The following is a 483145-nucleotide window of genomic DNA, read 5'->3' as shown; positions in this document are numbered from 1 at the left end:
TTCGTGAGCTACAGCTCCGATGAAGTGAGCTGTAGCTCACGAAAGCTTATGCTCTAATAAATTTGTTAGTCTCTAAGGTGCCACAAGTACTCCTTTTCTTTTTACTTCTACCTTGTATCCACTCTCAGCCTCCTTCACATTAGTATGCAAGCTTGCATTATAAGGGCTAGGAACGCCTGCTCTAGTAGGTAGAGAACAGCTCTGCATGGTGACTGACTAGTATGCATTTATCAGAGTAGCAGCTGTGTTAGTCTGTATCCACAAAAAGAAAAGGAGTACTTGTGGCACCTTAGAGACTATTAAATGTATTTGAGCATAAGCTTTCGGATGCATGCAGTGGAAAATACAGTGGGGAGATTTATATACACAGGGAACTTGAAACAATAGGTGTTGCCATACACACTGTAACAAGAGTGATCAGGTAAGATGAGCTATTACCAGCAGAAGAGCGGGCGGGGGGGGGCCTTTTGTAGTGATTATCAAGGTGGGCCGTTTCCAGCAGTTAACAAGAACGTGTGAGGAATGGGGGGGGAATAAACATGGGGAAATAGTATGCATTTGAAGGTCACATGGCTATATGCACTGTTGGAAAGTACTCCAATACTACAGTGATTAGCATAGTATAAGGGACCTACACAGAATACTTTCACTTCAGTATGACAGTCATGCTGCTTTTACTAGTATTTTCTCAAGTGACATGATCATAGAATATCAGGGTTGGAAGAGACCTCTTTGTAGGGCCCTCCCTACCATGCTCCTCCCCGCATCCCTCCTGCCACCTAATTGACAATACCTATATGCCACTCAATTGAAACCTCTTAATAGTAGTACATCTGCAGTACTTTACCCTCAAACCAAACAGGAGACTTTGGAAAAGTTGTCTTCACATACACATAGTGCCAATAGGGATCAAAGTGGTAGTGGTTGAGCAGTTAATGTGGAGAATTTCACTTCATATTGAAATGTATGTGCCACCCAATTAGCCCCTTGTTTAGCTTCATACCTTCGGTAATTACTTTCAGACCACCTCACTGAAGCAATAATCCTCTGCATTACAGTCACAGTATAAAAAACAAAATAACCGAGACTGTAAGGGGGCTGAAATAAGACAAGTTTATTTAAGAACAGTGATACAATGCACACTTTCTATACACACTGCCATAGGAAAACAACCTTCAAAACCTTTTACTATTTCCATTCATTGAAGAGCTGTGTGAATTTCCTTCCAACCTCAGGTCACCCTAACTGCTCAACCACTCCCACTTTGATCTCTATTGGCACTATAGAAAAGGAGTACTTGTGGCACCTTAGAGAGCTCACTGTAGCTCACGAAAGCTTATGCTCTAATAAATGTGTTAGTCTCTAAGGTGCCACAAGTACTCCTTTTCTTTTTACTATTAGGTTTCAATTGAGTGGCAGATAGGTATTGTCAATTAGGAGCACAGTGTTTGTGGTAGGGGTGTTGATGTAGATAATTGCTTTCCATTGTTATCTGAAAAAAACTTTCAAAGTTTTCATTTGGTCTGAGAGGAAAACTACTGCAGGTATATGGAAAAAACAAGGTGTTAATTGGGAGAACAATCACACAGTATGTAAGGCTTTGTCTACACTAGTACTTTTATCTGCATAATTTAGGTCACTCAGGGATGTGAAAAAAACACCCTTCTAAGCGACATAAGTTACACAGACAGAATGGCAGGTGTGAACAGCACTATGTGTGGTGGGAGACATAGCTACCACTACTTGTTGCGGGTTTAGAGTGGCTACATGAGCAATCTTTGCACATCTACACTGGCAAAGTTACAGTGCCAGCAGTTACAGCACTGCTCAGAGAGCACTGAACGGAAACCACTTTTGTGTGTTCACACTGTCAGCTGCCTGCACAATAGCGTGTTCACACTTTCGACACTTGCAGCGATATTTGGAGCGGTGCACTCTGGGCAGCTATCCCACAGAGCACCTCTTTCTCTTTTGCCAATAAGAGTTGTGGGAAGGCAGAGGGGGTTGCGGGGTGTCCTGGGTCCTGTCCCAATGCCTCGTGATGCATTGCTTCTCATCCCAGCAATTCCTGTGCTTCCGTCTGCATTTGGCTTCATCTTTCAATGGTTTGTGTACTGCACGCCCTGCTTCTTCAGGCTGCAGGAATGGATCCCGAACTGTTGACCAGTATGCTGCTCACTCTGACTAACACGTCACGAGTGGCAGTGGAGTTATTCCTTAAACTACAAAGGCAAGAGAAGTGTAACGTTGATCTCGCCATGTGTAGTAACTACAACACAAGATTGCTTGTGTCATTCACGGAGGTGCTGACCACAGTAGAACACCACTTTTGGGCTCAGAAAACTAGCACTGAGTGGTGGGATCACATCGTCATGCACGTCTGGGATGATGAGCAGTGGCTGCAGAACTTTCAGATGAGGAAAGCCACATTCATGGGACTGTGTGATGAGTTCACCCTAGCCCTGTGGTGCAAGAACACGAGAATGAGAGCTGCCCTGCTAATGGAGAAGCGCGTAGCGATTGTACTGTGGAAGCTGGCTACTCCAGACTGCTACCAATTAGTCGCTAATCAGTATGGAGTGGGAAAGTCAACCGTTGCACTTGTTTTGACAGAAGTCTTCAGGGCTATTAATCGCATCCTGCTCAGACCGTGATTCTGGGCAACGTGCATGACATTGTGGATGGCTTTGCACAAAAGGGCTTCCTTAACTGCAGAAGGGCGATAGATGGCATGCATATTCCAATTCTGGCACCAGACCACCTAGCCACCAAGAACATTAATCGCCAGGGGTATTTCTCAATGGTTCTCCAGGTGCTTGTGGATCACTGTGGGTGTTTCATGGAAATTAACACAGGCTGGTCCAGAAAGATGCATAACTCATGCATCTTTCAGAACACTGGTCTGTTCAGGAAGCTGCAAGCAGGGACTTTCGTCCCAGGCCAGAAGATCACCGTAGGAGAAGTCGAAATGCCCACTGTGATCCTGGGAGGCCCCGCCTATCCCTTAATGCCATGGCTTATGAAGCCATACGCGGGGCAACTTAACAGCAGAAAGGAGCTGTTCAACAAAACAGGCTGAGCAAGTGCAGAATGACTGTTGAGTGTGCTTTTGGCTGTTTAAAAGCGCACTGGTGCTGCCTCTATGGAAAGCTGGACTTGGCCGATGACAATATTCCTGTGCTTATAGCTGCATGCCGTACGCTCCATAATATTTGTGAAGGGAAGGGTGAAAGCTTCACTCAGGGCTGGACTGCAGAGGCTCAGTGCCTGGAGGTTGAGTTTGAACAGCCAGAGACCAGGGCTATTAGAGGGGCACAGCGGGGGGCCACAAGGATCAGGGATGCCTTGAGGCAGCAATTTGAAGCTGAAAGCCACTAATATTTGTTGCTATGCTCGGGATTGCAGTGCTTGTAATGCTAGGAGGTGATTGGTGCACATGATGCAATAAGGGGTTTAACATAATTGTATGTTGCTTTGCAGTGCTTTTTTTGCTTTCAATTAATAGAATAAAGATTGCTTTCAAACCAACACAATTCTTTTATTAAAAGACAACAACCGGAGGAGAGACCAAAAAAAACATCAGCAGTGAGGGGCATGGGGAAAGGGAAGGTCCCAGGAGAGGGAGGGGTCCCGGGACAGCTAAAAATTTGTGTATGTCCAGGGATCATATCCAACCTTCTCCTTTGGAGTACAGTGCACTGGATACTGTATTTCAGCAGGGCCAAACTGCAGAGGGATGGGTGTTGAGTGCAGTGGGAGTCCACAGTGCTGGACTGTGAGGGGAGAGGAGTGGAATGCCACGGGTATAGACTGGAGCCAGGAGGTTGATAAGCACTCCATAATCTGTAAGAGCCCCATTCTCCTTTTGCTCCCTTTTCTCACTGTCCCACCACTCCTTCAATTCCTGTTTCTTGGCGGCAGAGTGCATCATAACATCACATAGAAAGTCCTCCTTCATTCTTCTTGGCCACTTTCTTATTCTGCACAGCCATTCAGCTGCCAATAACAAAGAATGAGGCTGGGCTCCCAATGTCATCTCTGTGAAGTTTAAATGCAACATTTTACAGAAGCAGTATTGTCTGAAACACAGAGAACACTGATTTAAAATACAGCCAGTTCTCACACACCTGCCACTAACTGGCTGACCCCAGGCAAGCACACATGAGCCACAAGACCCGCAAAATGGTGAGTAGCCACAGGGTCAGGGTAAATCACTCTTCCCGGCCCCTGTACACTGGGCACATGGCTCTTGGGGAGAGCCAGCATTGTAGGGGGAGCTGATAATCATTCCTGTCCCCATACTTTCCACAGGATGTGATCATTATGGCAGCTATCTCGCTGCTGAGGATCAGCAGGGAATCAAGGGAGGGTCTCTTCAAGCCTGCAGCTTCCACCCTGGCCCCTATGCAGCTCGCCTGTGTGCAGCAATGGTCCTCCCTCTCCCTGTGATGCACAGTTGTGCGGGAAAGTTACCGTTAATGGGGCAAGAAAAAAAGCAGCTCTGCCGAAGAACGTGTGACAGCAGATTGCCCAGTATCTCCACAAGAGTTTCCTGGAGATCTCTGAGGGAGATTCCCGTGAAGTGAAGAAGTCAATCAACAGCCTGTTCTGCCGCTCAGACTAGGCGTGTGGTGGGAGACAAGCCTGCTTTCTGCAACCCTCCTGCCCCAACAACTCACTTCAGCAATTCCCAAAATCAGATCCACTTACCAAGAGCCTCGTCTCCTGTTTGCACTTCGCCACTCTCCGACAGCTGTGACTGGCTACCTTCCTCCAGGGTAGAAAAGAGCTCCTGGATGCATGCATATCTGGCCTCCGAGTCTTCCTCTGCCTCTGGGTCCTCCTCCTGCTCCACATCCTCGTCCAAGATTTCCTTCTCCTGGCTTGGTCCACTCTTGACTGGCACATGAGACACTGAAGTATCCACAGTGGCCTTCGCAGTGGAGGTGGATTACCACCAAGTATTGCGTCCAGCTCTTTGTAGAACCGGCATCTCATGGGTGGGTGTTCCGCAGCTCCTTCACTTCACTCCTTCACTCCTGCACTGCAGTGTGTCCCAGTCATGGCCCCTTTCTTCATGCATCGTGAAATCTGTCTGTAGGTATCATAATTCCTACGGCTGGAGCACAGTTGGGACTGGACAGCCTCCTCTCCCCAAATGCTGATGAGGTCCAGCAACTCGGCATTGCTCAAGCTGGGGATCACCTGGTGTGTGGAGCAGGCATGGCCACCTGGAAAGATAGGCTGAGACGACTGCATGCATCACCGAGCAAACAGGAAGGGGACTTTCAAATTTCCAAAGGAATTTACGGGGTGGGGATGACAGTTGGCCACCTGAGGGCAGGGCAGTAGAGTTCAAACCGATGACCAGAGAGGCGAGAACAGACATTGGGACACCTCCCGGAGGCCAATCACAGTGCTGTAATCGCCATGGTGTCTGCACTTGCACCGCAGCGCTGTAGCCCTGGCACAGAAAGCTGTATGTCTCTCATTGGGGTGCTACTAAGTGGCTTGGCAGTGTTTACACCTCGGGAGTTACAGCGCAGAAAGCTGCTTTACTGCGTAGAAATCTTCCAGTGTAGACAGGGCCTTACAGCGGCACAGCTGCATTGGTACAGCTGTGCCATTGTCAGCTCATGAGTGTAGACATGGCCTAGCTCCTAACAGCATCCTAACAGAAAGCATCCTAACAGAAGATGTCAATCCATAAAGCAGGGGTGATCTAATAATGAAATATTGGTTTTGACAACAGAGTTTGTATGCTTGGGCATGAACACAGTATTAACGAAGATTCTAGTGCATGCAAGGATACCTGGCAATGAAATAGTAGATAAAGAAGCAAAAAAATGCTTTTAAACATGGAGAAAATGATATAGAGATTCCTCTCAGTATTCAGGAATTTAAAAGGCTAATTAAAAAAGGATTTAAAAAGGAATGGTAAGAATTGTGGACCACGGATAAAAGAGGAAGAAGATTGATTCTATGAAATATGTCCCAAAATAGAGGATAATGCACTATTCCAAAGTTCTGAGCAGATCAGTGAAGTACTCATATTTAGACTGTTAACTGGTTACTGCAGTTTGAATAATAATTTGTATCTATTGAAGAGATGCTAAGATGGGTTATGTAACAAACGCAAGGTTAAATCGATCACCTGATTTTGAAATGTTGGCTGTGTTCCCAGGAAAAAAAAGGCTCTTTCTAAAAAATTTAGAAGCTTGAAGGTGACAAAACATACTATTCAGAGTTTAGTGAGCATATCAGGAAATTGAGTAACATTAAAAAAAAGCTCTGCTACATATTTTATGGGCCCAGAGCAGGATAAAAGAGTGTATTGGAAAACACATATGAAGAATATAGTAAGTGGCAGTTATAGACTCAGAAGCTGTGTCTGCTTCTCCATAAAGAAGAAGAAGAAGATTTAAATCCATGTGGAAGCAAAATTATCACAGATTAATGAGGCAGAGAGAATTTAATCCAAACAAGGAAAAAATTAATTCAGAACAGTATCCCTACAAATTTAACTTGCTAGAACAGGGGTGGGCAAACTACATGGCCCATCAGGGCTTTGGATCTGGCCCACGGGATTGCCAGCCCTGTGGTGCCGTGAGCCCCTCGCCACTCCCAGAAGCGGTCGGCACCACGTCTCTGCGGCCTCTAGGGATGGGAGGCAGAAGGCTTCGTGCAGTGCCCTTGCCTGCAGGCACTGCCCCCCACAGCTCCCATTGGCCGGGAACGGGGAGGTACCCATAGGCGAGGGCAGCACGTGGAGTCCCCTGCCGCACCTCACCTGCACCCCAGCCCCCTCCCACACCCCACACTGCTTCTGCACCCCAACCCCCTGCCCTGAGCCCCTTCCTGCACACTGCACCCCTCACACCCCCCCGCACCCCTCCTGTCCCCCAACCCCCTGCCCTAAGCCCCCTCCTGCACCCCTGCCCTGAGCCCCCTGCCACACCCCACACCCCTGCTCTGAGCTCCGTCCTGTACACTGCACCCCAACCCCAGCCCCACATTCTGGCCCTGCATTCAATTTTCCCACCCAGATGTGGCCCTTGGGCCAAAAAGTTTGCCCACCCCGTGCTAGAAGTTACCAACATTGCCCCAGATACTTCTGTAACAATGTAGAACTTCAAATTCAAAGCAAACCTACAAGTATTTAAAGGGACATTATTGACTTTAAAAAAAAACGACCATACTCATTTTGAAATTATATGTATTTGCTATTGTTATACGCAACTCCTAGGATTACTGTAAATGAATAAGATTAGTGAAAATTTCTCTTTTTTTTAGAATTTGATTTCAATGGAAGTTAGGATCCTAAATACTTCTTTGAATCTGGGCCAGAGTTTTCAATCTGGTAAACATTGTACCCATGCATAACTTAATGTAAGTATTCCTATTGACTTCGATGGAAGTATTCAAGTGTTTAAAGTTTGATGTGTACCTAAACTTTTTCAGGATTGGGGCGGGGGGCTTATTTTCCTGTTTGTTTAAATGTAGTAACAGAGGGAAGAAAAGCATTTACAAAAAGAAAGAACTGTGATTGTAAAACCCCAATAATTTGTTGGGGGATTAAAGAGTGGGCGTGTCTAAAACTTATTCTTATTTATTTGTTTAATTGTGAATAGATTTCAAGTGAATAGTGTCCCTTTAAATATAACAAATCCTGTGAACCAGATAATATTACAAATTGTATCCTGAAACATTGGACTGCTCATGACTGTGCACTATAGAAATGGTTTATCCTAATTTTTTGGACTTTGAGATGTGCTCAAAGGGATCAGTTCCTGCAATATAAACATGGAGATGTGTCAACTTATCAACTACAGAGATACATCCATGTTAGCAGCAGCACAAATAAATTGCTCTCCAGCAGCATCAACAAAAGACTATTAAAATAGCTAGCCAATAACAACATACCAACATCGGAACCAAATCTGATTTCTGATGATGAGAACCTGTATAAAAAAGAAAAAGTAAAGTTATTTGCTTGCTTCATAAAATTGTACTGGTCTATATTTAAATCTGCTACAAAACAGAAGTGATGGTAAAACACATGACATAATTTAAATCCATGTATCAAACCATCAGTTTCAAAATAAAAAAAATAAACAAAATGCAGAAAAGCTTTCAGGTAAGAAAAAGGAGCGTGACTAAGATGTAGTCTCAGCCCTACCTTGTCAAATTATCTATCAATGACCTAACTTCACTGGTGTAGACCGGGTTTCCATCAGTGCAGCGTGATTTGTACTGGTGCAGTTTATTCCAGTTACTCCCTTAAAACATTATGCATCACTTTGTGCTGTACAAGTCAACCCAACACAAACATCAGTCTTGCAGAACGAGATCTGCACCATGTTCTGATCAATTCCAGGTGGACGGTTGCCAGTCAGCGTTCATGGGGTGAAAGGCAAAGATCATGAGGATACTGTAATTAGGACATCACATAGTGGCTCTGAACAGGTTTAACCAACAAAGCATATTAATAAATGCTAAGGCTGTACAACCTACACTACCTTCCCTTTCAGTTCCAGACTCACTTGAAAAAGTAATATAAATAAATAGCCCTTAATGGACTAGGTCTACACTAGCTCCAGGAACCACCTCTCATTTCAAGATCCAAGATGGGATTTGCAGTCACCTGGTACAATATGGCTACAAATACACTAGCAAACAGAGAACCTATAATTCACTACCGTTACTGTTCCACTGGTGATAACACTGGTGGAAACTGTTGTGTAGATAGGATTCAGCTGTTTGTTGTTTTTAACAGAACACGGTATAAATTTCTGAGTCCTCACTGTATTACTGTCTCCATCAGAGATGGAGCTGCTGTGCTGATGAATGACAGATCCTCAATTTACAACTGATGATAGACTAGCATATTTTGGCCCTGTATTCCGGCAATGGTACTTTTGCACAAGTGCTAGTATAAAGAAATCTTACCCACTTTCACCATTGTGTCATGAAGATTTGGTCAGAGCAAGTCTTATATGCTAAGACCATAGCAGAAAAATTAATGCCCATGTTACAGCAATTGCTACCACCAACACTGTAAGGTGCACTGGTGGTAGCAATGGTATAAGTGCTAATGTAGAGGGGGCTTTGGCACTTTTACCTCTTTATTTGACTCAATAAAGAATTAAAAGGATTAAAGAATTAAAATATAATTAATGCCGTAGGTTTACAGAAAATAGATCCTATCAAACTAACTTGATATCTTTCTTTGATGAGATTGCAAGTTTGGTTGATAAAGGCAATATTGTTGATGTAATATACTTAGACATTTATAAGACGTTTGACTTGGTACCACATGACATTTTGATTAAAAAAAATTATATATAAAATTAACCTGGCATTCTTTAAATGGATTAAAAGCTTACTAATAGATAGCTCTCAAAATGTAATTCTAAATGGGGAATTATCATTGAGCAGATGTGTTTCCAGTGGGGATTGGTTCTTGGCCCTAGTGTAATTAACATTTTTATCAACAACCTGGAAGAAAACATAAAATCACTGATGAAGTTTTCAGAGAACACAGAATTTAGAAGAGTGGTAAATAATAAAGAGGACAGATCACTTGATACCTATAAGCAGGATGTGAGCAAGCAAAGTGTGTTTTAATACAGCTAAATGTAAATGTAAATATCCAGGAACAAAGAATGTAGCCATACCTACAGGATGAGGGACTCTATCCTGGAAGCAGTGACTCTGGCCTTGTCTATGCTGACACTTTACAGTGCTGCAACTTTCTCGCTCAGGGTTGTGAAAAAACATCCTTCTGAGTGCTGCAAGTTTCAGCACTGTAAAGTGGCAGTGTAGACAGTGCACTAGCGCTGGGAGCCATGAAAACAACCTTAAAGTTAAGCTCCCAAAGTCATAATAAGTTTGGTCTGATTTTCAGAAGCACTGACCACCAGTTGCCACTGGAATCAATGTGATTTTGTGCAGCCTCCATTCCCAGACTGTGCGCTTGGCCCTTTTGAAAAGTCAGACCTAAGTTATTCGTAAATCTGACTTTACGCCTCCATTTAAAAAAAATCTTTGCCGTTGTGTCCAAGAAACATGGTACTGTCAGGACTGAACAAGGTAAGTACAGCTCTTATCATGGCAAACTCAATGGGTAAGCAGCAGGTAACAAAGTACTGAGAGGCCAGTTTTCAAACTTAGACATGCAGCACTGTATCCAATCATATTCCAAAAACATCTCCAGCTCCTTTCTGCACTATTTTGCAGTCCTGGTATTGACTTTAGCAGCCTTTTTTTTTTAAATTCCATTTGCTCTTTATATAAGGAGCTTCTGTCTGAATCTCTTATTAGTTAATAGCCTCTTCAACATCTCCAGTGAATCTGGTATTGCATTCATTATCACCTATTGGACAGTTTTACTACTGTAACTCTAATACCCTGGCTTTCTAATTAAAAATAAATAAATAAATAAATAAACCAAACAAACACCACCACACCTCTCCTCCTAACCTCACCAACTCCTTTTTTGACTTAAATTAAACAAGCATCTTGAAGAAAGTCCAATATAATTATCTTAATGAGCCTAGTTTGAAAATGGGGACTACAAAAAACAATCAGCCAGAGGCAGCTTCCAGCAAGTAATGAAAAAAAAAAGCACACTTGCAGAGTTTTGCTCAGCTTTGACCAATGTGACAAAGTTCCCGCTCTATCTTGGTGGGTCTTGTGCTTATTGGCAGATTTGCTCACCTTGGAGCTTCACGGCAGTCCTCAGCTTGGCCGTTTTTCTGAATTCACAGTCCAGGTCGACTCCTCCTGTGTCTGACCAGGAGTTGGGAGGACTTGGGGGAAACCCAGGCCCGCCCTCTTCTCCGGGTTCCAGACCAGGGCCCTGTGGAATGCAGCTGTCTAGAGTGCCTCCTGGAACAGCTGTGCGACAGCTACAACTCCCTGGGCTACTTCCCCATGACCTCCTCCCAACACCTTCTTTATCCTCACCATAGGACCTTCCTTCTGGTGTCTGATAATGCTTGTACACCTCAGTCCTCCAACAGTCTGTGTTCTCACTTTCAGCTCCTAGTGCCTCTTGCTCCCTGCTCCTCACGCGCACACCACAAACTGAAATGAGCTCCTTTTTAAAACCCAGGTGCCCTGATTAGCCTGCCTTAATTGATTCTAGCTGCTTCTTGTTTGGCTGCAGGTGTTCTAATCAGCCTGTCTTGTCTCCAGAAGGTTCCTGATTGTTCTGGAACCTTCCCTGTTACCTTCCCAGGGAAAAGGGACCTTCTTAGTCTGGGGTTAATATATCTGCCTTCTATTACTCTCCTATAGCCATCTGGCCTGACCCTGTCACACTAGACTACTCTGAGTGATTTTGAGGTCATGCTCCTAAAACTTTGCACAATGCTTTAACAATACAGAAGTATTAATGGAATTAATCAGAAATGTAAGTTTCCAGCTAAAGCAAACCAGTGCTAAAAGTCTGTTGGGAGGTGGGGGGAAATTATGATGGAGCATATCAACATTGTACTAATTTAAAAGAAAATACATTGAGGCCAGTTGGTAAATCCAGGACAAGAATTAAAATCTAAAGAACAACAAATGTATCAATTTAAACTGGAAGCGGTTAATGTTGGTTCCTGCATATTGCGGTCATTCATAGAATGGTTTAGACAGTAGATCTTATAAAAGTTATAGGCTCTTCTTTATAAACCTTAGCGTGAGGAGTTAAGGGCAACACCCACACATGTGGATAAAGCCAGAGCAGATGTTTATACCTACAAGATCTAGATTTCAGCTTCATCACTGTGCACAGAGTATTGAAAATCAGTTGTAATATATTATATTAATGGTCTACAACTCACCTTTCTGCTCCCTATGTTTTTGCCTATCTGGGGGGCCTACTTGGCTGTTCTAATTTATTTTCTGGCTGAAAAAAGTACCCTATAGGCCATCCACTAGCCTACCGTAGCAAGAGTGTACGATGCCCCAGCCATGCACCTCCTTCTCCTCCCTACCCCTGACATGTTCCTTAAGCGAGTACTCTGTATCTGCATGTCTATATTAATAGATAATTGCCAGAAGATACTCCTTAAGAACATGAAACACAACTTCTGAGTTTTGCTTGCTCAATAAAACTTGTGCTCTGCAAGTGGCTTCCTCTCCACAGGCCCCAGACAGCCCAAGTACACAGGGGCAGAAAGGTGACTTACAGCCACCTTGGGTTCCCTGTTTTCCTTGCATCAAGCATAGGAACACACAGTAACAGATAATTGGGTCCTATGTGGATTACAAGCCCAAGTTTGTCCATTTCAGAAAATGGTGTTTTTCACTTTTTTGGTCTGAAGAGGGCCTGGGAGGTTCAGACGGAGTCTTTAGTAGATGCCATTTGGTTATTTAGTTTTATATTTTGTACATATGTTTTGGAAGCACTTTAATCAAACCAAAGATCTATACTTGCAAGGGGCTAGAGAAGTTATTGAGTCTATTATTCTGGCCTTGATTGTCTGTGCATTGATGTATAAAGAACTGGTGTTTTTTTCTTTATTATATGGATGCTGCTGCAGGTCAGGGCTCGATACTACTAGCTTAAGGTATGTGTACTTGCAAGAGGAGTGACTGCAGTTCAGTTACTGAAGATTTCAGAGAGTTACTAGTAAAAGACATAGTTTAGGGTCTGTCACTGTAATGGACAGATTAAAGTTGGTACTATAGATTTGGGGTTAGCCTTGTCAAACTTTTTTCAGTAATTGCACACTTGCTTTCAGCAAGTAGCAAAATTAGAAGCACACTAGCTAGCCTATACATGTCACAGGACAGCAGAGTTTCCACTGAGTCATCTTACACCATCCAGCAAGCAGTTGGACAAAACAGCAAAGCAGCTGATGGACAGGTTGGGGCAAGCCTCCTGTCTCTTAACTCTGTTTAATGGCTCTGTTGCTCAATTCTAAAATCCCACCATAATCTTTATGCTTGTATGCAGCTGTTTTAATAAAGCAGGTTGTCCTGAAGCCAGAGTACAGGTCTGGTGCCCAGGAACTCCTGAATTACACTCTTTACCTGCGTCCATCACCCTATGCTCCCTTCAGTAGGAGACACTACATCTCATTTTCCCCCTCTGGAAAATAGGAATACCACCTTTTACCAGGCTCACAGGGGTGTTTTGTGCACTATTTAATATTTGTACAATGCTTCAAAGATATTCTGTGCAGAATAGCCAAGAACTAGTGTTTACTTTATACAATGTCTCATAAAAAGTGCTAATTTTTAAACAAATCGGTCATCCATTTTTCCATAATTACTGTTATTTAATGTCATTGGAAAGAGGTCAGACATCCTAAATACTTTAAGATTTGTCAACACCATGAAGTTGCAACATGTTAGAACCTGTTAACTAATTCAATGTCAAATGGCCAATGTTAAGGACACATGTACAAAGATATGTAAAAATCTCCTGGATGCCAGAAATCTGAAGCAGAAGAGGAAAGGTTAGTAAAAGAGCAAATATCTGTAGTGATCTTTCAGGCATGAATAGTAGTTCCATTACATTCTATACAGGATTACACGCAAAAATCTATATTAAGAAGATACTGAAGTTGCAAAGTCAAGCACTCAAAAGTCAAGAAATGCCAGAATTAAGGTTGCCTGTGCAACCTTAAAAAGAAAAGGAGTACTTGTGGCACCTTAGAGACTAACAAATTTATTAGAGCATAAGCTTTCGTGAGCTACAGCTCACTTCATCGGATGCATTTGGTGGAAAAAACAGAGGAGAGATTTATATACACACACACAGAGAACATGAAACAATGGGTTTATCATACACACTGTAAGGAGAGTGATCACTTAAGATAAGCCATCACCAGCAGCAGGGGGGGGGGAAAGAGGAAAACCTTTCATGGTGACAAGCAAGGTAGGCTAATTCCAGCAGTTAACAAGAATATCAGAGGAACAGTGGGGGGTGGGGTGGGAGGGAGAAATACCATGGGGAAATAGTTTTACTTTGTGTAATGACTCATCCATTCCCAATCTCTATTCAAGCCTAAGTTAACTGTATCCAGTAGAGCATATGGGCAAGATTCACCAGCCAGATACTACAGAAAATTCTTTCCTGGGTAACTCAGATCCCATCCATCTAATATCCCATCTCAGGGGATTAGGCCTATTTACCCTGAATATTTAAAGATCAATTAATTACCAAAATCCCATTATCCCATCATACCATCTCCTCCATAAACTTATCGAGTAGAATCTTAAAACCAGATAGATCTTTTGCCCCCACTGCTTCCCTTGGAAGGCTATTCCAAAACTTCACTCCTCTGATGGTTAGAAACCTTCATCTAATTTCAAGTCTAAACTTCCTGGTGGCCAGTTTATACCCATTTGTTCTTGTGTCCACATGGGTGCTGAGCTGAAATAATTCCTCTCCCTCTCCTGTATTTATCCCTCTGATATATTTATAGAGAGCAATCATATTTCCCCTCAACCTTCTTTTAGTTAGGCTAAACAAGCCAAGCTCCTTAAGTCTCCTTTCATAAGACAAGTTTTCCATTCCTCGGATCATCCTAGTAGCCCTTCTCTGTACCTGCTCCAGTTTGAATTCATCCTTTTTAAACATGGGAGACCAGAACTGCACACAGTATTCTAGGTGAGGTCTCACCAGTGCCTTGTATAACGGTACTAACACCTCCTTATCCCTACTGGAAATGCCTCTCCTGATGCATCCCAAAACCGCATTAACTTTTTTCACAGCCATATCACATTGGCAGCTCATAGTCATCCTACGATCAACCAATACTCCAAGGTCCTTCTCCTCTTCCGTTACTTCTAATTGATGCATCCCCAACTTATAACTAAAATTCTTGTTATTAATCCCTAAATGCATAACCTTACACTTCTCACTATTAAATTTCATCCTATTATTACTCCAGTTTACAAGGTCATCCAGATCCTCCCCTCAAGCTAAATTAGGAAAACCACACCCCTTTCAGAGCAATTTAAAATCCAGAAAAACAATCTCTCCTACCAGTGATTCAGCACCCTGTTTGTTTCCCTCTCTGGGCCACAGCCCTTCTTCACAGGTGTAAACAATTCCCTCTTTTGATGCAGTGGGAGGAAAGGGGCTCTCCTGTCTCTGAAGTCCCAGCTGTGGATCCCCAAATAGAAAGTGCTCAGTTCACATTCAAAGCCCTCTTGACTCATGTTGTCAACTGCCTCTTCCTCCACTCTGCTACTCTCTGAACTTCCCTCCTGGAGTTTGGCTACTTCTGGTTCATTAGCCACTCTTCCTTAGTATTACAAAACCCTTTATTAGCCCACCTAGTTCTATCCACTTGAAGGCTTTGTGACAATGTCCAAAGAATATCCCTTTCTCCTTGAGGTTCCTTATCTTCAGTCCATCTGCTCTTATGCCTCCCTTGTATCACTTTCACAGGCTTCCACCTAGGACTGTTCAGCAGGTTATACCTCTTCCCTGATCTCTCATTTACTGGAGAAAAGGGAGATCTGTATAGCTGCCCTCTCCCAGCATGCTTTGCTGCCAGGCCTACAGTTCCTTCCAGTCTTTCCTGGGGATTCTGAGAGGTGTAGTTCTCTTGATCAGGACTAAAATTGGGAATAGGCTGTGCTGGGCCTGTAACCCCCCTTAAAGGGAAAATATACACTGATACAGCCTTCAGAAAGAGAAATCAGGCCTCAGCCCATTAGAACATGTATCCTAAAATGTGTTGCTCTAAGACACTGTGTCCTATTAAAATCTCAATATTTTATTAATGTCCAGCAAGCTGTAATATTAATTGCATAGATACTGCAATAGCAATGAGAAAGACTGTTGTTATATCATAGCAACTATCTTACAGATGTATCACAACATGCTCTACAGGTTTAATGCTATAGTAACAGAATCAAATAAAAAACATATAGGGTCAGATTCTTTTATCTTTATTTCACAAATTGTCCCATCAAAATCAATGGGACCCCTGGGCGAGAAACGCACTGCACAATATGAGCCAGGGTGTCTGGCTCAAATAATATAGTTACATAATTATTTGAGAACATTAAGTATATTCCATAATACAATTTCAAAGTAGTACTGGGACAAGGAAATTAAGAAGCACAAATGCGGGAGAAAAGAAAAATGAAAATTAAATTTAGAAAATCAAGTGAGAGCCAGTGAGTTGTAGATCAACAGGAAGGCTGTTTCAGAAGGCCGGGGCTTCCAAGGAGAAGGCTCTCATGCCACCAATGGTGCAAGACTGAAGAGAGGGGCATGCGCTGGATTCTGAAATGGCAAGTTTGAGTGCACAAAAGAAGCAGGAGTAGAACAATGACAAGAGGGAACTAAAGACATCACAATGTCACTGGCTGAACTGCAGTCAAGGAGCAAGAAATAAATGCATTCATTAAAGATTTACAACTTAATGGTCACACATGTAATTAAGATGCAAAATATGAGATTTGTTTCCATGTCATAAGTACAAAGACAACTGATACTTAACACTCTGCAGTATAAGGTAAAAGTGAAACAGCATTTTCTAACGTTATTCAGGCTAAATTACGGTAACCCACAAATGCTGAGACTACTATTAATTTTGCATTATTAGTGACATGCTGTACATTGCTCTGAGTACTTGAACTGTGATCATGCTTGGGAATTTCAAGAGAGCTCTTTGAATTATATAGCAGGTTATGTATAGCATCAATAGATACTAGAAGAGCCATCAGCAGCAATTTGAAAATGTACCTCTTTCTTAAATTAAGAAAAGATTAGCTGGGGAGAAGAGAAATATGCTAAATGCCCATAAAATCTAAGCCTGTTTAGCAGCACAGCGTACATGGACTAATAGTAAATTATTTTATCATCTGAGATGAATAAAATAGGTCTAGAGGTCGTGGTTGCCTTTTGAAAGTAGCAATGAAAAATGAGGAATTAAGAAACATTATCTTGAAATTGTCAAACTTTGCTGTTTTGAGATCAATAAAAATATAAGAACGAGATCAGGGATTTGTAGTTGATTTTTTTATATATGTCTCTGTACTGCTTTGTGCTAATGATGAAATTTATCCCAACTATTACTCCATTGAAGTCTGTCTGTGAGTTGCAGCAGAAATGAATTTGACCCATGGAGTCAAAATGTATTTATGATTTTTCATAGCCTATTAAAATTATTTTTATAGACAGAACTGAGACATTTAATTTAATGGACAATCAGAGGTCAAAATACAATCGTTATTAATTTTTCTACCTAAAATAATTGTGGATTTTGGATGAACAGTTGTAGTTTGTATACTGTAAGTGAAGCAACAAGAGTCAGAAACCATAGAGGAAATGCCCATAGAAATATTCCCCAGGGTTTATTACACAGGGATCTTGCACAGAGAATGTACACAGAGGGTCTGATTCTCCTCTTAGCTATACCTGCTTTACATCAAGATAGCTCTGTTGACTTTCCTGGCACACAGAAGAATCAGGGCCAGGAAGTGCGGAAGGAATCTTGCATGAGGAGATTAAATACATAGGCACTGTGCATGGAAGCATGGGAAAAGAAAAAAAGGAAGGAAGTGATGACAGAAAGTATCAAGCTGAATGAGGAAATCATTAGGTTTTGTATTCTATCATCATTCATTATGGTAAAGGGTACTTGTGAGTGGATTTTGTGCCTGTGATGGTAAATTGTTATGACAATGTTGCAAGTCTGAGTTAATACTGTCGACACGCTCCTTCAAATCCCACTTAAGTTAACAGTTAAGCAAAGGGCTTGGGTTTTTTAAAGCTTGCATTTGTCCACATTCTATCCTGGTGTAAGCTGGTGCCACTCCATTGAAGACAATGGAGTTAGTCTACTTACATAATGGCTAAATTTTACCCAGTATCTTTAGTAAAGGATGGATACAAAGTTCAGGAGTCAAGGTGCTGGGGTTTTGAAAATACATATTAAAAATGTAGATATTTAAACTGTGCAGAACAACACATCTTCAGTATTTTTATTTTACTCATGATCTAAGCTATATAAAGTGTCTTGATGGTTTGATCAGACCAGAAAACTACCAACATACATCTGTACATTACTCCTTGATTTCTCTGCCTTTGGTAAAGAGGAATTATTTTTCTGTTCAAGTAGCCTTAAACATTACAGTGAATTTAGATTCAGGAGAAATGTGAATGTGTGGTGTCTGAAGTGCTGGCATTACATTGTGCTGGGAACAGAATGTGGTACAAAAAGGACAGCATGCTATGGGTCTTTGACTGGAGCAATGGCTGGAAATCATTTGGAGAAAGTATTGTGTTACTGCTATGATATTTTGGGCTCCAGACTGAAATGTTTAGAATGTGAACTGTTCAGACCGTTGAGTGTTTTGGGAAGTGGCCCTACACCATGGCAACTAACGTATAGTTTTTCATTGCTCTGCGTCATTACACAAGAGAAAGAAAAGAGGATGTAAAAAAAGAAAAGTATATGCAAATACAGACAGACAGACATATCCACAGGCAGGCAGACAGACAAACATATCCACTAGTTCCATGCACATATCTCCCACTCTATAACATTAAGTCCTACATGGCTATATGTTGTATTTTTATCTTTCATTTAACTGGCAAATACGTATAAACTCCTGCATACAGATAATTTCTTTTGCCTAAGCATCTAAGCCTTGGTCTACACTAGGAGTTGAGGTCGAATTTAGCAGCGTTAAATCAATTTAACCCTGCACCCGTCCACACGACGAAGCCCTTTTTTCGACTTAAAGGGCTCTTAAAATCAATTTCCTTACTCCCCCCCGACAAGGGGATTAGCATTGAAATTGGCCTTGCCAGGTCAAATTTCGGGTATTATGGACGCAATTAGACGGTATTGGCCTCCGGGTGCTATCCCAGAGTGCTCCATTGTGACCGCTCTGGACAGCACTCTCAACTCAGATGCACTGGCCAGGTAGACAGGAAAAGGCCTGCAAATTTTTGAATTTCAATTTCCTGTTTGGCCAGCGTGGCAAGCTGCAGGTGACCACTTCTGCTCATCAGCAGAAGTGACCATGATGGAGTCCCAGAATCATAAAGAGCTCCAGCATGGACCGAACGGGAGGTACGGGATCTGATCACTGTATGGAGAGAGGAATCCGTGCTATCAGAACTATGTTCCAGTTTTCGAAATGCCAAAACATTTGTCAAAATCTCCCAGGGCATAAAGGACAGAGGCCATAACAGGGACCCGAAGCAGTGCTGCATGAAACTTAAGGAGCTGAGGCAAGCCTACCAGAAAACCAGAGAGGCAAACAGCTGCTCCAGGTCAGAGCCCAAAACATGCCACTTCTATGATGAGCTGCATGCCATTTTAGGAGGTTCAGCCACCACTACCCCAGCCATGTTATTTGACTCCTTCAATGGAGATGGAGGCAACACGGAAGCAGGTTTGGGGGATGAGGAAGATGATGATGATGAGGTTGTAGATAGTTCACAGCAAGCAAGCGGAGAAACCAGTTTTCCCGACAGCCAGGAACTGTTTCTCACCCTGGCCCTGGAGCCAGTACCCCCCGAACCCACCCAAGGCTGCCTCCCGGACCCGCCAGGCAGAGAAAGGACCTCTGGTGAGTGTACCTTTTAAAATACTATACATGGTTTAAAAACAAACATGTTTAATGATTAATTTGCCCTGGCATTTGCGGCTCTCCTGGATGTACTCCCAAAGCCTTTGCAAAAGGTTTCTGGGGAGGGCAGCCTTATTCCATCCACCATGGTAGGACACTTTACCACTCCAGACCCGTAGCACGTACTCGGGAATCATTGTAGAACAAAGCATTGCAGTGTATGTTTTTTGGCATTCAAACAACATCCGTTCTTTATCTCTCTGTGTTATCCTCAGGAGAGTGATATCATTCATGGTCACCTGGTTGAAATAGGGTGCTTTTCTTAAGGGGACATTCAGAGGTGCCCATTCCTGCTGGGCTGTTTGCCTGTAGCTGAACAGAAATGTTCCCTGCTGTTAACCACGGGGAGCGGGAGGGATGAGGGGCTAGCCATGCGCTGAGGGGAGGCAAAATGCGACCTTGGAACGAAAGCACATGTGCTGTGTATGTAATGTTAACAGCAAGGTTTACCATGAAAGAGTGTACCCATTGTTCTATAAAATGTGTCTTTTTAAATACCACTGTCTCTTTTTTTTCTCCACCAGCTGCATGTGTTTCAAGAATCACAGGATCTTCTCCTTCTCGGAGGCTAGTGAAGATTAGAAGGTGAAAAAAATGCACTCGTGATGAAATGTTCTCTGAGCTCATGGTGTCCTCCCACACTGACAGAGCACAGACGAATACATGGAGGCAGACAATGTCAGAGTGCAAGAAAGCACAAAATGACTGGGAGGAGAGGTGGCGGAATGAAGAGTATAAGTGGCGGGCTGAAGAGAGGGCTGAAGCTGAAAGGTGGCGGCAGCATGATGAGAGGAGGTAGGATTCAATGCTGAGGCTGCTGGAAGATCAAACTAATATGCTCCAGCATATGGTTGAGCTGCAGGAAAGGCAGCTGGAGCACAGACCGCCGCTACAGCCCCTGTGTAACCAACCACCTTCCTCCCCAAGTTCCATAGCCTCCTCACCCAGATGCCCAAGAATGCGGTGGGGGGGCCTCCGGCCACTTAGCCACTCTACCCCAGAGGATTGCCCAAGCAACAGAAGGCTGGCATTCAATAAGTTTTAAACTTTTAAAGTGCTGTGTGGCCTCCTCCACCCCCCCCCCCCGATGCTTCTCTCCTCTGCCACCCTTCCTGGGCTACCTTGGTAGTTACCTCCCTATTTGTGTGATGAATTAATAAAGAATGCATGAATGTGAAGCAACAATGACTTTATTGCCTCTGCAAGCGGTGACCAAAGGGAGGAGGGGAGAGTGGTTAGCTTACAGGGAAGTAGAGTGAACCAAGGGGTGGAGGGTTTCATCAAACAAACAAAACTTTCACACCGTTGCCTGGCCAGTCATGAAACTGGTTTTCAAAGCTTCTATGATGCACACCGTGCCCTCCTGTGCTATTCTAATTGCCTCGGTGTCTGGCTGTGCATAACCAGCGGCCAGGCGATTTGCTTCAACCTCCCACCCTGCCATAAACGTCTCCCCCTTACTCTCACAGATATTGTGGAGCACACAGCAAGCAGTAATAACAGTGGGAATATTTGTTTTGCTGAGGTCTAACCGAGTCAGTAAACTGCGCCAGCGCGCTTTTAAACGTCCAAATGCACATTCTATCACCATTCTGCACTTGCTCACCTGTAGTTGAACAGCTCCTTACTACTGTCCAGGGTTCCTGTGTATGGCTTCATGAGACATGGCATTAAGGGGTAGCCTGGGTCCCCAAGGATAACGAGAGGCATTTCAACATTCCTAACGGTTATTTTCTGGTCTGGGAATAAAGTCCCTTTCTGCAGCTTTTGAAACAGACCAGAGTTCCTGAAGATGCGAGCATCATGTACCTTTCCCAGCCATCCCACGTTGATGTTCGTGAAACGCCCCTTGTGATCCACCTGTGCTTGCAGCATTATTGAAAAGTACCCCTTGCGGTTTATGTACTCGCCGGCTTGGTGCTCCGGTTCCAAGATAGGGATATGGGTTCCATCTATGGCCCCACCCCAGTTAGGGAATCCCATTGCAGCAAACCATCCTGCACATTTCCCAGGGTCACTACCCTTGATATCAGCAGATCTTTGATTGCGTTGACTACTTGCATCACAGTGGCCCCCACAGTAGATTTGCCCACTCCAACTTGATTCCTGACTGACCGGTAACTGTCTGTCATTGCAAGCTTCCACAGGGCTATTGCCACTCGCTTCTCAACTGTGGGGGCTGCTCTCATCTTGGTATTCTTGCACCTCAGGGCAGGGGAAAGCAAGTCACAAAGTTCCATGAAAGTGCCCTTACGCATGCAAAAGTTTCGCAGCCACTGGGAATTGTCCCAGACCTGCAACATTATGCGGTCCCACCAGTCTGTGCTTGTTTCCTGAGCCCAGAATTGGCGTTCCACCGCATGAACCTGCCCCATTAGCACCATGATGCCCACATTGGCAGGGCCTGTGCTTTGAGAGAAGTCTGTTTCCATGTCCTCATCACTCTCATCACCACGCTGACGTTGCCTACTCACCCGGTTTCGCATTGCCAGGTTCTGGTGCTGCATATACTGCTGGATAATGCGTGTGGTGTTTAATGTGCTCCTAATTGCCAAAGTGATCTGAGTGGGCTCCATGCTTGCCGTGGTATGGCGTCTTCACAGAAAAAAGGCGCAGAATGATTGTCTGCCATTGCTCTGACGGAGGGAGGGGCGACTGACAACATGGCTTACAGGGAATTAAGATCAACAAAGGGGGTGGCTTTGCGAGAAATAGAATAGCCCCCTCAAGGATAGAACTCAAAACCTCAAGGATAGAACTCAAAACTGGGTTTAGCAGGCCGTTGATTTCATGGAGGGAGGGAGGAGAAAATGAATACAAAGCAAAACTGGTCTATTTCTTGTTTTGATCCACTTCATCTATCTTTATACATCTTGCTGGTAGCAGACTGTGCAGTACGACTGCTAGCCATCATCATCTCCTGAGTGTAAATTAAAAGACAGTGCACTGCTGGTAGGACTGAATCATCATGAAATGAAACTTAAAAGGGAAATGACTTGGCTGAATCACTCCCATGTTTGCCCAGGCTCCCCTGACCTCATTGAGGTTGGTTAAAAGAGCACCCTGGAGTACGTCGACGACGGCTACGAGTCATACTGCACTGTCTGCTGCCAAAAGGCAATAAACTGCTGCTGTGTAGCAATGCAGTACCGCATCTGCCAGCACCCAGGAGACATATGGTGACGGTTAGCTGAGCGGGCTCCATGCGTGCCGTGGTATGGTGTCTGCACAGGTAGCTCAAGAAAAAAGGCGCAAAACGATTGTCTGCCCTTGCTTTCACGGAGGGAGGGAGGGAGAGAGGAAGGGGGGTCAGACGATATGTATCCAGAACCACCCGCGACAATGTTTTAGCCCCATCAGGCACTGGGATTTCTACCCAGAATTCAAATGGGCGGCGAAGACTGTGGGAACTGTGGGATAGCTACCCACAGTGCAAAGCTCCGGAAATCGATGGTTGCCTTGGTACTGTGGACACACTCCGCCGACTACATGCATTTAGAGCATTTGTGTGGGGACCCACACAATCGACCATATAAAAACGCTTTTTATAAAACCGACTTCTGTAAATTTGACCTAATTTTGTAGTGTTGACATACCCTAAGGAGTCTTCAGGGTGTTGTTCATTTCCAGAAGAGTACCAGTATAACATAAAGTTCCTTGAGAAATTGGCTCTTGATACAACTCCTTTGGCTGGGAGCATATAAACAACTTTGGGCTACAACTTCCCACTTTCAGCCATTTAATGCCCGTATATAATGGATTTTACATCACCAGGCAAAAGAACTATATATCTGCCTCACAGAGTTTTTGGAGGGTGGCAGAATCCCAGAGGAGTAAAAATATAGCTGGGGCTGCTGTTATCCCTTCCAATTATCAATCATTGTAATTCCTAGGGAAAAGATGTAGATGGGCCTTAGAAAGAATAGGTTTCTTAAGGCCAAATCCTCATCCCAGTGTTTAGTACAAGTAGATGGCCTGGCCTCAGGGACAAGGGGAAGCCATTCTTATTCAAAGTCCCCTGCTAAGGGACAGCAGAGCCTGTATCAATCAAAGTGTCCCTGGACTCTCCCAACATAACCCAGCCCTCATGGGACAAGAGCAGAAAATCTGCATAGCTACAACTGTGCCCCAGCCCACCTACCCCACTTGTGCTGCCACATCAGAAGCTCTCTAAAGCTAGGCTTAATGAAATGGAGGAGGTACATCCCTCCTGTGCAGATCTCCTGGATCCAGCCTCTCCCTTCTGCTGCAAAACCACACCAGTTCCACTGGCTGCATGGAGGTTGGAATTGCCCTTTAATGCTGACACACTAACTACAGGGGCCTGCAAGGGTAGAAAACTGAAAATGTAAAAGTAAAATATTAGACAAATGCATTTTTGCATACTCAAACTGTAACTAATTTTACATTTGCCACAACAGCTTCTTGAATTACATAAACTAAATTAAATATTTTCACGGGCTTAAGTGATGCTTAATTAATAAAGATGAGCAAAATGGTTCAAATAGAATAGGAACCAAACCTAGAATCCTGAACATCCCTTGTGGAATCTAGACCTTTATTTAGATTCAGATTGGTTCAGATACAGCAAATATCCTTTCTACCTATCTCAAAGCCTTTCTCTGCTTCTGTTACTTCTGTCTGATCCCCAATCCACTTGCTGGCCACTCCCCTTATTCCTGACACAATCCCCAAACCACTACCTACCACTTTTATTTCCTCTTGTGTGCCTTTGAAGATTAATGGGGACTAGCATGTTTAACAGCCTCTCTGCTGGACCCTGGGCTTTCACTCACAGCAAACTTTCTGGCACTCTGGGTTCTTACCTGTTTGTTGTTCTCCAGGATGCATAGTGATCCTTTGAAGCCATAGAGTGTACAAAATTGAGCAAGACTTGTTGGGTCTCATGAATATTCAAATAAAGAGGGGTTGGGGTGGAATTGAACAGGGGCACATGCTGAGAAGTTTGTTGAAGGGCTGGGGAGGATGTTAGGGACTCAGGAAAAGGGATTGGGGGAAGGGAAGCTGCTCCTGGATTAGAGCTGTGTGAATAGTAAATAAACGGACTTGTGAAGATATTTGCTAATAAAAATGCCGCATTTACTTTGTAAAGATTCATGAGGTTATTATAATTATTTAATGTAGCATCTAGAGGCCCCTGTCAGAATCAGGATCCCATTGTGTTAGGTACTGTACGTACACAGAGGGAGAAACAGTGCCTGTCCCAAACAGGCAATCTTAATGCCTGTACAATCTACATAGACCAGACAGACAAAGTGTGAGAGAAAGGGGCTATTGTTAACTGAATAGGTGGGGAGAAAAGGCACAGACAAATTAAATATTTGATCAACTGACATGTATGTGTAAAAATATTTGTGTATCTCCAAACTTTTATAAATTTTGTCACTAATGATCCCATGTCTGAAAAATCACACTCGAAGTGGATTTATTAGTCACTGTTCTGTATTTGCTATTCATGACTTTTCATTCTCGTGTTTAAAAAGTTTCAATCATCCATTTAGGGAACAGAAACAATACCATGTGATCAATCTAGGTAATCATGAACAATGGACACTAGTGAATAGTCAAATGGCCCATTTGCAAACAAACCATGATCTGAAAATTGTTCATCTAAACTATACATGTGACTAACAAATACATCTGAAGAAAATTTGAATAAATTCACAAACAATTCACTAACCCAAGAAGGGCTCATAATTAGTGAAAAATTCAGCTCTCACATGAGTGTGTTTGTGAAATGAGTTATGCTCAGATAAGTATTTGAATTTTCGGTAGCTTACCTGAATTGAACCTCCAAACTTTTCCAAGGTTTATCTGGCATACTGATTAAGTCTTTGCAAGAAATTAAAGAAATAGTAAAGTGACTTTCAGATAACCTACAAAAGAAACTAAGGAAATTTCTTTTTCAAATCCTTATGATCTTACTTCTCAATGTCCCTTGACCCAGGAATCTGACACTGAAATTTTGAATATGTGATGAAGACTAAAAATCAAGTTTACAATTTAAAATTAGCAGCATGTGAATCTTTAAATGATGTGGGGTTAATTTCTTACATATGTATTTTGTAACCTTGGTTTCATGATTCATCACTTCTAAAGTCAATTATTTACATTTATATACAGCATAATAAACAGCAGGATTATGTGGGTAAAATTGGAACTGAAATCAGGGACATAGCTCATAATGAGTTACAGTTGAGAAATACATGGATGGGTGGAAAACACATACTGGAATCATGTCGCTCATGAACTCAGAACGGGATTATTTTTAGTTGTTTTGTAGGAGTGATTAAGCAATCAAATCTGGTATGCAAATTGTATGCCCATCCCATAAGGTAACTAACAATTATAATATCCAACCTTGCCCATTTTAAGGCAGATTGGAATTTCTATACAAAAACTAATATCTCAAATAAGAACAAATGCTACAACATGTAAATTCTGTCAAAACAAATGCTGCTCATGCTATAAATAATTGTAATGGTGGGATAAATTGGTTTCTAGATGCTAACAGTCCTTTACTGGGATGCTATTTAAGAAAAATGTATAATGTAGAAATAAAACAAAAACACTGAAAAATATAGAGGGGATTTTTTTAAAGAAATATTTAAAATTGAGGGAAACTCAAATCAGCTTTTCCAGGTGAAAGTTCTTTTTAAAAGAAAGGCAATTTACACCTGCAAAGTGTTACTGAAGCAATAGCAACAAAATGGACCCCATTTGGGCCTCAATACAGTCTTTAAAACAGTGAGCACAATTTTGGTCAAAATTGTTTACAGAAAAATGTACATTGCTAGATTTCTCATGTGCAAAATAATTGTATTTGAGCATGCAAAATGGTAAATAGGTGACTGGGGCCATGATTTATGTGTACAATTGTAGTTTGTACACATAAAACCTTTTTGCAGAAATCTAGGCAATAAAAATGTAGTGGACTTGAAAGTGGAGAGGACAGAGGAGGACTGATGTGGTCTCATTCCTTGGAATAATAAAATTATTTGAGTGTGGCTGATTCTGGATTCCCTAGAAGTTGGGAACTGGTAATTAGGAAGGCTCTTAATTTTGGTAGGGTCTGACTCATTAAAAATGGGATTCAGGCAGTGTTCTGCTTATGGGCAAGGAAAAAGAAATGTAGGAAAAATAATTGTAAATTTGATATCAAAGAGGAGTCCAAGATTTCTTGCCTTGGGACTATGGTTAATATTAGACATAAATCAAACAAATCTTTTTCTGGAGGGGAAGCATTTTAGATTTTGAGGCATTCTTGTCTAAATATGCAAAACTCTGGAATCCACAGATCAGGCATCCTAAATGTGGTTCTTTCCAAATTTTATTAATTAATTAATATTCATTCTTATTTTCTAATAGTCTTCTTCTTTGTATGGTTTAAAAAAACAGCAGTGTTAGATATCCAAGCCTAGGTTAGCAATCCAATTAATAGCTTCAGATGACACGGAGTGGATCGCAGATATACTACTGGAATATGTTCATTTGGGACATTGACTGATGAGATATTCTGTAGTTTGAGGTCCATTTCTTCTGTCACAAATATGATTGTGTCTCAGTTCCCTTTATGGACAAAGTAGGTGCATCTGCCATGTGATATGTGGATGCTATTCAAAGTGAACAATATTTTCTGTCAGAGTGAAAAGCCACTGGATTTTTCAGATGGTTCCTTGATGAGGTGTTTCTTTGGGATGTTGGCATCCTTCCACTTTTTCTACCATTGATCTGTTCAGTGAAGTTGCAGACTTAACAGCAATACACATAATTTTCCGATAGTGTCACAACATACTAGACATTTTTCAAAATAAAAAGAGAATATGGTCTGTGTCCCAAGGAGCTTGCAACCTAAAAACAGAAAAAGAAGAGCAGGTGAAAGGGGCAGAATTTATTTGGAGAGTGTTCAAGATGGTGCTTAGCCACATCTTGTTCATATATGGTTCTATTTGTCATAGTTCTTGCATCCACTTCTCCAAACAATGAATAAATAAGGCTCAATTATTCCTCAAACTGGTCAATGTAAGTCAGCTAGTTTCCCTGTAGGGTGTCCAAATGATAGTGGATCTTCGTGAGGGACTTGAGTGCAGAGATGATAGAGGCCTTGTGGATGAACTCAAGAAAGAAATGCTTAGAGGTGGTTTGGAAGAAGGCATGGAGATGTGTATGTTATAAACTGACAAATGGGTAGTTAAGGCTAGCATCGTTACCGGGGTTTAGAAGGGACAAGGGAAGGGCACAATTATGCAGGATTTTAAAGACATTGACAAGAAACTTGATACGTGAAGCAGAGCATGTTTGTGTGTGGACCAGATGTGTGAGAGGAGGGAATAGTATGATTGGAATGATTGGCAAGGAAGGTAGAGCTGGTTGGAACATTTTCAACCAACACCCTCCTCCCCCCCCCATTGAAATATCATGTTGTTTCATCAAAGCCAAAACATTTTTTGTGGACATGTATTGATTTTGATGAACTTTTCACTGGGAAGGTTTCTGCACTGCAGGGTGGACTCCCTAGTCACTTCCAGAGAGACAGAGAAAGCTGGAGAAAGAGAGACCCAAATCGAAAACTTGATTAAAAATGGATGTTTAGACACAATTTCATTTTCTGAAAACATTTAAAAGATGTTGGGTTTGTTCCAGCGCAGAATGAAAACACATTTTGGAACCTCAGAGATTGTAATGAATTGTTGTTCTCTAGCCAGCTCTACAGGAGGGTGACATTGTTGTCAGGAAGGACTAATTAAAAATGGAGTCAGGAGCTGAGTATTTGACCCAAATCACAAGAGCCTGCGTTAATTGTTCTGGCAGAGTGTCCCACCTAGACTTTAACCATTCATTCTAATCTAAGATATAAGGGTTGCTTACAGTGTTTTATGTGAATAATGTACTACTGGGTTTGTGCTTGTATTAGCAGAACTGGATTTTTCAGAATTTTGCACTATGACACTATTCTCTTTACTGAAAGGCTTTAGTGATGGTGACATAGTCATTGCATAATACACACATATTCATCCATTCGGCTGGTGGTAATGTATTCATTCATCTTGTTGTTTTAAAAAAGACCTAGACTGATTTTTTTTACACTCAAAGTTATGAAGGCTCAGCTCCTGAAAGGCATTTAGGTGCTTAACTCTCATTAAAATTAATTGGAGTTTCTGTGAGAATCTAGGCTCAAATTCATATTTGAGCAGCTGAATGGAAGTGGTCTGATTTTCACAAAGTATTGAACAGCTGCTGTCCTGTTGATTTTAATGGGATTTCAGGGTGCTCGGTGGTTCTGAAAATCAGATTACTTTTAAGTAGAAGCCCAGAATGGATTTAGGAGCATGATTTTAGTCACCTAGATGCCAGATCTCAACATTTTAGTCATGTTCCTCTGAGCATAACAGGACCTAAGGCATATAAAGGGATGCATTTTAACTGTAAAAATTCTCAATATATTTTTGTTCTTTATTTACCTCGAATATATTCATTTCTCTGAGTAGTCAAGAATCTGCTAATAATCCTAGAGCAATGCACTTTGTATTGCTCCAGTGGCTTCTAAATTTAAAATTGGGAAGGGACGCCCTCTAGATGTCAAATTACAAAGAAGTTGACAATAATAGAAACTGACAGGTTTCAGAGTAGCAGCCGAGTTAGTCTGTATTCGCAAAAAGAAAAGGAGTACTTGTGGCACCTTAGAGACTAACACATTTATTTGAGCATAAGCTTTCGTGAGCTACAGCTCACTTCATCGGATGCATCAGGTCGCAGGAGTTTTACTTCATTTGAATTACTTTGCTAAACAGGAAACGAGCAACCACTGAACTGAATACATAAGGTTAGCAAAAAGTAACTCTTATGCTTTTAAAAGACAAGTTACAAAAGGGAAATGCTCAAGTTCACTGCCAGATATGCTGCTGCTCTACGTTCTGCCTCACTGATACGGTTGTATTCTTCGTAGCTGAATGCAGCTTTATAAACCCCCTTCAATAGGTTGAAATTACTGTTATAAAATCTCTTCTCCTTTTGCTGGCTATTTACTTTGAACGCAGGAACCCTCAGCGTTCATATACAACAAAATATAATGGCCAAACTTAATTTCACTGGAGCTTCACCAGAGCTGAATTTGGCCCAGCTGGTTGAATTTAACTTCTTCGTAATTCTAACGTGTTTGTTATTTGTTATACATAACGCCTAAATCGAACGTACGATCAATGTTACCCCAGAGACCAGCTATATATAATGCATAGAACCCATCTCACTTTGGTTTTTGTATTTACATTAAAATGTTATTGATTTCCGTTTTACAACAATTTCATGGTGTGCTCTAACTGCCAAGGTTTTGTTTCACAACTCAATTACAACACAGTGGACATTTTTAAGGACTCAGGACAGAGATGCGATGTTTGCCTTTATAGTAATGTTTGTGATTAAAAGAATATCGGAATTATCCGTTAGATCTGTTGTGTAATGACACTGGAATGTCATAGGTTTCAGAGTAGCAGCCGTGTTAGTCTGTATTCGCAAAAAGAAAAGGAGTACTTGTGGCACCTTAGCGACTAACAAATTTATTAGAGCATAAGCTTTCGTGTTGGAAATATTCCTTGAGTCTGATGCATCCGATGAAGTGAGCTGTAGCTCACGAAAGCTTATGCTCTAATAAATTTGTTAGTCTCTAAGGTGCCACAAGTACTCCTTTTCTTACTGGAATGTCATGTTACACTTACCTGAGCCTGATCGTTCCCAGATACTTAGCAGCAAACTAGCAACCCCTTTTTATAACCTTAAACAACTGAAATGAATCGGTTACATGGTGCTCCGTCCTGGGGCCTTTATGGAAGGTAGCTGGTTCTCAGCTAGTAGAACTGACACCTACAGACTATGGCTCAGCGAACAAGAGGCAAGACAGCTATAGTGTGAAGTAAAGGCGTGAAAGGCAAGGCATGAAATTGACTGAAAAATTGCTTGAGCGCACAAAACCCGGATCGCCTCTGTACCGTTCACAATGGAGCTCAGTATAGATGTTCTAGTTCTTACACTGATTAACAGGCCTATTACAGGTCGATGTTTAAATAAATATTTGATGGTGCACCAGGAAATGTGGCATGTGTATGCGTGTATAAATGCTACAGGAACCCTTCAGCATGCAGCTGCAGCGATAAGTCCAATGCAGAAGCTTTGCATTATATTTTTTCCTAACTAAATCTGAGTATCCTTTGATTGGAAACACACTGTGAATGTTTTTGATACACTACTTGGCTTATTAATGACAATTACCTATGAGTCATTAAAAAAGCATTGCAAGCCCTGTGATTTTCTTAGCTACGTTAATCAAAACATGTGGATTTTAGCTTGTAATTTAGGATTTCAGTAAGGGTGTTTGCCAGAATTTACGATAGGATAGCTTCGATCAGGAAGACAAAAACATCACTGGAAAAACTCCATCGTAATGGGGCCTTCGTTTGATTTTACTGTCTTACTTGTCATTCCTGCAAGACCTGGTAAATTTCCTTTTTTGCGTAATTAATTGCTGTACAAGTGGCTCTGTAGGTCAGGAAAAACAAAGCCCTTTTTAGAGAGCAAGGCGCAGTGAAGAACCCTGCCGAAGCCTTCCGTCTTCCACGCTTCCGTGTTTGCTTTGAAGCAGAAGTGTGGGTTTTCTATGGGGTCGGCTTGGCGCCCCGGCAATGCCCACTCCGCTTGCGGAAGCCTCGTACAAACGCTGCCAGTGAAGCGAATTAGCTCGGGACAGGGGCAGAGGGAGACGCGCCCCTGTGAGCTCGTCTCTGTTCTCCAGCAGCCGCAATCAGAGCTGGCAGATTCGGGGCTCCCCCTCCCCAGGCTTTGCTGGGCACGGCGGAATGGGCACCAAGCCCTTGGCGGCAGGGCTGAATGACCGGGGCTCGCTCCGGAGCAGCGAGAAGTTCAGCACCCGCGACCCTGGGACAGCGACCTGGGCTCCCCAGCGCCGCCCAGCGCAGCGCCAAGCGATCGGCACCCACCCAGCCCCAGCCCCGGCTCCGGAGGGGCAGCAAGCCCGAAAAGCCGGGGATGGGCGTTTGCGAGGGAGGGAGAGGGGCGCTGCAGTTGCAGCGTGAGCCGGCTCCACTGGCCCGGATCGCTGCGGGGAGGTGATCGCCGCCCTGCAGCGGATGGCCGGCGGCTCCTGACTGCCCATGGGGAGGATGGAGACGCAAGACCCGTCGGGATGGCTGACTCACCGGGAACGGGGTTGCTGAGGCTTTGCTAAGGGACGGCTGCCCGCCAATGGGCCGACTTAAAGCCTTTCTCTCTGCTTGTGGGGAGCAGGGAAACCGCTGAGGACCCCGAGGTACCATGGAGACAGGACAGCCCTCTCTGCCCTGGGGGATTTCGCCTCTTTAAACGAGGGGCCCGGCTCTGGTGAGATCAGCAGGATCCAGCGCTGCGCCTTCGGTGCCAGGATGGTGAGTGGCGCTTGGGTCCCTTTCCACCCCCGGCCCCACGCGGGGATTCCCAGCCAGCGTCCAGCATGCCCTGTGCGCGGCGGGGAAGCTTAGGGGGTGTCTAAATCTGGCATTTAGCCTCTCAACCTTCATCCTGGCCTAAGAGCCTGCCACTGATCGGTCTGAGACTGGTTCCCCACCAATCGGTTCCCCCCAGCTAGGGCTGCTGCGCAGGAACAGCTCTGGAAGTGGCTAAAGATCCCCCCTCCCACCTAGAGGCCAGATTTAACCGAAATCAAAATCGTCACTGCAGTGCCTGAAGGGACCCGGAGCTAGAGCGTAATTGCAGGGTCAAGCACTGTTCTAGACAAACCCTGCCCTGCAATAGTCCCATCACTGCCCGCCACGTTCAGAGCGCGGTGGGGGCTTAAACTTGGCGCACCAGAGCTCGCGGGTAGGGGAGAAGGCAATTTGTGATAGGAATTTGATGTCTGGGGATGACAGAAATGCAGCGTTGGACATGAATACAGAGATGGTGTAACCTACCTGTCACCGACGGACATTTAGAGCAGGTCCCTCGAAAAGAGCGATGGACGCTTTATTAACGTTAGAAAGTTATTCATTGGGCAAGATGCAAATGTCTGCCTGGACGTGGTGTGGACTGCACATTAACCACTGATAGGCGACATAACTGTTATGGGGAATAGTGTCAATCAAACAGAATAGCTTCTGTGGATTTGCAAGTTTTCTTGGGCTGAATTTATGTGACTAACTTTGACAGGTTAACCTATATATATATTTCTTTAAACATGTGTTTCCATGACAAGCCCTATTCTGATCATTCTGGTGAATATCGTGCATTTTATCAAAATCCAGAAATAAAGCTTCTTTCCATTGAACTGCACAGCAGCTGCTCTGTCAAGTACTTGCAGCAAGTAAAATTGCCATTCCCTGCAGGTTTTGCCTGCTATATAACGATAATACAGAAGAAATGCAGGATCAGGCCTTCATTGTGAAAATTTAAAAATGTGGCAGAAATGCTTACTGAGGACTTTCCTTTTCTTCTAAGTAAATTCTGATATTAAAATAGTGATTTTAATCATTTTAAGCAGTGGGGTTGGAGAGCTGACTGGGCCCTGCAGTCCCCATTCTCAGACCAACTCACCATGGGCCTACACCAAGCCCCATTCCTCTCACAGGTGGGTTTAACATTAACATCACTGGGCTTTGGATCATGCCCATGTGAATTTGGGTAAGTCCCCAACTTGCAAAAGCTGCCCCTAGCTTCAGTAATTATCACTGTAATGATACTATTTATCTATATAACTTAATGTTTACTCACCTTTTTAAACCACTGTCACCTCCATTTTATATGTACCTAGATAAACACATACACAATAGTTGAGAAAACAGTGGGGCTAATCTTGCTTTCTGTTACACTGATGTAAATCTGCACTAACTCCTTTCACTCTATGGGAGTGAATCTGGATTGACATCAGTGTATCAGAACAGATTTTAGCTTGCTTTTGCCTGTTTCCTAATCTATAAAACAGGACTAAGAATTTTTTTTACCCTAATTTTTTTTTAAAATGTACGGATAAATAATACACAACTTTGTAAATGACTTGGTTGAAAGGCACTAAATGAGTACAAAGTGTTATTTCTCTATTTTGTATTATATTATACCAGTGGAATTTAAAATATTATGGGCTTGCATGATTCAAGGGCACTTTTGTAAATAATTTTTCCATATTCCTATATTTATTTTTGTAGTATGGATTTATAAACACATGCCTGAAGGTTTTGGTGGTTGAAAAATATGGTGAAGAAACATGGGAAAAATTAAGGTAACTCATTCCTAAGGAATTTAATAAATTAAGAGAAAGTATAAAAAGGAATATAGTACCACAGAATACCAATTTCTCACTGTTGAATGAATGCTGAAGTCTTCATTATTCAGTAAGCAATCATTAAAATACCTATTAAATCAAAGTCAAGGCTTTTACACTGCAACATTTTATCCTAGGATATTAATTACTTCATTTATTAGACCAAATAATGAAGGATGACATTTTGTCTGAGGGACATGTGTGCAATAGACATACTGGCTCATTGTATCATTATTGAAAAGTAATTATGCTGAATAGAAGACACCCTTATTTTGAAATCAATTTCATCTTGGAGCCTCAGGGAAAAGTAATTAAATGTAATAGAAAACATTGATTTTGCTCTCTCTCTCTCTCTCTAACTTGAAAAGCTTTATGGAATTTTATTTAATATAAAGAAATAAAAATAAAGCAAATGTAGATACCAAGTGGCATAGGGCCTGATCCAAAGCCCATTGGAACCAATGGAAAGATTCCCATTGACTCAAATAGGTTTTGGTTCAGGCCCACAGGGAACCAAGAATGTATCAGAGTGTGCCACAATGTACAGTAAACCAATGGAACAAAAGCAAAAGCAATACCGTCATCTGTACAATGCCTAACACAATGGGGCACTAATACTAGGTTGGGGTTCATAGGCACTACCATAATAAATAATAGGATCAGCCTTGTACAGCATACATCCTGATTCAGCCAATCACTTAGGCACATACTTAAGTCTCACCAATGTCAATGTGACTTCTCACCTGAACAAAGGTTGCAGGTTTGAGCCCTAAGTTTAGATTCTGTCCTCAACAGGTACTCATCTATCCAGTTAACATTAATGAAGGGAAGGGTCGTTCTCAGGTACCACAGTGAGGGGTGCAAATAGGAAAATTGTGATTAAGGGATGCCAGTTGGGTCTTAAACGTATTCTGTTTAGAATGATATTGCAACATGAATCTCATTTTTGTTTCAGAATCCAGGCAGGAGTTCAGGACACATTTCTGACTTTTGAAGTTTACAAAGATGAGATCACAATGCAGCTAATTGACAAAGCCTGCAAAATGTTAGGTATGTCAATGCAATACAAAACAATATGTGCCCAAGCCTCTGAGGTCTTGTGTCCCATACAAGTCAATGGGAGTTTTCCAAATGAGTTCAACAGGAGTGTAACTGGGCTTTCTATAAACCAGGGACTAAACTGATCTTGGGTTATACCTGCTTGTGCTGGAGCAGGGTCGGAGTTGGGAAGTTCATCCAGAAGGCAGTTGCACCAACCTCATGATAAAAAGTGCTTGGAGCAGGCCACTGTTTGGAGCTCCCAAAATGGGTAATGTTAGTTAGGACTAATTGACCAGATACCCTCCACTAGTGTGGGGTCCTACAGGGTCCTGAACTCTGTTTAAGACTATCCTCCCCATCTACCCCTTTGGGGGAAGGCAATAGTAAAAATATTGCCTGCCCTTCTCCCAAGAAGATGGCTGCAGTCCCAGGGAGGTGCAGTTTTCATCTCCAAGCACCAATGGGGAGAACCGAGTCAGAGAACAGTATTAAGAATTAATATTGAAAATATTAGAATTTCAGACATGTACTGGAGATGGCTTTTTTGTTTTCTATTTTAGACAATGGGACAGCTAGAGAAAATACACATTTTTCCATTTGTAACAGTCATAACTTTTTTTTTTTGCAAGTTTTCTTTAAAAATAATATACAATAAAGATGCGCAATACATAGCCATGGCTTTTGCTGCTAGCTGGAGATCAACACATTTCAAAAGACTGACCAAGTTAGACTTGTGGGTTGGGATATTTGGGTGTAGCATGGTTGCTTTGCACTGCGTTGCCATCAAGCCAACCTAGTAAGCCGTGGATGGAAGAACAGCTCAGTGAAAGGATGATATTCTGGTGGCATATGGGCTCCTACATCCCTTTCCTGTTACATATGGGGTCATGGCTGAGGGAAAGGGGACAAGATGGGATGCCCCTACACTACCCTGATCCCCCATCTGTGGTTTCAGCTCCTGGGGGCTAACAGCTAGTGAGCTAGAGCTGCTCTCAGGATGCTCTCAGTTAAGCCCAGGAATGGGGCCTGCACACAAGACCCCAGGGTAGGGAGAGTGCAAAGGAGAGCTTTGTACTTCCACCCTCCCTGATCTCTGCTGTGCATAACACACACATTTCTTAACATTCCCTACCTTTTCTACAAACATTTTGCATTTATTGTTACTCCATTTCTCAGCATTGTTAGAACTCTCACATCTGTCATGTTAATTAATTAAGGTATCTTTATTTTGCCAGATGCCCCCCCGATATGGTTCTGAAGCAGTTTGGGGAGTTTTTCTTTGAATTTTGCAAACAGTCAGGCTATGACCATATGCTGAGAACTTTGGGTGGAAATCTCTACGAGTTCATTGAGAACTTGGATGCATTACATAGCTACTTGTCTCTTTCTTATCAGGCAAGTTTAAGTAAGAACTACTGAGCAGATATGGATGTACCCTGCTAGGGTTTACACACCAATGTGTCAACAAAATACTGTGCTACAACCGTCCCTCTTGTGCACTGAAATTAATTATTCTGATGCACTAGTGGGGAAAGAAGTCAGCTATTCTAAGTTAACCTTAATACTAGATGTAAAGTTATTCAATACTTTGAATCAAATAAAAGGTATAGTTTCCTTCTAACATAAAGATCTTTCATTTCTGATAAATGCAAATGAAATGAGATCAGCGTTATAAAGTATAACTATTTATTTTGATAAGATACAAGGTGCTTTTATAGAGCTTGCTATTGCACTAGTTCCTTATGATAGAGGATATTTAACTATTATTATTATTTTCAGGAGATGAATGCACCTTCTTTTAGGGTAGAAAAGAATGAAGATGGGTCAATGCATTTGCATTACTACTCAGATAGAAGAGGTCTCTGCCATATTGTTCCAGGTAATGCAGTTGAGCTAGTAATGCATTACATCTATAGACTCATACATTTACAGCTATTCTTTGCTTAGTTTTCACAAGGATGAGAATTGACAGTCCGACAGAATCTTGATTGGATTTTAAATATTTTACTGTTATGGTTTAATTTGCAGAGATGCTGAACATCTGCAGCTTTCATTGACTTCAGTGGGATTTGGGGGTACTCAGCAATTCTGCAAAAGCAGTCCATTAATGTCTGTCCTGTCATAGCAGTTCTAAAACATACAGATTTTTATGATGGAAGAAGTTGAAACTGCTGATATGCATTATGGAGTCCACCTGCGTGCTAGCTCTCAATATCTCATATCCCGAAAAGCATTAAAATGGAGTATAAAGGACAGTTAATCTGAGGAAAGATGTTAAAAATATATCATGGAGCCATCCTGCAATGAATATCCAGGCAAAACTGCCATTGGACTCAATTCAGCACTAGGCTCTCCATTATCATTTGCAAGAATCTATATCTTCACTCAGAAACTGATCCATGTGAACATTGAGAGAATCACTATATTTCACAATTATATTTGTGCTATGATAAAATAGATCCCTACTTGTAACCTCTAGATAATTAAGTGGAGCCCCTTCAAAGGAACTTGTAATCTCAAATGGGAATCAAAGCTTCTTCCTTTATGAATACCCATTGCCTTTTGATATTTCAGAATGTATAGCGATTTGGGACTTCACCAGTCTCTAGAAATTCAGAATAATTTTTCAGGTCATTGTCACTGTATAATACTGCACTCAGCTACCACATATTACTAAGTACAAATGGAAGCAATAATAACACATATTGATGCAATGTCTTGTTTCAAGAGAGAAAATTCCCCATGACTACATAATTAAGGTCAGACTGTGGAAAATGTTATTCAAAATAAAAAGGAAGAATCATAGGAAAACTCTATAATCTGTCTAAATATACATATTAGAAAATAGCTGCAGTGTGTTTTACAAAGGAAAACTTTTTGTACATGCATGACAATCAGCTAGATTGAGACTAACCTGCACAGGAGGGTAAGAGGAGTAAAGTCTCAAAGCACCCCTCAACCTAGCAGTACAGGACTTGTTTAGATCTTGAATCTAGGCATGGAGTGAAAGGGGGGTGGGAGACCAGGGCCTTCTGGCCCAATACTGCTCTCCTGGGCCCATATGGGCGAGGGTGAGGCAGGCTGATTGAGCGAGGTGATGGAGAGGCTACCTCCATGGCCCAGCCAGCAGAGTGCATTGTCTGATGAAGAGCCAAAGCAGAAAATGATGCAAACTACCCCTCTTCCCCCTCCACTCCCCACATCAAATGGGAGCTCTGCAGGGATTCCAAATCAGAGAGGTGTCTTTGAGTCACAATTCCTTCTCAGCGCTCTGCTTAGGGTAGTGCAGCTACAAAGCCCTTTTTACTTATGGCTCAGTCTAAAGGCTCAATTCAGTCCTTAGAGAATTTTTCAGATTCTACAGATCTTCTGAACTAACTTTGCATAATGACAGGTTTCAGAGTAGCAGCCATGTTAGTCTGTATTCGCAAAAAGAAAAGGAGTACTTGTGGCACCTTAGAGACTAACAAATTTATTTGAGCATAAGCTTTCGTGAGCTACAGCTCACTTCATCGGATGCATTCGATGAAGTGAGCTGTAGTTCACGAAAGCTTATGCTCAAATAAATTTGTTAGTCTCTAACGTGCCACAAGTACTCCTTTTCTTTTTTTGAACTAACTTTGTTTGCTATTTTGATAGTTAAATATGTCTCATAACATCCCAAGGTGTACGTCGCATCAAAGCTGGTGTAAATCGCCCTTGCACTGTATAAAATTACTGGGGGCAGGCTGATTTACACCAGCTGAGGATTTAGCCCAAAATGTACACATTGGTGTACCTAGTTTTATTGATTCATCATGTCATCTTGTGCTTCTGATTTTTTATATATAAACACTCAAAACTGCACAAGTTAGGTATAAATGCTTGAATTAGTACACAGCATTGCACAGATATTTGTTACAATGGAAGGTTTTAGTTCACTACAGAAACTTGTCTTTTATTCCCTTTCAGGAATCATTGGTGCAGCAGCCCTGGATTTTTTCAACACTGAAATTTCAATGGAAATAGTCAATCAAACAGAGGAGGAAGAAAGAACTGGGAAAAAAGAGCATATAGTTTTCCTTGTCACTCAAAAACCTGTATTTTCATACAAAAAGAGAAATAAATTCTATTCCTCACCACAATACATTGCTGACCCTGGAAGGCAAATTGAGAAACAACTGAATAAAGAGGTATTTTGATGTTCCTCCTATAAATAAATGTCAGGGAAATAAATATCTTTCATTAATATATACTGTACCTGGGATTTTTTTACCCAAAATATTTTAGATGAATCTGCTGTTACCATTTAAGGCTCCCATCCTGCAAGTTACTTCATATAGACAGATCCTATTGACACCACAGAATAATATGCAGGACTGGGTCCTTCAGGTCCAATCTCCAATTTACTGAATGCCTTCAGCTCCCATTAAAATCTGTAGGAAATCAAATATTTCAGTAAGAAGTAAGGATGGCTAATCACTGCACAGTCTCAGGCCCTGAGCCTCTGGGAACTAACTTAGGAAGTTTGATATGATTTATTTGCATTTATTTGTTTAGTCTGGTATAAAAATATAAATGTAGGTACCAAGTTTTCAAAAGCTGCCTCTAAGATTGCAGTGTACGTACCCTCATGTGCATACCCACACTTTTGGGCATGTATTTCTGAGTTCCTAAATTTGGATTGCACAAATGAAATTTGCACATGGACATCAGGTAGATGCTAATATCCGATTTGGACATTTGTACAAATCTATGACTGTCTGGGTGTGCAACATCTTGTACACCACAGACAACTGTATGTTGAACTATCAAATTTGCATGTCTCAGTTTAAGTTCAAAGGCTGGGGTCAAGGAATTTTAAAAATTTGGCCCTTTATATTTTTTTATCTCCATTAAAGTATTTTTCTTTGGGTCAGATCCTCAGCTAATGTAAATTAGCATAGCTTCTTTGAAGTTATTGGGCCTATTCTGATTTACACCTGATGAGGATTTGGTCCTCAAAGCTAGAGTTTTAAGAACTGAAAAAAGAGTTGAATATTCAGATTGGTTTATTCCACAGGATATTGAAAAAAACATGAATAAGATTAGAGACGGAACAAGCCTTGTTTCTATTTGTCCTGCCAAGAAAAATCACTGGGAAACAATCAGAGGAATCGTTACACTAGGAAGAGGTAAGAGGGAGATCATTCAAAGGGAATCTGACATCATCTATTAATACTATTAATTTAGTATTCTATAAGCCGTACATAACTTCACTTCCATTAACTACTCACCAATCATATTTTCCCCGATCCTTTCAGTAGAATATTGTATTCCATCAAAGTTGTGGACAAAGAAGCATGCTTACTGACAGCACATACTCAAGTGCAGCAGGTTGTGTGTCTCTCAGGCTTTAAAGTGTCTCATCTTTAGAGTGTGTTTCTACATGAAAAGTGCTTCTGTAAAAACAGCATCATGGAGTTCCATGTTTAATTACAATGATTTCCAGATCAAGTAGTCTTAGTTTACGAATAATAAAATAAAATAAAAGGTTTTCTAGCTGCCAGCCTTGTGAGCTCAACCTGAGATCTGATTCAAACTGGGTTATTTCCTTTCCAAACATCAGCAACTGTGTTGGTGCTGTGGGTCAAATCATACCCTCTGCTACAGCTGTGCAAGTATTATGCTGTCTGATTAATGCCCTAGGTGACACCTGTGTATCAATAGGTATCAGTAGGTTCTCTCAAGGGTAGATGATTGAATTCTGTTGGTGATTCATAAAGATTAGAATCCAGTTCACTTTCCCATAGCTGTTTTGGTTCAATAGGGCTAATAGGAGTGAAAACTGATGTCTGAATCTAGCATCAACCTATATGACTCTAAATATACAGAACGAGCAGATCTGCCGAGTACAAAATTGCCATTTATCACTTTTTGAAGTAGAACTGCATTTTAAAAATCAAATAAATTGATTCCTTGTGTTATCTTGTAACAGCTCATCAATTGTTGGAGTTTCCAAGGGTCTGATTTTCAAAGATACTGAGCTCCCGCTGACTTCAGCTAGAGCTGCAGAACCTCAACTCTTCTGAAAATTAGGCCTTGCATCTTAATCTAGCCCCCTTCTCTCCATAGTCACCTGAGAACTTGCTACCTTTTTTCCTCTGCTCCTAATGACAGACATTTGAAAATAGATCACTTGAAATAATCAGCAGTCTGATAGTTATGGGTTACTGGAGAATGCTTAGCTATAAACCATGCAGTAATAATCATGCATGTCCCCATTCTCAGAGATTATTTATTGTTATATGGGTAAAATAGTCAAAACTGCTTAAAGGTACACCTACACTGCAATTAAACACCCACAGCTGGGGGGTTGTTTAATTGCATTGGAGATGTACTTTTATGTAGAAGATAGATGGGTCGCTGCAGCCCGATCCCGAACATCTACACCCCAGTTAAACAGCCCCTCAGCCCGAGCCCCACAAGCCTGAGTCAACTGACATGGGCCAGCCGCAGGTGTTCAATCACAGTGTAGACATACCCTAAGTGACGGAGGTGCCTAAGACCTGTTGAAAATCAACAAGACTTGGGCATGTGTTTTATGTAGGCACTTTTGACATTTTAATCTACCTGCTTTGTGCTCAGCATGTAATATGAAAACATCACGTTTCTGGTTGCAAGCTGCTACCTTCCCACAGACAAAGCAACTGCTTTCAGGAAAAGCTCCAGGAATGTTTCACACACACTCCTTTTGTTCTCCATTTCTTGGACCAGATTTCTGCACATAAGGGACAGCAAACTGTGTCCCTAAACATTTCCACTATGAGTGTCCATAAGCAGCTGGCAGACTATATTGAACACCTTTGTTATATACCCTTTGGTGTGAACATCGCAGTGGCAATTGCTATAGTATCTGAAATAGTCACAGAGCCCCACTGCTACCCATCTATTTTCTGCATAATTTCACACACATAAAAATTCATATTTTTCTAGGTTTAAAAACCTCAACTTTTTCATCCAGATAAAATTGAAATGGGCAAGTCGCTTTATATTTATCTACGGTGTACCACATCTAGAATTTGCACATATCTATACTCACACATTATTTATATTGATTTACCTTATTGTTTCACATCATCCTGTTAATTATTTTTCTGAGCTACAAAATGATTGAAAACTTCAGATTTATCTTACTGCAGGTAAACTTCTGAGAGGATTTGATCCTGCTTATCCTACAACCCTCTGGATAGATACAAAAACATTTTGCAATGGACTTCCTTTCCATATTGTTTTTGATGAAGAGGTAAGGCAAGTACCTGGTAAGTAAGTTTTACACACACAAGCCATATAGGCCCAGATTCACAAAGGGATTTAGGCATTGCGATGCTGAGCAATGACAGGGTTGCGTCCTATGCCCCATCCCACTCATAGAGATAGGTACCCATCTCTGCTAGCAATCCATGAACTGTGTTAAGATAGGTTTTCCTCTATCTCACTCTTGTGTGTGGCCTGATCCAGTAGATGTGCTAGAGGCCATCTAGCTCCACACAAAATGGCCAGGGAGTGTGTGTGTGTGGGGAGAACCTCCTTATAACCGTAAGCCCAGGGCTCACCTGGTGCACTAACCACTAGGCTATGGAGTGATTCTCACTCTCTCTCTGATCCAGTTAATATTTAATTATTTAACTAAAGTGCAACAACTTCAGTAGGAGAGATTGAGGGAGCCCTACATCAGATTATCACATAGTCCTGTGGTTAGTGCTGAAAGGTGGCAGATACCTGATCAAATCCCTTCTTCTCATCAGTTGGAGTGGGACTCGAAGTGGGGTCTCCCGCATCGCAAGGGGATTCACTGAGATTTCTGTGTGTGAAGTGGCTGCACACATGCTAACATGGTGCCTCATTTTCAGTCATCAAACACACATTCGTTTCCTGGATTCTCCAACATCTTTCCCTATCTCCTGGACTCCCTAGCAAAGTGACTTCTCCCCTGACAGCCCAGCACTCGCATCTGGCTTCCCTTTTACATCCCCCACTCACAATCTCCTCTTCACCCAATGACTTCAGTGGAGCCTGGCTGATCAGTGAGACTTGTGTGCAGCAAAGGGCTCCTCTTCTAGGAAAACCCAGACACACAGCCACGTGACTGGCACACCACCCCATCCTCTGGGAAGAGGAACCCAGCTTCTTTTCACTCCTAATGGCAGGCCTCTGAGCCATTTCTCTTTCACAAACATATTGCCAGAAGGGGACTGGTATAAGCAGCTTCTCCGTTCCCACTGACTGCAGCGATTATGTGCTGGGGAACTCTGCCAGATTTGCTAATTTCCCTTATCTTGGTCCCTGGCAAGCTCCTCAATTTTCTACTCTCATACTCTGCAGAGAACGCTGGCTTCACACAGGAGATGGATGGATGAGAGAGAGCGCGTGTGGGTGGGTGGGTTAAGCAAAGCAAATAAATTAGCCGCTTATAGAACGTGTTCCTGCAACTGGGCTAGATACAGAGGTTTCAAAATGTTGATGGGACCCACTTCATAATGTAGTAAATGGTGAATGAAAATCAGGGGTTTTAAGCCTTTTAAGGCAACTTATCAACACCACTGCAACCAGATTCTTTGTGCAGAATAAGATCTTGCTCCCATCAATTGGGGCAGCTCCTCAGCTGGGCTGCAATTAACATAGTCATAGAAAGTGAATTGCTTGTTGAGGAGAAAATCCCAGGCCCTGCTGAAATTAGGGCCATATTATCATCGATTTCAAAGACAGCTCTTAAACCCTTAAAAACTGATACAAGATACGGCCAAAGAAAGTAACCATAGGTCAATGGTGCCCATTACAAAGTTAGTATTTGCCAACACATTTGCCACCACAGTTATTTTCTATTCTGAGTGTAGGTCAATACTAAAGGAGTACTTGTGGCACCATAGAGACTAACAAATTTATTAGAGCATAAGCTTTCGTGAGCTACAGCTCACTTCTGCTGACTAGTTAATTTGTTTTTGTAATTATAGTATTTAACTATAATGAGTGGTATATCTTTTAAAAAGGTTTTAGAAACACCCATCCCAAATGCTGAATGTCCTTTACAAAATTTAAGATTATAACAATTATTTTGAAAATCACAGAAAACAGCTTAAATCTGCTGCCACTACCATAGCCACCACAATGTGAAACCATGGCCATATGAGGAACAGAAAAGAGATCACAGCATGGCAGATTATAGAAACAAACATAATATAATCCTCTTTATGTTAGAATTCATTTTTCTCCAAAGTCACCATGACATTGCTATATTCCCTAGGGAGCCAGGAATTGTAGGGAGACAAGGAAGGAGCTTAATGAGTCTTAGAAAAAAATGATTCATATAACATTATGGAACTGAACTAAACATCACTCAGTGCTTTCTCATTACTAATCATTGATGTTCTACTGCATAGCATTGAGGGAAAATTGACTTGATTCTCCTCTCACTTGCACTGGTTTTTAGCTGCACTGGGATTGATTGAATTACACAGGACTTACATTGGTGTAAGCAAGACAAAGATCAGACTCATTACTTGAATATAATTGATATTTCACTGAAGATTAAAGTTTGGAATCTTAGCAAAATATATACACGTGTATGATTATAACACTATTTCCTAGTTCTATGTTATGTTATTCTATAAGACAGAAGCAATGAGGAGAAATGAGCTATGTACTTGAGCCATGAGATGGTTGACTGTTTGGCTCTGTGTGAAGCTAAGTCCATTTGAAAACAGTGATCATATATTGCAAGTGGTGTTTCAGATGACTGGTAGCTGATCCCAAAGAGGACATGAAATGGAACCTGTGGCCCATGTTGTTTTTAAGCTCAGAGTAAAGCAATCTGGGGTGAGCATTCAAAAGATTGTCCCTGGCCTTCAGACCATGGGAATTCGCCTGGATCATTACTTCAGTATTGTGCACCCAGAAGTGACATTCACCATCTCTAGCGTTCAGAAGTTTATCAACAGTCAATTTGTTTTCCGGACTAAGAGAGAGATGATGCCAGAGTCATGGAAACAACGTCCAATGCTAGAGCTGAGAGATACTTAATTTTTTCAATGAACATAAATGGCTCTTGCTAAATCAAGAATAACTGTAGAGTTGAATTAGCTGATTTCTCCTCCCTCCCTGCATTAGACAAATAAATGGCCAGCTGTTTGTATAGTATAGGAAAGATGAGTGATACTTTAATACACTCATGCCTGTTCCTCCCTCTGCAGGTGTTGTGGGTTTTTTGGCAAGAGAACCAATGAGATTCCATTTGTGGAAGGCTGGGGTATTGGGGATGCATAGAAGTGCTTACCCCAAAGCATGGAACCCATCTTTTTAGGGGCTTCCTGACTTACTGGGGCAAGGCAGACAGTGAGCTGGGACAGAATGAGCAGGTAGCTCCCTACACAAACCCTCTGGTCCTTGTCCTTTGTTGTGTATGTGGTAGAATGATAAAATAGAAGCTATTTTAGCCGTTAAGACAATCTCTACTACTCTGCAGAGTAGTTCTGCTGCCACTCCATGGCCCCTCCCACTTGTCCCAGTGGATATCCCCAGCACACAGCCAAGACAATCTCCTTCATTGGTAGTTTGAGGTGTGCAAGACCAGGCCCAGAGAGCTAAGTTCTGCTCTCAGTACCACCTGCAGGGGAGCTGGAACAATTTGTATAGTGAGGGTATAGGCACCAACTCCATGGGCGCTCCAGCCCTGGAGCACCCATGGAAAAAAATTACACTGGCAGCCAGCTTCCCCTCCTCCAGCGCCTCTTGCCCACTGGCAGCCCGAGCCACTCCTCCCTCTCCCTCCCACTGCCTCCTGCCCACTGAGATCAAAGAATAGTCAGTTTTGCTTTTGTTTATAGTCCTTTATACTTTCTGATTCTCATTTCTATCTTTCTCCTTTACTTAAAAATACAGAACAGTTTAAATTATTGTGACAAAGAAATCACTTTATTTGATTGGTTTTCCTTCAGAGAAAATGGTATTGAGTGACTCTTTGATTGGTCCATTTAGTTGCAACAAAGTGTATATTTAAAAGGAAAGGAAAAAATGTGGGTTTGTCCTCACTTTGCTTCTTTAAGATATAAACAAGAAGGCCTGAAAAATTTATTTGCTCACGTTTTGTCTTAGAAGTATCATGCATGTTAAATCTGGTCTTCCCTGGTTTTGAGGGAGATCTTTTGGAAGGTTTCAGAAGTGTATTGGGAGTTTGAGTAAAAAAGATGTTAACAAAACAAGGAGTTCTAAATAGTCAGAGTGAAAATTACATTTCCTCCCAGTTATTTACATTGAATTTCTATGGTATCTATTATGTCATAAGCCTGTTAGTTCTCCAGTTGTCCATACAATTTTTCAAGAAAAACACGATAGATAAGACTTGAATTTCTAAACACAGAAAGCAAGCAGAATAAGAAAGAAAGAAAGAAAGAAAGAAAGAAAGAACGAAAAATCTACCTATCCTTCAGGCATTCTTTATATATCATAAAGAAGCAAAAAAGAGCACAAGCTCAATTTTCCCCCTTGCAAGTCACCATTAAAATTCAATAATTCTCTCCTGTGCCTACAGATGAAGTAAAAACATATAGTATATCAGGCATACTGTCAAAGGGAAAGAAACTCTCATAGGAAAGGTGGTCATATGCCATTAGACTGGGTTTCAGAAAATCTGGGTTCAGTGCCTGACTCTGCCATAGACCTTCTGGGTGAAAATCCAGGCTCCGCTGAAGTCAATGGGAGTTTTGACAGGCATGTTGTAAGTAATGACTGAGGGAGGAGAGTGGTTTCTAGTATAGAGAAGATAGAATGGGTCAGAATTAGGCACCTTTGATTGCAAAAAGCCACTGCTTCCTGCCCAGCACAGCACAGCACAGCATCCTTCGTAGTCTGACTGAAACTCTAGGACCTGAGGGAATGTCTGCACTGCAATTAGACACTGGTGGCTGGCCCGTGCCAGCTGACTCTGTTCGCGGGGCTTGGGCTGTGGGGCTGTGGGGCTGTTGAAGTGCAGTGCAGATATTCCAGCTCTAGCTGCAGCCTGAGCTCTGGGACCCTCCCACCTTGCAGGATTCTAGAGTCCAGAGTCCAGCCCAAGCCCAAACGTCTACACTGCAATTAAACAGCCCCACAGTGAGAGCCCGAGTCAGCTGGAACGGGCCAGTCAAAGGTTTTTAATTGCAGTGCAGACAAACCCTGACAGTCCCCAAGGTGACATACACCTAAAGATAAGCCATTGTCCTAAGGGCTAAGAATCCCATACTATTAAAACTAGGCTGTTGCAAGTCCTCACTTTCTTTTCCAATTCCTATTCTAAACAGGCCAGATGATCTGGATGGAGTATCTGCAGTGCATGCTCTATCTCTGCTCACCTTTACTACGCACTTTGCATGAGTTGGAAGAGAGACAGATGCACATTGCAGACATAGCACCTCATGACGTTACCAGGGATTTGATTCTTCTCAACCAGCAAAGGCTGGCTGAGATGGAGCTCTCCAACCAGCTGGAGAGGAAGAAAGAAGAATTGCGGATACTCTCAAAGCACCTGGAGGAAGAGAAGAAAAAGACCGAAGCTCTGCTCTATGCCATGCTTCCAAAGCACGTGGCCAACCAGCTAAAAGAGGGAAAACGAGTTGAGGCAGGTGAATGAATATGATATGTGTATTTTAAAAAGCAGCCCTGTCTTTAATATTAGGTTTGGGAACTGTGCTGTTATCCAGAGCTGGCTTCAGGGTTGTGCAACCTATATAGCCTCAATGATACCCCCCTTTCTGGTGGCTGCCCATTCAGCAAGCACAATGCCAGTGCTCTGAGTGGCACCAATAAAGCAGGCTTTGTTTTGACCTAAGCAGAAGATGGGAGGTGTGAGTGTGGCTGGAGAGCTTTAGGAAAAAGACAGAGTAGAAGGGAGGAGGCGACTGAACAAATTGACTGTACTTCTACAATGCTGTTGTTCCTCTAAAAAAATGTGTAAGCCCAGCACTGGCTGGATTTAGGAAAGCATTTTTATTCTTATTTAGGACAGCTTTTAAGCATATGCTTAAATTCCATTGAAGAAAATGGGCCTTAAGCACAAGTTTAAAGTTGAGCATTTGCTTAAGTGCTGCCTTGAGTAGGGATAGACTAAAAAATGTGTGTCAGTGCTTTGCTGAATCAGGCCCAGGTGCTTAAACATCTTTAGTCAGCTTCCTGGATTGTCTAGGATGTGCTGCAGTTCTTACATTTGATACTTTATTAAATCAGATCCTCCCTTACCAATATGGATCTTAAATGAATCATCTTATTTGCTAAAAATTTGGTGAGAAAAGGAATCTCAGCAAACAAGTCTTGTGTGTGCATAGAAGCCACAGCTACTGATTAATTCAACTCATCAGAATTATTTATAAATGGAAGGAGTACTAACACAGACCTTTCTGTTCACAGGAGAGTTTAAAGAATGCACCATATCGTTCAGTGATGTTGTGACCTTTACCAACATTTGTGCCCAGTGTGAGCCTATTCAGATAGTCCTCATGTTAAATTCAATGTATCTACGATTTGACAGACTAACCACAGTGCATGATGTCTACAAGGTAATTACTTATTTAAAAAGGCTGCAGCTATTTTCATTAAACTGATGTTTGGGAATTGCAAAGGGTTTCAATAAAGCATGCAATACTGGAGTTTATGGTGGCCTTGAAGGAGGTCAGGAAACTAAAGGAATTTAAGTTGTTAATAACTGTTGCTGCTATTTCAATGTTGCTATATTTAATTAAAACAATTATATTTTTTTTCCACAATTGTGTAATGAAACATGCAGAGACTGTAATTAAATGTGCTAAAAAGATTCAAACATGAATGGAACCAGGCCTTCCTAGTTTCCTTGACTTCATTTAGCTCATTCTGAACCCACCATTCCCCTTTTGGAGCTATTCAGAGTGGCAGATTTTAATCTCTTTTGTCCTTCACCTGGTACTCCAGCAGTCACTCACTCCTTATTTTGCCATCACTGGGGTAAGGATAGTTGATCTCTTTTTACCACAGAAAAGCCTACCTATAAATCCAAGGTGATAGGACCTTCTGATACCAGTCCAAAGTGGTAAAACTAGTTGGATTGCCTGTTTTGGATAGCTTGGATCGTTCATCTTATGCCCAACCTGGCTTAGATCATTGTCCTGGACATGCAGAAAGAAAGACAAAATGCAAGGAATGTGGCTTAATTAGGCCACAACTTTATACTTAACTCATCTGGGAACTAACTAGCTGTAACTCATACAGTGAAAGTCATGATTGCGTCCTTAACTGGTTCTACCTGGTGGAGGGCTGCCATCCGCTTCCCCTCACCCAGCTGGTCCTAGCCTGTTGCTGGGACTCCACTGCACTCCCCTCTAATGGGAATACAGGGGCTGGGAAAAGGGGGTCATCGCTTTGCTGTATCAGGTGTTAGGAGTCTCACGCCTGTTTCACAGCTTCTTTAGGGAATGTCTTCCCCTAAGTCTACTTCCAACTTTTCTTTCTCAGGGAACCAGTCCCCTATGGAATGAATACCTGCACTGGATACCTGCCACCTGTTGAGTTGTGATGACTTGAACCTTACCCCACTGGGTCCCTGAGCTGTTGTGGGGAAGGCAAAAAATCTCACCCCCCCGGCCAGCCTGATGGTGAGGGAAAAATTCCCACCCAGTCCCAAAAAAGGCAACTGATGCAATGCTCACAATAGCCCAAATAACTCAGTTGTACACTAATCCTAGTAGAGGCTGCTGACTGGGCTCAGGCTCAAGGGCAGAGTTGATATACTCTACCTCAGGTGCACGGGACCAATGACTTTAGCTGAGCTCCTCTGGCCTGCCCACCAGGAGCCACCAGTCCAGACAAAGCCATCCCTGTGGCTGGGGTTTTGGGGGAGGGCTACAGTGTCTTTTTAAGTATCCTCTTTTTCTGGCAGTAACATTATCAGCTAGATCCAATTAACAACTTAGAGATGAAACTTTCATCAAAATGGAACATGGGTATTTTCTCTCTAGTTTGCTTTTAAGGGCCAGAACTTGGCTGGCATAATCGGCTTGGCTCCATGGACTTCTGAAGTCTGAACATCTGGCCTGAAATTTATATTTCTCCCCCTACAATTGCAAATATCTATGCAAATAGAGCCAAATCTTGAAGTCCTTACTCATTCCTTACTCAGGCAAAACTCTCAGTTAAACCCATGGGAGCTTGAGGGAAGAGTAGGTTACAGTTTCAAGGTTCCCAGGAGGGAAAGAATTCTTGAAACTGATCAAAGGAACTTACCTAGCCCAAACTAATAAATGTCGGAAGTTATGAAAAAAATCCAATTGAAGAAAATCTCTTGGCACAGCATAAATATAATTAGAATATCTATTTGCATTAGTGTCTTTGGCTGTTTTTTTTATTTACTATAGTAAATAATAACTGGCATTATCATTAAGTGGACTACCTTGATGGGAGCTTTCTATAGCTACACAGTTTTCATGCCTAGCACGCTATATTGTTTTAAGTGGTTATGTTAATGGGCAGCTTATTAGGAATTTGGTGCTTGCTATATTACTGGCGTTCAGGAAAAAAACACCAGTAAATCCAATTTAATCTAATCACTCATGTAATGATAATGAATGAAACACTGAAATGTCCTAAGAGTTGTTTAGAGAATTTCTTCATAGCATAACGGCTTTGTACAATGAATGTAATACTTTTGGGATTTCTGTGGTTCAAACAACCTTCTTATATTCCTGGCATGGGCTCTCCATAATCTGTTTCCAGGGCCAAATCCCGAAGTACTTTCTTAAGCACAACTTCTGCTCACTACAGTGAGATCTGTGCCTGAGTAAGGACGACACACTTTGTCCATAATAGAGACTATGGGAAATCCATAGGTTGCAGAAAGACAACCTGGTCCTTTTGTAAAGAAGGTTATGACAGACCAGCACCACACAGCCTGCTTCACACTGCAATTTAATGTATTCCTAACATTTGGATAGTTTTTCTAAACAATCATTTGACTAGTTTAATAGTAAGTGTCACTGAAAAATAGCCCCTCATTTATATTTCCCCCTAAATTATCCTTTTAAAATTCAATTTGTGAATTAGCCATCCATCTATGAATCATCATTGCTCGAATAACCGCATTGGTCATTGGGGCACCATCACAGATGAGCAATCAACCAATTGTCTCCATCCCGATGATTGTGTCAGTGCTTGAGTCTCCGCGAAGTCCATTCCTGTCCACTCTTTTATGTTCTCAATCCATTTCTTCTGTCTACCTCTTCTTCTCTTCCCCGGTACTGTCCTTTGGAGGATGATCTTGGATAGGCCAGATCATCTTGTTACATCGCTGTACCACTTCAGCTTGCACTTCTTCCTCGTCATCAAGAGATCTTCATGTGACCTCGAGCATTGGGTGATGATAGTGCAGACCTCTTCATTAGTGACGTGGTCAAAGTAGGAGATGCCCATGATTTTACGGAAGTATCTCATCTCTACTAACTGTATTTTCCATTCAAGTTCTGCCGTAAGGGTCCATGTTTCGCATGCATTCAGAAAAATGGAGATAACCAATGCATGCAGCAGTTTCAGTTTGGATTCCAGGCGGATGTTCTTATTCCTCCAAATTGCCTTTAGCTTTGCCACTTCTGCTGTTGTTTGCGCAGTTCTTGCCAGAATTTCTGCTTTGGATCCTTCATCAGTGATAATTGCCTCCAAATACTTGAACTGTTTCACTGTCTCCAGCTCTTGTCCACTGATAGTGATAGGTGAGCTGATCCCATCACATTTGTTTGTCATCAGCTTGTTTTCTCTGTACTGATTTCCATGCCATATTTTGCAGAGGTTTCATCCAATTGTTTTACAAGGTTGGCAAGTTCATCTTCGCTGCCTGCCAGGCCATCAATGTCATCAACATACTGAAGATTTGCGATTGTTCGCCCCCCAATGCTGACTGTGCATATGTGATATTCTAGGAGATCAGTCATTATGCACTCCAAGTAGATGTTGAACAGCGTGGGCAAAAGAAGGCAGCCTTACCAGACTCCAACAGTGGTGCGAAACCACTGTCCTATTGTGCCATTGACGAGAACTGCACTGCTGGCCTTGGCATACAGTTGTTTAATGGTAAGAATAAGCTTACGACCAACATTGTACTTCTTCATGGTTGCCCAGAGAACTTCGTGCCATACTCTATCAAATGCCTTCTTGAAGTCAACAAAGAAGGGGACAGATGTCCTGCTGGTGTCATAAATACTTCTCACATAGAGCATGAAGGTTGAAAATCTGTTCTGTGGTACTTCTTCCAGCATGAAAACCAGCCTGTTCTTCTGCGATGATATTCTCCACTTGTGGCTTCAATCTGTTCAATATGACTTTCAACATCACTTTGCTGGGATGGCTAATTAAGCTTATGGTCCAGTAATTTTGACACAATTGCAGGTTGCCTTTCTTTGGTGGAGTGATAATTAGTGATTGTGTCCATGTGGAAGACCACTCACCAGTCTGCCAGATCTTGTAGCAGATCTTGGTGAGTACATCTATTACTATTTCTTCTATGAATTTCATCAGTTCGGCTGGGATGTTGTCAATACCTGTTGCCTTTCTGTTCTTGAGTGATTTCACCGCTATCTCCACTTCTTCATGCAGTACTGGAAAATCATCCTCCTCTGTTGAATCTGGGCTGTCTAAGACACTAGGATCTCCATTTGTCTAGTGGTTGTATAGATCAGAGTAGTAGTTTGTCCACCTGTTGATGATGCCCCTTTTTTCTGGAAGACTGTTCCCTTCTTTGTCTTGAATTGCATTATCTTTGGTCCATCTTTCTTTTGTCAGATCTTTTAGAACCTGGAAGGCTCATTTGCTACTTTCATTATTGATATACTCTTCAATTTTAGAGCATTGATTTTCAATCCATATCTCCTTGGCCACCTTCATTCCTTTCTTGATCTTTCTGCAAATCGCTCTGTACTTATCAGCTCCCTCAGTGCTGTTCTTGTCTCTCTTCAGTTCTCTTCTAATTTCACACATCTGTAGTATTTCATTTGTGACCCATAGTTTTGTCTTCTTATGGTGTTTCCCAAGGATGTCCATTGCTGCCTCATTCATTACAGTGTTGAAATTGTTGGTCATTGTTTCTACATCTTCCTCTAGAGCAAGCAGTGGGGCAAATTTTCCGCCAATCATTGCTTGGAATGACTCTGCAATGTTTCAGTCTCTGAGTCTTTCTAAGTCAAAGTTGGTTCTGGTGAACTGTGGCATGACGATTTTCCTTAGAGGCAGCCAAAAATTTAGCGTCACAAGGTCGTGATCACTTCCAATATCAGCACCAGGGAAGCTCCTTGTTTTAGCTCTGTTAATCCCAGAACAAAATCAGTTTTGTACCATGATGTAGTTGATCTGGCAGTGATATAGACCATTAGGCGCATGCGATGTTGATCATCTAGATGCTTTATGTGCTCCTAATGTGTTTGCAAGAAACAGATTGTTATAGCTGGCAAACTCCAAAAGTCTCAATCCTCTCTTATTGGTTACCGCATTACAGCAAGGGCCACAATAATTTCCCCAATCTACCTGTGTGTCAGTGCCCAATTTAGCATTTCAATCTCCCTGTACAATTGGGATATCTTTCTTGTGTACATTATCGATGATGTCTTGGAGCTGATTGTAAAAATCTTCAATTTGCTCATCATTATAGTCTGTTGTAGGGGCATATACTTCTACCACTGTGATATTAAACGGTACTGCCTTTAGATGGATAGAAATAAGCTGGCTGGACATTGGGCGGCATCCTAATACTGAATTCTTGATATCTTTATGCAAGAAATCTTACATTGTTGATATGTTTGTCCTCTCCATTGTAATAGAGTACATAGCCTTCTTCTGTTAGTACCTCTCCAACGATTTGACATCTGACCTCAGAGATTCCTAGGAGGTCCCAGGTGTATTGTTCCATTTTGTACATGAGTTCTTTCAACCTCCCTATTTGTCTCAATGTCCTTACATTCCATGTGGTTGTGGTGATGTTATCTCTTCCACGGATCCTCTTTGTTAAGGTTACACCAGTAGTATACGTGTCGCATCTGCCCTGGTGGGAGACGAATGGTGCAACCATTATTAACCTGGGCTGCAATCAATCTGGTATGGACATGGTTGACTTGCTCATCATAGAATGTGTCTTGGGCAAATTTCTAACCTGGAAGAGCCCATCCCTCTCCAGGCAGCCCCCGTATAATCGCCTCTTACGACATGCAGGAGCAGTGGGCCTGTTCTTCCCCAGACCCACAGGGGAACCATCTCTGAATAGCATTCAATAAATCCATTAGACTAGCTGCTGCCTCAATGATTCATGTTTGGGAGTGTGCATAGGCATTCCCACCCTGAGTCATAGGGGGATGCTTTTACAGCACCGTTCCTCCACTTCCTCAGGCCCTTCAAAGCGCCCTCTATAGAACCAGGATCAAGGGGGCAGAAACTTTCTCACTGCAGAACCAAGGGATACAGCAGACCCAACATCAGCCTCGTGGAAATCAGGGAAGTCAAAAGGCTGGGGGTTCCCTCCACTGCAACCTCTCAGTAGTCGAGAACAACCTTTGAAAGGGAAAATGGAGCAGCTGCAGGCAAAGAAAGTCCCTGCCCCTGAAAAAAAAACCTCTCAGAATTAGAAGTATTTAGAAGACTCCTCTGTGTTTCCCTAAATATTAAAGGTGGAGACAATAGGCGATGCCTACATGGTGGTAGGAGGTGTCCCAGTGCCTGTATCTACTCATGCTGAGCGAGTTGCCAACTTTGCCCTGGGAATAATCATAGCAGCCAAAGAAGTGAAGAATCCGGTTTCTGGAAATCCTATCCAAGTGAGTCAGTACCACAGAGATGTTTCCAAGTGCTATTTGGGTGAAAGGGTTGTTGTGTGGTAAATGCACTGGTCTGGGACTCAACAGAGCTGTGTTCTGTTCCTTTGTGACCTTGGGCAAGTCCCCTAGAGCCACATTTTGATAAGTTGCCTGATTTTTCAGAAGTGCGCCCCACTATATTAGGATTAATGGATAGATGGCTGTTTAACATTTTAAATGTACATTAAATAGGTGATATTCTGGGTTTCTTTGTGTTTTTGTAAAGATTAGAGTTGGGATCCACACAGGTCCTGTCCTGGCTGGAGTAGTTGGAGAAAAGATGCCTCGTTATTGCTTGTTTGGAGACACCGTGAATATAGCTTCCCGGATGGAGAGTCATGGGATTCCAAGTAAAATTCACCTTAGCCCCACTACCTATTAGTGAGTAGCTACAGTAATGCTCCTTCTTCTTTACAGCTTTGCTGGAAAATTTTGCATTGGGTTTTAGATGTAAATCCCATTGTCTTCCATAACTTACTCAGTTTTAACAAATATTTCATTACAATAATCAGTCTTGTAAAACAGTTTTATTTGTCAAAATTATTTTGAGGCAATTACATGAGGGTGAAATTTACGGTCCCTACACCAAGACAGTTTACTCTGATTCTACATTTTAGAGTAAAATATTTCAAAAATATTTTTCCATATCTCAAGTGAATAAATAATATATAATGGTGTGATTTAAAGGCTCATCAGATCATCTAGGCTGACCTGCATAAAATAAGCCATAGAATTTCATCCATTTATCTCTGTACTGGGCCTGATAACTTGTGATATAACGGTTTTATTGGGATTTATTTAGCATGAACTACATAAACCACTGTATTTTTTCCACCCATGAGGAATACAGCTTTCTCAGTGCCAATAAAAACTTTACACCACACCTCCATGTTTATAAAATCAGAGCTTTTGTTCACCTAAGAATCACTTAATTGACCCCTTTCCCTAGTTTTTGCTCTCTATTTTCTAAAAATAAAAGACTGAACTCTGTTCATCCAAGTCTGAAGCATAATGATAATTTCTGGTATGTAATAGATGAAGTTTGCTATCAGAAGTACTTAGTTAAACTACATTAGGGAAGAAGAATTAGTCCAACTCGTGATATGGACAATTTCATATCACCCTATACCCGGTCTATATAAAGCTCTAATTGGCAGGTAAATCCCGCCTCAATCACTCATGTACATTTTACTCTGACTTCATGGACAGTAAGAACCCTACATATCATGTGAGAATTTGATTTTGTTAAACCTTATTAGAGTCTGAGACAAAGTTGATTAAATTCATTGACTCCAGTGGGCTTTGGATCAGGCGCTTTGTGTATACATACATAAGAAAACCAAGCCTTGTTCTGAATACAAAAAACAGCTTTAGAGCAAAATCCTTCTATCAGTTATTTGTAGGGAATCACAACTGTACTATCCTGGTCTCTCCACCTGTTTTAGTTTAATTGCTGATATACAAAATGTTATTCTGAGAGGAGAAGGCTCAGAAGCTGATAATTTTTGATCTGTGTAAGCGCCTTTTAATTTAATTGTTATTGTTGTTCTAGCTGCCTAAAGGACAAAAATTTTGAGGTGACCGAAAGAGGAGAGATTGAAGTGAAGGGCAAAGGGAAAATGCATACATATTTCCTAATTAGAAACAGGACTGCAACTGAGAATGAGATCATGGGAAACCCAATGAAGGAATCAGATTCTGACCATGAATCTATTCAGTCCTTTCATGAGTCCAGGATTAAAATGATACAAAGTTCATGTCAGCAAGGTAGAGCTGGCATAACAGAAAACCAATTCTTTCCACAGTCTTTTAATTCCAATTAAAGTAAATATTTGTTCCCATCTTTCTCAGCTATGCAGCTCAATTCAGACCAGTAACAGCCTCCAACCATAGCAATAACATACATTGATGGTCTTACAGAAACACAAGCCAGTTACAAAGGAAGAAGTCAAGAAAGAATTATGGATTTAACAGGTATTTTCTTTGTTATTGAATATTCAAATAGTGGAATTAGAAAGTATTTGAGACTTGATCCTGCAAACTGACCATATTACTCATGTTTCAGAGTAGCAGCCGTGTTAGTCTGTATTCGCAAAAAGAAAAGGAATACTTGTGGCACCTTAGAGACTAACAAATTTATTTGAGCATAAGCTTTCGTGAGCTACAGCTCACTTCGTCGGATGCATATTACTCATGTGAACAGTCATTGCTTACATACAGATGCATTATATCAATGGGACTCCTCACATCAGTGGCTGCTTAAGGCTAACCATCCTGCACATTGTTTGGGGCTGACCATATCCATCTTCACAGAAATCCCAGGCTTCAGGGATGGGCTAGGGAGAAAGAAGGTCACAATGAGACTATTATGACTACCATTATCTTTAAGATTTTGAAGGCCCCAATGAAGTTGTTTCTGGGATCCCATGCAGTGGTCAAAGCTGAGTGAAGTGGGAAAGGGTGTTCTCACTGCACCAGCCATGGAGGAGGGGGAGCGGCTAACCCAAACCATATAGAGGAAAGGGCTCTGTGGGGGTGCATGAGTCACCTTTGCCAGAGACGGGATGGGGAGCTCTGATTCCCACCCCAACCTCCTGTAACTTTATCCGTTGGTCCCATCTCCTCAGTCTCTTTTGACCCAAGTACACTCAGGATTAATTCCTCAAACATGGGGGTCTTCTGTAAATCAGGTGCCCCCATTAATTGTGCATTCCCTAAGCACTGGAAACTGGCTAGTTTGTGTTTTTCTTGGTTATGAGTGGCAAGATTAATCAAATATTATGCCTTAAGGAACAGCCAATCACCTGTGGTTAGGAAGGATTTATTCCCTCAAGTACAGTGTTACACAGTTTATCAGGTGCTTCCTGTGAAGTTGCAGGTACTGGCCAATGCTGGAAGCAGAATATCAGATTTGATGAATCCTGCAATCCTATGTATAGAACAAAAATATTTTATGGCTCTTAAACAGACTAAAAAAAAGTACATCTCCCTTTACCTCTGCTCCTCTCATGTGTAACAGTAATATAACATTCACACCCCTTGATAGGCCTCACGCACTACCAGTCCATCTATGGTCATTAAGAGCTCACGCAGAAGGAACATTTCTTTACAGGCAAAACACATGACTTTGAAAGCTACGGATGTCTCCATGGTGACCAGCAGCCAGGCAGTGATCCTTATCTACCCAACCAGGAAAGAATCAAATCAGCACCTGAAGAACCACAGAACAGAAATGTCAGATCCAATTTTTGCAATTTAATTTAAACTGCTGACTTTTAAAGTTAAACAGGGTAAGTACATTACAATCTACTTCATATTGCTATCTGGGTACTGATTTTGTATAGAAATTAGTACAGGGGTTTTGTAAAAATGACATTTCTTCAGTACTTGCAAAAAATACAAAACTATGAAGGATCTCACAGTTTTTTTGTTATGGTATTTACATAATTTAATTGTAGTATATAAACATGAGATGACACAAGATGCCTTGGACATGGGGTGCTCCTCAGCAAGTGACATATTTCTCCTACTCTCCTTCCCTTTGTACCAATTGTGTTCACATTCTTGGGTTCCCATCCAGTGATCAAAGTACATTGAGAAAGGAAAGGATGGACTTATGACTAGTGGCATCCCTACTCTAATGAGTATTCATAATGAAAGAAAAATGCCCTGAAGTGACAACTGCCTTGACTCCAATAGAACTGACCACTTGCCTGAGCAAGGTGAGCAGAATTTGGCCCACATCCTAACTTTGATACCAGTTTAATAACTGACATGTTCTCTGCAGGGGAATATATCATGTCCTGATAGCAGAGATGGACTTGGATTTAATAAAACCAGTATTTCCATTTCAAAATAAAGATTTTTTTGCTTTTTAGTATTTATGGCCACACTTCAGTTTATAGTTTTTATACCTGCATTTGTGCTGCACTTAGAAGACCTTAAAAGGAAACACACTGCTGAATATAAAAGCATTTTGAATCAGAGCTTCCCATCCCGTCTCTGCAGAGGGCCAGTACAAGGTCTATGCACCATTTGAGTCCTCTAAATAGATTTTAAGTGGGATATAAGTGGATTTCAATTTATTTCTGAGCATCCCTCCCCACCTAAACAAGATAAATAAAGATCTGGAGCTCAGCAATGGGGCATGACTTTGCTCCAGACAAGCAGTTCTTTAATTTCACGTACCTAATGCAGAAAATGAGATTCAGGCTCGCTAGATGATTTACCTCCACTCTAATGTAGCCTCAGACTACATTTGATCAAAAATGGCAGGCAGAAACTACAGGCACAGTTGCCAAAAAAGGATTTGTGACCTCTGACATGGAAAGGAGCCATGATGTACTGCAGCCATTCTAGTGTGGATGTAACACACAGCCCCCAGTCAGGGGGTTGGCTTTAGACTCCACACCCAAATTGATTTAAGGTCTTCAACTGTGGATTCCTTAACTACGTAAGTGTGTGAACATGAATACACGTTGATGCACTTTGAGCAAGTAGTCACCAGGGCGGATAATCTGGCTACTGTTCTGACATGCTCTGGGGCATCAAAGTTCCACCTCTGTATATAGGTGCATCTGAGGCAAATGTTCAGATCTCTTTTAAATACCAAAGAAGAATGTGAGACTTCTGTAAGGAATCTTTCCTCTGAAGAAGACCCAAAAGGAAGTAGTGTTATTTCACCAAGTTAAATGTTTCTGTTAATATGTAATAAAGTAATATGATTTGCCTGGCCATATGCCCTAGAACATTAACATTTTAGACGCTACACCTGAGCACTATGGGACAGTCAGAATTGAACTCTGTTTTATTACTGGTATGTTTTTAAGCAGGACCCCCCTGCTCTCTGAGAACTGTGTATTGTTTTAGTGATGGCCCCACCTGCTATAGGTTACAGACCTAAGTTTTGTTATTGTGAAACTGGGCAATCTTTGGTAGTGGGTTGTTCCTTAGATCTATGACATCTGCATTCCAGGCTACATCTTACTAAACCCCTTCTCACTCTGGATACTCTGGAGCCCTTTACTTTCCACACTGAGTATGGACAAACTGTGCTCATGTATTTATATACAACTCTCTCAAGAGACATAGGGCCTGACTCTTTCCTCATTCACACTGACTCTCACTGACACTTAATCTGAGGGACTGGCAGTGAAATCAGTGGTGTCTTGTTGGTATAAGAGGACAACCTGCCCTGAAAGCATTTATCTGCCCTACTAGGCGTATAGATTTAATTAGTCTTTCTCAAAGAGTCACATATGGTGGAACAGTGTTCTGTGTTCTTGCTAATTATCCCAGTTTGGACAAGACAGCTGTAAGATTTGCTAACTGTTCTGGGTCCCCAGGGGTCCTGGGCATTGGGAGTGAAACTCCTTTTGCTTGCAATGTTCCACTCTGACCACTAGAAACAAGGGATCCTAAGGCTGTGGCAGTCAGCATCTGCCTCTCTTGTTGTTCCTCAGCTGTCTTGACAGCTCCCCTTCCTCCAGTGCCTCACTGGAGAAAGAAGAGGATGCACTCTCCCCAATCCCTGTAACATCAGGGCCTAGACAGCTGGAACACTGTCAGGTTCCCCTGGCATAGGAAAGGAGGCCATAGAGGGACAGAAGAGGAATGAGAGATCCCACAGGCAGCTATCCCAGAAGGAGAAGGGGCAGATCCTCCAGCAAGGAGTGGAGAGAAGGCAGGGCAGCTTAACAGGAAGAGCAAGAGAGAGTGGGTTGGCAGGGGAGAGAGAAAGAGAACCCAGCACAGCTGGCAGAGAAGGAAGTGGGAAGACATCACAGATGCCCGAGAAAGAGAGAGAAGAACGAAAGGGGGTGGAGGAAGAGATATCCCAAAAGAGATGAGAGTTAGGGGAGCAGGCTACCTTGCTCTTCCTGGTGGAGCTCCACCAAAAAGATGCCTTCATGCTGTGTAGCCCTTTAAAAATCTTTTTTTCAGGTAACCAGCTATCAGTCATCTCCTTGCTAGGAGGTGTGAGGATGCAAGGCTCCGCGCTGGGCAGAGTACGGGGCTCCACTCTGGAAGGGAATTAGCACTTGAATGGCTGAATAATATCATTTGCCCCTTCTCCAGTTTAGAAGTTCACACAACTGCATCACCCATGAAGACCCCTTTAGACCAGCAGTCAGTAAGGCGAATTTGATTTATACTAGGTCATTTTCCACTGAAAACACTGTGAATGTTTAAGATGTGAAATATTTTAAATGCCAGTAATTAGTCCAATTCTGAGTGGTGGGGCTCAGTTTACAGATACTTCCCTGCCCGGGCTGAAGTCCTTGGGGCAGCGGGGCTGGACTCAGGCTTCAGTCCCCCTTTTTGGGGTCATGTAGTAATTTTTGTTGTCGGAAGGGCATCGCAATGCTATGAAGTTTGAGAACCGCTGATTTATTCTGTTAAGTTTTATTTCATGCTGTGTGTGTTTGTGTGTATTTTAAATGTACGTGGGTAATGGCTTCAGTATGTACTCTCTTATACAAAGTCCTTCTAATGTCTCCCATCCGGAGATCCATCCAAGACATCCTATGGGCACCTGTTTTTTAAAAATAAATTAAATAAATTGCACATCTTCAGTTGTTCTTAAAGCAACAGATACCACTAAAGATGTTGAAATAAAGGGGACTAGACACACAACATAAATAGTTTGGGTTTTACTTCACTATTCATGATTTTTTACAAACACTATGGGAAGTTAGTGCAGGTTTGTGCTCCTAAATCAACTAAGTGCTTTTGAAATTCCCACCCATAATGTCTTACAAAAGAATCAAAACTTCTTGCTAAAAAGAACCTGGGCTAAAATTTTCAAAAGCATCTAGCGGAGTTAGGCACTTTAGACATTTTTTACCCATACTGAACAATGTAATTTTAAGAACTGGGGAAAACAGTCCCAAACTCTCAAAACCTTCCCATTGGTTCTGTTCCCCTCACCCCACTTTTCTATCCACTTCTTACGAACATTGAAGCAATAAAATTTTACTTGCAAAAATATTCAAGGAAATTTAATTTTTAGGTTGCAGCCATACTATTTATTACTTCTACGGTGATCAGAGCCCCATTGTGCTAGGGAATGAACATACACCTAGCATGAGACAGTCTCGGCTCCAGCGACCTTACAATCTAAATAGACATGTCAGAAAAAGGGTGAGAGAAAAGAAATCTGATTGCCACTTTACAGATAGGAAATCAAGGCACAGAGAGATTTTTAAATTGTGAAAGGGATTTGGATGTCCAATTCTCATTAAGCCTGGGATATTCAAAGAAGTCTAAGGATGTTAGATCACAAGGATACAATTTTCAAAAATATCTAAGTGACATAGGAGTCTAAATCCCAGTTTCAAAAGCAACACAGACAGTGACTTTCATAAACAAACATTTTAATTTAGATTCCACATTAAAAAAATATTTCTAATTGATTCGGGGGGGGAGGGGAATCAGAAAACCAGTGAAACATTTCAACTGAAACAAAAATTTTATTTTGTTTTTAATTTATTTGTGCAAAATAATTCCTATTTTTCAACCAGCCTAACTGAGTTCTTTTAAAAGCCTCACCCTACATTTTCAAGTAACTTATATTTAAATATACAGGAGAAGGGAACACTCAAATGAATAATAATAAAAAAACATTGTAGAAGCAGAAACCCATATTGATCTAAAGAAGTCAAACTTGAACTGCTCAAAATAATTAGGCAAAAGATTTGCAATAGTTATGTGAAACTCTTGGCCAGAAATACAGCCCCTTTCAAAAGGCCAGTGACTAAAGCTTAGTAAATAATTCACAGTGTATAGTTTGTTTGATGAATTTAGACTTTTTCCATTTATATTTGATGAAGTTCTTGCAGATGTATTCATTATTCAAAATCATTTGCCAAATAATTTATACAAATAATTCTTAGTTTTTAGCTCATCCACATGCAAATCACTGTCTGCATGCAAGATCTGACATTTAAAATTTAAGCTGTGTTGGTTAGCTTTGGCTGAGCCCATTGCTCATGAGGCATTGTTAGTGTTCTGTGGCTCTGATTCAGGAAAGCACTTAAGCATGTCCTAAAGTCTCACTGATTAAGGATGCTTTCCACAATCCGAGCCTGACTGGATGTACACTTAGAATCTAGTTTCTGGTGAGAGAAAGCTTCTGTTTGCAAATATAAAAAGTCACTTTTGGCAAATATTTTCTAAAATTAGCTGTTCATTGGGCTGTCCTGCCAATAAACTTATTTGCAGGCATGTTCACAAATTATGAACAAATAGAGCCAAAAGGAAATCAGTTTTTTATTTGAGTGACTATCTATGGAAACAGTTTTTGAGCTATTCACCCAGTTCTACTGGCAACATTACAAAGCATTACTGGATCCAAATTCAACATGAAAAACAACATGAGCAGGGAGATCGCACAATTTCATCTCAGTGAGAATATAAAAGATTTTTTTCTAAAAACAACAAACTAAACTTTAAAATTTCAGAAATGAGACATGGTGAGAAACTTTTTTACAAGAACACATTTAGCTCAATGTAAATTGATGGAGTAAACTCTCAGTCATTACTCTAAAAATATTCAGATAAATATGTTGTTTAAGTGCAGTCAATTGGAATAAATCCCCTCTGTAGCCACATACTATGTTAATCATGGGTATAAACACCTCCTCTTTGTGCTTATGGTTAGTGATATGCATACACCTGGACAGTGTATAGAGAAATAGGAATGTATGTGCAATTATTCCAGTCTGTAAATATTTGTAGCCAAATTAAACAATGTTTTGGCAATGTCTATTTTTTTTAAATAACTGGAGTGGGTGAATAGTTCACAATAAATAATTTACTTGATGAGTTTTTCCTCTTTTCCTTGTCATGAATTGTCCCCAGTTCTCCTTTTCCTCACATTTTCTTTGTATTTGAAGTTATTTGCTGAATATTTTCAGCAAATAATTCTTGATCTGGAGCTTGTTCACAAGTAATTCACTACAAGCAGTTGATTTTCAGAATTCTAATCAAAACAGCTGAACACATGGTATGTTTCTGGTGTCTGATCAGATGAGCATAACTTAGAATCAGGCTCTTGATCACATTTTCATATTAAGATCTGTCATGGTTTCTATTCTCTCAATAGTCCCTTAATGCAATTTTAGGTGAACATTCCTGTCACGCGCTAGAGTATTCACAGAAAATGAGTAGAAAAGGGATATTGATAGTCAAGGTGAATTGCCTATAAATATTCAAATGAATGTTAACATATTATTCTCAACACAGAAGCCCAGCTATATTTCTATTATAAGGTTTTACAGCTTCATACACAGAAAAACTCGCAGATTCTTTAACTGTTTCTATTTTGTGATTTCAAATATATATTTTTCTAGCAATGGGAACAATAACAAAACATAAGAAATTGTGTTGCGTGGTAACAGTAACACTGCAACATATGCTATTTAAAAGTAGTTCTTGAGGTATGTGGATCTTGCAAAAATATACTTGGTGGTGGTATGTTGTTACCAAGGGGTTTCAACATAGTATATAGACTTCTGACAGGTTTTGTCATGGCTTCCATTTTCTTGCTAAACAACAGGCCATTGACCTGGAACAAAGTCTTAGTGATTCTCTGAAGGCACCCTGCCAGAGCACTTTGCAGAAACATAACCTGACATGCAGCTATCATTTAAGGCTAGTTTATCTCAAGAATCAATGGGCCTTTAAAAATTCACCAGCTCACATATCCTTTTCAATAATGGTGCTTAACTGTTTTGTGTCCTGATTTTGTGGGCATTTGAAAGAACCTTGATTTTCAGAATAAGATGACATGTCCATTGGTAACAGGAACCTAACCGCCTTTATTTTACCCCTAGAAGAAAATGAGAAAGAATTATGAGTTGCTATGAATGTACAGGGTATGCAGAAAACAGTGAGAAAAGGGAAAATTCCCAAAGAATACATACCACTTGTATGTCTACAAAACGCATACAGACTTAGTGAACAAATGATTGCATCATCTGTCAGGTGTGTGCTCCTCATACCTGTGTGTGCTCATATACCTGCATACTCTTTCAATGGTCTTATACTTGTGCACAGAAAGGTCCAACTATTGAAAGTGTACAAGCAGGTATAAAATGTTTTAAGGTACACAGACAGTTGCATCTTCCACCTATGTATGTGCATCCTCAATTTTGCTCACACAAGTGAATACCTGGTAAAAATTAAAACATACCCCTTCAAATGTTCAGAAATCTGGAGAATAAATGATCAAATTATCTCTCTCCCTGCCCCCCCACTCCTTTGCTGTAAATGCCACCTTTCCTCTGTCCTTCAAGGCAACAGGAGAAAAGAAAATCATGAAAACCATGAAATGTTTTTTCTCCAATAGTTATTGTAGGATAAAATATGCCCCAGAGCAGATATCCTTAACAATTCTCTTTGCTCTACTTAAATTCAACCAAAGCCTTGCATTATGAGTGAAATTAATCTCTATGGAGATTAACCATCCAGGCCTATGCACTGCTTAAATCCTACTTATGTCTTCAACATAGGACTTAAGTGGTGTATGGTCATTGTGTGGATCCTATGCATAGACCTGACTGTTACCTTATGGGTAACCCTTTAAGTGGTGCAAAAGGTCTCATGTGGACCTTCTGCACTGAGGTCAATTTTATGAGTTAAAGAGTAATTTTGATCTTACAAGCTACATTGCAAATAGCCATTTCCAGGTATATAAAGCACATGGCTATTATTTGTAAGCTAAAGTGATCTTTCAACTTGTGTATTAACCACCTTCCTGTAACTTGTACACAGATGGAGAATACATATCATGGCAAGATGAATGCTAAGGGCTAGGGACTGTGCCATTTAGGCACTTCGCAGTATATGGAATGCTGTGTACATGCTGCTTGATCGCAGTTTGTACCACAGGCTGTACAATCACTCCGCCAACCTCTGGAGTGCAGGGCAGTATTCAGACCACATTGTCCTTTAGCATAAGCTTTCTCTTCCTGCTCTGCCCTTCCCCACCCACTTTGGAGCAGTGTATACATAGGATTGGACCTCAAGTCAAGGTTTGCTTCTGCAGTTTAATAAAGGGAACCATTTTTATAACCTGCTCCATGTGTGGCACTTTTCTGCAAGTCAGTGGAAATTCTGCACACGGCGTGCATGCAGAGTGGCTCCTGTGAATGATTCCAAACAGGCTTTTGTATACTTTGTAGTTTTGCTATAAATCAAAGAGCCATGGGAATCAATAAAACATCTTCCAATGAGTCTTTTGCTTTCTTACAGTAACCTATCATATTTGCTTTGCAAAATGTTTATTTTCCAGTACTGAGTGTAAAGTGTTTTGAGACCTGTGGATCAAAAGCTAAAATACATGCAAAATATTAACGTTTAGTCACAGCATTATTAATTTGTACAACTACTTTAACAAATTGCCACACCAGAAAAACAAAGTCTAGTCCTCCCCAGTCCAGCATCTTGTCTCTGATCATACTTTCAGAGGAAGGTGCAAGAAACCTCCATAGTTAACAAAAAATGGAATCGCTTGTAAAAATGCTGTATAATTAGCTTGTGGAACTCATTGCCACAAAATATCATTGATACTAAGAGTGTACTAGGATTACAGAAAGTATTAGACATTTACATGGGTCACGGCAAAAACATTTAAAAAATAAGTACAAAGCTTTGTGATTCAGGGCATAAACCAATCACCATACTAATGGGGGTTGTGAATAAACTTCCTCATAAATTAAAATAATCCATAATTGTGTTAGGGTACAGTTAAAGACTTAGGCCTTGCTGAATAAGACCCTCAAAATGCAACAGGCAAAATTGCTGACAAAGCTTTCTAATAATTTAAAACATAAGTGCTAACTTTGAGCAAAAGTCCCCAAAAACGTATGCTTGAAAAAAATAATAATATGCTGACATTAGGGCATGCTATTCTCCATAAATTTCCTATTCAAATAAAAAAAATACTTCAGGATGCTACATGGGTACTGAAAGATGATACTAAATGATGGACAATTACTGAATGGTAAAAATGAAGGCTACATTTTGTTAGTTTAGTTACTAGTTCATGATAATGTATGTTGCATGGTAAAAGATGAATGTTGAGTTGTGTGGTTTAATAACATCGAATGGGAAAGAAAAACAAATTCTGAAATTTGGGTAATGTATAATTGTCGGGCGATGTGGAATGATGAGATACAGAAAAGGAAATTTATTTATACACTACCAATTGACCAGGGCCCAACACCCTGGAGAACACCGGCCCAGAGATAGAATGACTCATGAAGTAGAGATCCTCACTGTCCCCTGGAATTCAGTAACTTGGGCCTCTACCTGTTCCCTCTTATCTTATTGTCTGTCATATGTATATGATCAGAAACAATAAGTGACACTGACTTTGTCAGAACATTTATAAATAAAGGCTAAAAATTGATTAAGCCTAAATTGGGTGGACTCATGCCTCAGTTTCCCCTCTTACAATTGTTTCTTCCACCTTCTTCTGAAGCAGCTAGCACAGGCTACTGATCAGAGATAGGATACTATATTAGATGGACCATTGCTGTGAGCTGGTATGGAAGTTCCTGTGTTCTCAAAAGCAGTAATAAAATAGTCAATACTACTATTTTGACTAACAATTAGTTATATAGCAATTTTCAACCATGGATCCCAAAGCATTTGTTAGGAAATATATATTTTTGATCTGTTACCTTTTCACTTTCATCAAATGTTCCTTTTTTCTTGGATTATGAGAAAAGGTAAATATCTTCTCTATGCCATTCATTGTTTTGTGCACCTCTTTCATGTACCCACTTATTCATATCCCCTCTAAACTAAAATAGCCCCATGATGAACAGTTCAAAAGCACTTAAAAGTCCTGATGAAAAGATCCTAAGACTCAACTGACTTTCAGTGAGACTTAGGTTGAAATCAATAGGCGATAGATGCCTAAGCGCTTTTGAAAATCCCACTGGGTGCTAGGTGCATCTTTAGGTATGTAAATACCTTTAAAAATGTGGCCCTAAGTTACATTTTAAAATGGGAGTTATGCACTTTTGTATATTTTACCCCCCGTCTTTTTCAGCCTTTCTGTGTCTGCAGACATTTTTGTTACTCACCTCCGGACTCCTTCTAGTTCTACTATTAATTTTTTTTATCATAGGGTGACCAAAACTGAACATCTTATTCTAGCTGAATGCAAATCACCAGTTTATATAATGACATTATAATATTTCCAGTATTATTTTCTATTGTACACTTTAGATATCCTAACTACTTTTGTGTACATTTTGATTGATCTCCTTATATTGGAGGTTTTCACTGAGCAGTGGACAGTGACACCCAAGACTTGTTTCTGAGCAATTATAGTTCATTTAGTACCTAGCAAAGTGTATGAGTAGTCTACCCAAGGTGCAAAGTCAACCTATAAGGCTTTGAGTGACAGGAAAGAATCAAATTACAGTAAAAAACCTAAATTAACTGTGAAATGTATTAATCAAACTTCCAACAAGTTAAGCCAGATTCCTTAATATCCTTATATTTTTCTTTCAAATAGAAAAATGTAGCTTAGCTTGTCAGAACAACACACCAATCTATAAAACACCCATTGATTTCTCCCAATGGGGCCAGAATTTCATTTTTTTTTTTGGTAATTGTTAATTAGGCGTCAGTTCTTCATTGAAACCAATATGAGTTTTGCCATTACCTGCACTGAGAACAGGCTTAGGCCCCTTATCCGTTACAGAATTTTCCCCTGTGCTTCACATACATTTCACAAGTTATCCTCATAATAAAGAGCTTTGAATTCAAAGTTATCATATCATGATTTATTATCATATCAAGCGGAAGTAACACTGCTAAGCAACCTACACTTTAAAGGTAAATATTACCTACCTGCACTTATAAACACGCTCTTGAAAAGATCTCCTTTTGCTAGAATTATTGCTGGAGAAGCAATCCGCTGGAATTTTTGCAGATCCTTTTTCTTCTTCGTTGGTTATCACCGAGGAGCCTGCTGGTGGTTTGACAATTCCCTGCACCTCCTGTATTCTGTTACTTGGATGTCTTTTCTCAGCTTTGTGGTGTTTGTGGCCAGAAAAAGATTGCACAGAGGAAGAGTTGGAATAACGCCTAACAATCATACTGTTACCTGTGTAGCAGACACAAAATCATAGAGTTAAAACCAAATTAAATAGACGCATCTGCTTCATAGACTTTTATTATGTGGGAAACTAAAAATCAATAGCAAAATTAAGTCCTGCATGATAAGAAAATATATTTGAGGAAGATTTTCCTAAGTACCATACAAACATATAATAATAAAAAGATGATAGGCCTTAATTGGACATTTTTGTACAAGGACCTGCTCCTGCAAACCCAAGTATAAATGTGTACAGTATCCAGTTCTCCACATTTGTATGTCAACAAATGTACTGTCTTTTGCATTAAATCCTGCTCAGTTAAATCACACAGGTGAGTACTTAGGCAGTCACTGAAGGGCTCAAAGTTAAGTCCATGTTTAAGTGCTTTGCTAGATCGTGTCCTTGATGAAGGCCAGAGGGCTTCACCCACGCTGGCGAAGTACATAACAAGAGCAGTTTGCCATTCTCTGTCGGTATATAACAACAGTGCAGCACTTTGTGATCCCTGAATGAAAACTAAGCGCAAAGTAATACTATCAATAGTAATCGTGACTCTTCAGTACCTTTCTGTTCTTGCAGTGCCAGAGCTGAGCTGGCTGAGACATTCCTACGCAGGGCCACTGGAGAAGTGACCCTCTCTTCCCCTGAATTAGTGAGGCTTCTGGCTTCCCCATTTCCACTTTGTCTTCTTGCTCCTTCCTCCCGGTTAGCTTCCCTCTGTCCGCTGAATTTCAGTTCCACCCGAAGGGCCCTATTTTCTCTCTCCAGCTTGTTGATCTCAGAGCGCATTTCCTGGATGACCTGAATGAGCTGCGTGTTTCCCTCCATGACCCTCTCCCTGCGACAGGTCCCCAGCTCTTCCCCAGGCAGCTAAGGTAAGTGCTGCTTGTGCAGAGGAGAAACCATTAATCCAGTATGGTGGGCTCATCCTGCACTTAAATACATGTGTACAATAGGATCCCTCTTTGCCATCTTTCACCACCAGGAGAGCTTGGATTAAGCTGTCAAACTCTTCAGATAGCCCAAATGATTTATTCATTCAGGGTTTCATTTTTCAGGACTGAGCTTTTCATTTTGACATTTACTTTTACACAAGTCAATTACATTTCCATATTGCAGCATTATTAGAAAAATTTATGGGTAAGATCCAAACAAGCATTCCTTTCCCTTCTACTTACCTCAAGCCATCATTTTAGGTTTTTCGCCAAGAGGGGGTGTTTCTCAAGCAGGTACCCTGGAGCTCTGTTTCCTCATCTGGTTCCTAAGGGCCACTGAATGCTTCAGATACACACAGGAGGGGTCTGTCTGTGCATCAAAACAATTAATCTCTTCAGTGCCACGTGGTGAATTATTTATTTCTGCTTTCAGCATTTGGCAATCTCTCACTTCTCAGAGGTTACCACTTAGAATTAAAACAATAAAACAAACAAAATGTTCCCAACTCAAAGTACCAAGAGCTGTGATAAAACAGCAGGCAAACTAAAGTTATTCCTCAGAGGATAGTCTGTATTTCATTACCCCCTCTCTACTCCTTATTGTTTGCTTTGGGAAGTTTGCCTAAACAAAGCATGGGAAATGTAAGGAGAGACAGAGCAAACATGAATCTTGCAGTAGAAAAGAAACACAATCCTTTGAGCTGCTTTCATTACCTGGTCCTTAAAGATGTTTCTCTGCTGGAAATAAAAAGAAAGAACCTCATAAAGCACATTGTGAAACATCCATTTTCCTTCCCTACATTTACATTAATATTTAAACATTAGAGAACTGCCAAACCTGCATGAAAACATTTAAAAATCCTTCTGCTTTGAGATAATTCTGCATCTCCTCTAATTTTTATATCTAAGGAATGTTCGAAGGAAAATAAGATATTTGGGCCAGATGCAACCTTCTGCTTAAGTTGACTAACCAATGTGCTGGAACTACGCGGGTAATGGGTATAAGCGTTGTGTTGTACCTGAAGTCTACCAAGCATGCAGAATTTTTCCATGATCTAGAACCACATACGTGACGGTTTTGACAGGTTTTCTCCAAGAGTTTATTTGTTCTAGAATTTTCTACCTTGCACAGAGCTGGCAAAGCTCCAACTGCTTGTAAAGGCAACATTTGCTCCTGTAACAAACCAGGCTTCATGAATACAGGCACCATATTCCTCAGTGAGGCTGGACCCATAATGTTCAGCAGTAAGAGAACAAGCCCTTACCAGCTGGGCTAAGAAGATGCCAATCAACTCTCAGATTGTAAATTTGTTAGGGCAACCACACCCTCTATGATCAGGGAATCCAGCTATGGTCAGCCAAGCTGACTTTCAGTGAAAAACAGCCTTAACAGACCACAGAATATGACCCTGTTGTATATAATGCACCCCCTTGTTCCAGCTAGAAAAACATAGCTCTGTGTTTTTCATTGAATCACCACTGAACAGCTAAAAGCCATTGAACTCAAAGGATAGAGATGTTCAAACTTGAACTAGTTTTCAGAGCCTTCCAAAACAGTTCCAGAGATTCCAAGAACATTGAACTGCACAAGATTTTACTCACTTTCAATCAAAGTCACAGCTCGCTCTTCTAGAAGTAAATAGCTAAATAACACAGATTGCGAAGTCTTGGCATCTGGATGAAATTTAATATCTTCACAAAAAACTCACTCAATTTAACCAATAGGAAGGTCTTTGGTGTGTTCTGTATGGGTTAGTGAAGTGTATGAATTTCTTACAAAGTAGATTTGTAAAAGAAAGGATGTGAGGAAAATGTATAAATCTTACAATAGAGCTTCATTAAAAATCCAGGATAAACTAATTTTTTTTCTGAATGGCACAGAGATGACTTGAAAGTATATAATATCCCTGCATGCTTATAGCTATAGATGAGAGAGCACGTGTGTGTGTGCGCACGTGCATGTGTAACTGTTGCTGGTAGCCACTGTGGCACACAAGTAAAGGAAGCAGTTTTGTAGATATAGAGTGTACATTATAAAAGTTGGACAATATTAGAAAATGACATCCACACTGCTATTGGAATAATGAAACAGCTTTTATAGTTGTTTGGCTTGCCAAGCTCATTCTCTTGCTTTTCTAAGGATTAGACAGGCCACATGCGCACTTTGCTGTTCCAATAAAACCAAATTGTGCTGTAAATTGGTCTTTTCCTTGAATGAACTTGAGTGTTTTATATGACAAACCACAGCCACAAGGATGCAGGCACCATGACCATCAGTAAGGACGAAACCCAGAAGCTTCAGAACAAAAAGGAAAAGGCTTGATATCATTTGAACTAAAGGAGCAGCTCCATTACAGTTGAGCAAGCAGTATGTTTTATCCTTAACTGGGCCCAGCCACTTTAAGGAAACATGATCATATGCAAAAAAAGCCAGTATACAACATTTACATAGTTTGTATTATTATAGACAAAGCGTTAGCATTGCCTCAGTCAATGAGATCCAAAGACAAACTTCACTGGGAGTCCTCAAAATTCTAAAGCTAATTGAAATCAAAGTAGTTTCATTGTGACCTTGTGCTCCTCCCATCTGTTTATTGCAACCAACTGCTGCATCTGTCTTATTCTCAGACTCTACATTCTTTGGGGCAGGAGTTGTCTTTTTGTTATGTGCTTGTGCAATGGGGTTCTGATCCATGAATGGGGCCTCTAGGTGTTACTACATACAAATAATTTTAAAAAGCTCTTTTAGAAAACTATTAGATGGGAACATTGTGTGCCCAGGGTCTAACAGAATAGCAGCAGCATTACACTTACCAGAAGGACCTTGGTTTGATAACTAGATTTAGCTTTTTTCTCCATAGCCCACCCTTCAATCTTGGGATTACTGTGAAAATGGATGTGCTCAACCCCCAACATCCAGCATGGTTAGCCTGAACCAGCCACTGATGTGAATACTCCCATTGGTATCATGCATCTTTTGTTCCTGTGAAAAAACAAAATTATCCAAGTTATGAGCCTTTGAAAAAATCTTAGATTTGCACATGCTCAGTAAAGACTTGTTAGAATTTGGCAGCTAAATTCTCTGAAGATTCTGCCTTCACTGAGCATGCTCAAGTGGCTGAACAGGACTTTCCCTGCAATTTCCGCTCTAGGCATCTTGGGACCTTGAATGCAGAATTGTTCAAAGTAAATCCTAAATTAGCAGCATCTATCCTGGCCCCTCTATTTACATCAGTCTGGGAAAGGGGAAAAATGCCAGATGAGTGGACCAATGGGGTTATAGTGAAGATACCAAAGAAAGGAACTCTCAGTGATTGTAATAACTGGCGTGGTATCACACTTTTATCTGTGCCAAGCAAAGTATTGTGTAAGATCATAGTCCAGCATATATCAGAGGCGATTGATAGCATTCTCAGAAAAGAGCAAGCTGGTTTTCGGAAAGGGCGTAGATGCACAGACCAGATCTTTACTCTACGAAATATAATAGAACAGTGCTTAGAATGGCAATGGCAACTCTACATAAATTTCATAGACTTGGAGAAGGCTTTTGATAGCATTCACAGGACCAGCCTATGGCACATTCTGCAGGCATATATAATTACTTTCCGTATAATCAACACCATCGAAAGCTTCTATTGCAACTTTACATGCAGTGTTGATCACAGTGAGCTCAGTTTTGAAGACAAAACAGAAGTACATCAGGGGTGTGTCATGTCTGCAATCCTCTTCAACATTGCCATCAACTGCGTAATGCAGCGTACAACAGAAGACATGCCAAGAGGCATTAAATGGACACATTTCTCATCCCTTGAATACCTGGACTTCGCAGATGATCTCGCTCTCCTTTCACATACCCAACACCATATACAAGAAAAAACTACTTGACTCAATGCATTCAGCCAGCAAATTGGACTGAAAATCAACCTCAGTAAGACAGATATCATGACCTTTAATGTCGCCACACCCTCACCAGTACGGATAGAGGATTATGTTCTCACCAATGTAGAAATATTCACATACTTGGGCAGCACCGTCAGCCAGGACTGTGGAACAAGCCAGGACATCCGGAACAAAATCAATAAAGCCAGGAACACCTTCAGGAGCTTAAATACAGTCTGGAAATCATGAAAATACAACACCAAAACCAAACTCAAGATTTATCAGAAATGTTTACTTTCAACACTACTTTATAGTGCAGAATGCTGGGGAATAAAAGAATATGACATGTCCAAACTGTCTTAATTTCATACAACCTGCCTCAGAAAAATCCTCCATATCTTTTGGCCCAGAACAATCTCAAAACAAGATCTATTGACACAGTGCAGCCAAGAGGATCTGAGCACCATCGTTGCCAGGAGGCATTGGAGATGGATCAGTCATGTGCTTTTGATGGAAACTGATGCCATCGACAGAGCAGCAATAAGATGGACACCTGAAGGTAAGCGAAAACAAGGCTGCCCGAAAACAACATGGCAAAGAGCTGTGGAATCCGAGCTGAAAAACCCATTGAAAGACTTGCCAGAAAGAGACAGGAGTGGAGGAGCTTTGTCACTGCCCTAAATGCCAGAGGCATAATAGGAACATGATGATGATGATGCATCTTGGGACCACTGTTACAGCAAGGACCAAAACTGAAATCAGGGAGACTGCCTCTCCTATGTTCTCAATGCTTTTCTTGCAGGTGCCCAACTAATGTGAAGGAGGAGGATTCAGCCTGAGTTGAAGGGAATGTTGGACAGGAGGTAAGGGGAGTTGACTGGGACAAGGAGCCTGGAGGTGAGGGAAGATGGTGATTGGGAGCTGGGGAGAGGGAAGGAGCTGGGATGGGGAGCCAAAGTGGGGTTAGACTGAGTCTGGATGAAGTGCCAGGAGCAAGACAAGGAGTCTGGAATGAGAGGACAGTATGTGATCATGTGATTAAAGACTATCATAATGTATACAATAAGAGAGGGTGGGAGGGAATGCTCATCTGTACAGGCAACCTTAATTCTGGTGCTTCCTAATTTTTGAGTGCTTGACTTTGCAACTTCAATAATGTTCTTTTAATGTAAGTGGGTAGTATATGTAATATTGCAGACATTGCCTCAGACAGTGTCTTTAATACAGGGAAATATTCTAGAGTTGTTGCATAAGGAAGGCTTTTATGTTGGGAGACTGAATTTACAACTCTTTGCAGGAATTCTCTGGACAGAAATTGTTATTTAAAAGGGCTGAATTTGAAGAATACTAAATGTTTCAGACTGGAGAACCAATACAAAAGTTAAGGAGATTTGAAGGCAGTGCTCTAGAACGTGGTAGTATTTCAGACAGTGGTTATAGCTGTCAACTTGCATGTACAATTATAATTATTTTAGTACAACAGACTATACATTTAGAAAGAATAGTGAGATTCTAGTGTAATACACACCTTTAAAACTAGAGTCCATACTCCCAATCATTGTAACTTGAACTTGGAATGACACATGACACTGCTCACCCATGTCCAGTGTGATGTCAATAGCAGAAATAGCTAGCTTTGGAATGTAAGGCAGATGCTTATCTGTCATACAAGATTGCATCTGGCTTTGAACAATATTCATCTGCGAGAATGCTTCCTCACATAAATAAGTGCATCATTTCTATAATGTAAGGATTTGACAGGCAAGACTTTTCAGCAAGGTTGAGAGTGCTTTAATGGCTATTGATGGAAGGAAACAATATCCAGTTCACTAAATTTTGTCTTTCACTGCAGTTCCTAATAGCTTTTACTAGCTGTGTTCTCTCCAAAGCTGAAGGAAGCAGGCTGCTGACAATGTAAGCATCTTCCTGAAGGAATGAAATTCACCGCACCTCTTCAGAAACTTGAAAGTGAATCTTTTCTTCATATGTGAGAGGGACATGCCCATCCATATCTAGGTGTTTTTCTTTTCACAACTTGTGTTGCTCAGCATAATACAAACTGCCCCTAGCAAGCCTTTCCTCCCAGAACTGAAGTTGCATTTGAAATGCATGCACAAGATCAAATGCAACTTCAATAACCGGGCCTTGACCTGCATCAAAACGATCAGCAGAGTTAATTGCCAGCTAACATCTATCTATAGGACAAACAAGACCTCTGACTTTGTATAGATCAGCATTTTCTCATGACATATCCATAGGATTTGTATGTATTCAAACCTTCTCTTTAGCATATCTGTATCCTCCAGAAGCACATAATACATTTATAAAGTGATACACAGTGATACACTCACCTATGATATACAATCTGCACTCTCGGTGTTTCTTGTAGCCTGCTAATTGTTTACAGTTTTTCAATGCAACAATTTAATTAAAATATATGTAATTCTTCATGAGTGCGAAGAAAAACTTAGGAATGTCACCCAATGCCTTGTTGTTTTTCAGAGCCTGAAGTAGTGTGATGCGACTTTCACTCATTCAGCCCCGTGAGTTGTTAACTCTGAAGCCTAATATGGACAATTTCTATGTCAACCGTCTTAACTATTTAGTGCTGATTACTTTGGCATAAAGAGACAACTAATAAGCATACTCAGTGTGGATGGATGTCACATGAGTTAGAGATGAAGAAGACTTAGACAGTGGTGTATGACCAGAAGTACCAATGCTAATCCTGATTTATGCATGTTTATGGAAGGTAGGATATCGTCAAGAGTGGGTGTATAGGAAAACAGAAAACTTCTCTGTAGGGTAGACAGATTCAAGGATTTTAGTATCCACAAATGAGCTTATTGAAGATTTATTCTTCAATTAACTCTGCAAGGCTCACTACATTCTCAAAGCTCTATTCTCAGCAAGGCTGAGGCCACTTCTTGAGTTGTAACATCTGGCAAATGATTATTTTAGGCGTACTTAAAATATTGCATTGTGCAGTGGCAGCATTTGCTTTTTTCCAGATCCCTATTGTTAAATGGGAGAGATGGGTGGAACACCTGCTCCCCTGAAAGCTGTTCCCCAGAACATTTTATGGAAGAGCATGGGCACTTTTGCTAGACCCTTTGAAGACTACACCTTGGAAAGTAGGCCATTCAGAGGCCTCCTGAAGATCCTACGAAAGGGCCAGGTGGCCATCCTGACAGTAGAGGAAAGGGGAGCTGCAGGCACAGACAGTGAAGGGTTTAGAATCTCTTGTGAGAAGAGAGATATAGGGAGGGAGATATGCTGCAAATCTGGGTCGTGGATGCAATTTCACCCATGATTCAATCTGAAACCAGAAGTAAATTTGTTTCTGAAAAGGGCTTTTTTCCTCAGTCTTCACTTTTTCCATTTCCAAGAACCGATCACGCCTGTTTGCAGGGGTTTCTCTTTTATAAAGTTTCCACACATTTTAGGCATTGTAAGTTACATTCTCCCCTACTTGTCAGGTGGCATTATCCTAGAGCTGAACTGAGCTTTCAGAAATACTGGTTTCAGAGTAGCAGCCATGTTAGTCTGTATTTGCAAAAAGAAAAGGAGTACTTGTGGCACCTTAGCGACTAACAAATTTATTTGAGCATAAGCTTTCATGAGCTACAGCTCACTTCATCAGATGCATTTGGTGGAAAATACAGAGGGGAGATTGATATACACACACAGAGAACATGAAACAATGGGTTTTATCATACACACTGTAAGGAAAGTGATCACTTAAGATGAGCCATCACCAGCAGCAGGGGGGGAGGGAGGAAAACCTTTCATGGTGACAAGCAAGGTAGGCTATTTCCAACAGTTAACAAGAACATCTGAAGAACAGTGGGGGGTGGGGTGGGGGGGAGAAGGTGCCACAAGTACTCCTTTTCAGAAATACTGACACTCATTTAGACATCGATTCAAGCCTCAAAATGATCATGAGCCTCGACACATGTTCTTGAAGAGTTTGTGTACTTTGGCGAAAGTTTATCGAACAGTTGAACCTGACAAACTCTGGTGTCCCTCTCCTAAGCTGTCCCCTCCCCCACCCTTTCACCCCAAAAAGCAAGAGATCCCCCCTTCTTCTTTGTAATGTTAGCTTGTTAGCCTTGAGTTCATTTAATTCAAGTCTTTAACTGAACCGCTGGGAAAAATCTTTTTTACTGTCTTGCAATGAGCCCTAAGAGACTGAGTGTTGTGTCTTCTCTGAGGGCTTAAAGCACCTTAAGCAAAAGCATCAGAAGTAATGCAGCTAAAGGCCAAGGGTGCTATATGCCAACAGCACAAGATATCTGCTTTGCCAATCGTTCTGTAGAAATTGTTTGAAATAGATTTTCAATTCTAAGTGTATGTGTTTCTGAAACACACATCATAGAATCGTAGGACTGGAAGGGACCTTGAGAGATCTAGTTCAGTCCCCTGCACTCATATTATATCCACTCACTTATATCCACTCAGAGAAACTCTCATTAAGGCTAACTATAGGCTTTCCTTGCTGGTTACACAGAAAACTGAAACTACTTTGACAAGTAACTTGGATGTGACAAACGGCAAATTCTGCCTTGTCTAAGGAGGGAAAGGTGCCAAAACCTCTTTCTTTTCCCCTGCAGTGCACCAGTAAAAGCCAGGAAACATCTTGACTCAACATTGGCTTGAAGCGCTAACAAGCCTGATTCAAAGCTCACCTAAGCTATTGACTTCTATGGACTTTGGACCAGGTCCAGTGTGACCACCTAATAAGCCTAGCAGTGCCCCCGGAGTCTGGACAGCTGGCCTGGGTTTGTGGTCAGGGTACCCAGTCCTGTCACCTGATGGCATCCACCGGCACTGGGCAAAGTGCATACTTCTCCTTTCTGAAGTTTCAGTGAACTCCTACTAAGACATTCTGCATTGAACAGGCAGAATGGCTCTGAGAAGACAATCTTTGCCCAGCTGATCCAGGTCTATTCTTATAGCTCTGCAGAGAAGATAAGGCATAATTTTTATCTTCCATGCAGAAAATAAGGTGGGGAGACTTGCCCCTTTCACAAGGCCATGATTCTTCCTGGATGCCTGATTCTGGTCTCCTTTACTCCAGTGCAAATCAGGGGTAACTCCACTCAGTTAGTGGAGTAATACCAATGCATGTGAAAGAAGAGAAAAAAATCAGTCCCTAAATAAGGACTAAAGGGATTCAATACAGACAAATGGACTGAATTAAATTAAATTCCCTTTCTTGCCATTAGCGGGACTAGTTTAGAATCCTACTGCTTAGTTAGGAAAGTTATTATTTTCTTCCGAGCCTCTCTCTGATGTGAAGGGAAATGTCTCTTCCATAGCATTTTGAATTCGCCACACATAAAACCTGCATTGTCTGATTCTTTGGTATGTTGTTTCCCTCACTTAAAAATCACAAAGTTGCTGAATAGCTTAAGTAGTTAAAGAAAATTAGCACAATATTTGGTGATAATTATTGCTTTTTAATATAAGGTTCAAGTTCATAACCTGTAGTCTTATTACAGTAGCAAAAATTTAAATAATATATTGAAAATACCTTCAACTGAGTGAATATTTAAGCCCTTCTAACAAGAAAATTTCCTGGTTTAATATAAAATGATTGTGGAGTATAAATTATTTATAGATGAATTGAGGGGTTATAAATGGCAGAATAAAAAATCAGAATAGCAAAATCTCACATTTAGGTAGCAGGATCTGCAAGGTGCAGAAACCCACTCTATTGCTGTCAATTCAGTAATAACATTTTTCTATTTGCATTAAATTAAGAGAATTAAGTTGTCAACACTTAATAGTTTTCTATTTTTATTAATTGAGAAGAGATGACCAGGAGTACATATGGGGCCCAGTTCTGCCACCTTTTTATCAAGCAGCATCTACTCAGAAAAGTCAGTGCTACTTGACATAAATGAGCTCTAATTTATTCTGCTAGGGCACAAGAATGCCCAGCTAACACCCCCTCTGCTCTGGGAGTGTCCTCTGCACTGGGTTGGTGAAGGGCTGAGACTGGGTGGAACACAGCTGCTATGACACCCAAACACTGTACACCATAAAGGGCCAGAACCACCAACTTTACAGATGGTTTGTACCACCAGCTGTATCATGGCCAAGAATTTGGTCCACATTGCTAATCATCATCCTTATACAGATAAATCTGTAACACAAACCAGACCTCCTTTATGGCTTGCTACTGCTCACACTGAGGTCAGTGGCAAAATTCCCATTCAATAGGATCAGGACTGGGCCCTTACTGCCCCACATGTGTAACAGGAGGAAGATAGAATACATCTTTGTTTCACTTCACACAGGCTGGCCTTTGGAACAGACGAGTAACTGCTTAACAGTATTCTATGAGAACTCTGATAGCCACTGAAAACCTCAACTCCATCCACCTGCAGACATGTCAACAGAACATTACGGCCAAGTGAATCAAGGACTACTGATAGATCTCCCAGACACTTAACCCTTGTCCATCACCATAAGAAGATCATTGACAAGAGTTCTCTGCTGCTGCAATGTTCATAATAACCAGAGCTAGTTGAAAAACTGAATTGATTTTTCATGGGATATTTTGTCAATGGGTTGTCAAAAAACTGTAAAGCCAAACATTGAAATTATTTTGGATTTTGATAGTCAAAACAAAAAAATGGTTTTATTTGTTGAAAACTGAAAGCGTTTCAGTTGAATTCACCTCTTTTGAATACCAGACTTGTACCCTATTCACTAGACCCTCCTTTCCACTAGAAACTTTTTGGTCAGATGCAATAGGACCCTTTCCCTAAAAAGAAGACTAAAAGATGGTGAGACTTGCAGTTTTAATAGATGGATTTCTGAGCAAAGGCTTCATACCAGGTGTTTGAAGGAAACTAGAAGTAGGCATTGACAGGCTCAGTTAAAATATTAAAATGCAAATGAAAAGTTATGAAAATTCAAGAATAATAAATAGCTTTAAGTGCCATATTATTAATGAAACAGATATATTGCTTTTGGAGTAGGGTCCAACTGTAACCCATATTAACTGGAAAAAAGCAGAGTAGACATTTCAAATTAGGCAAGTACACATGCTGTTCAGTGTAGGTTTTGTGCATAAGAAAAAACAGCTAAAGGAGTTGGGCCAAATTCTGCTATGAGTTACCTGGGTGCAACCCCAATGATATCACATCATGTCTGTGGGAAGGATGGGCTAGTGAATGGCGCACTAGGCTGGTACTCAAAAGACCTGCGTTCAACTCTTAGCTCAGCCACAGATTCCCTCTGTGACCTTGGGCAAGTCACTTAATCCACCCTGTTGCTCAGCTCCCCATCTGTTAAATGGGGATGAATTTTTCTTCCCTCAGAGGATATTGATTTTTCTATTGGTAATGATTTTTGAGGCCTTTGAATGCTACAGTAATAACGCCATACAAGTAGAAAGATGTAACAGAGAAGAATGTGGCCTATTATGTATTTTGTGAAGAGTTTTGAGCATTGATGTGAAGTATATGTTATGTGACAGGGCAAGGCCAGATGGCTATAGAAAAGTAGTGAGAAATAGATATATTAGCTCCAGACTAAACAAATCCCTGGTACCAGGTTAAGTGAAATGGAAGCCGCTCCAGGTCAATTAAGACACCTGGGGCTAATTAAGAACTTTCCAGAAGGCAGGGAGAATGCTATGTTGATTGGGACACCTCAAGCCAATTAGGAAACTAGTTAAAAGTCTTCCAGCCAGTCAGGTGGGTGTGCATGTCAGGAGCTGTGGGAGGAAGTTGTGCTGTTGGAGAGGCTGAGTAGTACACACCATATCAGACACAAGGAAGGAGGCCCTGTGGTAAGGGTGAAGTGGAGCTTGAGGAAGTGAGGGCTGCTGTGGGGGAAGTAGCCCAGGGAATTGTACATGGTATGTTTCTAAAAGGTCATCTACCATAGCTGATACTATTAGGGTCCCTGGGCTGGAGTCCGGAGTAGAGGGTGAGCCTGGGCTCCCCCCCCCCCCCCGCACCTTTGCCCCCTGTTTAATCACTGAGACTGGGAGATAACAGAGACTGTGCAAGGAAGGATAACTTCTCCTCACCTCCCTCGCTGGCTTATGATGAAAATGGCTCAGTAGACTGTGACCCTTGTCTCTAGAGAAAGAAGGGTTTCGTGGAGGGTCACAGTGAGCCTCTGAGGCTAGCAAAATCTGCCAGAAAACGCGAGACCCACAGAGGCAAGGACAGAGCTTTGTCACAGTTACTTAATGCACTGTATTTATAAATTGTTCTGTTGGTGCAGACCCATCTGAATCCATCTACAATTTGTATATAAAACAAACTTCCTAAATTATTACTGAAGTGTTTGTAGATGTTCTTTTTTGTAGGCCAAGAGTACCACTGAAATGATGTATAAATTCCCTCTGGATATGCTGTCATACAGATTTATGCAACAGTAGCTCTACCCAGCTGTCTAGAACTTTACATTCTTCACCTGAGATGATGTGTTGATTTAGGATTTCTTCTATATACAGTCAGGCAGAAATGTAGCTAAAAGCATATATAGAGCAACTTTGGCTATGCACCAGACATATCTCCCTCACTCAAGTTCTTCCACATCAATAAAAGACAGTTCTGAGAAAATTCATGCTCTACAGAAAAAGAGTGATGAACTTTCTAGGGCCTGTTAGGCCAAGCCCATGCAAAGGGTTGGTCTGGGGTCACACTGCCCCATGGGCAGCAATCAGAGATATTCTGCCTCAGGGACAGATAACACCTGTATAAACTCCTTGGTATGTTGGAATCTGCCTACTACTTTACTTCTTTATGGGATGCAGGGAGGACAGCTCTGCCTGTTCCTTACACTGGCTGCTCAAGGTTGGGGAGAAGGCCATTTGTACCTCCTCTTCATCACACTACACTGTATCAGGGTCTGGGAGAGTCTCATTCTGCACCCAGTGAAATCATGAGAATTTTGCCATTGACTTCAGTGGGAGCAGGTGCCTTACTGGCCAGTTTCTGCATTGTTCTCATAAGGTGCTGTATCTACTGGAGAATTTCTATATATTGACTTAACACCTCCAGTGAACTACCATATAATTGGGGCACTCATGGAGGATATTTAAGTTGACAGGGTGTTTGCTATTTTATTTTATTTCACTATAGAGTAATCTATTTCCCTCTCAATGTGATATGCCTGGGGTAATCAGATTGTAATTTACCCTGGCAGGAGTAACAACACTTTGCAAAGCACTTTACACACTTTAATTAAGTCTTACAACATGCCCAAGAGGGAGACATGCTTTATAAGCATTTCATGTGAGGGTAAATTGAGACAGAAGACCAAACAGTGACCCTGAAATAGAACTAAGGGCCTCACTCCAAGTCCTCTACTGTCTTAGCCCACCAGTGCTGGTGTGTGTAAAATGCCTGCAGTTGGATGTTTTATGCAAGGTCTTGCTAAATATAATACACAAAAGTCTGTCTCCCAATAAGTAAAAATCTCACTGTAAATTGTTTATACTGTGAATAGAAATTGAATGTTGTCACATTCTTAAAGATGTTTTCTGATTGCTGGAGCTCTTGGACAGTGATTTCCCAGCTGAATTAAATCACTTAGTGCATCAGTAAGATCAGTCTAAGAATGTAACTGAAAGCCCTATGTTGGCACTGTATCATTGACATTTCAGTAGGAACAGAAACATGACAGCAAAATGGATAGGAGAGAGGACATTGACAGCAGGCGTCAATGGGATACTGACACGATAAGCAGCAATTGGAGTGGAATCTGAAGGAACTGCAGGGATAGACCATGTGTAAAAATTAAGCTACCTTTTGTATAACCACCATGAGAAAATATAAGGCTGGCTGCTTTTTATGCTTGAAAGAAAGCTTGTATAAAAGCAGTCATTAATGAAATTACCCAACTGTGAGAAGTGTTTCATGATTTTTGTTTATCTTTAGTGCTGTTCACCTAAAAGGGCAGCTGTAGAAATGAAGTTTCTAGGGTCAAAAGATCTACCAGGATTAATTTGTATTTGAATAAGACTAATTTAAATGTTGTTACATATCTTAAAATCTACAATGGTAGGTGAGCTTGCTCCCAAAATTTAGGTTCACTAAGATCAATAGAACTGTTTATAATAATAAAGTGGTTATTATTAGAACATTTTTGTTGGGATTTTAACTCTTCTTCCTATTTTTCTGAATCCATCTATCTGATACCTCTCATGGCATCTGAATAGCTTTGCTACCTAAATATTACAATTCTGTGTTAGTATATAGAGGTAGAAAATGAAACTGATTAGAAACTAACTAATATATTTTCATTTCCCAGGGTGAGTGAAATGCAAAAAGTAAATTATATTTTTAGTGTTGTCAGCTTTAAGAGTAGCAGAGAGAAGGCTGTTTTGTTTTTAAATGATAGGTTTCAGAGTAGCAGCCATGTTAGTCTGTATTAACAAAAAGAAAAGGAGTACTTGTGACACCTTAGAGACTAACAAGTTTATTTGAGCATAAGCTTTTGTGAGCTACAGCTCACTTCATTGGATGCATTCGGTGGAAAATACAGTGGGGAGATTTATATACACACACAGAGAACATGAAACAATGGGTTTTATTATACACACTGTAAGGAGAGTGATCACTTAAGATGAGCCATCACCAGCAGGAGCCGGGGGGGGAAGGAGGAAAACCTTTCATGGTAACAAGCAAGGTGGGCCATTTCCAGCAGTTAACAAGAACGTCTGAGGAACAGTGGGGGGTGGGGTGGGGGGGGAGAAAAAACATGGGGAAATAGTTTTACTTTGTATAATGACTCATCCACTCCCAGTCTCTATTCAAGCCTAAGTTAATTGTATCCAGTTTGCAAATTAATTCCAATTCAGCAGTCTCTCGCTGTTGTCTGTTTTTGAAGTTTTTTTGTCGAAGGATAGCCACTCTCAGGTCTGTAATCGAGTGACCGGAGAGATTGAAGTGTTCTCTGACTGGTTTTTGAATGTTATAATTCAACCACTGACTTCCTGAGGAAACTACAATCCATCGGTGATCTTCCTAAAAACACCATCCTAGCCACTATGGATGTAGAAGCCCTCTACACCAACATTCCACACAAAGATGGACTACAAGCCATCAGGAACAGCATCCCCGATAATGTCATGGCTAACCTGGTGGCTGAACTTTGTGACTTTGTCCTCACCCATAACTATTTCACATTTGGGGACAATGTATACCTTCAAATCAGCAGTACTGCGATGGGTACCCACATGGCCCCACAGTATGCCAACATTTTTATGGCTGACTGAGAACAACGCTTCCTCAGCTCTCGTCTCCTAATGCCCCTACTCTACTTGTGCTACATTGATGACATCTTCATCATCTGGACCCATGGAAAAGAAGCCCTTGAGGAATTCCACGAGGATTTCAACAATTTCCATCCCACCATCAACCTCAGCCTGGAACAGTCCACACAAGAGATCCACTTCCTGGAATCTACGGTGCTAATAAGCGATGGTCGCATAAACACCACCCTATAATCAGAAACCTACTGACCGCTATTCCTACCTACATGCCTCTAGCTTTCATCCAGATCACACCACACGATCCATTGTCTGCAGCCAAGCTCTACGATATAACCGCATTTGCTCCAACCCCTCAGACAGAGTCAAACACCTACAAGATCTCTATCATGCATTCTTACAACTACAATACCCACCTGCTGAAGTGAAGAAACAGATTGACAGAGCCAGAAGAGTACCCAGAAGTCACTTATTACAGGACAGGCCCAACAAAGAAAATAACAGAACGCCACTAGCCATCACCTTCAGCCCCCAGCTAAAATTTCTCCAACGCATCATCAAGGATCTACAATCTATCCTGAAGGACGACCCATCACTCTCACAGATCTTGGGAGACAGGCCAGTCCTTTCTTACAGACAGCCCCCTAACCTGAAGCAAATACTCACCAGCAACCACACACCACACAACAGAACCACTAATCCAGGAACCTATCCTTGCAACAAAGCCCGTTGCAAACTCTGTCCACATATTTATTCAGGGGACACCATCATAGGGCCTAATCACATCAGCCACACTATCAGAGGCTCGTTCACCTGCGCATCTACCAATGTGATATATGCCATCATGTGCCAGCAATGCCCCTCTGCCATGTACATTGGCCAGACTGGACAGTCTCTACGTAAAAGAATGAATGGACACAAATCAAACGTCAAGAATTATAACATTCAAAAACCAGTCGGAGAACACTTCAATCTCTCTGGTCACTCGATTACAGACCTGAGAGTGGCTATCCTTCAACAAAAAAACTTCAAAAACAGACTCCAAGGAGAGACTGCTGAATTGGAATTAATTTGCAAACTGGATACAATTAACTTAGGCTTGAATAGAGACTGGGAGTGGATGAGTCATTATACAAAGTAAAACTATTTCCCCATGTTTTTTCTCCCCCCCCCCACCCCACCCACCACTGTTCCTCAGACTTTCTTGTTAACTGCAGGAAATGACCCATCTTGCTTGTCACCATGAAAGGTTTTCCTCCTTCCCCCCCTCCTGCTGGTGATGGCTCATCTTAAGTGATCACTCTCCTTACAGTGTGTATGATAAAACCCATTGTTTCAAGTTCTCTGTGTGTGTATATAAATCTCCCCACTGTATTTTCCACCGAATCCATCCGATGAAGTGAGCTGTAGCTCACGAAAGCTTATGCTCAAATAAATTTGTTAGTCTCTAAGGTGCCACAAGTACTCCTTTTCTTTTTGTTTTTAAATGGGTACTATTCAGCCTGACAGTCTATTTAACAATTCTTTTTATAAAATAAAAGATTGTCTAAACTAGATTTTTCTTTATTTTCTTTTATGTATAGTTAACTTCCATATATGTACAAATCATCCATCAAGTCCGGTGATGGGGGGAGCTCCATTTTTAGTGCAGTATGAACAATGACCTAGCCTCTTAACTCCAGGGGGAACCTGTGACATAACAGCATTCCAATGAAAGAGGACAAGGGGCTCACTGTTATCTGATAGTGAGTTTCACCTGGTCTGATCAGTTTGGTTTACCCTATCTCACTAATGACATAACCTGCATCTAAAGGGTGTCATGTAAGATACCAATAGAAAGCTAACAACATAGTGATAATAATATTATTGGCTGGAGTATGTGTGGAGGACGAATTCAAAATTACAAACATTTTGGGAATTATGTTCTGAAAGAGCATCTGCCAGGTGGGGCTGGAGTTACCCCAGCCTAGACAAAGGAAAGTGGGTTCTGCCACCTTGATGGTACTTTCGAGATGCATTAAGAGATTATGGCAATGCCTTTAGATAAAAACAATCAAGCTAACAAGGGGAGGGGATAACCACTCAGCATTACGGCAGGGGGGAGAAGATTGCAATTCACTTCCATTTTACAAAACACCAGCAAGGGAAGAAACAAGCATGGAATTTTCTTCACCACCAGACTCCATGTCTCCTTCCTTGTAGCTTGAATGACATACTTTGGGGGTAACCTTCAGAAGAATCTATTTCAAAGATTCACTGGACTATAAAATGGAGGGGTGAAGAAACCCATGCTATCTTTCACCTGAGAAGACAAAGGAATGGAGCACTTTGGACTTTGTGGGAGATCCTGACCAGATAGGTGGGCAGCCATCTTGCCTGAAGGTAGATTGGAAACTACCTTGAACAAAGGTTGTAGATTGTTGTATTAAGTCTTAGCCACTAGAAAGGGTTTTCTGGTCTGGACCCCCTTGGCTCATTGACTCAAAGTCTCCCAGGTGTCGGAGTTAATTCTGGGTCCTTGTTTTTGAGTGGCACGCCCCGCCCCAGCCAATCAGGTTTGTATGGGGAAAAAGGAGGTAGGGAAGAAGGGAGAAAGGAAGGGGAAGGAGCTCTCTATCCAGCTCTACATGTGTTTAATTTTAAGGTTGTAAATAGTCCCGCTGAAGTCAATGGGATTACTCAGATGCTTAAAGGTAAGCAAGCACTTAAGTGCTGTGCTTAACTGGGGCCTAATCCACAACTGATCAAGGGAGTTATTCTCATCTAGCACCGTGGTCACAGAGCAGTATTTGACTCCTATTCTTTCAGTTCATCGCTGGGCTATTTTCTATGGTAAATTTTTGTTGTGCTGAGAACTGAATATGGCCATGGGAGATTTGGTTATGGACTGCTGTGGTTGCTATTCAGAGAAATGGTAGTGGCGCGGGCCGAGGGACATACTGGCTGCCGCTTCCTGCAGCCCCCATTGGCTGGGCACAGTGAACTGCAGCCAGTGGGAGCCACGTTCGGCCAAACCTGCGGACGCGGCAGGTAAACAAACCGGTGCGGCCCACCAGGGGCTTTCCCTGAACAAGCGGCGTCCCAAGTTTGGGAAACACTGTCATAGCAGATCCCATCTTCCAGGAAAAAGACATGCACTTCAATATTTTACCGAGTTTGGGCTTTTTTCTTACTGGGTATTTATATTTCCATGGTATTTGAGCACTGTATCAAATTAGTGCAGTGGCAAAGGTTGTACAGTTAAGAATGACACTACCCCTCCACTCTTGAGATTCTCTAAGCAGTGTTGGAAAATGCAACATACAACCTGTAGGTATCTACATTAGGTTCCAAAGATCAGCACTGCATTTTTACCCTCAGCTTAAATCACTAGTACCTTCTTGGAGACTATATGGTGAGCTAGGCCCTGTGACACTCTCCCTTCAAAATTCATTTGACTCCCTGGAACTTTGTCATCTGCTAAAGTAATTTTTCTAATACCTATAACATATGCTTGGAGGGAGATTCTCCTTGCCTAGTATTCTGCCAAAATAAGGTCATCCTTCCAAACCTGCCCTAAGATTTTTCCCTATAGTAATTTCAACGTTCTGTATTCTCCTTCTCACTTCTCCTCTCACCTAAAGGCTGAGAAGGAATAATTGTGAGCAGATCCAAATCTTTTGGGCTAAAAATGTGTCACTTTTAGCTCACTGCCATGGTTCCCAAAGAAAGTTGAAAGTCATCTACATTTGTGCCCATTTATCAGAGCAGATCCTATGTGCAAGAAGTCTCTGAGCTGGCTAACCTCCTTTACATGAAGAAGATGAGAACCCACTCCACAAATGTGATGCCTGGTTTGTGAGACAATTTGGAGAGAAAGGTATATTGAAGAGCTTCTGTATATAAAGCTGTCCCCCCTGCTTCATTCTCATTATGTTTTACAGTCATTGCAGGCCAAATGTCATCATCTCACCTGCAATTTACCTTATAACTGCCTTCTGCTGCTGTCTTCTTCTCACCTAGCATTTTAGGGCACTGATATTCAGAATCCCTCAGTCTATAAAAGTGGCAACCAACTTACAGGGCAATACATTCTTTCTTACCGTGTCCTGTGAATTGGTTTCACCAATATGATACTCTCCAAAGAGCATATGCAAATCTCTTGTTAGGGAAGTCAGACAAGACTAACCTGTTCTTTGAGCTATGGGAGGAATCAGCCAGGAAGTCTGCAAGAAACAAAGTGCAAGGAAGAAGCCAAAAACTTTGAATATTGATTGTCTGTCACTCATCACCTAACTGACAATAGAGACCACAGACTGTACTGTGGATCCAAGTCATAGACTAGTAAACATTCATTGCTAAGACTCAAAGTGAGAACTGTTGTGACTGTACTTCTAGATGTCATTAGAATCCAGCTCATATACATATTCAGATGTGTCATGATATCCTTCAAGCATATCATTTGTTAATTATATTAGTGCAACACTCTGTTCAAACAGTAAATAATGCAGTAAATGCAGGGCATGTACCACCAGCTCTCAAGCCAGCTGTTGTCATTCCTAGATTAATTAAACTGCCCAAGAATCCTGACTATTGCACTTGGAAAGTTAGTAACCTATTTGTAAATCTCCTCTCACCAAAAGCTGTAGAAATCAGTGGAGGCAGCTCAGTTTTAGTCATTTAGCAACATTTTCATCAAATGAATAATTTACATCTTGTATATGTTGGGGAATCCTAATTATGAAACATTACTAGAAGTCTTGAATGTGTTCTGATTCTGCTTTCTTTTGTAGAGCTGATTGAAGACATTCAGATGGAATATAGTCCACTGAAATATGCACTTCGATCAACATCTAATTACTTTATAAAATAGGGCAGATTTCACCAAAATTTCATTTTCAAAAACCATGGGGAAAATTACAAAGTAATGGTGCAATTTTTAAAATGGCTTATTTTGAATTTTTTACAATTTTTTCATTACACATTAAAAAGCTGAAATTGAAACAAAATGTTTCAATCCATCCAAAATGATTTGTTTGGTGGAATTTTCCTTCACAGAGAATTTCAAAATTTCCTGCCTTTGTTCTAATCTGGACTAAAGCCAAATTTCAAAATCTTGAAATCCTTCATGCAACAGAATTTCCATTCTCCACACACCTCTGTTCAGTTCTATTTGTTAAAATAGAGCACTGCACTGATCAGATTGAGCAGATTTAAGAATGCTGCCTACACATTGTTGCAGTTCTCCCACACTTATTCACACATCATGATGTAAAATAGTTGTATTGATTTCAGAGGGACCATTCATGGATCAAGATACTGTTGGATAAGAGTAGCATTGGGAGAATTAAGTTCTATTGTTGCTAAACTTGAATAAGTCAATGATTTCATTTGCTTTTTTTGGTGGAGTGACTCAGTGAAAGAATGATTTTTTTTTCCCCTCTTCTCTTCTGACACGGATTTGGGTTTTATCCTTGAAACCAGTGGGCCAAACTTTCCAGCCTGCCTCACTGCCTTTTGCCACTGAGGTAATGCACAGAGATCAGAAGCTTCCCCATAGTCTCTGGGGATATGACCTGAGATGTAGAGTGAGTAGAGCTGGCTCCTTGGCCGCTCTCCCCACCCCATTTCAAGGCTGATGTTAGGGCAAAGCAGAGCAGACTGGGAGAACGGCCAGAGCACAAAATGCTTCAGCCACTTCCAGCTGGCAGATGGGCCCTAGAGTACCATAGCCACCTGGTGCGGTTTAGAACATCCCCTAGGCTGCCCTAAAATGCTCCAGAGCTGGGGCTGGAGGCAAGGTAGAGAATGAGACCATCATAACTGGCTCAGAGATAATTCTCCCTCTGCTGCACCCAGGGTAAATTGGATGCAGCAGGGAGTCTGGCCCATTATCTTTATGCTGATCCCCAGATTTACTGTCTGAGTGAGGATTCAGCTACTATTACTTTCAAGATGTATTTCACTAGTGCTCACAACAGACAGTGTTTTGGTGCTAAACATGGAGACTGTATTACAGAAAATGTGGCCTAAAAATGGCTGTGAATTAGTGATGAACCTGAACCAACCCTTTTGCTTCCCCCAGTCGGCATGCCCTACACATTGGGCAAGTTTGATTCCAGATCTGAACCTTCCCACAAGTTCCTACCTTTACAATGTGTTAATCCCTACATCCGCACACCCTGGGAACACTTGGATTTGGATCCAAACACTGAGATTGAGCTCTGTCATTTCTATAGCATAGATGACCCAATGTAATTTCTGCTGTCAATGGGCATGAAATATTTTTGGCACTGATTTTAGATTAAATGCTCTTTGGGGCAAGGATTGTGCCTTCTTCTGTATTTGGAAATCATCAGGCACATATTGGGCGCTATTGCAAAACCAAAAACAAAATATAAAGAAAAATGCTTAACAAGATTAGATTTCCGCTTACACTCTGAGTTTTATTAGCTCTCGCAGCTGCCAATGCAACATATTTATTATCAGCACAAACTTTATTTCTCCTCATCCCAAAGGGAACATTCTTCAGTGGCAAAAGCTACATTATTTCACAGATATGTTTACCTACAGGAATGTACTTTGGATTACTGGAGAAATTATTGCCTGTTCAGCTCTGTGTATCTTATCAGCCCAAGAGCCAGCAGTTTCAATAGTTCTTGATGCTTCAATGGCATCCTTTTGTTCACTAGTCTCTGCTGCAATTATGAAAGAAACATTTTGTGAAGTTCTTATTGTCTCCAGCATTTTTAGCTTTTGTTGTTTCTGTTGTCTGCTAATGGGTCAGAACAGCATTGAGAAAATGTCTAAAATATAGGTTTCAGAGTAGTAGCCGTGTTAGTCTGTATTCGCAAAAAGAAAAGAAGTACTTGTGGCACCTTAGAGACTAACAAATTTATTAGAGCATAAGCTTTCGTGAGCTACAGCTCACTTCATCGGATGCATTTGGTAGAAAAAACAGAGGGGAGATTGATATACACACACAGAGAACATGAAACAATGGATTTATCATACACACTGTAGGGAGAGTGATCACTTAAGATAAGCCATCACCAGCAGCAGGGGGGGGGGGAAAGGAGGAAAACCTTTCATGGTGACAAGCAAGGTAGGCTATTTCCAGCAGTTAACAAGAATATCTGAAAAAAGAAAAGGAGTACTTGTGGCACCTTAGAGACTAACAAATTTATTAGAGCATAAGCTTTCATGAGCTACAGCTCACTTGTAGCTCACAAAAGCTTATGCTCTGATAAATTTGTTAGTCTCTAAGGTGCCACAAGTACTCCTTTTCTTTTTGCGAATACAGACTAACACAGTTGCTACTCTAAAAGAATATCTGAGGAACAGTGGGAAGTGGGGTGGGGGGGGGGGAGAAATAACATGGGGAAATAGTTTTACTTTGTGTAATGACTCATCCATTCCCAGTCTCTATTCAAGCCTAAATTAATTGTATCCAGTTTGCAAATTAATTCCAATTCAGCAGTCTCTCATTGGAGTCTGTTTTTGAAGCTTTTTTGTTGAAGGATAGCCACTCTTAGGTCTGTAATCGAGTGACCAGAGAGATTGAAGTGTTCTCCAACTGGTTTTTGAATGTTATAATTCTTGACGTCTGATTTGTGTCCATTCATTCTTTTATGTAGAGACTGTCCAGTTTGACCATTGTACATGGCAGAGGGGCATTGCTGGCACATGATGGCATATATCACATTGGTAGATGCGCAGGTGAACGAGCCTCTGATAGTGTGGCTGATGTGATTAGGCCCTATGATGGTGTCCCCTGAATAGATATGTGGACAGAGTTGGCAACGGGCTTTGTTGCAAGGATAGGTTCCTGGGTTAGTGGTTCTGTTGTGTGGTTGCTGGTGAGTATTTGCTTCAGATTGGGGGGCTGTCTGTAAGCAAGGACTGGCCTGTCTCTCAAGATCTGTGAGAGTGATCAGTTGTACTTATAACCCCTTAATAACTTCAGAACATTTACAGCAGACCTGTTTTGTTATCGATGTCTAATAGAAAAATGGTACAATGCTTAGTGATTACTGAACATGTATATAAATGTTCATACATTTCTGTTCTGCAAACCCAGTCTTAAGAATCAAACTAGACTTGATTAGATAGATTAACATGAAGTCTATCTAAGGAGAAGAAACACTTTATCTTCTTTCTATTGCTCTCTGGCTGTATCTACATTAATTTTCTTAAGAAATCTCTTCCGTTGGATGTCCAATTGGTGGTATTTCCTAGTGCTTGAACTGGGAGGAGTGGCTGGAGTATTTGCCATATCCACCTTTCTTACCACTGCCAGCCAAAGAAGATAACAGCTGAGGTGCAGAAGGAGTTGAGAAACTTGGAATAGCCATCATTTCTTTTTCCCCTCTGAGCAATTTATACCACCCTCAAAATAGCATGCTTCTGTTCATGCTTCTCTTCAGCTTGTGTCCAATGCTTTCCTCAACAGGCAAAGACAAATTGGGAAGACTAGGTTAGGTGTGGTGAATGGGTGATGAGATGGTCAAAAACTGAGGCATTTACTTGTTGCTTACAGTCAAACAGATGGGGAAATAACTCATCAGAACATAGGAAAGGAGGAGGAGAGCACATTTCCAAATGACTGATTATTAAATGATAATAATGTGAAAGTGTTTCCTGTTAAATTAGCTGTTATAATAAGTCTATCCTGGGATGGCAAATTCTTCATCCTTTGCACTGGATTTTATTGATCCCAAGGTACAATTATAAGCCCATAGACAGGAATCACACTAAAGTTATCTGAATTATAAATTTTGTTTATTGTTCTTTGGTGCTTTCATATGCTCTTGCCCAAAATCTTACTCAGACTTCTGCTGAATAAATCTTTCCACCTTTACCTTCCCATTTTAACCGCAGTTTTAATGGGGAATCTTCTATAGTTGACTCCTAAAAAGGGCACTACCATATAGAGGAGGACTCCTATAACAAGACCTGAGATACTTCAAGGGGAAGATCATTGGAGTTCTCCACAGGATACCATGAGATGAAGAGCTGTAGAGCCATATGAGGGACTCTCCCTGATGTAACTATCAACTTCAGTGCAGTTACATCAGGGATGAATTTGGCTTCTTTGAAGTGAAGCCAATTTTTATAATCATGGCTACTCCTAATTGGGGCAGATAAGTGTCTTGAGAGCAGATCGAGTTGCTCACTCTCCATCAGAACTGGCTCTTATTTTAGTCATGCTAATTTTTACTTTTTAAACAAAGTTAACCCCTCTAGAAACTGTTCTCCCTCAACCTGTGACATGTTGCATTTTTAACTCTCTTGGTTCAGAGTTCATTTTTTCACTGTGATTAGTCCATTGAGGGCTGACAGATGTGACTGTTTATATGATGGTTACTACACCACTGTAAAAAATCCTTTGTATGTGTATTGAGCTTCTAGAGAACTGATAGATACAAATCAAATCCAGGCCAATTTTATTTTTGAATATTTGTGACAGACCATCCATCTTAAAGTTTCAGCCTTATATGTTAGGTTCAGCAGAAGTTCCTTTGAACTGGCTGGAGATATTAATTAAAAAAAACTCCAAAGAATGAAGTAAAATCTTATATGAAACTTGATATTTTCAGTACATATATGGCCTAATTTTTCAAACCTAGGATCCTAAAAATATATGGTCACACAAAATATATGTGGCTGAATTTACACACTCACAGTCGGGAATTTGTGCATGTAAATACCTGGTGTTTCTGGTATTTTGCAGGTTTTGCACACAGGTACATGTGCACATGCAGTTTTTGTGGATTCAAATTTTGAACATTTGGCCCATGAAGATATGAACAAATTAAATGAAACTCAATGCCACAAGCACACACACACACCAGTCACCGCTGATGCAGTTTGTCATCACATTCCTCCATTTGGAAATTATCCAGAACAATCCCTGTTCACATCAACCTTGTGTTGCCAAAGTAACATCTCTCTAGTGAACATTAAGACATAATTACTCTGTAAGGAATGAATCCTATTAAACATTAAATGTATCTTCCTCTAATTGAAATTAAAGCCTTTTGGTTGTGGTTGGGTGTCACTGAAGATGTGATTAAATATAAAATATGTATAACTCTTAACTCCTTTAGGGGTGTTGAGATAGCACCAACTCAGGAACAAGCATAAATTATTTCTTTCTAGCTCCACAAAGTTTCTTTCAGGGTTATCAGTTTGTTTTGTTCTGATGCAGATGATATCCTTCTTCTGATAAAGGGTTTCTCCTGCACTGATTACATTTACAAAGCTATGAAAAAAACAGGAAACTAGAATCCTTTACTCACCCTCTATCTTGTTCTTCCTGGGGTAGAGACTTGTATATTGCCTTCTTCAAAGATGTGACACTCCCCAAAGACTGCCAATATGCAGCATTCTTCACTTTCTGGCTTAAAGTGCCTCCTCCGATTGACAGAGGCAGGAGTTTCTGTTTCTTCATTGGAATCAGGGACGTACCCCACCCAATAGATAAATTATTTGTTTTTAATGGCCCATTTCTTAGGCCAGACAGACCAATTCCACCTCCCTAACTTCAGGTTACTCCAATTATAGGGATGTAGTAACTACTGAAATCTGGATAGCACCAGCAGGGGCATGAGTAGAGACATAGGTGCAAGGTAGTGAGCGCTGACGTGGGAGAAAAGAATGCCTTGCTTCCTTGAGCAGCTGTGCAATGACCTTCTGCAAAGAGCTTGTAGAAGTTTTTACTGGCATTCAGTAAAGCCATCCTGTCCCTTATAAATTGGCCAGTTTCTCAACATGACATGAAGCCTGTGTGGCTTAGAAGGCCGTAGATATTTTCATCCGGATAGGACCTTGATGGGGGAGATGGTATCAGAAAAAAGGAAGGCAGAGGCTCTAATAAGCTCTGCCAGGCAGTGTTTATAGATCTAGGCTTTAAAACAGATGTTTCTGTTTCTTGGCATTGATCAAAGGCATTCAGGGAGTGAGGAGAGATGAAACCACTAATGGAATCTAAAATGAGATGAAATACATGGTCACACATTCTCATTTTCCCTCTTATAAAATTGTTACCATATATAATGCATGAAAGGGTGATCTGGAACAGTATCACCATCCACATGGAATAATTGCTGCCTTTTCACAGATGACTGATCAAAGATTTGAAACCAGAATGACTTTAATTGAATGGGCTAAATTGTACCCAGTCTATTTCTATGTGGAATATGTGACCTACAAAGACTTACTTAGTTGAAAAGTGCCCCCCAAAAAACCCAAAGTAAATTAATATAGACATATTAACTAAGGAAACTACTGCGGGATGCAGAGATGTAACATGTCTTATATCAGCATTTGAGATGTAATTGGAGGTTGAACAGTTTGATATTTTATTCATGTCACACACTGATTGTTGCCTCCTGTGATTTGAGGTTGGCCTGCTGGGACACACCTGTCTTGTCCACGGAGGGGGCTAGTTTTGATAGTTCACACTTGGGAGCTGCTAGAAGTAGAGGGCTACAAGGCAGAGAATGGCTCCTTGACAGAGTGTAATTGTTTTCAAAAGATTCTTTAAATTCTTATGCCATGGTGGGGGCGGGGGGGGGGGGGAGAAGGAGGAAGGCACAGAGATTATCATTGTCTGAACACAGCTGCTTGCTTCCTTCACAGTGCAGACTAATGGGATCTCACTATTTGTGCTCAATCTCTGGTGCCCTGACTCCTTTTTCACCTCTGGCAACAATTGCAGGTGTTGGTGATTACTTTTAAAGCTTTCAATAGTCTGGGGCCATGAACCTAAATTTTTCAGAGCGACTAGTGATTTTGGGCACCTTGATATTTAGGTGACCAATCTGGCAAACTTTTTTAAAAGGTCTGATTTTTACAGGGAGGGTGCCCTGCATTTTCTGAAAATCTGGCCCCTTTAAGGTGCATCAAATTGAGCACCCAAAATTAGGGCTGGCTACAAGATAAAAGTTATGTTTCATTACAAAAAATGTGAGTTTTTGAAATGCGTGTTTGTTCTGCAGCAGAACAAAACCAACACCTTTCAGAATTGTTTTGTTAAAAACATGAGAGAGAGAGAGAGAGAGAGAGAGAGAGACCTGCTCCAGAATAGCTAATAACCCTGTGGTTAGGGCACCCCTGTGGGATATAGAAAATCCACATCCTAGTCAGTCTCTCTCTGGGGCCCAATAGAACAGCTCCAATAGGGGAGAAAGACTGACTTAAAGCCAGGACTTGAACCTAGGTTTCCCATATCCCAGGTGAATGCCCTAATCACTGAGCTATTGGGCAAAGGGTCAATTGCTTTCTCTTTATTCCCCCAACTCCCCCTCATCCTCAGACCATTGAACTGACACAGTTCCATGAAAATTTCACTTTCAAAAAATTGCCATTTTCCAACCCAAAATATTTCACAGAAGAATTCCCAACCAGCTCTACCCAAAACCAACAGATTTGTTTAAACGTAGAGATTGTCTACATTGCACTGCAGTTTGGACTATGTGCGTATGAATAACATTGTGCACCAAAGTGTAAATGCAAGGCAGTGTGGGTTTTTGGCTGGGGGAATGTTCCTTTCACACAGCATCCAGCCATAGTGCCATAAAAGAGGGATTGCAGGGAACAGTGCAAGGGCCCTGGATAGGCCCATGATCCATGCAGATTTTAAGGGCCGATGCCTCTGGCAGTTCTGTGGGAATAAGCCCTGCCATTCCTCTTCCCTACCCTGCATGGAAGGATTCTTTTTCAGGGAAAGTCCCCAACGAAGTGACCCCAGATGCTTAGACTACTGGAAACAGGTAGCATTCCCACCTATTCTGAACAAAACACATGCACTGGCTAGAGTCCAAGCTTACTCCCTTCCCGGGGTTTGCCTTCATTAATAGAACAACAAAACAACCTGCAGCTCAGACTTTCTCTCAAGATTAGCTGTTACTAGGGTCTCCCAATTCTGGACAGTAGCTAATAAGCTCAGCCAGATTTGACTTCAGAATGAGTCAGCAAAAATAATTTATGGGGGTTTCAAGGACAAGAAAAATAACCTTTGCTGGATGCAGGACTGTAGAACTGAGGCTTCAGCATCAGGGAACTAGAGTTGCATCCTGGTAGCCCTCTCCTCTCTCCTGCCCCGGGCAGATCTCAGCTCAGAATAAAATCTCATCCTTTATGGTATATATCTTCAGTTAATAAGAGTTAAAAAAGATTGCTGCCCAATCCAACTTTTATAGAAGCCAAGCTTTTCACTGACTTCAGTTGGGGTTAGAAAGCACATACTAGTCTCTGAAGAATAAAAGGGAAATATAAAATGAATACTCACCTGCTGGAAGAGAGAAGCAGCAGACATTTACAAAATGGCTGTATTAGGGCTGCAGCTGCTTGCCTTTGCCAAGTATAAATGGCAAGCTGCAGAAATGCATTTTGAGAGAGAACTTCTATAAAGGTAGGTAAATGTGACAGACAAGAGAGGCAACAGGGAATAGGCAGTTATAAAGGAAGGTCTTTCGAGGAAAGGGAGTTGTGTCTGGTATATTACTACTATATTAGCTTATTACTGGTGCTTTTTACTGAATCATTTGTCTGTGTTTGGACGCATAGTACTGTACTGACTCTTCTCACTAAACATCCTATAATGTAGAGCTAATAAAAATCAGTTAAGCATCAAGCAAGAGATTATATTTACAAATGGAGCTGAATTTGATCTTTGTCAAAGTTAGGGGGATATAGATACGGAGTTTTGTTTTGGACTCTCTGGAAAAGAGCCCTGAGCTACAATATTCACTCTGGGCTTGATCCAGACTTCCTGACATGAAGCTGAATTCAATTCTGTAACTCAGCCCTATTTTGTAATTGTTATTTAAAGTGCCTTCAGGGGACAAAATAAACTCCCAGGGACTGATTCTGGCCCCTCAGACCCTATACATTGCTTCAGTGGTATATAAGGGCCATAAAGGTGCCACAAGTGTCTGGTGGAGAATTCCCCTGGCACAGTAGCTGTGTGGGACCATCATACATAGCCCTGCTCTATTCCACTGGCAGGTTGTGGTGTAGGGCTATGAATGGAAGGGAAAGTCTCCATAGTGCTACAGAGATTCTGGGCTGTAGAACAATCCTCGAGGCAGTCTGATGAAGACTTCTGTAAATTAGACCATACTTTAAGCCAGTGGTGGGCAACCTGTGGCCCTGTCAGGGTAATTTGCTGGTGGGCCACGAGACTGTTTGTTTACATTGACCATCCGTAGGCATGGCCACCTGCAGCTGCCAGTGGCCATGGTTTGCCGTTGCCAGCACGACCCTGTAGACAGTCAATGTAAACAAACGGTCTCACAGCCCACCAGTGGATTACCCTGACAGGTTGCCTACCACTGCTCTAAGCACTACTTTAATTTATGCAGAGGGTTGCATTCGTCTGCACCTCCTTAATCTGTTCCCAAATCTTTTATTCTTAATTTTGGAGTAAGAATAATTTGTAATGCATTCATAGATTCATAGATACTAAGGTCAGAAGGAACCATTCTGATCATCTAGTCCGACCTCCTGCACAGCGCAGGCCACAGAATCTCACCCACCCTTTGGGAAATGGATAAACACAGCTCACAAGGGGGCGACTGGCTTGGGCAGGCTGAATTTCAATCATCACGCAATGCATCTGACTCACTCTCCGGGAAAACCTTTTACCAATGATTGTTGATTTCCATATTCATGGCCCAACATTCTCATTTATAACAGGACAGGCTTCTCTGGGAAAATTCAGATGAAAGTTTTCATACTAAAAATTCCTTTGTGGTTCTGTAGCACTTTTCATCTCAGGCTCTCAAGGCTTTTTACACACGTTGGACCTGATTCTGATCTCGCTCATGTGGGGTTAAATGATCCTTTGGACTTCAGTGGAATCGGTCCTGAGCTACATTGATTTAAATGAAAGAACAGGTTAAGGACTATTTAGAAAAGCTAGACGTGCACAAGTCCATGGGTCCAGATCTAATGCATCCAAGGGTGTGAAGGAATTGATGAGCCATTGGCCATTATCTTTGAAAACTGATGGAGATTGGGGGAGGTCCCAGACGATTGGAAAAAGGCAAATATAGTGCCCATCTTTAAAAAAGGGAAGAAGAATCCAGGGACAGCCTCACCTCAGTCCCTGGAAAAATAATGGAGCAAGTTCTTCAAGGAAACCATTTTGAAGCACTTGGAAGAGAGGAAGATGATCAGGAACAGTCAACATGGATTCACCAAGGGCAAATCATGCCTGACCAATCTGATTGCCTTCTATGAGATAACTGGCTCTGTGGATATGGGGAAAGCAGTAGACCTGCTATATCTGGACTTTAGCAAAGCTTTTGATACAGTCTCCCACAGTATTCTTGCCAGCAAGTTAAAAGAAGTATGAATTGGATGAATGGACTATAAGGTGGATAGAAAGCTGGCTAGATTGTCGGGCTCAACGGGTAGTGATCAATGGCTCAATGTTTAGTTGGCAGCCGGTACCAAGGGGAGTGCCCCAGGGGTCGGTCCTGGGGCCGGTTTTGTTCAACATCTTTATTAATGATCTGGATGATGGGATGGATTGCACCCTCAGCAAGTTCGCAGATGACACTAAGCTGGGGGGAGAGGTAGATACACCGGAGGGTAGGAATAGGGTCCAGAGTGACCTAGACAAATTGGAGGATTGGGCCAAAAGAAATCTGAGGAGGTTCCACAAGGACAAATGCATACAGGATGGAAAAATCCCATGAACTGTAACACAGGGCTGTCCTTACCTATACACAAAGCACGCAGCTGCGTAGGCACCAGGCAAATTTCCTGGTGCCCTGCACAGCTGCGTGCTGCTCCAGCCCCTGCTCCGGCTCTTCCCCATGGCCTCTGCTCTGGCTCCACCCCACCCAATCCCCACCCCAGCCCTGCCTCTTCCCACCCCTGCTCTGCCCCCACTCCCCATAGGACTGCTTCCAGGCTGGACCCAGCACTCACCGCATGGAAGTGGAGTGACCTGGCCCCAGCCTGCTCCACTCCCCTGACTCCCAGCCCCGCTGCCGGTGAGTGCTGAGGGGCGGTTCCTCCTTCTCCCCCAAGCCTGGGAGCCAGGGCAGCAGAGCAGCCTGGCGCCCCAGGTGTCCACGGGCGGGAGGGGGGCTGTGTGGGGCCCCAGACCCTGCGGGATGGGTGGGAGGCTGGCCCCAGGTCTCCTTGTGGGATGGGGGCTGGCCACTTCCTGTGGGAAGTGGAGTGACCTGGCCCCAACCTGTTCCATTCCCCTGCCTCCCAGGCTTGGGGGGAGGGGGGAACTGCCCCCCAGCACTCACCGGCAGCACAGCTAGGAGCTAGGGGAGCGGAGCAGACTGGGGCCAGGTCACTCCACTTCCCACAGCAAGTGGCCAGCCCTTGTCCCCCACGGAGGCCTGGTGCGGGGCCCCACACAGCACCCCCAGCTCCCATCGATGGAGGCCTGAGGCCACCCCCCCACACTCCTCCCTGAGGAGGCCGGGGGGCTGCGTTGTGCACCAAAATAGCTAGGGACAGCCCTGCCGCTATAGGCTGGAGATCGACTGGCTAAGCAGCAGTTCTGCAGAAAAGGACCTGGGGATTACAGTGGATGAGAAGCCTGATATGAGTCAGCAGTGCCCTTGCTGCCAAGTAGGCTAGCGGCATATTGGACTGCACTAGTAGGAGCATTACCAGCAGATTGATTATTCCCCTCTATTCAGCACTGGTGAGGCCACATCTGGAATATTGCGTCCAGTTTTGGGCCCCCCTACAACAGAAATGATGTGGACAAATTGGAGAGAGTCCAGCAGAGGGTAACAAAAATGATCAGGGGGCTGGGGCACATGACTTATGTGGAGAAGCTGAAGGAACTGGTTTTGTTTAGTCTTTAGAAGAGAAGAGTGAGGGGGGATTTGATAGCAGCCTTCAACTACCTGAAGGGTGTTCCAAAGGAGATGGAGCTTGGCTGTTCTCAGTGGTGGCAGATGACAGAACAATGAACAATGGTCTCAATTTGCCATGGGGTGGTCTACGTTAGATATTAGGAAACACTATTTCACTAGGAGGGTGGTGAAGCACTGGAATGCATTACCTAGGGAGGTGGTGGAATCTCCTTCCTTTGAGGTTTTTAAGGCCCAGCTTGACAAAGCCCTGGCTGGGATGATTTAGTTGGGGTTGGTCCTGCTTTGATCAGGGGGTTGTACTAGATGACCTCCTGAGGTCTCTTCCAATCCTAATCTTCTATGAAATGAGATCAGGATCAGGCCTCATTAATTTCACCTTACAACCCTCTTGTGGGATAGAAGAGTTATTATTATATCCAGTACCCAGATTGATAAACTGAGGTGCCATTTAATCTCCCTGCACCAGGACTCAAAGGGCTTGTCTATAAGATGCATTAGCCTGCGCTAGAGTGGTACAAATTCTAGTGCACACTAACTGGCCTGTGGGAACTCAGCTGGTGCACTAAAAGTTCCCTAGGGTGCATTAATGTAGCCTCTTTGAAACAGGACTACACTAATATGCACTAGGGACCTTTTAATGTGTGCCAGAAAGACATACATAGGCCAGTTAGTGCATAGCACGCTACAGTACACTAGAACTTACACCTCCCTGGAGCAGACTAATGCACCATCTAGACCAGAGGTGAGCAAACTACAGCCTGTGGGCCACATGCGGCCCGTGGGACCGTCCTGCCCAGCCCCTGAGCTCCCAGCTGGGGCGGCTAGCCCCTGTCCCCTCCCCTGCTGTTCCCCTGCGCAGATTGCGCCCGTCCACCTCCCAGGCTTTCCAATAAGCCTGTCCCGCTGCTCTGAGTGGCATGGTAAGGGGGTGGGGGGGGGTGGATAAGGGGCAGTAGGTCCCAGGAGGCAGTCAGGGGACAGGGGCGGTTGGATGGGGGTGGGGTCCTGGGACAGGGGACAGGGAGTGGGTGTGTGTGGATGGGAGTGGGGTCCTGGGGGGGCATTTAGGGATGGGGGTCCCAGGAGGAGGGTGGTCAGGGGACAAGGAGTGGGGGGGGGGTTGGATGGGTCAGGGGTTCTGAGGTGGGCAGTCAGGGGGTGGGAAGTGGGAGGAGGCAGATAGGGGGCAGGGACCAGGCTGTTTGGGGAGGCACAGCCTTCCCTACCCGGCTCTCCGTTTCGCAACCCCAATGTGGCCATGGGGCCAAAAGGTTTGCCCACCCCTGATCTAGACAGTCCCTCAGGGAATCATTGGCAGAACTGGGAATAGAACCCAAGGGTGTGATACTCCTCTCACACTGGAGTACATCAGGATAACTCTGTTAAGGTCAATGGGGTCACACTGGTTTAAAAGCGATGTCAGAAAGGGGAGAAGGCAGCCCCTGAAATCTGGACTACAGTCCCATGCTGTAGCCACTTGACAACATTTCCTGTTCTGTTATTACAATGCCTTTAATGTAGCTAACTTTCCACTGATGCAAATGGAATGTCAAATAATTTTGGCAGCACAGCAAGTGCATTGGCAGGTAAATAAGAAAGGGGTTAAAATATTTAATCCCTGAATGTTCAATGGCAGCATCTCAACAGTGAGTAACGGAGAAAAGCATCTGCTTCCTATTCAGTCCTTTGAGATGGGTACGTCAAGCCAGATCATTAATAACATTAGAGTCTTAAAGCCCTATCAGTTCTGGCTCAGAACTCATTTAGAAAGATAAAATATCCTTATTATCTTGCGTCCCCTGTGACAGGTAGAAAGGATGGAAAGCAGCTCACGGAGAATGCAGAATGTAACAGTATGCTCCAGCCTCAGTGCTTTACGATACCCACCTTCCTGCATGCTCATTTTAAATCTTAGCTGCTGACAATTGGTCTAGGAAGGATTAGAAGCAATCATACCGTGTTGCAGTCAGACCAGTTTAGGTTAGTTTTGTTGTCTGAGGTTTCCTCTTGTATATCGTATGCTTCTGCTTTTCCTCTCCTGTCTTCTTCATGGAAGCCAGATCTTTTGAGATTCCACAGTCACCTGGATATGGCCATTTGACTATAAGCAAAGTACTCTTTGGTGCTTGTGAAAGGTGCTGGCCTGACTGCTCTGCAGCCTGAAGCCCTCTCTTTACCCAAAGCCCCAAGACAGTGGAAGCAGGGCCCCTAACACACTCCCCTCAGATGTGCTTCAGTTATTAGCTGGAGGGAACTATATGTCAGGAGGGAAGGCTGTATTTTTTTTCTTACTGTTTCTTTATTGAAATTTTTATTACAACTTTCAAGGGAATAAGGCAACTTCGAAGAAGACGTCTCCAGTGGAGGAACCAAGATAAAAGAAAACAAGACTTTGTAGCAGAAGTTGGGCCTGATCCTACTCTCATCATATTCAGTGGGGCAGGATGAAGGCTTTGGTTTTCAAACTAATGATGCCAGGGACAATATCAGTGGGATTTTTGCTTGAGTAAAGCCCAAGTGAATAAAGAACATGGTATAGATATTAATGATGTCAGTGCATTGTGGAGGTGGTGAAAACAACTGATAGGAGTCAAATTATTTTAACATATGAAATATAGATTAAAAACAGGAATGGTATAGAGAATTAGTAAGTAATTATTACAAGGCAGCGATAACAAACTGCATGACGTGCTCTTACAAGCATTCATTTATCCATCCGAAAGAAAGGGATACACAACAAGTGTGGGCAAGGCAGTTCAGAAGGAAAAATCAAAACTAGATCATTATTACTATTTATTAGTTGTATGGTAGTAGTTCCCAGAAGCTCAAGCCATGGACTTGGACTGCATTGTGCTAGATGCCGTACAAACACAAAACAAAAAGACAGTCCCTGCCCCAAAGAGCTTCACCTTCTAATCCAACCTGATTTGTTTCTGTCCCTAACTAGTTCTTCTAAACATTACAATTGTCCTCCCTTCCACCTCAAAATCCAGCTATTAATATGACACATGCTTATCTTCTCCATTCTCCAGTTAGTGTGTGGAACTCACTGCTACAGGATTGAGACCTTAGTGAGATTCCAAAAAGGAATTTATACAGATAACAAGAATATCCAGAGTTATCACAGTGAAAATTAAAACAATTAACAATAGTTTTGTCAGGGCATGAGCCAACTTCTAACTAATTGAGGGTTAAGGAGAAACTTTTCCTTGGGGAGGAAGGATTATCCCACAACTGTATACAGCCGGGTTTCTTGCACCTTCCTTGGAAGTTGCCAGTATATGCCAGTATCAGAGGCAAGTTAGAGGACTAGCTAGACTCCTGGTTTGATCCACTATGGAAATTCCGGTGTCTTATGTTCCTATGCTATTGTTTTTGTTTTTATTGTTTCTCCCCTCCTTGTTTGTTTGCAATCTATCTAGAACATAAAGGTTTTTGAGGCAAGGCCCTTGTCTTATCTATCTGAAAAGCATGATATAAATAATTGCCATGATATAACTAATTATATAAAAATATGTTAAAAGAATGTGAAGATTGCAAAGTCAAGCACTCAAAAGTTAGGAAATGCCAGGATTAAGCTTGCCTGTGCAACCTTATTTCAGCCCCCTTATACAGATGCCTTTTGATACAGTCTTTAATTACATGATCACATCCTATTTTTTCCCTAAATTCTAAACAGCCTCTGTCTCACCTCTCCTAAAATCTGGCTAAGTTCATGATGGGCTTTCAGCTCCTGTGCAGTTGTGTGGGGCTTTCTGCTTTCTTTCAAATGTGCACTCCTGGGCATTCCCTAGGGCACAAGTGTGCAATAGGCAGAGAGGCCCCATAGTATTTTGAGAGCCAGCCAGCCTTACAGCAAGCCAAATATGGCCCTGAACCACAACATGAGCCACCTCAGGAACCTCCCTCTAGAGGAAGAATGGTCCAATGGTTAGGATGCTCGCTGGAGAGCAAGGTGTTCTGGCCACTGACAGTCTGTAGGGCACTGGACAAATCCTCAAGTCTTTCTGTGCCTCACTTCCTCTGCAGTTAAATGAGGCTGCCCATGCTTTCCATCTAAAGGGAGTGTCCTGAGCATATGTTCATCACAGACTGTGAGGCGCTCAGATACTATGGTGCTGAGGACCGTATAACTACCTAAGATAGATTGCTAGGGGTTCCTCTGGATACAAATCTGGATGGTATTTGACTCCATTGTTTTGCTAGCCCTTGGGAAAAGTCAGGCTTTTTCAGCATCCAGCAGTTCAAAACTATACCAAAATGGTTGTCAAGGGGCCAGATTTGGCCGGTGAGCAGAGTTGGGGGCAGGGAGGGGTGTTAGGTGAGAAAAAACCCCAACGATGTAGTTGGGAATCTGGTTAGATTGTGAGAAGAATGAGACAAGGAAAAAGAGTGAGGGGGCAAGGCAAAGTGTAATCTCAATAGGGCTGGTGAGCTGCCAGATTTTGCAGGCTTTATCCATATATAATCTTGGAACACACTGAGCTTCACCTGCTACCAATATATCTGGAGTGAACCTCTGTACTGCCTATAGGAATTCCTTTATAATCCTACAGTAATTAATTACCCAAACTTTAACTATTGTACCGGAAGGCAATGCATAAGATTTCTTTATCACTGAATCATTATTCTTGTGGGAAGTTACTGGAATATCAAGAAGGCTGTTATGGATTTCCTTTTCTTCCAGTGCTTGTGCTCCTGATAGTGTGAGAAGGGCATTTCAAAAAAGACACTGTGCAAGAAGTCTGTGTTGGTGAAATGAAGTGTGAGCCTTAATGATGACTTGCTATGCAATCCTACTTACAGTGGGCCAGATTCCGATACCTTTATTGCAATCCATCCCAAGCAATTGGGAAGGTAGTTGCACTGTCCCAAGTGGAGCACAAGAGCTGAATTTTGAATCTCAAAGTCCCTGCTTCTCCCTTGCTTTGCAGGGGAATTTCCCTTGTGCCAGGGAAGCAGAGCTAAGGCTCCACCCACTCCCTCACCCACCTGCATCTAAAAAGTGGGGGATAGGTTTGCTATAGTTTGGTGCTGGATGTTGAAAAAGCCAGGAGTGTAGGCCAAAGTAGGTTAACAAGAAGCTTCTTCAAAAGCTGCCCACATCAATATGCAAAGCAAGTGCCATGCCCTGGGTTAAATATAGTTTCTCATTCCTACCATAGAAATCCATCAATTTTACACATTCCCTCCCCAAAAATCAATCACTCCTCCTCCCCACAAAGCCAACACCTGTCCATCCATGATGGTCCCATTCCCTCAGTACCTCAAGAAGACTCTTCTGGGTAGATTCCTTCCTGATGGCTGTTCCTCACACCAGCAATGGTGGTGTGAGGGTTGTCCTGGTCTGTTGACGTTCATGGTGACATGCAAGTCATCCTGCAGTGTCTGGCAGGAGCAGTGATTGTATGAAGGGGAGTGGCTCCGTTCAGGTGGTAGTATGAGGAAGGGGTCCTCTTTGGTGTTTGAGCTGGACGGGTTTCCCATGTTGACCGGAGCTGTCTCTCTCCCCTTGTTTGTGTATGTGTATCTCTCTCTCTCTCTCTCTCTAGACTGATGATTGTCAGGGGAGTGAGTCTCTTCAGGCTCTCACCCAGTGCCAGCTCTTCAGACTCGGGGCTGGGGCTAGGCAAGCGGAGACTAGAAGAAGAGAGCCTTGCTACACTAGCTGTAGGATTCCCACTCAGTGCATAGCAGCAGCTTTGCACTGTGTCCTTTCCTCCTCCTCATGCACTAATGATCCATCTGCCCACCCACACCTGTTGGCATAGATGGGGATGTATGCAAAAAAGAGAGTTCCCCTGGCAGCTGTTGCCACAGCTGGAACACTAGTGGGGCATGCACAGAGAGGACAGAAGATTTTAACAAGCAGGGTCAGAGTCCAAAGATGCCAGGATGTGTTGTGTAGGGAATCTTGGGGCCCCACTCAGTCTCTTGCTGCAGAAGTAGAGTCCAACTATGTATCCATTTCAATCACAGCAATCTGTTTGCACTGCTGGCCCTCCCCCCCCCCGCCCCGTCTGCCTCACATCCGAGCTTGCCAGGTGCAGCATAGAAAAGACATGGAATAAGAAACAGACCCTGTCTCAGAAAGCTGGAATTCTTCTTTAGGGGAACCAAAGATCAGATCTAACAACACTGGGCTCATGTGTGACCTCTTTGACTACCTGCTGCCCCTTCAGTGAAAAAGCTGGAGGGTAGATTTTAATGTACCTTTGGTTCATTTATTTTATTGGTAATTTTAGTTTTTATCATTGCTGAGAAACAAGTGCTTACTTATTTCAAGTTGAATGCAGTCTCATGATGGCATGTATAGCACTTGGAGTGCAATGACATTTTTGTGGGAGCTCTGAGAGCTTTCCAGAGACAATGTTGCATTCAGAGCTCTTATGGGGCCTGATACACAACCAAATGAAGTCAAAGGAAAGAATCATATTGATTTCAGTGGCCTTCAGATCAGACCTGTGTTGAGAATTTGTGCTGTCTGTGTGTTAAAAGTCAAGTTGAACAAGATAAATGCAGAGTTGTCTAGCTCTTTCATTCTCTAAAATAGTGCCACGCAGTCTTACCAAGGCAAAGCTAAACACAACAGTTTCAGAATATGGAACAAAGGTTGACTTAAAGGGGAAAATCTCTCCTCTCCCCCTCACATCCTGCCTCAGGCCTTGAGCCTGCAATGAGATGGGCACAGGCAGACTCCTACACTCTCACAAAACTTGAATAAAATCAGAGGGATGCTTTGGTAAGACAGCATGGAGAATGAAAGAGTTAGAAAATTCTGCATTTATCTTGCTCAACTTGACTTTTAACACACAGAGAGTGATCTGTCTGCAAGACTGGGGAGAGTTATTTTATCTCACTGCCTTTGGGATAAGAGCATCTCTTGAGAGCTCCCATTAGCTTCCAAGGGACAGATACAAAGCCTGTTTGAAACAATGGAAAGACTCAGTAACTAACTTTTCTGGGCTTTGGATTAGGACCTGTGTGAGAAGCAACATAAGAGTCTGCTCCTTACATGCCCATTGGATGTGATGGGAATTGAGGGAGCTCCACACATCACAGGCAAAAGACAGAGAAAGGTCCTCTAAACTTTTAATTCTCTGCAAGAGATTTGACTTATGTTTCTTGAGACAAAACATATCTAGAGCATGAGCCTAGCAAGACTCTCAGACACCAAGCATCTTTTCTCCGAGTATATCTTTTTACTGTCTGCTTGCAAGCTCTGCTTGGCTCCTTTTCATGTCATTGCTCTGAGAAAGGACCCGAACATCCAGACAGTATTTCCTCACATTTCTACTTCAAAGTCAGCAGAAAACTACAAAGTTTCCTGCTATACTCATGTTAATATGCCATTCAAGTGCAGTAAACAGAAAATCATTTCACAAAAAAAGAAAGCTGCAGCTTGACTCAATTGTTTCTTTAATAGAGTTTGGGAAGATAGGAAGACAATGCAGGGCAAGACATTTGTCCAACTAAATTTAATACCAAACATCTCACAACATTAAGTGGGTCACACTTTACATTAAGGTGCCATTTAGAAATAGTTTATAAAAGATTACTAAGGGACAGATTTTTCAAGGTATTTAGGTGCCTCATTCAAAGGCTTCATGGTTATAATGGAACCTATTGACTTGCTGGGCTCTATAACAAGTGAGTAACCATTTATTTAAACATCTACCAATCATTTATTAACTCTTTATAAACTCTTTATTAATGAAACCTTATTAAAGAGGGTAATTATTAGGACCGTCAAGCAATTAAAAAATTAATCGTGATTAATCGCACTGTTAATAATAGAATACCATTTATTTAAATATTTTTGATGTTTTCCACATTTTCAAATATATTGATTTCAATTTCAACACAGAATACAAAGTGCACAGTTTATATTTACTTTTCACTTTATATTTATTTTTTATTATAAATATTTGCACTGTAAAAATAAAAGATAGTATTTTTCAATTCATTTAATACAGGTACTGTAGTGCAATTTCTTTATCATGAAAGTTGAAGTTACAAATGTATAATTATGTACAAAAAATAACTGCATTCAAAAATAAAACAATGTCAAACTTTAGAGCCTACAAATCCATTCAGTCCTACTTCTTGTTCAGCCAATCGCTCAGACAAACAAGTTTGTTTATGTGTGCAGGAGATAATGCTGACCACTTCTTGTATACAATGTCACCTGAAAGTAAGAACAGGCGTTTGCATGGCCGGCATTGTAGCCAGCGTTGCAAGATATTTACATGCCAGATGCGCTAAAGATTCATATGTCCCTTCATGCTTTGACCACCATTCCAGGGCACATGCGTGTATGCTGATGATGGGTTCTGCTCGATAATGATCCAGAGCAGAGCAGAGAGACACATGTTCATTTTCATCATCGGAGTCAGATGCCACCAGCACAAGGTTGATTTTCTTTTCTAGTGGTTCGGGTGCTGTAGGTTCTGCATCAGTGTTGCTCTTTTAAGACTTATGAAAGCATGCTTCACACCTCCTCCCTCTCAGATTTTGGAAGGAACGTCAGATCCTTAAACCTTGGGTCGAGTGCTGTAGCTATCTTTAGAAATCACATTGGTACCTTCTTTGTGTTTTGTCAAATCTGCAGTGAAAGTGTTCTTAAAATGAACATGCTGGGTCATCATCCAAGGCAGCTATAACATGAAATATATGGCAGAATGCGAGTAAAACACAGAACAGGAGACATACAATTCTCCCCCAAGGAGTTCAATCACAAATTTAATTAACGCATTATTTTTTTAACAACCGTCATCAGCACGGAAGCATGTCCTTCGGAATAGTGGCCGAAGCATGAAAACTGCGATTAATCGTGATTAATTTTTTTAATCAGTTAATTGTTTTGAGTTAATCGTGTGAGTTAACTGCAATTAATTGACAGCTCTAGTAATTATTAACTGTACCAACAGCAGCAAAATAGAGTTCAAGGCCAATATTTTCAAAAGTGACTTGGGATTTTGGGTGCCTAATTTGAGACACCTGACTTGGGTTTGATTTTCAAAGGCCAGATGCTGAGCACTTTCTGAAAATCAGAGAGACATCTCAAACTGGTCATCCAAAACCAACACTGCACCCAAATTATTACACTCTTATGAAAATATTGGTCCAGGACCCAGCAAAATAAACTGTTTGTTTATCCTGCTATGGCAGGACCCCGCGGATTGTGCTGTTACATTTAGCATTACAAGTTGTTTTCTTAGCCAGCAACTGTTGTTCAGTCTTTGAAGCAATACTGTATAGTTGTTAGTTTTGTGTTGTAGTTTCTTTTGGGGGCATCTGTGACAAGCAGCAAAGGAGTTTGCTCTCTGCCTTATTCTTTCTGGCTAGAGGCAATTCTTGAAGCAGAATTGCTCCCTGAGAATCAGCCAGTGCCTGATTCTCCTGAAAGAGGGGATTGCCTGCATGCTGTTTGTGACAACCTGTGTTGCCTGACTGATGTACATAAAGTAAAATAAACAAGCTGCTTTAAGAATATACCCAGCTTCTGCATCACTGATTTCTCTTCCATAGGGAAGCTGACGTCAAAGGCCTCGACATCTGCTACTGTTTGGCAGAGGGGAGACAATTCCCTACTGCATATATAGTTTTTGGGAAATATACTTCTCACATCCCATCCTGGAAAATGTAAACACAGTAGGATATCAAGTGTATCATATTGTTATAAATACAAATATGTGGAGATATTGATTTCTTATTTACATTTCATTTGAAAAATGCTGATGTAAATCAGGCAGCAGAGCAGTAGAATATTTCATTACCTTGAGAATATTAGCATTATATACTGCCATGAAGAAAAGGAATGAGAATGTAATGAAAGAAGTATCTAGCTGTAATTAACTTATGGATTGATTGGCTCGTGGCTTGACTGCTTAGCACTATATTTTCATTCGCTCCCAAATTTGCTGTAAACAAGCCCAGTGTATATTGAAAACATTCTTTATAACATTTATTTGTACTTGATTTCCTAAATTAAACCATGTATCACTTTCCAGCATGACAGGAGGTGTCACATAAACTGTCTTACACAATCTGCCTGCTGGAGCTGGCTCAATTCCTCAAGGAAACCACTTGCTAGCTAGCCAGCTCATTTCTAAAACATTATTATGAGATTCAAATGATCAGATTCAGTTCTGAGAAACTTCTTAGCAGATGTAAGAAAACTTAATATACAGCTCACATAATTATGGTTCTGCTGTTTATTATCTTCTCAGTAACAATCTAGAGGACCGATGGTGCAGTATTGTTTGCATATGAAGACCAAGACGGGGGCCTAAATTTTAACTTCTAGATCCTTACTTATGCATCTAAATCAGTGATCTGATTATAAAAGTGCCAAGCGCTCAGCAGATCCCTGATATGGGGCCCAGTCCTGCTAACACGTGTGTGTGGCCTTTAAATCATGAATAATCTCACTGACGTCAATGGGACTACTCATTTGCATAAAATGAAATCCTGGCCCAGTTAAGTGAATGGCAAAACTCCTATAGAGTTCAACTGGGCCAGGATTTCACCCATAGACTGAAGTACAATCTAAGAGTTTGCAGCGTCTTAGAGGCCAAAATCTCATTTTTTAAAAATTTTGGCCAATATGTTTATGGTGGCCATCTTTTAAAAATGGCACCATCCGATAAAGTGAGCTGTAGCTCACGAAAGCTTGTGCTCTAATAAATTTGTTAGTCTCTAAGGTGCCACAAGTACTCCTTTGCTTTTTTTAAAGATTCTACAGTTTCCAGCATTACCCACTGATAGGACATCACCAGAAACAACAGAACCTTTCCAACTGCAGAAATTTTCGAGTGTGTGCTTTGTTATACAATGTCACTTCATGTCAATCATACGTCTCTAAAAATACTCTAGTGTTCTCTGTATTTCAGTCTCCCAGATCTGCATTATTCATACATCATACTACAACTTGTCAGAAAATGAAAAAATAAATCACAAACATGTTTGTTTCCATATTTTCTCAAAAGTTTGTTTTTGGCTAAATTTTCTGACAAGGTTAACATGTTCAAAAGCACCTAGGTGACTTAGGAGCCTAAGACCCATTGATTTTCAATAAGACTTAGGTGCTTTTGTAAACTTTACACCAGATACAAAATAAATCATTCATGTGTAAAAATATATGTAATATTGACAACATATATATTTGATCATGTTGCCTTCTAGTAGCTAGACTACCAAGAATAGAAGCTTCAATACTGGAGCTCCTTATGCAACAGGAATAAGTGCAGATACTAGGAAACTCCCCAAGATTACAGAGCAGTGACTGTAAGAAAATGGCATCTTCTTAGTTAAGAGTTCTGCTCATTGTGTGGATCCTGTCCAATTTGACTAGTTTAATGTCAAATATTAGTGTTTAGTACCTTTTAGTCCTCTTAGCACTGCACAGCCAACACATCTGTGGGCCAGGGAGCTGGATTCAATTCTGGCTCCTGCATCCTCAACAGAATTGTTAATTAAGTTATAATTACAGGGCCAAGTGGTGTCCTCAGTGATGAAAACTCTGCAACTCCATGTCCCTAGTTGGGAAGGAAGGAGCTACATCCGTATCTATTACTATCTATTACAACATGATTATCTCATCCATTGATGTCAATGACCAGGACCAAAAATAACGTTTTCTAACTACTCTCTCATATCCATGTTGCAAATGTCCAAGCATGGCAGGTAAGAAGATGCCCTCTGGGATAACCGTCTGCTAAATTCAAATCTAGAGATCTCTTAATACAAGTGATCAGGTAAGAGTCAGAAACAGAGCTGGATTCTGAGATCCCCAGATGAGTGTATGAGGCTGGCAGTCAGAAAGCCAGCCCTTTGACATGTGTCAGTGTTGATAAATTCAAAGTGATGCATATTGGAAGATATAACCCCAACTATACATATAAAATGATGGGGTCTAAATTAACTGTTACCACTTAAGAAAGAGACCTTGGCATCATTGTGGATAGTTCTCTGAAAACATCCACTCAATGTGCAGCGGCAGTCAAAAAAAATGAACAGAATGTTGCGAATCATTAAGAAAGGGATAGATATTAGGACAGAAAATATCATATTGCCTTTATATAAATTCATGGTATGCCCACATCTTGAATACTGCGTGCAGATGTGGTCGTCCCATCTCAAAAAAGATATATTGGAACTGGAAAAAATTCAGAAAAGGGCAACAAAAATGATTAGGGGTATGGAATGGCTTCCGTATGATGAGAGATTAATAAGACTGGGACTTTTCAGCTTGGAAAAGAGACAACTAAGGGGGGATATGATTGAGGTCTATAAAATCATGACCGGTGTGGAGAAAGTAAATAAGAAGTGTTATTTAATCCTTCTCATAACACGAGAACTAGGGATCACCAAATGAAATTAATAGGCAGCAGGTTTAAAACAAACAAAAGTATTTCTTCACACAATGCACAGTCAATCTGTGGAACTCTTTGCCAGAGGATGTTGTGAAAGCCAAGACTATAACAAGGTTAAAAAAAGAACTAGATAAATTCATGGAGGATAGGTCCATCAGTGGTATTAGCCAGAATGGGCAGGGATGGTGTCTGTAGCCTCTATTTGCTGGAAGCTGGGAATGAGTGCCAGGGAAAGGATCATTTGATTACCTGTTCTGTTCATTCCTTCTGGGGCACTTGCCATTGGCCACTGTCAGAAGGCTAGACGAACCTTTGGTCTGACCCAATATGGCCGTTCTTATGTGAACTCAATGAGTTTGATGTGGGAATTATTGAGAGACAATAATTACAAGATCATCTCTACATTTTTCAGAAAACACCTTTATTTTGAGATAAGGCAGCCAATAATTTACAGCATTCCCTGGGTGAACACGACACTACCAAAAATATAGAATGGGATTTTCAAAGATGTGAAGGGGGTTTAGACATTCATATGAATAGGAACTGGGTTTGTCCAAATCACCTTGGTGGCTTTGAAAACCTCACGCATAAAACATGAATCTTGATAAACACAAAGGACCAAATTAATCGCTGGTGTAAAATCAGTGAGGCAAATGGAGCTGGATGACAAATTTATTTGACCTCTTATACTGAAGTTTCAACAAGGGTAGCTGATTCTGTTATCTGATCAATGGTCAAGGACTCATTATATAGGCACTGTTTATACCAATTCTTATGGACTAATCTCTAATTCCATTAGACCAGATCACTGTGCAATTTAATAATATTGTATTATTACATATAATATAAACTGTGTAAAAACATGAACATTTGAGCTAGGATTTATACTTTTCAGTAAACCTACTGAATTCCAACAGGGCAGAGCTGAGCAAACTAGAAACACAAATGTCTTTTCATTTGATAATGTGGCTGAAGCTGATAAGAAGATACACCCTAATTTTCATCACAGAGAAGCACGTCACTCAGTGCAGTGTATTATAGAGGTGGAAGGTTGAACAATTATCTATAATTACAGTCATGAGCTAACGCTGTCATCACACAAATGGAGAAGAAATTAGCTCTGTGCACGGTGCAGCTGCACAATCCCACATCAGTCAGCCTTCGATTTGCCAAAGTTGCTATATCTAGTTAAAACAAAAATCCTATGAATGGAAATGCACTTGTAATAATAGAGATGAAAATCAGGGTAAGAACTGTAGTAGTATTCAATTTGGAAACCTTTATTCAGATATAGGGCATGACATTGTCTTCTGTTATTACTTTGAATTAAAAACAAAACAAATGCAGTGGGATCTGAATCAGAGCAAATTATTTTTTCCCCTATGTGAAATGTAAATTGACCCCACCCACAGTGAAAGATTTAGGCCCTAATCCTCAGCAAACCCTGCGCAGAGAAATTCCCTGCACCCCTCACCTCCCCCTGCCAGAGTTTCATTGAGTTCACAGAAGATTTGTATAGGTGCAGTGGCCCATGTGCCTGGAGGTCATAGCAGAATCAGGACTTATTGGGGTATGTAGTCCCAGGTGCTCCTTCCCTCACCCCACTCAGGAGTACCATATGGGGCGGGTCTCTTTGCCAAATTTCCCAGGAAGGAAAGAGTCAGCAGCAGTAGCCACCAGTGCCAGCAGTACCAGAAGGCAGAAGGAGTAGACTAGCTGAGGACCTCTTTCACCCCATCCCCAGGAATCTAGGACTTTGTGTCTACAGGAGTGTAGAAACCACCCCATTCCTCCCAGCAGCACTAAGTTGCAGTCCTTTATAATCTCAGTAACCCCAATGAAGCAGTTCTGGACTCAGACATGTTTGTGGGGCAGAAGCACATACCCTGTGCTGTAACTGTGGTTCTTCAAGATGTGTCCCTTATGGGTGCTCCACTCTAGGTGCGCTTGCGCTCCCTGCGATTTCAATAGGAGATTTCTCATAGCAATGTCCAGTAAGCTCCCGCATGCATGTCTCTCAGCCTTGTGCCATATGCTATTGCTATATAATACTGTTCCTTCTCTACCACGAAGCCCCTTGACAGAGAACTCTGAAGCAAAAAAGGAGGGCAGGCAGTGGTGCACAGATAGGGACACACATTTAAAAGAACCACAGTTACTGCACAGTGTGAGTAATCATTTCTTCTTCCATTAGTGTCCCTATGGGTGGTCCACTCTAGCTGATTACGAAGCAGTTCCCCTTTAAGGAGGAGGGAGCTTCGGAGTTTAGTTCAGAATGGAAGAAAGTACAGCTGAGCCAAACATAGTATCAGAAGCAGAGTTGCGAATTATTGCATAGTGTTCAGCAAATGTATGCATATAAGCCCACATTGTGTCTTTACATATTTCAATTATAAGAACGTTCTTAAAAAAGGCTGTGGAGGTGGAGATAGATCTCATAGAGTGATCTTGTATGTCAGTGGGTGCTTTGAGATTATGAGATTGGTAGCAGCTACTAACGTAGCCAGTTATCCATTTAGAGAGCCTTTGCTTAGAGATTGATCCTTTTGCTCTGTCTGCGATTGACACACACAGTCTCGGAGTCTTCTTGAAAGGTTTTAGTCCTATCAAGTTAGAAAGCCAGGACTCTCCTGACATCAAGTGTGTGGAACAACGCCTCTCGCTTAGCCCAGTGAGCTTTAGGGTGGAAGAAGGAGAGCAGAATGGGTTGATTAATATGGAAATGAAAATGCACTTTTAGCAAAAACTTGGAGTGTGGTCATGTGACCATGTTTCTGAAAAATATCATGAATAGAGGGTATGCCATAAGAGCCTCTATTTTCCCCATTCATCAAGCTGACATGATAGCAACCAATAAATGGAAGAGTGAGCAGGCAGCCATAGGTCTAAATGGTGGTCTTGTAAGGCATTTAAGGACCAAATTGAGGTCCCAAACTGGAGTAGGGTGTTTAACTGGTGGAAAAAGGTTGCTGAGGCCTTTGAGGAACCTCGATGAGTGGGCAAATACAGAGTAACCATCTGTTGGAGAATGGAAGGCCATGATGGCTGCCAGATGAACTCTAATGGAGCTCAGCAATAACCCTAAACTCTTTTGTTCTAGAATGTAGTCCAGTACACCTCGTAGTGATGAGGTTGTTGGTGCAATGTGTCTGAGATCACACTAGTGTGCAAATCTAGAGACCTCCTCAGCTCTGGCCTCCTGTTCCTCAAAGGTCTCTTCCTGAGGATCTGGTCTCCTGGATGGGGAGGGTGTGGAGGGTTGCCTATCTCGACGAAGGGCAAAGCTCAAGGCTCTAGAGTAGGGGTGGAGAATCTTTTTTCTAATAGGAGCAACTCACTCACAGAAAAAATCAGTTGAGGACCACACACAACCCCCTGGGGGTGGGGCACGGAGGCTCGGGGCTTCCCCTAGGCTCCAAGGTGGGGCCAGAAACGAGGGATTCAGGGTGTGGGAGTGGGCTCTGGGCTGGAGCAGAGGGTTGGGGTGTTGGAGGGGGTGAGGATTCTGGCTGGGGGTGTAGGCTCTGGGGTCGGGTGGGGGATGAGGAGTTTGGGGCACAGGAGGGGGCTCCAGGCTGGGGCCAATGGGTTTGGAGTGCAGGATGGGGCTCAGGGCTGGGGCAAGGGTGCAGGGTCTGGGAGGGAGTTTTGGTGTGGGAGGGGGTTCCGACCTGGGGCAGAGGGTTGGGGTGCAGGTGGGGGTGTGGGCTCTGGGTGAGACTTAGAGTGTGTGGGGGTTTCGAACTGGGAAAGTGGTTGGGGTATGAGTAGGGGTGCAGGATATGGGAGGGGGTTTGGGTGCAGAGGGACCTCAGGGCTGGGGGTTGCGGTGCAGATATGGATGTGAGATCTTGGAGGGAGTTAGGATGCAGCAGAAAGTTCCGACCTAGGGCTGGAGGTTTGGGCTCCAGCCAAGTGGCGCTTACCTGAAGTGGCTCCCGGTTGGCAGCTCAGCGGGGCTAAGGCAGGCTCCCTGCCTGCCCTGGCTCTGCATGGTTCCCAGAAGTGGCCGGAATGTCTGGCCCCTAGGTGGAGGGGCGGCCAGGGGGCTCTGTGCAGTGCGTGCTGCCCGCGCCTGTAGGCGCTGCCCCTGTAGCTTCCATTTGCTATGGTTCCTGGCCAATGGGAGCTACAGAGCTGGCACTGGGAGCGGGAGCAGCACGCAGAGCTTCCCTGATTGCCCCTCTACCAGGGAGCTGCGGTGGGGAGGGCCACGGAAGCTTGGGGCTTCCAGCCCATGGTGCAGAGACTTGCCATGGGCCAGATTAAATTAAGCAGCGGGCCAGATCTGACCCGCGAGCTGGAGGTTCACCACCCCTGCCCTAGAGAATTGATGGCGATAAGCCATGAAGGGGTCCCAGTATGGCCAAGAGGGTGGTTCATATGGCATGTGTGGGAAATGCTGAGTATCAGATGTTTTAGAAATGTGTGCCAAGTAATGGAAAATAACAGTACAAGAGATAAAGGACAAGGCCAGAAGATTTTGGCTGGACAGAGGACTAAACTTTGGCTGAACTAAGGACTAATGATATAAGCAGCACCTGAGAGTCTTTACTACCACAAGATAATGGAACCCAAAGATAAGAATGATGAGAACATTGGGTGATAAACAACAGAAAAGGAATAAACAAGTGCTGTATATATATTGCTGTGGGAAGGGAAATAAAGTGCTTTTTACCAGCAACTGTGTCAGTTGTCCTGTAAGCCAGCCTGCTAGCAGCAACAAATGGTGACCCCGACGTGATAGAATTCTGTGAATTTGATACCACGGACAGAGGAAGAAATAGCAGGGACCGCCGCTGCCGGTGTCCTCCGTTCGGGTGAGGAACCGGGACGCCCAACTGAGGCGGGGGAGCTCCCACTGAAAGGTGAGCGGTGGGGAATATCTCTCATAATGGGAGCGGCAGCATCAGCAGATGAGCAGGCCGTGTTTAAGGTCTTAAGCAATCTGCTTAATAACCAGGGAGAAAAATTTTCCCCAGAAGCTCTTCAAAAATTGCTTCGGTGGGGAAAGCGACGGGGTGTCCTGGTTAATGCAAAGAATGTGTTTGACTCCTCGGTGTGGAAAACAGTGGGGGAAGACCTGTGGGACTTTGTGGGGGTCGGAAATAAAGAAGCTGCTGCCTTGAGCCCTATCTGGCGGACTGTTCATCGAGCCGTTACCACCGCAGCGGCTCAGGCAGGGGCGCGTATTGCATTACGCGAGGCATTAGAATCATCAGCGAAAGGGGCCTTCACGGTAGGAGCGAAAGACTTTTTTGGTAAAACAACGCCTATGATTCCTTTGGCGCCGTTGGACCCCAGTGAGGTACCGTTGCCCTTGAAGGATGACGACTCAGATCGGGGCGAACCGATGGCCGTGGATCAGCCTGTGTCGGGAGAATTGTCATCGGGGAATCCAGAGAACCCGTTACAAGGGGGGTCAGGATTGCCGCCCGTGGTTGTGCCACCAGCCCCTCCCCAACACGTTTGGATTATTGACTTGCCTAAAACTGGAGAGTTTGATAACTTGACGCAGGACCAGATAATTCGGTGGTTATATAAGGAAGGTATTGCAGCTCAACAGATGATGGATGAGCTGGATAGAAAGGAAAACAGACCGCAAGGATCGTCACGATCGCATTTGCTGCAACAGCTTCAAGAGCACGGCATACCTGACCCCTCACGTTTGCCCCATATTTGTAGGTTGTGTGGGTATTATGGTTGTACGGAGCACCTCACTCCCGAGGGAGAGTTGCGACCGACAGCAGAGGAAGAATATCGCAAAATTTATGCCCCCGCTACGCAACCGGTTCAACCAAAAGTGAAACCTCCGCCACCTATGTGTTCTTCAATTGGACGAGGGCAAGAAGAACGGGGGACGGAGGTGATTTGGAGGGATGGGGGGGGAGGAGTGGGATCTCCTGACCCAATTAAGCGCTGGCATGGATTGATAAAGGATGCTATAATTGAAGGGGAATTTTTGGATGCCATGCCGGCTACTTTCCCGGTATCGGTATCAAGGGAGGGGGTTAAATCTTGGGTGCCGTTAGACTGGAAATTGATGAGGGAGGCTCAGAAAGCTATTGTGGCGTATGGCTTGAAAAATCCGTATGTACAAGCGTTATTAGAACAAATATTCTAGGGGCAAGCGATGTGTCCCTTTGATGCCCAGAAATTTGCAGACATGTTGTTAACACCCACACAGAGATTATTATGGAAGGATTCATGGAGAAAAAAGGCTGAGCACGCGGCAGTGCTTAATTTAGATAGACCCCGGGACGACCCTCTCCAGGTAGCATCAATAGACATGTTGCTGGGACAGGGGCGATTTGAAGAGCCTCAGCTACAGGCGCGATTGGTACCCCAAATATTACAACAGTCTCAGCTTCTAGCATTGGAGGCATTCAAAGAGCTCCCTGATTTGGGCACCCCTTCACCTCCCTATTTAAAAGTCACGCAGGGAGTGGGCGAATCTTTTGCCCTCTTTTTGGACCGCCTAAGGACGGCATTGGATAGGGCCCCTAATTTAACACCAGACGCCAGATCGGCATTGGGGGTAGATTTAGCTCTTCAAAATGCTAACCCCACGTGTAAGAAGATTTTGGTGACCTTACCAAAATCGGCCTCCCTAGTCGACATGATTGAAGCCTGCACGTGCCCCCTGGGTGGAGGAGGAGGATAAGGCAAAGATTCATGCACGCGCCTTGTCAGTAGCCTTAAATACCTCCAAGTCAAATTGGCGTAGAGAAAGGGAGGGGGCGTGTTATTAGTGTGGAAAGATGGGTCATTTAAAACGGGATTGCCCCAAGAAAAGAGGTCAGACTAAAGCCCCTTTTTTGTATTTGGGACTTCGGATCACTGACTGCACCTTTCGCCCCCAGCAGTTGAAAATCTCTCCTCATGTTCGCACACTGTATGATGCACAGAAACTGCTAGGTGAACTGCAATGGCTTCGCCCCCTTTGTGGCATCACAAATCAGGATATAATTCCTCTTCTTCCTTTATTAGAAGGGGGGAGGGCGCCTGGAGAACAAGATCCCGTGCTTGGAGGGGAAGCATCAGAGGAGGTTGTGCTTGTGGCCATATCCTGTTTATTTCCAGAATGAGGATGTGGGTTATCGATATTGTTATAGTGGTATTGCTTGGGTTACAGGGGGGACTCCTTGTACCCCTACGCGTGCGAATGACGTATAACCTATGGGAACGTCTAGCATTGATAGCCAATGTCACACACTTTTGTTTGTCTGATTCTGTGGCAGCCGGGGAACTACTGGGCACTTGTCTTGTGCCCATATGTCATCATCCCGAAGAAATTGGCAGTCACACCATGCTTGCAGCTTATGCCAATTTGTCTTCACAGTATTCGAATATGGCAAATTGGGGCCCCGCCAATTACTCCTTGCCCCCTGGGCCCTATCTTTACATACCCTGTACCCAGCCGGGGCAGATAATGTAACGTGTGCGCGAGTGGTTAATTGCACACGCGCAAAGGTACCCATGGGCTGCCAAACCGTAAGTGCCCCCTTTTGAATTGTACTAATGCGGTTAATGTTTCTTTTAATTATGGACATATTATTTTGCCGTCTGGTTGGTTTTTTACCTGAGGCGAACGAACCTTTAGTTATATTCCTGCCAATCTAAGTCATAATACCTTGTGCTGTCTTAGCCGAATGACCCTTTTGTTGCCTGGAAAGAATCAGCAGCGAAATCGGCGAAGCACGGCCCTGCAAAATACGTGTTCCGCCGATGTTACCTTATATAGTCACTCAGAATATTTGGCTTTGCTGAATGCTGTTGCAGGCATTCCTGGCTTTGCAACTTATTACACGGTGCAAACTTTGAATGCATTAGCTTGTTTTGCTGTTAAAGCGCTTAATGCTATATTACAGGCAATTGCTCTTTTAAGTATGGAACAACAGGAATTAAGAGATGCCATTTTAGATAATCGAGCTGCGATTGATTTTCTATTGCTTAAGCATCCCTGGTGTTGCTATTATGGAAAATGCTTTTAATTTAGAGAAATTAGTGTGTTGGAGTATTAAACAGTTTAATCTAATTTTTGAAATATTAACTGAGTTATTAATCGATGTAGATAGCATTTGCCATGCAGTTTTATATAATAGTGCTGCAACTGAATTTTTATTATTAGCACATGGACACGGATGTGAAGATTTTGAGGGTATGTGTTGTGTTAATTTGTCAGATCATTCTCACTCTGTTCATGAGTTACTTGCAAAATTAGAACAAAATATGAATAACATCATTATAGCACACTTTTATTAATTGGTATCTGTATTGGTATAATTTGTGTGGTCCATATATAGTTCAATGTATGCGTTGGGGAATGTCACGGATAATTCAAGCTGCTTTTTAACAAAAAGGGGGAGATGTGGGAAATGCTGAGTATCAGATGTTTTAGAAATGTGTGCCAAGTAATGGAAAATAACAGTACAAGAGATAAAGGACAAGGCCAGAAGATTTTGGCTGGACTGAGGACTAAACTTTGGCTGAACTAAGGACTAATGATATAAGCAGCACCTGAGAGTCTTTACTACCACAAGATAATGGAACCCAAAGATAAGAATGATGAGAACATTGGGTGATAAACAACAAAAAAGGAATAAACAAGTGCTGTATATATATTGCTGTGGGAAGGGAAATAAAGTGCTTTTTACCAGCAACTGTGTCAGTTGTCCTGTAAGCCAGCCTGCTAGCAGCAACAGGCATGGATGGCGGAATCCACAGGTGCTTGCCCCAGTGGGATGGTAGTTGTGGACATCTGTCAGGAATGAGCTCAGGTTCCTCAGAGACTTCAGGAAAAGAACTTTCATGGGGCAGAGTGGAGAGCCTTGTACAGATATTTGTGAGGCTGAGGCAAAATCTTCATCAGAATCCTCCTCCTATAAGTCACTCAGTAATGGTGGGGCAGTAGAAGAAGCTTGATGTATCCTCATTGGTATTGGATGGGTGTCTGGATATCTGGCAGTTCTCAGTACTGAGAAATGATCCAAGCTGAGCAATGGTGAATCAGGAGTCTTGGACACCGCGAGGTCTTGGGAAAACTAATTTTTGTGTTACTGAAAATGTTTTTGGTACTGTGTCCAGGCCTTGAGCTCAAGTAATGATAGCTGAAGGATGCAACAGTACTGTGAGTTTTGAATGCTCTGGGGTATTCTGGACAGAGCCCAAATGGGTTTTTTTTTGGTAAGACAGTAGAGCTCTTCTTGCTGCTGTGATCTACTGTTGATACCAATGTTTTCTCTGGGCCTGATATTTCAGAGTTTCTATGCTTAGTGGAGCTCTCAGTATGCAAGGAACCAGCTGCCTTGTGGGTACCATGTCAGAGACCGATCTAGGTGAGCTGAAAACTTTGACTTCTTTGAGGTAGATACCCTACCTGGAGAACTCAGGGCATGGTCTTTGGAAGACTTAGGAAAAGAAGCTTGGGTCTTCCTCTTAGATACCCTTGAGGAGTGCAGATCAGAGATAGAGGAGGCAGCTGACTTACTTGGAGACCGATGTATGGTGGGAGCTCCTTGCTTGGGTCAGAAGCTGGACACAGCAAGCTCTCCATCAAAAGGAGTCAAAGTTTTATCTCCCTATTCTTTCTGGTGCTATATTTGAATGTCAGACATAAGTTTCATTTTTTGGAAATATGAGATTCCCCAAGGCAATGGATGCAGTGGGAGTGTCTGTGGCTCATCGGGATTGCCTCCCAACACAACAAGCAATGCCTGAACCCAGGAGAACCGGGCATACCCTTGGAAAGGGCAAAACCTCCCCAGGGATTGGGCAGAACTATCTAAAAGCTATACATAACACTTTTTTGTTTTATTTTGAAAACTAATACAACTATTACTAAATACTAACTACTGTAACACACTAACTACAAAATCTAAGAGAACACAGTTGAGGCAAAACTTCACTTGGGCAACTAGCTAAGGCTCCATCTCAAGCTGGGCTGGTTGAAAAGGATGGTTAGCTTGTGCAGTGCTACATAACAATGGCATGGGGCATGAGGCTGAGTAACACATGTGCATGGGCCAAACGGACACTGCTGTGAGAAACCTTAGATCAAAGGCACAGGGGGCGCAAGCACACCTGGAGTGGAGCATCTATAGAGACATTACTAGAAGAAGAAGAACAACTGTTGGAGTGGGAGAGGAAGATCCCAATGACATGTTCAGAAACATCACGTGCACAGCATAACTGATCAATTTCAAACCTCTTGCACTCTATTCCCTGGGGCCTCAGGTACCCATGCAAGGGAGAGGGCATTCTCTAGAGGTAAGTCATCATTTGAGAGAATCAGGGAGATAGTTTACATAGAAAGGCAAAAACAGCCAAATTAATATATAAAATACAAAAATAAAAGGCCGCCAGCCCAGCATCTATGAGCAAAGGGATGAATGTTATGAGAGTACAGGAGTTATTCAATAGGGAATTTAAAAAATGATATAGTCCAATTCCACACTGTTCCCAATATAGACCAATAGCTAAAGGCTACAGTCCAGATCCAAATTTGGAATCTGAGGGGGGAAACTGGAGATCTTTTGAAATGTCCAATTACCTGTGGCAAATGTCTATTTTGATAATCTGTATGGAATATATCAAGAACGTATATGACATTTTCATTTCCATTGTTTTGGAGCACACAGAAATTGCAGTAAACTAGGTTCAATGAGAGTAGGAGACAAAAGACCACAGGTAAGTCCAGAATAGAGAGTCCTGGGTGAAAGGATGGAATCTGGGGGCACATGGGCAACCATAGCAGGGACAAAAGATAAATAGGAAGGAATATAGAAGAAAAACATAATGAACATTCCAGATATCTGTATGCTAATGCAAAAAGTATAGAGAATAAACAGGAAGAACTAGAAATACTAGTGAATAATCACAATTATGACATAACTGGCATCACAGAGATTTGGTGGGATAATTCACATGACTGGAATATTGGTATATCCTTGTTCAGGAAGGACAGGCAGGGAAAAAAGGGAGGAGGTGTTGCCTTGTATATCAAAGATGTATATACTTGCACTGAGGTAGAGATAGAAGAGGGAGACAGATGTGTTGAAAGTCTCTGGGTAAGAATAAAAGGGATAAAAAACAAGGGTGATATCAAAGTAGGGGTTTACTATAGTCCACGTAACCAGGAAGAAGACGTGGATGAGGCTTTTTTTAAATAACTAAAATAATCATCCAAACCACAGGACTTGGTGGTGATGGGGGACTTCAACTACCTAGACATCTCCTGGGAAAATAATACAGCAGGGCACAGATTATCCAGAAAGTTCTTGGAATGCATTTGGAGACAATTTTTTATTATAGAAGATGGAGAAAGTGAGTAGGGGAGAGGCTGTTCTAGATTTGACAAGACAAATTGGGAGGAATTGGTTGAGAATTTGAAGGTGGAAGGCAGCTTGGGTGAAAGTGATCATGAAATGATAGAGTTCATGATTCTATGGAATGGTGGGAGGGAAAACAGCAGAATAAAAGACAATGTGCTTCAAGAAGGTAGACTTTAGCAAACTCAGAGAACTGGTAGGATCCTGCGGGAAGCAAGTCTAAGGGAAAAAAAGAATTCAGGAGAGTTGGCACCTTTTAAAAGAAATATTATTTAGGGCATAAGAACAACCTATCCCAATGCTTTGGAACAAAAGGAAGTATAAGACGACACCACGCTGGCTTAATCAGAAGACCTTCAAGGACATGAAACTCAAAAAAGAGTCATACAACAAAGTGGAAACTAAGACAAAATACAAAGGATGAATATAAAAAAAACTAACACAAGCATATGCAGACAAAAATAGAAAGGTTGAGGCACAAAACAAGATTAAACTAGCTAGGGACATAAAAGGGTAAACAAGAAAACATTTTACAAATACATTAGAAGCAAGAGGAAGACCAAGGACAGGGTAGGCTCATTATTCAATGAGGAAGGAAAGACAACAACAGAAAATTTAGCAATGGCCAAAGTGTTAAATGCCTTTTTTGTTTCAGTTTTCACCAAAAAGGTTTGCAGTGGTCTGGTAACTAACATAGTGAACATCAATGTAAATGGGGTAGGATCTGAATATGTTAAGAATGACTTAGAGAAATTAGATGTCTTCAAGTTGGCAAGATCCGATGAAATACATCCTAGAATACTTAAGGAATTGGCTGAAGACATCTCTGAGCCATTAGCAATTATCATGGAGGATGGGAGAGATCCCAGAGGACTGGAAAAGGGCAAATACTATACGTATCTGCAAAAAAAGGGGAACAAGGATAACCCAGAGAATTATAGACCACTCAGCTTAACCTAAATACCTGGAAAGATAATGGCACAAAGAGTCAAACAATCCATTTGTAAGCACCTATATGATAATCAGGTGATAAGTAACAGTCAACATGGATTGGTCAAGAACAAATAATATCAAACCCACCTAATATCCTTCTTTGACAAAGTAAGAAGGCTTGTGGATGTGGGGGAAGCAGTATATATCTTGACTTTAGTAAGGCTTTTGATACCGTTTCACATGACCTGCTCATAAGCAAACTAGGGAAATACAGTCTATAGATGACCCTATTATAAGATGGTTGCACATCTGGTTGGAAAATCATACTCAGAGAGCAGTTTTCTGTAATTCACAGTCAAGCTGGAAGGGTATCTTGAGTGGGGTCCCACAGGGATTTGTCCTGGGTCCCCTTCTATTCAGTATCTTCATAAATGATTTGGATAATGGCACAGAGAGTACACTAACAAAGTTTGTAGACAATATCAAGTTGGGAAGGGTTGCAAGTGCTGTTGCGGAAAGAATTAGAATTCAAAATGACCTTAACAAACTGGAGAAATGGTCTGAATTAAATAGGATGAAATTTAGTAAGGACAACTGTGAAGTACAATTAGGAAGAAATAATGAATTGCACACATACAAAATGGGAAATGGCTTCCTGGGAAGGAGTACTGCAGAAAAGAGCCTGGGGGTGATCGTGGATCACAAACTAAATATGAGTCAACAGTGTAACACTGTTGCAAAAAAAGCAACCATCATTCTGGGATGTATTAGCAGGAGTGTTGTAAGCAAGACACGGGAAGTATTTCTTCCATTCTATTCAGCACTGATAAGGCCTCAACTGGAGTATCATGTCCAATTCTGGGTACCACATTCCAGGAAAAACATGGACAAACTGGAGAAAGTCCAGAAGAGATCAAAAAAATTATTACAGGTCTAGAAAGCCTTTGAGGAAAGATTGAAAAAAATTGGGTTTGTTTAGTCTGGAAAAGAGAAGGCTGAAGGAGGACATGACAATGCTCTTCAAGTATGTAAAAGATTGCTATAAAGAGGAGGGTGATACATTGTTCTTCTTATCTACTGAGGATACGACAAATAGTAATGGGCTTAAATTGAAGCAATGGATATTTAGGTTAGACATTAGGAAAAACTTCCTAACTGTAAGGTGATTAAGCACTGGAGCAAATTACCAAGGTAGGTTTTAGAATCTCCATCATTCAAGGTTTTTGAGACCAGGTTGGACAAACACCTGTCAGGGATGGTGTAGATACTTAATCCAGTCTCCTGGACTAGATGACCTTTCCCTCCTACATTTCTATGATTCTCTAATTCTATAAACCAATGAACTGTCTTCAAACAGAAATCTTTATAGCCATTTTTTGTACACATACACAAATATTTTAATATAATTGTATCTGAAAAGTTATTCATATTTTAGTACACTTATAATTATTAACTAAAAAGATAGTCTTTTAAATTTTGTAAAAATGACATATTTTACACATCCTCTATTTACAATTGTGACATACTTAAATGTTATAAAACACCCACTTTTGACCTTTAAAATATATGTATACTGGACTCAGTATTAGATATATTATCATTTACAGCAAACTTAGGGCTTGCTGTGAAGCTAAATGTTCAATGGAAATTCATATTCAGCCTCGCTTAATAAAGACTTCTCAATAACAAAAAAAAGATAGGAAATGTACAAATACAAGGTTGGACAAAAAAAATCAAGCTAGCAATTTTAAAAAATATTATCACTGTGAAGACTTCCAATAAATTAAAACCATACTGCAGTATCCATTTTCACGGTATTGTTCATGATCACTTTACATTAAAAAAAATGTCCTCCAGAGGTATGCAAAAAGTCACAGATGTTTCAGTCAAAGTCAGGATTTGGTATCACTGCTCTTGCAGGGCTGTGTTTGTTCTACTGAAGGTTCGTGAATAGGTTCGTTCCATTCCTTGTGGCTTTGCTGGATCCTCCTTGTGCATGATCTTTTCATTAAATTTTTTTTTAAAGAAACAGATGAAAACAAAATGAACCCACTGAGTATTTATTTCAACAATTTTTACTGTTTTCAATTATCTTATATTTTTGGTTTATTAAATAATGCATTATTTATTTTGGATGCTTGATAAAGGAAACTTGTAGTTCAAAAAATTAACTTCATTTGGAGACCCAATCCTGCAGTTATTATTCAGGCCACACTCTCATTAAGAGGGTTTCCGGAATTTCAAGCCCCTGGTTGGAATCCTCAACATTCTGTCAATCAACATACTGCATACTTCCCTAAACAATGTTTTTTCAACAGTACTGTCAAGTAATCCCAAATCGAGTAGTCACCTACACTTTATAAACTCATTAGATTTACCTCTATTTGACCACTTGTAATGTTGCATGTGCACACCCCAATCCTGCCATCAGACCCCTGTAGGACCCTTGTGGCCATACAGAACCCCACTGATTTGCATGGGGATGCAGGCAGTTGCAAGGATCCACCTGATAGCAGGATCAGAGCCAATAATAGATCCTGCACAATTTTACTCCCCTCGGCAAGCCTCCCTTGCGTTAGTAAGGGTATGTAGGGTAAGGCACATAGACAATTAGACCTAGATGCATCAGAGAGAAACTCAACAGCAAAAAATGCTTCCTCCTGCCACATGTCACTGTCAGCTGTGATAAAGATATATACAACTGCTAGAAAAAGTTCCCTTTAGTCCCAGTAACATTTACTTTTGCCATTTATTATAATAATAGATTGAGAGCTTGTCTTCTCTCAAGGAAGACTACATGAAGAAGTGAAACATTTCCAGAAATAGCATCATTATCATTGTCTCACAATATATTGCAGTTGTCAATAGTGGATAATAGAACATAACAATGCTTTAACGATGCTCTTTGAGGATAACACCACCACCTAGTTCTTATGTGGTGCTTTTCATTCATAGATATTGAAGTGCTTTACAAAGGAAGTCAATATCATTATCCCCATTTTAGTGACCTGTCCAAGGTCACCTGGTGGCAAAGCTGAGAATAGGACCCAGGTCTCTTTAGTCCCAGGCCAGTGCTCAAGCCACTAGGAATCACCAGTGTTTCTTGTCTTTGCCAACACTTCTTTAGCAAGTCTGAATTTAAAACAAAGATATTGGCAGTAATTGTGCTAAAGAAGTTAGAATTTCTCCTAAACTCCTTCTTGTGACTTTATTTGTTACTAGGTGATCAGCTATCATCAGAGTTCCTAATGAATACTGATCTTGGGGACAAGAGTGACTGAAAAGAATTTTCTCTTGTCCTGGAGCTCATGAAATATGCATTCTCCAGCATATAATGATTACTTAGGCTTAGAAAAATTTAAAGAGACAATCTTGACATAAGAGTCACATTTACAAAAAAAAAAAAAAGACAAACACTTACCTCTGTTACACTGAAGATTATTAAATCTGAAAGATTGTAAAGGACAAACCCGCACATACAATAGGAAAGCACTGCAAAAGGGGGCCAGATTCTGAAACTCTTACACTGACTAATACTTTCTTCTGCAAGTAGACCCATGGACCTCAGTTATTCAGGGAGTAAAATACTATTTAATGGGAATAAGGGTGGCAGAATCTGGCCCTGAGTTTGCACCTGTTACACAAATGAAATCCTGCATCTATGCATGCAAACGGGTGTTTGGGTCTGCAACATGGGTTACTGTGCATCCAAACGCAGACTTCAGCACACACAATTCATAAATGCAAAGAAAGATTTTGTACATACTAGTGATTGTGCATTTTGCATGACTTTCCTATTGCACCTGAAAATGTGGCCCTTGAAGCCTATTTTGCTATTTATCATTTATGTTGATTGTGTTTACTTTTTCTATTTTACTCAGCATCAATAATGAAAATAGGTCAGCTTTACCTTACATTCCTGGTTCTCATGAAGTAGCACAAAGATGTTGTGTTTGGCGTCACAAGAATGCAATGGAGTATTTAAACAGAATAGATTTCTTAAATCTGAATGTTTTGCCTAAAACCAGTTAACAGTATCTCTGCATACATGTCTGTATAATGGTCCCAATTCTACCTCACATACTCCCTGGATCCAATAAGAGCTGTGAACATATGTCTCAAGGTAGAACTGGGCTATTATCTTTAACTATTAGAAATAAAATAAATAGTTATATAAAGATTAAACAACACAGGCAGAACATGTACACAGAGGGAAAAAGAGGTGTTTATTGCAATATTTTGTCCCCTTGGCAACTCAAAAATTTTCTCCTTCCCCTTTCCTTTTGCAAAGGTACTTCTCAGGCATTTGGCAAACATTATTCTTCATTACTCCTGGCTTCTAGAGTAAGTAAGTACAGAAGGATTCTGAGATTCCTTTCCACCAATACCCCTCCCCACCCTGGAATTCCAAATCACCTTCATACCCAAACACAGTGCTTGCTCTTCTGTCAGGGGTTGTGGTGAGACAGCTGCCCATCATTTTCCCCAGGACTCAAACTTACTCTCTGTGCATGAGCTCTCATTGCCTGTGCAACAAAAGACACAATGCTGCTCTTAAACCTGTTTTTTTTTTCTGGGCAGTTCCTAAGATGTGTGTTCCTGACCCCCTCCTCCAGCCATCACTGGCATCATTGCAGAACTTGCCTTATGGCAAGGATGGCAGAAAGTGATCCTTCTCCAACCATTTGGTATAAGCAGGTTACCATGCTGTATCGTGGACAATGTACTTCCCCACCAAAGACTGAGGATATCACCTTCTGCTAAGCTCCATGATCCTAACAGTGCAAGAATCATTAGTGCCAAGGTTGTTTATGAACTCAGACTGCACATGTATCATGTCTTCCCCCCCGCCCAACCCTTCACTGGATTCAACACGAGTTAGACATGACACTTAAATGGACATAAAATGTAGGTAAAACAAAATCAGCAAGTGAAAGCACGTGACATGAAAGGAAAGTATAGACATAAGAAAAATAAACATACCACTTTTGTCTACAGTATTGAGGGAAATGTTAGACAGGGAAGAAGAGAAGCTGTATAAGCATGGACCATGACAGAGCTGCCAGAAAAAAAAAAAAAAAAGAGAAGAGAAGAGAATATGTAATGAGAGAGTCACTGTCAGTGGGTGTGCTATCAAAACAGTCTCAAATATAACAATGAGCAACACACCAGACCATAATGTCATTGTAGAGAACATGGTACCATTATGATAGTGCCTCAAGGTTTCCCACTGTCAAATAAATATTTCAACTGCAATTTAGAGTGTGTAAAATGAATGGTGATGGTGCTCTCTGTTCAGAAGTAGGGAAGCAAGAGGGCTCGAGCTGTGCAAAAAATCATATTGCTTGGAAAGCTGGGAAAAAACCCTGTTTTATTGCTAGATTTTCAGAAAGCAAAATATTTGGTGTTCTTTTGCCCTTAATTATATTTCTGCAATAGCAAAAAACAAATTTCTCAGAGATCTATTAATGGAACACAGCAACTAGAGTGTGAAGAACTTTCCAGAGAATTGGTGTTTTGTGCCCATAAATATTCTTTTCACACTGGTGAGAATATGATACAATGGTTTCCAAAGACACTGGTCAACTGGCAGGGAGAAAAATATTGAAAGCTGCAAAAGGTCTTTCTTTTTGAAATCTGCCAGGTAGGAAAGGCAAGCTGGAACAAGATGGCGGTAGGAAGACACACATTTTTAGTTAGTTTTTTTAACAGAGATTTTCAAAACACCTTGGTATTGAGGAAATAACCAACTATCTGGGCTTTTGCTCTCATAGGCTTTGGTGTTACTAAACCCCTTGGAAAAATAAAAGCCTTGTTATGTACAAGTAATTATGTAGTAGTCTATGAATATTTTCCTGCACTGAAAAAATGTACAGCTCAATGATATTCAGGTTCATATTTGTATTTGAAAAGTATTCACTGAATATCTTATGCAAATTTCAGTTTGTGGACTGCTAGTAACTTGTTCATTTTGCCTATTCATTTTTCATTATTTGTGGTGTGTAATTTGTTCACCTAGTCACATGTTAATTGTTTCTGATGAGTGACTGGATGCTTAAAACTATTTAAACAGGAGACCCATGAATAAAAAATGACACATTCAACACTTCTAAATTTAACACAAAACTTTTGGATGACTTTCTTGAAGAATATGATAAAATGTATGAAATGTTTGGAGTTCAACAAACATTTTCACAAACAAACTAGTGGTAATCAGAATCCTATGATAACAAATCATAGCAAATAATGGACCAGATTCCCAGCTGGTGCAAATAAGCATATTTCCATTTACTTTAACAGAGCTACATCGATTTGCACCACATGAGAATGTGGCGCAATGATAGTGAAGCAAACTTGCCATGTTTATTTGCAAATATATTTATGAGTCACTTCTTATATTATTCAACAAGCTGTAGTTATCATTCACCTTACTTGTGAAGATATATAATATAATTTAGCTGCCATGGGGTCTAGGGGGTGTTCATTAAATATCCTTGTTAGATACCAGTAATTGACACTGATAATTATGTAAACTGAGCAACTCTGTATACAAATGGTACTTATATGTGCAGTTAGCCACTTTTCACGTACAATTACCTGTTCAAGTGTGAGAATATTCGAGGCGCAATTTAGAGCTGTTTACATACTACATGCACCAAAGTAACTAAATTGATTTTAATTCACCCCTTTTGTTAGTTTGGTTTCAGTTTCTGTGTGGAATCTCTTATTGTAAATAAATTATTACTTGACCTAAATCAAAACAAGACACTCTTAATTTAATGTAAAGGAGTCCACACCCAGCCACTGCACCAAAATAACAAAAGGTGTCAATAAAAGGCAGTTTAGTTATTTTGGTGGATGTTAGTGAGCTTTACGCATAATATAGCAGGAATTATACAGGTCAGGATTGAGTGGCATTGGTCAAACTACACAAATAAGTTTGCACAATAATTGTTGCATTGTTCGTGGTTGCAGTCTGCATTATTAGTATTTTAGTTGTGGTTAATTGTACTAACCCTGAAGTTAATTGTATTCATTTATCGTAGGAAACAAATAGCCACCTCCATCCCCACCACCAAAAGTTTAAATAGACCATCTGACCTGTTCATTCATGACTTCAGAGAGCTCGCTGAGCATATCCTTATAATGAGACTTCATTTCTTCTTGATATTCTAACTGGTCCTCTTTAATAAGCCGTTTGTTAACTTCAAGAGCATGCCCACATGCTTCTGCAAACTGCCTACAAGCACAAACATACATCAAAGAACATCTGTGCAAAAAACTCCAGCGAAAAAATATTAAGCCCCCAATTTAAAGTTATATACTAGTTGGGGCAAATTATGGCACTCAGTAATAAATCCCTAGGAGTATTCAAGCCAATGTGATTTACCCAGATGTCAAGAGAAATTTTACCCAAGAACAAATTGCAAGATGTGGCTTTATCTAGTCCTACATAAAACATTCTGCCTAATTTCATGTCATATCACTGAATGTTTCTCATCTGTTTGTACTGGCCAAACAAAGTCTAATGTTTACTTTAAAACAAGTATGTTTACCTGAAGATTTCCTTCAGAAGTTTGACTTGGTTATCAGGATATTTCTTAGCATTTGTTTCTTCAAGAAAAGCTCGGGCGTATGCCATTGGTCCTGCATTTACCTGTTGGGGGGAAAAGCACCTGGATTAGGGAGCAGAACAGTACACTTTGACTGTAATTTATAATTCTCATTGTTTAAGGCTCAGGGTCAATTTCTGTGCTTACAGTGCGTGAAATGACACTGACTTCAAATGGATAGTACAGTGTGAATATGAATAGAGATTTTGTTCCGTATTTCGCATCTTGGAGACATTCTGCCTAGCATAAAGCTGCATTCAGGCAAGTGCCAAAAGCATTTTCCAACTGAAGCTAAACACATTGGTATGTATCTTCCACATGTTTGTTCTGAATCAATGACTTAAGAAAAACTGTTAATCTTCCGAGGTGCCATTTTCCAAATACAAATATGGTACGTATTTCAATGTAACAAAAATACCAAAATTAGACTGTAGGTCAGATCCCTAGCAGGTGTAAATTGGAATAGCTCTATTGAAAGGAAAGGAGCTGTGCTGATTTACACCAACTGAGGATTTGGGCCCATGTGCCAGATAGATGAATATCTTAGAAAGTTTCATATGCAAATGGTGCACTGGACTTTAGCTAATGTAGTCGAAAAACAAATCACACTGAATCACAATGGCCAAATATGCTCTTCTCTCTAATCCCAGTTTTTCTACATAAGAAATCATTAAACTGACCTGTACAAGGTTCTCTTTAAAAAAATATCTGAATGCTCATTTGAGTACCAGGCTTTAGTTTAATATGGTCAGGCTGTTCAGGTTAAAAAGAGTTTAACATTTATTAGAGGAACACTAAGGGTATGTCTACACTGCAATAAAAATACCAAGGCTCAGAGCCCAGATTAAGTGACTTGGGCTTGTGGGGCTCTGGCTGCCAGGCTAAAAAAACCCTCCACTCTTTCAGGGTTTCAGAGCCCGGGCTCCAGCCTGAGCCTGAACAGCTACACTGCAATTTTTCACTCTGCAGCCTGAGCCCTGCAAGCCTGAGCCAGCTGACTCGGGTCAGCTGCAGCCAGGAATCTTTTATTGTAATGTCAATATACCCTAACAGACTTAATTATAGCAACATTGCCAGGCATCAGTCCAACACTTATTAAAGTCAATGGGAGTCTTTCCAGTGATTTCAATGGGCACTGGAACAAGACTTGAATACTCTGGAGTAAAATAGATTAAATATGCTCCACAAGTTGCAAAGACCCAAATAAAAAAGGTGGTTGGTACGTAAACATAAAACTGAGCCATTGTTACCTTGACGCTGACACTTCCTTGAAGTTTGAGTTGCAGTCTAATCATGTCCACTTCTTCCATTGTGCAAAGCTGTTTAAGTTCTGAAACCTTTTTGGACATCTCATCAATAGCTACTTCAATGGGGTTCAGTTCTGTACTTGTTTGGCTTATGACTTGAATACGCTTCTTCACATACGGAAAGAAATGACTGGCTGCTCAAAAACAAATGTAAAACAGTCAAAGAAATTCCACTCCCACAAGCTGGTAATTTTGGAAGCAATGCTAGTGGGTTCATAGTTTAGACTGCACTCATTTTTTCCATTTTATAAACACCTTTGTGATCCAGGAAAATTAATACATGTACAGGATTGGCTCAGCAGGTCTAAACAGATATTTTGATGTAGTCATTACTGGTTCCATTTTGATCTAGCACTATTTGTCTCGTATATTTGTCAGGCCCTGACAGCACATGACTCTCAAAACTCATAGATTTTAAAATTCACACCTTTCTTATTCTGTGTTAGGGCCCTGATTCATAAGCCTGTGTTTAACTTTAGACACTTCAGCAGTTCCCTAAAATCAAAAAGACTACTCACATAATGAAAGTCAGGCATGAACTTAAACCCTTTGCTTAGCTGAGGCCTAGATCTCCTACATTCGCTAATTGTAACAAATCAATCAGAAAACAGTAATTATCCGACATGACGGTTGTCATATTCACAAAGAGAAGCAGACAGAGAGGACATGCCTCATCAAAAGCAAGAGCTGGGAAGGAAATCATACTGTGAGAATTTTTGAATTTAAAATTTTTTTCCTGTCCCAAATTGGGATGAAAAGTCAAAATCTCAAACATTTTCATGAATTGAAAATCTGAAAAAAAAATTTGGTTAACTGAAATTTAAAAAAAGATAAATTTCAAAATGTTTTCCTTGGATTTTGACCGTTTTTAATCTTTTTTTTATAAATTATAAATTAACTTACATTTTGAAACAAAAAAATTCAACATGAAAAAGAGAACTTTTTCATTTTGAAAATATCATAACAGGATGATCTGACAATTTCAAAACTTTTTTTTCCCCCAAAACCTTTTTCAAAATGGGAAATTCTTGAAAACCAGCCCCTTTCCAGGAACAGTTTAGATAATTTTCTAACCAGCTCTATCCAACATACTTCCTTACAGCTCAGCCAGCAAAGTGACTCAGCGAGTTTGTCTCCTGGACCTTGGGAAGTTTGGCAGAAAAATTGCCTGTCCTAAGGCTCCTTTCTGGTTCTTCTGCATACATTAGGAAGCCTCCTCAGCCCCTATGTAACCCAATGGTAAGCATCAGTTACCGATCAATCTGAACCCTGGACAAGCCCCAGTGTACGTGATGGCTGCCATCTTGGCCCACACACTGGAGGTTGAACAACGGATCTCCAGAGCTAAAAGCATGAGCTGCTACTGCTGGAGCTAAAGAGCCACGGCTCTGTAGGTGGGGTTGCAAAAGACTCATATCCTTCGTAGACTGGGCACCTGTAATACACACTGACCAGCGGCAAAAAGTCCTGTGGCACATTATAGACTAACAGACATATTGGAGCATAAGCTTTCGTGGGTGAATACCCGCTTTGTCGGATGCATATAGTGGGAATTTCCAGAGGCAGGTATAACCTGACCAGTGGGTGACACTTGCCCTGAGTGTCCAGTGTTCTTTCCCCAATGCATATCAGTTGCTGCCTCAACCCCCACAGCTGCTCTTCTTTCCAGTGTTACATCCAGTTCTCTTGTAAACAATAAATGCTTCATTTTTATGTGTATAATTTCTATAAATGTAAAAACTTCTAAAATGTATCCATTTTATCCATGTAAAATCTAACATATTGAGGCAGTGGGATGAGACAGTGGATGGAGGGTGGATGTGGGGCGAGCAATGGACAAGTGGTAGTGAAGCTGGAGAGAGACATAAGGGTCCAGCCCGGTACATAAAGCAAAGGATGGAGGCTGAGTGTGTGCTTTGGAGCAGATCTGGCCAGGCAGCAGGGCTAAGGAAATTGGGGAGCTGATGAAACAACCCTATCTGCTGATTAAAAGTTTACACACCAGTAGGCTAATACCCTAACACATGCACTTTCAGTTCAACAGTACTATTCCCTGCCCACCCCAAAGTCAACATGAAAGAACTTAGTACTGCTCAGATACTAAACAACAGCCATTGTTCTCTGTGCTTCATCCCCTTGCCCGTGTAGCTGTATCATAAAAGAGATGCCTCCAGATATCAGATATTTTTCAACTTTGACTCCACAAAACATTTAGGTGACAGTCTGTGCTGCAGGCAGCTTTTCCCATTTGGCCCTTTGGGGAGAATATCTATCCTGAAGTCAGATGGGGTCTAAATTCTCTGTCATTTTGAAGCCTTTCCGTGAATGTCAGCCTCTGTATTAATTTCTACTCGTGAGAACAAAGCTCATCAAGTGCATTTCAGACAGTTTCTTGTACACTCATCCAAAATTTCAGATACGTCAAGTTTTAGCAGTAATTTCGTGGATGTTTATCACTTTTCTTTAAGATGAGATTTCAATCATGATAAAAAGCTAAACATTTTCTGTTCAGCACCACAGTTTAATCTGATTCAATGGAAATTGGTGCCTGCAATACTTCTTGCAAAAGGATACCTTCCTGTCTTAGAAAACAGGGATTTCTGGGCATATCTCCCACTGACAAGATATATGGGGTTTTGTTTTTTATATATTTATTATATAGTAGCCTTCTATAAACCTGGTATCATGTTCTAATTTTTAACAAATATTCATATCTGAAGTGGTTTATTTTTCCAAACAGGTAAATCTTGCAAGCTCCATTCTGCTTTATCTTTAGTATATGCAAGCTAAGAAGAATAAAGAATGAGGATTCTGATTTCACTAAACTGGTGTAAATCAGGAGTAACTCTACTGAGAAAGTGGGGTGAGTGAGAGGAGAGTAATAAGGAAGAATAATGTCAGCTGATTATTCTACAAACAGACATTTTTCTTGTGTTATTTAATTGTCTGCAATATTGTATAATGTGTGCAATTTGGGCATATTAAAGACTATGCAGAGAAATACGGACACAGTCAAGTGGTTATTGCTCACTTACAACAAAACTGTCGGCAAACAACAGATTGTGGACCATATTATGCTCAGTGATTTTTGAGCAGCATTGCCCTTTGAAATCATATGCAATTTCTTATAGTCAGAACTCTTAACAGAAAAAAGGCAGCAACATACTTGTCAGGATTGTGCGTCTCTTGCATTGTTCTTCTACCCCTCCGTGTTTTTTTCCTGACAGCGTGAAAGGCGTTTCAAATACAAAACGGTTGATGTTGTGATGCATTTCAAAGTCGGTCTTCCTGTCATCAGCCTCCTTCTCGTCAAAGAAAGGCGTGACATATGTGACCTGGATATAGGCGTATTTTGGATCCAAGTCTTTGGGGTTGACCTGTGTTAACATTGTAACACATGATGAAACAATGTATCTGATACTGACTTAGTATTACTACTAATATAATCTCTGCGTATTGTTTACAGGCTTTCTGTTTTTACCCACTGTGGTTTTATTGATATTTGTGTAAACACAGCTCATGATTTTTAAAAGTAATGTTGGCACATACATTAATACTTAGATAACTGACTGTGGGGCATGTTTTTCAGTTGAAGTCAATGGGAGTTTTGGTACAGCTCAATGGCAACATTGGATGTGGGTTGAATGAATTAGAAAGAAAATAGCCAATTTCTGCCTTGCAATGATAATACACATTTGTGATGTACATTGTGATCACATTGAGATTACAATGTTGTCCTGTGGCCACATCACCAGGCCAGTGCAGCCCTAGGCCCTACTAGAAGGCATGGCTCATTTTTGTTATAAAACTAGTGCATACTAGTTCCGTACTCTGCTCATATCCATTAAAAACACCTTCTTGGAAACGTTTATGGTATTACAACAGTGTTAAATCTTTGGCTCCCAGAAACAGCCTTACAGAGAGAATGCCAGTGTGGTGTAAAGTAAAGTGTGGTTATGTGATCTTACACTTCAGTGGGAAAACCAGCTTTTTATTTAGTATATGGATGTTGAATATAAAATATAAATAGGGCTAAATACTGACCCATGGTACTCACCCATGCAGGGAAACAGGGGGCATGTGACTCATTACTCCCCTCAATGGACTGCCTACATCATGAGTCATAGTTGGGATATGTCTACATTGCAGCTGGGAGCAAGCCACCCAGACCAGGTAGACAAACTCATGTTAGACAAACTGGAGCTAGAGCGCTAAAAATAGCAGTGTGGATGTGGTGGTTTGGGCTGGAGCTCAGGCTTTCAAGCCACCAGTTTCAGGTGGGATTGTACTCGGCTGCTGCCAGCTATTTATACTCCTGCCAGCTTGATGAGCGCTAGCATGAGTATGTGTATCCAAGGGGGGCGGGGGTGTGTGTGAAGAGTCACACCCTAGCTCACAGTGTAAGTATAGTCTTAGAGTGGGAGAGCCACCCACATGGGGTTTTATTCCTACCCTTGCCCCCCACCCCGGGATCTGAGAAGACTGGGATGGGAAGGGGGTGGAGCTCTTACTATCCCCCTAACGTACCAGCAAGTACAGTGGAACCATTGCAGAAGGTAGACTAAGCAGTCCCAGGTAAAAGGCTTGCACTGCTTAATATAACCCTGGATTAAGGGGGAACCAGGACCAGACTGTGACTCTGCTCCTGCATCACTGCCACTAAGTGCTGCCTCTTACTCAGGGCTTGTGGTAACTCCACAATCCAGCTCATAGTATTTTGAATGAAAGGAACAGTTTTTTCACCAATTAACAAACCAATTAACAGAAGTGCAGCATGTGTTTTTGAAAGAACATGCATCTAAGGGCAGCATTTCTCCCATACCTTGTTGGAATCTTGTATTATCTTCACATTGTCTGCTCCAAACTTATCTGCATAAAGTTTTAGCAGTCTCTGCGAAATCTCAGACAGCCCTGTTAACTTGGGTTCTTTATAGATATACTCTTTACCTTCCTCTTCTTCAAAAAACCCCTGTTCAAAAACAAACAGAAAAGATCACACAGTGTATCAGATCTGGCAAACTAAGTGTAAACAGAAAATAACACATACATGTTTACTGTGACATAAGGTTTAATGTATCCAATTGTTTAGATATTGGAGTCATTGATTGGTTTTTCTGAGTGCTACAGCATGTGAATGATGAAGGAACCTAACACATTACACAAATTTTGACATTAGACAGAACAGACATCTAAATTTTAATCAGCTGGACAAGACAACTATTGTGAAATACAATGTAAACAACTTTGGCGCACGCCTGTAATCCCAGCTACTTGGGAGGCTGAGGCCGGTGGATCGCTTGAGCTCAGGAGTTCTGGGCTGCAGCGGGCTATGCCGATCGGGTGTCCGCACTAAGTTCGGCATCAATATGGTGATCCCTGGGAAGCTCGGGGTTACCAGGTTGCCTAAGGAGGGGTGAACCGGCCCAGGTCGGAAACGGGTTTGGATATCAGAGAATTTGTTTGATTTGTGTATAATGCATGCTTTTATTTGCCTATGTGGAAAGACTGCCATCTAGTGGTACATTCTAGTTATAAATTACAGATGACTAAATTAGTAGTGGCTCATGGATTTACATGAAATACAGTTCTCTCAACACAACAAATCTTTCAAGCAATGAGAACATAAAATTCACTGGGTGTAAAACTATCTTGTTAGGATGCCATGCACAATAACTGTGTGGAACAGCAAATGAACTGATCTGTATCTGAGTTCATTTAGAGTATTCTGTTGTAATCTTGAAAAAAACAATAATACATTGTGATATCTTCGAAGACAATGTAATATCTTATTTACACTGGAAAAGATAAAATTGCACAGATTGTTGACGTTTACAAAAAGACTGCTGCACAGTCTTTGCAAAGCCATGTACTTACAACATTGGACGTAGCTGGCAGTGTATTAATAAAAGGTCTGTTGAAGAACAAAACAAGAACCTGCCAGTTTCCGTAAGAAATGTTGACCTCAGAAAATTAATATATAAAATATACCATATGCAAATAAAACATACATAACTGGCATATACTGACAGTTTAGGATAAAATCTTTCCTGGCTGAATGAAACAGGTCACAGGCACCATTCCCATTAACAATAATTGGACTTTACCACTGACAATGATCTTATATTTCAGTGGGAAAACCAGCTTTTTATTTAGTATCCGAGTGTAAAATGTAAAATACAAATAGAGCTAAATCCTGACCTGTGGTGCTCACCCTTGTAAGGGAACCGGGGGCATAAGCTGGATAGGTTTCATACTCTGTTTCTGGACTTTTGGCAATGCAAATATTGCAGCACATACCCATACAATGCCCCCTTGCTTATCAATGGAAAATAACTCATTTAGCTTGGATGTCAGAGAAGATTGTCAGTAAAGGTCAGCAGCTACAATGCAGGCAGCAAGTCAGAATGATAAGGGTAAAAAGGACAGCAAGAGACATACAAATAAAATCCTTTAGTCCTAACATATTGTGGGACAGATGCCTGAAATTGTAATATTCCTTAGTAAGCATCAGAGGAAAAGTCTCATCAGTAAGACCTATTGGAAGGCAGAAGAGTACAAATAGAGTCTGGGACTTTCAAAGATGCCTATGGGAGTAAGGCACTAAACTCCCACTGAAAGTTATTGGGAGTTGGGGGGGGTGGTCTAATTCCTACAGGTGGAACCTTGTAAAGCACCAGCCAAAAAGCAGTATTTTTACACTTGATCACATTTCAACCTTGTCGTCATGAGAAAAAAAAACAGAGAAAAAAAGATTAATTATTAATTATCTGCAGGGCCTATAATTACAAAATGACATGATACAGTTACAGCTTTATAAAAATAAATTAACTAAAAATGCTAATGTTCTTCTACAACATGTGAAAGAGAAAAAGGAAATGATCTTTATTTCAGGAGAGCTGAAGAGAAAGAAGGATCTGGCCATAACTCATCTTCCCAATTTCTCCAGCAAAGTGGGCCTGCAGTACCTCTAATGAAGGGAGGCACTATTTCCGTATTCTACACTATAACATAGGTATCACTGTGCAGCATCATTAATTATAGAATGCCTCTGAGATAGAATAAAAAGAAAATTTTGTGATCCCCTTATGGAAACTAGTTCTGATGCATCCTGTAGTTGTATACTGTACAGAAAGTCAGACTAAGATGATCCTAATGGTCCCTACCAGCCTTAAAAATCTATGAATCTGGGAAAAGGAAATAAAACTTTGTTGTTAAAAGAAAATATGGTACCTACCACTATGGCTTACAAAAGCTGACTTCTACCATGCACATTTCTTAGGGGCATAGACAGCAACTAGATTCATGATAATTTTAATCACCCTCTTCTACACAGAAAACCGTGAAAGAAATTTCCCTCTTCTTTCACATCATTTAGTAAAAATTAACCCAACACTTTCTCACATTCTTTGCCTATTTTGTCTCCTTTTCATTGTAAAATGTTCCAGAGGAGTGATTTTTTTAAAAATTATAAAGTGCCCAGCACATTGTGGGTATTGCTGAAAATAAATGAAGAAGGGGAATAGTAATAGTAACCTATTTAACCTTATTATTAACCTATTATTATTATTATTATCATCGAAATCACATCATACGCATGCAAGGCAGTTTCCAGACAAATGAAGGACAAAACCATGCCTGAAGAGCTTACATCCTGTAAACTCTTACTCAGGTGATTGATTTTGATGGGACTCTGATGCAGGAAAGGCTTGCAGCATCATAAGTTGCTTTCTGATCTCAGCCCCACTGAAGTCAATGGAAAACTACTTTCTGTGAAAATAGATGAAAACTCCATTAATTCTATCCAATCCCAATAAAAAGTGAATCTAGATTGTTCTGACTGAAAATCATCTGCTTTATGTAACCATTGAATTAAAAAAATATATTTTTGAAATTAATCCTGCTCTGAGGTGGTGTAGCATATCCTCTTAGCACTGGCACTATACATTTTTGCTAGCTAAAGCACAAGTGTTTACATGTAAGTGTCAGATTACCGTGCTGATGCAATACAGCACTTTAAGATGATACCTGTGCTAATCATTTCAATAAAAAAAAGATAACTGACAGATTTCTTCTACTCTTTAATGCAAGAGATATTATTTAAAAGCGTGGTCTCTAACAAAACTTCAATGAGAAGCAGGAGTTAATTGGAAGCCATATAATAATCCTGTCAGCCATATGCCACAAATCTGGCAAAGACCATTAATAGTCAGATTAAAAAATTTATAGGAATCAAATATCCTCCAGTTTAGGGATTTTAAAATATTAAGTAGCTGAGGTCACATTATTAATGTATAGCAACATCTTGTTTTCATATTGCCTGCTATTGGTTAATAAGGACAGTGTGATCAACTGCATGTAATGGTGGAAATGAACTCTCAAACACTGATTATTGGTTTCCAGTAAACTTTGATTCATTTAGGCACAGGCTGTGACTGACGTTGAATGGCTATCCAGTGTGGGTACAACTAAAGGAGCTTCTCTTTCCTCATGCAAAGAAGAGTCTCTGTCATAGCTCCTAAGCTCAAGGGAGTAAAAGAACCTCCCCTTTTGTGCATTCCTGGTGCAGCATATCACCTCAAAGGAGTTGGGCTATGGTGAAGCATGGTGAAACCTATGTTACTTCCTTTCTGCACTGGCTTGTGGGGCAGGTCAGGTGTACCTGAGGGAGCAGGCTGCATCTCTAATTTATGTTGCCTGAAATGGCCCCCATGGGCCATTGCATCAGGCAGGATTGATGGAGCACAGAGCACTCTGGCCAGGTCCCTTTGCCCCAATATGACCATTAATTTGGCAAAGAGAAATGTCTGATCCTACCAGATGCTGAGTACCTCCTACAAGGTCTCAACTCCCACAGATCTCAAGGATGCTGAGCACTTTGCTAAACTGGTCTAAGAACATCTTCAAGACACAAAGACTTCAAAGCTTCAAAGGAGAAGGGTACATTTCCCATTCAAATACTTCCAGCTTTGCCACAGATCTGTTTGTGACCTTGGGCAAGATTGCTCTGCCTCTGTTTCTCCTCCTACTCTTCGTCTGTCTTGTCTATTTAGATTATAAGCTCTTTGGGGCAGGGATTCACTATGTATTTGTACAGAGCCTAGCACAATGGGGCTCCCAATCTGGTTGGTGCCTATAGGCCAGGAGTGGGCAAACATTTTGGCCCGAGAGCCACATCATGGTGCGAAACTGTATGGAGGGCCGGGTAGGGAAGGCTGTGCCCCCCAAACAGCCTGGCCCCTGCCCCCATTCGCCTCATCCCACTTCCCTCCCCCTGACTGTCCCCCTCAGAACCCCTGACCCATCCAACCCCCCCGCCTGCCCTGTCCTGGGACCCCTTGCCCCAGACCACCCTCCCTGGGATCCCACCCCTACCAACTCCCCTGCTCCCTGTCCCCTGACTGCCCCCCCAAGCCCTATCCACACCCACGCCCCCGACAGATCTCCCGGAACTCCCACGCCCTGACCACCCCAGAACCTCCACCCATCCAACCGCCTCCTGTTCCCTGTCCCTGACTGCCCCCCGGTACCCCCGACCCAACCCCCTCACCGCTGCACACACGCACTGCCACCCCCTTGCCATGCCACTCAGAGCGGCATGAGCTCATAGCCCTTCTGACCGCATGGCGGTGTAGCTGCGGGGGAGGGAAGGCTGCGGGGAAGGGCCAGGAGCTCTGGGGTTGGGCAGGATGCTCCCATGGGCCAGATGTGGCCCGCGGGCCATAGTTTGCCCACCTCTGCTATAGGCATAGGCACTACTGCAGTACAAATAAACAGTCATAATAGTCAGCATTAAATACTGAAGTGCTGGACAAATCCAGTATTTTAGCACAAAATACCAGCCTGTAATTTTTACCTTCTGAGATTCTGAGTGAGGCTGTGCCTTTGGGATGATATAGGCTGTTCCACTCACCACTCCCAGACCACTCAACAATGCATTCTAGTGCAGGAGCATGGGCCCATCGCTTCTATGGGTGCATGGGGGGGAGCACTGCCTTTGGCTTCCTGATTTTGCCTGGCCCTTTCATGGGCCCCATAAATTTCTTCACACCGTCCCACCCCGTTCACACATGTTAGGGCCAGAGACAATATGGTCCTCACCTTAAGTGGTATATATTTTTTATTACATTCTGAGATCTAACCACCATAATTCTGCCCCTTTTTAAAGGAATGAAATGGAATGGACATACTGTAGTTTAAGATGGAGTTAGCGTATAACAAAGGGACACACAGCAGGTTTGGGATGGCTGTGTGAAATGAATTGCTGAACTGCAACAGCCCACTGGTAAACATTTATGGAGAGGTTGCCAGTAAATAATTCTGGCAAGTGTAATGACTTGTTGAGCCAGCTGTATGGGTAAAGCATCTATCTGATAAAAAAGAAAAGGAGTACTCGTGGCACCTTAGAGACTAACACATTTATTTGAGCATAAGCTTTTGTGAGCTACAGCTCACTTCTTCGGATGCATGAAGTGAGCTGTAGCTCATGAAAGCTTATGCTCAAATAAATGTGTTAGTCTCTAAGGTGCCACAAGTACAACACATTTATTTGAGCATAAGCTTTCATGAGCTACAGCTCACTTCATGCATCCGATGAAGTGAGCTGTAGCTCACGAAAGCTTATGCTCAAATAAATGTGTTAGTCTCTAAGGTGCCACAACTACTCCTTTTCTTTTTTGTGAATACAGACTAACACGGCTGCGACTCTGAAACCATCTATCTGATGTATTTGTAATGAGCCCATCACCATGTTACCTAGATGCCACACACATATGCAACTTAAAAAGCTTCTGAAAGAGTCACATTTTTGCTCCCCACTTTGACATCACCACTTTCTGTGGTACGTGAGGTTGCTGGTCTCACCTGTTTCCTAGGGAAGATCCTGACAGTGCCTAGGATATTGTGGGTCATTTTTATTGAATGATAGTTTGGATTGCACCCCTAAAGTGGCAAGGCCCAAGCTCATCCTGATCTTCATACATAAGGGGTTCAACAGTTGACCTGGCACTGTGAATCTTGGCATTCAGCTCCCAACAGTTATACCTTGTACACCATCAAATTTAGTTTTCAAACTGATCAGTCTCTGAAAGTGAGTCTCAGGGGAAGAGTAAACCCCAGTCCAGTGAGGCTTTGAAAAGTATCACCAAGACCCTGAAGCAGTTTTTATTCTGGCTAGGAAGTCAGTTAAGCACATGAAGCAACAGAATGATGTCTGTAAAGCAGATTGGCTGCTGCTTGCTGTAATAGCATGACCTTCTGTGTGGCCTTTATGGTCAGTTCCAGGCAGAATGCACCGCAGTAGTATAGCCTGAAGGTGATGAAGGCATGGGTTTGTCATTGTTGGGTTCAGATCAGATAGAAAAGGGCACAGTATCCTAACCAGCCAAAGATGGAAACAATATTTCGGGCATTCGTGGCTTTTTTGGGTGTGAAGGACTAGCAACAAATACAACAGGACACTGAGGCCTTGACCTTGACAATTGGTCAATATGACCTTGACAATTGGTAAGAGAATTCAGAGCTCTTCTTATGGTCTTGAATTTCTTCTTTTCTCCTACCAGCAACACATCAGATCTGTCTGAGCTAGCTTCAATTCATCCAGGCACTTATCTTGCACAGGTGCTCAGATATCTGAATCATGGCACTGTCTGGAAATGAGACATTGAGCTGGGTCTCATTAGCACATTACTGGTGCAGAAGGCCATAGTGTCTCACCACCTCCCCAGTGCTGAATGCCGTTGGCAGAACTCATAGTGCTTTTAGGAAGAAAGAGCAGCCCCCATTTGTGACCTGTTGGGATTTATTCAACCAAAGTCAAGCTGAGCCAGCTAATGAAACTTTGCTCACCAGTCCTATATCTTACTGGGGAGCCAACAGCCCCTCTTGAAATAAACTGCTTCTATGCTCTAGTCGATGCAGAAGCCTGATAATGTGTAAATGCGTCTTGCAGTTTGCATTGTTGAAAGTAGAAAAATTCCTAACTGCATTGGGAAAGATGAATTAATCTGAATTCATTTTGTAATCTAACTACCAGCTCAGTGAGGATAACATAGGTCACTGAAATGCAAAAGGGAAGCCAAGTTTTGTAACCCTGAAATCTCAGGTTTTAATAAATAGGCATAAATCTTGGGGTATCTCATTGCTCAGTCAGAGTTGTGCTGTGCTGAAGTAGTAGCATGTACTATGCAGCTGTGACTAAATGAAAAGACTTAAAGGGTCCTTGAGTGGGCTTCCTTAACTGTATCAGCTAAATCAGAATGTGCAGTTCTGCATTGTTAAAACCTGCATTATTCCAAGGCAAGTAGGGACCTAACCTTTCCAATGCTGATTTGCACATGCAGGTACAGGTATTGGGCGCAAATTTTAGCTGGCCCTTGCACAGGTGCACAAAAAGTATGGGGCCTACAAGAACTTCCAAGGGAGGCGCATTTAAAAGGTCTGCACCACGGAGAAACCAGAGCTCCCATGTAAAGTTACTGTAGATTTGATTATAATCTTGACACCAGAGGCAAATCAGAATTGTGCCCATTTTTTATGGCTGGTGAATCTGTCAGATACACTGGAAAATACTATAGAGTGATTTTTGTCCATTGTTCAGACAGTGTTAAAATAGTGCAATTTTAAAATTTCACTGTGAACCTCTGAAATCCTCACTTGGTGTCAACACAGAATGCACACACCAAGGAGCTGCACTATTCTAAGAGTATTTTATCCAATCTGCCCTCTATGGGTGTTTTTTGTTGCAGGGGAGAAATACAAATGTGGCACATCATGCTCCTGCTACTCAGAGGATAAGTAAGTATTTTGCATTATGATGTTTCTGCCACTTTTGAATAGGTATTTAATTTTTAAATGCTGATTTTCACTCTATTGTATCTCATACTTATATTGTATCTCATACTGAATAGAGCAATTTTCATAAATTTACATCAGTCTAAACGTCTGTAGTTTTATTGAAAAGTTACTTTTTCACTATATTTTTGTTAGAACTTTTTGCTTATATGGCTAAATACCTATGATATTGTTGTCCAGCATTTTAAAACCTCAGGTTAGGCACCCAAATCCATATGGAGGTGTTTAAATAAAAGTCTTTGATTTTCAGAAATGCTGAACATACCACAACTTCCACTGTGAATACAACAGTGAAGTCAATAGTAGCTGTCAATGCTCAGCACCTCTGAAAAATAACAGATGCCTAATAAGGATTTGGGTGTCTAATTTTGTAAAGTTTGGACTTGGTATCACTTAGATGTAAAGGGTACTTAGTCTGCCTGCCAGCCTAAAGTAGGAAAAAGAATGTGTCTATACAGTTTTAAATTAATTTAAGCAAGATCAAAATAACCTTTCATTACTGAGGTTTTCAAATACTCTTGGTAATGAATGGATGAAAACGTCTAAGGTGTATAATGAAAATGGAACTTATTGGCATGTGGGGCAAAGGAGTTTAGAGAATTACAAAAAGGATACTTTTCAGAGGGAAAAGTATGCAGGCACAAGCCACGAATGGAAATTGATTGATTTTTTCCCTTTCAGATCAGGCCTTATTTCTAAGGTTGTCATGTACGGTTGGTAATATGGTGCTTAGAATATTTGTAAACCGTTTGCATCCAAAGGATGTTCTTTGACTAAGTGCATCACTTCAGATTTCTCCTGGTAAATGCTATTACCCATCATTGTTCTTTTAAAGCACTTACCTTTAATTTCACATTACACTCCTATCTTTTGTCACTGGGGCTTTGTCAGGAAAATCCAGGACAACTTCCCCTCCCACAACATGAAAGATTTTTACTTCTTAGTGAAACTAAAAATTCCATGAATGTATTTTAAAGCCATGTGTTTGTTCACAGCTTAAATTAAGCATGCTCCAGCGTATAAATCAAGCGGCATTTGTTTGCAAATCAATCATATTCTTTATATCACTAAGCCTGTTTAAATGAAGTTGCCCTTGTTTCACAGAAAAGCCTTTGCATTGTAATGGAGATTTTAATCTTGTTTGTTTGAGCGCAGCTCAGCTACTCATGCAGGACTAGTTTTAAACTTAAGGCTCAGCCTTTACTGAAAACTGGCATGTAGTTGCATTGCCCCAGGAATTGCCTTAGGAAGGAACTGTGACTTCAGAGTCACAATGCCTCCCTGCTTCCCTCTTTCTTAGAAAGGTGGGGGAAAGTAAGTCACGGCAGTCCTTTATAGGCTGCACTTTGCTTTCCCCCCTTGCACCTGAAGAGTCCAGTTCCGCTGACCAGCAAACAGGGACCAATTCTTGGTCCCTTCCTTCTCCTCCCTCCCCTCCCTGACTCACAGAGGGGATCATCAGGTGTACAGTGCCACTGTTCCAGCTGTAATTGGAGTAGGTCCTATGTAGCTGAGCAGAGAGTTAGGAGTCATACTCCATTGAGTAGCTGCTTAGGCCTAGTGCACAATTTTGCACTTAAACAGCATTAGAGCTACAATAAACTTTTCACCAGAAGAAACACGGGGTGCAGTTCTGCTCCCAATGAAGTCAATAGCAACGCTCTCGCTGGGGTCATTGGCAGTAGAGCCCATGGATTCAGCATGGTGATGGAAACATTTTTGTAATTCAGGGAAACCAAACAAACAAAAATTAGTTTGCAAGATGTGACAATGAATGAAACAATGTTATTTAATTTGCCACACTGAATAGTGAAAAGCACAAACAGTTAAGGTTAAGTAAATAGTACTAGGGGCAGGGGAGGATGAATGAGAAGAATTAAAGAAAGCATGCAAAAGAACAGAGAACTTACCACAGCCTTGAATAAGACCAAAAGAAGAAAAGAGCATTAAAAACTAATTAGCAAACAGAATGATTCATATCAATCTGTTGTTTACACACCTTATTATTACAGAGGAATGGAAATTGCAAGGTTGCCAAACATGTCTTAAAGGAACATGCTGGCCTCCCACAATGGTTTCCAGTGGGAAAAAGTGTAAATTCATGCCACAGGGATTGTTCTGAACAGGCTAAAGCACAGTAGATAGCATAAAACTACTATACAGCATATTGCATAGAATCAGAAGGGGCTGAAAAGCAAAAGTCAGAAAGTCAGGAAGAAACAACAAATTAGCTACTGTTCCCAGCTCTAGTTTATGGTGCTTAGAAAGATGGGACTGAATACTGAGGTCATTACTAGGTTTTATTAAATTCTTATCACACAAAACATCACTGACCTTGACTTCAAAATCAGCTTAGCCTGAGTAAGGAATGACTAGAAATCAAGGTGCAAATTCTGCTCTCAATTGCACCAGTGTAAATCCATTCTAACAATTTACACTGACGTAAAGTAAAGACTTCTGGGCTCAGCCCAGGCTTTTTAATGAAATATTACAACATAGTTTCATTGTTGACCATGTTTGCCTAGTTTAATTTCCTTAAGAAAAGTGTGTCCAGAATGATTTTCCCAAAATGTGCACTTTTATATCCATAGATACAAGATTTTACACACTAAATCTGAGGTTGACGTACCTGTCCATAAAAAGCAACACGATAGTATCGCCCGAACAAACGTTTCTCAGAATTCACTACTTCCGCAACCTTCAGATATGATCGATGGATGTCATAGTACAGATCTGACAGTCTCTAAGGTAAAAGGAAACAGAAAAAATGAAATGTAAAATTATATTTTTAAAGGCTTTATTTAGGCTAAATTTGCCTCCATAGGATTTCCAATCATGTGGAGGTGGCTACCTTCTTTATTCTCAGTAGCAGCTGCAAGAGGTTAATTTCAAGACTCCTGCCTTCTCCTGGCCACACAGTTTTAGGGTGGTAGTAGCCTTCTTGCATAGCTCCATAAGGAAAGAGTTACAGTATAAGTCTGTCCCAATGTGTAGAAAAAGAAATGTGATGGTCCCCCCACATCTGGATGGCCAGTGATGCGGCTACTCATCCTGATTACTGAACCGCGATTCAGTGGACATGGAATGGAATTAAGAGCACATCCTGAAAGACACAGCACAGAAGGGGCTGCCTATAAAGAGATCAGGAGTCTCTTTATACCACCTTTACACCAAACCGCCCCCACCATCAGATAGAGCACTACTGCCCTTATACGCCATCGCAAGCCAGAATCAGCTCCAGAGTATTTTCGCTGGATACGTCTTTATTCCTTCTCAGTTTCAGTTATTCTATAACTTTATCATCATAGTGTGAACTTCTGGTAAAAGCCGTATTTTGTACTGGGGCCATGCTTCCTAAATTGCATCCCATGCTGTTACTTTTTTCCAGTTTAAACAAGGAAATCAATGACTTGGATTATTATTAAGTAATTTCTTTTCTACTTGAAATTAAAGAAAAACAAAAGCAAACATGGAATAATTTCAAAATTAAATCCTTTATCCTGTAATTTTGGTTATTTTTATGCTTAGGTATATCTAAACATTTTCACTGCTAAAAATTAACTCTCTAATAAATGCATATAGCAATTCCTATTCAGTTGGTCTTAGGAGTTGTAAAAATAAGAATAGATCTCTAGAAGGGTCATATAATGCTAGATTTCAGAGTAGCAGCCGTGTTAGTCTGTATTCGCAAAAAGAAAAGGAGTACTTGTGGCACCTTAGAGACTAACAAATTTATTTGAGCATAATGTTAGACATAGACTAAAATCTCTACATAAAAAATGGCTAGAATTTTGATACAATTTCACCAGGCAACAATATTATGGTTTTAATGAGCTTTACGGGCTCATTTGTCCGAAGAAATTTGCAAGTATGATTTTAGTGCCTATGAAAGGAACAGGATTTGAAAGCAAAGCCCTTCATCCATTCATGGCACAGGTAAAGCATAGGTGACAGCAATGTGAGTTTCCATCCTCTGTCCCACTAGTGTACCCAAACCCTGAGCTGGTGGGATCAGCTTTGTGGGTTAGAGAGTAGACACTTCCCCCCCCCCCGATCCAGTTAGTCTTTCTGCTTTGACTGCCTAAAAGGGGATTGTTTAGACCGCAATCCTGCAACCAACTTCAAACAGGCACAGGAGCCTGCTCGCTTTTTGAGCTCATTGCATGTCAGGGCATCAGTCATTATAGTGATGTGGACCCCAATTCTCTTGGAACTGAGCTAAAGGCCAATATACTAATTTCATGTAGGCTATGGAATAGCCATGGAGATGGAACAATGTTTGGTCACTACCTTCATAGGTGACATTATATGGTAATTTTACTAACATAGGTCTGAATAATGAAAACTATATCTATGGGATCTCAGAGCTACAGAAACCATAGAAAATGTATTTTCACAGGGTTTCCATAACCTCGCACAGGCTTCAGACAAGATATTTTTAACTCAGTCATCAAAAGACGAAAGAAACCCCCCAGCAATATTAAAATAAAATTAAAATATGCCAATTCAAAGAACAACACCGGTCTGTGTTTTCCTGCTACTCTTTGTTTTTTTAAGACAGAAATTTTAATTGGAAACCCAGCTTACTTTAAAATCTCTTTGTTTCTCAAATACAGCAATGATAGGCTTGTTAACTCCAGCAATCAGTTCATATCTTTCAGACTTCCACAGGTATTCAACACATAACTCCAGCTGCTTCACAAGGATATTCTGTAATCCCACAAATAAAAATTCTGTGGTGACTTGCTTGTTGATAGCATTTGGTAATTATGATGACATCAACAGTACATATATATTGTTTTATTTCAACATGATTTCTTCTATAAAGTAGGTTAATATAGTCATAAGAAGTTTAGTAAGAAATTGGTGAAAATCATTTGGCAACCTGCTACAGTCTCATGTAGCACTAAGAACCACTTTAAAGGTTCAAAATGCCAAAAATAAGAAATTCCCAAAGCTTCAGAAACCATGAGCTATCATATATCTGCAGCCATACCACCTGGTGCCATGCTTCTGCAAGCTACCACAAGAGAAGTAATGCCAGGCTGGTTCAGTCAGTGCTTGGGCCTTTGAAGAACACACAGGTGATACAGAAAGTGCTGCTACCTACTGGATCACTAGCACTCTTCCATCAGAGACATTAGCAAGTTAATGGATGAGATATAAAATATTTGTAGATAGAAAAAGACCCCCTGGCACTTTTCTGGAGAAACAGAGGGATGTTTTAGTCAGGGTTTCCTCCCCATATTCCAGTTCTGGTATTTTACAATCCGTCAAGCTAAAATTCCTTCCCAGTTATTTAACTTGGATGTTTTTGTGGCTTTATTGTGCATTGTTAAACAGTTGCCATATTTAAGGTGAAAGGAGTCTGCATTGGGTAAAGTGATCCCTTAATATAGTTTATCACATTTATAATGTGCGCAGGTATCATATAAAAATGTTATTGCCTTCCAGAAACATATGCGTATCTTTTAGCAAAGGCTACACTACAGGTTTGGGATAGAACTAAAGATAAGTTCTTTTTCCTTCACCCATAACAGCCATTGCAAATAATTCAGATCTTAACCCATATCACAAACCAGAGACTTTTAAAGACTGGGAGAGCCACAGAATACATACAGTTGGCCCCCTATTCAGTACAGAAACGTTTATAACTTATTTAGTAATCAAAACTATCTTTGACTGTCCCACTCTCCGGTGGTACCAGTGTTTCCAAGTTAGGCATTATAATCCTCAACTTTCTAGAAAAACTGTTTTATAAGGAAAGCTAATTTTAATAGATGTAACGGCATCAGGTGAATTAGGAAAGATATTTACATGACAAGGATTTATAAACTGGTTAACACTTCATAAATAAATAAATAGTTAAAAAAACCCTTAAAGTAATAAAGTTAAAAGACTACAGAACTCTATTTTTTAAATGCCACCATTGCTAACCTCGTTATATGGAGTATCTTGCATTCCAGAATCTTCTTTCATAGCTCCTTCTTCTTTAATGTTTGGGGTAATATTTAGAAAAGCTGGCCATCCCATGGAAAATAAGCCTTGAAGTACAAGCCATAACAATACTAATTAATACTTGTATAACCATGGATTTTAAAAGGCTACAGGATGTTGTAAAATGACAACCAATTTTATTTAGCTAGGATTATTACTTTTTAATTTTTTTTACAATCTAAGTGATGAGTGGCACAAATGGAACTGATTGAATTTATGACACGTTCTTCTAAGTTCCCTCTGTGGCATAAATCCGCTTGTCTAGGCAGATACACTAATATGTACTCATACGGCAATGATCTCAGAGAAATCCTCTCCCTTCTTCTGCCTGTCATTACTCCACTTGTGTTCTATCACTCTGCCAACCCATATAAAACTACACACAGAAGATAAGGAGTACCTGTGGCACCTTAGAGACTAACAAATTTATTAGAGCATAAGCTTTCGTGAGCTACAGCTCACTTCATTGGATGAAGTGAGCTGTAGCTCACGAAAGCTTATGCTCTAATATATTTGTTAGTCTCTAAGGTGCCACAAGTACTCCTTTTCTTTTTGCGAATACAGACTAACACGGCTGCTACTCTGAAACATAGAAGATAGTATTCTACAGTAATGGTACAATAGCATCACTACAGGGCTAGAGTCTCTCACCATTACTCATGTTGACTAGTACAATCGGCCCTTATTCCTGCAAAGACTTACATACATATTTAACTTGACACACTATGTGTAGCCCTTCTGAAGTCAATGAGAGCACTCATAGTGCATAAAATTAAGCATGCAAGTAGTTCAGTGGTTTTCAGCTAGACTATGTATAAAATACAGTATTACTCACTAAGGGTAAGATTGACAGAATCTGGCCCATAGTGATTTAATACCTTAGTGCTTTTTAAAAGGAAAATCTGCCAGAGAAGGTGATGTTAAGACAAACTTCAGAAACACACGATGTTTAGTTTTCAGAGTAGCAGCCATGTTAGTCTGTATCCACAAAAAGAACAGGAGTATTTGTGGTACCTTAGAGACTAACAATGAAGTAGGCTGTAACCCACAAAAGCTTATGCTCAAATAAATTTGTTAGCCTCTAAGGTGCCACAAGTACTCCTGTTCTTTTTATATTGTGTTTAGTTTAACAGCAGAAAAATTTGAAGGACGGTAATCTATTAAATTTAGAGTGAAATATACTGTACCACTGTGCTTGGAAACACAGAGTTACACACCAAAAAGGGGTTGCTATTACTATTTGTTTTGACTTATTTGACATTTTACTGCCTCTGAGTTTTGACATTACCCTTAAGCTGTTCATTCTTTACACGCATGACTTCCCATCATACTCCCCTGCTTGACGAAAAGCATACTTCCCTTAATACATTTGTCTCACTCCTGCAGATGATGTGACTTCATCATTTATGAGCTATCAGACTACTCTCTCCTTTCCAAACACACATCTGATTCTCCCCCACACCCAAAATATTTATTCTCTTTTCCACAGAAGCAACTCTTTATGGAAGCTGTGCCTATAGAGCTAGCTCATGCTCAGAACAACCCTGAAATGTAAGTTTAATAAACTAGCAGAGATTGGCAGACGAATAATATAATTAAAGACAAAAAATCTTATTTTTTATTTCTCTGCTATGCTCTAAGTAAAATAATCTAGACTGGCAATTATATGTAGACATCGGGCCTGATCTTCCTTGCACTGCAGTCAAATGGAAGTTTTGTCACAGACCTCAGTAAGAGCAGGATCAGTCTCATTGCCAGGTTGACTCCCCAGTCACACAATTGATGTTTATATAAGCCTCAGAAAAATGACATTCTGTAGGAGTTTTACATGGCTCCACTCGTCTCAGACTTGATACAAATGAAGACTTTACATTAAAAAAAATTTAATGCTTCCTCCTTTTAATAGATTCTAGCCCTAATCATGCATTTAACAGGTTTTCTCTGTTAATGTGAAAAGGAAATATATTATTGTTGACTCTGAAAATGGTTTTGCAAATGATTGGGAAGTTAAATATATTAATTTGAACATCAATTCTGAGAGGAGCAGCATTACAGTAACCGCAACAACATTTCTTTTTTTCCCTTTATTTTTCCCCTGAAATCAGATGATTTTATGTAACCATAAAAATCTTGTGGCCGGAAAAAGTTACCCAGTTGGGGATGAGGGTCCAAAAGTCCTAACAAAGTCAGGGAATTTAATCCAAAATGTAATCACATATTTTTTTCTGCATAGGCATTTCACTGTTACACCAAATAAATGGTTGAACCATAAAACTTGATTTATCATAAACTGCAAAAAAAAAAAAAAAAAGGGGGGGGGGAACACTAAGACCCAATCATACAAAATGTAGTGTCTCTCCTGCAAGACTTGGCTCCATTTGACTTGATGTGGTAGATACAGGCATGTACCATCTTGCAAGAGATACTCCTGTATCTTGTAGAATTGGGCCTTTAATGTTTTATCATATTATAAGGAAGAAAATGAACTCCAAAAAAAGCTGTCCATTATGTACTACGTATAATATCATTATCTGGATGTTCATTTTTTCTGACTGTACAATCAAGGTCTTATTTCTACTTCTGTTATTGGATATTGATGATGTATAATTGTCCTTTTTAAGCAGTTTAACTCATTTTGAAATGAAAATTACATGATCGTTTTATGATGTATTTTTGTGCAAAACTCCCACTGACTAAAGTAGGAGTTCCCTGCATCGATCAGTAGGAGAATGGTTTATTGTTGGTAAATACTGTAACTAGTGATATACCGTAAAATTCATCAAGAAAATTTAATAGTCCAACCAAAATGAGCATCAGAAAAGTATCACACATATTTCCTAGTATTAATTGCTTTCTATTAAAAACATAATCATGCAACATAATTCTTTTCTCTTTTGAGAACATCTTCTTTCACTAGGTCAGTTAAAGAGCAGTAATTCCATTTCCTAAATGATGTTATTTGACCCATAAACAGGCATGGTTAGAACACTCACTTCCTCCATTGTGAGTAGTTAGTAACAGATTACTATCAGAGACTTGAACATCTTCCAGGAGCATACGTGAGGTACAAATCTTTTCCATTTTCCAGTAACCTATGGTAGTGTAAGATGTTATTAGTATAGTGCTACTGGTATGTGTTAATAACATGCATATTTAATAATGACACACTAACAAATTAAGCATTCTCTTTAGCACTAAAAAGCTAAACATTCAATTAACCTCTTACGTATAAAATACGTATTTTATTATGCTGTTATAATAAGAATTTACTAGTCTCATATCTTAAACATGTGTGGAGGGTACAAGCAGCAGGATATCTTGAAAAGAACACAAATGTGATCTGAATGAAGTAAAACAGTTGCAAAATGTATAACAGTTGTATAATGTATAACAGATGTATAATTCTCTACATTAATTATTGCATTGGAATACATTGAACTTACCCTTTCTTTTCAGGTATTCTGCAATGAGGGCAGCTATATGGATATAGCACATAGCAGCCTGAAACCAGAGACCATATAAATATATTAAAGTACACCCCAGATTTTACATTATTAGTTTGCTGAGGGTCAGAAACCCTCTTCATTTTTGGAATATGTTTTGGAAAAGGGGAAACAAACTTAGTTTGACAATTTGAAGAAATCACAGGTCAAATATCGAAGTCCTTACTCAGGCAAAACTATCATTGATTTTAATAGGAGTTTTGCCTATGTACGTATAGAGCAAGATTTAAACAAGAGTGTCAGGATCTGACCCATAGAAAATATATGGTTACTTTGGAAACAAGATATTATTGGGCTAAGATCTTGGGGTTCAATTAATCAATTTAATACAAATAACATTTTTGCCAAAAAAAAATTTCTTTTGCTTTGGCCCAGATCATCTCCTGTGCTGAAAAACAAACAACCCAGAAGGGAATGGAAACTACATAGTTTTGTCTTCATTAGGAAATTACATGGTTTAAACACAATTTTTACAGTTGAATTAGCTAACATGATCCTGGCAATGACCTTGTGGTCACTGTAGACAAGGACAAATCATGCTTAGCAATGTGTCAGCTACTCATGGTTAATTCCTGTTATATAGCCTTTAATATACAGCATATTCAGGCATTCTTCAACCCAGTCCACATCTTATTTTAGTCATCTTGAGGGAAACTGCACGTTTAGCTTAGATGATAATAATCATAATTAATTATACCGAGCTTTTATACAGTGCTTTTCATCTGTAGACCTCAATCTAAATACAAACTGATTTCTTTGTCTTTTGTAAATTACCTCTGATAAATCTCCATTTCTAGCATGAATCTTGGCCATGTTTTCAAGCCAAGTCCTTCGTAATTCAGGTGTACTGGCATATGAGTTTGCTAGGCTGTACTGCAGGTCTACAAGCATCTCTGGGTCTTTCTCATGTTCCTTCATCTGAGCTGTGGCCATTAAAACTGTCCTGATGCGTTTGGTCAGGTCTTTCACCTCTGCTGGAAAGTGACTGTTCTTTGGAAAAGATAAGCAATGAATCATTGAAAAGGCCTACAAAGTCATAGTTTTATCATGTTAAGCTATAGTATCGCCGGTGACTGGGCCTGAAGTCAATGGATACACTCCTATTTAGATCATGCTCATAGTCCCATTATATTTATATATTTTACACAGTTCTCTGCCATTTATTTACTGATGTGTCACAGCATCCATTAGAAACCCTAGTCTATATTCTGATTTCAGTTACACCACTGTCTATATGGAGTAACTCCATTCAAGTCAATGGACTGAGGCTGTGGTAACAAGCGAAAATACGATAATATGTTTGTAAAGGGCTGCTAAATTTATTGCCAGATTTGGATACACTTACTGATGCAAGTAATACCTTAACTCCACAGGTAGCCTCACTAACGTCAATGGCAGAAGGTAGTATTCAGTGTGAAAAATGATATGTCACCCATTTCAAACCACACAAGATTAAAATTTGGTCTTCCTATCAGCCAGATCATAGATTATTCCTCAAAAAATATTTATGTCAGTTCTGCTGTTTTTCTTCTAAATTCTGATATTCAGGGTTTTGTTTGTGTTTGTTTTTTTCCATAAGTGTAGAGAGCATAACAATGGAGAAAAATAAAATTGTGCCTTTCTTTTGATTGGCAGGGCTGAGAATGCTACAAAAGCAGAACACACAGATACAAGATTAGCAGATCTAAGAAGATCAAAGCTGCCCTTTAACAAAATCAAATACAGGCAAGACTCTCATGTTACTTACATTAATTTTACATCAGTGTAACTATTGACTTCAATGGACTTACTCATGATTTGCACCACTGTTAGTGAAAGAAGAGTAAGCCCCATAAATATACAGTTGAAAATGTTTCTTGAAAAGCATTTGACAAGAGCTTATAAAAATATCCAAGTTGTGATTTAAAACTGTATTCTAATATATTTAGCAGAGTGGGGTCTAAACAGTTTTTAAAATAATACTTATTAGGAGTTAAACCCCTTATTTTGGGTTAGCAAATTGTTCACAAACCAATCTGGATTTTCTATTAACATATTTATTATTCATAAGTATTTGCTAAATAGTTGGAAGAATAATTTCTAGCCTAAATATCATTTGGGAACTGTTAACTTCAACTACATGCCATTCCTGGTGTTTCACTGGTCATACGGCATAACTGCTGTTCCATGATTGGATGAGTGAAACATTTTCAAAAGGAGAATAACAAATAGTGAATAACAAATAATAAGTTCAGATGTATAAACTTTCATGCTATACTTATTAAGATTTTGGCATTCACAAACATTTACCTAAGTTCCTGGCAGTTGCCTGACTACTTGAGAAAATAATAACACGAACCATGAAAAACTAAGTCAGTCCTTTTATTCATGAAGGTATTTGTGAATCAGTTCTTCCTATCATTCAGTCATCTATAACAGGTAGTGATAGACACAAAACCTTTCTTACTTTCATCTGCTTGTCTCCATTAGCAAAATTATTTATAATTGCAAGTGAATGCTGAAACCGAGATCCACCAATCCCTGCATCTGCGATCAATTGGCTTACAGCTTTGATGAGCTATAGGTGAAGAGGAACAAAGAACAACGTATGTTATTAACACAAAGCAAAGTTTGGACATAGTTTTAATTCTCTGCTTTAAAAAGTCAGCAAGAGGTGGTACTGATAGGGTGAGAGAAAAGGGCTTTCCACAAATATTTTAACAAGACAAAATATAAGCAAATATATAAATATAAATAACAAATCGTCTATGTGTTTATAATTGTTTACATTTTAAAATGTGAGATACCGTCTCATCGCTGTATTACCCCAGTTTTATGTTCATGTATCTGTACTGATTGAATCACACTGCTGTAAAATTGGAGAGGTAAATTAAGCCCACACTGTTGACACACTGGGTCAGATTTGCTCCATCAGCTATGTACCTATGTGCCTGTGACGCAACAAAGCCTGATTTAACTGGCCAGTTAGCAAAGTTTGCAGCTGTTTTGCATCACCAGCACAAAGCAAAACAGCTGGAACGAACTGATGAATATGGCCCAATGTTTTCAGACATGCCAGAACAATTAGAATGACACAGAGAAACTGTGATTTGCAGAATTCGAAGAGTCATTTCAGTGGAATATTTTATATAGCCCGTATATATTGTTTAAAGTGCATCTTACACTTCACTCACCTGTAGATGGGACCTGACCATTGACTTCTGCTTGTTAAATTCAAAGTTCTTTCTCATGAAAAAATAAAGAAGAGCAGATGCCTCTGTTTGAGTTGACCGTGACCTATGGTTACAACATTTCAGGACTTCATAGCAGAATGATCCACACATGTCTGCTTGCCCTTGAAAAAATGCTGAAGGAAACTACAGGGAAAAAAATGTCAAAATGTTTAGCACTTCTCCCACTCCTTGCTACATTCATTTTGAATCAACATATTTTGTTTCAAACTTTCATTAAAAACAATGAACACTGTCTCTCTCAGACACACAAAACAAGCAAAAACATCTGCCACTAGCTAAGCATTCTCTTCTGTGTAAAAATGAAAGTAAGTGAAAATGGTGTGTGCAAGTTGTGTACAAAGCATTAACCAAAACCTGTTGCGTACAAAGCATCAGTCAAAATGACCTTCCAAATTTGTATTTGATGCACAAATAACATCATGTGCACTGAAAGCATAGTGAGGTGCAACGGTGGCAATGAAAATAGCATAGTCAAGGGAAGTGGGGAGAGTTCAGACACCATTATAAAAGCTGACCAGTGAGGAGAAAAAAGGTTAGAATAGCACTACAGCTGAGGAAATAATGGGTGTTTTGTGGAAGTATGGAAAGGTTGAAAAAATTCATTTCAATTGGACTGAAAACAAAAATTCCAAAATATTTGGTGAATCCAAAAGTTAAAAAAAAAAACATTTTGGATTGAATTAAATGTTTCAGTTGACCTGAAATATAACATTTCAATTTGAGCATTTTTAAAACGTTTTTGAATTTATATAGACATTTAAAATAAATTTCAAAACAAAAAGTTATTTCAAACCAAAAATTGGAAACATTCCGGGGGGGGAGGGGAAGGAGGAAAGGAGGAGGTAAGGAGAGAGGGCTAGGTTATTTTCAAAACAATTGGTGAAATTGACATAAATTCATAAAACATCTCAGTGTTGCCAAATCTGATATCTTTGCCAGAAAACATTTTGCTGAAAAATTTCGTTCCTCTCTATTGATTACCATGCCTTTATGCCACATTAAGCCAGTGTTCCTCTTGTGGCCAAGTCTGAACAGCATTAGAAGGCAGAGAGTACAGGATGTAAAGGTCCAAGTAACTCTGTTTGCTGAGAGCTATTAATCACAGGATGGAGACAGTAGAAAACAGAAGGAATGAGAGGAGGGAGAAGATAAGCACGTTTGGCGCAGATCTAGATTGCTATAGAGATTATTATCCCCAAAGGAGCCACTACTGAGATCAATATGCCTACAGCCATTTGGAGAAAGAACACAAACCCCGCAGGCAATGGGATGGATGGATCAGATGATGTTAGATATTTACTCTCCTGCCACTGAACATGTTCCTCTGGCTCCCGGCAGTCTGGTGTATAATTTAAAGCAGGCTGTGGCTGGTTTATCTTATATTCCTTTGGCCTTTGAGCTATGTGGCTGGGAGAGGCATGACCATATTTCTTTCTTTCTTTCTTTCTTTCTTTCTTTTTTTTTAATTTACAACCATTCTGGAAGAATGGCATGTAGCTTAAACTTTTCTCAACTACTGTGTTACATGCAAGGGACTGGACAATCAGATCTATTTTGTTTAATGTTACAAAATTAAAGTAGCATTTCTCCTCAACCATCACTATAATCCATCTGCCAAATCCTGATTATTTCTTTGAAAGGTCCTCAACTCCAGCTCTGATTTTGTAGCTTTTAGGTCTGGTTTCCAGGCACAATGAGGTAGTTCAGTGTCTAAAGGTTAGAAAATGCTCCCATAATCATTTGTACCTACGAAACGGCAGATAGTAAATCAGAGGATGTTTTTCAACTCCGATCCCTAAATACCAATGAAACAAAGAGACAGAAAGCACCTTAAAGTGTGAAATCCTCCACGAGGTTGGATTTGTTGCACCACCCTGCCAACCTTATGTAACAGCTTTCAAATGGAATAAAAGTATAGTTACCTTACTCACAAACAACCGCAAGGCAGCAAAGACATGCTTGAGGGCTACTGCTGACTGGTTGACTTGCAAAAAGAGCAGGTAGGTATCAAAGACCTTTTTCATCAGTGCATTCTGGCAATCAGATTGCTGGAGTTGTCTCTGAAAAGTTAGCACACAAACAGGATTGTAATATTTTTAAAATAATGGAACAGAAAACGGCTCCTTTGGTTTTTTTTTTTGCACCAAGTCCTAATGTGTCCAAATGTGGTGGTATCTTTAATGTCAGCCCTACAAGTGCTTAGAGGTTACCAGCAACATGAGGCATTCCCCATGGGCTGTGGGCTCTTCAGACCTACAGTAATATGGGACCATTGTTTTCCACTATTTGTTCTCCCTTCTCATTCCCACAAACTACTACAGATAGCACTTAGGACAGGGAAGTGGGATTCATGAGAACTAGGTTCTGTTGATGTCTGCCATTTTCTATCTGTGTGACCTAGAGCAAGTCACTTAGGTCAACATTTTCTAACTTAAATGCCTACAGTTAGACTTCTAAATCCATATTGCATGAATGGCTTGATCAGTGGTCTGATTTTAAGAGGTGCTGAGCATCCACAACTCCTGCTGACTTCAGAAGAAGCTATTTCAGCATCTCTGAAATTCAGATGACTTTGGCCATGGCTACACTTAGCACTGCTGCAATCGATACAACAGGTGTTGATTTAGCAGGTCTGCTGAAGATACGCTAAATCAATGGCAGAGTGCTCTCCCATCGATTTGTGTACTCCACCTCTCTGAGAAGAGTAAGGGAAGTTGGTGGGAGAGTGTCTTCCATTGAGACAGCATGGAGTAGACACCGCAGTAAATCGACCTAAGCTACATCGACTTCAGTTATATTATTCACGTAACTGAAGCAGCGTAACTTGGGTCAACTTGCTGCAGTAGTGTAGACCAGCCCTTTTATTCAGGTCCTCAGTAAGAAGTTAGCAGCCTAAGCTTTAGGCACCCAAGTTCAAAAAGTTTGGCCTTAACTTCTCTGTGCCTCAGTGTCTCCATTTTTAAAATGTGGTAATACTTACCCACCTTTGTAAAGGTACTGAGATTTTTTAATGACAGGTTTATGTGAGATCAAAGCATTACTATCATCACACTGTAGCAAGTGATGCTGTTTCCATGGGTCATCCCTTTTCCTAGCTCTTCTGCTCAGCCAGGAAACTTTAGGCCAGTACCTACATGAGGGCTTACTACTCCCTTTCCTTCACCCCACCAAAACCCCTCAATAATGGAATTATTTGGCATTATATTTGTTTCTTTGTAATGTACTCTTGGGCATTTTTAAACTTTTTAAAAATTCTCTTTTTGTTCAAACCTATGACACCATTTCAAGCAGAATTTGCAACAATAGAACATACCTGGTGGTTCTGAGTGAAAAGACACAGTAGGTCAAGAATGGTGAGGCAAACTTCTGTGGCAATATTTGCCTCTGTGTCTGCGTAGTGTACAATGTCTGTTTCATTGGAGCCGCCTGCAGCAAAAGAAGTGGGAAGAGAACAACAAAGTGAGTATTAAGATAAATAACCCTCCAATCAGATCAAGAACTGCTTTCAAAGTCAGCACAAACATTCATTCCTGAGTGTGCATGTAAGCTAAAGGAGGGAAGGGGGTTCTTTGCTTCAATTTTGTTAATTTTGTAACAACTTTTCAACTTTGCAGAATATTGTTTCTTTGTTTGCTTTTTTCATCACAGATTACATTCAGCCTGACAAGAGATTTGAACCATGAATTATATCCTGTCATCACATCTCCCTCAGAAAAAATTTATGTGCAATAAACAAATGTATACTTGATATTTCCTGTCACACCATCTGCCACTAGTTACATATCTTTTTCAGGTCCACCTATCTTAACCTTTAGGTCTGTTAAGGGCTAACTGTAGGGTACATCAGGCTGTGTGTGCAGCGGGCATGAAATCACTAGCAGCTGATGGATGTACTCTATCTGTAAAGGACAAGGGCATGCAGGTTGCCTTCAGAGGCATGGGAAAAGTGAACTCTTACATAATAATTAGTACATATAAGTGAGCAGTGTGCATTCATTTTAGCATCCCCTTTAGATGCTGGTTGTGCAAAAAGGGAATGGTACACTGTCCTCACCTGTTTAGGGTATCTTAACACTGCTGGAACCAAAACTCCGCCTCACCTTGCAGTCAGGGAGTACAAGCACTAGAATTCTGGCTGTCCACTGCACAAAAACACAGTGGGAGTGGCAATTGGAGAAGAAAGAATCCCTAAGCCTTCTCCCCTCACACAGACATACAATGACTGCTAAAATCTGGCAATGTTTGTTCCATACGTGAATTAGCAAATGCTTGACTTGTCTGTAAATGCTATAATTCTAGAATGATATTCTAATGCTACAATTCACTCCAGTGAGTTACAATGCTGATGGGGAAAAATGGATATTTATTTTTTAAAGCATTTTAAAGCATCTACTCTCAGAGGTCACATTACTGTATTTGCTCACTGACACAGAATGCCATTCTTATTGTTAAATAGAGACATGTGTAGGTATGCTTTAAGGATATCTGTTATTTTTTAAATGTCCAATATACACTACATCTTATTGAGCACATAAAATATTACCTCTTGATTGTGGGATTAAAAGGAAAATTGCTGTGTAAAATACTGAGGAATCCATTTTCATAAAATTTGCTTCCTACAGATTAAAGCACCGGGATATGAAAATGACAAGGAGATGACAATTTGCAACAGTTACAGCCACACTCTATTTTAGAGCTTTATTTGTCATGATTAAGGATGGTTGAAACATTCAGAATTTTGAAATTTTTCGATGGAAAACAGGACAATTTTTTCCTGAAAATATTTGCAAACAGAGTCCCCATTTTTTATCAGCTCTAGCACTTATCCTATTTCAGCTGTTGCACACCTGATTGTACAACACTCCCAGGGATAGGTTCTCAGATGGTGCAAATTACCATGGAACTTAATGAGCTAGGCAAAAAAGTGGGTGGTATGAATCCACTGAAGTCTGCAGGAAGTCAGATTCTCTGAAAAGCAAGCTACTAATTTCATTTTCTAAATATGTGTTTAAGTACCTATTTTCAGGTTCTGATGTTTGCAAGTGTTGGCTTTTTTTTTTCTTTACAGGTCTATGGTCCAACTATTAATATTCATATAAGTTCCATTTCAGCCAACAAAGCCCATTGAAATCATTGTAAAGACTCTCATTGACTTCAGTGGGCTTTGAATCAGTCTCTTATACCTTATGGTGCTGGGCTCTATAGAGAAAGCTAAGATAGAGAGACAGACAGATAAGTAGATTAATTTCTTTCATACTTACTTGCCATGCTGCTGTCTATCATTTGCAAGAGCTTGGGGTTGGAAAATGCATTTTTGCCACGGATTATTGGTAACGTTTGAGATCTGTGATGTTTGTGGCCATCATGACTGGAAGTAGAATGCATCCTGAAATTGAGAGAGCACCGTTTTTTGTTTAAATGTTATCATATCCCTATAGTTTTTCCATGTCTCTCAGAATTATCTGCAGTATTTCTCAATGACCCAAATGGAGACCAACTGATGCAAAATATTTCAGGTTAATATAGCTGAAGAACAAAGTCAGCAAGGCATATATAACACAAGTTGATATTCTGTGATTTCTTGAGATCACAGGAGACATAATAACATTAGCTTATTACTAGGAGAAGCATTGGTTTAAACAGCTGACCAATGTTTACACAACAGCTCTTAGGGGAAGAGGAACTGAGCTGAGTTCTGTTGGTTTAGAATACAGAAAAAACTATTTACACCACAAAGTATTAAACACAATTAATAAATAATGCGGGACTGATGATTTTAGAATGGACAGTGATCATAAAAAAGATAAATTCTTTTTGTATTCTGCTAATGAATACAATAGACTATTTTTCTAAATAGAAGACATTTAAAACTAAGGGCACCAAATACAGGCACATCCACTCATACATAGGTTACAAAATAAAAATGGCCTTATTTTCAAAAGTTTGGGGAACCTGCATCCACTGGTGAATTCAGTGAGAACTGACAGCATGTCTGAAAATCAGGTCCCTTCTATTTAGGTGCCTAAATATGGATGCCTAACTTTAAGTACACAGTTTTGAAAATTTTGTCCTCTCACAATTTATTTTCTGCATACAGGCCTACAATCTTATGAGTTTTGACTTGCACAGTTAGTGCATGATCAATCCTTCAGGAGAGGAGGGAAGGTTACCCCAACCTTCCTCCATGGTTTCCAACCCCATGCCCTACCACAGAATGGGAAGGAGGTTTGTTTCCTGAAAATCACAAGTATCCTGAGAGCCTCAACACTCAGGGCTGCCAAAAGCCATCCAAGTGGAGAGCTTTTGCCTCAGCACTCCTACCCTGATTCTCCGCAGCTTCCATTTCAACATGACCCTGAAGGAGATCTTTCTTTAGTAGACTTTAAGGCCAGAAGGTACCAGTATGACAATCTAGTTTCCTACATACCACAGGCCATGATTTACCTGCATCAGCCCCATAACTACTGGCTGAGCTAGAGTGTGTCGTTTAGAAAGACAACCAATCTTGTCTTGTGCAATCTTTAAGGACTTCAACTGACTGAGAATCTACCACATCCAAGTTGTTCCAATGGTAAATTACCCTGATTGTGAAAAATATGGGCCTTTTAGCTGTGCTACCCAGGCCTCTCTGATACCCTAACCCTCTTTTCGCAGGGGAGGGGAGGGTTGGCTGCACGGTGTATGATGGGGTCATCAGAATTGTGGGCAAGGGAGCAGGATGCCACAGATGGTTGCTCCACTCCACTCCATCACCTTCTGTCCTGCTCTCCCAAAGAGTGGAGTCCCATCTCCTTCAAATACACACAGGCAAAGGGTGGGCTTTACCCTTTCCTTTTCCCACCAAGAGTAACCTGCCCAAGAAGAGGCCCTTCTACTCGTGGACATGTAAGGTAGAAAATCAGGATCCAAGGCACTAACAGTTTCAGCAATAAATTGAGCATTTATGTGTACTTTCCACTCAACTAAAAATGTCTCTGATCTGTTGGTAATTATTTGATTATATTACAAATATTTTTAGATTTTAATATTTTATATTAAAAGAGCTCAGCTCCCTTTCAGTGGCCAAATTTTTGCTACCCAACATACTGCAAAACTGGTTATAATTGCTGCAATGGGACCTGCTGGGTGAAAATCTGACCCCAACTGTTAAGCACTTGAAAATCTTACCGTGGGTTACTTTGAAAATCTGGCTCCACATGCACATGAAAATATATTGTTGGTCAGCAAATGTAAATAAATAAACATACACCTTCAAAAGCAGAGTGCAAGTTAGAAGGGCCATTGAAAAGTAACAATATTTTATTTATCTCTTAACATATGTCTTTGCCATTCCTTACAAATATTTTTATAGCCCAAAGGGCTAAATGCTGCTTTGGGAGGATGCAAACTGTAGCAGTCGCTTGATACAGCTGTAGCATGCCTCATTTGTGGTAGTTTTAAAATTTTGTTCCACCACGTTGGTTCTCCTGTAAACGTGCAGCAAAACAATGGCCTCTAAACAATGTTTTAATTCAAAGGCACCTTGCCAGTTCCAGCTGTGAAATGAGATCAGTGCTTATTCTGGAGGAGGGAAAAAGAAATGTTTCCTTTTCCTCATGTTTCATTTGTTCCAGCATTATGCCACGATACAGGCTTATGATGTTGGGCATTATTGGGTTTGAATCAGATGCACACAGATACACAATTTTATCTGAAAAGCACAGGGCGGTGTGAATAGAGCCTTTCTCAGCCTGCTCTTAGACAAAGCCTACAAACCACATAGAGTCAGAAATTCACTGCCTTCAGTCCTTCTCTCCTGGCTTGGCTGCTCTTAGGGTTGCTACCTCAGGCTATTCAGCCCATACCCTTGATCTTCTTTATCTAGAAAGCCACTCCCACTTCCTTGATGTTCAGATGAGGCAATAAGTCACCTGTCTTGAAGAGTCAACAAAACCTTTCCCCAGCAGGATCAACACCTGGTAACACAGGAGTATGTCAGGTTTCAGTGACATACTTCCACTGAATGCATCCGATGAAGTGAGCTGTAGCTCACGAAAGCTTGTGCTCAAATAAATTTGTTAGTTTCTAAGGTGCCACAAGTACTCCTTTTCTTTATGGGAATATGCATTATAAACACACACACTGATTTTCCCCTCAAGAGGGCATTAAGGCTATTACTACAATGCACATTTTACTTCATTTTACTTCTTCAGTTTATTCAGATGACATAGGATAGAACAATTAAATTCTGCTTAAAATGTACAATTTATTGATTATTTGGAGAAAAAAAGACCAGGAAAAAGAAACATACACCTAGTTTACAAAATGGCACCATAATACATGACTATACTACATGTAAATGTGGAAATAACCAGATGGGGGTCAAACATACCCACCCAATAAGTGGCATTGGAAAGGGGTCTTTAGGTGGATGTAAATGAGATTTAGACCATGTGTTTAGACCTATTTTGATCTGGATTTGGTTTAAGATGTTAAAAGCTTAATAATTACCATTGCGACAGTATACCAGATGTCTGACAAGATGAGTTAGATCCTTTAAGTGTTCCATTATTCTGGGTGGCCTGAGCAAACTTAAAGGCAGCAGCTATTTTCCTGTTAAGAGAAAATAAACGTTAACTCTGTTATGGTACGTGCACCTGATCAGGTCACGTCAGTGAAAAACATAAATGTGCTTGTCAAAACATAATACAAAGCATGAATTGGTTAATACAGCAACTCTTCATTTTGCTACTGAACTTATGACAGACAGCAAAGTTCATTGTTGTAGCATGAAATGAAAAATGAAGCATCGTAACATGGTGAAACAGAAGTGCACGTTTCATGCTTGACAGCTGGAAAAATGATCTCACATTCTTCAGTATAATGGGCAGAGAAAAATACTAGGGGCAGGGGAATCTCAGTTTCTAATGCTTTCGAAGCATTCAGCGATTCACAATAGCGCCATTCCCTCACAGTTCTATAGCGACAAACAGAAGGATCTGTTTGTCCTTCTCCAGCATTTGCACTCAAAAACAAGATTGGTACAAGTAGTGTAACTACTACAGCTTACAGAGTAGCAGCCGTGTTAGTCTGTATTCGCAAAAAGAAAAGGAGTACTTGTGACACCTTAGAGACTAAAATTTATTTAAGCATAAGTTTTCGTGAGCTACAGTTCACTTCTTCGGATGTTAGTCTCTAAGGTGCCACAAGTACTCCTTTTCTTTTTACTACAGCTTAATAAACTATCACAAGTAATCCACCTGGTTGCCTAGGAAAATGGCTATATTAGTTGAGCTTCAAACATTCATAGGATTAAAAGAAAAGTGTACGTCAGCTACCATATTTAAGAACGATGCCTTCAGAATGAAATTGATATACATTGATGACTTTTATCTACGAATTAATCCCCACTGTAGTACTTAAAATAACTAAATCGTATAAGTAAAAAATAAATTACCTTATTATATTTCGTTTTCCTAGATATCTGAAATTTTGCAGGCAAACCCTGAAAAGCATGAAGTACATTTTGTAATGATTCTGTTTAGTGACACCATACTATTTTTCAAAAATTCTGAGTCTCGATCTTTTTAAGAACCCCCCTGATAAATGTACCACTTTGTTTGCAAAAGATCCAAGAACTCCCGGAATTCAGGAAACAGAAGGAGAGACTATCACTTCCACTCTATTATTGCCCATCTCTTCTCCCTGGGTTTGGGATTCCTGCGTGGTCAGGGGGAAAAACCCTGTGGGGATGTCTACAGGAGGACAGTTTCTCCACCAACCTTATGGAACTTTTGTGGCTAAGTAAATGATGACCCAGTCAGTTCCCTCTTACTCATCTTTCACAGCTGAGCTGGTTAGGGAGTTCTGTTCTAAGCAGGGAGCCTACAGGAGTTGTGCTCAGAAGGAGCCAGAGGAAATTGGGTCAGGACTAGGAGCCCATGGAATGTGAATAGCTCTGGAATCCATAGATTTTTCACAAGATTCACTGGTTTGGGGAGGCAAAGGCCTTCCTTTTCCCACGAGGAAGAGAAGGGGCAGCGAATCTCAACCCCAAACAGAAGAATTCATACAAAATTCTTTGAGGAAAACCCCAAAGAGTTTCCTATCCTTTCCCTGGAAATAGCCAACATAAGGATATGGTCTTTAATCATTAGCATGCCTGAATTTTACCCCAGAGAGTAAAACATACTATTACTACAGCAACTGCTAGAGAACATTATTATTTAACAAACCAGCAAATAAACCAGAGAGTGAACTTACTCTAAAATGCTGAAAAAGTCTGCTATCTCCGTGAATGGAGCTCTCTGCCAATAGGAAATCAATGTATCTGGAACCAGACATCAAAATGTAGGAATTTAGCAATTAGTGGAAATTGAGGGCCAGATCCATAGCCCACTGAAGACCATAAGAAGTTTTCCCTTGACTTTACACTAAGTTAACACTGCATGCTTCTTTTAGCTGCATATAGAGCATGTGCTCGAGAAGCCCCCCAGCACAGGTTTAATAGCAATGAAGACAGTGAGGCACAGTTTAGGCAAGTAGAATACACCTGCAGGTGTGGATCTGTACCCGAGTACATACCCTACATGGCTCTCTACTCATCCAAATTGTTCCTTCCCTCTACGCTGCAATTTTTAATCTTGTAGTGTCCCACAATGCAGGAAAAGACTTCAGCAGCAAAGAAAGGCTCTGACAGAGGTGAGGAAGCGGGGAAAGGCTCCTGCCACAGGGAAGAACTACAGCAGCTCCCTGCTGCTGAAGCCTTTCCCCGCTGCAGGGAAAGACTCCAGCAGTGGCAAAAGGCTCTGGCAGCAGGGAGGTAGCAGGGTGTGAGCCCTTCTCTGTTGACTCCCTCCTGCCAGAGCCTTTCACTGATACACATAGCTGTGCACCACAGTGTAGACACAGCCTGCTTGTCACTGCAGCGTATCCCACATACCGCTGAAAGCAGTGTGTAGCATACACATAACATTAGTGAGGCCCTAAGGATTTTATAATATTACAAGTAAAAAAGTGCTTTTTGGGGATTTATTTTTTACCTTCTGAAATTGTTTTCATAATGTGAAGGAAACACATAAGAAGGCTTCTAGTTTCAGCCTGATCTAACTTGTCGAAGCGAAGAGTTGATCCAATCAAAGACAAAGGTCTCACAATCTGCAGAATTGGAAACACACTGGCTTACTGAGTATCAAGACAGACTTTTTAACTCTAAGAATTGTTTTCAAGTGTTTATGCATGTACCTTTTCACAGGTGTCAGTTCTCTCACTGTTTTTTTCACTGGAACTTGGGTTAGACTCAAGACTTGCTAAGGAAGCTCTGGACTCAGCATGGTTTGCTGCGGAGATAGCTACTGATGAAAAGGCTGTAAACAAAAGTCACGGCAAACATGCTAAAATAATGCGTATGGGTACAAAAACTAACAGTAATAATGGAAAACCAAAAATATGTAGGATGGACAGCTTTGAACTGTCAACCCCTGTCATGAAGCTATTGGTGACTACATTTGGTACTGAAAACATGCAACAAGTTGAAATAAAATGATACACTTTTGCTGTTATTCATGGCATTAAAAAAAAATCATTACTTTTTATAAAGGCCTGATCCAAAGCTCACTGAAGTCAGTAGAAAGACTCTCACTGACTTCAGTGGGCTTAGAAATGGGCCTTAGATGAAGTAAACAAAGTAAGTTGTGTTTCTTCCCCTCCATTATATTTTGAAAATAGAAAAATGCTTGCCTTATTAAAAATTCACACCTGCAGTACAGCATGTAATGACTTCTTCAGAGCATGACTTTTTGATGTACCTAGCATACATTGTGAAGAAAGTGGAACTCCCCATTCCATGAGGTTTTAGAATTACAGGAGAATTTCCGTAAATATTTTTAAAGCATGAGGCAATTGCAAGAATACATTAGGGATTAATAAAACACTAAAGGCAAGGTTGGCATCATCATGAGAGGCAGTACAATAAGGAAGCCAAGAAAAGTAGGGTAGCTTCAGAAGAAAAATGAAATGGATCCAAAAATATGGGAAAGGAGGAGAAACACAGGATCACTTGTTTCACTGTATATCACATAAATAGGCTAATGATGATATTCTCGATGCAAGATACTTTTCAGCAGAAAGCACAATGGGGCGAAATACACAAAAATCTCTGTGTGTGTTATCAGTACTTCTTTAGTACCTGCTATAGAGTTCAGGACATCTTTGGAAAAAGATGTATCCACAGAGTTTGCATGTTTCATTGCTGTTTGACTCTGAAATCCTCCCGCAGTGCTCAAGTCATCCCTAGATCCCTGCATTTCAAAAGTGGGCAGAAACAAGAACTCAGCTATATAATATCACTTTTTACAAACTCAAACTCAGACTGTTCATTAATTTTATAATTATAGTACATCTGATCAGATCGCTTAGACACTGAGCTTAAAAACTTACTTTCAGCTGATTAGACAAGGCAGCCAGAAGAGACCAAGGCTTGCCATAATACATTGAGTAACGATGTGCAATATGAAACCTGCTCATAAGCAGAGTTGCATATGAAAGATCTAGTCTAAGAATGTGTTTGCTTCTTAAACCTCTTGCATAAATGTCAGAAAAAGGGGAATTTTAATACTGCTAGCAATTATCAAGTGAAACAGGTTCGTTTGCTGGAAGCTGAGGAGGGCCATAGCTTCTGCAGACACTTGCTTCTATTTTTTGGAGACTGAATATGGTCAAATAAATAACACATCTAATCTGCTTATGGGCAGAGGCAGACCATAAGTGCATTCTTCTAAACAATACTCCTACCAGGTGATTTATAGAGTAGTGCTGAGCTGGATTCTGATCTGTGCTACAGATCAGTGTAAATTCCAAGAAAGTAACTCCAGATTTTTACCAGAGCAACTAAGATCAGTATCTGGTCCATTGTGATTAACCTGAGATGAGGCAACCCCATTTCTCAGCTACTGATATTTGGTCAGTGAATGCTGAGTAGAGATCAACCAAGATTAAAAAAAGGGGCTCTCAGACTTCTCTCTCAGTGCTTCATATCACATCTTTTTAATATGTATATTTAGTAGTATATTTTTTCCCACAGAACAGATCTTGAACTGCCAATGGACAGCCAAGACCCTGATCCTGCTCACGTTTATGCATGTGTTTAAACTTATGCATGTCAGTGTTCCCAGTGGCATCAAAAGAATACTCCTGTGCACAGTGTTAAGCATATGCACAAGTGTTTGTAGGCTCAGGACTCATGGCGGTACTGAAGTGGTACAGACTTCCTGCCAGGTCTTCTGCTTCTCAGGAGCCAGAGCAGCATCACCATTAGAGCCATGCAAAACCAACACTGCTTTTTATGAACCTGAACTCATGGGTGTTGTTTGGAAAGCTGCCACTAAGGCCAACTCAACATGAAACACCCTGCAAATCTCTCTCCCTTCCCCTCATCTCACTCTTCATTCCCATAGTTCTCAAGAAGTGTCCGCTCCCTTCTTGATTGTGTTTCTGGAACTCTAGTCTGAAAATCTTCAGTCCCCTTTATAACTGTAGGTGGCCTCTCCTTTTGTTAATGCTAGAGGAAGTAAGGGATATCAACAACTACAATGATTCATATTAAAGTTCTGAAAAATTGCATTAAGTTACCTGATCGGATGTATTTATATTGAAAAGAAAAATATCCTTCATGTAAATCCTTGGGAGATTGTCCAAAAGCATGCCATAGAGAGGCATGTACAGATTTGCTATTTGTGCCTGTTTATCCTAAGAAAGAGAAAAAAATTCAAAGCAACAAATCATTGTATACGGGGGAGTGAGTAGTCTTCAAATGTATTTCACTGCATGAAAATATAAGTGGAAAGAATAAATAACACACTTACCTGATCCGCATATCGATCATCAAATGAATGTTTTGCCATTAGGTTTTTAAGCACAGCCAAGGCTAAGTGCCTAATATCCTGGTCCTCTTGCAGTGCATAACCAACCTCCCGAAGCAGCAACCCAATTAAGAAATGTTTATGGCAAAATTCATTGGTCAGGGTGTATTCTGGAATATCTGGATCAGAACAGACAAGGGTCTCATTTTATTTTTAAATGAAATATGTTAACATACATTCCAGAAATAAAGATTCTGACAAAAATTCTCCAGGCAGGCTTATTAAATTGTTTCACATTGGAGTGACCCATCTAACCACACACCTGGCATATATAGGATTTGATAGAAGGCCAAATCCAGTTTAGCTTATGTGTGAGTTTTAGAACAAATTAACAAACATCAATAACAAATATTTCTTAAGATCATGCAAGTTTGTATAATTTATAAATGAATGATGATTTACACATATTGTTCTTCCCATCTGAGGTTCAATCAAATGTGAAATAAGCCTTCAAACACATAGCATCTAAGTATTATCCCCATTTTATAGCTGAAGAAACTGAAACACAGAGATGGAAACATCCTATTGTGAGATTATTTAAATGACTCTCCCAAGGTAACACCACAGTTCAGAGATAGAGCTGGGAATAAAACTCCTCATTCCTAATTTTATCTATTCACTGCTAACACTCCACGTGTAGCACTGTACGAAATTAGGCTCTTACCTGATGCGTGATATTCCTGCGTTGATTCTGAAGATGTAACAGAGTCTTGATTTATCATGAATAAAAAAGAGAAGAAAAAGCAGAAATCATGCATTTTTACTAAATCAAATTCATGACATTATGATGATGTGTGAAAAGTATATTTGATTTTCTTTCCCTCTTTTGATGCTTAATCCAAAACCCATCAGATTCAACAGAAAGGTTACTATTGTGCTTGAGAGTAAGACCTCGGATAATTGTCTATTTCGTTTATAATGGATGAATGATAAACATAGGGTTTTTTTAAATTCAGTTTTGCATAGTAGAATAGGTAACTATGATACATTTCAGTTTTTTTTTTAACAGAGTCCTCTCTATATGCAGGCAGAGATTTTCACACTTCATATTGCCAAGTTACCCCAGCCAATAGCTTTGGATAGCAAATTCTTGCAGAATAATGTCGAAGCTAGAAATCATGGTGTTTGATCCACAAGATATACATTGGCAAAAGTGACTTTGGCTGGGGGCAATTCAACCAAATGTGACTGAAATATCACTCCTCTCCTAGTAAAATATTAATGCAATAATAATGAATAATTAATACTTTACCCTCCTGTAAAGCCTGCTATGTTAAAGTCTCCCAACAGTTTACCAACAGAAATGCATTTAGCTTCACCACAGCTCTGTGAGGGAAGTACTACATTATCCTACATTATTCCTGATGAGGAAACTAACACAGAGAGAGGAAAATACTCATGGAGGTACCAAGTAGCTCCTGCCTTCCGTGGGAGTTACACTCATGCTCAGCACCCTGCAGGATCAAATCCTAAATGACTTGCCCCAGGTCAAACAGGATGACTGGGAATAGAGCCTGGGGTGAAATCCAGGTTTCACTAAAGTCAACAGCAAAACTGCTCAATCATGCCCTTTAACCACAAAACAAAGACTAAAGAAGTTGTTCCAAATGTAAAGGGAGGTGGGGAGATGCTCCTCTCTTACTCTGTTTTGCAGAAATGGCTAAGGATGCGTAAAAGACATGGAGATTAGACAGTGCATCATAAGGCCTCTTCTGCCTTAAAAGGCACTTTATTTGTGGCCTGTAGGTGACTCACAGTATACTGTTAGTATACATGTCTATAAGAGAGTTCAGTAAAGGAGGGGAAAGGAGTAGTACTGGCCACAACTGGGAGGCCACACTTGGAACACCATAGACACTGAGTTTAGCTTTGGAGAGCAAGTCTCCTCAGCCTATTGGCAATGAAACCTACATTTCAGAACTACAGGTTGTTGGGGATCTACTCCTCTCCAAGGATAATCAGCTCATAGATACTAGGGACACAATGGCTTGAATGTACATTCACCAGATGAACAGGAGCAGAAGAGCTTCCCAACTCTCCGGGAACCTCACTATGGAACCTCACTAACCCCCAGCTGAAGAGGATACAGCTTCCATCCTCCTTCACAGCTTTAACTTCCTTCTTTTCTGTTGCACATGCTCTCAAACCTCCTCCTAGTTTCAGATGTTTCATCTTGCGGTTCCCATCTCTCAACCAATTTTCAGTTTTAGTACTTCTCTCTCTGCAAGCACCCTAGGTCACTAAACCAAAATTTCCATTAAATGACCCACTTTATAACTGGATTTGCAGGCATGTCTGGGATGAACAGAAATAAAGAAAGATCTGGAGAAGAGCTCTGTGTAGCCCGAAAGCTTGTCTCTTTCACCAACAGCAGTTGGTCCTATAAAAGATATCACCTCACCCACCTTGTCTCAGAAATAAACAGACGTTCACACTGGGAGATCTATATTACCCTTGTTAACATCACATCTATATCCTATTCTCTACTTTCATATCTAATGTCTAGAGGTTATTCTTGGAGAGTCTATAGTACTACCCATACTAATTGTTCTGAAAAATATATGACAATTAATACATTTCACAAGCCAATATGCAAGGTGAGTTATTACCTGGAATATTTGCAGATCGTATGGGCAGACACAGAGGAATAAAGTGTTCATGGTGACAAACTTCTTGAAGAAAGTCAAATTTGTACTGATGTAAAATCTGAAACACCACAATATTAAATAATTGGTATGGACTTTAATGACAACAGGAAACAAGGTTAAAAATTATGTTAATATTTCTCTCTACCTTAAAATCATTCACATCAGCCACTGAAAACTAATGGTCTGTTATGTAACGCTATAGTACAGAATAAGATAAAAAACTTTGTTCCCTCTGCCCCAAATGTTATTAAAGGCATTTGTCATAACCATGCTTGCTTTTTTTTAATGGATTCCTGAAATTTAATTTCACACTGATTCTGTATGACTTTAACTAAATGACATATTTAAAGCAGCTGTCACTTTAAGACCACACACTGGCTCCCTTGGATGGCATATGCTGTTACTTAAACTCTTAGTAGGTATGATGTATCACCTCCATTTCACATAATTCAGGGCTGTAGCAATCATGTCAATAGTTTGCATCATTCACTGACCCACCATGATGTGCTCACTAAAAAACAACACTACAATGATTTTGTGTGTTTCCTTTCCTCCTCGCTCTTTTTATGAACTGAGTACCATGCTTCCGAAGTATCAGGCCTGACCCAAAGGTCAGCTAAAGTCAGTGGTAAGTCTTTTCATTGATTTCATTGGGCTTTGGATCTGGCCTATACTGCTTTTGATAATACACATCATCAACCCCAGTCATTACTTTCAATTGGTAATGGAAGGGCTGCTCATTAAAGTGTTACTGTGTTTTAATGAGCATTGAAAGTATAACAAAGTTTACACAAGGGAACTATACAAACTATAACAAAGAGAAAAACTAATTCCCATGTTGCTGTGTGTGTGTGTATCAGAGCATTTTAATAAGAATGAATACTGTTGAGCAACAATATTTTGCCTGTCTATAGCACTTTCCTATCCAAAAGCTCCAAGTGCTTTGCAACTGTTAATGAATTAAGCTTTGCAACTCCCATGTGAAATAACTATTCCCATTTTACAGATGGGAAACTGTCTTGCCCAAGGTCCTACAAGGAGTATTTAGATTCATTTCCTCTTCCCAGAACAGTGTTCTAACCCATAAGAAACTGCTTCCCAGGATGCAGTAGGACCAATTCATCAGAGCAACAATAAGCGGATACCACGTCAAACACTTGTCCCAGTAGCTGCATGTATCTGTAAAGGTCCAAATCTTGCTCCTTTTTAAAGGGTGGAAAGGATCCATGTCACAAATGCAGTCTTTTAATTTCTGCTGGGCAGTAGAGCGAGGATGCCACAAGCACAGAAAAGGGTCTAGACCAAAAAACTTGGAAACCTTTTGTGGCTTATCTGAACTTTTCAGAACCTGTTGAGTAGAGCTGGTAAGGAATCTTCCATTGGAATCATCATATCTCCATGATGCACCATGGTCATGGTCAATCAGCCACAGAACTGGGCTGATAAAAGAAAATGGGGGCATGAGGCACCTGAACTAAAACTCCAGTGATGTACCATGGCAGCTCAGAGGAACATATGTAAACGTTAAAATGAAACATTACAATATTTATGAATCCAATTTTTTTAATATTTTGGCTTTTGGTCCCAATTCAAGATAAAACAAATGTCAAAATATTGAAATTTTCAGTGGATCCATTTAATGGATCAGTTCAAATAGAACGGTTTAGATGAAACCGCTGAGTTTCATCTAAACCTAGAATAAATTTACTTGGTACAATGTTATGTAGTGACACAACCACATATACTATTTCTTCAAATGGCTACATGTACAGTTCAACTTTCTAGAAGACTGGGATCAGCAAATTTTTTTGTAAGTAAACAAGCAGTTAAAAACCAAAATACGCAAGCCAATGAAAGCTTAACCTTGCTTCAAAACTGAATGACTGGCTCTTGTTTTGCTCTTTAGTTACAAAGCAAGACAAGCCAAGACACTGAGGATATTTTGGTATTTCCTCAAAGTCATAAGAATCTTTATAACTCATTTTATGCATATTCTTTTTCATTGGCACATCTGCCTTGGCTCCTTATTGACTCTACTTTCTACTGACAGACTATTTGGAAAGGAAGTTATGCTGTAGATATCATACATACATTTATCTTTGAGGATGTGCTAATTTCTGCTATACAGACTGACCAATCTCCGATAATGAACTGCTCTGTTAGCTATTAACTGGATGTTTTAATTAAACATCTGTTTTTGCTGCTGAAGGCAGTTAGGACTGAAAAATGTGGAAACAATTTGCAGCTTTTATAGAATTCTTTGCAGATTTATGATCTTCATGTATAACACAATAACTAAGGGCATGATTCTGTAGCTGTTCCTCTGATTATGTGAGAGATCTGAGTACAGCTTGATGTACAGTTAAAAAAATTGTGAATAATTTCACAATCAAAGGCACCAAGTTTGGTTCTTTATAATTCATAGGGTCATCTTATTCATTTAGATCACTACTGAATATTTGTGAAAAAATTCATGAATCATAAAAATTTCACAAACTTTTGCTGGATACCAAGAGTGCACTGTTTATTATTTGCTACTATCCTGCATATGTTTCTCTGATCCAAACATGGAGCAGAAACAAAACCATCTCACTTATGCTTCTAATCATACCACATAAATAGTGAAGAGTTGACCAGACCAGTTTGTGATTGAATCACCCATATTTTGAAAATTATTGGTATAGTTATTTCAGTGAGCGTTTACAAATACATTAGAGGAAAATGAGCATGCAGTTCACAAATGATTCATTAATTTAAAATAGGGCTAGTGTCCTGATCTTGGAAGGCGCTACACCTGGGTTGACCTCTGTGCATCTACATATCCCCATTGAAGTTCAGTTGAGATCTGCACAGGAGTCCAGCTATGTGAAGCTCCTTGCAGGATCAGGACCTAAATTTGTAACACAATCTTTATAATAAGTAATTTGATCAACTCTACTTCTGAGCATGGAGTAACTACAGAATGGATCTTAAATTGTTTCATCCTGAAAATACTCTGCTATCAAGTCCCATTTAAAAAAATATAACTAATACCTTGTGGTCTCCAGGGCCGAACATGCTTACATAGTTGTTGACCATCTTAAATACAAATCCACGATCCATAAATGTAAAACAGCGCTAAGGAAACAAATAGAATGTTTATATTTGTATATCTACTACCAATAGCACAAGGCCAGATTTACCAGTACAATCTGCCTGCGTTGTGCCTCTCCAATGATGTGTGGCATCTGTAAGTCTGGGTTAAATGACTGGTGACACTTGCTTTATAGTTGCCTTGTTTCACCAAAGTAGTGCAAAGCATCCAGAGCATAGAGTGAATCACACTTGTTGGACTGTTTAAGAAAATAGTAGTGATAAATAAGTTAAATATTTCATTTTTAATGGGCTGAAATTACTACCATAGTGTACACATAATTAGGAATGAGTTTATCTGAGGAAATGGCACTTCAAATACTGTAGCACTCAATAAGGGGAGGTAGCATGTGATGCAAGCGGACCTAATTTCAGAGTAGCAGCCGCAAAAAGAAAAGGGGTACTTGTGGCACCTTAGAGACTAACAAATTTATTTGAGCATAATAATACAGCTCACTTCATTGGATGCGTACAGTGGAAAATACAGTGGGGAACAGTAGGGGGGAAAATAAACAATGGGAAACAGTTTTACTTTGTGTAATGATACATCCACTCCCTGTCTTTATTCTATCCTTTTATTTCCATCAAGCATTCTTACAACTACAACAACCACCTGCTGAAGTGAAGAAACAGATTGACAGAGCCAGAAGAGTACCCAGAAGTCATCTACTACAGGACAGGCCCAACAAAGAAAATAACAGAACGCCATTAGCCATCACCTTCAGCCCCCAACTAAAACCTCTCCAACGCATCATCAAGGATCTACAACCTATCCTGAAGGATGACCCATCACTCTCACAGATCTTGGGAGACAGGCCAGTCCTTGCTTACAGACAGCCTCCAACTGAAGCAAATACTCACCAGCAATCACACTCCACACAACAAAAACACTAACCCAGGAACCTATCCTTGCAACAAAGCCCATTGCCAACTCTGTCCACATATCTATTCAGGAGACACCATCATAGGGCCTAATCACATCAGCCACACTATCAGAGGCTTGTTCACCTGAGCATCTACCAATATGATATATGCCATCATGTGCCAGCAATGCCCCTCTGCCATGTACATTGGCCAAACTGGACAGTCTCTATGTAAAAGAATAAATGGACACAAATCAGATGTCAAGAATTATAACATTCAAAATCCAGTCGGAGAACACTTCAATCTCTTTGGTCACTCGATTACAAACCTAAAAGCGTCTATTCTTCAACAAAAAAACTTCAAAAACAGACTCCAATGAGAAACTACTGAATTAATTTGCAAACTGGATACAATTAACTTAGGCTTGAATAAAGACTGGGAGTGGATGTGTCATTACACAAAGTAAAACTATTTCCCCTTGTTTATTTCCCCCCCTACAGTTCTTGTCAGCTGCTGGAAATGGACCACCTTGATTATCACTACAAAAGGCTTCCCCCCGAACCCCCACTCTCTTGCTGGTAATAGCTCACCTTTCCTGATCACTCTTGTTACAGTCTGTATGGTAACACCCATTGTTTCATGTTCTCTGTGTATATAAAATCTCCCCATTGTATTTTCCACTGTATGCATCTGATGAAGTGAGCTGTAGTTTACGAAAGCTTATTCGCAAATAAATGTGTTAGTTTCTAAGGTGCCACAAGTACTCCTTTTCTTTAAGCTGACCTAAATATTTGCTTCAAAGCAATGATTCTTGAATACAGCCAAACAACTCACTGACTATGAACTAGGCAGGGGTGAAAGTAAGTTAGAAGACTTATCGCTATGCCAGAGTCCTGAGCAGGGGGCGTGACCTCAACCGGAAGAGGCGAGGCCTTAACTGGAAGAGGCAGGGCCTTAAATCCCCAGGCCCTTTAAATCTTGATTTAAAGGGCCAGGGCTTCAGCTGCGGTAGTGGCGGCTGAGAGCCTGGGGCCCTTCAAATCACCCCCGAGCTACCAGCTGCAGAGGCGGCCGGGAACCACGGGGCTCAGGGGCAATTTAAAGAGCCCAGGGCTCCAGCTGCTGCTACTGCAGCAGAGCCCCAGGCCCTTTAAATCACCAAGGAGCCCTGAGGGCTCCCGGCTGCCACTGCTATCCCGGGGCTCTGGCAGAGCTTTAAAGGGCCTGGGGCTCCGCTGTGGTAGCGGCTGCCGGAAACCCGGCGCCCTTTAAATCCCCGCTTGAGCCCTGCTGCCCGAGCCCTGGGGTATGGGGGGCTCTGGCAGGGATTTAAAGGGCCCCAGGGCTCCAGCCGCCACTACTGCCCTGGCCCTTTAAATCCACTCCGAAGCCCCGCGGCCCCTACCCCAGGGCTTTGGCAACAGGGCTCAGGCAGGGATTTAAAGGGCTCCAGGGCAGTAGCAGCGGCTGGAGCTCAGGGTCCCTTTAAATCCGCGCCAGAGCCCCCCCATCCCTACCCCAGGGCTTGGGCAGCAGGGCTCAGGAGGGGATTTAAAGGCCCGGGGCAGTAGTGGCGGCTGGCGCTCAGGAGCCCTTTAAATCTCCGCCAGAGCCCTGTGGCCGCTACCCCAGGGCTCGGGCAGCAGGGCTCAGGCAGGGATTTAAGGGCCTGGGACAGTAGTGGCGGCTGGAGCTCCGGGGCCCTTTAAATCCCCGCCAGAACCCTGCTGCCACTATCCCGGAGGCTCGGGAAGCAGGGCTCAGGCAGGGATTTAAAGGCCCCAGGGGGTAGCGGCAGCTGGAGCTCCGGGGCCCTTTAAATCCCCGCCATAGCCCCACCGCTGCTACCCCACGGCTTTAAATTGCCGTCTGGGAAAGCCAGTCCTGGTACGGCACACAGGCTCTTACCGGTATGCCGTACCGGGGCGTACCAGCTTATTTTTATCTCTGGAACTAGGTTATCTCTCTGGGAGCAAATACTCATGTTATTACTCTATGTTATGATGAGAACAGCAGCTTGATGAGGCCAAATGGTTGGGAGCCGTAAAGTTTATTATAATGCTCAAGCCAACAAACAGTTACTGATATTCTTCCCCAGAGTGGGACAGTCTTGCAGGGTCAGCAAGTACTGTAATCCTGGGGACCAGGTTCATCACACAGATCACAGATGCTCTTGAACTGTACAAGAATAAAAAACCCCAGAGTGTACAGTACATGGCATTCAAATCTGGCTGCTACAAAATCTGGTCTGGAGATGTCAAGCCATCTCTTTAGTCTACATAATTTGTTATAGCAGACCAGAAAAAAGCAAAGACTAGATGATTCCAATTTTAGCATAACACTGCTTTATCGCTTGTTCAAATATATAACATGTAAAAGTAACAGACAGAACTGCAATAGTAACACAAGTGTAATACTGACATGATATACAGGCAAGCAATATCACCCTCTCAGTAATGTAATGCATTGGGTAAATAAAACTCATGCCAGCTAAGATAACACCAGATAAGGTTTCCACACAGCACCTGAAATGGAGACCATTTCAGAGGACTGCAGATCTATTATTTATTAATTAAAGTGTGCTGAGAGAGACTATATCTTCTTTATTGCTGGTTTTCTTGATAACTTCACAGGAACAATTTATTTCCTGTAAATTTTTTTCCAAGAGCTGTGTTTCAATCTGCCTCAGAGAGATTCACCCCTTAGTCTCAGTGTATGTTGTACAGGACACTCTATATGTCACTATGTCACAAGGTTTTTATTGTTCCTGTCCCCAGCTGTCCAGTTATGTAATTGGCCACACTGTGTCCTAAATGTTAATTCTTCCCCACCCCATAGTTAATCATGAGATCACAGCAGGTATTGGAGAATGTCCAAATGATTGAGGGATACAGGAAAAAAAGGAATCTTATTGCTACTCCCATCACATAAGGGAGCTACAAGAGGAAAAAAAAGTAGGCATGAACTGGTTTATCAAATAAATGAAAGAATGCTGCAAAACCCATCCTGGGACAATCAGAGAAAAACTAGCACAAAGGCAGATAAACTACTTCAGATTGGTTTCAGAGTAGCAGCCGTGTTAGTCTGTATTCGCATTTTTTTACTTCAGATTGCTTTACTTATCCAACACGTACATTAGAGTAGTTTTCAAAAGTGCTTAAATGGGAACTGGGCACCTAACTTACTTAGGTACTTTTGTTAATCTCATGAGAGGAACAGATTTTTAAAGGTATTTACGTGCCTAAAGATGCAGACAAGCATCAAGTAGGATTTTCAAAAGCAACTAGTCACAGAACTCCCACTGAATTCAGTGACTGACTTTCAATGAGATGTGAGTGCCTAAATCACTTTTGAAAATGGGACATAGGCACTGCTGTGCTCAGAACAGCTACTATTTAGGTTCCACAGACAAAACTGATGAGTGATTGTGATGGCAAAAGTCATTGTTGAATTGTGAAAAAATTATCATTCATGACTGGAACACATGCAACTTTTCCAGAGATACAATGTACATATAATTACATGCTTCAGCAGTTTACAGAATACTTGCAATATTTAAAAAGGTGTGTAGAAGCTGGCTACTTATGCTGTCATGATGGTCACATATTAGTCCACTACTTCAGTCCTATAGTTGATCAAGAAATTATAATAGCTTGATTTTGTAACAGTTGTTCCATTCATCAATACACTTCTCCTCTACTTAAATGTTACATCCATGAGCTGTACTATTTGCTAGTGTGGACCCTTTGTGATGAAGACAGACCAGATAGCTATAAGAGAGTGGTCCTATTTGGTTCCGGGGGAAGTGCCACTGAGGAGGAGCCACTGGGGAGGAGCCACTGAGCCCGGGATGCAAATAAATATGGGGGACAACAAAGAAAAAAATAGGGACAGATGTGAAGGTCAAAGGGTCAAAACTAGGGAACCTGAAGGGGACACAGAGCAGAGAACACCAGACAGGGCTGACTGCTCCTCGATAAGAGAGTGGTGGAAGGTGGGTATTTCAGTCCTAGAATGATCAAAGCCCTTTCTCTATGAAATGAAAAGAGGTTACCTCAGGTTAATTAGGGACACCTGAGTCCAATTAAGAGCTGCCAGGGATCTTTAAAAAACCCTCTTCTGGTAAAATAGTGGGAGGAGGGAAAAGAAACAAGCTGTAGCAGGGTTAGGGGAATCCTAGGTAGAGAGCTATTTCCTCCTGTAGGGGAATTATTAAGTTTTCTTCTGTCTAGGGAAGGGCTGGTAAGTAGAAGCCAGTGTAACAAGTCAGTGCTCTTGTGGGGGAAAAGAAATGTATGTGTTCTGGGGGGTTTTGCTTAAGAGAATGACTTGAGCCTACCCTGAAGCCCACTTTGTAAATACTGTAAATAAACTACAGTTAAGAATTAAAAACCTCCAGAGTAGGATTTATTTACTCCTGGGGAGAAATGTGGAGGCTGACATGATGAAAGAGGAGCCTTGCCACATCTTTTATCAGGACAAATATGTACAAGTGAGGCTTTTCTAGTAGACTTATATGCAGCCACTGGACTTCCACAGATGCAGTGGCACACCTAAGAGCACAGAAACAATCGTACTATATATCAGTGCTGATTCTGCATCTTCAGCCACATTCGCTTGGATTGCTCTTACTCCCTCAGACAGGAGGTTTAATACCCTTTATTCTGCATTAACTATGACTGAATAACTGCATGCACTGTCATGATTGAACATCTCACCTTAAGAAATTTGGCAATGCTGTGGTTTGCATTTTTTGTTTCTTCAGGAGCATCTTTGTGTTTCCAAACAACATGGTCGGACAAGATCATTATCAGTATGTCTAGTTCAGTCTGGAATGATTCTGGAAGTCTCTGAGTTCGAGGAATCTAAGAAAAACTCAGATTATTACTTCAGAGTAAACAGAGTTAGAATACATTTACTTTACATGGTTAAATGTATTTGGGTAGAAATTAATCTTAAAATTTAGTTTATTACATAATAATGTATATTCTTACCTGTGTTCTGTTTGAATCAACCAAGTGCTGTGCCACCGATTTTAAGGTAATTGCAAAGAAAAACCAGGAATGCTGTAAAAATATTATGGAGAAAGTCACCTGATAATATTAGTGTTGAAAAACAGATTATTTTGTCAGACAAGATGGGTGAGGTAATCCCTTTTATTAGACCAATAGAGGCCTTATCTCTCTCTAATATCCTGGGGCCAACATGGCTATGATGACACTGCATAGATTATTTTGTGATATTTTTTACATCTAAGAATTCCTCTTTAGAGGAATGGTCTGAAGTTCTCAGCAGTGTGTATTGATAGAATCTACACCATAGAAAAATTAGAAAGCTTTACATTTCACTATGACAGTATTTAAGTCACTTGAGTTGAAGCCACACAGCACCTTGCTGGGTCTGGCATTTGACAGTTGTGATTGTGCCTTTATTAAGAAGTAAGGAGTGAACAAATGATCATTTCCATTCATATTTACACCTCTGTCTTAATTCGTGCTTTGTTTGCAAGTAGATATGGCAGAAATACACAACACATAATAATTACAGTAGCATAACTGGAACCCTTCATAGCAGTCTCTGTAGAGAGGTCAATGACTGAAAGGGCACAGAGAATATGTCTTAGCAGTTGTTTGCACAGACTGGTGGGCCAGTGATGGGAAGCTTGTCTCATGATATGATGGTACTACAAATGAATAGAGGACTTCAATCTCTAGCATCTTTTAGGAAAAATAAATTGACCTATTAAAACGTGTACATAGAGTGTACACGTATAATAATAATGACTTTAATGTTATATAACAGTAATTTAATTTCTTGCATGTAAATTACACTATGGGCCAGACTGTCTCCTCCTTCTCCAGTTCATTTCTGCCAGTATGGTAGTATACAAGAGTTAGAAACTGTCTGGGTCAGGACAACAGAGAAGCCCCTTGATGTGGGGACATCCTCAGCTGCGGTAAAGCAGGCATAGCTAGCTCTTACGTGAGTTCCCTGCAGTCTCAGTACGGAGGATATGCCAGATATATGTGGCCAGAGTGCTATCCCTCTTACTGGTTATTTTAAAAAAAATCCAAAACATTGGCAGCTCTTCATGCTTATCAGAATAATTATCTTTTACATTTTGCTAATTACAAATCAATAGTAACTGTATTAAAATCACATTATTTGAATATATATCCTATTTATAAATATGTATCTGAACTGTGATTCCTGGCACCATTTGTGAAGTAAAAAAAAATCACCCTTAATATTCTGACTCACTGTATTATGTAAGAACTATATTTCTCACAGTGGTTGAGCAATAACAGAAAGGAAATCCAGCAGGAGGAATTATACAATGTAAAATCACCATGTTCCATGCAATGGCTTATGTTGAGAATTCACAAAATTATAGCAAGAAAGCTTCATAAAGCTGTTGGATTATTATGGGCTTTGATATGTGCAAAATACACAGAGGAATGTGAAAGAGAGAGGAGGAAGATGAAGCAGAAATTGTGGTAATATTGAAAACATTCTAATTTTTAAAACTGTATCATTCACCTTTAAAACGTGTTTCACTGTTACTTGATCATTTGATTTCAAAAGACCAGTCACATTCTTGACAAGCTCCTCATGAACAGTCCTTTCTTCGGATGACTTGCTCTTGAACACATACTGAAGAGAGATCGATAATAGTACTGTAAAAACTGCTAGAAATCCCAGCAACAGTTAGTGGTGCATAATGAATGCATCTTCTAAGAATGGCTGTAGTGCTGATCTTTGCCTGCCAAAGTAGCTTGACTGAAAAAAATTAATTGACATAAAGCCTAATTCACTGAACAACAACAGTACAAGAACTCCTCCTATTGAATCTGACTTTTAAGCAGTACTCCCCATTACTTTCAACTTGATTTGAATCAAAGGGAATTTCTGCTTAAAAATCACTGGCATGATATAGATTATTTTTTTCATTAGGGCATCAGGCATCAGAATCTGATTCTTTTGAACTCCCTTACAAGCCAGTTCACCAGAAAAGGAAGAACAATAAACCTGTAAGGGAAGAAAGGAGGGTTTTCACCCACCTGATCAGGATCACATTTCCCTTGTTCCTATCTTCCAATGGCAATAGTTTACTTGGTAGCAATTCTTCATCATGAAAGGGGTAGAGCACCCACTAGAATGGACAGAAGGGGAATAGCATCCCCTTCCAGGCTGCAGTCTAAGAATTCCTCTGCCACTAGATTGCTCATTGACAGAAATCATATATTTGCTACTAATTTGTTTCCCTCACCTATTTTTTTTAACTAATTGTTTAGTGAAAGAATCCACTGGAGTCTCAGAAATAACAGCAGCTTAAAACAAATGATACTTTTAAGTAGCATTCCTATTAAATAGGTGACCAGATGTCCTGTTTTTAAAGGGACAGTCCTGTTTTGGGGGATTTTTTCTTATATGGGCACCTATTACCCCCTACCCCATCCCATTTTTTTCACAGCTGCTATCTGGTAACACTACTATTAAATATTAAGTCTTCTTGCCACAGCCGACAGCTCAGCACCTAATTATAGAGCTGGGTGAGAAGTGGTTTTCCCATCCTGCAAAATTTTTGAAATTTCAAAAAAATTTCCTGTTCTACACCGGGATAAAACTGAGACATTTTGAACTTTTTCTACAAGAAAGAGAGTGAGCGAGTGAGCACACTCTGTCCTAAAACAGCCAATAGTCTAGTGGTTAACGCACTCATCTAGCATGTGTGAGCCTTGTCTACACTGCCACTTTACAGCGTGGCAACTTTCTTGCTCAGGGATGTGAAAAATCACCCCCCTGAGCGCTGCAAGTTTCAGCTGTAAAATGCCAGTGTAGACAGAGCACCAGTGCTGAGAGCTACTCCCCTCATGGGGGTGGGTTTTTTACAGCGCTGGGAGAGCTCTCTCCCAGTGCTGGTGCCGCAACTACACAACCACATTAAAGAGCTGCCATGGCAGTGCTTTAACATTGCTAGTGAAGACATACCCATAGACCCTGATTCAAGTTCCTACATCTTCCACATCCTAGGTGAGTGCCCCAGCCACCAGGCTATTGGCTATTTTGGCTCTCTCTGACTAGAAATTCCATCCTGGACCGGAGAAATCTTTCTTGCTGAAGCTGTCATTGAAGCCGGTATGTTCCCAGAAAAAGTTTCAGTTTCAACATAAAACTGTTTCATTTAAAATTTCCTGACCTGCTCTACTTAAGTGGCATGAATGTTCCCAATGGGTCTTGATGCATCCTGGTTTACTTATATAATGATCAATCTAGAAACTGGTATTAGAACACCTCAGAATCTTTAATGCATTTATCCTCACAACACTGCTGTGATGTAGGGAAGTACTATTCCCCCCCTCTTATTTTTTAAACAGATGCAAAACTGAGGCAAGAAAGGGCTAAGGGTCAGATTTTCAAAGATATTTAGGTGCCTAAAGTTGCATATAGGTGCCTAATGGAATTTTCAAAAGTGCCTAAGTACATTACATGCCTGACACCCATTGAAATCAATGATTACATGCTTTTGAAAATCCCACTGGGATCTGCAGCTTTAGGCTCCTAAATACCTTTGAAAACCTAGCCCTATGTGACTTGCCCAAGGTCATACAGGAAGGTTGTGGCAGAGCAGGGACTTGAACCCTCTCTCCCAAGTGCTAGGTTAGAATAATGAGGAACCACAACATGTTTATGACTCAGTTACTGAGCTGAAGCATGCAATGAAAAGTGAAGAGTTATCATTTACATACTGCAGCTGTGCTCATGGCAGTGTGCAATACAGCAGCAGACATTTGCACCGGCTCACAAGCTCATTTTAAGCACTGCTGAAATATAAAGTGGACGCACCCTTCTTTGGTTTTTCACTATCACATGGTCAGAACTGTGATCAATACAATATTTCAGTCCACTGTGTTTTTAGACAATTCAAATGCACTAAACTGAAAGTTACATAGAACCATATTCTACTATCATTTATCACACTGCAAGTCCAAATATTTTCATTAGACTCAGAGAAACTGGATTTATACCAGTGTAACTGAGATCAGAATGTTGATCAAGGAATGTTGAAAAATATCCCTTGTAAGGACATAAAGTATATAAAGACAAAGCATGAAGGCATTTTGCATGTTGTGGAAGTTAGTTCAGCAGCATTTAGCTTCACTGGACTTGAAAGAGTCTTTGGTTTCTTTCCTAGTAGAACTTGTCTCATATTTTCATTATTCTGATCATGAAGATCTGAGAGTTTCAGTTAATAGTGTGTATTTTCATTTTGGTTTCATTGGCCCTGAAGGGCAGTTTTTTATCTTCTATGTTGCATACATTTCATTTGGTAGATTATAGTTATTATTAGACTTTGTGAAAGCCTCCCTTGTTTCAGGATAAATCAGAATGTCATTCACTAATTTATAAGTCTCTATATATGTCATTCAAACTTATTTCCATAACTACTGGAATGGTGTGCCTTTCTCTTATTTTATATATGACATTTTCTGTATCTGTTCGACCATCACTGAACATGAGTAGACAAGAAGAAAACCTCTATGCATAGTGGAGTAGAGGCAAAGCAACAACAACTTTTATTTTTCTCTCCTGATAAGTTTTAAATACTATAGATTCTCCTTTGTTCATTCTGAGATGAATGACTAAATGAAGTAGGTACAAAAATAAGGTGTATTAAATCATTAAAGAGTGATTGATATCTCTGTAGGTGATTCAAGTCCTTGTTACTTGAAGGTATACTTGGTATACACTGCCAAGTCCTTCATTAATCTAGTAATGTCTGAGTACAAATTTTACAAAATCCAAGGAAGAGCATTTGCCTTTTCCTTGTTCCTTAGTCAATAACAATATGCATGGTTCCCCTATCTTTCTACTTACAACATACATTTCTATACTAAGCTCCTCATCCGATGAAGTGAGCTGTAGCTCACGAAAGCTTATGCTCAAATAAATTTGTTAGTCTCTGAGGTGCCACAAGAACTCATTTTCTTTTTGCAGATACAGACTAACACAGCTGCTACTCTGAAACCTGTCATCTTAGATTGTTACTTCAGATAAACTATTTATTGCTTGAGTGTTTGTTGGTCTGTAGCATTATTTGTGCTAACTCAAGGGGTACTCGATCGACATTGGGAACAAAGATATCATTTTTAAAGACACTGGAGTTTTGACTTTCTCAATGTCATCACAAGTTCACTGAGATCAAAATACTAGTGTAACTGAGTATAGACATATGCCACCTTCCCCCAAATGAGAATTGGATGGAAGAAACTGAACAAACAGTCCCCAGTTACAAAAATGTGCAAGGAACCATGCCAGAAAATAAAGTATTCACATCCCAGAACCAGGTACAAATATACAGTTACTTGGAGGAACAAAAGATATCCTGAGAAAACAATAGAAGGCTAAGAATATATAATAGAAGAAACATACAGCAATCTACAAACACAAAGAAAATCTTTCAGGAACACCTCCTTAGTAAAAATTATCACTAAGCTTCACTTGACTATTTGTAATGTGTTAAATGCTATTGGAGAAACACCTTCTATGCATACAGTACAAATGGCAGGTCAATATGAAGGAAGGAATAAAACCCACTTAATGTGAATGCTGCAAAATACCTCCTTGAACTGTACATAAATCTATCAAATTTAGGTTCTTATATGGCCCCCTACCATAGTATCTGAGCACCTCACAGTCTTTAATGTATCCATCCTCAAACAACACTGTGAGGAAGGGCAGTGCTATTATCCCCATTTTTACAGATGGGGAACTGAGGCTCAGACAACTAAGTAATTTGCCCAAGGTTAAATACACAGTCTGTGGCAAAGCAGAGAATGAAATCTGGGTCTCCCAAGGCCTAGGCTAGCACGCTAATCACTGCACCATCTAAAAGGTCAGAAGGCAACTATCCAAATGCTGGAAAAATTTCAAGAAAGTATCACAAAGAGAAAACGGAAATAATGCGCAACACACAGGAGATGATCAAAGGTCAACTGGATATTTCATACCTTTACATAAGAATAGACACAGTATTCTAGTTGCTCTTCATGGCACTTGGCAACAATGTCAGTAAGAACCCTGGAAAAGAAAGATATTGAGCTAACTTGCAACATGAGGCAGAAAAATATCCTTACATGCATTACATTGCATCACACTGTTATACATCAGATTCAAAATTACCCGTTATGTGTCTGATCCAGGCAAAATCCATGTGGACAATCTGCTGTGCCCATGTGGAACTCATTGACTTCATGGGCACGACATGTGAGCACAGCAGCCTGCTTGTGTGGGTCACAATGGTGGATCAGGGCCTTACTCTAAAAAGTTGCTGTTATTCTAACGAAACACACCCAGTTATAACAATTTTAACAGTTGTGATGTTGATCTTATTACATTATTGGGAGATGAAACTACACATTACTGGAGAACATTTCAACACTTATATGGATCTGGGAATATTATGAAGAAGTTACAATGAAGACAATTAGAGAGACTGTTAATGAAGTTGAGAATCAAAGTCTATTTAAGGCTGTTGTGTCAGAAGTTCTATTCTAACCTTTCAGGGGTTAGAACTCTAGCAAAAGGACACTTAGAAAAGAAGGGTTCTGTGGTGGGTTGTACAAACCACACAACAGGCAAGAAGGGGTTAAAGAGCAGCTTTGGCTCAGGTATCCCAGCTCCATGCCAACCCTGGAGGGGAGCCTTAAAAAGGGAGAAGCTCAGTGCAGAAGGGCGCAGCCTGGGGCAGTGGCCAGACCTCACCCTCAGCTCCCAGAAAGGAGACAGCAGAGAGCCAAGCTACCTTTACATGCCTGCAAGCACAGAGCTTTGGACAGGTAGAACAGAGGAGATGCTACTGCTCTTTATTTCTGTTAATTTAGTTTCCTTTCCTTTGTTGCCTTGAGAACTAGGACTATCTCCCTTGACCCTGGGGCAGAGCCCCCCTTCCCCTCCCAACCCCAACAATATGAGCCTCCTGAAGAGAAGGGGGGATAATGTACGGAGTAGTCTATGGAAGAAGCAAGAGGTCTGACCAGACAGACCTTAATCACTTGCTATAAGGGTCCCTGGGCCAGAACCCAGCGTAGATGGAGGGACTGGATTCCTCTACAGCAGACATTCTCAAACTTCATTGCACCATGACCCCCATCTGACAAAGTTACTACCTGACCCAGGGGGTGGGACGGAGCCTGAGCCCGGTCACCCTGGGTGTGGGGAGAGGAGGTAGGGTTGCCAACTGTTTAATCATATAAACCCAAATACCCTTGCCCCCTACCCCACCCCTTCCCTGTCCCGCTTCTTCTCCAAGGCCTCACCCCACTCACTCCTTCCCCCCTCCCTCCGTTGCTTGCTCTCCCCCACCCTCACTCATTTTCTCCGGGCTGGGGTAGGGGGTTGGGGTGCAGGAGGGGGTGCTGGCTCTGGGATGGAGTGAGGAGTTCAGAGTGTGGGAAGGGGCTCCGGGATGAGCCTGGGACAGGGGGTTGGGGTGCAGGAGGGGGTGCAGGGAGCAATCTTTGGGAGGGAGTATGGGTGTGGGCTCTGGGAGGGAGTTTGAGTGCAGGAAGGGGCTCAGGGCTGGGGCAGGAGGTTGGGGCGTGGGAGGGGGTGAGGGATGTGGGCTCCGACCGGATAGCGCTTACCTCGGGTGGCTCCCGGTCAGTGGCGTGATGGGGCTAAGGCAGGCTCCCTTCCTGCCCTGCCTTCATGCCGCTCCCGGAAGCGGTCGGCATGTCCCTGAAGCCCCTGGGTGGAGGGGGGTCTCTGCATGCTGCCTGTGCCCTGAGTGCCAACTCCGCAGCTCCCATTTGCCGGGAACTGCCTGCTCCTGATAGCAATGCCCCCGCAGCTCCCATTGGCCGCAGCTCCCAGATAATGGGAGCTGTGGAGTCAGCGGTGCAGGCAGTGCACAGAGACCCCTGGCCCCACCACAGAGGCTGCAGGGATGTGCTGGCCACTTCTGGGAGCAGCACTTTTAGTGGCCTAAAATCTCCTGGTTTGGCTTCAGTAGCCTCCGGGAGATAGAGCCCAACTCTGGGAGACTCCTGGCAAAACTGGGAGGCTTGGCAACCCTAAGAGGATGTTGGAACATGAGCCCTGCCACCCTGGGTTGGGGTAGAGGAGGCTGTAGCCCAAGCCCCTTTGTCCTGGGGGTGGAGCTTGGACTTCAGCTTCAGCCCTGGATCCCAGCAAGTCTAATGCTGGTCGTGGCGACCCCATTTTTGCGATCCACTTTGTGGTCCCGACCCACAGTTTGAGAACTGCTGCTCTATAGCCTCACTGAGAAGATTAGCAGAAAGACCCCAAACACAAGAGGCCAAAAGGACTACGGGGCCTGGACCAGGCCCAGTGTGAGGTCCTAAGACTAATGGGTGAAAATCCTGTTTTACCCCAAAAGGAGTCAGCCCAAAGGTGACCAGGCTGGAGGGCCGGGTCACAAGGCAAAAGGAATCACTAGTGGACCTGGCTGGCCAGACTACAGTGCAAAAATCCTGCAAAGGCAGGTGAGCCACTTTGCCAGAGGTTCCAACAAGGCAGCCTCTCTGTATGCAGTTAAACTTACACCAAAAGCCAAGATTTTTGAGAGCTCCCTGTTTTTAAGACATCACCCCACAGAATTCACAAAGGTACTGAACATAAGTCTGCTCCATCTTTATGAGAAGACATTCCCTTTTAGCTATTCTGTTTCTTTGAGTGAGCTGTTAAGGCAGGATTCACTGTATTTATTCTGCAAAATGTAAAAATAAATGGCCTTTTTTTGTATGGCAAGAATGAAAAAAAAATCAGTTAGTGCAGCAGTTCTCAAATGTTAAGGCCTAGTGGGCCACATTCCAAACTCAAAAGTTCTTGGTATATCTGTTAATCGGTATCACAATAATGGATTCTTATTCTGATAAACCAACCCATGTACAACAGTTTAATAACTGCTGAGTTAGTTTTTTTAAATGCTTTCTGTGCACTCCTGATATATAATCCAAAAAAAGCTTCTATTTTATTAAATTTCTTTTGCAAACCGTTTCTCATTTATTATTATTAATGTGATCAGGGCCTTTTGAAAAATAAATAAATGACCAAAATTATTCACCAAGGTTCCAGTCATTCAGTCCTTACTCCTCTACTATTCAGATATCAATGGGAATTTTGGTAAAGTAAAGACAGAGTAATGACTGCATGACTGGGGCCCAAGGCAAGTCAGTAATCAAGACAAAGTGTAAAGAAAGTGTTTTTTCACAACCATGAACAATTTTGAGTTCTTGTTCTATAGCTTTTAACTTGTTCAATGCCAGCTACTTCAAGCTATTCAAAACAAAATACAACGTGCACACATGTATAGTGACAAAACAAATGAAACAATGACAAAACCATCTATTCCCCAATTGGCATTAGTGTTAATTAATTGGGCAGTTAAGGGTCATAGGAAAAGGTTTGACATCCTTCTTTTGGAGACTGAGTACATCACCACTGGGATGAGTTCAGTCTCTGCCAGCCAGGGGAATGACACTGCTAAATTCATTCCAGACATAATTTCCTATTCATGAAAGTACTTGGCCTGAAAACCTTTGAAATGTTGAGCCCCGTAAGCTGCCATTAAAGTCAACTTGAGGAATCAAGCATCAGGAGTCTGAAGTCTTGCAATGAATCTCCCTTCAACAGTTAAATACTCCAAACCAGCTTCAGTAAACATATAAAATACATTAACAAAACTTGTAAACCCAATGGGATTGCTGAGGATTAAGTTGTGTTTGTCTTCTGGTTACTACCCAGGCCTTTAATGGCTGGGGAAAAGCCAACAAAGAAATTTCTTTGCAGTACAACTTTTTTTTTTCAGCCCATCCACTGGAAATTACTTTATTCTTTTTATTTTATTTTTTGATTTCATGGTTAATAATAGCAATAAATATTTTATTTTAAACAAATATTTTAGTTGGACATTCCTGGAGGTCACAGACTCTTGGTGCGTCTCTCCAGCTGACTATTAATTACTTGGATAATTAATAGTCATCCAATTCACTGTTGTTCATTGTTACGGCTTAAATGTTTTCATTGCAAACTGTCCTAAAGGGGGTGACCTGACTCACCTAGTTATAAATTTAATCCTAGAAGACACTGACCTCTTTCTTTGAGGTGCTCAGCAGCCTCAACCCACAAGGAAGTCAGAGAGAACTGAGGACACTAAGCACCATTCAGGAAGTGCTCAGCACCTCAGAGAATTATACATTTTAAAGCAAACCCTCCTCTTTACCTGTTGGTGCCAACTGATTTGAAACAGTAGTGAAAGCAATGTCTGCATAGGAACAATAATTTTGTGGATGAAGTCAATTATGTGATGTCATATCCTATACTTAGTTACCTGATTTACTTGCCAAGCTCTGTGTTAGATCTAGGAGTCAGACATTTTAGGATAATGAGCTCATCTTCTATTAAAATCTAAACACCAAGTTCAGCCCTGGTTCATAACTAGACTCGTGTCAACAGTCACACACTGGATTGAATTTGGCCCTAATTCTATTATATATAACAAATTTTTAGATACCTTGTCACAGCAGTGGTAACCTCATCCACGTTGTTTTGTACCAGAACCCAAAAGAGTTGATTCAGGATCACAGGAAGAAAATTCATAATTACATGGATCTTCTCAATTTTCAGTAAGTTCTGTATCAGATACAAGGCAGAATAATGATAGATTACGGACATAAACCACAATCCACCAGGGCCTGCATTTCCACTCCATTACACTGGTTTCACCATCTGGTAATTGCAGAGAAGTCAGTGGAATTAAACCAGTGTAAGACAGTGGAGAATCATGCTCCATGTCAAGGTATGTTTTAAAGTATGACTTTGTACCCAGAATTTTTATTCTTGAGATTTTATAGCTTCTGATTATTTTGTGATTATAAAGTAGAAACTATTACCTGCCCCCTTTTTTATTTCAGTGAAAAAGCAGAAAATATGTACCAATTGTGAAGGACTGAAGTTCTTACTTTTAAAGATTTTTTCCCCTAAAATTTTGAGAAAAAATTATACCTGGGCTGAGACCTCATATGCTGTGTTTCATTTTGGATAAAATATTTCTAACCAAGTCAAAATCACACTTATTAAAAACAGTGTTACACTCTAGACTGACTGGACAATGATGCTCCATTATCTTAACTGATAGAGCTAACTGAGTTATTCATTAAAAATAACATTGTTATGGATTTAGCTCTCTGATTTTCTGCAAATGCATTTGTGATTTGTAAATAAAAGCCGAAAGTTTGGTTAAATATTTTCTGCCTATTGTTTGTTCATGAACTGTTCACTTTGAATATTTGTTATCTATTTATGTTGTGCAAATGGTGATTTTATTTCTGTTTCCTGATTGGATGATTGAAATATAATACAGAGGCAGAAAAAAAGCAGCAAACAATTAACAGTGCACTTCTAGCATACTTTTCTGGATGTGTAATCACTCATGCTAAAATTTGTGCACCTTTTGGGTATTCACAAACATTTTCCCCAATACCTAGTAACTATCTGAATATATACAAATAATTTATATAATAGAGAAAACTTAACCTAATGCTTTTATTTATGAAAATAGTCACAATTTTTAAATTCAAGCAGGACTAATTGCTACTACATATAAAAAACAACAACAACAACAACAAAAATCTCACTTTCAGGTACATCCACACATATTAAAAAAAAAAAAAGACAACTTTAAATATTTGCCCAGAGAAATGTTACGACTATTGGAAAGTTACAGCAAAATTATCTTTTACTAAGCAGCTTAATAAAATCAGCTTAATTGCGAAAACGGAGCAATGCGGGAAAAATACGCTTCACTTTAAACTCTAAACCTAGAAACTGCTATTAGATTCAGATGATCACCAAGGAAGTTAATATGTTTCGTAACTTGCCTTTCAGTATTCTAGCTCCTTCCTGCTCCGCTCCAAACTACATATTTTAGGGTGGGCTCATGTGATTTGCCCACTGCCAAATGGATTAAGAATCCATTGTAGGAGTGAGCATCCATAGAAGAATGCAAATTAGGGTTACCTATATCTTTGGTCCAGGCATGCAGGGGTATATAGCACTGCATGCCAATTTTTTACCCCCATTTCTTACCTGCATCTCTCATGCAGGAAGGGAAGGGGAAGAAGTGGGCATGGAAAAAATTATTACTCTCTGGAGCAAGAGGGGAGCAGCAAGATAACGGTGGCCTCCCAAATTCCAATTCCTTCTCTGCAATGCTCCTGGAGCAGCACAGCAACATGCCCTCCCTTATGATGATCTGTGTCCTTGGGACACAATCCAGCCCATGGCAATTTAGAACCATAAGCAGGCCATGGGCTTGCTTGGGAGGCAAATTCAAAGAGAACTAGAATTTGACCCTTTACATTTATTTACCTACATCAGCTTGTAACGCTTCTAAATTATTTTACCTTACAGGACATGACAAAGCTTGAGGGAAGAGGGAGGGAGAGATCCATTTCTCTTTTTTGGCACTGCTGGAAAAAGGTATTCAGATATGGATCCTAAAATGGTAAACATATGCTAAAGTTAATGCCTATTTTATCATGGACTGCAATTCAAATATTTGCTTACCATCTTGATGAATTGGTCATGGTGGGTCGAATCCAGGAACTTTATACTTTACACCATGCAGCACAAAGCATCACAGAATAATAGGAATCAGATATGGAAAAGCCCAACAAGGATTAGACCATGTAGTCCAGCAGCTTACCATCAGAGAGTGCATTTCCTAGTGCTTTGTCCAGTCTTGTTTTAAGTGTCCTGAGCAATGGGATTTTCCCACGATCTAACAGATCTCAACATCAGGATGTTTTAAAATGTCTAGTTACAACCTCCTGTATCATCCAAAATAATGCATCCTTTCTCCTTAAAAGGGGTATTTCCTCCCTTAGTTTATCACTCCTCTCTCGTTAGCCCTCCTACATTCAATTTATCTTTAATGTTAGATCAACAGATTCATACAAGATTTAAGATATATTAAGATCATTTGTCAGGTTTTTTTCTAGCATGCATTTCTGATTATCAGGTAAGGATATCTGAGAGAAAATGCAAACTCACCTGAGTATTTACAGTTGATACAACAAATGAAGACACCTTGAAAAGCAGCTTCCCACTGTCTACCCACTTAATGTCACTTCCACTCTGCTGTAAAAAATATTTTCTTATTTCCTCACTTGCAAACACCATAAAAGTGTAAACATGTCAATACTGTTCAGTTCTGCATCACTTTTTGCTGCACAGCCCTGTGATTGTGCAAGTTCACTCAGGCCTGGATATTGCATTATTTTAAATATTCAGCTCTCAGTTACTGTAGAAGCAGTCACAATGGGAGTTCCCCCGCTAGCCTGTCAATGCCACAAAGCAATAGACTAGATCCACAGGCCTACTCAGTTCTCTTTGCATTGCTCAGTTAGTACAAAGGGAGAGGAAACTGTCCGGAACTTTCCTGCTGAGGATTCTTAACCGGGCACAGCTCAAGGAACAGTGGGGAATCCTGGGCACTATGCCAAGGATCATGGGACTTATGCTAATCAGACTTTTCAGGGACCCCAGCTAAAACTGTATGAAAAACCACTCTTCACCATGCTCCCTCCAGCTGGGAAGAATTTATGGTTTATCCATGCACCGCCAGTCAGGTGCGGTATCTCCAGCACACCACTGGAAGAGGCATAATTTCCCCCGATCTGTTGGTACACATATTAACTTAAAAATTGAATGCTATACATATGAACACACTAAGCAGTATGGTCCAGTTTATCATTCACACAATGACTCCTTTGCATTGCCAGCAAGGCATAAATGAGAAGCTGGCCCTATCATTTTAATCAAACATACTTCAATCTCTCTATTCCTTTTGAATAATATATAAATATTACTTAATACCTTTCCACTTGCAGGATCTTGAAGGCTTAAGTAACTGGCCGGCAAACTGGTTATCACTGGAATGTTATGTTCTTGAGAAGCTAACTGGGCATCTTTCAATAAAGGAAGCCAAGCATATCCAACTGCACACAAGGGCAAATCAATATGACATTTTTGAGTACAAGATCTTTGGTTCATAGGATCATAGTAAATAATAGCCACAAACAGAAATTCTGAAATCCTCAGATGAACATATATCACTATAAATATAATGCAGACAAACATTAGCAAGGAATTATTTGAAAGTAATTCTACTGCAGGTACCTGGTGTTTCCAGAGCCTCTTTCTTTTTGGCATTAGCTTTTGCATGTATGTCACAGGTGACATGATAAAATGAAAACAGAATGTGGTGTTTCTTATGGAGTTGAGTGGGAAGCTCAATTTTCACCTGAAATGTAAAAGGTTACACCTCTCTTTAGTTTAAAGGGAATCAACCAGGAGTAAGAGAGGGGCTCTAAAGGAGAAATCTCTCTTTCTATATATCTCTAATTAAAGCTGGCCTTTTGACCGGTAATTGCTTCTTTGTGTGTTGCTCTTTTTAATGATGTAATAATTGTTCTTTTAAAGACATCATTGAGAGGCACCATTTATTACTCTCACTTAAACTGGTTTTTCTTCTCTTTCCTTTGAGTGAATATTTGTGTTTCTAATGAAACAGCACAGAATTGAAAACTGAAGAACCCTGTTCAAACAGGCTGCTTAAAACCAATCATCTCCACACAATCAGACTCAACACTGACTCTACCTAAGAGTCGCCATTCTTTCTTTCTTGCTCAAATAAATTTATTAGTCTCTAAGGTGCCACAAGTACTCCCATTCTTTCTTTCTCTTCTCCTTTAGCAGAAAAGAGAGTCAGCCTAGATACCCTTTAAATTAAAAATATTAATGATGTCATCATAACTGATTTTATTATAAAGACTGAAGGGGAACAAGGATTGACGTGAAAATAAAAACTTTTATTTATGATCTCAGATGAGTCATACATCCCATAGGTTGTCACTTGAATAAATATGTGGACAGAGTTGGCATCAGGCTTTGTTGCAAGGATAGGTTCCAACTCTGTTCACATATTTATTCAAGTTACACCATCATAGGACCTAATCACATTAGCCACGCTATCAGGGGCTCGTTCACCTGCACATCTACCAATGCGATATATGCCATCATGTGCTAGCAATGCCCCTCTGCCATGTACATTGGCCAAACCGGACAGTCTCTATGCAAAAAAATAAATGAACACAAATCTGACATCAGGTATCACAACATTCAAAAACCGGTAGGAGAACACTTCAACCTCTGTGGCCACTCAGTAAAAGATTTAAGGGTGGCAATTTTGCAACAGAAAAGCTTCAAAAACAGACTCCAATGAGAAACTGCTGAGCTTGAATTAACATGCAAACTAGATACCATTAACTTGGGTTTGAATAGAGACTGGGAGTGGCTGGGTCATTACACATATTGAATCTATTTCATTAAGTTAATCCTCACACCTTCTTGTCAACTGTCTAAATAGGTATCTTGATTATCACTACACAAGTTTTTTTTTTTCTCCTGCTGATAATAGCTCATCTTAACTAACTAGCCTCTCACAGTTTGTATGGTAACTTCCATCTTATCTGTATGTGTGTGTATATATATATATATGTATCTTACTATATGTTCCATTCTATGCATCCGATGAAGTGAGCTGTAGCTCACGAAAGCTTATGCTCAAATAAATTTGTTAATCTCTAAGGTGCCACAAGACTCCAATCCTTTCTTAGTGTGCTGTCAAAAACACTAACTCCTCAAGGCTATGGAGCACTCTGGATTGGTTAGGGTGAAACTCAATTCACCTGCATAAAAATTCGGGTTTTATGTTGGTGAAGTAGAAAGACTGACCATTATGATGTGTTCAGAGAAATGGTGAGATTTTATTTCATACTGTGTGTTTATTTCAGTAAGTAAAAATCTCTCTATCTAATGAAATTCACACTCACCTGGATACATGAACACTTACAGCAGGCAGGTAATATTTTTTTTTTCATTTCTACGCCTTTAATTAAATGCACATTGTCATATTGTTTAATCAGTGAAGAATGAACTGACCTCATCATAGAAATCAGGATTCTGTGAATGATGTAGCACTGCTGTGTAGGCTGCTGTTGTAAATAATGGTCCGCCAGGCTTCCCATAAATACACTGTTAAAATATTATACTTCAGTTCAGTTGTCAAGGCATGCTGATAATACTAATATAGCCATAGCTCAAAGGGGGTTTACAAAAGTGTCTTTCCTTTATATGGACTCATCCTACACAATTCAACTCCAATGCTTTACTGGGGTCTCTAGGCACAACTACTCCTCTCTGCATTGGCACCTCTCAGGGTATTTAATAGATCCTTTCTATTTCTAGCTTCTATGATTCTTGATTAGCTTATTTTATGTATGGGAAAACTGAGGTGCAGGTTCTCCCACTTTTGTGCCATATTCATTGAACAACTCTGTATACCACAAAATTAGTTTGGAAATCTAACATAGATAATCTTAGTTCCTTAATGCCATTTTAATGCATCATACCTCAACATGCACAATCTATACATTTTGCTGTTCATTAAGTGAGCCATGCAGATGTGACGACCACCAGCTTGGCTGATATGCTGAAGACTGAACAGGGGACCTCCAGAGTGAAAAGCCAGAGCTGCTACAGCTTGAACTAAAAAGTCAAGGCTTTGTAGCTGGGGGCTGAATCAACTCATTTACACCACAGATGGAGACCTGTAACACACACCTACACACAAACATAAGGATAATAGGACTAGCCCTGCAGCCCTCACAGAGGCAAAACCACCATATAAATCAGAAGTTCTGGTTGCATCAGGACTGCAGGTTCAGGCTCAATAGACCATATCTACCAGTGCTTTGCTTAAAATGAAAGGAAGAGCATGTGAAAAATATGTAAAACAACAAATTGGGCTGTTCTATTTAAGGTGACCAGATGTCCTGATTTTATAGAGACAGTCCCGATATTTGGGGCTATGTCTTATATAGGCTCCTATTACCTCCCCCCGTCCTGATTTTTCACAATTGCTATCTGGTCACCCTAGTTCTATTGTATCTAATCTACTATGTCTAGGGGAGGATTTTCAGTGGCAGTTTATGCTCCTTTGTAACTTAGGTGCTTTTGAAAATCCCATCCTTTAATTTTAAGTAGCTCATCATGATGATAAATAAGGCCTGGATTTTCAGATTTAGACCTAGGCACCTGAATGCACATTTAAGTATTTATGCCCTCATTTTCAAATGGGCATAGGCAAAAGTATGCATGCCTAACTTTGGTATGCAAATTCCCCCAGTGTGCTCGTGTGAGGTGGAACTATATGCGTGTACACCTAAGTGCATGCACATAGCCCTACTGTGTAGAGATTTGTATGCCAAAGTCAAGCGTGCACTTGCTTTAAAATTTGGACCCTGAATATCAGTTTAGGCACTTAAATGTCTAAGTGCTAAATAAGGATGTAGGTACTGAGATTTCCAAGACAATCTAGGGATTTAGACAGGTGTTCCGTTAAAATTAATGGGAAGATATGTAAATAAACAAATCCCCACAACAGCTTGGAAAATCCTCAATCCAAGGGCCTGATCCAAAGTCTATTGAAGACAGTGGAGAGGCTCCTATTCATTTCCATAGGCTTTGCATCCAGCCTCAAATCAGATCCTCAGTGGGTGGAAATCAGAATAGTGCCACTGAAGTCAATGAAGCGAAAGTCATTTATGCTAGTTGAGGACTGGTGCTGGGTGCATAAAACAGGCATTTTGGAGCTTAAACATGGATTGAGGTACCTGGCTTAGTCACCCACATTTGAAAACCCGGGCTTGTGCTGGTGGTGTGTATGCTTGTGTTTGCCTTGGATTGTAAGCTCTTTGGGGCAGAGACTGTCTGTTCTGTGTCTGTACAGCACCTCACATAGTGGGGTCCTGTCCATGACTGGTGCTCCCAAGTGCTAAGATGATACAAATAATAAATAAATAAATAAATATCTGTGTTCTGTGCTGTCTATATTGAAAACACTGTATTATTTTTCTAAGGCTGTTTCCAAGTATAGTATAGGCACAGGGTGACATTTTAATTCAAAACATACTGTATACGATGGCAGTGCCCTTTTCTGGAAAATAGCCATCTTTTGCAAGTTTTTTTGCCTAATCATTGAACTAGCACTGCAGGGTTGACATTTCCAGCTGATATAGTTAATAACTGGTATTAAACAGGATCATTATGGAAACTTAAAAGAATATATTACAATATTCACACTTTAAATGTTGCTGATTAGAATACTCTCAGGGTTTCATATGAAACTGCCTTTGACACATTATTCTGTGAATGTACTTTGCCTTTGCTCACCTTCATTGGCTTGGCTCCTTCTTCATCTGAACTTTTAAATTCAATACATACTGTTATGTTCCGCGCCTGCAATAGTGATGCATTAAAAGTGTAATTAGAAATCATTAGCCCATAAAAAAACATAAAAACTAAGGTGTGTAAAATAGAACAGGTTCTACTTAAAAGCTGGAGAACTCTATGGATGATGAGCCATATCCTAAATACTTGCAGCTCCCCGCAAAAATCACTGGAAATAAATGTGTAAAAAGGAGAAGGACTTGCAGGCACCAAACTAGGCTTCAAATGCATTGTGCAAAGGCAGAGCGTAAAGGGACCAGTATTTAGCCCTGTCTTGAGTTTAATTCATATTCAATCAGTATAAATATGCATATAAGCTCTCAAGGTTCATTTAAGAGAGGATCATCTGTATACATATTTATATTAAGATATATTTCCCTAGAATATTGCACAAAAAGCAATCACTGAACTACATTTTCTTTGAAATGCCTTCATAGCATAAAAGGTTCCTTTAATCTGTAAAATCACTTCCAGGAAATTCTTACTGTGCTTAAAGGTTCCATAAAGAATTAAATAGACTGCAGGTTAGTTCAGTAATTTAGGATCCTTTTCTGCCACCTTTAGCTATGATGAGTAGTTCTACTGTACCTTGCTGAAGCATTTTTGGCTATCGTACTTGAGATGTTTTGGATAGATGTATACTTGGTTCTTATACACTCTATAAGGCCGGGAATATTTTGTCGATTCTTGTACAAATTCTTCCACTTCAATCGTAGGTTGATGCTCCTCTGTATTATAAAATGGCTTGATTGGGATAAAAGATGATGTTACACAATCTTCAAAAAAATAAAATAAAAAAAATCAGAAAATGAAGTTGTCATTTTATAAATAAACACTAATAATAAGTATGTAGGATGTAATATTCAATATCGAGACACAAAGGGCCAAATTCTATCTTCTTTTACACCAGTGTAAATCTATAGTAATTGCACTGATTTACATTTAAGTTAAATATAGCACCGAATAACCTTTGAATATGCAGTATCCAAGACAAAGCACAGTAATATCATTCCAACTCTTATAATTTTAGCAAAGTTATAGCTCTAAATACAACTGAAGTGTCATTAAAAGATAGATTGTTTCTACTGGAGTTAACATCTCTATTTAGCCCATTTTTTCATTTACTTTTTAAAGTTCATCTGCTATCTAACTGGCAGCCAATGAAATCAAGAGATACGTTACTTAGAACTAGATTTAATACATCAGAAAATCAGAGTATCTCAATTAAGTTCAAGAGATAGCTGATGAACAGAAGTCTCCTGTCATCCAGACAGCAGAGTAACTCAGCACAGATGTCACAAAAGCACAGATTGGTATTCCAGTGTATGCTACTAAATCAGCAACAAGCTTGATCTCAGTAGGAAAATATCCATGGCTGTCTGAACTATACAAGTCCAAGGAGGACAGAGACACTGATTTCTATTCAAATGAAAAGCAACCTGAGGCTCAACACTGCAAACTCTAGAGCCAACCAAGAGGTAGTCAGATCATGCAAACAAACTCTCCCTGCCTCTTTTACATCCTAACTTTCCCCATTGCTTCCTTCAGAACCTCCACAATGAGAAGTCATGCCACCATCAGGCTGGAATAAATCTTATATGGGACTACTGAGTAACAGCAAGATGTAGAGAAGAGGTGGGCAAACTACGGCCTGTGGGACCCTCCTGCCCGGCCCCTGAGCTCCTGGCCCAGAAGGCTAGTCCCTGGCCCCTCCCCTGCTGTTCCCCTTCCCCCGCAGCCTCAGCATGTTGTGCTGCCGGTGCAATGCTCTGGGCGGCTGGACAGCACAGTTGCAGAGCTGTGGCCTGACCCGGCCACCGGTGCTCCAGACAGGGAGGTAAGGGGGCAGGGAGCAGGGGGGGTTGGATAGAGGGCAGGGGAGTTGGGGGGATGGTCAGGGTGCGGGGGTGTGGATAGGGGTTGGGGCAGTCAGAGGGCGGGGAACAGGGGGGTTGGATGGGGCAGGGATCCCAGGGGGGCAGTCAGGAATGAGGAGGGAGTCTGATGGGATGGCAGGGGGCAGTCAGGGGTGGAAGGTCTGGGGGTGATCAGGAGATAGGGTGTGGTGGATGGGGCAGGAGTCCCGGGGGAGCCATCAGGGGGTGAGAAGCAGGGGGTCGGTAGGGGGTGGGGCTGGGCCATGCCTGGCTGTTTGGGGAGACAAAGCCTCCCCTAACCGGCTCTCCATACAATTTTGGAAACCCGATGTGGCCCTCAGGCCAAAAAGTTTGCCCACCCCGATGTAGAGGCTGTTTCTCTGATCAATTACTAAGTTTTCTTTTTAACAAACTTAAAGGGTTCAGCCTTCCTTCCAGCAAATTTCTCATGCTTGCTCCCAGTCATTTTCATCCCTAGCTGTCAGGTGTATTCCTGAAATAAGCTAGAAAGTGCCATTCATGGAAGCCTTTGTCCTTTTCCTCCCAATCAATACTAGTAGTGTCAAAGGTGAATAGCTGAATTACATTCCCTTAGAACTGATCAGCCAATATGGGCCAATGGCTACCATAAGTGATTCTTTATCTGATTTATTCTCATTAGCTCCATGAAGTTAGTCGCTTTAGCTGACCTTAAGAATCCATCCATCAGCCAATGAAAAATTCAATGGTCACACTCAGGCTTTTGAGAGTTCTTTCCCAAATTATTAACATTCCATCATCCTGGAAGATTCTGATCCCAGGTTAGAATGTCTTGGCCTGCATAGTAGAGTCCAGTAATTTTTCCATGAGCACTTGGCTGGACAGAGTCCAGGAACTCTGCTCTGGAGAAGGGGATACATTATTGCTCTACTGCCCCATGATTAGCCCCACTGGGCTAGCAGCAATGATAGGTATATTTCTGATTGAAACAACCGATATATAAGATAGGAATGAAAGGCCTTAAGAGGATAATGGGATATTGCCTTCAACCTATTCCTTGTATTTTAAATGACCTAGGAAGAGCTCTGCTGAAAAAATTAAAATTTTCCAACAAAACTAAGGAATGAACTTTTTGTAAAAGTTTTCAGAAAAAAAAAGTCAATTTTTTCTGCCATCTCTAGAATGATACCATCTCCATGTTTGGATATCTGCACCACTGTTGTACCAGCAATGGTCTCTGTTAGGTTCTCAGAAAGAGACAGTTTCTATTTTGTTGGTACCCAGTATTACCTAACACAGAATCCTGAGGACTCTTTATTCCAGCCCCTCCCCTGAAATGTATTGCATTTCTTGCAGCTCACAGAATATAGTGATATAGACCCATATATTTCCCTACTTTGTCAAATTAACCATAAAGGGGAGAAAATAATGCAAAAACACTACAGCTTTTAAAGAGCAATGGCACAGGAACTGTGACAAAGTGGGGGGTTCTCTTGTTTTTTTCCAATGGTTTTCATGTAGAGGGGGTGGGACTCAGTTTCCCTGGGTGTTACTGGTTTAACAAGGTGATGGGAGAGGGAGTTTGTTGTTACAGAGGACCAGCGAGGGAAATTGGGACCCCAGCCAATGGCCTGGAGAATGGATACCCCAGCAACTGGTGACCGGGAGGCCCAACTTGGGAGTCACAGCCTGTTCTGTCCAGTGGGAGGACAATGGGCTGCAAAGAGAGGACCCTGGTGACCTGACCAGCTGGTTCCAGCCAGAAGGGTGCAAAGGACAGCTGAGAGGAGAGGAGGGTTTACCTGGATAGAAGACAATGAACAGGGGCAGGGTTTGGGGGAGGTGATATCAGACACCCAGCTGGAAAGCATGGAGGCTTGGGACTGGAAAGAGAGAACAGGCAGGGCCCACCTGGATGCAGGAGAGACTTAGATGTGCTGTGCTTATGGAGGCCAGGCCTGAAGGTCCTGAGAGTTTCCTATGCTGTGTTCAGACACTCAAATAAACCCTCCTGTTTTACGCTGGCTGAGAGTCACTCTGTTCTAGAGAACAAGGTTGCATTATTCACTCTGGGAGTGGAGGCCCCGGGGTCCAAAGGGATCCCACAGCGAGAGACAGGCATGCTAAGGCTCAGAGAGGTGAGGTTCCAAGAGGCAGAGGGGCTTAACCCCCGAGAGAGAGTGGACCCCCAAGAAGGGCTGTCACACTGAAGATGATTCCCCCCATGGACTGTACGGGCCAAGAGTGGGCACAACCTGTGAGTCCGTGACAGGAAAATTGTACCACACTATCACCACCCCTTAGGAACTGTGGATTCCAGTCAGTGTATGAAGTCATTTTCAATGCAAACACATACACACACACATCTGGTCATGTTGTATTGACTACCAGGCCACTAGCTATTCTCTGTGACTTCACTGAGTGGAGCCTCAGAGCCCTGTTTTTTTAAATGTGGATTTAATCTGAGATAAAGGGGGAACACCCCAACTATAGCACTTATTGCTTACCTTCCTACCCCACCCTCTGGCCCTGCTCCCTTCCTGTGAATTATCTGGCAGATGCATGGATATTTTGCAGAAGAGAGACTTTTGGTTATATAGCATAGGAGGGACATCTCACGTAGCTGCCAACACTCCCCTTGCAGGATGTATATATGTTTGGCTCCCTTTCATCAGTCAGCAGAGGAGCCAGAGGTTTTATATCAGGTTAAACACTGACAACTTCTCCTAATTTTCAGTATTTCAGGCACTTGCTGGACATATTGTATATCAAGTATTATTAAAACAGAGATTCTCCTTCTGATGTCTAATGCAAATTGATGCTAATCCTCAGCAGTGTAATGTCAGTTCTTAGAGAGACAGTCTTGCTGGGATTGCTGGCCAACTCTCTTTTCATTAACTTTCCTTAGCATTGGCTAAGAATAATTAAAATTTTCAAGGAAAAGGAGGTGTTAAACACAGTCTGCTGCTCTAGGGCCTGGTCCAAAGTCCACTAAAGTAAAGAGTTGTCTTTAAATTCACTGCAATGCGCTTTTGATCAGGTCCTGAGAGGAAGGCAAATTTTCTGATGCCAAAAGACTTTTCAAACTGTTATTAATAGTTCACGGTGGGATTTTCAATGGAGCCAATGGGATCTAGGCAGCCAGATCCCACTGACTTTTGATAACTTTCATAGGCACTGACCCTGGTCGTGTTCTGGAGCTGAAGCAAGCCATGGAAAAAAAATAGTGGATGCTGAGCACCCAGCAGTCACAGTTGTTAAACAAAAAGAAAAGGAGTACTTGTGGCACCTTAGAGACTAACAAATTTATTAGAGCATAAGCTTTCGTGAGCTACAGCTCACTTCATCGGATGCAATGACAATTGTTTGGTAGCTGGGGGAGGAGCTCAGGGGAGGGCTGAGAGCAGTGAGCGGGAACCTCAGGGGAGGAGTTGGAGCGGTGGGCGGGAAGAGCCAGAGTGAGGGCGGGGTCTCGAGGGAAGGGGTGGAGTTGGGGCTAGACCTTGGGGCAGAGCAGGGGTACAACACCTAGGGGAAATAATAACTTCCACATGCCCTTTGAAAAACCCTATATCAAAAGTGAATATTGAGTTAGGCAACAACATAGCACAAAAATCTGTGTGAAAAAGGGCATTTTGCCTACAGTGATATTTGCAACAAAATGGGGAACTTTCCATTAATTTTATATTAAAAAAAATTCCTTTGACATTTTGGTGAAGTTATTTTATAGTTAAAGTTTATGTGAAAATTTCTCAAAATTGATGCAAATTTAAATGCTAAGTATAAATAAAACATATATAATTAGAGAGAAGTGTTTTATATCCTTTAAGAATCTTACCTCCCTACTTGGTTGCCCTGATTATGCCTCTCAGTTAGTTTGGTGTGCTAGTGATTGTATCATAAGAGAATGAGTGGCTGTTAACTTCATTCCTCACTAAAGCTGGGCAAATATTTTTAACAAATTGTTTTTTCAATGAATTGCATTTTTCAGGGTCTGAAATTATTAGCTAAATTCATGTCGAATTTGATTAATAGTTTTGGTTGGGAAAACAAAATCAAAAGAGTTGAACCCTTCATTTCAACTTTTATTCAAAATAGTGTTTTGATTTTAAATTTGGCCTTAAAAAGCAAGGAAAAAAGGTAAAAAGCATCCAAAATGCCCCAACTGAAACAAAAAACTCAGAAAAAGAAAATCAAGTCAGCCAAATCATTTTGAAACTAATAAAAAAATTTAAAAATTGTTTTGGGTCAACTTACAATGTTTGGATTGATTCGATTTTATGATTTTTTTAATTTTGATTTGACAAAAAAATTTTTTTGGTTCCAATTAAGCGGGATTATTTTTCCAGATATTTTGGTTCAGCCCTCCAAAATGGAAAAAATATTATTTCCTCAGCTGTATTCCTCACTTTTGTAGAAATGTTGCCACTACAGCTAAGACTTCAGTTCCTTTATAAGACTCAGTGTTAACTTATTGATGCATTGACATTTTCCTGTTACTTACAGGGGGTCAGTTTTGTGAGACGCTGAGTGCACTCAACTCCCAATGGCAAAGGGAGTTGGTACGTACTGAGCTTTTTGCAAGACTGGGCCACAGAGAGGGGTGGCCCTTGAAGTAGAAAGAGAACAAATGAAATAAATTTGGGTTCGGAGACTTGGCATAGCTACTATAACAACACTTCCTACAGGGGCTAATCCAAAATCCACAAAAGTCAATTAGAGTCTTTCAATTGATTTCAGTGCACTTTGAATCAGGCCCCTTTACATGCACAGACTGTGACTCATCAAATGAGCACAGGACATGCTCTTCCTACAATACAAAATAGGTTAGTTCAAGGCATAGAAAAAGATAAAAAACAGTTGAATATGCACTGGTTAAAAAAAGAATCAAAACAAACCCCCAAATTACAGTTCCTTCTTTCCCATCTTCCAGAACTGTGACAAAGCAATAATTAATTTTAAAGGCTCACATTAAATTTTATAAACCCGGAATAATTATAAAATGGAATCATACTTGGGTGTTCCAAAGGGAAACAATTTACTGCAATGTCTAGGTTGCCAGGTATGGTCTGTATTTTGCTAATCTTCTCTGCTCTGGAATGACAGAAATGAAAACATTTTAGGAAGTTGGTGTAGAGAATGCAAGAGGGGATGTAATTTCTGACTTAAGAGAGCAAAATGAAATATCACCAGTTATTTAAATCATGAAATAGTGAAAGGTAAACCGTATTTAATAGAGCTACCAAACTGTGTAAAAAAACCAAGTGCATTACTTTCCTAATAAAATTAAAATGGGTTAATAGATATGAAATCAAAATAATACTTTGATTAATAGAAAAATCTTACTTCCAACTAATTCTTACTCGCAAAATAGTTTCATATGCTCCCACAAAACTCTCGGCCCATATTCTCCCTACCGTCTCCTCAGCAAAGGGTGACTGGACTCCAGCAGATCCAAACCCAGGGGTGCAGAAGTGAGAAGTGTTGCTTCATTCCTGCCTTCTTTGTGGAAGTACTTCCTTGGGGATTTTGTGGGGAGAGGGATTCATGGGAAAGGAAGGAGTCATACGGAAGAGAGTCATGAAGGACCCATGGACTTTTGCATGTGAATTAGTGAAGGCCTCATCAGCATTAACTTACTGCTTTTCAATTTGCTTACTGCTTTACAATTTGAAACATGCCCCCCTTTAATGGGAATTCTGAGAACACTCACTTGTGGGGAGTTTAGGGCATCATGGCTCCTGCAGCAGCTATATAGAGAGGGGACAGAGGCACAGGCATTGTGCCTGCATGGATGCCCTGAGGATGACAAAGTGATCTTGTTCTTCTCTAAAAAAGGAGATGCTTCAGTCAAGCTGACTAATGCATCTATGGCCAGACCCTTAGCTTACTGGGGATGTCAGTGAATGTATTGCCGTATACTCGTAACTATTAGGATTAAGGGCCTGATCCAAAACCCACTGAAGACAATGTGAGTCCTTCCACTGACTTCAGCATTGGCTCCAGTCCTAAAAGAATTTCCTACAAATGGAATTGTGATGTTTTGTCAAATTAATGTGTTTTTTGAGAGTTGTTTTTGGGATATGAGGAGACAGGAAAATATTCTGGGCCTGATTCTCTTGTCACACTGATGCAAATATATCAACTTCAATGGAATTAATCCTGATTTACACTTGTGTGAGAAGAGAACCAGCCAAATCACAATTTCAGAATTCACATAATGGCCAACATTTGAGAAAAGTAGATGATTCCAATGTCCACTATACAGGTTGCCGTGGAGTTCCCAATTATAAAAAATAGGGAGGCATGGGAGAGCCATTAAACGATTCTTTTCATTTTCATGTATATTTCTCTTTTTCCTCACAGTGTGTTCTTGCTTGTTCTTCCACCTGCACCTTTCCTAATTGACACTAATTCCATGAATCACTATCTTTTAATTGTAACAATGTGTATTAATGTCAAATGCTTTTCCAATTATCCTGGAAAACTCAGTCAAAAAACACTCTTTGGCAGACGATGGACTAACATGAAAAACATGCATTTAATATTTTGGCACACTTGCCAACGCGAACAAGGACACTAATGAAAATACCATTATAACCTTAGGCCTCTCCCAAGCTGACCTAAAACCCATTCCTTACCTTCTGTATTCTGCTATTAATTTAATCAAATCTTCAGTTGAAATCTTGCTACTTTCTTGTCTGAACAAAGGTGAAAATCGGGAGTCTCTGTCAACATTTCCCTGATTATCCTTAAACACTGGTCTACAAAGAGAGAAAACAACATATATCTGATGATAGCCAGGCATGCTTAGTCATATTACTTGAGAATTTTCAATTCACACATAATTGTTCATCACTGATGACACAGCATGAATTCCTGTGCAAAAGTCAAAGGGAACAGATAGTTAAAATTGCTCTCCATGACATATAATTGAAAGCAAACGTGCTATTCTTAGTTCCTGTTAGGGGATGTAGTTGAATCATACTTGGGTGTTCCAAAGGGACACAATTTATGTGTGTATGTAGGCCCCAGTCCTGCAAAGATTTAGGCATACATTAAATTTTATGCAATGTGAAAAGTTCTACTGACTTCAATAAGATTACTCACGGTGCACAAAGTTAATAGATTCACAGGGACCATTCTGATAATTTGGTTTGACAACATGCGTAAGATAGACCACAAAATTTCACTAAGTTATTCATACATCAAGCCGATAACTTCTGGCTGAGCTAGCGCGTATCTTTTAGAAAGACATCCAGTCTTGATTTTAAAGACTTTAAGTGATGAAAAATTAATCACACCCTGAGGTAAATAGTTCCAATGGTTAATTGCCTTGACTGTAAAAACAAACAAGCAAACAAACAACAACCCAATCCCCAAAGACACACTGCACCTTATTTCCCCTCTGAATTTTTAAAGCTTCAGCTCTCAGCCATTGGCTTTGCTTATGATAAGATAAACACATCTATAAGTCTTTGCAGGAGTGGGGACTTAGAATGTAACTTCTTTGGGGCAGGGACCTTGAGCCAGATTTTCCAGTCCATTAAATCTGCTTTGCAGCTCTCTTGAAACACAAGGGTATATTTACACTGGTGTAACTTGTCTCAATACATGTTTGAAGAGTTCTAACTACACTTTTGATTATATAAACAATAACTAATTGTAGAAAAAAAGAGATATCATATTATAATTAAGAAAAATACATATCAGCTTTTGATTGCACAGGAAATCATTTTCAGATATTTCCACTTCTGCTCACTGCCACTTTCAGGATTTAATTAAGACATTCCAGTGCCCTTTGAATTGCCCAAGGGTTCAAACACTCTGGCTGGATTGGATACTGTAACAGCTGTAAGAAAAGGAGTACTTGTGGCACCTTAGAGACTAACAAATTTATTAGAGCATAAGCTTTCGTGAGCTACAGCTCACTTCATCGGATGCATCCGATGAAGTGAGCTGTAGCTCACGAAAGCTTATGCTCTAATAAATTTGTTAGTCTCTAAGGTGCCACAAGTACTCCTTTTCTTTTTGCGAATACAGACTAACACGGCTGCTACTCTGAAACCTGTCATTATGTAACAGCTGTGCAATCAAACAACATTGGATTCAACTTCATCATGAAAAAAGGTTGCTTAAGAAAAGTAAAATGCTTTTGATACAAAGGGCTACTCCACAAAGCAAGTAGCCAGTCTTTCTTCCCTAATTTACCTCTCTGTTATACTGCCAGTGAAACAATAATTGATGTCAGCAGGAAATATTGCCAGATACTAAATAAAGGAGTAAACCCCGAGAAGAAGATTCTACTGATAAGGACAAATGTACAATGTCTTAATTCAGTTAGTGAGGTGGAGGGACCAACATTAAATTTCTCCATAACTACAGGGAGGTAACCTAACTCTGTTTATCAAATGCTTTTAGCATTATTTCTATTCTCCAAAGCCTTAGGTCTCCAGATTATCAGGAGAGATGTATGAAATAACCAATAAGTAGCCTCTGTTGTGCCACTAGAATTTGTCGAGTGACTGCGGAGTCACTGTAGGATGGGGGAAGATTTCTTTCTCTCTGTTCCCCATGCATTCAGTTACTCTAGCACAGTGGTTCTCAACCAGGGGTACACATATCCCTGGGGGCACAAAGAAGTCTTCCAAGGGATACATCAACTCATCTAGCTATTTGCCTAGTTTTATAACAGGCTACATAAAAAGCACAAGCAAAGTCAATACAAACTAAAAGACAATGACTTGTTTATACTGTTCTATATACTATACACTGAAATGTAAGTACAATAGTTATGTTCCAATTGATTTATTCTATAATTATATGGTAAAAATGAGAAAGTAAGCATTTTTTCAGTAATAGTGTGCTGTGACACCTGTGTATTTTTAGGTCTGATTTTGTAAGCAAGTAGTTTAAGTGAGGTGAAATCTGGGGGTACATAAGACATCAGACTCCTGAAAGGGATGCAGTTGCTGAAAATGTTGAGAGCCACTGCTCTAGCAACTGAGGCCTTAAAACATAGTATCCAGGCTAGAAGAATAAGGTGGGGAGATGTCAGTCCAAAAATACTGATGGACTTTCACTGCAGATTAAAAAGAAAAGGTATGTAAGTAGCGCACACAAACTATAAATATATTAATACAAACAGGTAACTGCTGTGGATTTAGGTGCTGCATCTATAAGGGCTGAGCTTCCTAGACAGAGTTTCAGGGCACTGAGAAGCTCTTGTTATGCACAGCCAGTTGTAACCAAACATAGAACAAAGCAGATTTTTTGCAAGCCTTGTGTGATCACTGAACACCAAAATTGAATGAAAATTACGCACGTGAATGAACGAAATAGGCAACTGTGTATGCAAATAGATTCTTACATCAGCAATCACCCATTTGCAATAAACCATCTTTACAGCCTATTTTGCTACTATTCATACTTTGTGTATTCAGTTAGAAAATTTGGTCTCCTTTATGCACACGTTATAATGGGTCTTATGCATATACATTGAGAAGAGAATTATGTGACTTTTTGCTTGTCAGATCATATTGGTATCTCAGTTATTAGGGCTTAATAAAAGCTGAAGAATTGCTTTTGGAGCAAGCATTATGTGTATTACAGCTCTAGTTAACTACCTTCAGTCTTAAACTTTGCTAGATAGATTTATACTATGAGGCACATTTGCGAGTGAGAGTTCCTGACCATAGAAAGTAATCTACAGTTATTTCATAACAACAGCTGACATTGAACAAAACTTGAGTTAATTCAAAGAAAGGGATGGATCATAAAATGCTCATAAAATCCAGGAATTTAGCACTTGAATAATAATTTATTGACTCTCTACTGATCGTTCCTTATGTACTAGAAGCCTCCTTTATGGAAAAGTCCTAGATAACTAAAAAGGAATTAAACTTTAATATTGTTCTATACAAAATAATCTGAAAACCAATAGAATTTAATAAATAATGAGATCCTTTGTTAACCTTTTAAACATTTCTATATAATTTTTTAGTATGGATTTCATTAGCTATTACATTGTAATTATACTGGTTCTGGTTAAAATATCTGTAGAAAGGTCATAATTTAATATTAAACTTGGTATGACATTTCTTAAGGGTTGGCTAAGATACTGTGGAGGGATGGCTCACCTGTGTGGTCAGAGATACAGGGTCAGCTCCTCAGCTGGTATAAGTCAGCATAGTTTCATTAGCTTCAGAGCAGCTATGCCAGTTTACACCAGCTGAGAATCTGGCCCCAAACCTTGCAAGGTGTTAAGAGAGTCACACTATGGGATCTATGTAGGTAGAGGGGGTTCAAGGCAAGAGGGTAATGTAAAAATTAATTTGAGTGAGTAAAGTTTCCCCACATCTATTAAATGGAGACCAGACATACATCTACAAATCTTGGCATGTTTGGTAGGAATATGAGAATGGAAGGCTGATGTATCACACTGTAATTCTAATGTATAGTGTAATTACAGTCACTTGCAAATATCTATAGTGCACCAAATGAGACCAATGCCAGAGAGAAATCCTGGCACAAACCTGAGTCAGCAACCTGAAGGCTGCATACAATTCTGTTATTACATAAAGTAATCAGAGTTCCAACTGCACGAATGACAACATGACACATATGCAATTGTCATATTTTGGCTGAGTGAATGAATATGTAAAAATCACACTGTGGCCATCTGTAACTGTTTTAAATTATAATAACTCAAAAGGGAAAATTTCCACAATAAAATGTAAACACAGTTAATGCAAGAAAATAAATAAGTGGAAAATACATTTGCAACCCAAGATTTTTGCAATTTATCCTAGTCAAAACACTTTTTGTGTGGTGTGATATGTGTCTTGTGGAAATATCTATTTTCAAGCTACAAAATTAGAAATAGATTTTATTGGCTCAAATTCTTTGTTATATCAGTGTTTGTTACACTTCATTGTTCTTATGCCACTGGGAGTATGGCAATAGATTTACTCTGGATTTACACTGGCATAAATGCGAGCAGAACGTGACCTACTGAACCAAATTCAACCCTGGCATAACACCAGTGCTGTCAATGTGTTTATGAATGTAGTGAATTTGGACTAATATGTTTCTGCTACACTGTGTCATCTGCCATGTTCTCATTAATGATGGAGAAGTTTAAGAAGAGCCAATAATTTGACCACAGCATATTTCAGAGGGGAAAAGAATTCTGTAGTTTGAGGCCCCAAAGTAGGATTCTCAAATTAATCAGGGGAGCACCAATCTTACCTGTGGGTCCTGTTCCTGTGGGTGTGCTCAGACCATGCCTAACTCCTGTGAGCTGCCAGGCCCCCCACCCCCGATCAGGAGGGCCACAGGCAGGCAACCAGAAGGTGGAGGGGCAGCAGACTGCCTTAGTGATCAAAAGACATCTGGGAGGCACAGGGAACGAGCACAAGAGAGATATCAAGCATCATCAGCAGAGAGGGATGTTTTTGGTTGCTAGGACATGGACTACTTAAGTGGCTGACCTGACTTAGATGCCTAATTCCAGGAGAGGATTTGTGGCTGAGGATCCTGAGACACGTAAGCCGCTCTCCTCGGCATTTCTCTCCTTGCTAGCTTAGGAGGCTCCCCTTTCAGCTGATCGGCTTCATAAAATCCCTTCTCAAGGCAGGTAATACTCATCACACTCTACCCGGGGAGCCTGTCACCCAGACTGGAGCTGAGTTTGCTAACTAGTGACCTGATCCAGAAAGATGCCAAGAGATTTCACATCCCACTTAGCTCGATGGGTGTGAAGGTTTAGGGATGCTGACGAAGGGCTCGATCATGTCTGCTAGACTCTGGCTCACAATGGGGTTATTGCAGAGTAGTGCTGCTCTGGTGGGAGTTCTTGACTGAGTCACCATGCTTCTCAAGCTAACCAATGCACTGGAACAATGCAGCCCCTGCACATGTTCCCCCCTGTGACCAGCCAGCTCTGCCTCTGCCCCTCCCCATGCCTGCAGTGAGTAGTCCCTGTGCAAAGGAATCTCAGTTTCTTCTCCGGCCACACTAGTGGTAGCAGTGGGAATGAGCTAGACAGGAGAGAGTTAATAAAGAAACAGCTAGGTTTGGCTCCTAGCCTGCATATACCTCCATTGTACTTTCCCTTATATGCTGAAACTGTTCTGCCAAACCAACAGACAACTATTCATGTAATTTTGATGAATGGTCCTTTAACCATATATAGCTGATAAATATTGATGTGCATTCTTGAACTGGGTACAGTACAGCAGAACAAATTATCTTCCTTTTCCTTGAACAAGTAAACCCCTCTCCTTACTTTATTGGAGGGCAACCAAACTATCTGCCAATAAAATATAAATGAGTGCTTCTAATAGCTCAGCTTCGCTGTTCTTTTGCCTCCCTCCCCATTTCTTCATCTCCGAACCTCTATAATTATAGAATCACCACCTCCATCTGCCCTGGGGGTGGCGACAGTGTCTTCTTGGTGCTCCACAGCTCCAAGTCAGGTAGGAGTATACCCATTCAGACCCATCATGTGCATTACAACTACCCCGATTGTCCTGGACAGCCCCTCAACTAGAAAGCTGTCAAGTGTGTGTGTGTGGGGGTGGGGCTGCTGCTCCCCAACTGCTTCTGTAGGGCCTCCATTTAGTGCCCTACCATTCCTGAAACAAAATGGCAGGACAGAAGCTATAGAAGAAAAGTGCTTCTACCTCTAGCAGACCTTACTCCTTTGACCAAGGTTCCATTCCTCACTTGGTGCATATACTACAAACACAATGGGGAGCAGTGGCTGAGGTGCTACTGGACCCCACTGAGCAGTGCTCTCTGGCAGCAATAAATTGAGAAGTAGGACAAAGCTGAGGAGGAGAGATCAAAATGGAAAAGGAGGAAGAAAGGAATTGAAGAAAAATAGAGACAGAGGGGAGGGAGAACAATACAGGAAGGGAGAAAACCAAGGCAGAAGGCAGGAATCCAAGTGTCAGGTATCACAAGGTGACTGGACTCTTTAAGGGGAGATGTGGCCAGCCCTACTTCTGAGAGCAGATCCTAGAAAGGGATTGATACTGGTACTGCCAGAGAGTCAGCCTGGGGGCTGAGTGCTCTAACCTAGGGACAGAAAGACTCTCAAAGCCCAGAAAGGGGCTAAGAACAGGGCCCAGAGGATGGGCTGAAGAGAAGCCGCTGAAGGGCAAAGGAACTATTTTGTTTGTTGGGATCTTTCAATTGGATTTTTATTACCCTAGAAAGGGTTAAGTTTTGTTTGTGACCTGGCTGGAGGGCTAAGCGACATCTCCAGTACAGGCCTGTGGAAAGTGGATGAGATGCACATTTGAGAAGGAAACAGGCAGGGAACTTCTGCAGTGCCACACTTGGCCAGCAGGGGGGTACTCTAGGACTGGCACGCGCCCATGACACCTGGGAAGAGGAGAAGGCAACAAAGAAAGCAGGGAATAGTTCCAAAGGAGAGATGAGGAAGTGAGAGAAAGTAGAATGTGCAGATGTACTATGGAAAGAAAATGGACAGGAAGCAACCAGGAGAAGAGGTAGAGGTCACGGGGGTAAGGTTACAAGAGAGGGGATACAACAATAAACACATTATTGTCATTAATTATTACTGAAAAGACAAAATAAATAAAACCTCCAGCTTTCTAATGCCTACTGAGAATGCTAACAATGCAAGTGCTTCCAGGGCATTCTCCCCCTCCACCACCACCAAGACATAGGCACTGGGGCCACTAGGAGCTTGTGCAACCCCCAGATCTTTGGCCAATGTTTCTCAAAACTCAACAGGTGTAATCACAGGGACAGAGTTCCAATTTTGGATACCTACATGTAGGCTCTTAAAACTGTATTTAGGCTCCTATAGCAGGTATTCAATTCCCATTTCAGAGAAGAATTAGCTTTGTAAAAGTCTCCTGAAAGAATTTTAACTTTCAAATCTCTCTTAGAATATTTAGCACAAAATTGCTCAGAGTGGGTCTGCTCCTGCATTATTGTCATAAATTGACATTGTTCTTGATGCTTTCTAGCAACTTCGGCAGGTGTGTGAGTGATAGATGCTACCACACGAGTATTTAATGGGAACATGACTGTAATTCATTTCCATAAATAAAGGGAAATAGGACAAAACAGAATTGATTAAAGCCACCAGGATCAGCCAGGGGCATGGATGAAGTAAAAAGTATTAGTTTGAAGCTGAAAATGTGGCTCATAATAAAAATACATGAATCCAAGAGCAGGGTGAGCTGTAAGATGTTGTTAGAAATGTTATATAAAAATAATCAATATACATACCTCACTGACCAAGCAAATGGCATACGGTATTTCCCCAGCTTGCCACAGAACTGTTTGTTGGATTTTAATACTTTTTGTGCACACTAGGTAAAGAAAAATAAATACCATTGGTATCACCAATGCCATCATCACAGTTTTTGTTCTTTGGAAAACAGGCTTATTGCAAATTGAAACAAGGTGCCCTATGTGTACCGGAAATGCAATTTAGGTGGTGTTTTTCTGAAGGGTTAACAAAATCAGACCAGAGTGGTGGAGCGTCATCATGGGAGAAGTTTACTACGGAAAAGTTGCACTCTGCTGGAGGTCCGCAGGGGGTGGCGCTGGCCATGGGAGGAGGTGAGAACAGGGTAACAGGAATGCACTGTTTAAGTACATCCTCTGAGCAACCTCTGCTGGGGGGGTCTTTTATGGAGCCCCTGAAGAAATTTAGTCTTCCCTTTCCTCTGGTGGAAGCCACTGGGAAAGGACAGAAGTGGAAATACAACATGTTCTTCCTGCAAATTAATCCCTTCCATGGTACCAAGGCTCTCTTGTTTAAATTAACTAAATGGTAAGATTGATATTCTGGTCTCGGAGCTGGGATATCATAGTGCAGCCAGCAGATGTCAACCTCGATTCTGTCTTGCCTTACAATTTCCACAGCCCCATTAAAATCAATGGGGTTTCATGCGGCCTAAGGCAAGACAGAATTTGGCCTTTCAGTATAATGTCTGCTAAGCATTTTGAGTGCATATAAATCCAAGTAGTAGATCAACCCTGGAGTTTAAAATTGTTCAGGCAGACCAACAGAGGACATTTTTTTTGCTCAAATAGTTAAAAAAATACATGTCAGGAAAATGTGTACAATGGCAGGTACCTTTAGGCGTTTACAATATCAATCTCTCTCTCCCAGTTCATTGAAATTAAATTTTCTGAAACCTCTAAAGTGGGGACCTCAAATCTGCTGTGGCACTCTGTGCAACACACTCAAGTCCTAATCATTATGTAGAGTCAAGATATCAGAGTGGTAAATATCTCCTTAGCATACAGAGTCCTTCTTAAACCCTTGTGTGAAGGAAAGGCAAGTGTGAACTGGTCACACAAAAGGTATGTCTACATTGCAGCAGGGAGGTATGCCAGTGCCATAATATCCACACTGCTATTCTTAGACACTTGGTGCCAGCTGAGCTGGCGTGAATCTGTCTACCCCTGCTGGGCATCACACCTCTCAGATGCTGTGTACACATACCCACAAAGAAGCCTCTGCACCCCATGTGCACCATGGAAGTAGGCTGTACACCTGCCTACTTGGGACTGTAGTGGGAGACTAGCTAGGATCCAATGTTCCAAAATCACTTTATAATGGAAGCAGTCATCCTTTTAGCCCATTACAGCATTGGCAACGTAGTCATGCTGCCTGCCTTTAGATTGCAGCGTGTGGATGGCTGGACCCAAACACCCACCGAATTCCCCTCTCAAAGGGCAGTTATTTATGCTTTGTATGGGGCTGGGGGCAGTAAAATTCACTCAGCTAGAATAATACCAGCACTATTGTATTTGTAGTACACAACAAATAGATTATAAACACAGAGTATTTCATCTAGAATGCGTATTTCCCAGCTCAGTTCTATTGCCACATGTCCTGATACAAACTACATTTACTATATTAAGTTTATTCTTGCATTACACGTTTAAGGGCTTCATCTTACTTCCACTGAAGTCAATAGGAATATTGCTACTGACTTCAATAGGAGAGGATCCTAAGTGAGCTTGTACAATTAAGCATCCATAAACTCATAAGCCTTGCAAATATAGTGTGCAATGTTTTCCACCCACAGGAGGGGATATTTACATGAACAATCAAAGAGGCAATTTATGTTTATACTGCATTACCTTATTAGAGTCTGGATTCTTAATGTAAGGTTCAGCACTGCTGGCAATATTTCCCATGAGCACCTTTTCTATTCTTGCCACCAAAACAATCTCAGAATGGGGGTTACTTATGGAGAAAAGAGCCTATAAATAAAAGAGAGTATCGTTAATAAGCATATAACAATTCTGTAACAAGTGGAAACATTGTCAATGCCCCCAGTTGGTGGAAAGGAAGTTCCTGTTTGAGCCTAAGCGAACCTAGAGGGCTTCTGTGTTGGTGGATCTTCCACTTTCTTTTAGTCCCCTTAATGGGGATGTTACACTAACAGACTCACCAGGACTTCATTTCCTTAGGCTTACTTAGGTTTATTTGTTTGGACTCACAGGGCCAAATACAGAGGTGATGTGTAAATGTTAGATCTTTTACACAAATGGAATCCCTTTATGGTTCAATTGTCTCTCTTAGAGTTACTCACATACATATGTTCTCTCATAGTTCAAAGCAACCACAGAGTCACATCACAACGAACAGTAAACACAACACACAGGAGTCACTGGCCAGCAATCTTCCTCCTCATTTTTCAGTCTTCACACAGAAGTGTGCCATACTGCATCTCATCCAGTCAATCACCTCATTGAACCAACTTGCTGTGGGTGCACTCTGCCCCTTGCACCTGGCAACAATCCCTGCAAAATGCATCTGGCCCATATGTCTCACAACTCAAGTTTTCTTTCTCTGGTCATCTTGATAATATCCGGTATCACTCCAGTTATGCTGTATATTTGGGCGATCACCTACTCGTTAGTCGTGTATGAGACATAGCTAATGCTCAGCAATCACCTGTAGTTTTCCAATTACAAGGCGGAAAGCTTCTTAATGTCCCGATTCCTTAGCGTCGATGTGTCACATACATACAGCGAGATGCTGAATACAGGAGACTACATCAATTTCATTTTGCACTTCATGGTAATACCTTTGCTTCTTCAAATGTGGCTGCATGTCACTAGGGCAGCAGGAGTGACTCCAATTTTATGTCGGACCTCTAAGTGATGTTTAGCATCTTTTGTGGTCAAGCTACCCAGGATTTGAAGTGCTCAACACACTCCAATGTCTCTTCAAATGTGGGTAGAAATAACTTCAACTTTTCAACCTTCTTTGTCTTTCCATGTGATATCTTTAGACCTAACAGTCTCGGCTTCCATCTCTACTCTTTCTAGCAATGTTTGCACCTCTTCTTCCGATTATCCAATCTGGTCAACATCACCAACAAAGCACAGATGACTAATTTTTCATCCATCAATGGGTACACCATCCTGTAGATTTCCATCAGTGGCTCTTAAAATTTCTTCTAGATAATCATTGAAGAGGGTCGGTTATAGCATGCAGGCTCATCTGAGACTTATCTTCAAGTCACTGAATGTACGTAAACAGCACTAAGGAAGTCTAACTGAACTTAAAGGGAAGTCTAATTAATGACTCACTTTTGTATTTCTTTGGAATCCAGAAAGGGCTCATATTGACTGGTTATCCGTTTTGTGATATATACATATATGTAAGATGAAAATATTGAATATGATACCAGAGTGATATATTTTCAATACAAGAAATCAGATCATTTGTATTTTTCATCATGATTCCCCTTTTGCTTTACATACAGAGGAATCTGTATTTCTGGATGCTAAAATAGCAGAGCTGATTTCAAACAAAAATGTAACAAACTATTCACTGGAAAATATCAATTTTGAGGATTATTTTTGATTCTCTGATTGGAAAATTTGAAATAAAAAATGTTCAAATCAACATTAAAATGAAATGACATGTTTTGTTTCATTTTGATTTAAAATATTGTTTTGTTTCAGTTTGGGAAATAAAAAAAATCTATTTTCAGTTTTTGGAAAACAGTAAAAAGGCTTGAAAATTGGTGCTTTCCCCACTTTTACACACTTCTTTACCTTTTCCCCCATATCCCATTGGACAAAGGAGGGAAAAGTACAAAAGTGAGAGAAAGGATAAAAATAATTAATTTAAAAAACAAAAAATGAAAGTTGAAATTTTTCAGTTTCCAGAAATAAAAACGTAATGAAATGATATTTTAAGTTGAAACAAAATGAAAAATGTTGTATCACTTTGACATTTGAAAACTAAATGAAAGTTTTCATTTTGAAATGTTGTTTTGTTATGAAATAAAATTAACATTCTTCTTTCATGTCATTTTGAAAATTCCTTTAGAAAACCCACCACTTTTTGGTTGAAAAATTTGGAAAGGGGATTTTTATTACAGAATTTTCTCTGACAAAAAATTGAGTTTCTGACCATCGCTACTGGGGCAGCCCTATGATATCCCAGGTAACCAGGGAGCTTTCTTTCCATTAAAAATTGTGTCTAATGAGATAGCATAGATGCCTATTTTTAAAGAAATTTGGTCACAGCCATACACTTACTCATTAGTATGCAGTTTAATACCTGAGTGTAATAGTATCTTCAACTGAAATTATAAGGAAATTCTGGAGTCAAAATGTGATACTTCATGTTGGAATTTGGCCCGACTATGAAGACAAACATCCTTTTGCAAAAAGATGAACTACAGACCTTACTGAAGACATGGTCCCATTACCATACAATCTTAGGACCCAGTTCAGGAAAACATCCCTATTCAGGAAATCTCCCAAACACATGCTTAAGTGATTTCCTGAATCAAAGCCTAAAAACCGATGTAACGTAAATTAATAACATGGAAAAGAAAATAGATATGGAGAGTAAATGGAGGACAAGAGTTACAATAACAAGACTGTGCCATAATTTAGAGAGTAATGCAGACATCTAGATGAGATTTTAAATTGTGATTTTGTTTGGCTGGTTTGGGAAAGGTCAATGATTGAGCCCAAAGAGTTAGCATAAAAATGGCTGCACACTTCATGGGTTTCTCTAGATAATAGATACTGATAGTTTCAAAGAAGCCATTAGAGCCCAGTTTAGGATGTGTACAGTGCATATGGAACACAAGTACCATTAGAGGTGTGAACAGTCCCATTTAAACATCAGTGAGACACGTCATGCATCAAGTACCTGTTTTGGATACTTCAACCATGTCTCTGGAAATCCCTTGACCAGTGGTGGTTCTGCTTCACTTGTGTCCATTGTTTCAATATTGCCATTTTCCAATGAAGACGAGGAACCTAAAACCATCTGTGTAACAAGTGTGTGGTTCAGATCCACATGAAAATCAGCAGAGATTTTCCTGTTGTCTCTGATATCAAACAGAGCCACGCTTACAAAAAAAGGCTCAATCTAGAGATAAAATCAGAAACAGCTTGATTATAATATAATACTATCAGAACGCAAGAGGTTTAAAACCTATCAGTTCTATGTCCAGTGTGCCAGACTGTGCAGATCCACCAGAGGATGTAGGGTGCAAGAAAATTTCTTCCACCCTTGCACCACTGTGCAGGTGCAGTACATGTTTTTAGTCCTTGAACTCCAGGGCTGCAACTCTAGCTCTGCCTGCAGGGTTAGACTACCCAGAAAGGACTGGGAGATGTAGGGCAAAGTGATAGCTCTGCCTGCACTTCATGCTAGCTAGCAGAGCTGGAATCACAAAGGGCAAAACAAACACAGCACTGTTTTGGGAGGACGTTGCAGCACTCATGCTCTCCTTGATCTTGCTCTTTATAGCAGTGGTTCTCAAACTTTTGTACTGTGACCACTTTCACATAGCAAGCCTCTGAGTGTGACCCCCCCCTTATAAATTAAAAACAATTCTTTATATATTTAAACACCATTATAAATGCCAGAGGCAAAGCAGGGTTTGGGGTGGCGGCTGACAGCTCACAACCCCCTGAGGGGTCCCAACCCCTAGTTTGAGAACCCCTGCTTTATAGTATCCCTTTGCAATTGTGCATGCAGTAACAACAATAAAGAACTTTGCGACATAACGTTGACATTTTCTCACCAGTCCTGCAATATTTGGTGTTTTTTTTTAAAGCCCATGCTCCTAGAATTCAGTGATTAGGTCAAAATTTCAGCTTTCATTTTTTAAAAAGTGTTTAGCTTCATGGTTGCAGAGAAAAGCATGAAAACATGAACCCTGTGGTTCAAAAAATAGACCAAACATTTATCTCATTGGATTTTTAAACCAGTTTCATGAGTTTGGGTGGCCTGACTCATGATTTCTGAAAACTTAGGTTTGACAGTACAGTTGGCATCTAAATCAGAAATGTGAATGAGAAATATGCAGACCAACTAGTTCACAGATAAGGGTTAAGGTTACCAAATGGATCCCTTGAGAAACACATTTCACAAATCTCCTGACACAAAAGGCTTGGCTGCAGTCATTACAGTTTACAGCTGCTTTGCATTGCTCTGTGGAACAGGAGAATGTAACCCTTAATGAAATTATGGATGCAGGGTGCATTAGCAGATAATCAGTTCTATGCTTTTGTAGTTCTGGACTGAATTATTGCATTTCCTTGCTACAATCATCATTACTTTACTTCCCCAGCTCCTTCATTCTGCTGTAAAAGTACTGACCACCATATGCTGACTATGCACCCACTGTAGTGGTGATCTGCAAATGAAAAATCAATGTCTCATATGTAATGGATGGAAGCTGAATTGCCAGAACATGGGATTTGATGAAATATTTGAAATTCTCCCACTTAAAGCAGGAGTCAACAAGATCCAGGGATTGTGCATTGATGGTTTAGGGGGTTTTTTTTGTTTTGTTTTTTTACAAGAATAAGAGAGGGAGGAGGATATTACAGATTAACTTTTGTGCCTCAATATTTATTGTGCTTTCATGGATTTATAAAGTCTGTAAGCACTTTAATCAATAAAATGAAAGTTTGTCTATTTTCATTTAGCTTGTATACAGGCCCAGTGCTGTTTTCTATCCTAATGCGATAATAATCTTCCATCATCACAACAGATATACACATCTCCTAAAGTCAGAGTGAACTACTGGGTTATGGTCCCACTTTGTACAATGGAGGGAGCACATTAGCATTACAAAACACTGTGCTTTATCAGATGGACTGTTGCTAGCTTTACATTGATACCAATTTGTCATGTGCTTATAGGACCTGATCCAAGGCCCATGGAAGTCAATGGGAGTCTTGATGCCAATGGGCTTTAGATCATGCCCATAATGCAGAGTGAAGAAAAGGCTGACCGGGATCTTCATAGATTGCTTTCTATTGCACTTAGATCCACAAAGAATCAATACCTCCAAAATATTCTATTGCTACATTCAATGTAATTATTAACCACAGAACATTGGTCTAAGAACTCCCAAAGTACATGATTAAAGCCTAATGCATATACACAGGGAGAGGGAAGAGCGAGCCTGGAATATGGAAGAAGGAGCTTTCATCGCACCTCCTAATTGCAGCAGTAATGCAGATTTAAGGAGTCCCATCCTTGGGGAAAAGAGACATGCATATGCATAGAAATATACATAGCTTACATTGGTTATAGGATCATTTTCGTTCTCAGTCACACAAGCCTGAAGATTCAAACTGAGGGATTTACAAGTTATCATGATCCTCTTTGCATCCTTTTCCTCAAATGGTTTGATCACTGAATCTGTTCCTGGAAACTCCTTTTTCTGAAGATTTGAGGCCTAGAATAAACAATTTGGGCTGATTATTTATGTGTAATATACACAAAAAAAATTCCAACATTATAAATAAGATTTCTATCTGCACTATTGACCACTGCAGTTTCGGAACACCTCACAAACATTAATAATCTATCCCCATGTAACCCCTGTAAGGAAGGAGAGTATTATTACCCCCGATTTGGGGTAAGCTGAGGGAAAGAGATTACCTAAGGTCACATAGGGTGTCTGAGGCAGAGCTGAGAATTGAATTTACATCCCCTGAATTCCAGTCCAGCACCATGGTGTCAATTTCTTGTAATTTGAAAAACAGAGACCAATCTGAATTGTTTATTTCCCTGTTTAAATGAATTAGTCAAAACTCTACATAATGTAACTCCAAAGACATCTGTGTAGTAAATTTCAGACCTCTATCACCATATATTTCAGTTGACTTGAATGAAGGGTGTCCTGACTACAGCTTTAGGCAAGGTTTTTATTTCTCAACAACATAAAGATGACTTAGAGACTAACAAATTTATTTGAGCATAAGCTTTCATGAGCTACAGCTCACTTCATCGGATGCATGCATCTGATGAAGTGAGCTGTAGCTCACGAAAGCTTATGCTCAAATAAATTTGTTAGTCTCTAAGGTGCCACAAGTACTGCTTTTCTTTTTGCGGATACAGACTAACATGACTGCTACTCTGAAACCTGTCATAAAGATGACTGTTTTTCCAGTCTTGTTCCCCATTAAACCACTGGCAAAACATCCATTCAATGAGAGAAGTAACAAGCCCTGAATCCTGAAGTTTAATGTCTATTAAGCTACTAAAGATGTTCAAATAAATTAAAACCAACCTGAACCTTCCAAATCCCCAGCTAAGCTACTTAAGTAGCTTTGGTGAACTTTTCTTCCCATTGTTTATCTTTTCTTTATGTATCTTTGCAGTAAAAGCCAAAGTAGAGAATAACCATGAAAAATGCTATTCTTGTAGTGTTTCCAGCCCATGAGGAAGTACCAGGAATCTTGAGATAGCCTATTCTTGTGAGATTTCCAGTCCAGTTTGGGAGATTCAGGAGGCTGAGACATAGTTCAGAGAAGGAACTAAAGTTTGGTATTCTTATCCCAGCTGAACCAAGCTTTGGTCCCAGTGCAGTTTCTTCTTGAAGTCAATAATACTTTGCCACTGACTTCAAGTGAAAGCAAAATTGAAACCTTTTTGAGAATCACCCATTGCTAGGTTTTAATGCCACTCATCTAAAAAGCAGATCAGCTATAAATAATGCTACATAATACAAATCAGCAGCAACCATCGCCAAGATGGGTACCTCAAACACTGTTTGTGGGGAGAAAATGCAACATTCCAAATAGTGTTCAACACAGATGTGGAATTCTGTAGCATAGGTAAGTACCCAACCTGCCTGCTGACCTCTAAACAACCCTTGTGTTTTTTTGGTAACCAAGTCAGTTTGGGCCTCTTTATCTTGAATACCATTAGAAACTAAAACAGAATTCTCACTTACAGTTATATCAGGATCTAGGGAGAACAGATTTAGTCGTTCCATATTTCGAGAAGCTTTCACTGTTTCTTCTGTTTCCGCGATGTACTGTGGCAATAGTTAATAAATTAGTCTTCTGCAGACAGACATTTTTTTCCAGATACAGTTGGTAAAATTTAGAAAAATTATTGATGCTTCATTTATAACAATAATACCTTTTATTTTTATAGCAGCTATCATCTGAGGAGCCTAAAGTGTCAAACTTTAATTAAACATCCCTGTAAGGTAGATGCATTTTATCTGAGTTTTACAGTTAGGTAAACTAAGGTATGGAGAGGTTAAGCAGCTTGCCCAAGAATCACAGTGATGGGCCAGGAATAGAACCCAAACTTCTAACCATCAGTCTTCTGTGCCAATAAGGGCTGAATAATTTATCTAAAAACAAAACAGACATTTGTATTCCATTTTTTCAAAACACATGAATTCAGTGATACTTTAATATTATTTTGGAAATTTCAGGTGAATCTGTTTCATAAGCACATTACACAGTACGACCTTGATCAAATTTTACCCTCAGATTCATGTGCCACTCATAACTGAAGTCACTGGGGAGTTAGACACCCACATATCTGGGCAGAATTTGGTCCTTTATATGTATCATATTATCATCTACTTCAGATAAATTTGTCATGGTGATTACATTAGATAATAGATCAGATAGACAATCATAACCCAGTTGCATTCATTTAAAATAGCTTGACATAATATTTCTATCATAGCTTTTTAGCCATTTGTTACCGTAAATAACCAAAAAGTAGCTGCCATTCACTCTCTCTCTCTCTCTCTCTCTGTGTTTGTTTTTAAATTAGCTCATCTTGATGGAGAAGTCTATGCCACAGTTTCAGAGAAAGAAAAAAAAAACATACTCCTTTCTCCCCAGCACTACCAACAACTTTCAGTGAAATTAGATAAGATAACCATCAGTACCCAGCCAGTTTCTTGGAACTCTGCAGGCAACACAGGATATCTTGCCTCCTTAAGGGCAAAGTTTCCCAAAATGCAGCAATGCTGAATAGAGAAGAGAATGAATACTTCTTGAATAAACTGACTTCAAAGGAGCTACACTGAATTACTTCAGGGGACAATATGGCCCGAAAACTCTTAGTGTTACTTATGGTTGAAAGCTGTTCTGTTTCAGATAAAGATCCCAAGAGCTCTAATAGAAAATAACAGAACCACTTCCTCCTTTGCTTTGTCATGACCTTAAAATACAAAATGACGTGTGCTGAGGTTTAAAACCTCTCTTTATGTTAGTAATCGTCTTACAAATTGTTTGGTACATGTGACCAATGCAGTAATTTATACCAGCACAGCATAGTAAAATGTCATGTTTATTACTTTTGCAAAGTCTGGGTGCAAGGTGTTCTCTGAAGAATCAGTCTCCTCTTGTGGGCAATCATAATTGTCCGAAACTTCTTCAGAATCTTAAAAAGAAAACCATTATTGAGAATGACTGTAAGATTTGTATTACACCTGCAATTAACCTCCAGGTTTAAAATCCAATTCACATCCTATTTATTTGTTCCATATTTTCTCACTTTTAGCACAGCAAATTATCAAGATATACATATTCTGTAACTGTTTAACAGAGTGGTTTTATCACTGTGACCCTTGTCCTTCCCAACCCCCATCTCCCACTATTGTTTGTAACTGCCTCTTATTTTGCCATAACTAAAATTGGATGTTATTCTTTACAGGGCAAAGGTCATGTCTGTATTTGTTTTCTGAAGCATCTAGCACATTTATGTGCACTGCATACACAATAAATAATAATGCCCCTACTGAAGGGGCCTTTTCACTTTTCTCCATCCCTCTTGAGGTAGCTTACTATAATCTTATGGGCCAGATCCTCAGTTATTATAAACTGGTGTAGCTCCAGTGATGGATTTACACCAGCTAGGGACCAAGTCCTAAGGCTCAAAAAACTCCAAGAGCTTGTCTGCTGTGGACAAATAAATCCAGAATGGGGAGCTGTAGAGAATCATTCTATATAACTCGGCAATTCTCCAATTGCAGAAGATCCTTTTTTTATTTTTGTTTCCCCTTGGTAGTTTAGCCAGTTGTGGTGCAGATGATATGAGTTACTACTAGAACTTGCTAAAAGTTGGAATTTCCGTTCGGTGAGAAATTCCAAAAACCTTCAAAAATAAATTTGTTATCTTTAGGAATGAAAAGTAGAATTTTCAAAATTTCCCACAAAAGGGAAATTCTGAGAAAAAATGTTTTGAAATAATCAAAACATTTCATTTTGACTTCAAAGGAGCTACGCTGAATTACTTTAGGGGAGAATATGGCCTGAAAACTCTTAGCATTACTTATGGTTGAAAGCTATTCTGTTTCAGATAAAGATCCCAAGAGCTCTAATAGAAAATAACGGAACCACCTCCTCTTTTGCTTTGTCATGGCCTTAAAACACAAAATGACATGTGCTGGGTTTTTAAACCTCTCTTTGTGTTAGTAATCATCTTTCAAATTGTTTGGTACATGTGACCCACACAGTACTTTATACCAGAACAGCATAGTAAAAATGTCCTGTTTATTACTTTTGCAAAGTATAAATATATAAAATAAGAATGTAAAATGAATGTTATCTGGGAGCCCAAGCACCAAGGCTCTCGGCTCAGCCATGGCTCCCAGCTCCACTGCAGGAAACTTGGAAGCCCTGAAAGTTTCCAGGGTTTACAAAGGTCCCCTACTGCAGTGCTCTAGCCAGATCTCCCATAGCTTACAGGTCCTGGCTCCACTGCAGGGAGCTTGGAAGTCCTGGAGTCCATGGCTCCAAAGCAGTCTGCATGGTGTGCTGCCCCAGAGCCATGGACCATGGAAGTCCTGGGTTCACAACTCTGACTGGCAGTACACCAGGTAGGCTGCCAAAAAGTGGGACAGTCAGCTGGCAGGTTTCCCACAGAAAACCTGCGTTTCCTCTGTTGGAAGATACATCACAATCAACTCACTCCCAGGGAACATTTTGATTTCAACAAATAGGTATTTTCCGGCAGAAAAATGTTCCATCAGAAAATATCCTCCCAGTGCTAGTTGTTACAGCCTCTAGCTACTGATCTGTGGCTTTTTAGCTCAAGCTGCAGCACGTCATGCTTTTAGGTTCCTGGTTCAATCTCTCGTATACCAGTGAAGAGGGTGGTCATCACATAAGTGGGGACTTCAATGAAATTTGAACCCGTGGTCTTTGACACTTAGGACAAGATTTCTTTGAGCTGAAAAAGTATGTATCATGCCCACTATACAGGGGATATTAGTTGTTACCCACTCCCAGCTCTAGAGCTTTAGCTTATGCTTTTAAGTCTGAAAGTCCCTGGTTCAATCCCTGATGTGTTGGCCAAGAGAGTGTCGTCACATAGTGAAAGGGCATTAATACACAAATTCATTCACAATTGCCAGAAATAAATGCTAGCACATTAATGCATTAAGCCTCCATCAAAATGGAAACTTATAACAGCTGGGATTTTGCATTTCTTCCAGAGATAAAATAAATAAATAAAAACAGAAAAAAAATCGTAAAATCAAAAACTAAACAAACAAACAAAAAAACATTGACCGACTTCTCCAAACTAAAATTCCTTAAAACTTTTAGACAATATCAGGACAGCAAGTCACAAAGTATACGTACAAACACATTAAATGGAAGACCAATAGGCAAGACTCAATTTATATAGAACTACCTGTGCAAGGCTGTCACATGACTCACACTACTTTATTGGGAGCTGTGATGCTTAAACTCCATGTAGACCTTTCAAAATTACCCCCAAGAGTTAACTGATACTTTCAGTGAATGTAAAAGCCTTGGAGCCATTTTGTCAAAAATCGATACTGCTGTGGGTACAGAATCCATCAAAGATGCTGGCAGTTAAAGCAATCTGATACCAAAATCTGAAGATGCATTTTTTGTATTCAGCACAAAAAGCAACGCAAATACATTCATTCTTACCAAGTTTCATATCGGTGAGATCTGCACTTTTCCTCTCCTGAATGGTCCCCTCCGGATTTATTTGCAGGATTTTGTTGAGAGTGGAAATCCAGTCATCCATATCCTGCTCATTTTCAGCTGCCAGCACAAAGTATGTCAGGTCATTCATTTTCAGCTCAAAGGCATGTTTCCTAAGCTTGTTATTCTGTTGTATCAAAAAGATAAAAAAATTAAAATGAAGACAGGAACTATTTTCAAAAGTTATTGAAAAAAATCACATGGAGTGGTGGGGCTTTTATATGGCAAACCACCTTAGGACTAACACTCAAGGAAATTTAGTGGCATTAAAAAACAAAAGATAAATGACAAATTTTGTGATATTAATGTTCATGAAACATTGTCTTTTCTCACCAGGAGACTGAAGTCCTCTTTTAGCTATAAAACTGTTATACCATGGGCAGTATAACTTTCCTACATAACTTCTGGCAGTACTTTCCTACAGTATCTCACATGTGGGTTGTAACTTATGTGATAAATAATTAAAGCTCTCTGAAGACAAAAGCACTATACAAGTGCTAAGCATTGTTATGTGTTTCAGTGCTGTCTGGAGAGACCACCTCTACAACTGAACTATGCCATACCCATTCAGTCATACAACATTCTGTTGAGAACGCCAGAAGGACACCAATTAGTATTAAATGTAGTTTCTGTGATGTGGATATTTGCCCACTAGGAACTGGACTAGCTCCACCAAACTCATTCCATCAAACAACTACCACATGGTAAGAGTATTCAGCCACCACCAACTTGGGCTGGAATTGAACTAGTGACCCTGAGGTCAAAGGTTCTGCTTCTTATGATGAATCCCCTGTTTCATGCAGTCTCCCATTTCAAGACATTTATAAATGCTACCAGCTATGTGAAGCTGCTGACCTGTTCAAGAGCAACTAATGAAGTTAGAAAAGCGACGAGCCCCTTTGTTCTCCCCCCCCCACACAACTGCTGTACTGCGTCATTCCATGGACACACCTGTAAAATCACTAGAGACTTGAGTCAGCTCCTCTCACTGACACCAAACAACTTTTACTAGTGCTCCTCCTTCATTCCAAATGCCACCAGAAATGGGCAATTCAAGTTAAAATAACCTTTTTTCACTTTTTAGGGGAAAACATGATCCCTGAACACATCGCTCACCTCTCCAAGGCTGAAGGTCAGAGCACTGGGAACAAGGTCTATGAGTCTTCCTACTTCTGCTCTTTTCATTGAGACTATTTTCCCTACGCTTTTCAGTTTGTCTCGCACACTAATATTGTTGAGTCATCACAGTATAGTATTAAGGTGTCTCTAAGACCTTAATGGAGACTAACAGCCATCCCTTTATTATGTAGAGCACTGTCTGTACAGTACTCTCAACCAGTCCTAAAGACCTGAAGTGCTTGGCATGGCCAGGATGCATCTAATAAATACAACTGTCCTGTATGTATGCCATGTGCCATGCTTCACCCCAATATTTATATTGATTGTTTTTTAACCTTTACACAGAGGTAAAGTTATATTTAGAGCCCTGTATGGATACAAAATTTGTACCCGCACCTGATCCATGATCTGCAAAATTGGTCTGCGGATATCCGCATCTGGGGATATAAAGCAATATCTGCAGATTTGCAAGGCTCTAGATATAAAATTTTGATCCATGTCCATCCGTGATCTGTAAACAAGGTCTGTGGATATCTGTGGCTATAGAGCGGATATCCACAGATTTGCAGGGCTCTAGTGATATTCAAAGAAGTACTGAAGCAGTTACGCCTCGTGAATATATAACACAATGCTTAGAACAGAAAAGAACCAGAAGAAGACTCTAGAACACTGACTTATTTTAATCCAACCAACATTATTGTGAAAAAATATATTAAACAAAATATGAATGATTAATCTCTACAAGGCTACTGAACTGCCTGCCAACTCCATTGTATTCCTTATAAACTGTTTTTTTCTGGCAGTACATAATATCCAAAGACTTTGTCTTCAGAACAGGCTTTCAGGGAGAGAACACTTTACTTTAATCTCTGCTCAAATAACATTTCTCCTTTTCTCCATCCACTTTTAAAGTGCAAGGAAAATTCCAGTTTGAAAGATTAAAATGTCTGAGTGGGTTTCACTAATAGGACCTGAATACAGAACCCTTATTCATGTTGGTAAAAATTATCTTACACAAATAGTCCCATTTGAAGTCCCCCTGTGTACATCCAACAGCCATAAAAGAGACTGTGCCTCTCGAAGCACTATCTCTTCCTTCCTTCTTCCAGAACAGTTTGCTCCCCATATAAATGGCTTTGTGACAATTACATAATTGAGGCCAGTTGTTAATCTAATACAGGCTGTATATTGTACCATTCCTCTTCATTCTTTCTTCTTACAGTTAAATATTATTTACAGACCATAAGCATTAGATAGCCTTTAAATTAGATTGTTCCCCCAACAGAGGACTGTTTAAGGAAATTCAAAGATTCCATGGAAAAAACTTAGGTATATAGGTTGCCCATTCTTCTACACAACTCCAGGACAATTTTGTTACTATGAGGTTAAGAAATCAACCAACAAATCTCTCCAGAAGACTGGAAGAACTGACCATTGCGAACAATACATTTTCCCCTTCATGGAAAGAAGACAGTGGAAAATTCTGATGAGATATTACCAGTCACCACATTTTGAAACGGCTTTTTGGAAAAGCGCAAGATGCTGTTGGTGAGCATGTTAGAGTCATTCTAAGAAGAGAAAACTGAATGGTAATTTTAACAAAATGTGAGATAATGTGTATATGATTGTAGCTATATCTTTCTTAAATGAAGGTTAAAAAAAGTCAATTCCCAATGTAATGGCAACCAGACTTAAAACTGGTCTGTATCATCATGATGTACTTGCAGTAAATTTTTAATGCATCAGGCCGAGTTATGAGAACCAAAAGCTCTTTAGTTAATGAAATAGTTTGGTGAAATTGAATTAAATTACATGATTCTCTAATGCTAATACAGTACATTTCTCTCTTCACATTTACGAGATTTTATGTGATTCTCTTATAACACCAGTTATAACACTCTTTTATCACACTCTTTTAAACTTCAAACAGGATGGCCCTTCTTCATAATAAAGCATTAGTAACCATTTACTATAGGTGTCAAAGCTCACTCATTTGTTTTCAGTATTTCAGAAAAAGATGTCATTAACAAAAATTAAGTCATGACTGTAAAGATATTGAAGAACCCTGCAGATTTCATCCAGGCAATAGTGCTACATGGCCTTTTTAAGTCTGAGGTTTCAATCTTTTTTCAGTTAATAGCCTTAATTAAATCTGATGATCGTGTCATGCTAGTTTTATAGCTCTATACATCATTATTTCCCAGTGCAAAGAATAAGACCTCTTGATTGTCTTCTAGGTGTAGCTCTCAAGTCAACCAGCTTGTGAAGTTATAGCACAATGTTCTTCTAAGTAAGAGAGCTAGAGTTAGGAATATGAGGTCAGAGCCTTAGCTGGCATAAATAGATGTCATGTGATTGAATTGGAGAATCTGTCTGATGGTATGGGTTTCTTCTTTGAGGAATAGCTTTGTAATTAGAACTGGTCAGGAATTTTTTGATGAAAAATTTTTTTCATCAGAAAATTCTGATTAGTCAAAACTGAAACTTCCCAGTTTGGGATTTTTTTAAATTTAAATTTAATTAAAAATATAAATAAAAAAGGCCAAAATCAAAAAAGAAAGTTCTGATCAATCCCAAACTGATTTTTTTTCTAGGTTTACTGATTGTGAACATTTTCTAGATTTTTTCTTCTGTTGTTGATTTGTCACAAGACAAATGTCCAAACTCTAAAAATTCTCATGGGGGAGAAAAAACATTTTCTACCCAGCTCTATCTGTAATAGAAATAATCCTCATCTTAGAACAGAGGTGTAGACACTTTTTTTTGTTAAACACTATTAATAGAGGCTATAAGAAAAGGGTTTCAGAATGTGCATTTTGTAAAAACTCATTCATGGGTGCTTGATTTGCCAGACTGACAATATCCTGTAATACCCTGAACAAACCTTATCTAATTAAGATAAACTTTACTGAATTCAGCTGAGTCTTATTGATGTAGGATTCATAGGTGTTGAGTTTTTCTTTTCCCCAGTGGTGCTCTGCCCGGAGGCCTCGCCTGCACTCTGACTCTTCCCACCCCCCGCTCCATCCACTCCCTGAGGTCCCCGCCTTCTCACTGCTCTCCACCCTCCCGCAAGTCCCTCTCCCAGCTGTTTGGTGGCACCTCCAATCAGCTATTTGCGGGCCCTGATCAGCTAATTGCTATTTTTTTTCATGGGTGGTCCAGCCCTTTTAATTGCATTAAAAATGCAGTTGTGTATGTGTTATTGTGGCATTTTATGTACCTCCTCTAGCAGAGAAGGGGATGCTAATGTACTTCTTCTATTATCAGCCTTTGAAGCCACCCCCAGGAGAGGTGTGCCTACACTAGTTCAAACTGGATTCTCCAGGGACCAACAGGCAACAAAAGGATTTTTGGAGAAATAGTCTGGTTCTACACTGCCTCAGGGCCTTCTTTCTGCGCCAGCAAATGTACAGGCCCTAGTCTGCTGAAAAGGGTTGCAAGGACTGGGCCTACTGAGGCTCCATAAGACTGTGTGCCTGTTCTGAGGAGAAGCTGAACTTGTAATCACAAGGAATCCCCTTGGGTGGGGATTTGAAGGACTGCTCCTGCCGAAATCCATCTTAATGCTGGGCTGAACCACGGTAAGCTGATTAGTATGTGTGTAGGTTCTTTTATTGTTTTTAATATGTATTCTCTATAATGTTTTTTACTTTAAGAATAAAATAGGCTTGCCTCGGAAGAGCTATGTGGTAACTTATAATTTTAGAAATTACACCTGTTAACCATCTGTAAGAGAAAGCAAGCAGGTGTGCTTGGGCAGCTTGCCTCTCTTGGATAACCCAGCACATACAGGGAACTATGCAGCCTGGAAATATACTGGCAGAAGGGAGGGGGATGTTGGTCTCCATCCAGGAGAGGCTGCAGTCCTGGTACACTAAATATCCATGTAAGTAGGTTATGTGGGATCTATAAAGAAGAAATCACCTTCCAATTTTCTCATGTGAAAAAGAGAACAAAGATTATTAAAATGAACGCATCTGTTGTCTGTATTATGCACTTTCCTTTACAGCCTGTGCTAAGATGTTTAAATTAGATAATATAATGCTATCAGACTTTATCTAAAAGAGCAATAGAACTCACATGCTGAATCATAAAGACATTAGGAAGGAAAACATTAATATCCAGTTTTCCATATGCACTTCAAAGTCCTGGCAGGCAGATGAAATCCAGTGCAAGTCTTTGATTCAAGTCTCTATCTAAATATTTTCTCGTGTAGCCACTAATAGAAAGAAATGCCTCCTTTCTCCATTTGCTTCTTTATTGCCCCTACACTATGGAAATTTGGCCTGTGACTTAAAATGTTGATATCTTCAACACTTGACGTTCAGTAATATTTCCTTCTGGAAGAAATCTCAGATTCCGAAATAAGAAACCAAAAGATGACATAGCAGTGAAATAGAAGGCTTAGCCCAATGCCTACAGGATCATTCCCCTAAAATCACAGGATTGTTACAGAGGTAAATCTAATTTAGTTTAGAGATGGTATTATTTCCACTGACTTTTGGCCTTTTCAACATGTATGCTACACCAGCTCAAAACCTCATTCTCCTCTCAGTTACTCAGAGTAACTCCTCAGTTACTCGGGAGTTACTTAACAGCAGTCACTGAGGTTACAATGGTGTGAAACTAATGTAGGGGGGAGGACCTGAGTCTTCCTCAAACTTGGAAAAGCATAATTACTTACATTCGTTGGACCCACTCCTTCTCACTTACTGCAGCTTTACACCAGGTTTTGTCCTCTTCATCCATTCCCCTCATCTCCATTTATCACACTTTGTGAGTGGTGGTGGGGAACAAAGATTGATGATTTTCCTGGTGCTGTTGCACTGCTGCCAGCCTAAGACTCCTGCCTTTCTGCAGTGTGGATAGCTCATGAACACATTCACTCCATGCTAAGTGTCTTAGTCATGCAATGGGAGAGGCAATGTCTCAGCTGGCTACCTCCCATCTGCCTGCCTCCCACCTGCCCAGCACCTAGAGAGACTGGCTTCCAACGATGGACAAGACATGAAAAAAAACAATCTAGGGATATAACCAAAAGCTCTGGACATCTGGCAGAAAAGCTGGTGATTGAGGGGGTAGGCAAGAGTCAGAAATGACCCGAATGCTAGAAATCTCTTAAAATCCACTGTTCTTGTAATTTCTGCTTTTGTGGGCTGCCTCTGAAATGGACTTGGAAAAGAGACACATTCTGGTTTTGGCCCAAGTCCAAAACCATTTTGGTGGTATAGGTACTGGGGGCTAACTGAATTTCTGATTGTGGCTTGTCTCTAAGAAGAGCACACAGTCACAGCAATCTGGAACAAAGCATTCCTTCTCAAGGATTCTGAACACTGAGGGACTTGGCAAACTCATGCCACTAATGGGGCAGCAACAATGCACAAGCACAGATGAAGAACATAAAATATCACCTAACAACAGAGAGTCGGTAATTGACAATAAATAAACAGCCCTGAATGCACTCTCCCACCACACATTTTCAGAATAAAACATCAGTTAGATTCCTGATATATCTTGATCTCTGAGATAAAAATCCATGCTGTAGACCCATATTGGGCCCCATTTACTTATTTTAAAAAGCTTCTATTTTAATCCTTTCAGAAATAACAGGTAAAAGGCTCCACATTACTACAGTAAGCTATATGAAAGTGACTAGTTTGGGCCTTTGGTATGTCAAAATATCAGTATTCTTTTGTAACCCTTCATTTTCCTCCAGCAATTTTGCTGTCCCCCAAGGAAAGTTCCGTTCTTTTCCACAGATGTATTCAATGGCTCAATCTTCAAGGACACATAGCCAAATCATTTTGCCCACACACAGAGTATAATAAAAGCAAGCTCTACATGACTGGACGAATTGCTAAAGAATGCAGTAACTGTGGAGAAATGTGCTTTGTATATGCACTACTGCACACTTACTTGGTATGGGCCCTGGCAAATTTAGCAATTCAGTATTATATATTTGATACTCGTGGCCACAGCAGGGATGGACTAACTTGCTCTTGAGTAGCAACATTTTTATTTTTCAGTCTGGAGGGAACATAAAGGTAGTTTGAATCATTATGTGTCTGCCCTGAAGGCTCTCATGAGGGGCACTGTTCTCTCTTTCTTCTTGCTCAACATGTAGGTGCAGCTGTTGCGAGGGCTTCCAGGCCCATGTAGAGGCTGCAATACATTTAAGGGCTCATGCTTTATTTTGTTTTATTTATAACTATAGATGCTTTATATTTTTTTCTGGGGTGGGTCTATCAGGATTCCCTTATTTGGACTGAAATCCACTTCCAGACCTTCTGCCCATGCCTTTACACAGATAAAATGTACAGGGATTCCAATATTCCCAGTCAGGGTCTGTTGTGTTAGACCCAACTGCATGCCTGTCCCTATACTTCCTTATGCCAGGCTGGTACAGAGAATCAGTCTCCACTGCACATGGAAAATGGATAGCCATCTGCACAGGTACTGCAACAATGTGGGCTGAAATAGTGTATGGAACTTTGAGCTGTCATTTGTCATCAGGGTAAATTCCATCCACTTTCTGCCATTCTTCCCCACTTCAAAGGCCCTGTGTCAAAACCATCCTTCCAACCACAAAGATACAGGTGGTCAAGGACCTCAGCCGGAAAAGTTTGTTTCATAGCAACTCCAAACTGAAGCTGTATTACACTCTACTCCAGAAGCTGAGCTGCCTTTGAAACATTCCCAGTCTTTCCTGATTCAGGACCAGAGATATGTGCCAAACTCAAATCCCTCTACATGGCAGAATGTAGAAACTACTTCTTGTCAAGAAAAAGAAATTAGATTGAAAAACAGAAAAAAGTAGTCGACAACAATGTAGATTTTGAAGGCTCACCCTTCAGAAATACAATCGCAGATTTTCAGCGCAAATGTCTTACCAAGATATCAGTTTAGGACTAAGGCAGGCTTTAGCCTGCCTGCCATCTTTAAGATTCTCCATTATCTCAGTACTTATCAGAATGTTAGTGCCAGATCCTTCAATGACATCCACACCGGCTAAGCCTCATGCTAGTGTGAAGTTCCACTTCAGTCAGTGGGATTCTGCATGGATGTAAGTATCTTCCCACATAGATCCTACTGCAGGACCAGAGCCATTTAGTTACTTTATATGAATGTGTATCAATGTCTGCTTGTAATACTCCTATTTCTATACAAAACATCATGGTTTTACTTTTGTCCTTCTTATACTGGTGTAAATCAAGAGTAACTCTCTGGAATCAGTGGTGTTACAAATGAAAATGAGGCCAGTATCAGACTTATACATATGTTCTCATCATTGACCTGCATCATTCTCTCTCTCTTTTTTTTTTTACATTAAAAACCCTCCAATAAAATTTGTAGTTAATGTTATAAAGCCAGATCTGTAAGAGTGTTCCACTAAAGATAACAGAGTTTACAACCATTTACATAAGCTGAGAATTGGGCCCACAATGTCATTCCAAAATAATAGAATGAAAATAAATGTTACTTACCTGTACAACCCCCGTACAAGAATCCAAAAATATACATCCCTTTGGTTCCTTTGATATTTTCTCATCTTTGTAAAAATTCATAATGTATGAGTTATCTGACAACTGTGTCAGCTGGAAGTAGCGCTTTTTGAATGACTACAGTGAAAACAAAAACACAATTGCTGTACTGCAAATTGTTTTCATAGATATTTTATGCAAAGGGTTTAAACAATACACTATTGCTAACTGCATTTCAACTGTGCTACTCTGCAGACAATAGTAACATCCACTTTACTATCATTTAATGCAATTTAAACAAACCTAATTTGAGATGAAAAGAGCTAAATGACAATTGAAAACATCAGCTCCCCTGCTGCGAGTGGGTGGGGAGGAGTGTGTAGAGGATTAAAGCCAAACAGAACAAAGAAAGAATAACGATGTCCCCTTACCCGAACAGTAATGCTATTGTTTACAGTACTGTTAAAATTCCCTTTATAAAGCCAGCCAGACTTGAAAATTCCTGTTCCAAATCCTCCACCGCCACCGCCACCTTTTGAAGACGAGTGGGATGTGGTATCCTATGTAAAAGACATCATTAGTGTTGCATTGACTTGCTTTTGTGAGTTTAAGACCTAAGGGAACGATGCATTTGAATATCTGCTTTCTCTTAACAATACAATCTTCACATTCCTTTCAAAAACATTTTATTAATTCTCCTGCTGAGCACATGATGACATAAAAGACAAAGCTGTTTCATTAAATCCAGAGTTAGCTAATATACAAAACATTCCACAGAAGATAACGAGACTCTGTTATCATTACTTATTTGATGTTAAACGAATAAATAACTCAGCAGTGGGGAAAAAATCAATATGCTTACTTCATCTTTATCAACATCTTCATGATCAATTTCAAAGGAATGTGAAGGCAATTTCTCTGGTCTATATTCATTTCTAGGGCAAGAAAAAAAGCTTATTAATGTTGAGCTTCATAACTGGAAGAGAGTATTCTTTTTTATGTGACTGCTCTTTTGAGGATGCTAACCTCCCAGGACACCTTCAAATATATCTAATGCTAGACTGCTCTGAGCTTCTGTAAAAAACATCTTTTGAAAGCGTAGCCAATTTTATCTTTAGTTGAAATCCTTCCGGTCTTTGCTTTATAACCGGTAAGAAAAGTCAGAAAGCCCAAATTATTAAGGATTTTGGATCACTCCCCCCGAAAAAGAAGCATCCCAGCTAGAGCTGGTGGAAAGAGTGGATCAACTGTTTCACTACCATTTTTGTGAAAACAATTATTCTTCTTTCATCTGAAAATTTCAATATTTGATTTTTCCACCATATTCAATCTCAATACATTTCCCACCAAATATTATGATGACTCCACACTAAAAGTTGCAATGATGCTTCATGTATTTGCCTTTAGAATGTGGAAGGTGCTCAGGCATCTTATTGATGAGTGCCATAAAACAATTCAGTCCTCTAAGTGGCTAAGCACTCTGGCCCTGATCAGGGTAATCACTTACACATGCACTTAATAATTTTATTAAGATGATGTTGAAGTGAAAAGAAAACGGTACAGAGTTTAAGCATAGACGTTTCTGGTTATCAGAGAATAAGGTGCAGATTATCAAGGGGTGCGAAATTCGTTTTAGGAACTGGTGGCATAAGGAATACATAATTTGCAGTCTCCCCAGTTGGAGCTAAAAGTTTAACGGGTCAAAGTACAGACATTGAGATATGGGGGTATGTTGTTCAAATAATGGCTATGTTCAGGTGTGGAGTATAATGAGTGGATACGATGATAAGGATGGATTACCCTCATTTGGTGGGATTTAATGTTCAGTGAGTTTATGGTTCCAGTTCATATGGTCCAATGGAAAAAGTCTCTCAGTCCCTTTCCCATAGTTGATGCACGATGTTGTACTGGCTCACACCTCCTGGTACTGTCGGTGGCGGGTGATGTGTTTGATGTAGATGTCCCTGGACCATAGGACGGTGTCCAAGACCATGAGGCGCCGCATGAGCCGTGCGTAGCGTCGACCGATCCCACAGGTCTGCAGCACACGCTCGTTGCAGGGGTCCCAAACATCCAGGGCTCTGATGATCCGGGCATCCATCTGCACCTCGTAGCCCTTCGCTCTCAGGGTGTCGGCCAGGGGGGCGTATTTTTCCAGCTTACGAGCTCACGCTTCGTGGAAGACCGGGGTACTGTTCTCAAAGGAGACCATGACGTCGACGAGGATGATCTTTTTCTGGGTCTCGTCAGTGACTACCACGTCAGGTCGCAACTGGCTGTCAGTACCGGGGATGGCGCAGTTCATGGTGACCTCTCCCAGGCGTGGTGTGATGGCTTTCACCAGGCTGTTCTGGATGGTGTTGTGGCACAGCTGCCAGGCTCTGGAGTGGGGCTTGCAGCTGCACAGGATGCAGGGCAGGGTCTCGTTGGGGTAGCCGCACTTCCTGCAACGCTTGTCTCGGTTCCCGTGGCGGATGGCTCCATTGAGCGGGACACAGTTGAGCCGGACACGGTGGATGAAACTCCAGTCGGCGAAATGGGTGAAGCCACCCCCAGCGAGGAAGTGGTTGCTGGCGTCCCACTTGCTGGAAAGTTCAAAGGCTTTACCCTGGTCCGGTTTACGCTTCAAGGTTTCCATGTACAGTGAGTGATGGCTGCCTTGGTCCGGTTTATGCTTCAGGGTTTCCATGTACAGTGAGTGGATGGCTGCCTTCAGAGTCCTCTCCAGCACGCCCCTGGCGCACGGGGTGACGATGGTGTTGTCGTTGGACCTGATCTGCGGCATCAGGACTCCCAGCTCCTGGCGCTCTTCGCACCACTCCCAGCAGCAGCCGATGCGCTTCACCAGGTGACGTGTGGCATTGCGAGCGCGGGACCACAGTGAAGTGATGTCGCGCCCATCCCGTCCGAATTCACCATCCAGGGAACCGCTCAGGAAGCTGGCAGTGTCTTGGTTGGAGGGGCTCTGCCGATCTGCTTCTTTGTTGCGTCATGGAGGGCATTTGCTGCAATGTTCCTTAGCATGGCGTCCGGACACGTCAGCAGGCAGAAGGCATGGGTGATCACCGCGAAGTCACACAGGTCACCCATGCGGGGACATTGGCACTGCCATGCCTGTGGGCGATACAGACCAGCTCGTTGCTGGCTCTCTGGGGAAGGAACAGCCACTTCTTCACCAGCTGCCGGACGGTCATATCTGCCTTGTTGAGGGGTACCTTCGCCAGGGCGGATCCCCTTAGGACGAACGAGATGTGGAGGATCAGGAAGGTGTTCAGGGCATTTATCTTCTGCCATGGTGCTAGTAGGGAGGCGTCGATCTTGGCGTCATCCTGCAAGATCTCCTGGATGGTGTCCTCGCACTCTGGCCCTGATCAGGCTAATCACTTACACATGCACTTAACTCTACACACATGAGTAATCCCACTGAGAGCCAGTTCACTCAAAACCTTGCAGGATCAAGCCCTAAATAACAGTCAACCAGCTACACAATACACTTTGATGGATGTTTTTTATTCAAAAACAAATTAATTTTAATGTTTGCTACCAGAAAATGGTTGTCCAAGGTTAAAGGTCATCACCTTAGAAACCTCTTTGACTATTAAGAGGCAAGATATTAAAATGGTCACATCAAGCCCCATTATTACTATTGTATAAAGAAAAATGTATTTATAGAATCCACACTATTACCGAGCCATTTAACCCCCCCCCCAAAATGCTAAACATGAAACTTCAAACAAACAAACAAACAAGCCAACAATAATCAAAATATTAAAAGACCCAAACTCAAGTAAAAGTTCATGAATAACATATGCATTAGTTATTTCCTTCCTTCCTCACCCTGGGCTAACTTTACCCCAAACATATATCTCATATCCCTGCCTCACATAACTACAAAGACTTTTTGCAATAATTGTAGTGCAATTTTTAAGCCTGGTCTGTGAAGGAAAATAAAATAAAAGGTCTTATGTCCTTTTTTGCTTCTTTATTTTATATAAAGTAAGTCTGAAGGGTTTAGAAAAAAAACCAATTTGCTGCTTGTTTTTAACATTAGCAAACCAGTTCCTGTAGAGGTTGGAATGGTCTATTATAAATGAAGTGGCAATGTCACAAAAGCCAAGAGAGTGAAAGTCGAGCAACTGAGACAGTAAGAGTGTTCTTTAATCAGACTGTTTAAAACTCTTTGGTTTAAGTTTATTTTGGGTTGTTTATTTTTTCACACCTATGTGACTTCATTGACTAATTAACACTTTGAATAAAGATTCAACACCTGTCAAATAAGGTGTTAGTATTCTGAATAAACCCTCCTGGAAGTTATCCATTATAAGCAGGGAAGACCAGATTCAACCTTCCTAAAGGAAAAATCATGCTCTAAAACCAAAATAAACAATGGTTTCAAGCTTTTGTAAATTATAAAGCTGGGTGAGGGGCAGGGGAAAGCAGAACCCTAATTTTTTTTCAAATGCTTTGCAGGTCTCTTTTAAGAAATAGTCTCAGCACCTTATTAAACAACTCCCACTCTTGTTCACAGGAGTTCTGAGTGTAATCTGCTGTCCTGAAAATTTACCATCCAATGTTCTTAGAGAAATCTGGGTACCAAATTGACCAAAGAGCTTTCTCAAATGCAAATGGCTAGCAAGATTCAGACGCACTGGTTCTACCTAATACATATTCACTTTAGAATCTGATGTACTAATCTGATGGTTATTTACTTATTGAACTAAGTAACAATTATTTTAATTTTTTTCTTTTGAGAAAGAACCGAGAGTTCAAAAGGATTCCTGTACTGTTACATCTTTAGATAAAATTCTTAAGCTGCTACCCAACTGGTTGACAGCGGAGTGAAACAAGGGGTGTGCCATTTGCTGCGGCCCTGCTTGTTATTGTGGAACAGGGTTTGTGTACAGCTGTAGTAACTGCTGCTGTGAGTGAGTTTCCCCCAGCTCTTCGGGAAGTATTATGAATGCTCCTGCCAACGCAGGCCAGCCCTGAGTGGATGCAAGGGCTATACCATGTAACCCAAAGAAGGTGGGGCCCTGCTCCCCTCTGCACCAGCCAGCGAAGCTCAGCATGTGCTGAACATTTTTAAAGGACCTGCTGATCCATGGTGCACAGCCTTAGCAACCATAGATTAATTCCTGCTGAGTTAACCAGAAGTTCTCCAGGTGGACCCTCAATGGCCACTCCTGAATGCCCATCCAATCAATGCTGTCTGTATCACACTCCACAGAAGTCATTTGTCCTATCTTGATGTATAACCCCTTTAGCCATGCTGTTAACTCTTCAGGACCAGAAGAAGGAACATATTGTGTGGGAGAGTTAACCATGTCTCTTCTATTCTGCATACACTCCATATACTCCACAAAGATGCAGAACCTCAAGTAGTTTAGCCTGAATTACTCAATTGGGAATTTTGTTTTTTTACTTCGCAAATGAAAAAGAGACCCTACTAATGGGCCGAAGCCTGCTCCTCCTGAAGGCAATGCCACAACTCAGGCTCAAAGTCAGTAATATGTTTCCTCCATGCTCACTAAAAAAAAAAGCATAACACAGCACAATATGCACAGTCATACAAAAAAAAGTAGTGAGGGAACAGACATCAAAGCACCATACAATTTAGCTAGTGGAAAGATCTGCAAAAAGCCTCAAAGAAGGAACATATCCAGAGGAAAATTAGGGTTTTACATAATGTCACTTCATACTCAGGGGGCTGAATTAACCACCCGTGTAACATACTGAATTCAGTGGATCTTCGCCAGGGATGAATTTGGCCCCAAGTTTCTACTCTAGGTATTTATCACCAAATTGCAACCACTTCCCAGTAGAAAGTGCTATTTTCAGAACAGGGAAATTTTCAGCCTGTTGAAAAGTGCTTCCCTATGCAGCTATCATTCTACATCATGCATGAATAAATAAACTGCCCTGAGGGAAGTGAGGATCTCAGAGAAGAACTGGATATAGGGGACGACTTTGATCTGAGTGATCATGAGCTAATTCAGTTTAAACTAAATGGAAGGATAAACAAAAACAGATTTACAAGTAAGGTCCTAGATTTCAAAATGGCAAACTTAAAAAACTGAAGGGAATTAGTTAGGACTGGACTGAAGAACTAAAGGATCTGAATGTAGAGGAGGCTTGGAATTACTAAAGTCAAAGTCGAAGAAACTATCTGAAGCCTGCGTCCCAAGCAAGAGGGACAAAATTGTAGGAAAGAGTTGCAGACCAACCTGGATGAGCAAGTATCTCAAACAGGTGATTAAGAGAAAGCAGAAGGCCTACAAGGAATGGAATATGGGATGAATCACCAAGGAAAACTACCTCTTGGAGCTCAGAAAGTATAGGGGAAAAGCCAAGCAGAGCTGGACCTTGCAAAGGAAATTAAAACCAATAGTAAAAGGTTCTGTAAACAACAAGTGGTGTGAGGGGGAGAAAGTGTCAGGCTGTAAGGAAGTTACTAGTGGACTTCCTCAGGGATTGATTTTGGAATTAGTCTTATTTAACATATTATTTAATCACCTTGGCACAAAATGTGGGAGTGTGCTAATAAAATTTGCACATGGCACAATGTTGTGAGGTATTGCCAATAAGGAGGATTACCAAAATACCATACAATCAAGAAGATCTGGATGAGCTTTAAAATAGGAGTAATAGAAATAGGATGTAATTTAACAGTGCAAAGTCATGCACTAAGGGACTAATAACAAGAATTTTTGGTATAAGCTAGGGACGTATCAATTGGAAGTGACAGAGCAGGAGAAAGACCTGGGTGTATTGGTCGATCACAGGATAACTATGAGGCACCAATGTGATGTGGCCATAAAAAAGGCTAATGCAATCTTCAGATGCATCAGGAGAGACAGAGAAGTGTTAGTACCATTATATACTCCTGAGTGAATTCTGTGCCAAAAAAAATTAAAATTCTGCACACAATATTTTAAAATTCTGCACAATTCTGAAAATTTTGTCAATAAACAAAGCTCCAACATGGCAATGGGGAACACAGTCACTAGTTGCATTGAGGTAGGAGATCACCCTGCAGCCCCGCCCCCAGAACACAGACTCAGCAGCAAGGCTGCACCCAACCCTTACACAGTGCATGGGCCGGGCCTGCCCCAGAAACACCCTGCGGTCCTGGCCCTCCTTGCCAGGTGCACCAGGTGTGGGCAGGCAGGCTTAGCTTGGCAGAATCCAAGTGTGGAGGGGCTTAGTGTGGGGGGGATCCAAGTGTGGGGGTGAGCTGGTTCTGGGTGGGCTATCTCACTGCGGGTAGCTTGTTGGGGGGTCTGGGTGTGAGGGGGATTTGGATGTACAGGAGCTCGCTGGGAGGTTCCAGATGCAGAGGAAATGGGACTCTGCAGCGGGGTCCAGGTGAAGTTGGTTGGGACTCGGCAGGGAGGATCTGGATGAGGGAGGGGATGGGGCTCGGCAGGAGGAGTCTGGGTGTGTGGGGCTCAAGGGGGGTCCGGGTGCTGGGGGGGAGTGGGCTTTCTGGGGGGGGTGGGCGCAGCTGGTTGGGGGTCTGGGTGTTAATGCTTAGGGTAAATGCTCAGTGCAGTGTGATGGGAGCTCCATGAAAAATGCTCAAAACTATGGCTGATGGCTAAATGTAAGACACTTAGCATGACTTGAGGCCACCCTTATTTTTAACATAGAGGTGCAGCCTACAAGGGTCACAGTATGTGATGCTCTATCATGATATAAGCAGATGCTGTTTAGATCAAGTTGGAGCAATGTTTGGCAGTATGTTTTGTGGGTTGTACCTCTGCACTAAAAAAAAAAAGAGGTTGTCTGCAATTGGCCTCAATCGATGCAAATTAGGTTAATTCTTTTGTCCAAATGTCAGTGGAGCTATCAGTCGGGCAATGTTTGGACAGACCTGATGTAAATTTTCTTTAGAGATTCAAGAGACTGTACACTAAAAGCTCTCTCAGTCATTACACTCTGTGATATAAGCAAAATATTCTGGTTTTGACAATAACTCATAATATGGAAACAAGATTAGAAGACCCCATAATATCCCAGGTGGATGTGAAAAATAGAGAACACTGAAAGCAGTGTCAATAGACTAACATAACTCCATGGAAGACAATGTACATACTGACTACAAATTACTTTCATGCAAAATAATGCAAACTCCATTTGAGAAACAGTTCAGCTTGTTGCATATTTCATAAGGGGGACAGTACTTGCAAATTTGGACTGAAAAATGTTGCATTTTCAATTTCCTCTCCTGAGCAGACAGATCATTAGAAAATACAAGCTGTCCCACAGAGTAAAAAGTTACCTAAACATAACTGCATCTAAGAACTCTAATTAGTGTCATTCTTCTCCTTTGCCTCTATGATTAATATACTCTCTGTTCATAGTAAGATTCATAAACAAGAGAGGAATTGTGGATACAAAGGAAGGCTTATAATACATGACTTTGTGTGCCTAGCATCTGAAGAAGACTGAAAGAGACAATCTTAAGACTGCTACAAGAATGGATTCAATTTGTACCACCTCTCATCCTTAATCCAATCAGCGTCCAGAGAATCGATTCCTGTTGTTTGCTATTTATTGCTCTTTTTACAATATTTTCTACAAGAATACAGTTTCACAATTTTATGCCTCAAATTCTGAGAAAGATGTAGTTAATGTTAGGAATGGCAATATACAAAAACCTGTAGGAGAACACTTTAGTGTTCTGTAATTTAATTAGCTGCTCACTATAATTATCCCTAGTTTAAAGCATAAGCCACTTGTCGGGAAAACGTGGTATTGGGAACAACTGCACATGTATTATACTTTTAAGATAAAGAATTTGGCCCAAAGACTTACATTTCTTATTCCTGAAGTCAAGGAACACAATTGTCCTGTATTTTTATACCACTTTTACACTGCTCTTACTCCACTGACCTCAACAGAAATACTCCTGATTTCCATCAGTGTAAATGAGAAAAGAATAATGCCCAATGGCTGCAGAACGTTAGTTGTTTTATGAGAATGGTTATAATGAAACCATGAATTTATTTTGTAACCTACGTGTCATGGAAAAGTTCATTAATCACACAATGACCAAATACTGAAAAAGTAGAAGACCACTGGAAGCATCAAGAGTGTTTGTGTGTGTGCACATACACTCTTGCATTATATGCATTGGGCAGATTTTGACCTCATTTACTGTGGTGTAAATCCAGAGTAACTAAATAATCAATGGAGTAATTCCAGGTTTACACCACTGTAACTGACAGGAGAATTAGGCCCAGGTAAAATAATTTTGACATTTATGTTTTTTTAGTAACAGTAAAAAGCCAGACTTGTCTGTACTAATCAGTACTTTGCATATACAAATATTAATAATACAAGAATAGTCATTTGATTTGAATGTACATTAAAAGTGTTCAGTAGCTATAGGTGAAGATGTTTGCAGAGTCTTGAACATTTTGCTCATGGATCATTGTTTCTGCCTTTTTTTTTTTTTTTTTAAATGTGGCCCAGTATGTTTATGGCAAAACAAATAGGGAGCACATATAGGATCGGCGAAAGTGGAAAGATTGACGACTCAGTGAAACAGTACCAAACTGGGAGAAGAAAATGGAAAATTAGTGAAGTTCTTACTGTGGTAAATGTCGAAAATCTCCTGAATACTTTTCATATTTGTAGTTCACAACATGCCACTGAGAATTGTAATATTTACAAGCCTAAAAAGAAAGGAAAGAAATAGATTATTTCAACTTATTCACACTCAGGAAAGGCTACCGAACAAAGAAACAACCCCAGCAGAAGCACATATTCTCTTGTTTCATAGCTTGGTAGTGCTATTCTTAAAGGAAAATCAATTTCATATTTCTTAGAGTTTTAAAGCACTATTTCCCATTTAAATCAAAGATGATGTTTTTTAATTGACTCGTGTGTGCGGAAGCAACCTAAAGTAGATTACTGACTTCATCCTCCTGCATCACGGAAGAATTTATTAAATTATTACTATATCACCTTGATAGATTAATATCTTTGTGTCCCTGAATATCTCCACTGACATAAATTATGTCTTCCCTTTGCACCTTGCTTCATTACCCAACTTCCACAGTAACTAGATTTAACGTACTACCTAACTTAAATTTCTCCCTGCTACAGCTTAAGCCCATTACTTCTTGTTCTGTCCTCAAGGACTGATCCTTATCCTCTTTATGACAACTCATAATGTATTTCTGGACTGTTATGTCTCACTTGAGTCATATTTTTTTATACTGAATTTCTCCAGTTCTCTTAACTTCCCTTCATAGTTCTCACTTTTTAAGCCTTTTGTCGGTTTTGTGGCTCTCTTCTGAACTCTCTTTAATATGTTCATGTCTCTTTTAAAATATGGTGCCCAAAGCTGAATGCAAGGTTGTATTTGAAGTCTATTCTGTGTCAAGTAGAACAGAATTACTGTACCGCTCATTTTTATAGAAAATTATTAATGTGGTAAACATGGCATGATGTCCTTAGCTGCAATAATATAACATTGTTGAGTCATGTTTAATTTACGACCTACTATCATGTTACTCATTTTAACAAAGATTCAAATTGCCAAGGCAAGAAAATATTGATGGAGAGGAACAAGAAATGTGTATGTTTATTGGTAGCCTATAAAGTTGCAACAAGGAGAATGGAGCAGATTATATCATAAACTTCTGGAAATTGTGGTTATAAAGCACACTGTAGGGATTAATAATTGTATAGTATGTTAAAAAAATTACCCCACTATTCTGTCACCATAAGCAAGCTTGGTACCTTAGTCAATTTATTAGAGATAAACGGTATATTAATGGACCCATGCTACGGGCTCCATGACCACAAGACCATTCTTCCTCTTCTACAGTTACTAGCATCTGCAGATAAAATAGTTATGGCATTTATGGTTTTTAATCATAGAAAAAGGATTTTGGCTGTACTAATAACTAACAGCCTGATCCTGCAAAGCACTTCAGCATGCATTTAACTTACCCACTGAACTTTCTAATTATGCCCGTTTATCTGGTTATCGTCCTGCTCTCCTTATTCTGAGCTATCGGTCAAGCTCAACGGGACTACTCACATGCAAAAAGTTAAGCAGAAGTGTTTGCAGGATCAGCCATCTAGAATTGGCCTTTGGGGTCCATAAAGCCCAGCACCAAGAGTCCTCTTGTTTGGGGGAAAGAAGAACTGGACCTATTTATAGTGGGGATACCCAGGCTAGCCAGATACTGATAGGTCATGACTCCCATCATTATAATATCGGAGTGCCCTCTGAGGACTTAAAAAGACAAACAACAGGGCTGCCATCTGCATCACTAGACTCTGTGACTGCAGGAGTGGTGGCACAATGGAGATCGTTTAATAACAACTTAAGCAGCTGAAATAATGGGACTTAGACCTTGCCCTCTGTGCACACCCCTACAACAGCAGCAGCGGCCCCCTTAGGTGGGACAAGAGAAAACATAGGGGGAATGGGGGGGGAGGGAGACATATCAGTGGTGGTAGGGGGTGGGGGGAGATGAAAGGGAACCACAGGAAGGAGACAGTATGAGGTGGAGGGACATTTCAGAGTGGGGAGAGGGAGAAGGTCTCATGGAGATGAGAGAGAGAACTGAATGAGAGAGAGCGCAAAGGGGCGGGGGAACAGAGAACTGAGAATGCAGGGAGTAAAGGCTTGACAGAATGAAGTTCGGAGAACATGGACAATAAAAAGACAGAAGGATGGAATAGGTCGTCGAGACTAAACCCCACTCCAAGGAATGTTCCGACCATGGCCTCTCCACAGCCTGTCCTCGCTTTACAGTGGTGTCACTAAGTGAGGAGCCTTCTGTATTCACAGACAGGGAGGGGAGCAGTCAGACTTTGGCCATTAATATGGAAAATATTATCAGCCTTCTGGAGTGAGGTCTGATGATCTTCTAAATTGTGGGTGTTATTTTCAAAAGGGCTCAGCATTGGCCTAAACTATTCCCATTAAAGTCAATGATAAAACTTCTTAGTAGATGTGACCACATATATTAAAAAAAACAAACAAACAAAAAAATATCCACCCACAAGCCCGGCACAGGATCATTTTAAATTACTTTTTTTTTCAAACCTCTTTTTGATTTTACAGTATATGAAACAAAATTACAAGGAAACAGCTGCAAATTCATAAGCTGTACCCTCGCACATAAATGCTGAATGAAATATATTAATATATATGATATCCTAATTGCTATAGTAATAGATTCATTCTGAATGCACAGGGCAAAATTCAGTACTGATTTACACCCCACTGAATTCAATGGTACTGCACGAAAAAGTGGGAGAAAATGTGACCAGATCATACAGGCAGATAGGATCATATATTATGGCTTAAATGATAAACAGACAGACTAATGCAATCATTGACTTTAATGGAGGATGCTCAGCACCTTGCAGGATCACAGCCCAAACCTGAATATGGCACACTGATATCAGTGGGAATTTTACTATGGACTCCAATGATAGCAAAATTGAGCCCTTTCTGCAGACTCACAGGTGGACAGAAACAATCTCACCATTAAAAAGAAAAGGAGTACTTGTGGCACCTTAGAGACTAACAAATTTATTAGAGCATAAGCTTTCGTGAGCTAATCTCACCATTGTATTTCTATGGTTTAAGCTTTAGTTAAGTCAGTCTGGTGACCATCTGGGACATAGTAAGTAAATATTTGCATAGGAGCAATATATATACTGTATTACATGAGCCAGTGAAAAAGATCATTCAGTGAATTAGATCAGAATGAGTGCAGACCCACTAATTCATACTTCATACACTGTCTATTTGAGACACAAAAAGAAACTGAGTCCTTTAAAGAAAGGACTAATTTTTCCTGTCCTACTTTCATTACTGATTAGAATACTTAAAAGATGCAATCAATTCATGTAAAAGGGACTGAACACAGGACTTTTTTTGTTAACATTATAGGCTCTTTATTAATGTGTTTAAAAAAAGCCATGAACTATATATAGAGGCCACAACGTTATAACTTATTAAATATAAAGGTTTCTTGAGCTTCTTCAAGAAGAGACTAATCAAAATTAAAATATAAAGGAACAAAAAGCACATTCAAGTAACATTCAGAGAAATCACAGAGGCAAGTAAATTTAGAGCAATGGCTACTCCTCATCTCTAGCTAGCCTGTGGTAGTTAGGAATTGTAGTCTGTTATAAACCAGAGTGGGTTGAACATTTTCCAGCTGAACATTTTTCCACCAGAAAATACCAAAACATTTGTATTGATTTCATCAACATCTTTGATGGGAAATTATTGAATTATGGAGGAAAACACACAAGATCCTGTTGATCAGAAGGATGGAACCCTTCCACAGGAATAGCTGAGGCCCTCGGGCCAGATACAGCTGCCTCCTAACCTTAATGGAGAGTCATTCCAAAAGGATGTTTAGTCCTAGTAGGGTGAGGAGATTAGTTATGGGATGGGGAAGGGTTGCCACTCATTTGCATCAGCTCTCTTGTTCCATCTACCCGCTGTCAGCTTTGAAGCCTTTCTCCCCCCCCCTTCTCTACTTTCCGCACTGGCCAGACTTTCCCTTACAGAGATCATCCTGCAAAAACTCAACACCTGCAGCTTTCCAATGTTTGTGTTGCTGGTGACAGTGTAATGGCTGCCACAGTGAAAGGGGCACTTCATAGGGTAGCCATGTTACAGGTTTGCTCTGAAATGCAAATTAACATTTTGAAAAAAAGAAAATGAAATAAGAGAAGCAGAACTGAAGAGAGAACCTAGAAACCCCTTGAAAATGGCCAAAGTTCCCCTTTCTTTCACAGTTTACATTCTCTTTAAGATCTCTGCAAGCTTGGGGAAGGTACTTAATTAATCATTCATTTAATAATAATAATAACAGCAACAACATGGAATGATGGATGCAGTGTTTGAATCCTAAAGCACCTTACACATACATTAGATTCATAAAGCATTATGTCTGTTCATTCACCTCTTAAATTCTGCCATCTCTGAAGTGGAAAGCAGCAGCTATTAAACAGTGAAGGGCAACACTAAGAAAGAGTTGTAAAACAGGAAGTAAAGAATCATACTCAAGGGAAACTACAAAGGGATTTTGGCAGAATTTACTAGAATTATCTAGTCTGGAATTTAGCCAGCACTCTAAGGTTAATCCCCCTACTCATATGAAAAGCATGATGCCATCTCTATTGGCCAAAAGCCATCAGAACCTCATTTTTACAACTCTCCAATTTCATAAAGCTCATACATAAAATAAAATTATGTGATTGATAATCCTAGATTTTACCAAACCTAAAGATTAAAATATGCAATTAATTCACAACATTTTAATAAACTGTTTACTTCTCCAAGTAATATACATGTAGGCTGTAAGAGAGCCTCAGTACATTGTTGGCAGTGTACTGATACACTACTTCTTTAAAACATTGAAAACACTTAGCTTTTGTACCTGAAAAAATCTTCAGCATGATGGACAATAAAGCCTTTGATTTATTTTAGATGGTGACACTTACCAACTTAAGTTTCTGTTTTAATTTGACTTTGAAATTTAAAAGAACAAAATGAGTATCCAGTATGTATAGTGGACAAAAAAGCCTGAGTAATTGACTGCACTGGTATAAAACCCCTTTCAATAATTATAAAGAGGGTAGTAGTAAAGCAGTTACTTCTTTAGCATTAAGATTAATAAAGCTCTTGGTTTAATAACCAATAACATTTACAAGTCCTATGGAGATATGATACAATATCATGAATACAGAAATCCTCCATGGTGAATGACTTGGGTACTAAAGGAAAACTGAGTATTACCCCATTTTTGCAGTTAGGAAGCCTGTCTTGACAAAAGGAACATACATAATATTCTTACTACAGTAGGTATGTTGAAATAAACCACATAAATCTACTACATGAAATTTCAATATTAAGGATATAATAGTTATTATTACTTCACTTTGATATACTGCCTTTCATCTGAATGGATCTCCAGGCACTTTAAAAGAGGATTTTTATGGATTGTAAAGATAATTTACAGCCACAGTTAAAATGCAACCACTTCTGAGGTGGAAGAAGAAAGCTATTCTGACCCAACAACTCTACAAAACAAGCTTGATTTTCTGTTGCCCTTCAGAAATAGGGACATCTGTGCGAGTGTAAAATGTTGCCATTCTGATATGGCAGCGCTCTGCACATTCACTGGACAGGTGTAAATGACTCCACAAGGTGCAAGACAAAGGAGAATTAACCCCATTAGGTTTGTTTTAGGAGAAGTAGCGCTTGTAATCCAATGGCATTTTTATACTCTGGTTTATTTACCCAAAATTCCTTTATTCAAATATGCTGGCTAGATTTTTCAGACGTCACATGCAAGGTGTCACCAGCGGCTGAGTCCTGTTAATACTTAGTTTCCAATTCCCTTATGAATCTCATTTGCCACAGAGTTATAAAGGAATAACTGGACAAAAAACTGCATTTGGAAGAAACTAAGGATAGCTTTTAATTTTACAGCTGTGCTGGGGTGAAGAGCTGGCAGGAGCTGGAGGTATTCTGGCTGCCTGAGATATTCTGGCTGAACCAAAGCCCACTGAAGAAGTCTTTCCATTGACTTTATCATGCTCTGGATCAGGTCCTTAGTGCTGAAGAAGGCAGCATGCTTTTGGGAATGCTGGGGAAGTACAGAGTAGAGCAGCTACTGCTATAGGCATTTAAAAGGTGCATCCACTTTGGTAAGACCTGGATGGGGCAAGAGCCCAGCTCCAGTCTTTGGGAAGTTCAGTGTAACTGGCAAAATATCTCCTTGGGATGTGGGTCCTGATCCAGTGTCCCCTGATGTACCTGGGAGCCTTTCCACTGGTTTCTGTGGGCGAAGGATCAGACCCAAAGTGCACAAGGACTGGGAGTGCTGCTACCCATTGCAAAGTCTCATAAACTGGAGAAGCTCAAACCACTTACTCACCAGCTTGCACTATCTTCCTTCCTCCCTTGCACATGATTCAGAACCAGCCACAATCTGTCCCTTATCAGACAGGTGGTCAGTTCCAGCACAAATACTCCTCCCAAAATATAACAAGGTGATAGATATCATTTTTAAAGAGAACATTGGCCTCACGTTTGTTTGTAAAAGAAGCTGAAAGACAGAAATTAATAGTGACTTCAGCTCCGATTTTTCCCTTTCCCCTTTAGCTGTGCACACCAGTTTGCAACTGGGGAAAAGTATGTTACAGTTAGACACCACAGGAAGTTCTGAGGCCCAGAACTGTAACACTAACTGTAACACACGCAATCCTATAATCCTTTACAATTGCAGTGGAAAAATGTTGAGGACCACTAAGCTATCTGCATATTCCAGAAGACAGGACTGTACAAGGTTACATTGAGAATCCTTCCTTTAACACCAAGAGGGGTTGAAATATCCATTTTTAAAATGGATACTTTCATTTAACAAATTGATGGGACCGATTTACATATGTGTGCCGGGATCAGCCTGATCCCTACCAGCACTGAAAAGAAAATGGAGGTGACTAGTAGTACAATACAGGAAGAAGAAATGACAGTGGTTTATTTGGATATTTTAGCCTCTGGCCATAAAGCAGTGGCTGAGGTGGTGAGGAAGGATAACAGAGTACTGCAGAATATGAGAGAGAACTTAAACAACAAAGGTAGGGTCCACAATTCAAGGCCTTTAGGGGTGATTTAGAAAAATGGAACCTGAAGACCTTATTTTACTTTGGCTTACGAAGTTTCTGGGATCTTCAATTATCTGGGAATCCAGTTTAGTTTTTCAGACCCCTGGTCAGCCTTCAAAGAACAAACCATTGTTGTGATAGCCCTTTGGCACTGGAAAAAAAAATCTACTAAGAGCAACAAAAAGATGAGAACTGTTGGCTCACAAGGCATTCCATTACCATTAAAACAATGAGGAGTCCGGTGGCACCTTAAAGACTAACAGATTTATTTGGGCATAAGCTTTCGTGGGTAAAAAACCCCACTTCTTCAGATGCATGGAATGAAAATTACAGATGCAGGCATAAATATACTGACACATGAAGAGAAGGGAGGTACCTTACAAGTGGAGAACCAGTACTGAAGGCCAATTCAGTGAGGGTGGATGTGGTCCACGCCTAATAATTGAGGAGGAGGTGTCAATACCAAGAGAGGGAAAATTGCTTTTGTAGTAAGCCAGCCACGTCCAGCCCCTATTCAAGCCCAAATTAATGGTGTTAAATTTGCAAATGAATTGTAGCTCTGCAATTTTTCTTTGAAGTCTGTTTTTGAAGTTTTTTTGTTCTAGGATGGCTACTTTTAAATCTGTTATTGAATGTCCAGGGAGATTGAAGCGTTCTCCTACTGGCTTTTGTATGTTACCATTACAGAAGTCTAATTTGTGTTCTGCTATGGGTACCCACATGACTTAGAACAACGGCTCCGCAGCTCTCATCCCCTAGCGTCCCTCCTCTACTTGTGCTACATTGATGACATCTTCATCATATGGACCCACGGGAAGGAGCCCTTTAAGAATTCCACCTGGATTTTAACAATTTCCACCCCACCATCAACCTCAGCCTGGACCAGTCCACACAAGAGATCCACTTCCTGGACACTACAGTGCAAATAAGTGATGGTTGCATAACCACCACCCTATACTGGAAACCTACTGACCCCTATACTTACCTACATGCCTCCAGCTTCCATCCAGGACACATCACACAATCCACTGCCTGCAGCCAAGCCCTAAAATACAACCTGCATTTGCTCCAATCCATCAGACAGAGACAAACACCTACAAGGTCTTTATCAAGCATTCTTAAAACTACAATACCCACCTGGGGAACTGAGGAAACAGACTGACAGAGCAAGATGGGTACACAGAAGTCACCTACTACAGGATAGGCCCAACAAGGAAAATAACAGAACACCACTGGCCCTCACGTACAGCCCCCAGCTAAAACCTCTCCAGCACATCATCAACAATCTACCTATCCAGGAAAATGATCCCTCACTCTCACAGACCTTGGAGGCAGGCCAGTCCTCACTTACAGACAGTCCCCCAACCTGAAACAAATACTCACCAGCAACTACACATCAAACCACAGAAACAGTAACCCAGGAAACAATCCCTGTAACAAATCCCTTTGCCTACTCTGTCCCCATATCTACTCTAGCGATTCCATCAGAGAACCCAACCACATCAGCCACACCATCAGGGGCTCATTCACCTGCACATCTACTAATGTGATATATGCCATCATGTGCCAATAGTGCCCCTCTGCCATATACACTGGCCAAACCAGACAGTCTCTACGTAAAAGAATAAATGGATGGAAATTAGACATCAGGAATGGTAACATACAAAAGCCAGTAGGAGAACACTTCAATCTCCCTAGACATTCTATAACAGAGTTAAAAGTAGCCATCCTTCAACAAAAAAACTTCAAAAACAGACTTCAGAGAGCAACTGCAGAGCTACAATTCATTTGCAAATTTAACACCATTAATTTGGACTTGAATAGGGACTGGGAGTGGCTGGCTCACTACAAAAGCAATTTTTCCTCTCTTGGTATTGACACCTTCTCCTCAATAATTGGGTGTGGACCACATCCACCCTGACTGAATTGGCCTTGTTAATTCTGGTTCTCCACTTGTAAGGTACCTCCCTTCTCTTCATGTGTCAGTGTATTTATGCCTACATTTGTAATTTTCACTCCATACATCTGAACAAGTGGGTTTTTTACCCATGAAAGCTTATGCCCAAATAAATCTGTTAGTCTTTAAGGTGCGACCGGACTCCTCGTTGTTTTTGTGGATACAGATGAACACGGCTACTCCTTTGATACTCATTACCATTAAGACTATATCCAGTGTGGGAGAGAAAGGGGCTCACCCATAAATTTGTCCTGTGGACCTTCATTTGTAATACTGGTTTCAGAGTAGCAGCCGTGTTAGTCTGTATTCGCAAAAAGAAAAGGAGGACTTGTGGCACCTTAGAGACTAACAAATTTGTTAGTCTCTAAGGTGCCACAAGTACTCCTTTTCTATTTGTAATACTGTATCTGGTGAAATTATGTGCAGAATGGAAAGGGAATATCTATACCTTTTATCTTCATTTACAAGGAGAATACCACAGCTCCAGAGGAACTTGGTGTTACACTCTTGGCAGAGTAAGGAGACGATTGGATATTGGTAACTATTTCCTGCTTGGGACCTAATTGACTTTATATATTTTTTGGCTTTGAAACATGAAAGTGGAACACATGTATTTCTATTTTAAAATTTAGTTTAAGGGCTTCAACCTACTATTGTTCCATGCACAGCACTCCCACTGCAGTCCTAAGGCTCTAGTGCTGTTTTTTTCCCCCTTGTTCTACCACTCTCTCTTATTCTTGGCTCTCTAGTGTTGCAGAAAAGGCTTAGCGTTGTGCCAGTTTGTCATTAGCACCTCCTTGGAGTATTCAGCAGTAATAATTCCCAGATACTGTGTGCTACATTCCATTTTTAGACTCCATTTTCTGAGCGCAGCAATGGGGATAGTGTTGGCTTTACAATTTGTGGAGCCTCAAACTGTAGAACAGACAGACCCCACCTTGGTGAAAGGAAAAGAAGGGAAATAATGACTTGCCTCCTCCTCCAGCCCTATTGTTGGAATTGGAAAGGTGGCAGGGAGAGAAGGAGTTTGAGCTGGCAGTGAGTTTCTAGTCACACAGATGGAGAGAAAAATAGGGGCCAGCTTGTAAAGTGTTATGCTGCATGGGAATCTGTCAGCCAAATTTTCAGGCTGGCCTTTGAGTTTATTTACCTACTTTTTTGTGTACAAATGAGTTTTCCTGCAGAAATACATATGCAGCCATGGTGCATACAAAAGCAGTCAATGCCCATACAAATTAGGAAGCTGGATGTGTAACTCCCTCCTCTGGGTACAAAAAACAGGGCGCACACACATTTTAGGGGCTATGGTTATTTGTGCGTACAAATAAAACCATTGCATGTAATTTGGAACCTGGCTGAAATTTGGTCCCATATATCTGTGTTTCTAATACAAATGTCAGGCCACATTCTGCCTTCTTTAGCACACAGTGAAAAAGGTGCAGGGAGCGGTCTACCTCTTGAGCTCCTGTGCAAGAGGCAGCCAGAATCTCTCTGAGACAAACTGCAGGGAAGTCATAAAATGACGAGCAGTGTTTGAAACCAGGCATCTCTCCTGCTCTCCCTGGGACCAATCGTGTCCCTGCTTGCATTCCTCAATACCGGGAAAGTATTCTGCTTGCATGTGTACCATACAGGTGCAATGCCTCGAGACACTGCCAATACTGCAGAATCCCTCCTCCTCATCCCTAATGTGACCAGTTGATAGGGCCACAATATAGGTCTCAATATAAAATAAAGATGAGACAAGATCTCACTAGTGCTAAGAGTTCCAAAATGTTCTGCAAAACATCTAATGTTTTTTGAAAGGATAAACATATTTTTGAAGTACAAAACTCCCCAGGTTTTGCTAGCTCCAGAGTTCAGTGCTCATATTAAGAAACGTGCCTAATACAAAAGGATCAGCTGTGTAGGACTAAAACAATGACATCTGAGAGGCAAGTGCAATACAGTTGCAAGTTTTCTAGATGCAAACTAGGCCACCCAAAAATATTATACTGGTTAAAAATGTGACTAAAACAAAAGAAAAATCACCATTAGACTCATAATTAAACATAACAAAAAGGGTGACTGGACTTATTTAAAATCAAGGAGTACAAATGCTGGATATTTACCTCTTTAACAAATAAATTTTCTACATTTTGTTCTGCATTTTCAGGTACAGATGGGTACAGAGTTCTTATTTCCCATGGAATTATGTCTGTCTGACAAGAAATAAAAACAAAAGATTTAGTCAGATCAACAAACAATTAAAATACATATAAAGAATTAAAGGCATGTCCATAAAAGGTTAAGAGCCAGCATTTTTGCTGATGCCTACTTTCTGTTGGCTTACACACACACACGCTATTTGCAATACTGTCTATTAGCTGAAGCAGTCATTGAAACAAAGGGCATTGGAGTAGGTTTCTGGGGAATACAGGGTTTGCTCTAGGTGGGCTTCAAGCTTTTAAATCCTGGTTCATCAGTGACTTTAAAAGGAAAAATGTGTTTTAGAATTTTTTAACCTTTTCTCCACAAAAAGTACACTACAATCCCAGCTGTGCTACATGCCCCTCTCTGCTCCAGGGCATGGAAGGAGGCAAAGAATAAGGGAAATGGACATAAAGGGTTTGAAATTCTTGGAAGGGAGCAGGAGGGGCTTTCAGACAAAGAATCCCAACAAGCCGTAAAAAAACCTCCATGTGACATTGGCAAGAGAAAGATTGGCAAGAGAAAGGGGTGTTGAATCAGAGAGGGATGGATTCAGGAAGTACCTGTTTTATGTAGCATCCCCATTAGCAGCCCCATGAGAATCTTCATGGACTTATCTTGGGCGGCGGGTATCATAGGCCGGGGGAGGCTGTGCCTCCCCAAACAGCCTGACGTGGCTCTCTGGCCATGTTCTGCCCCAGGCCCTCTCCTGCCTGCTTCCAATTCCCTTCCTGCTCTTCCATGGTGGAGACACTGGGATAGGCACGCTGGGGCTGTTGCTTGCAAGACTGGGCTGCAGGAGCTGGGGCACGTCGTGCTGCACATTGTGCAGCGCTCTGGGGCTGGAGTTGGGGGCACTGGGACCACGCCACCCGGCGCTGGGATTGGGGCGCTCCGGTCACATCACCCGCCTGGTGCACGGGGGTGGGGGTGCTCCAGCTGTGCTGCCTGCCTGGCGCTCCAGGGCAGGGAGCATGTTGCGGGGCTGGTGGCTGCAGGGGTGGGTGTTCTGTGCTCCGGCGGCGGAGTGGGGCCAAAGGGGAGGGGCAGGGCCTCAGGCAGAGAGGGAGGGGCCGGGGGCTAGGCTTTCCCAATGGCTCGTTCACCTGCTGCCCATGGGGTTTATTGATACTATTTAACTTCCTTTTCACAGCTTTTACCATTTTCAGGGAAAATGGGCATTGCACAGCTGTGGTAGGGACCCAGAGTGAGCTGGGCTGTCAGGACCAATGTGGGGAGCAGAGTGAAGAAGCAGCTCTCCAGACAGCTACCATGAGATCTGCGGGGATGGGCTAGATTTCCTTGTGTTAATTATTAGGTTCTACCTAGTTGAAAATGCTTACACTGCCCCTCTGCATGACTGGAGGGAAGGGTGAGGCAACAACCATAAATTCACACTTGCAAGACCCTGGGGTACCTTTTCCACGTCTTCAAATTAATCCACAGATCTGTCCCATTGGTTTTCTGTAACTGGCGTGGTGGACCAGATTCTGCTCTCTATTACACTGGAGTGAATCTGGAGCAATTCCAGTGAAATCAATGGAGCTACTCAGCTTGGAAAAGAGATGACTTAGGCAGGATACAATGAAGGTCTATAAAATCATGACTGATGTGGAGAAAATAAATAAATGTTTTCTACTCTGTCTCATAACACAAGAACTATGGGTCACTAAATGAAACTAATAGCCAGCAGATTTAAAACAAACAAAAGGAAGTATTTCTTCACACAACGCACAGTCAACCTGTGGAACTTTTTGGCAGAGGATGTTGTGAAGGCCAATACTATAACAGAGTTCAAAAAAGCAGGGTTCAAAAGTTCATGGAGGATAGGTCCATCAATGGCTATTAGCCAAGATGGACTGGGATGCAAAACCATGCTCTGAAGTGTCCCTAGCCTCTGTTTGCCAGAAGCCGGGAATGAGCGACCGGGGATGGATCACTTGATGATTATCTGTTCTGTTAATTCCCTCTGAAGCACCTGGCATTGGCCACTATCAGAAGACAGGATACTAGGCTAGATGGACCATTGGTCTGACCCAGTATGGCCTTTCTTATGTTCTCCATATGTACAGCAATATAACAGAGAACAAAATCTGACTCAGTCGCTCAAATTCTACCGTCAGTTACAGGACAGCACAGGGTGTTTGGGGGCAAAAGAGGGGACTGCGAGCAGTGGATTATGCAGAATCATTGCTCAGTATCTCTTAAGTGGCTTGCAGCCTCTGCTACTTCAAATTTTGGAGCATTTGTTTCATGGCCTGATTCCAAGTTAAAGGTGAGAATTCCTCCCCGCAACCTCTGAGGAAAGTCCGTTTACCAGACTTTACATGACAATTTGATTCAGAACAAAGCCCTCTGTATATAATCTAAAAAGAAGAGTTTCTTACTTGCATCTAACTTTCAGTACGCAGCTTCCCCTTCTCTGCTTTCCACATGAGCAATTCTGAAACAGTTGTATGCATTGTATGGGCAGGTGCAAACATGACGGGATTCCCCAAACTTTTTCTCAGTTTAATTTGAATGGTTCAGGATGGGACGTAGCAAAACAATTTCTTTCCATTTCTACTCCCATCAGTATCCATAGAGCTCATAATAAGATAATCCAATATCTTATTATTCTAGGTCTATGTACAGTGGAGACTTGCATAAGCTTTCATGAGCATTAAAGAAATGAAGTGGGGATAGATGGCAGTGCTCAGGATGTTACAATTTTAGGGTCCAATTTTATGATAGTGAAGGTCCTCTCAGTGGTTTATGGCTTCACAACAGGGCAACTATGGAGAACTCAGTAATGGAGCTGGCTGAATAATGGATTTTTCAGTTCCCTGGCAATTTCAAATTTGTTTTGGGTCAAACTGAAAATGACATTTTTTTCAAATGAAAATTTAGAAAATTTGAAAAAAAATAGTTCCAGTCAAAATGAACTGTAACATTTTGATAATGTCAAAACAAAACATTTTGTTTGTACCCAAAACCCACTATTTAGATTTTCAGGAATTTTGACATAAGTGAAGGAAAGGATTCACAAAATGGCCAAGGGAGGATGTGGTGGTGTTGCCACCTCTTTTTGAGCTTTAGCCCAGTGCACATGACCCAAGTTCAATACCCCCTCTGCCTGACATGGAAAAGGGATTTGAACTTGGGTCATCCACGCTGCGAGAGAGTCTCCTAACCACAAGGCCTTGGGATCTTCAGGTATGGGGCTTTCTCAGTGTCTCCTCTTGAAGCTGGTGCATTTTGCACCAATAATTAAGTAGTCACTGGAGTATGAATTTGAACTGGGGCTTCCCATATTCTAGATGAGTGCCATAACTACCACACTGTAAAGACAAACTCACTCTCTTTTGCTGGTCCAATGACTATTTCTTGTCTTCATGAATGACTTTGAATTGCCACTCCTTTCCTTTGCTTTTGTCAAAAGCACCTGAAAATCTAAATGAATCTCTGTGCTCCTATGGAGGCCCACTGCCTTTATTGGGGGTCCACTCACAGAGAGCTCTTTGCAGGATCAGGAACCTAAGACCCATCAGCAACACAGCTTGCAAACTGAAGTCCATCATTACTAAGGACCATATGCTATCCATGGCTATAAATTTTGCAGATTGAGTGGGGCTGGTGGGTGTAATGGAAAGCCTAATGGTATATTCTACAGCTAAGAATCTTATCATTGTCATGATGGTGGCTGAGCTACAGACCCAAACAAAAGCTCTTCTGCTTGACAGCAATGAAGAAGACCTCAGGTTGAATACACTCACCATAGCTGTTATAGGGAATGCAGAATTTTGATTGTTTTACCAAGATTGTTCCTTAATAAAGCTTAGAATTTACATTGCTTCTCATCAACTGAGGTTAAGGTGCTGAGCAAAAAGTGGTAAATCTTTATTTTTCCCCATTTTACAGGTAGGGAAACAGAGGCTCAGAGATGCACCATAATTTGCAAAGATCACACACAGCAATATAATGGCAAAGCAAGCAACTGAATGCAGGTCAGCTGACTCCCATACCGGTGCTCTATCCACTGCACGCACAACACTACTTCTCAAGAAACTTGGACTGTACATAAAGGACTGGAATAAAGCAAATAAAAAACTGCATGCCTTCAATTACAAGTGGATCTGTGTTGTCAGTTCTTCTAAGTGGACTTGGTCAAATCTCCTGTTAAATATTCTCTAAAGTAAAGGAATACTACAGCTAAATTTTCACAGAACCGGGATATGAAGATCTTGTACAATATTATAGTTAACTCTGTTTTTAAAAGCTGCACAGAACTTCCCTTCTGAGAACTATCTGTGTTTAGACCACTAGCTACAAACTGCCTTGCCACAAGAGCACTTCCTGTTCAGAGCTTAAATTCTTTTGTTGACTGTTGCTATAGTTGAATGGTTTTAAGGCTGATCTGTTACTGCATTTGATCATAGCAGAGACCCTTTATTTATAACAACAACTGAGTGTGAAGAATAGACACTCATACTCATGATTGTCAGATGCTGGGACTGGATGATAGAGGATGGATCACTTGATGATTGTCCTGTTCTGATCATTCACTTTGAAGCACCTGGCACTGAGATTTTCCTCCTCCCCCCTCCCCCACTTCCTGCTGGCAATAGCTCATCTTAAGTGATCACTCTCCTTACAGTAGCAGCCGTGTTAGTCTGTATTCGCAAAAAGAAAAGGAGTACTTGTGGCACCTTAGAGACTAACAAATTTATTAGAGCATAAGCTTTCGTGAGCGCATCCGATGAAGTGAGCTGTAGCTCACGAAAGTGTATGCTCTAATAAATTTGTTAGTCTCTAAGGTGCCACAAGTACTCCTTCTCTCCTTACAGTGTGTATGATAAAACCCATTGTTTCATGTTCTCTGTGTGTGTATATAAATCTCCTCACTATATTTTCCACTGAATGCATCCGATGAAGTGAGCTGTAGCACACAGAAGTTTATGCTCAAATAAATTTGTTCATCTCTAAGGTGCCACAAGTACTCCTTTTCTTTTTGCAAATACAGACTAACACGGCTGCTACTCTGAAACCTGTCATTATGCAAGACACTGAATTTAGCCATCTGGAGTAGAAATCTATCAACTTCATGAAAAAACTTGCACAGATACAGACAGACATCATCTTCCTCTCCAAATGCAAACAGCTGGACATCATACCAAAAGGACTGAAGGTAAAAAATCCATTACAATCTACATACCACACAGACTATGCTGACAGCTTGTGCCACACACTCTCAAAGAAACTGCGGAACCACCTGATCAACATTCTCTACAGCAAACAGGGAAAGATTAAGAATGACTCTCAAAACTGGATACTCTCATAAAGAACCAACCTTCCACACAAACTTCCTCATGGCTGGACTTTACAAAAACTAGACAAGCCATCTACAACACACACTTTGCTTCTCTACAAAAGAAAAAGGACACTAAACTATCTAAACTACTACATGCCACAAGGGGCCACAATAGTGGTTCCCTTAACCCACCCAGCAATATTGTTAATTTATCCAACTATACTCTTAACCCAGCAGAAGAATCTGTCCTATCTCGGTGCCACTCCTTTTGCCCCTCCACCCCCACGAACATGATACAGTTCTGTGGTGACCTAGAATCCTATTTTTGACGTCTCCGACTCAAGGAATATTTCCAACACACCTCTGAACAACATACTAACCCACAGAGACCTTCCTACCAACACTACAAAAAGAAGGATTCTGGGTGGACCCCTCCTGAAGGTCAAAACAACAGACTGGACTTCTACATAGAGTGCTTCCGCCGACGTGCACGGGCTGAAATTGTGGAAAAGCAGCATCACTTGCCCCATAACCTCAGCCGTGCAGAACACAATGCCATCCACAGCCTCAGAAACAACTCTGACATCATAATTAAAAAGGCTGACAAAGGAGGTGCTGTCGTCATCATGAATAGATCGGAATATGAATGAGAGGCTACTAAGCAGTTCTCCAACACCACTTTCTACAAGCCATTACCCTCTGATCCCACTGAGGGTTACCAAAAGAAACTACATTATTTGCTCAAGAAACTCCCTGAAAAAGCCACAAGAACAAATCTGCACACCCCTGGAACCCCGACCTGGGTATTCTATCTGCTACCCAAGATCCATAAACCTGGAAATCCTGGATGCCCCATCATCTCAGGCATTGGCACCCTGACAGCAGGATTGTCTGGCTATGTAGACTCCCTCCTGGCTACCAGCACTCCCAGCTATCTTCGAGACACCACTGACTTTCTGAGGAAACTATAATCCATTGGTGATCTTCCTAAAAACACCATCCTAGCCACTATGGATGTAACGCTTCCTCAGCTCTCGTCCCCTAATGCCCCTACTCTATTTCCGCTACATTGATGACATCTTCATCATCTGGACCCATGGAAAAGAAGCCCTTGAGGAATTCCACCAGGATTTCAACAATTTCCATCCCACCATCAACCTCAGCGTGGACTAGTCCACACAAGAGGTCCACTTCCTGGACACTACGGTGCTAATAAGCAATGCTCACATAAACACCACCCTATACCGGAAACCTACTGACCGCTAATCCTACCTACATGCCTCTAGCTTTCATCCAGATCACACCATACGATCCATTGTCTACAGCCAACCTCTACGATGTAACCACATTTGCTCCAACCCCTCAGATACAGACAATCACCTACAAGATCTCTATCATGCATTCTTACAACTACAATACCCACCTGCTGAAGTGAAGAAACAGATTGACAGAGCCAGAAGAGTACCCAGAAGTCACCTACTACAGGACAGGCCCAACAAAGAAAATAACAGAACGCCACTAGCCATCACCGTCAGCCCCCAACTAAAACCTCTCCAACGCATCATCAAGGATCTACAATCTATCCTGAAGGACGACCCATCAGTCTCACAGACCTTGGGAAACAGGCCAGTCCTTGCTTACAGACAGCCCCCCAACCTGAAGCAAATACTCACCAGCAACCACACACCACACAACAGAACCACTAACCCAGGAACCTATCCTTGCAACAAAGCCCGTTGCCAACTCTGTCCACATATCTATTCAGGGGACACCATCATAGGGCCTAATCACATCAGCCACACTATCAGAGGCTCGTTCACCTGCACATCTACCGATGTGATATATGCCATTATGTGCCAGCAATGCCCCTCTGCCATGTACATTGGTCAAACTGGATAGTCTCTATGTAAAAGAATAAATGGACACAAATCAGACGTCAAGAATTGTAACATTCAAAAACCAGTCGGAGAACACTTCAATCTCTCCGGTCACTCGATTATAGACCTGAGAGTGGCTATCCTTCAACAAAAAAACTTCAAAGACAGATTCCAATGAGAGACTGCTGAATTGGAATTAATTTGCAAATTGGATAAAATTAACTTAGGCTTCAATAGAGACTGGGAGTGGACGGGTCATTACACAAAGTAAAACTATTTCCCCATGTTATTTCTCCCCCTACCCCACCCCCCCACTGTTCCTCAGACATTCTTGTTAACTGCTAGAAATGGCCCACCTTGATTATCACCACAAAAGGTTTTCCTCCCCCCGCCACTTCCTGCTGGTAATAGCTCATCTTAAGTGATCACTCTCCTTACAGTGTGTATGATAAAACCCATTGTTTCATGTTCTCTGTGTGTGTACATAAATCTCCTCACTGTATTTTCCGCTGAATGCATCCGATGAAGTGAGCACGAAAGCTTATGCTCAAATAAATTTGTTAAGTCTCTAAGGTGCCACAAGTACTTCTTTTCTTTTTGCGAATACAGACTAACACGGCTGCTACTCTGATACCAGAAGAAAGGATACTAGGCTAGATGGACCATTGGTCTGACACAGTATGGCCATTCTTATGTTCTGAAGCGTCACTAAAAATGAAGGCCCAGATTTACAGAATTCTGCATTTGTAAATGTGTGCCAAATACTGTGACTGTGCATACAATTATGGTTTTTCAGATGTTCACATTAAGAGCTTAATCTAATGTCCATTCAAGTTAATGAGAATCTTCCTGTTGACTCCAAAGGACATTGGATCAGCTTCCTGCTGCACTACTGCATGTTAATTTTTTTTTTAATATGCAATTGCATGCAGAGTTCTGAAATTCTGGCCTAACCATAGAGTCAAAAGCACACATAATCATTTTTAAATTATCCTCAGAATATACATGCAAATATAATGCTCCTGCTTCTAATGATGATTTTGTGAAACATTCATGTACCTGGCTGTCAGCGTCAGGTGTTTGGTTAGTAAAAAAGAGCAATTAAATTAAGATTTGTGATCATCTCTCTTTCTAGGTTCAGGTCGGACTATATTTCAGTAGGAAAAGCCAAATGAAAATATTGCTGCTTATTAATAATTGACAAGGGGGAACATTTTCAAAACTGAATTGGGGCCAAAATCTCATTAGCTTTTGATTAAATTTAGGTTTCTAAGTTCCATTTTCAAAGATGACTTAGGTGCTTTTACTCTACATTTTTCTAATTTTTTTAAAAACTCTGAGTGAAAGCAACTAGAAATATAGCTTTCAGGCTGATGAACCATAAATGGTCAGAATTGGTTTTAATTGGTCAGAAAACAAAGACCTTTCAAACTGCTAACCACACAACACATGTTCAGGTATATTAGGGCTCAGACTCAAACCCACTAAAGAAAAGCAGCTCAATCCTGTTATCATTTAAATAAACAGATTTACCATAAATTTTAAGGAAAGTAAGATAGAATGAGCCCATGAAATTAAAAAGACAGGAGAAGATGGAACCTCAATGATCCCACAGATTGCAGCACATGATTTGTGGCATAAACAGGACTTTTATGCGGACCAAATTCTGTTCTCGGATATGTTTCCATTGGAATCAACAGGAACTGAGAGTACATACTTAAGGGAAAGAATGAGAGATGCAATCTAGAACATTTAAGGGGAAGCTTCAATATGTGTTTACATAGTGCTTCCCGTACTATCTAATCTATAGCGTAAAATTCTCTGCTGGTGTAATTCTATTGAATTCAATGGAGTTACTCCAGCAGAGAATTTTGTTCACAGACATTCTGTAAGGAGGAGCTCTGATACTAATTCCAGTATATTAGCTTCCTTTGCCCTTCTTTTCCCTCCATGCAAAAAATCACTAATTTAATTTTAAAACAAATAACAAGCTAACCCTAACTAAACACTAAATATCACTTCTGTATGAGTGCACATTGCTACACTGAACATGAATGGCACTACACATATAGTCCAAGATTACTGTATATTCTATAAACATCTGCAAAGCTTTCACATTATCCTCCTTCAAAACGCTCCTTAAAATTCTCCTTTCCCATGATGCTTTCAAAAAGCTTGAGAACAGTTACGCTGCTGATGTGCTAATTCCATTGCCTATCATGCAACCCAATACTGTCTCATTTGTTTTCTTGCGCTCCCCTGTCTGTTTGTGTGTAGCCATCTGTTGTCTCTTGTTTTATACTTTGATTGTAAGGTTTTTGAGGAAGGGACTGTCGTTTTTGGTCTGGGTTCATACAGCAGCTAACACAGTCCCAGTTTGTGACCAGGACTCTAAAGCATTCATGCAACAATAAACAATAACAATAATGTTAGACTTGCATCACTCAGTTTGAAATGGGATCCATTAATGTGAACTAAGGAACTTTTAGTGCATGCCAGCTGGGTCCATTTGGGCCAGCAAATGTGTGACATTTGTGCATATTAGAATTCACCTCCCACTGATGCTCTCTACTAAAAAGATTACACCAGCCCTATGAATTCCTTCAATTTCAAGGTTCAAACTAGATACATGACAACATTTATAGTTCATTTGGGGGAGATTTAGTTTAGAATTTGAATGACAGAGTTAACAAAAAGAATTTGAAAAAAGAAGAATATAAATTTTCACATCCTATTGAGTCCAATGTCTTTTACACTCTTTATGATATTAATGTACCCACTAAATCTAGCCAAACACCTTTTATGATTATTAATACACATTCACGCAGGGACAAATTTTACTTTCATAGAAGCAAAGGTGCAGACAGTGAGGAATCAAGCTTGTTGCTCCATTAGGGGAAGGGGACGGGTTTATATGCTTCATGGAAGAAGTGAAAGCTCAGGAAAGACTTGAGAGGAGAGGATTGAGGGTATGGTGGATCAGCATCAACAGTGGTAGTGCTGGAGGTGTCCAGCCATAAAGGACCATATGGAAAGAAATGCCGAGAAGTGGCTGGAGAAGAAAGGGGCAACAAGGGATGAAGGTTGGATAAAGTGAAAGTGATCAAGGTGGAGGAGTGACAATAAATCAGAGCAGAGAGGTAAGCAAGACCTAATGTGTGCAGGGCCTTTGAGATGAAGACAAGGTGCTTGGATGTGATACAGAAGGTGGTGAGAGGGAGGAATCTGATGGGAGATTTATATAGTCAAAGCACCATGCCCATGAGATAATTTGAAGAGCAGCACTGTGGACAAATCAGAGAGAGGAAGATGAGAAGCTGGGGGGTTACAGCAGTCGAGGAAGAAGGCCTGAAGAAGGCTTTTACCAGGGGAATGGAGCAGGATGGACCGTTTTGGAGATGGTGGTAGGCAACCTGCAGCCCGTCAGCGTAATCCGCTGGTGAGCTGCAAGACCATTTGTTTACATTGACCATCCGCAGGCACGGCTGCCCGCAGCTCCCAGTGGCCGCAGTTCACCATTCCCAGCCAATAGGAGCTGCGGGAAGTGCTGCGGGCCCTGCCACCCAGGGCTGAAGCCAAAGCCTGAGCAATGTAGCTTTGTGGGAGCCTCTGTACATGAGGTCCCAGGCAACTGCCCTGCTTGTTACCCCCTAACATGGGCCATGGATTTTATATGCAGAAAATCAGTTATTGTGGCACAGGTGGGCCATGAAGCTTTTATAGTGGGGGGAGGAGGAGGGGAGCTCAGAAAGAGAAAGGTTGAGAACCCCTGTCCTAAGTTGAAACAAAGGGCCAGATCCTCAGGGAGCTCTGCTGATTTATACAGGTGAGGATCTGGCTGTACTGTTTTGAAGCATGCAATGAATTTACTTATTATGGATCCATAAATATTATTTTAATGCCTTAACAGCTCAGTTAATTATTTTGGTTTTTCTTTATTTTGAAAATACCCAAACACCCTAGTCCACATTAGGTGACTACAAACTAAGTACAAATCAGGGCTGGGCTGAGGATGTCTGAAGCCTTGGGGCCACAAAGACGGAAGTACCTCTAATATCATATTTTAATAATAAGGTCCATAACTTCCTGGGGTACTATCAGACTGAATAACATTCAGAGCCAGGCTAGTTAAGGAATACTCTAGGTGAGCCAGAATTGGGTATCTCTGCACTCAAATAGTTCCTGCTGCCTGGCAGAACCAAACTGAAAATGGCCTACCCTGGCCCATCATGCTGGACACTGTCTAAGACACAGTAAATCTCCTGAGCTCTTGAGATATATATGGCAATCATTCAGGATTTGCACTGTGTCTACTCTTGGAGAGTGCGAGGTATGCAGCAGGGAGAGAGAAAGGAGTAAAAAGTGGCCCCAAAATAAAAGATATATGGACCAGTTAGGAGCCTCTTCTGTGGTATTTGACCTTCCCGCCATGTCTATAGATTAAAAACTGTAAATAAAACACATTTCATTAAACTTACTGAAAAGTCATCATTGGGGAACAATATGAGATCTTTAAGAGGGTCGTCCTCAGTATTTCTTTCAATCTCTGTGATGATAGTTTCATAATCCAAGGGCTCCAAAAGTTTGGGTTTCTCCTGCTGTGGAACAAGGAAGCACAATATTATGTCTTGACTCTCATACTCTCCCTGAATCATAAACTGAACTGGGTCTCATTTTCCAATACTCTTTGGACATTAAAGTATTAATGAGTTTTGTTATGTTCAGTAACAGCACACTGCTATTGAACTGAGAATACCCATGTCAATACAGGTTTCAGAGTAGCAGCCGTGTTAGTCTGTATTCGCAAAAAGAAAAGGAGTACTTGTGGCACCTTAGAGACTAACAAATTTATTAGAGCATAAGCTTTCGTGAGCTACACTTCATCGAAGTGAGCTGTAGCTCACGAAAGCTTATGCTCTAATAAATTTGTTAGTCTCTAAGGTGCCACAAGTACTCCTTTTCTTCATGTCAATACAGTATAAGTGAGCCAGGCAGGCCACTCAGAATGTTCATTTTCATCCTGATTATTTCCTGATAACCAATATACCCTGGAATTAACAGTGCTGTGCAGACATCATCACAGCACCCCATGGCATCATGATAATCTATTCATTATTCTCCAAAATTTTCTTTATTTTAATACAAACCATTTGAACTGCATATGGACAATATTATTTTGAGTGAATCGGCTGCAGAATGAATGACCTACTTTAATTTCAATTGTTTCCATTAACTGAGTACCGATTCACTCCCTTGCTCTCTTGTTTTTTGACACTTCTTAAATGCTGGTCACTTGCTAGCAATAAAAGTACCACTGCACTATTTTACTTGGCAATGATCTAGTTCCTCTGTCAGGATAAACTATTTGGCATTCAGCCCCATAGTTTCTCCAGTCAGGAACTGGATTATTCCCTCATAAACCATCATAATAGTGGTATTATTGCCCAAGTGTGGGGTTACTATAGAAAAATTCTCAGTGGAAACAGCCAAAAAGAGGTGAATTCATAGTGCCTCAATATACAGTACAAAAATAGAGATGGAAGAGCCCACATACCATGCAAACACAGTTTCAAAAATAAAAACCTCATGGGTCAGACAGAGTGTGAGAAACCATCTCTCTCATTCTAAGAGTCTTTTTGTAAGTATCAAAGAAACTAAGATGGGGAGGAGAAAAGAAAATGACAGTGAGGAAGAGAAAGTAGGGAGGCATGAGAGAGAAGGAGACAGCCCCACATATGCATGTAGTTTGCGCAGAGATAGTTCTTGCAACATAGTGGTTGTCATTGAAAAGTCCTATTTACCCACAGTTATCACACTATGTTATCCAAGGTACTTCAGACCAGCATGTAACCATGGAGTCTCATAAAGGGACCTATCAAACAGGTTTCTCCAACACAGCATTTATCACTTTGGATCTATAGGTCTCCCTCTGTTCTTTGAACCTGTTTCATAGATTTACAAGTCACAGTTATCCCAAAAATTCCTCCTCAGCACCTAGCTGCACCTCCCCCCAGCCCCATTTCTTAAATTGGATTCTTCTCTAGCTTTCAGAAATACCCCTGGAAAACTCAACTAAACAACAATAGTACACTGTATAAAAGAGACTATAACACTGGGATCTACCTTAGCAGAGAACCAAAGTTGAATGGTTGATAGTGGAAACCCAATTTATAGGTAGGGAAATTCTCACTTTTTGTTCCTGCTCAAGTAGTTATCTATGTAGTGCCCACTGACTTGGGAGTGAAAGACCTTTCCAAAACTATAGCACTTAGCACCCACCAGCTAAGGGCAGCACCTGCTGATGGTAAGAAGTCAAAGCTGTAGTTCCTTATAAAGATATGTAAAGCACATTACCTGACAATTCTATACAACACTTCAGCAAAAGCCCTTTCTCTCTCAGCATTTGATGTGATCCAAGAAGAGGAGTCCATGAATGTTGCTGGGAGTGGGATTGTAAGGCATTATATGAGAAAACAAGACAGGACTTTATCTATCTTGGCATGGGGGATATGAAAACTTTTGACCTTTCTTTGAGGCTGCCAGGCCACTTATAAGAAATCTGAATGCATGAAGTCTACATCAATAAAATTTAGAGGCTCCTATGCCACATCCAAATTGCGCTAAACTCTCTCCTCGATGTATTAGGACACGGGCAAAACCTTGGTAGGGAAATTTCCTGAGTGAGATGACAGGAAGACTGATAGGCAAATAAATCCTCGTACTGTTCTGAGAACTGCTTTATAAGAGAGGGAAACTATTTCCAATTCTTTTGGCCAAAGTCCATTTTAAAAGAGAGGGAGTCTCGATGAAAATTGGTTATAGGCTCAAAATGCAGGGAGCTTTATAACTAAATTTAGACTCCATGGCAGGACTAGGGAATCAAATGTTAATTTTAGATACAATATTTGACAAGGGGATGGGACTTCAGTATCAACCCATTCATTTTCTTTTGGACTGTCTCAAGGGCAGAAATTTGTCCCTGAAGAGTACAACCTGAGACACAAAACCCATCTCTGCTAAAAGAACTCTAAGATCCAAGAGATTTTTAGCTGTCTTGGTGCGATGTTTCTGTCGGAACAGATCAATCACCCACCTGCTATTATAGGCTTTGGAAGTGATTGGCCAGAGTCAGCTGGCAGATGTAGTACAGCTGCACAGGGAGAAAAAGTCATGAAAGCAGATGATTGATCTGCCGAGCAAGTTCAAACTGCAAGAGGAACCCCATTGATCCAGATGTTAAATGAGCTGGGGAAGAAATTGTATTGGGGTGATCGCTGGTAACTACTGACTTTCTAATGCATTCCTATATGATGGGCTGGCTCTCAACTCTCTGTCACACCTATCCCCCAAATGGCTTTTTGCTTCATACCTTCTCCTCCACCTTTCCTTATTTTCTTCTTTTATGTCTTCTCTCCTGGCAAAGTAAAACACTTAACTTTTCTTAGATGATCCTGTTCTGTAAGGTTGTGATCAACCTAGTGACTTTAGTGAGTGATACAGTATATCAGGCCCTAAATCTCTCTGATGCCATAGCTTCTTGCATCCAAACATCAACACTTAATTTGAAAAGATCACATTGATAGGTAGAAAGAAAAGGAGTACTTGTGGCACCTTAGAGACCAACAAATTTATTTGAGCATAAGCTTTTGTGAGCTACAGCTCACTTTATCGGATGCATTCAGTGGAAAATACAGTGGGGAGATTTATATACACACACAGAGAATATGAAACAATGGGTTTTATCATACACACTGTAAGGAGAGTGATCATTTAAGATGAGCTATTACCAGCAGGAAGGGGGGGGGGAGGGAAAGAAGGAAAACCTTTTGTGGTGATAATCAAGGTGGGCCATTTCCAGCAGTTAACAAAAACATCTGAGGAACAGTGGAGGGTGGGGAGAAATAACATGGGGAAATAGTTTTACTTTGTGTAATGACCCATCCACTCCCAGTCTCTATTCAAGCCTAAATTAATTGTATCCAGTTTGCAAATTAATTCCAATTCAGCAGTCTCTCATTGGAGTCTGTTTTTGAAGTTTTTTTGTTGTAGTGTGCTAATCACCTCATGTCATCAGCCACAGCAGCACAACTGGCTCTCCTTGCCATCTCACCACTGAGAGCAGTCTGAGAGTTCCTTTCGAATTATGGTAGCTCATTTGGACATCAGTATTACCAACCCCAAGTGTTCAACAATCACAAGTCGGCTCTCCAAAATTAAGATGGACTTAAAAATCATGATTTTTAAAAATATATAAATAAATCTGTCCTATTTGTTTGCTCTGATTTTGAGCCTTTAGGGTTCACTTTTCTCTGCAATTACAGGGACTAGAAACTTTTTAAAGATTCTCACATAAACACATGACACCAGGAGCTGTAGCTTTAAGAAAACATTAACTATTATGACACTCTTGATAATATCGCGAGAGTTGGCAACAATGGCTCTTCACCACAAGTTTAGTATGTAGAGTTATCTTACAAATTACAGCTCATGAGACTGTAAGGACAAATTTTCTAGTATTCAAATCACTGGGGAAGAGCCAATATGAATTTGGAAGAGGATTACATGTAGGTCCTGGGTTGGAGATTTTTGGTACAAAGTTTTCAATTCTTGGCATACAATCCCCTCCCCCTTTTTTAAAAATTGACATAAGGCATCTGAGATATAAAGAAGAAATAAGGTGTAACCAACAGTGATGACTAAAAAAGGAGAGTTAAAGTAAAAAGTGTTATCTGAATCATGATGGAGAAATGTCTCAGGCATGTATTATTCTTCTCCTGTTTGGTGGTTCTGCGAACATGCAGACTGACTTTTCTCCAGAACATTTATACTAGTGTGATAGGCATCACCTCTCTCCCCAACCCTACACTGTCTCAAGACATTGATGCCCCCCCAATCTATTGAAATTACTGAGAATTTTTTGCATTAGGGCTACATGACAACTTCTAGCTCCCTTAGGTTTGCCACACATTGATATTATGGGATGTTGCATTCCAGTCTCCCTGTGTGTGGATATGTCAGACAATACGACTGTGCAGATCAGGTAAATATGTGCCAAATCATACCCTCCATGCCAATAATCTGAAGAATGACCAAGACACTATTTGGATATCAACTCACAGAACATCTTATAAATCAAACTGAGAGTGAGTAGAGCCTAAATCAGGAAATGAATAGTCAAAGGGCTTTCCTAAGCTACCAATGCACTGAGATGAGCAGGGGAATTCCACAAATATCAGGCCATTCTCACAAAACTCAGTGTGCTTTGTGATATTCCCCAGTTCTCTATTCAACTAAAGAGCACCCTGTCTCTTGGGGAGCTATAGAACATCTGAAAATTCCTATGAGGTTGGAAATAGATGATTAGATCTACTCCTGTCCTTAAAAGTGGAGCCTCAAACTCACAGAGATCACACACTGGAGCCACTCTGCAGCTCAAGGAGAGGAATGTAGATGCCATATTGGCCCCTCCTTCGTCCTCAGAAACTGAAAAGTGTTCAGACTAGAAGATCCTCTAATGCTAGGATCCTGGAGCACCAACACACTCAACATTCCAACTTGCTTTCTTTTTGCTCTGACAGATTTTAGGGCATTTAGATGCTACAAAGATGGGTGTTGTAGAAAACCCTAAAGCATAAAGAGAGGGAGAGAGATTTCAACAGATCTTCTTCAACAGGGAGTATTATTTGGCAGAGGATCTTTAACTGAAGTCAGCAAAGATCTTCAGATGAACTTTAGGGATTAAAATCTAATTCATTCACATACTTTGATATCTGTGCAGCAACATGATATTCCAAAATACTAATATGAAGTATAAATGTACCACAATGTCGTAATGTAGAGTCATTACACAACAGCATGATAAACTCCCACAAGGCATCATGCCATGTTGTCTATACACTATGTCATGATATCCCATCATAGCACTGTAGCCTAGGATAAGAGAGAAAATGAAAATACAGTTGTCCTTCATTCAACTTTTATAAAATATTGATTCTGTGTGTTATTGGTTCAGACTTTGGTGACAGAGAATTGGATGTTAAATAGTGATTTATTTTTTCCCTTGATTTGTTTTTTAATTTTCATGATGACTTTCTTTTCTACAATTTTTTGAATGCACAATAACGTTAACAGGAAGAGGTGAAAAACAAAAGATTACATTAATTATTCTTTGATTTCCAGGCTTTAAGCCAAAGCTCTCTGATGAATGCAGTTAGACTCAACAATATCAACTGCTGTTTTCAATAATTGCTAGCAGACTATTCAGTGCGGCACTTAAATATTTATGTTGATGTTTTCCCACTAATGTACACTGCACTAAGCAGGGACAAATGTTATTTTTTTTTGCTACCATGAAATTAAAACAAGAATGTATAAAAGATGCATCACTGTATTTTGAGGATCATGGACAGCATATGCTATTTATAATTGCAAAGAAACCCTGTTAGCATTTCTGATGATGCAAAATAATCCATTCTCTTCAACACACTGGTTTAGTCCTCTTTAACTCTACCTGCTTCAGAGAGAATTATGTCCATCTGAAATTCCTGACGTCAAAGCATCAGTATGTAATAAGCTCATGAGCTCCTTCTGTACTGATCCCTGCACCTTAAAATATTAAGAACTCTGTGTTCTCATTAATGTTAAGACTGTGCAATGTAAATACCAACTCTATTCTCTATATCAGTGGTTCTCTAGGGGTATTTGTATCCCCAGAGATACACAGAGGTCTTCCAGGGGGCACATCAACTCATCTAGGCCTGGTCTACACTATGAGTTTATGTTGGATTTAGCAACATTAAATCGAATTAACCCTGCACCCGTCCACACAACGAAGCCATTTTTTTCAACATAAAGGGCTCTTAAAACTGATTTCTGTACTCCTCCCCAATGAGGGGATTAGCACTGAAATCAACATCACCATTTTGAATTAGGGTTAGTGTGGATGCAATTCGAAGGTATTGGCATCTGGGAGCTATCCCACAGTGCACCATTGTGACTGCTCTGGACAGCACTCTGAACTCAGATGTACTGGCCAGGTGTACAGGAAAAGCCCCGGCACATTTGAATCTCATTTCCTGTTTGGCCAGGCAAGCTCATCAGCATAGGTGACCATGCAGTCCCAGAATTGAAAAAGAGCTCCAGCATGGACCGAATGGGAGGTACTGGATCTGACAGCTGTATGGGGAGAGGAATCCATGCTATCAGAACTACGTTCCAAAAGACGAATGCCAAAACATTTCAAAAAATCTCCAAGGCCATGAGGGACAGAGACTACAGCAGGGACATAACACAGTGCCGCGTGAAACTTAAGGAGCTCAGACAAGCTCAGAAAACCAAAGAATCAAACGGAGGCTCTGGGACAGAGCCCCAGACATGCCGCTTCTACGCTGAGCTGCATGCAATTCTGGGGAGGGCGCCACCACTACCCCACCCCTGTCCGTGGACTCCGATGATGGGGTACTCTCCGCCATGACTGAGGATTTTGCAGACGGGGAAGATGAGGAGGAGAAGGACGAGCTTGAGGAGAGCACACAGCACACCGTTCTCCCCAACAGCCAGGATCTTTTTATCACCCTGACCGAAATACCCTCCCAAGCCAATGAAGCCGGAGAAGGGACCTCTGGTGAGTGTACCTTTTTAAAATATAATATCGGTTATAAAAGCAAGCATTTTTTAACGATTAAGTAGCCCTGAGGATGCATTCATGGGATGCATTCATGGCCAGTACAGCTACTGGAAAAGTCTGTTAACGTGTCTGGGGATGGAGCAGAAATCCTCCAGGGACATCTCCATGAAGCTCTCCTGGAGGTACTCTAAAAACCTTTGCAGAAGGTTTCTGGGGAGAGCAGCCTTATTCCATCCTCCATGGTGGGACACTTTACCACGCCATGCTAGTAGCAAGTAATCTGGTATCATTCCATGACAAAGCCTGGCATTGTATGGTCCAGGTGTTTGCTGGCATTCAAGCAACATCCATTCTTTATCTCTCTGTATTATCCTCAGGAGAGTGATATCATTCATGGTAACCTCGTTGAAACAGGGGAATTTAATTAAGAGGACATTCAGAGGTGACTGTTCCTACTGGGCTGTTTGCCTGTGGCTGAAAAGAAATCCTCCCCACAGTTAGCTATGGGGTGGGGGGAGGGCATTGGCACTGAGCTGTTCGCGTTTAGCTAGCAGGGATCTTCCCTGATACCAGCCACACGGTGGGGTGAGGGGTAAAGTGATCATCCCAGAGAATTGGATCGGTGGGGGGGTTAGTTTGGTTTCTGCTGCTGCACGTTTACAGGAAAACCACAGCACTAAAGGCCAACACAACGTGCTTTGCTTGATATGGGAGAGGAGGGCGCTGCTGTTATGAAGGTTGCAGAAGCCGAAAGACTATGGCATACCATCGCCGCCTGCAAGCCGAATTCTGTTGCCTGGCACTGCAAGTGTGATTTCTAACACCAAAGCCGCAGGCACTCAATATAAGATGCAAAATGCGACCTTGTACCAAAATCACATGTGCTATGTAATATGAATAGTGTTGTTCACCGTGAAAGAGTATAGCCATTGTTCTGTAAAATGTATCTTTTTACATACTTCACTCCCTTTTTTTCCTCCAGCAGCTGCAAATGTTTCAAGCCTCCCTCCTCCGTCCCAAAGGCGATCTCAGATAAGGCGGCGAAAAAAAACACACGCGTGATGAAATGTTCTCTGAGCTCATGCAGTCATCCAGCACTGACAGAGCTCAGCAGAATGTGTGGAGGGACACAACAGCAGAGTACAGGAAAGTGGCAGATGAACGTGAGGAGAGGTAGTGGCAGGAAGATCAGAGAAGGCATGAGGCAACGCTGGGGCTACTGAGGGATCAAACGGACATGCTCCAGCATCTGGTGGAGGTTCATGAATGGCAGCAGGATCACAGACTGCCGCTGCAGCCCCTGTTTAACCGCCCTCCCCAAGTTCCATAGCCTCCTCACCCAGACGCCCAAGAACGGCAGGGGGGAAGGCTCCGGGCACCCAATCATTCCACCCCAGTGGACAGCCCAAGCAACAGAAGGCTGGCATTCAACAAGTTTTAAAGTGGCCTTTTCCTTCCCTCCTCCCATACCCCACCCAAGCTACCTTGTGAGTTATCTCCCTATTTTTATAATCAATTAATAAAGAATACATGTTTTTAAAACAATAGTGACTTTATTTCCTTTGCAAGCAAGCTGTGATTGAAGGGAGGAGGGTGGGTGGCTTACAGGCAATTTAGAGGCAACCAAGGGGGTGGATTTTCATCAAGGAGAAACAAACAGAAGTGTCACACAGTACCCTGGCCAGTCATGAAACTGTTTTTCAAAGCTTCTCTGATGCGCACCGCTTCCTGCTGTGCTCTTCTAACCTACCTGGTGTCTGGATGCGCGTATTAAGCAGCCAGGTGATTTGCCTCAACCTCCCACCGAGCCATAAACATCTCCCCCTTACTCTCACAGAGATTGTGGAGAGCACAGCAAGCAGTAATAACAATGGGAATATTGGTTTCGCTGAGGTCTGAGCGAGTCAGTAAACTGCGCCAGTGACCCTTTAAACATCCAAATGCACACTCTACCACCATTCTGTACTTGCTCAGCCCATAGTTGAACAGCTCCTTACTACTGTCCAGGCTGCCTGTGTACAGCTTCATGAGCCAGGGCATTAAAGGGTAGGCTGGGTCCCCAAGGATAACTATAGGCATTTCAACAGTCCCAATAGTTATTTTCTGGTCTGGGAAGTAAATCCCTTCCTGCAGCTGTTTAAACAGACCAGAGTTGCTGAAGACGCGAGCATCATGAACCTTTCCTGGCCATCCCACATTGATGTTGGTGAAATGTCCCTTGTGATCCACCAGTGGTTGCAGCACCATTGAGAAGTACCCCTTGCGGTTTACTTACTGGTTGGCAAGGTGGTCCGGTGCCAAAACAGGGATATGCTTTCCATCTATCGCCCCACCACAGTTAGGGAACCCCATTGCAGCAAAGCCATCCACTATGACCTGCACATTTCCCAGAGTCACTACCCTTGTTAGCAGAAGGTCAGTGATTGCATTGGCTACTTGGATCACAGCAGCTCCCACAATAGATTTGCCCACTCCAAATTGATTTCCGACTGACCAGTAGCAATCAGGCATTGCAAGCTTCCACAGGGCTATTGCTATCATTTGTGAACTGTGAGGGCTGCTCTCATCTTGGCATTCTTGCGCTTCAGGGCAGGGGAAAGCAAGTGACAAAGTTCCATGAAAGTGCCCTGACACAGGCAAAAGTTTTGAAGCCACTGGGAATCATCCCAAACCTGCAACATTATGCGGTCCCATCACTCTGTGCTTGTTTCCCAGTCCCAGAATTGGTGTTCCATGGCATGAGCCTGCCCCAGTAACACCATGATCTCCAAATTGCTGGGGACCGCGGTTTTAGAGAAATCTGTGCTCATGTCCTCATCACTGTGCTGCCATCGCCTCCTTGTCTGGTTTTCAAGTGCTGGTTCTGCATAAACTGCATGATAATGCGTGTTTACAATGGTCATAACTGCTGTGGTGAGCTGAACGGGCTCCATGCTTGCCGTGCTATGGCATCTGCTCAGGCAATCCAGGGAAAAGGGCGCGAGATGATTGTCTGCTGTTGCTTTCATGGAAGGAGGGAGGGTCGACTGATGACATTTACCCACAACCAACTGCGACAAATTTTTGGCCCCATCAGGCACTGGGAGCTCAGCCCAGAATTCCAATGGGCAGCGGGGACTGTGGGAACTGTCAGATAGCTACCCACAGTGCACCACTTGGAATATCGATGCTTGCCACGGTACTGTGGACGCACACACTGTGGACCGAATTAATGTGCTTAGTGTGGACGCATGTACTCGACTTTATACAATCTGTTCCCAAAAATCGACTTCTGTAAAATCGGAGTACTTTCATAGTGTAGACATGGCTCTAGATATTTACTTAGTTTTACAACAAGCTTCATAAAAAGGCCTAGCAAAGTCAGTACACACTAAAATTTCATACAACTTGTTTATACTGTTCTATATACTATACTCTGAAATGTAAGTACAATATTTACATTCTAATTGATTTATTTTATCATTACATGGTAAAAGTGAGAAAGTAAAAAAAATTTCAGTAATAGCGTGCCATGACACTTTTGTATTTTTGTATTTCAAGGGAGATGTAACTTGGGGGTACGCAAGACAAATCAGACTCCGGAAAGGGGTACAATAGTTTGGAGAGGTTGAGAGCCACTGCTCTATATAGTCAATAGTTAAGATTTCACAAAGTTTAGCACTGATGTATTTTGCATTTCTGATGGGAAATCCTGGTTGCTTTAGTTAGTAGTATATCTTTAGATGAAGGGGACTGACTGCTCAAGTTTTCTTGTCACTGGCAGACAGAATCTTGTTAGAATGTTAGGATTAGTGTGTTTCTCCCCACAACTTTTGGCAGAGAGATCTGTAATGGAGTACGGCTGATTTACAGCTTTAACCACCAAAAGATGGTCTCTCCTGAATTTAACTTGTCTGTTTCTTTTGGAAATGGACCAATTAGACAATCTTGCAGCCAAGATTGTATTACTTGGAATTAGATTTTTATAGTGCTTTTTATATTATCTATCTCAAATGAGAAATGAATTATAGTAGCTGTGCTGGAATGATTATGTGAATATAAAAAGAGGCACTCACCATCACCCTACCTACTATAATAACTACTTATGACAGCACCTTTTACTATCCAGAGAAAGTGTGTTGTTGAGCACAATGGACTCTTCCATACCCTTTTTGAATAGTGTCGAGAGATCTATAATGTGCACCTGGGTCAATACCAGCAATAGATAATCTCCATTTAATTTCACATATGTAAAACAGCCCATAACTTTTCCACCACTGATGTACTGCTTCATCAGCAATGAGCAAAATCCCACCTCCTACAATGAGATCTAAACCCATAATCTTCTCTTCCAGATGGAATGATGTTACTTTCCCAGCAATAATGACCCAAAATACCCACATAATTGATTTTACAGAAACAGATATGGTACATGGCTGACTATGTCTTGCCAAAGACTACAGGAACATTGTGTGTTAATTCTGGTACCAATTTCTTCTTCATAATTGTGGGACAAAATGATTTGTAAACCATCTTCTTGAAGAAGCTTCTCTTTGAGTGCTAGAGAAATGATGTCAATGAGACTACTGGTCTCTCAAGAGTCCTTCCAGGCAATGTTCTAATCCTAAAAGCCAAACTGAATCCCAACTTCTGGTACTAAACAAAAATATAATATAATACAATTCTATTATTATCTATCATTTTAACTGTTATATTATTATTTTTCATAGACACTATTTAAATTATCCAAAAGCTATAGGCCTGTATTCTCTTTTAGAGACTTCATGCAAGAAAGGCAGAAAATCACCTGAAGTTTAAGTGACATAGATGCAGGGGATAAATAATTTAAGCAGGTGCAACATCATTACCCAAACTGGAATATACTCAGGACTCAAGGGTAGACCTTGTCTGCTCATGAAAAGTGCCATGAGATTTTTGGATGACCAACAGAGCCAGGATCTTAATTTTATATCTCATTCAAAATGGGTGTCTAAAAAACAGTTCACCCTAACACCATGCTGAAACACTAAAACAAAACTGACTTGCACGGAAAAGGGCCATTTACAGAAATATCACTCCCTCAGGCACTGTTCTTTTTCTTGGTCTCCACCCAAGTACTGACCAGGACCAATCCTGCTCAACTTCTAAGAGCTAATGAAATCCCTGCCCTAGGTGACATGGCTGCAGAATGCTTCAATGATTCTTGCACTGTAACTTGAGCACTAGATTTTTTTTGGTAATCAAGTAGTGTGTTTAGCACATTATACAATTTCACATTTCTGACAACATTGTCTACCTGGATATATACATAGTTAATATTATGTCACCAGAGTGGGCCTATTTATATTAAGTATCTCTTTACCAATCTTTCCACAGTTGAAGCTAGTGCATATTTTTAACACCATGCTTTTTGTAAATTTGGGATAGGACTGAATTTTAATCCTGGCCTTAGCACCGTTCACTGTAAGTATTCCACAACAATTACATGGCACCACCAAACTTGACAGTCATAGACGCTGGAGCATATCCAAATGGATGACAGTGAGGCCATGTAGTATCTGAGGTGGTCACATAATATCTACTTGGTCACCCAACCCACCTTGCCTTATACAAGGGCAGAGTAATGTGACTGCATTACCTAGCTATCAAATACAGTATAACAACTTGGTCCTGAAAGGTGATGTGCTACCATATGCAAGATTAGGAGGCAAGAGTGTGTGTGTGCTTGTGCTGGTTCATCCCAACTTGAGAGACAGTCAGTGATAGTGGGACTGAATGGGCAGGATGGCCCAACACCAGTTATGACTGACAACCCCAAAGTGGAATTTCCATCCAGGAAGTGGAGACAGTGCTACCAAATGGGGATTAAGGTTTCCCCAACACTCCACCTAATGGTGTTTGAACTAGAAGTATCAGAGAGCCCCCCCAGCAATATTCAAACCCTTTCTCACACCAGGCAGTTGACATCCTTCTCTTCCCTCCCACACATCCCCATCTTGTTATGGCTACCACTGAAGAAGCCCTGGGGCTACAGTCAGGGCTGGATTTATACTTTACACACATCTAAGCACAGCATCCTCAGTGCGCCACCCCCACCCCCCCCATGCTTACAAATGACCTTCGTGTTTTCCATAAAAAATTAAACAAAAATATATATAAACAATAATTTAAATACAGTAGAACCTCAAAGATATGAACACCAGAGGTACAGATTTACATGTCAACCAGACACCCTGTGGAACGGTAAGTCCTCAATCAGACAGCAGCATGTGCAGACATACACATGCAAAGCAAATACTGTACTGCCTTGGGGCTAAAGCTTCAGCCATGGGCGGTTGAGGCTGTAGCTGCGGGCTTCGGGGCTCAGGGCTTTAGACAGGGGGAGCGCTGGGGCTCTGGGCATCAGCCATGGATCCCCTCCCAATTTCAGCCCACAAGGGAGCTCTGGGGCTTGGGGATTCAGCCCTACAGCTCTGTTCCCGCCTTCAGCCCCAGGAGAGAGGGTGTGCGTGTGTGTGTGTGTGTGTGTGTGTGCACATGTGCGTGTGTGTGTGCGCGCGCGCCGGGGCTTGGGGTTTTAGCTACAGGGGGAGAGCCAGTTTCAGCCCCAGCGCTCTCCCGGTAGCTAAAGCCTCAAGCCCTTGGGTCCCCCTCCCCACTGAAGCAGGGAGCAGAGCTATGGGGAACCCCAGCGGCACTCTCCCAGGTTTAAAGTGCTGAGCCCAAGTGTTCCCATGGGACAGAAGCCCTGAGCCCCCAGCCCAAAGCTTTGGCACCCTGAGAATCAGAAGCCCCAACTTCCCCCCCAACCACAGCCTGGCCCCTCACACCCTGCAATTGCAACACGATCCCCCCACATGGCTGAACTCTTCTTCAGAGTTACGGAATATTTCAGAGTTACGGACAACCTCCATTCCCGAGATGTTCGTAACTCTGAGGTTCTACTGTATTAACTTTTAAACTTTTAAGCTACTTTTAACTTTTAGGTGCCCCTAGAATGCCGGGCTCCTAGGCATGTGCCTGCTGTGTCTAATTGGAAATCCGGCCCTGGCTACAGTAAGCAGTGAGAGCGCCAGTTTTCATGAAGGATAAGCTTTCATGGGCTAAAACTCACTTCATCGGATGCTTGCAGTGGAAAATACAGTAGGAAGATATACATATACACAAAGAGAACATGAAAAAATGGGTGTTGCCATACACACTATAACGAGAGTGATCAATTAAGGTGAGGTATTATCAGCAGGCAAAAAAACCCTTTTGTAGCGATGATCAGGATGGCCCATTTCCAACAGTTGACAAGAAGGTGTGAGTAACAGTGCGGGGGGGATGGGGGATATAAGCAAGGGGAAATAGTTTTACTTTGTGTAATGACCCATCCACTCCCAGTCTTTATTCAAGCCTAAGTTAATGGTGTCCAGTTTGCAAATTAATTCCAATTCAGCAGTCTCTCGTTGGAGTCTGTTTTTGATGTTTTTTGTTGCAATACTGCGACTTTTAGGTATGTAATCGAGTGACCAGGGAGATTGAAATGCTCTCCGACTGGTTTTTGAATGTTATAATTCTTGACGTCTGATTTGTGTCAATTTATTCTTTTATGTAGAGACTGTCTGGTTTGGCCAATGTACATGGCAGAGGGGCACTGCTGGCATTGGAAGGTGTAGTCTCCCATAGCTTTCTGGGATTTTAGTGACACATAAAGCCACAGATCTTTTCCAGGGATCATGAAAGATGCTTCAGCCTGTGCTTAACTTTAAGCATATAGTGAAATCTTGCTTTGGTACTTAAAATTACATGCATCAGGGCTATATATTTGTACGTATATCCCATATGGCTAGGACTTGACACATCTACAATGTCCGAATACTATCTGTAATTCTACCTAATGTCTACAGTTAAGTAGAATTACAGATAAGGTTTGGCATAATATTCAGAAGAACGAGAAAATTAATTGCTTGTCCCACTTTACACAGGAAGTGGAAGTTTAGTTTTAAACACTTTGGGGAAAAGGATAAATAAATCTCATACAATAAACAAATTGCTGGAATTACCATTACTATACAAGTAGCATTATGATCCCTGAACATATTGGTGAAATTTTTAATTTAATTCATTAAAAATGTAGACTTTTTTTTATTCTTCAATTTAAAATGCTGCTAGCAGGTTTCTAAATTATAATTATTTCACAGGTGTTGACTAAATACTTCTTCGTAGGTAACTTAGGGTGAAAAATGTCTTGTCAATATCCTAGGGTTTATAGTTTTATTTACATAAAACATCCCTTGGCTCCAAACAGCTGCTCCATTTGTTCTCCCTTTATATGACACAAATCAGAATGGAATATAACAACACTGGCAAAATGTTTTCTTTTAAAGCCATCACGTTAATTTCAACCTCAAAGCCATTATGCAGAGGTGACAGAATCCCATGATGATATTCACTTCACCTTCATAGAGTCTGAACACTTGGGTTGTATATAAGGGACAGGTGGCAGGTTTGGGAGGAGGATATCAAACCCCTGGCCTGGGCCAAAAAATTTGGCTGCAGCAGAGCTGCCCCATAGCAGCTACTTCACGCCGTGGAGGGAGGTGTATCTCTGCCTTCCCTATGGATCATAGTGGGGGACTCTGCACTAGCCCTGATTAAGCTATTGTGTAAGGGTTGTTTGACAACATGCTCAAGAGATTCACAATTATATGGATCCACTCTCTCACATAAGAATTAAAGTGGCAGTGATACACTGGGCCTGCTGGCAGGTTGGGGTGGAGAATTCTATCAGCGGTTTCAGCACAAAGCTCATTTAAACAGGCATTTTGGAGGTAGTGTAAATTTCACCCATATAATACTTGGAGAATTTACATTAATGATGTCTGCAAAAGCTTAAGAAATGCTGTCTTGAAACAACAACTTTGCTGAATTATGAATTGGCATGGCCAACTAATACTACTGCAAGTATTTTAAATCTGGGTTATGGCTAAATAGAGCACATTTCTGTTATTTGCATTCAATCAGGACACACAAGAGAAGTACAACATACACACCTAAATGGATTGAAAGCAGCAGGCCACAACTTTAGTTTATTTTTAATATTAAGGACACAGGTTCGCCATTCTATCAAGGATTCATTAGTAAAAGTGATCACTGGCTATACAGATGTCTTACCAGCCCAGACAGATATACGGGGCTTGTTTCTGCCCTCACATTTCAGGAACACCTCTAGTGAAATTAATAATTACACCATTGTAAACGGGAACAGAACCAGGCCAACTATAGTGAACTCATCCAAAATCTACCGACATTCTAAATCATGCAGAGGGAATTAAAGTATTTACAAAATAGTTTCTGGCAGATATTAGACAACCTGTTACAGCAAACACAGAGCCTGATCCTGTATACCGCAAATTGCTTCCTGGGAGGTGCTGAGCTCACAGCCTTCAGGCTGAGCGAAGGGTACTCCACAACTTGGATCCGTAGCATCCTGACACACTGAGGATATCTGCAGCTACTCTGGAAAGAGCAACTACTGATTGACAGCAAAAACGCCCTTGGCAAAAGAATTTGTGCTCTCCAGTTATGAAATATTGGGTTGAAAGACAGGCTGCAAACAGCAGAAGTAAATCTGAGGGAACCCATGTTATGCTACTCGCCTAGGGACTAAACAAACTTTGGAGAAATACACTGGCAGAATAATATGTGACAGTGGTTCCATCTTAGCGTAACCTGAAGTTAAAAAGAACACCGTTCAGAGCAAATGCCAGGCTTTGTTAAAAAAGAAAAAAAGAAAATCCCACTTAAATGAACAGAAAAATTACAATAGCCAGTCACCTAAAGGAAAATGTAATAACAATGTCTGGATGCCTGATTGAAACTGATGCTATGTACTGCTTTTGGATAACCCTTTAGTGCTCTAAATCCCTTTTCCTTCAGAATGGCTAGATGCATAATTCAAAGGATACTGTTTTTATCATCTTCTATAAATCACTATTTATACTTTTAAGGGCCAGAACTTCAGTTGCTGTACATCAGCGTGGCACCATTAAAAATCAAAAGAATTAGGCCAGTTTACACTAGCTGAGGATCTGGCCACAGATGCGAAGAAGTATTAGCAAATGAACTAACATCCATTTAAAAACAATGTGTTTACTTTCACTTCTTCTATTATAGTTAATCACTAGCAAGCTTGCGATCCTATTTTCCTTTAGGCCTGATGCTGCACTTGTGGTCATTATTCACATACATTAGGATTTGCAGGATGAGGCCAAAAGTCCTCTTAGCATAGGATTTTATGTGATAAATCATGCAACAGTGTCCTGAACCCATCGAAATCTTATTGATTTCAATGGGACCAAGATTAAGCCCTTATTATAAAGCAACAAGGTACTATGAAGCTTAAATGTTGAGATCTATAAACTATGAGAAATGCAGATTGACTATAAAAGGCTGACAAAAGGCATGAAGTTTTAGATTTCCCTTTATATGCTGTCAGAACAAAACAAGAGAGAGAGAATAATTATCATTAGCAAAGGCTAAAAGGACTAGTACATTCTAAATGCTTCAGTTTACAAAAAATTCCAAAAAAACACAAGTTTATTTCATGTGCCACAAAGACAGTGCTGTCATTTTTAAGGCTCTTAAGATGTTTTAGTTTTCAGGCACATACAACCTGATCCTGTACCACTGAGTTTTGCCACTAACAGGAGTAGACTCATAGGGCTAGAATTTCAAAGGACTTCAGCCTAAAGAAGTGCTCAGCAGCACTCAATAGCCCCGGCTGCGATACTTTGAAAACCTGGCCATGTATTTCAGTACCCAAATGGGAGCCAAGATCTTCTGAAAATTTGCCTGCATTTTTGAGTTCATTTGGAAGGCTGGCACATGGTGTCTTCAATTGCCTGACAATGAGCTAGCCCAACAAGAACTACATTTTAATGTTATTTTTGCTTTTATCCTAACAGCTGATTCATTTCCATGTCATAAATATCTCCTACATGGCAGACTGAGAGATATCTCAGCAAGTAGAAACAAAACACTTATCTCAGGGAACTGTGAACCTACGTCTCAAATCAACCTGGCTGACCAAATTTTAATGTTTCAAAGGTTTGGGATTTTTTCCTCTTGAGGAGGCGCTAGTTAAAATAAATTCACTTCAAGTGTATTAACTTTTAATTAATTTTCTTACAATAATCAGAAAAAGGGGTCTCCACTAATATAAGAAAAAAATACATGATATAACATATAAACCCAGATCTTCCACAAATTTTCATAATACCTATGTGAGGAAAAGGACCCATTATCTCTAAAAGTAATGTTGTAATCTCAAAGCACTTTACAAAGGCCGGTAAGCTTTGACACCAAGGGAAACTTACATGTAGAGTGGTTAAGTGACTTGCCCAATGTCCCACAGTGAATTAATGGCAGGGCCAGTAGTAAATCTCAGAGATGAAATCCTTGCCCGATTGCAGTCCATGGCAAAACTCCCATTGACTTCAATGGGGCAGAATTTCTACCCAGGTCTTTTTGTCCAGGCCCTCTCCATTTGTCCACACCGCTGTAAAAGAATACTGGTTTTCTTTTTTTTCCCCCCCTTTCAAAAACACAATACAAACACAAACTGTAGAGTCAGATTGTGATACCCTTATTCACAAAGAGCAGCACTTTACAAGTAGCACCATTGGCTTCAGTGTGTTACAAAGTATAATTCTGCATGAGTAAGAATATCAGCACTTGCTTTATACACGTTGTGCTATATCATAGGTTCCGTTATACACACTGAGGTGTCAATGCTTTCATTTCATTCAATCATTCCTTGATTTATTTTCATATGGAGACACCAAGGACCAAATCCCATGCTGCTTACTACCCACAAGTAGGCTGCTGATGAGGATTTGCCCTGTAATTTTTAACGAGTCTTGAAAAGCAGTAGACAAAAGAAAAATAAATAAATATACATACGCAACTTAATGTGTGAATTTCCCCTTGATTTACTCTCCTAACAGTCCTTCTCTTCCTCCATAGTTCACTGGGCTCCCTTTTGAAAACTTTCCCTCGAAAGCTCATTGTATCAATGGGAACTCAAGCAGCAAACAAATCACTCTTTAAAAACTGTGTTCCTTTAACCTTTTTGCTTCAGCAGCTTCAGCAACCCGAATGAAGACTGTTCAAGAGGGAAGTGTGTCTAAAACTTAACACATGCTGTATCCACAGTAACTGAACAGAAAGGAAAAGAAAATCAGCAATAACTCATTGCTTCCTGTGAGTAATATTCCACTATTGGGAAGATGGTATCTCATTAAGCCATAAATAAAAGCTTAGCACCTTGTCTTTATAGCAGATTGAAATAGGAAGCTGTAGAGAAATTATTACAGCTTAACGTCTATCTTTGCCTCCAAAAAACATTTATGTCCTTTACCCAGCCTCCTCCCCTGCCAAACTCTTCATTGGTCAAAAGCCAAAATGACTGAGTTCAGAGACGATAGTGGGGCGGGGGCAAAATTTAAAGGTTTTGACGGTCTGCAGCAGGATTCAGGGCAGGGCATATAAACCCTGGCAGAAATCAAGGGGGGGACACATGACCCTGTGTAACTGTGCACCCCCCCCACACACACACTACGCATTGCCTCTGATTGAGTTCTGCTTGTATGGACGCAGCTGCTGTTACATATGCATTTGCAACCTGAATAAACCGAAAGTTTATTCTCAAGACAAGAATCTTCTCTGCTATCCACCATAACCCCCATTTTTAAGAACAGTTACTTTAGGTCATCATTTTCAGACATCTGATGTTAAATAAACTCCGCATTTTGTATCTGAATAACAGTTCCTCTTTCTCAGCGGTATGAGGTACCAATAAGAGGAAGAAAAGCTCTGTAAAATGTTACATCTATAGACAATAGACAGCTATAGACATTTTGTTATATGATTGTTCAAATTACGTTTTTGACATGTAAGATATAATACAAGAAATCTCTGCTTTAATATTTCCTCCCCACTGATGTATAAATATCTGAATAAAAGAATATTTATTATCAGAGAATGTAGTCTAAAAAAACTATTGAAGAGAAAATATCTTCTGAAAATACTCTCAATTTTTAAAAAAAAATCCCTCTCTCTTTCCTATTTACAACACTTCTCAGAACACTTTCTACATCCTCCTTTTTGTGTTGGGATTTTTAAGCGTATTTTCACTTTAACAACAGTTTGAATCCAGGGTAATTCTGCTGGCTTCAAAAAGGAATCTTTCCATTTGGTGTCATCTGAATTACTCTGCATTTATATCATTCTAACTGAACAGAATTTGGTCATCTATCTCTAATTCTACAGGGTCACATACAGGAAGGCTAAAAGATTACATCCAGACTGCATTTCTATAGAAGCATTATTAATCTAAGGCGTTGGTAACCATGGCATATAGGAAGTTTCACCAATGCCTACAGTCCCATGATCTCCTCAGGGTCACATTAAATCTACCTGATATACTGTATAGCCATTTCCGCAAAAGCTATCTCAGTCAATTAACTTGCAGGCCCCTTCATAGGCATTACTGGTACAAAACAGGTTTAGAGCCCACAGAGCTAACCACAAGAGGATCAATCTCAGAGTACAGGGATCCTCCGGTGATACAGAGCCAGTATAGCAGCTCCTAAACATCTCTGTCCCTGCTGCCAGGGGAGGGGATATACTGGAGGTGGGACCAGGTCTTGGAGCGTCTTACATTCTAGCAAGCCAAGGCTACAGCTTCTTGAAGACAATGGCAGCAATATAATTTAGGGCAGCTGTCAAACTACTCTAAACTAAGCTAGTTTCTTGACTTTAGCAAAGCTTTTGACACGGTCTCCCACAGCATTCTTGTCAGCAAGTTAAGGAAGTATGGGCTGGATGAATGCACTATAAGGTGGGTAGAAAGCTGGCTAGATTGTCGGGCTCAACGGGTAGTGATCAATGGCTCCATGTCTAGTTGGCAGCCGGTGTCAAGTGGAGTGCCCCAGGGGTCGGTCCTGGGGCCCGTTTTGTTCAATATCTTCATAAATGATCTGGAGGATGGTGTGGATTGCACTCTCAGCAAATTTGCGGATGATACTAAACTGGGAGGAGTGGTAGATACGCTGGAGGGGAGGGATAGGATACAGAAGGACCTAGACAAATTGGAGGATTGGGCCAAAAGAAATCTAATGAGGTTCAATAAGGATAAGTGCAGGGTCCTGCACTTAGGATGGAAGAATCCAATGCACCGCTACAGACTAGGGACCGAATGGCTCGGCAGCAGTTCTGCGGAAAAGGACCTAGGGGTGACAGTGGACGAGAAGCTGGATATGAGTCAGCAGTGTGCCCTTGTTGCCAAGAAGGCCAATGGCATTTTGGGATGTATAAGTAGGGGCATAGCGAGCAGATCGAGGGACGTGATCGTTCCCCTCTATTCGACACTGGTGAGGCCTCATCTGGAGTACTGTGTCCAGTTTTGGGCCCCACACTACAGGAAGGATGTGGATAAATTGGAAAGAGTACAACGAAGGGCAACGAAAATGATTAGGGGTCTAGAGCACATGACTTATGAGGAGAGGCTGAGGGAGCTGGGATTGTTTAGTCTGCAGAAGAGAAGAATGAGGGGGGATTTGATAGCTGCTTTCAACTACCTGAAAGGGGGTTTCAAAGAGGATGGCTCTAGACTGTTCTCAATGGTAGCAGATGACAGAACGAGGAGTAATGGTCTCAAGTTGCAATGGGGGAGGTTTAGATTGGATATTAGGAAAAACTTTTTCACTAAGAGGGTGGTGAAACACTGGAATGCGTTACCTAGGGAGGTGGTAGAATCTCCTTCCTTAGAGGTTTTTAAGGTCAGGCTTGACAAAGCCCTGGCTGGGATGATTTAACTGGGACTTGGTCCTGCTTTGAGCAGGGGGTTGGACTAGATGACCTTCTGGGGTCCCTTCCAACCCTGATATTCTATGATTCTATGATTCTATGATTAGGGGATTAGACCAGTATATAGATATCCCAGGACTGGGAGAGCACAAAGGACACTTTTCCACCACCACTGCTTGGCCAGCTAAGGATATACGTCATGCTATATTTTCCCATCACATATTCTCTTTATGGGTCACTCATTTTTTTTTAAATGATGTGTTTGATCCAAGACAATTGGCAGTTTTCCTTAATTCTCACTATGGCTGAGCTATGTCTGTCTGTTATTCTCTCTTCCTGAGTTGTGGGTGCAAAAGCTAGCTATGCATTCCTCTTTCAAAAAGCTTCAAACTGAAGTAAAAATAACATTCCTATAATTTGTTACAGTTATCATGCAGCACATAGTCTGAGGCCTGTGACTTTGTCCTGAGTGCCATGTTTTCCTCCCAATTTCCAAGAAACCCTTTTCAACTCCTGGATGTCTTTAGGCATCTTTCAAAACTCTGCAGTATTCCATATTTCTAGTAGTAACCCATGTGCAGTATTCCCATGCTAAATGTGAGTTTTCTTGTCTTTTGATGGCCGTTTGGGAGGATGAACTGCTACAGTACATCCTTATGAAAGAGTATGTGAGCTGGATCAGCCCGCTTGTTTTTGTCTATGACATTTCACAACTTAGAATACAGTGAAACATGAACAACAGACCACTCTTAATAGGCAACTTCCTGCCTTCAGAGACCACCCCTCCTCCCTACTGAGCAAAATTCTGCTTTTTTTCTTTATTAGAAGACCATCTCTATTAAGTAAATGAATTTTTCTGATCTCTCCAATGATTGCTTAAGACAGGTTTCACTGTATACACATTAAGCAAAGCAGTGAAAGTCTTCACTGTCTGGCAGTAAGAGATGGAAAAGAGAAGTCCTTTGCCAAGACATGCAGACATTTCCAGTGGCTAACAATACAGAACCACAACATTAACAAAGTTGGAATTCTTCCTTATTTTCTCTCAAACCACTCTACTCTAGTTGATTCCTGACAGTCTCTCACATGACACTGTGGATGGAACTGCCAAGACAAAACGTCCTTGCCAGACATTAAAATTAATGCTGGAAACTTCAATTCTGTCGAGTTAACTTAATTCAGGTATAGATTCCTCTCAGAGACTCTTTAGAATATTGACTACTTTCTCTAACACTTTATCGTGCCAAAGGGCCATAAAGTTTCCTTTCCTCAAACCTCTTTCACTATTGCTTGATTGCAGGAAAATAGGCTGAACATTACTGATGAGTGAACCTGAGAAGGGACAGAAGCGTTGGGCCAAAATGTGACATCTAGTCATTGCCCCAGGTTGGGATGAGCATAGTATTGTTGCCCGCCATCCTGAAAAGGGAACAGTGACTGATGACCAATGTCTCTGAATTGTTTTTTTTCCTGAGGACTATGAACAGTGTATTGCCAGCAGTTACAAGTTACCACACACCTCCTTCTAAGCAAGTACATTTATTCTTAAGGTAAAAGCATTACAGACAAAACATATTTACAAAAAAACAATAAAAGTCCCTATACACATGCTAAAAGCTTACCAGAAGTTACCCCTCAGTCTTATTGGGACTAGCTGGCCGCTGTCTTTTCAATCCTGCCACAACAGTTGGGGCCCTCTTGGACAGAAGGTCCTGTCCATTTGCTGGATCAGAAAGAAAGCCTTATGTCACTTCAAGCTCATCCTTTTATATCAAAAGCCATTTCTTTGTCTTCTAGTCTCTGGATAACCCAGCTTGAACCAGTACACATAAATCTCTCCAGGGGCTGATACCACTATAGAGCTGGGTAGTTGCAGTGACTTGCCTTTGACACCTCCCACTGTTTAAATTCCCAAAAGAGCTGTGGTACCCCCACCCCATGAAGTGGAACACAATCATACATAAATCATTCATATATTTAATGGCCCGAAAGATACAATATCTGTCACACACTTCCCGCCCCCCGCAGCACACGTATTTAAAAGAGTCTGGTCCTCAGTTTGGCTCAGAAAAACATTCCAAAATCAAGATGCAGATTTGAACTTTATCCAATCTCTAAAGTCTCTATACTGAAACTGGAGACCTGACAAGAAACTGGACGCTCTCTCCTATCCTTCCGGATTCTGGTCAGGCTGGAGATCCTGCAAGGGCAGCAGGGGATATTGTCACCTCTGCTTCCTCAAGTTAACTGAACTTCTATGAACCTCAACATAAATAAAAGGTGATTTTAGGTTCAAGTTGTTTGTTATTCTACTTACACCCATTTTTCTATCCCCACTGAGAATCTTCCTGTCTTTCTTCAATGTTGTGACTCACATTATTGTTTATTATAATTTCTGGTAGCACCCGCAGCAGGCTTTGAGTGGTACATGCATAGCTGAAGGCACCATCTCTGTGCTGAGAAGCCCACAGTCTGAATACTGAGAAATCAACAGAAAACATGTAGGTGGTGGCGGAACAACAAATATATATATAAAGTAGGACTGGTACGCTGGTGGGTGTAATAAAAAAAAAATCTTTCTTTTACCTTTTTTCTGGTGGGTATGACATTGCTGTTTTGAGCAGGTATTCTCTGTATCTGTAATAGGGAATACCATTGGGACCAGTAATATCTTACCTCCTGGTAAAAGTGTAAAATAAAACTTTTCTGGCACCTACTGTAAATTATGTCCTAATTACGCCTCAATCTTGACAGTGGCAGCCATCAAGTTCCTTACAACCATCAAGGAAATTACGGCTCTTTAGAGTCTATGGACTTTCACAGATCTTGACTACTACATCATTTAGATTACCACACACATTAATGTTGCAAATAGAACAGTAAACTGATGTTTCCATATAATTGCTGCAAGCATTCAGTTGTTAAACTTTTTTTTTTGATTGAAAGAATGATAATAGACTTCTCTCAGCCTTCTGGAACAGATTCACTCTGTAGGATCCTGTCAAGCAGATGTTAGAGAGTGCAAGTGTAACGCTGACGGATCCCAGTCATCAGCAGGCGGGGGACCCCTGGAGCTTAGTGCATGAGTCTCTACCGCATGAGCCAAAAGCCAACTGGCTGTTAGCTAAGGCTGTCGAGCAGACTCATTTAACTCTCTCTCTTTACGTGGTCTCGGTGCCACTAGCTGGGACAGAACATCACACCCAGGAGGGGTGTGGGTTACACAAGTCTCTCTTGTTTTTATACTTTTGGAAGCTGTTTTATATATACCAGTAGCTGAGTTGGACCATGATGGGTGAGAGCTGGTGAGAGCAGGTTGCTCCATGCAACTCTTCAGGGGGCTCAAGGATATCCCTATTATTTCCTCTTCTTCTCTCACCTTTGTCTAAAGGAACTTATTGTTACAGAGGTTCTCCTATCAACACTACTCTTTTAGGGCTTCATCCAAAGCCTGCTAGAGCCAATGGAAGACTCCTATTGACTTTAGGTCAGGCCCTTAAATGGCAGAGACAGTAGCTACCAGACAGCACTGTAAGGTGTTCCTTTTCTCCTGCACTGAGCATTTCTGCCTCTGAAACCTTCCCAATTTCTGCTGGTGCAAGTCTGAATGACTGATCTTGAAATAATTATTAGCTTAAATGTCTATTAAATTGGATAAATTAATATGGCTAAATCCCCTGAACTGCTTTAAAAGTCACAACCATAAAGTGCAATGTAAACATTATTATTTGTATTATGAGCGTCTCCAGCTAGCAAAGTGATGTTACTAAGCCACAATGTTGCTCCAGCTATTTTTTTTTAAACAGACTGGATCACCACAAGCGGTTCTCCCAGTTCCAGGAGCTTTGCCTGGTAACTGGGATGTGTTGCATCTGGCTGAGACATTTGGGTTCCAGAGAATGTTGAAGTATTCAGCGAAATGATGAAATATCAGGTAGTTACTTCAGTGTTTGACTAGCATCTCTCCGATGTCTTAGCTGAACATTTTCAATGTTTTCAATGTTTAGAATGAACCTAACAATATGAAGTATCTGGATATCAATGTGATTCTTTCTTTTCTAGAAATGGCTATATATTCTCTTAGCTTTGTGGCCAGTTGGTATCTGATATGCTTTATCTTCAATGAAACTCCAATTAAAAAATAACAACTCTCTTCTTTCTTTGTTTCTGTTCAAATCTTCATGTGATGTAATTTGTTTTCCCCCTAAATCTATGAATTATTTCATGTTGTCATTAACTTCAGTTTGGATTCATGATATGCACTGATGCATGCATGTGTAGCTGTACACAGAAATGAACCATCAATTTGTGCTTTACTGTCCTTTGTTTCATTAGTGTTTTGATGGTGGCCCTATAGAAATATGAATATTAAGTGTCAAAGATCCACATCTTCAGTTTTTGCGAATACAGACTAACACGGCTGCTACTCTGAAATCTTCAGTTAACAATCTCAAATATAAAGACACTTTTTAAGGATATCAGGCCAAATATTTAAACTTATAGTTGATGTACTGAACTTGAAATCATACTGTCCTCCCAAAACTATATAATCTGTCTATATTCTACAAAAAGGAATCATAATGTAACCTTAGCTCCAAGTAACAATGCTGGCTCTTTCAACAACAAACTTAGAGTCTTCAGTTTCTTTAGACTCATTGGAATTCACATGCAATGATAAGAACTCACAGCAAGTGTCAGGAGAATGAAAGCATTGCAGTCTGCTCAGTACTTTTGTCCCAGTAGGATACCGACACATAAAACAGAGCAGGTTGAAAATGTGTCCCTGATTTGTGCACCCATATGAAGAACTTGCACATGCATGCATTGGATATGGACTTTTGAAAATGTGGACTTTTTTTCCCCCCACACATTCTTCACAACACAATAAAACCATATACAATATACAAAACATCACACTTCTAAAATGCTCCCCCAGAGAAAGAAACAAGGAAGGGCAATTAAAAAAAAAAGTAAATAAAGGAAAGAAAAGAATGATAAGGGAAGGCCATAAATATTGGAAGGGAATGCGTTAACTGGTAAAGGGTGATGACTGAGTGACATGGAGACTAAACACCATTCTCAGTTCTGGGCTTTCTCATGCATACATCAGATGTGAGGCACTTGGGTGAGGTGATATGTGAAAGGCTGCACTGCCACCACATGTGTTGCAGTGTTGTATGAATAGAGGAGTTCATTCTCTTCCTTATCAATCTAAATTGGCTTACTTAAAGTCCTCCTTTTCATAGGATCATCCATCAAACAATCTACTGGGATAGTAGTAATAACTACCACTAAAAATAACTAATAAGAATAACACTTAGCTCTTAAAATCAGTGACTAAATCAAAAGAAGAATCTTTTCTGCTCCAAAGTCAAGTCATCTATCCACTCAGAGTATTATATTTCCTGATGTTAATGGCTGCCAAGTGGCAGAGTAAAAACAAAACAAAACAGCACATTACTTAAATTCTTGAGATGTAGAAGCCTGGCTGAAGGAATATAGACTATAGCCTCTGTAAAATCAGGCCAACACTGAAACTATATTAATTGTACAGAAATCTTCCATTATTTCCTCCACCAAAAGAAGTACACAATCATTTTCTGTCTCTTTTGAATGGCATGCAGCATTTCCTAATCTGTTGCAGTTCCTGAGTGAGCCACAAAAAATAAAGAGCTAAATAGCAAAGATCATGCCAAATTTCTGACTTCTGCAGAGGAAACAGAAGTAGCTGCAAATTCACTTCCCATCACTCATAGCACGTGGACGTGAACTCAGGAACCAATAAGAAGTTAAAAAAATACAAAAGATGGAGCCCTTTGGGGAGACTTGAGAGTCTGACACTTAATGCTATTGTGATCATTCCTCTGGCAATCTTCTGCAAGATGCTCAGTGTTACATACTCTATTGGGCTCCCCCATCTTTTCTGGCCAACAGATGCCGCGTGGGAGTCACAAGAGGTGAAGGCTGTGTATATTTCAGAAACCAAGAATGATAATCTGGATAATAATTATAGGTTGCATTAGCCGATAAGCTACATAAATATACACTGCTATTGCTGTTTATATTCATCATCTTTGCTTTCATTTTCAATTCAGAAGCACATAATTATTGTTCATCTGATCTTGTGTGCTCCAACAATGCAACATTGCTAAAAGTAGGTCATGCAATTGGACTGACAGAATCATATCAGATATAAATTTGTCATCCCTTCAGAGATTTGTCAGAGCACTACTAAGAAATTAATTATGATCCATGTCATACACCCCACACAGATTCCATGGTCTAAATGCCAAAAATCCAGACAGAAAGATATCGTATCAGAAGTCACACATCAATCTTTCTTTGCCAAAGACCACTATTATCTGCCTCTTCAGGATGTTGAACAGGTTAACAGCTCGTTAGTGGTTTGTGAATGCACCAATGGCAACACCATGCTTGTCAAGATCTCCTTAGACAGGTAAAGCAAACATTACAGCAGGAGAAAAAGCAGCTATTGCAATTTAAGTTGCATAGTTCTTTCTATTCTAACCATTTGTCTTCAGCTGCTCAAAACTTTACAAAAGTGTCACCTTTGGGGCTGAAATGTTCCAAGCTGGTGTTTGCCCGAAAGCATGTTTTTACTGAGGAAAAACAGTTCTACCATTTTTGAGAACAAGAAGAGTGAAAAAACCCTACTTCATTATTAAAACAAACAACTTTTTTTCAGAACTGCTCTAGCACTGAATCAGCTGGGTGCACAAAGCTGATATTTGCCAGGCAAATAGGGTGTGTTCCTGCTGAGCACCCAGGCCCTGATCTAACCAAGCACTTAAGCATTTGCTTAACCTTAAGCATGTGAACAGTCCAGCTGAAGGGTTAAACAAGCTCATTCTTTCACTTGCTCTACAAATCTGTGAAACTAGCTCTGACCACATGGAGGGCTGAGAATTCATCATGATAATTGTGACATTAGCACACAAGGTGAGCTCTCCAAGGTAGTGTGACAACATCTCTGCAACAAACAGCCATGAAAGGAAAACACAAGTCTCTTTTATAATATCTGCCAGGGCTCTCCTAATGTGCCTTTCCAGACATTGGCTCCTGGGGTCACCAGCTCCAGCTATGTCAATCCATCTCTTTTCTTCTGAGGCTGACAGTGCACTGATTTCAACTATTCTGTTCACAGTGCTTTTATCTTCGCTTCATGCCCCAGGTATTAGTGTATCTCATGCAGAACAAATATGTGAAAGGTTCCTCTATTTCTGTGCACTGCATGAAAGGTGAAGACACACCCTCTCATGGAAGTAGTGGTGTCATGAGCTTTCAATGGGTTGCACTTGCCAGCTTCTTTGTGCACAGTCAGAGTCCATGGGATTCCTTTGTGGCTGAAACTTCCCTCTGAGAGGAGAGGAAGAGGGAGGTCTTGGTGAGGGTATTTTGTCAGTCATGAGTTTGATTTCACAGAGTACTTAATGGGTCTTACAGTACACACACACACACACACACACACACACACACACACACCCATCTCAAACAGCCTGAACAGCATTCATGGGTGCTTGCTGTTAGTACATCCTGAGCCACCTGCAACCCTTTCACTGGTTTTCCAAAGTTTCTACTCATGAAAATTCCTCCCAGTTCTCCTATTTGGGAAGCATGGTCAGCTGTGTGTGGAAGGAGCAGTCCCTGCACCCATGCAGATCTTGGGAGGCTAGTAACGGATGCACAGCTATCTGCTGCTCCTATTTCCCCTTCTCAGCATGTCATTCATAGCAACCTTGCTGTTATGCTGCCCCTCGCTAGCAGATGCATCTTGGAGTGAGGTTGCAGTGGAAAATATTGTTGGTCTGATCAGCTGCAACTTCTGGGCAGATTTCCATGTTGGAAATCCACCTGCACCCAAGGGGTGCATGATATGGTCATCTGCTACTCCTTGCCCATGATTCTCCTTTCATTTGCACTGGTGCCAACAAAGAGTAGCTCCAATGAAGTCAATGGATTGATATGTCCATAAAACTAGTGACAGGAGAGAAGAGAGTCTGGCCCCAAGTCTCTTTTTTCACCACCAGCACTCCCTCCCACATCTCTCAGGAGTAGTAGCAATGGGGGTGGGGTGAAGGGAGGCGAGGTATTGTACAGCAGCCCTTGGTTCCAAGTTGGGGGTGTAGAGTCTCTATATGTGGGTTCTCTACTATGCTGTCCAGGAGCACAGACAAAACACAGTATTTCACCAGCTTTGGCCCCTAGTGCCCCTGAGTAGGTTGGATCAAAACTGGGCTGTATTATTCCCCCTAAACAAATAGAATTCTTTTCCCAGCTTTCATACATCAGGAATCGGGGTAGTGAACATAAACCTTCCATTAGCCATTTAATCCTGCTGATTCAGACAAAAACAAAATAAGCAATTACTTTAATTTCTTCTTTAGTTTACTCCATTGGGAAATCTTAAAAAAACATTACTCTTGTTTTCATAGAGTAGGGCTGGAGTCATGTCTTGATAACAAAACACAAATAATGATGAAGGGCCATAAGAGGCCATTAAATAATTTAATCATCTCTGTTTACTATTTCCAGACATGATGCTGTTTGCAGTTTCTGGCTTCCACTGCACCCGGTGGTTCTAATGTGTGCCATTGATGTCTATTGTCAGTTACAAAATGGATTGTTTTTCTTTGCTTATTTACCCAGAAAAGTTCAGCTCAAACACAACATCTGGTTTAGAGAGAAATTCCACATTTTTACCCAATTTCCCAACTGGAATGATTGAAGCAGAAGGAGGTCAAGCAACTTGGCCAAGGTCATATAGTCTATCAATACCTCTGTCAGGATTAGACCCTGGGATCCCCTTGACTGCTTTGTTCTTAACACTAAACTGGTCTCTCTCCTTATACTGTACTATGTGCATAAGTCTGTGTTGCTGTGCCTGACAGCTACTCTGTTGAATATTGCATTCTCATGGCCCCAGACGTACATGTGCATATCCTCACAGCTCCTGGGTCTATTCTGAGCAGCTCAGTGGAAACAGACCACACGTGATAATCTATCCTTTGAATACTCTGAAATACCCAGCTCATAATGTGATTTTGGCAGACATATAAAAAGATTAGGAATTTCAAAAGTGGCTGTGATAGACTCCCTTTTTCTTTTACTACATAAGGAATGAATGTGAAGTCCTGCTAGTAAGATTTGCATTAATTTAGTTTAGTGTGCAGCAAGGGGAAAGGGATTCAAAACAAAATGCTCTCTTAGCCCCTCTCCTCTTCTAGATGGTCTGCACGGGTCTGGAGGTAGAACCAGTTTGGGCCAGTGTATACAACGCTGGACTGGGAGTCAAAAGACCCGTGTTCTATTCTTGGTGCTGCCACTGTACAACCTACAACATGTCACTTCACTTCACTTCCATTTCCTGTCCCATCCTTTGTGTGCTTAAACCATAAGCTCTTAAAGGCAAGGACTCTCTTGCTATATGCTTGTAACAATGCCTAGCCCAACATGCCTCCAGCTGCCACGGTGGCCTGTCGGCATTACTGTAATACCACTAATAAAGTTTCAGTCACCTGGACTTATTAATGGCTCATCAGCTTTGGATGGCGGGGGGCATTTTATGGCTTATCTGGGATAAGAAGCTGATAACTGGGAACTCTAATAGATACTTGTGATAAATGGGTGATTTTTATCACTGATGAAGTAGTTATTTATTTATTTGTGAACATGAAGAAAGGCTGGGAGAGAGAGACAGGAACAAAGGAAATCCTGTACCCCAGAACTAGCCCTAGTTTTGTGGGGCCTTGTGCGAAGTAACATGCAGGGCTGAACCCAGCTTTGCCTATTAGGTTTCTCCTGATCTCCTACCATTAGGCTTTGAATACTCCCTCCCATCACCCCCCAAACCAAGCGACACCCCAGCAAGAATTTACAGTGGACGTAGTTACTCAACCTCAGATGTCTAGACCTGGGAAGAGAAACTAGCAGAACATCCACTTCCTTGTTCATTTTCTTTGTATTAGGTATATCAGTTTTCAGTTATAATGCAGGCAAGGGTACTTTTATCAGCTATGGGATTTTTGCTACACATTCCCACCAGTTTGCACATAGAACCATGCATCTGAATCTCAGCCAACATTTCACTTCAGCTCCAAGAAGAAAGAGATACATTGTTCAGTGCTTTGCATAATGACAGGTTTCAGAGTAGCAGCCGTGTTAGTCTATATTCGCAAAAAGAAAAGGAGTACTTGTGGCACCTTAGAGACTCACAAATTTATTTGAGCATAAGCTTTCGTGAGCTACAGCTCACTTCATCGGATACTGTAGCTCACGAAAGCTTATGCTCAAATAAATTTGTGAGTCTCTAAGGTGCCACAAGTACTCCTTTTCTTTTTGCGAATACAGACTAACACGGCTGCTACTCTGAAAATTGTTCAGTGCTGGTAATGTTAATATCGTGTGGTTTTATTTCTTATAGGAAGGTAACTTCCTAGTATCATTCCAAAGAGCTCTTCTATCATGGCATTCACAGCGAACGTGCTATACAGTTTTGTTTTGCTTTACAACTGACACCTTTATTAGCTCTTCATAAACAGATTTTGCAAACTATTAGCCTGATCCTGAAAGCATCATGTGAGTAGAGCCAATGAAGTACAGGTGAAAACAGGCAAGAGGATACAACAAAGTGCAGTAATATTTCAAAAGCTAGGAAAGGAAAAGAATGAATGTTACATTGTGCATTAAGGGCTAGATTGTGGAATTTACCCTTACTACAGGCCTCCACAGATCCCTGCAGCCCCAAGGACAACTCAAGAGGCAAACTTGCTCCTCTAGGTGCTCCAGCCCAAGTCTGCAGGGGGCTGATCGAGAGTAGAACCACAGCCGTGTTTCCTCCCCACCTTTCTGGGGGTGATTTTCTCCAAAGGGAATCTTCCCGTTGTGTGGCATGCACAAAGATGATCCTTTCCTCTTGAGCCTTAATCATCCTACCCTGTCATAAATATAAAGGGAAGGGTAACCACCTTTCTGTCCCCAGTGCTATAAAAGCCCTCCAGGCCAGAGGCAAAACCCTTTCATCTGTAAAGGGTTAAGAAGTTAGAATAACCTCGCTGCCACCTGACCAAAATAACCAATGAGGAGACAAGATACTTTCAAAGCGGGGAAGGGGACAAAGGGTCTGGCTGTCTATCTGTGTGATGCTTTTGCTGGGAATAGATCAGGAATGCAGCTCAGAACTTCTGTAAAAAGTTAGTAAGTAATCTAGCTAGAAATGCGTTAGATTTCTTTTGTTTAATGGCTGGTAAAATAGCTGTGCTGAATGGAATGTATATTCCTGTTTTTATGTCTTTTTGTAACTTTGCCTAGAGGGATTCTCTATGTTTTGAATCTGATTACCCTGTAAGGTATTTACCATCCTGATTTTACAGAGGTGATTCTTTTACCTTTTCTTTAATTAAAATTCTTCTTTTAAGAACCTGATTGTTTTTTCATTGTTCTTAAAGATCCAAAGGTTTGGGTCTGTGTTCACCTGTATAAATTGGTGAGGATTTTTATCAAGCCTTCCCCAGGAAAGGGGGTGTAGATCTTGGGGGAAAGACATCTCCAAGTGAGCTCTTTCCCAGTTCTTTAACATATTTGGTGGTGGTAGCATAAGGTTCAAGGACAAGGCAAAGTTTGTACCTTGAGGAAGTTTTTAACCTAAACTGATAAGAATAAGCTTAGGCAGTCTTTCATGCAGGTCCCCACATCTCTACCCTAGAGTTCAGAGTGGGGAAGGAACCTTGACATACCCCCACACACCTACAAAGGGGACAGGGACAATCAGGCTCTACCCAGCTAGCCGGGTTATGTACCATGTCAGTCCAATGAATCCATTCAACTGCTACTGCAACCTAGAACATCCTGCTGATGATTTCAATGAAACAGCATTTAAACACAATAAAGGAGAGAGTGTCAGGAGCTCAGAAGCGAAGTGGTTAACTTCTGATTCTCTACAAATACATCCTGCATCTACCAGAAACAAGTGCCAGTGTAAGGAGGGGAATAGTCCCGCTATTGTGGGGAACTTTCCTGGCTTCTGCACTACCCCGGTGAAGTGGGCTAGTGAAAGGATCCGAGTCCTCGCTCCCACTTCCTTTACCCAGTGGCCTCCCTACCCTTGAGGGCTTCCCTTCCACTCTCCTGTCTGGCAGAGTCTTCGTAACCCCAACAAGGCTGGGCCCAGGAATCCTGGGAGCTCAACCCCCAACCCTGTTGTGGTCACCTAGGACAGGGACTAGAGTGTCCCCACTCCGGGATACTCTCTCTGCACTGGGCACTTCTCTGACCCACTGATCATTACATACAATTTGAAGCAAATGCATGTTATTTAATCAACAATTAATTTTAAAAAGAATAAGGGAAAATGGGAAAGGTTAAAGGAAACACATCAACCCGCTCTGTGGTAGGGAACATCACAAACAGTGTCTCTGGAATGTCAGGGCAGTTCACAGTCTGTTCCTTGTAAGCCCGAGGCCTCCTGCTCAGCCTCTCGATGTGCTGCAGGGATGCTGTGGGTTAGACTCTCGCTCTGGTGGTGGCCACAGGCTCTCAGGCTCTAGGTGGCAGGACGCTTTTTCCCAGCGTTGCCCCCGCCCTGTCAGGGTTACCAATCCCCACACACGAGTCTGATCTGCAGAGCCTCCTGGCTGAGGCGTCTCCCTGTGCTGGGCCCACTGCCCAGGGTCCCCCTCCCTCTCCCCAACTGCTCACGACACCCGACTCCAGACTGCTCCAGCCCCAGCTCCACTCTGCCTCAGCATGGCTGCTGCTCTGCCTCCAGCTCCCTGGGCTGCTTCTTTGGCCCCTCTGCCTCTGGTTACTACAGCTCTGCTACCAGGACAGGTCTGCTCTGCAGGCTGCCCCCGTGACTCTGCTCCCAGCACGGACCTGTTTCGTGGACTGCTTTTCTGGCCCCTCTAGCTCTGGTTGCTCTACCTCTGCTCCCAGGGCAAGTCTGCTCTCTCTGGGCTGTGCCTCTGGCTTTGGGGCTGCAACTCTGCTCCCATCTCAGCTTGGGCCCCACTTTCTCCTTAGCTCAGCCCCACTCTCTCTGACCCAGGCAATTCCAGCTCACACAGAAGGTGGGACCTCCCTGGCCTCCTGACTCCCTGATTAGCCTGCCTATCCTGTCATTCAGGCTGACCTGGAGCATTGGCCTCTCCCCATTGTTCCTAGGGACTGTCAGTCTCAGGGTCCTGATTCCCCATCAACCCTTTTAGTACTGAGAGCTAGCAACTAAAACACCCCCACTGAATGTTAGTAAGGGGGCAACAGTCCCCTTACATTAGCAAGGGATGTGGATAGTTACTAAAGCAGAGCCTGCTTGCAGTTCTTTCCCAATCCGTTCCCTTTTGTGTGCTAAACTAAGCAAATATAGTCTCAGCCTAGGATCAAATCCTTCCCAAGAAATCTCCTTGCCTTTTAAATATGTATCAGATAATGTACAAGATCACTAGGCTGGAATGCTTTACCATATTTGGTGCCAAATATACCAAACTGCTTTCAATTTTGTTTTTAAAAGGAAAATTGACAGGCAGGAGTGGGTGGGTGAGATTCTGTGGCCTGCGTTGTACAGGAGGTCAAACTAGATGATCAGAATGGTCCCTTCTGACCTTAGTATCTATGAATCTATAAATGATTGAAGCATGCAATAGTTTTTGGCAGTTTAAAAATACTGTGTAAAGATTCTCCTTGGGAGCTGGTACAAATTTAACTCACCCCTCAGACATTTTGGGGGGGATTTTTTGTTTGTTTGTCAAAACATGTCTTTTCTGTTTAATGAACAAACATTTAAAATATACATAAATGTAAAAATAAACTGCACTAAATGTGAACAGTATCACTCACACTGACAAAAGCAAGGATGTTAACACATGGCTCAGATATCAGCTTTATACTATGAATTGGTGTGTCCTACAGTAATTCTAATATGAATAATGATCTACTGCATAAAGATTAGAACTGAGCACTTGCTCAAAGCATTTGTACTATTTACAAATAACTATTCAGTTTTACTGTGTGCACCATTTTTTGTTCACTTGCTCACAAACATTCCCGCAGATTGTTTTCTGTTTATATCAGTGTTTGATAAATAAGTGTTCTACATGTGAAAACCCAGGTTCAAGGCTATTTGCACACAGTTATGGCTATATTAGTCACACCGCAAGTCCTTGCCCTTATTAATAAAGGTTCTGTCATGCAGTCAGTGGAAACAAAGCCATGTAACTTAGGTGGCCAATCACACAATACAAGGAGTTAACAATAAAGAACTGAAGACATAAGCAAAGCAAATAGTTCATCAATAATCCATCAGGCTGGATAAAAATCAATTATTTTATTTAAAAAAAATTAAAATCTGAGATATTTTATTTAATTCAGATTTTATTATTTTGCTATTTAAGTTTAAAAATAAGCCTGTTTAAAATGAAATCTGAATTCCATATAAAATATGTTAAGGCCTAACCTTATTATAATCTCTTAAAGCATTTAAATTAAAAATAAGTACACTGAATCCATAAACCTCTATCAAAAACTCTGAGTTAAAGGCCGCTTATCTCTATAAAGAAGGAATCAGAGAAAAAAAAAAATCTAATTTTTGAGGTCAAACTTTACAAATATGGCACAATATGTCATATACTGTATTTTAGGATTGTTCTGTTTACTAAAAATAAACTTTATATTCTATTTTGTGTGTTTAATTAGGCATTCTAATGCAGTTATCATCCCAATACAGCTTGATACAAATCATGAGCAGAAAGTTAATTATCTAATAATAAGCAATATATCATTCACCATTTTCTGACATACTAAAAATGTACAAGTTATAAGAATCTCAAAATAATAAGCCATTTAATTGCTTAAATAAATGTATGTAGTTATAGTGTACCCAACTGGTGGCAAAAACATGTACCAAATCTAGTATAAAGGTTCTATTTAGTTGTAAATCTACATATGGTGATGGTTATAGCAACCAATGAGAATGCACCATTCTTTAGAAAATAATGGAAGTACAAATGGAAAAGTTAATTAAAATTGATGATTTAAATCAAGGCTTTCCATGAGGTGATTTAAATCACGATTTAAATTCCTGATTTATATCAATCCACCCTGCAAGCCACAGGCTGAAATATGTTCTGCCAAACAATTGTGAATAGCAAATACATTTGTAAATATTAAAGTCTGCAGAGACTTCACAAACAAACAAAGCCAATATCAGAACTGCCTCTGGTAGGAAATATTCTTTACTATTGTCTGCTCATGTTCAGTTTAAAAAGTGCTTGCTGAAATGTACTGTGTTTAATGAATATTTCCTGTAGTATTCTATGTCTTTAACTCTTAGGGATTGGCCAATTAGAAGGAACTTTAGTCTTTTTACCTGGCCAGTTCCAAAAGACGAGGGGAAGCCCGTAGCAGAGACGTTGTGCTGAGAAGAGGTGAGGGGTTCTGAGGTCAGGGTAGGCAGTACCACTCCTGGCAGAACCCGTCTCCAGGCTCATGCTTTGTCCACCTTACTTCCTCGGGGACCATTTTACTCTCTGGCTTAATGCTGAGAACCTGCTGGTGGGTAGGTGGCTGAGAGTAGCTTCAACAACCCTAGTGGAGCAGGATTACAGAGCAAATGCATGCTTCGAGGCCACTTGGCAGGTGAATGGAGAACAGGGGACTGCATGCTCTATGTTGGTGTCTGGTGTTTCTAGGGAGCTGTAGGTGCCCAAGGGGGATGAACAAAAGCTCCTTAAGCATGCTGAAGGGTGGAGTGAAAGCCATGGGAAGAGCTGGGGTCATGGCAGCACTGGAAATAAAGGAGGAGGAGAGATGAGTTAGCTCAGTTGTTATCCCTCACTTAGGAACCTGTCCTTAATGTAAGCGGGGGAATAGTCCCGCTATTGTGGGGAACTTTCCTGGCTTCTGCACTACCCCAGTGAAGTGGGCTAGCGAAAGGATCCGAGTCCTTGCTCCCACTTCCTTTACCCAGTGGCCTCCCTGCCCCTGAGGACTCCCCTTCCACTCTCCTGTCTGGCAGAGTCTTCGTAACCCCAACAAGGCTGGGCCCAGTAATCCTGGGAGCTCAACTCCCAACCCTGCTGTGGTCACCTAGGATAGGGGCTAGGGTGTCCCCACTCCGGGGTACTCTCTCTGCACTGGGCACTTCTCTGACCCACTGACCATTACATACAAATTAAAGCAAATGCAAGTTATTTAATCAACAATTAATTTTAAAAGGAATAAGGGAAAATGGGAAAGGTTAAAGGAAACGCATCAACCCGCTCTGTGGCGGGGAACATCACAAACAGTGTCTCTGGAATGTCAGGACAGTCTGTTCCTTGTAAGTCCCAGGCCTTCTTCTCAGGTCCTGGCTGTGCTGCAGGGATGCTGTGGGTTGGACACTTGCTCTGGTGGTGGCCACACGCTCTCAGGCTCTAGGTGGCAGGACCCTTCTTCCCAGTGTCGCCCCCACCCTGTCGGGGTTACGATCCAAGCCTGGCCTGCAGAGCCTCTTGGCTCAGGTGTCTCCCTGTGCTGGGCCCGCTGCCCAGGGTCCCCCTCGCTCTCCCCAGCTGCTCACCGCACCCAGCTCTGGACTGCTCCAGCCCCAGCTCCACCACTCTGTCTCTGCACTGCTGCTGCTCTGTCTCCAGCTCCTTGGGCTGCTTCTTTGGCCCCTCTGCCTCTGGTTGCTGCAGCTCTGCTCCCAAGACAGGTCTGCTCTGCAGGCTGCTTCTGTGACTCTACTCACAGCACTGACCTGCTTCCTGGGCTGCTTTTCTGGCCGCTCTGGTTGCTGCAGCTTTCTTCCCAGGGCAAGTCTGCTCTTTCTGGGCTGTGCCTCTGGTTTTGGGGCTACAGCTCTGCTCCCAGGACAGGGTCTGCTCTCTCTGGATCTGGCACAGCTCTGTTCCCAGCTTAGCTTGGGCCCCTGCTTTCTCCTTAGTTCGGCCCCACTGTCTGACCCAGGTAATTCCCTCTCACACGGAGGATGGGACCTCCCTGGCCTCCTGACTCCCTGATTAGCCTGCCCACCCTGTGATTCAGGCTGACCTGGAGCCCTGGCCTCTCCCCATTGTTCCTGAGGGCTGTCAGTCTCAGGGTCCTGATTCCCCTTCGACCCTTCCCCCTTTTTAGTACTGGGAGCTAGCAACTAAAACACCCCCACTGAATGTTAGTAAGGGGGCAACAGTCCCCTTACATTAAGTTTCAAAAGATTCGAGCTACTTGGCCCATTTCCACCCTTAGTCACTCCTACACAACCGAGTGCAATGGGGTGTACCAAAGGGCAGATGTGGCCCAAGTTCTGCTATACACACTGCTGAAACATGTTTGCAGATATTATATACTAAGGGAACTTCTCAAGCAAGCAAGGTACATTTTAAAAATTATTTCTACTAACTGAGTTTATCCTTCTAAATGAAATAATTCCTGCATATGTACCAAAAAAGTGTTCCCCTGTATATTACCTTTAGACCAAATAAAAATCCTGATGACACCAAGGTCAGAGATCAAACCCAAGACCTTACAGAAAAGCCAAGGAAAACTGAGTGGCATGATCTTCAATTCCTAATAGCCTAGTTTTATAGCTGACTCTGAGGTTCTTACTTATTATTTGTATTATCATAGTGCCTAGGAGTCCTAGTCATGGATCAATATCCCCTTGTGCTAGGTGCTGTACAAAACAGTCCCGATACAGTCAAGCAGACTGTTCAAATTATTATATGCACCGTTTTGCATGATAGCGGCCCTGTGTTTTGGTCTGAGGTAGGAACACATCTGTTTTCCATTCTACCTTCTTTAATTGTTCCATTCTTGAGAGAAATGTATAAGAATCCTACAACCAGACTATTGCTGTATTACAAAAGCCTAGCCCCAGGGTAAATTTGGCTGGATTTATACCAGTGTAGTTGAGAACAGAATTTGGCCCTGTACTTTTGGTATTTTCTTGAAACTAATGAGGAAAAAATATAGTGTGATAGATGGCAGACAGAGAAGGAAGAGGAAACAGAAAATAGATGTTTTATAAATATGTTTTATACTGTTTCAGAGTGATTCTGGAGACATCAGCAAGTCTGAAAACGCTGTAATATGGTTATTTTTCATTGGTTAATTAGTTCAGTATAACACTATATATAGTAAACAATCAAATTAATCATTGTCAATATGTTCTTTGGATTAAATAATAGATCACAATTGTAAAATGTTAGAAAAGATTTCAAATCAGTTTTTAGGAGCACATATTAGGGTTTTTTCCCCCCCTCAAGGGACACAGTCAAGGTTAACAGACCCAAAATGTACCTTATTACTATAACATACCAGTGGCCATCAAGAGTTAATGCCTTTCAGTGAGTATCCCAGCCTCGATCAGATCTGAACCAATGATCTACAGGTGAAAAATCTCTATATCCAATCACTACTTTATCCCTCAGCCATTCAGTTCTCAAACTTGATCAGTAGCAAAATCTGACCCCTCTACCCCCTCTTCCATTCTCCCCATACCCCACACACACCAACCACCCTTTTTCCGTTCTTATAAGAATGAACCCTGGAACTGTTTAGAGGATGTTGTTGTGCAAAGACAGGGAGGAAGGTTCCTGCAGGAGACATTGTCATTTTCTCCTACTCCTCTGGCCAAAATTATGGCTGCTGGCAAGGGTACTTAATAAGGCGCAACTTCTATAGGCATAAGAAGCCATTCATTTGATGGGGGTCAGGTAGAAAATTGGGAGAGTAATTGTTTGTTGATTAATCTACCAGTCTTCCAAGAGCAGTGGCCATTTGCATGGGGCCAGATTCTGAAATAAGCTATACTGGTGACTTTGATGGAGCTATTCTGGATTTACATGGGTATAGCAGAGACCAGAATCAAGCCCTGTGAGTTGCGATTGCTTGATGATGAAGAAAAACTGTATCTGAGCCTGGAACAGCAGGAACAGCTTTGGCACACTCCCTTCCTTCAGTTTTCTAACCTAACCAAGAGTGAGCTGGATAAATATTTATCCAGCAATCAAGGCTTTTTTCTGGGGCGGGGGGAAATGGCGGGGGGTGGGAAGAAGGGAAGAATAAGCCTTTAAAAAAAGAAAAAGTAGCCCCAAAGATCTTTCAGGTAGAAAAAGAAGGAAAAAAGCCATGTCATTGATTGGAACATCTTGCTGCATCAAGATAAAGTAATGAGAGCCAGTGATTAAAAAGTAAATTTTACAAATATATATTTTAACAGCAACATACCAGTTTTATTTGAGATGAAAAGAAAAAAGTATTTTACACTTGGCTTCCCTCTTTCTCTTCAATCAGCTCTCCATTGCCTCTTGATCTCTCTCTCTCTCTCCCCTACCCCTCCCCCCACCAGTGGCTGGCTTTTTTAGATAGTCCATTTCTCTTTACTGTGCTCATGCAATACATCTTTTACAGTGCTTACTTGTTTCCAAGTTAAGTCAACACACCCATGCGTGCAGCCAGAGACTTTGGGGCAGAGTCATTTACATCCATTTAAATCCAGCAGAACTCAACTCAAGCTAGTCTACATTTACATTGGTAAAAACAAGATCAAAAATTGAGCCAAAGTCAATTAGTGGTATAAACACTGGTGTGAGATATGTATTGGGCATACAGTACATTGGTCAGGAAATGGATATGAATGTTAATGGCAAAGTAGTCCAACTGGCACTGCTATGGTATTCTGAGGGTGTGCAGAACATACATTTACTTTGCATTCTATTTGAATAAACTTCAGGCTTTTTTAGTGAATAGAAATGGAGACTGGGAGCTCTGATGGTACAGGGAGTAAATTAAATCTGGGTGGGGGCGGTGGTGGGGGAAGTGCTTCTCTACCTTACATCCTCTTTGTAGTAGCTTTTCCTGCTGCACCCTCTTGGCTTGTAAAATATTCACTTGCCTAGGTTTATAGAACACACCCATCACTTTGGTATCTGAATGCCATCCAGTTACACTCACTTTGCATAGAGTGTCAAATCAGTTCAAATTAAGTTATACTAGTTTGTCACTTTGGCCCAGAGACTTTTCTAAAAGATGGACTTGTTTACTGCAGGCTGCTGTTAGGCTGAGTTTTACTCTTAGTACTTACCTATGGAAGTAAAATTTGCCAATAGATTTCTCGGAAAAGAGATTGAGGAGGCAAGGGAGTACATTAGCCACAAAAATAAAAGCCATCAAGCAATAAGTAGAAACTGAAATTTTGGTTTGGTTTTGGTCTAACAGGAGAAGGGTGAAATGGCTTTGTTTTGTCTATACATCGGCTACCAGCAAAACATTGCTTCAGTTAAAATCTTTAAGCCATATTGCTTACAATGTATTAACAATGGTAATGGTATATATTTAAAAGGAAACAAGAGAATCTCCATGGTACAACAGGGTAAAATGAATGCACTAGCACAGACTTTTGAATCTAGGAAGATATGCAACATAGCCAATTTCACATTGTAGAACTCTTGAGTTCAGATTCTATCTATTGATCTTAGGGTCACTGCATTATCTACTGAAGCGTAAACCTGAGTCCATCTGCTGAAGCCAATGATTCTGCCTCTTTGCAACAAGAAGAGATGGATTCTTTAATTTATTATTATGGAGATTTGGGAATATTACAGACTGCAGGAAAAATATTTGTGATTATTTCTGACTAGTGTGTCTTTGTCTTAATATTTACATCTATATCTACCTCTTTACTGCGAGAAAAGAAATTCTACCCATAGCTGGTCCTCAGGGAATATCACTCACTGGTTTACATGAAATGGTTATAAGAACAAGAGAGTGAACAAACATCAATGCAGGAATTGCCTTCTGGGGTAGTTTGGTTTGGGTGGGTCCTATGTGAAGTAGCATGTCAGGGTCAAAAGAGGTCCCACCCTAAAGAGTACTCATTCCCCCAAATCCAAGGGTCCAGGACATCCTCCATGGAAATCTCCTTCGTTGCATCCATTCTCTCTACATGCACTTGTGTAGCTTTGCAGCCTCAGAAGACATGAACTCATGGACTGGCAAGTCAAGAGATGAATCTGAAGAGCAACTAGAGAATTCAATCTCTTTTATAGTTTACTGGAATTAGAGTCAGACAGAATCGTTGACAAGGAATCAGAGACGATGGTCCAGATAAGTAGCTCAAACACGTGTGTGAACATATTTGTGTATAAATGCGTTCGCAGTGTGAGGCTCTGGGAAGAACAGGGAAATATGTGGCTACAAATGATCAAAATCAGGAAATCCTGAGTTTTGTTCCCATCTCTACAACCTTCTTGCTGTGTGGCCTTGCACAAATCACTTTACTTTCTGTCTCAATTTCCCCATCTGTAAAATTGGGGTAACAGAACAAACAATTTTATCCTACAGGGACATTATGGAGAACAAATTATTTAACACCTGAAGAGCATTTCAGACCTGTGAAGTACCATATATATGCTAAGTATTATATTATTACAAATTGCTTAAGCACAGCACCCTTCGTTAAACATTGTTGCTTTTGCAGGCTGATACTGCCACAGACTTTTCTCTGTTCCTTTAATTTCTGCCTCCATTGTACAACTGCATATTGCTTAATAATAGATAAGTTACCTCTCACAAACAAGAGACAGGCTCTTCTTTGCCCTGTGGGAGAATGCTTTGGTTATTCAACTCTAGCTTTCTGAACACACACATTTTATACTCCACCACTAGAATTTGGTTAACAATTCCATAAGTGTGCAAGCCAGAATAAAATCCAGTTCATTCTGTTGTATTAGAACTGTCTGTGCAGGTCTAACAGAAGGAGAAAATAAATAATAAATAATAATAAATGTGTCACTGAAGTTATCAGAGGTATAATTAGTGATATCCAAAGGAGAAGATCTGCTCAGAACTGAGTGACTGTGTAAAAAGTGTTCACTTTTCAGACAATATGCACCCTTTAAGCAGAATTACAGTGCTTTGGAGAATGAAAATGCACCCTACTTTGAAAATTGACTATGTAAAAATGGCTACTTCTTACTGAGCCAATCTCCTCCCTGCACTTGTTAATCAATTCTTACTGACTACACTGGCAAAAGAAGGTTTTTTTACTTCTTTTAACACAGCATATCCAACCCAGCTCAGACTGAGCGAGATGGATTCTATACCTTCTCATCTACCATCAATAGAATTGTTTGTTAAGTTCCAACCAAGTACAACTGTGCAAGCCTACTGAATTCAATAGGTTGAGAAGTCATCACTGAGTGTGTAGATTATTTGTTACATGAAAAAAGTCTCTGAAAGGCAATAATCAAGGAATCCCACAATAGTACTATTGGAGAGTAACTTTTCATGGGACAAATGCATTGTATGCATCATTTACATTACTTCCCCTACTCCCAAACTCTTCTGCCAGCAAATTTATATAAAGTAAAGGCCTGCTTCCTCCTCACATCCATGGCAAAATTCACATTGTATGCAATGGGTATATGATAGGGCCCTATATCCATGGATTAAATTCTCACCGAATATTTTCTGGAGCCCCAAGGCTTGGGGTTCTTCCCCACGAGGCTTGCCGTGGCTCTCACAAGTTTGAAAATATTTACTGAAGCTCTACTCTGGAAGGCTCCAGCTGAACTTAAGCCCTGCCTATATCTAAAGCATAAAGGAAAATGTCAAGTGTGTTCACAAATCAAGATAAACATAAAAGTTTACCCTTAAAAGGAAAAATATTCTTATATTTTATTTGCACTGTTGATTTTAATCTCTCAAGCCCTAGAGAATTTGGCTAATTAAGAGACAGCTTTTCTGACGCACCACACGGAGTTGGCATCCAGTAGCACCTAGATTACTGACCTTCAGAACAATGTGCTAGTCTCCTATATTTGGCCAAGGGTTTGCTTAACACTGAATCATGGTTGGGAGATCTTGAAATGATGTGTAGGGATGGGCACCTATTGATGGTAATTATTATAGGGAGTACAGATACTATATTGGTTTTAATTAAGTAAATGCCTATATATGATGCAAAGATAAGTGCATCACAGATCAAAATTTACATGTAAATTAATAAGTATTATGCAACAGAACCTGAAGAACACTTTTGTCGAGTTACATTTCAGACACACAACAAGGCTCTGTCTCCAGACCCTGTGAAAACATACTGGGCCTGACTCTCATCTCACTCTCACTGGTTTTATAGATATACAGTTCCATTGACATCCATGGAATTTCTTCTGATGTACATCAAAGTGAGATGAGAATCTGTCCCAACAGACTTTCTCCAGATTGTCACCTGTGTAACAGAGCTGAATCTGACCTGTATCTGCCACTGACCCATACGTATACTTGGGAAAGTCACTTCACCTCTCTGTTTGTCCATGTTTACAAAAGGGAATAATGATACTTCCCTTGCTTTTCAAAGTGCATTGAGATCGAGGGATGAAAAATGCTATACAGGAGTTAAGTACGATTATTTTCCTATTGCTGAGTGCAAGTCATAGTATGTTGATAAAAGTACAAAGTTTATTGGCTTGTGTATAACCGGACATTGAGAAAAACCATTGTATCCTCAACAAATATCAACCTTTGTTCTTATTCCATCAGCTGTCACAAATACAACAGCATATATCATCAGAAAAGACAAAGAGCAATCCAGGAGACAAAAGTCAATGTCTTTTCAATCATGTGCTTTCAAAGCAAAATTTCTCCCCAAATGTTACCCCTCCCTTTCTAAACCTTTACCTACCAACTGATTTGCATAGTTCTAAATACAATCTATATACAGAGATGTCTTCATTCCTTTTTAGTACTTTTTCCTTTGCTTGAGTCTCTTCTTTTTTTTGTTTTTCCCCTTACACACAAACTGTTTATGATTGTTTATATTCTGTGCTGATTTTTTTAAGCTCACACCCACACTAGCACATTGTTGATTTCATAGTGAATTGGAGTGAGGTCATCAATGGGATATCCTCCTAAAATGTATGAATTAATGTGATGGACTGCTAAGTGCTGAGCCACTGATCACACTGAATCAATTCATACAACTCCTGAGTGGCCACTGGATGCTCATTTCCTGTGGCTCCAGGATTCTGTTCAGGTTCAGAGACAAGGTTATATCCTCAGCCATCAGGCAGTTCTTTCTGTTTTTCTTGTCTCATTTATACCATTTCCCAGATCTAAGTACCTTTAGGGATACATCTAAGATCTAAAACAATGATTAATAAACCATCTAATCAGGATTTTAGACGAATATAAATTGAAAAAATCAGCCAACAAAGACATCAGACTGGTCTTCTGTAATAACTAGAATGCTAGAATCCTCTGCTGTGAATGTGATAAAGCTCATGTCAGTGACTAGGCAGTTGGTAAACAGTGGTCACAGAACATTACACTTACAATTATCTCACTGTTACCTTGTGTTTCCCTTGTCTGCTTGCTGTATTCACCTGCTGTCTCTCATCTTATACTGAAAATGTATGCCCTTTGAGGCACAGACCATGTTTTTATGTGGGTGAAGTGCCTAGCACTGTTGGAGCTAGGCTCTAGGTGTTACCATAATACAAATAATTAATAAGAATCAAATGTTCAAGTGAAAGTCATCATGAGCTGAGGAACCCAGAGACTTTGTCAGTTGATGTGCAATAAATGAACTTCGTAAAGAAAGGTTCTCTTTCATTTTTCTGCCTTCTTTTTCTCTTCCTCTCTCTTTTTTCCTTTCACCTACATTTGTCAAACGGCTGAAATCATATTAAAATGGGGAACCAAATCCTCCTGCATCTCCCTGAATCCTTGACCCTACTGAATGTGATGTGGTAAAGCACAATTCCTGAGATAACCACAACCACATTAGAATGTTTGTGTTGATGAATGGAGAGGGATGCAAGAATAAGCTAATTTATAAAAAACTGTAGAACATAAAGTACAGGTGCCCAGTTGTTAAAAGTACTTGGGGGTAAATTACTGTATTCAGTGCTTCAGAGATTGCGCTCTAATCTAGATCATGTGATTTACAAATTTCACTTCTGGTCCATGTAATAAATAGGCTTGAGAAAACAATTCCTCAAGGTATGAAGCAAGAGGGATGCTTGGCGCAGTTATTCCATATAGAAGATACTTTAAAAAATACAAATCTTCTTTGAATACCTTAATACTGAAATAAATTCTTATCCTATCGTCTATTTCCAGTGCAACAAGCACAAAGATTAAACGGGACTCACTCTCCCATGAAAGATGGACTAAGTGCCTGGAGACACAGGACCAGATCTTCAGCTGACAGCTCCACTGAAAGACTGGATTACAAGAGCTAAGGATCCGGCCACAAAATGTAATTATTTTTGGTGTATGTCACATTTTAGGACCTGATCCTGCATTCCTTGGGCATCCAAATCTCTTAGTGCCTTCAAATATGAAAACGTCATAATAAACCAGGAATGATCACTTTAGCTCCTGAAATCATTGTAATGTGACTAACGTTAATTGGATGCAAATGCTCTTTTGCATGTCCGTTTAACAGTCTCTAGCACATTATCTATACATAAACTTCATTGACCTGTCACAGACCAAGCAAGATTCTGTTAGGCTCATACATACATTTTACTAGGATTAACCACCCTTCAATCCTCCTCCTTTCTCATGCTGCCCTTTCAACGAACATATGAAATCTACTGAAAACAGTACTGTATATTATTGCCATGTCTAAGAATTCTAAAGTAGCTTTTTTTATGTTACTCGTGCTCCATATCATTACAGAGTCTAACTGCAAAGCTTGATAGCAATTTATTTCAGGTGAAATCATATTTAACTTAAATGGTAACTAATTGCTTTTAATGGTAGGATGAAATAATCCCTCAGATCTGGGGAAACAGAAAAAACATGCACAAGGGAAAGACCATTTATTTTAGCCCATTACTGCTCCGTAGCTTTTTTGGTGGGCAACACTCTTAATCTAGTCTAAACCTAAACCAGCCCAAATGAAGAGCTAGACTTTGCACCCAAATCTCCCCTCTCCCACAAGAAAGTGGGGATCAATAATGTCCTTCCCTCAATTTACTAAGGCACCTTATGGGGGCTTTTTGTGGGACACAGATCTGCACGGGGGGGAGAGACTGAGTGGGCTGTTGATAAAAGTGAGTGGCCTCACATTGGGTGAAGGTGGGGCCCAAGTAACACACACTAATTGATCTGGCCCATGAGAAGTTAACTCTCAAGTACCTGTTTTGCAGGGTCACTTTTGTAATGTGGAAATCCATTTGAGACCAGAAGGAATTCCTGGAAGCACAGCTCCGTGGGGAATGGACATGGGCTGCTGGCAGAGGGCCCTCTGGTTGGCACTGACCTCCTATGAATTCCTGAGAATCCCTCAGGTTTGTGGGTAGACCGCACATTTCATTCCATGTGGGGGTAAATCCCATCCCCTGACAATATGATCTGGGAGGAACACTGCAAGGGGATCTTTGCAGAGAGATCCTCTTTCTTAGCCCCCTCTCCCAGGGGCATGGGGGTGTGATGCAGCCCAGATTATACGTAACTTGGGACTGTCACAGGGCTACCAAAATGCATTGCACATCAGCTCCAATCTGAACTGAAACAAGACTATGCTTTTACTCTAAGATTTAATGGGGTGGTCAGTACTTTCGCACACTGCACTTTCTTTAGGTCCCCCGTCGCAGCCTATTCTATGCAATCCTAGTAATTACTAGTGTCAGACACACAATTATTTTTAAATTTCTCTGAGGGAAGTTATTTAACTTTTAACTAAAGGAATAAACTGTGCATTATGTGGGCACCAGAGTTTAAAACAACAGATTTAAGATATCAGAGCTATAGTGATGAAAAGAGTCCCTTTTGTTGCCATGACAAGTTATCAACACCATGAATACTGGGCCAGATCTTCAGCCACTGTAAGCTGGCATTACTAGGATCTGACCCAATGTGTCTTACCATAGTTACCATGACTGCACTACACTATTTCTAACACTCTGTTCATCTCACAATAGGTATAAATTACCTATTGTTCCCAGTGCCCACTTATATACAAATCAACGTGCATAATGATAAGGTAAGGTATCAGTGAACACACTCTGGAGTTCTTTATAATGTGCTTTAGTGAGGAGTCTCTTTGTATCATTCAAATGATGTACGAGATGGCTCTGATGTACTGTCTATAATAATGACTGCAGTGGTTTTCTAATATGATTACTACATAATGGTAATACAGTATCAAATTGTTATACAAGAGATAAAAAGTGATTATAACTCAGCACTTAGATCCAAACCTTTCAAATTTCTGAAAATTATAACAGTGTCTATATCCAGGGAGGAACTGCAGTAATTAAGTAAAAAGAAAAGGAGTACTTGTGGCACCTTAGAGACTAACAAATTTATTTGAGCATAAGCTTTCGTGAGCTACAGCTACATATATTCTTCATCTCAAAAAAAGCTTTAAATAAGGAAATTCTCTGTCACACATTGATTGATCACACAGAATCCTAATAAATGACCTGCAGTGCTTGTTTTATTTCAATCACAGCTTAAGTTAAAAATAAATATGTCTAATTTAGCAAGCAAACAACACTCATTTAAAGGCTGATAATCTTTCAAAATAAGGAGATACAGAACCAAGAAACTCAATAGCCAGCTAACAAATTTTATTTTTTCATTTAAGGGTAGCTCAGAGTTTGGAACTAAAAAAATCAGCAAAGGATTTTTCTCGTAGCAACAGCCTGTTGCAAGTACCTATGGGAAAGTAATTTGCATATACCTTGCTATACATTCTGTCTGCATCCTGGATGAGGCAAAAGTTTCCTATGATGAACAGACTTAGTGCACAATTTCTGAGCTGGCTCTTTGGAATTCAGAGTGTGAAATAAGATACTTTAAACAACATTATGATTTTAATGCTTGCAATATATCTTATAACACAAAGGAAAGTTAAATAACAGTGTTGCTTTTTAGGCAGCATATATGCACTTCACAGTTCCAGCTATAGATGAAAGTATAATTTCAGCTCTGTTTGATAACAAAGACAGCAAATCTACCAGAAAGCTAGTACACACTTGCAAACAGTCTATCAAATGCTCTTTTCCTCCATCTACATAGTTAAAGTCAATAAATCATATAACATCTGTAATATAATCCTGTCAGCTATGTCTGTTTGCTAAAAGTATACTGTACCATTATGGTGAGGGTTCTAGGTCTGTTCATTTCATCATCACTATCCAATGGCAGAATTTCATGTGACAATTCCTCTTGTCGTCGTCTACAAATATGTGGACAGTTCCTCTGTACCACAGAACGAAAGGCTTGAAGCAGAACAATGCTGGCAGCACAACCCATATCTGCATCCTGAAGCCTACAAAATAACTTCTATGTTTATGCTATGTTTGAAAAACAGTGGCTCCTTGTCCCTGAAAACAGCCTACAATGCAGCTGCAGCCAGTTAGCTCTCCAATCGCCTCCTTGAATTCTGATCATCTGATCACAACCAAAGAGCTTGGATGCAGATATAGGAAAGATTTTATCTGATCCACTGAAACTAAATACACGCATCTAGTATTAAGATATTTTTCTCTCTGTGTGCTTCCGAATTCATGTCAGAACATGTGCTTCCTGTCTTTTATAATAATCCTCCTCTGATTCCAGTTTAATGGAAATGAAAGCATTAAAATTCCCAGTTCAAATAAACCAGCTGTTTATTAAAAATTGACAGGAGCAGTTTAAATGACTGGTAATAATCACATGCAGGAAAATAATTAATGGCATCAAATCAGTAAACTTAGCGCTGACAGACAGATTTATAAAATTCTCCATTTAGGGTGTTTTTCCTGAGAAAAGAAACTGGCTATGGCTCACTCAAGGATCTGAGCTGCAATTTTTACGTCTTGTCGTTTTCTGAAATACAGTGAGCTTACTTGAGTTGTAAAATGTAATGAGCAATAATAAATGCAAAAATATGGACTGCTTCTCCCAGTTCATGTTAAAATATCAGTGTTTCAATGAGAAATGCCAGTGTTCAGCTCTGAAATGCCTCTCAATAATACAGTTGTTGTGTGTTCCCACACTTGCAGTTGTTCTGCAGACTAATACATTTTTACATTTACATAGGCAGCTTGTGTGAAGAAGGATCTTTACTAATGAGGTCTTACGCTGAATAAAGCACAGCTGACCTTCTAAGAAAGGTAATTGTAAACTGTTTTAATGTTTTATCAGTAAGAATTCAGGCAAAAAAAAGAAGCTGTTAGCAGTTAACAACTTAGCCCTCTGACTCCTGCCAGACAAGTCATTCAGAAAGCAGTAAAAGCTGTGCTTAGAAATCATATGATCAGCTTGGAAACATATCAACGTCTAATGGTATATAGTGTAAGGTAATAGTACTTCAGAGGAAGTTAGCACTAAAAATATCTCACAGAAAATGGATTTCTCTTAAAATGTGAACTAAGAATTTCCAAATAGGGTTTCCAATGCAGCAGCTTTCCCTTAAACAAATATGTATCCAAAAATACAATTATATTACATAAAGGGGTTGTTCACATTGAAGGCGATGAGAGTTTGGCCAGTGATTTACATGGGGGCGTGAGCAGGCCTGTAATTTTCTGTTAATATGATGTTTGGAAATACTGTTCCTTTAAGCACAAAATGGGAATAGGACCCACACTGTTCCATGGGACCATTTTAAGCTGGGTTTGATTAGGCTTTAATTGCCCAGTAATCTGTCAAAAGACAAAATCGTTTTAATTAAAGCATTTGCCAGAGAAGTGAAATGTATTCTTTAAAAGCATTGCACTTGCTGCCAGTATTTCTTGTCTCTATTTTCAGAATATAGAAAAAAAGCTAATAGCACTGGCAGACACTGCACAAACTCACTCACAGCTTTGTCAATGCACCTCAATCCTAACATAAAACAATCCTGGCTCTTCTACCTCCAACTCTCTCACTGGGCACAGATGTTCACTCTCATATAGACAAAACCATCATACATAAATGTTCACACTAAAGAGGAGGCCCCATGTCATGAATACACTTATTAGTTTAACTTTTCTAATGGGATCACAGCAGCCCAGTGGCACAGCTGTGTAATTTCCATACCAAATCAGTAATCTCGCCAGTTTTGGGGGGCATTGTTTATATTTTCATCAATACCCAATCTGCTCCAGTACTGGAGTTGACACCTTGGCCAAGCACAAAATACACTTGGAAACCTGTGGGACACATATTCCTAACTAATTCCAGCAGCATCAATCTGGGTCTGGTTTATTTCCTGCATAGCTTTTGTAGCTGGCTGTTATGGTGACTGCTGTACTGCCTTGTGGGTTGCTGTCATAAATATAAAGGGAAGGGTAAACACCTTTAAATCCCTCCTGGCCAGAGGAAAAACCCTTTCACCTGTAAAGGTTTAAGAAGCTAGGATAACCTCGCTGGCACTTGACCAAAATGACCAATGAGGAGACAAGATACTTTCAAAGCTGGGGGGGGAGAGAAACAAAGGATCTCTCTGTCTGTGTGATGCTTTTGCCAGGAACAGAAATGGAATGGAGTCTTAGAACTTAGTAAGTAATCTAGCTAGATATGTGTTGGATTCTGTTTTGTTTAAATGGCTGATAAAATAAACTGTGCAGAATGGAATGTATATTCCTGTTTTTGTGTCTTTTTGTAACTTAAGGTCTTGCTTAGAGGGATTCTCTACGTTTTGAATCTGATTACCCTGTAAGGTATTTACCATCCTGATTTTACAGAGGTGATTCTTTTACCTTTTCTTTAATTAAAATTCTTCTTTTAAGAACCTGATTGTTTTTTCATTGTTCTTAAAGATCCAAGGGTTTGGGTCTGCGTTCACCTATGCAAATTGGTGAGGATTTTGAGGGGGTGTCGGGTTTGAGGAGGATTTGGAGGGGAAGACGTTTCCAAGCAGGCTCTTTCCCTGTTATATATTTATTAGACGCTTGGTAGTGGCAGCAATAAAATCCAAGGGCAAAAGGTAAAATAGTTTGTACCTTGCGGAAGTTTTAACCTAAGCTGGTAAAAATAAGCTTAGGGGGTTTTCATGCAGGTCCCCACATCTGTACCCTAGAGTTCAGAGTGGGGAAGGAACCTTGACAGTTCCTGATGGCTCTCTTGTGCTCCTGGATGGTAATTTCTTTTGTTCATACACCATTTAGTTGTGAGGGCTGAAGGGTATTTTTATGAAGTTTGGTTTCCATGATAGCACAGAGTCCAATTCTGCCATCGATACTCATGCTGAATAGTATCTGAGAGCTTCATACAGAGCCCAATGAAGTCAAAGACCTCCATTTATTTCAACAAATTTTGAATCAGGCCCATACTCTCCAAGTGGTTCCATGACTTCAGTAGGATTTCTTGTAAAGGAAGGTATTATTCCATATAAAGTATGAGTGTAGAAAATTGACCTTTTGTCCTCCACTCTTAAGAGTATGAAGAAAAGAGTCTTAAGGGGAAAATAATTAATAAAAACGTAGTTCCAAAACACAGAACTCAGTAAGCCAAACCCCTTGAAACTGGATTCCAAAGTGTATTCAAAATCCTGGAAAATAAAGCAAAGCCAAAGTAAAAGGACTTTGTTTTAAGGAAATTTTGTTAAAGCGTAACAGGCCCAAGGGAAGGACTCCTCAAATCCAGCAATACAATGGCTGTACATACAGATACATTAGAGCCATCAAAATAAGACAGCCCTTTAGGTATCTTTTAAATTTATATTAACACCTATATTATATCTATTAACAGTGTTGAAGCCAATGGCAAAACTCCCATCACATTCAGTGGTGCAGCATCAGGCACTATCCCATAACAACTAGTACCTTGCTACTAAGCTGAAGTCAATGGGGCCATTTGATGATTAAGTTTATGCTCAGTGTGAGGGTATCATAGCTCATTTAAGAGGATTTTGTTAAAATTGCTGCTCTTACTGTGTCTGCAGAGTTTGGGTTAGGCAAGCAAAGCTGAAAGAGAGACATCTATCTGCCTTCCCGCACTTTATCAAGGACCTGATTCTGAAAAACAGCACTCTCAAACGCTGCTGACATCAGGATCAGGCCACCAAAATCAGCCAGAGGGAAGGGCTCTCAGTACTTCATGCTACCATGCTCCTGGAAAGTGGCTTTAAGTGGTTCTAAATGACTAATTAAATAGTCTATTACATTGTTTTAAACCGTTTTAATATGATAAAGACTATTTGGATTCAGATTGTGCAATTTTAGACTTTGGGGTTTTTTTGTTTGTTTGTTTGTTTTTTTACTATAAATGGGTGACCTCTTTTGTCTTTCCCTGACCAAACCAAGATTCTTCATATTCTTTACTGTGACACACTACTAGGTCTGTTTATAAAACTTATTCAAAATGTCTTTATCATCCACCTTCGTACTGTCCACACTGTCATTTCTGAGCACCACACTTGTGGAATAGGTTTCACATGGGAACACCCCATTTCCTCTCTGTGTGCACACTTCTCACACATTGGCCTTGGTGGAAATATTGTTCACTTCTCAAATTCTTTCAAGCCCTAGGTGAGGACCCTAACCTCTGGACCATCCTTTATTTCTGCTATTTCTGGGTGTATATTTTTGCAGGCTCCAGCCATGAGAATTTTAAGATGCTACCACAAGTTTTTTAATTAATATTTTGTATTAATATTGTATTTGTTAACAGTCGTGATTATTTTACCACTCTCTCAATTTTATTAATTATCTGTCTGTTTGTGTCCCCTCACCTAGCAGGATATAATGTAACTGACAACGAGTTGCCCACTCTAGATATAGATTTATGTCTTCCCCACTTATACTGAATCCAACAATATGCAGTTCTATCAACTTTAAGTCTTCAGTGATATATATATCTTCTCCTTCATTCATTCATCATGTGGATACAATATATATCCATTAACACCTGGTTCTCAGCAATTTGGCAACTCTGCAAATTTACACACACTATGATATACCTCTCAGAGACCACACCTTCCGTTCAGTTGCATAGACTCTAACCAAACTCCTGTTGACTTCAGCAGGAGTTTTGTCCCAATAAAGACTGCAGTATTCGGCCCATCTAGAGTAACTAAATTCAATGCCTAAATTAAGTCAATAAATTCACAGTAAAAAGAGCATGCACATTCAGGAAGGAAATGACAATGAAATGAGGTTTACAGCAGAGTGAGGCATGAAGTGGTAAACTAATACCAAAAGATCGTTGATATGACTACATGTAGCTTCTAACTAAGATCCACAGGATGTGGATTTATAAACTTAGCTACCTGTTCTGTGTAGACTAGATGGTGGAGCATTTGTGCTGGCTGCTTAGAATTGAAGCTCATTAATCTTCTTCAACAGAGAATAAGGAGAGACCATCTGTAAGATGTTGTCAGAACGCCAATGGGTAGCATGTCTGAGTTCTTAAGTTCACAACACAGTCTCATAGAAGAGAAAACAAACTACAAAGTATTGTAATATGGGGTCCTTCCTAGAAAGCCATTACAAAACACCATTACAAAACACTTCACAAAACCTAAGGGCAGAATGAAGAGAAACAAAGTTTTGAACTTTACATATGCTTGTTGCATTTAGCCAAGACAGGAAAGTGAGATGGGACTGAAAAAAAAAAAGTTAAATACTTTAGACAAACCCTATTTTTGCACTGTCTGCAATTTTCAAACAGTCATACAGGAGAATAGGAGTACTTGTGGCACCTTAGAGACTAACAAATTTATTAGAACATAAGCTTTCGTGAGCTCACGAAAGCTTATGCTCTAATAAATTTGTTAGTCTCTAAGGTGCCACAAGTGCTCCTTTTCTTTTTGCGAATACAGACTAACACGGCTGTTACTCTGATACAGGAGAATAATAATGTTGGCTCTGGTTATTGTCCATAATACTCGCCAGTACTTCTGAGGTTAAAAAAAAATAATATTCACCACTTACATGGAACATCTCATCTCTAAAGCACTTCACAAACATTAACTAATCAATCACCACAATACACCTTAGGTAACTAAATATCAGCCAGATGACTATAATTATCAGTCATCAAGCAAATAATACAATTAGTTAAAGTTATTAGGATATTTTTGATAGAACAGTGCCTCCAGGTTATGACAATCTAGTGGCTCTTTCACCCCAAGCATCTGGTGTGGAAGGGCTGCAAATACTATTCCATATAGAAGCCAGAGGGCATTATCTAGGTACTGATATGACTCCCATTGCCAAAGTATTTGGGCACCCTTACAATCCTTAATGCATTTATCCTCACTACACTCCTGTGAGTTAAGGCAGTGCTATTATTACCACTGTACAAATGAGGAACTAAGGCACAGAGAGGCTAAGTGACTTGCCCAAGATCAGATAGCAAGTCTGTGGTAGGAACAAGAATTGAACCCAAGTCTCAGACTAATGCTCTAAACAGTGGACCATCCTGCCTGCAGCACCCCCAAACCCTGGATTGAGGGCATTATTTGGGGAAGAGGAATGAATTCACCTAAAAAGGAGATAATCTAATTAAGAAAATGTCTTTGTAAATGAAGCATTGGCCTTTCATCTCTAATATCTCAGATTGGGACAACTAGGGAATGCTGCAATTTGTATTTGATTGCACAAATCTCTGAATTTACTTGAACTGTATGCACAATCCCTGTTTTATGACTATTTGGGTGATTTTTCATTTGTTTGTAGAAAACACATGCCTCAAATTCCCATGACAATATGTGTTTGCATAAAGATTCACACTAGAAGTGTCTGCACTTAAATAAATCTTCAGTCATTTGGTCAGAACAGAAATAACCCGTGATTTAAGGGACCAACCATACAGCACAAATAAGATTATAAACTCTACGGGCAAGGCTGTAGCTATTACATGTTCATATTAAGTCTTGCCCAAGTAGGCTATTACATGTTCATACTAAGTCTTGCCCCAAAGCGATATAGTCATAAAAATAATAAGTAGTAACAAATTTCAAAGGGTAACTCCATATTATTGCTGTGTGGTTACAATGGATCTAGTGGAGGAGAAAGGAACTACTCCATGTGAGTAAAAATGACACAGTCTGTCTTAAATTATATGTACTCAAAGTCATAGTCACAGAGAATGGTTTGCAGACAATCCAAAGACTGAAACCTATTCACAGAATCTGTTCATCAAATACTGAGCAGACCTGTAAAAATCAAAGTCTGTTCACAGAACTCTCAAAACAGAAAAAAAAATGATTCACTGTGAAGAATCTGGACAGCTGTAGCTTGAGACGGCTTTAATAAAGATGGTAGATAGGGATATCTCAGTTCTTTTGCTACTATGCAGATGTGTGCACAGTAAATTGACCATGTCTTGTTCAACACATCTGGAATCCAAATTGAATATGGAATTATATTATCGGACCCCTCATAATTAAAAAGTATATATTCTTCTGTCGTGAAGATAATAACAAATCTTTAGTTCTTCCTATTCTATTCTATATGGTTCTTATATCACCCTGATCACTGTACTATCTGAGCATCTTCCAGTAAGGCATTAAGAATTACAATGCTCCTTGCCCAGCATCCTAAACATCTCACCACCATCCACAGCACTCCTGTGAACACAGTCTGGACAGGGTCTCTTCACCCTCTGTCCTGAGAAAGTCTATTCTTCCTGGCAAAGGCAATTTTCCTCAGACACGCCAGAGGCCCTTGTCTCCAGGACATCTGGAATTTTAAAAGTTTTGAGGTACACAATTGCAAGCAGAAGAGCACCAGGAATATTTCTCAAAGTGAGCAAATCTCTCTTCATGCTCAGACACTTCAAACAAAGAATAGTGGGATCTTACCCAATTTCCAAATTGATCAACTTTGAGGCTGAGATCATAAGTAGGGAACAGCCTAAGGGATAATCTTTCTGGAAAGCACAGTAAGCCCCTGAAAGCAGAGGCTTATAATTAAAGCATCTCCTCAACCACAGATAGTGTCACTAAATGAATGATAATAAGGCTAATCCCCCATTATAGCGTACCCCATTTTATGCATTAGGGATCAAAAGCCAACTAAGCTAGACAAGGGAGTCATACCACACTGTTGGGGGATCCCACAGTAGCACAGAGCCAGCATTCCAGTGTACTTAGCTCAGGATCATAGGAGCAAAAATGTCACCTTGCAATCTCCTCCAGAGCTGCACTGTCCACTTCCTTGCCATAGCCAAAGTTTTGGGCCACAACATCTTGCACAATGTTTTTTCCAAGTATGCCTATCGCTACAGGTTTAACTTGTACTACTTGTACTGAAGGTTTAACTTGTACTACAATGATTCAGGACACCATTTTAAAGCACATTTGTGGAGTGTAAGCTTATTCTGAAGAAAGTTCAAACACTCACAATTAATAGGAGCTATTGATAAATAATATTAGTATTTTGTGCTTCTATCATGCCTTTTACCAGAGAATCTCCAAGTATTTTACAAGCATTAATTCATGAATTCTCAAAACACAACTGCACAGCAGGCAAGTATATTATAAGCATTGTACAGGGTTCGAAACTGAGACACAAAGAGGTTAAGGGCTCTGCCAAAGGTCATGCAATGAGTCAGTCGCAAAACCAGAAGCAAAACCTTCACGTCTTTTCACCCATCTAGTCAAACTTCTGTGTTAACCTACCCCATCCACTCTAAATAAACTGATCTTCACTAGATAGTCTTGGTAAATCCAGATAACTGTTTACTTCATTAATTGGCCAAGATAGTCTCTGTGCAATATACAATTAGTTTTATTTAAATTTATATTTTGTTTATGCTGCATTCACCCTTGGATAACACTAAGGTTTTTTCAATTAATATTTATTAACTTGTAATCAAAATAAAATTTAAATCACCTAAGAATTTATTAAGTAGACAGTGAATAATATGCTGAACAAAATGCAGTCATTTAATTTCTAGCACACTTACCCTATACTTAGGACATTATATATCCTAGGATGTAAATTGGGGATTGGTCCTGCTTTGAGCAGGGGGTTGGACTAGATGATCTCCTGAGGTCCCTTCCAACCCTGATATTCTATGATTCTATGACTTATCACCCAGCTACTCGGTAAACCATTAAATGAGGGCCTGCAGAAAGTTAATATATGGCACCCTCTAGAGAGTAGTAGTTGAAAGACAGATATGTCATCAAACCCTTAGCCATTGTGGCTGGATATCATAGCAACATGGTTTATTCCATCCATAATGTTTATGAGTTTTTTTAACATAAAAATAGGAGTGTAAGACTCAAAACCTGAAATCCTGAGACAGTCCTTTCCTCACCATAAAACTGCTGTTGAATTTAATGGAAGTACAGACTGAGTAAGGAGTACAGGAGTAGGTCTAGAAAGTCTGTATTGAACTGGTAAAAACGTAGGCTGAAACAGTTTGAATCTAATCTATGCAGTGGCAAGCATAGCTAGAGATGAGGAAGTGACAATGTGAAAGCTGCATACACAGTTCATCGCTGAGTGGGGTGCAGAGCTACTACACAGTCTTCACAATGTCAGTTAGTATCTTCTTTTGAAACACTCTGGTTCAGACTTCGCCACTGGTCTGTGTTGGGGACAGTGCAGAGCCAACCTTGCTGCATGGGGACTTCTAGAAAACAGTGTCCCTGGGCAGTTGCAAAGAGGTGCTCATATGGGTCATATAAGCAGGGTGCACACTGGTTTTTAACTCTTCTCCTTCCCAATATATTTTTTTCTTTTCTCCCTACTTAATAACTTTCCTTTAGTATTAATTTCCATAAAACTGTATGATGTTAAATAACAGGTGATATATACATACAGTGAGATATAAATCTACATGCATGTATGCACACCTTAAAAGTAATTGTTGCAATCTGATTTTTAATCTATATGAAACATGTAGGAACATGCTGATTCTCCAATCTTTACTTTGAAAAGTAGTTTGCTATAAGAGCAAACCTATTGAAATCAATGGGACTACTTGCCTAGCAAGGTACTTCTCTCAGTATGCATAAAGTAACAGATCCAAAGCTCAGTGAACTTAATGGAAAGGCTTCCATGGAGTTCAAGAGGCTTTCGATCAGTCCTTAACTGTACTGGCTAAAGAACAGAATGGCTAGAGCACTCTAATGCAAAGAAAATAATAGCTCTTACTGACGTTTCCTGAAGTATATACCAGAAAAACATAAATCCATCACTGGAGTTAAAAAACAAATGTCTTTTTTAGATCCTTTATTATCCAATAAAAGTGTATTATTTAGATGCTCCTAAATCCACCCTTACCATTGCATAGCACTAAATAAAAGTACACATTAAAATAAGCTATGGGAAGAACATTTACCAGAAGTTAAAAATAATGCCAGACTAATATTAATGAAGTGAATTCTGTGCAAATAAGCCAATTACAAAAACAGACAATGTACTAGTGGTTCCCAGGAAGGACCTAAGTTGCCCCATGAAGTCATTGTAGAAAATTCAAAAAGATTTGAGGAAAATAGAACATTAAAGTGTCACACTGGACTCAGAAACAACCCCACAAATGGTCTAACAAAGCTGGTCCTGTTCCTAAGATGCTTTCTTTTTACTAGACCAAGAGGATAAATCCTGAAAAATAAAGTTGGCTTGGAGGAAAAAACAAAACACCATACCAGTCTGGTTTCACTCAAAAAAACACATTGATGTTTGTGATAGTGCTCACCAATTTTAACAACGAACACTATGCTGTTATCTTTGTTATGGTTTGAGATTCTTTAAAGATTCTTGTATATGTGATTTCACAAATGAAGTTTAAGAATAAAAGTCATAGATACACTAAAAGTCACTATTCCCACATGGGAACAAATGGATTCTTTATTCACTATCCTGGAACTAAACCTACTCCTTATGGAACCACGGGGTGTGGGGGGAGGGGGGCAGGTGAAAAACACTTAACAAAAACTCAGGAACGTATGGCAGCTTATAGCTGTAATAGCAAATTTCACTATTCAAAATAAACCAGCCAAGAGTAATGAAATTTAGAATATAGGGATTTGGCTCAAATGTCCATAGCAACAGGATGTTCAGGATATAAGATGGCCAGAATATGGATTCAATACCATGGGAGGTTCGTGCACTATAAGTTCTCCTTTCGAGTCTGATTGAAAACCTGACAAAGTCAATGGACAGGCTCTTATTGACTTCAATGAACTTTGGATTTGTCACAACTGAAAAAGATCTGTTATGATCTCAGCTTAGTCCCTATTTGTGTATTTTGTAAAATCACCATGCCTTGCCTTGATTCATAGTCCCCATTCAGGTGAGGGCCAAGAATATAAGCATGTATGTTGTTTATCAAAATTCAGAAGTATTGGCAAAGTCACATGGAGGAGATTGTGCTCAGTGCCTGCACACCCTTGCTAAGGGGGGGGGAAAAAAAAAGGAGCAGAAACAGAGCTTACCTCCGACATCCAGGACAGTAATAGTTGAAGTCCAGCATATTTGAATGAGAAGCAGAAAGGGCCATGTACTGGGGTGTGCTCCCCACACTGCCCCTGCAAGAGCTGAGTTAGGGCAGGTGGGCCCAATCAGCTGATTAGGCTGCAAACAAAGGAATTTTAGGCTGGATGCAGCTAATTAGAGAGAAGTTCACCTGCAAAGGACAAGTGTGGCTTCTACAAGAGGCAGGAAATTGGAAGCAGGGGAGGCAGCAAGGAGAACTCTACAGTCACTTCCTGGGAGAAGTGTTGGAGGGCTGAAATTACTCCCTGGGAGGGGGGAGTGAAGAGACTAGCAAACCCAGAGGAGCAGGGGAAGGCCAGATGTGGAAGCAGCTCAGGGAAAAGCAGCAAAGTGCAGAGAACAGATCTTGGCTGCTGTGTAGAGGGTCCCTGACCAGAACCCGGAGTAGAAGGTAGGCCCAGGTTCTCCTACCAGCCACTGTCAGAGTGGCACTGTGAGGCAGTGAAACGGAAGATTGCCTGAGATTGCTGGAGAGCAAGAACCTTGATACTCACCCTGGAAGGGGAAACCATAATAGTGAGCTGGCCACAGGGCTAAGTCACAGAGAGGATGCTATGGTTCCCGGAGCAAGAGAGGGGCTGCAGAGGAGAAACTGATGGGTAGAACCCTGCACGGATAAAAAATTTATATCCAGAGATATAAATTGGTATCCACAGAGCTTTACCGGGAACTGCACCAATTAAAGCACAGCATGTTGAGCTGCCCCGCCCGCAGCCCCACCCACTGGGGCAGGCACCTGGCTCACTGGCAACTGTCCCTGGTCGCGCTAGTGTGTACAAGTGGCTCGCATGCTCCCAGACAGGAAATGCAGACTGCTGCACGGAAGGGACTGTCTGGCAACGTGCAAGCTGCTTGCACACACTAGTGCAACCAGGAAGAGCTACTGGTAAGCCTGGTGCCTACTCCAGTGGGTTGGGCTGGGGGCGGTACAGCCATACCAGAGCAGCTGCCCAGGCTGGGTGCTGGCTCCTGGGAGGGGCAGCCCAACATGCTGCTGCTTTCACTGTTGCGGTTCCTGATAAAGCCCTGCAACTCTGTGGATACAGAATTAATTATTTATGTATATAAATATATGGATATCATGGATTTATGGATATAAACATTTATGGATTTATCATGGATATAAATTTTGTATCTGGGTAGGGCTCTACTGATGGGGTGTAACTGCTGGAAGGAACATTGGCCTGACCGAGCTAATCACCAGAACCGCCAGGAAGTGGCACTGTCCAGGGGTGAGTGGAGCAAACCCAGCACGTTTGGAGGAGAACGCAGGCAGGATGGTTATCTCTGATACATGGGGTCAATAACAGACTCTGTCTGACAAGAACCATGAAGTGAGTGGCAGAGACACATTGTAAGGTAGTTGAACTCTGCTGCAAAGGGCTGTAACACAGAGAGAGAGCCCCTAAAGAAGGCAAAAATTGAAATGCTTACAGTACAGACTCTGTCCCTTAGTAAGTTGTCCCTTACTAGGGTGGATGCTGGAGTTGCCGCTCCCATAGAGGGGAGTTGAGAAGCAAAAGGGGTGGATTCATGCTATGTGAGGACCGATATTTGAGAACCAGCAGATACTGTAGAAAGCCCATTTGTATTTACAAGACTGCATGGTGCAGGTACCTAGACAACAGCAGCAGCTGTACAGAATCCTGAAGGAAAGAAGCAGGAGTCGTTGTAAGGGTCAGGAATGGGAAAGGTGCTCTGGAGCTAGGAGGCCAAAAGCCCAACCCTGAAGGTGCTATAGCTGTGGGAGCAGGGGGCACCTGAAGTGGGAATACCTCTATCTGAAAGGAAGCAAAGAGCCTTACTAGGAGGCAAGGACTGAGGTGAGGGACCAGAGAGCCCACCAAATAAGCAATTGTGTTGGAGGACCTGTTTTTGGGGTGGGGAAAGGGCATATCAAGATTGGCTGCAGAGGAGAAACTGACTGGGTGTAACCACGGGAAGGAGCATCAGCCTGACTGAACTAATCCCCAGAACAGCCAGTAGGCAGCACTGTCCAGCAGTGAGTAGCGCAAACCCATCACAGGCTGTACACAGCGTGAGACTGGAGGTGCACAGTTCAAAGATGGGTGGCACTGTGGCTACCTATTAGGAGGCACCACCATCATATCAGGATATCCTTTAAAGCCAGGAATCACCTGAGGGATATGCCAACCAAAGACCAACACAGTCTAACAAAAGTTTGGGCAACCTTTATTTACTGAGGGTGATGAGCAGCTTCATGATAATGCTTGTAGAACACATGGGTCACACAGAACCCAAAATATCCATGGAGCAATACTGTCATGCAGATGCCCCACTGATGGAGAACAAAGGCCCATTTATTGCTACTTGCATGTACATCTACTGCACTCATCTAGCTACACCTGACTGCACCAGCCTCAAAGAATTTGTCTGGTTTGCATTTCTATATTGACTACTTTGTGTGCACTGCATCTTTTTATCTTCCTGCACAGAACATGCCAGAGCATTAAATATTAAATCAGTGGTTCCCACACTTGTTCCGCCGCTTGTGCAGAGAAAGGCTCTGGTAGGCCGGGCCGGTTTGCTTACCTACCACATCCACAGGTTCGGCCAATCGTGGCTCCCAGTGGCCGCGATTCGCTGCTCCAGGCCAATAGAAGCTGCTGGAATCGGTGGCCAGTAGGTCCCTCGGCCTGCGCTGCTTCCAGCAGCTCCCGTTGGCCTGAAGCAGTGAACTGTGGCCACTGGGAGCCGCGATCAGCCACACCTGAGGACGCGGCAGGTAAACAAACCGGCCTGGCCTGCCAGGGGCTTTCCCTGCACAAGCGGCGGAACAAGTTGGGAACCACTGTATTAAATAAATCTCTAGTATAAGCAAAAAAGATATGCGCATCTTGCACCAGGAGGGGCATGAGGAAGGATAAATATAAAACAAAACTCTCAGAGTTCCTAGGATCCTAATGCACTTGTTCAGCAGTACCATTCAAGTTTGCATTTTCTACCAGCCTCTCTCTCTTACACTCCCTAATGAAGGGTTCTCTCACCAGACGAACATTTACTGAGCCAAGAAGTAGTTTCTGAAAGAAGCAATCGAAATTTGGAGCAAGGAGGAATCTGGAATTCTAAAGTACTGACACCTTGCCCCACAAAACAATTTACAGGTGAAATATCTTTCCTCTGTTCCGATCTGCCTTCATTCCAAGCTGATGGTTTCTTTAACTAGTTATATAATAAAAAAAATGCACAACTTTGGTTTCTGAAATACAGTTTGAGAGTTATTGCTTTGTAAATGTGTGAACAGAGTAGCTACACCTCTCCATGCTCTGCCTAGGAGAGAAACAACTCAGAAGATGCCTTCCATTGACACACAATCATCTTCTCCTGTGCACCTCCCTTATCCATAAAATAATGTATTTGAGTAGGACAAATGTATATGCCTGGGAATCTTTTAGGGGATTTAAAGGAATTCTTATGGTCTAATGCCTTTCCATACAATCTAACAGAGGACAACATAAACTGTTAGATTGCACTGCACAGAAGGGAACAGCATGCAGCTAATAAACCATTGAGGCAGGCTTCATTCATAACCAAGTTTGTTTAACTAAAGCCATTTGCAAAGGAGAAACTCTGTTATGCAGCCAGTAAACCCAACAGTTGGGACTACATGAAACGAGCACACATGGCAGAAATTTCAGAGGAATGGGAGAAGAGCACCCAAACATTGGGGGGGGGGGGCGGAGGGGAAGGAGCAGAGGAGAAATGTCTAAGTTCCTCTATGGAGGGTTTGTTCTGCCCTGTGCCTTTCTCATTAGGACCTCAGAGTTGTGATTCTTGTCTGTAATCAAACATGGATTACTAAATTTATTTAACTACATTGATTTATGGCTATTCCCTGCTTAATGCCATTTTTTTTTTTAAAAAAACAGAATCCACTCTGTTGGCTCCATTTTCTTCCTGCTGCGAGTATCATTGTACCTATTAAAATTCAAGATTATGCGAGGAACTAAATCCCAGATTAACCTGTTAAAGTCTTCAAGGTTCAGAAGAGATAACTAGACAGGTCAAAGATCTATTAATCTGATGCATTTAATCCTTCCTGTCCCATGTGATCACCTGTTTAAGGTCTCATCATGAATGTCTTAAATTTAAAGGGAGAAAAGAAGCTGGTGGAGGCTGCACTAATGAGTAAATGAAAAGAGAGAAACTGACTAACCCTCTTTTTCCCTTTGCAATAGGTTCTCTATATAACGTGGAAAGAGAAATGAAATAGGTTTCTAGTTGATTTCATCTCTATGCAGAAGCAGATAAAAAAGGGGGAACAGGGGAACTGTTCCCCCGTTTCCCCAGGGAAAAGGGGGAACTCTGACTTTGTAGTAGGCTCCATATGCGAAGAGCTTTGCCTAGAAGCAAAATGAACAATCACAGGCAATTGCTCAATGTAAGCTTTTACTGTTGGAGACAGGAAACAGGGCCCAAAAGTGGGGATAAGGAAAGTAAAGGTGACAGAAAAGGAAGGATGAGTAATGAAATCAAGGCAGAATAGCAAAGCAAAGGGGAAAAAAAGGAAAATAGATCACTTATGGTAAATGAGTTATTCAGTCATGAGTTAGTGGACTGTTATGACACAAATATGGCTCCATTTGCATGCCCCAACAGAACTGAAATTATGATACCAGTTTTCATTTGTGACCTGGCTCTTTCACATCACTCAGGGGAGTTCTCTGCTCTGCTGATGCTCATCTGGCGTACGATCCCTTGGCTTAACATAGTTCCCTTAAACCTAGGCTGGCACAAACTGATCCACAGAATCAGGAAGTTATACTAAACTCTAATGTTCCTCCACCCCACTCTCCTGTGTTGAGTGGAGTTCAGATGCGGGAGAGACTCTGTTCCTATTATCTATTAGTAAAGAGCCCACAAGGAGCTGCAGTTTACTTGTGCCATCAATGTAGAACTATATATTTCCATTTTTTTCATACCTTTTTACACCTACTGGCCTGACTGTGTAACCCTTACTCAAGGACAATGCCCAAGGACTCCAAGGGGAATCAGGATCAGGCCCTTGGAATTCTCAAAAGCCTCACTTTTTAATGAATTACCTAAAAATGAATTAAACTGAAAAATTAATCCCATAAGAAAAAAACATGGCTAAATTGTGTCTAGCCCTATAAGAGTGTGCAGGGGGAGAGGGCACAAACAAGCCTTCCCCGTCTTTGCAACAGGCACAATCCCAAGCCTGACATGTCTAGTGCACAAGGATTATGGTATTAATCTTGCAAAGGAATCAGACCATTGCACCCACCTGGAATCCCACTGAAGTAAATGGAACTCCCCAAAGGCAGATCATTTTCCAGAATGGGGCCCCATGAGAATCTATTGTCAGTCGATAGAAAGACCTGCCTAGAAGACAGAAGACTTTCTTTTGACTTCAGTGGACTTTGGATCAGACCAGAGTGGGCAGCAGGTCTAGTGTCTCCAAATAAGGTAGGACTAAGCCAGCCCTGTGCCTTCTGCATTAGCCTGTGGATTGTACAGAAGAACGTCCAGGTTGATCCCTAAAAGAGAATGCCAAAAAAGGCCTACACTTTCCCAATGCAATATTGTGCCTCTTTTAGGAACAAGGCATCTGGAAGCAGCTACCGGTGCTCAGCTCTTCTGCTCAGTCTTGCAGCCCAACTAAAGAAGTGCCTTAAAACCACAATTTTGCCCTAAGACAGTTATCATGCCAAGAAAACATCTTGCACTTTTTACATGTGATCTTACTCTGCTTTTTTGGCAGCCCAGCAATGCTCTTGCAGTATCGACTGTTAAAATCTAATGAGCCATCTTGTGATGTTCTGCAGTCTGGACAGCTTTTTCTCTTTTTTGTTCAGCATGTGTTTTTAATTTACGTCTCCCTTCTGGATTTCACTCATCATTTCTTTTACTTGGTCTCCAAATGGGAGGAGGGCAACTTTCTAAAAAGCAAAAATAATAAAATAAATAATAAAAACAAATAACATTCACATCCACAAGGCTCTCTGTTCAATTAAATGCAAAGTTAGCAAAAAAAACCAACCCAAACTATGTATAAATTGTTTGGTCTGCATTTGTCAAGCTGTAACAGTGTGTTTGAAAACACGTCTTCTGATTGGTATTTTGAGCTATAATCTTTAGAAAAATAATAGTTTGATTAGTATCATGGGTGTTATTACTTGAAAGATTAATAATGTACCTTAAATGAGATTAAAATGTGGGTAGTAACTACATGAGCTAAATACATTAAATACAAGTAGTTTTCATTTTCATTCTGTGAAATGTCTGGTTGGCAAAACTTTTTAACTTTTAAGCTCCTTTAATCATCACTTATTTTCTTTTTCTTTGAATTTTTTTTAAAAAAATCATAGCCTTATGGAAAAGTTCAATAAAATTTAGTGGAAAGCTACCAACTTTTTTTTAGAGTTTTGGAACAATCCTATAAGATTTAATAGAGAATTACAGTCCTTCGGCATAGAATCCTACAAATTGATGCAAAACATTAAAGAAATATAATTCTCTATTATATTCTGAAGGGCTTCAGAGGAAATTTTATAAAAAACTCTAAAACTTTTGTAAAACCTAGATATTGATTTCATCTCCCTTTAGTTCTGCAGGACTTTCCAAAAGGGTAGGAAATGGAGGACAAAGCAATCAAAGAGTTCTTGTCAAGAAATCCTAATTACTTACACATGTGAATGCACTGACTAATTTAAGGCAAGCAATTAGTTCTCTACTTGTGCTGAACATGCAATTACATTTTTTAAATAGATGACCAACACTCTTAGACCACCCCAGTTGTTTTTCTGCTGTCATTTAGGCTTTCAGTAGGCTTGTGTTCCACTTTCAGCAGGAGGCACTAAAGAAAAGTGCAATTGCATGACTAGCTTAATTGTTGCAGGTTGTCACTCCTTCAACTCAAACACATCAGCCCATTGCTTATTTTCTAACAAAAAACTCATCTGTGCTCTTGGAAGTTTTCACCAGAACATCTTGACACTTTCTCTTCAACACTATTATTTTTAATCTGAGACAGGAATATATTTCATTTCTACATTTGTTAACATCAGGTAAACTGTATAATGCCAGGACAGTGACTGGTGTCGGATGCCCTGTAATTCACTACAGTAGTCTTAGTGCTGTAATTAATTAGAAGAAATCTGTGTTACACGTTAACCATCATTTATCACTTGACATGGAATGTTATGTTGACTTCATAATATCTCAGAAATGCAGCTAAACAATACAAATCACTTACTTTACTATACTGACATTTAATCTTTTGTCAAGCTGTATAGCAAATTAGGAGCAGTTTGGCTAGCTGTGAATGAATGCACCCACACACAGGGAACATACAGATACCTTTATTCTCCCTGAATACCATCTTATTCCTTAAGCAGTAACACTGAAATCAATAGGGCTGCTCTCGTTGTAAAATATTTCTCAGTATGAGTAAGGGTAACACAATCTGGCCCTTACTGATTATGAAAACGTGGAGCTATTACCACTGGCTTGAGCCAAGCATAGCAAACTCAAGTATTGTGGCATGGTAGCTTTAGCAACTGCAGCTCAGTCTTGATACTGCTGCTCTTCCATGCCAGGATTTGTCATTCACAGAAACTGCCAATTATAACAATTTTGGCTAAATGCTAGGTTCATTCTATGATGTGCAAAAATGAAACCAGAAAACTGAAACAGGAAAGTCATTATAAAGTCAGCTAGGTTACACTTAAAGCCAGACTCTGGCTGGCACTTGCTTAAATGCTCAAGGGAAAGAAGGATATAAGCCATCACAAAAGGGGCAGAAGAAGATGGATACATGCCCACCTCATATGCTGCACACCCAGTCAGTTGATTTGGCTATTCATAAAGGGAAGGACACAGTGGACCGTCCCAAGAGGCAGTGCAATGGTTACCCATCTTAGAAGCTCCAGGAAGCATAGCGCCTCCTTAAATCACAATGATTCCAGGTACTTTGACCTGGGTTAGAGTAGCCCCACAAGCCAGTGTGAGCCTGGCCTTAGTGACAAAATCTGATCCCCAGCATTCTAATCTCAGTTATACGGGTATGAATCAGGCATAACTCCACGGATGCCAGTGGAGTTACTGGGGAATTATATTGGTGTACAGACTAGAATCTGCCCGACACCTTAATTAGAACAATATTTACATTCAGCTGTTACCAGTATTGCCCATTCAGCCCAGCAGATAAGTCACACCAGATGCAAACGTTGAAATGTCACCTGAACATATTTATGAGCAAGCTGACAACACATCAAACAGAACAGGAGACAGTAAACCTGTTTCCTGCCAAGCTGTCTAAAATCAGCTGTACAGTCTGCAATTATGCCTCACTACATTTTCATTATCTCAATCTTAGAGCAAAATTAACTGTTAATTTATGCTGAATAGAGCAGCAGCATCACTGCTTGGTCATGGCTTGGAGATTTTTTTCCCCTTAAACAAAAAATATTTCTAAAACTTCCTTGTAAATAAACACTAACAGAACTAATTTTGTGTTACTAGCTGGGGGATAATCCTGCAGTCCTTATTGGGGCAAGAGTCAGGACTGCATCATTTGGCCTTATTATTAACAAATCAGCATACGGGATTGTATGACTGGATGATCATTCCTGAATGTCTTCTTTAAAAAGAAGAGGCCTCCAATGAAACTGTAAGGGATGCGTAATCGAGGGGGTCTAATTACTAGTCTGTCACAGCTACGGGCCTCACTTAGGGCAAAGATTTCAATGGGGCTCTTCACAAAGCACAGAATTATAGTTGTACTCAGAGCTCTTTGCAAAATTAGGGACTAAACGTTTAGCAGGTCAGGAAACCATTTTTTTCTGCAAACATTTCACTGCCTCTTGTGGGGAAAGTTTTCCTCACCAAAACTTCCAACCAGCTCCAGTTGTAAGTAATATGAGTTTAGAATTTCAGCATCACAATAGCATTAGAGCTGACTGTCCCAATCCTAGTCTTATTGAAGTCTGTTAAAACTCCCATTGACTTCAATGGGAGCACAAGGTAGGTAGGCCTTTTCAAACAATGTAGAGACCAATCCTACAATCCTCGCATAGAATTCCCACAGACTCCAGTGAGAGTTTGGATAAAAGAGGTTTTTACCAGAACCTAAAACTAAACAGAACATTTTTTCATGAAATGAGGGATGGTGACATGTGCTGTTGGGGTAGAAAAATTGTATTAGCAAATATAAATGCTAAAACCAAATTCTGGTAAAAGCACTGGTGCATGTGTGCCATTGGCCTATGAAGAAGTAACACTGCTTGTGTTTAAACCCATGTTTCTTAGTGTGAATGTTATTTGAACACTTGTGATAAACATGCTAGTGAAGACACAGGGCCAGATTTCCAGAAGTGCTGAGTGCTAACGATGCCTGTTGATTTCAGTTAAAGCATTGGGTGCTAAACATCTTTGAAAAGCAGCCCTATAATGTCTGGACTATGCAGGGTTTAACCATACCAGCAGACTTCAGTTTACAAAATTCTGCCACCTACAATCATTGCACTAAGCTCCAGCACTCACTCACAGACTGGCAAAGAAACCAAAAACCATATTTCAGCTTTAGAAACAGGAATCTCCTGTTTGAGCCCTTAGCACTGTGATTTGGGATTTCCTCAGGTTAGTGCTACTCAAAAATGCATTAGCAAATGAGAAGAGAAATATACTCACAAGCATCAAGGGTTTAACAGCAAGAACACAACTTCAAGAACTTGTTTTAGCGGAGGCACATCCCAATACCCCATAGCATGAGGTTTAAATAACAAAGTCTGTCTGTTCCAAAAAAGGTTCTCCTTATATATTATATTACTCCAAGGAATATAAATTGAGACCAGGCAGCTATTTATTTTACATTAATATTTATGTACTTCTCCAAGCTTTCATTAAAAGAAGAAAACTTCATATATCAAGGCATTCCACCACTATGTAATAAATATGGAGCTTTTGAAACACTACAGAAGCATGAATATCAAAAACGTATGAGTATATTTTTCCCCTTTCAAAAAGATGCATTAGCTATTATTTGAATTACATTTCAACATCTTATAAATATATATTATAATGATTATATTAGCAATTATTTATATAGAACCATATCATCATTTGGCACTTGACACTCGGAGAAAGACACATTCCCAGACCCAAAGAGTTTACAATCTAACTTAGGCATCACAAAGACATACAATACGACACAGAAAAATGGTTTAGTTAAAGTTCAGTTAAAAGAGGGAGTAGAGAGATTAGTAGCTTGGGAACAAGGAAGGAAAAATTCATGGAAGAAGTGGGTTTTAAGAGGGGCTATGAAGAAGGGCAGGAACAGGGCCGCCCAGAGGGGGGGGAAAGTGGGGCAATTTGCCCCAGGCCCTGGGCCCTGCAGGGACCCCCACAAGAATATAGTATTCTGTAGTATTGCAACTTTTTTTTATGGAAGGGCCAGTGACATAGCCAGGTGGAGTGAACAAGGAGAGCAATCACAAAAAAGGCACTCACCCAGCAGCGCTTTTACTGACGGGGTGGTGCTCTGGGTTTTTTTGGCGGCACTTCGGCAGCGGGCCCTTCAGTGAGGCCCTGTGCAGGAAGAGATAGGGTGTTTGTCTAGAAAAGCATGAATGAAGGCTCAAAGCAGAATCAGAGAAAGAGACAAAAGAGAGGTGATCAGGAGAAGCAAGAGCAGCAGTCTGGGGAACAGAAGGAGAGGAGAGCTAGTAAGTGGGTGTTCGATATTCATGTGTGCGGATCATGTAAATGTAACGTACAGGCAATGCAAGACAAATATGGAGGGCTGTCATTGTAAGAGTAACTAAAATACATGGCAGATTTCCTTTTTAATAAGGAGCATTCGGTACTGCATTGTGCTCCATTCCAACACAGCACTCCATTACAATGCTTGTTGTCATGTGTTGTGACTGGAGGGGTACATAGGGACTAAAGGAGACATTCCATCAGGGACTGGTGGTCCTACACTTATCCTTACTGACATACTTTCAAATAAACCTGGCAAAAGGTGTTTTTCTCATGTCCACATAGTTTTAAGTACTATATCTGCTTGGTCATCCATAGTTTTCCATTCTGTGAACAAGCACAGAACCTCACTGCATCTACTACATGATATGAGGTCCAACTCTTTACAAACTTTATGGAGTAATCAGAATCTTTGGAACCGTATTTGACTCCAAGAAGAAACTGGCAGGGGACCTTTGAGAAAGAGAATACAATATTTCTTCAGGTTTAAATATAATGTGGCTACTTTGTGAAGGCTTCCTGAAGCTGCTGATTAGGAACAAGGATAAGCTAAATCTCTGCTTGTGCATTTGTTGAGTTTCAGCTTGATCAGTTCCTCCTAAATTCTCAGATACAGGCAGAGGTGAAAGTAAGCTGGTATGCCCCAGTACAGCGTACCAGTAAGAGCCGGTGTACCATACCAGGACCGGCTTTCCCAGATGGCAATTTAAAGCCCTAGGGTAGCCGCGGAGCTGCGGCTTGGATTTAAAGGGTCCCGGAGCTCCAGCAGCTGCTACCGCCCAGGCCCTTTAAGTCTCCACCTGAGCCCTACTGCCGAAGCCCTGGGGTAGAAGAGGCGGGGCTGTGGCGGGGATTTAAAGGGCCCCAGATTTCCAGCCATTGCTACTGCCCCAGGCCTTTAAATCCCCACCTGAGCCCTGCTGCCGAAGCCCTGGGGTAGCGGTAGCAGGGCTCTGGAGGGGATTTAAAGGGCCGGGGCCGTAGCAGCGGCTGGAGCCCTGGGGCCATTTAAATCCCTGACGGAGCCCGGCCGCCACTATCCCAGGGCTCAGGCAGGGATTTAAAGAGCTCGGGGCTCCAGCAGCCGCTACCACAGCAGAGCCCCAGGCCCTTTAAAGCTCTGCCAGAGCCCAGAGCCCCGGTGTAGTGGTGGCAGCCAGGAATCCACAGGGCTCCTCAGTGATTTAAAGGTAGTGGCAGCTGGAGCCCTGAGCCCTTTAAATCGCCCCCGAGCCCCATGGTTCCCAGCCGCCTCAGCAGCTGGTAGCTGGAGGGTGATTTAAAGGGCTCGGGGCTCCCAGCCACCACTACCGCAGCTGGAGCCCTGGCCCTTTAAATCAAGATTTAAAGGGCCCAGGGATTTAAGGCCCTGCCTCTTCCGGTTAAGGCCACGCCCCCTCCGCTTGAGGCCACGCCCCCTGCTCAGGACTCCGGTGTACCGGTAAGTCCTCTAACTTACTTTCACCCCTGGATACAGGCAATGTTTTAGCTGTGTGATTCTCATTAAGGTCAGAGGGAGTTATGAGACTAAATCCCGATAACATTGCTTTAAATATATAGGGATTTGTATTATCCAAATAGGATACACAAGTCAAACTCTTCCATGACTTGGCCTCAATCACTGTTTGCAGATTAAATTGTTTGATTAAATGGTATCAGTAAGTGCAGAAATGCCATGCAATAACAGTTTCCAGAGTCAAATGATTCACATCTGGGGCAAAGTCCAGTCAATGCTTTAAAATGAGTTGTTTCAGAGTAGCAGCCCTGTTAGTCTGTATTCGCAAAAAGAAAAGGAGTACTTGTGGCACCTTAGAGACTAACAAATTTATTTGAGCATAAGCTTTCGTGAGCTACAGCTCACTTCATCGGATGTATTCAGTGGAAAATACAGTGGGGAGATTTATATACACACACACAGAGAACATGAAACAATGGGTTTTATCATACACACTGTAAGGAGAGTGATCACTTAAGATGAGCTATTACCAGCAGTAAGGGGTGTGGGGGAGGAAGAAAACCTTTTGTGGTGATAATCAAGGTGGGCCATTTCCAGCAGTTGACAAGAAAGTCTGAGGAACAGTGGTGGGTGGGGTGGGGGGAGAAATAACATGGGGAAATAGTTTTACTGTGTTTAATGACCCATCCATTCCCAGTCTCTATTCAAGCCTAAGTTAATTGTATCCAGTTTGCAAATTAATTCCAATTCAGCAGTCTCTCAGTGGAGTCTGTTTTTGAAGTTTTTTTGTTGAAGGATAGCCACTCTCAGGTCTGTAATCGAGTGACCAGAGAGACTGAAGTGTTCTCCAACTGGTTTTTGAATGTTATAATTCTTGACATCTGATTTGTGTCCATTCGTTCTTTTACGTAGAGACTGTCCAGTTTGGCCAATGTACATGGCAGAGGGGCATTGCTGGCATATATCACATTGGTAGATGCGCAGGTGAACGAGCCTCTGATACTGTGGCTGATGTGGTTAGGCCCTATGATGGTGTCCCCTGAATAGATATGTGGACACGGTTGGCAACGGGCTTTGTTGCAAGGATAGGTTCCTGGGTTAGTGGTTCTGTTACGTGGTGTGTGGTTGCTGGTGAGCATTTGCTTCAGGTTGGGGGGCTGTCTGTAAGCAAGGACTGGTCTGTCTCCCAAGATCTGTGAGAGTGATGGGTCGTCCCATCCTGATTTGTGAGCTTTGGAATGCACAGATGCTTCTTACGGACTGAATTTCAATTTAGAACAATATTTTACTTCCATACTTTCTCTGTTCTACATTTGCTCTCCATGTGCCAATGGGATGATGAATCGTCTGGCTGGGATTCATCAATAGGAGAAAAGGAAACACATGTTCAGGTACTGTGAATGGGGCCATCTGATAGCTCAGAACATATTTTAGTACATTTTGCATGTATAAGAATAGGAAAACACCTATACTGATCATGTGCTATTTTGAAAGTAGTACTGAAGTCTATTCATGATTATACTAAATATTTATTGATGAATAAACTTGTATGCAGAATCATGAAAGTCAGAATTGGAAACAAATCATGTACTCATCCAAGTTACCTCCCTGCCAATGCACGATGGTACTGTGCAGTATATTTTGCCATATATTTTGTTCAGTCTACATATAAAAATCCCAAATCACAAGGCTTCCTTAAGTGAGACAGTTCCTCCACCTAATGGATCCACTATCAGGAAGATTCCTCTACTACGCTGCCTAAATTTTCCCATGGTCTTCTCACTAGTGCTAGTTGTACCCTTCCTTGCATAGTACACTCAGTATTTCCTCTCCCTCTTGGGGGTTTACACACATCCTTCAAATATTTGTATACTGTTATGTCTCACAGGACAAAACTGTGATTGCCTTACTCACACAAGTACTCCCACTGACTTTAATTGGACTCCTCACATAAGAAAGGCAAGAGCAGTTTTACCTTTCATCTTAGCCATCCCATATATATAAGCCACACTATCCATATTAGCTCTTTTTAAGCCTTCTTCATGAGTTAGTCCTTCCAAATCTTGATGATCATTTTTGTTGCTGTCCTCTGAATTTTCTCAAATTTGTCAGTAAGGTGGTGCTTAGAACTGAATGCAACATTGCAGGTACAAAATGTTGAATAAATATTGTTAAACGCAAACCAGAAACTCTTTGATTTCCCAGTATAAGGTAGCAAAACTGCCCTAGCATAGTGTGCTCATAGACTTTAAGGTCAGACCATCTTGATCATGATCACCCTGTCTGACCTGCTGCACACTGCAGGCTACAGAACCTCAACCACCCACACTCCTGTAACCGACCCCTAACCTCTAGCTGAGTTACTGAAGTCCTCAAATCATGATTTAAAGACTTCAAGTTATAATCTACCATTTACACTAGTGCTCATTCTAGAGCTTCTGGTGCTACTAAAATTTGCTGCCCTAGAAGTTCCTGCCTCTGTGTTCTCTATTGTTGGTGGCCCTATGTACTCTCATAGGATGAGTCAGGGATATACAAAAGGTCTTCCAATGAAATAGCTAAAAATCCTGGTCCCAAAGAAGCCAATGAGAAAATTTTCATTGACCTCAATGGAGCCAAGATTTGGCCCACAAAAATAAATAGAAGTTTCAAACCTCAAAAGAGAATGACTGGTGCGAATGACTGGTACAAACACCACCAGTTACTTTACAACCTACAAAATCTGACAAAAAGAGAAATAAAGATATTGCAAAACAGATGTAGGAGAACTGAAATATGAAGTTCTTTGGTGAAAGAGACTCCTATGGAAACGTATGGCCTAGATACTGCAAGGTTGAGGGCATTCAGCACATGACATGGGGAATAGGATTGTGATGTTCCCCTAGTGTTATCTGGACTGGTGATCTGCTAGGTCACTCCAATTCTCGACGCTGGGAGCCAACCTTACCCTGCTCTGCTGTGAGAGCCCCCACTCCCAGGCTGTTCATGCACAGCCTCTAGCATGGCCAGCTGCTGCTTGGATTGTGCAACCGAATGACACCAGCCAATACCTCTGATCCCAGACACAACCCTAGGAATCTCAGTCTTGCAGTGTTCAGTTATGCCCGCTGGACATTGCAAGCCTATATGAGTTCGTCAATTTAACAAAAAAATTGATATGTACCAGGCTTGTTATCCCAAGGGAAGTCTCTGACACACTTCAAACCACACACACTGCTTCAAGTAGAATAAACAAAATTAACTACAAAAGATAGATTTTAAGTGATTATAAGTCAAAGCACAACAAGTCAGATTTGGTCAAATGAAATAAAAGCAAAACACATTCTAAGCTGATCTTAACACTTTCAGTGCCCTTACAAACTTAGATGCTTCTCTTCACAAGCTGGCTGGTTGCCCTTCAGCAAGGCTCTCCCCTTTGATGAGCGCTTCAGTCGCTTGGTGGTGGTGTCTGTAGATGGAGGTGGGAGAGAGCGCGCATGGCAAATGTCTCTCCCTTTTACCATGTTCTTTCTTCCCTCTTGGCTTCCTCCCCCACCACACTTCAGAGTCAGGTGAGCATTACCTCATCATAGTCCCATACTGACCAAGTGAAGGGGGGTGACTCACTCGAGAGTCCAAAAGATCCTTTCTTGCTGCCTAAGCCAGTGTCCTTTGTTCCTGTGAGGTTGGGCTGGGTTTGTCCCATACATGCCCTGATGAGGTGTGAACTGCCCCTCTGCTCCTGGAGCGTTTTGCCTGGGCTTGTTTTAAGCCATGAGGACACATTTTGAGCCTCATAACTATATATATGAAATTACAACCTATAACATAACAACAACAATGTTCAGTGCATCATGAGCCTTCCGAAGACACCCGACATGACAAACTTTGCATTGGATACCACACAATCACATTATAAGGATGAACATGGGGGCGCAGGGTGTTCCCCCAAGGTACAGAAAGTCACAAGGATATTTCCTCAAGAGGAAAAAAAGCATATCTGAACACATAAGAGATTAAAAATGTTCTTATCTAGCATCCTAAGGGCATTTTGCATGAACTTCTCATATTTGGGAAGAGTGCTGTTCACAAAGTTTGCATCAAAAACCAATTCATCCATGTATGTGTTACTCCAAAACACCAAGGCACATGAAAATAATGTAAAATACATCAATTTACTCTAAAAGCGAAATAAAATATTAATCAAGGATAGTAAACATATAACATGCTCCACTCTAGTTGGATGGCTCTCTACTAACTCTAAATGGAAAAAATGGGAGATGACTTTAGTCAGATGAAAGGACACATTCGCTCATCATGGTAAAGAGTTCATGCACTTTGATATATTTCACAGCATATTTAAATGCACCATCAGCATAACAACCCACCCAAAATACTTGGCAACAAATGATAACACCACAGACATTGACCATGAGAGGGGTTGAACATCCTCAGTTGCTACTGACATCAATGGGAACGGAGGATACTGAGTACCTCTCAGGAAGAGCTAAGCTAAGCCTATAGTCAGGGCTGAAAAGGAATATGTCTGGGTTAAAATAGAGGTGAGAAACTGGTTTAGACCATTATAAAATGCTCTTGAATACAGTGGGTTTGTCTTGAACTCAAACTTGAAATCAGTTTGACTAAGAAGAGAGACTATGTAAAACGGAGCACAGAGAAAAAACAATGGAAAAAAAGAGCGAGGAATGGAGCAGAGAGTGAGCACGATAACATTCACACAAAGGAGAAAACCAGAACACAGCCTGTGGACCACTCAAATTCGCCTTAAGCTCCACTTTGAGGACTTGAGTGACGCAAAGACTTTGTGCTGGCTCGTCTACATGGCCCGTCTGCCCATGGAGGGCATGTTAAAAATGGAACAGAGAAAAACAAAGCCATTAAAATGAAAAAGATAAATTCAGCACAATCTATAAAAATCTATTTGGGAAACCTGCTTGTACCATCCACTAGCTTTGGGGAATTCTTCTAATGATTACAAAACACAGATTTTCCTTCAGCCTGAAAATATTTGTTTGATTTTTAATTGAATCATCCAAAAGATGGGAGGGTAATTCCTTATTTTAAACAACAGATGGGGAGGGAAGCGCTAAGTCAAATTAGTATTGTGAACCTTCAAAATTGTTCCAAAGGTTGGTAATACCTAGACCTCAAAAGGGGTTCCCCACTTCAAGACAGTTTTTACCCAAGTCTGTAAAAGTAAACTCAAGTTCAGACCAAAAAGATCACTGGTGAACTTGCATTAAATACAGATATATTTAACATACAGTTAACCTTAAATATTCCTGCTAGCTTTCAGATAAAACCAACAGTCTTATCTCTGACTATCCACTGGTTTAACCACATCATTTTGACCGTATTTTCACATATGTTTAGGAAATGCATATGCATGCTTTATAAAACACTGGTGAGCCCAACTGTATTCTTACTGATCTCACTGTAACTTAGGAGTTAATATATTCAAGTCAGAGGAGATGCATCAGTTTGTAACAAGTGTAAGTGGGAACAAGATCAGGTACCCCTACCAGAAAACAATTTCCACATAGTGGGCAATGACATGCTCAAACAATGAGAGATTCAAAGAATCAACATCTACTATATTAACCGAAACCAAGTACAATAGAGCAAGAAAAAAAAGTTTCTGTGCTAAACATTTAGTCATTCCTGTTTCAGTAATAGACATTTCTATTTTATTCTTGTTGATAAATGATTACATTTAGAAAGGAAGCTTTTCCCCCTATTGTATCTAACTCAGTTGCATTCATTAAATTTCATTATATCTACATCATTTAATTTAGGTCAACATGTCAAAGCAACCTAGAATCATGTTTGCTTTAAGTCAGTCGACATTACTCTCTAAGATGAGAAAGGCAAACAAGCCAATTTCAGACTCAGTGATAGAAAAGCCTTTTACTTCTTATATATAAAATATGGAATTCAGAATTTGGAGGGAATGACACGTATTCCACACACAGAGCAAAGAAATGATTCTATGCAGATATATCTTGCTACATTTTGGTGTTTGTTTATATTATATACAGAGAGATAGAACAGCAATATTATGTAGAGGATGTAATAATAAATTAGTTGTTTTAAACAATAATAGTACAAGTCATTTCCTTAAATGAGATTTTTAACCCTTTTGTTATTAGCCTGCAAGAATGAATAGTGCTGTTTGAGATACTGAAAGAATCCTAACGGAGTTGGGCACCCCACTCTGATTGAATTAGCCTCCTCTGAAAATCCCAGTTGGCAAAGATGCTGGAATGCTGCCAGTACAAGTCCAGTGTGGGTAAAATGAGTATATGTTTACCAATTTATGTATTTGCTTAAGCTTTTAAAACAAACTCATATCACAGTATCTAAGGTCTTCAGCATTTTGTTCCAAAACAGGCATAGCAGTTAAGGCCAGATTTTGGCTAGTGTTACGTAGATGCGAAGGAGCAATGGAAACCCCTTTCCCCCATACAAGTCCTGGGGGGGGGGCGGGGGCTACTTAGCATTGCCTACAGCACTACAAGGGAACGATCTTACTCTATACTTGTAAAGCACCATGTACAATATGTAAATGTTTAATAATAATCAGCATGAAGCCCTTTCAAGCATCTATTACTTAGAAAAGATTACATATCAAAGATACCAATTAACAGACCCCAAAAAAAGTATTTCAACTCCTGTTAAGTTTGTAAATTCATATCAACAACACAAGGAGAAAAAAAAATTAATGGAACATGTTAGACTTAGAAGGTTTAAAGGGAAAGAAAATGCTCTGTTTCTCCTATAGAGGGGAGAGAGAAAGCTAGCTCTGGCAGGCTTCATTGATATGAATTATCATTTTGCCCCAGTGCATTTCTGTATAGTGTTGTACGTGGCATTGATTGGAGTTTGAGTTCTGTTTTGGAAGTGATATTAAATTTTCATGTAAGTGAATTTATAAAAGGTGGGAAGATTCTGAAAGATACAGCCTGGGAAAAGTGGGTCACACTGAGCAGACAGGTAATGGGACTCAGATTGTGTAGTGAGCCCAAAGTCAACCAGAAATTGTTAAGGAAAAGAAGGACTCTGGGGATCTTGCTTTGCTCTGGGTTTTCTATTCAGAGATTTCGGATCCTTTGTGGAGCTGAGCCTAGCAACATATCAAATGGAACAAGGCTGTTTTGTGGAACAGATCCCAGCAGTAGCTGATCTAATGGAGACTTCGTTGAACAGGACGTGACAGCAGCAGATATGGCAGAGCTGGCTTTGGGGAACCTGATCTTGCAGCCATAGGACCTGGTGGTTCAGACTTCTGTGGGCTACCCAGAGCAGGCTGAGGAGAGATGCCATTGTATGAGTAGAAGACCAGTGACCTCAGCTGTAGATGTATAAACAGATAGCAGATCGCTTCACATGATTGAGGCTTCAGGTAGTGCTCTATTTTGCCTAAGTACTAGAGACAACAATGGGTGAAATCCTGCCCCCACGGAAATTAGTGACAAAATGCCTATTGATTTCAACTGCATCAATATTTTACTCAATGTGTGCTTAGTTTTCACCTTTGCTTGTTTCTGAGTTTGTACCACAAACATAACATCTTTGCATATGAATTGTTTTTAAAATAAATCACTACATTTTAAAAACAGTCTACATGCTAACATGTAGTATCTGCTCTAAGTTACAGAGTGCATTCTATCTACAGATACAGCAATATATAGAATACATTTTATATACTGGAAGCATGGCACTAATACTATCTCAAATTATGTCTGACTGATTTCAATACATAATTGATATAAAGAGGACATTAGAACATTCTCAGAAGTGAAGAGCCTATTCACAGCTCATCTCCAGAATAACCTACGTACCCAAAAGTGTTCAAATCAACACTACCTTCCAAATATCAAAAATTCACAATATAATTTCCATTCATGTAAGCATGGTATTTGTAATGATTCTGAAGTCAATGGGCTTTACCTGAGTATGGACTGAGTAAACACTGAATAAGGACCTCAGGATTTGGCTCAAGGGTATTTCTACTACCCAAGCTCAATGTCTTGATTAGTATTTTGAATACTAGTGGGTTATGTGTTCTTGTTGACATTGTCATCTGAAAACTGATCACTTTTTCTACAAAGATAATGTGCACAGCTTTGTTTTCACACACTGCAAAAGAATAAAAAGAGAAAGAAGGATGTAGCATGAGTGTATTGAGGAAACCACCACGTTTAGAAGTGATAACTATCTTTGAATTAAAAGTTAGACCTGAAACTAAAAATCCCCAGAAACCAGTGAACTCGCCATATTAATGGAATTTGTATTGCTCATTTCAAACCCACTACTCAGAATATACATTTGAAGCATGAGTATTCCAAAGAATCATTAGTGGAATACAGGCACAGGATAAACAGTGAGAGAGAGATATCTAATATTTTGTTACAAGAAACAGAACCAAAAGGCCAGAGAGGTCACTAAATACCATAACCATCTGCACTGGGCTGCACACAGTACAATAGAAAGGAATTTCTGCCAGTACAAATGGCACGTGGAACAAGATCCTGATTCCACACTGCTATTAACCCAGTTAGCTAATGTAAGAGAGATGAGACAAGAAATCACTTAAGGCTCATTAAAATGAAGGGTAAATATCAACCATTCCAAACTGCTTGCATAAACTGTCAGCCACTGATTTTGTTCGGAACATAGACGTGCACCGCGAAGATACAAGATATTTGGCCAATAGGTTAGCGATCCAGAAACACCACCTGCAGGTATGTATCATGACTAATATTGGCTCACGTATCAGGAGCTCCCAATTAAGTATTTAAGTATTACTACAACTGCACATACAAACTGAGTGACAAACAAATTAATATGCTATTTGTGTAAACAATTACCCAACTTACATGGACAATTATAGTTAACTTATACCTAGCAATTTCAAAACAAGCCCACATATTTAAGACAAAGTAACAAAAAGTTTGCAACATTTTTGGAACTTTGTTTTAAGAAGAAATGTGTGGAATAGTTTAGCAAATTGTTTAAACTTGACTGTTTCATTGAGCAGATTTGTAAATTGCAATTTTAATTATAAAGAATTAAAATAAAAGAAATAAGTAAGCATTTTGCAATTATTGGAACAGCATGAATAATATTACAGAGCTTTCAGACAGCATGATAGGTTTCTGGAAAAAATGCTTGTGCAACTAATGCAGAATACGTTAATGTTGAAATATTATGTTCTCTAAAACGTGCCAAGAAGTGTTGCACATACACTTGTCCTTCAATCTCTTCTCCAGTGCCCAAAAATGGTGAATGAGGAAGCAGTCTCTGATTTACATAACTCCAAATAATAAATACAAATTCACACTTCTTCCCAGATTACACAGAGGCACTTTCCTGTGCTTCCAGTACATGAACTGAATACGGTGCTAAGTTTTAAATGGCCCCTGACATTTTATTTTCAATGACAGATAAAAGCGAGTGTATGAAAAGGAAATGGACTTTTTTTTTTTTTTTTTTTTTTTTACAGCGGTTGGGGGAACAGCATCCTCTGAGTAAAGGTAAAGCAGATCACCTAGGGAGAAAGCGATAAATGTGAGGAGAGTAAAGAATTGAGAACAGTGGTAAGGTCCTCAGCAGGCGTAAACTTCATTGTCTTCAATGGAGCTATGACAATCTACATCAGCTGAGAATCTGTTCCAATGGCACATAGCTTATTCATAAGGCCCAGTTTCAGCAAAACACTTCGGCACCCAATGTCATAAGCTATGCTACAAGAGCACGATAGGGAGTGGGAAGACAGGGACCAGTGCAAAAGCAAGAAAGGCTACATACTACTTTAACCCACCTTTACTTTACCACATATGTTCGGCCAGCCAGAGGCCTACCTAATCCCTCACATTAGTTACAGCAGCTTTAGAGCTGCTCTAACTACACTCTGCTGACCACAGCCTGCACAGGGAAGCCCACAAGTCAAAAGAGCCAGTAGATTCTGGCCATGCCCTCTTTCCCCTGGCACACTCCTTATGCCATGGCAGAAAGCCATGTTATTTCACAGTGGCCAGGGCTCCCAGATTTACAACTCGTTGTCACTATCAGAGTGTCATAAAGGGATCACAACACATGGGGATTTTGTCCCAGAATGTCACATCTTAGGCAGTCATAGTATGGAAGGAAGATCAAGTAGAACATGACTGCAATAGTTAAAGATGCTGCTATATTGTGAACAAGCTGCACATGCCCCATGGTAGGTCCTAATAAGAACGATTTACAATAATGGAGCCTCATCACCATGGGATAAATAAGGGCACAGCCTGCGCAAATTACTCCAGTAAACAAGAATAGAAGCCAGGATTCACACTGCACACTAAATAAAATAAGGTAACTCTGTTGACAAATAAGCATGTTTACTCCATCTGAAGAGGCTGAGATAAAAGAAACAAGATAGCTACCATAATTTCTTGCCTAATACATGTCACGTTTTCCTTTTCTTTTCTAGACTAGTATTCACCCATAGTACAGAAGACCAATGAAGGTATTCCACTATGCTTGGGCCCTGCATTGTGGCTGAAGGGGAAATGCAGCAATGCCTACACACACCTTGAGCACTGTAGAAAGAATCTCCAGCCCTGCATAGAAGACCATGGTGGGAGCCGGCCAGAGAAGGTTCCGTGGAATCTGTGACTGTACAGATCCAGTAGCTTCCAACATTGCCCAACAGGTGCAGAGAGGTTGTGATAACTATTCCAGCAAATAATTTTGTAGCCATGCACCTTGGCCCTGAGTTCAGGTGATCAGGATGGATTACACCTATTCTTCCTCCCTACTCCCATGCTGGACCCATACAGAGCCCAACTACTCAGGTTTTATGTGAGTAGAGTGGATTTCACCCTTAAGAGACTACTTTGAATCCTGGCTTGGGTTTCTAAGCATAAAGAATAAAAATATGTACTTTGGCTTTCACAGGCAAAGTTAGTGAAGGCACAATCCACCTATCCCTGCCCCCCCACAAAACCACTATAAAAAGATGGTAATGGTAACTTCATTAATATTGCCAAAGACAGGTACACATTCAAAACACCCAATACACCTTTAGAACCATTATTCCTGCTGAAGGTGAATGGAGTTCAAAAACTGAATGTCCCCAAGTGCCCCCACTAATACATCTAACTGAAAACTCAATTTGAACAGTCATCTGCAACCATCATATTTGATAAGAGACAAAAATCTTGGCGGATCCCTTTGCATTTTGTTTTCGAGACCAAACTATAAATTCTGACATATCCAGGCAAGATTATATTCCACCAGCCAACAGAACAAGGCTCTCAGAAATCACATACAAAAGTTCCTGACTGCTGTTCAAGTATAAAGGGATATTTTAAAGGGATATTGTTAACTTTAATATAGGATTTGTATTTTATTGCTTACTTAGGTCACTAATACACTTTATGTTACTAAAGCCGAAAGAATTTTTTAAATCTAAATTTGCTTGCCACCATTTATGCATCAAGTTTACTGTTTTGCATTTTATCCACCTTGTTCAGTTAAACTAGACTGCTCCGTTTCATTTTTGCTGCTTCTTCAGTTTCAGATTCTGGTTCTCATGTATTAAACAGTAGTATTTTCTTTGGGTAGAAAGTATTTCTAAAATACAGTCAGTTTTAATAATCTAAGTTGTAACTAGAAAATGTTACAAATCAGGCCTTGTTTACAGTACACAGTTTGTAACTCTCCTGTAATGCCTACATAATAAAACCACCTTGGTGAGAGCCGTAGGGCTTATGTTGCTGTAGTTAGGGCAATTCCTTACATTGGCTGTTGGCTGTCATTCTTGTAAATTGCAGGGCTCTAATGGAGCTATGCAATTGACAAGAAAGCCAGCTCCTGGCTCCCCAGCTGAGTACTCACTGGGAATCCTGCTGTCTCCCCCACCCAAGTGTCTGGGGTCCTGGCTCCCCACCAGGAGCACAGCAGCCGACCCAACTCCAGTGCAGAGGTTCCTGCTAGAGGTAAGAAACCTCGGGACACTGCCCCCCTGCTCCTAGCTGGGAGTGGGAAGGCAAGAAGCCCAAGGGACAACTCGGTTCCCAGTGGGGAGCTGCATGGAGCTGAGAGCGCAGGCTCTCAGTCCCCCACACTGCCCCTCTTCAGTCAATGGAAGTGCTCCTGGTGAAGACGCGCATTGCCAATAGAAGGAGGGTAGTGTGGACATCAACCACCACAGTAATTAATGTGGAGGCTGTAAATCGACCTAACATAGGTCGACTTAAGGTTGTAGTGTAGACATAGCCTTACTTTGCTTACAGTATCTGATTTTAAATTGACCCCCTTTAAAATGATATCTAAAAATGAAAAAGCAAAGACCATAGTGTTGAGCAATGTTCTCCGTGAAGAAGGGACCACATTTCTTTAGCGCATGTGTAAGCATGCTTTGTGCTACCTATAAAGTTCTTCAGTTCTAAAAGTTTGCAGGTTCAACACATGTGAAAACTGCATACACAGATCTGGCACTTCCAAATGGTCCAAATTCTAGTCCCCAGCTTTCAGCCATGCAGAGTTGGCTGCAGCGAAACAGTCTGCCCAAGCTATGGAGACTCCTTTAGTTCTTGAAAGGATGGTTTGATGAGTGGAACTGTCTTCAGAAGGCAGCACAGCTCTTATGCAATCCACCTCACTCATGACTCAGTGTCAGAGGTTATGAATCATTTCCCCTAAACCCTGGAGGATGACTAGGGAAAGCACTGCAAATTCAGAAAGCAATGGGGTTGGGGAAAAGGTGAATTGTATTTGGCTTTTAGATAGCTAGGAAGACTGAACTGGCTATTCTCTTAGTAGACAGCTCCATTTCCAGGGCTGTCCATCGGGAATGGAGTGCAGGGTCCATTAAACCAAACAAATTGCCCATCAGCCTGTGAGGACATTGCTACTTCAGTTATTTCCTATTCTAAGTACAGGGGGAAACTGCAGTGACTTAGGCACCAGTGTGTGGTAACCGATGACAAATGCTAGCTTTTTAGTGGCAACTGCTGTTGATTTTCCCTGGTCTGTAAAACTCTTTACTCTACTTGAGTCAGATATCTTCTCCTAGAACATGGAAAGGGAAAAATTTACCTGTATAAATTTAATCAATCACATAAATTATCCTCTGGTTATTCATCCAAGAGGGAGCCATGTATCCCCTCCCTTTAATGGATTACTTAAAAATATATAAATGAATAAATAAATCAAAGAGGGTTCTTAATTTTGAAAATGCTGCTAACATATCTTGTCTCATTCTAAAAGGTAAATCGATAGTTCTCTGTGAACTTCAGCAATTCTAATTATGTTCTTTCCTGCTTATACAGCATGGACCTCATTCTCCATTGTCCTGCAGTTTACACCAGTATAAAAAGGATGTAAATGCTACCAGGTCATTAAAAAGCATTTTACACCCCCTTTGCTCCAGTATAATAACTACGTAAGACGCAGGGAAATGACAAATCAGGCCTTATGATTTTCAGGAATGTATTAACATGAGGGCAAGAGTCTCTGTGTAAGTGTTGTGTCTTTGGCCTTTTCACCCAGGGGATTTCCTGTGGCAATAACCAGGAACTTACAAGCATTTCAATAAAAAAAAACAAAGAAAATATTAAAAATATCCTGTGAAGTACCTAAAATCACATGGGAATGAGAACAGCTTACTCAGAGGTTTCCATACTTAAAACTTTGTGCCCTTGTGTAGCAAATGAAAATCAGTCTAGGTACAAGATACAGCTTGACACCCAAAAAGACAAATTAAAAGTTTAACTTAAAAACTTCCTGTCATACTTACTGTACACTGGTGTTAAAAACCATGCAGGTTAACACCTTTAAAGTGGCTTTCATTAGAGGTACCTTTATGCTCAAAGGAGCGCGTTATAGGTGGATATTTTATATACTCCAAAAGGCATTTTTACCTTGCAATTTGTCCATTCCTTTACCTTGATCCCACAAAGACTTGTCTACACTTACTGGGGGTTCAACGCATGGGAGACCCACTAAATTGACCACAGATCACTCTTCTGTGTATGTATGCATCCGATGAAGTGAGCTGTAGCTCATGAAAGCTTATGCTCTAATAAATTTGTCAGTCTCTAAGGTGCCACAAGTACTCCTTTTCTTTTCACTCTTCTGTCGACTCCTGTACTCCACCTGAACGAGAAGTGCAAGAGGAGTCGACAGGAAAGCGTCTCCAGTTGACTGTGTAATGTGGATCCCACAGCAAGTAGATCTAAGTACATCGATTTCAGCTACATTATTCACATAGCTGAAGTTGCGTAACTTAGATCCATCGATCTCTCCCTGTTGTGTAAACAAGGCCAAATACTTGTTTAATTTTACAGACTCTGAATAGCCCACATGAATAGGACTACTCACAGTGAATTAAATTAAAGCATGTGCTTAAGTCTTTACAAGATTGATCTTACAGTACAGAAAACAAGGGCCCCAAACACACACATAAAAATGGTTGAGAAACTTTCTTCTCCACCTAAATCATGGATACTACTGGTCCACAAACTTGCCACATGTGACTCATTTGGAAGGAGAATCCCTCCCAGCAGTTTTTAAGAGTATCTGAATTTTTATGAAAAGGTGCATATGCAGTGTGATTTTGTAATGTGCACTGAAACTGTTAAAATCTCATTCATTAAAATTGTTCAGTCCCAAAAGAGTCCTAGATCTATGACAGCCATAAACCCTACCACAAAGTCATCTGAACTGCTTGGAGATCTATATACAGTTTATACTAGTACATAAGTCACACACATTTTAGATGAGACACAGATCTATACAATTAAAATATCTGTATATCATATAATTGTACACATATTATAAAAGATTGATGGATGAAATCTCCCTATAGAAGAGGTCACTATGAAGTATATGCTGGCACATAGAGCCATACAATTGAGATCTCTAAACTGATCAATATAGTGAGTATTTCTATACAATATATACTAGTACATACTAACTTATACATACAACCTATACTCCTTGCCCACTGTAACATGCCAACTTCTCCATATGGAGAACTGTACACTACAGATCTCTCTGTACCCTTGAACATTTCCACACTAAAAGGTACACTATAGACTGCTCACTACCCTAGAGCCTCCATACCTTACTGCACACTGTACACCTCTCTATATACTCGAACTCTGTATACATTACTGTACTTGATAGACCTCTCTATACCCTACTGTACACTACAGAGGGCTCTAGGGCAGTGGTTTTCAAACTGTGGGTCACGACCCAGTACTGGATCACGGAATGTAAGGCACTGGGTCGCGGCATCTCGGGTCAGCACCACTGACCGGGTCAGCGGTGCTGCCCAGCTAAGACAAGCTAGTCCTTATCTGTTCTGACACCGTGCTGCGCCCTGGAAGCAGCCAGCAGGAGGTCCAGCTCCTAGGCAGGGGGGCCATAGGGCTCCGCATGTTGCCCCCACCCTGAGCACTGGATCTGGGGATGGGGGGACGGGACGAACAACGGTGCCTGCGGGCGAGAGTCACATGGAGCCACTTGCGCACCTCCACCTAGGAGCTGGACCTGCTGCTGGCCACTTCCGGGGCGTAAACCGCGTTGCCAGGACAGGCAGGAAGCCTGCCTTAGCACTCCCGCTGTGACCGGGAGCCGCCCGAGGTAACCCCAAGGCCCAATCCCCTGCCCTGAGCCCCCCCACACCAAAGCCCCTTCCTGCACCCCAAAACCCTCATCACGGCCCCACCCCAGAGCCTGTATCCCCAGCCCAGAGCCCTGATGCCCTCCCGCACCCCAATGCTCTGCCCCAGCCCTGAGCCCCCTCCTGCTCCCCAAACCCCTCCTCCCCAGCCCCACCCCAGAGCCTGCCCCCCCAGCCCAGAGCCCTGGCCCCCTCCCACACCCCAACCCTCTGCCCCAGCCCAGAGCCCTCTCCACACCCCAAACCCCTCCTCCCCAGCCCCACCCCAGAGCCTGCCCCCCCAGCCCAGAGCCCTGGCCCCCTCCCACACCCCAACCCTCTGCCCCAGCCCAGAGCCCTCTCCACACCCCAAACCCCTCCTCCCCAGCTCCCTCGGGTGGCAGGCATCAACAATTTTCTTCAACTGGGTCGCCAGAAACAAAGTTTGAAACCCCACGGCTCTAGGGCACAGAGATCTCGTCCCTGCCGCACAGCGCGGAGCGCACTGGCCCAGCTCCACGCCGCGGAGCTCGGCGCGCCGTGCCCGGGGGTGGGGGAGCCGTGCCCGGGGAGCTCGGTCTGCCCGCTCCCGCGGTCCCGACCCCGCGGAGAAGACGCCGCAACTCACGCGCAGCTGGTGGTGGGCGGCGGCTGCCGAGGCGACGCTCTGGCGCAGCTCCGCCGCCAAGCCGGGTCTCAGCCGGCTGCGGGTGAAGCGGCGGCTCCGCTCCCCTGCCATGTGCCCGGCGAGCCCCGCGCCGAGTGCCCGCGGCGGCCGGCTCCCCTGCAGCCCGTCGGGCGCAGCCCCGGCCAAGGCGCCTTCAGGAAGCGGAACTCGGGGCTTTTTTTCCTCCCTCCCTCGAAGGCGTGTTTCCCCCACCCCCCGCACGCGCCTGCTGGGCTCGCGGAGCAGCGGCGGCCGCCAAGCGCGGCCCGGGGCTGGGCTCGGCCGCCCGGACACCTGGGGCCGGCGAGCCTGAGCCAGAAAAAAGCTGGGCTCAGCTCTCCGCGGGCGCGTGACAAACGTGCCCCCCTGCGTCCCCTCTCGGCCGGGGCGGGAGGGCGCAGCGGGGCTGGGGAGTGTCCGGCCCTGGGGACCAGCTCGGGTGCTCTGCAGGAGGCCCCGGGCACCGGGTTCCAGGTCACGTGCTTTGCTAGACTCCTCTCGGTGAACCAGCAACGCGGCCACTTGAAGCGTCCCATGTGTTGCACGAGCGCCGTGGTGTCCAACCTTTTCTCATGTGCGGACCCCTGAAATATGTCCAGTAGAGGGGTGCACCCCTGTAGGAGTGCAACCTGTGGTCCGCAGAGCCCTACCATCCAAGCCTTCGACTGAAAATTGATCGAACCAAATTCAACTGTACGTGTTGCCACAAGCTCAGCATGGCCTTTGCAGGGCACTGAACTGTGGGCTTCTGTGGTAATGCCAACACTTCTGGGTTCGGGCCTGTCGGTGGGGGGTAGTCACTTACTTTTGATCAGAAAACCACAATGCCTTTTCTGGGTTCTGAAACTTTATTTCCCTAAAAAGAAAAGCAGGACTTGTGGCACCTTAGAGACTAACAAATTTATTAGAGCATAAGCTTTCGTGAGCTACAGCTCACTTCGTCGGATGCATTTGGTGGAAAAAACAGAGGAGAGATTTATATACACACACACAGAGAACATGAAAAGTCACTTTTTGCAGACCCTTTAGACATAGTGTATGGACCCCTCAGGAGTCTGGAGCCCACAGGTGGAAAACCATTGCACTAGAGTTTCTGAGGTAGCCATTAGACCGGGGTGGGCAAACTTTTTGGCCTGAGGGCCACATGGGGGTTCTGAAATTGTATGGAGGGTCAGGTAGGGAAGGTTGTGCCCCCCCCCCAAACAGCCTGGACCCCAGCCCCTATCCACCCCCTCTCACTTCCTGCCCCCTGACTGCCCCCCTCAGAACACCCGACACATCCGACCTCCTGCTCCTTGTCCCTGGACCCCCCACCCCTAACCACCCCCCGGGAACCCCAACCCCTATCCAATGCTCCCTGTCCCCTGCCTGCCCCGACCCCCATCCACACTCCTACCTCTTGACAGGCCCCCACGGGACTCCCACGCCTATCCAACCGTCGCTGTTCCCCATCCCCTGACCGCCCCCCCCGAACCCCTGCCCGATCCAACCGCTCCCTGTCCCCTGACTGCCCCTTATCCAACCCCTTCCGTGCCCCATCCCCTTACCATGCCACTCAGAGCGGCAGGACTGGCAGCCACGCACCCCGGCCGCAGCCAGCCATGCTGTACACTATCCAGCAAGAGCTCTCAGCCCCTCGCCCAGAGTGCTGGTGGCATGGCAAGCTGAGGCTGTGGTGGAGAGGGGACAGCAGGGGAGGGGCCAGGAGCTAGCCTACCCGGACTGGAGCTCAAGGGCCACGCAGGACGGTCCTGCGGGCCGTAGTTTGCTTACCTCTGCATTAGCCCAAAGTTTTTAGACTCTAATAAGGCAGCCAAGAGCATTTACTCTGGCCTTTTCAACAGTAATTAACGGATTTAAGTGCCCAAATTCTACTGAATTTCAATTAGATTATGGAGACTATCTTTCTTCAGCCCCTTTGAAAATCCCAGCCTTAATGGAGTCTTTCCAGTAAAATGAAAAAAAAAATTGATTTCCCAGCTGCTTGTTTATTTTAAATAGTGTGAATAGTAGAAACATAGGTGGCAAGTTTTCATTGCCTTGCTATTTTCCTTTCAACTTCTGCCTTCAGGAACAACACATGAAGACCTCAGTCCCAGCTTCCTGTGCTTTTTCAGTAGCAGGATTGTGCTGCAGTTTATGGAAAAATTGACCAATATCTCATCAATTAGTTAATGTCTGTGATCTGGTATGAATACTTATAGCACTGCACGTGTGCTGAGTCTTAGTGTGGCACATATACCAGTCACTACTGAGATGTAATTATTTGTGCAAGGCCTTAGCTGTCACACTCATCTACCAGATTGGTCAGTGGAGGAGAGGATGGGCACTAGTTAAGATAGTCAAGATAGTTAAGCCCAAAGCAGTATGCAAAGAATTACAAAGAATTACAAATTCTCACAAAACTGGGTGACTGGGCAACAAAATGGCAGATGAAATTCAATATTGATAAATTAAAAGTAATACACATTGGAAAACATGATCCCAACTACACATACAAAATGATGCGGTCTAATTTAGTGCTGAAACAAGGTGCTATGTGAGAAGTATCTAATTACTTCTAGCTGATCCAAGAAAACAATAAGTTTTGCCTACCTTGTTTTAAGTCAATGCCGTCATCTGGCTCTGAAAGCACCTTTGTCAGTTTTTCTTACCCACTCTTGTACGGCACCAGGATTTACAGCTTCTGAACTTCGTATTTTTGGTAGCTGATCACCAAGACTCTAGAGCTACCAGCATCTAGCCACAATAAATAATTTAGCCAACGCTTCCTAACACTTACTTGCTTGGCAACTAATCTTTCAATTCTGAATTAATGGGAAGATTTTGAAAACCACCAAAGGAAAGTAGCTTGCAGTGTGTTTCATTTCATGTTGGCTGAGTGAGGATTTTGTTATACTTTCCCTCAGTTAATGATTTTGTTTTACAATATATACATTGTGGAAAGCTATATTAATGCAAGGCTACAGTTAAGAATTTAAGCAGACAAAAATTTAGACATACAGAATTATAAATTCTTACATCAAGGAGAATTATTATATTTTGTATTAGTGGGAATGTTATTTAATGCCTTAATAAATAGGTGCAATTTGGCCAAGTTACACTTTATGTGGGACCTCTATGTTTGAATTTCATCACAAGAGCACTTAAGTTCCCATCCATATTATATTATCATAGTTTTGTTGTATTTGGGTATCTTTGGATTGTCTGGAAAAGAAAAAAAGAGTGGGAGTTATCACATATACAGGTATGACTGACCATCAGTATAACACAAGATGGAAATAATGTTAAAAGACCCTCCAGTTTACACCTATATAACACCAATTACATCAGTAGTGTTGCACATGTTGAATTGAGGGAAGAATTTGGTCTGAGGAACAGCTTCAAAGGTACAGAAATTATCTGCATACTCTACTCGTGAGGGCATTCTGTGCCAAAAAAATAAAAATTCGGCACACAATATTTTAAAATTCTGCACATTTTATTTGTCAAATAAATGTGGAGGCTCCAGCATGGCATTGGGGAGCACAGGCCACTGGCTGCACAGAGGTAGGAGATCACTGTACAGCTCCCCACCTCTCTCCCCCCCCCCCCGGGACACAGAATCAGCAGTGAGGCTGCACCCAACCCTGACACAGCGCAAGGACCGGGCCTACCCCAGAAACACACCAGGGCCCTGCCCCTCCATGTGAGCAAGCAGGCTCAACAAGGCAGGATCCAAGTGTGGAGGGACTTAGTGTGAGGGGATCCAGGTGTGGATTGAGAAGGTTCTGTGTGAGGCAATCTGGGTGTTGGCAGCTCTGTGGGGGATCCAGATGCGGGAGGGCGGGGGCGGGTCTGGATGCACAGGGGCTTGTTGGGGGTTCTGGATGCAATGGTAATGGGACTCTGAAGGGGGGTGCAGGTGAAGGTGGTTGGGAGCTCAGCAAGGGGGTCTTGGTGTGAGGGGGATAGAGCTTGGCAGGTGGGTCTGGGTGTGGGGGCTCAATGGGGGTCCAGATGCTGAGGAAGTGGGACTCTGAGGTGGCGATCCAGGTGCAGCTGGTTGGGGCTCGGGGTGGGGATCCAGATGTGGGTGGCTTGTTGAAGTGATTCAGGTGCAGGGGAAGTGGGGTTCATGGGGGGGTGAGGCTCAGCGGGAGGGTCTGGGTATGAGGGGGTCTGGATGCACAGAGATTGGGCAGATGGGGGAGCAGCTCCCTGTACAGGGATCCCTCCCCCTGCAGCTGAGGAGCGATGGGTGCGGGAAGTGGGGAGGGGGAGTTTGCAGAGCTTCCTGCAGCCAGGGGAGAAATCTGGGAGTGGGTCTGACCTGGCCCCAGATGCTGTGCAGAAGAAGAAGAAGAAGTCCCGTCCTCCCCAGCTCAGCCAGAACTAGCAGCCAAGCCCGGCGCAGGGTAGGGTTGCATGACTGCTCTTGTGGCTTCCTTTTGCTTCCCTGTCAGAAAGTCATTTTTCTGTGGGGAAACAAATCTGTGGGGGACTTAAATTTTGTGCACACGTAGTGGCACAGAATTCCCTCCCGAGTAATACTCAAGAGGTCAACAGTCCGTCACTTTTCATTCAGCATGCATTGGACTAGATTTTTTTTAAAGGAAATGTTAATGTTGCAGAAATTGCTGGTCTACACCCTCACATCATCAAGGAAAGTTTCCTAATTGCCTTGGGATTTTTTGAGCATTGTGTAGTAGGGGGCGATCCTCAACTGGTGTCAATCAGCATAGTTCTACTAAAGTAAATAGAACTACACCAACTGAGAACCTGGACATGTATTTTTGTGAATAATCCACAGGCATGCCCAAAACATGATTTTCTGACATTTGTAATTTTGGAATTTCTAATCCAATTTTTTTTGATATACCAAAGGCATTTGTCTGAAACAGTGATAAAATTAACATTTTGAAAACAAGTAAGTTACTTATCCATGTGTAAAAATGTAAAAAGCAGAATTTCTCTCCCTGCTCCACATATACTTTAATGATTGAAATATGATTTCACACAGTTTTACCACATTGGAGCTGTGAAGAGGTAGGAGAAATTTCAGCTAAGAGGGTAAGCAATTGCTAAAGTTGTTATAAATCAGTTTCCAGATGCTTAAAACTATAGAGTCATTAGTGCAGCATTAACATTTCAAGAAGCTCTGGCTGACTTTGCAGCAGAGTCTAGTGCCCCAGGATGTAGGGAACAATGGCCTTTCGTTATTTTTTCAATCTAGATGTTTCTCACTATACATCAGACCTTGCCTTGTGATATCTAGGGGCCCCTGCATTTCTGCAACGCTGGAGACCCAGAGTCTCTTAATCTTACTTAGCAAGAATGCATTGCATTTAGTTGGGATGTCTTTCTTTTTGCTATTTTCATATCAAATTATTGTCAAGACACTAAAAGATGTCCTAGCTGTTAAAGTAAAGACCCTATTCTCCTTGCAGTTGATGGATGCACTTGCCCTTGATCAGAGCTACAGGGAACACTGGGGGTGGGGAGAATGAAGTAGCAAGCTCAAGGATTGCCAATGATAAATACATTACCAAAATCAGGAAAGAGCAAATGGTCAGTTTTTTACTGTGGTGCCATAATTTATGCTACATTTAACTCTAGTTGGATGCAGACATCAAAGAAAATACCCATTGCCTCTGTCAAAAAGAATCAGCATGAAAAGTCAAGTATTCAGCCATTGCATAGGCATATAAGCATCCTGGAAACTGAAGTTCACTGAGTAATAGGCATTGTCAAAATAAAACCCAGGGGCAGTCCCTGCTTCATGGCAGGGATTTCCCTACACCCCCCCCATCATGGGGATTTACCCCCCTCTCCCCCAGTTTTGTGAACTAGTTACATGCCGTTTTGCGAATTTAGTGATTGTTTGGAAATTTGAATTGAAATCGAAACATTCATATATACTTTAAAAGCATATAAAGTGTATAATAAAATACACATATCTGAAAAAGTATAATAGATTTGAAAAGTATGATTAGCTTCCTTATACAGCTGTTGTTTTTATGACCATGTTGGTGCATTCATTTTGGTGATGTTGGCCAGCATTGGTTCTCCATTTGTAAGGTAACTCCCTTCTCTTCATGTGTCAGAATATTTATGCCTGCATCTGTAATTTTCACTCCATGCATATGAAGAAGTGTGTTTTTTACCCACAAAAGCTTATACTAAAATAAATCTGTTAGTCTTTAAGATGCCACTTGACTCCTCGTTGTTTTTATTAAAAAGTAAGTTTTCAACTATAATTATAATTTTGTATGGACTTCCTTAAAGACATGAGTTGGGACACTCTCCCCCTCCCAAGTGCCTATGTGGTTGAAAAGATGCTTACATTCTTCAGTTTAGCTAACGTGTAGCAGCAGAAAAGCCCAGTTTTAGAAGCACTGCCAAGGTAGCAGTTTTATATTGTTGTGGTTACCCAGGGATCCTAAATAAACCATATACAATGTGATAAGTTGAATATCTTCAGTTTTTTTATGTGAAGTGGAGATTATTTTGCATTATATAAATGTCAATTAATTTGATGATAAAATCAGCTTGATATGTAAATATCCTTTGTGTTTGTCTCTGTGACTACATTTGAGGGTATATTCTGTAACTTGGGCATTGTGTTTCTGGGATAGTAATATAATTTACAGAGTTTTTTTTAAAAAATACCCCGCAAATTAGATATTTAGGGCCTGATTTAAAGCCCATTGAAGTCAGTGGGAATCTTCCAATTGACTTCACTGGGCAAAGAATCAGGCACTAGCTAGTGTGTGATTTATGTGAAAACTTTACTTGGCCAGTCACAACAGTACTCATCATGGACATCATGGGATTTATTCTCTTTTCAATATCAATTCATGCATAGTCAGTAATTTTAATCAGAAGGCATGAACATACTTCAGAGGAAGAATAGACCATTTTTCCAGTTACTTACTGAAAAGAGCGGTGCATTGTAAAGAAGTCAGGAAACATCTCCAGAATGGTGACCCTACCACAGGCAGAATTTAAACTAAGCAGCTTCCCTCTGAAAGCAGAAATTTGGGGGGAAAAGTTCTATGCATTAGCTCTTGCTAACATTAACTCACTTCCCGTGCTGAAAAAATGTATCTTACTTTAGTAGGTACTTCAGGTAAGCATGAAGATTAACATTCGTTTATGTAGAAGTGATAGATTCAGGCTTCAAATTTGGATAGCAGGGCGGGGGGAGGGGAGAAGGGTGTTAAATTTGGGGTTACAAGGATATGGTCCATTTGTAAAATGGTTGAGGGGCCCAATTCTGAAAACATTTACTACTGTGTGTACTGCTTTCTTCTGTAAATTGTGCCATTTGACATTATTCTTGGTAGTATTTTGCCCAATAAATAGTGCTTGAAAGATCTGGTTTGTATTTTCTATTTGGAACCCACATTTGGATTTTGAACCTTTTCCCTCAACGCTAAAGAGTGTTTTGGTTCAGTTCATCACTAATTAGAAGCAAAACCTTTAATGTGCTAATACATTGTTTTATGCTTCATTGTGTTTGGATCTTCTGCATTATAAGATCTCACTTTGACACAGTGAGTTAATGAATTAAACTCCAGCTCTGTTATGGCTGCTTATAACATGGCTTCTTCAGCCTCCTGGCTTCCCAGACAGTTCCCCATGAGGTGTCTCTTCCAAACAGTTCCCCCCGAGGCAAGAGTATGCTCCCTGAAAGTGTCAGCTAGCATTTTTGTATGGTTACATGCCTAAAAAAGTAAAATCACGTAAATTTATTTTTGCTACAGCATGAAGTAGGATTGCCAACCCTCCAGGATTGTTCTGGAGTCTCCAGGAATCAAAGATTAATCTTTAATTAAAAAAATATGCCATGTGATGAAACCTCCAGGAATATGTCCAACCAAAATTAGCAAGCCTAGCATGAAGGCAGCTTTCCTCCATCGCTATATGGTAGATAAAATATAATAATACTTCCACTCTCTCAGAACTGAATCAAAGACTTCCCCCAGCATTCATTCCCCAAAGGTAAAGAGAGAAAGATAAACATCAAGTCAATTTATTTTTCCTTCTGAAATTTTAGATTGTCAAACCTATCAAAACTACTGGTTTTCCCAGTTTTACTTGAAATATGCCCAATTCACTGCTTTTTTCTCTTGTAGCGTTCTGACCTCAGTCAGTGGGGATTTAGGGATGTTAATAGCCTTAGCATTAAAATGTTTAAAAGTAATCTATTTTCCTGAAATCTCTCATAATTTAGACTATCCAAAGCCAGATTCATTAGCTTTTTTCCATTACATTTTAATAGTTTCAATGTATGACACACTGTACCTCAAATACCACCCTGTAACCCCTATATTCATTATTTGTATACGGTTGTGATATTTCATACAAACCATGCCTTTAAGGTACCATATGCAAGGTCATGATCTGCTGGAACCCATTGTTCTGTCAAAATATGTATATTATTAGTGTATATGAAGTTATGAGATTTTTCTATATGGTTGTTATTGAAATATGTTGTGAGTTTGGGAGATGCCCATTGCTAGTTCTCCAGTGATAACAAAAGTGGTGACTCACACCCAAACGGGTGTTAAGCAACCATCAAAACCATTGACTAACTGGGGAATTGTAAACAAGAGATTTACAAGTCTATAAGAGACAGTTGCACAAGCACCATACAATAAAAATTGCTGAATTCTGTGACTCAGCAAGGCCCACCAGGACATGCCTGGGCCAGTATCTTCCCTAGGATATGAATTGAGAGTATAAAATAAGGGACAGTGGCATCATGAGACCACCTCTTCCCTCTCCCACCTACTCTGAAGGCAACAAGAATGCTGGGAAGACAAAAGACTTTGAACTGAGGAGACTGGTCCCAGGCTGAGAAGGAAATTTAGCCTGTGAGTTGCCTGTAATATCCAGTGGGGTCAGAAAAGCTGTTTGATTTAACTCTTGCTCAGTCTGATAAAGTTTGGAATTTAGACTGTGATTTTACTTTTATTTCCATCTTTGTCCTATATGCCTCTTATGATCACTTAAAATCTATATCTGTAGTTAATGCATTTATTTCAATACTTTATCCTTACCAGTGAGTTTGTCAAAAGTGCTTGGGGATCTGCTCAGATTATAAAAGCTGGTGCATGTCTACTATCCTCTGACAAAATGGTGAACTAATTAATGAGCTTGCATTGTTCAAGAGAAGGTCTTGAGCAGTATAAAATGGTACATTTCTGGGTGCAAGGCTGGGGAGTTTGCTGGTGTCTCCCTTTGTATAGTTCATTAGTGGCTTGGAGACCATTCATGCAATTTTAGCTGGGTGTGTCTCTGCATGCTGGTGGCTGAGTGATAACAGCCCCTACAGAGGTTTCCTATTTGTCACTGGTAAAGCATTGTGAGAGAGAGAGAGAGTCCTGGCTGGAGAATTAAGGCAGCACAGTGGGCCCACAGTTCCATGTTGTACCCCATGGGGTCCCATCACAATGCAAACAGACTTTTGAGGGGAATTAAACACTCTGCTGTAGTGTTTGCAATCCAAGCTTTGCAGCAAACTGAGAGCTCATAATAACTTGAAATTGGAAGTGACTAGTGTGGTTTCATCATCTGAGGTGAAAATACTGCAAAAAGTAAACAAGAGAATACGAAACACAAGTACAGCCATCTCACTGTCCCAGAGTGCCCCCTCAGCACTGAGGCATTTCTGCCTCTTCTCATCCTCAGGACTCCTTTGGTCTGGTTTGGTGACTTGACCATCTGGCCAGGTCACACAATAGTGCACCCCTGCTAGGGTCTCAGCATCCCATACCAAATGTCCCACAAAACTCAAATCATCAATACAACATTTTCCAACCTTTAAGGGCTCCTTTTCATTCCTATTTCTTTTAGAGTAGGGGGGTTCATGTACTTCTTCCCAGCCTTCCCCAGCAGAACTAAAAAAAGACCCCAAACAGAACCAAATATCAAGCAAGCCTCTGCCCATCTTGGGGTTCAGCTTTTTTATCCTGGGTACTCCCCTTCCAGAACACCAACCCACTGGGTTGTCTCTTGGGGTCTGACCCCTTTGTCAAGGCCACCACAGAAGATAAGTCCAGTCCTGTAGCTTTTATTTCTATCTCCTGTCCCTAGCCCTTTGCCAGAGCTCTTATTGGCAGGTGATCCTGAGATCATAGAATCATAGAATCATAGAATATCAGGGTTGGAAGGGACCCCAGAAGGTCATCTAGTCCAACCCCCTGCTCAAAGCAGGACCAAGTCCCAGTTAAATCATCCCAGCCAGGGCTTTGTCAAGCCTGACCTTAAAAACCTCTAAAGAAGGAGATTCTACCACCTCCCTAGGTAACGCATTCCAGTGTTTCACCACCCTCTTAGTGAAAAAGTTTTTCCTAATATCCAATCTAAACCTCCCCCATTGCAACTTGAGACCATTACTCCTCGTTCTGTCATCTGCTACCATTGAGAACAGTCTAGAGCCATCCTCTTTGAAACCCCCTTTCAGGTAGTTGAAAGCAGCTATCAAATCCCCCCTCATTCTTCTCTTCTGCAGACTAAACAATCCCAGCTCCCTCAGCCTCTCCTCATAAGTCATGTAGATCTACTCTCTGTAGACTTCCTCCGTCCTGGGGCTCTTCATTACTGCTCTGTGTGCCTTTTTTTAAATGAAGACAACCCAGCTTCTCCTCAGTTGGGTCTGCTGAGGAGTTATACCTAATACATTGTCCAGGTATCGCCATGTGGGCTAACTGATCCCCCAGACTTCCTTTAACCCTTTTGCTGCCAGTGTGGGCTGTATACACTCCACTACAGTAGAGTTTAATATTCTTCCAGTTTTAGGACACAATCCTGCACACAAATTGAACAATCCAGAGCCTCATGGAGTCCCACTGAGTTCAATGGAACTCCCAGTTGGCACTCCATGCTGATATGCCTCTGTTTGCAGGATCTGGGTTTGAATAATCAAAAATGTTATTGATAGAACTAGAAAATATGATTTTTAACTCAAGTGGCTCCATTTAATCTGGTTCATCACTTCATGATCTTGCAAAACCATATTATTCATTTCCTAGCTAGATACCATCATCTTGTCCTCTGTCATCTGATTTATTATACATAGTACCATTGCACAATCCATAAAGGTTACGTTCCCTACAGTACATTATACTCTGCCATTCTGTAGGCACTCTTTCTTTACATGAAGATTTAGGTTGTTCTTGAACACAGGCATGAGCTATTACAGTAGAACGCATCCTCATGCTCACTGTGATTGTTCTCTCTATAGCTAAGAATCGCAATTCATTTGGGTTTCCTTTCAAAGCCTTGGTTTCCCTGAGACTAGGGGTTCCCAAAATGTGGTACATGAGACATCTTCGGGGGAGGGGGCAGTACGTGGGAGAAATGGTGTAATGGTGGGTTTTAATTGTTATTTTATTTATTGCATTTTCATAATAGGCAACTCAAAGCTTTAAGAAAAGGAGTACTTGTGGCACCTTAGAGACTAACAAATTTATTAGAGCATAAGCTTTCGTGAGCTACAGCATGAGCTGTAGCTCACGAAAGCTTATGCTCTAATAAATTTGTTAGTCTCTAAGGTGCCACAAGTACTCCTTTTCTTTTTGCAAATACAGACTAACACGGCTGCTACTCTGAAACCTGTAATTATTCAAAGCTTTAAAACTCTGTGGGAATTTGTTAAATAAAATACTGCAGTTAATCTACTTTGAGATGTAACAATGAGAACGCAGAGACGCTGACATACTGAGCCCTCCCCTCCAATCACTGTACAGCATGGGTTCAGTTGCCCAGCATCTGTCCAGTCTACCTGAGCTCAGAACTTAGTGGTGAGGTTTTTTTGGTTGTGTACATCATATTATAACTATATCTGTACATAACAGTGAAATATGGACAGATGACTAAAGAGAGGTCCCAGGACATCAGAGAGACAAGATGAGTGAAGTAATATCTTGCTTTGCAGGGGTTCTCAATCTTTTTCTTTCTGGGGGTCCCTCCCCCCCACCCCAACATGCTTTAAAAATTCCATGGCTGATCTGTGCCACAACAACTGTTTTTCTACATATAAAAGCCAGGGCCAGCATTAAGGGGTAGCAAGCAGGGCAATTGCCCGGGGCCCTACGCCACAGGGGGCCCTGTGAAGCTAAGTTGCTCAGGCTTTGGCTTCAGGTGGCAGGGCTTGGAGCCCCAGACTTCTGCCCCAGGTGGTGGGGCTTTGACTTTCTGCCCTGGGCCCCAGCAAGTCTAATGCCAGCCCTGCGTGGCGGACCCCCTGAAACCTGCTTGCAGCCCCCCAGTGGGCCCCGGACCCCTGGTTGAGAACCACTGTTGTATTGGACCAACTTCTGCTGGTGAGAGAGACAAGCTTTTGAGCTGAGGAAGAGCTCTTCCAACAGAAGTTGGTCCAATAAAAATATCACCTCATGTACCTTATCTCTCTAACATCCTGGGAACAACACAGCTACAACACTGCATGCAACTGTCGATGAAACATTTTGTAAACTTAAAAATGCAGTAGCGTAGGAAGTACAAGGTTCAAAATGTGTTTAATTATCCTCACAAAGGCAAAGTCTACACAGTGTTTTTGTACCCATTTATTTCTGTTAGGGGGTGACTTTTACCAATATACTTAAATCAGTGCAACCTCTAGTGTGGACATAGTTATATTAGTATTCAGATGTCTTTTAGCAACACAGCTTATTACTGTAAATATATAGGAAAAAATTCTACTGATAAATACCTTTATACTGGTATAACTGTGTCCACACTAGGGATGTAGTGCTTTAACTATACTGGTTTCAAATCAGTATAGTTGTACCAGCACAAAAGATGTGTACATATCATTGTTACTGAATGAGCTGCATTTTGGACCCTATAACAGTCCCTCTCAGGTGATAGGTTTTACCACTGTCACCTCTCTGTGGGAGGAAGCACATAGCTCCACCAATCTCAGATCTCTAACTGTGTTTATACAACAGGCCCAGCTATGTTTGGCACCTGTGAGCCCTCTTCCTCCAAAGGGCTGTGATGAGTAACTGATTAAATTCACTCAAAAACAGCTTCTTCAGAACAAAGCATTTACTCATTCAAAGCATTTATTCATGGGGGCTGCCATATAAAAGCAGAGCAAAGACAGCTTTGTACTGCGGGTGTTTTCTTTTATGAGGGAGGAGGCAACATATATGCTGCTCTCCTTCCCAGGGTTGGGAAGGAGGGCAGCAGTTTGGAGGGCGAGAAGGGAACTTTGTCCCACCCTGCACTACAAGGTTCCTTGTCCCAGGCCTTTAAAGAAACAGTATCCTGGGTTTTCCCTACCACCACGCACTATTCTCCCTGAATCATCTTCTCCTCTATCAACATACCTTTACCCTTCACTAGACATTTGTCTGCTCTAAAAATCTCAGAACCTTTAAAGGAATGGCCATGGACCAGTGGTTGACTGACCCTATCCCTAATTCCCTTAAAAGGCACAGTCCTCCTGTTACAATCTGCTGTCATTTCTCTTTTAAAAAAACTTTACTCTGTCGGTGTTGTGCAATTTTTAGAAATTCTTACAAAAATGTTTGAAATGGAAACTGCAAGGAAAATAGTTAATAATTTTTAGTGTTCTTAAATTTACCTTGTGCATCGGGATGACTGACTGGAGGTGTATGTTGTTTCAAAACATTTTTTCTTTATTGCCCACATCCAAGATGTGTTGCTGAAAGAAAAATTGGAATGATTGTTGGATAAAATTTGGTTAATGAAGTAACTGTATTACACATAGACAGAACCTTTCTGAATCAGGGTTTTTTCCTTCTTTATCACCTTCGCAACCTTTCAGTAGTATAAAATAACCCAACAGATCCTACACTCTCTGTTACCACATGGATGGAAAACTATAAGAATCTAGACGGGAGGGGATGAGATTGGAGGAGATGAGAATGATTGGATAGATAGATTAGATCATTTTAATGTGACTTTAGCAACATGGATACCACCTTAAAGATTGATATAAAAGAAAAATATTGGATTTTTGAGTCTATCAGTTTGCAAGTTCCACACACGATAGAACCTTATTAATGTGTACATTGCCAATTTAACAATAATTCACACAAAATACATTGTTTTTTCCCCACAGCACAGACTTAGAAGCAAAGCACGTTAGTAAGATTTTATATGACCAAAACCTTTACAAAATACATCTTGGAAATTCAGAGGTGGGCGATGAAAATGAATCATGGAAAAACATTCCTATGAAGAAAAATAGAAAGCGTAGGATTGTTTAGCTTAGGGATGAAATGAATAAGATGGGACATGAGAGAGGCATAGAAAATGAACAGTATGATGAAGTTAGAGTAATCCTATTAACTCTTTTTTAAAAAATATAAGAACAAGGGGATATTCAGTGAAGGAGTCAAAAAAAGATTAGCATTCATATTGATTTTGGGAATAGCCATACATATACTAGATGGAATTTAAAACCTTTATGTATAAGGGACATAAATTCTAGTATCTCTGGGCAGAAACCAACCACCTAACTGATGAGGTTAGGAATAAACTTCCTCCGTGGGCAAGTTATTCCATAATTGTCACTATGGTTTCTTTCATCTTCCTGTAAAGCATCTAGTAATGACCACTGTCAGAGTTACGCTACTGAACTAGATAGACCATTCATCTGATATGCCTTCATAACAGGATATCCATTATATAACCATAAGATTAGTATTCCTTTTATTTATATTAATATATAACATCTGTATGGGATTTTTAAAAACACTCAACATTGGGTTAACTGCTTTCATTTAAGTCAAGAGTAAAACTCCCCTGGCAGAAGAATTAGGCCAGCACTGATCACTTTTGAAAATCCCATCTGTCATGGTTACAAGATTAGTTGTATCTTTGAATTCTCTCTCAGTCTCTCCATAGGCACATCTTTCAAGTGACAGCCCTGCAACTGCAGTTCTCTCAGAGTGGAATCCCACAATTCATCCTCAGCAGGTCCAGTTTGGCCCCTGAAAGAGACTTGTCTTCATGAGCTGTGACCAGTAGGTGAATGTGATAACACAGGATAGCTTCTTCAAAACCAGCTATGTATTTATTCATAGAAATCAGAGAGATACAGCTTAATACATCAAGAAGGCTACACACATCTGTCTTACCTAAGAGTTTAAGTAGGCTTAACATCCCACACACTACAACATCTGGGAATTGAGCACAGTTTCCTTGCCTCCAGACACTGCCTCTCCCCTGTCATCAGGTGCTCAGATTTTTATAGTTCCAAAGTCTTTTGTTCCAGTGTTTCTATCTGAAGACTTCCTCCTGTGTCAATGTAGGGGAAGGGAAGTCTACCTCAGACAATACTACAAGAGTTTGACACCTGTACTGTCCCCTTAAAGACCAGTAGTAGGCGTTAACTAAAGCCATTGACTGTCTTCCTGCAGATGTGCAAAACCAGAACTGAGAGGAACCCATGTAGCAAACAGCATGATAGTAATTAAATAAACAGAAAGAATAAAACATATTCCCCTTGTTCTGCATACCATACTTTGACAATAAATGTCCACAGCATCACTCCAAGAAAATACATGGATACAATTCATGAAGCATTTACTTAGGGTGCAGTCTTGCACCCATGGACATCAATGGGAGTTTTGCCATTGGACTTCAATTGATGTGATATGGATCTCAGTTTTTAATCAGTCTCTAATGAGAATTCTGAAAGTATAAGGATTTAAGCATTTGGTTCATTGATAACAGTCCAATTCCTAATTCCAGTCCTTTCAACCAAACCAAACCAAATATGATGTACTTGCCTACTTATTGATCTTAACCCATTTTAGATTTATACTGAATTACTATACTTTTATTTTCAAAATGTTGAGTAAAATTTGGATAAAGACTTTTTATGCCATACTACACATATCATGTACAACACCTGGATAACATGATAATATTAGAAGTGCTAGCAAAGTTTAAGAATAACAGAAATGAGAGATAATTCCATAAGGTCACAAATTTAATTTAGGAACATTAATAACACCATGATCAGAATTCAGCTAACATGAAATCCACTTATGCCTTTCGCACACTACTTGTTATAGATAACAATAAATGTAAGACTAGTTGTCATGATACCAGCAAGTTTCAGTTCTATGCTCCATGCCATACATTCTTCTTCCATAGTAAGCAAGTTTTGCCATTTGTGGAAGCAGAGTGGGTCAAGGTCTTCTGGCCTTTCTATTTTTAGCTGCTGTTTTTCTGTGGTACTTTATACAAAGAGTACTTGGCATAAAGAGTTGCGTTCCAGGAGACTTTTTTTTAAACACACAAAGTATTTTAAAAGTCTCTTTTATTTTTCCAGAGTCAATGCAGTTCTCAAATAGCTCTAAACTGTTTTCAGAGGTGAAAGTAAGCTGGTCCAGTCTGCTACAGCAAAGTGGCCACTGGTACACAGCAGGGCTGCTGATGGGGGTGAGGGCAAAAGGGGAAGCTTCCCCAGGGCCCAGTGATTTAAAAGGGCCTGGGGCTCCTGGCAGTGGCCCCAGCCTTTTAAATTGTGGCCGGAGACTTGGGGCACCTGGATGATGACGACGACACTACCCTAGGGCAGAGTCCTAGGCCCTTTAAATTTGCTGCCGGAGCCCTGTGCAGTGCAGGCCTGGCAGCACAGAAGAGCTGGCTGGGGGAGTCTGGCCTCAGCTCCACCCCTTCCACCTGAAGCCCGGCCCCTTCTGGGGACCCAGAGTTGTGCACCGCACCTTGCCCAGGACCCCGGCCACCCTGTGTACTGGTAAGTCCACTCTGCATCCCAGAACAGAACTATGCCTTTAAGATAAAATCTAATCCTTCCTTTACAGACAAACTTTCCTTAAAAATATAAAAACACTACCACCAGGATTTGAACATAAGCCATAGCATTACATGATCCTATTGTGAGCTTTATCCTCCTTTCCCCCTGCCTCTTATCCACGGTTTGTTATCATCATCTATCTTGTGCCATGTAAAGCACTAATGTTCTGGAGGAACTGCTCCTTGCTAAAGTTCTTCCACCAAAACAAAAAAGAGTTAAGATGGTTTCTCCGCTTCCAGAGGAGTTCAATCCCTCTCTGAAACTGAGAGCCTGGAAGCTTCACCCTTGCCAGCAATGACTTATCCCTGGCTGGGACTCAGAATACTTTGGAAGAGTGAATTGATATAATCTGGTACACTGCAAAGCATCAAACAACCTGAATTTTAACTAAAATATTCCCATGGTAGAAGAATTCCAGGCCCTCTTCTCTCATCCTCCTTCAAGTTACACAAATTGAACAATGTGCTACAATATAAACATTTCTCAGACAGAAGGTATAAACATGCCTAGTGAAGTGCACTTAATAGACGTTTGTTTGCCAAGTAGTGTTTCATCGTTCTTCTGCTAAGGGAAAGCGTTTTTAAGTGGGAAAACAAATGTATATAATCTCTATTGTAACACACACATACACACACTCCACTCCCCTTTCAGCAAGCACACACACCCCCAGGTTCTCATGGTTTATTCAAAAGAAAAAGGGGGAAAAGTTGTGGGAGTTCCTTGTTAAAATATTGGCAGCACATCAGTGGTGTAAATGTAGGCCTGTAGCCCTCAAACATTTACACAGGTGAGTAGTCCCAATGAACTGAAGTGCATACGAATTTGTAGGGTAAGTGCCCAGATTGTCAGCTCTTTGTAATAGGGCCTGTGGCCAGATTCTGACCTTACTTACACTGGTGAGAAAAAGCCTTGAATAGCTCTGCTGCATCAGATTAGAATCAGGCTCCATGTCTGATTTGTTTGCAAAATGCCCATGGAACCCTATAAATAATAACTAAAATCTGTATGTCTTTAAGTAACCACAGGTGGTTTACAAAGGGCAATATGTGGCTAGGCAAGTAAGCCATAAATAGGCAGTACATTGATTTTAACTCAGATCTGCATATATAAATAAGCCAGTTTTTTCCCCTATATGTTCCTTGACAGAATAGTTGTATTAAAAAAAATGCAGTCTTTTAGCCATCCAGCCTCAGAGTCAACAGGAGGTCAAGCTCAGATTGTTAACTCATATGATGTAAATTAAAGTGGCAGACAGCGTGAGCAGATTACACATGGTACAGACATCCGATATTGTCTCTTTCTGATGGATTTCTTCAATCGTTTGGAGGAATGACAACATCTATTAATAGAAGTACTAATAGAGTCACGGCACAAAAATTCTAATAATGTTAGAAAGCAATTTTATATAAGATGAAAGGACAGCTGGGAGTGATATTTGTGTAACTTTTAAAGAGAAAGCAGGAGTGCAACTGAAAATCTAAAAATGCACTTCTGATATCGTCAGTTGACATTAAATAGTTCTGTCCTAATGGTGCTGACGTTAATAAATACCAACATATCTCCTGTTGTACTGCATTCTGAAAAAAAATCCATGAAAATGGAATTACAAATATTCTGTTCAGGTCACTTTGTATACACACAGCCATAAAAAGGTAACTAGAGAAAAGAGACAGTTACCAAAGCACTTAAGACCCATATCTGATTCTGTCAGACACACAAGTGTAATTACCACTCTAAGCAGTGGGGGTTGTATATGCATATCTGAAGCAAGAATAAGACTTTTAAGAGGTAGAATGAAATTTCTGTATGTTAGTGAACTATTGATCTTAGTTGATTCTAATATACTCTGGGACTGATCAAAAGCTGATAAATGTCAATGGAAGCCTTTCTATTGACTTCAATGGGTTTGGATCTGGCTGCTATACATAAACATGCATTTATGATAACTGTACAATTTTAATATTAAGGGCCAAATTCTGCCTTCAGATGCACACACACAGCTCCCATTGAGTTCCATGGGATTCACATGAAAGCAAATGGAGGATAAATTTGGCCACATAGTTTTAGAGTTTTATCAATAACTACCAGACCTTTTTTATATATCTACATTTGATTCATCTCAAGCACTCACCACTACCACCCACACACATGCACCTTGCCATAGAAATCAAATCAAAAACAGAAAACAAAAGAAAAAATGTTTTCTTGTTACATCCTCCAGCAAAAACATCCAGGCAATACATATCTTGTCCAGCTTTTGTCCTCACCACCTTTGATCCTAAATCAGAGATTTTCTACTGATTATGCAATTCCAGAATGGTTTCCAAATCCCTCTGAAATCTTTGATTTGTTTCTAATCCATAAATAACCTTTCTTTTCAAATGCAGCTGTTTGTATCAGATCTTCAACATACTCCCACCCTAATGGCCAGGTCTGTATTTCAGGTAAACTGAAGGATTCTTTGTTGGCTACTTAAATGTAAACCATCCAATTTGTCATGCTCATAGGACCAGACTGTGGCTGAACTTTGTGCAGGTTTGTAACTAGAAGGATGAAGTGAATGGAGAAATCCTTCTCCTTGTGCCTTCCACCCTCTAAGTACAGTGTCTTCTCCATTCTACAGCTCCCTGCAGCCCGAATCTTTCCTTAACATCAGCCAGCTGCAGAGAGGGGAGAACACTACACAATCCTAAGGATTTGTACAGACATTTAGTGAAAGACAGGCCCTGCCTCAAAGAATTTATAATCTTATTTGATGACAGCATTCAAGAGGTAAATGAAATTAACTAGCAGGGGATTGGGGAAAGGAAGGTGAGGAAACAATACATGTTTGTGCATCAGGGTGTGTGCCTAAATTGCAATAAGCAAATCAGAGGCAGCTGGTAACTACTAAACACGATGGCCCTTATCAGACAGATCTGAGAATCCTGTGACCCATCTTCATCCCTCTTTTCCCAAAATGTCAGTTGTCCCCAGAACCTTTCTACAACGTTCTCCGTATTTGTTCCTTCATATATTTCCCTGGGTTTGGTTGTGACTTGATGTAGATCTCATTACATATTCTCCCTCTAGTGGCCAGCATCAGTGCTTGTTTCACTAGGGCATAGTAGGCGCCTGTCACTGTAAGGAAACATGATCACATGCTCTGGCTGACTACACTACGCTACCTTAACTTACCTCTGCTTACACTCTTCTTTTAGCTGCTATTCCTCTTACAACCCTCCCTTCCAGCACCTTAGCAGGTATGATGTCTGTTTAGATTCTCTTACGCTTATTAGACTAGATCTCAACTGAGATCTGGACCCTTTAATCCATTTAGATGGAACAAAGGGACCATATTCTATTCCAAAATAGCCATCAGGTAATTCCCAAGGCACAGGAGCACTTCCTGCTGGCATAAAGCTGGCAGAGATGGCTTCTGCTCCTGACCCACCACCTCTCTTGCATAAGAGTATGCCGGGAAAGGAGGAGGAAAGATCATGGCAGAACTGTGTTCTATTATGTCTATCCTCCACTGACATAGGGTCCACTAAGGATCTAACTCTCACTGGGATCAGTGAGATCAGCTCTCAAAATCATCATGGAGCTGTAACCACAGAATTTAGCTCACTGTGTCTTATTAAGGGGCGTAAGTTAAAGGTTGTTGATGAAAGTGTCACCTGGAGGAGTCTACAGTCTAAGGTGGAATTCATATATTGAGGCGATTGGACATGGTATGCTGCAGCGTATTGTCACATTTGAATTTGGACTGTATTGTATAAAATGAACACAGAATAAAGGGTAATCACCAATATTTTGTTTTTAAAATTTGTATTGTGTAATTATAAAATCAGGATATCTATGGCTCTTATGTTTCCCCCCATGCTCCTGAAAATTGAGAGATTTGTTTTCATCTTATATATTATCAGTAAGACCTAATTAGGGAGCAATGAAGCTTTTACATTTGTAATTAGTTTTTTCATTTCCCGAGCCTCACTTCTAAAGTTCTGTTTCACATTGTTCAGAGCCTTGCTCTGATTGTGTGTTTACACAATGTACTTCACTGGGAACTGCAGAGTTGGGGAACACATTTCCTGTCTTTTACCAACCATTAGGGCCATGCTTATTGGGCACATGCCCTCACTGGGGTTAGCTCAGAGCACTACATTTGCCAGAGCTCCCAGGGAGATAGGGCACAGAGCTCCACAGAGTAAAGGGGATTGTTATTATAATAGTGCTAAGGGCTCCACTGTGTGTACAGGCATGACATCTATTTCATGACATTAGACATGGATCTAATTTATCTAGATTTCAGTAAGGCATTTGATACCGTGCTACATGGGGAATTATTAGTTAAATTGGAAAAGATGGGAATCAATATGAACAATGAAAGGTGGATAAGGAATTGGTTAAAGGGGAGACTACAACGGGTCCTACTGAAAGGTGAACTGTCAGACTGGAGGGAGGTTACCAGTGGAGTTCCTCAGGGATCAGTTTTGGGACCAATCTTATTTAATCTTTTTATTACTGACCTCAGCACAAAAAGTGGGAGTGTGCTAATAAAGTTTGCAGATGATACAAAGCTGGGAGGTATTGCCAATTTAGAGAAGGACTGGGATATCATAGAGGAGGATCTGGATGACCTTGTAAACAGGAGTAATAGTAATAGGATGAAATTTAATAGTGAGAAGTGTAAGGTTATGCATTTAGGGATTAATAACAAGAATTTTATTTATAAGTTGGGGACGCATCAATTAGAAGTAACGGAGGAGGAGAAGGACCTTGGAGTATTGGTTGATCATAGGATGACTATGAGCTGCCAATGTGATATGGCTGTGAAAAAAGCTAATGCGGTCTTGGGATGCATCAGGAGAGGTATTTCCAGTAGAGATAAGGAGGTTTTAGTACCGTTATACAAGGCACTGGTGAGACCTCACCTGGAATACTGTGTGCAGTTCTGGTCTCCCATGTTTAAAAAGGATGAATTCAAACTGGAACAGATACGGAGAAGGGCTACTAGGATGATCCGAGGAATGGAAAACTTGTCTTATGAAAGGAGACTCAAGGAGCTTGGCTTGTTTAGCCTAACTAAAAGAAGGTTGAGGGGAGATATGATTGCTCTCTATAAATATATCAGAGGGATAAATACAGGAGAGGGAGAGGAATTATTTCAGGTCAGTACCAATGTGGACACAAGAACAAATGGGTATAAACTGGCCACCAGGAAGTTTAGACTTGAAATTAGACGAAGGTTTCTAACCATCAGAGGAGTGAAGTTTTGGAATAGCCTTCCAAGGGAAGCAGTGGGGGCAAAAGATCTATTTGGCTTTAAGATTAAACTCGATAAGTTTATGGAGGAGATGGTATGATGAAATAACGTGATTTTGGTAATTAATTGATCTTTAAATATTCATGGTAAATAGGTCTAATCCCCTGAGATGGGATATTAGATGGATGGGATCTGAGTTACCCAGGAAAGAATTTTCTGTAGTATGTGGCTGGTGAATCTTGCCCATATGCTCAGGGTTTAGCTGATCGCCATATTTGGGGTCGGGAAGGAATTTTCCTCCAGGGCAGATTGGAAGAGGCCCTGGAGGTTTTTCACTTTCCTCTGTAGCATGGGGCCCGGGTCACTTGATGGTGGATTCTCTGCTCCTTGAAGTCTTTAAACCACGATTTGAGGATTTCAATAGCTCAGACGTAGGTGAGGTTTTTCGCAGGAGTGGGTGGGTGAGTGAGATTCTGTGGCCTGCGTTGTGCAGGAGGTCAGACTGATCAGAATGGTCCCTTCTGACCTTAGTATCTATGAATCTATGTATCTATATATAAAAAAGCCAGTCCCTGCCCCAAAGAGATTACAAGTTTGGTTCATGACAAGACCCATCAAAATGGATAAGAGGGCGGAAGAGAAAAAGGGAAGGATAAGGGAACAGTAAAATGAGCACAGTAAGCCATAGTCACAATCACCAGCTGTCTGGCCATGGGGATGTAAGTGAGACTGACTCCCGGGCATCCAAGCAAGGGTCAGTCCAAAGCTGGCCCTCAGAGTCATTTCCTTATTCACACAGGTTTTTTTTTCTACTAGGTTAAGTATTTTCTTGTACACTATATCTATCTCTTGCATTTAGTGATCATTTTCCTCTTGTTGTCTCAGAATCCTGACTATTCTAATGACAGTGTTTGTGACAGACTCTCAGTAGGAATACTTGTAGGGTGGACACTTAAGCACATGTACAAATGTTTGCAGGATATGCGCCTGAGTCCAAGCCACACCAGTGCAGCCCTACTGTCTCCAGTTGAAGAGCTGTAACTGACTGGAAATTAGTAAACAATTATGTTGACAACAGACCTAAAGGAATGGGAGCCAATGTCCTTTCTGTTACCCCTGCAGAGCAGGATTTACTGGAATAAAAAGTAGACAACACATTTTGGCACTAAAGTCAGAAGCTATAACTCTGAATACGAAAAGAGGGCAGATCTATTGAGTAGGAAGGTGCCATTGTTATATACATCACTTTTCAGATTGGAACTGCACTTTAAATACTAAAAAATTGCATGAGTGTAACATTTAAGTGACAATGTACACACTAAAAAACAGAAAATGCAAGTACTTAAGCTAAGGTTGTATTAGTCTAGTTCTGGAGATTTAATAATGTAAATATACCTATATTACAAGTATATATGGTACAATATATAATACACCCTACAAGAATATCTATATATATACACACACACACATATATACACACATGCACCCAGAGAATGCATCTCCTAGACCTCTGGACTCAGTAGCTAAATGCCAAACTGTGAAAAGAGATCTGTAGCATCAGCATCTGTCTACTTGGCAAATTTCCTAGGTAGCTGTATTTGTTGCATTGGCTTTGCATTGGCTTTGCTCCTGGGTCTATCACATGATTAGACTAGCGCTATGCTTTCTGAACTGCTTTGTCTTCCTAAAGGCCATTTCTTTTACTTTTCTTTGGAATACATAATATTTTCTGTTTATTTGGGAATAAGACACCACACATTTCTTGTGACATATGCTCTTTTGAGATAAACCAACAGCTGACATGACAGGCAAACCTCAAGACGACTAATTATTAGAAAGAGTGTTTATCATTAACCCCACATTAATTATTATAACTCTCTGCAGTTACAGTTTATCATCAGTGAATCCTTGACTGTTATTTTTCAGGGATACGGTCAATTTAAAACGTATAGGCCCAATTCATCACTGTGTTACATGGGCATGAAACTGGAATAACACATATATATTTGTTTGTTTACAATATAAGTGTAGTCGAGTCTCCCCAAGCCCAGCATTAGACGACCCCACCTTTCTGCCTCATTTTCCCCACCATCATATAAGTCATGGGCCAACTGACAAGCCAATGCATCAGCAAAGCTCCCAGAAGCATCAATACTTCATTCCCTTTTCTGAGGGATACATTTATTGTGCAAGAAGCATCAAGCAAGACAGGTGAACCAAGTCCTGTAGCATGGCTCCTTCTAAGTCCTCTGCCTCAGAAGATGCCTTCTGAGTCCCGCACAGCGAGTATCCCCTGTCAGGTCTTTCACCTCCTGACCCTGGCATGGAAAGTTCCCTTCCAGATCCTTTCTTTTACCCCCATGGTCTACTACAAGCACTTCCCTGTAGCGTTTACCCTGAAGTGGGTAGCTTGTTGGCCTTTTAATCTCACCAGGAGGGAGGCAGCTGATTAGTCACAAGTGGCAGTTTAAACCCAATTCCCTTAAAGGACCATTCCACTCTGTAACACTAAGTTATTAATAGCATCTTAAATGATTAGAAGGAAAAGAATATTAAAAATCAATGTACTTGTCACTATTTATACTCTGTTTAATTTTTTGCATTTCTCTCAGCTTGGGTAATAAAAATCAATGAAGATAGGTTCAGGAGAGTTTATTTTATAGCAAGCTTCACTTTCAGATTCTGAATGCTGCCAACTTTGGGTTTCTAAGCAGTTGTCTGTGCTGCTCATTGTTTATATTACTCATCTTTTGTTACTAGTAGACCCAAAGCCCAGTGAAGTTAATGGGAATCTTTCTATTGACTTTAATAGGCTTTGGATCAGGTCTTCTCGCCCCAGCTTGTTCCATGCATGACCCTCTGGGCCTTCACAAAGCCACATTACAACTTGCAGGGCTGGAGCCTAAGACTGTAAATGCTTACTTGCAGGGACCAAGGGTAACATTTTAAAATATGCCTAAGTGACTCAGGAGCCTAGATGCCATTTTCAGAAGTGACTTAGGCCCAACTTCTCAAAAGTATTTTGCTCCTAATTGTCATTGAAATCAATCTAAGTTAGGAGTGTGGTAGGATTTCACACTTCCTTTGCACAGCATTAAATGACTACACAAGCCCACAAGGTACTGGAGAACCATGCCAGTTCTCTTAGAGGTACAGCACAGAATCTCACCTCCTGTGTCTGAGCATCCAAGGCAGAATTTGGCCTTTGTATTTATGCTTGATAATCTTGAACATTTTCTCCATTCTGAAAGTCTCCCTTTGAAAGGAGGAGATGGCTCACTCCAGAGCTTTCGTTACCCTACTGCCCTCACCTCAATACAGCTACTTTCTTAGAGAACCCCACATCCACTGTGTTAAGTTCCCACTTGTTTCCAGACTCAGAAACATAACTTCAGTGAGAACCTGAAGCCCTATAAACTTCAACACTGGTTACAATCAACGCTTAGGCTTTTGGGTATCTCTGTTGTGCTAGTCTCTGTCAAAATCATTTCTATATGGTGCTCCCGCTCTCAGGCAAATGCATTGTGATCCACATTGAGGTTAGAAGATGCAGTTAGCAGTGCACTCCTCAGGAAACAGAATGCTCAATTTTCATTGTAAAAGAGACAAACTTTGGCCGTAATAGAAGCCTTGTTTTTAACAACATAAACTTGCATTGGTTGTTCCTTCATAATTTGATGTTATTCTTTAAAACAATTTTTACTCCAGGAATTGTTTAGTCTATCTTTATATCTTCTTATTTATTTGTTTTGGCTAGGTACCTAGCAGATTAGACACCTCTGCTGATTCTCGTTTTTCTTTTATTCTGTGCCTCTTCTAACATGCTGAATGCTTAGCAAACATCTTATTGGAAAGGATACAGATTCAGCTGTTTCTGATTGCTACTTTAAATTCCTCACACTACTCCTTATTTTGTATTTATTCAATAAATGGTCTCCCAAAAGCATACTATCTGCCCCCAAAACAAAAAAGGGTAACATTTTCATAAGTGCCTTAGTCCCATTTTAAAAAGTGACCTGGGGCCAGATATTCAAAGGTATTTAGACATCTAAAAATACAGACACCTAGTGGAATTTTTAAAATTGTCAAAAAGGTTAGAGCCCAGATTTTTAAAGGTTTTTAGGCATTGCTATGCTAGAAGTAGATGGGATTTAGATTCCAAAATCCCTTTTGAAAATGAGATTGGTCTTGTTGCATCAACAGCCTTCTTCAGCAGCAACAGAGGAGAGGGTAGTATTTACTGCATGCAGAACATTTTTTAAAAAGGGAAACAGAAAACTAATGAATAGTGGATTTTAAGCTATTTTAGATTCAGGACTTCCATGCCCCATGGAGTGAGTTTCTTACTTCACATTCTGGGAGTTTGATCCTGTGTTTTATTTTCCTGATATATTCTCAAAAATGCCTACCCAATGTTTTCATATTCTTGTGTTATATTTTCCATCTCTATACAACATACTGTCTACCTGATTCCTATGGAGCCATTTTGTCAAATCAGGAGCTCGCCGTCTCTCATCTAAACATGATTTTATTTGCTAACTTTAGGCTCAGAGTAACTCCTTTGATGCTCTCAGAGGAGAAATCTTTCAATTCTGAGCTTTTGCTAATATACTTAAGGTACTATAGCAGATGTCGGAGCCCCTGCTTTTGTGATACTAATTAATACAGCTCTTATTCCAGAATTCTCTAGGTTAGAGTAGTCCCAGACCACATGCTTATAATTTCCTCCTGAGCTGAAAATGCTTTAGCATAAATTACTTTCTTGTGATCCCAATTTGTGTAAGTGTTTGGGTGTCCAGTACCATCTGTGAAGTGCACTGAATTGTATTTCCTTTAATTTAACAACCCTTGTTGATGAATAGCTCTTAACCCATCTCCTGATACAATTTCCTCTAAGTATTAGACCCTAATCCATCTTCCCTTGCCTATTTTAAATATAGATATCATCCTCCCCCCAGAGAATGACACTGAGAGGCTCCCAGCTCCACCAAACTAATGCAATATTCCACATTGCTTTCTCTTTGCTGTCCTTAGCCATGCTATCCAGTTCTTTATTTATTTCTACTATCAGGTCACTGATCACTTGCTGCTCTTCAAAAGCTTTTCTTTTTCTTGACCTAGCCCCAGTGACATTTATAATGGGCACCAGGTAGAGCAGACATAGTACCCTATGATTCTATGCCTTGGTTACTGGTACAGAAACTAAATGGACAGAGCTGAGGAATAAGAAACAGAATCATGGTTCTGGACAATATTTTCCTTGGGCTTTTTCTACTTAGCCCTTCAGTCAAAGATATCACCATTTTTAAAGCACTCGTCACTGGGAAAGGCAGATTATGATATTGCAAGCTAGGCCTGCATTAAGTACATTGAAATGGTTCCAGTCATGCATGAAAAGCCAGTGCCGGGGAGAAGAACCATGTGAGAAGCTCCGTTTGGCTTCCTTCTCACAGAGCTGTGCTCCACATGCAAAGCTTTTCCCCATTCTCTCTTCTGGTCTCTGATTATATATATATTAGACAGATCTATGTATACCCATATTCAGATACTGACTCATATTGAGTTAAGCAACTCAACTACTCCCACAATTCATTGGCAATAAGGGCACTAGAACCTGACCCATAATAATTAGACATGGGTCTAAATCACAAGGTTAGGATTTGGATCTGAATTTCTTGAAATTCAGGTCTGGGATTGCAGTTCAGGACCATCTTTAACTATAATTCAACAAACCTCCAAGTACATTATCCTACCCTTTGTTGCCCATGTATTGCCCTCCTTTCATTTCAGGTGTCTTTCTTTATAGATCATCTAACTGTTGTAACTAAAATGTGTCACTTATGCTGTAGATCAATAACTCTCATTGAAATAATTGGTTCACAGGCATTTTGTTTTGTTAGCCTAAATGCAGTAAGACATAATAAACAAACAAATATAGTACTTAAGAGTTTTGTCTTGAGGTCTGATCCTACAAACCCTTGTTCATGTGAGTAGTGATTAGGTCAATAATCCTATTAACTGCAATGGAATGGCTCACAGGAGCAAGGGCTGGCAGGGTGAGGTCATTGCCATGGTAGCAATGCTCATCCCTTTCTTCTCTCCTCTGGCAGGAGCTAGTCCTGAGATGCTGTGTCCCCTCAACTCCCACTGAAGTTACTTGCAGTTGCATATTCTGTAACTCATGGGTTCAATTTCTTAGTCTCTGACCAGAGATCTGATACTACTCCCCTTTATCTGAAATGACAAAACGCCCTCAGGATGTAAGATTGGGCTCCTAATTAACACTCTAGCTCAGGTCTCAACTTCCATGCACTTTCCAACCTCCAAAAGTCCTTGTTTTAAGATTTCACTTTGCAAATAATCTTGTTCTTAACATTATTTTATATTCCAGCAGTGCAGGCCAATCTTTTGTAGGTGCTAGATGCTCTCAACTCACACTGATGTCAATGTCAATTAAGGGCATGATTTTTAAAGGTACTTAGGTAACTAAAGATGCAAGTAGGCACCTAGTAGAGTTTTCAAAAGCACCTTGGCACCTAACTACCATTGAGATCAATAGGAGTTAGGTGCTTTTGAAAAAACCACTATGTACCTATTGGCACCTGTAGGTGCTTAAATACCTTTAAAAATCTGTCTTGAAAGGTGCACAATTTCTTAAAAGAGGTTATTAGCACTTTGCAAAACTGGGGCATATATTGCCTGTTATTCTAGAAAAAGGTTGAAATTCCCAGGTATCCTGATTTTTCCTTTTTGCTAATCCATCCATGCATGTACTTTTTGTCATCAGGAACTCAACAGAAACAAATCGGGCCTGCATGCGGAATAAGTCTGCCTACACAGTGAGGCCTTGCAAACTTTTTTCAAGTTTTATGGTTTTATTCATTATTTTGCCCAAGCCAGATAAAAGTTTGCTGAAGCTCTGAAAGTAACAATGCACTGAAGGAAACAATTGGTCATGTTAATAGCTATTTGATGCTCATTTTTGCTGGACACATGAAATCCGACAGTCATTCCAAGATTCTGTAACTCATTGTTACATTAGGAAAAAAAATTCAAAACTATGAACATCAAACCGAAAGAATGCTTATCACCAAAATAGTGATTATACATATAAAGAGCTGAAAACAGAGCATTTAAATTTATTTAAACTCTAATGCTTGAAAAAATATTGCTAATATAAATGGGCTGCCAAATCTGTAGTTCCTTGATGCGTCAGTAGGTTGCAGCAGAGTGCTGAATACAGTCTGAAATCAACACTAAAAGATAAGTTCAAGGCAGGGGATTCTCTGACAAAATGTGTGTGAAGTCAGCATGGCAATACTTAGCTATCTGGAAGATTTTGTGCTAAATGGACTTGCATATCAAGACCTTGGCTCAATATAACACACACACACACAAACATACACCTTTCCATATTGTAGTAAAAGCTGAATGATGTGAATATTAATATTACAGCCTCTTTGCTGGCTTATGGAAGGGCAATACTGACTCTGAAATGTGACATTTTCTTCTATTTCCAAGGTCCAAATACAGGACCAAATTCTGCAGTTTGGGTTTGCTTGATTAAGGATTGGGGATTTTTTTTTCCAAATTGCTGTAAGGGAATCCAGCAGTTTATGAAAAATTAGATTAATTTGAGAGATGTGGCTGTACAAACTGGTGAACGATGCAGATAAAAAGTGAAATTTGGCAGAAAAGAGCCTAATCTTTGATAATAAAGCCACCATATGAAATTGTTTTTCTCTTGATGGTGCATTTGGATGTCAGAAGAAAGAAACAGTATTTCAATCAAAGCTCTCAGTAGTTATTAGTGGAATCTCTGTTCCCGTCAATTGTTCTTTTTCTCTAATTTGGTTGTAAGTAATAATTCCACAGCTGTGTCTTGTGAAACCAATTGCATATCTATAGGTCTCTATATTTAGATTGCATACAAACACACACACAAATTAACAAAGATATAAAGAATACTGCTTAGCCTTTAGCAAAATCATACAAAAGAGCTAATGAAGCTTACTCTAATAGACTATGCAGAGTGACCAGCTGTAAACCTGCATTTGTATTCCACAACAGGGGTACTCACTGTTGAGGAGAAAGTTACTCTTCTTCAAAAGAGATCAAGTTACTCTTTCAAGGTATCACATGAGCAGGTAGCACCAGTTCCTTGCCCCCATAAGAAACACGATCCAATGTGTCAATATATTTCATCTAAAAGCTGGTACTGCTCCCCAAAACAGCAAAGCTTCATGTGGTAAACATGGCACTCACTTTTACTCATTGTCTTTCTAGTTTAAACCTAGTAAGGGTTTAACTGGTTACCTAAGCCTGTCCAGTACTACAGGTGTGCTGGTGTCAGAGATGATGATGGTATTCATGCATTCCTCCATAACTCCCTGATCTCTTCTAGTCACCCACCTCAGCAACCACCCAATCCTCTACATGCATCACATCCTCCTTTTACAGTCTTTCTATTTCTGCTTTGTTATGTGTAATGACAAGCTGAACCAAGTGGGCATGAATTCCAAGGGCAAAGAAAAGAGCTTAAGGCCTAGCCTCTTGGTAAATGCTATTCTGCCATCCACTTAGACATGGACTCCTTAGCCAGCACCTTCTTATATTCTGCCTAAGCTGTTCCTTCTCTGGTTGTTGCATACTATTTTGCCAGACAGTTTATATACCAGTGTTGTAACACTGAAGCCAAATTTAAAATCAGATTTTAAGAAGGATATAGAAACATAAGAATTACCTTGCCATTTTAGGCCAGTTACACCTGCCTACTGTCAAATCTGTACACCCATCTACTGTCAAATCTGTAGTTCCCTGATGCATCAGTAGGTGGCAACAGAGTGCTAAATACAGTTGTAAATCAACTCCCTCCCACTAAGTTTCTGGGCCAGCACATGATAAAAAGATTGTGGGTGAGCTGATGGATAAATTCTTCACCCATAGACTGAAGGGATGATGACCCATACTCATGATGTAAGGTATTCTGACAGTGCGGAAGATAGGATACTACTATCCATCTTAGAGACATAGCAGATGATGGTCATCCATCACTACTTCTTTTGAGTGATGTGAATGTTAAAAGTGGATCCATTTCATACGTGTTAGCTCCTACTAGTTGTCTGAAATGGGACACAACTATCTCACTGTAATGCATCAGAATAGGGTAGTATCCCTTTAAATAGTCTCAAAAGGAAAAGGAGTACTTGTGGCACCTTAGAGACTAACAAATTTATTAGAGCATAAGCTTTCGTGAGCTGTAGCTCTAAGGTGCCACAAGTACTCCTTTTCCTTTTGCGAATACAGACTAACACGGCTGCTACTCTGAAACCTTTAAATAGTCTGTGAGCCCTCTGGTGGTGCTCACCATGTTCTATGTCAGGGTGGCCAACCTGTGGCTCCGGAGCCACATCCGGCTCTTCAGAAGTTAATATGCGGCTCCTTGTATAGGCACCGACTCCAGGGCTGGAGCTACAGGCACCAACTTTCCAGTGTGCTGGGGGGTGCTCACTGCTCAACCCGTGGCTCTGCCACAGCCACTGCCCCCACTCCACCCCTTCCCGCCCCCCTCCCCTGAGCCTGCCGTGCCCTTGCTCCTCCCTCCTTCCCCCCCAGAGCCTCCTGCACCCCATGAAACAGCTGATCGGGAGGTGTGGGGAGGGAGGGAGGGAGGGAGGGGGAGGCACTGATCGGTGGGTCTGCCAGCAGGTGGGAGGCACTGGGAGCGGGGGCGGGGAGCGGAGGAGCTGATGAGGGGCTGCTGACCTATTACTGTGGCTCTTTGGCAATGTACATTGGTAAATTCTAGCTCCTTCTCAGGGTCAGGTTGACCACCCCTGTTCTATGTTTTATAAGCCAGCAGAACCCAGCTGTGTGTGCGCGCGCGCGTGCATGCGTATAACTAGGCATTGCATGTTGTGTATATTCAACAAACACAGTTAATTTACACTCCACTGTGCTCATGTGGCTCCTCCATCTTATGTTAGTCCTATAAAGATCAAAAGATCCACACCCATGGTCAACAGAGTCAAAATTCTTTCTCTCTCCCATCTTATTTAGCAAGAACAAACACAGAACATCAAATCTGTGAGCATCTGAGAGGTCCTTAACTACTCAGTCCTGGATACTTCAATAGCCATGGCTACTAAAAATGCCTTCTTCCATCTGCACCTGGAGAGGTGACTATGCCTTGTCTTGTGGGACAATGTCTGGCCCACAGTGAGCCACAATTTGTTGACCTCCACATTGGCTTATTCTATCTCACTCTACCTAGGAATGAGCACACCAGCACAGAAGAAGCTTCCATTTGGTCTTGTATTCAACAACATGCATCAACTCAGTGCACTGCTCATTACAACACGAAGAGGACTAAGAGGGGGGAATAGACAAAGAAGCTGGTAAGGAAGTATAATCAGCATATCTCGAGCTGATAGCATTGTTAAGTATTTCAATGGGAGGTGCTATATGGGGAAAGATTCCATGTCCGCGACAGGTTTCAGAGTGGTAGCCATGTTAGTCTGTATCAGCAAAAAGAACGAAGAGTACTTGTGGCACCTTAGAGACTAACAAATTTATTTGAGCATAAGCTTTATTTGTGCAGGTGAATGACCCTCTGACAGTATGGCTGATGTGATTAGGTGCTATGATGGTGTCCCCTGAATAGATATGTGGACAGAGTTGGCAACAGGCTTTGTTGCAAGGATAGGTTCCTGGGTTAGTGTTTTTGTTCTGTGGTGTGTGGTTGTTGGTGACTATTTGCTTCAGGTTGGGGGGCTGTCTGTAAGCAACGATTGGCCTGTCTCCCAAGATCTGTGAGAGTGAGGGATTGTGCTTCAGGACAGGTTGTAGATCCTTGATGATGCGCTGGAGAGGTTTTAGTTGGGGGCTGAAGGTGATGGCTAGTGGCGTTCTGTTATTTTCTTTGTTGGGCCTGTCCTGTAGTAGGTGACTTCTGGGTACTCTTCTGGCTCTGTCAATCTGTTTCTTCACTTCAGCAGCGGGGTATTGTAGTTGTAAGAATGCTTGATAGAGATCTTGTAGGTGTTTGTCTCTGTCTGAGGGGTTGGAGCAAATGCGGTTGTATCTTACAGCTTGGCTGTAGACAATGGATCGTGTGGTGTGGTCTGGATGAAAGCTGGAGGCATGTAGGTAAGTAAAGCGGTCAGTGGGTTTCCGGTATAGGGTGGTGTTTATGTGACCATCGCTTATGAGCACCGTAATGCCCAGGAAGTGGATCTCTTGTGTGGACTGGTCCAGGCCGAGGTTGATGGTGGGATAGAAATTGTTGAAATCATGGTGGAATTCCTCAAGGGCTTTTTTTCCATGGGTCCAGATGATGATGATGTCATCAATGTAGTGGAAGTGGAGTAGGGGCGTTAGGGGATGAGAGCTGAGGAAGTGTTGTTCTAAGTCAGCCATAAAAATGTTGGCATACTGTGGGACTATGTGGGTACCCATAGCAGTGCCACTGACTTGAAGGTACACATTGTCCCCAAATGTGAAATAGTTTTGGGTGAGGACAAAGTCACAAAGTTCAGCCACCAGGGTTTCCATGACATTATCGGGGATACTGTTCCTGACAGCTTGTAGTCCATCTTTGTGTGGAATGTTGGTGTAGAGGGCTTCTACATCCATAGTGGCCAGGATGGTGTTTTCTGGAAGATCACCAATGGATTGTAGTTTCCTCAGGAAGCCAGTGGTGTCTCAAAGACAGCTAGGAGTGCTGGTAGCATAGGGCCTGAGGAGGGAGTCTACAAAGCCAGACAATCCTGCTGTCAGGGTGCCAATGCCTGACATGATGGGGCATCCAGGATTTCCAGGTTTATGGATCTTGGGTAGCAGATTGAATACCTCTGGTCGGGGTTCTAGGGGTGTGTCTGTGCAGATTTGTTCTTGTGCTTTTTCAGGGAGTTTCTTGAGCAGATGGTGTAGTTTCTTTTGGTAAACCTCAGTGGGATCAGAGGGTAATGGCTTGTAGAATGTGGTGTTAGAGAGCTGTCTAGCAGCCTCTCATTTATATTCCAACCTATTCATGATGACGACAGCACCTCCTTTGTCAGCCTTTTTGATTATGATGTCAGAGTTGTTTCTGAGCTATGGATGGCATTGTGTTCTGCATGACTGAGGTTATGGGGCAAGTGATGCTGCTTTTCCACAATTTCAGCCCGTGCATGTTGGCTGAAGCATTCTGTGTAGAAGTCCAGTCTGTTGTTTCGACCTTCAGGAGGAGTCCATCCAGAATCCTTCTTTTTCTACTATTGGTAGGAAGGTCTCTGTGGGTTAGTATGCTGTTCAGAGGTGTATTGGAAACATTCCTTGAGTCAGAGATGTCGAAAATAGGATTCTAGGTCACCACAGAACTGTAGCATGTTCGTGGGGATGGAGGGGCAGAAGGAGACCCCAAGATAGGACAGATTCTTCTGCTGGGCTAAGAGTATAGCTGCATAGATTAACAATATTGCTGGGTGGGTTAAGGGAACCACTGTTGTGGCCCCTTGTGGCATGTAGTAATTTAGATAGTTTAGTGTCCTTTTTCCTTTGTAGAGAATCAAAGTGTGTGTTGTTACTGTGAAGTCTCTCTGGCAGGAGATTCTGCAGTGGGCGAGGGCAGGCCCTCACTTACCTGTGGGACTCTGGCTCCTGGCAGGAGGTGACTTTGCCTGGAGCTGGGAGCTTTCATAACTCACTCAGGGAGCAATGTGTTAGGGTGAGGGGTCCCTGAGTCAATGGGAGAGGTGGGCTGTCCACTCTCAAACTAATTCCCTGGGTCCTACAGAGAGGGCTGAAGGGGATTCAGTCCAGGCAGCTATATGGTCTTGTGTGGGATTCCCAGGGGCAGTGGGAGGGATGGCAGCCTGCATCACCCATCGCACCCTGGTTCCTACTCACTGTCAGAATGGCCACAAATCTCAGGCCCTGCAGAGCTAAATGTAAAACTCACTTCAACTTTCCTTCAGTCACAGCAAACACAGCAATAAAGATTATGACCAGAAGAGGAAGGCTAAAGAGAGAAAGGATAACTTAAAAAAATGTCCCTACTGTTTGGGGAAGTAGAGAGGAAACTAAAGTACAGACCATTTTGTTTGTCACAGAAGTAAAAAGGCCAGCAGTTCAATGCTGTCTAGGGGGTCTGTTTAAAATAAATAAAATGTTTGGCTCAAGGAGTAATTTAACATGTTATCCACTCATAGGAACTAAAAATCTAACACCTCCCACCCCAGTTAGCTTACCAAGCCTTTCTGTCCACTTGGAATCAGTCAGGAGTCCTTAGGAACATAAAGGGCATTTGTTGTTGCACTTGAGAAAAACACAATAACCACATATTTACATATAATAAAATGGACAACGTCCAAACAGTGATGTAGGGATGTGGCCAGCTCCCAAATCCCAGTTATTAATTGCCTGACTTGCTGAGGCCCAGAATTCTCATTTGCAATGCAATCTCCAACCACTGAAAACCTCACTCAAGAACCCTATTCGACCCAGCTGGAAAATGATCCAGCAAGTTCATCAGCCAGCTATTTAAAAACCTTGGATGTGATTTATATAAAATGTCTTACTTTAGTAGCTTGTGTTTAACATCCTCCAGAGATGCTAATGGAATGGAAAGAGCATCATCCTAACCATATGATACTATATCATCTGTTTTTTCCCCAAATACAGAACAGAAATATTTAGTGAACATTACTTTTCTGCATTATTATTGATGATTTTACCATTTCTATCTAGTAATGGACCAGTATCATTCTCAGGATTCTGTTTGTTTCTAATATATTGAAAAAACTCCTTATTGTCCTTAACTTTGCTGGTCACTGGTTTCCCCTTGTGTCCCTTGGCTTCCCTTTTCAATTTTCTATAGTTCCTAACTTGTGCTTTATATTTATTATTATGAATGTCCACTTTTTCCATTTGTTGTGTATTTTTCTTTTTTTTTTTACAGTTGCCTTCACTTCCCCTGTAAACCAGATTGTTTTCTTAACTAGCAAGGCCTTCTTCCTCAGTTGTGAGATTGTGCCTTTTTGGGCATAGAATAAGGTGTCCTTAAATGATTCCCAATTATCATTTACATTTTTCTGATTAAATTCTTCCTCCCAGCAGATTTGGCTCACAATCGTTTTCAGCTTTATGAAACTGGCCGTATTAAAAAAATCAGATATTCTGCCTCTTAACCTTTATTTATATTAAAAACCCTACCCTTATTAACAAAACTTCATTTCAAATGATCCCAAAACCATGTTTAAAAGAATAAAATTATCTCCAATCCACAGGGAAACTTATTACATTAAATATAATCCACTTATTACAAAGTATGTATAAAAAATTCCAATAGATGGGAGAGCTTTAGTCTGGCTCTCTAGAAATTAAATGATTTATTCAAGATGTGCATATTTTCATCTTACTTGCTTTCTCTTCATGAATATTCCAGTAGGTTTCCCAAAGTCCTGGTTGAATGAATATAAAAAGATGTTCACACTATTTTTTTGTTATGGAAAAATGCCAAGAATACAGCTAAAGAGGTGAGGTTTGTAATATGGGAGGGACAGTTTGGGAATTCCTAATTTCCCTCTGTTTTTCTGGCAGCCAGTACTGGATTTCCAGTAGAAAGGACCCTCCATTCAGAACTGAAACAACTCTCCCATGGTTTTATATTGAGAATATATTTCTGGGCTCAAAATGTAATGGCTATATTTTAAAGGCTCTTTGGCATCCACAAAGTCCCTTAAGAAACCTGAGCTCGTTGATGTTTAGTAAATCTGTTCAAGTGATACTGTTGCTAAAAATTGGAGGGCCTCTTCTTGGCAGCCTACCACTCTGGAGAGATATGAAGCTCAGGGTCGACAGACAGCAGTGCAACTTTCAGTATTGGGAAATAAAAAGAAAGCGGAGACTCGAAGATATCCTCCAGAAAGAAACTTTAAAGAATTTCCAACAAATGCTATTAGAATACCAGATAGGAATAAAGCAGTCAAAGTAGTGAATCAGTGTTAAAGTCAAAACACCATATTCTCCTCTCTTTTACAAAGGTATAAATTTGGAGTGAGTCCATTACTGTGCATGGTGTTATTCTGGGTTTACCCTGCTGTAATGGAGCAAAATTTGGCCAAAGGAAGACTTTATTCCCTGTACACATACACATTAGGTATAACACACATAATGAAGCATTGTGCTTAGACTATATATTTTTATAAAGAATCAAAGGATGGTAACATAATTGCTATTTAAAATGGGTTTATGGAAAATAGATCCTGTCAAATTAATTTGATTTTTTAAAGCGATTACAAGTTTGGTGGATAAAGGTAATAGTGTTGACGTAATATATTTAGACTTCTGAAAGGCATTTGACTTGGTACCGCACAATATTTTGATTAAAAAAACTAGAAAAACCGTAAAATTAACAAGGCACGCATTAAATTAATTAAAAACCAGCTAACTGACAGGTCTGAAAATATAATGGTCCACAGGGAATCATCATCAAGCAGGTGTATTTATAGTGAGGTCCCTCAGGGATCAGTCTTGGCCCTATTCTATCGATCATTTTTATCAATGACCTGAATGAAAACACAAAATCATTGCTGATTATGTTTGCAGATGACACAAAGATTGGGGGAGTGGTAAATAATGAAGAGGACAAGTCATTGATATAGAGCAATCCAGATTGCTTAGCAAATTGGGCACAAGCAATCAATACACATTTTAATGCAGCCAAATGTAAAGTTATACATCTAGGAACAAAGAACATAGCATGTATTTGCAGGATGGGGGACTTTATCCTGGGAAGCAGTGACTTTCAAAAAGACTTAGGGGTCATGACGGAGCTGAAGATAAGCTCTGAGTGCAGTGCTGTGGCCAAAAGGGCTAATGCAATCCTTAAATGCATAAACAGTAATCTTGAGTAGGAGTGAAAAGTGTAAGTAGCACTAGTGCAACCTTAACTGTAATAGTTCTGGTGTCCACAATTCAAGACAAATTGGAAAGGTTCATCAAAGAATGATTAAAGTATTGTGAAACATGCCTGATAGTGATAGACTCAAGGAGCTCAATCTATTTAGCTTAACAAGGAGAAGCTAAGGGGTGACTTAATCACAGTTTATACGTAAGTACATTGGGGAACAAATATTTGATAGTGGGCTAACAGACATAGACAAAGCTATAACAAAGTCCAATAGCCAGAAGTTTAAGCTGGACAAATTCAGTCTGGAATTAAAATGTACACTTTTAACAGTGAGGGTAATTAACTGGAATGATTGACCAAGACTGTGGTGGATTCTCCATCACTGGCCATTTTTAAATCTAGTTAACAGGCCTTATTTGAGGAAGTTCTACAGCCTGGGTTATGCAGGAAGTTAGACTAGAAAATATCACAGTGGTCCCTTCTGGCCTTAGAATCTATGAATCTGTGTAATCTCTGCTCCAAGAGACAATATAAGACCCAAAACTACATTCCTTGCACACCCAATACTGCCATTGGCTTTACTGGGAATTTTGCAAACAATTCAGGATCAAGCCTATAGCATGTATATTTTTCTATTTCCCATTCAAAAACAAGGTTGAAGAAAAGGCATCCCAGGAGTTGAATATTTCATTGCACACTTTGGATTGAGGAATATAGAAATAACTCATGAAAGCCTCACACCCAGCAAAACAAAAACAAATTAGATGCTAAGATCTTCGGAACTATTTCTCCCTATGCATTGGTACAGTGCCCAGCACAATGGGACCCCACTTTTGATTAGTGCCTCTGGGTAGAAGCATAATAAAATAATAAACATTACAGCATACTGATCAGATCAAACATTGTTCCATAAACAGTAACAAAATTCTCAAAAAAATATAGAAAAGTACATTACAAGAAAATTATTAGACCCTTAGGTATTGCGTAATTTGGGGTCTGTCATATTTCCTCCAACTTTTTTGACTCTTGCAAGTCCCAAATACAGCAGTATTCATGATTCAAGGATATAAATCTAGAAACCAATAGACTGTGTTCTAACAGCTCAAGGCATCACATCACATTTTAGACATACTAGACCAAATTCACCCCAGGATAGTGCCATTGCAATACATTGTTTAAAATCAGTTAGAGTACTTCTTGGGTTCCATAATAGCATACCGTCTCAGGCATTATTATCAATGCATGTAAAAAGACTGGTTGACAGTATGGGGTTGGGAGGAATCAACCATTAAATGCACATTCTGCATGTTGTTTAGGGCTTTATAATTTACTGAACGTTAACAGTGTGCTTAGCACTGTACTGATCAAAGATCACTTCCTGTGATTCAGTGGGTTATTGATACTGAATGTTAAGTTGGAGAAATGTCAGAAGAAGTGAGAATTAAGTGGAGGAAAAGAAGAAAAAAATGGTGCAAGTGTAGAATAAAAAAAAGTATGGATGTCAGGGGTGAGAGGTAACAGAGATTTCTACTTCTTAGGAGAGATTTATGAGCTATTCCATCTTGTAGGTGCTCCCAGGAGAAAACAAATTGATCCAGGTTGTTTCCTGACAGGGTAATTATGACAGGGTGCAGGTGGCATTATCTGCTTTCCAGTGCAAAAGAGTTCACTCTAACTTCACTTTGTCTGGCTCCCCTTGCACACGTGTGTAGGTGAGTAGTTGTAGCTTAGAGCAGCTGCAGCAGAGACAGGAGGAAGAAAATGCCGGGTGGAAGGCAGGTTTCCACACCAAGCTTCTGGGTGATTCCCCAGCTGGGGGAATCTCATTTGTTATGTTTGTTTTGCTGATGGTAACTTGTTTTGATTTCTCGCTCTTGCTGAGTCCTGCTGTTCAGTTTCTGCTGAGTCAGAATCACCATCATGCAATAAGAAAAGGAGTACTTGTGGCACCTTAGAGACTAACAAATTTATTTGAGCATAAGCTTTCGTGAGCTACAGCTCACTTCATCGGCATGCATCCAATGAAGTGAGCTGTAGCTCACGAAAGCTTATGCTCAAATAAATTTGTTAGTCTCTAAGGTGCCACAAGTACTCCTTTTCTTTTTGCAAGTACAGAGTAACATGGCTGCTACTCTGAAACCTCTCATCGTGCAATGATCTTCTGCATGATGAGTGTTAAGAACATCTCTTGTCTTGGTTCACTTAAAGAGAAAAGGTCTTGGATTTCCCAGACATTTCGGAAACTTCCTTTTGAAGAGGTCATTTTTAAAAAAAGATGCTAGAATAGACAACGATGATGGAGAAACAATTAACACCATGTGAAAATTCCTCCAGGAAGCAATAAGATCCTGATTTCAAAAGTGCTGAGCCCCCACAAAACCAGTCGAAGGTGCTTTGCATGTCTGGAAATAAGATCCTAAATTTCTCAGAGATGAAGACCAGAATGGGTGGAGAGAAGAGGAGCTGGGGGGAGGGGAGTGCCCAAATCTCCAATTCTATACATTTTCAATAGATAGAATCTTATTCATTAATCCCATTCCTGACAAGTCTCCCACCTGAATTAATAGGGATCTTTCTCTCACTCTCCCTGCAATCCTTTTACCTTCTGCCAGTTGCTCACCCCCTACTACCAGTTCTTACTTACCTTCTCCTGTGAATAGGAAAGTTAAACTCACCAAAGCCAGTCAGTTTCACTGTGAAGTCATGTAGAGCAGCACCTGGGATCTGTGCTGGGTCAATTGCAGGAGAATGAACAGTGGAAGGAGGAGAAGGGGCAAACAAGGAAGAGGAAACAATGCAAAAGGAGAAAGAGGGAAAGAGTAAGTGGGAAGTTAAACTCCAGTCGCTAGAAAGCATGTTAGACTTTCATTTGTAACCATTTCTGTTTCCATTATTATTACTCAATGCTCACTTGAATCCGTGAATCTCTGTTCTTTGTTAATAAACATATGTGTTTTCATATACTTGTTATTATAAAGAACTTGATCCTAAGGTGCGTGTACATGTCTTTTTGGGAGCTGTGTGTACATGCCTTTTTGGGAGCAGCTTATCTGGTTACTGAGAGTGCCCGGCAACAGGGGCTGCTGGACACTGCAGGGGATGCTTCTGGAGAGTTTGGGGAGTGGGGTACACCAAGCATCACCCTGAAAGGCAAAGTAAGGGCTAGCATAGTCCTGAGGAGCTTGTTGGGGTGGCTAACTGACTGAGAGTGCCAGGGAACTAGTGCACAGTTTAGCACCAGCAAGACTCTCTGTCCCAGAGGCAGAGGGGTAACACAGTAACCTGTGGTTCTGGAAATATCACACAGACCGTCTTGTAGCAGTTTCAGTCAGGCTTCTTGGCAACTCCCTAAAGCACTATTTGTTTTTTTTTTCTTTTCTCATGAACTATGAATTATGGACAGAGGCCCAGGCCCTTTGCATCACCAGGTTTTTCAGGTGAGGAAAGTTGATGTTTGGAGTGACTAATGGAGAAAAGCTCCTGGATGATGAGTGGCCACTCCACCAAGAGAAGTGTGGTGAAGAAGGAGATAGATATGCAAAAATGATAGATGGAATTCAATTAAAGTTCAAAAGACCAACTGACATGGAGAGGAGGGGAAATATATCAGAATAAATAACTGACAAGTCTCTCCTTCTCTCTTTTCCCCTTCCCCCTACACCGAAAGTGAACCTACAACATTGCATTAGCTCTCATAGAACCTTTTGTGACATTATGGACCACATTTCTGCCCAGCCATATTGTGCCATATGCATGCAAATAATTACAAGCACAAACAAATGGAGAAAGGAGAGGCCAGAGTTTGTAAATCTGGCTGTATATCAAAGACCCCCAATCCCATAGGACAGTGACAAATGAAGGATGTAAAGCCCATGCCCCTGTAGGGATGTGTTAAGGAGTTGCCTGAAGGTTGAAAATTTCAGCCTAGAGTTGTAAATCCCAGCAATCCTACCAAAGGAGTCTTGGTCCATAGCTAATACTCCTAGGAGCTATGGTAATACAAATAATAAATAATAGCAAACCCAAGCTGTATTTCAGGTTGGTAAGAAAACCATTCAGCAAAGGTAGGCTCTAGGGACACATCTGATTTGTGAACCTTTGTGAATCTTATTGAACCTGTCCAGAGTTTCTGGATGATAAAGAGAATTTGAAATTAAGCAAGTTTCATTGGATTTACAGTAAAAAGAAAAGGAGTACTTGTGGCACCTTAGAGACTAACATATTTATTTGAGCATAAGATTTCGTGAGCTCAATCGTGAGCTTCATCGGATGTAGCTCACGAAAGCTTATGCTCAAATAAATTTGTTAATCTCTAAGGTGCCACAAGTACTCATTTTCTTTTTGCGAATACAGACTAACACAGATACTACTCTGAAACCTGGATTTTCAGTTTCACTGTGAAAGGCACACAGCTCTCTGAGAAGAAAAAAAGCTGCTTTTTGTTTATTAAAATTCTCAGCTCCTCAGCCCATAAAAATTAAGACTATTAAATAATTAAAATAATGACAAATAACATGGTCTAAAAAAAATCAAATCCTAACACACAAATATCCACTGAAGTTCCCATCTGTTCAAGATGAGAATGCTAATGAGAGCTGGAAAAGGCAATTGTATTTTTATTTTGTTTTTAGTTGCTCTTTTCATCTATTCATAAAGTGCAAATGGGAAAACAAATAAATTGTCACTGTTTTATATTCTTGCATCCGATCTCCACAAACACCAAGGATCCCTTTCTCTCCTAGTTGTCTCTTTTCCCTCTAGATCCTCCAGGCTCTAGGAGAATGTCATATCTTTATATTTTCAATCAGAATCCTTTGCAATTTGGCTGTTGACTCCAATCCTCTCAGTTAGCTCTGGTTGCTGACCTGAGTCCCCAAAGTTCTCAAATCTGCCTGAGCTGTGACATCTCAATCAGAGATCTTCTCTATTTCCCTGCAGGCAGCAGCTAAAAACTGCTCTTCAGTTAAGGACTGCACATTTTGCACTCTTACCAGGGGCAGGAAAAGGCAAAGCATCACAGAGACAATTTCTCCTTCCTTTTGGATAACCCTGAATCCTATTGGCCACTTCCACCCAATCAGGATTTTTTAATGGGGAGATTTTGGTTACTAGCCCACAGGAGCAACTCATGACACAACCTGGGGTTGAGACCTCTGTGTTGGAAAACCATGACATAATGCTTCTAATATGATACTGTGCTGCAGAGTTTTGGTGGGTGGAATTTCTATAAGTTGATCTAAAACACTAGCTTCAGAGTAGCAGCCGTGTTAGTCTGTATTCGCAACAAGAAAAGGAGTACTTGTGGCACCTTAGAGACTAACAAATTTTTAACTAACAAAATTTGTTAGTCTCTAAGGTGCCACAAGTACTCCTTTTCTTTTTTTAAAACAGTAGCGTATCTCTACCTAGGCACAGATTTGCTCTCGCTTTTGCTTATCTACTCTCTTTAAAAACACAATTTTTTAATTCAGCTCTGTAATCTTATGTACTAATACTCCAAAAAACAAAGAGGAAAGATGCCATTGTAATTAGGGAAAGATTTCATTAATGTAAAGTCTGAGAATAAATTATGGTAATAAGAGTGACAGGTTTACACCAAAGGCAATATCAGATATATCACTCAAAAACTATTCACATTACAAATGACAGACCCTAACTTTAAATACAGTATATACAGAGAAATAATTAACTGCTCAAGGTCTTCACAGCTGAGCTGTTGCACATTATTCTTTGCATTGTACCCGACTGTCATTTGAAGTTGCATTATGGCCAGCAGCAAGTGGTGCGAAAGATTGTCTCTGTTTTCCCTCATGGTCTTTCACAGCATTGTGTATTCAGACTGTACGCTGTTTGTCTCTCACCATGTGTTTGTACAGTGCCTAGCACAATGAGGCTCTGATCTTCAGTCGAAGCCTTTAGGGGTTACTATAATTCAAATAATAATACACCCAGTTAGTAATATTTTATTTTAATTGTAATAAAAATAATAATAGATGCCTGTCTTGGTAAATATCCCATGGCTTTGCCTCAAGCTAAAATACATGGTAAGTGGGCTAGAACTAATAATGTCATCTTTGTGATCACTAATGCCTTAGTTAAATGACTATAGTTACAATCAAATAAATATCTGAATCTCATTGTATGAAATGCACAAAAATTGTTTTAATTAAACCTGATTACAAAACAACCTATACTAAAGAAACACTCTTTAGTATTTCAGCTGTTTAATGGAGTATATTAATCACTTTGATCTTCACATTTGAGATACTACACAAATAACTGGCAGTAAATGGAATTGTTTTCATGTCCTATATAAATTAATTGCCAAAAACTATGTTAATGGAAAGTTATAGTTGAGAAATGAAATATAGGAGTCTGGAAACTCAGTAATGGTTTCCCTAGAAAATAGAACTTTTTCTGTGCACATATAATATTTTGGATTATTACAGACAATGTTAAATTTTTAGGACTTAATAGAGACCATATGCATATTGTATATGTGCTCTGTGGTGGAATTACAGTTGCTGTGGGAACAATTACTTTGAATTTCCTAACAGCTGTGTTTATATTCTTAACCAAATGGCTGAATTAAAATAGTGTTTGGCATTGATGTCTTTGTTTGCTTTTTTATAAAGTAAAAAGAAAAAAATGTTTATTTCTGAGACTGTCCAACTGCAGATTCAAATGAACAAACTAGTGAATTGTGAGAATTTGAATATTCTCTCATCACTAGTTGGCCAACCACTGAAATAAATGCACTTGGAAATCAATTAATTTCTTTGACACATTGACCTAAATGACCTTATTTTACTATGCTGGGCTTTCAATCTGGAGTGACATGCCTCAGTGTGCTAAGGTGACTGGAAAACCTCAGACTGTACATGGGCAGTAAGAGCCTGATTCTGTCAGTGCCTTTATTTCTCACTGAAGCTAGTGGTGGAAGAGAAGGCTTAAGAGATCCCTACTAAACCCTGACAAGCAGTATTGTTGAAGTTAGTGTTGAAGTTCGACTCTTCCAGAGCCTCTTGCCTGCAAGAAAACTATGGTAAAATAAGGCCTGTAAGTAGGAAACAGGAATATCGATGAGGAGGGAAGACAGCAAGCTTTTCATGCAATTGCTTACAGCACCCAGTCTCTGAACTTTAATACTGAGTTAATATTCTTCTCTGCGACACACATATCAATTTACAGGTTCAGGTCTGGGAGGCTTTCTTTGCAGTCACAATTGCTAAAAATTATTATTGAAATGAAAGTTTTAAATTCTGCCAAAACCAAGTATTCTCCATAGGTTTAGGCTATTGATGAACACATGACAATATTCCACCTCTTAGTGACTCCCAGAATTAGTGCTTCCACCATATACATTCAACTTCAACTTTTATTAAAAGACATTAAATGTAGCTGGTGACCTCAGCTGAGCCTATTTCCTACTAGAATACCCAACAGAACTGCCTCACATAGAAATTGATGGGGTTTTTTTGATAGATTATTAGAATGAAGCTTTTCTGATGAGCTGTGAAGGAAATGTGAAATTTCAAGCTTATGAAATCAAGATCTCAGCTGGTGTACATCAGCTCCAATGTGGGTATGTCAATGTAAATTAGCTGAGAAACAAACGGTAGGTTTCTTTCTATGGATTAGTGGTCCAGAGTGCAGGAGGTTTTATAGAAGTATTGATACGTCTCTCTCTCTCTCTCATCAGCTTTCTGTACCTAACTGTCATTTAACAATTCAAGTTGAAATTTCACTCCAACAATGGGATTCTGGTTTTAATTTCCTAGCCAGTGCAAAACTGTCTTCCACTGCAGCTCATTGAGACTAAAAAACCAATGAAGTCTTTCTGCTGCAATATTTGGTTGCAGTTATCATTGCCTTTTCCACAGCCCCATTAGCTAAAAGTAATGGTAATGAGGACTTGTGATCAGTGGGCTGATCTCTTATTTCTGTAGCTCTGAACCTTTGCTGATATAAATTGGGTCCCTGACTACCGTTAATTCTTTTGGCATATAACACAAGCATATGTACTTTTGAGCTGTCCAAAAACCTGGCTCCTGGTTATCCCAGGTAAGCTATCCTGATATATCTGGGAAAAGAGTCAATAACCACCAGATATTTACACCCTTCTTGTTCACACAAGCTACCATTGACCTGGAAAGGGGCTCCATTTTATGGTTCTTTTCTTCTAGCCCAATATAAGAACCTGACAAATGTCATATCATAGAAAAAAATGCCTGTGAGATCATTACGGTTGTCACCACCATACAGCCATATTATCTTGTTTGAGGAATTGTGTGAGCCCTGTCAGGACTTTAACTTCCCAGATATAGACTGGAAGACCAGTGCTAGTAATAATAATAGGGCTCAGATTTTCCTAGATGTGATAGCTGATGGATTCCTTCATCAAGTAGTTGCTGAACCGACTAGAGGGGATGCCATTTTAGATTTAATTTTGGTGAGTAGCGAGGACCTCATAGAAGAAATGGTTGTAGGGGACAATCTTGGCTCAAGTGATCATGAGCTAATTCAGTTCAAACTAAATGGAAGGATTAACAAAAATAAATCTGCAACTAGAGTTTTTGATTTCAAAAGGGCTGACTTTCAAAAATTAAGGAAATTAGTTAGGGAAGTGGATTGGACTGAAGAACTTATGGATCTAAAGGTAGAGGAGGCCTGGGATTACTTTAAATCAAAGCTGCAGAAGCTATCGGAAGCCTGTATCCCAAGAAAGGGGAAAAAATTCATAGGAAGGAGTTGTAGACCAAGCTGGATGAGCAAGCATCTTAGAGAGGTGATTAAGAAGAAGCAGAAAGCATCCAGGGAGTGGAAGATGGGAGAGATCAGCAAGGAAAGCTACCTAATTGAGGTCAGAACATGTAGGGATAAAGTGAGACAGGCTAAAAGTCGAGTAGAGTTGGACCTTGCAAAGGGAATTAAAACCAATAGTAAAAGATTCTATACTCATATAAATAAGAAGAAAACTAAGAAAGAAGAAGTGGGGCTGCTAAACACTGAGGATGGAGTGGAGGTTAAAGATAATCTAGGCATGGCCCAATATCTAAACAAATACTTTGCCTCAGTCTTTAATAAGGCTAAAGAGGATCTTAGGGATAATGGTAGCATGACAAATGGGAATGAGGATATGGAGGTAGATATTACCATATTAGAGGTAGAAGAAAAACTGAAACAGCTTAATGGGACTAAAGCGGGAGGCCCAGGTAATCTTCATCCAAGAATATTGGAAGGAATTGGCGCCTGAAATTGCAAGCCCATTAGCAAGAATTTTTAATGAATCTGTAAACTCAGGAGTAGTACCGAATGATTGGAGAATTGCTAATATAGTTCCTATTTTTAAGAAAGGAAAAAAAAGTGATCCGGGTAACTACAGGCCAGTTAGTTTGACATCTGTAGTATGCAAGGTCCTGGAAAAAATTTTGAAGGAGAAATTAGTTAAGGACGTTGAAGTCAATGGTAAATGGGACAAAATACAACATGGTTTTACAAAAGGTAGATCGTGCCAAACCAACCTAATCTCCTTTTTTGAAAAAGTAACAGATTTTTTAGATAGAGGAAATGCAGTGGATCTAATTTACCTAGATTTCAGTAAGGCATTTGATACCGTGCCACATGGGGAATTATTAGTTAAATTGGAGAAGATGGGGATCAATATGAACATCAAAAGGTGGATAAGGAATTGGTTAAAGGGGAGACTGCAACGGGTCCTACTGAAAGGCAAACTGTCAGGTTGGAGGGAGGTTACCAATGGAGTTCCTCAGTGATCGGTTTTGGGACCAATCTTATTTAATCTTTTTATTACTGACCTCGGCACAAAAAGTGGGAGTGTGCTAATAAAGTTTGCAGATGATACAAAGCTGGGAGGTATTGCCAATTTAGAGAAGGACCGGGATAGCATAGAGGAGGATCTGGATGACCTTGTAAACAGGAGTAATAGGATGAAATTTAATAGTGAGAAGTGTAAGGTTATGCATTTAGGGATTAATAACCAGAATTTTATTTATAAGTTGGGGACGCATCAATTAGAAGTAACGGAGGAGGAGAAGGACCTTGGAGTATTGGTTGATCATAGGATGACTATGAGCTGCCAATGTGATATGGCTGTGAAAAAAGCTAATGCGGTTTTGGGATGCATCAGGAGAGGCATTTCCAGTAGAGATAAGGAGGTTTTAGTACCATTTTACAAGGCACTGGTGAGAACTCACCTAGAATACTGGGTGCAGTTCTGGTCTCCCATGTTTAAAAAGGATGAATTCAAACTGGAGCAGGTACAGAGAAGGGCTACTAGGATGATCTGAGGAATGGAAAACTTGTCTTATGAAAGGAGACTTAAGGAGGTTGGCTTGTTTAGCCTAACTAAAAGAAGGTTGAGGGGAGATATGTTTGCTCTCTATAAATATATCAGAGGGATAAATACAAGAGAGGGAGAGGAATTATTTCAGCTCAGCACCAATGTGGACACAAGAACAAATGGGTATAAACTGGCCACCAGGAAGTTTAGACTTGAAATTAGACGAAGGTTTCTAACCATCAGAGGAGTGAAGTTTTGGAATAGCCTTCCAAGGGAAGCAGTGGGGGCAAAAGATCTATCTGGTTTTAAGATTCTACTCAATAAGTTTATGGAGGAGATGGTATGATGGGATAATGGGATTTTGGTAAGTAATTGATCTTTAAATATTCAGGGTAAATAGGCCTAATCCCCTGAGATGGGCTATTAGATGGATGGGATCTGAGTTACCCAGGAAAGAATTTTCTGTAGTATGTGGCTGGTGAATCTTGCCCATATGCTCAGGGTTTAGCTGATGGCCATATTTGGGGTCGGGAAGGAATTTTCCTCCAGGGCAGATTGGAGAGGCCCTGGAGGTTTTTCGCCTTCCTCTGTAGGCATGGGGCATGGGTGACTTGAGGGAGGCTTCTCTGCTCCTTGAAGTCTTTAAACCATGATTTAAGGACTTCAATAGCTCAGACATAGGTGAGGTTTTTTGTAGGAGTGGGTGGGTGAGATTCTGTGGCCTGCGTTGTGCAGGAGGTCGGACTAGATGATCAGAATGGTCCCTTCTGACCTTAGTATCTATGAATCTAGGAAAGGTGACGGTCAGGAATTCAAACAGTGAACTTGGTATAATAATCCAGTGCCAAAAAAGCAGTTTCTCAGTGTTCAGACAGCACCACCCTTACTGCATAAAGTTTCCTTATGTTTAAGGAACATGTCTTGGACAACGCTTGGGGTATATTAGAGGAGAATTTATAGACTTCTGTGACCTTATGCTGTTTTCCCCATTAGCCTTTACTTCTCTCTTGGCAGTTTTTTAGTCACTACTTTTTCCACAAACAACCCACAAGGCTGACTTGAAAGTGAGTCAGTGACATAATTTCCTTGGAACATGGTCTGTCTTAGCACTAAATCTTGTAAAGCAAATCAAGCGTCAGTAATATTACAGAAGCACTTTATTTTTACATCTAACACTGTAGCCTCTGTCTCCCACAAGTCCTGATAGCCCCATCCTACTCCACCCTGAAAAGGCTGAAATGCTAGTATGATAGTTACTACTGATGTTCTGGTGCCAGGCCATGTGAGCTGCTTCCTGCTGATTGAGTGCCCAGGAAAGATATTAACTTAAGCATCATGGGGAATCAGTTGGCATGTTAGTCCTAGCTATAGCAAATTCCTAGGTCTCCTTTCCTTCCCTTCCCTACCTACTCAGACAGGAAACTTCCACTCACTTCTACCTTGTCTCCACAGACACAACATTTTGGATACATTCTCTCGTTTATACCTTCCCCTGATTTGTCATTCCAGGCATCTGAGATGATCACACGCGAACATGTAAAAGAAGGTTTATAGTTGAACAACTTCCAATTGAGTTCTAACTTTGCCTGAACTGACCCATCATTTAGTACAGCACATAGACTCTGAGCTTCTCTGGCAAAATAACAAAGGAATCCTTCCGGAACTTACTGTTCTCTCTCAGTTCAGTCCAAGAGAAACTGTAGGCTTTGGTGCAATCAAATAGCAGAAGTATCTGTGCTTCATTTTGCTGTCTTGTTTAGTCAGAGCAGTGGTACTGATCAATAATTGAAAGTGCAAACTATTATATGCCCTGGCTCTATTCTTTCCTTAATTTTGCCCATTTCAAACTTCAGTTTTTGAATTGTTCACTTCTGAGGACTTGATTACATTTCCTTTGAAGGTGTGGGGTTCCATATTTATACAGTCAGTCAATTTAACATAATGTGAATAACAACTCTCACAGAAAAGGGCATAACTTTTATTCCATAAAAAATTCCATCGCTTTTTCAAGCAATTTTCTGATATTTGTCACATAGCTGTAGCCTCTCCCTTTATGTCACCTTAGAGACTAACAAATTTATTAGAGCATAAGCTTTTGTAAGCCACAGCTCACTTCATCGGATACATACAGTGGAAAATAGAGTGGGGAGATTTTATATACACAGAGAACATGAAACAATGGGTGTTACCATACAGACTCTAACAAGAGTGATCAGGAAAGGTGAGCTATTACCAGCGGGGGGGGGGAGAGGGGGGAACCTTTTGTAGTGATAATCAAGGTGGGCCATTTCCAGCAGTTGACAAGAACAGTAGGAGGGAAAATAAACAAGGGGAAATAGTTTTACTTTGTGTAATGACACATCCATTCCCAGTCTTTATTCAAGCCTAAGTTAATTGTATCCAGTTTGCAAATTAATTCCAATTCAGCAGTCTCTCCTTGGAGTCTGTTTTTGAAGTTTTTTTGTTGAAGAATTGACACTTTTAGGTCTGTAATCAAGTGACCAAAGAGATTAAAGTGTTCTCCGACTGGTTTTTGAATGTTATAATTCTTGATGTCTGATGTGTGCCCATTTATTCTTTTACTGGACAGAGACTGTCCAGTTTGGCCAATGTACATGGCAGAGGGGCATTGCTGGCACATGATGGCATATATCACATGGGTAGATGTGCAGGTGAAAGAGCCTCTGATAGTTGGCTGATGTAATTAGGCCCTATGATGGTGTCCCCTGAATAGCTATGTGGACACAGTTGGCAACAGGCTTTGTTGCAAGGATAGGTTCCTGGGTTAGTGGTTCTGTTGTGTGGTGTGTGGTTGCTGGTAAGTATTTGCTTCAGATTGGGGGGCTGTCTGTAAGCAAGGACTGGTCTGTCTCCCAAGATCTGTGAGAGTGATGGGTCCTCCTTCAGCACAGGTTGTAGATCCTTGATGATGCGTTGGAGAGGTTTTAGTTGGGGGCTGAAGGTGATGGCTAGTGGCATTCTGTTATTTTCTTTGTTGGGCCTGTCCTGTAGTAGGTAACTTCTGGGTACTTTTCTGGCTCTGTCAAGGTGTTTCTTCACTTCAGCAGGTGGGTATTGTAGTTGTAAGAATGCTTGACAGAGATCTTGTAGGTGTTTGTCTCTATCTGAGGGGTTGGAGCAAATGTGGTTGTATTGTAGAGCTTGGCTGTAGACAATGGATCGTGTGGTGTGGTCTGGATGAAAGCTAGAGGCATGTAGGTAGGAATAGCGGTCAGTAGGTTTCCGATATAGGGTGGTGTTTATGTGACCATTGCTTATTAGCACCCTAATGTCCAGGAAGTGGATCTCTTGTGTGGACTGGTCCAGACCGAGGTTGATGGTGGGATGGAAATTGTTGAAATCATGGTGGAATTGGCCTTCCCCTAGCTTAGTTCTTTGGTTTCTTCAGAAGCAGTCTTCCTTCTTGTGAGGGGAGGCAATGGAGAGCCAAAATTGCCTTGCTTCCCAGCCTTAAATAGAGTTTACATAAGGCGGGAAGTCTTTGTTTCCTGTGGAGAAATACCAGCAATGTCCAAGTGGTATTTTGTACCAGGTGACATTATCACATTACCTTGCAGTGTCAGGGCAACCATGAGACAAGGTTTATTTGCAAGGTCAACAGGAAGGAACTCCTGGGAAGATAGGGGATCCACCTCTTCAAAGACTCGTTGTCTTTTCCTAATGGCCAGGGGTGAAAGTAAGGTGGTACAGGCGGGGACGGTATACCGGTAAAAGGTAGCCACCACTACCAGCCTGTACCCATGACTTTAAATCTACGGGGTGTAGGGGGACAAAAGAAGTAGCTGCCCCAGGGCCACGATTTAAAAGGGCCCGGGGCTCCGGCTGCCGCTGCCACTACCATGGCAGCGCCAGCTGGAGCCCTGGGCCCTTTTAAATTGCCACTGGAGCCCCAGGCGGTGCAGGCCAGGGAGCTCAAATGGACTGGCTGGGGGAATGCTGACCCCCCAGCCCTGTCCCTTCCATCTGAGGCCCCACCCCTTTCGGGGGGGGCCAGAGTGGCCCCGTACCGGTAAGAGCTCCATTTTACTTTCATCCCGGCTAATGGAGCATTAAGGCTGATTGCTTACCGTCTGGTGGGCATTTCCCAAGCACATACCCATACAGTTGTAACTGTTACATAGACAATATTCCTAACTTTAGATACAGAAATAATACATGCATACAGATTATGAAGAATATGGGGTATAAGTCACAGACCCTTCCAGACAGAAGCAGCAACATTTTCCTTCAGATTTGATAAAGACGTTGCTGCAGACATTGTTTAGCAGAGTTTTGTATTAAGTCTGTCTACCAGTGGACAGTGGAATAATCCACTGTGATTCAATCAGCTTTCACCAAAGAGATGCTGGGTACTAGGAACATGCACTGGATTCTGGAGTTTAACTAGCTCTCTGTGTACTGATGCTGCACCATTAGCTTAGTTTAACAAGCCATTATAATTATGGAAAGTGCAAATTCTCTATTAAAGGTCAGAGAGGAATCACTGCAGCTTTGGGTAGGATTATAATGGGACATTTAATTAAATGGGTCACTCTAAAGCTCTTTTCGCTTTTCACCAAATTTATTTCTGAGGTTAAATTAACATTTTGAAAGATGTACTGAAGCTCAGGGTTGATTCTGTTTGGCTTTATGTTGAAGATTTTTTTTAGACTTAATGCTTTAATTAGCAACTCCTGCAAGTAAAATTTTAAGTATTAAAAATAGAGAAATAGCATTATAGTGAATTACATCTATATAGCATGGCCCAAATTGTCAAACTTTGGTGCCTATGGTTGGGCACTTAAATAAATGGCCCAATTTTAAAAGGTGTGGAGTATCCACAGCTCTGGATAAAGCCATTAGTTGCATAACTATAGATTTAGTCCTTAATTTTAGGCTTTCAAATTTTAACTTTCAAAGTTAAGAATTGGTATTCTGGAAAAACCTTGATTGTTTGAATCCTGATTTTCTTACATTCAAAAGTGGAATTCTGAAATTAGAATTCCCAGTTTCTGATATTCCACATTTTGGCTAAGCCTCCAATCATCTGGATAATTAAGGTGTACCTGTGCATAGATGAGAACTTAGATTATGATTAGTAAAAGCTTTGCCCACATTGTGGCTTAAACTAAGTTACAAAACCATGCTTAAAACTCTCTCAACAGGGGAAATAATAGTTTGTCTCTTAAATGAAGCATAAGGAGGAATGGCCACCCCTGAAAGATCCAGAACATTGTCACCAACCATTGAGACCCTTCCCACAAGGAGACCTGACAACGTGGTAAGAGCAGGAAGTGTCAAGGGCGGATGAATGACTGAACCACTGGCAACTCTAAGTTTGCCTAAAGCAAATCAAAATGAAAATAATAGGCTTACGTCCAGTTTTAGGTTTGTGTGAAAGTTCCTTTTTTTTTTTTTTTCCCCCCCTTTCCTTCTCCAGATTGAGACGAATATTTGAATGCAGTTTGCTATGACCCTGATCCAGGGAAGAATCTCCATTCAGGAAATCACTTAAAACACACAGTTAAGCACTTTCCTGAATCAAGGCCTATATTTTCATTTTAATAGTGCTTTCACGCAGGCATATGTTGTTGAAAAATAAAAATCTGAAGAACGTAGTTTGTTTCTAACTTGCTGGAATTTTGCCAGCAGTATTCTGTTAAGAAGTATTTTATAACTCTTTATTCTTTAAAAAGGAAACTGCATACATCATTAGATTATGAACCTTTTACTCCCATTGGAAATGGTACTAACTGCTGTCAGGGGACTGCTTACCCATGAGCAAGAGGGATTATCTATCCGGCCTTCTATTATTAAAATAAAACACTCTCTGCTATATTTCTTGTCTGGTGCACTATGGGTTCTACTGAATGTAAAAAAAAAAAGTTATTTTATATCATTCCTGCAATCTACCTTATTTCAAAACTAACTAGGCATTTGTGTGCTAGGGAAAAAAAAGCAAAGTGCACAAATTGATTAAAAAATAAACGCACTATGTACACAATGTTTTAACTGGTTTCAGAGTAGCAGCCGTGTTAGTCTGTATTCGCAAAAAGAAAAGGAGTACTTGTGGCACCTTAGAGACTAACAAATTTATTTGAGCATAAGCTTTCGTGAGCTACAACTCACTTCATCGGATGCATTTGGTGGAAAAAACAGAGGAGAGATTTATATACACACACAGAGAACATGAAACAATGGGTTTATCATACACACTGTAAGGAGAGTGATCACTTAAGATAAGCCATCACCAGCAGCAGGGGGGGGAAAGGAGGAAAACCTTTCATGGTGACAAGCAAGGTAGGCTAATTCCAGCTGTTAACAAGAATATCAGAGGAACAGTGGGGGGTGAGGTGGGGGGGGAGAAATACCATGGGGAAATAGTTTTACTTTGTGTAATGACTCATCCATTCCCAGTCTCTATTCAAGCCTAAGTTAATTGTATCCAGTTTGCAAATTAATTCCAATTCAGCAGTCTCTCGTTGGAGTCTGTTTTTGAAGCTTTTTTGTTGAAGGATAGCCACTCTTAGGTCTGTAATCGAGTGACCAGAGAGATTGAAGTGTTCTCCAACTGGTTTTTGAATGTTATAATTCTTGACGTCTGATTTGTGTCCATTCGTTCTTTTACGTAGAGACTGTCCAGTTTGGCCAATGTACATGGCAGAGGGCCATTGCTGGCACATGATGGCATATATCACATGATGGTAGATGCGCAGGTGAACGAGCCTCTGATAGTGTGGCTGATGTGATTAGGCCCTATGTTGGTATCCCCTGAATAGATATGTGGACAGAGTTGGCAACGGGCTTTGTTGCAAGGATAGGTTCCTGGGTTAGTGGTTCTGTTGTGTGGTGTGTGGTTGCTGGTGAGTATTTGCTTCAGATTGGGGGACTGTCTGTAAGCAAGGACTGGCCTGTCTCCCAAGATCTGTGAGAGTGATGGGTCGTCCTTTAGGATAGGTTGTAGATCCTTGATGATGCGTTGGAGAGGTTTTAGTTGGGGGCTGAAGGTGATGGCTAGTGGCGTTCTGTTATTTTCTTTGTTGGGCCTGTCCTGTAGTAGGTGACTTCTGGGTACTCTTCTGGCTCTGTCAATCTGTTTCTTCACTTCAGCAGCTGGGTATTGTAGTTGTAGGAATGCATGATAGAGATCTTGTAGGTGTTTGTCTCTGTCTGAGGGGTTGGAGCAAATGCGGTTATATCGTAGAGCTTGGCTGTAGACAATGAATCGAGTGGTATGATCTGGATGAAAGCTAGAGGCATGTAGGTAGGAATAGCGGTCAGTAGGTTTCCGATATAGGGTGGTGTTTATGTGACTATCACTTATTAGCACTGTAGTGTCCAGGAAGTGGATCTCTTGCGTGGACTGGTCCAGGCTGAGGTTGATGGTGGGATGGAAATTGTTGAAATCATGGTGGAATTCCTCAAGAGCTTCTTTTCCATGGGTCCATATGATGATGATGATGTCATCAATGTAGCGCAAGTAGAATAGGGGCATTAGGGGACGAGAGCTGAGGAAGCGTTGTTCTAAGTCAGCCATAAAAATGTTGGCATACTGTGGGGTCATGCGGGTACCCATCGCAGTGCCGCTGATTTGAAGGTATACATTGTCACCAAATGTGAAATAGTTATGGGTGAGGACAAAGTCACAAAGTTCAGCCACCAGGTTAGCCGTGACAGTATCGGGGATACTGTTCCTGATGGCTTGTAGTCCACCTTTGTGTGGAATGTTGGTGTAGAGGGCTTCTACATCCATAGTGGCTAGGATGGTGTTTTTAGGAAGATCACCAATGGACTGTAGTTTCCTCAGGAAGTCAGTGGTGTCTCGAAGATAGCTGGGAGTGCTGGTAACGAAGGACCTGAGGAGGGAGTCTACATAGCCAGACAATCCTACTGTCAGGGTGCCAATGCCCGAGATGATGGGGCGTCCAGGATTTCCAGGTTTATGGATCCTAAGGTAGCAGATAGAATACCCCAGGTCGGGGTTTTAGGGGTATGTCTGTGCGGATTTGTTCTTGTGCTTTTTCAGGGAGTTTCTTGAGCAAATGCTGTAGTTTCTTTTGGTAACTCTCAGTGGGATCAGAGGGTAATGGCTTGTAGAAAGTGGTGTTGGAGAACTGCCTAGTAGCCTCTTGTTCATACTCCGACCTATTCATGATGACGACAGCACCTCCTTTGTCAGCCTTTTTGATTATGATGTCAGAGTTGTTTCTGAGGCTGTGGATGGCACTGTGTTCTGCACGGCTGAGGTTATGGGGTAAGCGATGCTGCTTTTCCACAATTTCAGCTCGTGCACGTCGGCGGAAGCACTCTATGTAGAAATCCAGGCTGCTGTTTCGACGTTCAGGAGGAGTCCACCCAGAATCCTTCTTTTTGTAGTGTTGGCAGGAAGGTCTCTGTGGGTTAATATGTTGGTCAGAGGTGTGTTGGAAATATTCCTTGAGTCTGAGACGTCGAAAATAGGATTCTAGGTCACCACAGAACTGTATCATGTTCGTGGGGGTGGAGGTGCAAAAGGAGAGGCCCCGAGATAGGACAGATTCTTCTGCTGGGCTAAGAGTATAGTTGGATAGATTAACAATATTGCTGGGTGGGTTACGGGAACCATTGTTGTGGCCCCTTGTGGCATATAGTAGTTTAGATAGCTTAGTGTCCTTTTTCTTTTGTAGAGAAGCAAAGTGTGTGTTGTAAATGGTTTGTCTAGTTTTTGTAAAGTCCAGCCACGAGGAAGTTTGTGTGGAAGGTTGGTTCTTTATGAGAGTATCCAGTTTTGAGAGCTCATTCTTAATCTTTCCCTGTTTGCTGTAGAGAATGTTGATCAGGTGGTTCCGCAGTTTCTTTGAGAGTGTGTGGCACAAGCTGTCAGCATAGTCTGTGTGGTATGTAGATTGTAATGGATTTTTTTTTTTGTAATGGACATCTTCATCATCTGGACCATGGAAAAGAAGCTCTTGAGGAATTCCACCATGATTTCAACAATTTCCATCCCACCATCAACCTCAGCCTGGACCAGTCCACACAAGATCCACTTCCTGGACACTACGGTGCTAATAAGCGATGGTCACATAAACACCACCCTATATCGGAAACCTACTGACCGCTATTCCTACCTACATGCCTCTAGCTTTCATCCAGATCATACCACTCGATCCATTGTCTACAGCCAAGCTCTACGATATAACCGCATTTGCTCCAACCCCTCAGACAGAGACAAACACCTACAAGATCTCTATCATGCATTCCTACAACTACAATACCCACCTGCTGAAGTGGAGAAACAGATTGACAGAGCCAGAAGAGTACCCAGAAGTCACCTACTACAGGACAGGCCCAACAAAGAAAATAACAGAATGCCACTAGCCATCACCTTCAGCCCCCAACTAACGCATCATCAAGTATCTACAACCTATCCTGAAGGACGACCCATCACTCTCACAGATCTTGGGAGACAGGCCAGTCCTTGCTTACAGACAGCCCCCCAATCTGAAGCAAATACTCACCAGCAACCACACACCACACAACAGAACCACTAACCCAGGAACAAAGCCCGTTGCCAACTCTGTCCACATATCTATTCAGGGGATACCATCATAGGGCCTAATCACATCCGCCACACTATCAGAGGCTCATTCACCTGCGCATCTACCAATGTGATATATGCCATCATGTGCCAGCAATGCCCATCTGCCATGTACATTGGCCAAACTGGACAGCCTCTATGTAAAAGAATGAATGGACACAAATCAGACGTCAAGAATTATAACATTCAAAAACCAGTTGGAGAACACTTCAATCTCTCTGGTCACTCGATTACAGACCTAAGAGTGGCTATCCTTCAACAAAAAAGCTTCAAAAACAGACTCCAACGAGAGACTGCTGAATTGGAATTAATTTGCAAACTGGATACAATTAACTTAGGCTTGAATAGAGACTGGGAATGGATGAGTCATTACACAAAGTAAAACTATTTCCCCATGGTATTTCTCTCCCCCACCCCACCCCGCACTGTTCCTCTGATATTCTTGTTAACTGCTGGAATTAGCCTACCTTGCTTGTCACCATGAAAGGTTTTCCTCCTTCCCCCCCCCTGCTGCTGGTGATGGCTTATCTTAAGTGATCACTCTCCTTACAGTGTGTATGATAAACCCATTGTTTCATGTTCTCTGTGTGTGTATATAAATCTCTCCTCTGTTTTTTCCACCAAATGCATCCGATGAAGTGAGCTGTAGCTCACGAAAGCTTATGCTCTAATAAATTTGTTAGTCTCTAAGGTGCCACAAGTACTCCTTTTCTTTTTGCGAATGTTTTAACTGACATCTGAAGGTATTTTCTTTATCAGGGTAATTGAATGATCTTCTTGCTGTGTAGTCCCTTGGCAGCAAGCCTTTAAGTAATCTAATAGTGTAAAACAATATAGCTTTCCCGAATCAGTTTGGCATTCTGCCATACTCAATCTGCCAGTCAGTTGTTCAGTATGCAGTTCATGAAACCCTCAAATATGATCAGATGAATCCTCTTCTTTTGGCTTAAATTCACCTTTCTGTTCACCATTTATAAGTGCAAATAAAGGAACTGAGCCAAATTCTGCTCTTAGTCACACCTGTGCAATCCCACTCAAGTCAGAACAGAAGAGCAGAAATTGGCCTGGTTTGTTCAGTCCTGCTTTGATAAACATGCAATACAATTAAGCAAAATAATAGCTTCTTGTCTAAATTGAGTATAGTGTATATTACTACTAATATACAGTAAGTGCCAGCAGTGTGCATAGTGCTGCAGAGATGCAGAAGAGTACAATCCCTGCCTGAAGAAGGAATTTATACTCTCTACATACAAACTTGCATTGGTTGAATGAAAGAGGTGTAGTTACATTGGTGCAAATCTGTGGGCACATTCTTATTTCAGTTTGACAGTGATTTATTGCAGTGTGGTTTAAATCTGTTCCTAATTAACTTAAACTAAACCCAAATAAGGTTGGTTTAAACCAAAAGTGTCCACACATCCAATTTAACTAAATCAATTTATAAATCACATCTTGAGTGAAACCCATGCAACATGTAATTTAAACAAGCCTCAAGAAAGAATGAGGATTAGATTCTGCTGTCACCTGTAATATAGTCACTCCACTTTGGTGGAATTATTGCAGATTGACATCAGTATATGAGGGAAAAATTTGATCTGGAAAGTACAATCCAGATATAGTTGTACACATACAGTAAAGCACTGTTGACTTGTGGGTAAAACTTTCACTCTTGATGGAGTATTATTAATTTATATTCAGTATTTGGTGGATCATTAAAAGGCCTCATGGACAAAAAGTTTCTTCAAGGAGGGGTCCAGGTGTGGAGAGAGGAATTTTAAAGAAGCCAAGAGCCATGTGACGTATCATACTGTCATCTCTCTACCAGGTGACCAGCTTGGCTAAACAGTGAAATCCTTGCTGATCTTAAACACAAAAAAGAAGCTTACAATAAGTGGAAGATTGGACAAATGACCAGGGAAGAGTAGAAAAATATTGCTCAGGCATGCAGGAGTGAAATCAGGAAGGCCAAATCACACTTGGAGTTGCAGCTAGCAAGAGATGTTAAGAGTAACAAGAAGGGTTTCTTCAGGTATGTTAGCAACAAGAAGAAAGTCAAGGAAAGTGCGGGCCCCTTACTGAATGAGGGAGGCAACCTACTGACAGAGGATGTGGAAAAAGCTAATGTACTCAATGCTTTTTTTGCCTCTGTCTTCATGAACAAGGTCAGCTCCCAGACTACTTCACTGGGCAGCACAGCATGGGGAGGAGGTGACCAGCCCTCTGTGGAGAAAGAAGTGGTTTGGAACTATTTAGAAAAGCTGGATGAGCACAAGTCCATGGGGCTGGATGCGCTGCATCCAAGAGTGCTAAAGGAGTTGGCAGATGTGAGCCATTGGCCATTATCTTTGAAAACTCATGGCGATTGTGGGAGGTCCCGGATGACTAGAAAAAGATTAATGTAGTGCCCATCTTTAAAAAAGGGAAGGAGGAGGATCTGGGGAACGACAGGCCAGTCAGCCTCACCTCAGTCCCTGGAAAAATCATGGAGCAGGTCCTCAAGGAATCAATTCTGAAGCACTTAGGGGAGAGGAAAGTGATCAGGAACAGTCAGCATGGATTCACCAAGGGCAAGTCATGCCTGACTAATCTAATTGCCTTCTATGATGAGATAACTGGCTCTGTGGATGAAGGGAAAGCAGTGGACATCTTATTCCTTGACTTTAGCAAAGCTTTTGACATGGTCTCCCACAGTATTCTTGTCAGCAAGTTAAAAAAGTATGGGCTGGATGAATGGACTATAAGGTGGATAGAAAGCTGGCTAGATTGTCTTTCTCAAAGGGTAGTGATCAATGGCTCCATGTCTAGTTGGCAGCTGGTATCAAGTGGAGTGCCTCAAGGGTCGGTCCTCGGTCTGGTTTTGTTCAGTATCTTCATTAATCTGGAGGATGGTGTGGATTGCACCCTCAGCAAGTTTGCAGATGACAATAAACTGGGAGGAGAGGTAGATACACTGGAGGGTAGGTATAGGATACAGAGGGCCCTAGACAAATTAGAGGATTGGGCCAAAAGAAATCTGATGAGGTTCAACAAGGGCAAGTGCAGAGTCCTGCTCTTAGGCCGGAAGAATCCCATGCACCGCTACAGACTAGGGACCGAATGGCTAGGCAGCAGTTCTGCAGAAAAGGACTTGAGGGTTACAGAAGCTGGATATGAGTCAACAGTGTGCCGTTGTTGCCAAGAAGGCCAATGGCATTTTGGGATGTATAAGTAGGGGCATTGCCAGCAGTTTGAGGGGTGTGATCATTCCTCTCTATTCGACATTGGTGAGGCCTCATCTGGAGTATTGTGTCCAGTTTTGGGCCCCACACCACAAGAAGGATGTGGAAAAATTGGAAAACCTCCAGTGGAGGGCAACAAAAATGATTAGGGGACTGGAACACATGACTTATGAGGAGAGGCTGAGGGAACTGGGATTGTTTAGTCTGCGGAAGAGAAGAATCAGGGATTTGATAGCTGGTTTCAACTACCTGAAAGGAGGTTCCAAAGAGGATGGATCTAGACTGTTCTCAGCGGTAGCAGATGACAAAACGAGGAGTAATGGTCTCAAGTTGCAGGTTTAGGTTGGATATTAGGAAAAACTTTTTCACTAGGAGGGTGGTGAAGCACTGGAATGCTTTACCTAGGGAGGTGGTGAAATCTCCTTCCTTTGAGGTTTTTAAGGTCAGGCTTGACAAAGCCCTGGCTGGGATGATTTAGTTGGGGATTGGTCCTGCTGTGAGCAGGGGGTTGGACTAGATGACCTCCTAAGGTCCCTTCCAACCCTGATATTCTATGATACCACTCTAGGAAGAGGAGAGAAGATCCTGTCTCCTAGCTCAAATGGAGAGAAAAGAAGCACAGGGGTCCAGTCAGGCATGGCATAATCCCTTGACCCAGATAGAGATGGATGAAGAGAATACACATACAAGATCCTGTATATCCCTTCCGCTTGGCCCAGGGAGCGAACAAAGTGGAGTACCTCACTTTTTATCTGCAATCCTGCACTCCTTGGACCAAGGTGTGGAACAAGGAAGAACCCCCAACTAGATAAATACCATTTCCTTGCTCCAACTGGGTCAAAAAGATGAGGACATTCCCATCCTGCCCCCCTCCCCACACCTTTTCCAGCAGGTTGTTAATTTTCACTCTCTTGACTCAAAGGTGGAGGAGGGGAATGGGTAAGAGAACCCCTGATAGCCCAGAAACCCCATTCTACTGCCTTAAGTGTCTCAAATCACTATGAGCCCAATTGTGGACCCCTTATGAGCATCAGTGAGACTAGTCAGAAGAGGAACTGCTCACCATTGTTTAAAGTTTCCTGTTATATTCAGCCTTGTATTTGAAAGTACATTACCTACCTGTAGCAGGATAGACACCCGTTCAGGCCCAGAGGGGTTTAAGATAGCCCTGGGAGAGGGCTGGGGCAGGGAAAGAGCTGGGATGATTGACAAAGCAGCCACAGCTGACAGCCACGCCCCAAACAGACCCAGTGGGCCTTATAAAAGCCAGGAGCAGATGAGTACTTTCTCTCTAGCTTCTGAGAGGGAGGGATCTAAGCTGAGTGCCTAGATTGGAGCAGGGCTGGGGAACTCCAGCCTGGAAAGCCCCAGGCTATGGCCTAGCGCTAGGCCCAACAGGTACTGGGGTTGCAGGGGACAGCCCAAGGTTAGACTGGGGCAGCAGGTCCAAACCGAACCTTGCCTGTCATGAGTGGCTCATACTACACTCTGCCCCAGGGCGTGTGTGTGAGGGGGAGCTAGCTGGTGACTGGCAGGAGCCTATGACTGAGGCAAGGTAGAGATAGTGGGCGGGGGGCTTCCCTGGGAGGAGGAAGACCTAGAACTGCCAGGGGGTAGCACCCAGTGAAAAGGGCACTGGGGTCCTGGGACAGACATGGGAGCCAGCAGCAAGGCGAGATACTGGCCTGAACAGGGTGCTTTGGAAGCTGGAGTGCGAACTCCCTAAGATGACCAGCAGGAGGTGCTGCTGGTGAGTCTGCACCCCATGACACTACCACATAGTTGCATGAGGAAGTGATTCATTTTTACAAACAAAATTAAAATTAATTTTCCATAGATCTAAATCTTTTTCTTTAGAGAAATAAGATCTCCCCTGCCCCCACCCTGGATAATGAGGGACTCTTGGTTGATGGATTCTCATTATTGTACCTGAGGCAAAACTACATCTGTGATCCTCAAACATATTTTGCATAAGCCAAAGTAAAATACTACTTCAAAAGCACACAGTCTGAAGAGGTAGTTATTGTAATATTACTGTCCAAGGACTCTTTTCTTTTTCCAATTTCTGAGTGCGAAAAGGATTCGGATCACATCCAACTACTTGTAGTTCCTTGCCGAGTTGGCTTCTGGTGTGTTAGATATTTTGCAAACAGCTATTGCTTAGGATCATCTTTGCCCCCACCCAGTATTTGTTAATTAAAAATAGTTAAAACCCAAACACTAAGAAACCTGGCCTTCCCGTTTTCAGTTTCTAAATTCTTGTTTTTAATAAAATTTATTGAAAACTAAACATTGAAGTGATTGAAATCAGCATCTGATTCAATTTAAACACATTGGCCAAGTTATCCGCTCCTGTAACTCTTGGAGTCACTGGACTTGCACAAAGGACATTAAATTACACCAAGAGCATTAAAAATACAAGTCCTGGCCTAAATTGCTGGCAGACAACAAAGACCAGCAGAAAGGGTGTTACTTTTTTCATTATTGCTCATAGGGTATTATCAGACAATTGTTTGATGTAATGGAGAAAAAAGTTTTAAGGAGGGATTTGGAGGAGGAAGGAGAGACTGGGTGAAATACAGGTTCAGGGAAGGTATTCTAGTAATAGGGGAGAGAATGGCATGGGGTGGAGGAAAGGTTGAATTGGCACAGCAGAATCTGAAGGGAGAGTAGTGGGTGGACCGGTGAGTGGCATGATGTAGGTGGGGAAGAATTGCTCAGAGCATTGAATGTGAGGATAAGGAGTTTAAAATGGATACAGAAGGAGATGTGGAGCTAGGGAAAGTTGAAAAAGGATTATAATGATATGTGGGAAGATGGCTGGAACAATAGGAAAGGGGAGAGGAGTTTGGTGGCAGCATTTGATACAGAAGAGACTGTCAGATGTTGGGAATTTGGTCCATGATTTATATTATTAATTCTAGTCTGCTTCCTGTCTAGTTCTTAATACTAAGAAAACCTTGCATACATTTGCAGTGACAATAGCAAATCTTTGTTCCTCCCACTTAACTTGCAGAATTTCAACATTTGTGACCGTTAACTCTTGTTACAACATCAACATCATTAGATTGCTTATCTGGCACTGATTGGTACAGTTGAAATGTTAGCTTTTGACAGCTCATAATATATTATCAGTGGTCTTCATATATCTAACATATATTTGGATGCTTTAGTGATCCTCAGGGATTTATCTTGAATCCCATTTCATTTTACTTTTCCTGCTCTTACTGTGTGGTATCATTCAGGCCCAAGGTCTCAGTGCCAATAAAGTATGATGATGATACATAGTTTTTCTTCTCCGTCTAGACTTCACAAAAGCGCTCTCAGTGCTATATGATTGTTTGTGTGACACTAGGGCTTTGATGTCTTTACATTTCCTGAAGTTAAATGTCAGGCAGTTTGAATTATTATCTATTGGTCCCCTGCAGCATCCAACTAATTTGTCATCTTTGACAATAAGTCTAAAAGTAGAGTGCTCAAAACCTTTGGGTTGCATTTGAATTGTCTTGATGAAAGATTCAACAGTGTCCTCTTCAGTCTTTACTTGGATTCAGTTTTATTGAGTGAAGCCTGCAAGGCATCCAATTTACTTAAAAAGGTAACTTCTAGCCTTTCCATTGCCCTACAGAGAATGGTCAATGGACAATTAGCTTCCACCTCCAACGCAGCAGACTCCACTGCTTTATTTCTAAGAACAAAACTATGGTGACACTACAGTCCCACTGGCTTAAAATGCAGAAATAACTGGGTCTGGGGGCAGAGGCTTAGCTATCTTTAGTGATCAGACATCAGGTCACACATGCTTCCATTACCCCTTAGCTTGTTGACTCAGTTTCCCCCTCCTCAGGTATTCGGATGCTCAGGCACATTAGTGATTGTAGCACCTGGACCCTCAGGCCAAAGCAAAAGAGTCCTTCCCTTCCAGGATCAAAGCCCAGTTAAAATTCCAAACAACATGAAAAACCCACAGTCTTATCAGTCTCTTCTCTGGGTCATAGCCCCCTCACAAGGGCCTAATCTGCCGTCGCCCATCTCTGGGCTGTAACAACACTTCTGGACCACAGTTTCCTCTCCTAGTCCTTCCTTTGTTGCCATGGGCTTCCACATCACTTCCTGGTGGCACTGTAGTGGAGCCTGGGGCCTCCATCTACTCCAAGGTCTAACCCCCAAACCCAGCTTTATTCTTTCCAGTGCAGCTTCTTAATGTCTTTTTCTAGGCCATCTACCCAGTATCTTTCCTGTAGTCCTCTGCCAAACTGCTGCTGTTCCCCAGGTCTCTCCAGGCCTCTTTCTTTGGCCTCTGGGGTGAACAACACACCAGATCTTGTCCCAATTCATGTCTCTCTCTTTCCAAAAGACTGCTTTTTAGATTTCCCAACGTGCCTTCAGTCATGTGATGTGCATGTGTGTGTATATGGCTGGGGGTGGGGAGAATGGGGAACCAGATTAAGTTCCAAGGTGGGAATTGAACCCTCCAAGGCCCAGCTCACCCTGTTACAGAATCTGAGGACTCAGTGTGGGGAGTTGACTTGGAAAAGGCAGAAAAGATTTTCTCTTGCTGCTGTTCATTTGTCCTCTTCCAATAATACAGGGAATAAGTGACAAGAAAATGGTAAGAGTAGGGCCAACTAGAAAGAGCAAAGTAAGAGCACAGCTCATGGGTAGCCCAGAGTTGAGCAGAATCTGTTGGATCCATTATACCCCCCAACTCTTACATGGTCTATATTTAACAGATGGCACTTTGATACTTTCTAACGGAATTGAATAACATAATTATGCAATTAGAGTAATTATGTATTGTCATATATTCTAACTAGTGTGACTCTGCCACTCCTCTCTTATTCATGAGTGGATCTGCTCTCACACTCGAAACTTTAATTTTCCTCTTTCATACACTCTCAGCACCAACCCTACCAACTGCAGTTTATCCAACATGCAGTGGGCAGGTCTCCCACCTGCACCTGAAAGCACCAGCTATGTCCTGAGAAATCTTGACTAGCTTCTTGTTCATTGTAGGATAAAGCACTAAATATATGTCCTAACCTTCAAAATCTTTCATAGTTATAATCCCCACTTCCCTAAACCTCCTTCTATTCTCTGCCTGTTGCATATACTACTTGAAGACTACACCTTTCTGCTGCTCCCCTCCCCCCACCTTCCTTGTAAAGAGCTACCCAAAAGAAGCTATTTGCAGTCCACAACAAGTAATTTTATTGATCAAAACCCAGGAGCTATGCTACATATTCTTAAACACCACTTACGGGCACCTTATCTATTTACCTATATACGAACATAGAGCATTCTCAGAGCATTCTTGTTTCTCCACAGCAAGCACAGTTCCTTCTCCAAGGAATATTTTCCTTCCTACATGGAAAAGCCCTCTTGCACCTAACTAACTACTCTTCCAATTCCAATTCAGGATCCATCTTTCCCCTGCCCCATGACTCCTAAAATTATCTGTAACAAAACAATCACATCTTATATTATTCCTGTGCTTGCCTTTCTCTTCAACTTGGCCTTTCTATGCTTCTTATCTGCAATTACCTATAAGGGCTAAGTATTTTTCTTATGTTATTGTTATGACACAACCATACAGTATCTTCTAACCTACACATGATTCTTGTAATTATGTGTATGGACTGCGGTCAGCTGGGAAGAGGCTTTTGATATTTCTCAGTGAAAGCAGTTCTTCAAAAGTAAACAGAATTGTAATATGTTTCTCATAGATGTACAATTATTTTACTTAACACTGTTTGCTTTTGAAAGCACATAGAAATGATAAATGTAAAATTTTATTATAATAAATATATTTGTATTATGCTTGTTCTCAGGGTGAAGTATTTTCTATGCTTCTGGTAGAATAATAATTTCATTTTTAGCCACTATGTGCTCCCCAGCTAAGGCCCACTGTCAAAGTTATGGTCACAGACTTCTGTCCAAGAAGGAATGGCTGTGGCGCCCATCCCAGTTCATCATGGCCTCTCCTTAATGAATGCCCAAAAGCACTCTGACTACCATGAACTGAGTGCACTGCATGCATAATACTTACACAATTTTTGCTTGGTTTAAGAAAGAGAGACCAGAAGTGAGTTCTCTTGCATGTGAGTACAGAACTGTATCACTGCACCACCTGTACAGCCTCTTTTCCTTTTATCTATTTGTTACTGTTTTATATTTTCTAATTTTAAAATCTGTATCTCCCTGATTTTCCCAGTTCCACAAACAGTGTCTCTGCTAATCTCTCTCATCTCTGAACAGCACTCAGAGTACATGAAAATGTATAATCCCTGCAACCATACTACCTTAAACTGTGATCTTGTCAGAATTCATAAAAGCAACTGGATTTGTATTTGAATGGCAGGTCTCCACAAGAAACCCAAGTGAGGCTAGAAGTTGTGTTGGTAAATCAGTAGGTGCCACTCTACTTTACTTTCAGAGGGACAAATTCTGCTCTGATTCACACTCCTCGCAGCCCAATTGAACTGAACAGGTGAAATTCAACCCTGCTGTAAGAGGCTACAATTTGGCCCAATAAGATCACATAGGATGTAAAAGAGGGCAGAAAGTGGCCCAATGGCAATGCTAAATCAATATCCCAGCTTTTGTATAGGGAATCACTCTAGGGGAAGTGCTGTCTTTTGCATGAGATGTAAAACTAACTTCCTTTAATGTTTGTGCCATCAAAGATCCCATAAGACACTTAGCAAGAAAAGGGCTGTTAATCCAGGAGTCCTGTCTGAATTCTAATTTGGACAGTTCTTCCTCTATAAATTCCTTCTGTAATTCCAAGTGGCTATGTTGCTATTCTTGAGATCATTAACTACTAAGCTGTTAATTTGTTTTCCCCAGAAATGGCTAAGTGATTTCTAGACACTACATATAGTTTGTACAATCTGTTAGGTTATAGTCTGTAAAGCACTTTGCGATCCAGTTGGATGAAAGCTGCCATGAAAATGTAAAATTATTATTAATATTCATTGAGTGGGTCAAAATATGTATTTAGAAAGCTACTAAAATAAAATCTGTGTAACAGTAATATTCAGATTTAAATATAGATGTAAACAGATTTTTCACCTATCACTACCACTATGTGGGGCATGGATCAGTGTTCATGTTGCACTCCCCATTGGTACCCAGCCCAAGCCGGGGAAGCTAATGATCCAAACAGTGGACCAAATTCAGTGATATGTTCTGGTCACATGCCACCTGAGGCACGTTGCGCATGTGCTAAGATGACGACTACAGCTACAGATAGAACACAATGTCTCACAATGGCGTAATTATGTACTTAATCAAGTCTTCTGGAAGCATTAAAAAAGGGCTTAAGTCAAAGCAGGTGCCAAGATAAAAAGTTCTCTCAAAAATGAGGTTTTCAAATTCTACTTGCAACATCTCACATTTCACACAGCTCTGATCTAATGGACCATATTTATAGTTTATTTTTGTATCCCAGATATCATCCCCAATCCCCTGTTTCTGCCCTGTAGTGCTTGGCAAAACTTTGGGGATGGAGGAGGGCAAAGGTAGCTTTAAATCCCCACTTCCCTCAGCCAATTCTTGGATCATGGCTCACTGGATCAGTCAAACCAGAGCAACCTGCACTGACGGCCAATGGCCACACGGGGCTGCTACAGCAGCCAGAGATCTGCAAGACAAATGTCTGTCATGGACATGCCTTTTTTTTTTTTTCTTGGCCACATTGGGTAAAAGCTAGGAGCTGCAATGGCAGCTCTCCATCTTCCACAGATCTCTTTACTACACTGGGGTGATTCTCCCATGGCTGTGTGGCACAAAGCTGCCCTTATACTGGAGCATCTGATGAAGTGAGCTATAGCTCACGAAAGCTTATGCTCAAATTTGTTAGTCTCTAAGGGTATGTCTACACTACGAAATTAGTCGAATTTATAGAAGTCAGTTTTGTAGAAAGTGGTTTTTATACAGTCGAGTGTGTGTGTCCCCACACAAATGCTCTAAGTGCATGTAGTCGGTGGACTGTGTCCACAGTACCAAGGCAACAGTCGACTTCTGGAGCTTTGCACTGTGGGTAGCTATCCCACAGTTCCTGCAGTCTCCACCACCCATTTGAATTCTGGGTAGAAATCCCAGTGCCTGATGGGGCTAAAACAATGTCGCGGGTGGTTCTGGGTACATATCGTCAGGCCCCCGTTCCCTCCCTCCCTCCGTAAAAGCAATGGCAAACAATCGTTTTGCACCTTTTTCCTTGAGTTACTTGTGCAGACGCCATACCACGGCAAGCATGGAGCCCGCTCAGCTAACTGTCACCATATGTCTCCTGGGTGTTGGCGGACATGGTACTGCATTGCTACACAGCAGCAGTTTATTGCCTTTTGGCAGCAGACAGTGCAGTGACTGGTAACCGTTGTCGACGTAGTCCTGGGTGCTCTTTTAACCGGGCGCCTGGGCAAACATGAGAGTGATTCAGCCAGTTCATTTCCCTTCTTTCGTCTCATGGCGATTGAGTCCTACTGGCAGTGCACTGTCTTTTAATTTGCAGCCAGCAGAAGACGATGGCCAGTAGTCATACTGCACCATCTTCTGCCGTGCACCAGGAGGTGACGATGGCTAGCGGTCGTACTGCACAGTCTGCTGCCAGCAAGATCTATAAAGATAGATGAAGTGGCTCAAAACAAGAAATAGACCAGATTTGTTTTGTATTAATTTTCTCCTCCCTCCCTCTGTGAAATCGATGGCCTGCTAAACCCAGTTTTGAGCTCTATCCTTGAGGCGGCCATTCAGTTTCTCGCAAAGCCACCCCCTTTGTTGATTTTAATTCCCTGTAAGCCAACCCTGTAAGCCATGTTGTCAGTCGCCCCTCCCTCCGTCAGGGCAACAGCAGACAATTGTTCCGCGCCTTTTTTCTGTGCAGACGCCATAGCACGGCAAGCATGGAGCCAGCTCAGATCACTTTGGCAATTAGGAGCACATTAAACACCACACGCATTATCCAGCAGTATATGCAGCACCAGAACCTGGCAAAGCGAAACTGGGTGAGTAGGCAACATCAGAGCGGTGACAAGAGTGATGAGGACATGGACACAGACTTCTTTCAAAGCACGGGCCCTGCCAATGTGGGCATCATGGTGCTAATGGGGCAGGTTCATGCGGTGGAACGCCAATTCTGGGCTCGGGAAACGAGCACAGACTGGTGGGACCGCATAGTGTTGCAGGTCTGGGACGATTCCCAGTGGCTGCGAAACTTTCGCATGCGTAAGGGCACTTTCATGGAACTTTGTGACTTGATTTCCCCTGCCCTGAGGCGCAAGAATACCAAGATGAGAGCAGCCCTCACAGTTGAGAAACGAGTGGCAATAGCCCTGTGGAAGCTTGCAATGCCAGACAGCTACCGGTCAGTCAGGAATTAATTTGGAGTGGGCAAATCTACTGTGGGAGCTGCTGTGATGCAAGTAGCCAACACAATCAAAGATCTGCTGATATCAAGGGTAGTGACACTGGGAAATGTGCAGGTCATAGTAGATGGCTTTGCTGCAATGGGATTCCCTAACTGTGGTGGGGCCCTGGACGCAACCCATATCCCTATCTTGGCACCGGAGCACCAAGCCAGCGAGTACATAAACTGCAAGGGGTACGTCTCAATAGTGCTGCAAGCACTGCTGGATCACAAGGGACGTTTCACCAACATCAACATGGGATGGCCGGGAAAGGTACATGCCATGGCTTATGAAGCCATACATAGGCAGCCTGGACAGTAGTCAGGAGCTGTTCAACTACAGGCTGAGCAAGTGCAGAATGGTGGTAGAATGTGCATTTGGACATTTAAAAGCGCGCTGGCACAGTTTACTGACTCGGTTAGACCTTAGCGAAACCAATATTCCCATTGTTATTACTGCTTCCTGTGTGCTCCACAATATTTGTGAGAGGAAGGGGGAGACGTTTATGGCTGGGTGGGAGGTTGAGGCAAATCGCCTGGCTGCTGGTTACGCACAGCCAGACACCAGGGCAGTTAGAAGAGCACAGGAGGGGATGGTGCGCATCAAAGAAATTTTGAAAACCAGTTTCATGACTGGCCAGGCTACGGTGTGAAAGTTCTGTTTGTTTCTCCTTGATGAAACCCGCCGCCCCTTGGTTCACTCTACTTCCCTGGAAGCTAACCACCCTCCCCTCCTCCCTTCGATCACCGCTTGCAGAGGCAATAAAGTCATTGTTGCTTCACATTCATGCATTCTTTATTAATTCATCACACAAATAGGGGGATAATTACCAAGGTGTAGCCCAGGAGGGGTGGTGGAGGAGGGAAGGACAAGGCCACAAAGCACTTTAAAAGTTTAAAACTTATTGAATGCCAGCCTTCTGTTACTTGGGCAATCCTCTGGGGTGGAGTGGCTGGGTGGCCGTAGGCCCCCCCACCGCGTTCTTGGTCGTCTGGGTGAGGAGGCTATGGAACTTGGGGAGAAGGGCGGTTGGTTACACAGGGGCTGTAGCGGCGGTCTGTGCTCCTGCTGCCTTTCCTACAGCTCAACCATACGCTGGAGCATATTAGTTTGATCCTCCAGCAGCCTCAGCATTGAATCCTGACTCCTTTCAGCTTCAGCCCTCTCTTCAGCCCGCCACCTCTCCTCCCGGTCATTTTGTGCTTTCCTGCACTCTGACATTGTCTGCCTCCATGCATTCGTCTGTGCTCTGTCAGTGTGGGAGGACAGCATGAGCTCAGAGAACATTTCATCGCGAGTGTGTTTTTTTCACCTTCTCATCTTCGCTAGCCTCTGGGAAGGAGAAGATCCTGTGATCCTTGAAACACATGCAGCTGGTGGAGAAAGAAAAAGGGACAGTGGTATTTGAAAAGACACATTTTATAGAACAATGGGTACACTCTTTCACGGTAAACCTTGCTGTTAACATTACATACATAGCACATGTCAAGGTCGCATTTTGCCTCCCCCCACCGCGTGGCTAACAGCGGGGAACATTTCTCTTCAGCCATAGGCAAACAGCCCAGCAGGAATGGGCACCTCTGAATGTCCCCTTAAGAAAAGCACCCTATTTCAACCAGGTGACCATGAATGATATCACTCTCCTGAGGATAACACAGAGAGATAAAAAATGGATGTTGTTTGAACGCCAGCAAACATACACTGCAATGCTTTGTTCTACAATGATTCCCGAGTACGTGCTACTGGCCTGGAGTGTTAAAGTGTCCTACCATGGTGGATGGAATAAGGCTGCCCTCCCCAGAAACTTTTTGCAAAGGTTTTGGGAGTATATCCAGGAGAACCACGAATGCCAGGGCAAATTAATCATTAAACATGCTGGCTTTTAAACCTTGTATAGTATTTTAAAAGGTACACTCACCAGAGGTCCCTTCTCCGCCTGGTGGGTCCGGGAGGCAGCCTTGGGTGGGTTCGGGGGGTACTGGCTCCAGGTACAGGGTGAGAAACAGTTCCTGGCTGTCGGGAAAACGGGTTTCTCCGCTTGTTTGTTGTGAGCTATCTACAGCCTCCTCCTTATCGTCTTCCTCGTCCCCAAAACCTCCTTCCGTGTTGTATTCATCTCCTTTGAAGGAGTCAAACAACATGGCTGGGGTAGTGGTGGCTGAACCCCCTAAAATGGCATGCAGCTCATCATAGAAGCGGCATGTTTGGGGCTCTGACCTGGAGCGGCCGTTCGCCTCTCTGGTTTTCTGGTAGGCTTGCCTCAGCTCCTTAAGTTTCACGCGGCACTGCTTCGGTCACTGTTATGGCCTCTGTCCTTCATGCCATGGGAGATTTTCACAAATGTTTTGGCATTTCGAAAACTGGAACATAGTTCTGATAGCACGGATTCCTCTCCCCATACAGCAATCGGATCCCGTACCTCCCATTTGGTCCATGCTGGAGCTCTTTTGCGATTTTGGGACTCCATCATGGTCAGCTCTGCATGGTCACTTGCAGCTTGCCATACTGGCCAAACAGGAAATTGAAATTCAAAAGTTCGCAGGCCTTTTCCTGTCTACCTGGTCAGTGCATCTGAGTTGAGAGTGCTGTCCAGAGCGGTCACAATGGAGCACTCTGGGATAGCTCCCGGAGGCCAATACCATCTAATTGCGTCCACAGTACCCCAAATTCGACCCAGCAAAACTGATTTCAGCGCTAATCCCCTTGTTGGGGGCGGAGTAAGGAAATCGATTTTAAGAGCCCTTTAAGTTGAAAAAAAGGGCTTCGTCATGTGGATGGGTGCAGGGTTACATTGATTTAACGCTGCTAAATTCGACCTCAACGCCTAGTGTAGACCAGGGCTAACGTGCCCAAAGTACTCCTTTTCTTTTTGCTTATACTGGAGAGAATCAAGCCCAACATATGTCGCTCTGACTCTGTGTGGTAGCAAGACATCTAAAATGGTTTGAAAAAACATAATGAGGCCCCTGGGCACTGTACAGCAAACCCAGTAGTAAAGAAAATATCAGTCATTTATTTTTAAATACCCAACAGCATTAACTAATTTTAGGAATTAAAAAACCCTCTTAAAATACAAAAAAATTATCATATGGCAGTTTTGAAACTCTAAAAGCAGATTCATTAAAGATGTGATACCCAAGATGAGTTCTCATGCAAGATTTCAGTCTGGAACATTTTAGGGCAAAATGATAAATCTATGAAAATAGAAATTTAAAATGGAAGCTCTGGCTACTAGAGTCATGTTAAGAAGGCTTCCTTCATAATAACTATTTCTGAGCCACTAGTCATGTATCAAAGCAATTAATATGTATAATCATTACTCAGTGGATTTCATAGATACAATGGAAATTACATTTCATATTTTAAAGATGCATGTAATTGGGTCAAATTTATATCCGGTGTAATATAGGACATCTGGAAATCAGTGGTGTTAACTCTAGTGGTGTATTTGGCCCAAAAGGTTAACAGTCTGATAAAATAATATCCCTTGCAAGTGCCTGCTTGTAAGCTATTTATTCACTCCCCCCACCCCCATTTTTAGAACATCCTGAGGATGGCTGTACATGAAGTTAGGTTAACTGAAGGATTTTATATGGACTACATCAACTATTTTTTTTAAATACTCTACCTCTTTTCATTCAAGGGTCTTAGAACATGTTACAAAGATTCATGCACAAAATATCCCAATGCTCCTGGGAGGTATGAATTAGAGACGTAAAAACAAAGTGGTTAGCATCGTTGAAAAGGTTTCTGGAGTCTGTAGAATTGTCATTAATTCTAGGCTTGGGTATTTCATAGGCCCCTATTCTGGACCCTATCTAAAGCCCATTGAAGTTTATGCAGCACAGCAGTTTGTTTAGTTCAGTTGGCTGGGATTTTCAAAGGACAACAGATGCTAAAAGCCCATTGAAATTGTCACCTAACTCCCGTAGACCTCTTTGGAAGTACCACCCATGGTGACTAATTTGTCTCCATTTATATATATTTCCTGGGAAGCATCTATATTTTATATTAACTTGCTCTAGTGTCTCATTCTGTATGGCCAAATAGTTCATTTTATCATCGTATTATGTGGTGCTATGATCAATTCATATGCCATTTCATACATATATTTAGCATACATTGATTATATAAGTTGTAGAATTATAGAAGTATAGGACTGATACATATTTAGGAGTGATGCACGTGTGTTTGCTAAATAAAGTAAAGCATAGCTGGAATGCAAAGCGTACAGGCTGAGAACTGTAAGACTGTTTGTTTAGCCATATTAGGCCATAGAATTACGAATGCTTGACATGAGTGAGTGACTAGGAATAACCCTATGCCATCAAGCTCCCTGCATATGATGTGCCAATAGATGAGATTACAGAAAAATGGATTGTAATAGACCAATGTATTATCCAAGACCATGAGATGCCCAATTGTAGCATCTTCGAGTGTTGTGTGTAGATGCTAATAAGACTAAGAACAAACTATGAAAAATGGGGTACCCCAATATTAATGGGGTTTGGAAGAATAGATATGCATAAGGTGTTAGGTGTGGTCACAATTACAATATAAAAGTGGGTTCCATGGTTGGATAAAAGTGGGAAGACCCAAGGGATGACCCCATGGGAAACCGCAGCAGGAACCATCCCTCCAGCAGTGATTGTCTACTAGGAGGTCCATCAGACCTTAGAATAGCTTTGAGAATGTCAGTATGACTACAGTTATAATTATTGTATAGGTTTTTGTAGGATTTTTATATGCATGGGTAATTGTAACTTTTTGCTTTAATAAAACTTGTAGTACAGATAAGACTTCGTACTTGTGATTGTGTCTGTGGTCACTATCCTTGGACTTCATGTGTTCATAGAGTCTCCAAACTAAGATCAGTACCAGAGGTTATTTTCACTGTGAGCTTGAAACTGTAGCAATCGGAGCTGAACCCAAGGTGGTGTAATACAACATCACTAAATTCACTTTTAAACAAAATAAAAGGCTACACCTGACTGGCCATTGGGTCCTGTTGTTCTTTACCTGGAATGGAGCATTACCTGGTAGGGCACACAGCATTAGTCCTCTGATGGTGAACAATGTTTGTAACCTACTAGCACTTGCTTCTGCTCACAACATATACACTAGCTGGCTGGAGACCAGATCACACCACCTTTCCTGCTGACTATACGCCCATGGTGATATGTGGTGTAATCCTGTACCGATACAAGTCAATGGAGTTATGTCATTAACTTCAGCAGAAGCACGATGAAACCCATGAGGGCCAGGCTAATGTATTCACCATCCTTTCTCCAATGGCTTTCAGGTGCTACGAACAGCTCCTTCTCTTCTGGTAGCATGGGAATAAGAGGCTCTGCTTTCCATCTTCCGCCTGTAAGTGCAGCAGGATTTTGCTTAGTGTTTCAAGACACAAATTTGGGTTGTACAGATTGTTAATCTTATCATTGAGTTCTCCAGAGCAGAATGTGTGTTTAGTCTGTCATTTTCTGAACTGAAGCTAAATTATGGTATGCTCATTGATCTCTGTTTCTCCAGGTACTTCTAAAATGCTTATCACTGTGGTACTAGAGCTGCTACTGCTATGGGCCTAAGATTCCATCATAACTGGGACAATGCTATATTTTGTTTGTGATTATAGATGACTATCCTAGAAAATATTTACAAACAAATATGTAATATATTCATAAATACAGTGTCATGCAGTGCAAAATGTGACAGTCACGCAGAATACACCACTGATATTTGCTCTCTCTCCCAGAATTTCCTTTTCTTACATGCAGGAAGTCAATGATGTCAACCTGCATGACAAATGAGAAGGACTTAGTTGTCCTGTGATGAGTATATAATTTTTTGCAGGATTATCAACTCCCCCAGACTTTTACAGTGACAGCATTATCGTTTTGTTATGTATTTGCTATATCTTATTTATACTGTCTCACATTTAGAGTTCTTCCAAATGCTTCTGGTTTGATGCACAATTATTTAATAACGGTTACTGATATAACAAAGATATGCTGATCTTGGCAAGAGGCAGAAAAAAATGTATAGTACAAAGATATACAAATTAAACAGGGACTTTGTTCCTGTACAAAAGAGACCTAAGTTAGGGACCTTTGTCCTTGGATTTATGAGTTTTCAGCATCATTCTTGTTTTAATATTCTTTTAGACTCAAATTCAAATGCGCAGGAATTTGATAAACAAAATGTAAAATACTGTAAGCTACACCAGAGGATACCACTGAGGCCAGATGAGCACATTCACATTTCATTTCTGCTTTTGTCCAGATTGTTGACGGGATTGTGAATGATTTTTTTTAAACTTCTTTCAAGATACAAACATGAGTGGATCTTAATTTTTAAACCAAAGAGGTTTATTATTAACGTAACTGGATTTGTCTAAAGAGCTGCTTCTTCAAATCTGCCTTCATAATCAGATGAGTCATTTGTTTACTTCATTTCTTTTTCAAACCTGCAAGGGGGTTTCCAAGCTGTCCCTTTTTCAGCAGATGGAATACTCCTATGATTCCATCCCCATAGCAACCACAACTGCACCAGGCAACCAGTGCTCTGTTGATTTCTACACCACACGTGAGGTCACTGGAGCCTGCAAAATCTTCTTTATACCAACCAGTGTCCTCTTTGATTTAATACAGTTTAACATTTGATTTGACCCATATCCCAGAAAATATAACATGCATCTTAAATATGGCTGCATATTTAATCCTAGGAAGTGTAAGGACGTGTTTAAAGCAAACAAATGTATAGCCAATAATAATTAATATAGTAGCAATTATATTGAACTTTTCATTTACAAAGCACAATTTATAAACAGTACTTAAAGGAAGAAATTTTATTTCAGTCCTATACAAAAGTAGATGCATCACATTACATTGTTTCAAATGAAATTAAATCAAAATCTGATGACCATTATGTAAAGATACAGTACTGCTGTTCTGCTAAACTAAATTTATATTTTTCTGCAGAAAATAGTCTTAAACAGAATATGAACCAGAACACTAAAGATTGTTATGTGTTTTTTGGGGTTTTGTTTAGGTCAGTTGTATTTTCCTTTTATAAACGTAAAATTGCAGTCTGTGGCACCGTTCTATGGCTTTATTTAATGTTGTTGTAACATGTCAGTTACCATTTATATTAAAAATAACCATTATCCTCACATGAAATGTTCTTTTCTGGTCAGATAATTCCCAGATAAAGTGATTGCAAATATTCTATACCAATGACATCATTTGTTAATGCATTACGTCACCTTAACATCCTCCCTTTGTTATAAATTGTTACAATTTGTCACTTGAAGAGGATTTGGTAACATTTTTAAAAATCATGTGTAAAACAGATTTTTATAGAATGCAGATTGGGTAAAGCCCTGACCCCACTGAAGTCAATGACAAAACACCCATTAACTTCAGTGGGACTTGAATTTTACCCATAATTCCTTGCAGAAGGAGCGCTTACATAGTAATGAAGCTGTAATCATTTTTTTCCCCTGTGTAGTACAACTTTTAGTTCTAGACACCATTCCTGTATATGGAGTCCAGCAAAACTCAGTGCAGACTGTCAGAGGAAGCACTATGTCCAGTCCTATGTAAAATACAGATGTGAACAAAAAGGCTAGAAATCTGTGGGATTTGAAAATTTACAAAAAATTATCACCAGATTTCTATTGGGCCTGGACAGATGTGTCAGTTCTTTGAAGTGTGTAACACAAGGTATTCATAATAACACCAGATACTATTAAAAGACATTCTAGATTGACAGTATTTCCCTAGGCATCATGCTGATTGTTTATGGCTCACTGTAGGGTCCATTGACTTTTGTATTGATGATTTTAGATATGCTAAGGTTATACTACACAAAATGATGTATGTGCAGCAGATGTGCACACAGTTGCACTAAATTAAAGTATGGTAGATTTAGATTTCACATGTTTCCAGCCTAACAGTGTCTGGAAGATTGTAAATGTGTGCACTATTTAAAAAAAAAAGTGTTTAGATACAGGTTTCTAAAGTGTGGATGAAAATTGTTAAAGAGAAGCAATAATGGTACTTTGTGAATTCCAATGAGATAATCTAGCATAGTTCCAGTTATGTCACTAAGTCTTCACAAGTTATTTTAATAAATACTTAAAAAGGAAATTATTTTATTAATAATCCTTGGACTCTCACATGCACACAAAGGTCAGCAATTAGATACATATACTATCAGGATTATAACACACACAGCATTTGCATATTAAATATTGCACATGGGTCCTTCGATTTAGGTTTGGATGAGGCTTGGGAAAATCTGGCAGTTGAATGAGTGAGGTTATTATTTGCATTATAGCAGTGTCTAGAGACTCCAGCCAATATCTGGATCCCACTGGGATAAGCACTGTGCAAACACAGTAAAAGACAATCCCTACCCGAAAGGACTTCCAGTCTAATATCAGAAATAAGCAGACAAACAATTGTCAATCCACATTTATACAGTACAGCACTGGCCACTGTCGGAAAATAGGAAACTGGACTAGATGGACCTTTGGTCTGACCCAGTATGGCTGTTCTTATGTTCTAACATATCAGAAATAGAGATTGTTGTTTGCATATTTCTCCCCCGCCCTTTAAAATTTCTCTAAACCAAATCCCCCACATCCACCTGCTTCAGCAAACCCCAAGATCCCCTGGGGGACTAACATGAAAGGATCCCCTGGGGGACTAACATGAAAGGGAAGGGAGTCCAGGAGAGCTGGCTGTATTTCAAGGAATCCCTGTTGAGGTTACAGGGACAAACCATCCCGATGAGTCGAAAGAATAGTAAATATGGCAGGCGACCAGCTTGGCTTAATGGTGAAATCCTAGCGGATCTTAAACATAAAAAAGAAGCTTACAAGAAGTGGAAGCTTGGACATATGACCAGGGAAGAGTATAAAAATATTGCTCGGGCATGTAGGAAAGATATCAGGAGGGCCAAATCGCACCTGGAGCTGCAGCTAGCAAGAGATGTCAAGAGTAACAAGAAGGGTTTCTTCAGGTATGTTGGCAACAAGAAGAAAGCCAAGGAAAGTGTGGGCCCCTTACTGAATGAGGGAGGCAAGCTAGTGACAGAGGATGTGGAAAAAGCTAATGTACTCAATGCTTTTTTTGCCTCTGTTTTCACTAACAAGGTCAGCTCCCAGACTGCTGTGCTGGGCAACACAAAATGGGGAAGAGATGGCCAGCCCTCTGTAGAGATAGAGGTGGTTAGGGACTATTTAGAAAAGCTGGACGTGCACAAGTCCATGGGGCCGGACGAATTGCATCCGAGAGTGCTGAAGGAATTGGCAGCTGTGATTGCAGAGCCCTTGGCCATTATCTTTGAAAACTCGTGGCGAACGGGGGAAGTCCCGGATGACTGGAAAAAGGCTAATGTAGTGCCCATCTTTAAAAAAGGGAAGAAGGAGGATCCTGGGAACTACAGGCCGGTCAGCCTCACCTCAGTCCCTGGAAAAATCATGGAGCAGGTCCTCAAAGAATCAATCCTGAAGCACTTAGAGGAGAGGAAAGTGATCAGGAACAGTCAGCATGGATTCACCAAGGGAAGGTCATGCCTGACTAATCTAATCGCCTTTTATGATGAGATTACTGGTTCTGTGGATGAAGGGAAAGCAGTGGATGTATTGTTTCTTGACTTTAGCAAAGCTTTTGACACGGTCTCCCACAGCATTCTTGTCAGCAAGTTAAGGAAGTATGGGCTGGATGAATGCACTATAAGGTGGGTAGAAAGCTGGCTAGATTGTCGGGCTCAACGGGTAGTGATCAATGGCTCCATGTCTAGTTGGCAGCCGGTGTCAAGTGGAGTGCCCCAGGGGTCGGTCCTGGGGCCCGTTTTGTTCAATATCTTCATAAATGATCTGGAGGATGGTGTGGATTGCACTCTCAGCAAATTTGCGGATGATACTAAACTGGGAGGAGTGGTAGATACGCTGGAGGGGAGGGATAGGATACAGAAGGACCTAGACAAATTGGAGGATTGGGCCAAAAGAAATCTAATGAGGTTCAATAAGGATAAATGCAGGGTCCTGCACTTAGGATGGAAGAATCCAATGCACCGCTACAGACTAGGGACCGAATGGCTCGGCAGCAGTTCTGCGGAAAAGGACCTAGGGGTGACAGTGGACGAGAAGCTGGATATGAGTCAGCAGTGTGCCCTTGTTGCCAAGAAGGCCAATGGCATTTTGGGTTGTATAAGTAGGGGCATAGCGAGCAGATCGAGGGACGTGATCGTTCCCCTCTATTCGACACTGGTGAGGCCTCATCTGGAGTACTGTGTCCAGTTTTGGGCCCCACACTACAGGAAGGATGTGGATAAATTGGAAAGAGTACAACGAAGGGCAACGAAAATGATTAGGGGTCTAGAGCACATGACTTATGAGGAGAGGCTGAGGGAGCTGGGATTGTTTAGTCTGCAGAAGAGAAGAATGAGGGGGGATTTGATAGCTGCTTTCAACTACCTGAAAGGGGGTTTCAAAGAGGATGGCTCTAGACTGTTCTCAATGGTAGCAGATGACAGAACGAGGAGTAATGGTCTCAAGTTGCAATGGGGGAGGTTTAGATTGGATATTAGGAAAAACTTTTTCACTAAGAGGGTGGTGAAACACTGGAATGCGTTACCTAGGGAGGTGGTAGAATCTCCTTCCTTAGAGGTTTTTAAGGTCAGGCTTGACAAAGCCCTAGCTGGGATGATTTAACTGGGACTTGGTCCTGCTTTGAGCAGGGGGTTGGACTAGATGACCTTCTGGGGTCCCTTCCAACCCTGATATTCTATGATTCTATGATTCTAAGAGCCCTCCATTCACCCTGCTCACACCACATAAACAGCATTCCGGTGTGTGGGGGGGGTACACGGGGGGCAACAAAAAACCTACCAATCCAACCATTGTATTTTTAGTGTGTGTGTGTGTGTGTGTGTGTAGAGGCTTGTAGGGGCTTTGTGCTGGGAGAGAAGCTGAGCCCTGATTAAGGGGTGGGGCTTTTCTGACTAGGGGTCCTATAAAGGTAGCCAGCCAGTCAGGCAGCGGCACAGACAGCTGCAGCGGCACAGGAGCCAGCAAACAGAGCTGTAAGCAGGGGAGTTAGTAAGGGGAATTTGTGTTGTGGTGCTTGTTTGGGGTTTGTTTTTGCTGGGGGGGGGTGGTCTTTTGCTGTGGCTTGTGTTTCCCAGATTAACAGGATTTAGGTGGGAAGGCGATGACCGATACGGGAGCTGTGGGAGTGACTCCTGTAGTGGAAGAAACATTGAGGATGACTGGATGTGGAAGCTGTGGCATGTACATAATCCTGGAGGGGGGACCTGGTAAGAGTTTTTTCTGCATGAAATGCCGTCTGATAGAGCTGATGGAGGAAAAGATCCGAGGTCTGGAGATGCAGGTGGAAAGTCTGGTTGAGTTTAGGAAGGGGTTTGAGCAGATGATGGAGCAAAGACATGAGGTATCTGAAGGGAAAAGCTCAGACTCACAGATGGAAGCAGGGCTGGGGAATTTTGACGGGAGACTGGGTGAGGAAAGTGGTCAGTGGAAGCATGTGACTAAAAGAACCAGGCAGAGGAAAAGACGGGCTAGTGAAGGAGAAACAGAGCTTAGGAACAAGTTTGCAGAGTTGGAAAATGAAGAAGGGGCTCAGCAGGTACTTGTTGAAGGTGGAAGGGCAAGGAAGAAGAGAAGAGAGGCTAGTCCTATAGGAAAAGGGGAAGAGTCAAGGGAGACTTCACCAAATATGAGCCCCAGGAGGATACAGGGTAGGTTGAAGAGGATTATAAGGGAAAATAGGAATGGAAAGAACTTGCAGCCAGAGGGAACAGGGGAGAGACTGGAGAATAGCACTGTCACCAGGAAAAGGCAGGTCTATGTGATCGGGGACTCTTTATTGAGAAGAATAGACAGGCCTGTAACTAGAGCTGATCCAGAGAATAGAAGGGTGTGCTGTCTTCTGGGTGCTAAGATACGGGATGTAGACCTGAGGTTGAAAAGGATCCTAAAGGGAGCGGGAAAGAATCCCCTAATTATCCTTCATGTGGGAACAAATGATGCGGCTAGATTCTCGCCGGAAAGTATTAAGGGAGACTATGCTAGGCTGGTGAAGACGCTTAAGGAAATCGAGGCTCAGGTGATCTTTAGTGGGATCCTGCCTGTTCCTAGAGAAGGGCAACAAAGGTGTGAGAAGATTATGACTGTCAACAGATGGCTTAGGCAGTGGTGCTATAAGGAGGGCTTTGGGATGTATGGTCACTGGGAGGCATTCATGGACAGAGGACAGTTCTCTCGGGATGGACTTCATCTGAGTAGGGAAGGAAATAGACTTCTAGGATGGAGGCTGAACTTCAATAAAAAGCTTTACTAACTGAAGCACTTAACAGAATTCCACAGGGCAGCAGTGCCTAGGGGATCCCTGGCAGCACTGTTCCAATTATCATTTATATAGTTGTGTCACCTAGAAGCTGTAGTTATGGACCAGGACCCCACTGTACAAACGCAGAACAAAATAAAAGTTCTTTGTCACAAAGAGCTCCAGTGGAGTACTGATGCTTGGGTAGGGGTGCTCAGGCACCAGAGCTGTTACAGAAATACTGAGTCTCTTCCTGGATGGGTTTGGCCTCTTGCTGACAATACAGGGAGTTCTGGGCAAACCCCAACCCACGGTACAGCTAAGTGAGGAAATCTCAGAGGGTTTTTTTTTTAATTGCAGGAGGAAAGTAATCCAACTCATGGAGTTTGGGGGATTTGTGAATATTTTCACAAATACTTGGGACCTGCATGAATACCCACGAAAAACAAATATGACCTGGCGGCTTTATTCACGAATCACTGTGCATTACATTCAACCCACTATACCAAATGCAATGGCATGTACCTCCCACATTTAAGGTTCCTATTCACCTCTTCCTTCTTAAGCTTACTGCTTGAATTATTATAAAACAAGTCTCCCAGATAGTCCTTTGATGTGATTAGAAAGGATATATGGATAGAGCTGAGTCTGAAAGAATGACCATAGACCATTCTATTTATTTAGTATTGTTACTTTAAGAGATGGATTGGACACACTGTCAAAACTGATCCAGGAAAATCTATCTCAAGCATTTTAAGAATCGGCTAAGTGGTGATCAGCAGACATTAGAAAAAAAGAGCTTTCAAACAAAGCAAGGTGTGTAACTACAAATGAATGAATGAATACATACCACCAATCTCAGGGCCTCTCCATACAGAGGTATTAGTACGCAGAATGGTATAAAAATATCCCCTGTATAGACAGACACCCCTCCACTAACTTGGAAGGCACTTATGAGACCTTTAAAGAAAAAAGATGTCAATTATATTTGAACTTTTAATTGCTGTTTGTTATCCAAGGCCCTCATGACATTGCGGTCAGACCTGGGAAATGAAGATTGGACACAAATTATATATGTAGATAGATAGATATAAAAGGCAGTACAATCAGGTAAGTACAGTATGTTGGAATGAGTTCAATTAGAAATCAAAAAGAAGATAGACACTCCCTTGCAATTAATGTCACTTACTGAAGTACAGACAGTAGATTGATGGCTCAGGAGATGTTAGAGCTTTTCACCTTTATTTTGCCAGTTCAAATCTACCTCAACTCACTATCAGCCAAAAGTTGTTGGATACAGATTCTACATTCCCAGCCCACTCACCCTTTGTACAAGATAGTGCGTGAAATGAGTAGACACAAAACAAAAAACAAACAAACAGAAAAACTCAGTGCAGGACTCTTTAAACATTTTGTTTTGTCAAAATCAAGGTGTTTCCTGTGAACACGTCAATTCAATGAAATTTTAATATTCTATTATACTGTCCAGAGACTGTTGAAAACAAAATGTGTATCATTTTATAGAAATGAAACGTTTTTACCTTATCAAAACAAAATATTTAAATGGTCCTGAATTGAATGAATGAATATATATATATATAATTTTGAAATTGTGTGTCATGGAAAATTATGGCTTTTTGTTATGATTCAAAATTCCTGTTTCTGACCATCTCTACACAAAGGAGTTTGGAAGATTCATTCTTTTTCAGAGTGGGTAATTTCTCCACATCACTATACCACCATTAGCACTAATTGGTATCTTTGTTGGCAGTCTCTTCTGAGAGACCAAGAACTAATGCTCTTAGAGTATACTGTTCTTTTATTTCTTAGCAGGTCTCTTAGCGTGTCAAGATTGAAGCTTGCATTGTTTTGTCACAGGAAGTTACCTGGTCTGTGATTGAACAGAGGACTTTACAGGGCTGTCAGTTTGGCACCTTTCATCAAAACAAAACAAAAACAGAACAGCATTGGATAGTTGAACACAGAGTGCTGTGTTGAAGTGTGACATGACTAATAAAATACAGTTGTCAAAATGGCCAATTTTTTGACCAGTCAAAATCCAGCTAGATTTTGACTTATCTGAGATGCCAGATGCTATGTGTGACTAGATACGCCTGCAGCTCAGATGTGCCTTTAAGGCATTGGCCTGCCCCAGTAGGAGTTCTGGGAGGCACTGTACCCACAAGCACTGGGGCGTGGGAAAGCCAGCCTCTGAGTCCCTCTCCCCAAGAGGGTTAGCATTCCAAGGAGGGCAAGTAAAACAACTGAAGCCAGCCTCTGCACAGGTTCCTCTGTGACCTACTTATACTTACCAATCAACATGCAAGGGCTGACCATGATTTGGCCCAAAAATCACTGTATGTGAAGAAAAATGAAAGGCCTCACATAATGAATTGATATAGATTTTCATGTCTGCAAAAAAACTTATGGCCTGATCCAAAGTCCATTGACACAAACAGGAGTCTTTCATTGACATTGATTGGACTTTCAATTAAGCCCACCACAGAGCCAGTTGTCTTAACCATATAGAGCAACTGTAGAGAGCAACTGAGAAACTCAGAAAGAAGCTATATTTGTAATCATGCATTATCATTTATAAAACACCAACAGTCTACAAGGATCCTCCAAGCTAAGTACCATAAAAGACTGCCACAATTAGGTCAAAATGGGGAAAATTTGGGTGGTATTTTTCCACCCACCAAATAAGTTCCACCCATATGAGTAGTAAAAATAAAATGCTGCTCAAAGTAGATTGAAGATGTTAAAAATACAGTTGTGCAAATAGTGGAGGTCAGAGAGCTGATCTCAGCTTCCCATCAGTGGGGCTTGAACCTGCCAGGGGCTTTGATAATCTGCTTGGACTTGGCTCTTTCTCAGTTAGGAAAAATTAAAAAGTAGTAGTATGTATTTCCCAAACATCATCCACTAGTGGCACCAAAATGAGGTTTTATAAACATCTGTAAGCCTCCCTCTTGTCTCTTGTATGAGAAATGAAATAGATAACAATAGGAGACATTTAAATCATCATCACTGGGAATCTGAGCTAATGTCCTCATTGAGAAGAATGGGGCAGTTCTTGCCTTTCTGAGCTGTTGTTCCAGGCTCTCTGCAGACTCATCCAGATACATCTAATTTAGTTTTGCTCAATGCTCTGATTTTTTCCGCACAACCGTAACAGCTAAAGACTTTTTTTTAAAAAAAACCCTTCAAAGCTGAGATTCTGGAGAGTAAGATAAATTGCTTCCATGCAGCGCAGGTATGCTGTACCACTTTGCACCAGCCATATCTGAGCCCTACCCACATGCATTGGAGTAGGGTCTTCATAAATAAAATCTATTAATATTAAACAAATATATCTAAATTTGACAGTTTTTTAATTTTGGGTTTCATATATAAAATCACAGAGCCACACAGTGTGCTACTCTGTCCTCCTCTACTTGTGGCTAGGCCACATATGGAAGTTGATGTGTCAGTTACAGCCTTGGCTAACAGAGTTGAGAGTGGGACTCATGTTTTCAGTTCAGAGGTCCCATCTTCAATCTCTGCAGCAGATGACCCACCCAGAGAGCTTTTCTTATATTTTAGTCTTTTAAAGAGGCATCTCATTCCAAAATTATAAGATTTAAGCATGCTTTTGCAGTTAACTTAAGAGGCTATGACAGCAAATTTTGATGCTTTTATTTTTTATTGTAGAAAACCTCTTATAGTAATTTTTCTTAATACCACAACACATTTTTTTAAAGAATATGTCTTGTTTACTGCTGCACAGACAGAAATGCTAGCTGATAGTACAGTGATGTCTCCTCCAGACAAATTGGCATTCATCATTCGAGCAGAAAAATAAATTAAGTGCAACATTTAGACTCTCTACATGATGTTGTTAAAAAGCAACAAAAAGACAACAAATCTTACATCAACTATTGAATATAGAAATGGGATAATTGAGGAAAATGAATTGCTTACATTTGAACAGTCATATAATTCAGTATGTACATAAAGTACGAGAGTTTAATAGTTTTTGTTGGGATTAGCATTATGCTTTAAAAAATTTGGGATCTGCTTTATAAAAGACAATTTTAATGAGAGCACCAGCCAATTTAAATAATTTAATTAAATAATGTAATAAATTAGAGTAACAGTGTTGTTAGCACTGAAAATTTAATGACTATTAATTTTGTTTTGCTTCAAACTGTTAAATTATAATGAAGCTATATCTCACATTTCTATAATGTCATCAACACTTCAACCTCTGCAACAGCAAAGTACAGGAATTGAAGAGTATTGTATCCATCTGAAATGGGAGGGGGGAATTATTTCACAATGCACTCCATTACTGAGTTTTCATGTATTCGGTCTTGATCTTGCAAACACTTACTATGGAGCATAGTGCTTATCATCACAAGTAGTCCCACTAACTACAGGCATCATCACTCGATATTTTACATCACCCCAAATGTATGCTAGTTGCCTATCAAAAAATAGAAAAATATACAATTTTGAGTAGTTCAAATGATTTCTTCTGATGTGCATTGCTGTGTCAATACTAAATTTCCATTTATCACCGTGCTGCCCATTCACTTAGTTACATTTAGAAGTTCCTCACTCTGGACTATCCTAATTAATTTTGTGTCATTTTGTAAGTTTTGTCACCTCACTGTTCAGCCTCTTTTCCAGATCACTGATAAATATATTCCACACTGGTCCTAGTACAGAGCAATGGGCCAGCCCCACAATTACCCTCTATCTCTCTGAAAACCCATCACTTATTCCTACCCTGTGTGGTTGTGGTGGTGGCCATATGTCCTCGACCAGGGGTTCTCAAATTTCATTGCACCGCAACCCCCTTCTGACAACAAAAATTACTACATGACTCCAGAGAGGAGATTGGAGCCTGAGCCTGCCCAAGACCATCTCCCTGGGTGAAGGGGCCAAAGCCAAAACCCGAACCCTAGGCAGGAGGCGCAAAGCTGAAGCCTGAGGGCTTCAGCCTCAGGCAGAGGACCTGTAGCTTGAGCCCTGCTGCCCAGGGCTGAAGCCAAAGCCTGAGCCCCACCACCTAGGACTGAAGCCAGCCCTGGCAACCCCATTAAAACAGGGTTGCAACTCACAGTTTGAGAACTGCTATCCTAGACATAATTCTGACCCATGATAGTGAGAAGCAGCCAACTTGCTCCCAGCCTCTGATAGGACTGACAATTTTAACATGCAGAAACTGCTTTCATAACTTTGGGAGGGCTGTAGAAAATTTGTTTCACCTGCTCCCCCACTAACTTCATCCATTCCTGTCCACCATAATCGCACCACTACTCAAAATGCCAGCCTAATGGTTTTGGGCAGGGTTAAGCCACATGATTTTTGGAATAAATCCCAAACGTAATTGACTTATTTTATCTGAGGAGTGTGTGCATAGGGGAGATCCTGCTGTGGAATTTGAGCCCAGTTGCTCCTTCCTTTCCATCCTAGCAATCAGCTTACAGAGTTTGCATTGGGGTGCATCACTTTCTGTTTTCAAGGCTTTTAGTAGCACAGGCTGGGGCACATAATCATCCGTGCTACAGCTATAGTATAACACTTATTAAGTGCACTAACAAAGCTGGTATAGTTGCCAACATGTGAAAAGTGTGCAGGGACAATTCTCCAAATAAGCCAGGGGTCTGGGAGATGCCAAGCCCCTAGCCATTGGAAGGTTGTATGTGTATCCTGGTGAATTTTAGGTTATTTAGATGTGAATATCATAATTATATAAAGGTTGAGGTTCACAACTATCAGAATTTGGGGAGCCTATACAATGGACAGAAGCTCCCAAGGCGTACAACATTCTGTTCCCAAATGATATGGTCTCTCATTTGCAGCATTCTAGGGAGGAAGGACAGAGAACCTTAGTGATGCGTTTGATCCCCTTCCATTGGCATCTTCCACGTGAGGCTGCAAATCCTATTGCTCCCCTCTGCCAACTTTAAAGGACGTCTCTCCTCTTCTCTTATCCCAGGGGATAGGCACTTCTCCTGCACTGTTTCTCCACTGGGGCTTTGGACTTTTCACCTCTTTATCTATCCTATGGGATTGAGGAACTGGCATTTGCACCGTCTCCATCTACCTACTTTCCCCTTGTCAAATTCTACAACTTTGTCCTCTTATCTCCTGTATCCATCTATTTCTTCCCCATCTTTCCTTTAGCCTCATCTCCATGGCTCTTGATAGTCCCACCCTCAATACTTCAGGTGCAGTACAGCTCAAAACAATCTATTTATGCAGCTCCTGACATTTTCACATATGGCATATACAGGTGGCATAAATCCAAATGTTCTCAACAGAGAAACTCAAACCTAAAAGTTCAAGTTAACACTCTTTTGGACTGGCAAGTGACTCTGACAGTGTACTCCCTCCTTTGCCACCAAGAACCAGTCATTTAATGAGCAGGAAAGAAGGTGACAAATGTAGTAAGTGGCAAAGGTAAGTAACATGATGCATTATCACTACTAAGCAGTAGTACATTCAGTCAGAATTGGAAGCATAACAAACTTGATAGGGAGGAGAAAGGTTGTACTGGCAAGGTAAGTGTGATAGAATAAGTGTATCACAGAGGCTGAAACTGGGAAGCTCCAACCAGAGACACACATATACACAGACACAAAGATAGAGGTAGGACAACCAAATATGGGGGCCTCAAAGACATAGGACTCAGAAAATAGAGAAACCATGCTATGGTGGGTCTAGAAGGCAGAAAAAAATAACCCTGGAAGCGTGTGTATGAAAATTTTCCTTCATAATTGTAGTTTATCATACTCTACATAAACTCCTTTCAATAACACTATGGAAAGGTTAGCCTTACAAAGTTTATTCTGTTTTGAAAGGTTCTACCAGTTCAGTAATGTTCTCTATATTTAAAATTCTTTCTGAAAATTGAAGAGATGATTTCATAAGTGTGATCACCATAGCTATAGTGTCTGGCAAAGCTGACGCCTTCTAAATATATTAACAGAATGCAGGATTTCTGGCTTTTACATACACCTATTAATCTGACATACATACAGAAGCCTAGGTTAGCCATCTCACTACCTATGTCTGGGGCAATGCCTTAGTGAAAAGCCCTGCCAGTCTGCCACCCTCAACGGCTAGGACTACCACAGGAACTTTTTTCTATAAGCTCCACCTTGCATATTAGCTTCTGACTAGTAATTGTTTCAGACTTGATGCTGTTTTACTATGCACAAATTGCCCTGAGACTGTCCAGCACAGCCTAATAAAAGGCACATCACTCCTGTTTGCCTACCTCATCCTAGAGAGTATACATAAACCACGCGTTGCCAACACCTGCCCACTACGAGTTCCATAGCCACTTGCCTGATGCACTGTGTGACTGGGGTGGAAATTAGAACTGATGCTTGCTTCCTATGTGTATCTTCTCCTTGTTCACAGGCACATTTCCAGCCCTTGCCAGCAGGTACAGGATTGTCCCCACAGTGCACTGTTTATTCTTCTAGCTCTTAGTCAGACAGCCTGACTAAAAGCCTATCTCATCTCCCATTAAAGTCAATGGAAAGACTCCTATTGACCTCAGTGGGAGAGTAGCTGTCCATGAATTTTGTTACACAGTTTTAAATGAATAACACTGTAGTTTTCCTTGCTTGAAGTTGGTCATCATATTGTAATTTAATTTATTGTGAATGAAAAATAATTGGCTGGTAAATTTGAACATTTTCCTTAGCATGTAAAACTGACTTTTGTAGTGCAGAGAACTGTATTGAGAAGCTTCTATATAACTGGAATAGCCAACAGCTGTTATTCAAAGGCCTGAGGAAAAACCCCCAGACACTTATAATAATTCATCTGACCTACATATTTTTGTTACCTGAAATAAAATATATTTAGCAGCCAATTTGCCAACTTTCTTTTGCCTTAGAACACTGATTATTAACAAAAATATATCACATATGTAATTCTTATGTTTAACATTGAAATTAACTGTTGTTCTTTAATAGTCTGTATATATCATTCACCATATATTTGAACTCTAGATGTTGAAGACAGATGGACCAGCAGATGGACCTTGGACAAGATTGGGTAAAATGTCAGTGATAAAATAACAAAATGAAACACATTGGGTAAAATGTCAGTGATAAAATAACAGAATGAAACACAGTAGATTGAAGAGGCATTCAGCTGAAAAACTTGTCTGCAGAAATGGGTTTTATTCAGATTCATTAAAGTACACTTCAACTAAGCAGTTTTGACATTTTCTGTTTAGCAAATCTTGAACTCACGCAGCCTTCGCTAACTCTTTTGCAGATTCTTTTGGTTGAATTTTCAAAAAAGTGACCTCTATTATTATGTTTGCACCTATTAGCCTGCACAAAAAAATCTTAAAACATTTGCACATGCAAATAGGTAATTGTATGCCCAGGCACCAGATTTGCATACACATATTCAGATGTTGAGTATACAAGTCCATGTGTGTGCAAAAATTTAGGGGCTGGCTAAAAAAAAAAGAACTCATGGATAAGCATCAAAGCTGACAGCCTGTTAACTTCTGAGTGATCCTAAGGTGACTTAGGCCCCTGATTCTGCAAAGACTTTGTATGTACTCAACTTTACTCATGAGAGCAATTGTATTGACTTTAATTGGACTAGTCTTGTGAGTAAAGTTAAACGCATGTGAAAATCTTTGCAGGATCATACCTGTGGTCATGATATGTATATTTTTTTCGTTAAACATGCATCAGGAAGCAAGGCAGGATGGGGCTAAGGTAGATGCTAAGCAGATGCTCAGCAATGACATACAGAGAGTTAACTTACACGATAATACAACCAGGATAATATTTTCCTGATTTTATAAAGTTGTTAGTCTATTTTTTGAGAAAAATGACTTTCAGTGTGATTCTTTACCATTGTCAAATGACTGAGATTTAGCTACACACAGAAATATTTACGATCTCAAGCATAAGTAACAAATCTTTGGAGATACAGGGAAAGATAATTTTTCACAAGGGTACTAGTTTCCATGCATTTAACAGGTGAAGAGACAACAAATACTTTCTTTTAGGGGGCTGGGAAATAGAAAACAATTTTTGTGGAAAATTTGGCAAATTTGAAATCATTTTCCATTTTATGGAGTTTTTAAATGATTGTTTCATTTCTCAAATATTCTTCCCTTCAATTTGGACATTTGAGATCAGGAAATATTTGAAATAAAAATGTTTTACTGTTTGACAGGATTTTATTTTACTATTTAGAAGCTTTGTGTCCTTAGGATTGCACCCTAAATAAATAGCATAAACTCTTTATTTTTATACATTTGCAATCACTTGGTCAATATTTTTGTCACCATTTTGTTACCAACCTGTAAATCAAACTTCTGAGACCTAATTAACTGAAATCACTAGTGTTAGACTGGTATGAGCTTAGAATCAGGAACCTTTTTCAGTCTTTGGGGTATCCTTGGGTCACATTTTCAAGCTTTTCTCTACAACCATGAGGGCTAGAAACTTACCTTTTTAAAAAAATGAATTCTCACATTCACATAGATTCATAGATTCATAGATACTAAGGTCAGAAGGGACCATTCTGATCATCTAGTCCGACCTCCTGCACAGCGCAGGCCACAGAATCTCACCCACCCACTCCTATGAAAAACCTCACCCATGTCTGAGCTATTGAAGTCCTTAAATCATGGTTCAAATACTTCAAGGAGCAGAGAAGCCTCCCTCAAGTCAACCATGCCCCATACTACAGAGGAAGGTGAAAAACCTCCAGGGCCTCTCCAATCTGCCCTGGAGGAAAATTCCTTCCCAACCCCAAATATGGCAATCACCTAAACCCTGAGCATATGGGCAAGATTCACCAGCCAGATACCCAGGAAAGAATTTTCTATAGTAACTCAGATCCCATCCATCTAATATCCCATCTCAGGGGATTTGGCCTATTTACCCTGAATATTTAAAGATCAATTACCAAAATCCCATTATCCCATCATACCATCTCCTCCATAAACTTATCGAGTAGAATCTTAAAGCCAGATAGATCTTTTGAAGATTTATACGATCTGATCTGAAGAGAAACCAGAGTAAGACTGCAGGTGGCTTTCAGAAAACCACCAAATAATGTGAGACTCAGGATAATATTGTGAGTTGGCAACACTATTAACTCTAGCAGCTTGTATGAAAACATTACAATACAATTTTTTTAGTACCTGTATATGGAAGAATTGGCAATATCCCACTTTTAAAAGGTGGTGCTTGGACTAAGAGAACTTATGATGTTCTACAGGGGAGAAGAGAAGACTTTTTATAATTAAATTTCCATTTTGCCTGAATGTTTTATTCAGAGCTGAATGTTACTATCCCAAAACTGGCTTCCCTCCACAACCCTAGTCACCACCTTGAGCTTTCTGCATGCGATACCCAATGAATGGATTAAAAATGGCTCAAGCAGCCTGTCCATATTTCTTTTTGAATAGCTGGACTGGATACAGAAGCCAGATCTACAGGGTTCTACAGCAGGGAAGATCATAATTTCCACCGAATATAGCTACGAGTTATTAGCTTCCTCCCATAAAAAGTTCTGGCACCTCAGATCATTCTAAATTAAATGAGAATGCAAACAGTAGGATTTTCAATCTGTAAATCATAGAACCATTCCAGAGGAACTAATACTATTTGAACATGACTCATGAGTTGCATTTTGAAGTTCCTGATTATTATTTTGAAATGTCACATTTCTTTGCAGCATGGAAGGAATTACAATCTTAAAGACCTTTAGTTTTAGGTAACAGCCCAATTTAGGAAAATAACCACTGAAACTTTAACATGGTGTAGAAAGACTTAAAACAATGTAGGAATGTAATAAGCCAAAGAAATAATATTTTTTGTTGAAAATTTTTATAAAAATGTAGATTTATAGTAAAAATATAGCCATGTTTATTTACAATGTAGATTAATAATAATATAGCGTATACTTAGGATGTAGATTTATGGTAATGAATAAGGCTGTCACATTACTATGATTTATATAAGAATTTTTTTTTATAAACCCTGTGACTATCATACAATATGTGTGTCCATTGTGTATTCGTGTGATGGTTCTCACGGTCCTCAAGGGAAAATGGTTAATAATTTTTGGTAATCACTGTTAATGGGTATTAGAATATGGAACGTTGTCTAGCAGTGCCAGCAGTTCTCAAGTGAGTAGAATAATAGTTTCTTGAACATTAATAACCAAATAGTCTTAGCTATTAGCTATAAAGCAGAAAGGCTGTCCCCTCAGCCATCAATGGAGCGTGCATACCTATTGCATGTTTTGAAAATAGAAAATCCTCTGGTTAGTTTGCCACATGAAATTAGCACAGAAAATCATGGATCTAGCTTTCAGACCAGAGAAACCTCATATAGATATAAAATTATGCTAATTTGATATTTTAATCCCAACAGGTTTTTATATAAATTGTAGGGATTAAAATATCAAATTAGCATAATTTTATTCTTCATTATTTAATGAAAGGTCCCGCTGGTTTGTTTGGGGCGGTTTATTACAGTGAGCACTACACCTGGTAGTAATAAGCAAATGGCACTATTAATCAAACCCATAAGGTAATTCTGATATAGAGATGGTAAATGCTGATTATCAAATTCATTTTATTAGTGAAGGTATCACATTATCTCTGCTTACTTAGCAGTGAGGCCGAACACACTTCCATTGCTTAAACAACAAGGTGTAAAATTTTCAAAAGCACCTAATTGATTTAGAGGCTAAGTTCCGTTGACCTTCAAAGAGACTTAAGTGCCTAAATTCCTTTTGAAAAATGGGATTTAGGCCTCATCTAGACAGTGCGTCAAACCAGGATGTGAATGAATCTACAGCATACCAGCTTGCTGTGAAACAACATCCCGCATAGACATTGATACAGTGCAGTGGAAGTCCTGGAATGTGGCCCAGGACAGTCAGTGAACCGCAGCAGTGTCCACATGAGACATTATTATGTAGCAAACTAGTGCACTATAGATTCATACCTTGGCATGTTACGCAGTAACTTGCCATGTAGAAAAGCACTAGCAAAGGTTTTCAGGTGTAGCTATACAGATATAACTCTCCTAGTGGAGGTGCAGTTTACACTGACAAAAAGGTGCACCCAGGGCCGGCTCTACCTTTTTTGCCGCCCCAAGCAGTGAAGCAAAGAAAAAAAAAAACAAAAAAACGGATGCCGAAGTGCCTCCAAAGAAGAAAAAAATGAAGACACTGCTGCCAAAGTGCCGCCGAAGAGGAAAAAGTGAAGAAGCTGCAGCAGAAGTACCGCCGAGAATCCAAGTGCTGCCCCAATAGCGGCCGGAGTGCCGCCCCTTCAGATTTGCCGCCCCAGGCACCTGCTTCCTTAGCTGGTGCCTAGAGCTGGCCCTGGGTGCACTCATTTGCCAGTATAACTGCATCTACACTAGAAATTTTGCTGGTATAAAAATGTCTTAAAAACCGTCACACCACTAACCAACATTACAATACCAGCAAAAAAGGGTAAGATCTGGCTTCAGGCACTTCTGAAAAATTTACTCTAGATGTAATTTCTTGTATAAAAACAAATGGACAATGTTTTGGTAGGGTTTAGAGACAGCTTAGATTCAGATCTGAATCTGGAGCTGAACTCTGCATCTTGAGCCAATTAACAATGTATACAACCTTTTTTCTTCCTACAGAATTCTTTACAAACTTTAGGCTGGAATTACAAACTAGTGGTAACTCCTCATCGCCACTGAAATGTCTGCCTAAGATTGAATAGTGAAACTGTTCAGCAGCACACAGAAACATTATACAGTTATTTAGGTCAGGGAGAGAAGTAGAATACAACACACAACCGAAGGTTTCAGAGTAATTTAGACAGGCATGGTAATAATTACTCAATTTGGAAGGCAGCCAGGAGAATGGGATTAACACACTACTTTTAGGAAAGGGCAATGAGATCTTTAATTACCATAAGAGCCGAGCATTAGTGATGTGAGAATATTCTATTATTTGGATCTTCATATTTGGGGATGTTAGCACTAGGGAAATATTCAGACCCCCAAATATGAACAGCATCCAACTGATTTGAGTCCCGTTTCTCTCCAGCAGATCTTCCCTTCTTCCCAGACTCCACTCCAAAATCCCAAGAAAGGTCAATCTGGAGAGCCAGCAGCAGGAAGGGTCATCAAGTGTGGATACACAAGCACTCACGCCTTTGTATCCCCATCTGAGCATGCACCTACTACCTCCCATCTGCTATCCTACTGTGATCTCACCGTGCATACCTCAAATGATTAATTGGGGGTCAATCACTGCTTGCCATCTAGTGACTTATATATAACATCTCCCCCTCCCCACCAGGTTCGGAAACCCTACCTGCTAGTGACAAACCTGGTGATTCTTCTACGCACAGAACAAAACATTCTCACGTGCCCCTTATGTCAGTTGCCTATAACTCAAGTGGTTTCCATCATATACAGGGTTTAGTTTGGTTCAATGGTTCTCAGCACCCTCACTATACAAATTGTTCCAGCACCTGTGGCCAGCAGTTCACTCTGCTTATGGTTGGAGGAACAACAAAGTACATTCAACAGCATGTTCCACCATTGCTATCAGGATTCTTGTAGCAGAGCATGCACTGCACTTTGTCTCTCTTCTCTATCAGTGCTGGAGGGAGAGTTGAACTTGGCCTACAGTGCATAAGGCAGCACTGCAGAGGTTAAGTAAAACAAAAACACACAGGGACAGATTCTGTTCAGTAACACCTGTGAGACCCCTCTAAAGTCAATAGGGTACCAAGGATTGAATGGGGCTACTAATTGTAGGTGCTCATTGACAGGAGGGCATAAAAGTCATTAGTATTAGTCACACAACTACACTGAGGGAGGAATATACCCATAGTGTCATTCATAGAATTCCTCTGATGTTTGATAACATCTCTAAAAATTGATGAGAACTGTAGGCTGTTTCCCTAAAAATAGCATCTTCTTCTTTGCTATCTTCCGCAGTAGCTGACAGGATTAAATATATTATAATTCCATGGAGATCTTTTCATTTGCATTTAGTCTAATTCTTAAAATGGAAATTTGGTAAGGTTTTTAGAAAGTCTGATCCAAAAAGGATGATGAAGTTAGTGTATTGTGTAGCAATCTCTCCCTGTGGACACAGAAATAATCAAATTGGTAGTTGCGTAAAGAGAGGCAGTGACCTTTCTTTTATAAATGTGAATTATTCTTTATTATTTTTATATACTATAGTAACACCTGAAGCCCAAACCAAGATAGGGCCTCACTGGGCAAGGGACTGTACAAATATGTAATCAGAAAGACTCTGTCCCAAAGAGTTTGCAATCTAAGTAGAAAACACAGACAAACTGGAGGAAACAGAGGAGCAAAATAACCTATCCAAAGTCTCACAGAAGGTCAAATGGTGGAACCAGGTTCAGAACTCACTTCTGCTGAGTAACAATCCAGTGCCCAATCAACTGGACTACACAGGCTCTCAATTAGACAGAATTGTGTACTCATGTACCCCACATTTCTCTCATGGGTAACACTTCCAGTGAAGTCTGACACCTGTGAAAGTTAATTGGAAATTAATCCCCAGCAAGGATTGCAGGATCAGACCCTGAGAACATTATATCATTTGAATTAATTACCTCTGGCTAATATCTTGGATCAGATATCTGCTTCTTTAAATGATTAAAGTTCAATTGTCATAGTTGCCATGTGTGAAAGCATTTTTGGGGATTTTGTCATGCAAGAAACATTTGCAAGGATTTTTAATATCCTTGGCCAGATTGCTCTCTGTGCATATTTGTTATTCTCACGTCTTGACTTTTAATAAAAATGGCTAAGCCACTACATCTGCATAAGACAGAGACAACCTGTTTTTGACTTTCATTCATTATTAATGAATAGGATGTCCAGTTATTTATTAGAACTTTATCCTATTCACTTGCACATATCTCTCTTTTCCTTTTATACACACAAAATGAACCACCCTCACACAATGATAATTATGGAATAATCTTACTTTTAGTTCTGTGTACCCATGTGTTCTGAAATGGCTTTTTCTTAGTAGAGGATTTAGGTTGCTCACATTCATTTTGAAACCATATTAAGTTGTTATTGTCCCCCAGCCCAGTTATTTACTTACAAGCCAGGAACAGGATTCATAAATAAGATTAGAATTCTGTTAGTACTGAGAATATGATCAATTATAGCACTTGTCTTTGCTACAGTACACAAGCACTGGCTGCTTCGTCTCATTTTCATACACATTGTGCACTCATTTAAATGTAGGACACGTTGATGCCTGACACACATGAAGGGATTCAAGATTTTTATATTTTGTAGGGCCAGCTTGTCAGGGGGTGTAAATCAGAGTAGTGCTGTTGACTTCATTGAAACTATGCTGATTTACACCAGCTGAGGATGTGGCTCAATATTTTTGTTTTTAAAGACATTTAAGGATATACATTGTTCTATAGTGGTCACAATGTATTTTGGACACTTTCTGATATACAAATCAAGGCCCTAAACCTGCTGTAAGCTCTATGCAGTCAGACCTCAGTGCCTACTCAGAGCCCCATTGACTTTCTTCAGGCTCCATGTGAGAACAAGAGTCTGACTGCGGGGAGCTGCTCCATGTGGACATGGCAGGGCCAGATTCATCCATTATTGGACCCTGGGGAAACCTCTGTCCTGTCCATTCCGCCAAGGCTCCCCATCACCCCTCTTCTGGCCAGCTTTCCTATGCCACAAATCCCCATACTTGTAGCTGGTCTTAATGCTGATGCTGAGCAAGTCCTGCAGGCAGAGCAGAAGGGACATAAGCTGTTGGAACCAGGGGAAAGCCAGGCAGGCCCTTAGATGGGCCTAATTTGAGTGAGTGGCATTTGAGTGAGTGACATGGTACCTAGGGTCAGAGCAGCACTCAGGTTGACCCCCTCCCACAAACTGGGCCCTAGGCGTGTACCTAGGCTGCCTATGTCTTAATCCAGCCTGCCACATGAAGAAACAGATCTCATCCTGCAGGATTGTTGACCCAGCAACTACAGAGGAAGGATGGTCCAGGTTAGGGTGCGAGCCGAGGCTGTGGGAGACTTGCATTCCCAGCTCTGCCCTAGACTTCCTGCATGGCCTTGGGCAAGTCACTTCATCTCTCTGCGCCTCAGTTCCCCATCTCTAACAGCACTGCCCCACTTCCCTGTGGGGTTATGTGGCTAAATACATTACAGACTGTGAGATGCTCAAGTACTATAGTGATGGGAGCTGTAAGTACTTCTGATAAAGAGATGGCAATTTTCACAAAGCTAAATTCGCTTATAATTTTAGGTTTTCTTATTTTTAGAGTGTTGTGTGTATTGTTGAAAACAAGTTACATTGTTACCTTCCCTCCTTCCTTCCTACTCCTAGCCTGATGCCACCCCATCCTGTGCTTTGTATCTAAAATATGTGATAAATCAGGACCATTATGAAGAGAGAAGAATAAAAAACTATTTGGATCCTAAAAGAGTAAATGTAGTGTGATTTGGTATCTTATAAATAAATCTAATCTTCCTTAAGAAGGTCAATCTAGCAGATAAAGTACAGAACCAGGAGTCAGAAGAGCTGGCTGTTTCTGGCTTGAGCACATATCTTTGTGTGGTCTTAGGTAAGTTGCTTCAGGCTGTTCTAACCGCAGATTTTGTACCAATTTTAACTACATTGATTTCAAAAACAATATAGTAAATATGGTGCAAACACCTAGTGTGGACACAATTATACCAGCATAATGGGGCTTTTACTACCATAGCTTATTTCTGTAAATTTACTGGTTCTAATCTGATACAGTTATAGCCATACAAAAATTGTGTGTAGACGAGCCCTTAGTCTCTGTGCGTTAGTTCCCCACCCGTGAAACAGGGATAAAAATACTTAATTATTTGTATAGAGAGCTGTGAAGCTTTCTAGACATTAATGAACTATGACTATTTAGTCCTCAGATGGCAGATGCTTTGAGAGTGCAAATTATTATTATTCAGATGCAGAAGTTAGTAAGCCAGATCCTCAGCTGGTGTAACTCGAATAAATGCACTGAAGCTACATTGATTTATATCAGGTGATGATCAGAGGAATTTTTTTAAATAAATGATTTTTAATAGGAATTAGTTTATTATAAGTATCTACAGTTGCTAGGATATGAATCTTTGAGGCATAAACACTGATTTTGGAAGTAATTTCACAAAATGCTAAAGGAACTGCCTCAGAAATCTAAGTGAAGAATAAATGCTACTGTTAAACTAAAAAAAAAAATCTTTTGTTGCTATTTCAGTGACTTATTTAAGAAGTTCCTATTTCATTTAGAAAGTGCTTCATTTGGTTTCTGTGCTATCAAATCTACATGCAATTTTGTGTGCAAATAACATTCTGGATACTACTGTCTTACAAACTTGGGAGACAATCCTGCCATACACCCTCTGCATTTTCAGGATCAAGCACACAATTATCTATTAAAGATATACGAGCTGTTTGCAGTGCAACCAATTTATTTGAAGTTAGGGGGAAAAAAAGATGTAAATAGTTCCATGGGAAACATTCACAATGAACTTCACACTTACTCTAGGGCAGCCTGGGCTGGAGGTCTGAAATAAACTGCAACTAATGATGGAAAATCTTCATACAGTGCAAAATGTGTGAACTGTGCAAAGATTGAGGAAGAAGTCAACTGGCAACATGAAGAAGTAAGGAGGAGACTACTAGGCATTGCCTCCCTAATCACAATTTTCCTCTACCAAGACATCTAAGTTAAATAGTGGATTCCTGGAGCCTATTTGGAGGGAAGGGGATCAATTGATGAATACCAAGGCCTCTTCCACATATGCAAGGAGGCATAGAGGTTCCTTTTGGATGCTAGAATTTGAATTCAGGCCTCCAAGCAGCAAACTCTCCTGGACTGATTTGTTTTCAACCTAATGCAAATTGAAGTGGAGGGTTCACGTAGTGAAATCCATAATGAACTCCATTCTGCAGGATATGCTCAGCTCACATCATAAGACTGCTTTGTTCTCGGACTTTGTCTAAACAATTTTGGGCTCTTATTCTTACTCTTAAAATGGATTCCAAAAATCTTGGGAAAGTTTGCACTAGTATTACAGCTGCATTTCTTGCATTATTAATTATATTTTAGGAATGAAACTTTCACAGAAAAATAATACCACCAAAAGAAATGGCTGCAGTTTTAATTAGATGAGTCTGAATTAGAACCCTGGATCCAAACATACTCCTGTAGCAGGGGCCTTAAGTACATCACAATAAACCACATTACCAGGTGCTCTCCTTATGTTAGACTGATTCACATATAAATTTGAAACAGATAAACAAAACAAGGAAAAAAAGAGTGCTACTCCTTACATGAACTGAAACACTGTTAAAAACCAAGCTATATTGTGGGACAGAATTCTAATTGATTTAAAAGTCACCTTTCAATTCAGATTCTGGTAGCTCTTCATACACAGACAGTGTTGCAGTCTCTTATTTCTCTTACATTTTTAGAAGCTTTTCTTTTCTTGTTTGACAGAAAGAAAATATAATGCAAATGATCTTTCTAAATCACTCTCTTTAAACATTTGCCTTCTTTTTTATGTTTGTCACTGACCTACAGTAGACCCTCTTTACATGAAAAATTACTCAAGCACTTCTTCCACATCAGCATTCATTAGCAGCTAAGGGTTTCTGGCACACAACAGGGGTTTTGCCTATTATGCAGTTTGGGAATGTTCTAGTCAGAAACAGGGGCAGATAATGAGGACGAGAAATACAAATCTATACAATTTATATCACATGATCTCTTTTCCCTCGGCAAGCAGTAATGGGGAAATTTTTCATAAATCTGGCTTCTTTTTGTACACTTTTTATTGTCTTAAAGATAAATATCTTTGAGTCCTACTTCATGAGCTGTTATTCTATTTCCCCTTTTCTTATATAGGCTCTGGTTCATCAAGGTACTTATTGCACATATTTAACTTTAAGCATTGATTTCACCGAGACTCAGTATGTGCATAAATGTTTGCAAGATTGGATTATTCATTAAAAATTATTTGCTTACTTCAGTTTGAGCAAAAGACAAAACATCCACACTTGTAAAAAGAGTCAAAATGCAGTAAAATAATCACTGCAGAAAACAGTCTTCCAAGATTTCGGAAAAATGGGTTCCAACAAAAAGGATTTCATCTCAAGCCCCCGCATCAGTGCTGAGGTGGATAGAAAGTGGATGTCTCTCAGAGCTGAAGCTGGCACAGGATAGAGGCAAGTACACAAAGTGAGAATAAAAGGTGAATACCTTGATCTGGAAACATCACATGAACTGGTCTGAAACGGAACTACAAGGAAGTCAGTGGTGCAAGTGTCCCATGCTAGATTATCACGTTTTTAACCAGGAGGATTATATTACTTTTGTAACCGGTCTGCCAGGTGGAGCAGGCAGCAACCAGGTCCATGTTCAATGTCTAGGGGTTCCTTTTCAACAGTACAACAGAGAACTGACTCAAGCCACTACCCAAAAAGAAAAGGAGTACGTGTGGCACCTTAGAGACTAACAAATTTATTAGAGCATAAGCTTTCGTGAGCTACAGCTCACTTCATCGGATGCATTTGGTGGAAAAAAAAAAACCCCTGAAACCTGTCATCAAGCCACTACCCAGTAACCTTGGAAAATTACACACCACCCCTGGGCACCTCTGAGAGCAATACTTCCCCACTCGCAAGCACAAAGTCTGAGCGTAGAAAAGAAACTTTTAATGAAAGGAGGGAAGTCACCCGACATTAATTTGGGAAAATGCCACAAGTGGGATTCATAATCATAACTCTGTAAGCAGGACACCCACTCCAGAGAGCGTGGGGCAGTGCCTTCCACCTCATGTTCTTGAGTTCTACAACCAAAAGTTCATTTTCTGTACCCTTCTCTGCTCCCTCACCATACCCCACTCACAGTGGTTTTCCTTGGTCAGTGAAGACCCAGGGTTCAGAGGTGCCTCTATGTGAGTTCACCTCCCACCTGGGGAAAAAGTCACCTTGCTTGTGCCTGTACTGGCTGGCTGCCCCGCCAGTTGCAGTTCCTATCTGCTGGCCATCCTGCCAGCCACTCATTGCCTCACCAGCCACTAGTTTGCTGGCTGGCTGTCAGTCACCTTCTGATGCCACCTGCCTCTCTGCTGTGACCTCTGCACATCAGTCTCTTAGTAATTTTTAGCTCTTTGCAGGCTGGGTAGAAACACTGCCCCATCCCAAGTGATTTCAGCTCTCATTTGAGCACTTTAACATAACAAAGATGCTCCTAATGAAGCCTATTTAACTCTTTCTTTGAACAGTGGGGAGGAACAGGTTAAACCAAACTGGTGACCCTTAGAGAGAGTCCAGAGTTCCTGGCTGGGACACCAGTCTCCACCCCTCTTAGTTTCACAGCAGTCTGGATTTGAGTCCCTGGCTTATTGAGGTTCTTTCAACTGAGGACCCCCCCATTTGGGACAGGTTAAGTACAGTTCTGCTCCCCTTTATTCATACAATAATGACAACAACATTGATAACAGCATTTCAGTATCCCTGCATTCAATACTAACATGATTTGTAACCCACCACCTGCCAAAGTTGATTACTTTGAGCAACACCTCTCTGTCTTCTGGATATCTAAATAGAGTAGGTGTGTTCATGTAAATACAGTTTGCTCCTGAAGTCTCTCCCCCTCCAAGCTATCTGTCAGGGGAGAATTCATTCAGACCCTGCTTACACTTACAGTGAAACCTCTTCAGTGACTGCCCTTATTAGCAACCTAATTTCTTTAGAGACTTCCCCAAACCTATTGAGTGCAACTATATTCCATTTGTATTGGAAGGCAAATTCTTTCAAGAAACTGATTTTTGTTGCTTCATGGAGAGGTGCAGATACACAGGGCTTCTATATGAATGAACCTTTGTTCCCAAATCTGGCAGAAATATGGGTGATGGCACCTAAACTTCTACCAAGGGGAAGTAAACCCTGCCCCCCGCAGCATGTTTTGGGGTAATCTCTGCAATGGAAAATATTCATCCTGTGGCTTTTCATGCAGGGGCCAGAGGGCAACAATCCAGCCTCTTGTTTAAAGAGCAGCTAATAAAGGGAAAATCTACACTAAGTGCTGGGAAACGGCAAGGGGAAGGAGTCATGTTAGTGCAATACACTCCAAAGTTTGGGTAAGAAGGTGAACTGTGGTTCTAAAAGAGACAGTGGAACACATGAAGAGAATACCTAGAATGAAGAGATAGTTTTTCAAAGCCACTTCAGTCACATTGTTTTGCATTGCCAGGCTTACTGGTCTTGATGAAGTCAATGGGAGTTCACTAACTGTTGATGAAGTCAATAGGAGTGATACAGATTATCAGAATCTCAGCCATGCTACACGTAAAGGGCACAAACCCTTGAGAATCCCATACCACCACCCATTGTTTCTTTCTTCCTTGCTTTGCCCATGTACGATGCACATTGGTAACTTTTAAAATTATTTCCTCCTATCACTTTACAGGCACTCTGTCCTTACACGTCCTTAATTCCTCATGAGTCCCCCCACCCTTTTCCTGCTATTTTGTTTCTAGAACACAGCAAGAATGTCACAGATGACATGCTTAAGAAATTTCCCCAATCAAATTGTTCTTTTAATACAAATCAGTTTAACATTTCCCATATTCCTTCAGAATAGCATATTCTTTACATTTTGCAGAGTTATTCCAACATGCTAAAACTGTTTTCAAAATTGACTTGTCAGTTTGAAAAATTAGCCTTACTTACCATGCTCTCGATACTGGAAAGGAAAGCTGACGAATGCATCATCAGCAAGTAGCTGAGCGTTTCTATGATTAAGCCTTTGAGTTCACGTCAGAGCAGATGAAAAGATTAAAAGGCTTAAATCCTTAATTTTTTTTTTTACTCTTAACTGAACTTTAAATATTTAATGATTCTTAGAAGACTTTAGGTTTTTATATCTTTTTTATAAAGCATTTTAAGAACAGTTTCAGAAGGTCTTCAATTTCTTTTTTTCTTTTTCTAGCCCATTCCTTTGTTTTAACTGGAGGAGCCACTTATCTAGTTGGGAGAGAGGTTTTGATAAAAATGATCTAGGGCTTAAAAGTAAAGCTAGGTGGAATCAGAATTCAAACAAGAATTGCAAAATTATCCAAAAATAATCTTAAAAATTGTTTAGCTACCCCACTTAGTATAACACTTTTTCCAAAAAAACCAAAACAATCAAACAAAAAACCTGTTTTAAAAGATATTTTGTCTTCTTCATTTTCTTGCCTTCTTAACTGCATTACATTACAAAGTACATAGTAAAATTATATAAATAAAAAGAACCACCTCATCACATATGGCACCAGTTCTGGACACCTTATGTATGACCAGCTCGGCCTTTCAGAGCATAAAGTGATGGTCTCTGTGGGCTTGGAAGTGACTCTTCCCCCATTGCCCTGGAATGGTGAACCATGGCCACTGGGAGCTGCGATTGGCTGAACCTGTGGACATGACAGGTAAACAAACCGGCCCGGTCCCCCACGGAGCTTACCCTGGTGTGCTGTGTGCCAAAGGTATCCAAACCCATTGAAATCAATGGAAGGACTCAGTGAGCTTTTGATTGGGGCCTTATCTTGTTGTCTTCTTCTGAAATATCGAGTACTGCTGTTGGAGATAGAATACCAGACTAGATGGACTAATTGTCTCCTCTGTATGAAAACATTGCTACTTGCACTTGGGCTTGGCATTGTCAACCAGGAATAATAGTATTCTAATTAAACAATATTTTTCTACACAATCTAAGATACTGGCTAGTATTTTTATGCAAAGTGCTATTGAAAAAACAAACAAAGAATGCATGTGCCATTCTCGTTTTAATGAAACTCAGTTTCAAAAAATAATCCATAATAATAAAAAAAATCACATAATGAAACTGATGCCCAAATTGCTCAGAGAATGAAGTTCTTATCAGATAAGATACTCCACTAACCACAGATTCCTTTACTAAAAAATGTCCCTTTGAAATCAATGATGTAGTCACTCTCCTGATTTGTAAAGGAATTTGCATAGTAAAAATGTTATGTGATAATATTTTATAAAAGAACCATACAAAAAGGGAAAACATATTGTGAAAACTAACCACTCTGCCTACGTGTTACCAGTTATCCTCTGGAACATAAATCACTCAGCAAATACATTTTTCATAAATGCTTTTATTTAATTCTCTTTAAAAAAAAATCAAAATAAACCAGGCAGAGGGAAAAGAAAAATAAGCAAAAGAATAGGAAAGAATCATAATGTGCTGAGCATAGACTGTGGCATGGGTAAGTTGCGGGAGGGTAGGTAAGAGGGTAGGTAGGTATACCAAGGTGGCATGCCTGCACTTAACTATGTTCTAGCTATTTTTACTTCCTATAAGGGTCCATAGGAGGCTCTGACTTATGCTGGGTCAGCCCCAGAATCTTTATGTCACCTTTGCCTGCTACCTTCTTTCCCGTGACTAGCTCAGCCTCAGACAGAACAGAAAATTGGGGCCAAGATATATAATGGAAAGCAGGAGCAAGCGTTAAAAGAAGTGGCTTCCCCGACAATGTGATATTTAGCATATTTTTTCCTACAATTACTTTTGTATTTTTTCCCTTTTTTTAAATAAAAAAATGAAAAGCCTTCAGCCAGTCAAAAAGGTAAAAAGAAAACAAAACCCAGAAGCCTTATATTTTTCTGAAGTCTCTTTCAGCAACCATGGTATATCATACTAGGAATCTTGCATCAGCCTGAGTGCTACATCCCCCACCACATACAATATCATCTACTGGTCTCAAGTTTGTGTCTATTAAACAAACAGATTTGGAGGAGTTGCACTTAGCCTAGCTCCCCAAAAGTGAGATAAAAGTTCAAAGACAAAGAAATTGCATGTCACATATGAACAGCCTATCTAATTATCTGGCTGAGGCAATAATGTTACATTCCAGCAACAAAACAGCATTTAATTACATTGGCATGAATATTACAACCAGAACTATACTTAGAATACACACAAACCAAATGCTGGCATAATCTTTTCATAATGTACTTAACAGTCACAGTAACAAAATTGATTTGTTAAAATGTTATCTCACAAAATAAAAACTATTCACTAAAAATACCAGGCCTCCCTGGAGGAAAGCCCATGGGAAGGGGAATTATACTCAAGAAATGTTGCGGTTTACCTACCAGAGTTTCTTTTGCATTTTCCTCTCAAAGAAATGGGCTTGGGGAAACCAAACAACAGGCAAGACCTGGGGGTGGGGGAGGGGGCGGCGGAAATCTATGGAATGCTAGGCTATGGAGATATGGTGAAATCCTCTACTCCCACAGTGAAATCTATAACAAAATGCCCATAGACTTCCATGAGGCCAGGATTTTCACAAAGTGGTCATATGAGAGACCTGGCATCTTCATAGTACTCCCAGACATTCTATTCACATGGCAGTATGGCTCTCTCAGATCCTCTTAATTATGCTCTGGGGTCTATTTTTAGTTTGTACCTTCTTCCATCCTCTAATGTTCTGCAGTATTCCATGTCTTGCCCCTCTAGTTACATGCTTGCAGAACCCATTTCAGACATTTAGAAAGGAGGTGTCATTCAGCATGAGTTCTAACAGGTCAACTAAGAGGAAAGCCTGCAACAGGATGAATTCACACAAAAAAGGTAAATTGCTCTAAGTGGGAGTTAGGCATAGAATGGTAACCTACTAGCAGAGGTAAGTGGTACTAAGTATAGATAACTGAAAATGTTAGACAGACAATGGACAGGAAATTGCAAACAGAGGAGTTGCAAAAAAATATTGGCCTTGTTTCTCTTTTCACTTGACTTACCCTGGTTTTACAGCCATGTTGGCTTACATGAAGCTATTCTTGATTTGCAGAAGTGCAGGGAGGAGGGATAACTCAGTGGTTTGAGCATTGGCCCGCTAACCCCTGGGTTGTGAGTTCAATCCTTGAAGGGGCCATTTAGGGATCTGGGGCAAAAATTGGGGATTGGTCCTGCTTTGAGCAGGGGGTTGGACTAGATGACCTCCTGAGGTCCCTTCCAACCTTGATAGTCTATGATTCTATGATTCTATGACAGTGAGACGAGAATCAGGCCCCTTGAAACTGATAGGTTCCAACAAGTAACAAGAGATTCTGAATTAAGGAAGCAAGAGCACTTGTAAAGAACAGCATTGAAGAATCCAACAGCTTGATGTGCTATGTTCCTCTTTGTGCAGAAAGACTACAAGGGGACAAAATAAAAGCTGAAGGGAAAAGGTTGAGACGCTGGTCTGTTAGGTGAAGTTAGAGGTAGAAACAAAGGAAGCTAAGCTACAGAGCTAAACTACAGGGAATGAGGTGTTCCACCTTTGTTAAAATGGAGGAGGCTAGATGGTAAAGAACCCAAAGAAGGTCAATAGTCCAGCCAGTGACCAAGAAGCAGGCTCTGAAAGGGAGTCATCAGCAAACAAAGAGGTAAGCAAACCTAATTAGTCACTCAAATTTGCTTAAAGGCAGGCTGGGCGGAGGTGTCGGGAGTGGAAAAGGACAGGCATGATGAGCCAAGGAGTGCTCAGACTAAAAAGTAGCCTCCAGTTTTAATTCATCTGGAGCAAAGGGCAGATTTTGCAGCAAATGATTTGGCCAGAGAATATAGGCTCCAGGCTGCATGTCTCAGACACCAGGTGCCATTTTGCACATGTTACAAGCAAGCAGAGTACTTCCAAGTTAAACCCAGTGAGGCTCCAGAAACCAAACAATAGAGGGTATTAACATAACAAGCACTCTGTATCTTTCAGAGTAGCAGCCTTGTTAGTCTGTATTCGCAAAAAGAAAAGGAGTACTTGTGGCACCTTACGGACTAACAAATTTATTTGAGCATAAGCTTTCGTGAGCTACAGTTCACTTCATCGGATGCATCCGATGAAGTGAGCTGTAGCTCACGAAAGCTTATGCTCAAATAAATTTGTTAGTCTCTAAGGTGCCACAAGTACTCCTTTTCTCTGTATCTTTACATTGCCCACAGAGACCAAACATTTCATCTCCTTCATCAAGTTCTCTCTCTATTAGCCCAGGACCACTCGTCTGTTCCTATATTGCTTTTGTCATCTCTCTAGTATTTGCACATTCAAAAATGTCCAGAGCATGGTTTGTATAGAGGGAAAAAATGGCTAACTGATGCATCCTAGATGCTAAAAATCTAATGTTAATTAGGTATTGCTTTTTAAAACTACATATAACATTACTTTACACAAGTGTCTTTAGGTTCTTAATGGTGAATTAGAAATGTGGAGATATGCACTCTTCTAGGCCCTTTTCTCTCTTAAAACATATAGTACTTTACCACTACCGGAGCACAAGTCTGTCATTTCCCTTAAATCATTCTGTGCTTTTAGTGTCAGTTCTAATTCTGCAGGGCTGCAAATGACTCAGTTGTCATAGGAGACCAATTTAGGCATGATATTGCTTGCAAATGATTTATTTCCATAAAGTACATAAGTCATTTTCAAACACATAAGCTTAATATGCCAGGGGGGAAGCTATCGAATAAAGAGAAAAAAAAATCTTAATTTGTATGAGGGATGTTGAGAGAAAATCTCTTGTATTAAAAGAACTACTGATAAACTGGGTCAAGGCATTTTCACATTTTAAAAGGCCCATATGATTAAATAATTGGAGTTGGTGGAGGAACAAAATAATGCTACACCACACTGGACCTGCAGTCAATGAAGTCTAACGTCTTACCTGTCAGAGAAGCCAACACTTTATCAATCAAAAGAAGACATTTTCCCCTCCCCATCAAAACCCTCACTGAACCTGGGCAGTTGTGCAAAAGTGGTATAATCCACCTTTGATATGATAGAGAATCAGACTATGAAAGACCAGCTTAGCTCCCTAACCTTCTTTCCTGTCCCCATTGAGATAATTTTGGATTCTCTCATTTTTCCCTTTTATCCTCCACATCCTCAAAGGCACTTCAGAGAGATGACTTAATTTCCTACCTCAGAAGGAGGGCAGGAGGCAACTGTCTCTATGGTATATCAATATTACAATTGAATCAGGGAAAAGAGGTCACTTGAGAACAATACAGAATGCTCCCATTCCCCATGGACTGAATGAATTGCATCTGCATACTTCCAGCTTCTGCCAACCCAGGAAACTCAGGCCCTGAGCTCCGACCTTTGAGAACTATAACAGTACATTGCAATGCGGTTATATTGCCAAGCTAGGCCATTAGGTTTTGTTTTGGAGCTTGTTATTTTTTAAATCCATGAAGACCACCATGTTGTTTTTCTTATTAATTTAATGGATTATTGTAGGGAAATAGGTAATTAATGGAAGATCAGCTCTGCCAAAAGCTGATGGTGACGCCTGGTAAATATCACTGTTAGAAGCTAAAACAAAAGCATTACCCCGTATAATAGCCCAGGAGCATTTGCCTCCAATTCTTATTGTTTCCCTGGGAAATAATGGTTTCTACTAATTATCATGTGCAGATGTAACATGGCATGCAAATTTGCAAGTATCTAGAATGAAAGATAGCAGTTATGCCCTCAGGAGACAAGCTGTGTGCAGGTTAGAGCTGATGGCGGGGAAGTCATGTGACGTAGGCTCTTCTCCTGACTACTGTAATAAGATTTGGAAACCTTTTGATTCAAGGCCTCTCGCTTACTGACCAACTACTGTGCCGCAAACACTGCCTTTTCTTTCCTGTGGTTTCAGGTTATCTGACAGTTTACTGTCCTCTCTCCTCAACCCATCAGCCACTAAGAAGGTTTCCTTTTTCAAGGGTCAGCTCAGAGGCCTCTTCCATCCCTCACACTGCTCTGTGTCATCTTTACTTTGAGTACCTTATTGCTCCCATTCTCCGCTGTGGGTAAGGCTCTCTGACCAGACAACATTTCCTACAATGCACAATGACCAGAGACTTCTATGACACTCACCCCTCCCACATCAAGCAGGGAGAAAGTGATTGTCGTCATCATGGTGCATCCTCACAATCCCATTGTGGATCCCCAGTACCCTCTTCACCTCTCTGGCTCCCCAGTGTCTTTCTCCTGCCTTCCCAGGTGAACAGTGTTATGTTTTTATGCATATAAAGAGCATATTCAGGCACTGGTGGGGAAAGTTGAAAAATTGAGTATTCCAGAGCCCAGAAGAAGCTGTCTCAAATATGAGTAGGGATTCTTTGGGCTCTGGGAAACCATGCCTAGTGAGAGAATTCCTAATGTGATCTGGAAAACTGCTCAATTCTGTAAGAGAAAGGGCATATGGTTACTTCCATGAAGATTCCAGTTTTAAGCATGGAATAAAATCTACACAAAATGGGAAAAATCTGGTGAGAACAGCTAATCTCAACAGATTTCTATCATTTTGGAATGTGAGTAAGAACAGAATGCAAGACTTCAATGACATTGAATCCCAGCTCCATCCTTTATATTACATCAGCCTTGAACCTGAACTTTGACTCTTTGTGTAAATTTAACACAGATCCAGATTACTGTCCTTCTCCAGTCTCTATTTATATATGGCTCTAGTGATATGATCCTGACCTTTCCCAGGAGATAATGTTCCAGTCATTTTCCTGAGAGGTTGTCAAAATTTTTCTTTTGGTTAATTGTACCTCGTTACTTATACCTTTGCATGCTTGGAGCATCATAAACAATTCATCTCCCTCCCTGGCAGTCACACCTTTCAACTGCTTGTTGACAGTTGTCATATCCTCTTCGTTGACAGTATTTAGCTATTTTATACATATTTGAATCTTTAGATCTTACCCCTTAAATCAATCCCTCCATATCTTTAATCATTGGTGTTGAATTCCATTTAAAATGGATGGAATGTTAAGATGTGACAAGCACACCCCATCACACTGAATAAACACTTCAAACGGGATGTTTCCAGCTAACAATATATAGCTGGTAAGGATAATAATAGGATTTCACACTGAAAACCCCATGGAAATAACATTTCTGTTATGGAGATTGCCCCTCACCATTGCACAGGTGTATGGGCTGGGGGTAACCTCCCCAGTTAGCCCCCACCCTCCCTACACAAGGGCTACAGATGACAGCAATTCCTGTTCTCTGGGGAGTGCAGGGCTCTCTCCCAGTGGAACAATCCACCCCAGATTGGACAGGGAGGAGGGTCCCTTCCCTGCTTCACACCACAGACTGGGCGTGCCAGGGGAAAGACATCATCCTCACTCCTGTTCTACATGCTGTTGAGGAAATTATCCCTTCCCCTAGGGGTGGCTCCTCACCACACTCTGAATGAGTAAGTGGCTAAATGACACAACCTGGTCTTTTGTGTTCTTATTTAAATCTGATGGAGCACTTATATTCTGATGGCAACTTATGTGCACTCATCTGACAGCAGAATTTGGTGATTAATGCGTATATGGTCAAGTCCCAAAATTCAGATCTGGCCTTTGAATCCCAAATTTCAGGAGTATTTGAATCTGCAGTTTGGTTTTGCCCTTTATAAGGATAGGAGACATTTGCAAATCTGAGCTTCAGATCCAGGTTTGGATTTCAGCCCCTCCTGTAAAATATGAAACTTTACAATTAACTGGCTTGATTTGGCTTAATTTCTATGCATTAGAAATACAGTATTTTAAAACACCCAAAAGCTTAAATTCTAGAGAAAAATGCCATCTAAAGAAAGCCTGTAGGGAGCATCCTAAATGCTCAGATTTTGTGCACTTTCCATATCTCTGTGTTGCTATAATCCTTTTCCATCATCCTTGATTGTGATGCCACTGAAGTTGTGGGAGGATGTTTTTGTCTGTCTTTCTATGGCTCTAGAAATTCATATGCCTTCAAGAGAACTAATTCAAGGTGCTCATGTATATGTTACAACTACAAGGCAACTGACCACAACAATGGGGAGGTTCCCAGAATTCGTGAATGAGAACACTTCATTGCCCGCCTTCATTTTTAAGTGCCTTAAAAAAATGAGAGAGAGAGAGAGAGAGAGAAATAGGGGATCAAAAATGTATAGTGGAGCAAGTCTGTTTTTACTATCAACAGGAAAAACCTCAAACTGAAACTGCTTTGTTGAAGAAAAATTATGTGTTACCACTCACTTGGGGATAAGAGGTGGGTAGGGAAGAGTTCCATTGTTTACATTTGGCTGCATGTACAGCATGAGGGGCTGTGACATTTCATTCACAGTTGCATAGAAACAGACTTTGTGATGATGAGGTCTTTTGAGTACACATTGCTTAAGAATCTAAAAAAAAAAAAAACCAGACAAGGAATGTCTGTTTCTTTATCAGAAATAAATTACCACATGAGAAACATTTTGCATACATCCAAGAATATTTTTGACTAGTTAACAGCTGAAATCCATAGGAATTATTTTAAAATAATATTGAAAGCTTTATCCCCTGGACAATGCTGTGGCTTTCAATTTTTCATAGCTCCCTCTTGATAGACTAAAGGTAAATGAAAAGTATTCCCCCAGCTGCATTAAGGTAAAGTAGGATTCATTCTGCTCCAGTTACTGGAAAGACCAGAGCAGTGGAAATAACTGAACTCAAAAATCCTATGTAATATACAACTCCTTCAGCTTCTGTAACCAAGGATGCTTTTCTGAAATCAGGATCTTCAAAAGCTCCTATAAAATCCTAACCAGACCAGCAAACAGTGTTTCAGACAGGACTGTGACTGCATAAAGCTGCAGTGGAGTTATTAAGCATAAATCCTTTTCAGGATTAACTATTTATTTGACAGGTAGATTGCTACTGGTTATCTAAAGGAACCATTTTACTGAACAGAAACATCAAAGAAGCCAAATCCACAGTTAAGGAGAGTGCAATGAAAACTTAGTATTTATAAGAATTGTTATCCACTAAGAGAGCATTCACCCTCTCTGAAGACGGCTCAGGTAAACAAACATTATACAGTAAACTAAGCATAGGTTTGGGGGGAAAATGCCCCTCCCCCACCAAACAGCCTTAGATTGCAGCATAGCTTGTTTCATGCAGCTATTCAATCTATGAATTGTTTTCCTAAATGTTTAGTGTTCATTGGTCAGCTATCACAGGGGCAAGTTAAAACATACCTAAAAGCAATACTTATAAAGTGAAGCATAGCCCAGATATACCATGGAGTGTAGCAAAGAGGAAAAGAGTTATATGAGGTGGAGCTGCAAATGTCAGTCAGGCAGAAAAATACCACAAGGGGACTTAAAGGTATCAGACGTCTGAGTAGAAATAAAATTTGATTCACCTTGAAAAACTGCCAGTCAGTATATTGAGAGGAAAATGATCCAAAACATGTACTTAATTGGTGTTAGAAGCCTGGAAAATAGTAAGGTTGAAAGAGACTTAAGTGTAAGAATAGGCGATAAATCAGGCATGAGCATGAAATGTGATATAGAGGCAAATACAAGCAAAAGTCAATATGATTTTCTGTTACATACAGAAAGGAATCACCTCACAAGGCAAACAAAGTCCCATTCTTTATAGCTCAGGAATGACTGTGCCTGGAATATGGTATTAATTTATGGACACGATTTTACCGGCATAATATTGAGAAATTGGAGGCAGTTCAGAGAAGAGCAACAGAAATGAATCAGGGACTGATGGAACTAATATGTAATGTCAAAATGTGCTCCCGCTCTTTGGGAATAAGAAAGGGAAAACATACCAGAAATTAGTACTCACCTGCTGAAAGAAAGGAAACTGTAACAAACAGTAACCATTTACAAAATGGCTGCTTTAGGGCCAAAGCTGCTCGCCTCTCCTGAATGTAAAGGGCCAGTCCCTGCAATGGCAACTGGGAGGTGAAGTGGGGGGAGGTGAAACCTATAAAAAGGTAAACCTGAACTAGAAAGGTGTTAGAGTAGCAGCCGTGTTAGTCTGTATTCGCAAAAAAAAAAAAAAGAAGTACTTGCGGCACCTTAGAGACTTTATTTATTAGAGCATTTATTAGAGCATAAGCTTTCATGAGCTACAGCTCACTTCATTGGATGCATTTGGTGGAAAAAACAGAGGGGAGATTGATATACACACACAGAGAACATGAAACAATGGGTTTATCATACACACTGTAAGGAGAGTGATCACTTAAGATAAGCCATCACCAGCAGCGGGGGGGGAGGGGGGGGAGGAAAACCTTTCATGGTGACAAGCAAGGTAGGCTACTTCCAGCAGTTAACAAGAATATCTGAAAAGGAGTACTTGTGGCACCTTAGAGACTAACAAATTTATTAGAGCATAAGCTTTCATGAGCTACAGCTCATTCACGAAAGCTTATGCTCTAATAAATTTGTTAGTCTCTAAGGTGCCACAAGTACTCCTTTTCTTTTTGCGAATACAGACTAACACGGCTGCTACTCTGAAAAGAATATCTGAGGAACAGTGGGGGGTGGGGGGGGGGAGAAATAACATGGGGAAATAATTTTACTTTGTGTAATGACTCATCCATTCCCAGTCTCTATTCAAGCCTAAGTTAATTGTATCCAGTTTGCAAATTAATTCCAATTCAGCAGTCTCTCGTTAGAGTCTGTTTTTGAAGCTTTTTTGTTGAAGGATAGCCACTCTTAGGTCTGTAATCGAGTGACCAGAGAGATTGAAGTGTTCTCCAACTGGTTTTTGAATGTTATAATTCTTGACGTCTGATTTGTGTCCATTCATTCTTTTACGTAGAGACTGTCCAGTTTGACCAATGTACATGGCAGAGGGGCATTGCTGGCACATGATGGCATATATCACATTGGTAGATGCACAGGTGAACGAGCCTCTGATAGTGTGGCTGATGTGATTAGGGTATCCTTCAACAAAAAAGCTTCAAAAACAGACTCCAATGAGAGACTGCTGAATTGGAATTAATTTGCAAACTGGATACAATTAACTTAGGCTTGAATAGAGACTGGGAATGGATGAGTCATTACACAAAGTAAAACTATTTTCCCATGTTATTTCTCCCCCCCACCCCACCCCCCACTGTTCCTCAGATATTCTTGTTAACTGCTGGAAATAGCCTACCTTGCTTGTCAACATGAAAGGTTTTCCTCCTTCCCCCCCCTGCTGCTGGTGATGGCTTATCTTAAGTGATCACTAGAGTGTGTATGATAAAACCCATTGTTTCATGTTCTCTGTGTGCGTATATCAATCTCCCCTCTGTTTTTTCCACCAAATGCATCCGATGAAGTGAGCTGTAGCTCACGAAAGCTTATGCTCTAATAAATTTGTTAGTCTCTAAGGTGCCACAAGTACTCCTTTTCTTTTTAGAAAAGTGTTTTTAGTGAGAAGGTAGTCACCTAAAGTAGGTGTGTCTCTTGTGTTGCATACCATTCCTGTATCATATGTAAAGAAAGGTTGAGTTAAATATTCATAGTTTAGCTAATTGAAGGCAAAAGAGCAATACAATAACCTACAGATACAACATATTTAAAGGTAATAAACACCCCTGAGAACAAGGAATTTTTAGTATAATACACATGTATATCTAGTTCTAATGAGAGGAAAGGAAAAAATATATTCTCAATATCTGGAAAAACCTTGAGAGTAATATTTATTAGGCTGCAGAATACAGCCTCTAGGGAAGTGGTAGAAACACAATCACTTAACTCTTAGAAAACCAGACTGAACAAAACTGTAGGGAACAATGATATACTGGCAAAGGGATATTAAAAAAGGTCTTCTCTATCCTAAATGTCTCTAATTCTGTGCTTATTCTTTTGAGTCAAATAAAAAGTGCATGACATACTCAGACTACATGCATACAATTAAAAAGGAATAATTTTTAAAATTTATCTTCATTAATATATGAGCCTTGGTGATTTCCAGGTTAGATTTAAATCTGTGTTTATTTTAGCCATGTTGTATTGTGAGTGTGTAGTTAAGGTAAGATACTCCAAGGACTGTGTATTAATTTAGCTGATATTTTTTGTTTGTATAGTGTCTGGAGTTAATGAAACGGATATCTGGAAGAGCCTGGCAAAGAATACAACAATTTCTTATATTCCCAGTAGTCTACTCTAAGCAGTAGATAATATTTTCCCTAGTGATATAGCAAGATGTAATAGCAATAATGATAAACATCAACTCCTACTAATACGCCATCAGTGAGGTTGAGCAAAAATATCTTTGCTTAAACAAATAAAATGTATAATACTATATAGTTGCCTTTGTATGCCATGAAACTCTACAAGAACTCAAAAAACAGCAGTAAGATCTTTTGGTTTCTAAAGCTGACTGGTGACCTGCTGTTTGCAAAATGAGCTGGTAGTGCAAGTTCACTCTGGGTATATGTCACTAGTATCACTGAATCTAGTTGGCACTTAATACCTAGTTCCTACATAGCCCTTTACATAAGTAGAGCTCAAAGTGCTTTAGAAATAAGATAAATATCATTATTCCCATTTTACAGAGGGGGAAATTGAGGCTAAAGAGATGAAAGGACATGCCCATCATCATCCCGCATGATAGTAGAAAAGCCAAGAATAACTTCCAGTCCAGGGCTCCATCTATTAGACCACACTGTTGATAGTCTCAGCAGAGAGGTTAAGGATTGAACTGGCACAAAGTTGTGGGGTGAAGCACATTAGTTGAAGTGTAGGGGGAGCTTGCCTTGTTGCTTTCTATAGTGTGTCTGTTCCATGGTCAGAGAACTTCAGACTGATGCTGCCTAATGGATATGGGTGCCCAATTCCCATTAAATGAATGGAACCAAATCCTCCAGGTAGCTTTGAAAATCCTACGTTTGGTTTCCAGTGCTATCAATCTGTCACCTTTCACAAGCACTACATTAATTGAAATAAAATAAACAGTTATAAGGTATGCTGACACAAAACATGAAGCAATATGTCCCAGAGGTCATTAAGACGGATAAGCCAATTTTTAAGCAGCGCGGAAGGGGTTGAAACAAAACATAGTATAAAAACATTCTCTAGAGGTTCCCATGACAAAACACTGCCTCTTGTGTAGGGTGAGATCCCTCACCCCAGAAGTCTTTGCATAATAAAATCTTCCACTGAAGTCCTTCAGCAATTGTCTCATACAAGGAGCCCTGAATTGGACTCTTACTATGTTCTCTTCCATATTAGGACATCTATGATCACTTTATTGCAAAAGAAAGGGTTATGATACAAGAGAGTGCACTCTAAGGCTAATATAATAATTTCTGTAATTGCGTTTTCCTCTGTACTTGATATGATTGTGCTCTTTATGCTCGTGCCTTCCATTAAGAGGCATTTCTGTAGGAATGAGTAACAACTGGGAATGCTAATGGGATTCATCTAGTTTATCTGCTAAGTGTGTTGTACGCATGGATTTCTGAGAGAGGGTTATGTTTTAATGGCTATTTGAATATAGTGAATCTTAGCAGTATATTTAGACAATGTAA

General features: G+C 41.0%; 3 protein-coding genes and 1 long non-coding RNA gene across 56 annotated transcripts; 1 reads left to right on the top strand and 3 right to left on the bottom strand.

The window, feature by feature from the left end:
• The first annotated feature begins 31649 nt into the window (after window positions 1-31649).
• Window positions 31650-62381, top strand: LOC119861416 (guanylate cyclase soluble subunit beta-2-like). The gene is made up of 17 exons (XM_043492581.1): window positions 31650-32060; window positions 33813-33886; window positions 34884-34978; window positions 36205-36364; window positions 36749-36848; window positions 38921-39141; window positions 40011-40122; window positions 42130-42233; window positions 44783-44999; window positions 47263-47583; window positions 48365-48513; window positions 54625-54771; window positions 55037-55191; window positions 56363-56577; window positions 56662-56784; window positions 57923-58100; window positions 59382-62381. Exons 4-15 carry the CDS (start codon window positions 36218-36220, stop codon window positions 56685-56687), a joined length of 1914 nt encoding a protein of 637 aa, XP_043348516.1. The 5' UTR covers window positions 31650-32060; window positions 33813-33886; window positions 34884-34978; window positions 36205-36217; the 3' UTR covers window positions 56688-56784; window positions 57923-58100; window positions 59382-62381.
• On the bottom strand, window positions 62234-95467 carry LOC119861399 (putative coiled-coil domain-containing protein 195). 3 transcript variants are annotated; one of them, XM_043492582.1, is made up of 4 exons: window positions 69611-69955; window positions 69494-69574; window positions 68683-68938; window positions 62234-64642 (listed from the first exon to the last, which is right to left on the bottom strand). In XM_043492582.1, the coding sequence occupies exons 1-4, from the start codon at window positions 69756-69758 to the stop codon at window positions 64510-64512; spliced, it is 618 nt and encodes a 205-aa protein (XP_043348517.1). In that variant the 5' UTR covers window positions 69759-69955; the 3' UTR covers window positions 62234-64509. The 3 variants fall into 3 exon arrangements, 1 of the variants encoding a protein (XP_043348517.1); XR_006274348.1 differs by lacking the exons at window positions 62234-64642; window positions 69494-69574; window positions 69611-69955 and adding exons at window positions 70109-70235; window positions 70580-70603; window positions 72680-72842 and having other exon boundaries at window positions 68813-68938; XR_006274349.1 differs by lacking the exons at window positions 62234-64642; window positions 69494-69574; window positions 69611-69955 and adding exons at window positions 70109-70235; window positions 95270-95467 and having other exon boundaries at window positions 68813-68938.
• A 32375-nt stretch (window positions 95468-127842) lies between these two features.
• On the bottom strand, window positions 127843-365286 carry DOCK10 (dedicator of cytokinesis 10). 50 transcript variants are annotated; one of them, XM_043493039.1, is made up of 59 exons: window positions 364931-365213; window positions 275092-275208; window positions 263368-263457; window positions 252232-252314; window positions 243497-243569; window positions 243066-243194; window positions 242638-242772; window positions 233975-234158; window positions 231367-231452; window positions 229993-230076; window positions 228334-228489; window positions 225939-226160; window positions 222893-223015; window positions 221021-221103; window positions 213391-213513; window positions 212167-212268; window positions 211764-211843; window positions 205482-205669; window positions 204837-204902; window positions 202545-202637; window positions 200721-200844; window positions 200418-200539; window positions 199593-199679; window positions 198944-199036; window positions 197053-197171; window positions 192527-192596; window positions 188055-188168; window positions 186509-186580; window positions 186233-186379; window positions 180552-180635; window positions 177480-177576; window positions 175535-175579; window positions 174814-174989; window positions 174581-174697; window positions 173139-173250; window positions 172196-172317; window positions 171994-172108; window positions 171215-171281; window positions 170409-170456; window positions 169463-169564; window positions 166234-166358; window positions 164286-164398; window positions 162895-163032; window positions 160913-161095; window positions 160186-160296; window positions 158514-158729; window positions 157680-157737; window positions 157230-157328; window positions 154177-154283; window positions 152827-152949; window positions 150869-150982; window positions 150150-150155; window positions 140213-140359; window positions 138557-138767; window positions 135334-135524; window positions 134027-134127; window positions 133572-133710; window positions 131454-131529; window positions 127843-128471 (listed from the first exon to the last, which is right to left on the bottom strand). In XM_043493039.1, exons 1-59 carry the CDS (start codon window positions 365039-365041, stop codon window positions 128404-128406), a joined length of 6687 nt encoding a protein of 2228 aa, XP_043348974.1. In that variant the 5' UTR covers window positions 365042-365213; the 3' UTR covers window positions 127843-128403. The 50 variants fall into 50 exon arrangements, with proteins under 50 accessions (XP_043348974.1, XP_043348972.1, XP_043348963.1 ...); XM_043493037.1 differs by having other exon boundaries at window positions 275092-275211; window positions 364931-365182; XM_043493028.1 differs by lacking the exon at window positions 364931-365213 and adding an exon at window positions 325179-325402 and having other exon boundaries at window positions 275092-275211.
• Window positions 365287-473812: 108526 nt separating this feature from the next.
• LOC122455894 lies at window positions 473813-479626 on the bottom strand. 2 transcript variants are annotated; one of them, XR_006274402.1, is made up of 3 exons: window positions 479461-479626; window positions 477877-478022; window positions 473813-477735 (listed from the first exon to the last, which is right to left on the bottom strand). It is a non-coding gene; the product is annotated as an uncharacterized LOC122455894 (long non-coding RNA). The 2 variants fall into 2 exon arrangements; XR_006274403.1 differs by lacking the exon at window positions 479461-479626 and adding an exon at window positions 479024-479121.
• Between the last annotated feature and the right edge of the window lie 3519 nt (window positions 479627-483145).

Source organism: Dermochelys coriacea, chromosome 9, assembly GCF_009764565.3.
Source record: "Dermochelys coriacea isolate rDerCor1 chromosome 9, rDerCor1.pri.v4, whole genome shotgun sequence".
Lineage (NCBI taxonomy): Eukaryota > Metazoa > Chordata > Testudines > Dermochelyidae > Dermochelys > Dermochelys coriacea.
The sequence above is the reverse complement of the archived record's forward strand: the minus strand, read 5'-3'. Positions and strand labels throughout refer to the sequence as shown.

What these genes read in the sequence shown, in the direction of transcription:
- LOC119861416 (XM_043492581.1), top strand. Translation starts at nt 36,218, where the DNA reads ATGGTTCTGAAGCAGTTTGGGGAGTTTTTCTTTGAATTTTGCAAACAG. An exon ending in CTTAGCCCCACTACCTATTA is followed by an intron (nt 55,192 to 56,362) that starts GTGAGTAGCTAC and finishes TTGTTGTTCTAG; the next exon opens with CTGCCTAAAGGACAAAAATT. An exon ending in ACAAAGTTCATGTCAGCAAG is followed by an intron (nt 56,578 to 56,661) that starts GTAGAGCTGGCA and finishes CATCTTTCTCAG; the next exon opens with CTATGCAGCTCAATTCAGAC.
- LOC119861399 (XM_043492582.1), bottom strand. Translation starts at nt 69,758, where the DNA reads ATGGAGGGAAACACGCAGCTCATTCAGGTCATCCAGGAAATGCGCTCT. An exon ending in GGCACTGCAAGAACAGAAAG is followed by an intron (nt 68,939 to 69,493) that starts GTACTGAAGAGT and finishes TCTGCTACACAG; the next exon opens with GTAACAGTATGATTGTTAGG. An exon ending in GAGCGTGTTTATAAGTGCAG is followed by an intron (nt 64,643 to 68,682) that starts GTAGGTAATATT and finishes ATTTTCTTCTAG; the next exon opens with GGGTAAAATAAAGGCGGTTA.
- DOCK10 (XM_043493028.1), bottom strand. Translation starts at nt 325,340, where the DNA reads ATGGGTTGTGCTGCCAGCATTGTTCTGCTTCAAGCCTTTCGTTCTGTG. An exon ending in AAGATGTTGATAAAGATGAA is followed by an intron (nt 243,195 to 243,496) that starts GTAAGCATATTG and finishes TCTTTTACATAG; the next exon opens with GATACCACATCCCACTCGTC. An exon ending in ATCCTGATTTCTATGATGAG is followed by an intron (nt 200,845 to 202,544) that starts GTCAGTTCATTC and finishes TTTACATTTCAG; the next exon opens with GTGAAAATTGAGCTTCCCAC.